The following is a 576,716-nucleotide window of genomic DNA, read 5'->3' on the forward strand; positions in this document are numbered from 1 at the left end:
CACAGCTGTGTGTGTGCGTGTGTGTGTGTGTGTGTGCACGTCGGGGGAGTTTTCTGCATGACAGGCCCCATTGGAGAAGGTCCCTGCCTCGGCCCGGGCCAGACCTCTGCACCCTCTCGTACCCTCGTGGTGCCAGAGGGGTCGCGGGGGTTCCGAGGGGGTTGGGCTGCGACGCTTGTTGCGGTCGTTTAGCTAAAGACGGAGATGATCTCTCTGATATCTGCTGGGGGGGGGGGGGGGGGGGGGGGAGCTGAGCCCAGTGGAAATAAAGTCACCAATGTGTGACAGGTGGAAAGGGAGCGAGCTAATAGCCTTGGAATCACCCCCTGCCCCCTCTTTAGAAGCCCCCCCAACATTCCCTCCTCGTCCTCCTCCCTTTTCATTCCAGAGAGCCGTGGAGATCCAACCGGCAGGAGAACGCCCGTGAACCCGCTGGGGTTCTCTACCTGGTTCTTGGCTTCGTTATTGACTTGGTTTTGATTTGATTTGGACTGCCTTTGATGTGGTCTTGGACTTATCAATTGGTTCTTGAATTCGTTATTGATTTTGACTGGTTAATTTTGATGTGTTTTCTGAGTTGGTTTTTGACTTGCCTTTCACTTGCTTCTTGACGTAGTTCTTGACTTGATTCCTTTGATGTTGTTCTTGACTCGCTTTCGACGTGATTCTTGAGGCACTCTGCGACTTGCCTCTGACTGGACTTTGACTGATTTTGATGCGGTTCTAGACTGAGTTATTGATTTTGTTTTTGACCAGGTTGTTGACTAAATTGTTGTGGTTCTTGACTGGATTTTGACTGCCTGTGATGCGGTTCTTGACTTAGTTATTAACCTGGTTTTGGACCAGGTCGTTGACGAGATTGTTGATGTGGTTTTTGACTTTTTTGGTTCAAGCTCAAGAACCACATAAAGTTCAGAATTAAGTGACAAATCATGTCAAAGAAGCAAGTCCTAAACCACCGTGTGTGGCTGTTTGTCCACTCTGCGCAGGCGTGACGACAGGAGAAGAAAATCTGGAAAGACGAGCCTTACGAGCTCAGTCGGTTCATCGGATTGCGCGAATGTCGGCGGCCGCTCTTGAACCAATGCAATATCTCTGCGCGTTCGACGCGAAACGTTCCCGATGATGTTGAGATTGTTTCCCGGCATCTGGAGGTAAAGAAACACTACTTTAACTTTCAAGATGTTTCCTCCATCTTTCCGTTTCTTCCCCTTCTCTTCGTCCGACAGAGGATGAGGACGGTGCATTGATAGTCGAGTATTGATCTATCAGCAGCAGCACTTGGGCACGTGCACGCAGAGTGAAAAACAAAGACTGAAAGTCCAAACGCCAACATCAGCATTTCTATGTATTGACAAACTGTTATCTGTTTTGAACCAAAAATATCAACATCATTTCTTAATAATAATGACAATTGCATTGGTGCAATTAATTTGCCCATTTGCGCAAAGACTGCACTTATATTTTATTATATTTTTCTGGACCAATACTTTCCTCACTTATCATTATTTTGTTTCTTTTTCCATTTATCTTTTTGTGTGTGCACATTTTTAGCTTTTGTGGTTTTACAGCTTTTTATGTGTAATAGTGACGATCAACTTTATTTCTGGCGGCACGCCGGCCCGACGGGTCAGCACATCTGCCTCACAGTAGTGAGGTTGCGGGTTCAAATCCGGCCTCGCCTGCGTGGAGTTTGCATGCGTGGCTTTTCTCCGGGTACTCCGCTTTCCTCCCACATCCCAAAAACATGCGTGCTAGGTTCATTGAAGACTAAATTGCTCGCCAAAAACTTTATTTCTTATTATTGTATCATTATATTTATCCTTTGAATGGCACGATAGAAATGAAAAATGTTAATTGAAAAAAATTATTAAAGAATGAAAATGTATTAAAATATCAAGCAGCAAATTTCACAAAAGTTATTAGCATTGTTTATAAATTAGAAAGCATAGCAATCACAGTTTATTTATATTTAGGACTCTAGTAATCATTTTGTAATGGGATACTACAAAATCAAATTAAAAAAACGAAATTAATAAAAGTAAATACATGTGCGTGAATATTTAAATGTTTTTTTTTTAAACAGGAATTATTCCAGTTGAGTAAACATAAAGAATACAAAAATAAGTATATCCTATATTTTGTAAAGTAATAGCCAATGAGAACATACAGCAAGGACAGAGCTGTGAAACTGTATATAGTACATTCCTAAATTAGTTATTATTATTACAAAATTGACTACATTTGAGAATTCAGATTTTTTTTTACGAACAAATGAATGAAGACCTACTTTTGAAACTAGTATGAAACTATTCAAACTTCATATACATACACGCACATAATCGATATGGCTTTTCGTACGGACACGCAACTTTGTAGACTGTCTACAATTATCTTAGGTGAACAACGAAGGTTGTAACGAGGCGAGTCAGGAATGCGGCGCATGCGGCCGGATGAACGCTGCGGAGCGGATTTGCGCCCGTCGTAACTCGTGGCATTCCTAACGACCGCTCAAACGGGTTGTGAGCATCGTGACCCACGGACAAACCGAGCAGCTTCCGAGCGTACATCCGGAATAACTCTCACATTTAGTAAATAAGTTGGAGATTAGCAATCAATACATATGCGAAAATGTGCTTGTTAGAATGCTAGTCAACTCATGAGATTGCTAATAATAATAAACGCACGGGGGGAAAAAAGCTCAATTTAAGCATTTCACTTCATCATCAGCAGCGGCACACCTTAATTGGAAATCCATACAAAGGCGAAAACCAACTTGACATATTGCATAGACATTCCGTACATATTGTTTATGCTGCATTATTAGTGTCGGTTTCCATGGCAACAGCGCGACACAGCATTTCAACCACTTTCATCTTCACCCGATAGACAATATTTTAGACCACATATACATCACTATTGACAATATCAGCGGGTACACTTTTGCATAATTCATGATGACGCGTGAGTCCGCCGTGTCAGTTAACTCGAGTCTGTCGCCTGACTCGACCGAATCGACTGAATCTGCAGTGTTTCCGATGAGACCGTCGACTTAAATCGATGAATCGAGTCTGCTGTGTTTCTGCGGAGTAAGTTAACTCGAGTCACTAACCCAATTCAACGGAATCCTCCGAGTCCGCAGTGCTTCTGGTGAGTCCACTGAATGGAGTCAGGGAACCAAATCATCTGAGTTTGCGGCGTTTTGGTTGTGCATTCTGACTCGAGTTAGTGAACCTAATCACTGCATTCTGCTGTGTTCGTGGTGATTCCGCAGACTTGAGTCCATGAACCAAAACATTTGTAAGTCGCTCTACCGATTTAAATGAATCGTTTGTGTTTACTGTGTTTCTGGCACGTCCGTTAATTTGAATCAGTCGAGCCGATTCAACTGAATCCTCTGAGTCCACAGTATTGCCGTTGAGTCCGCTGACGAGAGTCAGTTAACCCAGTCATTGGAGTCTGCTGTGATTCCGGTGAGTCCGCTGACTCGAGTCAGTGGAGCAAGTGATCTGAGTCCTCAGTGTTTATGGTGTGTTCCTCCAGTCAGTCACCCGATTCAACGGAACCTTCTCTGGAGCGTTTTCTGACTTGATTCGGTAAACCAAATCATAGGAGTCTGCGGTGTTTCCTGTGTGTCAGTTAAATCGAACCAGAGAACCAAACCATCAGAGTCCGCAGTATCCTTTAATCGAGTCAGTCACTCGACTCAACTGAATCATATGAGTCCCTAGCCTTGTCACTGAGTCTGCTGACTCGCGACAGCACACCAAATCATCTGAATCCCGCTTTGTGTCCTGAGCAGAAGATGACTTACAGGATCCTCTGACTCGTGATGTCTGATTCAGGGCAAGAGTCAAATCCTTTCAATCCGGCGTTTCCTGGCGCATTATAAGGAACGCCGGCACCATTTTGGTCGGAAAAGAATTACAGAAGAAGAAGAAAAAGCTGACCCTTCAGGCCAAGACTCACCGATTAAAATAAGCACAGACATCAATCATGGCCGACGCTTGTCAGCAAACAGGTGCGGGAAGACCTTAAGGCGCTATAAAACGTCCGCGGTGTCCAAATCAACAACAACTGTGTGCGTATGTGTGTGCGCGTGTCTGGTTTGGGAGTGTGTCAGCCGTCCACGGGTCGTCCAAAATCAATCATCATCATCGCCGTCGTGTTTTTGTCCGCAGGCACTCGCCGCTTGTAAAAGTTTTCTGCAACACAACTGAGGGTTTCAAGCCCGGTTTAGGGTTGCAAACTAAAGCAAGACATACAAACTAGATCTTAAAACTAGCGTAGGGTTTCAAGCTCTTTTTTTAGGGGTTCAAGCCAGGGGTAGGGTTTCAAGCAAAGGTTATGTTTTCAAATGAACATTTCTAGCTAGAGTTAGCATTTCAACCTAAGGCTAGGATTTTCAATTACAATTTCAAGCCAGGGTTAGGGTTTCAAGCCAGATTTTGAAACTCAAGTTAGGGTTTAAAATTAGTCTTTAAATCCTGGGTTATGGCTCAAACAAATGTTAGGCTTCCAAGTTAAGGTTCCAATCCATGTTTGGATTTGGGCCTTCAAGTTAGGGTTTCAAGCCAAGGTTTAGGTTTCAAACGAGGGTTTCAAGTTAGGGTTCCGACACTGCGTCAGGGTTTCAAACAACTGTTGCGGTTTCAAATTAGGGTTCAAAATCCGGTTTAGGATTTCAAATTAGGCTTTGAAGCTAGGGTTAGGGTTTCAAGCCAGAGTCGGGGTTTCACATGAGGAACGCGATGCGAGGGCTGATAAATCCAGCGCTGACAAAATGGGAGTTCACGTCAGACCCTCCACTGGCGGAATGCCCTGTAGAATTGAACCCAAAAAAATTCAGCCCCCAAAGCCAGTTTGACTTAGCAACATAAAATTTGGTAGGCATGTGTGTCACAAGTAGACCCACCCAAAAAAAAAAAAAAAAAACCTCTCAAAGTCTTGCTCGAAAAGACACAAGAAGTGTGCTGAACAAATCCATTTTCATCACATCTTTAGTCTTTGTGAATTCCCAACCAGGATGCGTCGAACCACGGCCGGTGGCTGATTTCCCGCCAAACGCGTCCGTTTGGAGCTAAACTCGGAGGATCCGACGTCGCTGCGCTCTCGCACGCCCACGTCGTCATCTCAAAATAGTTTGCGAGAGGCTGACTGACTGCTGCGATGAAGCGTTTGTGCGTAAACAGCAATGGGCATGCAGTCTCTCTCTCTCTCGAGCATCTTCTGGTTGCCATGGCGACTGTCGTCCTGTTCCTATGGAGTCACGTGACACAAGAGGAGCAAGTAGCATCAATCGGGGAAGTGAGACTCTTTGACATACGATCGTCAACTTTGACATTTACGCTGTATGTTCTTTGGTTTTTGGCGCTTTGTACATGCCCAATTGTAAAGGTATCGGTCAAAAGTCAAGGTCGAACCAATGTCAAACAAGACAAACACAAAAAAAAATGAAATTTTCAGCAATGTTCACTTCATCATCATTTCCAAAATTGGCGAACATATAGATGGGGAATATTCACATAGCCGGTTACATCAGAGTGACAACTTCCTTTAATCTTGAGGAAAATGCCCGAAATCAAACTTCGCTAGAAACAACGTCAAAAATCGAATTGCACCAACCCGCATCAAGTCATACCTTAAATTAACAGCCTTGGCGAGGGCTTTTCAAAACACTTGTACTTTTGTCTATACGCTGCTAAATAATGATAAAAAGTCCAAAAATATCTTTCTTCAAAAGGTCACTAAATGCACTGAAAGGTTGTATCATAAATTGAAGTGTAACAGAAGGCAGCGCGTTTATCCCACTGTGCCACCAAGTCACGCCGCTCCTTGTGTTGCAGATATAAATACACGCCGTCTCCACTAAAGCTGCTTTTATAGGGACATTAAACCCATTTTTCCATCAACACCACACAAGTGTTGTTGCTGCTGCATTTAGCAGCTGAAAGACGTCCACAGTCTGCCTCCAGGGGGACCACCGCAAGCTTTTCATTGTCCCCCCCACCCCGGCCCATGAGTCCATTCCTCTGGGTCTTTGAAGCTTTAGCCCCCCCCTCCAAAAGCAAGAAGGTGCTTTGAGTAGGAGGCTGCAGGAGGTCAAGTTTGGGACACAGTTGGAATCGCTAAATCGTCTGCCGCTATGTCCCAATACTTTTGTTTGGACAGTGATTGAAGTGAAATTATCCAATTTTATTGTTTTGGTGTAAAATGTATTATTTATTTTAGAGCCCGACTGATTAATCAATAGAATACTTTGTCCTTGAGTATTTGTTTACAACTTTACAACAGAGAGAAAAATCGGCCAATTTGTGATTTTCTTTTTTTTTTACACATTACAACATAAGACAAAGAGTGATATTCAAACAAACAAAATTAATAAATATTTGCAATCCAAGTTTCTATGGAAAATACATATTAAGTAATAAGAGACAAAAAAATCCATATATCCAAAAATGTCAGTAGCATCTTCACAAAACAAGTTGCAAATCAGGTAACTTCTTTAGGGACACATAACGGTGAAGACATTTTGGCATTAAAAAAGTTTACAAAATGTTACATTAGAATATGACTTTTCTTAGAAAGATATGATAACAACTGCCAATAATTCAAATACTCATAGCAGTAAAATGAATTGTTTTTAAAATGGAAATTGAGCGGCGTATGTCTTTCCCGTTACTGATGAAATGACATGAAAATGAGCCCCATATGCAGTATTTATTTGACATGATCTGCTTTTGGTGACATTTTTGTTTGGCGGTGTGCCGTGAGACTTTTGGAATATAGAAAAAGCGCCTCGGCTCAGTGACGGTCAGGAAAGAGCGGCCGCGAAGAAGCGCAACGGCGCCGGGCCCGAACCGGTCGTTCCCAAACAACCGCGCGGACAGACTGCAGCTGCCTTTTGCTCGCCCCCAAAATAAAAGAGGAAAAACAGTCTATACTGTTTGTAGGACAGCCTTTCGCCTCGGGATGCTGCGTGTGTGCGTGTTTGGCATGTTATTCTGGTTAGCGGAGGCTATAAAAGTAGAGGAGCAATTCCGAGGGCTGCTTTACGGTAACCTCCGACCAAAAACGCTGGCACGACAACAACAACAACAAAATGGCCGCCTCGCTCTGGACACAAAAACAGGTTTTGCTCATACGGACCCTTCAAGCATTTGAGTTCATTTTCCACATTTAAGTGTCGCCCAACCATGTGTGGCTTCTCCAAGGCTTTTAAAAACACTTTTAATGTTTAACTATTGTTCAATGCTGTTTATTTATTTTATTTTTTTAATAAGTAATTAAAATAATATGTATTGTAAGTGGTTTGGCCCCTCTTTAATTAATTCTTTTCAATAAATATGAATTAATACAGTTTATTAGTTTATATATTTCTTTCAGTTTTGGCTTTTTGTTTTACTGTATTAAAAATATTTTAAAAATGCATTTGATTTAGCGGCACGGTGGACGACTGGTTAGAGCGTCAGCCTCACAGTTCTGAGGACCCGGGCTCAATCCCCGGCCCCGCCTGTGTGGAGTTTGCATGTTCTCCCCGTGCCTGCGTGGCTTTTCTCCGGGCACTCCGGTTTCCTCCCACATCCCAAAAACATGCATGAATTGGAGACTCTAACTTTTCCTGTTGTAGGTCAATTAGGATTACAAAAATAATTGCTATTTGCTAAATGCCAGAATGGTGAGAAAAGGATTTTTCTGCAGGTAAATATATATAAGAGGCAATACAGTCATGTCACTCAGTCAGTTCTCTGCTGTTTTTATGAACTGATGCTTTAATGGCCTCACCAGTGTGAACTAAATACAAATGAGCCAATTTCTCGACAAATGAAAGCTTGTTTGTGTCTTAAACGGGCTGAGATGCCGTCAAATACGGAAACTGCGAAAAGACCTTCCTCCCTGTGAGGTATTAAGAATGACGACGTTGCTGAGATTGGACTAATACTCTGTCGCTCCTCGGAGACGCTTCATTCGTCTCCAGGGCGGACGTTGACGCCGTGAACTGCGGCTTAATTAACTTGTCGAGGTGATTACGAATCAGTTGGGGGAAGAGGGTGAAATAAAGCAAATACACCAGCAGTCCAAAGTATGGACACAGTTTCTCATTCAATAGCACTAGAAAGTGTGTCCAAACGTTGGACTGGTACTCCATGTAAATAACAAATAAGTTGTATTATGCTACTTTTCAATTCCCAGGACTGCAATTGAAAAACAATGGCAGAAAAGATCAACATGCAAGCACATTTCCACACGGGAAATGGCTTTAAGAAAAAAATAATAATAATGTTTTCCGCATATTTGTTTTGCAGTATTTGGTGCTCACATTGTCCTAGAAAGGAATAAATTGTTTGTAAGCTAACAAGAAGCAGCTGTGATTGTTCAACTGCTGGGAAAATGTCAAACACAAATCAATAACATCGTAAAAAGGCCATTGTTAGTCGGGAAAGAAGACTTCCTCCCTCGTTTTTTCACACATTTACCCCTCTTTCTTGACCACACAGACTCCGATATTCCTTTGTTCCCAAGCAGTCACTGGGCAGGAGAGAGTTCAAAATATCGCAGTTATAATAACGTCTACATAACCGAACCGACACATTCGCAGACAAGCACTCTCCGGCTTGTGCAGAAATATTCAAGTCGTCATAAATAAGCTGCGTTCTTTTGTCTTCATTTCAAAGCGGGATGAAAGGGGGACCCTTTCATCAAGCTTGCGGCGTCGCGCTCGCAGCCGTAACTAATAAGAATCCAAACTTTGAACATAGTGAAATAGAAATCATTTGTGTGTGAATACGTCATTTTTGTGTTGGGAGGGCAAAACGAAAATGAAAACTTGTCTGGCAGTCAAACCATTCATAAATCCACATGGAGGGTGTGTGTGTGTGTGTGTCGCATGTGGACCACCCACAAGGGCCGACGCCGGCTGATGATGACGACGATGCAGACTGGACGATTGACTTCTTGACGGAACTGTGTTGAACGAATGGAGGCTTTTCAATGGCGTCATCGCAAGAACGAGCTGCGTTTCGCTTGCGTGCAAGAAGAAAAGGCGTGACGTCCTGTTTTGTGCGCACGCCTGTAATGTCACCGACGCATTCCGCCCAGATTAGAAGTGTTTTTTGTAATGTGAATGACTACATACAAAAAAAAAAAAAATAAAGAAAAATCACAATTGGACATCATGCCCTGCAGCGTGAACGCAGCCCAGCTAATCCATGAAGAGTTGACGAGTGGGTAAAGTTTGATGACTCAGCGTGAAACCTGAAACTCTCATGTAGTGGCGCCTTGACTTATGAGTTGAATTCGCTCCGTGACTCAAAACGCTTACTTCAAACCATCCTTCCCCGTTGAAAGGAATGAAAATGTCATGAATCCATTCCAGCCCCCCAAAAGTCGTAACGTGCTTTTTAACAAGAAAAATAGCACACTACAGTAAGAAAAATACAGTAATAATCATTTAATCAACCATGATTACATCCTTTCATTTTCCTTCAAAGACGAACTTGTCCGAAGGATTTTGTCCGATTGCTGCCAAATTGAAAGCTTGCATACGAGACACATCGATGAGCCAAAATTGCGAAACATTTTGATGACCCACCATAAAGCACCAAACTCCACTAATAAAAGCAAAGCAGATGTAAAGACGCAGAGCTTTATTTGTAATTCTACTATCTTGAAAGTTTCTGCTCCAGGCTGCAATCAAGTTAGCGCAGGTTTTCACTCGCACACACACAATTGCGTCGCCATGGAATTTGGCGTCCAGATGTGTGACGGTGGCTCTCGGCGTATAGCACAGAAGCTGGCCTACAGGACGCGTTTTGACCCGCTGGAGGCCCACCGCAAGCATTCCCCAACACGTGCTCACTTTCACCACTTCCAAAGTTATCCTCCTTTCCTCCCAGCGGCCAATGAGCAAACAAGGCCTCCGTGCCTCGTTTTGCCTTTTATTAGCCCCGGCCTGTCTGGGCTGTCTGGACTTCTGTGCTGTTTGCGCGAAGCGGGACGAGACAGCTGGGCCGCCGCCGCCGCAACTTTTTCAGGGAGGGTGAAAGGAAAGAATCGCGACAAACATCAATGACCTTTAAAATGGCACTTTATGGGGGAGGAGGCGCTTATTTGATTTTCATGGCGAATCAAACGTTTGCCACATGCGGCGCTCAGCTACGCAGCAAAGTGTAAAGGCTTCGCATCAGTCATCTCTCTCGGATGACTGCTTCAAATTTGGAAGCAAAATAGGACTTGGGAGTCTAACCTCTTCAAATGGACAAAATAAGATGGGAACGGCTGCTTTGCCGCAAAATGGCCGACTTGCGGTTTGTTTTACGGCAAGTGTGCGTCCTGTCACGATGGACGCGGCCACCGGATTTTGTGTCAATCTATGAAACTGGTGATGGAAGCTGTTTACTTCAATCAAATCAAATTTGAGGAGTTTTTGGGCACAGTTATCCCTGCCTATATTGCGTATTCAGTGTGTCGCAGATGTTTGGGGATGAGAAGTATATTGCCGTTGGTTTCAGTTACAATTACTGGCTATTTGATGATCGTGTGGCAGCAACGACTCACATAAGGCAAATCAACTCTCACTTTACACAGAAAGAAACCTAACTTGAGCCATTTCGAGTTGACGCACAAGCCGCAGGCAGAGTTTCATGAAATCGTTTCAAATGCTCGCTTAGCCCAACGTACAGTATAGTTCATGCAAACGCTCATAACCAAATGGAACTGGTTGGGCCAACTACATGCAAGTAAAGAGCAACGCTAAGCTTCATTTTTTTTTTACAACCTGTAGTTAAAAAGAGCACCGCAAGGAATTCTGGGAAGCAGCAGTTAGCACAAAGACTGCCACTGTGAGGCACATTTAGGCAGCAAATTGCTCATCGTTCGCACGTCCGCATGGGTTGACTTTCATGTCACTCAAGCAGAGAGAACACCTGCGTGCTTGTGTAGACTGCGTGGGTGGCGACCTCAAGTAGACAAATAAATAAGTAAGTCGCTCAAGTATCATTTATTGACAATTGTCTGCTACTTGGAAGTTTTCGTCTACCGTGGGGGTTTTCTGGAAAATAACCCCGCACGATAAACGAGGGATTACTGTTTATTCAAGTTGCAGAACATGTGCCGTAGCACGGCTTTTTGTTGGGACACTCAAACGTTTAAAGGGAGCCTTCAAATATGGAAATGTTCACCAGGGTACTGGCACAGACAAATTTGGGGGGTGCTCGGGTTCTCAAACTTTTAAAGAGACTCCTAAAATATGCAAAAGTTCACACACCCGGCAAATTTGAGGAGTATTCCGGTGCCAAAAACCTTGAGAGGACCCCTAAAATATGGAAATGTTCACCAGGATACACGTACCAACCCCATTTGGGGAGTGCTGAACCTCAAACCTTCTATGATGTAATAACAGGGTTTGGTGAAACCAGGCGTCCTCGTGGGCAGTTGGGAGCCCCCCCCCGGGTGCCCACCCGAAGGCTGGTCGGTGCCGTGGGTGGCGTTGAGAGGTGGTGAGCAGGGCGGGGGCCGGGCAGACTGTGCTATGCAGCCACAATAGTTAATCCCTGGATTTAAGAGACTCAAAGGCTTCATCTGTGAGCGCTGATCCCGCCTGCGTGAACGGTAGTCACGATTGTAAACAAACCAGTAAAGACCCCCACCCACTGGCCCCAACAACTGCACAACTGTTCATTTCATCAGCAAAAGGAGACTTTTTGGAGTGTTTTGGGGCCTCGACATGCCTGAAAAGTCACCGCCGTGAAAGTCCCGTATCCTGGTGAGAACTGACAGATTCTGGGGGTCCCCCAAAAATGACCCAGCGTTGCCTTAGTTTCGCCAGCTGACATGAAACTGTATGGACATTCAGACAGTCAGCCATTTTGGATGTGCAACGGTCGGCCGGTTGGATGTGAGCGGCCCTGAAAGGTTTGAATAGAATTAGCCCCTGGCCATCTTTATCGATCGACATGAAATCGGGTAAACATTACAGGACAAAGCAAAAGGTCTCACAGACCCATGCCTGTAATTGAACAGGAATTCCGCTGCTTTGGTTTGAAGCGGGCATTTTGGGTGCATTCGTTTGAGAGCCCGTTAAAAAGCTTCTGTTGCACGAAAATAAGACCCCCGCCCTACCCAGCTGCCCCCGGCTCTCATGAAGTCCTCTCAGGTTGTTTGCTCAGGCCGTGGCTGTGTGCGGACGGCCCACCGCCACTCGCTCTGGATGTTCTTTTCCCAGGCGAGCGCTGCCTAATACATGTTTGCTTTCCCCTCCACCCCGCCTGACTCTCAAAGGCCACATTCAGCGCAGCCCGGGCGTCGCACCGAATGAAAGTATGCCAGGGATCCGAGGGGTCGGAGGGGTCCGGTGGTATGCGCACGCAGCGGCGTGTTGTCTCGGTGGCGGAATTGATTTACTTTTTGTTTGTGTGCGTGAGTGCATTTCTTACGCCGTTGCATGCTCAAGTCATTATTTCGATGTCCGGAAAGCTTGGAGCTTAGATCTGTAGCACGGTTTGGCGCGCAGACCATTAGATGCTTCGCTAGATCCAGAGGTTTTGAGCAAAGACCAATACGGAGAAAAATACAAAACTATTTTGTAGCGTAGATCGACTGAAGGTTTGTAGCACAGATCTGTGGATCAGTCAATAGAGCTGGTTCACTAATATCGCACTCTTCCTCACTTGTATCGCACGCACTTTCTCACAGATATCGCACTCTTTAGAGCAATAATGAACAATAACGCAGTGACCCCATGGAGATCAGGCGGGCGGGAGGTGAAGCAAGCTGAAGAGAGGACGATGACCTAAGAACGGGAGGGTCTGTCGACGTGGAGGAAGTTGCTGAGATACGGATACTCATCTATTATCAGCATATAACGACGTCCTGACATCCTTCCCGCCAAAGGTCACCTCATTCGACGGGAAAGGTGACCCTAACGACCACACCGGGCAACAAAAAACACCCTATTGTTGACCACCCCCAAGGAACACACCCACCGAGGCATGACGACGGAGACTCCACGCCGCAAATTCTACAACTGAAGAAGCCTTCGGAATTCAAGGTGAAACGTTCTCAACAAACAAGAAGAGTCCAGTTGATCACCGCTATCATATTCTTTCTCTTTCGTGTACATGCGTGCGTGTTCCTGACAATAAAAGGTGATTCTTCTTCTTCTTCTGAGCAGATATCACATGTACGCTTCGGTGTATCAATCTCACGAGCAGGTGGCGTTATCACACGCTCCGTCACAGGTGTCGCCGTCTCTTTCCCGCTACACAGGATTTGGAAACGCAAGCGCTTCCTGTGGAGCGATGCAGTTGTGTGAATGGTGAGCGCAAACAGAGGGAGGGAGCACAATGGGCAGCATGCAGTGAAGTGGAGGCTATAATGAGGCAGATGTCTGGCCAACGGGACACGTCGGGGGTGGTGGTGTTACCATGTTGGGGGGGGGGGGGGGCGGGGCACTGAGGTGGGCGGCGATTCCCTGCTTTTGTCGCAGAGATTCAGCCCAGTGCGCCTCTGCAAACGTGAACCTGCACACATGACAACACACTCCTCTCACACCTCCCCCGCTTCCATCGCTTTTAATTATGCCTCTCCAAAATCCTCCGCTCCATTAGTAGCCAGATAATAGCGCGCCCCCCACCGCACGCCCCGGCCCCCCGCCGACCGCCGCCCCGCTCCTCGCCATTCACGCCAACGAGAGAAGCTGCCCTTTGAGCTCCTGTCAGCCCGGCGGGCCGAGGTCTTCGGGTTCTCACATTCCCTCTGGGCCAATAGGAGCGCTCCGCCCGGGCCGGGGCCCGATGAGACGGCGAGGGAGGCTGCGGGTGGGGAAGAGGGACGAGAGGGAGCCAATCGCTGTGATTCATTTATTCAGATTCCTTTGGGGCAAATACTCCTGGAACACACTCGATTTTTTTCATATAGACCCAACAACGCCTTCTCCTCTTCTTCATCCTCTTCATCCTTTTCTGAGGACCGATAGAAGAATGCAGTATTTTTTTTCCAGGCACTTTTAATGCGTCCCCTCGCACCCACTTGTGCACCTCCCTATTTGATCCTCTCGAGGTAATGACGGAGGCGTCTCAATAGATGGGGAATTCGAGTCTTTGGGCGGCAGCATACGATGCATAAGGATGGATGTCGGAGAGTTTTGGGGGGGACGGAAACTGTCAAAAAAACTGTCAAAAATCAAGTCAAACGTCAGTAAACATTTGACTGGTATGCGCCCAATTCAAGTCCCCGCACACAAAAGGAAGTAAACCTTTTCCGAACTTTGAAAGCCACACACCGCCTTCAACATCACAACAGAGTCGGTGCACACCCTCCCCAAAAAAAGATTCACATGTACAAAACTATTGAAGCCACGCACACCCTTGAACGTCCAGAACTGGCGGAAAAATAGGCCGATTTCCCTACGTTTGGAACCCGCACGCGCCTTTCATTATGCGGACAGAGTTGGCACTCCTCAATTTTCTGTACAAGCCCAAAAATAACGTCAAAGGTTCCCAGACTTTTTAAGCTTCGTACCCACTTCAGCATACCAACAGAGTTGGCGCAGCTTTTCTGCACACAAAAACAAATAAAACTCTCTATTTCGCAAACATTGCCAATAAAGCTTCCTGCCTCCTCTGGACCCCTTGGCACCCACCCCTCGCCCCAGGTGACCTCTCCTCCCTCGAGGGGTGACATCATCGCTTGCTCTTGTCAACAGGTGTGATTGGAGCGAGACAAAAGCGCCACCCGGGCCCCCGCCCCCGCCCGGACCCTCTCGTCTCCTTTCAGGCCGTGGGTTCCATTTCACCTTGTGTCCCTGTGCGCCCACCATCCCCTCACTACCGTCTCCATCCAGGATTCACATCACATTTTGGCGCCATCTGTGTTCCCACTGCGCTTGCAGCTAAATGGATGGAGACGCCCCCGCCCCCACACCCCTGGCACCCCGCATGGCGCACCCCCTTTTTTCCAAAGGCAAGCCGCTGTGTGTTTGCTTCTATTTCCGCCATTTTGCTGTCTGTAATGCAATGTGGCCAGCTGCTCTTCAATATGGATGACCGTCTCACACACAAGTTGAGGTCCCCTCAGGTAAAGGAAGTAGCTCCGACTTCTCTTAATCCAATTATTAGTATGTTTACTCTTTCTCATCGGTGTCGCACTCTCCCTTACTGGTAACACACTTTCCGTCGCAGATATCACACTCTTCCTTCCACGTATCGCCCTGTCCGTCACCGAGATCACACTGACTCTTGCTTCGAGGAATTTCACAAATCCTCGCTCGTATTTTACTCTTCCTTAATGGTACAGCACTTTTTTGTCGCAAGTATTGTACTCAAAGGTATCGTACCAATCCTCACTGGTATCGTCCTAATCCTCGCAGGCATCACGTGCTTCGTATAGCCTGGAATTACTCATCCTCACTAGACTTTACACCGATCTGATCGGCCTGATCGGTCTCGGACGATATTTAGGATTTTATGCTGATCGGCTGATCGGCTTTAATGTCATAATTCACCGATCCGATCAATGACGTCATCGATCGGCTCCGCAAAAGACATTGACTCCGCGTCGCCATCGTGCACGGTATATTTGAATCCAAAAGCTAGTTTATTTTTAGCCTTGTCGCGTGTCTTTTTGACGTAGTACTGTAAATATCTGACGGCCAATAAAGTTATTTAAAAAAAAAAAACATCGGCGGTGTGGATCAGACAACGCGTAATGCCCACCGGACTACAGACTACAAGACAAATGTGCTCTTACACGATTGCACTATGTCAGACTACTGCAGTAAAATCTTTTATTCCGATACCACCGCATCCCGTTTTTTACGATCACTGGGCTTTATCTTGTCAACTCGAATGCGACCTGATACACTCGTTACCGTGGTGAGGACAACAAGCGTGGATTGCGCCGACTGTATTATAAGGACAAACGTGTGTTGGTGGTCACCGGTGCTCGGAAGAGGACTTTAATTCAAGGATTGCTTGAGGTATGTTCACGTACTTTTAATACGATACGGCAACTAAAACGTTACGTAGCCTAGCAAGATAGTGCTAGCATTAACGGTTGTCCGTAAACATGCCGCCGTTCTGTCGAATCCTGCTCTAAAGTTTCGGTGTGGGTGAAGTCATTGAATTAAAAATAAAGTCATTGAATTACAGTAAGTTAGCAGCCATTATTTCTGTCACGTTTTAATGTTGGTTTGACCTGACTGATTGGAATACACGATCTGATTTCAAACCTTTATGGGGCCAAGGAACATATTTTACAATTGAAAAATCTCACGGCACACCAACAAACAAAAATGCCAGAAAAGGTGGATGCATTAATGACTCTATTGACTTCCTGCCAATCATTTGTTCTGTCTGTCACTATGCCTCACGGGCATAAATAGAAGAATAAAGATACATTATTGATTCAGGAAATGGATGGATGGATATTCGACAAAGTTCTTTAACAATTGATGAATTCTTACTGCCCCGTGGGCGACTGGTTAGCACTTCCGCCTCACAGTTCTGGGGACCGGGGTTCAAATCCCGGCCCCGCTTGTGCGGAGTTTGCATGTTCTCCCCGTGCCTGCGTGGCTTTTCTCCGGGCACTCCCGGTTTATGCCACATCTCAAAAACATGCATGCTAGGTTGATTGGAGACTCTAAATTGCCCGTAGGTGTGCATGTGAGTGCCAACGGTTGTTTGTTTCTATGTGCCCTGCGATTGGCTGGCGACCGGTTCAGGGTGTACCCCGCCTCTCGCCCGAAGATAGCTGGGATAGGCTCCAGCACGCCCGCAACCCACGTGAGGAGAAGCGGGAGCAATTAAGTATATACAGTAAATGAACAGGTCATTTAAATTGACACATTGCTCGGACCGTTTCTTAAATTCGCTGATCGGTGATCGGCCCCAACAATCCTGATCGTGTAAAGCCTAATGCTATCATCATATCATATCATATTCTTCCTCACATGCGTCCGATGGCAGAAATGACTCTTCCTCATCGGTATCACACTTTTCATCACAGGTGGCACACACTTTTTCCGGTAAGTATCGTACTGGTATCCCACTCCTCTTTACCGGTATCTCTCACTCTTCGTTACATGTACCGACCGGGCAACGGCCTCTTCCCACAGGTATGGCAAATTCAGCACCCCCAAAGCTTGCCAAAGGTGAATGAACATCGAGCAAAAGAAGTAGTTTTGCCAGAAATCTTGGGGAAATGATTTGAATATTAAAAAGGAGGCCTCTAAATTCCCGCGGCGCATCAAAGGACGAGTGTGTGTCGTTGCTTCACGTTGCGTTTCCTTCATTTGAATGACTTCCCGCACACTCGTGGTGTCCACCATGTCGGAGTGCCCGCCTACATTAACCTCCATTAACGCGCTGATGATTTATGCACGGCGAGCGACTTCTTCACACTGACGAGCTTCCACCGGGGAAGATAATTAGTCGGCACACATCACAGCTCACGCAGATGCCGCCTCATTAGGCCTGAAAACTACACAAGATTTTATTATTTATTTCTTTTTAAATCAGCCCGTTGACACCGAGACGTTCCGCACATTTGACAGCACGGCGGCGTACCCGCCGACCGGCGGCGCGATGCCTTCAAGGTCGGTCGGACGGGAAAACGCTCAGAAGTCGCGGGCACTCACGGCGCACCCACGTACCCTTGCATATAACCTTCAGAAATTCTACATATTAAGCCACGCCCTTCAACATCACAAAAGAGTCGGTGCACCCATTCTACCCTCCCCCAAAAGTCGACCTTTCCCAGATTTCTGAAGCCATGAAGCCTTCTGATGCTGGCAGACTTGACACACCCAAGGTTCTCCCACAAGGGTGTCCAATTCAATAAGTGGGTTCAGGACACAATAAGGTTTAGTCTTTTAGCAACTGAGATATACTATAAGCCACGACAGGCGTCCATTCTAAAATTGTTCCCAGACCTTTAAAAGCCACGCACCCCCTTGAACATCCCAATCGGGTGTAAAACCCTTTCTACCTCGCGAGAGAGTTAACTGGCGCTCCGCTTTTCCCTGCACACATGCTTAAAAAGTCTACATTCCCCCAACATTTTAAGGTGCGCACTCCCTTTAACATCCCAAAAGAGTTGGCGCATCTTCACTGCCCTGCTCGCACCCTCCAAAGGGGGGGGAAAAAAAAAAAGTGACTTCAGACAGTAGGGTAAAAGGTCTAAATCTCCGAAAGCCTTTTAAGATTCAACATCCAGACAAAGTTTGCACACGCCCCTCTCCCTCAAAAGTCCAAATTCCCCCCAGCCACACGCCGCCTTCGACATCCCACAACGCACCCCTGCAATGTTGACGCGGCACGCCATTTTTCATTTCGGTTTGTTGGGGAGTCTTTGAATACTTCACATCGTCAAAGCGATGGCGGGAATGTCGTCCGCAGCCGCATCGTCGTCACTTCCAACCCCCCCGCCGCCACCGCAAGAGCGCATCCCCGGGGGTGTTCATTATTCAAATATTCCAAACCTCCCATCCCACCCCGCGCGCACCCTCACGCTCACATCGCCGCTCTACAAATGGCAGCACTTTGGCTGCATGCTGACAAAAGTGCTGTCAGTCATGAGAGGAGAGTGTTGTGGAGGGGCGCGGGGGAGGGGGGGGGGAGGGGGTACGCACACTGTCATGACAGCAGAAAATGATCCCCAAAGCATCTCCATGTGATGCAATCATGTCGTCATGGCGACGGTTCAACAGCATCACGTGTCCTGCGGAGTCGATCGCAATTTGTAACTGCTTCCGTTCTACACCAAATAGACAAACAACTGCCTGTTTGTTGCTTTTATCAGCACCAAATAAAGTCATGGCGGCACGATCCCAACACAAGTCACCAAACTGGACTTGTTATTTTGAAGAAATCCAAAGCAAATGCAGCTGCAAACGTCAGAGGATCACGAGGAAGATCAAGAGCAGGCATGCCGTCAGAGCGCTCCCACGCCATCAGTTATATCGCGGTTGAACAGTTGCTACCAGAGAGGTGCACAAATAGTGCGTGGTTGGCATCGGGGGATTGCCACCGCGTGATTTCTTACTCATCCAACCCGAGTTGCTGCACTTTTGCTCACCAATGTACACACCATCAAGAAATAAAGTCAACGTTTTGCAGACTTTTACGGCCACGCACCCCATCGCCACCACACTACTTTGTTTTTGTTCTTTTTATATAAAAAGCTACATTTGCTACAATTTGGTACCATTGTGCCTGCATAAGGTCCGTTTTGTTTTCAAAACATGACAGAGTTCGTGCACCCGCTCTCATCGCTTACATTTCCAAAACTCGAGGCCACGCAACCCCTTCAACATCCCGACATCGATGCCAGACTGCTTCTCATCCGCGCACAACCGGCAAAAATGGACAACATTTCCAGGATTTTTTTGAAGCCACGCCCCCCTCGAACATTCCAGATAGAAGTTACGCCACACCACTTCTCCCCCGCACACAACCTCCAAAAATGGGCACAATGTCCACGATTTTCCCCTTCAGCTTCCCGATTAAGTCCCACACCTGAGAGAGTTGGCGCAACCCTTCTCCCCCGCACACAATGTCCCCAAAAAGTCCAAATTTGCCAAACCTTTCAAGCCACACACCCCCATTAACAAAGCAACAGAGGTGGCGTACCCCCTCTCCTCAACAAAGCCTCCGAAAAGTCGCATTTTCACACCGGCCGATATTTCACTGATTAAACGTACTGATCAGGAATTCATGAGTAGAAGAATTGTTAAACACAAGCTAACTCAGCATTTTGAAAAATCATTTTTAAACATTTGATGTTAACTCATTTGAATATGAAGTCAAATTTACAGTAAATTTACCTGGCAACAGGGACCCCTTCATCCCGATTGGGATGTCAACAAAGCTTTGGACGTTTCTCAGTGCTGCCCCCTTCCTCCGCACATGTAATTGCATGCTTTATGTGTCACATATTGAAGGTGACGTGTCATTCTGCCCCCCCCCCCCCCCCCCCCCCCCCCCCGCCTCGGACCCCCTTAAACGGGCAGCAAAAGTCAATGGCAGCAGGCAGAGAAAAAGATTGTTTTGTCAGATGTTGCGCGGCCGAGCATTATGGGATGTATTCTGCGGCCGTGCTCGGCAGGCCTCAAAGGCGTCAGCGAAGTCTCTTTCGGGACGTCCTGGCACGCCGACGCAAGCCGCAAGGCTGCGGCGGCCCGACATAATTACAACCACGCCGCCACCGCCATCCTCGTCCGCCTAGTGTGACTCCTCAAACTCTTGCCGTCTTTTTGTTTTTTTCCCTTTTGGGACTTGTTGCATCACGTGGGACGAAATTACACCATCAATATTGATTATACAACTTGTCCATCACGACAGCAACGTTCCAACGGCGTTTCAAAGCATCTTTAGAAGTGTTAAACTCTTCTGAGTCTTTCATTTTTTCATTTTTCATTTTGCATTTTCATTTCAAATGCAAAACATTTTTGGAGGCGTTCAAATGCATATTTGGCGACAGAAGCGGGTCCTCCTGTTTGATAAGAGTTCAACAAAAGCAACATTTTCTGGCTGCAATGTCACTTTCGCAAATGTCAACATTTGTCGGACAACTTGCGTACGCCGACCAAACAGCGTTGACGCTTTTCGAGATGTTTGACCACGGCCGGCCCACAATGCACCGGCAGCACGGGAACGCGTCTAGCCGTTAACCGGTGGTGCCCACGAGCTCGTGTTTATCTCCAAAGGGGACAGGAAGAGAGCGTTGGAAATATTCCCCCAACATTCCGTCACGGCCGCTCCCGCTTTGGACGTCGCGCCCAAACGTCCCCGACAAAAGTGGCGACCGCGTGCCGCTCGCTACTGTACAGCTGCGCTGTTGAAAAACGTTTTCCCATCGTTCCCGGTGACAGACAGCTTCTTCTCGTCCGGGCGGTGCGGTGGTTTCACCCTGCGGGAGGGCAACTCTTCCAAAACCTTTTCAAATCCGGATAGCGGGTTCGAGACCCCAGATGGGAGCTCTTACCGAGACGGCGACTCGAGCCCATCGCAACATCTGAACGTCGTCTCGTATCGTCGCGAGCTGCTTAACCTCAACTTGAAATTTCCACTTGGTGGAGAAGAACGATAAGGGAGAAAACGCCGCTTCGATCAAATCTTCGGGAGAATCTCACGAGAGCTCATTTGGGCTAGCCTCCAAAGAACCATTTCGGGGCGCTTTGGCATTCGAAAGCAGCGGCGGCAAGGAGGGCACTTGCGAGACGACAAGGGAATAAAAGTTGGCCTGGGACAGATTATTTGCCACAACTTCATTGCGTTGTCATCAGAACAAACTATTTTGGAACAGATTGTTCTAGAACAGGGTGGGGAAACTTTCAAGCTCGAGGCGTCACATTTGCATTTGAAAAAGGGCAAATGGGTCACAACATTTTGCGATTTTTTTTTTCATAAAAATAGTTTTTCCCGTTTGAATTTTTTTCCCCCCCCCCATCATAATATTGCAACATTATTCCCATAAAATATTTGTTCTCATAATCTTTGGCTGTTTCTCATGCTTGTATATTGTGATGTTATTCTTGGAAAATTTCAACTTTTCCATATTGCAGCGTTATTCTCATAAAATTTCAACCTTTTTCTCATAATACTGCAATTTTTTCCTCACGCCAACCCTACCCTAATATATATATATATATATATTTTTTTTTTTTTACAATAACTATATTCACCAATTGTGAAATGAGATGGATGGAAAAAAAACGAGCTAAATCCATGCAAGCAATGTGAGCTTTTTACGGGGCTATTTTGGGCCATCTATTGGCAGCACGCCGTAGATCTGGCTTCACGTCACGCGCACGCGGGCACAGAGTGAAGTGAGGAGAGGAGATGACAGGAACCCAGCAGCCTCTTTCCTCTCCACCAGAAGCATCTGGACAACACATGGCCGCACGCATCGCTGCGGATGGACTCTATATTTCTGGGTGTGTGTGTGTGTCTCGACGTATAGAGCGTATCCAGTGTCTTGGTGTGTGTGTGATGCCGGTCCAAACGATCTCCTACTCCTGTCTTGAAGTCGCTTTGTGAGGATTAGTCGCTTCCTCCTGCAGGATGAGCGCCTCGAAGGAAAACGTCCGCGTCTGGAGACGCTTTTGGAACGGAGAACGGAGAGAGCGGCGCGAGCCGTAAAGGACGCGCGAGGTGGACACGATGGACTCATTCGCGGCAATAAAATAATCATCGTTATAATTGAGTGATATAGCGTACGTGTGGCGGGGGAGTATGACGGACAGCTACACAAGCGAGGATTATAACCCTAATCCCGAACCGGAAAAATAACCGTGGCCCTAACCCCCGAATCCCGAACACGAGGCATAACCGCAAACAGAGTCAAGCGCTAATTTCCCCCAATGCGACCCGTAAAAACTTTGCGCATGACCTTTGACTCGACACCCTAACCAGCAAATAGTTCACCTTAAAGCTAACGCATAAATTTGAGCCCTAACCCTTCCGAAACACCTCTTACCAATAAAGCCGACCTCAGGTCCTAAACTTCAATATGGTGCTTTTAAACACGCAATTAACTCATTCACTGCCGCAGATGTTTCCATTCGTCAACTGGAAGCCGACCGTTTACTGCCATCGACAAATACATTCGTCGAGTATGATTTTCGACGGGTACCGCGTGGCAAATTCATTCACATAGTGCATTTAATGCAAAAGATAACTCAATGTGCTTTACATGAGTAAAAGCATTTTTTTTTTTTTTTTTTAAGTACTGAAAAATAAAAGACTGTTTAAACGCATGTAAAATCAAAGGGGCTAAAATGACTAAAAACTAAAAATTGTATTTTTTACCTGAATTGAAAAACATTCCCACTCGGGGCATTGACACACGGACACAAAGACAGATAGACGTGGAAGAGTGTCTCGCCCAGCTCGTCAGTGAAATTCAGCTTCGTAAAGCACAGCAATGACAAACATGTGCCTGCAGATGGCGGCGTTGCATCGCTTTGGATTGGAGATCAGCGCAGCTTTTGATAAGGCGCTGAATCTCGACTCGTCACATCGATCGCGAGGGACATCAATTCCAACACGGAGTCGGACGAGTTTAGGCACGTCACACTCCGACAGATTCTCTCGAATGTTTGTATGGGAGAAACGGAATGTAGAGTGTCGTACAAAGTGTGTGTCATGATCATGAAAGAAGAAGCTCACTGCGCATTTTTCAGTTGCAAATGATTGTTTTGTCCTTGGTAAGAGTTTTTTTTTTGTTTTTTTTCCCCCTCAGTGTACGACTGATTACCAAAGAACGGAAAAAGCTAGAAACAAACTTTTTTTTTTTTTCTGGTGAAAGAAGAGAGTCTCCTCTTTATTTGGGTAGGTTCAGCACATACCGTGACAGAACGCCATATTGTGTGTGTCTTAAATGCTCTAGAACGGCTGCCAATACGGGCAACTCCGCTTCGAAATCGCCGGCTGACAGTCAACGAGTTAAATAGTTTGCTGGGCAGCGTAAAGAATTCGTGGTCAGGTTCAGTTAGCGCGGTACTGCTTTTCATTTCTTTGCTTTTTATTGATGGCCTCCAAGCGCTTTTAGTACAAATACTTACAGTAATGATGACTTTACTACACCGTTAGCGTAGCGTAGCTTAGCTTCGGGTTGTGCGCCGCCCAAGGAACGGAACTCCGTCGTAAATGGCAGATCCCGTGTTTCATTACAAATTTGCAGCTCTTACCTTATAATTATGTCAACTTTAAAAAAAAAAAAGACAAAATTACAGCTCAAATGTACAATACATTCTGTACATGCGCGGTTTTCAACATATTTGCGAGAGTGTACAAAAAGGTTAGCGAGTGAAATAAAAGTAGGTCGTCATCAAATGTCGGTGCGGTTTTCATCAGAGCGTTAACAAACAAACCTCGCGGGGGCGCCGAGGCGAACGCGTCACAAAACCAGTCGGACGACCGCGAAATGGAGCCGGCGGGAAGGCGGCGGCGTAATTGCAGCTTACAGTCAGGGAGCCGCCCGCTGGCCCGCCCGTTCTGGCGACGTCGCGGACGGCTGCAGTCGGCTCCAAAGAAGCACAAATGCATTCGCTTTGCAGAAATAACCACGCCTATTTGCAATTCTACCGTCACAAAATTGATTCAATATCCTCCACATACAGCTCAAGGTCCGTGTACTAGTGCGCGCTAGGAAGACAGATCAGTCAGTGCTCTAGTACACTGCAGAAACTCAAAATCTCACCTTGTGAATTGACCTTATTTCTAGAGCAAACATCTTCGTGTACTTATTTTGAGACACATTTGACCTTTTTCAAAAGTACTTGTAAGAATCTTATCAAGTCAATTCTTACTAGTTCCTTTTTTCCCCCCACTTATTTTAGGGACACAATGTCTTGTTTTGAGTGAACAAAATCTCCCAGGTAATCTGACTAATTTTAGACTTTATTAATATATAAAATGTCAGACTACACAACAGTAAGGGAAGCTTTTTGCGTTTTTGCAGTGTCGACTGACTGTGTCGCACGTCATTTTTTTGGTCTCCCGTGTCATGGAATTCTCTCTCTCGCTCTCTCACTATATTATATTAGGGCTGTCATGATCACATCTTTTATTATTATTATATATATATATATATATATATATATATATATATATATGTTTTTTTGTTTTTTTTTTTACTACTAACATGCACTTTATTCTCATTTCTGAGCGCTGGACTTCAATCCATAAACTGCATATGTTGGTAGTGAGTGTATGGTATAAACGCAAAATCAACCTTTGCTAAATTATTAGCATTCACAATGAGCATTTGTGCGCTAGCTATCACTATTTAAGGTAAAAAAAACAAAAAAAAATGCTAACTACATTCAGCTCACTAATACATCACACATTCCACATTTAATAGTGTCTCAACAATCACTTACAGAGGCTCCGCTGTCGTTTTTGTCAAAGTTTATCAGTGGCCCAACGCTGCGTGCGTCTGCAATAAAAGTCCGTGTGAAATATCGGTTCCGACGGCGCAAACACGGTCCCGTTTTATTGGGTCCCGGCGGAGCCGTTAACGAATGCTCGCCTCGTTGCGTCGTGGTCGCGCTCGCCAGCCACTCGGGGCTGGCCGTCCGCCATTCGACGTGGCGTTCCCGTCCGAGCTTCGCAAGGTTCCAAGAAAACGCCTCAAGATAGCAATCCATCAAGCCGTTGGCGGTTTGTGCGGCAAAGGCGAGCAGCGGCTGCATTCGACTTCATTTATTTTGATTTGTGAAAAAGTTGCATCTCGACGACAATTCGTCAGTCAGCACGAGGTCACTGCGGCTTGAAATGACATCCTTCTATCAAAAATTAAAACATGTAAAAACAGAGACGATAACTTTTTTTTGCTACTGTTACGTCATTTCCAATAAATGATTTTCTTCTTGCGTCTGATTGGTTAGGTTCTGTGGTTTAACACTTATTTGAAACCCTAACTCATGCTTAAAACCCTAACTTGAAACCCCAACCTCCGTCTGAAACTCCAGCTCATTCTTGAAACCCTAATTTCAAACTCTCACGCAGCCTTTTTTTTTTTTTTTTTAAGTTCTAATTTGAAACCCGAAACCTACGAATGACACCTAACCTAGGCTTGAAACCCTACCCCATGTTTTAAACCCTAACCTTGCTTTCAAAAGCTGATTTTAAACCCTAACCCAGGTTCAAAACCTTAAACTTTGCTTCAAACTCCAACTTTGGCCTCAAACCTTAACTAACCCTAACCCCGTCTACAAACCTTAATTTCAGCTCCTCAATTTAAACCCTGACCTTTGAAACCCTAACCCCTGGCTTAAAACCTGAATTTGAAACCATAACATTGATCTGAAACCTTAATTTGAAACCCTATTCGTGGCCTCAAACATTAATTTGAAACTCCAATGCTCTTTTGAAACCCTAACCCCATTTTGAAACCCTAATTTGAAACCCTAACCCAGCCTCGAGAGCCCTTCTTGCAAGCCTTCGCCCGGCTGCGAAGTGGCTGCGTCAGCAACGTTTGCGACGTTTGCCGGTCAGACGTTGCGGGCTTTGCGGGCTCGTGAAACTCGGCGCGTCCCGGCTGCGCTGAGCCACTTTAGCGGGCGAAAGCATCGATCGCCGTCAGCGTTCCCGACCGAGATGCCTCGGTTCCATCATCGAGCGTGTTCCCATTTTTCACTCCTCTTCCAGGCGGGCGGAACTTTTTCTCTCAGGTTCTTTGACGAGGCTTTACGGAGACACCGAGGTCCAGTGTAGGAACGCTCAACCCGGACCCCCTCTGCTCGGCTTTGTTTTAACGCGGCGGCCTGGACCTTGTCCCCCCTGAAGATCCTCCCAAGGTCTGGATTGAGTTTTTCTTTTCGGAGCGTGTGGAATGTCGGCTTATCAGTGACACTCCATCCAACACCGCACATACTGTAGCTCGTCGGCTTTAATGGAGCGTTCGCGGTCAACGCCACCTCATGTTTGAAACCCTGACCCGTCATTTCAAACCCTAACTTGAAACTATACCGCTGTACTGAAACACTCATTTGAAACGCTAACACTGGCTTGAAACCTTAGCCATTGGTTGAAACCATTTTCCTGGCCTGCAACCCTCATTTGAAATTGTAACCCTGGCCTGAAAACATAACCTTAACTTGAAACCCGAACCCTGGCTCGAACCCTAATTTGAAATATAACCCTTGTCATTTGAAACCCTATCTCAAAACCCTACCCCGTCTTCAAACCCTCATTTTAAACTGAAAACTTGGATCCAAACCCTAACCTGGGTTTAAAACCTCAATTTGAAACCCCACGCCCGTTCTAAAACCCTAACCCTAGTTCAGGGGCCGCCTAATCTGATGTCAAAGGGGCAGGACCACTAAAATCTTACCATACCTGATATGATGTTTTTGCTTCAGTTTGTGATGTACATTGTGTGCATAATAACTGATCACAAAACTTTAAGTCGTAGGTATTTGGAACTGTAAAATATCCATTTCAAATGTGAATTTTTCTACAGCAGCATAATAATTCTCACAATCATCCTTAGTCCCCACCACCACAATGTCTTTTATATATATATATATATATATATATATATTTTTTTTTTTTTACATTCACATTCAACCTGTGGCCCAGACTGTACCCCCTAGCGGGCCGGTTTTGGCCTGCATGCCGTATGTTTGACACTGCTGCACTAGCTTGAAACCTTAATTTGAACTCTTACCCTGACTTTGATACCCTAACTCTGGCTGGAATTCCTAAATCGCAACCCTAGCCCTTTGTTTGAAACCCTGATTTGAAACTTGAAACCCTAACTTCAAACCCAGATTTGAAACCAATTTGAGACCCCAGCCTTGGTTTGAAACCCAAAGCCAGGCTTTAAACTGTCATTTGAAACCTGAACCCCTTGGCTTCAAACCATCACTGAAAACCCTAACCCCTTGTTTGAATCCCAAATCTGGTTTGAAGCCGAAGTTGAGTTGAGTCTCCAAAGTGAGGCGTTTGAGGCAAGTGAGGTTTACTAACCGTCGCAATGATCGTCGTGTTTCTCGCATTCATTCGTTTGTTTGTTTCCATCTCCTTGCTGTGCCGCTCTCTCTCTCTCTCTCTCACTCTGTGCCGAAGTGGAAACAAGAGAAAGAAAAAAAAGAAGTAATTGCTTTGTGAATTAAAGCGAGCGAGACGCCACAACAATATGTTGTAATTTGTCGTGGTTTCTCTCCGGAGACGTTGGGCTGAACATCGCCTTTCATTTCAAAATGAAGGGTTGTTATTCGCGACATCGGCCCGCACCGGGTGGATGGTTTTGATGAACCTGCTCTCGAGGTGACGGCGTTTGCAAAACGGAAGACTGGTAGCATGTCGGGGGAACTGCGAGGCGTACTGCCAGCCGCTTAACGATACGAATTCAAGCTTGCACGCGACATTTCAATCCTGCATTTTAGTCACATAACACTCATGACAATCTCCAGCTCACAACTTTAGCTAGCTACTAGCGCCAAGTTCATCCAAACCAGTAATGGGAACGGAGGGACAGACTGTCAGCCGATTAACGATAAGAAATAAAGCTCGCGCAAAAAGTTTCAATGTCTTGTTTTGCCAGTAAAATCACTAAAATAGTGATTGCTAGTTCCCGCAATCTGAACTGATTTGACCTGTGATCAAAACGAAAGCTTGCATACAACTTCAATGTGATTTTTTTTACCGGCAAAGTGCGCATAACCACCTCCAATTAACAACTGTAACTAGCCGCTGGCTGCTAGCTCCCGCAAAACCGATGATGACCTCTTGTCTTTGAGACGGACTGTCAACCACGCGACAATACGAATTAAAGCAGCTCGCAGTAAGCGCTTGAATCCAGTGATGTCCAGATGTCCGCTGTTCCCCAGATGTATTAAAAGCGGGATTTCACCGGCTCTGTTTTGACGAACGAGAGACAGACTGTCAACCGCGTAACAATAAGAATTCAAGCTGCTAGCAGCCAGATCCTGAATCCATTGATGACCGGGCGTCCGCTTTTTGCGGCCTAAAAAGAAAGCGCAAACTTCGCGTTCATGAAGGTCACGTGACCATCCGAGAGCGCAGACGTAGCGCTGGCGTCGAGTGCTGACAAGGCGAGGCTACAACAACACGGACGTGTTGTGAAAGGTAACAACACGACGCCCTTCAAGTTGATTTGAAAGAAAAAGTGACGGGCTGGCAGCTTTTGGCACTTTGGGCTTGTTCACATCCTTTGAAGTCGTCTTACATTTTTATTTGTTATTTTTTTCAACTGACCGTGATTTACTGCCGGACCGGGACGCTCTTTATTGCATTCAGCATTCTGTGGAGAGGGATGGCATCCCGAAACGAACAGGATGGAGATTCTTTTTAAAAAGCAAAGGATGCCTTGACATCGAATCGAGTTGGACAAGTGACTGGTGGAGCGTCAACTTTGACCTCAGTTCCTTCCGTCATCTTGTTTCTGTCATTTATAATCAACGGGATTCTTCGAGTTGGAGAAATACTGAGGGTGGAGAATGAAAAACTTGTCATTGAAATAATTTATTATGTGTATCATACTGCCGGCACGGTGGGCGACTGGTCAGCACATCTGCCTCACAGTTCCGAGGACCGGGGTTCAAATCCCGGCCCCGCCTGTGTGGAGTTTGCATGTTCTCCCCGTGCCTGGGTGGGTTTTCTCCGGGCACTCCGGTTTCCTCCCACGTCCCAAAAACATGCGTGCGAGGTTGATTGAAGACTAACTTGCCCGTGAGTGCGAATGGTTGTTTTTTTTTTCCTATGTGCCCTGCGATCGGCTGGCGACCAGTTCAGGGGGTACCCCGCCTCCCGCCCGAAGTCGGCTGGGACAAGCTCCAGCAGCCCGCGACCCTCTTGAGGAGAAGCGGTAAAGAAAATGGATGGATGGATGGATATATCATACGTTATTATTATTATTATCATCATCATCATTACTACTATTCCATTTTAGAATGATTTTAAATATTTTTACAGACCCCTCCTGGAAGCTGTCACCTTATCGTGGTGGAGGGGTTTGCGTGTCCCAATGATCCTAGGAGCTAAGTTATCTGGGGCTTCAGGCCCCTGGTAGGGTCACCCATGGCAAACAGGTCACCGCCTGTGGGAGGGGCCATAGGGGTCGGGTGCAGTGCGAGCTGGGCGGTGGCCGAAGGCGGGGACTTTTTTAATTATTATTTTTTTTAATTATTCCAAGATTTAAAGAATTTACTCTAAAATTAATTTTAGAATTTGATTGATAATCATTTTAAATGCTTTCACAAAACATTTAAATATTTGTATAATAGAGTGTCAAAAGGTTCCAATCCTTTAAAATATATTTTTAAGTGAAAAAAAAAAAATAATAATTTAAATCACAGTTACGATAGTTACAGATAATTATTTGATCGCATACTTTACAAATATTTTGACGCTTTCTTCAACATTTCTCCGTTTAAACAAACAAACAAAAAAGTAAAATCATTTTACAGATGATTATTATTTAATTTTACAATGATTTAAAACAATTTGACAGAACATTTAACGAAAATAGGCACGGAAAGGGCAAATGGTTTTCCGTGACATCTTTTGGGCCGTCTTGTTTTCAATTCATGCATCCCTCAAGTGGACTGTTGTGACAAAGAGAATCAAATGGATTCCACGCTTAATGACCTCAAATTCAAAGTGGACACAAAGGTTTGCTTGGAAGCTGATCCCGTCTCCAGATGATTGGGATTGTTTGGAGTTCCTCGGGGTAGTATTCCTGTCCTCTGAGCCTTCCGAAAGAAAAAGAAAAAAAAAAAGAAAAATCTGGGCTCATTGTTTTGCGCCGGTCCCATTGAGGCGACACGGAATGACCTGCTGAGCTCAAGCTTTGTCCTGTCGTCAAGATGAAGACGTTCCCTTGGCGCCGATGAACGCCTCATGCGGGCACTTTGTGCGTGTTGACAGCCAGCGTCTACGACATCTTACGACTCAATGATACATTGTTTTCTATTCTGACGTTCAATGTCTCATGATGATACTATACTTAAAAAATGCTTGCAAGAACAAAGATAAGGCCAAGAGCGGTTTCGTTACTAACCTTTTTTGGCATTTTGAAATAATGTTGGAGACCAACTGTTGTCATACTTTCCTAAAAAAAAAAAGAAAAAACTATAAATGTAAGTTGTTTTTTTTTAAGAAGACAGTCTTGATGTTGCACCTTCCTAAAAAGAATACAAAATATTTATATTATAGTAAATTGCAACATAAATGATTTGTCTTCTTTTTAGGAAACTGCAATGTAGTTTCCAGAAAGAAGACAAATCATTTATGTTGCAATTTACTAAAAAGGAGAGAAACCTTTGATGTGGCACTTTCCTAGAGAGAAGATCAATTATCGAATGACATTCTTAAAAGGACAAACTACTTCTGTTGCACTTTCCTAAAAAGAAGAAACTATTGCTGTTGCACATTCCTAAAAATTAAGAGAAACTATTTCTGTACCACATTCCTAAAAAGAAGAGACACTATTGATGTAGCATTTTTCTAGAAAGAAGACAAATTATTGACATACTTTCCTAAAAAGAAGACAAATTATGTTGCACTGAGAAAATATCGATGTGACAGTCCCCAAGAAAGAAGACAAATTATTGACGGATTTTCTTAAAAACGAGAGAAACTATTGCTGTTGCACTTTCTTAAAAAAAGAGACACTATTGATGTAGCATTTTTCTAGAAAGAAGACAAATTATTGACATACTTTCCTAAAAAGAAGACAAATTATGTTGCACTGAGAAAATATCGATGTGACAGTCTCCAAGAAAGAAGACAAATTATTGACGGATTTTCCTAAAAACGAGAGAAACTATTGCTGTTGCACTTTCTTAAAAAAAGAGACACTATTGATGTAGCATTTTTCTAGAAAGAAGACAAATTATTGACATACTTTCCTAAAAAGAAGACAAATTATGTTGCACTGAGAAAATATCGATGTGACAGTCTCCAAGAAAGAAGACAAATTATTGACGGATTTTCCTAAAAACGAGAGAAACTATTGCTGTTGCACTTTCTTAAAAAAAGAGACACTAGTGATGTAGCGATTTCCTAGAAAGAAGACAAATTATTGACATATTTTGCTCAAGTGTCGGCAAACTATTGATGCTGCATTTCGCTAAAAATAAGACAAATAATTTATGTTGCCCTTCCCTAACAAGAGAAACTATTGACATTGCAATTTCATAAAGAGAACAACAACTATTGATGTTGCAATTTCCCAAAAAGAAGACAAATTATTGACGTATTTCACTAAAAAGATACATTTGATAAAAAGAAGACAAAGTATTTCTGTCGTACTTTCCTAAAAAGAAGACAAACCACTATAAACGGTTAACTTAAAAAAATAAATAAAATAAAACCCCAAAAAAAAAAAAAAAAAAAAGATGTAAGCTGTTTCATATTATGAAGTATGAATTGTCAACATGAGAATGTTTGTCTTTATTGGACCAGCATTGTTTTGTTTTGTTTTGTTTTTGGCATGTTTCGCAAACAAAAGACGAAGAATATCAAAGTGCTTCCATTTTGCTGGGCAACTTTGCCCAACTCTTGTTTCGATGTGCTGCTGCATTCCTGAGTGGAGGACTGCGGTGCCCCCTTCTGGCAGGGGCACAACTTCTGCCGTTAACTTTGAGCTCAGCTCCGCCCCCGCGAGAGGGAATCATGTAAATACAAGAGACGAGAGCGTCTCCATTAAAGCTTGTATTTCAAGAGACAAGCTGGCGGGTTGTGCTGAAGACATTTCAGCGTCTTCTATTTTCTTGTCGCTTTGCGTCTTGGAGTCCATTTCTCAGTCTGTCGGCCGTCCTGGCTTTTCTGTGAGCCCGACGTCACTTTCCATCCGGCTCGCTCTGCCGCCTCGCATCGCCTGATACCTGATCACGGCAAGCGGCGCAAATCAACCCTTTTGTAGTCACGACGGAGGGAGGGGCGGGCGATTCTGGCTAAAGGAGTCCAGCAGAGCTCTTGAGGCGGGAGAATGGTCGGCGCTGGTCGAGCTGAGGTCTGAGTCCAGACCACGCGGCGCGAGACCCCCCCCTTCCGAGGACGCCGTGCACGCCGTCCACGTGAGTCGGACAGCGACACCGTGATTGGCCAATGACAGCTGTATTAACAATGACTTAATAGATACGCAATAGCCTTCATTTTCTAATTATGAACATTCATCTACATAATTAAGTATAAATTGTGTCATAACAATCTCATTGGCCTCAGTCCAATATCCCCAGCCTCTTTCAGCCAGACAAATTAGCCTCGCTCATACTACAACTGCTAACGCGGACATTATCATCACAAACCACGGGACCGGACATGTTTGTTAGAGACTGACGAAAATAATTGCATTGATCATCGGAGTCAGACAGAAGTCAGCAATTGGATTCTTTGGCGCAGACGAAGCGGCACGCGAGATTACGCGCGAGCTTCACTCTCGGCCATGGTCGCCCAGCCGAGCGTCCTTAATGAAATCGTCACCTCCATCTCTGCGGATACACAAGCTCGCCACTCACTTTCGACTCTCCCTCCCGAAAAACGAAAGCCTCCGGAGTGGGCGGGGGGATTAAGACGCGTCCCCCCCCAAAAGCCTGCAAAGAGTCCATTTCACACTTGAGTGTGTGCGCGCCTCCCGCTGCTGCTCACACTCCATCAATGGGCGGCGGCAGAAAACCAGGCGGCCTCCGAGTGATCTCGCCTCCGCTCGGCGAGCGTTTGCGTGAGAAAACACGCAATATTCGTCCAAATATTTGTCCTCCCCAGGAGACGTCTTTGCGTCCTGACGAGAAACGTGTGCATTCGACGCCTTATACACACACATATACAGCGGGTACGAAAAGTATTCAGACCCCCTTAAATTTTTCACTCTTTGTTTTTTTTGCAGCCATTTGCTAAAATCATTTAAGTTCATTTTTTTCCTCATTATTGTAGGCACAGCATTCCTTATTGGCATTTTTGCAGATTTATTAAAAAAGAAAAACTGAAATATCACACAGCCATAAGTATTCAGACCCTTTGCTGGGACACTCATATATTTACCGTAATTTCTCGTGTATAATGAATGCGCACCCATGTATAATACGCAACCCCAAAGTTGACCTCAAAATTCTGGAAAACCTATGTATAATGCATTTTTACAATGCATGATTTTGCTTCGCCCGTACGATCGAACCATGAAGTATTATCTGAATTTTTTTCAAAGAATTATCCTGAACTTAATCACTTTATTTGAACACGTAATACTTTTTTTATTGACTTGCTCTTATTTTGAAATTCACAGCCTTACTTTTATTGAGTAAATGAGAAAACACACAGTTGTGCTCATATGTTTGATTAGCCAGTCAGAATTTGTAAGATGGGTACAATTCTTGAAACAAAACATGAAGGGCTAGGCAAAAGACATTTCATTTTATTTTAATGGGATTCAAATTAAACTGTCAAGCATTTCAGAAAAGCATTATTATTACACAAAACATTACCATAAAGAAATGAATGATGGTTGTTGTTCAGTCATCAGTCATATTTAAAAAAATATATATTTTACAAATTCTGCTAGCGTCTGTAAACTTATGAGCCCAACTGTACATACATGCAGTCGTATATACCCCCTGTCATATTGGAATGAAAGCGTAGACTACACCTTTTTCATAACCTCGAGGGGGGCGGTGGCATATTGGAATGAAAGTGTACAGCTTTGGCGGCATACATTTAAAAGAATTTGAGGGTTTTTTTCCATTTTCCCCTATACCTATGTATAATGTGGCCCGACGGAAGCCTCTCCTCAGTGCAACACACATGAAAGCCCGCATGGAGTTTGCTAAAAAACACCTTGAGGACTCCAAGATGGTGAGAAATAAGATTCTCTGGTTTGATGAGACCAAGATAGAACTTTTTGGCCATAATTCAAAGCGGCATGTGTGGAGAAAACCAGGCACTGCTCATCACCTGTCCAATACAGTCCCAACAGTGAAGCATGGTGGTGGCAGAATCATGCTTTGGGGGTGTTTTGGAGCTGCAGGGACAGGACGAATGGTTGCAATCGAAGGAAAGATGAATGCGACGAAGTATAGGGATATCCTGGACAAAAACCTTGTATAGGGATATCCTGGACAAAAACCTTCTCCAGAGTGCTCAGAACTTCAGACTGGGCTGAAGGTTCACCTTCAAAAAAGACAATGACCCTAGTGCACACAGCTAAAATACCGAAGGAGTGGCTTCAGAACAACTCTGTGAATGGCCCAGCCAGAACCCTGACTTAAACCCAATTGAGCATCTCTGGAGGGACCTGAAAATGGCTGACCACCAACGTTCACCATCCAACCTGACAGAACTGGAGAGAATCTGCAAGGAGGAACGGCAGAGGATCCCCAAATCCAGGTGTGAAAAACCTGTTGCATCATTCCCAAAAAGACTCATGGCTGGATTAGCTCAAAAGGGTCTGAATACTAAATACTCAGCAAATGGTCTGAATACTTTTGGCTGTGTGATATTTCAGTTTTTTGTTTTTTTTTATAAATCTGCAAATCTGCAAATATATATATATATATATATATATATATATATAATATGTATTTATTTATATTACATTACATCAAAAACAAAGCAAATACAACATAGGGTTATTACTATGGAGTACATTTATAATCCTTAACTCTATCAATTATTCCATCGATTAATTGAAGAATGAGCTAAAACTTTATCTTACATTAAAGTTTATTGCAAAATATTTCTTCACAATTACTGAACCGATTATTGTTGTTTATTTGTTTTTGTTTGAGGATTAAACACAACCAAATGAACAACAATAAAGCAATAGCACACGAGAGGGAGTGATGGACTCACCAACTTTTTTGAAAGTGAGAGTCACTTCTTCGCTACCGATTGATCAGAATCAGAATCAGAATCAGAATCATCTTTATTTGCCAAGTATGTCCAAAACACACAAGGAATTTGTCTCCGGTAGTTGGAGCCGCTCTAGTACAACAGACAGTCAATTTACAGAACACTTTGGAGACATAAAGACATTAACAAAAAACAACAACAAACAACAATTGTGCAAAAAGATGCAGAGTCCTCAGTTCGAATGGCTAATATCGCAATAGTCCGGTGCAATGACCATTGTGCAAAGGGCACTGAGACTTCAAGGAGTGTATGCGGTTTAAAGTGACGAGTAGTGCGATAATCTGGGACAATGGTTGTGCAAATGTTACAGATACTCCTCAATCAGTGTGCAAATGGAGCAGATACTACTCTGGCATGAGTGGCCACTATATGCAAATAGTGCAGCACGGCGAGACAACTACAGTGAGTGCACGAGTAATACATAATACAGAAATGTGACAACGAACTCAAGTCAAAAAATTGCCAGCTTGTTGTAATGGAATTGTAAGTTAGCTGTTCAAGAAGTTGATTGCAAGAGGGAAGAAGCTGTTGGAATGTCTACTAGTTCTAGTTTGCATTGATCGGTAGCGCCTACCTGAGGGAAGGAGCTGGAAGAGCTGGTGACCAGGGTGGGGAGGGTCCGAGAGGATTTTGCACGCCCTTGTCTTAGTTCTGGCAGCGTGCAAGTCCTCAAGGGTGGGTAGGGGGGTACCGACAATCCTTTCAGCAGTTTTGATTGTCCGTTGCAGTCGGAGTTTGTCCTTTTTTGTAGCAGCACCAAACCAGACTGTGATGGAAGAACACAGGACTGATTCGATGACCGCTGTGTAGAACTGTCTCAGCAGCTCCGGTGGCAGGCCATGCTTTCTCAGAAGCCGCAGGAAGTACATCCTCTGCTGGGCCTTTTTGAGGACGGAGTTGATGTTGGTCGCCCACTTCAGGTCCTGGGAGATTGTAATTCCCAGGAACTTGAAGGTCTCGACGGTTGACACAAGGCAGCTGGACAGCGTGAGGGGCAGCAGTGGCGAAGGATGCCTCCTGAAGTCCACGATCATCTCTACAGTCTTGAGCGTGTTCAGCTCCAGGTTGTGTCGGCCGCACCACAGCTCCAGCCGCTCCGCTTCCTGTCGATATGCAGACTCGTCATCGTCCTTGATGAGGCCGATGACAGTGGTGTCATCTGCAAACTTCAGGAGTTTGACAGTCGGGTTCGCTGAGGTGCAGTCGTTCGTGTAGAGAGAGAAGAGCAGCGGAGAGAGGACACAACCTTGGGGCGCCCCAGTGCTGATGCTGCGTGTGGATGAGGTGGCCTCCCCCAGCCTGACCTGCTGTGTCCTGCCCGTCAGAAAGCTGTAAATCCACTGGCAGATGGCAGGTGAGACGCTGAGCTGGAGAAGCTTGGATGAAAGGAGTTCAGGGATGATGGTGTTGAACGCTGAGCTGAAGTCCACGAACAGGATCCTCGCGTAGGTCCCTGCACTGTCGAGGTGTTCTAGGATGAAGTGCAGTCCCATGTTGACTGCATCATCCGCAGATCTGTTCGCTTGGTAGGCAAACTGCAGGGGGTCCAGCAGGGGACCTGTGACACTCTTGAGGTGGTCCAGCACAAGACGTTCAAAGGACTTCATGACCACAGATGTCAAAGCGACAGGCCTGTAGTCATTCAGACCCGAGATTGCAGGTTTCTTGGGGACTGGGATGATGGTGGAGCGTTTGAAGCAGGATGGAACTTCGCACATTTCCAGTGATCTGTTGAAGATCTGAGTGAAGACTGGCGCGAGCTGGTCCGCGCAGACTTTGAGGCAGGATGGAGACACGTGGTCCGGGCCTGCCGCTTTGTTAATCTTTTGTTGTTTGAAGATGCGTCTCACATCCTGTTCATGGATGGTTAACGCAGAGGTCAGAGGTGTGATTGTGGTCGCGGGTGCGGCCGGATTGGTGTGTGGTGTGAAACTGTCCTTTTCAAATCTGCAGTAGAAGGTATTCAAGTCGTTGGCTAGTGTGCTATTGTTCTCAGCTTGGGGGGATCGTCGCTTGTAATTAGTCAGCGACTGGAATGCATGCCAGACTGATTTAGAGTCGTTTGCGCTAAACTGTTTTTCCAACTTTGCTGTATAGATCCTCTTTGCAATGTTAATTTCTTTGGTCAGCTGGTTTCTAGCTCGATTATACAGGGCCCTGTCCCCGCTCTGATATGCGTCCTCCTTAGCTTGGCGAAGCTGCTTAAGTTTAGCAGTGAACCACGGCTTATTGTTGTTGAATGTGCGAAATGATTTTGTTGGAATACAGACCTCTTCACAGAAACTGATATAGGATGTAACAGTGTCCGTATATTCATCCAGGCTGCCAGCTGAATTTTCAAAGACACTCCAGTCTGTGCAGTCTAAGCAGCTTTGAAGTTCCATCTTGGCTTCATTTGTCCACTTTTTGACTGTTTTCACTGTAGGCTTCGCACATTTAAGTTCTTGCCTGTACGTCGGTATTAAGTGAATTAAGCAGTGATCAGACGAGCCCAAGGCTGCACGAGGTATAGCACGGTATGCGTTTTTTACCGTGGTGTAGCAGTGGTCTAAAGTATTATTTGTGAGCGAAGGGCTACTAGTTTGATAAACACTTCTGAGGCGACTTCAGGTTCAACTACGTCAATGACACGTTCTTCATACTCCAGCTGCAAATAACCATTATTTTCGTAATAGATTAAAACGACTATTGTTTTGTCAATAAATTGATGATTCCGTTATTGGTTTGATCGGTAACATGTCAGAAAATCGGCAAAAGATTGTTTTCCAAAGTAAAAACAGATGTTTGCCAATGTCTTCTTTTGATTCAATTCAAAAGATAATCTTCTTTCAAGAAGGCCGAAGGAAATCCGAAAATATTTACTGTTGAGAGGCTGAAATCAATGGGTAGAAACAATTAATCGATTATCAAAATAGTTGTCGATTAATATGATCAATTAGTTGTCGATTAATCGATGAATTGTGGCACCTCTACAAAAATATATATATTTATTTCAATTATATTCTATATATTTCAATTTTTGAGCATGTATACCAGCAACTCTGGGGTGCATATCGGAAGAAGGAAAACTCAGCTGCAAAAGTGCAATTTGCATATTATACACGAGAAAATAGATTTTTTGGCAAGGGGCTCACTGAAATGCTTCAAGAATATATTAACACTGGTAAACCAGGCCAGCTAATTGAGCTCAGACTGCAAATGTGTTGGGGTTTTTTTGCCCCCCCCCCAAAAAAAAGGCATAATCTGCAAAAAAAAATTCTATATTTATAGCATTCCAAATGTGCATTAAAAAGATTTCTATGCTTGAACTCCACCGAAATGCGACCAGTTCCATTTAGTTGCCGCCGAGCAACCCGATGGAAAAACGGATCGTGCGTTTGTGTCTGCTGGTCTACCTGCAGACAAGCGCAGCCCTTGTGAGATGAGTCTGTTGTCCTCGTCGTCGCCACGGTGACCGCCGCCCATGACATCATCCTGACGGTTCTCCCGCCGGCCGCAGAGCTCTCTCCCTTACTCTCAGGTTTCCGTGGCGACCGGACGCTAGTTTGACACATCATCAGTTTGTTTCGTTGCACTCGGGCTGAAGAAGACATCAAAGCGATTCTCTCAGCAAGATGACTTTCATGTTTATGAGCCGATTTCAAAATCTTTTCCACAGGAAAGAACGTAAAGTGAAATCATCTGTTAAACAGACAATAAAATGTCTGAACAAATAATTGAAGGTTGACTTTTGGAATTTGAAAGAATTAAAATTTTACACACATTTCATCGCAGGAGAAAGATGTTAAGTAGTCTTTTTTTTTTTTTCACTTTTTGGGATACAAGTGAGCGTGCCCCGCATGTTCGGCCTAACATGGCAAAAACTCAAGCAACTCTGTTGATCAATGTCGCCTGCGAGCTCACAATTGTTTTTTTTTTATTATTTCTGTTACAAAGTTGAATAGTCATTCATTAAAGTGTTTTTTTGTTTTTGTTTTAACAGACAAGAAGCTAGCTCGCATCAGCTCTGACCGTATAACAATGAATACAATTGGCTCTTGGAACTCAAACAATTGAAGGCAGTCAAAGAACTCAAATTTGACCGAACAAACAAACAAAAATTGGAAGAGCAAAAAGATTTCGGATTAATACTGATTTTCTGGGGCACAAATAAGATTGCCCCACACATTCAAAATCAAATTCTAATGTTTGCATTTTGAGGCTCAGGAACACTGATGTCATGTAAATGAATCACCAAAATGACATCGTTGTTATGCATTTTTAGTTACGACAATCCCACTTAAAGCGCCCCTGAAAATAAAAGTTACGACGAGACTTGTTTGGAGTTGAATTTTCCATGAAATCCAAACAAATCAAAGGCAGAAAAGCTTCAGCCAAGTGGTCGTGTTTGAGATCGGAGGTTCCGATCTCAACAAAAACAACTTTTCTCTCAACAGTGTTTCAAGAGTTCGTATGGATTTCTTTTCCCGTTATGATGAAAAAGTGGAATAAAACCTCCTGTAGACACATTTTCTGTGGTTGCAGCGGCATTAGCAATGTGTCGCCTTTTCGCCTCCAGATTAAAGACGCTTCCTCGGCTGGCTCGCGCTCTCGCTGCCGCACGAGTAATTAACGATGACAAACCAAAGGCCGCCAGTCTAATGACTCACCGTCGTGTAAAAGAAGATAAAAATTCAATTATTTCTCTCTCCAGCTTTAGTGCGGATTGTCCCCTTTGTTCAGTCGTTTTCTCACATCAACCTGACGGCTAATTCCACACACACACACACACACACACACACACACGAGACACCCAAAAGAATGGTACGTAATGTTAGTCGACACAAATGTTGTTTGACAACTGAACAAAATGGTTGCCATCGTAACTGGCGCAATGTTTCAACACATTATGCTGCAAAAAGGGCGGAAATTACGCCAACTGCGATGTTATCGCGCTAATCTTACGATAAGTGAGCATCGGCAACGACGATGACACATGTCGATATCTGGAAATGTGTGGAAACTGCATTTTTGGTAATTCAATTACAACAACTTCCACTATTGCAATTTTAGTTACTTTTGAAAGATAGCAGCAAAAGCCCAGCTTTTTAAAAAATATCACTTCCTCTTTCTAATGCCGACACTTGTGATTGGCTCTCTCTGGTCATGTGCCTCTCTGCGTAAATCTTAAACATGACAATTTTTTCCAAATAAGACCTCAAAGCGCCACCTTGTGGTGCAATCTATTAGTTTGTTTGAGATTTTGAAAAGGTTCGACTCCTCGACTTTTAAACACAAAATAACTTCGGACTTTTGAACAGTTTCATCTTTATAATTTTGGACTTTTTAAAAAAATATTTTTTTATAGAACATTCACCTATCTGGGTTTAGTCACATTTTCCACATGCGGTACACAGACACACCATTAATAAATATATACACATAAATATATATATATATATATATATAACATGCAACAAACATTTTATGATGTAGTTACATTTCATCATGTTTTGTTATCAGTTTATTATTTTTTGTAAGGAAAAAATACATGGATAATTCCAAAATAATAATCTCTGGTTTTTAATTGATTTTTTTCCCCGAGGAAACATCCAAGGGTCTTGTTGATGCATTCGTTCCAAATGAAGAAAAATCATCAAAATGTAACTCAATGTAATTAGTTAGATTACTTTGAGAAAAGAAATGGAATAGTTACACTACTATTACATTTTCAACAGGGTCATTTGTAATTGTAACCTATTACACTCATCCAAAGTCATCTTTCCAAACCTGGATATGACCAACATTTTTTAACACCTTCTTCAATGTAATCTTATAAGCTAACAATGCACCGCTGCCTTTTTAATTGCCTCTATTATTAGAGTTTGCTCTTTAATTGCGCTAGCAGGACTTGTTCAATAATGAAACGTGTCCGTCTGGAGCTTCGGAATGGAGCTTAATTACATGAGCGCCACTAATTTGAGGAATGTGTCTGACTTCACACAATACAGCAAAAAAAAAAAAAAAAAAAAACACTTTTATTTAACTTATTTGTACTGTTCAAAGAGGGGTGGAAATATATCTATATTTAGGTTGTTTGCTTTTGGGGGTGGGGAAGAAAAAGACACCAAAAGTTGTGTCAAGTGAGCCAGAGCTAAAAAAATAATTTTAAAAATAATAATAATAAAATAAAACTGTACCTGAAAGCAACGTGGCTCAAAAGCAGCAAGAAAACAAAACAAAACAAAACGCTGAAGCGCCGAAAGGCAGGAACATCAAAATATTAGGACCAATTCTCAGTGTGATACACTTCATGTTGTGGCGATATTTGTTTATTTTCAAACACGAGGGAAACAGCGAGGGTTGTCTTCCGAGTTGAAAACTTCCAATGGGAGTGGAGAGATTGTACAGAGCAGACGCCTGGAATGCAGCATACAAGGTCTTCGGACTGAGACTGCTGTCCCAGATACAAAAGCACCTTGACTTCCAAGTGCCGCAATTTACGAGGTTTTCCAGTGACGACAACATTTGAGATTCAAGCGAGCTTCAAGTCATCATGAACATAAAATTGTTCACCGAGTCCAAAGACACGTGACATTTTCATTAGACTACTACCAAACCATGAAGGCTGATCTTTTCTTGTGTGGGCTCTCATTCAAATCTGTACCGGAATGAAGTGTCCGGCCAGTAGTGTTTGTTTTGGAAGGGAGGCAGGAAGTCGCGCGATACCGATAAAAACACTAAGGAGGAGTGAAAAGCTACAAATCAAACGATAAGAAGTCTTGTTGAATGAATGAACCATGCAGGACGTGGGCGGAGTTAGTGGTGTTGTGGTATGATTTGGGTGATAGGAGGCCACATGTTGTTTGTTGTCTTATCAGTCAAAAGAAGAAAAGCTGACAGTGAGGAGACACCAAGGTCACGTCCACCGATGTTGTTGTTGTTTTTGGACTTTGATCCTTCACCTAGCTTCGGTAAACTGTAAACTTCAGTGAAGCTGCTGTTTGGTTTGCAAATGAAATGTTTGCTCATTCTGTTTGCTAAACAAATCTAGTGACTGTGAAATCTTCCTCAGGAGAAATGTGAGAGAATATTTTCTTTGGTTTTTCCAGAGTTGTTGTTTTTGTTTGGATTTTTCTACTCTGTAAATATCCTCTTTGGAACGGGCCACATGATAGAACCCGTCCAAAAGTGCTTTCATGTCTGACCTGGAACTTTTGGGGAAGGAAATCAGCCTGAAATGCCATCACCTTTTCAAACTGGTCTGTTTTTTCTTTCTTTTTTTTTTTTTTCCACGATTAAGAGAAAAACGTTTACTTTTACGTTAACGTTTGTTAGCGTTGTTTTTAGTTCCTCGGAACCAAAATATCAAATTGGTGTTTGTTTGACCATTTGTTGGCAAACAGGCTACTTCCTGGTTCATGGGGGCTGATGTCAAAGGTGCCGTTTTTTTTTTTCCTTCTTCTTTCTGGACGGTACCATTCACGCCGTAGTGACTCAGTTGAACCAACTAAAAACATTACAAACAAACAAACTCAAAACCAAACTAACTATCCATCCATCCATCCATCCATTTTTTATAGCGCTTTATCCTCACAAGGGTCGCGGGCGTGCCGGAGCCTATCCCAGTTCTCTTCGGGCGAGAGGCGGGGTAAACCTTGAACTGGTCGCCGCCAGCCAATCGCGAGGCACATAGAAACAAACAACCATTCGCACCTCAGGGCAATCAATTTAAAGTCTTCAGTTAACCTATCGTGCATGTTTTTGGGATGTGGGAGGAAACCGGAGCACCCGGAGAAAAGCCACGCAGGCATGGGGAGAACATGCAAACTCCACACAGGCGGGGCCGGGGATTGAACCCCGGACCTCAGAACTGTGAGGCAGACGCTCTAACCAGTCACCGACCGTGCCGCTCCCAAACTAACTAATGAACTAAAATTCTAATTAATGAACTAACAAAACAAAAAAACGAGCAACTAACTAACAAAAAAGTACAAATGAACGAACCAATGAATGAAAAAACTTAAATTAAATTAACTAATAACCTCACAATCGAACTAACTAACCCACCAAAAAAGTGGCAATCCACTTAAAAAACCTAACAACCTATGAACTAAAAACTAAACTAGCAAAATAAAAACCTAACTAACTAACTCAACATAAGTCACAACCTTTTTAACATCACAATGAAAAACCTACCAAATTAAAGAACAAAAGTAATGAACAAACAGACAAAAAAAACTAACAACTGACTAGTGAGCAAATTAACTAATGCACAAACGTGCAAAAAAACAAAAACAAATGAACAGAAAACCTAACAACCTAACTGCCTAACATGAACTAATGAACAAAAGAGTGAAAAACTAACAAACCGTAAACCTAACAACCCACCAAACTAACAACCTAATGAATGAACTAACTAACTAGCTAATGGGCAAACAAAATTAACTCATGAAAGAGCAAACTAACTAGTGAACTAACAAATGAAAAACCTTAGAACCTAAGTAACAAACTAATTAACTAACTCATGAAAACAACCAGCAAACTCAACCAAGCTATCAAGCTAACGAAACTAACTAACTACACCATCCTCAAATAGTGGCCTCCACTTTACATAATAGACACTATGGCTCAATGAATCACCGGACTAACTATTTAACTACGCTACCGAACGAGCAAAAACGGAACTGTCCAGAAACTCAAACCATTCTGCCAAACAAACCGACCTCATTGCCGAGACGAGTCAGAGTACTCGGCGACTTTTCGACACTCGCACAATAAAACCAAGCCCAAAGTCGTTTTCTGCGGGCCGACTGCTGGCCGCTACGCGCGTGCGGCAGATCGTTCGTCTTCTAGTTTCAAGTTATTAACGGGCCCTATCGGACCGTTTGTGTCCAAGACGAGCGGACTGTGTAGACGGACGGGCCTGATTTAATAGGCCAAGTAGCGTTTCGGGGGGGGGGGGGGGGGGGGGGGGTGTTGCGTGTGGCAGAGACACACATCATCCCGACTTGTGCCTCAAGTCCAAACAAAGCGTCGCCAGCGTTCGAGGCCTTTTAAAGCAATCCGCCCGGATTGGTCGGAGCGACGGCGCGAGACAAAGCAGGACTTCTTCACGTCTGGCCAGCGCTGCCCTGTTTTGACAGGAAATTCTGCTGGGAATGCTCTGGGACGGCTCACTCGCCGCCGGATGCCCCGACTGGCAGACCGACAGAACCGGCGGGGCGCTTTGCTCCTGAACCCAAACGGGAATTTCAGCTCAACTAAACCTTCTCCAGAAAGTCAACGCTACTCGCCGTCTGGAGTAACGGGAGGCTCATTTCAGAATTGGAGGACAATTTAGGAGCTTTTTGAAAAACCCAATGAATTTCACCTTTTTTTTTGTTGTATTTTATATCAGCTCATTGTCTATCTCAATTGCCATGTGCTGTGTTTGGCGCAACCTTGTTACAGATACTCAGGCACTTGAAAATTGCAAAAAACTATTACTGTCTGTACAAATCCAATGAAATAAAGGCAGTCAAATGTAATTATTTGAATACTAATTTCATTTTAGTAATACTCTAATTACAGGAACAATGTTGGAAATCAATGCTAATGTTAGAGTTTTTGCTGAAGACTACATGCTAGCTGTGTTTGCTGCTCTGCTAACGGATTAAGAACAAACTTAGCTATACGATGAAAGAAATATAGAAATAGAAATATTTTCTAATAATATGAGGAGAGGGTTGCGTTGGTTTTGAGATATAAACGCCATCCCGGCTGCAAACATTTACAAAATATGAAAACTAGAAGAGAGGACTTAGCTTAGATCCTGGGTAGACCCCCAAGAGCAATTAGCTTGATGATGCCATTTCTGCAAAGTCATGTGGCTCACATTTTTTTCTTTTCTTCTCGCTGGCAACTTCAGAGCATATAAAATATGCCTGTGATAAATCACAGACATTTTGGGGGTGCACAAATACTATTTGATCTGTTTAATCATAATTACAAATCATTCTTACTCCAGGTACAGTTATAGTTGGTCTCATGACAACTCATTTACTTAACAAGTGCATGCTTCTGTATTTCGTGCACGCTTAATATGAAATTTCATTTGGTGGAGACAGAAAATGTCCTCAGATTTTCTCGAATGAGCCTGCAAGGTTACTACACCAGCGAATTAGAGCTTCATGAGACATTTGAAGGTCCTTCCTCCATCCACGCATCTTCAGTCAATAGTTCACTTCCTTCGTCTTTCACAGTTGTTAAAAAAAGAAGAAAGAAATCAAATCAATTCTCATTTGTTGTCACCTTTGAGTGAGTGTTCCAATGTGGTTGATGTTTCGTATGGAAACACAAGGGAAGCTAGGGAGCTAGTTTTTGTTGGCGAACAGCTATTGTGTTGTTTTGTTTGTTTTAAGTAAAAAGCGAACAAACTAACAGCTGAGGTAACTACCTCATTGTCTAAATACCTAAGAAATTGACAGCGAAAAGTTTCATGGTTGTATTTTGGGGTAATCCTAACAACCTAAAAAAATTAACTAAGTAGCAACCTAACTAACAAAGTAACGTACTAAAAACTCAATAACTAATGAACTAAAAACCTAACAACATAAACTAGTAAGTAATAACCAAAGAGACTAACAACTGATTGGAAAAGAAATAGGAATCTATAGTTTGTGTTTTCCGCTCTCGTTTCATGCGCTCGGACGGGAGGCATGCAAAGGGCAAAGCGTAGGAGGCGGGCGGAACGGAAGCGCTGCTATCAACCCACAGGCGTCATTAGCGTTAGCGCTCGTCGCGGCGACCTTGGCGCTCAATGGAGCTCCTGTGCAGGTAAGGAAAACCTCGGCGGGGCCACGGCCAGGAAGACTCCAAGATAACCACGTTGACGCCCGGCGGGAGGAGATGATGGCCAACGGATTCGAGTTCGTCTGAACAAACAACAAGGTCAGACACGTTTGGATATTAAGGACTGCCATCACATGCAAAACATTTGCATGTATAGAAGTTACTTAAGCTACTTAGATCGGTTTGATCGGTATCGGCCGATAATTTGCATTTTATGCCGATCGGCTTTCGTGTCATAATTCGCCGATCCGATCAATGACATCGTCGATCGGCTCCGCACAAGACATTTAACTCCGCGTCTTCGTCGCGTATAAATCCAAAAGCTAGTTTGTTTTTAGCCTTGTCACGTGTCTTGTGGCGCAGTACTGTACCTATCTGAGGGCCAATAAAGTTTTTGCAATCTTGTCGGTGAAAAAACACGTCGTCGGTGCGGGACTATTTTGCGGTGTCTCAGCGAAACGGCACGCAAGTTCTTTGCAGTCTGTGCACAACTGAAGTACGTCGTGGGGAACGTCATGCTTCAACGCAACTCATTTGATCGGGCACCTGAAGAACGCAGCGTGGAAGGAAAAAAAGGGAAAAGCCAAACGGACACAAACTCCGGACAACATCCGTCCATAAAGCCGGGACAGTGAGAAAGTTAGAGTAAGCATGTCATTAACAGTATTTGTTAAAGTCATTTAATTACAGTAAGTTAGCACCCATTATTTGTGTCAGTTGTAATGTTGATTTGACCTAAACTTAGGTCAGTGGCCAATCCTTGACTGCCCCCTAGAGGTCATTGATGTTTTAACTTTTGTCTAAAATGCTAGAGAATAATTTGGAAGATACAGTACTCAGTATACAGTACACAAGTATATAAATATAAATGAACAAGCCTTGTAAATAGACACATTGCTCCATCTTGTGATCAGTTATCGTTTTTTTTTGTTTTTTTTAAACTTGCTGATCGGTGATCGGCCCCAAAAATCCTGATCGTGTACAACCGATTAGTAAGTAGATGGACAGAGGAATCTATGGGAGGATGTACAGTATGCAGGACAAATTTGTGGTTGGATCGAGAGATAAATAGGTCGATGGCCGGCTGGACTATTGGGTGACGGATGGATGGATGGATGGATGAGTGAAGGGATGTATAGTTGGATGGACACATTGAAGGGTGCACTGTTGGATGAACACATGAATGGACTGATGACAGGTGGAAGGATGGACGGACGCATGGATTTTTGGATGGAGGGATGAGCAGATGAATTGACAGATGGATGACGGACGGCTCCACGTCAAGGGCCCTAGGACCTGCAGTGAGGTCACTTCGACACCAACGTGGACCCGAGGGACGTCTCGTGTTCTGTGAAGCTCTCAGCGCTGTCACCCCGCCAATCTTGTCCAGACATTCTCAGTCGCTGCCAGATCCCGTTGGTAGCGACTTCATTGGAAGCTGGTCCACTGCCCAGAGTCATCAGTCAGTGGAACAAAGCCCCCACCACCACAGGTTTGTCCGGCCCGAGCCATTCACGGACATATAAAAGCCCCTCGGAACCGAACTGAGGCTCCGATTGGCCGGCAGAAATAAGGCGTCATCAATCAACCGCGCACAAACAACGTCAGGATGTGCCGGACGAAACTTGAGGCAATAACAATAACGCTCTGTACGCGATACTCACACCACAGTCACACGAGAATCGCGACGCTCGCGCTTCACTCCAAAGAGACAAAATGGAGTTTGAGTCTGTCTTGTCGCAGGGTCGCAGATGTCGCGATCACGGCGCGCGTGACGTCACTCGCGATTGCTACGAGCCGGGTTTGAACGTACACGAGCAAGCGTAGTTTTCGAACAGCCGAGAGTTCGTCCGTTGGCGTGTAACACGCGTACACAAAGAAAAAGTCCAAATTCTGCGGTCCCGTGTGGTTGTCTCTTTCGCTCGACTTGCAACTCAGCAACTCTCGTCCGATGAATGTCACGGCCATCGTACGGTGACTGTTAAATCACCAAAAAAGGCTGGAAAAGTATTCATTCGAGAGAAACATTTGCAGAGCTCTTGTAACAGGTTGCCAACTCAAAAACTAACAGCATTATCTTCACACACGCTCACAATCAGTCGGGGAGTAACTAATTACACGGAACGAGATTCTAGTCATTTCATTACGTAATTTATGCAATTGTAATCCATGACAATACTGGGAGAAAATATGTTATTACACTTTTGGAAATATCCATGAGTACAATTTCATTTGTATTTGGAGGAAAATAATGGGATTTTTCTTTCCCAATCACTTCCTGCTTCTAAAGCCGACGCTTGTGATTGGCTGTGTCTGGTCATGTGCCATTCTGCCATCGTCTCGGACATGGCGTATTTTTCCGAATATGACCTCGAAGCGCCACCTTGTGGTGCAATCTATTAGTTTGTCTGAGATTTTGAAAAGGTTTGACTCATAGTTTGACTTTGGAACACAAAAGAACTTTTGAACAGTTTCATCTTCATAATTTGGGATTTTTTTTTATTCACTTATCTTAGGTGTCCTATGAAGTGATATTGTCTAAATTTTGTACATTTGTCATTAGCTCAAAATCAAATGTCATGAGTTCTATTACTTTGCGAAAGTAATTGACTTCCATTTTCAGCAGGGTAACTTCCTTCACTCCCCCTCCACAAGTGCAGCCTCTTTTTCTCCGCAGCGCAAACGAACTCGGCCGTGAACTCCGCCGCCCCCTGTCGTCCTCTGCCCGCTTCCCACCCGGGCCGGTCGTCGTGGCAACAGGGCCGAGGGCTCGCTTTCGTGAAGGATGACAGGAAGCGAGCGTCAGGATGCTGTTTGGCGAAAACATCACAGGCAACCTCGTCTCCCGCGAACCCTTCGATAACGACGTGTGCTGGCTCCGCAACATTGTGTCAGTCCATTCGACTCTGATGTGTGCTCGCCCTGCGATGTTTGACGTGTCCACGTTTACGTTATGTGGTTGCGCCGCGACGTTATTTCCCTCCGTGCTTACTTTCGAGTAGACTCTGACTTCTGATCGCTCCTCAATGTTGTGTGCGTCTGTGTTAAAGTTACAGTAGACTCTGAAGCGGTAGTTCCGTAATGTTATATTTGCTGCGTAATGTTGCGAAAGTTAATGTTTATATACCAGTAGATTAAAACGTGGTTGCTTGTTATGTGGTCGAGCCACAACGTCATGTGCGTCCGTGTTCCAGAAGACTGTGACACGTTTGTAGACCCTGACACACGCTCATTCCAAAATGTTGCGCGCATCCATGTTGATGCGGTCTCTCCGCAATGTTGTGTGCGCCCACGTTCCAGTCGACTGTGACATGTCGTCGCTCCACATTGTAGTACGTGTCCATAGTTATGTTCCAGGCGATGCTGATGTCGTTCCACAATGTTGTGTGCGCCCTTATTGACATCCTTGTAGACTCTGGCATGTGGTTGCTCCACAATGTTGCGCATCCGTGTTTATGTTCCAGTGTACTCTGACATGTGGTCGTTCTGCAATGTTGTCTGCGTGTGTGTGTGTGTGTGTGTGTGTGTATGTCCTCGATTATGTCTGCGATGACTTGCGTGTGTGGTTATGCCACCGTGTTGTGCGTCCAAATTTGTGTTCAAGGATGATGTTTCTCCCCAGAAGTCTTTTTTTTTTTTTTTTTTTTTTTTTTTTTTTAAAACATTATTTTGTTTTCAACACCCCTTTTGCTTGACATACGTCGGAATATACTAATAAAATAGTTGAACATGATTCCCAAAAATGTGCGAGACGCTGCCATCTGTCTGAGTAAAGAAACTCTCCTAGTGACTATTCGCCCTGTTTGGAGGCGTGAAGGTTCTGGAGCCAACGAGCTCAACAGCCAAGTCCTTAAAGAGCCAGCGCCTGCCAACCCCATTAATTACCCCTTTTAACACTTGACAAGTCAAGTAAACCTTCTTCCATGGACTTTGCTCGACTGTCAACTAGTTCAAGCGCTTAGCATGGACGGCACAGGACGCTAATACTGAGCAGCGCCACCCCCACAAAAATAACTTTTAGTACTAGGGGCGTCACTGGACCCTTTCACACGGTGTTTTGGAAACTTGTGCAAAGATTGAGAACAATAACAACAACAAGAACTCAACTTTTTCACTATTTCAGTTTACTGGATTTTAGGGGGCGTGGCTAAAACCCTGCACTGGGGGTCCAGCATGAGTCGCCCCTCCCCCAGTATAAAAGAACTGAGCGCCTTCGTTCGCATCAGCGGTTGTCCGGTGCAATTGCGACGTGCATTTAGCTAGCTAGGCACGCCGACACCCCGAAATTGCACCTTCCGTTTGGAAATTTCGTTGATGTGGCCGTTTTAGAGCACCTCGTCGTCGGCCATGAGTGCTGCGCACAAATGACAGTGAGAAAGGCGGAAGGCGCGAGCGACTAGGGAAATAAAAAGGAAGGTTTTTTTTAAAAATCAAAGCCTGACTTGTCAGCCAGCGTGCGGACCGGTACTTCGCGCTTGTGTGGTCGCTTTAGAGCGCCTCGTGGTCGCTGCGTGGAAAATCCCCGCGACGACCTGGTGGACTGTATTCCAGCCACCGGAGGCTTTAAGTGGATATATTTATCAATCTGTGTCACTGACACAAGAAAAAGCCTGAAAAAAAATGCAAACAGCGCCATTACCGCCCACCATGAATACCCCCCTGTGCATGTTTGTGTGTGCGTGTGCACAGTGTTTATCGGGTCATGTAAATGACGGCGTCCAGACGAACACAGGTGGATTGACGTAAAAATAGATTTGCGCTAAATGAACTCATTGTACGCCTCCTCAATGCGACCTAGTGTGCCAAGAAACAAACATCAATGCACCTTCTTACACACAGAGACACCTATTGATTTTTTTTTTTAACATAAAGCGCCTCCATAAATACGTACCGTTATCGGCGTAAATCACTTGAGGGGTTTGCATTCCTCGAGTTACAAATGCTGCTTTTAATGGCAAAACAAGAACACTATTGATTTTGCCAGGGTGGCATTGGCAGAGCAAGAATCCTATTGATTTGGAACCATATTCAGCACACGATAGCACGGCGAGCTCAGCGCAAAATAGTATATTTACGTCGTCAGGGAAAGCTCAACTTTTTAGGGAGGATTGTACTTTAGTACAACAACGCAAGAACCCCATTGGTTTTGAATACAGTCCGACACAAAGTTGCTAGCGTAGCGGGCGCTAAATGTCAAAGGAGTATGTGTTCTTTTGCAAAATTCCCAACTTGTCCTCCTCAAACGGGAGTACATCAAAGCAGGAATCCTATTGCTTTCTCCCAATGTGTCTCTTTCGCGCGAGCTGGCCACGGAGAGTCACGACAAAGTGTCGTCGTTGCCCGTATGTGCTGCTTGCCACCCGCGGCGATGATTTTTCCAGCCAAGGCCCAAATTACGCCATTCAAGTCCAAGTGATCCTGCTCCTGCTGCTGCAATTACTCTGCGGCCACAGAGCAAGCAGGAGGTGAGGGCGGAATAGCACGAGCGCTACTAGTGCTAATGTGTCAAACATGGAGGAAGGAAGGGCTTTGATGTTTTACGAGAAAGTTCCTGGAATGTGCTTTGGACTTGGAGAAACGTGATCCCTTCCAGCTCCTTCGAAGAGTCGTGACGTCCAATCATCAAGTTGTGGACGCACGCAGTCCATTGTGGTGCGATGTCACCACCCAGTGGTCGTTACGCATACTGCGGGCAGTCTAACACCTGCACTTCCAACACGAAGACTGCAGAGGGCAGCGTTGACCCACAAATACAAAACTGAAGCGGATACTTTCTTGCTGCTCCATGTTTAATACCAATTGTAACGTTAATGTCAATAACACATATTTACAAAAATACACAATCACATAGTATTGTTTTTCTATCTAATTTTTTTTATTTTGTTTGTTAATGTACGAGGTTTTCTGTGTAAGTAATTAACCTGACATTATTATGCTGTACTGAACTCATGTATAAAGCACGCCTAGTTCTAGGATTTCACGTACTGTCGACAGTGTACCAGGAAGAGGTTCTTCTTTGGTATTGAAGTGAATAAATGATCTTGACTTATGTAATTAATAAGTCATGATATTCGCTGTGAATGTGAAGAGATATGTCCACTTGCAGAGCAACCACAGAGCGGGCCTCCTCCACCACCTTGTTGACCCGGGACGGGAATTGATACGAACGTAGCGATTCAGAGTCCTTACCGATTCCCATCGGGTGAGAGAATGAAATAATACAAATGGTTTTGTTTGCTTTAAATCTTGGATGCTTTAAAGATGTAGTGCACACTCATAATCTACAATGTACCCTGAGGGGGGAAAAAACTGAAGTTGGCAACTTCTTCAAGTATGTCAAGAGATGGTAAAAAAAAAAAAAAAAAAAAAAATCGTTTTGGCATACATTACAAGATCTCAGAGTGCCTTAGGAAAATGTCCAGTTCCACTCTCAATGACATATTTGGGCTTTTTTAACACATCTGATACAAAAACTTGAAACATTGAAACTGAAAACAGTCAAAGGAGAATTTCAACTTTCACCACTCCTGCCAGGTGAAGGTTTATGGCACTGAATTAAGTATGATACTTTAGCTACTCCTACTTGACTTTTCGCATTAAAACTTGATCCAAAAGGGATTCAGACATACAACAGAGAATTGTTCTGTAAAACAAAAAACATTAATCCTGGTTTTTCACGAGTTATACTTTTTCGAAGCTGCCACCTCCGGCGAGAGTCGGGGCACACCTGGGAGAGGCGAGCCCCAGAGCGACCCGTGCCGAATCCCCCCCCATTTCTTTTCTCCTCCTCGCTTTCTTGCCGTGACGTTTGCCCAATCACGGCAGAGGACGGGATTGGGCAATAATCGAGAAGAGGAATCATCGGGCAGGCAAACAAACGATTCCGAGAAATCGAAACACTGGGAACCAGTTCAACAAAAGAACCCATTGACGTTGTCTGATATGAAAGTAAGTCCACTTAATGCTAACACACTATACAAAACCCCATAGACGGGATAACGGAACTAGCGTCAACCTCACAGTTATTATAAACCATTGAATATTTGTATATTTGAACACAAGATATAGCAACACATGCAGACACAGCGTACAACAAAACTCACAGGCATATATTCTTTCTCATCTGCAAAAAAAATTGCTAATATCAGTTTACAGCTGATATTAGCTGATATTTAACAGCTGAAATGCGGCGGTCCGGTTTCTGTTTTTTCGTCAAATCTAGTAGTAGTAATATGTCTATGTATCGTACTGCCACCTGATGGGCAAGACGTGCAACACCAGTAGGAGCAGTACAATGCCCACTGAATTATATCATGATGCAGAAACTGTTTTAATTTTTTTTTTTTTTTTTATATACATTCTATTTCGTCATGTTACCCCGCCTCCTGCCCCATGATATCTGGGATAGGGTCCAGCACGCCCGCGATCCTTGTGAGGCGAAGCGGCTCAGGAAATGGATGGATTGATGATTTGAATCATACAAAATATAACCAAGTTAGCAAGCCTTATCTTTTCTTAGTAATAATTGGTCATTTAATGGTTATTTCAGGAATTCAACTGATGATCATCACATGCTTAAGCACAATTCTTCCATCTCATCTTCGAAATATGATTAAGCTCATGTGTTAAAAATGTGAGTTTCGCTTCAAGAAAAAAACATTGTGGTGAGTCTAAAAAAAAATTTTTTTTTTAAATTTAAAAAAATCTTCATTTAACCGTGCCGAGTTTGACTGCTGCCCGCCGGGAGACGTTTGCGAAGATGTCAACACTCCACACGTTTGACAGCTCTCCATTATTCAAACGTGACATTTGGTTACAATGAGGCAATTATGAGCACTTAGGACTCCACCAGTGTTACTTCTCGTAATAAGAAGCACCTTATTAAATCTTGTCATTCTCGTACAGTACATCTGACGCATACTGTATATCCGCGCCATGCTTTTTCTTACCCAGCTTCTAACCCCGACCTCGCTATTTGAAATACTTCTTACTTCATTATTACCCTTTTGAAGATTTTGATAAATATACAAAATAGTGTGATTTGTCTCATAGTTATACTATTGAGAATTAGATGATATTTTTCAAGTTATGATTGGGAAAAGTGAATATTTCTTAAGTTGAGTCTTTTAGCTGTAAAGCTGAATCGCAATTTTTGATGTGCATTGAAAACCTTGAAATTAATCAAATTGTTGATTTAGATTCTTTTTGTTCACTTTTTATTAGATTTTCTTGTTCTTGTTTACAATCACATCACATTTTAAAGAGATAAAGAAATTGTCTGGTTAAAAAAAGTTCCATTCTTTTGCTATATTTCATTAGATTTTTAAATTGTATTTCTTATGTATTTTTTTTTAAATGAAACAAATAAAATTGGACTTTTTATGCTCGTTGACAACTAAATAACTAACATACATCACTTAAGAATTTGAATGAATATTACTAATGACATGAAACTATTTGTCATGATATCAATCAATTAGAATATTGTGCAAAATTCAGTACTTCAATTAAGTCTTTCTCTCGGCCTTTAAAATGAGTAAGCAATCATGTCGATGGGCTTGTTTTGTGTGCGTGTTTGTTTTTGTCCACGATGTCTCGGTCTCCATACACAACATCTAGCGTTTCTCATTCCAAATCGTGCACCTGAATTGTTTCCGAGCTAAATCAAATGTCATATATCGTCATTTCTCATGTTTAATACACACTGGAGTATAAGGCGCACCACCCCCAAAATTGACTCAAAAAAAATAAAATCAGGATTGTCCTTCTTCCAATGTATAATGAGCATTGATATATTTATATGTAGTAAATGTTAGTAGTAACCATCTCCTAATTTGTTTTTTCTAATCAATACTCATCAGTAATATTATCAATACTGAGCCTTACTTGCCCTTTAAAAATTTATTTAATATTGTGTCGCACCCTAGTGTTTAGTTTTAACACTTTGGCTTTCAAATGAATTTATTATCTATTCCATCCATGTTCTGGGGCGCTTCTCCTCACGCGGTTCGCGGGGCGTGCTGGCGCCCGCATCCCAGCTATCTTCGCCCTGAACTGGTCGCCAGCCAATCGCAGACATATCTACTCATGTACCTCATTTCACGGTGAAAGGCATTTCTAACTTTTACTATACCTGTATGTATAATACGCACTATTGACTTTTGATCATTTTTTGGGGGAAAAAAAAAAAGTGCATTACAAATGAGAAATGACGGTAGCTAACGCCTACCTACCGATATAAACACTGACTGACCTACAATGAAATGCAGCAAAAATGAGGACTAGTAATGATAATGGTGCGCTGGTTTTGAGTGTTTGACGTTAAGAAATGTGCCTGGTTTAAGCAAACAACTTGTGCCATATGACTTGAATGCAGCGTCTTGCCCTGTGCAGGTTCAGAGCTGAGAGTTGCAGGGTTTGGGGGGGAACAAACCATTTTGGAGACAATAGGGGGTGGTGTTACATTTTTCTTGTTCAATTTGTACAGTCCACACTAGAAATGTATGGTTTTACACTTTTCTATAAAAAAAAAAAAAAAAAAGAAAATTAAAAAAAAAAAAAAAACATTGATATTTCAAACAAAATGTTTTAGAGCTCTTACATTTGAGGGGTGCTGGGATTCATTCATAAAAATGGACAAGAAACGCACATTACAACTTGGAATACATTTACAGTAACGGACCAACTTTTTTCTCATGGTTCTTATTTTCAAAGCTCATTTTCAAGTTGAAGCTATTCTTTTTATTATTGGCATGTTTGGCATCTAGACATTACAATGATCCAAAAAATGATATGCTTTTGATCAAAATTCATTTTTCTATTATTGGTATCTTTAATTTGATACGCACGATTGAAAAAAAAAATCTAGAATAACAGAACTACTTATTATTTGTCATAATTTTTTTCCAATGGCGTTTTCAATTTTGTGGAACCTAATTTAAACATAATTATAGAGACAAGGCATGATTCAAAACAAGTTTGAGTATTTAACAGCATTATGATTTGTTTAGATTTTTAAAATTTTTTTAAAAAAGTTTGTTTTGTCCGAGTGAGGCTCAACACGAGTCAAAGCAAACCTGTCAGTGTTTCCCTGCGGGAGGTGCGACCGCGCGAGTGACCTCGTCTCGACCACGCCCCCCTCGAGTCGCGATTGGCCGCCGAGCTTTTCGCTGTCAGGAGCGTCAAAACAATTCAAAGTGGTTTCGCACGCAGACAAACAGACACTTGTTGAAAGAAGCATTGAGAGAGGACAGGAGAACCTCTCCTCCGGTCGCCTTCACAGCACCTCCCAATTCCGGACTCGGAGTGATGATCGAGCCCGAGTCCCACCATCAGAACCAGCATCAGTCCTCCGCACCCAGAGGCGCGCAGCAGGGCCCGGACATGGCCGTGTACTGCGATTCCCTGAGCGGCATGTACCACCACCACCACCACCACCACCACCACCACCAGCAGCAGCAGCAGCAGCAGCCGCCTCAGAGCCTCCAGAACCCCGCTCACCGAGCCGCCGGCTTCGGCCTGCACGGCGAGTACGCCTCCCCGCCCAGCCCGTACCTGTGGGGCGTCAACCCCGCAACACCGGCGGCGGCGGCGGCGGCGCCTTACCTGCACGCCGGCAGCCCCTCGGGGCCCTTCGGCCCGCCCTCGTACGGCTCCCCTCGGCCGTTCCTGGCCGCCGGCTCGCCGGCCTTCGGCGGCCCGGAGCTGGGCTGGCTGTCGGTGGCCAGCCAGGAGGATCTGCTGAAGCTGGTGCGGCCGCCGTACTCGTACTCGGCGCTGATCGCCATGGCCATCCAGAACGCGCACGACAAGAAGCTGACGCTCAGCCAGATCTACGCCTACGTGGCTGACAACTTCCCCTTCTACAAGAAGAGCAAGGCCGGCTGGCAAAACTCCATCCGCCACAACCTGTCGCTCAACGACTGCTTCAAGAAGGTGCCGCGCGACGAGGACGACCCCGGTACGTCAACGCACTTCCCGTCTACTCGCTCACCTGAGCGCCGACTTCACTGATTGAAAAAAAAAAAAAAAAAAAAGCTATCACTTCTCAAACAAACTAGACTAGACTGATGTCTTTTTTTTTTTTTTTTTTTATACCATAAACGTGATCCCCCGTTAATCGCAGAAGTTTCGCTCCAGAACCAGCCGCGATACGCCAAAATCCGCGATCCAGAAAGATAGAACTGTTTTTATAAAGCCTTAAAAGAACCCTCAAACAGATTTCAAAGTCTTAAAACACACTTTTTGAACACATTGGAAACGAATTTGAACACAAAATAAAATGTCAAATCACAAAATGGAAAGAAAAAATAGAATCCAAAGTAAACAGCGAGGCTGTCTGGCACAACTTGTCACTCGACAACCACCGGGTTGTCCATGAACGCACCGCCGACCGATTGGCTCAACTTCACGGGCATCAAATTCAACTTATTTGTATTATATACGCTTATCCCGTGGTCAGCGTGGGAGTGACTTTCTGCGACCGGTGAAAATCCACGATATTGAGAAACGACATCATTTTTGAAAGTTGGTTTAAGCCTTCACTGTTAACATTTCCAAACATAGTGTACAAAAAATGCGTAGTAATAAAAGAATAAAGACCGCTTCAAGAGGTCTCAGTGAACGCACCGTCGTCGAGTACAGCAGTGACAGACTTGAAAATGTCTACTTCACTGACTTGTAAAAAATGGAAAACACGATTACTTCTCAACGCAACATTTGTTTTTTGTACATTTATTTCAATCTACCTAAAATATTTGAAGGCGGCACGGTTGGACGACTGGTTAGCACATCCGCCTCACAGTTCTGAGGTTGCGGGTTCAAATCCCGGCCCCGCCTGTGTGGAGTTTGCACGTTCTCCCCGTGCCTGCGTGGCTTTTCTCTGGGCACTCCGCTTTCCTCTGAATTGCCCGTAGGTGCGAATGGTTGTTTGTTTCTATGTGCCTCGCGATTGGCTGGCGACCAGTTCGGGGTGACTCGCCCAGAGTCAGCTGGCACGGGCGCCAGCACGCCCGCGACCCGCGTGAGCTGAAGTGGTACACAAAATGGATGGATGATATATTTGAATACCGATACTTAGGCAACGATTAAACTGTGATTTGAGCTGTGAATCGAACGTTGTTGCCATAAAAAAGATCAAACACATTTTTCATGATCTCCAGGTGGGAAAGGCAAATGTTACAGCAGGACACAGCAAAACATCATAAGCAACTCATACATTTCAATGCTTTTATTTGTTTAAGTAGATATTCAGAACTTTGTATATATTCTGTTAAATAAATAAGTGCTTCGTATGTGTGGCTGACACATTAAACTGGAAATAAAAATAGCAATAACTACTAAAAAAAACAAAAACCTAGATATGCAAGATGCATTAATTGAACACTAAAAACATTTTTATAAGTTTATAGGCATTTACTGCGTGATTGAAAAGTTTTCAATATTTAGAACAATAATATGTCAAATTAATATCCACACTTATACACAGTAATTCATATTAATAATATTAAGATCCATTTGAATCACCACATGAGACACTGTTGAGCGTCCTTGGGTGAAAGGCACTATAAAACTAAGTGATTATCATTCAAATTCATGTCATGTGTTTCCAGTCAAAACATGTTTCAAAACATGTGTTTCCAGTCGTTAGCCGGGTTTTATATTGAGTGAGAGTAAAGGCTCACATTTAGGCAATACAAACGTTTGACTTTTCGTCCACCTCTTTTACTGCAACACGACCGAAATTTCATGTGATGCTCTTCGGTTTGGACATTTTGGCACTTCTCTGCACATGTAAGAAAAAAAACTCAAAAGTTGAGGAGCCGCAAAGACATCTTTGTCGTGGTTGATGTTATTTTGGAGGGAGTGCATCAGTAGCGTTGGGACGCATTTCTTTAGTAAATACAAAAAACGCCTGGAGCGTCAAACTTTTGGGTTTATTTGTATGAAGTGCCTTCATGTCGTTGGAACATGGTTGACATTAAAATAGACCTAAGTAGAGATGCAACTAACCATTATTTGAATAATCGGTTGTTTTTTCACTTAATCAATGAATCGGATAAAACCTTTTTAAATTTCCATCCCTTTATTCAACAACAGGACATTATTTCAAACTTAGATTATGATTCGCTTACTTGTTTGGTCCGCGATGTCAGAAAATAGATACAATCTGTTGATGATTGCTTTCAAAAAATCAAAGCAGATGTTTGCAAGTCTTATTTTGGTTCAGTCTGCTTTGATGAAGGACGAAAGAAATCTGAGAAGATTTACTGTTGAGAGGCTGAAATTTCGAGGATTTGGACCATTTTCTGTTAAACGACCGTGCGCCTTAACCCGCCCTAGTTCCTACGGAAAGCCCAATACTCCAAACCTCGTGAATAGTTCACATGCAATAATATTGCATCAAACACATCAAACAGTCCAAGGTTTTATTGCAATGCTTCAGGATAGAAAATATTTGTCGTCGTCTTATTCTCTGCCAGTATACACAAAATCATTAGATCTGCCAACCCTTGAGCAACCAACATAAAACTGACCATGAGAAAAACACGGAGAATGCAAATCCAATCCAGCAACTTTCAGAGACTGACTTGCTGATACTCATTGCAAAACAAATTGATATTGGAAACTGAAGCCTTCTGAATTGAACTGGTAAATCATGATAGAATGATATTCGGGGTAGAAATGCTGTCCGTGCTTCAAGCACGGTAGGCAACATCTATACACTTAAAGCTCAACGTTTGCGTGTCCGTTTTCAAAGAACTTTCTCGAGCAAAAACGTTTTCTTGCACGTTTTTGCACGTTCCTGCACGTTTTGCAATAAGCCTCCACTTATAGTACATGTTTCTCCATGTTTTTACATGTCCTTGGTCGCATGTAATAGTAAGAATTACCTGTCATGATATGTATTATTAGTTTGGTATTTAAAGAGGCCGTTGAAACCTTGGAGGCGTGCAGGAACGTGCAAAAACGTGCCACAATGTGCAAAAACGTGCAGGAACGTTCAAAAACGTGCAAGAAAACGTTTTTGCTCGAGAAAGTTCTTTGAAAACGGACACACAAACTTTGAGCTTTAAGTATATAGACAAGGTTTCTGAACAATTAATCGATTCCCAAAATAGTTAAATAGTCAAATCAATTAATTTGACAATTGATTAGTTGTCGATTCATCAATTAATTGCTGCACCTCAAGACCTCATATCTGACAAATGCGAATTTTCACGCTGCAGGCAAAGGAAACTATTGGACGTTGGACCCCAACTGCGAGAAGATGTTTGACAACGGAAACTTCCGGCGAAAAAGGAAGCGAAGGTCTGACCCGGCGCCAGTGGCGGGGGCCACCAAGATGGAGGACGTCGCGCGGGCCCCGACGCCCAAACCTGCCGACAACTCCCAGCTCTCGCCCTCGGACACGGACGCCCTGAGCGACAACCTCAAGACGGCGTCGCCGTCGTGCTTCAGCAACTTTTACAGCAGCATGTCCTCTCTGGGGGGCCCGGCGGCAGCCCCCGGGGGGAGACAGGCGGGGCCCCTGGGCCTGCTCGACGAGCTGTCCAGCAGGAACATTGGCGCTCTGCAGGGCCCCTACCACGCGGGCGGCCAGCAGGACTCGGCGGGGTCGGAGCACGGCGGCGATGGTCTGCACTTCAACCGCGGCGTGTACTACAACGCCTTTGGCGGGGGGCAGGGCGGACAGTTCAACAGCCACCTGTACAACAGCTTCAGCGTCAACAGCCTCATTTACCCCCGAGAAGGGGCCGAGCTATAGGGGACGCACGCCCCCCCCGGCCACACTCTCCAGACACTTTCTTAGATACACTCACAATCAGAAATTCAAGGTTTTTGCTTGCCATGAAACTCTGCGCGTTTACCTAATGAAGTGACCGACTAGTGACGCATCATCAACAAGCACTTGTCTCCTTTTGTTGATAAATTACGTTAAATACACTCATTTGTAAAGTTAGACCTGTGATCATGGTACGTTTTTTTTTGCTCACATTTAAGGATCTTTTTTTTTTTGTTTGTTTTTTTTCAATGTACAGCCATGTCAATCTTTTACAAGCTTTGGCCAGATAAAGTTCGGATATGCAGAGTTTTAGGTGGATAAAGTTCAGGTAGTCAAGATTCAGCGAAATAAACTTCATATATGTCGTTATTCGGCAAAATATACCAGATAAGGCGAGATTCGGCGAACTTCAGATATGCCGTGTTTTGGCCAGATAAAGTTCAGATATGTCGAGCTTTAGGCGGTTAAAGTTCAGATAGTCGCGACTCGGTGAAATAAACTTTATATATACCAAGCTTTGTACTGTATGTCAAGCTTTGGCTAGATATATTTCAGAAATGTTAAGCTGTTAGCTAAATAAAGTTCCGATATAACAAGCTTTTGGAAGATGTATCGAACTTTGGCTTGGTAAAGTTCATATGTGTCGAGCCTTGGCTGGATTAAAGACCACATATGTCGAGCTTTGTCAAGATGAAGTTTGGCTACGTTGAGTTTTGGCCAGATGAAGGTTAATCTATATCACGCTTTGGCTCGATAAACGTCAGATATGTCAAGCATTTGGCTAAATAAAGTTCAAATATGTCAAGCTTTGGCTAGATGAAGTTAAGATTTGTTTAGATTTGGCCAGATGAAATTTGGATATGTCGAGTTTTGGTTAGATAAAGGTAAAATGTCGAGCTTTGGCTACATAAAGTTTGACTATGTTGAGCTTTGGCAAGATAAAATTTGCATGTCTCATTTTGGCTAGATAAAGTTCAGATACGCATCAAACCACATCGAGTCGTACCTCAAATTAAAGGCAATGATGAGGGCTTTGCAGATCTGTAATTATGTCGACAATATTTCCGACTGTGAAGACGCAATGACCAAACAACTTCAAACACCAACCCTTATTGAACTTGCAAATCAGCACGAACCCTGTAGGGGAAGCGTTTTTTTTATTTTTTATTTTTTTCTCGCTCTGCGGCGGCCGAACGAGTTCAAACCTGCCAAAGTTGCCTTTTATTTTTTTGAGCAGGGAACATGATTGGGGGGGGGGGGGGGGGGGGGGGGGGTTGCCTCACGTTACCTCACGGAGACAAGATGTCTCCTCTCAGCTTTGCATGCAGTAAACATCACGCGTAGTTTTTTAAAAATTCTCTTTTTAGGGCAACTTCATGACTGAAACGACAGCACTACGCCTCATACGAACAAACAAAAAATATATTTTTGTAAATTATAGTTTGGAAATATTTATGCTATTTATGCAGATAGACATTGTTTTTGTACTCTAGTTTGATCAAAGCAGATGTATAAACGATATCCTGGGTTACATGAATATATTTCTATATGTATCAATTACTGCTCTATGACATTTTTCTCAGGATTCAGTTTGACAATCCTTAAACTTTTCTATTGTTGCCTTTTTCAATCTGTACACACACACACACACACACACACACACACACACAGGCAGTTCTAACTGTGATTATCAATAAATGCCCTATTGTCATAACACGTACTTGATGGTCATTTTTCTTTCTTTTTTTTTTTTACACAGTTGCAACTGATTTGCTTAATGTTGTTCACAGTGATCATGAAGATTTCTTTTACAGCATATTCAAATGTTTTCATAAAAATATAACATCACAATATGTCATAAAAATAATCTGCAATATGTGTACACATACAAATTTTAACAAAAATAAAAACTAATATTCAAGAATTACATTTATTATTGTAGAAATACTAACTACAATAAAAAACAGAACTAATACTAAATAATTCTGAATACTAATTTTTAAAAAATATTGTCAATATTTATAACGGTAATTCTTTTAATTTAGCAGCAAATCTCTGCAGCACAATCATGTGCCAGTTTATTGGTGTTGTTCTCATAAAAATGTGCAAATATAAAACAAAAAAAATCATTTAAAAAATGGTTGACAATTGAGTAAAACTAAACAAAAACAAACAATTTTTAATTGACTGAAGCAAAGTTACTTAAAGCTTACATTTAAAGTTAAAATAAAAGTTACAGGTAATTGACAGCAAAGTCAACATGTGACAGGATATGTTTGTCATTTGATTTAAAAAATAAATAAAACAATCCAAAAATGTTTTTTGCAAATGATTGTTGTTATTATAATACTGATTTTAAAATGAATCCCCTTTTCTAGGACGTTACCCTCAACCATATGACATAACACAACGTAACTAGTAAGAATAATTATCTATGAGTCATTGCAAAATATTTGTGGTTATCTTGTATTAAATTACATATAATTATGAGTCAGAGCTAGTCGTCAAATTTTTAAATGACATTCAGCAGGCACAGTGCAGTCATTCATTTAGGAGGAATTTATTTTGGTCATTTTTTTGCTAATTAAATTAATTTATATCCAATTCATTCAAGTAAAACAAGGCCTAAATGTGCTTTTAATGACCAGATACCATGTGTGTTTTTGTAAAGACAACAAGAAAATGGAGGCCGCTTTTGACATAGTCGAGAGCGAAAGTTTAGCGTGGCTCCAGCGAGTTTGTCGCACGTCTTGATGGACGGCGGCGGGAAACAAGGGCACTTTTGTCTTTTGTCCCGGCTCCTTCATGCCCATCGTCCGTCCTCCCCCGTTAATTAGCGGCTTCTCTTATGTTAGCGTTAGCTGACAAGGAAAGGGGAAAAAAAACTAATTTGGTTAAAAATTTGAAGAGAGGACTCGTCAAAAACACAAACTGCACGCTGCGATTTTGGTTAGAATTTTTTCCTTTTTGCTCTTTCAGTCATGAGGGACGTTTTTCCACAATTCCGCATAGGTTCAATTGAGGCAACTAGAATCTTCTTGTTTGTTAAAAACGTTGAATATGTTATTGAAAAGGCTTGTTCATTTGTAAACTTTTAGATGTGATGTCTAAGATGGTTGGTTACGAAACTGTTGTTGCTGTTGCTGCCAGGTGCGGCTGACGAGTGACCGTCCTGCATACCGACCGCTCGTTCGCCTGCCTGCTCCCTTTTGGTTAGTTGCCTCGATTCAAACTTTATGGATTACTATGACCTGGATGAGTTGACAAAACACTGATTTGGTCCTGTCGTTTTACAGTGGATAATATAAAAAGTTTACACACCCCTTCTCAAATGCCAGGTGTTGTGAATGAGTGGGCTGTTTTACTTAACTGGACCTGGCGGGCGCTGAGACAAGGTGGAGGAAATCATGAACATCTCTAAAATACAATCAGGGTTAGCACAAATCCTTCAGGCAAAAAATTAAAATAAAACTAATATCAGGGAAAGCCTACTTGAGCAGCTGAAATTTGGGGGTGGGAGGGTGGGGGGTAATCAGATGCACATTAAATGGTGGCAGGTGTGTGCTAACCTGAGTTTGAATGTGATTGGTTGATTCTGAACACAGCCACATCTCCAGTTCTTAGCGGGTGTGCACACTTGTGCAACCATATTATTTTACTTTATTTTGACTGCCCCTCTTGAAAAGATGTCTTTTTAAAATTCAATTGAGTTTTACAGGTTATAGGTCAGTTTTGAAATGAATTATCTTTTTTTGCATCACAAAGACTTGACATTCGAACAGGGGTGTGCAGACTTTTCATAAAGTGACCTGTTGACAAATTTTCCCTACAAAATCCCCAGCTTCAAATAAGGTCGACAAACAAACAATGTACACTTACAACACGAGCTCCATAGAATAATGTTGCATAAAGATATTTACTGTATGTACAGGATGTTCTCCAGAAGGTTCCCAGCTTGGCAGCAGTTCTACTGAATGAGCAGATTGGCTGCCAACATGTCAATTAGAGAAGCTCCACTGACCCGGGGTCTGTTTGACCACCTTCCTTTGGTCCCGGGACCTCCCACCCACCACTACCACCACTCACGCCCACCTTCCTCATTTGGCACCGCTTCCATCGGGTGACGTTGAAAAGCGCCATTGTCGGCGCGGCTGGGAAGCGGCAGGATATCAGGCCCGGGGCGACATTTTCGGGGGCAACGCGTAGGTCTGCATCCTCGAAGGACCCCTGCGAGAAGTTTCACCTTGTTAATGAGAATTGTCTTTTTTGTGTGGGTGGGGTCCACTCGATCGAGGAATTCCGCGAGGGACGTTACGTAAGGACACGAGAGGGGACGCCGGGGTACAACTCAAGCATTCGTAACACTCCGCTGTATAGAAATCCTGGGCTGAGGTACCATAGGCCTTTCTAGCTAGTTGGAATACCAACACTCCTAAAATTTGAGAGATTTACAGTGGAACCTCGATAAAACGGACCGTCGGCACTGAACAATGCGCTCAAAAATAGTTTCCGTTTGTCACTTAAACTGCCTTTGACAAAGTCTGTTAGTTCCAGAATTGGCCACTGTTGTTCACAGGCGCTGTGGTGCAATGCAGGCAGAGAATGAGACTGACGTATTTCCGGGTCACAGATGTAAAATATGACTAGATCCAATTCCAAAAGACGTGCCTTCCGTGCCTATGTGGCGGCTATCTTGAATGCGGGACATTAACGTGGCGGCCATGTAATGATGGTTCTATCTATTGTCTATTGTACACAGACTCACAGCAGAGAGAGAAAGCGTCATGGCGGCAGTGTTAACTCTGGGGAATACAAAACACAAGTCTTTGGAGTCTGGAACATGCGATTTTTGGTACAGTAACACTTTTTTGGTCAAGCCGTTCACCTTTGGCGGCAGATTTGGAACTAGGAAGCACACTAATTCCTCCCGACTCATGAAAGCGCCTCGCCCATGATGAGTACTGTACGTCAACAATGTCACCATGGGCAAGCGCACCGGTGTGGTGAGTTTGAATGAAATGAAATTTATTTACAGTAACTTTGTACTGTACTGGGCGTTTTAGGCCATGAAAAAAAACCTACAAACCAATTTTGTACTGTACAGTGCATATGGCCTTAAAAAAAAACTGCTTCAATGTAACGGGCTATAGCACCCCACCCCGAGAGAAGCTGCTGTACAGTCATCGGCACATTTTAATAATTAAAGCCAAGGTGCTTCATACTAAAAGTCTCCAAAATAAGTCCAAGGTTTATTTTGGGTATTTTTAGTATTGACTATAGGACCCTAATTTACTCCAGAAAAAAATGCACGCTCGGCACCCCTAAAGTTCTGCTCCGAGACTCTCCCCTCGACTTGGCGACAAATATTAGCCAGGTGTTTCTCAGGCTGTTTCTCTGATGCGGAGGAAGCGCATCACAAGGGGTTAATGTCATCCATGTCATCGCGGAGGACCTCGAGCAGTCAGTGTTCGCCGCTCTGTCCGCTAGTTTCCATTGTGCAGGCGGCTGCAGGTGCGAGACACGCTTTGTTGATCATAATCCCCCAGCCAGTGGAGAAGCTTTGAGCGCGCTTGACGTACCCCGAGCGGCGAGCCCTTTTGCTCCCCGGCCGCCGCGCCTCCACCGTCTCCCGCCGCCGCTCATGGGATCCGACAAGCGGAAAAATAATGAACAACACCTTGACCCGGAGATGACCCGGCTCCAATTCGCCAGCTCCACACGACGGCGGGAGCAACTTACCACTTTAATTGAGCCACGCTGGATCAAATCATTCCCGGATCGGCCCCCCCCCTCAACCAGATGCTTCCTACGCACCTTCGAGAACAACCACTTTTTCAGGAACTTTTGATTTCCCGACAGTTGACGTGTCCCCACTTATTAACTGTAAAAAAAAAAATATCCAATGTCACTGAATTTGCCCCTCCATTGGTATGCAGAAGAATCACTGCCTAAGTATAGTTCAGTTGTATTGTTTTGTTGTTTTTAAACTTTCATTTATGTACAATTTCATTTCAGGCTCACTACCAGAATGCTTGGGGCCTTCGAAGGGCTGAAAACTGAACTAAAAGTGTTCTATCCGAGAATGCGTGACGTTACCAGCAGCCAATCAGAGCCGAAGACAAGGAAAATACAGCAAGATTGCTTAAATGTTCATTCTTTTATAGACATACTTTTTAACTGCATCATTTTAATAAACCACTGAATTAAATGTTCAAACTGTACACAATGTTACAGTGGCTTAAAAAAATTATGCAGTAAACTATATTGCTAAGTAAAAAAAAAATAAAAATACAAAATTAAGCCACTGCAACATTGTAGTTTGCACAATTCAGAGATTCTTTTGAGTTCCACTCGACAGAGCTCGTGTACCACTAGTGGTACAAGTAGCACACTTAGAGAACCACTGCTAGAACTAGGGTCCAACTGACTTAATCAGTCAATAGCAGCCCTTTTCAAATCAGCATATTTTTTGCCAATTTTTCACAAACTTTTTTTTTTTTTCCATTAACACATTACAACAAAGGATGCCGGCACGGCGGACGACTATAAACCAGCCTATTTTTCTCACTGCTTATATTAATCATCAACAGTAGCATTTTGCTACATAATTAGCGGTCAGGAGAACATGGGATATTAGGCCAGGAAAAAAAAGACACCAAAATATGGATTTAAAAGGATAACGATAATAATTCGAACAAAGATTTTTTTTAATTGGCCCAAAAAAAACAGCCTATTTTTCTCACTGCTTATATTAATCATCAACAGTAGCATTTTGCTACATAATTAGCGGTCAGGAGAACATGGGATATTAGGCCAGGAAAAAAAAGACACCAAAATATGGATTTAAAACAAACAAACAAACGCAAGAGAGGATAAAGGGGTTTGTTCGTTAATCCCATTGTACTTCATTGTACGGCCGTCTATTTACAGTAAAGTAAAGCTCACACATCAACAAGTAAACAGCTCGGATAGCGCATAGCGAGCCATGTTTGGGGTTTGTTTGGTACATGTTCCACAATAGCCGGCGGGCGGGTGGGTGGGTTTGCCACTGAAATATTGTCGGGCGTGAGGCCCCCTCTCCCAGCGGGGAACCCGTCGTGGTGGAATGCGTATCGTTGGCCTCATGTGCGCACCCTTCCCCCCCCCGCACTCCCACCGCACACACACACACACTTTTAATTGGGGCCTCCAGATCACACTGTCACTTTACACTGTGTAATAAGCTATTAGCCCCCCACTCGCCCCCGCCCCCCGTGCTAGCCCTCCCTCCCCATACTAATCGACATGGACGTGCCCATTGTGTGCGACCAGGACTGTTGTTCATCTGGATGTCCACACCCAGGTCTCGCAGGAGGAGAACGTAGGGGTGGGGGAGGTGGGTTGATGTAGGTAAACAGAAGCGGGGGGCTCCGGTGGGTTTCAAATTGAGGCGAGACGGTTCTCGTTCCCCCCCACCCCCACCCCCAGGAAACAACAAAACAAACTAACGCCTTCAGTGGATCATCTTGCTTGGACAAAAATATGACTTGGAGCCTTGTCCTGCGACAACACACGACCGAGGGACCCCCTCGAATACGACAACCCCCCACCGCACCCCACCATGGTGTTGCAGTGCATTATGGAACTGAGGAGAAAACCATCCAGAACCGTATTACTGAATTGCGAACGTGCTTCAAACTAACATGTCAGACTTGTTGCATTTTTTCAGGCATGGCTTCTAGAGACTTTTTTTGTGGGTCTACTCATGACAGCCCAGCCTACCAAATTTCATGTTGCGACGTCAAACTGGATTTGAGGGCTGAATTTTGAAAATAATTCTAGACAGTGCTACCGAGCCAAAATGGTTGCTTCAAACAGAAATGGCAGACTTTCTGTCTTTTCAAGCATGGCTTCTTTAGACTTTTTTGTGGGTCTACTCATGATACACATGGCAGCCAAGTTTTATGTTTCTTAATCAAAGTGCCTTTGAGGGCTGATTTTTTTTTTTACCTAGCCAAAATGGCTACTTTAAACCAATACGGCAGTATTCCTGTGTCTTTTCAGGCATGGCTTCTTGAGACCTTTTTGTGGGTTTACTCATGATAGATTTGCCTACCAAATTTCATGTTGCTCATTGAAACTGGCTTTGAGGGCTGAATTGTCTAATTAAAAGCATGGTGGAAATCTCTAATCTAACCCACAAATGGCGCTGTGTGGCAGAACAGTCCAGCCGTGTGTGTCACTATGGGAATAATTGCTAACACACACACACACACACACACACTTTCTCCGTCCATGCTCTAATCCAGCCCCCTCTGAGCTCAGGGTCTCGGGGAAAGGTTCATCCAAAGGGCGAAAGCAGCCTCCATGGCAAAGTAGAAGTTGGGTGATTGGGCGGCGGGGGGGCAGGGGTGGTGTGAGGGGGAGTACTAGTCGGGCGACGTGCCTAACAGCTTCATGTCGGGACACGGGGGGAAAGGACTGGCGCTTTTAGGGGGGTTAGTTATTTTGGGGGTTCATCTGGGTTCAGTGCACCAAGGTCACGACAGGACAAGGGAAGATTCGGACCACGGACGGAAATTTCCACTTGGGATGTTTTTTTCCCCCGTCCCGGCACCCCGATGTAAACTTTCACAAAGTGGCCGTTACGCGTTTAAAAGTCGGAAAATTTGCTGGTCGCCTTGGGCCCCCCCGTTCCGTGTCGACCCCTTTCACACAGTCAATCGACGTGGGAAAAAAAGTGGCTTTGACAGGCAGTGTGAAAGGGGCCTCCACACCCCTATTATGGTTTTCAACTATTACCTTTCACACAGCCGCTGTTATGCCTCTAAAGCCAAAAAGTTTGCGCCTCACCTTCATTCAATGTTAGCCCGTTTCACACAGTTCAGTGACACGGCAAGAAAACTGTGGAAAAAACAGTGTGAAACGGAAGTTAACACCCCTACTCCGACTTTCTGAAACTTTCACCCAAATTCCGTTACGCCTCTGATAACTTTCTAACACTGTACTACCTCTGAATTCGGGAAATTTTCATGTCACCATTGTCCCTCCATTCCTTGCCGGTGCCTTTCACACCGTCTGGAACAAAGACAGCTTTGACGAGCAGTGTGAAACTTACCACCCCGCTTCTGTCTTTCCGCCACTCCCTTTCACACAGTTGCGTTTTCCCAATCGGTGGTGCCGCTATAACGACTTAAGTCTGAAAAGCCGGCCGATGACGGGTACAGTCAGACCGCCTTCAAGGGAAACCCAAGCCACAAAGTAAGGAGTAATCCATGTTGACTGAGTGATGTGTTTTATAGGTTCCAGTTAGTGTTTATGTGAGTGTTCTGCACTCCCTCTCCCTTACACAGAACCTCAAAAAAGGCCAATTTTCCTTAAGTCCTGCACCGCTTCAACATCTCGATAGAGTTGTCGCACCCTCTCTCAGACCAAAAAAGTGAACCCTTTTAAGCCACGCACCAAATTTGGCCACGCCCCCCATGCAACCACCCAAGATTTGGCGCCCCCCCCTTGCAAGTGCTGTGTGTATGTGTTGTGCGTGTTTGTGTACACAGTGGCACAATGGTGGGGCGTCAACATCATGCTATTTCCTTGTTATGAGGTAAACACCACCTCTGACCGTGCAGCAGTCCCTGCTTAATCGAGCGTCCAGAATTGCAGCAACATGCTAGTAAGTATAAAAACAAATCAAGAAGGAGGAGGCGATCCCGCCGCCTATGGACTTGCAACGCGAATGCGGGGGAAAAACAACAACAACAAGAACAACACTTACGACCAGTGATAACTCACGGTGTGCGAGCTCCCTGCAACTTCATATTTTGCATGAAGGCGGCAGCGTGAGCTTTGAAGTGCTTCGCAACGTCAAAATATAGACTATAGAATAACAAATATTGAAATATAATTTTAAAAATATTTAAATACTAACATTTATTTTTATGAGAAAGAAATTTGTTAAAATATTTTTTTTAAATTAAATACATTTCTAAAAAATAATCACGCAATGAAGGGGATTACATTTTAAAAAACAGAAAGAAAGAAAAAAGAATAACAAATATTTAAATATAATTGTAATATTTAAATATTAAAATAAATTTTATTGAGAAGAACAAATATTTGTAAATATTTTAAACATATGAATATAAATTACATACATTCAAAAACAAAAATTGGGATTACATTTTTAAAAACTGTAAAGAAAGAATAACAAATAAATGAACATATTTTATATCACTTTAAAAGTACTGCAATATTTAAAAAATCAAATACATTTTATCAGAACACATTTTAAATTTTTTGAAATATATTAATATAAATTAAATAAATGAACAAATAAAGAAACAAATACAACAAACTATAAATAAAAATTACTTAAAAATACTATAATTACATAAAAACTAAATTTACTTTAAGAAATAAGATATTTAATAAAAAAAGATATTTTAAAATATGGGTATTTAGTTCAATAAAAAATAATACAGAAATGAAAAGAAAACCATGGGTCCCGTTTCTCCGGGTACGCCTGTCGGGAAACATGCAAACCTTTTAATTTTGGCCGAACAAGCCTCCATAGTTGAAGTCCCAGACCTCGATATAATATTTATTAACGAACCAAAGGAGGGAGGAAGTTGGAAAAAGCCCCCCTCCCCATGGTAACGCTTAACCCCCCTCCAGAGTGCAGGTGCAATCCGAGGCCAACCGCGACGCTCCGTCAGCTTCGCGGCAGGCCCAGCGAGGGGCATCAGATGAGGGGGCGGGGGTATATAGAGGGAGGGGGTGCGCTTCCTCTCCTGGTCATTTGGACAGAAAACTGGAAGGCTGCCGAGCGAGCCCGCCCGCCAGAGGCCGCGAGGGCGGCCAAGCGGGGCGAGGTCGGGGCACCCGGCGGGGGAGGGGGTGGGGGTGCGGCCCTGAACTCGAGATGACCAATACGCAACCCTCGCCCCCCCCCCACCACTCCGCCTGCTTACACCCCCTTCAATATCCCCAAGAGTTGGTGCGCACCCTCTCGGACCTTTTAAGCCAGCCTGTGTCAACATCACCACAGAGTTGGCACACCCCCGCTCACACCCTGCCCAAAAAGTACAAATGTTCCAAACTTTTTACGTGATGCACCCCCTTTCCCCGGCACCAACTCTTAAAAAAATGTGACTTCACTAACTTTTAAAGCCGTGCACCCCTTTCAACATCTCAAAATTCACAGAGTTGGCACACACTCTGCCCCTCTCACACACCCTCCCAAAAAGTGCCAATTTGCCAAGGTTTTGTAGCCACACCCCCTTCAATATCCCAGAAGTTGGCGCACCCCCTCTCCCATGCACACACTTTCAAAAAGTCTTGTTTTTCTGATGCCTGCACCTCTTCAACATACTGACAGGGTTGGCGTGCCCCCTCTCCTGCGAAAAATGGCCAAAACATTTAAGCCACAGACCCACCTTCAATGGTATGAATAATTTGGCGCGCGCGCACACACACACACACACACACACACACAAATTCAGAAACATTTTAAGTGACAAACCCCCTGTCCCCCGTACACACTCTTAAAAAAGTCATTATTTCCCAACTGTTTTAAGCCACGTGCCCATTAAATATCACAACAGTTGGCGCATCAACTAGCCCATGCACACCCACACTCAAAAAAGTATCATTTTCCCAAATCCCTTCACCCATTTAACATCCGGACAAGTTGCCGCACTACCGCTCACAGCCTCTAAGAAGAGTCAAAATGTTTGCAAAATAAAAATGCTCAACTTTTTAAGTGACACATTCCTGGTACACACTCTTGAAAAAAGTAATGATTTCCCAAAACCTTTAATATCCCAAATGTTGCCGCACCCCTCCTCCCATGCACACCCCCTCAAATGTAATTTTGCTGAACTTCATCTCGTCAACATCCTGTTAGTTAGGGCACCTCTCCCCCCAAAAAATGTGACAAACATTTTAAGCCGCGCGCCGACCTTCAACATTGTAGCACATCTCGCCCCCCAGCACACACACTCCAAAAACAAATCCAAATTTCTCAAACTTTTCATGCCACAAACCCCCTTCACCAACCTGACACAATTGGCGCGCACCCCTTCCCACCGCAAAATGCCCCCAAATGTTGAATATTCTACTCTTATTGAGTGACATTTGCCACGGTCCTTCACCTGCTAGCGTGTTAGCTAGCCAGGATGCGGTGCGTCTGACACGCCAGGGAATCACGAAACCCGTAATAGAGCGACGACCTGCTGCGTAATTACAGCGAGGGGGAGTCTTTGGGTGTCCTGTTTGCGGTGATTCATGCGGCAGCAGAGTATCATTTGCCTGTCAGCACGTCGCTAACACACGAAACAAGCGTCCTCAGTGTTCACGCTTTCTGCCAGTGCGACATACAGAGCGACCCCATTTTCTCTCGGGGTGGGCTACATTTAGAACGTGTGGCCAATAAAATCTTGCACCTCGTGCCCAGCCACAAGTGACACTGCTGCTACTAATTAGCCAGTGTAGTCTACTTTGTCATTACAATTTGCTTAAATACTAGTGCTGATGAGTGTCATGTGAAGGTGGTTTGTGTTGAATAATTTCACTACCGAATACAGTTGTTTATGTAACATGGGTTCATGATTGTGTACATGCTAGAAGCATGGTGTTGATGCTTTATGATCCTCTCCGTTTTAAGTGCTTTGCCGCCCTCTTCTGACCCAATTAAAAAAAATAAAAAAATAAAAATAAAACTTTAAGGGGGGAGCTTCAATTATTTGCCTACTATCTCCCGCCAAGAGGGGACAAGCATAACCAACTTGTTCAGTCAGCAAAACAGGTCAAAGCATTTCCTCCTACTGAAACGGGCAAATGACGGAATGGGACTGGGACAGAGCAGCCGTAGGAAGTTTAAACATCCAAAATGTCTTTTGTTTAATTAAAAATGGCACCACCAAAAATGACAACAGCCAATGTTTTGGCTTCATTCATTTTTAACCCCAAAAATTCTTGAATAAGCAGTGTAATACCAGCGATAAGCGTTTTCCACGAAAAATGGGGGGTGCTTCCAAAGTAAACAAATAAAAATTGAAAAACATCCATGACGAGGGGAATCCACGAGCGCCAAACTGTAAATATGGGTGGGCTCCATCGGACATGTATTTAACCTTTGCCCAAATATACAATTCAAGAAAACAAGGTTTTAGCAGGTAGTTGTTACGTGTGTTAGCGCAGCAGACACAGGAAGTCCGCTAAATCAGTGGTCTCCATCCTTTTTCAAGCATAGAGATAAACTCCAACCACTAGCGGGAGCCTCGGCGGGATAAGCCACATGCAGACCTAGCCGTCATCTTTAGCGCCGATTTCTTCCATTCACTTGTATTGAGCTACATTTGTTTGGTTCCAATAAATGAATTTGAACTGTTTGAATTCTTTATCGTTTTTTGTTAGAAACATCAGACATGCGGTTATGATACAAGACCTGTAGGAAATGTTATAACCGGGCCTTTCATAAGATATTACTTTGTTTACAGTCAAGCAGCACCTGAGGTAAAAGAAGATGCCAAGTGTGCCTCGTTGTCTCGTCAGTTAGTTTGTATTTAGTTCCCTGCTTTCTTGCAGTCTGTCGGGTCATAATTGTTGTCGTCGTGTCGGGTTTCTTATCTTCCCCGTGTTTATTTCTTACTTTGAGTCTTTGGGGTTTTTGGAGGGACTTTGTTAATTACTTGAATTACTCCACGTGCCTTGTTTGATTTTTTTGAAACTAAATCCTCTTTTTTGAGATGACGCCTGCTCCCCTGCCTCGCTTGTGCTTTTACTGCGTTCGGGACGCCACGAAAACCCAAAACCCTTGACACTTGCTTTGCATCTCACGCAGACTCCAGCGACGAAACCCTCCCAGCGTGCACCTCCTCACCCCCTTCCCACCCCTTTTAATAAGTCGGCCGCGTAGCTCCGAGACGTCTTGCGTGGCGGGCTGGAAGTGACTGGCGGCAGAGCGCACACACACGAAGCAGACATCAAAAGGCAGGTGGAGTGAAACCATGAAATTACAGTAAGGGTGTCAATTACGCTTTGAAAGTCGGGCAAGATGGGGCCCGTCGCTGGAATCAGAACAAAAATAAAAGAGGAACTGAAGGGGTGGCGACACTCCTAATTCCTCCTTTAAATCAGAGCCCCTGAACGCCTCGTGGGGCAGATTCCAGGACAGCGACACCACTTGTGAGGATTTTTTTCTCCTCCAGGCTTCTTCGGAGGAGGAACACGTCCACTTTTCTTCTTCTCCTCCGCCTCCTCCCTCGCTCACACGCCCTTTTTTTACGACTTCTGACTAATGTACGTGTGTAATGAAGCTTAAATGCTGCTCAACAACTTGTTTAGTGGAGCATCAAAGCGCCTACAAGTGCACTCAGTGCAATTTGGAATCCAATTTTTGCCCATATAGGAAATAAGGGATCTCAAAGTAATATGCTCCAGGGTTAAACTATGGCCATCGTAAACGTGTTATTAACTATACAGGCCATGGTTCATGTCACTTAACTCATTCACTGCCAGCCTTGCCTTCCCAGTTAATGTTATGGATATTTGACTTCTAAAGCCGTCAATGGCAGTGAATGTGTTACATGCCGTACAAGTGTAAAAAGAAGTGAAACACTGCTAAAATGTAGACTGCTGTTGTAATTTCATGAAGGCAGATGATATTAATCAATGATAATAGCAAAGCGTAAAAACAATAAAACACTCATCTTAGCTTTATTTATTCATGCAGAATCAAATTTTACATTCCTAACTTTCAAACAAGTGGAAAAAGAAGCTAACCGCTGAAATAAAATAAAATAAAAATGAAACAGTAAAAAGGAAAATATTTCAAAACGTGTATTTATATTTAGATGAACAGGATAAATATTAATGAGTAAAGTTGTTTTGAATGTTCATGAAGGTGATGATTGGTTGCACATCTGCCTTTTTGTTTGTTTTTACGTGTCATACAAGCGCAAAAAGAAAAGAATCACAGGTAGTAATAGAACGTGCAAACAATAAAACAATTTAGATTGACAAATGCAAATGGCGCATTTTGAGGTAGTTTAACCAACTTACTGTAAAAATTGTTTTCCCCCTGTTAATATTTAAACATGCTGGCCGAATCGCAATATGGTGCCAGATCTTGCCTAATCTCAGAAGCTAAGCAGGGTCAGTCCTGGTTAGTACTTGGATGGGAGACCAACTTGGAACACCAGGTGCTGGGGTTGGGCAGTAGGTCAATCACCTGCTCCTGTAAAGAATTACAGAAACCACAATTGCGGCCTAATGTGCCTCATGGCATTGAGAGCACTAACTAATATTTAAATATAAAACACTCCGCCTTACCTTTAGTGATGGATTCTGAAGTCGCTAATATTTTTTGAACTGTCATGCAAGTGTAAAAGTAATGTTACCACTGTTAATAGTGAAAACCATTTTTAAAAATGAACTGGTTAGAGCGTCTGCCTCACAGTTCTGAGGTCCGGGGTTCAATCCCCGGCCCCGCCTGTGTGGAGTTTGCATGTTCTCCCCGTGCCTGCGTGGCTTTTCTCCGGGCACTCCGGTTTCCTCCCACATCCCAAAAACATGCATGGTAGGTTAATTGACTTCTCTAAATTGCCCGTAGGTGTGAATGTGAGTGCAACTGGTTGTTTGTTTGTATGTGCCCTGCGATTGGCTGGCAACCGGTTCAGGGTGTACCCCGCCTCCTGCCCGATGATAGCTGGGATAGGCTCCAGCACGCCCGCGACCCGCGTGAGGAGAAGCGGCTCGGAAAATGGATGGATGGATGAACTTAACAAACACTTAACTTTTTTTGACAAATGATGACACAGATGGCAGGTTTTAACATTCATAGTTTAAATGCAAATTTAAAAAGCCAACCACTGTGTTAAATTCATTTTAATGACAAAAAGTCTTTTCTTTTTTGTCTCTTATTTTCTTTTCTTTTTGTTGTTGTTGAAGTGATGTAACGTCCAGACGGAGCAAGTCAAAGACGACGTCTGACATTTGTCAACAGGTGAGGTGGGGGAAAAAAAAGCCCCATACTTTTTCTGTCGACGCTTATGTGTGTGTGAATTCCCACACACACACGAACGCAATGAGCTGAGTGTGTACGTGAGGTAATGTAATTGTCACACAAGTGTATAAAGACGTTAACTAAAGCTTAGTCTGTGTCTGTGTGTGTGCGTGTGTGTGTATGCTGTCACTGTTCCATCAGAGAAGAAGGATTAAACGTGAACAAGTTTAATCTCAACTGTTTCCTCCTTCACACCAAGAACATCTGATGGGAGCCAGTGTGTGTGCGCGTCTGAGTATTAGTGTGTGTGTGCTGTTTTCCCCCAAGCGCTGTCCTTCTTATGATTACATGAAATGAAATTGCATTGATTGGAACTCAATTAAATGAACGTACGGTACATTCGAATGACCCCAAGGGTTACTGTCGGCCGAAGCGACCGAACTGCGGCGCAGTGTGCGGACTTTTGCAACTAGTTTTTAAGAGAGGCTGACCACTGGCGACTAGTTTTGTTGCGGTTCCAGATTTGAATTGCAGCTGAACGGCGGCGCAACTTGGCGCATTTGCCATGTCGTGTAACTTCAGCTTTTCACAACAAAAATGATTTTTCGGGCACAACAAGATCCATCTGACCGCCGACATGCTGTACCATTACAGTATATACGGTATATCCATCCATCCATCCATTTTCTGAGCCGCTTCTCCTCACGCTGGTCGCGGGCATGCTGGAGCCTATCCCAGCTATCATCGGGCGGGAGGCGGGTTACACCCTGAACTGGTTGCCAGCCAATCGCAGGGCACATACAAACAAACAACCAGTCGCACTCACATTCACACCTACGGGCAATTTAGAGTTTTCAATTAACTTCGCATGCATGTTTTTGGGATGTGGGAGGAAACCGGAGTGCCCGGAGAAAACCCACGCAGGCACGGGGAGAACATGCAAACTCCACACAGGCGGGGTCGGGGATTGAACCCCGGTCCTCAGAACTGTGAGGCAGACGCTCCAACCCAGACATGCCCAAAGTCCGGCCCCCGGGCCAAATCCGGCCCGTGTTCATATTTCCACTGGCCCGAAGCCTCTGTCATAAAACCAATAATATGTGGCCCAGCAGTACAAAATACACATGCAATTTTATATTTCACCACAGGATGGCAGTAAACTTGTGGCTGAACTCTCGCGGGGCCGTTTTGCGCATGATCTGTTTTTTGCCCATTTCTAAAATGGCAACTGGAAGTAAGAAAAGGATAGCGAGGGCCGACGTTTCCAGGACAAATGGAAGTCTGAATATTTTTTCACTGAGTTTAGAAACAACTGGGTCTGCCTAATTTGCCAAGAGACTGTGGCTGTGTTCAAGGAGTTCAATATAAAGAGGCACGACCAGACGGAACATGCTAATTACGACAAGCTAACTGGGAACGAACGCAGTGAAAAATTGAAGCAACTGGAAGCTGGTTTAACGGCACAGCAACACTTTTTCACATGAGCCAGTGAGTCGAATGAAAATGCAACAAAAGGCAAGCTACGAGGTGGCAACGCTGATTGCCAAGCACTGCAAACCTTTTACTGAAGGTGAATTTATTAAAGACTGTGTGATGAAAATGGTGGAGAACATTTGTCCTGAGAAAAAGCAACAGTTCGCCAATGTTTTCCTGGCTCGTAGCACTGTGTCACGAAAGATCGAAGAAGTTTCTTCTGATATTAAGAGACAGTTGGACGCAAAAGGAGTGGAGTTTGAATTTTTTTCGTTAGCCTGTGACGAAAGCACGGATGCATCCGACAGCGCTCAGTTTCTGATTTTTTTTTAGAGGAGTGGACAGTGAAATTTACGTGTGTGAAGAACTAAGGGAAAGATTTATTTGCTTCTGTTTATCAACCCTAGTGTGTAACAAAGTAAGCGAAGAAGGAGGTAAAGCTATAAAACTCCATTGTATTATTCACCAACAAGTTCTATGTGCCAAACCGGTTCCGTGGATCTCAGTGACGTTCCAGCCCACCTGCAGTTGGAGCTCATTGAGCTGCAGTGTGACAGAGTGTCGCAGCCGGTACCAACAACTCCCTCTTGTCAACTTTTACCAGCAGCTGGATAAAGACAGGTTCCAAGAGATTCGTACATTTGCTAAGAAAATGTTGAGCTTGTTTAGCTCGACATACTTGCGTGAGAAGACATTCTCAGTCATGAACATGAATAAGAACCGCGTGAGGACAAGACTAAGTGACTCCCACCTGCGTGACATCTTGCGCATTAAAACCACCGCTTTTGAGCCAGACCTGCCCCATTTACTGCAGTCGAGATCTCAGTATCACCCTTCACATTAATGCAAACATGTTGTTTGTTGATTCTGATGAATAAAGTTTGAGTTTGAGTCAAATTTCATAAAAATACTTTATTTTGCATTTCATTAATTTTTATTTTAACCTTCATTTATCCAGGTCAGGCAGCTATAAGATCTACCTAGCAGCAGACAGCATAGTAAAACAAAGTAAAATAAAAATTTAAAAAAAGCATTCCCCTCGTCGGTAGCGTGTAAAATTAATGCTGGCCCGCATGACAATTTTTTTACGGCAATGTGGCCCCTGAGCCAAAAAGTTTGGGCACCCCTGCTCTAACCAGTCGTCCACCGTGCCGCCTATATACAGCATATATAAAGTATATTTTGTTTTACAGTAATGCTTATATAGGACAACTTCATATGTACCTGTGGCTAAAAAGAGAAGTGTGGCGCGTCTCTGTCGCCAAGATGCACACGCTTTGTTTTTATTTTTCCCTGATAAGCACACCAGAGGTCACAGTTTTTACATGGCAGCGAGTTGGTTACCTGTGCAAAGGTCAGTCGTCAGGTGTGAGTCGTCAACTGTATTTAGTTTTTTCCACAACGTCGTGTTGTGGCAGGCCTTAAGCGCCGTTTGTGAGTTGTTCTTATCATCATTATACAAAGACATATACACGTTTTTGTTAAAATGTTTTGATTTCCAGTGTATTGTTGTATCATCGAATTTTATTTTCGATCTAGCTGCATCGTTTTGTGTTGTTTGTGTGTGTTTGCTCAACTGTTCTAATTCTCTATTGAATACGTATATATACACACTATATACAGGGTGGGTGAAAGTAGATTTAGTAATACCGGTTCAGAATTATGGTTTGGATAATTACTGTACCTTGGCCTCCCAACAGCTGATTGTAATTTGATTTTTTTTTTTTTTAAACACGCTTAACGCATTTGCTGCCAACCCTCCCGGTTACGAGACATATTTGGCATCCGTAGCTGAAACAAAACGCGCAGCTCTAAAATGGGAAACAACTATGTGTACTTTTTTTAGTTTGCCATTTTTCCCATATTCTCTCCTTTTAATTTACAAAATGTCATGTAAACACGAGGCCTGTCCATTTTGAATTTGATGTAGACATTTGGAAATGTATGCGATAACACCAAATGTAACACTCCCTAATTTGCTCCCCATTCACACTGAGGAAGAACAATACCTAACTGGGACTTTTTCATTTAGGGCGTCTACTCACTTTTGTTGCCAGCTCTTTCGACATGAAAGCGTGTTGAGTTATTATGAGGGTACAGTAAATGTGCGTGCGTGTGACACACGTGTCGCGTCTTTTCCCATGAGAAGGTTGAGTCCTGTAAAGCTGAGCTTCTTCCTGCCTCCTGACGGCGGTCCCACGAGCAACGCCACGCGGGGACGTTCCCATGTTCGCACCACATCCGCACCACATTCACACTACGTTCCCACACGTTCCTCCATCCCCCTTACATCCCGACAAACCTTTGCTGCGTTTGGTGGGAATGTGGCAGAAATCCACGTTTCCTTCAAGAAATCCTCAGTAAGCTCCTGACTAAAATTGTCAGTCAACAATACGAATCTTATTTCTTTTTCATTTCATTTTTGCAGCCGGACCCGACTGGACTCTCCCGCAGTGTGCGGAGCTCGGCAACTAGTTTTCACGAGTGGCCGAGGAACTATATTTATCATTTCATACGTACCTGCAGATAAAATACAGGTAGAGAAGTAGAGGCGGTGGAAGTGGCTGTGCCCCCCCCCCCCCACCACCACTTTTTACCCCATGTGCTCCTATATGTGCGGCAAAAGTGCCCCTGAAAATCTTCGATCGCTATGTGTGTGTGTGTGTGTGTGTGTGTGTGATGGCGACGTGAACCCAGTGCAAACGAGACGACCACGATACGGGGGGCAGGGGGGGTCACGTGACGCCTCTGACCCCTCAGACATTTTCAAACTGGTGGACTAACTCACACAAGTCCACAAACACAACGAGTTCAACTCACACACAAATACAATACACACCTACAGGAGAATGGAAAGTTCAGCAAAACCTTTAAGGACTTTTGAAGCAGTTATTTTTGGAGGCAGCACCAGACTAGATTAGATTAGATTAATAGATAGAGAGCTAGATACTGTAGATAGATAGATAGACTGACTCATTGTCTGAACATGAGAGGGAAGGTGAGACAGAAAGAGAGAGCGAGAGAGAGAGAGCAATAAAACAATCAGCAGTTAAGCACCTCTAATAGCTACTTCAAGTCAGACCACACACGTTGAACACACACACACACACACACACACGCGCACGCACACAGAGCAAAAGAAAAACAACATTGCTCAACGTTCTGGTGACTCAGTTTGACTGGATTCTGTTTTGCTTTAAGAAGGTTGACATGTTTCAGCCTGTAGAGGGCAGTGTGGTTTAAGATTTGCGTGACTTCCACGAGCTACCTGCCCATTTGCAATTGGATTTTATCTCGGTCTCGGTCAAAAGTGCGGTCAATTTCGGGCCTCTGCTGGACTTCAGTGGGGGCTTAAGTGCTTAATACAACCACTATCACGTCGCAGAATAATCTACAAAACACGCAAGATAACTACATGTGGCATTACCCAGAAACAGAGAGGTGTTTAATCGTATTTGACAAATTATACCATAAAACAAGAAACAATTAATCCTTTATTTTCCAATAAATTACCCCCCCCCCCCAAAAAAAAATGACAAAACCTCTACACTACAATATAGTAGTTCTAGCAACACGACAAAAGCATAAAAACCTGAAATAAAACACATGGTACTCACCAGAGAAGCGAATTACTCTGTGATGGCTAGTCAGCTAGCTCGCTAGCTAGCTCGCAGGCACAACTAGCAAGTTGTTGCTGCTCTCGAAGTGACGCGAATAATCCCTTTTCCGGGTTCAAACAAGACAGCTGCCCTGTCCTCACAATGTCCAGTTTTTCTAGAAAAGCCCGCTTTGAAAATGATTTTTTCATTTTGCAATTTTTTATGTCCGATATTCATCGACTTTAGGGCACCTGTCCAATCGCAATGAATCCGATTGTTCTGATCAACCAATCAGAGGATGGGAAAATGTAACCAATCGGAGGACAGGAAAATGTAGCGTGAGTCTGCACCACAGCGAAAGTCGCGAATCTGACATCTGATTCGTTAATTATGAAAGACAGCCGTTGTTGATAGCGAATAAAGACAATCAGCCTGTTTATCCTTTAAGATTGGGCATTTAGGTCTGATGTGTGCTAAGAGTGGATTCCTCCTGGTTTTAGGGCCCGAAAGATCAATCTTAAATAATGAACGTGTTCAATTTTTACGAGCAAAACTCTTCATGCGTGTGGGGAAAGCCGACTTCTGCCGAGTCGTGACACCGTGAATTGTGACTCGGAACCGAATATAGCCAATCGAGACGCGCCCCAACGCAGCAAAAAGAAAAGACCGTAAATATAAACAAACATGTCTTATCCGATGTCGTTTTTTTTTTTGTATAAAAAGTAGGTTCCCCAGACGGCAAGAAGTATTTTCCAAAGAAAGTTTTTTTTTTTTAGGACATCGCCATTTGACAAGGCTCCCAGCTGCGGCAACTTTCAACTTTAACGTTCAGGAAACATCGGCGCATACTCAGAAGTGTTTCTTCTTCTTCAATTTTGTGAGATCACATATGATCGTGTGAGATTTCGACATCAGCGGTGCAACAGTATCTTTGCGTGTGTGGTGTTGTGTGTGGACATTATTGGAGCACAATACGAGCAAAACTGTTAAATGCCTCATTTTTTATTTTTTTATTTTCATGTGTGGGCTCTGTCACAGATATATATATATATATATATAAAAAACCTTCATGATTTAAAGAATCCTTATGTGGGTAACAGGCCTAGCCAGCGATCAGGATTCTGAAGGCCCTGGGCAGATTACGTTCACATGGCAACACACAGAAGCTGACATCTGATTGGACAAAAAAAAATCTCATACAACTGGAAGCTGGGCAGACACGCTACGAAATGAAGACATAACTGTTGGGGGGGGGGGGGGAATCATATATGTTATTATACATATTATTACATATCTTGCATTATATTATACATATAAAACAAATATGAATGAGGATTAATTAATAATTTCTTTAAATTGTAAATGTAGGTCAATGCTTCTGATAGTGTATAGGCTGAGAAGGCCTATTTGTGTTTGCATGTACAGTATCTCACAAAAGTGAGTACACAATTCACATGTTTTGTAAATGTTTTACTATATCTGTATAACACTTAGAGGTAAATTGAAGTCTCTAAATCGCCCGTAGGTGTGAATGTGAGTGCGAATGGTTGTTTGTTTATATGTGCCCTGCGATTGGCTGGCGACCAGTTCAGGGTGTACCCCACCTCCTCCCTGCCTCCCAGCACGCCCGCGACCCTAGTGAGGAGAAGCGGCTCAGAAAATGGATGGATGGATGGATAACACTTACGTCACTGATGGTATAGTGGTACACTCGTCTGACTCAGTGACGGTGTGAATCTGGTTGTCCGTGTCTATACATGCACTGCGACTGACTGGTGACCAGTTCAGGGTGGAGTCTGCCTTTCGCCCGAAGTCAGCTGGGACAGGCTCCAGCGCCCCGCGACCCCGACCAGGATAAGCGGTGTTGAGAATGGATGGATGTGTAACACTTTGCTCCAATGAGAAGTAGTCAATGTACAGCTTGTATACCAGACTGGTGCACATTTAATGTCCACTCCAAATAACTCAACTCACAGCCATTAATGTCTAAACTACTGGCAACAAAAGTGAGTACACCCCTAGGTTAAACTCTCCAAACTGGGACCAAAGCGTCAATATTTTATGTGGTCACCATTATTTTCCAGCATGGTCTGAAACCTTCCGTTTGAGGATGCCCCACGGATGCTCAATAGGGTTTAGGCCTGGAGACATGCTCGGCAGGTTTGTCAACTTTACCCTCAACAAGGCACTCTACTTTCTGGACACATCTTGTACCCTTCAGTGAGTGGAAATTTTGTTTTGCTGTGTTCCGTGACTTCCTGTCCAGGAAAACAGAAAAACCAAAGTCCCGTTTCTGAGCATTGGAGTGTTTAAGTGGTTAATTGTTGCTTTATATGAACTTCAAATGTCTCTCTGGTTCAAGGGATGTGAAAGTTCTGCAGAAACTTGCTAGTAGACCCTCGGGAAATCATTTCTGATGATTCTTTTGTTTCCGTGCCTCTGGAGTTGATTTATAGCTTGTGCTTTCCTGTTTTTCTCTTTGTATTCCCAGAAAGGGACAAGAGGAGGAGGATGAACTCCCACTTCCTCACTGGAAGGCTTTAAAATTTCCCAGCCGCATGAATTTTTAAGCTAAAGTTCCGCCATGCTGTCCGAGAAGACGCTCGTGTCTGTGGGGCTCTTTGTTGCGGGGTTCTTCTCGCTTGGTGAGTTGGCTAAAAATAAACGCAGACGTGTCTTTATTTCACCATTCAGCCCACATGTAACAGGTTTATTGTGTTCAGGGGAGGGCATCATCGGTGGCAGGGAGGCGGCGGCCCACTCTCGGCCCTACATGGCATCCATCCAGGTGGCCGAGGGAGACCGCATGAAGCACGAGTGCGGAGGCTTCGTGGTCGCCGACCAGTGGGTGATGACGGCCGTGCACTGTCTGCCCACAGGGTAAAACAATAACTCTACATCTTTTGAAAAAGAAAAAACATCCACAATACTCTCTGGATATTTTTCCTGCCATATCAATGGTACTATAATAAAGAGATTGAGAGATGATAATTCAACATAAAAGAAGAAAAACATGTATGACATTCAAAATAGCAATAGGGAGATGATCAAAACATTGGATAAAACGTAATACCCACTCACACCCATTTTTCGGCCAGGCCGTGGCTGGCTATCTGGCCATTGGCCGTGAATGGAACCCACGGTATCTACGTGAAAGGCAGCGGCACGTACCACTACGCTACTGATGATAATGATTTTATAATGATAATGATATATGGTTTTCTTCTAATAAGACAGTGATCACAATTGTCATAGCTGAAAATAGTGTTGTTAAATCGGAAAAATATCATGTGAACATTGCAAATGATTTTCTTCCAATATGATAATTATAATAATAATAATTATTAGTGTAGTGCGATATGAGCAATATTGATGGAAAAGCCTCGTTGAATCACTGTATTGATCACTGTAAAAATATTATGACAATATTCCACATGATTTTCTTCCGTTATGTCAATTATGGCACAATCACTACATCACAAAACTATCGATATCACTGGAAAAATATTGTGAGAATATTGTACATGATTGACAATGATCACACAATCATTGTATTGTGATTCTGGTGGTATTGCTGAAAAAAGATATTGTTGAATCGCCGTATCTATCACTGGATTAATATCATGAGAACATTGCACATGGTTTTCTTCTATTATATCGATCGATTATCCCTCAGTCACTGTATCAAGAAATATTTGCCATTCTGAATTGGAATACTAGCAATATCCTTGGAAATATATCGTGACAAGATCGAAAATGGTTTTCTTTGCTAATCGCACAATCACAGTGTCGTGATACTGTTGAGATCACTGGACAAATATCCTGAGAATATGGGAATATGGGGCACATTCTTTAGGTTTTTGATTGTTGGGTGAAGTTCTCCCTCTGGCGCCGTCTAACAGGGCCAACGGCAGGAAGGTTGTCCTGGGCGTTCACTCTCTGAGTCTAGGTGAGGACACCAAGCAGACGTTTGACATCCTGGAGCTCCACAATCACCCTCAGTTCAACCCCGACAATTACGACAACGACATCGCTCTGATTAAAGTAAGCCCACGCTTTTTGAAAGTTCTTTTGACGAGCATCCAAACGACTTTTTGCAACCGTAGCTGGACCGCCCATTCAACGCCTCCGAGGCCGTCAAGGTGGTGGCGTTCCTGCGAGCCGGCGGCGTCAACCCAGACACTGACGCCGAGGTGGAGACGGCCGGCTGGGGCTCCCTGGACAACCTGGGCTCCAGGCCCGACACGCTGAAGGAGGCGGTCATCCAGGTGGTGAGGTCCACCCGGTGCCAACGTAGCGACTACTTTGGCAGGAAGTTCACCGACAACATGATCTGCGCCCACAAGCTGTGTCCTGAACCTTGTGACCGACCACACAAGATGGAGGACTCCTGTGATGTGAGTGGACAAACTAGACGGGACGCATACTTGGGATTCCTTAGCGGTAGCCACTTCAGGATTTGATACTAATGTTCCTCGCCACTTTCACGGTTTATAACTGTTATGTGGCAAGACTCACAGTCAATTTATTCACGATGTGACAGTGTAAAATTTCACTGTATCTCGATATGTTTGATATTGTTGCAAAATATTGTACGTGGTTTCCTTCCGTTATGTCCATTATTGCTCAATCGCTGAATTGGAATACTAGCTCAACCAACGGAAAAATCATCGAGAATGTCATACATGGATTTCTTCCAAGATGTCGATTACTACACACAATCTGAATTATGATACTAGCGATAATTTCGGAAAGGTATTGTGTTATTGTACACAATTCTCTTCAAATCTGTTGATTATAGAGCAGTAACTTTATCGTGTCAAAATAGCGATACTGTTGGGATTCTGAGTATTCTGATATATTTTGTGATCTTCTGCCAATGTGTTGATTATTGGACAATCAGTGTATCATGATACAATTGATATCACTGCAAAACATTTTTTTTTTGTCATGATTACTTTGGGATACCGGCAATATCGTTGGAAAAATATCAAACTTGGTTTTCTTCCAATATGTCAATTATTGCGAAATCCCTGTATCGTGATACTAGCTGGAAAGATATCGTACTTGAGTTTCTCCCAATACGGTGATTACAGCTAAGTAATTTATGATATGAGCGATATTGTTGTAAAAATATCTTACATGAGTTTCTACCAATATGCAGACTGTTGTTGTTGTTAGTGTATTGTGATATTAGCGATATCGTTGGAATATTACGATATCCTACATGATTTTCTCCCAAAATGTTGATTAAGGCGCTATTACTGCATCGTGATACTAGCTGTATCGTAAAAATATCATACATGACCTTCTTCCAACATGTTGATTTTCTCATGATCACTGTATTGTGATACTAGCTTTATCGATATAAAACTATTGTACACGATTTTCTTACACTGTTGTTTATCGCTCAAACACCGTATTGGGATAATAGCGATAGTGATATCTGTTTTTCATCCAATAAGTAAGAGTAAAGATACTGTAGATTCTTTTCTCCCAATAAGTTCATGATTACTCAACTTCTGTATCTTGATACTAGTGATATTCCTGAACGTATGTGGAGCTAATACCACAAAAAAAATACAGAATTGAATCTTTATTCTGAGAAGGAATACATGACTTTTCATCAAATATTAACCGCATTTTTTTTTTTCTAACAAAATAAGAAATTTTAAAATCAGGATGGAGGAAATAAAGAGTAAAGCTGCAGAAGGTGAGGCTCAGCGTTAATACATCTTCACACTCAAATACAAAATATATAGTTCACAGTTTCCAGTTGTTGTAGTGCTCGCATTCTACTTAACAAACAGCCATATTTTGTTCTCCAATGTTGCTGTTTGGATTGATGCATTCAAGACGACATCGTTCTCTCTGCCCTATTTTGACAAGTCTCTGTCATTTTTAGGGCGACTCGGGTGGCCCCCTGCTCTACAACGGCGTTGTGGTGGGTATCACGTCCAACGGTGGGAAAAAGTGCGGCCAGATCAAGAAACCGGGCATCTACACCATCATCTCGCACTACACAGAGTGGCTTGACGGCATTATGGGCCTTCGACCCGACGCTTGAGATTCCACATCCACCACAAATGCGACACCAACAACACAATACAAAACCTTATGTAGTTAGCATTACTTCCTATTTTCATGTTGTCTAGTCTTGGCTGTACAGCCAGAGAAGAAAGCACAGCAATTAATACAAATGTTAATTCCACAGATTATAGTGAGTCACGCAGATTACTAATTCGAGGATGGAGAAGACACGCATCGAAAGTGTTTCCTCTTCCTACCTGGCTGCTCGCTTGCTGCTTTGTTTGTTCGCTCGCAGGGGAAATCCAATGCAACGGCTTCCATGACATAATAATCATGACAAATAAAAGAGGTTGGTTTGCCCAATTCAGATGATACAATTTCCAGCAGCAGCTCTCCTTCACAGAATACATTTGTATTGTCTGAGAAAAATAAAATATTTCAATATATTGGAAACATTACGTGTCACTTATGTACAATAAAAATCATTTTGGTCCTAAAATTGACCCTTGTGGCACACCACAGGTGATATCTGAAAGTGAAGATCTCTATTACTCTATCTGCACAAACTGTTGTCTCTTCTCCATATAGCTTTTTAACCAATGCAAGCCTACCCCTCTAATCGCATATCTTTCTAGTTTCTTTTAACAGAATACCTTGGTCATCAAGCTGTCCAATTACTTTTGTTAATTAGTGTGGGAATGCGTGGATGTGGACCATACACAAGCTTTTCTTCTTTAAACTATTCTGTAGTGGTTGGTACTGTTGCAATTCAGAAGGGTTCGCTCACAGACACGTTTGGGGAAATAGGCAGCTCACAAAAAGCTTGGGCACCATCTTTGTTGCACATCTTCCAGATCCCCACTTCTTGCACCAAGATGGTCCGAGTAAATAGTCCATTTGAAATTCCTACTAAGTTAGGGGAAGTGTCTCAAATGTCTCCGAGAGGCCCCAACAAGGGGTCAGTGCCGAGCGACCAACTTGGGGCAAGAAGCGGGGAAGGTGTTCGTCAAGATGTCGAGAAGGTTTTGTTGGATGACCAGAAGGAGTACATCTTGGGGCAAGAATTGGGGATGTGGGCGATATGCACAGAATTTCACAGTGTTAGAAGTAGGGAAACTGTACAAGAAATGTGTACCATGTTGGTGCAAGATGTGGGAATCTAAGGTATGTGTGGACCATCTTAATACAAAAAGTGCATGTACCATCTTGGTTCAAGAAGCGGGGATGTGGAAGGTGTGCGTGAACAATTATGTTGCAGGAAGTATTGATGCCACAGGTGCATGGGGACCATCGTGGTTTGAGAACTGGGGAAGCGGAAGGTTAGCACGCACCATATTGGTGCGAGAAGTGGGGATCCTGAAGGTGCAGGAATTTCAAATGGATTCTTTCCTGAGACCATCTCGGTGTAAGAAGTGGGGATTTGGAAGGTGTGCAACAAGAAAGTGCCCTGTTTCTTGTCGGACGACAGTTTTTACCACCTTGATGCAAATCTTAATTCTCTATGAGCAGGAAATTGTCCTCCAAGGCTGCATCCTTGGAGTCCTCCATGGCCTTCTTCCTGTCTTGGAGCTCCCGCACAGAAAATCTCTTGACAGAGTGTCCTCGTCCCCCGTGGGACGCCGCCAGCTTGTAGATGCCCGCCAGAAGCTCTCTCACCTGGGGGTAAGTCAGGCCGTCGCGGGGGGGCGCGGCCAGGCTGAGCTCGTAGTAGCGGCTCCCGCAGCGTCGGACCAGCTGGCGGAGAGCGGCGTGGGCCCCCGCCATGTAGTCGTGGACCCTCTGTGGGCGCTCGGGGCCCGAGTCCATGCGGACGAACAGCAGCACGGTGCGCTCGGCCGCGTCCTTGCCGAACGCCTTCTGCAGGTGGGCCAGCATCTGGCTCTCGCCCCAGGTGAAGCGGCCCACCTGGAGGACCAGCAGGTAGACGTGAGGCCCCGGTAGTGCCAGAGCCAGGCAGTCCTTCACCTTCTCCGGATTCTCCACGCCGTCCTCGTCCCACAGCTCGGGGGTGTCCACCAGGACCAGCCTCCTGCCAGCCGCGCAGACCTCCCGCCGGGTGCAAGACAAGGTGGGCCGGGGATTCTCGGCGTGAGACTCGGAGTCACGGTACCGGTTACCCGCTCGCGCTGAGATGAGGCTGAGGGCCGACGTCTTGCCGCTGCCCGACAGGCCCAGCAGCACCACGGACAGATTGTTGGCGTCGTCGTCTGCCAGACAAAACCAGGGTTGGTGGCGTTACTTCCTGTGGAACTCTACTACTTCCTGGGCGTCAAGCTACGCAGAGGGGCCCCGCGGGCCAATTCGTCGGTCACGTGATGCGATGCGGGCGTTGTCGGCCGTGCGACCGCGGGAGTATAAAGGGGCCTTTAGTGTTCAGCAAAAACAGGGCAAAGGTTTTATTTGTAAAAAGTACATTTAATATTATTGAAAGTCACTGTAATAATATGCACAGTTTGAAGATTAACACTGTGCTTAAATATAGGAAAATCAAAAAAAATACAATTCAAATAGACTATAATAAGATGCCTCTTATGGTCACTGAACACATGTACAAATGTGATAAAGAGTTCATACTGTACATACAATGTACATGAACATAGAAACTATACATCGAAGGTAAATAAAAATGGTGTCGTTTAAAAACAAACACCCAATTTTTAGGGAACATAGTCATAGAATCGGAAATAAAGGTCAATCTTACGTGATGACAATTTTTTTATTCAGGAAAAACAATCTCATGAGAAAAACAGCCATTGCAGATTTTTATATTATTTTACTTATTTTTTTAGGAAAAAGTCATAATCTTATGAGAAGGAAGTCATTTTTTTGGGGGGGTGGAGGAGGACAATTATATTTTCCAAGAAAAAATGTCTTTTTATGACATAAAAAATCATGGCACGAGCTAAAAGTTTTCTTTTTTTAGGTTGAAAATATTTTGGGGGGGGTAAGTGAAATAATTTTTTTTTTTTTTAAACGTAGTCCCAAAAAGATCTACTTTCACGTAGCACTAGAGAGAACCCGCCTAGCACTACTAGTACTTGTACCACACTTCATTGGGTTACCGCAAGGGTATTATTAAACGTCTTCTCGCAGTACTGTATAGCAAAAAAATTATTTTGGGGGGGTCTTACCGTGGACATGGGGTTTGATGTGGAGGTGCAACGTGGCCCGGTGGCTGATGACGGCCTCCTCCAGGCTCTCCTTCTTGATTTCGTAGCGCTTCCTCTCAACCGCCTCCTTTCGCCTCTCCTCGACGTGCTTGGCCCTCATCTCCTCGGCCTCCTTGGCTCGCCTCTCCTCGCTCTGCGCCGCCATCCGCCCGAAGGCCTGCAGTCTCTCCTCGGCCTCGCGCACCTTCTGGCTCAGAATACTCATGGCCGTGTCCTCTGTGCTCCTGCGCTTGGCCTCGTCCAGCGCGGCCCGGCCGTAGCCGCCGCTCTCGGCCAGCGTGTAGTCCACCATGCTGACCAGGGCGTTCATTTTATCCCTGGCCGCCGACGTGGTCAGGCGGCAGTAGCGTCCGTCGCACGCGTCGATCAGCTCCAGCAGTGCGTCGTCCAGCGTGTCCGCCGTCTTACCGTCTTCCAGAGAGACCACCAGCAAGTACTTGAAGGCTTCGGCTCCAAAGTGAACCTGCAGAAGCTCCACCAGGCGCATTTGCCTGCTCGTGTAATTTCCACCCTGGATCAACAGCAGGAAGGCGCTTATCGCGTCTTTGCAAGCTTCGAAGCATCCGTTCACGGCCCGGCTGACTTCCTCCTCCGTGGCGTCTCCCAGGATGTCTGCACGGTTCAGGCTGACCAAGCGTTTCTCCAGAACCAAGTCAAAGTAGACTTGCTGGGATCCCCGAGTGGTTAACTCCTTGTCCACCACCGCACTCTCCTTCAGCAGGGACACAAGGGATGACCATTGATCGTCCGTGGATAGGACCACCATGGTCTGCCTGATGTCAACATCACCGTCTGCAAGAAGGCCCAAAAAAAAACATCTAAAAAAAAACAACAAAAAACCCAACTCAGCACATTCTGCTTGTAGGTAACAAAAGGACACTTACTGTTGGACATGACTCTTGCAGGTGCAGCTTTCAGATGCTTGCCGTCTGTCCGAAACAACCCGAGCGAGTGAACAGGATCCGCAGGTTCTGCAACAAGGTGCAGAACGGCCTTCCTCACGACAACATGATTTTTTGCGTGTGTTGCCATCAAGGAAGTGCATTCCTGCATAAAGAGTGGACCGCAACAGATATGGATCAAATGTACCTTTCGCCTGCTTCCTACAAGCACAAACATCCACAGTGCAGTTGGCTCAGTTCCTTTTATTTGATGTAACAATCGTAATAACAATAGACACTCGTGTACAGCATACCGCATCATGCTTGGAGGCGATTCTATTTTTTTTTGGTCCCGCTCATGTCACTGATTAAGATGATCGCAAGTACACAAACACTTAGCATTTGAAATCTTCGCTTTTGCCTTGGAGCAGTGTTGTAAAATTGACTGCAGTTCAGCTCCAGTTTGAGAAGCTTGGCGGCCGTCAGACTGCTCCAACACGTAGTACAATTGGCTTTGACTTGTACACCGGTGCCTTGAGATACGGGTTGAATTTGTTCCGTGGCCATGCTCTTATCTCAGAACACTCGTATCTCAAAACATAGCTCCCCATTAAAATGAACGGCAATGCAATGAATCCGTTCTCGCCAGGCGTCGGGTTTGCAATGGTGCTGTCTATCGGCGAGCCGTGCGCGAGGGAGCGACATGCTGAGAATTCAATAGAATTTTAGCGGGTGAGAAGATGCCCAAGGAATGGAGGAAAAGTGTGCTGGTGCCCATTTTTAAGAACAAGGGTGATGAGCAGAGCTGTGGGAACTAGAGAGGAATAAAGTTGATGAGCCACTCAATGAAGTTATGGGAAAGAGTAGTGGAGGCTAGACTCAGGACAGAAGTGAGTATTTGCGAGCAACAGTATGGTTTCATGTCTAGAAAGAGTGCCACAGATGCATTATTTGCCTTGAGGATGTTGATGGACAAGTACAGAGAAGGTCAGAAGGAGCTACATTGTGTCTTTGTAGATCTAGAGAAAGCCTATGACCGAGTACCCAGAGAGGAACTGTGGTACTGCATGCGGAAGTCTGGAGTGGCAGAGAAGTATGTTAGAATAATACAGGACATGTACGGGTGCAGCAGAACAGCGGTGAGGTGTGCTGTAGGTGTGACAGACGAATTTAAGGTGGAGGTGGGACTGCATCAGGGATCAGCCCTGAGCCCCTTCCTGTTTGCAGTGGTGATAGATAGGCTGACAGATGAGATTAGACTGGAATCCCCGTGGACCGTGATGTTTGCAGATGACATTGTGATCTACAGTGAAAGCAGGGAGCAGCTGGAGGAACAGTTAGAAAAATGGAGGCATGCACTGGGAAGAAGAGGAATGAAGATTAGCCAAAGTAAGACAGAATATAAGTGCATGAATGAGAGAGGTGGTGGGGGAAGAGTGAGGCTACAGGGAGACGAGATAGCGAGGGTGGAGGACTTCATATACTTGGGGTCAACCGTCCAGAGCAATGGTGAGTGTGGTCAGGAAGTGAAGAAACGGGTCCAAGCAGGTTGGAACGGGTGGAGGAAGGTGTCAGGTGTGTTATGTGACAGAAGAGTCTCTGCTAGGATGAAGGGCAAAGTTCATAAAACAGTGGCCATGATGTACGGATTAGAGACAGTGGCACTGAAGAGACAACAGGAAGCAGCGCAGGAGGTGGCGGAAATGAAGATGTTGAGGTTCGCTCTCGGAGTGACCAGGTTGGAAATTAGAAATGAGCTCATCAGAGGGACGGCCGAGGTTCGATGTTTTGGAGACAAAGTTAGAGAGAGCAGACTTGGATGGTTTGGACACGTCCAGAGGAGAAATAGTGAGTATATTGGTAGAAGGATGATGAAGATGGAGCTGCCAGGCAAGAGAGCTCGAGGAAGACCAAAGAGAAGGTCGATGGATGTCGTGAGGGAAGACATGAGGGCAGTTGGTGTTCCAGAGGAGGAAGCAGTAGATAGGCCTACGTGGAAAAGGATGACGCGCTGTGGCGACCCCTAAAGGTACAAGCCCAAAGGAAAAGAAGAAGTAAATACTGCAATTTAAAGAACAGCACGCCTTGCCTTGCTCACTATGCTGTGCTGGTGGTGAGAGTTTCCTGTACTGTACTGTGTATAAAAATAGAATTTCCTCATTGAAAAACCTGCGCACATTATGGTTCCACAAAAGTCTGCGACTGCGCCGTATGATGTCAAAACGGCCCAAAACAAGACTCGACCACAGCGATAAAGCACGGGGGGCAACTATCTGCCTAATTCAGATAAACTATCTTTTTGGACATATTTATGGTAGGAAAACATTCCAAAACCTATCAAATTTTCCACAATTACAATAAGGAACCGACTATACGGTAAAGGTTGCCCTAAATAACATGTCACCCATGTCGGTGTCCAATGGTTGGCTCCGTTGCTATGCTAGTGTGGACGTTCTCTCGGGTGATGGAGAAAAAGGCAGCTAGCTCGCCGGGTTTGACCTCATAAAACGTCTCATTTGGACTCCGCGACCATTACAAAACCATGGCCGGGATAAGACGAGCTGCTGGCAAATATTCGGGAGTCAACCCGGCCGTCAGGTAGCGTTAACGTCCATCGTGAAGAACCTCGTTGTTAACACACATGCTAACGGCCACCGTCAACTATTTGATTTAGGACCGCAAAACGTCAAAATAGCCTTTGCAACGTCACTCACGCAATACGTATTCATGACAAAAGTGAAAAACACGATAGTCGGTGTTGCCTTAGTTTGCGCTTTTGCAAGCGTTGCTATGGCGGTCAGAGAGCGAACACTCAAATAACAACAAAATTCATCAGGTCACTCCATTCATGGCAATGGATAGATTTGCCCGTGCAAGAAGAGATACAAATAAGACTGCTTTCTTAATTATGGAGTATTTTATTGTCTTATAAATATTAAAATGTTAAAGAAAACACAAAAAAAAGATAAAAGAAGGGGACTTTAGTATTTCTTGTCCAACTGTGTTATTTGCTGTGTAACTACAACTTTTTTTTCTCGATACTTCCTGTGTGACAGCATTACTTTCTGTACAACTGTGTTACTTTCACTGTGTTACTTCCTGTGCGAACCCCCTTACTTCCTGTACGATAACAGTTACTTCCTGCGTGTCTGTGTTACTTCCTGTGCGAACCCCCTTACTTCCTGTACGATGACTGTTACTTCCTGCGTGTCTGTGTTACTTCCTGTGCGAACCCCCTTACGTCCTGTACGATGACTGTTACTTCCTGCGTGTCTGTGTTACTTCCTGTACAACGGTGTACAATCCCGCCTTACTTCCCATGTGACGACTATGCTCCTTCCTGCGGGACACTGAATAACCAATGGCGATGACCGTATTTTCTGTCATAAGAGTGGCCAAAAATGGCAAAATGATACAGAGTGTTCAAATAATTATGAGTATTTTAATGGTTTGTGTGTGTGAGTAGAATTCCTTGAAGAGTACCAGTCAGGAGTTTGGAAATGTCCCTAACATTTTGACTGGTACCGTAAAGCATACAAAAGATCCTGTGTTTGCTCCTTCTTTTCATTTCATTTCCTTCCATTCAATTTCAAAAGATGACTATTTATTTTTCTCATGCAGTTGCTGCCGCCTGCGTCAGGTCCAGTCTCTGCTTGGTGTCGGTGATACTTTGAGTTCTGATGGGATCCTGTGCTCTCTCGGTAGGAAAAAGTCCAATCGTTATTCCCTAGAAGACTTATGAGGATCAACTCATATTTGTGGTTTATGAATGTTTCTCTTCAGGAATCGACAGTAGGTATAACGAAGGCTGCACGGAGCTGGCTAAATATCTCTTCTACGGACTCTATGGAAGAAGTGCCATCAACGTGGAACATTCGCTGGAGGGATGTTCAGAGGAAATGCTGGATGGTGAGTTTGTCAGGTGCCCCCCCACCCCAAAAAAAAGTCAGTATGTGAATGCGAGCTGTTGGTTTTCTCTCCAGACGTGATCCTTGTAATCAAGGCCGAGTGCGTTCTCCTCTACTGCAACCCGCTCAACTTGGTTCACCTGCTGCCCTACGTGTCCCACTGGAGGAACCTGCACCTCTACTGCATGACCGAAGCCGAGGTTCGTACACTCTGGTGTTGATTAAGGTTTTTGTGGTCGCAGGACTGCCATTTTGTGTCGATACATCCGTGTAGCCGCTTTAGATAAAATTTGAATGTTTATGAATACAATGGAATGCCAAAATTCAATGACCTAAGAGCCATGCTAAATGTATGAACAAAACATTTTATTATCGTTTCAAGCCCATCTTAAAACATTAGCCCTAAAAATGCCTTACAGATGATTTGGTTTGATCCCCCCCCCCCAAAAAAAAGGACCCAAAGTGTACGTGGCAAAGACGGTCCATAACTTCCCCAAAGATCTGCCGACTCAGATCAGATAATGAAGCGCAGAGTCCAAAGCAAACATGGTGAAGCAGCTTTTAGCTGCTATGCTGCAGCAAATGGAATAAGTTGCCAATAGAATTGAAGTCAGCCCAAGTGTCAATGTCTTTAAGTCCAGGTTAAAAACCCATTTCCACTTTTCCTGCACTCTATGTTGATTTTATCTTTATTTTTGTCTTTCTTTTTAGATTTTTTTAAGCTGCTTGTTATTTTTCTCTCTCTCTATTTTTTAAATGCTTTTTGGTCATGTATAGCACATTGAGTAACCGTCCATCCATCCAGCCATTATAAATAAATATAAATACATTTCCTTTGCTTGCTTTGCTTTGCTAACAACCAAGGCCAAACGTAGCGCCTCCTCAACATACAAAGCTTGTCTCTCAGTCATGATGTATCACTTCAACATACTTTCTTGACACCAAACTGTTCTATTTAGCAGGGATGGACCGATACCACTTTTTTCCGATCAAGTACAAGTACTTACATTTGAGTATTCGCCCATACTGTGCAGTAGCCATATTTGATAATGCCATTGTCTCGCAGTTTTGATGAAAATCTGTTTTATTTAAACCCAACATTGTTCAAAACGCTAACTTACATTAATCAAGGAATCAATTTCACTCAAATATAACAATTCAATGTATTTATTAGTATTTTATCTGTTGTGTTTTATGTGCAATCTTTATTATGTAAAGTAGTTTGTCACAGTTTTTTATATTGCGCTCTAAAAAATGTTGAGTTTGAGTTGTGTTCCGTTCTTATACTGTATGCGCAGAATAATGTCGGAGAGGTATATTTGCTGCTTCGTTTGTGGTCGCTTTGGCCTCCAAGGGGCAGTGTGGAGCGCACATGCAGATAAAGCACATAGATTTGATGAAAAGACAAAGAAGAACGTTGCAGAAATGCGGCAGTAATATGACTTGTTTTTCACGAAGTAGAAATATATGCCTCTGAGTATCATTTTATCATATTTCTCTATGCGTTCCTGCGCCGTTTGTCTTTGAATATTTGTTTTTTAAAGGTTTATACCGTGACATCAATGCTACTCATTAGCCTATTAATTGCGTTTTGTACGGTATTGTGTGGTAGAATTAAGCTCCAACAGCGCACCCTTGCAGGACAAAAGAGCGCGTTTGCTCACATACAAAACATGGAATTATCTTTATTTTATGTTGATTTAGTTCAACTGTAAACTTCCACTCGGAGTGCCAATAAACAACTTGAAGCAAGCACACAGTGCCTCTTTTTCCGCTATCTGCCAAACTGCATCTCAATAAATTACAATAGTGTTAAAACTCAAAAGCTTAATATAGTTTGGTAATTCAATACAAAAAGTGAAACTCATATAATAGAGATACACAGCACACACTGAGAGTAAAATATTTAATATTCATAATTTGGATGATTATAGTTTACAGCAAATGAAATCACCAAATTCTCAATCTCTAGAAACGAGAATATTACATAACAAACAATCAACAAACAATGAAAATAATTTTTAATGTAGAGTATCTGCAGGAGTTTGCCCTCTGAAAAGTATTTTCCCAAATGTTTAATGTATATGTAATGCATGAGTACTGAAATGTTCTACCATATTCAAATTAATTGAGACGTGTCTACATACTCTATGGACAGTCTGGTGCAGTCCTACTATTTAGACAGGACTTTGGCAGCATCTTGTGGCACCTTTCGGCATTACAGAAAGAGCACAACAACAACAACAAAAACGCAAATAGGTGAATTTGCGAAGAGTGAACTGCAAATATTACTGTATTTGTTTTCTTTAGCGTCTCGCTCACTTGTGTGTTGGTCACGCAGTATGAAGACGAAGAGGCGGCGGAGGAGTTCAAAATCTCGAGTTTTGTCAGCATGGTGCAGGACTGCCATCGTATCGGCGTGCCCTACAGCTCCCTGGGTATGTACGTTGTTACATTTCACCTCCGCTTGCATAAAGCTGAATGTACTCGCCGGATTTTTTTGTACTTTCAGGCCACGTCCAAAAGTTTGACATTTTCACGGTGGAAAAGTGGCCCCTCATTCAGGCTTTCGCCCTTGAGGGCATCGGCGGAGGAAGCTTTTTCACCATGAAGTACAAGGTGGGCTGTTTTTTAAAAGAAAGTACTTTACCGGCTCTCCCACACGCCGCCCTTTAATGGTGGTTTCCTTCTTTTCCCAGTTGTCGGACACGAGTGAGCAACTGTGGCGCCTTTACAGCAGACTGGACTCCGTGTCGTTCGACCGGCTACTCGCTGAGGTAACGACATGTTTACTCCTGCTGTTGGCTTTTTTTTTTTTTTTTTTTATTAGGAAAATGATTATATTTACGTATTAATGTGGAATGATAGTGTATGGTTCAAGACACTTGTCCCAACCACTGGGGGGCATTTTTTAATTGATTAAATTATTGATTTGGGAAACGTTCTTTCAGGACTTGAGCAGCTTTGAGAGGCAGTGGAGCAGCTTCTTCTCCCGCATGGAACTGGAGAGCCACCTGTCCATCGTGGAGCTGTCTGAGGCTCAGGCAGGAGAGGTACACCGACTAAGAAAAACAAGAGTTCTTGCTCAAGGTGGGGTGCTCTATAAAAAAAAAAAAACGGCATTGTCTTTCCAGGCCTTCCGCACATATTTCTCCCACGGTCTGATCTCGAGCAACCTCACAGACAAAAGGTAAATCATAAAATAATGTTTCAGGGTTTGGTGCACAAAAAAACAAGTGGTTGTTTTGATTTCAGTAAAGATCGGCAACCCTTGGTGTTGTTCGGTGCACACTCGACCTCAGAGGACTTGGACAACTACTCCTTCAACTTTCCCTCTGAGAGTCACCAAGTTGGCAACACGGGACCTGGAGGCTCCCCGGCAAGACACATGGTAGGAGGCAACTGTTCCCAAGCATGTACAGTATGCGCACTAGCAAGTAAGTGGTAAGGAGAACTGTCTTGCAGCACCACCTAGTGACGCCCTCAGGAACAGCATGTAAACGTTGCACAAATTCCCTTGTTTAGTCTCATGACAATTCAACTGTGTTCCACTTATTTATTTAGTTTTTAAGGACTATTGTTACCCGTTGTGAGTTTTGCTTATCATTTTCACGGTCAGATTTTGCAGTCCGCGGCTCCCCGAGGACCGTTAGCCTGCTCTCGGACCTATTTCTTTGGAACCACGCACACGCCACCCGACCTCGGTGAGACATTTATTCCTCTTTAAATATGTGCTGCAGTACCTTCAATTTGCTTTAAGCTTAAAGTAAACGTATTATGCTATTTTTTTCACCATGTAAAATCGTTTCCAGGTGTCTAAATAATGTCTTTGAGACTTCGCGCACCCTTTGCACATCCTGTTAGCCTGTTTTGAGGGGGCAGCCGTGTCCAATGCAATTCAACGACTGTACACCCTGCCCCTTATACTGCTGGGCCAATGCTGAATCCAGCTTGTTGTTACCATGACGACCCGAGTTTGGAGTTAGGGGGCGTCGCGACTTGGTGAGGGAAGCGGAGACCAGAATGTGGGGTGAAAAAAAGAGTGTGCACCCGTAAAGACAGTTCAAGCATTTTCACTCACGCTGTGCAGTCAAACTGTCGCTTGAAAATAGATCATGAAACTCAGTAAATTATGTAAATTAGCCCAATTTGGTTGACACAATTGGCAAAATTCCAAAGGGCTCGCTCACAGACACATTTTTGGAAATGGGCAGCTCGCAAGAAATCGCAAGCACTCCACAGACCTACACAGAACGACATTGTATACAAGCAAATAAAAAGTCACTTTTACGTACTATGTCCCCTTTAACTTGGGTTAAAGAATGGACGAGACGTTCTGTAGCTGGCCTGCTATTTTTAGTCGCGTTAAAGTGTGCCAATGGTTTGAAATCCATTCTACTATGATGTATCTGTCATCCACAGAGAGTCAACATGCAAAGTCACAGAAGAGAGAAGTCTCGTGAGTGTTTTAAAGCACTTTTCTTTGTTTTTGAGCAAAATGAAGACTTGTGTTTTTCGTCTTTTCCAGGCTGTTGTCGCGCGTGTATTCGGCGGCGGTTCAAGCTGTTCTTGGAGGAATTAAATGCTTCTCCAGCACCTCCAGTGCCACCAAGGTAAGATAGCTCATCACCGCCATGTTGTGGCGTTCACAGTTACTTGTTTAATGCGCTGATCTTTTCAGGCGAAAGACGTAGCACAGCACACTTTTCTGGCGGAGTTGGACTCGTTGGATTTAAGCGCACACCGGAGTATTCTCAGGTTGTTTCTTATTTAAAAGACCATTCATATCTGGATCAGCCCACATTTATTTGTTATTCTGCTTCTTCTCAGGTCCAGGTGTGAATTCACCATTCAGGCAGCCGATAACCAGGGAAGGTGAGTGTCCACCAGCCAATCAGCTTACAGATACTTTACATCTTAGAGCTGTAGTAAGTTGTTTTTCCCCCCCCCCCCTCTTTCTAGATTCCTTCCATTGGCTGATGCCGCAAGCCGCTTTGTCATAAAAACAGTAAGTCAATATTTTGTCCTTGCTCTTTTGTCCGGCGTTATTCCACCTGTCCCCCCGTGTCAGGCTTCCATGACGGTCCGCGACGTGCCAGACCTGCAGGGGCACGGGGGCAACCTGGGCTCCGTGGTCTTCTCCGAAGCCTTCCTTGACTCAAGCATCAGCATTCAACACAGAGGTGCCTTATTCTTATTATCTTAGTCCGGTTTATTATTGGGTCAATGCTGAAGAGCATTCAACGTAGTCTATGTTAGTCTATGTAGTCCAATAAGGATCATTCTCCTTCTAAAACCGCCACACTTGGAAACCAATTCAAACGTAAAAAAACTTTCCGCTCATCGGGGACATGTTGTGAACCATTTTTCACATTCCAAAAGTGTAGACTTTTCCGACAAGTCAACATTTTACATTAAACAATTCCTTTGTAATGCAATTTTTTTGAGGGCTTTGTTTTTCGGACAAATTTTTTTCTGAGTTATCGGGACACATCGAACTCACGCGAGAACCTGCAAACTGCAAGTGACTCTTTGCGGAATCCGTAGTAAGCAACATGACCGGCTTATTCAGTTTGATCAAGTTTTATTTTGATATGGGTTTAAGACACTGGGAGATACTCCTGTCTTTGAGTCACATAGATGGTATTGTTATTAGTTTGTCGACATTACGCAGGCACCTTAATTGAACCGGTAAGGTAAACGTGTATGGGCAGGTTGAAGGTGTGCGAGCAGTAATCCGCCATTAGTGAGTCCGCAAAGAGTCACTTCCAGTTCGCAGGTTCTCGCGTGAGTTTGATGTGTCCCGATAACTCAGAAAAAAAATAGTCAGAAAAACAGGTGGGGAAAAAAATTTGTCAGAAAAACAGAAAAAAATAGTCAGAAAAACAAAGCCCTCAAAAAAATTACTTTTTTTTTTTTTATCCAAGTAAATGCAATACGCTTCCGTACCATTCAAAGTAGAATATTCCCATTATATTATACTCCACTATTTTAAAATGTTCTCACATTCTAACTTTGAACATTTCAACTTGGGGTGTAATGATTCATTTTAACGATCCGATTTGTATCATGATTCAAGGTTGTCCGTACGATTCAAGGAAGATATTGTTTCATTTAGATTGCTATAATCCTAAATGATTCAGTGACTTGAAATCGATGAATTAACTTTTTAGATGTAAATTCAACCAGTGTGACTGTGAAATAAATACCTGGATACTGTACAGTCCAAGTGAAGTTTCCTAGATTCCTGTTTTCTTGGAAGGGAATCAGGTATACATTAATTATGTATATAAAAAAATAGAAAATGGATGGACGAATGAACAAACATCACAGGAGTATAAATCCTGACATTAATGTGTGAATGAATCGTTACATGCCTAAATTATTGTCAACTTTACAGCATTCCCTCTAATTCTACAGAAATGTAATTTTCTAGTTCCAATTGATGTAGCTGTTTTTCTGTCTCCTGCAGGTGGCGCTGTGTCCGCAGACAGCTGCTACACGGTCCTGACCGCCACCGTGCCCCGCTACACCTGCTGGATGGTAGGTGTCATATTTGATTGTTCCGGGAGTTATTTTAATGACTACAACCCTGAAGTGTTTTGATGCGGTTTTTGGTGTAGATGGAATCTGACGTCCAGCAGTCCGAGCTGGCCCAGCAACTCGCAAAGGTGACCTCACTAAACCGCAAAGACAATCCAATTAGGAGCCAATAATACAAGAAGCCATTTTCACTTGGCAACGTGAAAATTGGTAGGCACACATTTGTGTCACGAGTGGAACCTCAAAGTCTCAAGACTTCATGACTGAAAAGACACAGAAATTTGGGGAAAAAGCAACCATTTCGGCCAATTCCAAATTGGCCTGGTCGCACCCCTCAGATGTTTTTAAGAATTCACCTCATTTAGCCACTTTTGACTTAGCAACATGAGATTTGATAGGCATTTTTATCACAATGAGACCAAAAATTCTCAAGAAACCGTGCCTGAAAATTTGGTTCAAAGCTGGTATTTTAGTTTGCAGTTTGCAGCGGTGTACAGCTCCACTGAATCATACTGAGACATTTTGATCCTTACACATAAGCCAAATATTAGACAGTGTCTCAGCGTGATGCAGTACAGTTGTACATCACCACAACAATGATGTGTCATTGTGTGTGTGTACCTAATGAAGTGTCCACTGTGTCTATCACTCGGTGCTCTGTGAGCAGAAAGAGGAAAACGCATGTCTGGGAAGCGCTCTGACCGACGCCAACGCCGCTTACGTGTTGTCCAGCAGTCCACTCTCAGCGCCCGAAGACGGTAAGCGCGCGCAGCAAATGGCGTCCATTTTACAGTGAAGTTCTCACCCAAATGTTGATTTCAGGGAAGATGGTCTTCTTCACCAGGGGGCTTCTGTTTGTCCACTCACAGTACGGAAGCATCACTCTCTCGCAGGAACACATCAGCGCCGTCAGATTCTACGACCCAGTACGCTGCCTCACCATTTGACGTACTCGTAATTCAAGACCAGCTTCAAATATTGCATGTTCTCACAGGACCCCGATGCTGTAGCGTCACTCTTTGTGGACTACAAGAGCGCCCTGCTTCCCCACGTGCCCTTCTCCCTCCACAGCTCGGACCACTGCCTGGTCTTCGCCCTGCAGCCCAGGTCCGAAAGCTACAGAGGCTTCTATTCCAAGGTGAGACCCTCACCAGGGATCCTTAAGAGGAATCTGGACTGTTTGAAAATCAGAATTTTCCCCGCCTGCAGGTTTTGCCGGTGTGGCAAAGTGCTGAATGTGGACTCACTCTGCACTTTGTGGACCAGGATCAGCTGACATGGAGCCACAAAAACATGTAAGAGTTGAGCATGCAATGAGTGTTTTGTAGCATAACCATCTCATATCATCTGAGTTCATCATTCTCTTCAACACTATCTGTCAAAGTCCTCACTGTTCTCTGAATGGGGCACAATGTTGACAATTTTCCACCCTCAGAGTTATTTTCTGAGGCAGGACGCCACTTGTGTGTGTGTGTGTGTGTGTGTGTGTGTGCAAGGCCTGGACGATGGTGCGATGTTTTCATTCTTCTCCCACCCTGTTACTTTGAAAATCTTTGGGGTTTATACCTTGGTGATATGATTACTTCTTCTGGAGACTTGTTTGTACAGAAATTTCAGCATTTTGCCAAATGTCATGATTTTGATGCGATTGATGTACCGTAATTTCTCGTGTATAATGCACCCCCCCCCCCCCCACTCCCCCCAAAAAAACAGGTCAAACGTCAATAGTGCGCATTATACATAGGTATGGGAGAAAATATAAAAGACTTTCACATTTTATAAATGTATGGAGCCATCTTGAGGTTATGAATAAGACGTACACTTTCATTCTAGTATGCCACCGAGAGGTTATGAAAAAGGTGTAGCCTACACTTTCATTCGAATATGACAGGGGTACATATGACTGCATATATGTATTGTGCTCATAGGTTTACATACCCAGGCAGAATTCGTGAAATATTGTTTTTTTTTTTTTGTTTCTGTTTTTTTTGTTTTTTTTATTTGACTGATGACTGAACAACGACCATCATTAATGTCTTTATATTGATGTTTTGTTTAATGATAATGCTTTTCTGAAATCCTTGACAGTTTAATTTGAATCCCATTAAAATAATATTAAATATGTTTTGCCTGGTCCTTCCTGTTTTCTTTAAAGAATTGTACGCATCTTACAAATTCTGCCTGGGTAATCAAACATATGAGCACAAATGTGTGCTTTCTCGTTTACTAAATAAAAGTAGGGCTGTGAATTTCAAAAAGAGTAAATAGAAAGAAAGTATTATGTGTTCAAATAAAGTGCTTAACTTCAGAATAATTCTTTGAAAAAAACCAACAAAATACAGATAATACTTCATGTTTTGATCATATGGGTAGAAGCAAAATCAAAGCATAGGTTGAAGATTTTTCCAGAATTTAGAGGTCAACTTTGGGTGTGCGCATTATACACAAGAAATTATGGTATATGATATGCCGCTTTTATCCAGAATTGAGGTACTGTCATCATCCGTAGGTAGGATCCCGGTATGGCGCTCATGTCATCTAATTACAGTCTTTGATTGCGGGATGCTGTAGTTTGCTTTAGTCAAGATGACAGCCCCTCTCACACTACCTTTCCACCAAATTGCCACAAGAGGCGTAGGAGCATTTATTCCTCATTCCTCTTCCTTATTACCTTTCAAAACGAACTCGGCGAAATAAGACATTCCCTTGTCCGTTGAGCACAGGGACATCAGCGCCAGCATCTTGGACTACGACGGTTGCTTTCAAGACAGTCTCGGGTGTAAACTGTCACGCACTTCCCGCTATCCCCTTACTCACAGGCGCTGTTATGCCTCGACACTACGTCCGATACACAGCACAGGGAGCCAGGAAAAAGGCGGCTGTGACGGGCGGTGTGAAAGAAGCCCAAGTGGATTTTTGTTACTCAGTTATTGGTTTCGAATGTGACTCCTTTGTCTTTTGAATGACTGATTCAGGCACAGCAGGCTGCAGCAGCTGCACGATGGTCAAGAGCCTCCTGTGGCCAAACGCAGAGGCACCTTGAAAACGTTGCACTCGCACCTCCCAGAGCGAGAAATGTCAGTACTCACAACATTTTTTGTTAAAATCATCACTTATCATTTTTTGATTTAATATCCCATTTCTGATGCTCGTACTCTGCCTTGGCAGGTTTCTGCAGCACTTCTCCTTGAGCAGCATCGGCGAGGAGCCCATACTGTCCGACCACTTGGGGGCGCTCTTCCCCTCCGCAGAACTGAGTGCTGCCTCAGGGAACCATGGAGACAAGGTAGGCTAAAACAGGCCAACATTCTGCAGTTTGACACTGACATTTTTTTTTTTTTTTTTTTTTTGCCTGTGTGTGAAAGGTTGTCATCACCATCATTAGTGGGCTGCCAGGAAGCCACAAGGAGACACTTTGCCGTTTCCTGGTGCAGCTGAACAAAGAATACGGAAGGTGGGGAAATACCTTCAACTCGGATGCTTTGTGTTTTTTCTTCAAAATCTTTCCCAAAGTCAAAAGTTCAGGGGTGGGCAAAGTATGGCCCGCAGGCTTTGTTTTTTAATCCTGTAATATTTGTTGCATGCATTTTGCATATTTTTCCTAAAATTGGTTGATTAACATGTATCTCATTTTAAAATGCATGTATTTAATTAAATAATTAGTCAATTGATTAAACGTAAACAAAAATGAAACATGAATACTAGTAAAAAAAATAAAATGAATAATCAGTTAATTATAATTAAATGAAATAAAAATGGCGGCACGGTGGATGACTGGTAAGATCGTCAGCCTCACAGTTCTGAGGATCGGGGTTCAATCCCCGACCCCGCCTGTGTGGAGTTTGCATGTTCTCCCTGTGCCTGCGTGGGTTTTTTCCTCCCACATCCCAAAAACATGCATGAATTGGAGACTCTAAATTGCCCGTAGGTGTGAATGTGAGTGCGAATGGTTGTTTGTTTGTATGTGCCCTGCGATTGGCTGGCAACCAGTTGACGGTGTACCCCGCCTCCTGCCCGATGACAGCTGGGATAGGCTCCAGCGCGAACGCAAACCCGCGTGAGGAGGAGCGGCTCAGAAAATGGATGGATGGATGAAATAAAAATAAAATATTGAATGATCTAACAGGTCCCTGATGCTGGAGCGTTACTCAGTTGTTAAAATGAGCTGTTTTACATAAAATACAAAAGTTTTAGTAAAATACCTGCTTTAAAGTTTTATCGTAATAAATGATTGGTTAATTAGTTAGAATCATTCAATAAATAATTTGTATTATGCAGTTAACAAATTTAAAGTGTGAATTTGTGTTATTACTAGAATAAAACCAATTTCCAAAATATGGATAAAGTATTTTACATTTTTTTATATTGAATAATTAATTATAATTAAATTAATTGTAAATAATAACATTTAAAAATTTCCATTCAATTATTTGATTATTAAAATAAACAATTTACATTTAATTAATTAAAATGTAATTGTAAAAATTACAATTCAATAATGAGCATACATTTTTATTTTGTTATCAAATTCAACTTGGACATAGTTGCATATACATTTGAACCCCTTTTTAGCTCGGCGTGAATGTCATCGGTCTGTATGTGCGCTGCCATTGACCGGTGATCAGTCCTGGGTGTAACCTGCTTCTCGCCCCAAAGTCAGCTGGGAGAGGCTCCAGCTCACCCTTGACCCTAAACAGGATGAGCAGTCGAAAATGGATGTACGGATGTTCACAATGGCAAAAACTCTATCCTGGTGCCCCAGGTGGTTGGTGTATCCTCCCACGGCGGGCGCCTGCGACGACGCCTTCTCGGCCTCCCGTCTGCAGGAATTTCTGTCCCACGTCGCCGCCAGCCAGAAGAAGAGGATGGGAGGGAAGGTGCGCCTGTTGGTGCTCTCACCTGGGTAAGAGAAATGCTTTCCACTGGTATCACAAAATAAATCATCTCGGCCAAGGAGTTTGATTTGGACTAAATTGTTCTGACTCCACACAGATACACCGATGTTCTAGACCTTGTCCAGGCCGTGCTTATACACCCGGACCCCATCGTCCGCGCCCGTTTTATCATCGGTGCTGTCACCGCCTGTGTGGATCCACTCGCCTCCTGCATGGAGCACAGGTGACGCTTCTTGACAGCAAAGCTAATTTATTTATATAGTGCATTTCATACACAAGGTAACTCAATGTGCTTTACGTGATTAAAAGCATTTTAAAACCAAGAAAAAAAACAGCTTATAAACATTTAAAACAAAGAGAAAAATACAATTAAAACAGCGTACAGTGCAAGAAATATTTAAAAGTGGAAATGCTCTAAAAAGCTTGGGAAAAAAAAGAATCGTTTTTAACCTGGACTCCAAAACATGCCCACTTGGGGCTGACGTCACTTCAGTTGGCAACTTATTCCATTTGTGTGCAACGTAACAGCTAAATGCTGCTTCACCGTGTTTGCTTTGGACTCTGTGCTCTGCTATTTGACCTGAGTCTGTCGATCTCAGAGCCCTTCTGGGTTTATATTCCATTAGCATTTCATTCATGTATTCAGGACCTAAACCATTTAGTGATTTGTAGACCAGGAGCAGAACTTTAAAATCTATTCTAAAGCTGACTGGAAGCCCGTCATTGATTTGATATGACTGTTGAAAGTCAGGTCGGAATCTGTCAGAACACCAAGTTTTCGGACTTGGTCATTTTAGTTCAGTCACATATTGTCACACAAATCTAAACAGGAGCGACTCAGAAAGGTCGAAGTAGTTTTTCCGCTTTGCACTGTAACTTCAATGATCGTTGAAGCTACGCGCGCCCCCATTTTCATGGCGAATCCTAGAAACAATCATCAAACTTTGATGCACACAAATTTATATGGCACCGTAAAAAAAGCTTCCTTTAAGCATTGACCATTTGGTTATATCCTATTCCGCTGCCCCCCCCCCCCCCCCCCCAAGAAGGACAATTACACTTTTTACATCCGATATCAATTGCAGTGAATGAGGTTCAATAAAGCAACAAGAACTAGGTGTAACAGCCTGGAAAACACTATTCCCTGCGTGTGATTGACTGGCTGACTGACAGGGCCAAATGTTGGTTGTAAGTTGTCGGAGGTTTCCAGGAGGAGGTCACATGGCGCTTTTATAGCTATTGAAAGTCAAGGCGGATCAGCCTTACATTTAATCTCACGCTCTTTGTGTCCCATGCATGCAGGCTTTAGATGTAGCTGGACTGAGCCGCTCCACACATGGCGCGCCACTCCAGTTAATAGACTTTTTTTTTTACAGCGCAGAGCCAGCGCTACATCATGGGAATTAGCGCAAGATTTTCTTTCAAGGAGCTTGTGGATCACATGCGGTCCACAAGATGACTATTTGAGGCGTCTTCCAACCCTCTGGCGCCCTATAGATTGCGCCGTGGTCATTGGCGTTGTTAATTGGGCGCGGTTAGCCCATCTTAGGCCTGACCCGCCTGTCACCTCTCTCAACATAGCACCCCTAATCCAGCATACCACACATGTGAGCGTGCCCCCGACTCCCCGACCCACCGCCATCCTCAGCCGAGCTTATCAGTCAGTCATGATCCACTCTTTGTGATGGATGCAGACAGTTCATTACATCAGGACAGCGAAGATAAAAGCCTATCAAATGACTGATCCGTAGGAGGCGGGTGGGTAATGGATGTGGGAGCTGCTAATGACTCGGTTACCATGAAGATTTACCCGGCCCCCTCCCTCCCTCCCTCCGACTGGCATTCCAATTCCGCAGTTGAACACTTTGGACACGAAAATCCAGGGGCGGTGACATCATTCAATGGCGTCACAGGGAAAGCCAGCAAGTACCACATGAGCACGTCTTTTTATTAATGTCTTATTCATGATGGGACCTCGTTTGCTTCGGCGAGTGCCACGGGTTTGTTTTGAAAATTCAGCCCCTGAAGACTGTTTTATATAGGAACATGAAATATGGTTGCTATGGCTATCACGAGTAAACCCATCAAAAAAGTCTCAAGAAGCCCGAAAAGACACAGGATGTGTGATATTCTGTTTTGAAGAGGCAGTTTTGGCCATTTCCGGTCTGAGAAGTTTTGTCCCAGAGATTTTTTGAGAATTCAGCCCCCAAAATCTGTTTCACTTTGGAACATATCTAAAAAGGGTAGACCCACCAAAAAATCTGAAGACTCCATGCCCGAAAAGACACAGAAAGTCTGCCATTTTGGTTCCAAAGATTTCCAGATGTCCTTATCAGATTAACTCATCCCCCCCAAAATTTTAATATTCAGCCCCCAAAGCCAGAAAATACTAATCAAGTAAAGAGTAACTTGTGAGTAACTTCTGATGAAAATAAAAATCAGAGTATGAACAGCAAATATAATCACTTAAATGACTGAATGAAAAAGCTGTTTGCTGAACAGACTTGCTGATTGTGTGTGTGTGTGTGTGTGTGTGTGTGTGAAAGAGAGAGCGAGAGGGAGGGAGAGAGAGAGAGAGACAGACAGAGAGACCATAAAATAGGGCTAATGTTGCCCCCCCTTCCTCAGCTCACTGGCCTCTCCAGATTTTAATGCACAACACCACTCGGGGGGTTGGGGGGGGGGCACTCATACACGGGGTAGGGACCTGGCAGTCATAGTAACAGGGGGGGAGGTGGGTTCTCACTTACCTGCATGGGGGTGCTCCTGAGGCCGCCCCCCCCCTCGGGCTGGATGACTGCTTGGCGTTGGGGCTCCCCTCTCATGACAGGCAGCTGCTCCCTCGGTTCCGCCCCCCTTTTCGTTCCCTTGTCGGGGGCCCCTATCTGCCCTCCTTTCCAACAAACAAGGGACATTCTCCCGCCCTCGGGCTGGGTGGAGACTGGCTGCATCGCGGACCCTGCAGGTTGGGGGGGCAGTCTGGCTCTGCTGGGGGTGGAGGTGGGGGTGGCGGGGTGTGTGGGGCGGGGGGGGGGGGGTGGCATTCGGTCCTCGCGGCCCCCGCCTGGTGGCCAGTTGTCGGGGCGCCTCAGTGTGGGACGTGTCCGGTCCGCCGGGCTGCTCTCGGGTGGACCCCTGGGCCCGATCCCGCCCCTCGTTTGGTTGGGTGGGGTCCTCAGCCTCTGCAGTGGGGGCACAGCAATTACAGGACACTTCTGTCAGTCTTTGTGCATGTAAAACGGTATCAATTCACTTGCATGTGTCCGCAGGCACTCACCCCCGGGACTCTTTCACTGGGTGTGGGGCTACGCACTAATTGCGACAAATAACTCATGAATATGCAAATTGCTTGTGTATCCCCTCACTCACACTCTCGTCCTATAGACTTTTATAATTTACATAGTCAATCCCACCCCACTTCAGTTGTACAGCCGGGTTCACGACCCTTGCGCTGCATGCTTCTTCTCCTGTCCTTGTCCTGTCCTTCCCTCACAGGGTGCAGCACTACAGCAACACTCATATTTAATGTTTCATTGTTGTAGATAATGTAATGACTTACTTTTCTCATCCTGTTCTGAGGACCGGGGTTCAAATCCCGGCCCCGCTTGTGTGGAGTTGGCATGTTCTCCCCGTGCCTGCGGGGGTTTTCTCCGGGCTCTCCGGTTTCCTCACACACACCCCCGCCCCCCCAAAAAAACATGCACGTTAGGTTAATTGAAGACTCTAAATTGCCCGTAGGTGTGAATGTGAGTGCAGATGGTTGTTTGTTTGTATGTGCCCTGCGATTGGCTGCCAAGCAGTTCAGGGTGTACCCCGCCTCCTGCCCGTAGATAGCTTGGTTAGGCTCCAGCACCCCCACAACCCTTGTGAGGATAAGTGGCTCAGAAAATGGACGGAGGGATGGATGTCCGTGATAAGTAGACCCACACGAAAGTCTCAAGAAGCAATGACTGAAAAGACTCAGGAAGTCTGCCATTTGTTTTCCCAAAATGGACATTTAGGGTCAATCTGGCCATTTCCAGGGGTCCTTCTCCAAATTTTCTTTCTAGTGCCTCTCTTGACATTTAATAAAATTCTGACCAGACAAATTGTCAGCAGATTTGAATTTGGATGTGCACAAGAGCGATTGGTGATGCTGCATTGAGAGGAATTTAACTTTCATTATGTGTGGCTGGAGTACGACGAAAAGGTTTGATGACTCATCATAACACAGAAAACTCTTTTTTTTTTTTTTTTCATCATAACACAGACAACTCTTAATAATGCAGCTCCACAAGGTCAGAGTTGGACCAATTTAATGATCATTTTCCATTACTTCCAGGCAAGTCAGTTTTATTTTCGCCTGAAACTGTCCTCAGTGCTTCTTTGTCTCCTCCTCCAGGTTTGCTTTTCCCAAGCTGCTGGAGCAGTGCAGCCAAGGTAAGTCCTTGTCTGCTTCACGTCCCCCAAGCCTCCCAACAATGATGATATGTTTCTATGCTTGCGACATATGCATGACCACTTCCGGAAGGGTCACAAAGGGCTCCGGCGTGTCTTTCAAACTGAGGCAGGCAAACAGTTGACAATTGATATGCTAATTCTATGCAATTTGCCATTTGAAGTTTGCCACAAAAAAGCCGGCCAGGTAAAATGATCCAAGTAGCCTGCGGTAATTAGGCTCCTTGATGCTAGCACGAGCAAAAAAAAGGAAAAATAAAAGACTTTTGCTTGAGGAATAAATGCAAAACTGGATGTTGATTAGTGGAGTGACATATGGCCACATTTCATTGTGTTTGTAGGTATCGTGAATGCTGTGGTGTTCACTGGGGCTGCGGCAGACCAGAAGCACCCCCTCGTGCGGCATGTTCAGCAGGTGGTACGTGCCGCCAACCCAACCGCCGCCTTCGTCCTGGCGGCGAGGGGAGCCCTCACAAGGTCAGATGCCCGAATGCGATTTTAGAACTAGACTGAAGCAGAAGGAGTCAAAAAAGGCTGTCATGTCTGTCAAGGGTGTTTGAATCATTTCTAAGCTGTGGACTCCTGTCCACGAAAGATAAAGAAGCTGCTGAAAATATGTTGAAAAAGGCAAAAAACAGTAAAGTAGATTAGGTTTAGTGAAAGTGAAGTGGAGAAAAAATGTTGTGTTTTTGGGGTGCATTTCGAAGGAAACTCGTAAATGATGGTACCACTGTACTTACTTATATCACAGATTTTCACCTGTTGTGAGTAGCTATGTAATGTACAGTATCCCCTGCGATAAACGGGGGTTCATTGAATTGTCATCTTCTAATAGGAATGAAGATGTCCAAGTGATTTTGTCGGAGAGCAGCTTCAGTGCACCTCAGATGCTGAGAGCACGCTACGTCCTCTACCCTGGCTGGTGAGAACATGTAGCGCTGTGTTCTCTTTTGCAACCTCCCGCACGTCCACCTCTAAAATGTCCTCTTGTATGTCTTCCAATATGTTCTCCGTTAGCATCATCGGCACACCCTCCCAACTATCCTCCTTTATGACGTCCTGTGAATCCTACTTTATGGATCCCTGTATGTCCTTCTGCACGGTGTCCTTTGCATCCTAATTTGGGTTCTCTCGTCTGTCTACTTGTACAATATATCCTCATGTGTATTTGTCTTCCTCTCTTACCCCTCAATCCCTAACGTAAACATAAACACCTAACCCGTTGGCCCTAGCCCTTAAATGTAGCCCCTAAACCATTCGTTCAGGAGTGGGGCTCAGTTCCCTCAAGCTAACCCTCAAACCCCCACCTCTAACTCCTGATGAAGAACCACTTACAAACTACAAAGTATCTACTATGATGACATGTTGCTGACTGTACACAAGTCCTAGAGTGTGTGCCAAATGTGGACCGTGTGTTCATATTTTAGCGTCCTTAAAGGCTTAGACACGCCAAGGTTCCATTTTCGATGTTAAATATTACATCGCCACCTTGAGGCATGCCCATAATTAAACTCTCCATTTTGTGTTCCCCGCTCCGTACCGTGTAATTGTCACAGCGGCCACCGATTGCCGGAAAGCCCGCCGGGCGTCTTGCGTTCCGTCAGCAGCTGCCCGCTCGCAGCCCGGAAACAAACGGTCGGCCACGCAGCCCAGTTGCCATGCACACACGGGGATCTCCTTCCCGGCTGGACCTGTTCCATCCAGTCTTCATGCCTCCTTCTCCTTCCCCTCTTCCTCATCCTCTTCCCTTCTCCCGAGATTATACTGTGGCACGAGTTTGGACTTTTTAGTAGTTCATCTCCACATTTGAGCATTCTCCAATGTGTTCGCTGGCCTCGTTCCCGAGTAAATAAGGCTGCTTCCAGAGACAAACTGGAGCCCAACATGAGCAGTTTCATTTAGCATCATGAAATTTGGTAGGCATGTCTATCGTGAAAAGACCCACAAAAAGTCTCAAAAAGCCATGCCCAAGAAGGCACACATAGTTTGAAGGTTCCATTTTGGCTTGGTCGCTAAGTACACACCACCAAAAAAAGTCTCAAGAAGTCGTGCCTGAAAGGACAGACGACGTCTGTAATAATTAGTGTCAAGTAGCTTTTTTGGCTTTCCCGTCCTCGAGAATTTAACCAAAAAATTCTGCCCCCTAAGCCAGTTTCATTTAGCAACTTGAAATTTGGTAGACATGTATATCGTGAGTAGTCCTACCAAAAAGGTTTCCAAAACCCAGGCCTGAAAAGACACTGGAAGTCTGCCATTTTGCTTTGACGTGACCTTTAAGGCTCAGTTTGCCTTATGAACATGCAGTTTGGTAGACATGTCTACTGTGAGTAGACCCACCAAAAGGTCTCAAAGACCCATTCCCAAAAAGAGAAAAAAGTCAACCGTTACGATTGAAGATGGACTCATTGTGTCCCACAACCTTTGTCCAATTGCTACCAAATATTCTCTTGTATACCACAGGCGGACAAATGCTAACTAGAGAACAATTTGAGTTTTGGTCCACATAAGAAGAGCGCGGCCTTTGTTTCAGGTGCAACGGCCGCTTCCTCTCTGGTTCCGGATCCTCGGTCCTCTCCCAGCATCGCGTTGCTTTCAGCCGGCCCCTGGAGAGGTCTCTATTTGTGGCCCGCTCTAAAGGTAAGATGGAAACAAAGACCCCGTCCCACTCGCGCTTTGCCTACCCCCCCTCTTCTCTCCCTTTTTATTTCCCTCATACGCGTGACAGAAGCTTCAGATACGAGCTGGCAGCGTGCACTGTGATTACATAAGCCGCCTTGCCCTCCAAATATGAGCACAGCGGCGGTGCCAAAGAACCGTAATTGTTAGCGCTCCCTGCCAAGCTTCTGCCTCGGCGCTAGCAACTGAACAATTGTGTTTTTGAGCACCACGTGTTATAGACTTTTGCACTATGGCCGTCACACCTGCTTCCGGATGGCAAAAGCTCAAGTATTCTCATAGTAAACAAACCATTACTTGTCATTTGACCAAGGCAGAGTGATTGAGAAAACAGGCTAAATGACTTCAATGATGATTATACCCGAATGTGCGAAGTGTCAGTCGAAAAGAAGTCCGTCGTGTGTGCGTACATTCAAATGGATGGGAGCGAGGGAGACACACTCTCCCTTTTTTTTCTTGCTCACGTCCGCTCTTTAGCAACCCGCTTTTTGTCTTTCATGGTTAAATAAATGTGATAAAATACAACACACTGTTTGAGCTCGCTGTTCAGAGCGTCGACACATCCAATAGGTCGGCAACTGTGATTTTTGTTGTTGTTGTTTTTTGCGATGATCCTGGTCCCGCCGGGTTCGCCCGCATCGCGCAGTGTGCGGCAGGCCTTACTGTGTAAGTTTTGTTCATAGTTTTCAGTTTATGTCAACGGTAGTCAATCCCTTTCTGCCACCTGGAAGTACCCTCAAAAAGTCTCTTGCAACTAAAATACACTTTATATGCTTTACTGTTTCCTCTGTAGCGTTCAAGATGTCGCTGAGGCCAAGCCCCTTCAAAGGAAATGTCTACAATGTGTGGGGCAAGGTCAGGTTCTCTGGTAGGAGAACTTTTGGTTTGTTGTGTTCTTTGCAGGTCTAATTAGGAATCGTTGTTTTTAAATCATGATTCTTCTGGCTAAGTAAGGCCTTTTTGGAGGCTTCAATGTGCCCGAAAAGTCACCAATTTTTGCAAGGATGTGTCTGTCCCCTGGCGAAAATGTACAGTATGCACATTTGGGGTCCTCAACATGAATCCCCTCCAACACTCACTTCGTAGCTCGCATGGAAAGTTAGAAAAATCAGCCCCAGACACCAGCTGCCCCTGTCGACCCGAAATTGGGTGGACATGTTTATCTTAACATTATGCACAAAAACGTCTGAAGGATTTCTGCCCGAAATTAAACAGAAAGTCGGCCATTTTGCGGCGAATTCCAGGGCTCATACATTGATGAATTCTTTTTCTTACATTTTCTTTGCTATGACTATGAATACACATTCGTCCTTCACTGGTCACATGTGGTGTGAGAATGTTTGCTTTCGCACCTCACAAGAGCTCCGTGAGGCATTTCGGGATCACAGGTGTCGCTCGAGCGTCGGGACATTAACGCCTCGGTGTCGCTCCGGGTGAGAACTTTTCCGTGCTCCGCGGGGCCCTCTAGACTCGCCGCAGGTGACGGAGGTGAGCTACAGCGCGGCGAGCGGCGACCTCCGCATTGTCCCAGAGCAGAGCGCCGAGCCCAAGAGTGAAACCTCCTGCTTCCTGGTCTTTGATGGCGTCGGCCTGACTGAGGATGCGCTCAAGGACTGGCTCAGACTGTGCGCCAAGCAGGTAGTCAGTCATGTATCGTTTACATTGCAGCAGTGATTCTCGACTGTTGTCACGCCGGGAGCCGCATTTTCCCATTGTTGCAAAGTTGCGACCCACTTTCATTGAAGCGAAGAACTAAGTTTTTGGGGGGGTCTAAAAATAGCCTCTGAAAACATTGAGTATATTATATTTTTAAATGCCATTTCAAATGAGTTTGCTGTACCTTCCCTACTTTGTTCCGTGTGGGAACTTAGTATGCCAATGTACTATATGGAAAAAGTCAGAATAGGAATGCATGTAATTTTTTACAAGCTGTCTACGACCCACCCAAAAGTGGTCCAATACTCACCAGTTGAGAATCACTGCATAATCGCTGTGTAATAGTTACTGCATTAAAACGGATTCAATGTCAAAACTAGCACCAGCCAAATCAGATACAGTGCTACTTTGACATAAGCGTGCCCACACTTAGGTTTTTGGGTTCATTTTTTATTTGGATTATTTTTTCTGTTTGTGTTGCGAGCAAAAATGTCACTTGTAACGACTTGTAATGTAACGACGGAACACACATTCCAGCGAACTTCACAACATCCGGCCTCCATCAGTTCACATGGTTAGGTTCATGCAAAGGAATGTGAATGTACAGCTACGTGTTGTGTTTAGTGCTCGCATTTTCCATTTTTCACATTTCAAGAAAATGTCGATGTTTTTTGGCCGGTTGAAACAGTTGATTTGAGAGACGACTGATTTGAGTTACGGGCATGGTCACGGAACAAATTCTTCCCGTAAGTCAAGGTACCACTGTATATAGAAAAATATCTAGATGAAATTTGACGTTATTTAATTGTTTTTGTTTCACACAGACGCCGACCAAGAAGACTAAAAAGACCGAAATGACGCTTTCACCTCAAGAAATGAAGAACATTCATGTTAGTATTTTGTGATTGTAAGCATCTTACGTGTAACATGCCAATGCATACGTAAGTCTTAGTAGACGATAGATGTTCTTCTCCTGTCTGCAAGGTCGCATATAGTGCTCCTAAAGGGACAAAAGACAACAACAAAAAATTGGATTATTCAGTGCCTTGTCATGAATTAGATTGTCACATGCGAGTCAGCAGCAAAAATACGTCACGCTTTTAAATTTTGTTGGGAAGACAAAAGACGGGGTGCTTGCATTTTAAAACTGTGACATGTCAGTGAGTTGTCCTAAATTAGATTATGACTTGGTTGGTAAAGTTAGTCGGCAATAATTTGTCATTCTCGTGTTCTCCGGTAGCCCTAAAGTGACAAAAGACAGTTTTTAGAACAAAAGTCAGTGAGTTGTCATAAATTCGATTGTGACTTGGTCAGAAGCGTTAATCGAGAATAACAAGGTGTCACGCTTTGATCTTCTCGTGTCCATAAAGGGTAAAATAGTGGCCCTAACGACAGTGTTTGCATTGTAAAAGATGTAATCATTCAGTCAGTTGTCAGGAATGACAACCCTGGCTAAGCTGACAAAAGACAAGTTAGCATTGTAAAAGTTGCAACGAGTCCATAAATTGCCCGGATTTGGAGTGTCGCATGGTCAGTGGCGTTAGTCACCAGTAAATATGTCTCGCGTTGACCACTTATAATGTTATATCATTTTGGTGTCTCAAGACTACTTGGATGTTTACGTTTTGTTGTTGTTACTGAGCAAACCACCATCTTCCTTTTTTTTGTGGTGCAGATGAGCCGACGCTCGGACCCGCTGCCGCCAGGATTCTTCTACAACGGCTGTCAGTACGTAGATGTGTTCGGAGAGAAGCGAGACTGCCATCCCAGTATCCTTCACCAAGGACACTATGCGCTAAAAGTCATCAGAAAAATAGTATGACCGTAGAAACAGTTCCCCCGCTCCATGGCGGTTCACCCATATATATATGATATATCCCAACATTTTGGGTGGAATTTTTGTCTTCTTGTCTGTCACGGGAATCTCCGCTATATTGTGTAAGTCTGCGGTTTATAGTGATTATTTTTTTATGGGCTTTTACAGGTTTTTACATTAATATAAATACTGTAGAACAGTGATTCTCAGGTTTTTACACTAAGCACCACCTAAAAGATTTCATCACTCCAAGTATCCCCTAACGACAACGTTCATCAAAAACAAGGCAGAGGTTTTATTTGTAAAAAGTATATTTCATATTATTGTAAGCCACTGGTACAGTAAGCACAGTTTGAACATTAACAGTGTTTAAAACATGTACTTAACTAATGATTCAGTTCAAATGAATTTCACAAAATGTTGATATTGTCAATTTAAGTACAGTTTAGTTGTATTTAATTTTGTTAGAAGTTTGTTTTCAAACTATTATTTTGGTACAACATTTATTCAACTTTTGTGTGCAATAGAGTTGAATTAAATCATTATGTAGGTCCTTTTTCTTTTTAATTTATCTATATTCACGGGCAGCGTTAATGTTCACACAGTGCATAATGTTACAGTGGCTTACAATAATTTTAAATGTTCTTTTTAGGAATAAGACCTCTGCCTCGTTTTTGATGTATTTAAATGTCGGTCATCATGATGGTACTTAAAACCTTTGAGAATGACTGCTGTAGTGGAATAACACCGTCGTACCGATGTGTCCATGCTCCTTCACCCTCCTGACCCCGCAGACATGTTTCAGTTTGTTCAAGAGTACGTGGCCGAGGCCAACAAACGCATCGAGACGTTCAACCGCCAGCTGGAGTTGCAAGCGGACTTGTTTGATCCCTGAAAAGAAATCATCGACTGGTTGGTGGGGGGGGGTGGGGCATAGGGGTCACTGAAAACTCCACTTCTTTCTTTCAAGTGAAGGTGAGCGTTTGGATAAGTTGTTTGTCTTTGGAAGAAGTCCGTTTCGCCGTCCAGGACCCGCCAGCTTCGGGGCTTGGCACAAACCGAAGGGAATTTCTCCGGCCACTCTCCCGTGGCGTTTATGTCACTTGGCGAATTAATGCCTCTATTTGCGGCGACTGTGCCGGCCGGGCGACTGTGCCGGGCTCCCCCGCTGGTGGGCTTTCTCAAGAATTGTCGTCACCCAATCCGCCCCAGCACCTGCTTGTTCCGTCCTGATGTAAACAACAAACGTCGAGGCCACCGCCACGACAACGGAGCGAGCTGCGTTATTTTAAGATACCCGCTGCAAAACTAATGAAAGTGCAATTAAGTGAGCAGGGGTCCCCACAATGGCGGAACAGCTGAGGGCGGTGTTACGTGTCCTCCAGAATCTTCTCTGTATATCACCGTGCTCTTTTTTTCCACTCATGGTTACCAGGAAGAAAGTCAGCGATAGATGCGAGCTCATACACGTGATCATTCATTTATTTGGTTTTTTTTAGGGGGAGTGGTGGTGGTTGTTTTTTTTTTTTTTTTTTTTTTAACCTTGTCGGGTTAGAACTGGGGTCTCCAAACTTTTTTCATCGGCAGCCACATACAGAAAAAACAAAGGCTGCAAGGGCCACTGTGACATTCTTCACCTTGAATTTATTAAGCACGCTAAAACCACAGTGGTTACATAATTTTCCCAAACTTTTTCTCAAAGGTCTGAGAGCCATGAGTGATGCATTTAATCAAACGATGATTTGGCTAAGCAGTTTAATAGGCGTAAATGAATATGGATGCACTTATCTTCGTGGCTGACCAGTTCCTTCTGCACAGAAACATTACAGCAATCTATTGGTGAATAATGCAGAAGAATAACAGAAAATATGGGAAACGGCCCCTAGGCTGTAGTTTGCTCACCCCAGCGTTAGCACCAAGTCTGAAAGCCACATTTTGTGAATATCCTAACATACTAGCTAGCATGTTACTGTACTGTTTGATATATGTCTTCCTACACGGCACTGGAAACACGAGCGAAAAGAGGCTTAAACGATGAGCAGGGTGCGAGCTTTCTTTCAAAATGGGGTGCAGCAGTGTGGACAAACAAACCATCATTTGGACAGTTGCATTTGTGTTTGCGCTAAAACACGAAAATACGGCAAGAAACAACAACAAAGTACCGTGACATCTTGGCGAGCCTTTAAACCCAATAGTCTTCTTGCCAGGACCAGTAGAGTGCCGAAAAGTTGTCTTGCTGGAGACATACATTTTCTTTACTCATGCTGCATTCAAGAATGCTGGGAAATTGGAAATAACCGACATACACTGTAGGGTTACGGTTACGCTTTACCTAATGTACATCAAATGAAATAGTTAATTGAAAGAATGATTCATTCTTTCATTCATTTTCTGTACCGCTTACCCTCACGCGCTGGAGCCTATCCCAGCTCTCTTCGGGCGAGAGGCGGGGTGCACCCTGAACCGGTTGCCAGCCAATCACAGGGCACATAGCAACAAACAACCATTCGCACTCACATTCACACCTACGGGCAATTTAGAGTTCTCAATTAACCTTCCATGCATGTTTTTGGGATATGGGAGGAAACGGGAGTACCCGGAGAAAACCCACGCAGGCGCGGGGGGAACATGCAGACTCCACACAGATAAGGCCGGGATTTGAACCCGCAATCTCACAACTGTGAGGCGGATGTGCTAACCAGTCGGTCACCGTGCCGCCTAAAGAATAATTCTCAACTGAAATTGTGGAGGCATCAGAATGCGAGTTATAGTATAGATATAAACACTTAAAAAACATTGACTTTTCAACAGTTTCATCTTTATAATTTATAATTTTTTTGCGGAAGATTAATGCCATCACTTAGCTGGGTTGTCATATGAAGCGCTGTTGTCAATATTGTGCACATTTGTCATGAGGTCAACATGGTATCATGTTTCCACTTGCTGTACACGTAATGCAACAAACACATTTTTCATTCTTTCATTGTGTTTTGTGATCACATTATTATTTGTGTAAAGGACACACACGTGGTTAAATCCCAAATAATGATCTATGGTTTTAGTTTGACTTTTTTCGAGGAAATATTCAAGGTTGCTGTCGTTGCATTCATTCCAAAAATAAGAACATTAATCAAATGTAATTGGTGAGATGACTTTGAGAAAGTAATTGAAATAGTTACACTACTATTACATTTTCAACAGGATAACTTGTAATTGTAACCAATGACATTGCCGAAGTCATCTTCCCAACACTGCTCGGAAATCAAGGTACCATCATATACCTTCTTCAAGACAAAAAGAACCCTCTTTGTGAAAAAGGCTACACAGTGAGTTTCCCTCAGTCAGATTGGCCAAATGATTTTTTCAGCGTCGTGCCAGTCAGGGAGAGGAAAAGAAAACAATAAAAGCGCTTCCTCCAGGTCGACAGGGCAAAAGTGATAAAAGCTATTTTCCCCCCCGTGTGTTTGTGCGGATTTCTATAATCCACACTGCTGCCCCCCCATGGGGCCCAGCGAGCCACCGCCGTCCCACCGTCCACACTCTCGAGCCCTGCCATCCGATGCTCGTGCGTTTGTGCCACCACTGTCTTTTCCAATAACGGAATGCTTAGAATAGCACATAACATAGCAACCCACTAAGCCCGTAATGTATTCCATTTAGCCGGCGTAAGAGGGTCAACGCCCCCCCCCCCCCCCCCCCCCCCGCTGTGCGCTCGCTCCTTTTCTGTAACTTAAGGCGTTATATAAATCTTAAGACATTAGAACTATTATTATAATAGAAGTGCAATTGTACATGCTGTTTTTGTATAGTGCACACATTCTTCTTATCACATTGCTCCCACCAGCTCTTCAAGGACCTTTAAAAGTATTGGAAAACGTTATTGGGGCGGGATGACGACCGTGTGGGACTACGTGTAACCGACAGCCTTTTGTATGCAAACAGGCTCACAAAACTGGTCGCAGGCTCTCTCTAAGCCCCGCAACCGTTGTCGTCTAGCTCTCGGTGTAAATGACGTAACCGTCGCGGGGTTTTACCTCGACAGATTGGCAAAAACACCAAAACCCGAATTGGCCGAAAGAGGTCCTTAAAGAGGCCGGGAGGGTTCTGCGGGATGTTTTCAATGCACGCGAGGTGAGACAATAAAGAAATGAGCCTGCGGCACACGCAAAAGCCGTTCTTTAATCCGGCACACAGAGCGTTACATTTTTTTCTAAAATTGGTTGAAAAAAATGTAGTGAAAGAAGCCGTTTTTTGGTCATGCATTATGTGAAATTGTTTATCTTACTATTATTTTTGGTTATAGTATTTTTGGTTTTTTATTTGCATGTATTATTTTTATTGATAATTATTTAAGTGATATACATTAATTTAAAAAATGAGAATTATGTTTTTTTAACCCATTTTATGGTATTCTCCTAAAGTACTTTTTAAAATTTGATTAAATGTATTATAATGAGTATAGTACATGAAATAAAATTTATAAATTGGCCAGTTAAAAAAGCAATTCATTTAACTCACACAAAACAAATCTGAATTTTATTTTATTGTAATGAGTATAATAAATTAAATCAAATTTGAAAGATTACATTGGTTAATTAAAATTAAAATTTTGAAATCTAGTTTATAATACGTATCATTTATTGAAAATTATATTTTTAAATTCATTTTTCTCATGAAATACTTGGTTTCATTTATTAATGTAAATAGAAATGAAATAATTAGTTTAAAAAATGACATATACAGGTAGATTTTTCATTTTGATAACTAATTGGTCACTTAATTATAAATAATAGAATTACAAATTTGTATTATTATTCAAATAAACTATTTCACATACACATTTGACCGTTTTTATGAGTAACCTGGCTCATCTTTCCGTTTTGAAATCTCAAATTCAGCACAAAAGTTTATACATTGCGGAATGGTGACCAGATGTTGCGCAACACGATTGCCTGAGCAGTCTCGTTTCTTTATTGTCACAGCTTGTACACAACTGAGATTATACTTATTATATGTTGTTTATTATCTAAAATGACGACTACAAGTATGCCTGCACTGTTTCGCAAGTGTTATGATGTCATGGGAAGAGGATGCCACGCGAATTACCCAGAATGCCTTTCACCAAGCAACTAGTACAACAAAGATTTTACATATCTGCATAGGAACAAAACAAGCAAATTGTATTTTTGTACAACTGTCAATTGAAAATTGGCGGGGAGAAAAAAGAGGTTTGTCGGATCTAGCCGTGCCTTGGCCGACGACGGGCGAGGGTCCGTCTTTATGCACTCGACAGTGCTGGTGAAAGGAATCCGCGGAATCATCCTTGTTTGTTTTTCCTTAGCCAGAGGGCAAAGTCGGCTCGGTCACACGAGGGAGGGACGCTGCCGGAGGGCCCGAAACCATTCCGAAGCAAAAAAAAATGGTTTTCGACCAGAGTCGGAGCGTTGTAATCGATGCAAATACAACTTCAAATGCACGCTGATCATCACCTGGCCAAACGGCGTTCAGGCTCATCCTGCTTCAAAGGTACAATTACCTGTGCCTCGTCAAATCAGCTTGTGGCACGTTGCGGTCAATAGGGGGCAGCATTCTAACAGGAAGACGAGTCCCGGACCTGATCGTAATGGGGACGAAGACCTTCGCCGGTAATAGAAAATGAACGCGTGGATGAAAGTTTCATCCATCATACGTAAGTGTAAAATGAAGAAAAACAACCAAACAGTCTGTTTAATCGAGGAACCCAGTACAAGTATTCACACTTCTTCGAGTTTTCACCGATACTGAGTACTGATAGCGCTAATGCTTTTGATCCATAACATTTCAATGAACACAATGACATAACACGTCCTTTCATTCTGACACATCATTCGCCAGTGTGTCCAACCAGCCAGTACTTGGCTCAGTGTAGCGCCAACTACTGGCGAGGAGGACTGACTCGATGTCAGATTTTTACTTTTTTTTTTTTTTTTTTTTTTGCATAAAGTATTAGTGGCTGTTATCGACAGCCTGCACAAGTTCCCGATACATTGAAATAAGGCCGGTATCCGTAGTCAGCCACCCGTCTTTTAAACGTCGACAAAAAATATTTTGAAGAATTGGAATTTTAAGTTCTTCTCCTGCATGTGTTAAAAAAAAAATTTTTTTTTAAAGTAACTGCTGTCACTTGAAAAAACTGAAAATGAATAAAACACTCAGTTTTAGCGTTAAAGAGAAATGACCGAGATGCCGTGTTGCAGTTTCGGCATTTTTTAAGCAATTGTAAAAGTTAACCAAAGTTAAATTCTGTGGGCAATGTCTTCACCGTTATTAATCAAATGATATGAAAATGACCCATATATATGCTTCCAGATATTGCGTTTTAATGAGCATTTGATGAGATGGAGAAGGATATAATTCACACTGCATGTCATTTACTTCCCGCCCACCCTTACTGAACTGCATTTACCGTTTCATGAGAAAGTCGGAGTGCAATTATTTTGAAAAGGGCTGATATGCGCCAATAGAATGGCCCAGCCGATTCCCGGGTCAGGCCCGAGTAATAATGCCACTAACAACACAGGCGACGACCTTTCAAAGGAATGCTCGTCTCTGGTTGGGATTTAAAGCCAAAATCTCTCTGAAATGCAGTGTCGGACCAAATTTGGGACCCCCCTTGTTAGATTGCACTTTGGGGGTCCCCGCCGGGCACTCCACATGCCTCTCTAGCGCGCTAGCTCTCTGGCTAATGTTTTTTAGCTGATGTTATAGGACGAAAACAAAGTTTGGTGTGTCTGTCAAGGGAAGGAGCTCCTACAATCCAATATGGAATGTGTTATTAGGTGACTTCAGAATGGAAAAATCCACTTTTGAAGCGTCCAAATGTATTTTCTCAGGCCTCGGGGGGGACGGCGTGAAATAATTGTGTCCATACGTGACCTGTCCGTCCGTCCGAGCTGCGTGACTAATATCTATGTGCGACAAGAAGAGGAAGCTTTTATTATTGCTGTCCCCAATCGAGTTGTGATGGATTTTTGATGTCACGCCAGCACAATTAGATGAGGGGAATGAAAAAAAAACAAAGGGCTCATTTCTTCTCTCTTGATATCTAAAGGTGCCAAATATTTGTGTCTGAAGGGGCACGTCTAATTGTATTTTGCACAAACAATTGCTGTAACTTGTGTTTTTTTTCCTCTGACTGATGCTTTGTTTTTGTTTTTTTTAATCATACAGTAATAATCACCCTTGTGTGTGTATTTACCAAATTAAATAAGTATTACGCTGGGTCCATGATAACTTTGTGTGCAAACCAGTAGCAGGCTGTACATTTGGTACCTGAACCTTCAGCGGGGACTTCAGTGCCTTAATCCACCTCTCGCTAATACCCTCATCACATCACAATGATAAAAACCATCAATACACCACACAACTGTGCCATATAAACCATGTGACAAACAATTCACAATCTATATATATAATATAATGGGATGACAAACATTTAAAACAAAGAATAATACGATGCATACTCACCAGAGATGCTGATTATTAACACTTTCAGTTCCCCGTAGTGCTTTGTTACTACGCTTTCGCCATCCACTCCATGAACTCCGTTATCTTTTCTCACAATCGCAACACACATTTTCCACGACCGACTGCGACACATACTCGGTTTATACCATACATATACTGTACATGTACTGTACATACTCCGAGTTTCAGGTGACTAACCTTCAGGTGTTGGCATTTCTCTCCCTCACCAACTACTCTTTATCCTCAACTCAAAAGCTGTGCTGATCTCAAATCTAAAGTGATAAAGCGCCGCCATCTTTGGGCATCTGCTAGTCATTACAATGGGTTACAAACTTGAATTTCACAGACAAGCTGGCCGAGACCCTCTTCCACACGTGCATGTGTGTAAATTGCTACTGGTGTGTTTTGCTTGTCCAAGTTTTGCTCTGACCAACCAATCAGAGGACAGCAAAATGCTGACCAGTTTGATTCGTTCCGTGACCATCTCAAAACATCTTTCTAAATCGAAATGAATGGAAATGCAATTAATCTGTTCCCCCCACCCGCCCCCAAAACACCAAAATTCATTTATTTAGCTTGTTTCGTTATAAGGAAAATTGCACTCAACAGTATTGTACTGTATTAAACACACACGAATAACATTTGCTCTCAACATAAGCTGCCACACGGAGAATAGAAGCACCAAAAAGACTGCGTTTAATGTATTTTCCTTTTTGTCGTCGTCGTCTTCTTCTTCTTCTCCTTCTTCTTCTATGGTCTCTTGGCAGTTGTCAAATCAGCTTAATGGTGCATGAGCGCCACCAACTGATACTATTCTTCCGCCGCAAGGAAACCAACGTGAATCGATGGTGGCCGAATGTTGTGAAGTTTGCAGGCGCCATCTAGTGGAAAAGGCAACTCTGGCCAAACGACGGCTCGAATCTGGAAACGATTTCAAGGCACCGCTGTACAGTCGAAGTTGCATGGGACAGCACTACTGCTACTAAAGACCAGGGGGAGATTAGACTGACATGGCAACACATTGAGGATGCTCATGCTGTGTGTGCGTGAGCCAGGGAAATTCTGTGTGTGTGTGCGTTTTGTTTATGAGGGCGAGTGAGTGTGCATGTGTGTGTCCTTGTATTGTTGCCAGGCAGATCGGCGGTCCACGTTGCTAACCCCTGACATCAGCCTTGCCTGTTGCCACCGCCGAGCGACTTACGGCAAGGGCCACACACACACAGACACGCACGCACACCTTGAAACATGCCTCACTTCAAATATCAACCAAGTGTTTTTTGCGGACCCCCCGGCCCCTCATTGTGTGTTTGTCTATTTGCGGACCACCGTGACAGCCGCACGTAAACACTCGTCACTCGCACTGGGCTGAGTGGACATCAGAATGGACACAGGCCTCAGAGGACATAAGCCACAGTTGATATAGACTTCATTGCATGTGCTGTAGCTAATTAAAAGTCTACACACCCCTGTTCAAATGCCAGTTTTTGGGGGGAGAGGGCAGGGGGGGTGTAAAAAATGAGACCAATATAAACCATTTCAAAACTTTTTTTCACCGTTAATGTGACCTGTGGGGGGAAAAAAATGTTTTCAAGAGAAGAAGTAAACATAAACAACTGAGATAATGTGGTTGCAACGGTGTGCACACCCTCTTATAACAGGTACTAGTACATCACATACGTCTCAATAAATTAGAAGTGTCAAAAGCTTGAAAAAGCTCCAAAAAGTGAAACTCATAAAAATGCACTCCACACACTCAGAGTGAAAGATTTCAGGATTTCTTTTGTATACATAGCAAATGAAAACCCCAACATCACCATCTCTAGAAACTACAATAATACATAACTAACTAGCAAGAACCAATGAAAATGATTTGAATGAATTGATATAATGTGTGAGTACTGAAATAAAGGATTTTTTCCACCAAATTCTAATTTATTGAGAGAACCCCATTAAACCCATTTTAAATGGGAGTCCGCACACACCTGGCAACCATTTAAAGTGCATCTGTTTAACCCCAAATAAAGTTCAGCTGTTCGAGTGGTTTCTTCTTCCGAACACAGTCACATCCCCATTTATAAGAAGATGTGCATACTTGTGCAACCCCATTGAAAAGAGTCTTTTGGCAAATAAGTTATACAGGGAAAAAAGTTTTTAAATGACTTATATTGGTGTCTTTTTGAATGCATCTCAAAATCCTGACCTTTTAACACGGTGTGTAGACTTTTGGATCCCTTTTTGCCGTCTGCCATTACAGCGCAAAGAAAGTAAAGATGACAATTGCGTTTATAAGACGAGAAGTCAGCAATTCTTTGTTTTAAGCGGCTAAATGTGGGGTTTTTTGTGTGCTCATTCTTAGTTACTGGTAGGACAGACAACGACTTAACAGACGGCGTTTGTATTTCTGAAAGAATCCGAAAGGAAGCGAAAGGACAAACAGGAAAAAAAATCAGTATGAAAGGTTGGTCAGAAGGAACCGACGGAAAAATCACTTTAAAAAGGAATCAATGATGGAAAGCGTTTGAGGTGTTGTCAATTAATTGACAACTAATCGATCATCAAATTAATGGTCAACTATTTTGTTTAAGGTAAAATTGGCCAAATCCTCTGATTTCATCCTCTAAACCACAGGTGTCAAACTCAAGGCCTGGGGGCCAAATCTGGCCCGCCGAGTCATTTCATGTGGCCCGCGAAAGAGAATCATCTGTGTCAACTTCCATGATTCTTGCTGAAATTCTCATAAAATAATAACAATAAATAGTATTGTTGAGACATTGCAAACATTTTCTGTTTCCAGTAACTTGAACAATAGTTGAACAAACGATTATCATTGACTTCTGATTTCAAAACTCAGTTTCCATCAATTTGTTGTGTGTGTGTCATAATATTATGAGGTGACTAAACATTTATATGGTTTCACAGTCAACGGCCCTCTGAGGGAAACCGTGACTACCATGTGGCCCGCGACAAAAATGAGTTTGTGGTGGTTGGGGACCTCTGCATTAATGGACATCCGTCAAAGTGGACGTCGGACTTAGTGGCCCATATTACATTACAGCACAAACACAATCAGGTTTCCTTCAATATTTATTAAAAATGAGATCATTGCTGGAAAAAAAAAGTGTTGTATTACAAAGCACCAGGTTTTTTTTGCGTACAAATGCAATCATGACAGCTGAGCACCAGTGAAAAATATGAAAAGTCCTGAAATCTGCCTCCAAAAAGCTTTTGAATTCGAACCTGAACCGCACACGTCCCCAATGATGACAATCGCTCGCATCTTTAGCAGCTACGTGCAGAAAGTCGTTCGAGCATTGAGTCCACATCCTTAATTCATGTACTACTACGCTCTTTGTCGTCACTAGTAAGACAGTTCAGAGCACTAGCAGAACTTCTGTATGACATTTCTGCACACTAGTTGGACAACTGCATGTTACTAGTGAAGCAAAACTGCACTAGTTGACATGGGCACGCTAGTAGCACTGCTAGTGAAGCGCTAGATGTTAAATAGTGGAAGTTTATAATGTCACTAGTAGTACTAGTAGCACACGGTTGGTAATTAGTGCATGGTTTTGCCTCACTAGCAACATGTAGTTACTAGTATACCCAGAGGCGGCTTGCCCATTATGACCACCAGGCGGCGACACAAAATGGGTATAAATTCACCTTTAATAGAGTTTTATTAAAATCAGTTATTGCTGTTTTTTAGTTTCAGAAGATTGTATTGGACGAAAACTGCAGTAGAGTTAGTCACCTAAAATAAAAAAAAGGGTAATATTTAAAATTTCCCCTCATTTTTTGGAAGTCATCATGTTCATCGAGCTTCACGGTTCTCAAAGTGTAGTACAAGTACCACCAGTGATACAGGGGCTCCCTCTAGTGGTACATGAAAGAATCACTGAATTCAATGTTCAAAATGTCGCAGTGGCTGCAATTGTTTTTTTTAATACAGTACCCATTGGTTTCTGAGTAAGAAACTACGGCTACTATGCTAAGCTAGTAGAAATGTGTGACGTACTAGTAGGACAAAGAGCGCACTAGTTTACGGACCTTAGGACGAGGATATGAAATAAATGCTCAAACGGCTGTCAGCTTTCCAGGTTGACGTCCATGTAAAGGTTACTAGTAAGATATAGTCATTCTACTAGTGTGTGGAATTGTCTTACTAGTGAGGACAACGGGCATACTAGTACACAGACCTTAAGCTGGATTTCAAGTAAATGCTGAAACTGGATATCGAATCAATTCTCAATTGGCTTTCAAGCCAGCACATTGTCTTCAGCCTGAATTGTCTTACTAGTGAGAAGAAAGGGCATGCTACTAGTGCACGGACCTTAATGTGGCTATCAATATTGAGTCAATTGGCAACTGGCTTTATGATGGCTTTTTGACATCGAAAGTCATCAAAATCGCCATGTCTCCAGAATCTCCAGAGTTGGCCGCCAGCTTGAGCTCCGCCACCCCCTCCCCGCTAAACACCTCGCCTTCCCACACCCGGCTCTTGTTGAGTTTCAGGTCGCTCCGCCCTTGGCCCACCACGCACACCCGCCGCGCCCCTGGGATCCTCACCCGGAAGCAGACCCAGGAGGCGGCGTCCAGCACGCCCTCGCGGGGCTCGAACAGCACGCAGCCTTTCTTCCAGGCGGCGTAGATGCGAGGGAAAGGAAGTCGCGAGTGGTCGCAGGTGTTCCTCAGCACAAAGTCGCACATGGGGTTGAACTCTCCTCCGGGGGCGGTCCTGGCGTACACCCCCAACCGGTACGTCCCGGCCTCGGGCAGGCCGACGCTCACCGTCACCTTGCTGTCGGTGTGCGTGCAGAAAAGATGTCGCGCCAGCGGGAAGGCAGCGGCTTTTTTCTCGTCCGCCCGGCTGAGCGTGGTGTGCAGCTCCAGGTCTCGCTGGTTTTGGAAGGTAATGTTGCACTTGCCCTGGGGCGTGCTCACCAGTGCCGCCGTGTGGCTGAATTTGGACAGCCCCGCCTCCGACGTGCGGGTGCCCGGCCCGCACGCCGAGCTCAGATTGGGCGGGAACAGCTCGTCCTGGCCGGCCGCCTCCCCCTTGCAGCGCAGCAGGAAGTTTGCGGCGTTCTGGAACTTGACATCCGTTTTCTCGTAGTCCCGCACAAAGACGGAGAGGCGGTAGAAGCCGCGTGACGGGCAGAGGACGTGGCAAGTCAGGAGATCCGGTTGAATCTGAGACGCCAGGCAACGTTTGGTCACGGAAGCCTCCAGTTCCGGGTGGACCAGTTCACAGAGCATCATAAGCGACCGGGACGTCTTCAACGCCAACTCGAAGCGGCCGTCTTCCACTTCGGCCACCTCGCTGCCCCGATCGCTACCCGCCACTCCCAGGGATCCCGCCGCCGGCTGCAGCCCCCACGACAGGTAGGGGTTCTCCGGGATCTCCTCGGTGGCCCGGGGTTCCAGGCACTCCACTGTGAAGGAGCAAACCCAACTCAGGAGAGTGCTGGCGCTCTCGGGCCTGGCGTACAGCCTCAGGTTGTAGATACCGCAGGCGGGCGGGAGCAGCTGCAGGTTCATGCTGCGCTGGGACACCGTCAGGAGGCCGAAGGAGGAATGGCTGCTCTCTTTCTGTTCTGGGGTGCCGCAGTGGAGGAAGTCCCGGTGCGGCGTGATCTCGTAGGTAAAGGTTACAGGCCGGGAGAAGCCCAGGGAAATGTTTGTCTCGCCTTCATCTGAGGAGAAAAGATTGAAAGGAGACATTCTTACACTTTCATTCAAAAAGAGTTCCCGGGCGTCGCCGCAAAAGGTCTCTGACGTCAGAATAGATTCAAGTGTATTTTGACTCATGAAGGCAGCAGTTAGCACTTGAGGCACATGCAGCGGACTCGCCCCCATGTTGGCAAGTTAGCAAAATAACGGAGTAAGTTGCTTATTGGAAGCTAAAAACGATAACACAACTCTGCTTAGCTTCTGGCTTTGACGCTATCGTGTTTCCGAGTAGGCTGGCCGCTGCTTGAAAATCGTCTATCTTCAGCCAGCCTAGTTGCCAAGTCACACAGTGAGTGAGCGGAATTATGTAAATGATGTAAATTAGCCAAACGGCTCGCTGACAGACACGTCAGTTTTCTCTAACATGTCCCCGTTAAGGTTCGATGGCAACAAAGCTTTGGGCGAGTTTAGGGGTTTCGTGATTCGTTCGTCTGACTGACCGGTGACGAGGTGGCAGTGTTGAGGCTGGATGAGCCTGAGTCCCATGGCGAAGAAGGCCGAGGTCTTGAAGACTCGCCTCTCGAACTCCTCCAGGGTGACGGGCGCCTCCAGAAGCTGCCACGTCTCGTCGTCGGGGAAGTGCGACTCGATGAACTCCTCCGGGTCCGTCAGGAAATAGAAGTCGTCGAACCTTGCGGGCGCGACAGACGGCGACAGCTGCTTTTTCAGACTTTAGGGTGACATTTTACTCGCGCTCCGCTGCTAATCGCCACTAAAGCAAGCGAGTCGGGAGAATAATTCTCGGGTTCCCGCGCCGGACCTTTTGACGAAGCTCTCGTGTTCCATGTCCACTCGTCCGGCTCCCCAGCAGGCGTCCATTAGGAACCACTGTCCCCCCAAGAGCACGGCGTTCCACAGATGATCGGATTTCACGTTCCTGAGGCTCCGGCCCTGGCGGTAGCCTATGCCCTTACTGTGACCCGGCACCTCTTGGCACTCGATGCCCACCAGCCTGTCAAAACAAGCAGAGCGCGCGCACCGACCCCCTCGTCTTAAATGACGTCCGTTTTCCGAGCACGTCGCTCGGGACGGAAAATGTCTATCCTGAAAATCCCGATAGATTAGGAGCAGAATGCTGCTCCAGCGAGCCAATGAAAAAGCCAAATGTATTGCGGTGTGGAATATACGCCGCTCGTGATTGAAATCTCAAAAGGTTTCCTCCAAATACTTCTTAGTCCGTCAAGGCCACTGACTGCTGTCCGAATAATTCTATTTCCTCGCGCGACGTACGAAATACTAACAAGCAAAGGTGGGAGTAAGTCACAAATGTGCAAGTCATACATAAGTCTCAAGTCTTAACCTTCAAGTTTAAAGCGAGTCCTGAGTTACCGCGGATCATCTCAAGCGATCGTAGTCAAGTCATTACTTGGGTCAAAGCCAGTGTTTCCCAACCTTCGATTGAGCCGAGGACTTTCGTGATGATGCTCTCGTCTCGGTTTAGTCGCACATTCACTTACTCGTGAAATCTGGGTCCGTTTGGTTTCAACTCAAAGCTATTGTTCTGTTGTACGAATGGCAACAGGTTTAATTGTCCTGCCTGTCACGACACGTTGCTGACATAGATGGATGAACAAAGATACATTCTCTGTAGTCAATAAATTGCAATTATTGGATGAATTAGATGAAACTGGATCATTTCCCACAAAAACTGTAACGATGCTGTTTCGAAACCACAAACCTGTTTTGCCGAGCAAAACTGTGCCTGCCGCAAATGCTAGTTCAGCTCGGCTAGTACGACAAGTAACCCTGAAATTGCTCATTTAGGTCGGCGGTCGGACTTGTCAAGTAATGGAGTTCCAGTCGAAGCCAAGTCTTGTCAGAGTCGAGCCTTTAATTCTGTAACTTTGTGTCCCAAGTCCTCAAATTGCCGACTTAAGTCTGACTAGAGTCGGGTCATGTGACTGGAATCCCCAAACTCTGCTACCGAGGTTGTTTCAAGACCACAGGAAGTCGTTACCTGCACATTTCCATACAGAGGTTGGAGTAGCCGCAGCAAACGCCGCGACCGGTGGCGATCACTTCCTCCGGCGAGCACAGCTTCTCCGAGCGTCCCAGGAAGCCGCCGATGTCGTACTCTGCGGTCGGGGACAACAGCGCTTCACAAGTCGGCACGGGGATACGGAAGCAAGCCGACGCCAATTGGGCCGATCCTCACCGATGTTGCGACAGAGCCAAACCCAGATGGCGCGGACTTTCTCCAGCTCGCTCTCGGCAACGCTGGCGATGCTCCGGACGATGGCGGCCACGTCATGAACACGCTTTTCCTTAAGCTGCAACGCAAACACCAACAAAAGCGGATGGCGATTCGGAACAGTTCCCAGGTGTCCTCAGAACAGTTTCGTCCAGAATACGCTAGGATCAGGAATTATAACATACATTCTTGTCGCGCTGAAATTAGCCTGTTTTGAGAGGGTGGCCCTGTCTCATGCAAGTAAGCCCCCCCGCCCCCCCGCCCTCTACTGCAGTATGCTTTCTGACCTCAGCCCCTGCCCTGATGACATGCGAATCCAGCCGGTGGAACAATTCAGAATTGGCAAAGAGGTCTTTCCTTCTCCTCCTTCTCCCCACTGCCGTCGTCGCCGGGCACCTCGGTCCGAACTCGGTCTTGGGTTTGAGGCTCCTCTGCGGCTCCTCCGCCCGCACGGCGCTCTTCTTCACCACCGCGATGCTCCTGGAGGCGCTCTCAGACGACAGCTGCCTCTTGGCCACCGGACGCTGGTCCTCGGCCTCGGCCGCCAGCTTCTCGAACACGCTGCGGCGGGAAAGCACGGCCCTCTGCGGGGCTTTGGCACCGTCCGCCGCCGCGTTGTCGTGGCCTGCCAAAACCCCTCGAAATGCAACAGCGCTCGGCGGGCTTAAGACGGGATTTTCCGGAAGCCCGCGGTGCTCCAGGGCCTTCACCTGGACGCTTCCCGTCTGGCTCGCCTCATCCTGACGGACGGTGCGGGAGAAAGGGAAGGAGAACTTCTGGATTCCTACTTCTGCCGACATTACGCGGAAATCATCGTGCCCTGGACGGAGAAAGCGGAAATATTTACAAAGAAGCACCACGAGGTCATCCTTCTCACGCCCAAGACGGACAATCTCTTGGTATATTCCATACGACACGTTCTCTGGATGACAGTGATGAATTGGCAATTAAGTCATTTCTATTTGTGACTGTTAATGAGGGCAAAGGTTGGAGTCATTAGTCTTTGTCAAAGCTTACAGCCTATTATTTCCACTTTAAAACGTCTCGCTGGACTTGTTGCGTTTTAGAACGAGATCAAAATTATTTAAAAAAAAATTAAATAAGATCTTGTACAGTGAAAGCAGTTTCTATGTGTGCAAGATTCTCTTTCATGCAGTTTTTCGAACACACAGATTAGACAAGCAAAAATGTGCGCTCTTGTTAGCATTATTTTTAGCATTAGCATCACATAGTCGGCGAACAAGTCGGCCAAAATCAAGCTATGAGCGGAGCTGCGTGTCCATACATGCGTCTGTGCCTCATTCTTGGAGGTTTCCGAACACATATTTCCGAATCTCACGTTCCAACTTTGATTTGTTTTGACAGTCTGCAACATTTCGAAAGCACACTACCCACATCTGCAGGATGCAAGTGGAACAGCAACAACTCAAACGAGTACATTTGTTTTCTGTCACGTCGGCGACTCGAGACTGAAATCAGGCTACGGAGGGAGTTGTGTGCCAACTGTATAAATGCACCTTTGTCTCTTTCGTTGAGTTGAGGTGTTGTTTTTCAAAGTGTTTCTGTTGGATTACCAATAGCTGAGATAGTTTGCCATCTCAAAGTAGGCGAACCGCTGGCTACAACGGGTGTCTATATGTCGCCATTGTCTCTTCTTTTGAATTTTTGTCACGGATGAAGGCGTTAGCATTCGTGGTTTGTTTCAACAGCCTGCAACAATTTGAAAACACAATACTTAGGGGATGTAAGTGGGACGGCAACAACTCAAACGTGCGAGGATTTCGCAGTCTCTGAGATGTGTTTTCTGTCACAAAGTGGGCAAACAGCTGGAGAAAATCAGGCTACAAAGGGAGTTGTGTGGATACTGTATGCGCCTGTCTCCTTTTTGTAACAGAGGAAGGCATGGTTTTTAAAAGCGTTTTGTCAGGATGCAACAAAATATTTTTCCATCACAAGTAGGTAGAAGGTGGGCTAAAATCAGGCTACAAAGGGAGTTGTGTCTACTCGCGACACATGGGGACAGGGCCAGACCGCGAATAGTGAAAATCTGCGGATATTTGATTGATTGATTCATTCAGCCATTATAATTGCATCGAAAAAAAATACATCTTTTTCTTTTTTTTTTTTTTCAACCTTCAAAATTCTTGAATAAGCATTTTCGAGATCAGTTCTCCACCAAAAAAGAAAAAAATGGGGGGAAAAAACCTGCGAATAGCTGAATCCGCGGGTGCCGAACCGCGAGTATGCGCAGGTGCACAGGAGTGTATCTATATTTCTTTGGGTTTTTGTTATTTAGCATTCCGAGTCTACGAGAGATGTGTTCTTCGTGATTTGTTTTGACAGTCTGCCACAGTTGGAAAACACTACTGACACCTACAGGATGTACGCGGAACTCAAACGTACATGAATTTCTCAAGCTCCAAAAGGGTTTTGTGTCACAAAGTACGCAAACAGCCAGCTAAAATCATATACGGTGTCTATATGCAGTACGGCAACAATGTTATATTGTTGATTTGTTTCGAGCGTCCGCAACAGTTTGAAGTAACAAATCAGTCTGAGAAGTCGATCTGTATCGTTAGCGTTTGCCTGACTGTCGCTCGTGATCAACTCGTACAGTTGGAATTGAAATCAAAGTCTTGTAAAATTGCACAGCATATGCCTGGCTTTAATGCGGATCGTTTTCAAACTCCGGGATTCTGACAGAGCAACCTCACTGAAATTGATTTGAAAAAACTCAATTGTCGATGACCAGGGCGTAAAAACGAATCGAGTTGCGATCCGTCCCGTAAAGCGGCCGAAACGAACCTTATGGTCGCGGCAATTGTACTCACCCTGGAGCGGATTTCAAATGCTTGCTGTGAGTATGCCCGAGAGTGCGGCACGGACTTGTTTCCCCGTGTAGTCGGTGGGCGGGGGGCACAGCTTATATAGCCTGCCAGGACTGGGCCCCAGAATAACAGACCTAAAAATACAACAAAGAAGCAGCCAATAGGGCTTTAGACCCCACCACGTGCACGTGTGTGTGTGTGTGTGTGTGTGTGTGTTTAGGATATATGTTGGCTTTCACCGACAGCCCGTCATCTGATAATGTGCCCGTCGGTGTTAAACACATCAACAAGTCGCGATCAGGATAACGACACGAAAAAGAAACTTGAAGCTTTCAAATGTCTTGACGGACAGTCAAAATGCTAACAGACGCGTCCGCTAAGTGTCTCGCGGCTTAGTCGCCGTTGGCTAAGTGGCCACCCAAAAAAGAACTCAAAACTCTTTGGGGAGGTTACTTGCACCCCTCTGATTTTCACCAAGGAGACTGTTTTATATATATATATATACATACAGTACATACATTACTCACAAAACGTTTGTGATGTTGGGGTTTAGGGTGAAATTTCAGGATGAACCTAAAATGCACTATAACCTTTACAAGTGAACTTAATTTGACCTTGTGTAACCTTTTGAATACATGTCCAACTGTGCAATGTTTCAGTACTTTTGCGCAGCTTGCTGTTGGTGAAAATGTGCAAGGATGTCCACTTCTACGCATTTCTGTGACTCTTCCAGTCTCTCTATGCTGACACTCTTTACTCAATGGGCACTTCCTGTTTGAAGCCTCGGACTGTTGAGCAATTGTCGTCCTTGTCTCATGATGTCAAAATGTGAGCTTAGGACTGTTTAAAGGCACACACTTTCTAAAACCGGTACATTCTCTTGAATTGTTTTTCTATTCCATCCATCCATCCATTTTCTTTACGGCTTATCTTCACGCGGGTCGCGGGCGTGCCGGAGCCTGTCCCAGCCATCTTCGGGCGAGAGGCGGGGTACAACCCGAACCGGTCGCCAGCCAATCACAGGGCACATAGAATTTCAATTCATTTCAATGTCAAGAAAGTATGTCGAGGTAATACGTCGCAACTGTTCTGCACATCTTTGGAGGAGGAGCTAAGTTTAGCCTGGGTCGTAAACTATTACTAAAGGCAACAACAAATATTTTTTGTGGGGTGTCAATTAATTGCGAGTTTTCATTCAACTGGGATTTTCGAAATCGTTGGAAATCAAATGATTAGGCTCCAAACGCTTAGACTAGGCTTGGCTATAAATAGCGAAGGCTGTAAATCCTTTGCGATTACTAATAAAAGAAACGTCACCGCCAGCCGCCATAAAATTTTATAGGGCGGACACAACGTGACGCAGATTGACGGGATTGCGCGGGTTCCTCGGGTTGCTAGGCGCAATTTGCGCAGCGCAAACATCTGCTCCTCCAGCCCCAATAAAAAAGTGGTAGACAAACTAGCGGCTGGACAGAAAGGCGTGGGTATTTATAGATAGTCATTTTACACTTTGATACACTGCCCAATTAAAAAACACAAATCTGCTGGGCCAGTAGCCGTATTAACCTGCTCGATCTCACCAGAATTTTGCACAAAAAAGACTGTAATTATATGTATTACTCTTGTTGCTATGCATCTTTAATCTCATGGTCCAGTTAAAAAAAAAAAAATAATGATAATAATGCTAGCATATGCAGAAGTCAGGAACAGAAGCGACAATTACTCCTCCGTATTAAATATGTAAATATGTTAGAAAGACACAAATCTAGTGGGATGTAGGCCAAGGAACCCAGGTGGATTTTGCACAAAAATAATAACTGGAACAACATATTTTTTACACTGTCGCTGGGCAGATTATGTGGAGCATTACATACAGTAAATAAAGTATTAGCTACTACAATGGCCAAATAACACACTTATTCTCATGAGAATTGTGTTGGATTTTACGCAAAAAGACAAGGTCATAAGGGGAAAAGTTTTTTGTTCATTGACCAAATTATTGCTCGGCGGAGTTTTTGGAGTTATTGTCGGCTTCTCACGCCCCAATAAAACAAAGCGGACCAAGAAATCAAGAACAGGAACCAACAATTATTGTTTTGTATTCAATATAAAAAGATATTTGAAAGATGCAAATGTCACACTTATTTTGACACTTGTTGCTAGGCAGATTTTGTGTCTCACTAACATCTGCATCTCATAGCCCAATAAAATAAAAATAAAAAAGGCTAGCCACGCCCACTAGGCTTTTTGAGTCTGCAACAAGAACAGAAAGGAATGTATGACTCATCATTCCTGCTCTGTATTAATTATAGTATAATTATGCCGTGAAATATCCATTAGAACTGAACAAAAACAGCGCCATCTGGTGGGAATGCAGCCTTTTTAGTTTTGTATGCACAATAGCCACTATTCTTGCACACCTTCAGTAGGAGTCAGTATAAAAATGATTAAGGAGTTTCAGGCACGGATTATTTGAACACACTTCACTACTCTGTATTGTATAGTAATTACATTTGAAAAAGAAACAAAACAGAAAACTATCCCAAATGTTCTTTTTATTCACTTTTACCACTGACCTTGCAAGAATTTGCACACATATTTTATATATAAATTAAAAAAAAAAAATATATATATATATATATATATATATATATGTATTTATTATATATGTGTGTGTTTGTGTATTTAGTAGCATTTATCATGAAAATGAATTCCCGAATTCTCTCTAATTGACATAAATGCGTACACCTGTGTCACATGTTGCTAGGCGGAATTTGTGAGTGATTCAGAATGAATTCTATATAAAATACATAAACTAGTAGAAAAACAGTGTGGCACGGTCTCAAATGTCCTGGATTTGACAATTTTCTCAACTGAATTCAGGAGAAAACAAAAACAAAACAAAAACGAATGCTCTCTCGTTGATGTAAATGTTCAGATTATATTCCGTGTCATTTGTTGCTAGGCAGAATACACAAACTACTACAAAAAGAGTGGGGCACTATCTCAACTTTCTTCTCCTTGCTATTTGGTAGGATTTAGGCGGAAAAAAACCAAATGTACTGTTAAAATCAAACATGTTTTTGTGGTTTGTTTATTTGAAGGCCCAACCTCAGGCGGTGCCGACAGGCGGGCAGGGCGGGCGACCCGACGTCAGCCGTTGGCCGCCGCGGGCTGCTGAGCCAGTTGTTGATGCAAGTGCAACGTCTGGACGGAGGCCGGCGGCCATCGAGGCTCACTTGGACTTATTAGGTGGAGCGGGGCGCTCCAACTGAAAGGAAAAAGCGGAAATACACAGAAAGGGAGAGAGACGCCAGATCCGGAAATAACAAGTCGCCGAGAGCCTTCTGCACCTCGACGTTTTGAACACAAAGTGTCCGGCGATGTCAATCCGCTTTCGCCTTTTGGCCTCCGTTCCATTTTTGAATCCGCCTCCAAACGGCAAAAGGTCGTCAGGCAGAAGCCACGCTCGCCGGTGGACCCTACATTAGGTACACCAAAATCAGGTACGAGCCGCTGAGAAGTACAGTGGGCTAACTCCATTTTTGGACCTTTTCAAGGTCAGCACAGATGAACTTTGGTCTAAATCAAGGCTAAGTTCCAATTTTGACATATAGGGGGCAGTCCATTACTGCACTGAGCCCTTCTCCCTTCACTTGGGGACCACAGTGTATCCGCATGTTGCCCCAAGGTCAATATTTGATTGCATGAAAACACCCCCATTTGTATTATGTCATTCCCTCACCCAATGACCATCGGTCAAAGAATCGTTCAGGAATCGCATCGTTGGAATCGGAACGGCAAGATTCTTCTCAATTCCCACTTGCGCATAAAGTGCGAAGGCCTTCAAAGACGTTTAAGCAGCCGTCGGGGGGGGGGGGGGGAATTGAAGGAAAGGGCCGTCTGAGATTTCCAATGTGGAGACGCTTCCGGCTGTGAGCTTCTCCTGTGATCTCACGCGCACCCGCCGGCCTCATCTCCTTCAAACGCGCCGCCGACCGTGAGGGTGACGACGAGGACGCCGCGTCGCCTTCGGGCGCTTCGCAACGGAAGCCTCCGTACGGGGGGGAAAAAAAAAAAAAAAAAAAAAGAAACAAAGAACAAGAGCCAGCCGGCCCTTGACATTGGGGCCGTCGCGTCCCGGTCGTCACGGTGACGGCAATTCGAGGACATCGAAAATGAAGCGTGGCGTCACATGCCGGCGTCCGAATCATGTGACCGGCCGGACAAGCTCAAGCCAACGCAGTCAGGCGACTCCTCTCAAAACGCTTTTTAGTTGTTTTTTTCACCGCCACTCAATCGTGTTCAAACTTGTTTTACTTCTTAATGTTGTTCTTCATTCTGGTTTGCATTCACCCCAATTTGATCCCAAGCGGGCCGGAAGAGTTTATTCGGTGCTTAATGAACTATAAATGACAACTATAAATAATTAAAAGTACATTTGGAAAATATCCATATCAATCGGAATAGCATCTTGTTGAAAACGTTGGTGCAAATCATTTCGGAAATCTGAAACAACAAAAACAATTACAATGCTATTTCTCATTTAAAAAATGGGTTCACTAATTTATTGTACGTAATAGAATTTACATTTCAAGTATGAGTAATTAATGCAATAAATGTTAAAGTAAATGTCATTAAATAATTGGTTACATTATGAAATTAATTGTAAATAATATAGTTATAAAATTTACTGTCCAAATAAAAGAAAAACATTTGTTACATTGTTTAACTCTCTTCTCCCCTAAGATATTTTTTTTCTCATCAAGTAATTGGTTAGTTGGTTATTATGAATAATACAATAAACATACGAGTAAAATAAAAATTACATTCAATAATAAAATACAATTACTTTTATTTGATTAAATATTTTTAAAGTTGTCGTCAAATTAATTAAAAAAAAGAAAGTTAATTAGTATTAACATTCTGACATATTTTTCATACACTCTTGAATAATAATATATATATATATATATATATATTTTTTTTTTTAATGAGCCGGCTCATTTGTCCACGTAAAATAAAGAAGTCGAAAGTTCACCACTGCAAGTGAGCGGCTACTTTTGTTTTGTTTGAATGTTCACCCAAAGAGCCAATTTAACGGCAGCCCAACAACTTTTCAAACTTTTAAGCTGTTTTTTCAGTTAAAAGTATAAAAACCGCCAGGCGGTGGTCGCGGCCGCGCGCTGCGCAGCACCTCCTCGTGCGTGTCACGCGCACCTGGCGGGCTCCCGTCGCGCTGTTTCGCGTGCCACTTTTGGGACGTTGGCGCAACGCTCGCTTCCGCCCGTGACGTCAGCATGAGGCCCGCGATCGAGGTTGATGGCGGCGCGACACCAGGTCACTACTTTTGTCTTGTTTTTTGTTCTTGAATGGCGTTTTGCGGTTCCCCTCAGCTTCTCAATCGCTTTTTTTGTTTGCCTCGTGCGCCTCATTTGCATACAAGGTGTGTTGATTTTGCTCGCCGCCGACGGGTTTTGTTCAACTCTTAACGCAATTAATGTTAAAGTTGTCATGGTAACAGTTTAACGAGGAGCAATTCAAAAGTTCCCCTGACTCATTAAATTGGTTATATTTTGAAACTACGGTTAAATGAAGTCCCCGAGTCAACTTGTTTCCCCCCCCCCCGCCCCCCCCCCCCAAAAAAAGGGAATGCAGAAAAAGCTGAAATGTGGTTCTGAAACTAACAAAATATGTGAACTCTATTGTCCTAATCTTATGATAAAGAACGCAGAACACAAAGATGCATGCAAAAGCTTTCATGGGAAGAGTTGAGCGAGTGTAAGTGAGCGCAAATATTCACGTCAAACGAGCCATCCTGTTGACGATATTTCGAAAGGATGCAAGAACAGAGTCCTATTTTCAACTTTTCATCAATGCTGTTTTGACACGGCGCAGGCGAGAAACTGAAGCGTGTACCCGATCGTACCCGAGCTTGTGGTTTTGCGAAGTACGGCTCAACGTCGGTTTTGTTTAGCTTTGCGTGCCGTTATGCGCTGGAGCGACTTCAACGTGTAGTCGCTGTGCCGACGCGAGGAGGAGCTGGAGACGAGCCATTTCCATCAATGTGTTTATTTGCTTTATGAGAGCTGAGCGCTGTTGCTAATATTTGGATGAGTCGCTACAGGAGAGAAGATTTTCCTTCAACTTGACCTTTTGGCGCACCTTTCCGTGCACTCCGCGTCATGTTGTTGTTTTTGTGTAAGCCCGGCCTCCGACGGCTTTTAGTCGCCATTCGGCCGACGCGTCCGTCCGTCCCGACGGCGGCGAACGTGTTGTTTCGGTTCCGGCGGGAGTTCAAAGAGCCCCCGTCTCTGCCGCCGCTAACGCCGCCGGTGTGTTAGCGCGAGTCATCCGCGCGGATTAGTCGGACCGCAAGCGCTGCTCGCCGCGAGCAGGTTTGCAAGCGTCACGGATGCGGCCGTGCATTCGGATTGCTACGTTAGCGGCGCGCCGAGTTTCACATCGAGCATAAAATACTCGTGCTACTCCGCAAACAAACACAGCGTGGCTCGACTTCTGGCTAGAGGACGTCACGGCTCGCGTCCCCTTTTGACGCTACGTCAACGTCGTTTGAAATGACGTCACGCTAATTGCTAGAGGACTCGATTGTAGCGGCATTACTAGCAACCGTTTATGGCTCAGTGTTTTATTTGACCAAACGCTGTCGATAGCGCGCGTGTGACTCACAAGCGTGTGTTGTGAAGTTTGCCTTTGTTGACGTTTGTAAACGTGAGAGGACACGCTTCCTGCGTGTGCGCGTGCACGCTTCAGGACAATCGAAGGTGAAAGGTTGCGTGTGTGGCCAGGAAGGCCGCGCAAAAACTCAAGCCAGCGGAATTGTTGACGTGTGGAAAGTTTTGAATCGGTGGAGAAACGTGAACGGGCGAGGCAAATATGTGGGCAAAACTAACTTTCAATTTGGGAATTTGATTTTGAAATTGGGGGAATTTTCGGGATGGAAATCATGACCGAGATGTCCCGAACGAGCGGAACATTCTTAAATTGGAGTGATTTGAAGCAGTTCGGAAACGGGGAAGTAGGAAGTCGCTGCGTAATCTCTTAATTTGGTCGTTTTATTTTGGAAATTCCGCAATTTGGGGAGTTGGAATGAATCGGTTGGGAAATGTGGAAGTAGAAAGTCAAGATCTAAAAAAAAAAAAAATCTCCTGATTTGGGAATTTGATTTTGAAAATTCAGAAATTTGGGGAATTGAGCACACAAGTTAGAAGTTGGGAAGGTTTGAAGCTGTCAAGAAATGTCAAGTAGCATTTACTTTTACTGTATGTAAAATAAATCAATAAATACATCCATTTGGGAATTTGATTTTCAAAATTTGGGCTCCAAGGTGACTTGAATGAGATGAACATTGTTGTTATTTATTGACATTTTTTATGCATTTAACAGAATACTGAAGTATTTTGAGGATTTTTCTTTGTAAATGCCTTTAAATTGAGAATTAATGAACGCTATTTTTAAATTTGTTTTATGGATTTTTCATTGATTGACATTTCCATGTATTTATCTGATTCCAAAAAAAAAAAAAAAAAAATGATTAAATGGATTCTTTTAAAATTTCCAGTTAAATCCATCACATTAGGACATTGCTATTGTTCACTGTTATTGTTGTTGTTATTTTACTCTTAATATTCATCATTATCTCTCATTTTATTTAATGGCATTTGTTCATTTTTTTCGTGGTTTTGTTATTGTTTTTACATTTTTGTATTTAAAGGGATATTGAATTCTTTTTTTTTTTTTTTTTTTCTAAACATTTATTTAAAGCTATTTGTTTCATTATTCAATTGATTTGTTTTTTTAAAATTCTTTGAATTATTTTCTATCTCCAGATTTCCATCAATTATTTCCTGGATTGTTTTTAAAATTCCAATCCCGCCCGTGAGTAATAATTGCACTTAATTTTCATTGTCATTTTACGATGAAGATTCTCGGTGATCCCCGCGCACGCAGATTGCGATGTAGTGTGTGCGGGCAGCCGAGTAACAAGCGCCAGCTGCTCCCCTCATTCTCATCTTCATCTTCATCTCACTCCTCCTCCTCCTCGCTCTTCATCATCATCTTCATCCTCCTGCTGGTTCCAAGGTGTCAATCAAACACACACACACACACACTGTGCTAATGAAGGGTGTTCCCAGGATTCCCCTCGTGTCTCCATTTTTTTTTGTTTTTTTGCATTTATTTGTCTTTTTTTTTTTATCCGACCGGTGATTCGGCAGGCCTCCGTTTTCGCACGTTGGGAACGGCGGCTGGGAATTTGTGAAGCCGGCGACGACGGTGGCATCCTAATGAGTGGCGCGCCACGTCGCCACACGGGGCGCGAGGGCAAAAAGGACGGCAGGCGCACGGCAGGCGCTGCGGCCTCCAAATCGATTCAAGGCGCCGTACGGCCGACCCCCGCATGCTCGCGGTCCCGCACCTGCGAATTCAACCATTTGCGGATTTAAAAAAATAATAATAATAAAATAAAAAAATACATTTTGCTTTAATTTAAAAAAAAATTCTTTAATAATTTTTCTTTTTCATTTTTTTTTGGGGGGGACCAACCCTGAAAACACTTATTGGTGGTTTATCACCACTTTTGGGTGTCAGTGATCTGCTGGTTTTCCCTATTTTCGGTCCGGCTTGGTCCACGTCCCCACGAGTCGCCGCCCCCGCCCCGCGACCGCATCGCAAAGCATTTTTCTCCATTGAAATGAATTGATATGCCGTTAATCCGTTCCAGTCGGGAATTTTTTTTGATTCTTTCCGTATGACTTTTTTTCCCTGAAATAATACGACGATAATCTTGCCAAAAATCAAACTTTATTTCATAAGATTCTGACTTTTTACACTCGGCAAAATCAGATTTTGTGCTATTTAAACAGTTTTGTTACATTTGGAGGTTTGTATACAAGGAGGAGGGGTGCCCAACACTTTTGAGGCGATTTTTGAGGCGATGTGGATTCTTTTTCCTTTTTGGAGGGCGTGCTCCATTTTTTTCCCGTCGTGATTTTGAAGGTGGTGCATGGATTTAAACAAAAAAATAAATTCTTTTATTGAAGGTAGTACACCAACTCTATTGGGAGTTTGAAGGGGTGTGAGGATTTTTTGCTTTATTTGTTTTCATTTTGGGAAGGGGTGTGTCAACTCTGTCAGGATGTTGACGAGAGTGCCTTCCTAAATCGCTTGGGAATCTTTTTTGCACAGGCGAGGTCGTTGTTTCATTCAGGTTGCCATGTTTATTGTGTGCCTCATTATGGTTTTTGTTGCGTTTTTGTAGGCCCTGTTTGTCGTAACCCTAATCGGGGTGGCGTGGCGTCCGTGTCACGCGTCCAGACGTCTGGTGCGCCCCTTATTGCTTTCTAGCACTAGTCGGCGGTTCGTCACGCCGGCTAGCACGCTAGCCTCCGGCCTCCTCCGCTCGGTCGCCGGCGGCGAAGGGTTATCAGCGCGGCCTGGCGCAGGATATGAAGGCGGCGGCGAGCGAGCGGTTGCTCACGTGCCTCTGATGATAAAAGTGGATGAAAAGGCTAACTTGTGTGGCGCATTAGCGCTCATGTGATGTTGATGTCAGGAGATGAAAACATGATGATTCCATGCTGCTCGTTCAGTCAGTTGATTGAACTTTTGATTTAAAAATTTTTTTTTTCCCCTTATCCAACAGACACAAACTCACAACTTCGTTTGTTGTTTCATTTCATATTTGGTTATGACAAGATGCCTTTGATGTCCTCCATTCAGTAGGAAATCTTGCAATTTTTAGTTCTCACTGGCCAAGCTATTCCAGCTAACCTACCAACTGACCCTAATCAACCAACATTTCCCTTTTTAACCAGTACGAACTAACTAATGTAATTTTTACAGCTAGCCAACTACCTCCACCAAATCTCTCCAAGCAGTCCTAACTAACTAACTAACTAACTAACTAACTAACTAACTAACCCTACTGACAAACTTAACAAGTCAAAGCTGTCTAACCCAAGCAACTGGGCATCCAACCCAAACAGCTAACCCACCAAAATAGCCAGCCACGACAACCCAACAGATCATCTTGCCTATCCAACTCCGTTCAACTAGTCCAACCACTCTTCCAACTACCCAACCAGGTCAATCCAATCTTTTCACCTAAACAGCCAGTCCATCCTAACCTTTCTAACCAATATAACCTGTCTAACCAAACAACTCAACCTGTCCAACCCAACCTAACTTGTCCAACTAACCACCCAGCGCTACGTAACCTGTTTAACTATTCCAATGAACCAACCCAAACTGTTCAAGCCAACCTGTCCGACAAACCTGAACAACCAACCCGAACAAGTTCACCCGGTCTAAACCGACCAACCAAGCAACCAACCCACTGTGTCCAACCACACATCTTAACCATCCAACAGGCCAAACCACTCTACTAACTAACCGACCCTGTCCAAATAACAAATTATCCTCATCCAATCTGTCCAAACAATGCAAGTAAGAACATGGTCAAACCATTCCAACAAACCGTCTGCAATCACAGAAGTTTATCCTTGTGGTCCAACTAACCAAACACCCTTCTTAACCCAACTAGTCCAAGCCAGTAACTGCCCTCAGGCAGGCCACCCAAAAGACTTTTTGCTGTTGTTACCTTTTGTCAGCTGCCTTTGAAAGCACTTAAGGAGAGGAATGCTATTTTTCGAAAGACGGCATTCTTCAAAAAGCAACAAGAGGCTTGCAAATCATCTCCAGCAGCTTCCTCGTTGCTGGCCGACACGAAGAGCGGACAGTAAGTAGACAGCGAGGGTCCGCTGTGGGGGACACTTAACCGCAGCAGGTCTTGGCAGACGGCGTCGCGGAGGCCGACCCGACCGCGAGGACCCGCCGGTCTCTCATTTGCCGTCCGCTCAGCCTTCTCGCTGACATTTGCAAGTCAAATGACTTAATGAGAGAGCGCTCGCCGCGTCTGTAATTTGTGGCGAAATATTGAAACATTCCGAAGCTCGCCTCTTCTGTTAGCGACGGGCGCTTGCGTGGCTAAATACGACGTGCGAGCGCTAGCGGACGTTTTTAGCGCTCGCGAATGCTGCCGTCGACGAGCTTGTTGACCTGACCTTTGCCCTGTCAAAAAGCGCCGCCGTCCACGTCGACAGCCAAAAAATTTTGCTGGGGCGCGTCCTCGTTCGGAACTTTTTATTGGACGCCTCCCACTGGGATACATTGGATGCCTTGCTTCATTGGTCATTAGACCTTTTGCTAAGTACTTGTAAATACTCTTAAGAATAATACTTGTTTTCCTCAAAATAAATGACTTTATTCTCCTGATTTTTAGAGTGTCAACAAAAACTTACTGATCACCAAATTAATAAACCGCTATTTTGATCATCGATTAATCGTTTCAAGACCTTGTTTAACTTAAAATACTCCAAATCCTCAGAATTTCAGCCTCTCAACAGGAAATATTCTCCGATATATTCCTTAGTCGCTTTTTTCAAAATAAGACATTTGCAAACATCTGCTTTTACTTTGGAAAACAATCAACACTTTTGCCGATTTTTCTGACCGGCGTTACAAACCAAACCAGTAACTGAATCATAATTTCAAATGTTTTGAATAAACACATCGATTAATTGGAAAAATCATTGACCGATTAATCGATGATTAAAATAATCTTTAGTTGCACCCCTACTTAAAATGACTCCTAAAAAATCCTTCCTTTGTGAAAATACTTTATTCTTGTAAGATTATTACTTTCTTTGTCCTCCCCCAAAAATCTAACTTTATTCCTATAAGACTGATTTTTTTATTTTCATTTTTTTAATTCTTTAAACACCTGACACTATTCTCGCAGATGATAATTTTTTTTCTCCCTCGGAAAAAAGCAGGACTTTTGTCATTTTTGCCTTCTGCTGTTCGTCGGGAATGTTTTGAAGAACTGACACGGAAGCGACGACCGTGTGGCTTCTTCTGTCTTCAAATGTTGGCGTCGTTAAGACATCTGAAATCGGGTTTTCCGCTGCAAAGAGTGCGCCGTCAACGGCAGGCCGAACGCACGCGGCCCAACGGGTGCGCGCTGACGCACGTGCGCCGGCGGCGCCAAACGCTCCAAAATGCAAAGCGGGGCCGGCGGACCTTTCCGTACGCAGACTGATGCAAATGAGCGACCTTTCGTCGAGCGGCCGCACCCGCGAGGGGAATCGGCGCTCGCGTCGCTCGAATTCACAACCGCACGCGCGAAAGGCTCGCGACGCTCACGTGCGGACGGGAATTTGTTGAGAAATGGCAATATATGAATTTATTCACAGAATATTCTTGAAAAATCACTTTATTCTCAGAATATGACTGTTTCCCCTTGGAAAAATAAAACTTCATTCTTAAATAAAAACGTGACTTTGTTTCACATATTGTATATTTTCCTCCTTGAAAAATGGAGATTTTATTTCTCTAAAAATATGATTTTATTCTCCTGAAGTTACAGCTTTTTTTCCCCCTTGAAACAGTTTTTTTCTGTGGAAAAAATTACTTTATTCTTTTAAAAAAAAAAAAAAAAAAAATCATACATTAGAACAAATCCATTTTTGAGAAACTCGACGTGCGTGGCATAAATTGGACCTCGCGTCGGCGCAGTGTGACGGCCGCGAAGCTTTTTTATTGAGCTGCATGAGAGCGTGAAAATATTAGAAACACCACGGTACCAACGACAAATATGTATTCGGCAAGTACGTTTTTCAACGGGAAGGCGTGGAAGAGGGTCTTGCACAGCTTGTCTGTTAGATTCAGGTTTGTAAACCACTGTAATGACAAAGAGATCACTGTAGAGGGCGGCAGCGTGTGGCTTTGGCTTTGAGATGAGCACGGCTTTCGAGCAGAAGAAAAAGATTCGCCGGTGAATTTCGGCTTGTCCCGTCGATTACGAGGGGGTGAGATGCCGACACGTTGGAAGTCGGACGAGACTAGTTTAGGGACGTCGCAGTCGAACAGAGGATGCATATACGAGGTAGACGGAGAATATGTGTCGCGGCAGGTAGTAGAAAGTGTGTGTCGTGATCGTGAGAAAAGACGACACGCTACTCGCACCGCCGGCCGCCTGTCACGCCGGCGGTGCGCGAACGCTCCGAGGCGCTCCCTAACCCGGCGCGGGATGTTCGAGCCCGGCCTGCCTGTCGCTTCAGGTCGCCGTCGTGCGTGTGCGCCTCCTTGTCCGCTCTGAAAGCTCCTGCGAGGTGAGCTGACGCTTGTCGTTAACTCTCGCCGCTCAGTGACAATAAGATAAGATCCTGATAACAAATCTGACATGAGTGAGTCCTCCACAGCAGTAGTTGGCGCCGTTTGACACATCAGCTCATCATCACGTGCGTCAGACAATAACAAAGAAGGAACTCCCAGCACATTTTGTTTTTGTTTGAACTTAAAAACAAAGATAAGTGAAAGATTGAAGTTTACGTCATATTGAATAAATTAATTAGCAAGATGATCTGTTGGGTTGTCGTGGCTGGCTAGCTGGAATTGAGTAAATACAGTTTTGGAAAAGGTTATTTACTGTTGAAAACTTTAGGGAGCCTGCTGAGCCTGCACTTTTTGTTTGAATAAAAAAAAAAAAAAAAAAAAAAAAGATATGTATTGTCTTAGATTTAAAAATAAATAAATCTGAATCTGAAAAGCTGTTTAATGAAGATATGCTTTAAGGCATTGAAACAAAGTTGTGTTGGAGTTTGCATTGTTCCAAATTTTGATGCCAATATTTCCCTTTTTACTGCAAATAAATATCGGCTCCAAATATCGGTTACCGGCCCCGAACATATCGGTCGATGTGTAATTAGAAGTAGAAAAACAAAAGCCCGATTGCCGGTACCGAGAGGGCGCTAGGACCCAGGGCGCGCCGTCATTGCGGCGGGTGTTTGTGTCTGGGCTGAGTCACCGCGTGCGCGTGTGCTTGCGCGGGCGCGAGCGAGCGGGAAGGTGATGTCGCGCGCGGAGGATAGCGGCGGCACCGTGATGGCTTGACTGCGGGACGGGCGGCGGATTGAGGGAGGGGGGAGGAAGCGCGCGTGTTCCACGCCACGGCCGCCGCCGTCGCCACGCGCTCAGTCATGGAGACCAACAAAGTTCTTCATTTCGTGCCGTCGGGTAAGTGAACGCAGCGCTCCCACCTCCTCCTTCTTGGGGGAGAACCTTGGGGTTCCCTTCCTGCTCAAACCAGAGGACCCCCTCCACCCCCCCCCCCCCCCCCATCTTTTTTTAACGCACTTCCACACCAGATGTTTGTTGTTTTTCGTTCCGTTTGCGAGTGACTCATGTTGGACTTTTTCCTGCTTGGGGGAGGTCCTCCAGGAAGACACACACACACACACTCCCCCCCCCCCCCCCCCCCAGACCCCCCGTCTTCTTCCTGATGTCACGAGGCTGACACACGTCGTACCTGGCCAGCAGGAGCAGCTGGAATGCGGAGAAAAAGCAATAACGCACTTTCTCCTGCATGTGTGTGCGTGTTTGAGGATGTGTGTGTTGAGTGGTGCTGTGTACATGTGTGTGAGGGTGTGCGCACACGTGTATTAAGTGTGTCAGTGAATGTGTGTGTATGTTGAAGGCTCTTTTGTGAGAGGTTGTATCTCTGTATGTGTGTAATTGGGGGGGGGGGGGGGGTCCTGTGTGTGTCTGTGTGTCCTCAGAGAGTCAATTTAGAGGTGCGATGCGTTTGCCTCCTCACTTTGTTTTTTTCTGCGAAGGCACCATACAAGTGTGTGTGTGTGTGTGTGTGTGTGTGTGTGTGTGTGTGTGAGAGACAGGATTATGAAGCGAGTGTGCGCGTCCGTGTGTCCCCTGCAGGATAATATGACAGAATATTACTCTGCGTGCGTGCGTGCAGCTCATTTGCATGCGAGTTGATGACGAACGCTAGCGCTAAGCGTCACGTCTCTGTCGGTGGCGTTAGCGTTAGCGCCGCCGAGGGCCGCGGGTGGTCTTGACCTCGAGTCCCCTTGAGGCTTGTTGTCGTCGACGGACACTTCATTAGGTTTACTTGGGTAGTAAGAATGCGATCCAGAACAATAGCAAATCCTTTGATCTAATCTAATCTAATCTAATGTGTGACTATGCAGGCCAGGTTGAAAGTCACATTTGAACATGTTCACCAGTCATAGAAGTGTCATCAAGAAGCTCAGCACCGTTCCTAGGAAGCTGTAATAAACAACAAAACACTTGCAACTCTTACATTCTGCTCTTTTTCCACGCACACATAGTACAGTGGATCTGAAAAGTCTACACACCCCTGTTCAAATGCCAGGTTTTTGTGATTAAAAAAAAGAATTGAGAAATTACGCCATGACGAATAATTTCAAATTTCATAATTTCCGCTCATTGTGACCTACAAATTACACACCTTAATTGAAAAAAATATATATATTTTTGAGAGCAGAAGTAAATGTGACTCCAAAAATGGTAGGGAAAGACTGCTAGAGCAACTGAACTTGATTTGGGTGTAATCAGAGGCGACCCTGAGTGGACAAAAAAAAGATAAAATACATAATAAATCTGGTTTTGTGCGATTATTCGATTAATCGATGTGATAAAAAGTTTATCCTTCGCATCGGCGGCCTCAGTGCCAATGACATTGAGACTCGCTCGAGGCCACTGGTAGTAACACATGCACACATGTAGCCATTCAATTTCTATACATTTGAATAAAATATGGAAATATATATATATATATATATATATATATCGTCACCTGTCGAGCTGAAATACCAGCGTGTGTGTGTGTTTGTTTGTGCATGTGTGTGTAACCATTTAAAATAGTGTGTGCGTTCATTAGAACCATGTGTGTGTGCCTTTTTCTTGTCATCCAGCGTGTACTGTATGTTTGTGTGCATGTAGTCATTAGAGAAGTGTGTGTGTGTGCGCACGCACGCACGCGCATGGGTGTGTGCGTGATCGTGCATAAGAACCCAGTGTGCGCTGCTTTCTTGTTTCGTCTCGTTTGTTTTGTGTGTCTATTTGCATGTGTGTGTACTGTATAATAATTTGAACGTGTGCGTCCGTGCGTGTCAACGTGACACTGATCTGTGATCAGTATTCACCGCTGGCGACACATCTCACAGGCTGCAGTCTGCAAGCAGCCATCTGTATGCACACTCGCGCACGCACACACGCACACACGCACACACGCAAATTATTATACAGTAGACACACGTATGCAAGTATACACACAAAATATAAACAAACGAGATAAGCAGCGCACACACTAGCATGGGGTTGTTCTACACATGCACACGCTCACATTCATTGTTGAATTTTTCATGATCCTTTGTTGTTTTTTTTTCGGTGGGAAATGTGAGTTTTCTGCTCGTGCGACGACGCCGCGAACATGACGTTTGTCGGGAATTGCCGACGAGCTCGGCTGGAGTCACTGGGAGGTCGCTGTGAATTTGCGCAGTTTGCCAAAATTTTGCTAACAGCTGCGATGGCGTTGACGCGTAAGATTCTTTCGGGTCTGCTTAATAGCTTGCATGTTAACGCCTTTGTCATCAAAGTTAAAACCGAGTGCCTTATTGTTATTACATTTGACGACAAACAATGGTGTACTTCTTTTTAAACTTGTACAACACTTAAAAAGTTTAAAATGTGATTCTTCACAATGTTTAATTGTTGGTTTTGGCACTAAATGAGACTTTTCCCGACACATACGTGATGTTTGTCGGGAAATAACAATCATTGGCGAGTTTGCAGAAAATTTACAGAAATTGTTCACGGCTTTGCGCTCATATTTGCAATTGAGACATTGAAAAACCCTGTACACTCTGGTTAACAGCATACTAGCGCCCTTGTCATCAAAGTTAAACTTATTGTATTGTTATTACGTTGGTGTATTGTTATTATTTTTTTAATATAAGAGGCGGTTATCCTTTTTTAAAATAACACGAAAAATTTGAAAATGGCAAAACAATTTTGTACAGGTGCTCCAAAGTTTCTCAAATTTGTCTGGTGTATATTAAAATCAATGTATTTATTTTTTTAAATCAAAGAAACTGGTGGAAATGGTTGAAATCAAAATAACAGCATGTTAGCACCTTCGTCAATAAAGACTGTGTCCTATTGTTATTACATTAGGGCTGCATTTTAGCATTCAAGTGTCCTACTAAAAAATTGTATCGAGTAATCGAGTATTCGGATAAGTGAGATTTAAGTTTGAATTTAAATGAACTCAAATGTATTTATTATTATTTTTATTTTTTTATGCCACGGAACACGCGTGGCCAAGCTTGCGGCAAACTTGAAGGAATCAAACGTGGAAACAAGCGCGCCACTTCTAAAGCGCACGTCTCCACAGGCTCCAAACTGACGAAATGTTACCACGTTGTTGACCAAAGCTGCGCTGTCGTAACGGACATCGAAGAAATGAGCCGCAGCTGTCAATCCAATCGGCAACGAGGAGGAAAAATAGTCACGCAAAAGGGCAGTAAGCGCAACGACGCGACAAATGAGCAGAGTTCAAACTTCTGAGTAAATCGTGTAGTCGCTGTGGTTGAGAGACGCACGCGATGACTGCAGTGCTGTACAAATCCAAATATGGCAGCGTAACAAGTCACTGCTCTGTGCTAAATACGACCAATTTTGCTCTTCACCTTTCTGCTCAGTCTGAAATGCACTTTTGGCATTTTGTCTTCTCTTCTCTGACGTCGCCGCCATCTTCTTCTTTGTTGTGTTCAAAGTGCATTTTGCCATTTTCCCGCTCCTTGAATCAAATATGTGCGTCTGACGTGAGCGCGTTGTCTTTCCCGCCATTAACAGACAGCTACCCGAGTTCAATAAGCCGATCCCCGAGGCAGGAAAATATCCTCAAGCATTTTTTTTTTTATCCTCCAAGTCCGTGAAATTCGTTGCAGCCCTCCATTCCGTTTTAATATTAACAGTGTTTATTTTGCAAACTCTTTTTACACAGAAATGTTGAAAATGAGATGTGAGGTGCTAACGAAGTGCGTGAGGTGTCGCATGTCGGCTTCATCATAAAAATTAACAGAGCGCCTCGTTGTCGTTATATTTTACGATAAAGAGTTTGCACTTGTATGTCACTTAAGAATGCTAAAAAATGAAACGCGTGAATCGTAATTGTGATGAAATTAAACTTTGCACTGTACCTTTGTCATTCAAGTTTAGACTGAGTGTCTTATTGTTATTACATTTTACTATAAACTGTTTTTTTGTATGAGTTCAAAATGTTAAAAACGGGACACGTGAAGCCAAGTGTAACATGATGAAACTTTCCCCTGCACTTTTGCCATTAAAGGTCAGACCAAGTGTCTTATTGTTATTGCTCAAAACAGTGGGACACTCGTTTTTACACTTGTATGACAGTTAAGAGTGATAAAAATGAGATGTGTGAAACGCGAGTGTAACGTAATTGAATTTTGCACGGTACATTTGGCATTAAAGGTAAGACCGGGTGTCTTATTGTTATTACATTTGACTATAAACAGTGGTTTACTCATTTTTTTAGGACAGCTAAGTATTTGAAAATGTGACTTAGAACATTGCCTTTACTGCTAATAAAGGTTTTTATGTGACACGACACAAGTGTGCTACAGTCGTGTGTGTGTGTGTGTGTGTGTGTGTGTGTGTGCACGCGCGTGTGTGTGTGTGTGTGTGTGTGAGCCAAGGCGAGGGAATTCCTGCTAATTGCTTACACATTCTCTTCTTGCCTCGCTTCAATTAAATCCAGGCGCCAGCAGTGTCTTCTTGCCTCTGTTGCGTTTATTTATTTTTATTTTTATTTTATTTTTTTTTCTCCTTTCTCCGCCACCACCGAGCACAAAAGCCCACCAGTTCCCTCACCGGCCGCTTTTCATTTGTGCCGCGCCGCCTTCCTTCCCGTGAGGAGAAAATGCCGCATGTTGTCGTGTGGGGTACACACTGCGTGTGTGTGTGTGTGTGTGTGTGTGTGTGTGTGTGTGTGTGTGTGTGTAGTACGAGATGTAATCTTGCTCGCAAAAAGCAAAAACGTGGAGAAGAAAAACCACAGCGAGCTCGCGTGACGTGGAAGTGGGGAAAGAGCCATTTTAGTTTCAAATTCTCAAAGTTTGTAGTGGTTACGAAATTTGGAGGTTTACTGCAAAAACCAAGATGAAATATATCAAATCAAATTGTTGTTGATCTTTTTATGCTGACATATTTCTTCTTAGCAGGCAGGTTTTTGTGTGAAAACATTTCAAGGATATTTTCTCTGAAAAATCGTAATAAGGTACTATAATTCATATTACTGTTTCTGAGTAGGTTCAGTATAAATTAAGAAATAGCACAAGTGTAGGAAGTATAAATTCACTAGTTTTAGGACATTTTGAAGCTAGCTTCATTTACTTGTTTTAAGAAATCTTGCAGTCACATTTTCCTGTTCTACTGTCAGATAATTTAATAATCGATAGATTAAATAATCATAATTTCATTACCTTTTTTTGAGGTTTTTTATTTTTTTATTTTTTTAAACCCAAATGTTTGCAGTGCAGCGTAACGGCCCAAATCATGACAAAACACCCGACTGTCGCGAGCATGAAAAGATTGTGTGACAGGAAGTGACGTCGCAGTCAAACATCAGCATCACTGTAAGCTTCTCATCATAACCAGAAGTTCAACATTTTTTATGCTAAAATGTCAAAACAATAAGACACTTAGTTGCAACTTTAATAACGCAGGCATAATGTGAAGGTGATTCATGTCGCACTCATTTCTCACGTTTTGAAATCATTTTATGTTTTTAACTGTAATACAAGCGCAAAAAGAAGAAAAACACTGATTATGGTAAAATGCACATCACACGTCATTTTTGATATTGTTAAGTGGCGTACGAGTGGAAAAGGCAATCGACTACTGTTTTCAGTCAAATGTATTAACAATAAGACTTGACATGGCAGGAAAGAATGAGAAGGCATTGCATATGAGGGGCCGTTAGGGACATTATTCACGATTAGCTCTCACTTAAAATTCAAATGCTTTCACACACATACAAACTACTGAAAGGCTCTCATACACACGAGTCTTGCTCTCATTGATGCTACACAAATGCTCTCATTGACGCTACTCAAATGCTCTCATTGACGCTACTCAAATGCTCTCATTGGCGCTACTCAAATGCTGTCCAACGCTACTCAAATGCTCTCCTCGACGCTACTCATGCTCTCCTCGGCGCTAGTCAAATGCTCTCATTGACGCTACTCAAATGCTCTCATTGACGCTACTCAAATGCTCTCATTGATGCTACTCAAACGCTCTCATTGACACTACTCAAACGCTCTCATACGCACGAGTATTGCTCTCATTGACACTAATCAAGCGCTCTCATACACACGCATCTTGCTCTCATCAACACTACTCAAATGCGAGCACGTCCGTCACATTCTCGCACACATCACTGGCATTCACGAGTTCATGTCAATCATGCTTACACGTGAATAGTGTAAATCTTTTATTAGGTAGGTCAATTCAAAAAGTGAAATTATAGAGATGAACTGCACACTGCACACACTCAGAGTGAAGTATTTCATATTTAAAATATGTATTATTTTGATGATTGTACCACATAGCAAATAAAAAAGAAATCCCCATATTGAGAAACTAAAATATAACGTCAAACGAAATATTCAATTAAATCAAGAAAAAAAGTGATTTTTTTAAAAAAAATGTAGAAATAAGGCTGGAATTTGCCCTCTGAAAAGTACTTCCGTGTTTAATCACTCTATGAGTACTGAAGAAAAACTTTTCAACTATATTCTAATTTATTGAGATGTACCTATATTGAAAAAAGTCATAAAATATTTGACTGACTGTGTGTAGTCTGGAGTGCATATCTATGACGTGTGGAAAAACATTATAAAGTAGTGATTGTCATGTGACAAATGTAATAAAAAAATGTGATTGTTTATTACATACATTTTATGTGTATGGTGTGTTTCAACTACTTCCTCTGATTGTCTAAAGTGATGTGCCTACAGCTCCCCCTGTTGCTTTGGCATCTATTTGCTATCCTGTCGATGTGTTTTCATGCAAACGCTTTTAGCGAGTAAAAACATCTCAAAACATTAGCGTTAGCTGCAAGGCTGCGTCGTTCAATCACAAAGATGCTTTGGCGGGTGGGAACAATTTTATTTTATTTTTTTCCCTTCCTTTTTTTTTTTTTTTCCCCTCCCGTTCATCGCCTGTGAGTCACGGCACTTCAAGGTTGTTGGGATGGAAACATCCATCAAATAATGCGCCGTTCAGCTTGTGCCTGTGCTACACTAAAAATTCGCAGCCTCCCCGCTTCCACTTGTTGTCGTCGTCGTCAAGTCAAACAGTGGCTAGCGACGCTAAGCTCGTCAAAACGAGAGGTATATAACCTAAACGTATTCCTTCAAACTCCTCTGGATGCTTCACTGGTGAGAAAATTGTCTGTAGTTGCCATGGCAACCACATCGTTTTCTTCTTCTAACGTCTTTTGTTAGCACTAACGCTAATGCTACAACTTCCCGACGGTATTATGTCGGTGGCGTAGAAAAATGCTTAAGTATGTAACATAAAATGAGGAAAAGGAGAAACTATGTGTTTGTGGTTTAATTTTTATAAATTATTTGAAAAAATTAAAAAAACATCTGCGTCAAGAATTTAGAGGGAAAAATTAATGTATTAAATTTTTAGAACAAGGCTATAACATAAATGTGGAAAAAGTGAAGTAGAGATTGACTGATATGTTGTTTTTTTTTTTTTTTTTTTTTTTCCTGGGCCGATACCGATTTTTAGTAGTCAAGTAGGCTGATAATCGATATTTGGAGCAAATATTCATTTGCACTAAAAGGGAAAATATTGGCGTTAAAATGTTTTATTCGAATTCCAATACTTTGTTTAAATGTCTTGAAGCATATGTTTATTAAACTGGTTTGATCAGATTTGCAACATTTAAAAAAAAAAAACAATCGTAGATAATAGACATCTTTGTTTTATATTCTATCAAAAAGTGCAACAAATAAATAAATCCCCCCAAAATGTTTTGTTGAATGTATACTGTACATAACTCAAATGTTAATCTTTCACTCGTCTTTAAGTTAAAACAAAAAGCCAAAAAGTGCAGGGAGTTCCCAGCATCTCATGAAGTTAACTAAAATTTTAAAGAAAAGAAAGCACTGATGCCGATTTCCGTCACAATGCCGAATATAAGATGATAATCGGGTGATAATCGGTATGGCGATAATCGGTCTAGCCCAAAAGTGAAGCGCTATGAATATGTTCTGGCTGCACTGTATATTGGATCGACATTGTACATTTAGTTTCCGCTAATCACTGCAATCAAACCAGATCTGTGTTGAAATTTCACTCATTGTTCCTTGGCCTGTGCCCCACCCCCCTCCACTAAGCCTTAAAAACGTTGGCTTTCTACTTCCCCTTTCATCATGCTGATGAGCGAACAAACGGCTAGAATTGTGATTGTCAGTGGTAATTACTACCTCCAAAAAGTTGGTTATTCGTGTTGTACAAGCAGAATTACATATTGGAGTCAGTGTACCTAATATTGTGTCCCACAAGCATATGTACTTTGAAACCTGTGTACCGTTCGCACAATGTGAGCCCTGCACTATTTAAAAAAAATAAATAAATTTAATCCCCCCCCCCGCCCCCCCTTACTTTCATACCTTAACACCGAACTCAACATGTGTGTTAGCACTCTCGCATTGCTGCAGGCCAAAATGTGGCTCCCCTGCTTAAACGAGCAAAAACGCCGGCGGGCTCCGGGCAGGAGGAATTCCCTGCCCCCGTGCCCAGAGCGCCCTCGGGCACAATTAGCCGATGAAAGGGCACCGCCCCAACCCTCGTACACGACCAAATAAACTCAACGGGAACGCCTCGAAATACCTCTCCCTCGTAAAGTCAAAAATTTGCGTTGGAAACCTGTTTTTAAGTTGACTACGTCTTTTTGATGTTTGTTTAGTCTCCAACCGGCTGATGTGAACTCCTGCAGGGCAAGTTGCATGCTGGAGTCTAACTTTGTGCTTGAAGATTTATTTGTGCGCCAGAGGGGGCTTTCTATCTAATTTGGCACCAGGGTGTTTATTTGATTTCGGGCACTTTTGATTTTCGGTTTTCTCAAAAATAAAATGTCACAAAAACTATACATACCAACCTTACCTTAAATGTCATCTTTCTGTGACTCAGAATCTGTTCATGTCCATATATATTGAGTTAAGATGTTGTTTTTTTTTGGGTCTTTTTGTCAGATTCCCCAGAGAAATGTCATTACCGCCACAATGGCATTTTGATTAAAAATTGATTAATCTTGTGATGGTCATGTCATGTGATGATAATGACATTTCAACATTTTTAGCTAACTGTGCTATGCTGGTAGAGTTATCTTAAAATTTTCTTTTAGGTAGCTAGTCCTGTACAACATTTTATATGCTTATCAAGTTTTTCAAGACAAAATGACACATTCAATTCAAGAATCAGATGTTGAATAAACTTGATTGATCTGAAAATGGTCAATGTGGCGCTAATGACGGCAACTTTAAGGGACAGACATATTTTAGTCTAAATAAAAGAATTTCAAATGTTTTGTATATATGATGGGAAATCATTCATTCTATTATATTTTAAGGAATTTATGGTAAAAGTTACACCATTTTAGCATTTTTTAGTAGAAAGATAGAGCTTCATATATCCAAACCCTGTGCTAGGGACAGGGTGAAAACTGTAAAATACCACCAGAAAACCGCTCATATAATGTCAAAATATACTAATATTAACATGACATTTTAGACAACATTAACATTACTCGTGCACTCACTATAGTAGTCTCTCCATCGCTGCACTATTTGCATATCTGTTGTTGACCAATACTGATTCCAGGTTCTGCTCGATTTGCAGACTGACTGAGGAGTATCTGAGTTTTTGAACTCGGCTCGTACGATTAGCGTAATGCAACGACAGGCGCCTTTCTATACATCATCGCTCTCCATGCATGACTCATCGATTCGCAATCAATCCAACTGTAACAGTTGGTCATTTTGTTTTCTGTATTTGTATTTTGACTACCTTTAGCTTGAGTAAATCTCATCGTCATCGTCGCACAGTGTGACAGCTGCGACACTTCAGCGAGGTCAAGGTGAAAATGGCCAGTTTCATTTTTTCCCATCGGCATTTACAAAATGTCACCTTCCAGGTCGGCGACATTTAAAGCGACATCAGCGACGTTAGCGGCCTTGCTGACGCACTGGAAGCTTGGCGAATGGGTCAATTACTTCCAGATGAGTGATGAGCGATCACATGGTTGGAAAAAAAACTAATCCCGTCATCATCAGCTTTAATGTTGATTTACGAATTTTAGATAATAGTTTTTATAGGTAAAAATGTTTAATAGATTTTTGTTGTTAATTTAGGACAAAGAATATAATTTACTTTTAGCAATGTAAATTCAGGTCAAACCTAACGACTTGATTGCTCAATCCTATGTAACGTTAGCCATGCTGCTACTTAACATTGTTGTACATGTGCCATAGTTATGGTTACGTTTTGTTAGCATTTGTAGCACTAGCAGATCACCTCACAGCCCGCTATCATGTTTTTTTTTTTTTTTTAGCGTTGTTAGCAATAAGAGGTCACCCTAAGGCGCGTCCCTAAGGTTTTGTTAGCATTGTTAGGACAAGCAGGTCTCCTTGTTGACCTCTATTGCATTTTGTTAGAATTGTTAGCGCCAATCACACCATCATGTGTAGCATTGTCACCGCACTAACATAGAAGGTGACTTCATAGACTTCTAGCACATTTTGTTAGCATTGTCAGCACTAGCAGACCACTCGACGACCCTCGTTGTATTTTGTTTGCAAGTTTAGGAATAATACAACATGTCCGAGGTAAATAACGTACTTCTATAGTCTATAAAATACGTGGTACGTGAGGCCTAGCTACTGTCCGCTAGCCCGCAAAGCTAATGATCATCATTTGGTATTGGTGCAATTATGGCACTCCATACTCTATACGAGCACCTCCATATTTCGGGGGATAATATCTTTACCACAACGGCCCGATACAAAGTCCGCATCACTGCGAACGCCGCACCGATCTGCCTGTCCATCTAACGTTCCATTCTTCCCTCACTCACATCCCCCAAGATACTTGAACTCCTCCACTTGGGGCAGGATCTCATCCGCGACCCGGAGAGGGCACGCCACCCTTTTCCGACTGAGGACCACGGTCTCAGATTTGGAGGTGCGGATTCTCATCTCAGCTGCTTCACACTCTGCTGCGAACCGCTCCAGTGAGAGTTGGAGATCAAAGCTTGATGAAGCCAATAGAACCACATCACCAAACCGGACCCCCTCTACGCCTCGGCTGCGCCTTGAAATTCTGTCCATAAAAGTTCTGAACAGTATCGGTGACAAAGGGCAGCCTTGGCGGAGTCCAACCCTCACCGGAAACGAGTCCGACTTACTACCGGATATGCGGACCAAACTCTGACTCCGGTCGTACAGGGACCGAACAGCCCGTATCAGGGGGTTCGGTACCCCATACACCCAAAGCACCCCCCACAGGACCCCCCGAGGGACACGGTCGAACGCCTTCTCCAAGTCCACGAAACACATGTAGGCTGGTTGGGCGAACTCCCACGCACCCTCGAGGACCCTGCCAAGGGTGTAGAGCTGGCCCACTGTTGCAAGGCCAGGACGAAAACCACACTGCTCCTCCTGAATCTGAGATTGGACTTCCCGATGGACCCTCCTGTCCAGCACCCCTGAATAGACCTTACCAAGGAGGCTGAGGAGTGCGATCCTCCTGTAGTTGGAACACACCCTTCGGTCCCCCTTTTTAAAAAGGGGGACCACCACCCCAGTCTGCCATTCCAGAAGCACTGTCCCCGATGTCCACACGATGTTGCAGAGTTGTGTCAACCAGGACAGCCCCACAACATCAAGAGCCTTTAGAAACTCGGGCGAACTCATCAACCCCTGGGGCCTTGCCACCGAGGACCTTTTTCACCACATCGGTGACCTCACCCCAAGAGATAGGAGAGCTTGTCTCAGAGACTCTGCTCCCTCATGGAAAGGTGTGTCGGTCTTCAAAGTATTCTACCCACCGACTCACAACGTCCCAAGTCGAGGTCAGCAGCGCCCCATCCCCACTATACACAGTGTTGATGGTGCACTGCTTCCCCCTCCTGAGACGCCGGATGGTGAACCAGAATTTCCCTGAACCCGTCCGGAAGTCTTACTCCATGGCCTCACCGAATTCCTCCCATGCCTGAGTTTTTGCTTCAGCGACCAACAAAGCTGCATTCCGCTTGGCCAGCCGGTACCCATCAGCTGCCTCAGGAGTCCCACAGGCCAAAAAGGCCCAATAGGACTCACCACCAGGTGGTGATCGGTTGACAGCTCCGCCCCTCTCTTCACCCGAGTGTCCAAGACATGCGGCCGCAAGTCTGTTGACACCACCACAAAGTCAATCATCGAACTGCGACCTAGGGTGTCCTGGTGCCAAGTGCACATGTGGACACCCTTATGCTTGAACATGGTGTTCGTTATGGACAATCCGTGACGAGCACAGAAGTCCAATAACAGAACACCGCTCGGATTCTGATCGGGGGGGCCGTTCCACCCAATCACGCCCTTCCAGGTCTCACTGTCATTGCTCACGTGAGCATTGAAGTCCCCCAGCAGAACGATGGAGTCCCCAGCGGGAGTGCTCTCCAGCACCGCCTCCAAGGACTCCAAAAAGGGTGAGTACTCTGAACTGCTGTTTGTTGTATAGGCACAAACAACAGTCAGGACCTGTCTCCCCACCCGAAGGCGGAGGGAGACTACCCTATCGTCAACCGGGGTGAACACCAACGTATAGGCGCATAGCCGGGGAGCAATAAGTATACCTACACCTGCTCGGCGCCTCTCACCGTGGGGAACTCCAGAGTGGAAGAGAGTCTAACCCCTCTCGAGAGGACTGGTACCAGAGCCCAAGCTGTGTGGAAATGAGCCCGACTATCTCTAGTCGGAAATTCTCGACCTCACGCACCAGCTCGGGCTCCTTCCCTGCCGGAGAAGTGACATTCCACGTACCTAGAGTCAGCTTCTGTAGCCGGGGATCGGATCGCCAAGGTCCCTGCCTTCGGCCACCGCCCAACTCGCACTGCACCTGACCCATATGGCCCCTCCCACAGGTGGTGAGCCCATGGGAAGGGATGGGTGAGCCCATGGGAAGGGAGGATCTCAGAGTAGATCTGATTTGGATGCATCCCAGACGCCTACCCGGTGAGATGTTCCGGGCACGTCCCTCCGGGAGGAGACCCCGGAGACGACCTGATACACGCTGGAGAGACTACGTCTTTCGGCTGGCCTGGGAACACCTCGGGATCCCCCCCGGAAGAGCTGGATGAAGTGGCTGGGGTGAGGGAAGTCTGGGCATCCCTGCTAAAGCTACTGCCCCCGCCACCCGACCTCGGATAAGCGGTAGAAAATGGATGGATGGATGGACAATGTAGTAAGCCAAAGCTACGAGGAATGCAAAGTCATCAATGTCCTTTCACCATAATTCCTGTCACACTGTTTTGCGTGTTTTTGTTTGCACATTAAGGACAGAAATCCTGTTTTTGTTTTTATTCCTCATTTTAAAAAAAAGACCATTCAAGCAGCAAGTTTTCCCTCTTTTTTTTTTTTGAGCCTGTAGGCTGAAAGCTGCAGCTGGCTACGAGTGTGGACTGGATGGGTGGCAACAATGGGGAAAATAATTATTTTGAGGGTAATAGACCGTTAGCAACATATTGGGTAAAAAAACAACAAACAAACTATGAACTACTAAATTTTTGGAACTTAGTTCAGAATGGGCGGCACGGTGGCCGACTGGTTAGAGCGTCGGCCTCACAGTTCTGAGGACCCGGATTCAATCCCCGGCCCCGCCTGTGTGGAGTTTGCATGTTCTCCCCGTGCCTACGTGGGTTTTCTCCGGGCACTCCGGTTTCCTCCCACATTCCAAAAACATGCATTAATTGGAGACTCTAAATTGCCCGTAGGTGTGACTGTGAGTGCAGATGGTTGTTTGTTTCTATGTGCCCTCCGATTGGCTGGCAACCAGTTCAGGGTGTACCCCGCCTCCTGCCCGATGACAGCTGGGATAGGCTCCAGCACGCCCGCGACCCTAGTGAGGAGAAGCGGCTCAGAAAATGGATGGATGGATAGTTCAGAATGTTTAATTATGAACTAGGAACTGAACTAGTTAATTTTTGGAAAGGTGAACTGAACTTTGAACTAGTTCACGTAGAAAATGGACTTTCGCAACACTGGTAATGATATCGTAATTATATCATAGCTATATGAAGCAGTTTGTTGTACTTTAGTTTCTATTATGACACTCATGATGATGACGACGATGTCATCGTAATGTAGCTCGCCACCTTGCAAGTCACATGAATGATGTTGTTTTCCTTTCTTCCTGCAGAGGTGCCTCCTTGTGGCATGTCCAAGAACGGGTACTTCTTTCAGGAAATGGGTGAGTTTGGACTGGAACTCTGGGCTCTCTCGCGTACAATGCACCAAGACACAAAGCTAACATAGCATACACAGAGTAACAAAGACAAGTGACACTTTTAGCTCTCTAGTTACTATTACTATCATTTACAAGCGATAGCAAGGTACAAACAGTGCAACTAAGAGCTAGCCTTGTTAGCTTAGCAAAAGACTATGCTGGCTAGCGCTACACATAGTATCTAGGCCTACTAACACTTTCAATACTAACAAAACAGTTAGCATTGTTTTACAGATAATACAAGTACATTGTTTGTCTTGGACATGTATTCTGTTTGCAGTAACAATGCTAACAAAATGTGACAGAAGTCCATGACATGATATGCTACTGCTAAAAATGCAAACAAAATGTTACGAAAGTTCATGAGATGCCTGCTAGTGTTAAAATATTTTGCAAAATGTCACAGAAGTCCATGAGCTGACCTGCTAGTGCTAAAAATGCTAACAAAATGTTACGGAAGTTAATGAGGTGACCATCTGGTGCTAATAATGCTAACAAAATATGACGGAGGTCCGTGAGATGAACAATTTGCATTACCACTGCTAACAAAACATGATGGCAAGGTCCCAGAAATGACCTGCTAGTGCTAACAATGCTAACATTGACGCTGTGTCTTGGTGTTCTCAGAGCAGCGGGAGGCGGAGCTGGACGAGGCCCACGAGGACCTACAGGAGGTCCAGGACTCGCCCATCGCCTCCGCGGACAACGTCCAACTTTACGACAGCCAGGTCACCCCTGGATCAGGTCAGTGTGCACACTTCACGATCATAAGACCATCACATGTGCTAACTCAGAGATGCTAACCATTTGGCAGATGTTAACTCACTGGTGCACACATAAAGATAATTGGGCTGTTTTTGTCCCGATTTTGCCCTTTCCCGACCAAAGACAACAAACGCCAGACTATTTTATGTTTTATAAGATTATCCTGAAGGGTATCCTTTGGTCTGAGGTGTGTTAAGACTTAAGAGTGAGTTTCTCCCGATAACGGGGTCTGAAACAGATCGGGGCCGACAATCTTAAATATAAAACAATATTGTAGACCAAATATCTTTGCGTGTGGGGAAAGCAGACTACTTCGCGCGTCATGACCCCGGAAAATGTGACGTGAAGCACAATGTAGCCAATCAAGAAGGGTCCTGACTGACGAACAAGCAAGCGGCCGTTAAAAAAAAAAAAAAATTTTTTTTAAAATGTCCTACCCGATTTTGTATGCCTGTAAGTGGGATCACCAGACGGCAAGAAGTATTTTCCAAAGTAAGTCGTTTTATTGACGACGTCGTCATTCTCCAACACTCCCACCTGCGGTCCCTTCGGAAGCACATATCCGGAAGTGTTTGTTCTTTATCGTTTTTGTTAGATCACGTGTAAGCATGCGAGGACTGGCTCGAGATCGGTAGCGGAACACAATCGTTACGTTTGTGGTGTTCTGCGCACAGATTATCGGAGCACACCTCACACAGTACGACTGTTACATGCCAGATTTTTTTGTCTTCATGTGTGGGGTCTGTTACAGATAAACAATCTTCTGAGATTTGAAAAATCATGTGTGTACCAGGCCTAACACATTTAGAGACGCTCACTTACGCAAAAATGCGAGCTCATTTAGAGACGTGAACACATTTAAGAAGGCTACCACACTTAGCAACAGTAATGTCATCACAGATGCTAACACTTGGTGTGATCCAAGGAAGCTTTAATGCACATTTGTTGTCTTATCCTGATGCTGTTGATCTAAACTGGGAGCGTTTGGCCTTGGCGGAGGTCTTTTAAGTTGTTTAGACTCCTTGCCGTCGTCTTGTGATTGACGCTACTAATGTTAGCATGACTATTTTTGGGGCCGTGCGATGTTGCACAATGGTGTGTTTCCTCGGTGCGTATGTGGGTCAGCATCTAAATGAAGTGTGCGTTTGTTCGCAAATAAACTGTAACTAACGAAATAAAAGCACACGCATACTCACACATACACTCAGTCAGACACACAAGCACACAGACACACTGACACAAAAACACACACTCGGAGACACTGACACACATACACGCAGACACGTGCGCATACACACACACTGACGTGCTCTCACACACACACACACACACACACACTTAGACAGACACACTCATACAGAAACAAATACACTTTCACTCTGTTACACACACACACTATATATACTGCTAAATGCTAATGTTAAATTCTAATACTAAACGAGGCAAAAAAAAGGAAAACAAAAACTTTTTACATCATTCTTGCCGTGTTGGTGCACTGTGTTTCCATGGCGACGGGATGACAAGTCTTGACGGCTCCTCGGTTGCAGGTGCACACCATTTGGACCCTTGAAGACCCCCCCCCACCGCCTCCTGGGTCAACGGTTGCCACGGTAACGGTCCCAGGTGCACCCGGAGAGCAACAGACGCCCTCTAGCCTCAAATGTGATGATACGCTTTCAGATAAAATAAGAAAAACTGCGCGCGGAGCTCGAAATCAGACACTGCGCACCGAGAGATGCTAACGTACAATCAAAACCAAATCCTCTGTGAGCCTTTTCTTTTTTTGGAGCATTTCAGAAATGTTTACAGAAGTGGAAAAGATCACTTCTTCATCACTGCTTCATTGTTGTTTATTGGGCTTTGTTTAGTCTTTAAACATCCACCCATCCATCCATTTTCTGAGCCGCTTCTCCTCACAAGGGTTGCGGGAGTGCTGGAGCCTATCCCAGCTATCCTCGGGCAGGAGGCGGGGTACACCCTGAACCGGTTTCCAGCCAATCGCAGGGCACGTAGAAACAAACAACCATTCACACCTACGGGCAATTTAGTCTTCAATTAACCTCGCATGCAGGTTTTTGGGATGTGGGAGGAAAAGCCACGAAGGCACGGGGAGAACATGCAAACTCCACACAGGCGGGGCCGGGGATGGAACCCCGGTCCTCAGAACTGTGAGGCAGACGCTGTAACCAGTTGTCCACCGTGCTGCCTTTAAACAATAACTAATAAACAACAATAGTCAGTTAAAAAACAGTAATCAGAAAAAATATATTTTGCAATATGCTTTAATGCCAAATAAATGTTTTCCGATTGTTTGATTAATCGATGGACTGATTAATATAGTAATCGATTCTAAAAATATTCGAGCTACGGTAGCTCGAGCTGTCATCCTCTGCGGCTTTTTTGTTAGCATTCTGCAGTCATTCTCTCCTCCGTGTCATTTTCTTTTTCTTCTCCACGGCGACCTTTGCGACAGCGACGCAGCCGCTGCGTGTCTGCCGGATGCTCAACTGCTATGTTAAAGAGTGACGGCGGCAAGTCAAAGGAAGGACGTGAGGACGCGCGCGTGTGCTTAAACCTCATCGCCGTCCAATATTATTGACTCATCATTTTGTCAAATGCGATTGAGTGGTCAATACGTGTCGCCTCGTTGGGCGCAGATTTATTGTTCACCCAAAGGTCGTAGCGCGAATAAATCTCACAGCTTTCCCGTTGGACGGGACAAAGTCAACTGAATCGTAATATAAACGTCCACCGTAATATAATATGATTGCTTTTCATCGCCTCATCCAATGTGTTTGTACAGTCACTTGACAGCTCTTGTGTAGTTAGTATGAACATATTTTGTCAATATTACGGAGTTAGTCTATACTGGATATAAAACGTCTACACACCCCTGTTCAAATGCCAGGTTTTTGTGTTATTAACTCATTCACTGCCAGCCTTCCCAGTTAACATGGATATTTGACTTATAAAGCCGTCAATGGCAGTGAATGTGTTAACGAATGAGAGCAAGAAAAATCATTTCCAAACTTTTTCCACCCGAGGGGAAGTAAAGATAGGCGATTGAGGTAATGTGGTTGCACAAGTGTACACACACTCTCCTAACTGAAGATGTGGCTGTGCTCAGAATGAACCAATCCTATTCAAACTCATGTTAAATGGGAGTTGACATACAGCTGCCACCATTTAAAGTGCCTCTGATTAACCCCAAATAAAGTTCAGCTGTTCTAGTGTTCCAGTTTTCAGAGGGTGCGCAAACTAGTGTGCAACCGTATTGTTTCACTTGTTTATTTTTTTTTTACTTCCCCTCTCGAAAACATTAAACAATTTCAGTTGAGTCGTAGCCTAGAGGTCAAAGGTCACATCAGTGGTGGAAAAAGATTTATCTTGGTCTAATTTTTTTTATTTCACAAAATCCTGGCATTTGAATTAAGGGTGTGCAGACTTTTGATATCCTCTTAAGTGTATTGTCTATAGTTAGTTCTTATAGAGAGTTATTATGAGCAATTACTTCAGTAGTTCGTATGTCGAGTTAATGTCATTTCATGTCGATAGTCAGTTCCTTTGCGTTAGTAGATGCGTATCCTGTCACTCGTCAATGCTTATAATTCTTGTATAGAATTAGTCTCAAGTAATTAAGTGAAGTTAGTTGTTATATACAGTATACCTAATCTAAGCATATTACATCAATATTCAGTACTGTCTTCTTTAATATAAAGTTAGCGTTATATAACAGTCAGTTCTTATAAAGACTTAGTTTGAACTTGGAGTTGGTGTGAATGTGTAATGTCATTGGTTGGTTCCTCCTTTGATGAACATCCTTCATTGTCACGATTGTTAAAAAAGGATTACTGAACATCAACGGAGGCGTGTTACTAATCTTCTTCTATGGATGTAAAAATGATCTTCTTAGCATGCCTGCCTGACAGCAATTAGAGCGTGGTGTCGATTAGGCCGCGTGCACCCCCACGCGAAAAAAATTAAATAAAATCCCGGTCACGCAGCAGAGACGACGTCTTCCTTAAGCTCCGATTGATTACCCGACAGGCCACGGAGGAAAGCCCGCGCGAAAGCTACTAACGTCGCCCGCGCGGTTGACGCTAAGCGCCGTTACGTAACGGCGGCCAGCATGAAAGGTTTTCCCTCCGTAGCCAGACTTTATTTATTCTTTTGTCTTTTATCGCCGCAAAGCTCGGAATCACGTGTAGATTAAAAGTGTTATCGGAGCACCAGCCTCACATCTCAACGATTCCTCGTCGTTGTCTTCGTCTTCTTCCTTTTGGAGCAAAACATCTTGCTTCTTCTCTTCACAACCTGATTTGCTTTATTTATTATAATTTTGATGGGCCTGCTTGCTGAGCAAAGTGCTCTCTAGCAGCAGTTACAAGCATGATGTAAAGTCTTTTACCCAACTGCCGAAGCCACTTCTGTATGCAAGTTGCTTTCTGGGTATATCGTATAATGGCATTCCAATTGGTAACATTAGCCTTTTGAAATAGTATACAATTCCAAGGCATGATGTAATATCCCCAGCTAGCTGCCATAGAGGTGAGAAAATAAAGCAAGAATATTGGAGCAAAGAAATTCAGAAACATTTTCTAAACATTTTCCAAATATATCATATCAATATTTTCGATAAAAAAAATTACATTTTTAATATAAATGTATTAATTGCTACTAGTAATAAAATATATATATATATATATACGTATCACATCTTTTATATTCCAGAAATTGTCAAAATACTTTCTCACAAATAGTATTTTCATATTAAAAAGAAATTCTAAAAATTATCATTTGTCACTGCTGGACTGATTTCGAATTTTTTTGGGGGGTAAATTTTTTTTAGTGTGCTCCTAAAAAAATCAACTTAAAAAAAAAAAAAAATCCAAATCCTTGCAAAGCTTTTCAAAATATTTCGAAAAATATTTATGTAGGAATGTTAATAGATATATAGGACTGTGCTTTATATTGGTCTTCTTTTTTAATCCAATAATGGCCATGATTTCATAGTCAAAATGACTGAATTTGCATATTTTTTGCTTAAATACATGGGCGAGACAGGAAGTGCAGCAGCAAGCGGCCTCACCTGAGATTGCGCAATCACTCACCAGCTTGAGAAGGCTTGGAATTAGCGAGGCCTTGTTTTCTGCCGCTCTGGATGTCGCCGATATATAGTAATGTTTCCAGACACTTTTAATATACATCGTAATTTTCCATAGTCAGGCTAATGTAGTTAATTATGTATTACATATAGTATTTAGTTTTGCTGATTACATCAAAAGTCAGATAAAGCGCAAGGTAAGGCAGACAAGTACTCTGCCTCATAAAGGCGAAATCTAATTTTGTTTTTGAAAGAGTTAAACCAATTATTGTTTTTGTCATGTAGTTATAAACACATTTACATAAGCGATCTATCACAATCATTTCGATTGTTCACTCCAAATTTTCTCCTGCAATGGACTATTCCATCTTGCTGCGAATGTGCTGAATTCATTCAAAGACAAAACAAACTTGCTCGCACGGTTGTGAGGAAAACGAAGCGGCAGCTGCAGTCCGTGCATTGTATAATTTTACTCGGAATGAAAACCAAACATGGAAGCTATAACTAACCATAAAAATGTATACAAACTGGACTAGCAATCAAAATGGGATTTAACTCATAAAGTACAACCATTGCCAATGATCTCCTTCAAACAGAAAATATCATTTTTATCAGTTTGCATAAGGGCTCTCTGTGTAGCTTATTCATAAACTTGCAAATCAGAATAAGAATCATTTTTATTTTCCCAAGTATGTCCAAAAAAACACACAAGGAATTTTTCTCCGGTAGCTGGAGCTGCTCTAGTGTGACAACAGACAGTCAATTGACAGAGAATACTTTTGAGACATAAAGACATTGACAAAAACAATCGCTGAGTAATAAAAGGTTGCTAATAATCTGTTAATGCTGGTACAATTATTTTTTTTTTGGGACAATTGTGCAAAAAGATGCAGAGGCCTCTAGCAATTAGAGCAGTTTGAATGACTAATATTGCAATAGTCCGGTGCAGTGACCATTGTACAAAGGGCGCCGAGACTTCAAGGAATGTACGCAGTTTGAAGTGACTAGTAGTGCGATAATCTGGGACAATGTCAATTGTGCAAATGTTGCAGATACTCCTCAATCAGTGTGAAAGTGGTGCAGATACTCTGGCACAAATGTCAGTGCCTCACAAGCCATGAGCCTCACCGCACATCACTGAGTCTGTTAGTAAATATCCATGTGAATAAACTTGACTTTTCCTCTCAAGTTGTCTTGTTTTGCTTTTCTACTTTTTGTTATTAAAACCTCACAACATAGTCTAAAAGTGTGTGTTGGTTAACTTTTTCCCTAATTGTGTTTTGTTTTGCTTCCCATGCAGAGAGCAACGACTCTGGCTGCGTTCTGCTCAACACGTCCAGGAGGGTAAGGCTCAAATCACTTCATTAATAAAAAGTGCTTTAACGAGCTAGCGGGCATAGCGCTCGTTAGCGGCAACGCGCTAAAGACGCACTCGCCGAGATAAAAAGCCCACGTCCTTAAAAACGGATGTTCCACAAACGTCATCATCATTTTTCGTCAAAAAAAGTTGAGTCGCACAACTTGACGCACACGCGCGTTTGTAAACACAATTTGTGGGAGTGATCTTGACAACGCAGATGGTCTGTCAATGTCAAATGCTTTTATGTTTATCTTACGTAGATATGGTATGACGACTTGCTGCATCGCTCACGCAGCGTCTTAAAACGTGCTCCATGCATTAAAACAAAGAACAAGTCAACGATGGAGCACATCCAATAGTCCCAGCATGTTCCAGGCAGCGTCTACCATGAGGAAATTGCTAGCGACATAATAGGTTTTTACTAACTATACTTATAAGAACTACCTAATGATATAAGTCAATAATAACCAGAGTAGGGTATACTTTATAAGATTAAGATTTAACTATTGACATAATAGGTTGATTGAAGACTCAAATTGCCTGTAGGTGTGAATGTGAGTGCGAATGGTTGTTTGTTTATATGTGCCGTGTGATTGGCTGGCTGTAGGAATGTAAAAAATGAAAAATTATTTTATCAAATTGCTGCAATATAACAATACCCACTGTATGTTAACTCTATATAGCTTGTAAACTGAGCTCAGTTTGTGACGACTTACGTGCACGTTTTCGTCAAATGAGCACTTTTGATGTTTGTCTGCATACCTTCACTGCAGCAACTCCATTTGTTGTGCACGCTGCACATGATCTGAAGACGTTATTTCCCAAAAATGAAAAAAATATCCGCAGTTGATGAGAGCCCAAAATAGCCGCCCACCCGCGTCTCCAGACACGCAAACAAACACAATGTGACAATGCAGTGTGTCATTATGTCTTCCATACAGACATCCTTTCATGTTTTGCACAGAGCAGCAGGGGCTTTCACCCGTCTTTGGGATTTTTGTCAATCCCTCAATCAATACTTTTGGGGGGGTGGGGGCGCTGGTGGGGTGCGCATGCGGGTTGGATGTCTTCGCTCTTTATCGAACCGTAATCATCTGGCCGTCCATTCGAGCGTCTCTTGAAGGATTATCAGGCAGTCTTTTGACTTTATTTGGTGGCCAAGTAGTGAGTGGCGGGGGGAGGGGGGGATTAATGCTATATTATTTTTAATAAATTAACAATTCTTAAAAAAAAAAAAAAAACTTCTTCACTCTTTCATTATGGGGCATTATGTGTGTAATTTGTATGAAAAAAATAAATGTAACCCAATTTATGATATTGGGTAACAGCAAAGTAATGACTGAATACAATACACTAGAACGCTAACCAAGACAGAGAGGAAACGCTAACAGCGCTAACAGTTAGCATGCTAACATTTAGCATGCTCACATTTCACATGCTAACAACCCATATGGACCCACAATGTTAATGCCGGAACAACTCATGCCTCACGACATGTGCTATTGTGCCACTGAGATATGTAGAATGCTAACATGCTAGCAGTTGCTATGCTACAATATAGCAACCTGAATAAATGAATAATAAATAAATAAAAATAAATACATAATAAATGTAGTGGTCTACTAGCTTAGCTAATGATGCTAACTTGGTGTGACACTGTCCTTGAAGCTGAGGAACTTCGAGGTGGAGAATGCTAAAATGCTAACAGGTGATAAATAACAACAAGATGGCAAACTGAGAAAATAAATATTTTCTGTCATGCCCTGTAGTCATGTACGATTTCAAATGAAAATTGACAAAATGCTAACATGCTAACACCTGCAAACCTAACAACCGGTGTAGAACCATGATGTTAATTCAGGAACATCTTGTGTTTTGAGCTATTGTGTTACTGAGATATGTAAAATGCTAATTTGCGCTCAGTTGCTTTGCTAACATACAACTTTGAGGAGAAGAATGCTAACATGCTAGCAGTTGCTAAAAACGCTAATGTGCATGTGGTGTAGAATGTGAAGCTAATGAACTTTGAGGAGGAGCATACCAACATGCTAAGAATGCTAGCGTGTGTGTGTGTGTGGCTCAGTATGTGAAGCTGATGAACTTCGAGGAGGAGATCCGCCCCCACCGGGACCTTGATGGCTTCCTGGCTTGTGCCAGCATCCTATTGGACGAGACTGCGTCAACGCTGGATGAAGTCCTGAAGAGAATGCTGAGACATGTTGGACAGGAATACAGCTCCCCAGAGCCAGGGTGGAACTTTGAGGACATCATGAGTTTGCTCTTCACTGACGCTGGCGCGCAGGAAGTCAACGGTGAGTTCTATCAACTACTACCTGAAATGATGTGAAGCAATCTACAACTATCTGTAATTCACTGCAAATATCTACAACTACTTATAACTATCGGAAATGACGCAGAATGCTACAACTAGCTGAAACAAAGTTCAATTATCGGAAACCACCTACAACTATGTGTAAATGTCTACAATTATCTACAACTCGAGAAATGATCTACAATTATCTGAACCCATCTACTACTATATAGAATTACCTGAAACTATCTTAAACTATCTGAAAATATCTGCAGTTTTGAAAACTAATATTGACCTGAAAGTTCTTGAACAATATAGAACTGCTTGAAACTATCAACAACTACCTGAAATTATTTGAAACTACCTGAAACTATTTGCCACTATCTGCCACTCACTGCAATTACTGTATCTACAACTATATGCAACTATTCTACGACAATCTTCAAATATCTGAACCTCTATAGAACTATCGACCAGTACCTTTGATCGCAACAATCTACAACTACCTGAAACTATTTACAGCTGTCTACAACTATCTGAAGAGACCTGAAACTATCCGAAAGCATCTACAACTATCTGAAACTAAACCTATCTGCAATTATCTGCAGTTATCTGAAACTCTACATCCGCAAATATGTTAAGTTAGACAGCAATCTAAAAGTATTTTTAACTAATTGCAACACTCCGCATCGAACTAAAAATACAACGACCTGAAACTAGCTAAAACTTTCTGAAAGTAGCTGAAGATATAGGAAAATATCTAAAAGTATCTGTCACTATCTGCAGCTTTCTAAAGCTATAGAGCAACTATCTGAAATGATCTACAATGATCTGAAACACTCTACTAAGCTCTATCTGTAATTTACTGCAACAGTCTTCAACTATCTGCAACTATGTGAAATTAGACGATCTGCAAGTATCTTGAACTAATTGCAAAACTGCAACTATCTACAGCTACTTCTATTTACAACTGCTTGCAGCATTTTGCAATGACCGGAAATTGTTTACAACTGCCGACAAGTATCTTTAACTAGTTGCAACCATCTGTGATTAGCCGCAACTACCTGAAACTATCTGCAACTATCTGTAACTGTAAATATGGGCAACTTCGTTTACATTCAATAGTGAAAATGTCCCACAGACCGCACTTGATTTAAAATAATGTCATAGTATGTCCCAGCAGGATGGTAACATCTTAAGTGTCTAACTGGATATCAACTCAAACTCTGCGTTGCGTCTTGTTGACAAGAAGCAGATTTGATCAGAGGCACTGTGGACAAGGGTTTGCCAAGGTGACGGGCGCCTGTCACGTTTCGGCGCGCTCGCCGGCCGACGCTCGGCCCGGCGCCCGCGCCGTTGACACGTAGGCCAGGCGATAAGTGGTGTCACCCGTCACTGGCTGAGCTCCTCAAACGCCTCTCTAACACGGCAGCCGGCCGACACTCCAACGCTCGTCTCCCGACGCACGCATGTGGCCGCCGCCGCCATCTCCTTCCTCTGAGGAGATGCTCTTCACGTGCACAATTACAGCCAATACACTTTTATACTCAATATAAAATTATATGTTAGCTAGCCAGCATTGTTTGGATGAACATTTCCTGAGCATGTGATCTCTTGTTGCTAGACAGAATTCATGGAGCACAATGATTTGTGCCCCCGTGCCTCTATATTGTCATTGTAATCACTAAAAAGTAAAAAGAAATAGAGAGCCCTTATGCTATTTTCAAAGTCACATGACCGCTCGTTGCTAGGCAAAACCTGTCTAAGCCCCGTGTGTTGTGATTACATCACCAAAAAGTAAGAACAAACAGAATCTCAGATGTTTTTTTTACTTGTCAGTTAACAACTTGTTGCTAGCCAGAATTTGATTGTGCCCCATCCCCATATTTTATTCAATCCGTAGAACAATTTCTTTTTAAAATGGGGCTCAGATACTCTTTCCTTGGACGTGGAACCACTTGTGAGCCACAAATCTCTAGTTCTCCTAAACCCCTTAAAAATGTTTTTGTCATTACATCACTAAAAAGTCAGAACAAATGGAAGCTTGGAGGGTTTCTTTTCCCAGGTAATTTGACCACTTGTTGCTAGGCAGAACTCGTGGGGCAACAGCATGTGTGGTCCCAAACCTATACTTTGTCATTAAATCGCTAAAAAGTAGGAACAAATGGGAGCTCAGATGCTTTTTTTCCTCTAATCACGTGACCACTTGTTGCAATGTGGAATTTGTGGGACACAATCATAGTTCATATTTTGTCGATAAACCACAAAAAGTAAGAACAAATGAGGGCTGGAATGTTTTTTTCCTAGTCACGTGACCACATGTTGCTAGGCAGAATTGATTGAGCGCAGTCACAGCTCATATGTTGTCGTTAAAAGTATTAAAAAGTAACAACAAATGGGAACTCTGATGCCCTTTCTTGGTCCAGTGATCACTTGTTGCTAGGCATAATTCTGTTTAGAGTTTTTTTGTGAAATCCCTAAAAAGCAAGAAAAGTTGCCTTCTTTCACCACAGCACCATCAGATGGATGCTTTTTGCAAAATCACCACTGCTTACTGCACAATATGGGGGGGGGGGGGGGGGGAATGAATATTTATGTTACATTAACGGGGAGTACGAGTGTTGTCACACATTGAAGGTCAGTGTATCATTTCTGAGGGGGATAATATTTAAGCAGGACTTTACTTTCCACAACTTTTTAATGGGGGAGGAGACGCACTGAAGTAACCCTCTCGTTGGCACGGAGATGGTGGGGGAGACTTTTTGAATTCGGCCCAAAAACTCGGGCAGCTTTGTTTCCTTCCGAGGAAACATCTTAGTAGCAGCAGCAGCAACAACAACAATCACGGCTGACGAGAGCCAGCCAGAAGCTAATGAGCGGCGGCGGCGGCGCAGATGTGACGTAACATCGGTTATGCAAGCAAATTTGCCGCACATTCGCATTCAGGGAGAATGATGAAACAAATTAGAGATGTTTTTGATCAGAAAATATATCCAGTTCGCAACCAAATTGCTCGCGATGCTCCCTGGTCAGCTGCTGCCAGGCAGAATTCGCGTCAACGCGCCTGATTGAAAAGAAGAGGAAAGGCCGCAGAAATGATTATTAGCTTGTGAGGTTTTTTTCTTGGTAATGTGATTACCACTTGTGAGGCACAAATCTTTAGCTCTCCTAAACCCCTTAAAAAACATCATTACATCACTAAAAGTCAGAACAAATGGAAGTTTGGAGGTTTTTTCCCCAGGTATTTTGACCACTTGTTGCTAGGCAAAATTCTTGGGGCACAATCATGTGTGTTCCAAACATGTGTGCCCCCCAAATTTATATTCTGTCGTTAAATCACCAAAAAGTACAGAAAATTGGGAGCTCATGTGAAAACTTGTTGCCGAGCAGAATTCGTGGGGCAGAAGCCTTTGTCCCCCATGTATAGTAATTAAATCAGTAAAAAAAATATATTATTTTTTGGTAATGGTACCACTTGTTGCTAGGCAACATTCGTGGGGTGCTATCATAGCAAATTTTTTTGTCGGGTACATCACTAAAATGTCAGACAAAGATTGGAGCGCCGATGCTTTTTGCTGGTCAGGTGACTACTTGTTACTCGGCAGAATTCCTGAGGCACAATCGTGTTCTTATATTCCAATCTTATATTTTGTAGTGAAATCACCCAAAACTACCCAAAAAATGGGTGCTTCAATTATTATTATTATTATTTTTTCCCAGTTTGTTTGAAAACTTGTTGCCAGGCAGAATTTGTGAGGCAGGAAAATGTTTGTAGCCAGGTTTTCACATTTTTACCACTCATAAATGTGTACAAAGAGTTTTCCCATGCCACGGTTATCTCACTGGTTATCGTCGCCCTCCTTACTGGTACGCTTCTGTTGTGGCATTACAAAATCAAATTAGGCTTTCTAGCCAGGGCTACGGTTGCAAAGTAGGGTTTCAAAATAGGATTACATTTGAAAATGAAGTTTGATGTTTGAAATTAGTGTTTTAAATTTGGATTAGGTTTTCAAAATAGGATTACATTTTCAAATTAGGATTGATGTTTGAAATTAGGTTTTCAAATTAGGCTTCCTAATAGCATTTTAGAAGTAACGTCCTTTGTTATCATTCTACCTTTCCTTCATCTGCATTGTACTAACCCCAAAAAGGGAAATGACCTGTGACTTTCTCTTCCTCCTCCTCCTTCTTCTTTGTCTGCTTCTTCTTCTGTTTTGCACGCAGACAGTTTTGTTTTCTTTGACGACGGTAAGCGAGGAGCAAAAAATGTCCATGTCATCATCACCATCTCCATCCATCGCGGCGCCATTCCACTCATGGCGTCGGGATTAGCCTCCCGCCCGTGTTGCAGCTCAGTTAGCCCTTTATTGTCAAACTGTTGTTAAAAATACAATGCACTCGTATCTGATGACAATTTGTCAACAAAAGTTGAAAATAACTATATCGTGTTTTTGTTTTTGTTTTGCTTGTAAACCACTTCCTGGTTCATGGAGACTAATATTCAGAGGAGGACAGGTTTTTTATTGGACGACGACGTTAAGCACGACATGTTAGCATTTTATTTGTCATTCGTGTCATACGATAGTCTAAGATACTTCCCGGATTGTGGAGAATCGTAAAAAGTAAAACTGTGGACATCCATGATTTTCGTATGACAGCCATTTAATATCATTTTGAGTTAACGCGACATTAGCATCACTCCACCTCATCATACATTCATTTGTAAGCAACTTCCTGGTTCATGGAGGCTAATGTAAAATATGAACATGCGTGGTTAGCACGACATGTTAGCATCACACAACCTCGTCATATGTTAGTTTGCTAGCTACTTCGTGGTTCGCGGAGAATAACATGAAATGTGGACGTATGTGGTTTTCGTTGCAGGTTAGTGCGAGATGTTAACAGTTTATTATTTTTGTCGTAGGTTGGTTTGCAAGTTACTTGCTGGTTCGTGAAAACAAACGTAAAATGTGGACATGGATTATTTTCATCTGAGATTGTTTTAGAATTGCAATTTAGCGCGACATATTTGCATCTTAGTTATCATATGTGTCGTATGTTAGTTTGGAAGCTTATTGGAGAATAATGGTTTTCGTTGGAGAATGTATTAGACTTGTGAGCTAGGACGCTATTTATCATTTGTATTGTATGTTAGTTTGCGAGATACATTGTGGTTTATGGAAAACAACATAAAATGTGGCTGTACCTGGTTTTTGTAGCGCAACATGTGAGCATCTTATTTATCTTTCGTGTCATGTTAGTTTGCAAGCTTTATCCTGGTTTATGCAGAAAAACGGCAAATGTGGATGGACAAGATTTTCATCGGGGAATGTTTTAAAATTGTGAGTGAGTGTGACATGTTAGCGTCACTCAACCTCATCATGTTAGTTTGTAAGCAAACGTCCCGGTTTGTGGAGAATAATATAAAATGTGGACATACATGCTTTTTATGAAGCACAACAGGTTAGCATCAAATTGATCACTTTTGCCATATGTTAGTTTGCAAGCTATTTCCTGGTTTACGGAGACTAACAGAATGTGGACATACACGCTTTTCGTTGGACAATGTTTTATAATTGCGAGACAGAACGACACGTTAGCGTCGTAGTCATCGTTTGTGTCGCATGTGCTTTTCCCAGCGTGACGACGTTAGAAAATTGCAATTTAGCCTCGCATGTCAGCACCACTCGACCTCGTTGCCGTCCTACGGTCGGCGTCCTCGTGGATTTTGCACCCGTCTCGACGACACCGACCAAGTCCCTGCCGCCACCCTCATACCGCCTCTCATCGACGTGGTGTGACATCATCAGCATGCCGCGTGCTGATTGGCTTGTGATGTATGCCTCCCATATAGGATAAGTGTTTCATCTCGTCTCATTTAATCACCTCCTTCAACGGGCCCTCCGCCGGCCATGAGGGAAACCAATCATTCCTCAGTGTATTTGTGTGTGTGTGTGTGTGTGTGTGTGTGTGTGTGTGTGTGTGTGTGTGTGCGCGCGCGTGCGTGCGTGCGCGTGACAGACAGTTCATCTCTGAGGCTGCATAAGATTGCGGGGTTTTATTGAGGTCACCTCCAAAAATGCTCTTCAACTTGCCGCACACCTCCAGCCGATGCAACGCATATTACGACACACAGTTGCTTTCAAGCCAAAGTTAAGGTTTCAAAAAGAAGCTTTGGCTTTCAAGATGGGGTTAGGGTTTCAAATTAGGGCTTGAAGGTATAGTTGGGGTTTCAAACGAGGGTGAGGGTTTTAAGTCAAGTTTTTAAGACAGGTTTGGGGTTTTAAAATAGGGCTTTGTGCAAAAGTAGGGTTTCAAATCAGGTTTAGATTTTCAATTTTAGGTTTCAAGCCTTGCTGAGGATTTCAAACTAGGCTTAGGGTTTTTAATCAAGCCTTTAAGACAGTTTTCAAATTAGGGTTTCAAGCTAAGTTTAGGGTTGGAAATCTTTATTTTTTTTAAAAGATAGACTCATGGTTTCAAATCAGTGTTAGGGTTTCCGGTTTGGGTTTCCAACAAAGGTAAGGGTTTTAGAATTTGGGTTTCAAGTCAGAGTTGGGGTTAGAAGGCAAAGTAAGGGTTTTTAAACAAGGATTCGGGTTTCAAATTTGTCTTGCATGACAGTTTGTTTCAAATGAGGATTTCAAGAAAGGGCCTGGAGGATTAGGGTTTCGAGTTCCGGTTTCAAGACAGGATTTGTAATTTCCCCACATCAAAGTCTCGTGTGGATTGCGCCAAGTCCTGTTTGGGGACGTCCGCTTCTCGTATGGTGAAATTCAAAGTTTGACACTTTTGATTTGCTGGCTGGGAAAGAAAAAGCTCATTTCGTTTGCCCTTCTTTTTTCTTTTCTTTTCTTCTCTGCTCTCTTTTTCAATTTTTTCTTCTTCTCGTCACTCCTCTCCTCTTTTTTCTCGTTTTCTTTTTTTGTTTTTGCTTCTCTTTTTTTCCTTCTTTTCTCTTGTGTTTTATGTTTAGCGTTCAGAGCATCCTGACATGAGAACAAACGCATTTAGCGAGCAAACTGAGCGCAAATCTGCTCCACGTGACTAATTGTCTTTTTTCAAAATGTTATTTATTTATTTGAACTGGACTTGCTTTGCAGCAACAGCTGGAGAACTAAACGCTAAAGTAGAGTTTCCGGGCACGACTGGGGTTTCAAATGAGGGTTTCTGATTAAGTTTAGGGTTTTAAATGAGGGTTTCAAGCCTTGGTTAGGGTTTCAAATTGGGCGAGTCAGGGCGAATTCTTAAGTAATTTTATATGACGGTTTTGATAAGCGAATTGAACCCTTCTCCTGCCTGTCGTCTCTCTCGTCCTCTTCTGTCTGGCTCATCCTTTCTTCCCGCTCGTGCTCCTTTATCAGCGCACGGTCGCCCGCCTCATTCCGCCTTCCCGCCAGCCAGCGGTCGCCATGGCGATGGCCGTCATTTTCCGCCGTGAATGGAAGACCGCGCACGTGACGACGGGGAACGAACCCAAACGAAATCGAATCGAAGCAAACCGACCTGCCGATGGAGAGAGGGTCGAAAGTCATTAATTTTCCTGAACGGGGACTTTCTCCCGGCCAATCGGAATGAAGCACGTGACTAGCGGCGCTCGTCTGTCGCCAGCTGACCAAACAGCTATGGGTGCCCGGCAAACATTCCAAACTGTGGTGATCACTTTGAACTGGCGTCTTTTGAGAAAGAATTAGCAGAAAGCATTGGAAACAGAGGCAGGGGCTAAAACCAGGTCTTTTTTTTCAGGTTTCGGTCTTGGGTGTTAAGACAGAGTTGAGGTTTCAAATGAGGGTGTTAAGTTTGGGTTAGTCTTTCTAAAGAGTATTTCAAACAAAGGTTCGGGGTATCACGATAGTTTGACGGTTTTAAACAACAGATAAGTGAGTTTTTTAAGTCTGGTTTGGGGTTCTAAATGAAGGTTTTAAGACAGGGTTGGGGTTTCGAATTAGCGATTTAGACAAGGACTTACCTTTCAAATTAAGGTTTCAAGGAAGGGTTAGGATTTCAAATTAGGCTGTTGTGCCACAGTTGAGGTGTTAAATAATAGTTAAGGTTTCCATTAAGTGTTCGGGTTCCAAATTAGGATTTTATGTCAAGGTTAGGGTTTGAATCGTGTGTGTGCGCGTGTGTGCGTGTGCGTGCGCTATCTGCTCTCCTGCTTCTTACGTGTCGTTGTCGTGGTGATGTGGTTGCGTCCAGTTCACCTTCTGTCCGAGACCATCCAGGGTGTGACGGCCACCGACACGGGAGTTCACTACCAGCAGTCGTGGCTCTGCATATTGTGAGTACATAATGAGGCACACGCTGCTTCATCACAGCCCGCTCCACTAGTCCACATTACATGCAGTATACAGTACCTGTATAGGATCCTGACAGCGGCCACTTCTCGATTATTACCCGATGAGCGCTTATGCAAATGATACCTTGACATCGTTCTACTGTGTGTGCGCGTGGTGCTTGTGCGTAGGTGCAACCTGAAGGACCTGCAGCGGCGCCACGTGTGTATCTCCCGGTTGGAGAGGCCTCAGAACTGGGGTGAGAACTGCTGCGAGGTTCGCTACGTCATCCTGGTCCTGGCGCCGCGCAAAATGGTACAAAAAATAATTACGTTTCAATGTCAGGTGTTTTTTATATAGGAAAAGTAGTGAACAGTGGTTCACTTACTGCGGATTTAGTGCATCGCGTTTTTTCTTTCAGGTCAGTGCATTGCAGTTACTCACCTGCAGATCTGTACTACAGTTAGCTTTCTTGGTTATATGACTTGAATGTGCCAACAATGACTCACATAAGGTCAATTGGGCTCTTATTCTTAACAGAAAAAGAAACCTTAGAGAGTAATTTTCAAGACACATTTTGAGGATACAAAGAACATGACCAGAAAGTCACTGTTTACAACGCACAGGGTTTTATGAAATAAATTAACAAATACTAACCTTAGCCTGACGAATATCGAATGTACACGAAACAATATCGAAAGGAACAAATCCAAGTAAAGAGCAACATTTAGCTTGATTTTCTAAAATTCTGGGTTCCCATAATGCTTTTTAGCTGACTGCATTTCCAGGACCGTCGGTGTGAGGAACGGTCCCTGTTCACGTCAGGCTGGCTCGAGCCCTTCGCTTTTCACCCAATCGGCATGCGCTTGTGTAGATTGTGTGGCTGGTGACCTGAAGTGGACAATGAACATACCTGCACCTAGCGTTGGCCAGATGAAGCCTCACGAAGCATCGTACCGCTTGAGCCAACTGGTTCGAGAGAGGCTTTGTTTCTCGGAACTTTGCGTGCCCGCGAAACCACCTGCTGGCCATATGTATAATCGCAGGCAGCTGTATCTTACAACCAAGTCATTGAATGTTTTTCTCTTGGGTATGACAATGAATTACAAAAAAAATTGATTACCAGATAATTTCTCCAATAAAGTGTATAATCAAATATGTTTTAAACTTATTCTGTGCGCCTAAAACATTCCAAAATAGTAGTACATGGCAGGTTGTATAATGTTTTTCTGTCACTTTTGAAAAATGGCATGGAATTAAGCAGAGGATAGAAGAAGGACAAGGGCACTGAATATGCTTGCTTGTGTAACTTGGACAATGATGTATAGAACAGCGGACAATTTGTTTTTAAATTCAGAAATAAAATGTGCTCAAGGTTTTAAGTGATTCCTTTTTCAAACAACCTCTCTTCCAGCCTTTTGCACGGTAAAGAAGCTGCTGCTGGGTACAAAAATGCAACGGAAAGATTGTATAAATCGGGGCAATTTGGTCACGTAATAAAGCGGATGTAATCATTTTCGGCCACTCCCCTAAATGAAGCAAGCTTGGCGGAAACGACCCTTCCACTTCCCGACACACGCTTTCGCATGCTCAGCACATCTCGTAACATCTCGTAACATCACTACCTGCACCTCTCTAAAGTACAAGATCCCAAATTGGCATTCAATAACGCATATGGACCTTGTATAATAATTGTGGGGGGGGGGGGGGTGGTAAGCTGCGGGGTGGGGAGGGGCTGCCCCCCCGTGGCCCTCCAGCCGGACGGGCTGGGCCGGGCCCGCAGGGTTCTACCCTCTTCACACACACACGACACATTTTTATTACTCACACTGGAAATAAATTCCATCATGGGGGTTACGTTGCAGACCCCCCTTTTTTCGTTTGATCTTTCGTATCCCAACGTTGGATTTGTGCTCCAATGTCATCACGCTGAGCTGTCACTTCGTATTCCGACCGAGGCCAAAACAAATTACAGCAGCGCGGGGATCCCACCGCGTCGCAGCAGCAATTATTTTCATCCCAGTGCAGCAAAGTGGCGTGTCGCCTTCCACAAATGAGCTTTCCTCCTCTTGCGCCGTACCCGACCGCAAGGTTTTCACGAGCGATTCGATGCTCGCTGCGACACCCCCTTGTGAGGTTGCCGAATGCAAAATAGGAATCGGTAAAATGTTCGTGTAGATTGTCAGTCACGCAGGTGACGGTCATCTGGAAAGTTGAAACGTCATCAACAACAAAGTAGAGTCCACTTGCCTCTATTCAAATGAGCCACTGAGAACTACAGTGGGCTAACTCCACTTTTTTTATAGCGATTACCATGGTGTGTTGAAGGGGTGCGTGTAGAAGCTGATGTGTGACTAAAAAGACTTAGGATATTTTGCAGGGGAGAGGGGGTGCGCCGAATGGTTTTCCCAATGTTAACAGCGGTGGTGCGTCTTGCAGAAGAGCACCAAGACCGCAATGGAGCTGGGCAGGACGTTCGCGACGCTCTTCTCGGACATTTCCTTCCGCCAGAAGCTTCTGGAGACCAAAACCCAGGAGGAGTTCAAGGAGGCTCTGATGTTCCAGCGCCACCAGCTGTCGGCTGCCAACCAGCAGTTCACCGCGCTGGACAAGGAGGAGACGGACCCCTACAACCACAAGCCCCTCAAGGTGAGCGAGCGCACTTTTTCCCAGCGTGACACTCTGTCATGTTCAGATTAGACTCCGCCCTCCGCAACTTCTCATTTTGGATCTTCACATGCCAATTTCATGTTCCACACGCTCAAATCGTCACCCTGTTCCTTGCATGAAATCTATACGCACAACCCACCAAAAGATACGGTGCACCCGCTCTCTGCTGCACACACCCTGAACAAATCATCACAATCATTTTAAGCCACACCCCCCCCATTCAAAATCCCAACACAGTTGGCGCGCCCTCTCTCCACCGTGAAATGTCCAAAACTTGATAAGCAACGCACCCCATTCAATATCCACACATTTGTGGCACCCCCATAACATTTCCCAAACTTCATCAGTCACATGCCCCTTTGAACATCCTGACAGAGTTGGCGCGTGCCCTCTCCCATAAAGTTTCCCAAACATAAGCCACACACCCTTCAACACCCTTCTTGTGGCGCACCCCCTAAAAAGTCTAACACCCCCTCCCCCCTTTACATCCCAACAGTTGTCGCACTTCCTCTCCCTTGTAAAATTTCTCAAACTTTTTAAGCAACGCACAAGTCAAGTTTATTTGTATAGCCCTTAATCACAAAAGAATCTCAGCGGGCACCCCTTTGAACATACGCGCAGAGATAGCGCACCCCTCTTTCAACATTTCCCAATCTTTTTCATCCACACCCCCCCTTCAACATCCCATTTTATTGTGGTGCACACACCCTCGAAAAAGTGAACATTTCTCAAAAATGTCAAGCTGCGCACCTCCTTCAACATCTTCCCCCACATATTTCCCAAACTTTTTAACCCACACATCCCCTCTACCCAGCTGACACAGTTGGCAAACCCAGTTTCCCCCCCACCCACAAAATTTTCTCAAAATATTCTTCCTTTTCTTTGCAGAGATGATGCTCCCCGTCCAACTACGTGTCCAAACTTTTTAAGCCATGCACCCACTTCACATCCTGAAAGATTTGACGCACCCCCTCTGCCTTGCACACACTTTAAAAAAAAAAAAAAAAACACCTCAACATTTCCCAAACTTGCATTAAGACTCTCTGTGCTTCCCTTTTCGGTGCCAACATGTCCATCTCTTCCTCTGCACACAATCAATCAGCTTCCATCTCCAAGGACCTTACGCTACATCCCTCACAGCTCGGAAGCGCGCGCACACACTGCACGCACACCAACACGCACGCACGCACGTATGGACACACACTCACACACGTCATGTTGACAGTTGAGGCCTTGCAGACCTTTTCAACTTGTGTGTTCCCTCCAGTCGAGCATTTTGTTGGGTCTCCTTTCTCAGGCTCAAAAAAGAAAGAACGCAAAGCAAAGACAGGAAAGCAAGAAGTGTCACTCAGTGAAGGAAGGAACCACAGAGGAAGACAAAGTAGAGGTAGGAAGGAAGTATCAGGAAAAAGAGGGTAAAATCCAAGCACAATAAAAAAAAATCTGTTGCTTTAGGGAGGTTTCTTTATCCAAATTTGAAAACTAAAAAGTCAGTTCAATTGAAAGAATGAATATATGATACAGTGGAACCTCGATAAAACGGACTAATGGGAGCAGGGGTGGGGGTCGTCTGATGTAGCCGATTGTCCGTTACATTGTAGCACTTTTTTTGTTTTTTGAGGCCATATGCACCCATTTTATTGCACACTACAAATTTGTGGTTTTGTAGGTTGTTTTTTTTCGTGGCCTAAAACGCCCAGTACAGTGCAAAGCTATTGTATATAAAGCAATAAATAAACCTTGAAAATGTTTGTAAGTTTCACATTCGGTGTGCTTGGTCGGGGTGACATTGTTGACGTACAGTACTTAACATAGGCGAGTTGCTTTCATTAGCCGCAAGGAATTAGTGTGCTTCCTTGTTCCAAATCTACTGCCAAAGGCGAACGGCTTGACCCAAAAAAAAAATAATACTTTTACTCTCCCAAAAATGGCATGTTCCAGATTTCAGAGAATTGTTTTTTGTCATCTCCTTGCCAGCGCTTTACGCACAGTAGACAGTAGAAAGAACCACCATCACATGGCCGCCACGTCAATGCCCCAGATTCAACATGGCTGCCACATAGGCACAGAAGGCATGTCTTTTGGAATTCGATCTAGTCATTTTGTACATCTGTGACCTGGAAATACATCAGTCCCATTCTCTACCTGCATTGCGCCACACGGCCAGTAAACAACAGTGGGCAATTCTGGAACTCACGGACTTTGTCAAAGGCAGTTTAAGTGACGAATGGAAACTATTTTTGAACGCATTGATCAGTCCCGACAGTCCGTTTTAGCCGATATCCGTTATATCGGGGTCCATTTTATCGAGGTTCCACTGTAAATCAATGAATATTTATTAACAATTTGTTTTTCTCATTTAATATATATATATATATATATATATAAATGAGTAAATTACTATATATATTTACTTTAAATTCACTATATGGTTGATACAATATCGTTTTTTTTTTTTATTTTGTCCTGTTTAAAGTGCATTTATAAAAATATCAACTACAGTAATTTAAATCTGAAATATAATACAATATAATGAAACATTATTGATTAATTTATAAATATATACAGTAGGACATTAATTTATTTGAAGAAAATTATTTGTTTAAATTTTAAATGTAATCTAAAGTAATTACAACAAATAAATACAAAATACATACATTCTTAAAACTCAACTAAACTTAAAATTCATTCATCAATAAATACAGTGGACCCCCACCACTATTGTTGTTTTTAAGCAGGGGTCAGGTCAAAAACCGCGAATAACGGGGAATATGTTAAACAAAAATCATCTTAAAATAGATGAATCTGTGTATGCAAATATGCAGGGGTCCACTGTAAATGCAATTGATTTATGGAAAAAAAAATAATTGGCCATCCATTAACTTAATCTATATGTAAAATATAATCTGAAATAATTAAGCATTATTTAATTGGTTTATACATACATGTGAAATAGTTTTTTTTAAAGAAAATTAAGTAATTACAAATAACAACATACAAAACACATTCATTCCTTAAAATAAGTAATTGATTAATACAGCATATAAAAATTAATTGATTTTAAATATAATTAAAACATCCATTTAATAACTTTATTTAAAAGAGATAATTAAATGAATGTAATTATTTTAGATTATATAATTCATCATTTTTTACAGTGTGTAAAGTTTAAAACAATTATTTAAGTGACTAACGATAAATATATCAACCTCAGTACAAATCTTTCTGATTATATTTCTTATTTAAATCAATTAATGGGCAATTTAATGTATTATTTCACAGTATAATCCATGCCTAAATTAATTTTCAAAATGTAACAATATATAGTAATCCCCAAAACACAAATAAACGAGTACATAATGACAAATAAATAGTTAAAGACGATTATTGAAATGAATATATCCAAACTTAATAAAGCAGCAGGTGTACCTAATGAAGTGTCTGCTGTCCCTCAGGTGCTCGTTGCCATGTCGACAGCACCGAGCTTTTCGGGTCGTGCACCGTCGGGTCGCAACGACCTCTTTAACAACAACAACTCCCCCCCCCCCCCCCCCCCCCCCCAACCCCTTGTGTGCGTAGTGTACAGACTTCTTCCTAGCGGGCCGGGGGATTTACGAGGACCTGTGTCGCCGCCTTCCTCTCTACGCCTCCGACTTCACAGATGGTAGGATTCGCCCGCCGCCTGTGTCGCTGAAGCTACGCAAAGCTAAGTGCCGCTGAGATTCACGTCTGTCCCCAAACGGCATGTTAGCAACCTAACGCTAATATTGACGCGTCCACATGATGCTATTTGCTAACTAATCTGTGTCCATGTGTCACCTGCGTCGCCCGCTCGCAGCACGAATAAGCGATCCCGTGTTAATTAGGGCCCGACCGATATGGATTTTTTTCTATGCTGATGCTGATTACAACATTTGGCAGAAATTCCCATAACTGATTAATCGGACAGTCAAGTTAAAAAAAAAAAAAAAAAAAAAAAAACGTGTAATGAATAAATAACCTCTTTGATCCCTTAACACTTACAGCAATAAAAATCTGAATTACTAGCTGAACATATGATAATACTTTGTCCTTTAGCACTTAACTTTACAACAGAGAGAAATAACAGCAAGAAAAACCATCCGATTTTTGCAGATGATTTTTTTTTGGAATGTGTGAATGTCATTATCTTTTAAATTAAAAAAAATAAAATAAAATAAAGATTTTACAAGCTACCGGATATCAGAATCCACATGATTTGCCAAGTATGTCAAAAACGCATTAGGAATTTGTCTCCAGTCGTTGGGGCCACTCTAGCACGACAATTGACAGCCATGTTGACAAAAAATACTTTTGAGACATAAAAACATAAAAACACACTATGGAGAGTCACTTAGCAATAAAAGGTTACTGGTAATGCTGATACAATTACAGTTATGCAAATGATGCAGAGTCTGCATGGGGTAGGACATGTTTGTTTTTATTTGCGCCCGCTTCCTCCTTCGTCAGTCAGATCGCTTCTTGACGAAAACGTCCCGATTATCTTTGGGTGTACCAGGCCTAACTCGAATCCGCACCAAATCTGGCGCGAACCCACTTCCTGCACTTGTTAGCCACATGAGCTTTTGTTCCCCAAATAATCTGCCCAAATTTGATGCTAACCTTGATGGCTAACCACATTAGCATGGGTTCCTCAAATAATCTCCCTTAACATGATCGTAAACCACGTGGTAGCGCATGTTAGCCACATTAGCTCGTGTTCTCCGGATAATCTGAGTTACCATCGGCACGAGCTGACTAGCCCCTAGCGACAGCCTTTTGATATGATTGTAAACAATGGTATTACTTCTTGCTGTGTGAAACAATAATGAGCCCAAATTTGATGCTAACTCCATGAGCAAATTCTTTTTTAGCCACATTAGCATCTGATTATTTTTATTTTTTTTGTGTGCACTTGTTTTGTCCCCCTGCAGGTATTGTGGGTCACAACAAGACCCTGTTGAAGTACATGACCACGGCCATCTTTCTCTACATCGTCATCCTGCTGCCCGCCATCGCGCTCGGCTCGCTCAACGACGAGAGCACGCACGGCGAGATCGGTACCCGCCGCGCCTTACCAATCGACCACTGACCGTCTGCGTAGTCGGGCCCGACGACAAAAATCGGAATGTATTGGAGCAAGACGACGGCACTGACTGCATAGCTGGAACCAATAGCCAAAATCTTCATTGAATTCAGCCATAAAACCAAAACAATCATTTGAATGTACTTTTGCCATAAATAACACCGAGTGACTGCACCGTCGGGCCTGAAGACAATTTTCAAGTCGGGCCTGATCAGCAGGTTTATGTTTCCTGCGCTAGCGTGAATTTAGCGAGCGCTTAGTCTGCTTGTGACTTGTGACTGACAAAACGCGTTTGGGAGACGGGCCGGAAGCGTGCAGCTTGCAGCGCACGCACACAGAAAGGCGCGCAGCACACTCACTATGAAAAATGGGTTTAATTTTATGACTGCTGTTATTACATTCAAACTATCTCTCGGGCACATTTTGCCACATTATCACTCTCAATATTCCACATTTGACCTTCTGTGTTTTATCTCCGTGTGTGCGCGTAGACGTGAAGAAGACCATCGTCGGGCAGTCCATCGGCGGTGTCATCTACTCGCTGTTCGCCGGTTCCCCTCTCGTCATCCCGCTGACCACGGCCCCCCTCGCCATCTTCATAAGTGGTACGCTCCGCCAACCGGGGCACTGCGTGCGTGGGCGCGTGCGTGCGTTTAATAAAAATTCGTACAACCTAATTCCCTTTGAGACAACACCAAATGAGCAATGCATAATGGTGGGTAGAAATGAAACTGAATTAACATAAAAAAAGGCATGTTTATTATTATATAAATTACATGTTTATTATTTATTGTATTTTTATTTAATGTACAGAAAAATAACTTTATACTGTTTTTTAACATACTTTTTTTAAAATATAGTAATTTGTATTTCTATTTTATTTTTATGTTCATTTCATTTTTTTTAAATTCGAAAGCAACTATATAGTGGTTAATTTTTTACGCATTTAAAAAAAGTGATTTTACGTTTTGTTTTTTGTTCATCATTTTTAAATTTAAAAAAAAAAATTTCACGTGTCATCTGATTTGACATATTTTTATATTTTTCATGGTAACTTGATTTGTCTTTTTATTTTTATTGATAAAAATCAGGATTAAAAAATATGACACCGGTTTCCTCCCTCATCCCAAAAACATGCATGGTAGGTTGGGTGAAGATTCTAAATTGCCCGTAGGTGTGAATGTGAGTGCCAATGGTTGTTTGTTTCTATGTGCCCTGTGATTGGCTGGCGACCGGTTCAGGGCGTACCCCGCCTCTCGCCCGAAGATAGCTGTGATAGGCTCCAGCGCTCCCGCGACCCGCGTGAGGAGATGCGGTAAAGAAAATGGATGGATGGATGAATTCACAAGATATAACAAGATAAATATTAGTAAGATAAAAATAAAAAATGTAGCTTCAAAATATCTGCATTTCTTTAGTAAAAAAAAAAAAATATATATATATTTTTATTTACATTGAATTTATTTTAGATGGTCGTGTTTACTATAGTAATGTTAAAATTAACATGAAATAAAATCTAAAACAAATTAGATAAAATAAAATATATATTTTATTATACAATAAAGATTGTATTCTTTCTAATTTAATTGATTTTGTTTTATTTACTGTAGCAATGCAATGTAATTTAATTCATCTTAGGTATTCAATGCATTTTTAATGATTTTTATAACATAAAAAAAACATTTAAATTATGATAATAAATGTAATAATTTATCAATAATTCAGCTTACTTTTTCAATTTAAAATGAAAAACAGTACAATGGAAATAAAATGTAAATTTACTATTGTCTCGGCCATAAATTGACACATTTTAACCGATAGGAAATAATGGGAATAATATTAATAGTTCTTAACATGAAAAACAACTCCACATTTTCTTCACTGGGTGTCCCATTATTTTTGCCACAACCTCTGCCGTCAAGCAGCTGTTGTTTTTTTTCACACCACAAACATCAACAGCGGTGGACTGTTGTACTCGTGTGATGATGATGATGATGATTGTTCCTGCTCCTGCTGAGCGCCTACTGTCAGCCGCAGCTCCGCGCGCCAGCGATACCCGAGAATAAGAAGCGGTTTTGTTACATAACAGCTTGTTTAGACACGCCGCAGGTCGGGAAGATGGCCACTGGCGAGCACGCACACACACATCAGTGCGCAAACGCTTCGCTTTTCCCTGGAATTTAAAGCATCCTGGCAGCGGCGGTGCAGGAGGCCTGACTCCAGAAAGTCGAGAAAAAAAAAAAAAGCCTGCATAGTCAGGCTTGATAACCACACTAAACACGTGGCAAGAATATGAGGCAGGAAATACCACTGGCTGCATATTCGACTCTGAAAGCAAGAATCCAGCAATACCGGGCCTGGTGACACTCATCGTGAACTTGTCAGAAAGATGTTCAGGTGAGCCGGACAATACTGCTTACTGACAACAGCCGTAAACATTTACTTGCCATTGCGTGAAAAATATTCAAATGAGCTGGAAAACACCAGTAGCCTGCATGTTAATATACTTGAGACACAAACGTCATTTGGTTGCATGACACCAATCATGAGTTTGGCGCCGAATTACGAGTATTCCGGTGAGCCAGAAAACACCGCTTACTGAGTAGTCGGGTCTGACGACTACCACGTTCATGTACTTATTGTATGAAATGCACCAGAAAATACCACTGACCGCCTGACGACATCAATAATATATTAGATAATGTAATGTGTTAGAAATATTCCAATGAGATTGACTGCATAGTTGGGCCTGAAGGTTGTGATCAGAACCAACTATCGCCATCTGAACGTACTTTTCAATGTATTCGAAGTATTGAAACGAGCCACAAAAGTCCCACAGACGGCATTGTCGGTCCTGATGTCAATTATCATCATCGTATTAAAAACTGACTGCATGGTTGCGCCTGAGGACAACAATAATGGTCATTATTGTATTAAAAGTATGAAAATGAGGCGGCACTCCCGACTACATAGACAATAGTCGTGCAGTTGAGCTGCAGAACACCAGCGAGTGCGTATTCGGGCCTGAGACCGAGGATAATGCTAATGTGCTTTTTGGCAGTGATCCGCGGGATCTGCGATGACTACCAGCTGGACTTTGCAGCCTTCTACGCCTGCATCGGGCTGTGGAACTGCCTCTTCCTCATCCTGGGAGGAGTCTTCAACCTCAGCCTGGTCATGAAGCTCTTCAAAAGGTCAACGCACTTTTTATTATTTATCTGTTATTTGTATTCCTTTTTATTGATGATTTTTGTTGTCGTATTTGCAGGTCCACAGAGGAGGTGATCGCTCTCTTCATCTCGACGGCGTTTGCGGTGGACGCCGTCAAAGGAACCGTGAAAAGTGGGTGACAAATGCTAATGCCAGCGCTAATGCTAATTACATCCAGGGCCATGAATAGACGGGTCTGCTAACAATCACCGATGCTAACGCTAGCGACCGCGTCATCCTTTCCTGCAGCTAAAGTCACCTAACAAGCTCTGATGCTAACGCTAACGTCCACTTAGTCCTGAGTCAGCTAATGAACTTCGACGCTAATGTTAGCTTCCACGTCATCCTGACCCGTTAGCTTTCCTGGTGAATAGAAAGGTCTGATAGGTTTGGTCGTTCTCTTGAAGACCCGAAGTGCACCAGCAATTCATGTCTTGTTGTTTAAAAAAAAAAAAAAAAAAAAGCTAGTCATCAGATGGCGAGCTTCAGATATCCGAAATGTCCCGCTGCCCGTCGCAGCGCCTTAGAAATATTTGACACCATTTTAATTTCCTCAAATGGAGACCTCGCTAGCTGCTACGCCATAAGCATAACATTAACCTCCGACGCCGCAAATTCTAATTCCTTCTGCTTTCCGATACATTTGCAACATTGATGGACGAGCACCAACTTTTTAATAATCATTCCCGACACGGAGGCGTCCGTTTATTTTGTTGACGGATCGGAGACATTAGGACGCCATTTTGGGAAGGTGTTCTTCATAATCGTAACAATAAAAAATCAATTGTGCCATCCTTGCAGTCTTTCAGAGGTACTACCACCCGCCCACTCTGGGCAACGCCAGCGCAGCCGACCCGTCGTCGGCCGGCGTCGGCGTGACGGGGGGCAACGGGAGCGAGCTCGCCGTGGCCTCGGCGCTGCACGCCATACCCGACTCGCTGATCGACTGCACACGCGAGCGGCCCGTCCTGTGCCTGCTGCTCATGATGGGCACGCTGTGGATGGGCTACACACTCTACCAGTTCAAGAGGAGGTACGTGCTAAGCAATAACCATAATGCGTTCTAAAAAATGATCTAGAAAACAACATCGGACCAACTGCGTGCTCAGGCGTGAAACAATAAGCTCAATGCACTTAGAAAGCAACACTGACTGACTGCTTGACAACAAAATACTTCTCATTGTCTTCTCTCTAATGTACTTGTTTTAAAAGTGTCAACATGACCCATAAACCACTACTGACTGATCGCAAAGTCGGGCCTGATGACTAAATTGTCTGCGTGCGTGTGTTTTTGTGTGTGTTGTCAGTCCGTTCCTGCACGCCAAAGTGAGGGAGGTGTTGTCCGACTGCGCTCTGCCCATCTCGGTGCTTCTCTTCTCCTTTATCGGATCATACCTGTTTAGCGACATCGAGCGTCAGTACCACTTCCTGCTGTCTTGTCGCATCTCACAACCACTGCACTCACTTGAGGTTGCGCTCAGAAAATTGCGTTGTTGTTTTTCTTGAAAAAATATGATTGTAAGAAAATTACATAAAAATAGCATCGGAAAATATACCTTTTTTTTTTAGTCCATTTTATTGTCAGACCATTTTTTTTTCTCAAAATACAAATGCAAAGTACAAAAAAAAATCTGGCTTCATTGTTGGACAATTACATTTTTCTTAATAAAAGTATGTTGGAAAAAAAATTACTTGAAACTGAGAGTTTGTTTTTCAAATTTTATTTTCATTGTTGAAATATGACTATTTTCCCCCAAAAGAACGACTTTCAATCTTGAAAAATGACTTTTGAGCTGGAATAATGCAAAATTGGCTAAAAAATATTCAACTTTGCTTTTGAAGAGCATGACTTTTCTCTGAAAAAAATACTTCAAAAATACAAAGAAATTGTCAGATGATCATGCTTTTAAAAAAACTGACTTTAAAAAAAAAATTAAAACGATAAAACTAGACCTGAAAATGAATTTTTCATCTTGAAAAAAGAATGACAGATTTAGTTTTTCTTTCAAATTGGATTTTATCAAGGAAGAAAATACAACCTCACCACCAAAATCTGATTTAAATCTTAAAATAAACAGTGTGACTGTTTTATTTTGGAAAGAAATACCCTTTTGTCTTAAAAAAATATATGACTGTATTGTTTTAACCATGACTTTTTTCTCTAAAACTGTATTTGAAAAATACTAAATTGTCAGAAGATCATGCATTTTCTTGAATATAAAATACATTTTTAATCTTGAAAAATTGGACTCTATTGAGAGATTGTTTTACAAATTTGATTTTATCTTGAAAAAATACAGCTTTACTGTTGGAAGATTCTATTCTTAGAAAATAATCCGAGTTTTAGTTTGAAAAACAAGAATGTTTTAGCTCGCATGACATTTCATCTTAAAAATAGAATTATGACTGTTGTTTGAAAATCATTACTTTTTTTTTTTTTCTTAAAAAAAAAAAAAAACAATACTTGGAAAATACTAGTCAGAAGATTTAAAAAAAAAAACTTGGAAAAATAGGATTTTTTTGTCTTTTTACAACACCTAAAACTGTATAATAAAACAAAAATATATAATTCAAGTAAAATAGTTTGAAATTGAAATGTGCCACACACACACACACACATACCAGTGTTTTGGTGCTCAGTTGCTTGTGTTGTGTTTTGCCATGTGAAGGTGCACACAAACAAGCGTTTAACAAACAACAAAGTGACGAGCGCGCGCGTTAACTGGGGCACGGCAGGTCGAGGGAATTCAACACAGATATCAAGCATCTGCCTTATTATTAATGTTTGTTCATGAAAAATGTTTATTTTATGGCCGAGCGTCTGCTGCGCGTCTCTCAGGGAAACACCTCAAGGCCTCGCTGCCCTACAAACACTTCAGGTCTACATCATTGGGGGGGGGGGGGGGGGGAAACATGAAAAACATGTTTTTGTTTGTTTTTTACTGGCCCACCTCAAGATCCTTGGCCAACAAGGACTGCAAGAAAAAAAAAAAAAAAAAAAAGAAAAGACTATTTTGCTAGATGATAAGACGTTACTGTAGGAACATTCCAGCTTTTTTTCTGGGAAAAAAATACTAATCTAGAAAAAAAATAAAAAATAAAAATAACTGGCTGAGAAACATAACTACAATTAACATTCAAAATCTTACCTTGAAAATGTCTATCGTTGGAAGATTGTGACATTTTTCGGGGACTTTTTGTCTTCAAAATTCTCTTAAGATTACAGCATTTTCTCAAAAAAGAAAATGATTTATAAATATCTTTGAAATAGTATTTTTTAACTTGAAATATGCAACTTTTTATCACCCCAAAAGAAATACTACTTGAATCTGTCTTTTCATTTTTGATTTAAATGTGACTTTTTACCTAAAAAATCTTTGCTTTTTCCATCTCGAAAAAAAAATAAGATCATTTCCAATCTTTCCTCCCCAAAAATATAACTTTTTATGTCAAGAAAAAAATCCATCCAGGGTGAAACTGTGGCCACCATCAAGACTTTCTGAACTTTGGTCTGATGAATCATACTATAAATTAATATTATTAACAACATTAGTGGTTGGGGGCCGTGGTTATTGTTCTTTTTTTTGTCTTGGGGAAAAAAAAATATTTCTTGTCAGAAGATTGACTTTTTATCTTAGAAAAATATTTTTCAAATATATATACTTAAAAAAAAATAAAAAAAAATAAAAAAAAATTTATCAAAATCCAAAATCTTATATCTTGGAAAAAATTAAGAAAAAAGAAAATGAATCCTACGATATACAAAATAATGGTAGATTACATCTTTTTTCTATAATCAATGTAGCTTTTATTCTTGAAAAAAAAATGTATTGGATGATTACAACTTTTTTTCTTGATAACTTCACCTTGAAAAAATATCACTTTTTGTAAAAGAAATAAATAAAAATTGTTACTCTCTCTAGAAAAAATTACTTATCTTGAAGAATAAAACTTGAACGATTAAGACTTTTTCCTCTAACTTTCACCTTGAATTCCTTTTTTTTTTTTTACTTTTTAGCTAAAAAAAAAAACCCAAACAACTTAAAACAAAAACACCTGATTAAAAAATGAACTTTATAGGAAGATTTCAATGTTATACTTTAAGAATATACTATATATATCTATATATATACTATTACTTGTAGATTATGAATTTCCTACTGTTTACCTGGGAAAAAAATGATGAAAACAGCGTTCTTTGTGATTTTTGTTGCGGGAGCAGTTCCGGTGTTTAAAGTCCACAACAAGCCGACGTTCAGCGTGGCGCCGTTGGAGCGTCTGACAGCCTTGAACGTGATCAGCGCCATGGGCCTGGGCTTCCTCCTCGCTTCGCTCATCTTCATCGACCAGAACATCGTGGTGTCGCTCACCAACGCGCCCGAGAACAGGTGAAAGAAAGTGACGCCGGTCAAGACAACAGGAATGGATCACAAACAGGAAGCGGCAAGCTCACAAAATAAAACTGGTGACGGCGCTTAAAAAAACAACAGCAAAAAGAAAACATAAACCTACCAAAATAAAAGCTTAACAATGTTAGCCATTAGTGAACAGAAGTAACGCTATTGTGCACATGAGATCCAAATCGAAGAGCCGGTAATGCCGGTACAATTTTTAAATTTAAAAAAACAAAAAACAAAAAAAAAAACATTGGGGGGGGACAATTGTGGAAAAAGATGCAGAGTCCTCTAGCACTGAGCGCAGTTTGAATGACTAATCTCGCAATAGTCCGGTGCAGTGACCATTGTGCAAAGGGCGCCGAGACTTCAGGGAGTGGATGCGGTTTAAAGTGACGAGTAGCGCTATCATCTGGGACAATGTCGATTGTGCAAATGTTGCAGATGCTCCTCTGGCGTGAGTGGCCAGTATTGGTCAACAACAGATATGCAAATAGTGCAGCGTGGCGAAACTACGACAGTGAGTGCACCAGTAATATATCATTGGCCCGACACAAATGTGACAACAAACTCAAGACTAAAAAAAATGGCGGCATGTTGCAATGGAATTGTAGGTTAGCTGTTTAAGAAGTTGATGGCAAGACGTGCCCGGAACGCCTCGCCGGGGAGGCGTCCGAATCAGATGCCTCGGCCGCCTCATCTGGGTCCTCTCGATGCGGAGGAGCAGCGGCTCTACGCTGAGATCCTCCCGGAGGACCGAGCTTCTCACCCGATCTCTAAGGGAGAGCCCGGACACCCTGCGGAGCAAACTCATTTGAGCCGCTCGTATCCTGGATCTCGTTCTTTGGGTCACGACCCACAGCTCGTGACCATAGGTGAGGGGAGGAACGGAGATCGACCGGTAAATCGAGAGCTTCGCCTTTCGGCTTAGCTCCTTCTTCACCACAACGGACAGATACAAAGCACCGATCCGCCTGTCCATCTCCCGTTCCATTCTTCCTTCACTCGTGAACTCGTGAACAAGACCCCAAGATACTTGAACTCCTCCACTTGGGGCAGGATCTCATCCCCGACCCGGAGAGGGCACGCCACCCTTTTCCGACTGAGGACCACGGTCTCGGATTTGGAGGTGGTTAATATTATATAATATTTTATATATTATTATATTTATTATATATTATTATTATTATTATTATTAATAATAATGATGACGATGTGGTTGACTTTGCCTGTTTTAAAATCCATCGAGGACCTTCGGGGCTTTTGGCCGCGTCGGCTCGTTAGCGACAAGTGAGGCACAAAAGTTGACATCTGAGTCAGAAATCCTCGCAGGCAAAACCGGAAGTCTAACCTTTTCCCAGCGTGCCCGTCCCTCGTCGTGACGACCGCGCTCTCTTATCTCGTCACCGGACGCCCTCGACGCAGAAGGGCAGCCCGCAGGCCGATACGAGCGCGGCTGCCGGATTGTTATTATTACAAGTAATAAATCAAGACCCTTCAAAATAGTATTACAAATATAAACTATGTTCATAATTGAAAGGGCGATGGACGGTAGTAAAACAGATTCCATGTGTTTTTCTGAGAATCGTTCTCAACTCCGATCCAAATTGGCCAATGACATTTTTGAAAAGTCAGCCCCCAAAGCCAGTTCGCCTCAGCAACATAGAATTTGGTAGACGTGTGTATCGTGAATAGATGGACAAAAAAGTCTCAAGAAGCCATGCTTGAAAACACAGGAAGTCAGCCATTTTGGTTTGAAGCAGCCATTTTAGGATGAGCTCCAGCGTGATTTGTCCAGCTTTGCTCGACTTAGCAGTGCAGAATTTGGTAGACATGTCTATCATGAGTAGACCTACAAAAAAGTCTGGAGAAGCCATGTCTGGAAAGACAATGGACTCCTGCCAAGGGCTACAAGAGCCTCTGGGACATTTTCTCTCTCTTAATTCAGCCCCTGAAGCCAGTTTGACTTAGGACCATGAAACGGGGTCAGCACGTCTATCGAGAGTAGACCCACCAAAATGCCTGAGAAGACGCTGGAAGTCGGCCATTTTGTGATTTTGTCTGATTGCTACCAAATTTGAAGCACATGTAGGGCAGACGACACTCAACTGCGAAAGAGTTGAGTTTTCGCCCATTTGATGACTCCAATGCCGCGCCGCACCCTGAAAGGTACGGCTGGCTAAAAGTCAGGCGACGTCGCGCTCCGCTTCCTGGCGCCGACGTCGATGAATGCGACGGCACATGTGAGCCGACGCACGGCGGACGTTCTTTTATGGAGGAGAAGTCTGTGAAGCGCACAAATGTATTCACGACGTTTCAAAGTCAGTGAGGGTCTCATTTTATGTGCGTTTTTCCTCTGAAGTTATCGACATATAAACGGAGGAGGGGGAAAAGATTTGCTTTTTTCCAGTGTCGGTACCTAAGAGCGACCCAGCAAAAAAACAAAAAAAAAAAGCCCCAATGTGGTCTGAGGTGGGATCAGAGCCATAAGTGAGGTTTCTGCCTTACTATGTCCATACTTCATGGATTTTATTCCGGCGCTAGGAACATATGGAGGACCACTGAGTGCTTGGACCGGGAGAACTGTTACCCAAATACACTTGCGGGGCCAAAAGAAGACCCTGCTCGAGAGGTCCAAGAACCTTTGGGACTGAGCTAAACATAGAGTATCTGATTGGAACCTTTTAGTCGCAGAAACTACTTGTACGTGAACCGGAAGGTTTTTGGAACTATTAACTCGAGCGGACATTTGGCTCATATAGTTGAGGGAGCTTTACCTCGGAACTAGGAACTTTTGCAGGACCATTCTGTATCTGGACCGCAAGAACTTTGCTATAGGTCCTAAATACCTTTTGGACTGCGCTAAACATGTCTGATTGCAGCGTCCTAATTCAAGGAGCTACTGTGCTTTACTCTGTACCAAGAAGTCAAAGTACCAAAAAAGGCATTTTTTGGGCTTATTTCGACTGAAGGAACTTGACCCTGGAACTAGGAACCTTTGGAGGAGCATTTTGTGTTTTGACAGCGGGAGTGGTCTACATTTAGTTCTGGGTGCTACTTTCAAGATATCTCGGAACCTTTTGGACTGTGCTGAACATATTTAGAGTTCTAAGAACCAATACAAATGTACAAATAACAAAAGGTTCCTGGAACTTTAGGTGGACATGCATTACGGCTCATTTAAAGTGCATGTAGGAAAAAATGTAACTTCCTGGAACCTAAGGTATAAAATGTTGCTTTATGGTCTTATTTTGAGTGCATGGACTTTATCCCAAAACTAAAAATTTTTAAAGGACCGTGGAGTCCTATTATCTAAATTTGCTTCTGATTTAATGAAGAACACGCTTCTAGTGAGGGTAGTACTTTTTTTGCACATTTCTGTCTGCACTGGAAATATCTGATGGGAACCTTTGACTGCCAGGAACTAAATACTGAAAGTTCCCATAACTGCGCCGTTAATATGGCTTTTTTTCGACTGCACCAACTTTAGCCTGGACTAGTCCATGTTTGGACCATAGCGACAAGTGTCTACATTTAGTTCCAAGGTAATGTTTTGGGGCCAGTGAAGAATCAAGTACCAAAATCTAAAAGTTCCTGGAATTTCTGTCGGAAATGCAGCTTTTTATCTTATTTCCAGTTCTAAATATTCTCTAATCCAATTGGAATATTGTCTAATTTGTTTTGTTGTTTGGAGCCAGATTACCGTAATTTCTCGTGTATAATGCACACTCGAGTATAATGCACATTCCCCAAACGAACTTCAAAAATCAGGACCGTCCTTATTATTATTATTAATACTTGTTCTTTAATAATGTATTTACCGGTAATATTGTGGCACACTCTAGTCTTTAGTCACACATAACTACTCATGAACCACATTTGACTGTCAAAGAAATGTCAAACGTTGACTATACCCATGTATAATACACAGGATTGACTTTTGATGATTTTTGGGATGTCCGTTATAAACAAGAAATGACGGTAAGACCCTGCTAAGGTGGGTCGTACTTTTGAGAGGTCCGAGAACATTTGAGACCGCTGAAGATTTCTGATTGGAACCTTTTAGCGGCGGTAGCAAAATGTCCCTGGTACTCGGGATGGAAATGCGAGCTCTCAGCTGCCGTGGGAGTGTGTTTGTTGATGTCGATGTTGTTGTCGTTGCGGTGCGCAGGCTGCTGAAGGGCACGGCGTACCACTGGGACCTGATGCTGTCAGGCCTGATCAACATCCTGATGTCGGTTCTGGGGCTGCCCTGGATGCACGCCGCCTTCCCGCACTCCACGCTGCACGTGCGCCAGCTGGCCTTCGTGGAGCAGCGCGTGGAGGGAGGGCACCTCTACGAGACGTGAGCGCCGCGACACAATCGACGCAACCTTGACCGCCGTTGCTCACAATTACAAGTTACCCTGTTGAAAATGGAAGACGTCGTGCAACTACTTCGACGACTTCCTCAGCCTCGGAAAAAGCGCGTACGACAGTAACGAGCCTCTGTCGTGTGTCCTGACGCGTTTTTGTGCGTCCTCAGCATCGTGCAGGTGAAGGAGACTCGCGTGACGTCGCTGGCCGCCAACATTTTCATCGGCGCCTCGGTGTTCCTGTTGCCGCTGCCGCTGCAGTGGATCCCCAAGCCGGTCCTGTACGGACTCTTCCTCTACATCGCGCTCACCTCCATCGACGGCAACCAGATGTGCGACCGCATGGCCCTGCTGCTCAAGGAGCAGGTGACGCCCGCGACCGTTCCCTTTCACGCAGCCGCACGTTCCGCCTCCGAAGCTGACAAATTCCTCTCGTTTCGCATCGGCCGCTTTCACGCACTCCGGCAACATCGGGGGGGAAGTCGGGGAAAAGTGCCACATGAGACATCACACCTCTCTTCTGGCTTTAGGCTGTTCCCTTTCACATAGTTCCATTTCCAAAGCTAGCAAATTTGTAGGCCGCCTTCGTTCTCCAGAATCTGTGTCGGACCCTTTCACACAGTCCAGCGATGTGGTCCAAAATTCCAAAGCTGTGAAAGGGGACTATGCTATATTTCCTTTGGCCAAGCTGCCATTTAGACTCTCGAACAGAGAAGTTTGCAGGTTGCCTTCGCTCACTCCACCTCCCAAATTTGGTGTCGGACCCTTTCACACAGTCCCAAACGATCCGATCAAAAAATTGCCAGTGTGAAAGGGGACTTTTGCCCCCTTTTCCAGCTTTACGCGACTCCCTTTGACAAAGCTGCCGTTGAGCCTGTCTAGCAGGAACATTTGCACATTCTCTCCCCTTTGTCGTCAGACCCTTTCACGCCGTCTAGCAACACGAGGAAGAGTTGGTTTTGAAGGGGGATGGGGAAAGGGACGTCACACAATTGTTCCCCTTCACAGAGTCAAATTTGTGGGTCACCCTCGTCTTCGACGGCAGGGCGAAAGGGAACTTTACACCCCTATTCCAGCTTCACACTGTTCCCTTTCTCAAGTGCTGCCGAAGTCGGGAAATTAGCGGGTTGCCTTGGCTGCCCCCATTTTACGTCACTGCATTTCAAACGGTTGCAAAGTGGAAAGGGAGCTTTATTCTAATGAAGTGTGGTTTTCATGGCGATCCCTACGTTGGTTGATCGAGCGGATCCTTTCGCGACAGCTGGAGGAAGACGACCGGAGGGAAAATAGTTTTCCGGATTATTCCTGATCTTCCGCCGTCATTTCCCCCTTCCCCGCAGACGGCGTACCCGCCCACCCACTACATCCGCAAAGTGCCCCAGAGGAAGATCCACTACTTCACCTTCCTGCAGATCACGCAGCTGCTGGTGCTGTGCACGTTCGGCATGTACCCCATTCCCTACATGAAGATGATCTTCCCCTTGGTCATGATCATGCTCATCCCCATCAGGTGACAGCCTCCATCGCAAAACGCCATTTTGTCCAAAATTGCAATCATTTCATAAAATGGAATCGAGAAAACATTCATTTAAAAAAATAAATGCATACAAAAATGAATAAATGACTTTTAGGGGGTGTTGTTACCAATTCATTAAAAAAAAAAAAGGAAAAAAAAAGTTTTTTTAAAAAAACAACTGAAGTGAAACCGTTCATAAAAACGATTACACCCAAAAAGAATTTATAAAAAACTAATATGTTTAAAAATGTTTTAAACAAGTACAAATTAAATATAATTCATTTAAAAACAAGTATAAATAAAATGTAAAGTCAAAATAAAATAAAAAAAGTACAAATTCCAAAATTCATTAAAAATGAGTAAACATTTACTGAGAAAAACAAGTACAAATTCATTTTTAAAAAGATCAGGCATACTTAAAACCAAGTAGAACATGCCATGAATTTAAAAAAAAAATGTTTTTGAAAAATTATTCACAATGCATTTAAAAAAAATAAGTACACATTTATTTAAAGAGCAGTAAAAATTACAAAACTCATAAAAAAAAATCTGAAATGAATTACAAGTAGAAATATTTGAATTCATTTAAAAACATGTACACTTTCATTCAAATATAAGCAGTACATTTAAATAATAATAATTACAAAACAAGTAGAAGTTAATTAAAAATAGTAATCATACATACAAGTAACAATTCATTTAAAAACGAATATTTTCTTTCTCCCACTTTTGTCCATATAGTGTACATCACAATAAATGTACTTTGCAGCAACATCCATCCAAAGAAAACATTTCAAGTTCCTTTTTCGATGCAGGTGGAACCCTCGCACGTTGGTTTTCTTTTTCTTTTTTTTTTTTTTTTTTAAGGAGAATCCTGCATACCAGTTTTGTTTCAGTCGAGGCCATTTTGTTGGAAAACACCACACGGCTGCTTCGCTCGGAGACAACATGAAAGCGAGCAGATGTTTGCTCTATTATATATATATATGATCGAGAAATGCACCACGCTATGTGTCATCGTATATGTGCACAGCGCCTCACACGCACACACTCTAGTGCGCTTGTTTTCAATAAGAAATGAACATTTGCACTTCAAAGGCGTACCCACACACACACACACACACGTGCTCACTTGCCACCTCATTAAGTACACCTGCATATTATAACGGGGCAACACTTTTTAAGATGATCACGCTCACCTTTGAGAGGTGTTACCGCACTTGTGAACGCCCCCCGTGGAAAGGTTTCAGGTCCGTTTGTCTTTCTATAAAGGCGCAACACTCCTCGAGTCAAAATGTGGAAAAATAACAACCGCCACCATAAAACATGTAAAGGGTATTAAAGAAAACGAGCAATGTTCAACAATTTGGAAAACAAAACAAATTCGACAATTTGTGAAGTAACAAGTACATTTCGAATATTCAGTAAGTTTTGATTCATTGAAATGAAGAATTCCATAAAACGGGTACAAGTTTGGAGAACACAAGTTAAAAAAAATTATTTAAAAAAACAAGTAACCTTTCATTTAAAATAAGTTGTACAAATGTATGTAATAAATATAAAATCAGTTCATAAAGAAAAAGTTAACATTCATTTCAAAATAAAAATTCATAGACGAGGAAAATTTGAAAATACATTAAAAATGAGCACAAGATATCAAATACAAGTAAAAAATTTAAAGTAAGATTTCATCAAAAACTGGTCAAAACAAAATCTAACATTCATTTTTAGAAAGTGTAAAAGTTACATTATGTTAAGTACAAATTTCAGGATAAAATGATATGGCCCGCGAGTTTGACACCTATGATCTAAAGTAACAAACATTCTGTGTGCAGTTCCTCAGGGGACTGTTTGCGGTCCTATTATGTTCTGCTGTTGCAGTACTTTTGTGGTAAAGGGTATCACACGCACGTTTCTTCTTGTGTGTGTTTTCAGGAACAGGGTGCTTCCTCACATCATTGAGGCCAAATACTTGGACATCATGGATTCCCAACACATGTAGCTGCCGAGGACGAAAGGTGGCGCCAAATGCAGAAAAACATAAAAGACTGACTGAAAAGGGCAAAGAAAAAGTTGGGTATTTTTTAACGCCAAACTGCGGTGGGGGAAGAGGAATTTCCAAAGCGAACTCTCGTGAAACCGGGCACTTTCCGACAGGCCGGAAAAGCCGAAAAGTTGCACGAGGAACAGGTCCAGAACTCCCGGATTCATCGGCATCGTTGTCCTTGTGTGCGTTTCGAGTACTTGAACTACTCACTAATGGCGTGTAAGTGACGATTCATTTAGAAGACGGTGTAACGGCACAACTTCTTTTTCACGCCCGTGTTGTGTTTTTACGCTGCTGCTGGTGGTGTTTGGTCCACGTGACGTATACTTACACTGTGTTGATGAGTAGTTAAATACTAGATCCAAAAGGTAGCACGGATGTCTTTTGTTTTAACTCATTCCTTTAACGTTCCATCGGAGAGGCGCGGCTTGGCATCATTGCGGGTTATCTTGCCCTCAACAGGCCCTTTTAATATCCTCACTCGTTTGGCCCCAACTAGTACATAAACGTCAGCTAGCTTCCTCAAAAGCTGCGGTAAAAGTAGGACACAGTGGACACCCCCCCCCCCCGCTATTTTGGGGGGATAGGCACATGAAAAGAGGTTGTTTTCGAATTCTCCCCCCCGAAAATTTTTTTTAATAAAAGATTGGTAAAAACAAAACAATCCATGAATATGGGGGGGTGTTTCTCCAAATAACGGGGGGGGGCAGGTTGACAAATGGCGAACTATAAAGTTGCGGGGGTGCACTGTATATTCATATTTGTTCCCCACTCCAATTGAGTGTTTAAAGGCGGGCATTTTTACATGAAAAAGGCATTTTCATAAAATTCAATTTGCTTTTTTCCAATTCAAGAACATAATAATTATACTCTTAGCCTGTCAAACTCTGCTTATATTCATTCGACACGGCTATAAAAAAAATTTTTTTCAACAATCAAAATGGGATAAAATGTCTCTTCAGGATGTCGTGAGGGGTAGCTTCCCGTTGTGCCCCTAACCCTCCGGACCCTAACCCCTGACCTTCCTCTCTCTAGCACAACCCTAATCTAACGATTAGGGTTAACGATGAAAACATGTACATTATATATAATGTGGGTCATTATTTATAACGGCAGCACAAACCAAAACTTAGTTTTATGACATTTCTCAATATATGATTGCATTGCTCATCATTTTCATGTGTTGGGAATGTTTTGTCTGTCATGTTGGCTTCATGTTTTACGTGCGGTAAAACATTCCAATGTCCACAGTTGCTCTGGAAAGTGACCCCCCCCCCCCCCCCCCAAAAAAAAATATTTTTTGTAAAGTAACGTCACGTAATAGCCCTGACACCTGGATTAAAAAGATTTTTACGCATGATGCTTTTTCCTACATCCCAACGCCAATTCACAGACAGTTGGTCCTTGAATGCAACACGTGACGATTCAGCAATACTGTGTGTGTATGTATGTATGCATAAATATATATATATATATATATATATATATATATATATATATATATATTAAAAAAAAAGCTCAGCGACCTTTATTTTTGGAGAAGAAAAGGGAGCAAAAGCTCCCTCGTGCAGTCGCTTCGGTCGGACCACGCGGGAAAAGTGGTAAGCCGACGTCGAGGCATTTGCATAATCCTCGCGGGGAACGACGAACCAGAGGAGTCACATGTACAAACTTGTCATCATCCCCAAAAGGTCTTTTGCGTTCTTCACTTCCACTCTTAAAGTGATTTATTGTGTATTATTGGTTATTTCTGTGCTCAACTTTGTTTGGTTTTTTCCTCCCTGACTTTCTGTAAAGGGTGATATATTTCTTTCTTACATATAGCCTACTTTTCTAACCATGAATGTAAGATGGGTGTTTTTTTGTTTTTTTTATTATATATATCATACACATTTAAGTGTCATTAAAGGGTCTTTTTCGTTGTTGTGGAAAATGTCAGCTATATTTGTAAGATGGAATATGATGTAAAAAAAGAGAATGTTGGTTTATTATATAGTCTATAAATATAAGTATATAAGTGTGTATATATATATATATATATATATATATATATACATAGTACACTGGAAAAAAAGAGACTATCTCAAGCTGTTTGCCAAATAAAAAGTACCAATAGTAATGTTTTGTTTTTTTCTTTGCAAAAAACAACAGCGTCATGCTAACCTGCAAATGCCTCACCTCAAATACAAGTGGCCTTCACTTGCTGTGCCCCAATTGAGAACCATCCACTTGAGCAAATAAAAGCCTCGCCTTAAATAGTGGCCTTGCCGTGCTGTCCCGAAAACAAAAAAGCGCCTCCACTCCACCTGCGGCTGCGCCCCAATTAATTGCCGCCTCCTTGAACAGATCAACACCTCACCTCAAATATGACAGCCCTAATAGACACCATGACCCAAATAATTGTCTTTCGCCTTCGCCTCACCTCAAATAGTGGCTTTTAGACATCCTCGTCATTGACTAAAAGAATGTTTGATATAATCTTGAATCTAAATTATTTGATGACAATCATGCATGATTCAACTCAAGCCTAATGAACTGCTTTGGCCTCGGACGCCTTGTCCCGTCTGCAGTTGACTCAAGCAACGTTGGCTTCAAACTGTCCTCTTGCGCCACCTTCAGGCAGTCAAGTGAACCTGACGGGCTTTACAAACCAATTGTTGTTGTTGACAGAAAGGTTGGCATGTTCTCTGGAGTTCATATTTCGCCTTTCCATATTTATTGGCCGCTTTGTAAGCGAGCCCATCAAAATGTTCCCAAAAACTCGCTCCAGTTCACGTAGACAAGATTTGATGAAAAACATCAAATCCGGTGATTCTCCCATGAATGATCTGTTTCAAATGAAATGTTACGCTGCCAAAACGCAAAATCTCGCCTAGTGAATTGATCTTATGTGTAGTGAAAAGATTTGTACTTATTTTAAGACAGTTTTTAATAACATTTCAGCAAGACAAGAAATTCAAACTAGTTACACTGATATATTAGTTTTTTCCACTTACGACATTTAGTCCTTAAAATAAGTGTGTGTGTGTGTGGGGGGGGGGGTCTCCCAATGACACATATTCGTGTATGTTTTGATGGTGTAAAGCCATCACGCCCAAGATTTCTAATTCAGATTAAGATGTTCACGCATTGTCTTCGACGGGAACGTCGACCTCCCCAACATGGCCGCCAGGTAGGCACGTCTGCAAAACCCGGCTGCAAGAGCGCCTATCGTATCTGCGCTTCCACACGGCACCAATCTACAAACGGAACAATGGGGTGCCGATACCGGCACGAAACGGACGCCATACCTGCAATGGGGCTTCCAAAACCAACAAACAACCAAAACAAAACAAAATGTCACTACCGGCATTATAATAATAAACCACGCCCCATTTCCCGATCAAGACATTACGACCAAACTTGTACGCGTCCTAGCCAGCTAAGAACGGTGAGCGTAACTAAGTTCCCTTAGCCTCTCAAACACAATCTTCAACTTTGTTCAAGTAGCCTATACCTACCATGAACACACTCTGACATAAGGGAACGATGGAAGTCGAAAAACCGATGCCGTACACCGGCCGCGTTCGTTGGCGCAAGTGAACCCCCATTGGCTAGCCGGTCTGGACTTAATTGGAGGTTAGTTACGTGCTGTTCGCTAGCCTTCACCCATGCAATATGGCGACCGCCTTCAAAAAGGTCAGCGTGAGCAGAGGCGTTGTTAGCAATCCCACGCGCGTTCCTGGCAGGACAATATTACTGGCTCCAGGACACGCGCACTGCACTATGATTGGCTGCTGTATCCCGGTAGAACACGCCCTACTGCTTCTTGATGGGAAAATATGGAACTTTAGTCCGGCGGAGTTAATATGAATCCCACTAACCCTAAGCCATCCTAAACCGCTTCAACCCCAATCCTAGCCATAAATTTAACCATTAAAAAAATATATTTTTTTCTTTATCTCGTCACGTCTGCGTTACCTGCCCTTCCCGCGATGTAGGAGCCAATCATGTTGCAGCGGGGCGTGCCTTATGTGACGCCACGTTTTTCTTCTTAATTTGAATGGCGGTTTGCAACCAGCGTTAAGGTACGTTAGCGCCACCTAGCGGACTGAAGTGTGGACGGCGGCAGGGTGTGTTCGAGGGCGGACTTTTTTTTTTTTTTTTTGCTGGTTTCTTTTTGCGTGTGGGTGGCTCATGAGTTTTCGGGGCTGGCTCGGCGTCGCTAAACTGCTGCCCGGCTCCTCCCGTCGTCGTCCGCTTGTCGTCACCGCCAGTCCGAAAACAAACACGCGTGTTGCTGTGAACATGGCGGAGGAGGCGAAGAAACTAGCCGCCTACGCTGCGGTGGACAACCACGTGCAGGTATCTAGTAGTACTTTCATTTCTAATATTTATGATCTCTTCTGTCCACGGGTGAAGGTTTTGAAATAGCCGCCTTTCTAACTAGCTTGACGTTTGGGCTAAGCTTGTAAAGTTAGCTAGCAAGCTGGGCTACATTTACAGCATCAATTGTAATATTTGTTCCCTTAAATTGTATTCATTTATTCTCAATAGTACACTAACGTCTTCGTGTCGTCGCGTTTCTTCTGGCTGCGCTGCTTTCTGTACTCGTATGTTGACGTTTCATTTCTTTGACCAATAAGATTTCAGCCTCCACGTGTTGCCATGTCGCTCTAATCTGCCACAAGCCCCGAGCGAGGTACATAAAGTGGATCCAAAACGTCTATGCAGTACACACCAGCCTTCAAATGCATTGTTTTTGTGTTGTAACAAAATGACGACAAGATGATGAAACAACATTTATATGAGGTAGGGTGGCAAGAAAAAAAGAACAACAAAAAACACCACGTTTTCAACCAAGGTTGAAAATTCCAAAAGGACACCGCAGTGATTCTGAAGCATGAACAGGGGCTGCTTTTCTTCAGCTGGAACTGGGGTCTTCGTCGTAGTAGTTCCAAATACTAAATAAATTAAGGCAGGAAAAGTTGATCCGAACAGCTGAACTGTTAATCGACTAGCAGGTTTGTGAAGCATCAGCAAGTCCACCCTGGAGTAAGTTAGTGCCATTTATTTATTTATTTTATTTATTTTTAAATACTACTTTTTGGGTGTCCAACAGAACAATCAGGTGGTTGGAGTCGGCAGCGGCTCGACCATCGTCTATGCAGTGGACAGACTGGGTGAGTGAATCAGCACAATACTGAAAAGAATAATAATTAGGGCTACAATTAATCTGTGGATTTATTTTGGGGGGCTGAATTGGATGAAAAACACTTTTTAAAATGTCCATCCCTTTATTCAAAAGCAGAACATTATTTCAAATGTACATACGGAAAATGCACACTGGCTTGTTCCGTAACATGTAAGGAAATGAGGCAAATGGCAGCCTCAAGTTTGGAGGGAGTGCGTTCCGGGGGCTGGTGTTGGGGACCCCTAAAATGCATACGCATCATCTGCACATTTGCAAACATTGGTGAGATCCTTGTTGTCAGAAAGATCATAATAAACCCCACCACCCGATTCCCGAGCCCCAATTCTAAAGGTAACGTATCTGAACTTAGTTTTTAGGCAATCGGTACTTGAGTCTTCCGCGGTTGCGTTTCAGCGGCGAGAGTGCGTCAGGAGAAGATGAACATCATCTGTGTGCCCACCTCTTTCCAGGTGACTTTGCCGTTGGTTTCTTCACATTTTCATTCTGCGGGAAAACAAACGCTGTTGATGTTTGTCCTCTTCCAGGCCCGTCAGCTGATTGTGCAGCATGGACTGATGCTGTCGGATCTGGACAGACACCCCGAGGTTGTGTTAACTGACGTCCATGATTAGTTTGACTTCCGGCAAGCGTCAAGTCTGACCAAGACACTTGTGGGCTTTTTGCCTGAGGTTGTTCAGTTTCCAAACAATCTTTACACGTGGTGAACACAAGAACACATTTTAAGCCTGTTGAGAAAAAAAACAACATTTGAAATCTTAAAACGCATTTTCGAACTTGAAACTACAATTAGCAGAAAAGGTTGACTCAACTTTCTTTAAACTTTATTAACAGCAGAGCAAGCTTACGCTCTTAAAACTTTATTGACCTGTAGTCCAGGTTTACAAACTTTTTCAAATGTGATTAACAGCAGAACAAGTTTAGAACATTTTTAAACGCTGGATCAAGTTAAAAAACACTTTTGTACTTTATTAACATCAAATCCAGTTTACAAAGATTTGAAAACTTTAACAACAGAAGAACAAGTTTACATTTTTCAAACCTTATTAACAGTAGACCGATTTTACAGACATGTTTATACTTTAACAGCAGAGCATGTTTACATTCCTAACATTTATTAACAGCAGAGCAAGTTTACAAACATTTTTAAAAATTGTATAAATTGTTTAAAAATTTTATAAAACAAGTTTTATAATTAAAAAAAAAAAAATTGTAACAGAACACGTTTACATTTTTAAACTTTATTAACAGCAGAACAAGTTTACAAACCTTTTTTATTTTATTTTTAAGTTAGTTCACAGCAGCACAAAGTTACAAATTTTTTTAAAAACTATTAACAGCAGAATAAGTTTACTAACTTTTTAAAAAATGTCGTTTTTTACCAACAGAACAAGTGTACAATTTATTTTAAACATTAGCATTAGACTAAGTTGACAAGTCAGATTTAAAGTTTATTAATTAAGAGCGCAACTGGTTTGGAAATACTTTTGAAAACTTTATCAACAGCAGAAGTACATCAGACGTTTTTGAAGTCATTTAATTAATATGAAAACATTAACAGACCAAGTTTACCATCAATTATAAAACTTAACAGCAGAACAAGTTTGTAAACCTTTGTTGTACTTTCATAAGCATAGATGAAGTTAGCGAACAGGTCTGACCGAGTCTCTTCCAAACTGTATGACACTAGCGGCTAAGCTAGGAGGAAGTCATCGACCACTAGGTGGCGTCATAGTTTGGCCTTGGCGGAGGTCCGCGCTTGTTCTTAAGTTGTTTGTGGTGAATTTTGCTCAGCTGGATGTTACCATCGACGGCGCGGATGAGGTGGACGCAGATCTGACGCTGATCAAAGGCGGAGGGTAAATTGCACATAAACGAAAACAACACTGCGCGTGTCCTCCTGATCTTTTTGTTCACGATCGTCGCCGACATTTTGTTTGTTAGCGGCTGCTTGACTCAGGAGAAGATCGTCGCCGGCTGCGCCCGACATTTCGTCGTCATCGCAGACTACAGGTTTGGATTCAAGAAATCACGTTGGAAGGCGACGTTTTTAAGGAAGAGGCATTACTGATTCTGAGGGTTTTCAAATTTTCGTAGGAAAGACTCCAAAGCTCTGGGCCAGCAGTGGAAGAAGGGCGTTCCCATCGAGGTGGTACCCATGGCCTACGTCCCCGTCTCTAGGAGGATCGTCCGACTTTTCGGAGGGGAGGCCAATTTGCGTATGGCGGTCAGTAAAGCTGTAAGTACAAAAATCTTGTATACACACAAAAGTATTAGGATGCCTACGGGAAATGAAATGTGACCAAAAGGTCAAGTTCCAGGGTCAGAGGGGTCTACGGCGGAACCTCGATTTGCGAACTTAATTGCTTCTTAAACGGGGTTCGTAAATTGAATGTCATTTTCTAGGGCTGTCACTATGGAATCTTTTTAGAATCGATTCTCCTATTGATTATTACTTGAGTCATAATTGCCCCGCCACCACACACTGTTAAAATGCTAAATGGGTTGCAATTGCGATTAGCATCAGCGCGCTACAGATGACCGTTTTAGGTTTAAAAAAAAAAAACTACCATTCACTAATAAATCATGTTGCATCTAACAGCGTCTGAAGAATCACTTACAGACCCTCCATGGTTGTTTTTGGCAAAGTTTATCTCTGCTCCAACACTGTGTCCAACTGCGATAATTGTCCATGTGAAACGTTGGCAAACATGAACTTTATTTTTTGTTTTGGTTCAGTCCTGGCGGAGCCCCCGCACCGCCGAGCACAAAATGGATGAATGAAACATTCGCACACCATGCTAAGGTTCGACCATCGGACAATATTTTTGTCTGGTCTGTGGTTCATGTGGGAATACTTTTCACATTGAGACGTTCCTAAATGGGGGTTGCGCTGTAGAACTTTTGAGAGGTCCAGGAACCTTTGAGTCAGGGGGGATCTGCGGTGGCGAACATATCTGATTGGAACCTTTTGTTCCGGAACCTTGTTTGTTTGTAATGTGTGTGTCTGCGGTCGTGTCAGGGTCCCGTGGTGACTGACAACAGCAACTTCATCCTGGACTGGAAGTTTGAGCGCCCTCACAACTGGAAGGACGTCAACAGCGCCATCAAGATGATTCCGGGTGAGGTCGTGCAAACGTCAGGAAAAGCCTTCTAGAACATCTGCACTTTAAATGGTGGCAGGTGTGAACACATTGTGAACACAGCCACATCCCCGGGTATAAGAGGGTGTACAAACTTGTACAATATCATTTATTTACATTCCGTCTCGAAAACATTTTGCCCCCAAATTGAGTTGTGCATGTCACATTAATGATGAGTGAATATTTACTCCCGTTTTTCGTACCCAAAGATCTACGAATTTCTCGACGTACACAAAATGTGCAGTTTTACAGTATTGGCGGAGGTCAGAAACCCCAAAACCAGCCAGGCGGGATCTGCTGTGAGCACCGTTTGCCTCACACAGTGCCAACACATTTATTGCACAAGTGAGCCTTTGGCTGCCCACGATAAAAGGCCACTCTAAAATGGGCAGTTTTTTTTCCTGAATTTCCACATCTATTTTTGAATCGCCTTACCAGTTGCCAAGTCTCACTTCGAAGCAATTTATAACTTCTTTTGGACTGACACTTGGCACATTCAAGAACGCTTCAATGGTAACAGCCGTACGTTGCTTCCGCTCGGCCGGAAGATAAGGAACCCGCGTGCCGAAAGGTCAAGCGTACCCTCCGGTGTCCTCCTCAGGGGTGGTGGAGACGGGACTGTTTGTGGCCATGGCCGAGCGAGTCTACTTCGGCATGGAAGACGGGCGCGTGCAGGTTCGTGACGCGCCGATCGACTGAGGACCGCAACCCGGGCTCATCTCGCCACTTCCTCCCGGAACCGAATTGTACTCGCCCCGATTGAGTCAAGTGTTTGAATCCAATGGATCCGATATAAAGTATGTGCCTTGACATCGTAGCTGCAGTTGTATTGAGAAGGAAGTCAAATGAAGACACTTGGATGTTGTAATATGAAAACCAATGTACAGGTAGCGCTTCCTGTGTCTCTACTTCTCATACCCCAAAAAAAAAAAAAAAAAGTTGCCTCTCCACCATCTTGTTTTTGGTGCCTGCGCCACAACTACGCCTACATCTTCCGCTACACCAAAGTGTATGTTTTGCACCAGCTTTTTAAGAATTCCAAACCTGACTGTGATCGATGAATTTGACGGTATCGAGTACTCCTTTGTTTTTCTATTGCGCCAAGAACTATTCAAATAAACTTAATCATGTGACATTGGAGTTGGTTGTTATTTAAGTTACATTCCGAGCCGAAATGCCCACGTTGTTATTTTTATTTTGAGAGGCGTGAGTGCAATGCCATTCGCCTGTTTGCCACTGGAGGCGCTGAAAAGCCAACTGCCAACTGATACTGGAAAAATACCTTTAAAAGAATACAACAAAAACTGAAGTGGGCTTTAGTATGAGCTTAGATAAAACAGTCCTCCCAAATCTTACACCGTCAATACAAATAGATACTTTATTCATTCACAAGGGAAATTCAATGTTTCAGCATCTCCACAATAAAAAGTTAAAGCAGGCATACCGATTTACTGTAGTATGAAAGATAAGAAAAATAGTACTGGTAATACAGAAATAAAATGTAAGGCAATTATCTATCCATTCTCTATACTGCTAATCCTATTAGTTTAAAATTTTAATTTCAGTGCGGTCTGAAGTAGTACATTTCTGTCTGTTCTCCTTTTAGTTTAAGGTGTCTTTTTTTTTTTTTCTACCCACAAGAATTGTGTAGAAGTGAATGTGAGTACTTACGCTACCTCTCCAAACAACTTTTAGTTTTAGTGAAGTTATTTCGTTTACGTTTTTTTACTTGTCAAGAGTTGGAGGACAACTCGTGACCAGGAAGAGGAAATATCGCGACAGGCGTCCACTGAGGAGCCACGTTGGTGCTTTTGCGTCCTCGGCCGACTTGACGACCGCCGATGATTGACAGCTGCGGTATCCAACGGCGTTGTGACATCAAGAAAACCAGGCAACGCGTTTATCCACTCACGGAAGATGTTTACCACGATCGCCTGCCTGATTGGACGGTCCGAGCCGCATCCCCGCCAATCAAAGCGTGGCGAACGTGCGCACGCGTCGCTTCAACCGCCAGATTCCGCGGCCAATGAGATGCACTGTTATTGAAGCGGTCCGTTTCCGCAGCTTTGCCGCTGAGTGACGGGAGAGCGGGCCAATCACCTCGTGCTTAGTACGACGCCCTGCGCGAGTGCCTGTTCGTCGGCCAATGAAAAGTGGCCTTTACGAACGCATGCTTTCCATCGTCCAATCGCGGCATAGAAACAAGGCGGGACCTTGAGTCGAGTCTTGCGTCAAGTATAAAGCCAATAACAAACACTGAGTTCTGTTCCAGTGGCTGTGTACATAAAGTACGCAAGTAAAGGGTACTTAAGGCTAAATGACGGCATTGTTTTGTCGCGTACATTCATAAATCCGTTTTTCTTGCATGTTAAGATTGACACGGGCGGCCAGTGGCATGTAAATCTCATGCTTCACTAATGAGCCAGCCTTCCAAATGGAAAGGGGGCTTCGCTTTGGAAACGCGAGCGTTTCTCTGGTGCTCCTGCTCCTCCTCAACGCGGTCGTAGGACTCGGGACCCTGCACGCCTTGGGCTTGGTCGTCGCCGGCAGGGAGCGCCGGGGCTCGGCCGACGCGGAGCGGGCGGCGAAGCCGCGCCCGCCGGAGAGCGTCGTCGCGGCCGACGTGACCGTGGAGGACGTGGCGAGCGGCCCGCCCGGCGGCGAGGACGGCGCACACCGCGGAAGTGTCCCCCAGAGGAGGTAAGCCGAGGCGGATGTGACTCGGAACACGACGCCGGCTAACCGGTTAGCAAACAACATCATCATCATCATCATCACCACACGTGTTGTGCGGTGGAGTCAACTCTTGTTCGCATTCGGCGACCTCGACAACATTTGGACGTCGAGTTCAAGCGCCCGCAAGAAAAAGCGCCACCGCGGTTCTTCGTCGTCTTTTAAGCGACACCAAGTCGAGGCAACTTGCACCTCACATTTCACTTTTCATTTTGGATGCGAGTTTTTTTTTTTTTTCTTTTAAGAAATCCTCGGCGACACCTCACGTCCCTTAACGTGGAAAGTTGTTGCGCTGATTTTGGTGTATGTTGTGCTCGACGAACGCAACACGCCCCAAGCAAACTTTTAGCCAACCAGCTCCATTTGCAGCCACAAAAGCCCTCCAAAACCCCCTTTTTAAAATGTTTTAATTTTAATTGTATTTATTTATTTTTGCTATTAAAGTTTACATCGCGTGATGTTTACATGTAGTTCGTTTGCTGTGTGATCCCCGACTCGGCTGAAAATCGTCCCAGCGGTCGCATAGGCACACAACCTGCAACTGCCAGAGCCGCATCGCAAATTCAGCTTTTTGGGGGCAAAACTCCTCAAAACCGAGGCTTGTTTGGAGTTTCTTCGTCTGGTTGTGATCGAAATTGTAGTTTGCAGGTGCGTACGACTGTTCGGCGTCGGTCTGGGATCAATTTGCAGCTAAATGGGGTTGCCGTATGAAAAAGCTCCGCACTGCAAACTACAATCATAACTGAGCACGATTATCTTCTGAGCACGATTATCTTTGTCAAGGTAGAGTTTGTGGTTGTTGTCTCTGTTCACACAAGGCTCGCCATTAGCACGTTTCAGAGCAAACTCCTCAAAACCAAGCATTATTCTGACTTTATCAACATGTTTATTGTTGCGATTGGAGTTTGCAACTGTTAGGCGTCATACTGAGAGCAGTTTGGCTCTTTAACGGAGCAAAATAAGGGACCGCCAGTCATTCAAAACAGCTCCTCATAGTTGTACACCACGTCAACCATATTGTTATCAAAACAGAGCATTCTCACCAATCCTTTTGCATGGTCGATATCTTGAATCCTCCATTTCATGGCTTAGATTTGAAGTTTTGTGTCTAAAGTTGAGAAATAGTTTGCGTCGGAGAACATAGCTGCTCTCCAAAGCGAAAGAGCTAAAGCTCTCGCCGTACATTGATTGAATCCCCCATCACTTTGATTGCGTCTGCCGCAGTGTGGTGTTCCCGACCGCCGCCTCAGATCAAGCTGACCTTTACTGTTAAACGGCCCTCTGTTTGCTATTATAAACGCGTTCGTCGGTGTCTTTTTCCGACTAGTGGATCAGGATCAAAAATGGTGTCATGGATCAAAAGAAAGCAAGGGCAAAAGCTTTCGAGCCTTTCCTGTCCAAAGTTTTTATTGATGAGGCTTCCCCTTTGTAAAGATCCACAACAAGCCTCAGGAGGCGAATTGTAGTGTGCTCCGCTTAACGCTGTCTGAAATCTCGTCCGATCTCCACTTACCAGTTGTATTGCTTCCCTGACTAATTTCCTAACTCAATTTACACGTATATCAAATCCCTTTTCCCCATTCAAATGAGTTTAAATCCTAATATTCTGTTGCAGATCTCCCTTTTTTTTTTTTTTTATAACCGTGGTGCATTGAGGCGCAAGTGATCCGACTCACGAGTTTTCCGAGATACGGCACGAGCCCTCAACTGGGTGATTTTTTTTTTGTTTTGTTTTTTTTTTTTTTTTTTTTTTTTTTTTTTTTTGCTTTAACAGGCGAGCAAAAACACACGTCATAAATTGAAAACAAGCACCCACCTTTGCCTTTATAAAGTCGAGGACTGCCACTAACCATTACACTGTTCAACAATGGAATTTTTTATTTATTTTTTTGCCAATTATGGTCCCATTTTTCATGTGCTGAATCTAAATATCGCATTGATTCTACTTGATCAGGTCAACTTTTGAAACAATGTTTCCTTTTTTTATGTTTTTGTTTACATGTGGAGGTATTTTAGCGTTGTATCAGGGGTTCTCAACCTGGGGGCGCGCCCCCCAAGGATGGTGTGAGGCCTTCCTTGTAGGAAAGGAAATACACTAACGGTCAGAAGGTTACTTACTTTTATTAATGTCTACTATTCAATTTACAGTAAGGGAAGTTTGTGACATTTGTCTAATAAACTGTGTTGGAAAATGATTTTTTTTCCCTCTTCAAATCAGATGAGAAATATTAACAAAAAATCAAACTATCACAAAAATGTAGTCGATTTCGATCAATTTAGCATACAAACCTGACGTGAAGAAGAGAAACATGTTTTGAGATTCAGCGATGCAAAATTGGCAAAAATAAGTTGTACAAACATCGACACCTTCCCGCCCAGTTTTTTTTTTTTTTTTTGTAACCCAGTGTTAATTTAATGATAAATTAATTTGTTGACACATTTTTTTTTATTTAAAAAAAAAAAAGATGAAAAAATATATATTTTTTCAATTTCCATTCCTTTATTCAAAAGCGCAACCCACGTGCGCAGTTTCGAAAGTGTGCTGCAGTTCTCCTCCAAGTCGGGGGGTGTCGCTACATCTGGCGTTGGCTCGGACGCTACAGGGTGGAGTTTCCTCTGCATTTTTTTTTTTTTGCCATTTCCGGTGGCCGTTTTTACATCCCTTTCAGTAACAAGGAACAAAGCAACAACAATGGCGACCGCGACAGAACAAATGCACCGAGATGACCAGATGATACGTGTAATTATGCTGCAAAATCGATCGAGAAGGCGGCGACGTCGATGGTATGTAGAACCGATAGGCGCGCCGGGACGTCATCACGGCGTGTGACTATAACGGACCAATCACGAGAGACGATCTCCGCGGCGTTGGACGTGCAGCAACCATTTTTGTCGCGTGCGCGGCAAGCTACGCAGATGGGGCGATTCGTCGGTTACGCGATGCAATGCGGGCGTTGTCGGCCGCGCTAAGAGGCCTTCACTGGTCAGAGGCTGGAATTCCGAGGTTTTGGACAATTTTAAGTGAAGCAAGGTCTCTAAATGATTAATCCATTTTTAAAATGTCCATTAATTTGATGATTGATTAGTTGTCAATTGTTGCACCTCTGATAAAGTCTGTTTTGCTATTGCTGACAAAAAATGCCAAATGCCATAGATGGGCTAACGAATAGCATTGGTGTGACTGTGTTAGAACCTTTTAAGCGACGCATATTTGAACACAAGCAGTGGCGCAACACATGTAGACGCAATTCAACAATACTCACATGCATGTATTCTTTCCAAAAAATGACTAATATTACTGCAGCTTACTGAGTCAGTTGTGACACTCTTCTTTGTGTGCGTCTTGTCTGTATTATATGGCGGCCAAGGCGCGCACACACCAGAAGGAACAGCACAATGTACATTGAATTGAAGCAAAAAGATGTGGCAAAAACTGTTTTACAGCTTTACATTCAATGCAATTATGTTCTTACGCTAGTGTTTTTGTGATGTACAATAATATCAAATTAAATGTTTCTTTAAAAAAAAAAATCAAAAATTGTCCTGTCCTTTTGGGAGGCTGTAACGAGTTAGTGGCATTTCTATTCATTCCAATAAAGGAAAGATGATTTGAGATACAAGTGTTACCCAAAATGTCCGTCTGACCCAAAGTAACCCCAAATACACAAAAATGAACCGATTTTCAAATGTCAGTCTTTTTTACAGGTGCTACAAAGTTGTTGTTTTTTTGTACAGCGAGTGGGTTTCAGGTCAAAGCTTGCTCGGAGCAAACATTTTGGCCCTCAACACAAAGCAAAAAATACCAAAAAAAAAAAAAAGTAGAGCGACTGAGCACAAAACTCAAAAGTTCTCGCCGGAATCTTGCGCCTCACTCTACCGACACGATTATTTTATTCATTAGAGGAGGGCCTTTGAAGTTACACATTTGATTGATGTAGTATCAATTTTGCATGGCAGAATAGACACGAAAAAGTAGTGTGTGTGTGTATTTGACAAGCCCCCAAAGTGGAAAAGTTATTCATGCGCTAACTTAAGCCCCTCTGGAAACCTCATTCCAGCCATTTTACACCATTCTTTGTTGTAGTTATGTAGTATTACTTTTATTTTTGTTTTTAGTTGGGGGAGATGCAAAAGTAATATGCCAACGTTAGAATAGTGACAAAAAAACAGTCCCAAGGTAGCAAAGTTATGGATGCGCTAATATGCTGCATATGTAATATGCTAACTTCACGCCATCCTGGGGTAACTCACTCTATTCATTTCCCGCCATGTTGTACTTATGCGTGGTTTTTCAATACTTTATTTTGTAGTTCAAAATGATATGACATTGCCACGCTAATGTCATGCTAACTTCAGCCGCTTGGGGAACCTGACTATTTTTCACTGGTCTTGGCTGTACTTTTTTGTTTGTCCGTTTTTACTTCAAAACGATTCAAAGTTGACAGAATGCAAATCTAATAACGAGCTAATGTCAGCAGCCCAGGGAACCTCACTCCATTCGTTGCCCAACAGTAACGTGGTCCCTCAATATTTTGCATTTGGGGAACCTCACTCCATTCATTGCCCACCAGTCTTTGTAGTAGTTACACTGTACGATATTGCAGTACTTTTATCTTTTAGAACAAACGGTAAATGGAGGGATTGCAAATGTAATAAGTTGATAAAATGCTAACTTCCCCAGGCGAGGCAACCTGATTCTGTTCATTTTTTCCTTCTTCTTCATTGTAGTTGTATCCTGACCTGTACGCCATTGCAATATATATTTCGTTTTTTTTTTTTTTAAATTCAAATTGATTAAAAGTTGAGGGAATGCAAATGTAATAGGCTTAACTTGGCCATCCTTGGGAACCTCACTCCATTCAATGTCCACTACTCTTTGTTGTACTTGTAGTGTATGGTATTGCCATTATTTTTGTTATATTTTAGTTCAAAATTATGAGTCTTTAAAGGTAATAACATGCTAACTTCAGCATTCTGGGGAACCTGACTTCATTCATTTCCCTCCAGTCTTCATTGTAGTTTAATATTGTACGACATTGTCAAATTATTATTCTTTTTTTTTTCTTTTGGTTCAAAATGATTTACATAATAGCTAACTTCAGCAGCCTGGGGAACCAGACTTCATTAATTATTCACCAGTTTTCATTGGCGTTACATAGTTTATGTACTGTTATCTTTTTTTTAACAGCCGAAGGTGATTTAAATTTAGGGAATGCGTGCCTAACACGCCAACTCAATCGGTCCCGGAATGATCCGCTTTTGCTTGAACTTGTTATTGCAATTTATATCATTGTTGTATTATATCAGTCTTTGTTGTGGATCTATTGATAAATCTACATCAAACCCAGTTTTTTTTTTTTTTTTTTTTGTGTTTATCTTTATTTTTTATTTGGAAATGTTAACCTCACGAGGAGGGATGTTGGTTTGGATTCGTCTGCCGATTTTGCAGCGTCGTCGTCTACCGCAAAAACGTCCGCACCGAAATCTTGACCATGGAAAAAATCTGTCGTGCGGCGCACACGTAAAAGTCCAAAAGGGAAACTACAAACACGCTGGCCCGTCATGATCAAACGCATAGAAGAGCAGACGTGAATGATTTGGGAAGAAAAAAAAAAAAAAAAAAAAAAAAAGAGAGATGTAAGACAACAAACACAATGAAGAAAACGCTCATTCTTTATGATGACGACAACAAATCATTGGGATGTTTTTTTCCCCATCAATGCTGCCTGAAGAACACGATGCGTTACAGCCAAGCACGACAGGCTATTAAGGAACCTTTTGAAATTACGCTCGACCCCCGCCATATTGCGTTTTTTTTGGTCATTTTATATGAAAGTTTCAAAGTACGTTCTACTAGAGGTGCAACAAGTCATCCATTAATTAACAACTAATCGAACATCAAATTAACCTATCTTGATAATCGATTAATCGTTTTGAGCCGGGTTTTTTTTTTAACTTAAAATGATCAAAATGATCTGGTTCCAGCCTCTCAACTGTAAATATTTTCTGGTTTCTGCAATCCTTCATGAAAGCTGACTGTTTATCTTTTGTGTTGAATTATAAAACAAATATTTGCTTTTATTTTGAAAAACAATTATTTTCTGACATGTTACGGACCAAACCCAGCGACTACATCATAATCAATTCATGGAAAAAAATAATAGTCAGTTTAATCTATGTAGTATGAATATTGACATGTAGTTGAACGTGAAGCAGCCGCAGAAGTGTTCATCAAACCAGTAGCCCGTCGTTCGCATGAATCGGCAGCCAAGAAGTAGCTCTCACTTTCCAAAGAGTTGCCGATTACATCATCGCTCCCTCTCCTGTGATATTGCGTAATTGTTGTTTATTTGGATTTTTTTCATCATTAAACAATACAGAATAACAATGATCAGTTCTTAAACAGTAATCGGGAAAACAATTGAAACATTGAAGTGAATCAGGGAAAAAATGCAATAAACTTTAATGGAAAAGAAATTTTTATTTGATTATTCGATTAATCGATTCCAGAAATATGTATTGTGACAGCCCTACATTCTAAATGTTTGAAAATAATTGCTGAAAACGTGCAAAGCCTGAGAGCTATGTAGTACCCAATTGTGGAGATATTCACAATTTTAAATTTTCCAGATTTATTTATTTATTAAAAAAAAAATTGCGGGGGGGGGGGCATGGCTAAAACATTAGTCACCCCTCCCTCACTATATAAAAACTTGAATGTGCATTTAGTTCGCTCGCGATGCCCACACCCAGAAAATGCATCTAACCCTTCGGATAGTTTGCTGGCATGGTCGCGTCAGAGTGCCTCATTGTCGCCCATAAGTGCACGCACACTGTGATGAGAAAGGCCAGGAGCGTAAGGAGGGGGAAATGAACCCAAGTTGACAATCCAGTGTGTGGACAGCGGCTTCATGCTGGTGTGGCCACTTTAGAACGCCTCGTTGTCAGCTGTTTAGTGCGCGGATGACACGGGAGGCAGGAAGAAAAAAGCCCGACTTGTGGTTTAGACTTGCGTATCACCTATGCTAGTTCATGTCAGCAAGTCTACGGCGTTTTTATATGTTAGCATCAAGCTAGCAGAGTTTCGTTCATTCCGTTTTGCTGTTTAATATGCAGTCGAGTTCCGCGTATTTGCAGTTGGACGTTCGCAAATTCACCTACTCAAGAATTTTGGGGGGAACCTGGCGCCTCGCTATTCACAGTAAACCCGGAACGTCACATGACCAAACCCAGAAAATGGGATGGCTGACTTCCGGTGTATACTAAGCTAACGAGCATCACTACGGTTTGAGTACGCGATCGTTTGAAGCGGAACTTTCTAAAATTTTGTTGCTGTGTTCGGACGAACGTTAAATGCATGTATATCATTTATTTATGCAAATGATATATGTAAACATGAATGAAGCCTGAACATGGAATGTTGTCATCTTTGGTGGCTCTCTGGTGACAAAAAAAAAAAAATTGTTTACGTTTCAGGCAAGTAGTTTTTATTTTTTTTTTAATTTAGGTGGAGCAGAATTGATTTATTTACCTGTTAGGGATTATGGAGAGTATAAAAATGGGGGGGGGGGGGAATATAAAAAGTACAGTACATTTGAGTTAATAAACTAAAAAACTGGTTGCTGCTGTTGTCGCGACATGTTTTTTTTTTTAATGTCATTTTATACAAATCGGACCATGTAAATGTTATTGTGACACTTAGAAAGTTGTCATTTGTTCATTTCTATGGTGTGCGTGGTTTCCTGTCATCTATAAATATTGCATCTGTTTGCTTTGATCAGCAGCTGCCGTCAGCGGCTCACCTGTAAACGCCGCACGCACTACATCCCCCCCCCCCCCCCCCCCCCCGAGACGCCGTGTTTTCGCGCACACTCATGCATGTCTGACACTTTCTCTAGCTTCACCACAGGCAGTGTCCTGTGTACAGTATTTTTGTTTCCCGTATGTTGGACATTTGATGCCCTGAAAAATCACTCACTCACACCGGAATGGTTTTCTTGTTGTGTGACACTGCAGATGTGAACGTGGTAGAAAAATCAAATAGTTTTCCAACAAAATATTAGACATAAAATGGAATGGGCTAGAATGAGGCTTCAAAATCGTGAAAAATGCTCTTGAAACCATGCCCAGCGTAAATTTCAAGCGAATACTACCACCTGGAAAAATGGATGCTACTTCGTCTCGCATCTTTCTGGTGCCTGCACTCAAACTACGTTTGAGCCTCAAAAATATATCCGCTTAAAGCCTCCGGGGGCTGGAATATTTCCCACCGGGTCGTCGCGGGGCTTTTCCGCGCCATGACAACGAGGCGCCCGAAAGCGAGCAGCCTGAAGCCCCCGTCCGCACGCTGGCTGTCAAGTCTGACTTATCTATCCCCCTCCTGACAACGAGGCGCTCTAAAGCGGACTATTTGAAGGGAAGATGTATTTCCAGGGTGCAGGCATAGCTAGCTAGCTAACTGCAAGTCGAAACTGTGGCGGGAGAGCCCTGACGTGAACAAAGGCGAAGTGTTTCGTGGGGGAGGGGCGACTCATGCGGGGCCGCAGCTACGACATTCGGTATTTTTTAGCCACACGGCACAAAATGGGGAAAAATGGAAAAAAACCGCTACAGCTCCACAATTGACGACTTGGTAGTTCTCGGTCTGCACGTTTTCAACAATTATCTTCAAACATGTATCATTTAAGTTTAAAAGCAAACTGTTCTTGATCAAAGACTCAATGAAAGTTGAATTCAAGTGAACTGTACTTTTTTGATGAAAATCACAGACTATTGATGATTTAGTTTCCCCTCAAAATGATAGCCACAAAAGAATTTTGATTGAGTACCTTTGGTTGTTAGCAGTGAGCTAACCCGGTCCCACTTGCTCCCGACGCGGGCCCGGGCGGCGGCCCCTTGGGGAGCTTGAGAGGACGGCGGCGTGTTTTCAACCTGCTCCCCCACCTTCCTTCGTACCGCCGCCCTTCACCACCCGCCCCTCGGGGCTCCGACGGCTCCGCCGCCCGGGCTCCCGCGGAGCGGCCCTACTGCTCGGCGACAGCCAATAGGCCGGCTCGGCCGCCCCGTCGGCCAATGGCGTTAAAGAGACGGGCCGCTTCTCAGGATATGAGCGCCGGGGCCACATGGGTCGGGCTATAGTTAGTCTGCAGAGGAGGCCTTCGTGTTTATGTCCCATTTTTTTTATTTTTTTTGCTCTGCTGACTTAGTTTCGGTCTTGGTTTGAGATTTTAGTTATCGAGGCTGCCCCCAAAATAAGAGGCCAGTAGAGGATGTGAATCAAGTGCGAGGGAAAGTTTTCTAGCACACGTAAAGCTGGTGTTTTTTTTTTTTTTTCTCTCTCTCTCTCTTTTAACAAGCTTACGTCATGTCATCTTATCTAATCTAGTGCGTCCTCGTTATCGTTTCATAGTTAACATGCTTGAAATTGCTTCGTATTTTTGTTGTTGTTCTTACTCTTCAGGACAGATAAATTGTGTAAACACTCCAAAATGCAACAGGAGCGTTCATCCTGGTGAAAACTGAGCTCCGCAAATTGGCTCGGGAATGCCCTCTGAAATGTTTAACATTTTATTTTGGGGGCATAATCAGTTCCACAAAAAAGTCCTGGAAAAAACCCAGGAAGTCTTTTATTTTGGTTTCAGGCGACCATTTTAGGGTCTTTTTTTTTTATTTTTTTTAATTTTTTTTTAAACATTTACAGGATCACCAACAAGACAAAAAAATTTATCTGAGGCAATTTGACTCGGAAAAAATTCAGCTGCCAAAAATCGGTTTGAATTATCAACAAGAAATTTGGTAGGCATGTCTATTATGGTTAGACCCACAAAAAAAATCTCAAGAACCCTATCCCCAAAAAGACACAGGAAGTCGGCTGTTTTGGTTTGAAGTGGCCATTTTCATTCGGTACCCCTTTCTCGAATTAAACAAAACAATACAGCACCAAAGCCAGTTTCACATAACAGTAGGCCGATGCCTCCCCAAAAAGTCTCAAGAAGACAAATCAGAAAAGACAAAGGAAGTCTGCCATTTTGGTTTCAAATGGACATTTTGGCTCTCGAGCATCTTCAATAATTTAAACTAAAGAAGTCACCCCCCAAAGCCAGTTTGACTTGGTATTATGAAATTTGGTAAACATGTCTATCATGAGTAGACCCACAAAAAAGTTTGACTTATCCATGCCTGAAAATCCACAGGAATCCTAATCAGATCACAACCGCAATCAGCTTTATTGGCGAATTATGTTACAAGACACACAAGGAAATGTGTCTGCTTTCTGAGTGAGTTTGGCCAATTTTCGGGTGTCTGATTTCAAAGCTGAAGTGATAGTTTTTGTCCGATCGCTACCAAATGTGACGCACGTATATCAGGCGGTCAGGTGTCGCAAGTTGCAGGAAATCTTGCTTTTGTCATTGCCTGTTTGATGACTTGCCATAATAACACACGCTAAAACTCTGATTCTATTCTTGCTTGTGTATCACACACAGATGGCTTCTAGTTGTTGTTTGCCTGCATTGAAAAGTTGCTGTCCTTGCACCAAGTAGATTCACGAGGTCACGGGCTACTTTGACAAGTCGGCAGCAGCACTGCAGCACTTTGGGTGGGGCAGGCAAAGGCAAAAAAAAAAAAAAAAAAAAAAGAAAAAAGGTGGGACGCTCCGAGAAGGGAAAAACAAGCCGTTAGCCAGCAGCTACCCGGACCACGCTGTCTTGTTTTCGCTCCCCTTACCGCTTGGCAACAACCAATGGCGCGGCGGCTGCTCGTCCAATGAGCTGTCAGGAGCGTGGCGCCACGCAGTTTGGATTTGAGCACGTGTGAGCGGACATGGGATGAGAGGAGCCCAGTGCGCTTAGGCGAGGAAGGAGCGTCGACTTGATGGTTTTTTTATTTTTTTATTTTATTTTATACACCCCCTTAAAAGCCACACCCTTGACTCTGCAGTCACCTTGACTTCTACAGTTCGACAAAGATGAACGATGCTAGAAATCTAAACCTGACCTGGATGGAGTTAAAAGGCATCTTTTAAATAGGGCTGTTGTGTCTTTACGTACTTTACACACTTAAAAAAAATAAAATAATAATAAATCATTATCATTATGTTCATACTAAGGTAACTATAGGAGGATATCATTCTTTCATCATATTTAAACCTTTCTGTGTGTATTGTGTGAAGGAAATCACAATTCCACTGGCTTGTGCAGAGACTTCATCACAAAGTGGAAGTATGTTTGTTGATTGTATGGAAGATATCCTATGGTTCAAGTGCCTATGTATCTATAATTTATAGTACTTTTGTGTCATTTTTAATTTGCCAAAAATGGTTCTTCACCTTTTAAAGGGCCATTTGTATTCAATAATAATGTACTCCTTGTCCAAAAAGTGGTCATTTTATTGAACTATTTGAATTTTTTTCAATCACTTTCATGACACAAAGTAATGCCAAAGTAGACTTTTATTTTGTTATAGAAATAAAAATATAGTTGCCCTTAGAAGCGCCACTTACATTGTATAATAACCAAGTATTACCTGCCAAATAAGGCTCCTTGTAAAAAAAACAATATTTTAAAAAAATGGTAAATTTTTTATATACTATTGTAATGTTCTTTTTTTAATCATCACTTTCATGGCCTAATAATGATGGTACAACAGTATAATATATATCTTTTTTGTGATAGGAATTTGTTTGTAATCTGTCTTTGCACTTTCATTGAACAGCAACGCAGGTAACAAGAAGAAATGTCTTGCTTCTGCGCGACCGTCCGCTCGATGCCGATGTTGGGTGCGGCCGCCGAGCGAGCGCCGCATCCATAACTCCCCCCACGTGCTCTCCACGCGCTCGTATTTTTGTTGCTCCTCGGCTCATCTAGGGCGCCGCTCGCCCTGTCGCATGGTTACAAGCGGCCCCGCTCCGCCATTGGCCGGCTCCGCGCCGAGCCGCCCGCCCATTGGGCCGTGCGCCGGAGAGCAACACGGGCCCCGTCGGCCGGCGATTGGTCGAACCGGCTCTCCTCGGAGACCTGGCGTATGTAAACATGCCGCTCGTTTCTTTCAATGGAGTGTGTTTACAGCTCCCTTTCACACCTCCTGCCAGTGTGCGCTTGTCTCTGAGGAGTGCTGAGAGCGAGGCTAATTGGCTGCCCTCTGCTCGCTCTCCGTCGTGATCGAAGAAGCTATTATGACACGTTGACGGCGTTGGGCTAACGAGCCTCCCCCCTCTTCACCCTCACCCCGCTTCCTTTTCATCATTCCTCCCTCCGCACCAGCGCTGCCAACTCACTTTCTGGGGAGCTTTACAAAGCGGACTCTTTTTGTTGCCAAATGACATTGATGTTCCGTGATGATGTCATTGCGAAGGCACTACTCAAATTGACAGCACAGCTCAGCAAAAAAATAGATTTTTTTAAGTAGCTTTGTTTTGTTCAAATTTATCTTGATGCCCTCGTAAAAAGGTTTGTAATTGCCTAAAGCAAAAAGGCACTACTTTTGTCGAAACGAAGCTCCTCAAATCACTTCAACGTAGTTCCTTGCCGCAAAAATGCCACAATATGGACACTACTTGTCTAAATGCATCTTCTCAATTCACTTCAACATAGTTCCACGGCTGCAATATGCCACTAGATGGCCTCTACTAATGCCTAAACAAACATGGTCACCTCATTTGAACGTAGTTCCTTGGCACCAAGATGGCATTAATAGCATTAATAATGTCTCAATAAAGCTCCTCAACTCATTTCAACACAGTTTGGCGGCAAAGCAATACTGGAGTTGCTTTCGGCCAGAGCAGAATGTGGCTAGCGGGGGATAGATTCCCAAAATAAGTCGGCAAATGTGTGAATTTGCAAATGCTGAACTGCAAATATCTTTGGTTTTAATCATGCTTGTTGAGCTGTTTCAACATATCAATTCCATTTTTAGCAACTCACAATACACTTTTAGCAGCTCGTGTGTTTTTCTGACTGTGCTGACAGAGAAAAATAACTTCGTCTTGTTTCAAGAGGCAATTTGTGCGTTCGTCACATTGCAAATGTTGCTTAAGGTTTGCGCTCAATTTGGCAGTAGTCGTAGACCTTACAAGAGCTCAGATTTTTTTCAAGTCAACACTGATGCGATGAAAGTCAACATCGACTAAGTCGTAGTCAAGTGCTTGCTTTAAGCTGTTGATTGAAATTCCCAGTTGAAGTTTACCGTCAAACTAAACAAAACAAAAATGACAAGTTGTCTATTTAAAACAACCACTTGGCCTTTTAAGCAAGTGCCATCTTAATACACACAATATGAAATGCCATAGACGGGCTAATGAAACTAGCATTGGTGTTGCTTTTTATAACTGTTTGAGGAACCGATAGATGAACACAAACATTGCAGCAACGCATGTTGACAGACAATATAGCATTTAGTATGTATTGGCGCGCCGGCTCCCGTATGTACGTTATAAACCTTTTTGAAATGATTCAACACAATCATTTATTGACAATAATATTTGCAGCGCCCCAAGAAACGGATCACGGGCCCACATGTTTGACAACCACTGTTGGAAATATAGCACCTACAGTTTGAACACTGCTGTGGGCCTGTTTAGTTTGTTTATTTTTTATTTTTTTTCCCCCCCTAGTCTTTTTGTCTTTTGTTTGGCTTTGCCGCTGCTCATTGACTCCATTAGCGTCACGCTACGATGCTACAACCACTGACGCCGCCGCGCCTCCCCCTCTCATCCTTTATCAGCAGTCCACAAAAGCGTTTGATTTCCATCGCTCAACTCGTACTCTGTGTCTTCTTCTTCAGCAGGACCCACTGCTTAGCAACAGCCAATCGGCTTCATATTTTCAGCAAGCTCCGACAGCCAATAGAAAGGGCAAGTTGATTCTTTTTTTCATTGGCGGCCAAGAGAGGCAAAAACAATGTTTTTTTTCTTAGCATGCCTGATAATGCCAGGAGCAGAAGATTTTTTATTTATTTTATTTTTTTGGGGGGTGGGGGGATCCTCTCGTCTTTGGCTTGTTCCCATATTTGCATTTTTGGGTGTTGTAAATTCCGTTGTCCCTCGGCATTCGAGAGCGAACCACGGGCAAGTCTCACTTGGGTTAATTACATGACATGAAAGGAAGTCCAATTTGTCTGGTCAGAACTTGGCAGCACCTGGAAATCTGTCTGTGAAAATCTACCCAAAGACCCCCCTGGGGACCCCTTTTGCTGTCTGTCTCACCACCTGCCTGTGATTATGTGGATTGGTCCGGATCATTTGTTTGGAGGTTGCGAAGGAGTGGAAAAATTTCTGTTAAATTTCCATGGGAAGTTAAAATGGGTAATTTTGAAAGCTGATAAACTGCACGTTACTTTGTCTTCAAATATTTATTGCAGGTATTCTCTAAATCCTCTCTATGAAGTATTTTTTTCCCCCACAACAGCATCCAGTCTCCTTTCAATAAGACGGAAATGTTTCACAGGCAGAATGTGTCAACTCTGGGATGCGCAAAACCAGAAGAAACTTCCTCCCATCGATCGCGATTAAGCCACGTCTTGGTCGTCTCCGGGCCGACACGCTCGCGCTCCTTGAAGCTTGAGAGCTGTTCAATAGACGCCATCGCTGACAAATTGATTTGGGATCAATAGCACCTGCTCGGTGCGAGGGATGTTGGCGCAATCTGCTCCTGGCACACCAATTTGATTAGGAACATTTTTTCTCCGTATCGATGAATGAAAGTGTACAGCCAATGTTCACGTTCTTATCCACCCAGTGTAACAAGTTACCCAGAGAAGACCATTTGAAAGAAATCGGAGCAGCGTGTTTGCATTTATACATTGCAGACAGAAGGGGGCGCCGGATAGCGCTCTCGGTCAGGACCTTTATCACACGCCAGACGTTTGGTCAAAATTCTGGAGTTGACTTTGAGAGTTTCAGGTTTTCTCATCAAACTTCGCCTACAGCCGATGACAAAAACATTTGTTCACATTTCATCGTAACACTTGGGTCTCGTATACACGGTTGAAATTTCAGACTCAGAATCATCTTTATTTGCCAAGTATGTCCAAAAACACACAAGGAATTTGTCTCCGGTAGTTGGAGCCGCTCTAGTACGACAATTTGGTAGCATTTGGACAAACTCTCGAGGAGAAGTTTCCCTTTGGATGACCTTAAAATGGTTACGTCAAACCAAAATGGAAGCCTTCCTGTATCTTTTTTGCCATGGCTTCATGAGACTTTTTTTGTGGGTCTACTCAGGATAGATGTACCTGCCAAATTTCCTGTTAAGTCAAACTGGCTTTGGGGCGGAGTTTTGTTTTTGTTCAATTCTGAGGGTGTAATTCAGGGGTAAAAAAACAAATTTTTATTAACATTACACAACAAATTGCGGGGTAACTAGTTTTGAAATCAGAAATTAGGATAAGAGTTTTTTCCAGTATTGTTTAAGTTACTGTAGAAGAAGGGTTTGGTAACAGAAAAATGCAATATCTCAACATTGTTTATTATTATGACAATTTGGAATTTGGGTACAGATTTGAGCAAAAATCACAAAAGTTTGACGAGCATGATTCGCTTTTGCGGGCCACATAAAATGATGTGGTGGGCCGCATCTGGCCCCCGGGCCTTGAGTTTGACACCTATGGCATAACTGAAGCAAAGTGGCCACTTGAAACCAAAATGGATGACTTCCTGTGTCTTTTCAGGCATGGCTTCTTGAGACTTTTTTTGTGGGTCTACTCGCGATAAACGCGCCTAACCAAATGAAACCGGCTTTCGGGGCAGAATCTTTCATCAAATTTCACAGAGCACGACCGAGCCAAATCGGGTTGTTTCGAACCAAAATGGCTGACCTCCTGTTTTATTTGTGGGCAAGGCTTCTTGAGGCTTTTTTTTTTTTTGTGGGCCAACTCATGATACACACATTTCTTTTTGCTAAATGAAACTGGCTTTGGGGGGCAGAATTTTCAGAACATCCTTTTGGTCGCAAAAAGCCAGTTGAACTCACCGTATTAAATTGACCTGAAAGATTTGCTGTTTTATTGCCTTTCCGCTTGAGCAATTAAAAATGCTGACACCCCCTCCAAATCGTCTTCTGCTAGGTTAACTACAAATCGACACCAACATCCGTCCGATCGATCGTCGGCCCATGCAGACTCGCGCTCGATTGACAGACGGCGCGGTGCCGGCGTTTCCGTTCAGTTAGCAGACTTGGGCGTTAAAACATTTATTTGGGGCGTTGAAATGTAAATGAGTCGTCTTTTATGTCAGTAATGGCCTGTGGAAAGTTGCAACGTGCGCGCTCGCTCCCTGCTTACCATCTGTGCTGCCGTCGTCCCCGAGGTGCCGCAAAGTCCTGCCCACCAACAGGGCGGCACTCGCCGTAAAACGCCGCCAAATGTCGTCCTGAGCCTGTTACCGAGTAGAAATAAGACCATGTGGAGGTGGAGGAAAAGAACCGAAAAGAAAGTCCATCTACTTGCCTTTGCTTCTTTCGTAACTTTCTCAAATTGTGTTGATGATCCGTAGGATTCAAAGTGCATCGTGAGTTATTGTCACATTATTTCAGTCCTTTCGGTGTTAATTCCATGCAATGGTTTGGCTTTCAAATTTGAGTTTTAAGTCAGGTTTTGGTTTTGAGCCGACAGGGTTAGGGTTTCACGCCAGGTTTAGGATTTAAAATTGTGTTTGAAGTCAGGGTTAGGGTTTCAAGACAATGATAAGCATTCAAGATAGTGTGTGAGATTTCGGGTTTCAAATTGGGGTTTCAAGCTACTTTTTGAAATTAGCTTTCCAAACCACTGTTTGGGGTTTCAAATGAGGAATTCAAGCCACGGATAGGGTTTTGATCTGGAGTTTTAGTTTCAGGTTCCAGGTCAGGGTTAGGGTTTCAAATTATGGTTTCAGGTCAGGGTTAAAGTTTCTATGTTTGGTTTCAAGACAGTTTTTAATTGTTTCAAATTAGCATTTCAAGACAGGGACCGGGTTTCAAACTAGGGTTTCGAATTCGGTTTGAATGGTTTCAGGTTTGGGTTTCAAGACAAATTTAAGGATTCATATTGGGGCTAGTGTTTCAAGTGAGGGTTTACAATTGGGGTTTCATTCCCGGGTTATGTTTTCAAGTTTCAGATTAGGAGTTGAAACCTGGATTAGTGCCATAACCATCAATTTGGAAAGCCAATCCCAAGTCTTATTTGTGCAGGTCTCTGGTGATCATCAGCACCCTGGACGGGCGCATCTCCGCGCTGGATCCTCACCATCAGGGGCGCAAGCAGTGGGACCTGGACATCGGCTCGGGGTGCCTGGTGTCCTCCAGCCTCAGCAAGCCCGAGGTACCAATTGACTTTGATTTTAGTTTCCAAAACCGGCGCCGTGGGATTAATGGACCGCCGTTCACGGTCACATAAGCGACGGGCCGTATGCTTGATACTATTATTCTTGAAGATTAAAACTTCCCATCTCCTTGACGTTCCATTTGGAGGTCAAGGGTGCATCTTTTCCTCAAAGGACCCCCCCACCCCCCAAATCCTTTAAGAGCAGCCACTGAACTCGCTGCACTTTGAACAGTCGAGCAGGCGTTGGCGTTTTGGAACATGTAAACATGCTGCGCACCCCCCACCCCGAAGAGGAGCCGTTTGCCCTGGAGGATTATCCTCTATTGTTCAGCGCCGAGGTTTACACTCGCAAACGCAGTCGGAGCCCGGGTTCCACGCGCACACGCGTCGTCTTAAACCGCCCACATCGGAGCGCCGCAGCGACGGCTCCAGATGCCGCTCGCTTCCTTATGTCAACTCCGGCCCGGCGTGCTAACGTGGTGTTGGGAGGGAGGCGCTAAAAGTCACGGTCTCAAGAGACTGCGTTCCACCGAGTGGTCCCGTCCGTCCGCGTGTAGACGAGATGGCTAATGAAGCCCTAACCTTTGCTTGACACCCTATTCCAGGATTGAAGCCCTAACTTGACACACCAGGGACAACCAGGCTCAGAGTTTCAAGCATGGGTTTGGGTTTTAAATAGGGTTTCAAGACAGGGTCAGGGTTTGTCAAGCAAATATTCGGGATTTAAATTGGGGTGTAAAGTCTGGTTAAAGGGTTAAAGTTTCAAGCAAAGGTTACTGTTTTAAATTAGGCTTTAAAAGGGGTTGCAAGTAAGAGTTTGAAACAAATTGGAGAGTTTCAAGCTCAATTTAGGGTATGCAGCCAGGGTTAGGGATTCAAATGAGGCCTAAAAGCAAAGGTTAGGGTTTAATAATGGTTGCAATTAGGGTTTCAAGCGTGTTGCTCGAGTTTCTAGCAAAAGATTATGGTTTTAAAATAAGGTTTCAGGCAAAAATGAGGGTTTCGAGATTTGGCCAGGGTGTCCAATGAGGGTTTCAAACAAAGGTTAGTCTTGGTCTAATAATGTAATAATGTCTTCTCTAATTGACCATTCTCTGTCCACCAATCAACATTCAGCATTGTGTTTGGCCCCGCCCCACTGCAGTTAGCATAGCGCAGCCTGGTATTGTATGGATCTGTTATTTTCTTACAACTTAATACTTCAGTGGAAACGCAGACGTGAGCAGCTCTCGTCAAGTCTGCTGTTCTCAATTTAGAAGTAAAGCTCCTGCTTGAGACGTACTGTTTTTTTTTTTTTATTATTCATTTTTTTGGGGATGTAAGAAGTCAGGAGCACTTTTTCATGTTCTTCTTCCCTGCGTGCTCCTCCGAGGTTCCAAAGTGTCAAAACCCCTGAAGGAACCTCGCAGCGCCGTGCAGCTCAAACTCCGATTTACATCTCAATGTCACCTTGAATGGCAACTTTTGCAGCACGAGTAGTTTAAAAAAATAAAATAAAAAATGTACTTGATAAATCGAAACGTCGATGGCAGTGAATGATTCGATTCCAGTTGACGAATGTAAACGTCCACGGCAGTGAATGAGAAAATACTGTCATGACTGTCATGTATAAAAACATAACAAAAAGAGAATGTAAAGAAGTAAATTGGTTTTATAAAGTGTCAGTACTATACATAATTAGTATGTGTCTTGGATTTATTATTGTTGTTTTATTATTATTATTATTATTATTATTAGGGCCTGAGCAGCAGCCACTGCGAGGTCCCTATTGTAAATAGGCCTAATTTCGCATCAAAGCGCATCAAAAGTTCTTTTTGTTCTTCCTGTATTCAAGCGCAATACTGTGAAGTTTTAATTTTCTTATTATAATAAAAGCTTCCACAAATTTATGTTGATGTATTTTTTGGGGGGCCTGGAATGTATGAATGGCATTTCCATTCATTTTCAGTGGATCCCCAAAGTGCCCGTGACTGCGAGGGCCCATTCATAATTTTATTATTATTATTATTATTATTTATTTTTTTTTTTTTACATAGGTGCCTTTCTGGAAACTCATGGACAAGTTACAAACATACTAAAAAGGGAATAAGTGTGACGATCAACTAAGAAACATCCTAAAATATCTGCAAATGATAGAGCAGCTGTATGCCTTTAAGGGGCGTGGCCTAGTGAGTGACATCAGGAGCTGGAGTCTTCAGTTGCTCCGTGCGAGTGATCTCATTTTGTAGTTGAGCGTTTAGCTGTTTTGTCTCGTTCCTTAAATTGAGCGGCGGCATTTCCAAAGGTCGCTTGGAACAAAAATTTTGGTTTGCAACACAAAGCAAAAAAAAAAAAAACAAGCAAGCGACTGCTTGAAACTCGAAAAACTTTGGCGCACATTCCAAATGATTTTTCTGTCACGCTGGCTGTCATATTTCCCCCACATTTATTTGTTTAATGCGCCTTTTCTCGCCCCCGTTTCCTCAAACGGTGTATAAAAATGTCAAAAATCCTCCTGGTCCTTAAATGATAATGTAAGGATTTGTAACAGGATTTCACGGATGCTTTAATCCTCACATAGATGGTTTTAGTCATCTCAGCAACACACTAATGAATTAACTTGATTACCTCCTCCAAGGTGTGCTGATGAGGATGTTTGCGTTCAATTTTCAAGTAGTTCGCAGCATCACAATTACTCACGGGAAACTCTGAATTCAAATGCCACCCGAAGTCGTACACTTTGGATTTGGAGTGGAATAAAGTGTGTGTTTGTGTGTGTAAGAAAAATTACTGTATTTTTTGGGGGGGGAGCAATTTAAACAGAAGTCGCACAAACTGTCACCTGAAGTCACACGTTATGGTTTCAAACCTGGGTTAGGATTTAGGAATTAAGGTGTGGGAAATTTTCATTATGAAAAATACATTTTGTTGTGCCCATGCGAGTGTGTGTGTGTGTGTGTGTTTTGAGAATTCTGTGTGTTAAAGTGTCCTGCATGTGTTTACCGAGTGTGTGTGTGTGTGAGCTTCTAATATTTTGACGTGTTCGCGTTGGAAGTGTGACAGAGCGGAAGGAAGTCTGCCTTTCAGCCATGAACTTGGCAACTTTTCCGTGACATCATTTGTTAAGATTCCTGGAGAGTGTGTACGCGCGTGTGTGTAATTGTGTTTACGTGTGTTCTTATGAACGCTGCGCGGCCCACCTCGGGCCCCGGCTAACGCGGTTATGTCGGGGTGCACTTGCGTGCGTACGCTCAGAGAGTCTGCTCGGTGATCAGGGTCTCGTCGGGGAGGGGTCTGCCGCCGCGCCATTGGCTGGCCCCCGACGTGCCGTGGGAGGAGGCAGCCAGTCACCTGCTGCGCCCCCCGCAGTGCGCCGATTCTCACTCTCTTTTTTTTATTGCTCTTTTTCAGCTCGACAAACAGAAAACAGCTTTGTCTGCAGAAAAAGAAGTGTGTGTGTGTGTGTGTGTGTGTGTGTGTGTGTGTGTGTTGAACGGTCAGGACGAAGGTGTCAATCAAAGCAGAGTGAGTCATGCTGGTGAGTGTAAAGGGATAAACTGTGTGTGTGTGTGTGTGTGTGTGTCTGTGTTGAACGGTCAGGACGAAGGTGTCAATCAAAGCAGAGTGAGTCATGCTGGTGAGTGTAAAGGGATAAACTGTGTGTGTTTGTGTGTGTGTGTGATTAGGAGAGTGAGGTAATGCTCTGGACTAGAGATGATGTCATCACATTGGAGACAACACACACAATGAATGAACGAATAAGGCGAGCGTCCGGCGGTGATGGATGGCGTCCGAGCGAACCAGCTGGCGAGTAATTATTCTTCCAGCGTGGCGGAAGTGGAGGAGGCCAGACCGTGGATATTTTTAGCACAAACTACATTTTCCTCCCCACTTGCTCCAGTTTGCGTCTCTCTATTTATTTAGTTTGCTTTATTTACTCAATTGCATGTTGTTGCAAATATCTGGTTGGCGATTACTTTTGAGCCTTCGACATCCAAATACAATCAATACTTTTTTTTTTTTTTTTTTTTTTTAATTAAAAAAAAAAAACTTTCATAGTTCCAACGACAAATCAAGAAAATCCCGTACGAATCCGAGCATTTGTGACGGACGAACTGGAGTGGTCAGTCAACCGGAGGCTTCCGGGTCGAGCGGCGTTGCGGGCGAATTAAGGCACCCGTAGCGAGAGGACTCCCCTGCACGCAAACCTTTTCCTCCTGCCTCCTGCGTCGTTAATGCGCTTTTAATTAGCTCACGAAATCTCATCATCTTGAAGAGATGACATCACCTCTACCCGCCGGCCACTAAATCAGCTTGTGGCACTTTCAATCCACCATAAATCTTCCACTCTCGCTCGCTCTTTGCAGTCTGGCAGATTTCCAGAACTGGGACACTGGAAAAAACGAGGGGAAAAAATGCACTGGAATGTTGCGATTGTGTCACTAAATGAGTCAATCCCTGATGCTGATCTGTCAGGATTGGGGTCAGATTTTAGCAATGATGTCATCCTGTCGAGCCCTACCGCACACACTTGCGCACTTTATTCTATAATAGCCACTGCTGCTAAAGATGCAGTCCAGTGGTTTAATTGTGTAAGTGAGCTTGTGGATTGAGTGCTGAGCTGCCGTTTGTGGGTGGATGCGTGCCACTTTTTAGCATCTCATCTTGTTGTGGGACTTGTACGAGTTGCTTGATTTGAACTGAAACTCTGAAAGTGTGATATCGCAATTATAGGGAGCAAAAAAAAAAAAAAAGTATGTAGCTGCAAGAAATGTGAGACAAATTTGATAGGTCTGATCGCAGCTGTGCAATATCATGACGTCACTTCCGGCGTGGGCAAATCTGCCGTTTTACCGGCGTGTTAAATTGGCACACGCGTGGCAGGGTCATGTACAAATTGCAAAAGATATCGCAGAGGTCGGGCGTCCGCAGCCAATAACGTTAAAAGTTCCCGATTACGAGTGTACTATAAAAGTGCTCTTTTGATTTTGGCATATACTGTATATTACATAGTTATTTATTTATTATCGATCAATTTTCCCGTTTGTCTCCGCTGTCAGGTGTTTGGCAGCAAGATGGTGATCCCTTCTCTGGACGGCGCCCTGTTCCAGTGGAACCGCGACCGTGAGAGTATGGAGGCAGTGCCTTTCAGCGTGGAGTCCCTGCTGGAGTCGTCCTACCGCATCGGCGACGACACCGTCCTGGTCGGCGGCAAGTCGCTCACCACCTACGGCCTGGGCGCCTACAGCGGCAAGGTAAGGTCTGCGAGCGGCCTGACTCAAACGGGATACGCGCATGGCGATTCTTTTTAGACTCGAGAGACCCCACACGTGACGAGGAAACCCGCACCAAATGGTGACCTCTCGAGATAGTCTTTTTAATTGGCAATTTGCTGACTTTGATCACTGTAAAGTAAAAATGCTCAAATTCAGCCGGATTGTCGGTACAAGTAGACCGATAGGTTTTTTTGTTGTTGTTTTTTTCAGAGCCGAAATTTGGTAGTCAAGGAGGCTGAGAGTCGATATTCATTTGCGGTAGAAGACAAAATACTGGTGTTAAAATTTTGAATAATACAAACTGTAAAACGTCGTCCTTCTCCTCTTTAGCTGCGCTACATCTGCTCCGCGGTTGGCTGCAGCCGCTGGGGCGCCGACGACACTGAAGGCGAAGACGTGCTCCTGCTTCAGAGGACCCAGAAGACCGTCCGAGCCATCAGGCCCCGCTCAGGGATGGAAAAGTGCGTAGTCATTTCCTTTTGCTGCCTTTTTTTTTTTTTTGTATACAACCTCCCATCACAGTGTCACTGTTTTGTGTCCCCAGGTGGAACTTCAGTGTGGGAAACTTTGAGCTGAAACTCCTTTCCGAGGCGCAGTCGGCCATCAACTTGCTGGAGGGCGAGGTGGCCAAAGGCGACTCCTGGTGGCGGGGGGAGCGGCAGAGAATTATCACGGAGGAGTCCAAAGAGCAGGCGCACAAGAAGAAGAACCACAACCTGGACCTGGTCATCAAAGTGTCGGTCCCCGATTGGAAGGTGATGGCCTTCAGCGCCGAGCATGGTGGACGGCTGGTCTGGGAACATCAGGTGGGTGGACGGGAAAGTCGGGAAAGCGGGGCTTTTCCCGGCTCAAATTGAGGCACAGTTGCTACCGCTATTCTGACCGGTCGCATGTGCGCGGAAGCCCCGCCCCGCTGCCTCCAACAAACATTTTTTCAGTCAAGTACTTGCATACATTTGTTTGTTAGCGTTTTGTTTATTTATATATTCAACTAAAATGCAAAATAAAATACAGGAACCATGTCCAATATGACATTGCAATTGCAAAAGAATAACTTGGAATCTTAAAGTACTCCTCTCCTCATTACAGTTCTGCACTCCCATCGCCTCCGCCTGGCTGGTGGCCGGAGGGAAGGTCACCCCGATCAGTCTGTTTGACGACACGGCCTACAGCAACCAGTCGGAAACGGATGAAGAGGATGACGACGGTGGTCCGGACAAATCCAAAGATGCTTCGGCGTCCAGCGTTTACCTGGGTACGCGTGCAGCCGTGCTCATCGCGGGAAATCTCGGAATTCCGGCCCGAATTGAGTTCCGTTCCGCACGACCGACATTTAAAAAAAGATGAAATAGCGTAGTAGACCCAAGTCGCCTGGTTATTAAAAGCAAGACAAGAGATTTTTATTCCTAAAAAGTATATTGAATATTATTGGAACCCAATGTAGCATCATGCACCATTTAAACATGAACACTGCTTCAATTTAGGCGAAAGAAAAAAATTACCGTAATGTATTGGACATAAAATGAAAATAAAAATGACGTGTTTCAAAACTGTGTTAAAATCTTTGAATGGACATGGCAAAAAAACAAAATGCAGAGGGAACTCCACCCTGTGGCGTCCGAGCCAATAGCAGCCGTAGCGACACCCCCCACTTGCAGGAGAACTGCAGCACACTTTCAAAACCGTTTCAATATGCACATGCTAAACGTAGCTCCTCCCTGAGATACAAAGTTCTTTTCGAACAGAAAAGTTACTTTTGCTCATGTTGTTCCCTTTTAAGGGATGTTCCAGGGACAACTCTACCTCCAGTCCTCAGTGAGGATCACAGAAAAGTTCCCGTCGAAAGCCATCGGGTCCGAGAAGGACATCATTCCGCTTCCCACAGTCAAATGGAAGCCTCTTATCCGTGAGTCGAGCGGCTTCCTTCTGCTTCGTTCTCCATGTGCGCAAAGCCAGGATCACTACACGTGACCACCCTCGCACTGTTTTTCCACAGATTCGCCGTCTCGGACTCCGGCCTTGGTCGGCTCCGACGAGTTTGACAAGTGTCTGAACAACGATAAGTTCTCCCACGACGAGTACAGCAACGGAGCCTTGTCCATCCTGCAGTATCCCTACGGTGAGGCTCTGGACCCCGGAAGCTCAGCTCAGCTCATCGACTTAAGACGCTCACGCACCCGCGTGTCGTTCTTCCGCAGACAACGGCTACTACTTCCTTTATGGCAAGCGCTACCGGGAGAAGCGGGACAGCGCGGTGAGTGTCATCAAAAGAAGCGGCGCGCAGCCCGAGAGCGGCAGGGACAAAGACCCCGTGCTGCTGCTGCCCTGGTGGAAGGAGATCCTGGGCACCATCGTCTTCTGCATCACCGCCACCACCTACATCGTGCGCAAGTTCTTCCACCCGTCGGCAGCGGTCGGCGTCAGGGTAAGACCGCACCCCAGAAGGACCCTCAGTCCACATGTTGAAGCAACAGGTGGCGCAGTTTATCCTCAAGGCCATTTGAGCCAATCAGAAACCTGAAGGAAGGCCAGGGTACACCCTCGACTGCAGCCTACACTGACATTTGGCAAGAGAAGTGGGGTACACCCTGGACTAGAACCTGTTCCAGTTGACTTTAGGGGACAGAAGTGGGGTACACCCTGGACTAGAGCCTATCCCAGCTGACTTTTGGTGAAAGACGCAGGGTACATCCTGAACTATAGCCCATCCAAGTTGACTTCAAGCGAGAGAAGTGGGGTACACCTTGGAAGGCAAGTAAATTGAGGCCAGAGAAGCGCTTTGGACTGGACGTCAGTCAGTCACAGGGTACATATAGACTAAACCACCATCCATTTCTACCAGAGAAACAATCATAACTGGAGATTTTGGAACTAAACATGGTCATTTTGTCTTTATTTGGTAGTCCATTTCAAGTTTATTTCATGTCTTCCTTTTTGTTGCCCATCCAAAGCAACGTAAAGAGTCTGAGACGCAGTGCCAGACCGACAAGACCGACCTGGAGGTTGTCGAATCCAAAGAGCCGGTCGCCGAGGAGACGCGCTCCAGCAAATATGTGTCCAGGTACGTCATTGGCGTTAATCACCAGTCCCACTAACTGCTTCAGTGCGACTACTAAGATCATGACAGGATGCAGGAAAAAGTCTCAAGGAGACCGAAATTGTACACAAAGTCCACCAATCGTCGAATTCCAAGACTCGGACTTTGAACTCCTTCTGGAGAATTCGCCCAAATGGACCCCAATGGAAAGCGGCCATCCTGATGTGTGCCTACCTCTCTGCAGGTACCTGACGGACTTCGAGCCCGTGCAGTGCCTCGGCCGCGGGGGCTTCGGCGTGGTCTTTGAAGCGCGCAACAAAGTGGACGACTGCCACTACGCCATCAAGAGGATCCGGCTGCCCAACAGGTGGCGCCCCTGCCGTCCGCGGTCCTCAGGTCCTGACATTGGTGTTCAAACGCGGTCTTTCGGTCCTCCAGGGAGGTGGCGCGCGAGAAGGTGATGCGGGAGGTGAAGGCGCTGGCCAAGCTGGAGCATCCCGGCATCATCCGCTACTTCAACGCCTGGCAGGAAAGCCCACCCGAGGGCTGGCAGGAGAAGATGGACCACAGGTGGCTGCAAGACACCAGGTCAGACTGACATATTCACAATTTAAGAGTTCCCAGGTGTAAGCTATCAAGAAGCACACTTTTCATTCCCCGTTTCTCAGTTTTGTGGGCCCGCTGCTCCTTGGACAAAGTCGAGTACGGCTTTCGTTACAACACTGACACATGGCGGAGCGATTTTTAGGCTCAAGTCTAAACTCGCGTCAACCATCCAATCACCAAACGCCAACCAAAACTCAATGGCATTAGCAAAATGAGCTGTTTGGCATTGGTAGAATAGATTTTTCACAAGCACAACACGCATGCTTAGCTCTGCTGCTCATCCCACAAACGAATTTGAAAGGGTAATAAACAGGTTTTTTACGGTGTAAGTTATTTTTTGCCAAGAAGCATGTTTAAAATGACCTTAGTCTGACTTGATGTTTTCCTGTTTTTTAGCACCACCGAGTCCCCAATGAGCTTTGTAGACCGCATGGAGGCGCTGTCCGTCAAAGTCCCCGTGTCCTACTCTGTGTCGCCGAGCGGCGGCCCGGATCCCGGCGCCGCTGATCCGGTGGCGATAGGGCACAATCATCACTCGCCGCTCTCCGGCAGCTCCGACGCCACCGTGTGCTCGGGCGTCAACGGAGGCGCGTCCTTCGACCTTCTCCTGGGCTGCGACAGCCTCGGGTCGGAGCCGGACAGCCAGGCCGAGCCGGATGCGTCCGACACGCCCGACTCCTTCGAGCTGTGCCCGCCGCGCCGCCCCAGCGACTGCACCTCATCCTCCTTCGACATCGTCTTCGAGGACTCTGGATGCGACCGGGACGCCGGGGTTGAAGCGGAAGTGGACGAGGAGGACTCGGCCTCCGGCGCCACCGGTCCGGAACCGTCCGGCGTCGGAAAAAACTATTTGTCTCCCTTGCGCACCCGACAGTCTGAGAACAGCCAGCCCTCCTCTTCCTCGCCTCCTCGGCCCAACTCGCTCGCCCTGGCGTTGCCCGTCACTCTTCCCTGCCAGCGAGTGCTATCTTCCCCCAAGGTTAGCCCTTTTGATGCCACTTCTGTTTGTTTCTTTGTCATTATTAACCGGCTTTTCATTTGCATCCTCTAGAGTTGGACAAAAAACAATTCAGCCCCCAAAGCCAATTTCAATTAGCAACATGAAATTAGGTTTGCTTGTCCATTACAAGTAGCCCCACCAAAAGGTCTCAAGAAGTCATGCCCTAAAAGACACAGTACGTCTGCCAATTTGGATTCAAGCAGCCATTTTAGGGTTCCGTTGGCTATTTCTGGGTGTCCTTCGACGACAAACTCCTCCGAGAGATTTTGTCCCACTGCGACCAACTTTTAATTCCGATTACCAGACAGGCAGACGACACTAATTTGCATAAAGGTTGAGTAAACGACACTAAAGGGAGGCGGTCCGTCCGCAGGTGTATCTGTACATCCAGATGCAGCTGTGCCGCAAGGAGAACCTGAAGGACTGGATGGCCCAGCGCTGCCTGCCTGAGCAGAGGGAGCGCAACCAGTGTCTGGACATTTTCCTCCAGATTGCCGAGGCCGTCGACTTCCTGCACAGCAAGGGCCTCATGCACAGGGACCTCAAGGTAAACCCTGGAAAAACAATGTACAGAAAAGCAGTGGAACTTGAGGCTCAGAGTTAAACCTACTCATTTCAATATATAAGAAGCCAAGCGGAAAAATAAGGCTGCTTTAGCCAAACATGTCAACATGTGAAAGCCAGTCAGTTTTCAACAGCCTGAGTAACCTCACTCCATTCACCTCATAACAGTTTTTGCATAGTCAGGACGAAAATATGCATCCACAAGGCAACAAAATTGACGGCATTTTTCAGATGCTGTGTTGCGCTAACTTTACCTGCCCAGGTAACCTCACTCCATTTACTCTTCACCAGCTTTAGAGAAGTCAGAACGTACACTTACAAGGTTCAAAATGAATGGGATTATTCAGATGTAATAGTATGCTAACTTCACCAGCCCCACGGAACCTCACTCCATTCACCTTATATCAGTTTTAGCATAGTCAGAAGTTGAACACATCCGCTTATAAGGTTTAATTTGACAGGACTTTTGAAATGTAGAATTAATTGAACTATTCCTGCCTTAGGAACATAACTCCAGTCACTTTAACATTCACCTTATACCCTTTAAAAAAAAAAAAAAAGAAATTAGAATGTAATGTCTAGTTGGGGAACCGCTGCTAATGTGAAAATGACTCAGTGACTCTGCCGAGTAGTGTACTGAAGCGCCGCGTCTCCCTCAGCCGTCCAACATCTTCTTCACGATGGACGACGTGGTGAAGGTGGGCGACCTGGGCCTGGTGACGGCCATGGAGCACGAGGAGGACGAGCGCCAGCAGTGCGCCCTCACGCCGGCGCCGCTCCTCACGCGCCACACGGGCCAGGTGGGAACCAAGCTCTACATGAGCCCCGAGCAGGTGAGTCACCACAGCAAAAACTTGTTCTGCGCTTCCCAGGTGACTTCGGAGTATAATCCCGGTTCTTCCCCCGGTAGCTCTCCGGACACTCTTACTCGCACAAAGTGGACATTTACTCTCTGGGCCTGATCCTGTTTGAGCTGCTCTACCCGTTTCGGACGCAGATGGAAAGAGTCAGGGTGAGTCAACAAAAGTGAGGATTTTTTATTTTTTTTTTGGGTGGGGGGGGGGGGGTGTTGTGCTAACTTTAGTGGCCTGAGGAACTCAATTCACTCTGTTCCAGTTTCTAACATAATCAGATGAAATCATCCACTTGCAATGTAGCAAAGTCTTCTGGATTATTCAGGTGTTTGATATACTAATTTCACTCGCCTGAGGAACCTCATTATGTACCTGTTTTTAGTATAGTGACAAAATTTTGCACTAACCTAACCACCGAGGGAACCTTACTCTGTTTACTTTGCACCAATTTTTTGCATAGTCACAATGAAATCTTCCACTCAAAAGGTTAAAAATACACGACAGGATTTTTCAGATAAACTGTTGTGCGCTAACGTCACTTGCATTAGGAAACTCACTCCATTCACTTGACGCACTTTTTTTTTATTTTTTATTTTTTTACCACAGATGAAAAAAATCTTTTGAGTTCAAATTGACCGTATTTTTGGATGAAATATTGCGCTAACTTCACCTGCCTGATTAACCTCACTCCATTAATTTTGTACCCGTTTTAGAAAAGTCAGAAGATGAAAACATCCACTCACAATGGAACAAAATGGATTTAAATGATAATTCCCATTGTGTCAGTGGTTTGACAAAAAGAACCAAGAAAGAAATGAGACTTTTGTTGCGTTTATTTGTTCATTGGACTCGTCTTGTCTTCCTGCAGACGTTGACGGAGGTCCGGTCGCTCCAGTTCCCGGAATCCTTCTCCAAAAACAACTTCCACGAGGTCAGTGGCCCTCTGCTGCCCTCTACTGGAAACACTTTTTTTTGTTTGAAATACATTTTGATGTGTGGATTACACAAACTGAAAGAGGAAAATAAATTAAATTGAAAGGACAAGATTGCTGACGTTCTTTATTTTTGGGGGGAATGTTGACTTTTTTTTTTTTTATAAAATTGAAACTTTTTCATAAGACTTTTCTCTTATAAAATTAATATTTGACTTCCCCGCAAAAATTACTTTTTTTCTCATGATCTACCGTAATTTCTCGTGTATAATGCGCATTTATTTCCTAAAAAAATTGTCCAGTTAATAGTGCGCATTATACATAGGTATTGGGGAAAATGGAAAAAAAAACTTTCACATTTTATAAATGTATGCTGCCACCTAGAGGTTATGAAAAAGGTGTAGCCTACACTTTCATTCCAGTACATATGACTGCATATATGTACAGTAGCGCTCATAAGTTTACATACCCTGGCAGAATTTTTTTTTTATTTGTTTTTTATTTTTTTTAATGCGACTGATGACTGAACAACAACCATCATTACTTTGTTTGTTTGGTTTAATGATGATGGTTTTCTGAAATGCTTGACAGTTTAATTTGAATCCCATTAAAATAAAATTTAATGTGTTTCGCCTGGCCCTTCATGTTTTTTTTTTTTTTTAAAGAATTGTATCCATCTTACAAATTCTGCCTGGGTAATCAAACATATGAGCACAACTGTGTGTTTTCTTATTTACTAAATAAAAGCAGGGCTGTGAATTTCAAAATAAGAGCAAGTAACTAAAAAGAGAGTATTATGTGATCAAATAAAGTGCTTAACTTCAGAATAATTCTTTGAAAAAAAACTAACCAAATACAGATAATATTTCGTTTTGATCATTTGGGTATAAGCAAAATCATGCATTGTAAAAATACATTCTACATGGGTGAAAGGGTTTTCCAGAATTTTGAGGTCAACTTTGGGGTTGTGTATTATACATAGGTGCGCATTATACATGAGAAATTACGGTACAACTATATATTTGTAAAGTTACAAATTGTTATATTACACCTTTATGCTCAATTTTTTTTCTTTATTCTTTCAACATTTTTACTTTTTGTCATATAACTGTTTTAGTTTAGATTTTTTCTCATTACTTTAGCCACTTAAAATTACATCTTTACATTTACATCTTTTTTATAATATTAGGGAAGATCGTATTCTTACAAAATTAAAAATAATTCTGTCATGTTTCGATTTTGCTGATGTAAAGTAAGGATTTCATTCTTGTAAAATATATTTTTTTGCTTGCCAATGTTCAGAAACGTTTTTTCCCCCTCATAATTATAACTTTATTCTTGAAAAGGTAAACTTTCTGACCTTTTTTCTTTCAATAATTTTTAGCATTAGCCTACCTCCTGGCCGTGTGACTGTTGTGTTTTAGCTGAGCATATTGCAACTTTTCTTTTCACCCGTAAAATTACGAGCTCCATTTTCTATGAATTTATGAACGAGCGTGTTGGCCATTGGCACGGATACGTCAGTGTGTCCGCCATATTGAATATGTCAGTTCTGCGTCCCTGTAAACATCTTTCCGTGCCTGACGCTCCGGCCGATCGGTCTCCTCAGCCAGAGCAAGCGACGCTCCGGCACCCTTATTTGTAGCATTAGCATTAGCCTAGCTCCCTTGTGTTTTGTTCCATTTTCACTGAGCGTAGTACAACTTTTCTTCTTATATTGTGACTCTTTTTCTGTCAAATTCCAACTTGATTCTCATAATTTTTACTCTATTGCACTGGTGTCAAACTCGAGGCCCGGGGCCCACATCAATTTTTATGTGGCCCGCGAAAGCAAATCAACTGGGTCGACTTCATGTTTTTCATGTTCTTGCTAAAATAATAAAATAACAACATTGCAAATCGTCTACCCTTTTATATAACGTTGATTGCAACCATTTTTGTTACCAGTCCCCATTTAAAAATAAACTGAATTAACGTTTTACTGGCTTCTGGTTTCAAATAGTTATTAATAGATTTATTTTTTTGTGTGTCTTTATGTAATAACATGAGGCAATTGTACATTTACTGACTATATGTGTTTGCGCTCATGACGGCCCTCCGACGGAAACCATACTTACGATATGGCCGCAGCAAAAATGAGTTTGACACCCCTGCTCTATTGCTTTATTTTTAGCATTAGCTTTAGCGTAGCTCCTTACCTTGTGCTGTGTTGTTTTTGTATGTTTTAGCTGAGCATCTTATTGCGTCTTGTTTCCCTCATTGTGACTTTTTCCTGTAAAATACCAACTTTATTCTCCTAAAATTACAACTCGGTTCACATTTAAATTTCAGTGTGTTTGTGGAAATGGGCATAGCTGCTAATATTTTTTGTTGTTGTGTGTTAGCTGAGTATGATGCTCAGCATGCTGTCCCGCATCCCCGGCGAGCGTCCCGAGGCGGCGGACATCACCGGCCTGCCGCTCTTCCAGGACTTGGAGTTCCCGTGCCGGCTGACCGTGGCGCGACAGCGCTCGCGTACGTACAGCGCATCGTCGGCGGGCGGGGGGCGACCCTCGCGACAGCCCTGCGCCACCTGATGCACCCCCCGCTAACGTGACGGACCCCCAGAAAACAATGTTTTTAAATTTTTTTGTTTGTTTGTTTACACTACTGCCACTGAATTCAGCCAAGTGCTTCCCGTGCTTGTGGACACTTTGTCCTCCCCAACCCCCCCCCATCACGACTTTGTTTTGGCGGCACGGTTTCACGCACGCACATGTGGTACACCTCAGGTATGACAACCACGGGGAGAGGCCTTCAGTCACATGCCTGGTTTGGAAGACCCCAAAAATAGCATGACCCTCTTTTTTCACTTTTATTATTTTCTTTCAATGCGCAGTAGACAGGATCCGATTTGCCTTTGGGCCGAAGGAATGGCCCAGCCGTCTGTTCAAGCCTCTACTTTATCTTCTTCTTCTACTACTTCTACGAGCCCTTTCACACTGAGCTGGTTAACAGGTAGCGCCATCTCCAACTAGTTAGCCTGATAGCACACTTGCCAACGTTTACGAATACTTTTCTATATAAAATTTCCAAAATTCGAGTTTAAACTTTTTTTTTCTCTGAGAATTAGGACTTTTCTCAGATTAGAAAATTTTTCTTCTGCGTAAAATGTCCACTTTTTCTGACTTTTTTTTTTTCTCCATAGTTTTTTGCCTGTTCTTGGAAAATCAGCGTTTTTCTCAAAATATGCCAACTTTCTACTTTGTAAATTGGACTGCTGTTCAACTTTTATTTTGTGCAAATTATAAGGGAATTTAAATAGTTTATTTTTTCATTCGCATTTTTCTTTCATGTTTTTCCGTTTTAATAGATTGTGTGGCAAAATAGCAACTTTTTGGCAGTGGCTCAGTGTGAAAGCGTTCTCTTGGTTTCGGTGGGTGTTGTTGTTGTTTGTGTGTCCGTGTAGGCCTCGTTGAGCTTTTTGAAGGACGTTTTTGTAAATAAGATGATCGACTTTTCGGAATGTCTGTGCGTGGCGTCCGCTCGCCTCTCATTGCAGTTTTCACAATCGAAGATCCTGATGCCGTGTCCACAAGAAAGCTGCTATTTTTGTTTCTTATTTTGTAGAAATGCTTTTGTATTCTTTTTTTCTTTCGCCATCAGATCAAATGGCCTCTCGGTCTTACAGTGCCCCCTAGTGCTTTGGCATGTACATGACAACCTGCAATCACTTTTTTTGTTTTCTTTCGTAAACTGTGCTGTCATTATTCTTATTCAAATGTAGCTTTGCATTTGTGGACATGAGCCAAAGTATGAAGAAGTATTTAAAGCCTCGCTGGAATTGAATCGAATTGTAGGAAAATAAAGTTTTAAAGTCTTAGTTTTACTATAAAAAGTTGGAATGGAATTATGACTTTGTTACCAAAATTACAACTGATAATCACGTCTTTCTTAAAATGTATAATTTTCTCTGGAACCTTTTATTTATTTACATGTTGTTGTAATATGATTTGATTCCTGGAAAAGTGCAACAATGTAAACTTTTTATGGGGTCATGTTTTTTTTTTTTTTTTTTTTTTTCTGGAACATTGACTAGTTTTCCTCGTATAATTTAATAATTATTTTCTCTTGTAATCTGAGAAGTAATAATTGTGACTTTATTCCGGGGAAGAAAAAAAAAAAAAGACTGTCATTGGTTTGGGACTTCATTATCATACAACTGTAGCTTTTTTCTCTCACAACTTTATTGTGGAAAAGTTTGACATTTACAATTAAATTGTCAGGAAATTTCGACTTAATTTCTCGGGAGGTTTCCAACTTTCTCTCCTAAAATGTTCGTTTTTCTCGTAACATAATGACTTTAACCCCACTGAATTCTTTAACCCCCCCCTCATTATCGCAATTATATTCTCGTAAAATTATGACTTTTGTTTCTCATATTATGACTCCATTCTTAGGGAGAGAAAAAAAAAACTTGTCCCTCAGAATATTCTCAAATTTTTGGCCTAATTGTATGAGTTGATTTAGGATTTTTCAGATTGTCCAATATGTGCCGAATCTCTGTTGAAATCCTGGACCTGGTGTCGGTCACGTGATCCAAGTGCTGAGAGTCACGTGACCCCGTCGTGTGCTCCCGCGATTGTCATTTTCTAACGTTTTTGGGATAAGAGCGTTTTTTAAAAATTCTTATTGTTGTTGTTGTTCTAATTGTTATGCAGCGTTTTTGGAAGCCAAGTGACGTTCGTGCACTGGGCCTTCCGTGCTGCTTCTTCAAAGTGAGTCAGGCACACAACGTTGCGGACAATCGCTACATCATCATCATCATCGTCGTCAAAAGTCAAGTCATCATGGATGCTTCCTCTTTTGTTTGCAGAGATATCGCTGCCTTTTGTTGGGCTCTTGACTGAGAGGAAGGAAAAAAGAAAATGTGAAGGCGCAAGTTGTTCTACTTTGTTTTAAAAAAATAATAATAATTAAAAAAAAAAAAAAAAAAAAAGGTGTCTCGCACATGTTCTTTTCTGTGCATAAAGGATTGTAAATATGTTGATTTAGCTTTTTATTTATGTTCCCATGCTGTTGATCAATCCATTTGGGGTTGGCGTTTATTAACGAGAATTTGACTTCTTACAAGTCTGACTTTAATAAAACTTGGGGAAAAAAAAAACAATAACCGTGCAATGTGCCTTCCTTTGCTCCTCATCAAAGTGCATTTTTACATATTTGATATTACCTTGCCGGCACATCTGCCTCACAGTTCTGAGGACTTGGGTTCGAATCCGGCCCCGCCTGTGTGGAGTTTGCATGTTCTCCCCGTGCCTGGGCGGCTTTTCTCCGGGTACTCCGCTTTCCTCCCACGTCCCACACACCCTCCGGTCCCCCTTCTTAAAAAGGGGGACCACCACCCCAGTCTGCCAATCCAGAGGCACTGTGCCCGATGTCCACACGATGTTGCAGAGGCGTGTCAACCAGGACAGCCCTACAACATCCAGAGCCTTGAGGAACTCCGGGCGAATCTCATCCCCCCGCCCCCGGGGCCCTGCCACCAAGGAGCTTTTGAACCACCTCGGTGACCTCGACCCCAGAGATAGGAGAGCCCGCCTCAGAGAACCCAGACTCTGCTCCCTCATGGGAAGGCGTGTCGGTGGAATTGAGGAGGTCTTCGAAGGAGTCGCCCCACCGGCTCACAACGTCCCGAGTCGAGGTCAGCAGCGCCCCCATCCCCACTATACACAGTGTTGATGGTGCACTGCTTTCCCCTCCTGAGACGCCGGACGGTGGACCAGAATTTCCTCGAAGCCGTCCGGAAGTCTTTCTCCGTGGCCTCACCGAACTCCTCCCATGCCCGAGTTTTTACTTCAGCGCCCACCAAAGCCGCATTCCACTTGGCCAGCCGGTACCCATCAGCTGCCTCAGGAGTCCCACAGGCCAAAAAGGCCCAATAGGACTCCTTCTTCAGCTTGACGGCATCCCTCACCGTTGGTCTCCACGGGTTTAAAAATAAGGTTTTTGTACAATTGCAACTTTATTCTTGAAATATTGCAAATTCAACTTTGTTTTCCGAAAAGGGCAGCTTTTTCCTGATACTACCTTTTTAGTATTGTTCCAATTTTATTCTCCTGAAATTGCAACTTTTAGTTTATTTTTCCAGGAATGTTCCAAATGTTTCTCAGTACGTCTCCATTTGAGCTTCTTTTCTCTTTTTCGTTTTGCGTTTCTATTAGTTTTGTGGGAAATGTGCATGACCCCGCTGTCGCCCCTCCCCTTGCCACTTGGACGCACTTCCGCCGCCGTGACGTCACAGCTGACCCTCAATCTGCGGCTCGGTGCGGCGAGCTGGGCAACACAAACAGGAGCACCGCGGCCGCCACTGGAAACCTGGAAGATGGAGCCCGCGACGTTACCCTAAAGCCTCGCCTCCTCGTCACCTCCAGGACCGCGACCGTCGCGTTCCCGCCTCACTCCCCGACGGCGGCGCCCACCGCGAAGCTAGCGGAGCGTCTGGGCGCTCGCTCGAGCAGCCATCTTTTAGCGAGACAAATGTTCGGGACGACGCGGCGGCCGCGGGCCTGCTCGCTGGCTGGCCCCGGAGGCCGTCGGAGCTTGGCGGCCGGGCTGCTCGTGGTGCTCGCGGCGGCGGCGGCGGCGACGACGACGACGACGACGACGGCGGCGGCGGCGGCGGCGAAGGAGTGCGAGAAGCCGTGCGTGAACGGCGAGTGCAACGCGGCGACGGGCGGCTGCGTGTGCTCCCCCGGCTGGGTCGGGGACCAGTGCCAGCACTGCGGAGGAAGATTCAGGTAAGGACACCGGGGGAGACGCTCGTTCGAGACCCTGCGCCTGCGAGCCGCCCACATTTAAACGCGCCTCTCGTTACCTGAGCAACCGGCCTTCCTTCTTATCACCTGGAGCACGTAAAGGCAACATTCATGCATTCCAACGAGAAATACTGTTCAATGATGTTTTTTTTTTTTATATATATAAAAACGACTTAGGTCTCGTAGGATTAAATTTTTTTCTCAGCAAGTAAAAGTTTGCTGTAAAAAAAAAAAATAGTATGACTACAAGAAAATGTAGAGATTTTTTTTTTCCCCTCAATGTTTTTGTTTTTAAAAATCTGACTACTGCGTTTCAAAACATTTAAACTTTTTCACCTAAAATACCACTTCTGTCTTATAAAACAGAAGTGATCTTCTGTCTTGTAAAACTATGACTTTGTTTTTAATCGCTACTTCTTTCCACAAAAAATGTAACTTTTTTTTCTCGAAGGAAACTGATTTCATTTCGTATTATTCTGACTTGTTTCCCTCATAAAATCTGCCTTTATTCTTGAACAAATAGGACTTATTTCTAAAATGAAAGCAGACTTTATTCTTTAAAATACATCTTTATTCTTTTCTGAGTCAAAAACACAGACTTTTTAAAATAAAACATACTCTAGTTGTGAAAAGAATGTGACTTTCAAAATATTCCGACTATTTCACCTCATTCTCATTCAAACTGTAGAAGACATGGAGAACACTGTAACCGTGATGGAAAAAGATGCTGACGCGAACCATAAGAGACTGGAAATGTACAAGATGCAAACTAGAAACACGACAAAGATTTTTTTTTTTTCAACTACAAAGAGGGCAGCAGTGTGGCTTTGTATTTTTTCCCCAATGAATATACTTTATTTGCTATATCAGTTATGACTGTAATCTATTAAATAATGGCCGTATGGTCGGTGATGTTACGGTATTGTGAGATTGTCTGCAATGGCCACCCCTACTGTCCACCAACCATTTATCCCCAAAACCACGTCTCCTTTACCCGATGGCGTCGATAATCATCTTCTTTCCCCTTCGGCTTGTCCCGTCAGGGCTCGCGACAGCGTGTCGTCCTTTTCCGCCACCCGATGGCTTCGATAATCGGTCGATTAAAAGCGGTTTCCCACAAGCAGTCTCTTTGGCTTTCAGGTTGACGGCGCCCTCTGGCTTCCTGTCGGACGGACCTGGGAACTACAAGTACAAGACCAAGTGTACCTGGCTCATTGAAGGACGGTGAGTCCCATCTGTGTATCATTCGTACTTTCCATTTACACTTGGCAATCGAAAAGGCAAAAATGAAAAAGTGACCGATTATTTTGTCATCTGTTTAATAAACTAACACCAAGGCCTGATTTTACATATTTGAATTTCAGGCTCAGATGAAAAAAAATCCATAATGAAAAAATGGGCCACAGTAATGAATTTGATTTTAATTTTAAAATGGTCAGGTTTACGTGTCATTGAAAAGCCTACTAGAACACATGAAGGTTATTTGTGGTTAATCAGAGGCACTTTAAATGGTGGCAGGTGAATGCAGACTCCCATTTAACATGTTTGAATGTGATTGGTTTATTCCAAACACAGACGCATCCCCAGTTATTAGAGGGTGTGCACACTTTTGCAAACACATCTCTGTTGTTAATTTTTACTGCCCCTCTTGAAAAGATTCCTTTTTTTCCCCAAATGAGTTGTACAGGTTAGAGGTCACATTAATAGCTGAAAACGCTTTAAATAATTTATCTCGGTCTTATTTCTCACATTACAAAAACTCGGTATTTGAAACAGGGCAGGGTATGTCGACATTTTATTCAGTGTACGTCAGTTATGATAACACAGATATCACACAATGATAGTCTAATAATTGACAAAAGTACACTGAGGTTGTTGTTGAAGTGTTTCTGTGTCTGGAAAACGACTTCACCATAAGTCAGTTAATTATCAACTTGCAGTGTGTTTAAACAATGACGACGCATATAAAAACTCCTGGATGGTGACTGACTTTTTCCTTTTTTTTTTTTTTTTTTTTTTTTTTTTTTTTAAATGGGGAAAAAAATCGAACGTCATTGTCCTGGGAGCTAAAGTTGTCTGCCAAATAGGTATCCATCCACATTAGCTGCTTTCATTTCTTGGGGCAAACATAAAGCTAACGTATTCTGCCAGGGAGCTAACAGAAAGCTAACATAGGCTGCCAGAGGGCTAACAGGAAGCTGTCATACTGTTCTGGGGAGCTAACTGAAAGCTAACATAGGCTGCCAGAGGGCTAACAGGAAGCTGTCATACTGTTCTGGGGAGTTAACAGAAAGCTAACATAATTTTCCATGGAAACAATGGAAAGCTAACATTGTCTGCCAGGGAGCTAACCAAAGCCTGGTACACACTTAAGGATTTTTTCAAATATAAAAATATTTTTTTATCTGCTACAAACCCCACAAAGAAGATTAAAAATAAAAAATCACGGATTTAAAAGTTGTACAGTATCTCAACGCAGAACCCCACACACATAAACATTCAGTTCCACAAGCAGTCTCGAATCTAGTCTGCCGAGACCAAAATCTCGTGTGATCAAACAAAAACAAAGAAGAAGAACCCAAGCAACGCAACGTCGAAGAAGAGACATGAGAGGAGGAAATGATGGTGGTCTTGGGACAGAAATTGGGCCGGAAAAACTTGGGCAGAGATGTTAAATATGCACTCTCGGGCTTCCCACAGCTCCGCAAGCTGGTCTCCTCCAATTCTGAGGTCTACTTGACTTTGTGTTGACAACAGGATATGCTGCACCGATGTTTTCCGAGTGTTTCTGAAGGGACCGGAATTGGGAGTGTGGTAGAATGGTGATGTCGTCAATATAGACTTGCTTCGGAAAATACTTGTTGCCGTCTGATGAACCCACTTATACAAAACACGACATCGGGTACTACACGCTTTCTTGTTCCTCTGTCAGGTCGCTTCTCGATTGGCTGCATTCCGTTTCACGTCACAATTCGCCGAGTCGTGGCTCTGGAATGGTCTGCTTTCAAACACACACAAGGTTTTTTGGTCATAAATTTTGAACATGTTGAATATTTAAAAGTACAGGCCCGAGCTGTTTTGAACGCTATTATCGGGACAAATCCACTCTGAACACACCTCAGACCAAAGGATAATCTTAAGGGTAATGTTAGAAGACATAAGATATTCTGGCGTTTGATGTCCTTGGATAGGAATGGGCAAAATCGGGACAAAAACTGTCCAATTGTCTTTAATGTGTTGCTACTGGGCATTACATTTTCTACCGGGGCGCTAACATTGAGCTAACACAGGCTCCCAGATAACTAACAAGAAGCTAGCATACCTTTCTGGGGAGCTAACACAAAGCTAACGGGAAGCTAACATACCGGTAGTCTCTCAGGGAGGTAACGAGCCCCAGACAGAAAACTAACATAGATACTAACTATCTGAAGAAACTATTTTATGCTGCCATGATGCTAACAGGAAGCTAACATGCATAACCAGGATGCTAAGTGGAAGCTAATATTTGGCCAGGGATGAGCGAACATGAAGCTGACATAATCTTAAAGGAAATTTATAGACCATACGCTGCCAGGGAGCTAATGGTAAGCTAACAGGTTTACAGGACGCTAACATTTGTCCTACCTTTCTTCCTTTTTCTTTCTCAGTCCTAATTCCGTCCTTCACTTACGCTTCGAACATTTTGCCACGGAGTGCAGCTGGGACCACCTTTACGTCTATGACGGGGACTCCATCTATGCCCCCTTGCTCGCCGCCTTCAGGTACTCCCGCCGGCACCGCCGTTCGACGGTGACTACCAAAGTTTTTCCGCTAACCGATTTTTTGTTTGTTTTAGCGGTCTGATCATTCCCGAGAGTTACAGTAACGAGACGGTTCCCGAGGTGGCGTCGCAGTCGGGCTTCGCCTTGCTGCACTTCTTCAGCGACGCCGCCTACAACCTCACCGGATTCAACATCTCCTACAGGTGAGAACCTTAAGGACTTAATGCCGGAAGCCATTTTGTGCACGTGGAACTGTGCTCCACATGTTGACACAAAACTGAGTCCTTTTCCTCTAATTTGACCAAATTGTGATGATTGCAGACGTGCAGTATTTGTGGATGTTTGCGGTTTTGGATTTTAATAGTTGAACCTTGAGACATATGGCAATTTAATATTTTAATGCTTGACAGCATAAAGCAAGTATCTGAATGTTAGGTGGAGAACTTAATGAAAACAAATGTGTATATTCCTGTTCATAAACTTGGTGACTTTCATCAATTGCTTCCTCTGTTTTAATGTGATCAAGTAAACTAATGATTTTAAGTAAGACTAGCGACAAACAAAAACAAAAAGTAGCATTGAGGAGGAATCAGAATAAACTTAGATCTAATCTAAACAAGAATAAATGGTACAAACTAACTCATATAGTCTAATTATCCAACAGTAGCCTTCGTACAATTAATCTTAAGTGGATAATACTGTACGTGTTATATTATTGACAGTGATGTATATCATGATAAGTTATAATACACCCAATATGTAAGTAAGTCATGTTTCAATTATATAGCACTTTTTACACACAGTTACAAAGTGCTTCACAAATTCATACAAATGCAAAGGTGAGACTAGTTAAAAAAGATAACCATGTAGACCAGGCCTGGCCAACCCGCGGCTCGCGAGCCTCATGCGGCTCTTTAACTAGTTTCATGCGGCTCTTCAGGAGCTGTCACATGACATGCGTCAAAAATGCTTGGCTGGCGCTGTCATTCACTCCCCCTACAGCTAGATGGCACACTGACCATGTAAGCCTGTTTGAGTGACGTCAAACGAGCGACGAGAGAATCTTTGGTGTGACATCATTTGTGTTGTAAACAATTTCCGTCAAGTTACCTCTTGAAATGGCAGGGAAAAAAAGCACAGCCAAACGAAAATATGAAGAAGAACACAGGACGTTTTTGCCAGAGTGGGAGAGTTTATATTTTTTTGTTAAACGTAATGGCAAGCCGATCTGCCTTATATGTCACGCAGCATTAGCGCATTTCAAAGCTTCAAATCTTCAGCTCACTCCACCCTAACATCGAACAGGAATTTCCAAAAGGGACTGAACTTCGCAAGAACAAGTTGGTCGCTTTGAAAAGCAGGTGCAGTTTTTCAAAAAAATTACAAAACACTCGGAGACCGTAACGCTTGCATCATATCAGCTGGCTTGGAAGCCAGACTGTTTGAAAGCCCCGCTCGTCACAGATGAGGCTGCGGCTGAGTTGGAGATGATCGACCTTTGTGAGGAGGATCAACTGAAAGCTGTTTTAAGGGAAGGGACCGTTGAGTTCTGGAAAAGTGTGCCAATTGAAAAATCCCCAACATCAAACGAGCTGCGCTTAAGATACTGTCCATGTTTGGGTCAACGTACGTCTGCGAGTCTGTGTTTTCTACCCTGAAACATGTGAAATCAAAGCATCGATCTGTTCTGACTGACGCTCATTTGAAAGAATTGCTTAGAGTGGCAACAACAGAATACAAGCCAGATTTGAAGAGGATTGTTCAAGATAAGGAATGCCAGAAGTCTCACTAAGCAGCATAGTAAGAGAAAGATGTTATTGAAAATTATTCTATTATTGTTTGTGGATTTGCTTGAACTGAGAGTTTGTGTGTGTGAGACAGTGCACACAATGTTAACTGTTGAAAATTACTGATATTATCATGTTGGTGTGGTTATTTTCATTAGATCTGGCTGAGCAGAGGTCTGTGTATGCGTGCATACATGATTAAAAGATGATGTTCATGTGTACCCGTGTATGTGGCTCTTTGCAGTAACACAGAAAAAAAAGTGGCTCTTAGTCTCTGACTAGTTGGCCACCCCTGATGTAGACAAACTAGACAAGAATGCAGGCATGACACCAAGGGAAACGCAAACTGCAGTAAAATGATCAAAATAAAAAGGAGATGGAAGGAAAGGCATTGACAAAACTGTTGATATGCAGAATATCTAAGAATAATAGTTCAATTTCACATTGAAACTTGAAACAAATTATAGACCGTAACAAAAAAAAAGGAAATGGAAATGTGCTTTTGACACGGTCACATTCTCCAATCACACTTGAACAATGACGTCATGTTTGAAAAATGGGAAAAAAGAAATTGCTTCAAGTCTTTGTGAAGGTTGCGTATGAGACGCGCACGCTGTCAATCATCAACCAGAATGAACCAGGTTTGTTTTCATGCTGGAGGTCAAAAGTTGAGTTTTGTTTTGCGCAAATAAATCCTCACAATTCCCCTTGCGAGCTTTTTCTTTTTTTGGCTTTAGCCGCCTGTTCCAGTGGCAAACGAGCAGACCTTAGATTCCACAAGAGCAGATGCGAGTGTCAATAATTCAGCAGAGGCCCTGTGATGTTTTATTCAGACTTTGCTTTTCAGCAACGTGCAGTTGTATCCTCCCCGACAGGGTGAACACGTGTCCCAACAACTGCTCGGGTCGAGGCGAGTGCCGCCTGGCCGACGGCACGGGGGCGCCGCGATGCCAGTGTCGAGACGGCTGGAAAGGCGACGCCTGCAACGTGCCCTACTGCCCAGATGACTGCGGGTCCCCCGAGCGAGGGCGCTGCCGGGACAAGACGTGCGACTGTTCGCGCGGGTGGCAAGGTGAGCCAGCTGCTCCGATGCGACGGTCACGTGGCGTCTGAATCCCCTTATCAAAAAGTGGCCAAGAGTACTACGAAGCCATTGCAATTGAATGAAACCAGGAAGTAAAAAAGAATACAGCAATAAAGCAATAGAACCAACACTTCGGCTCATACCAGTCAGATAATATCCAAATCAAAGTCCTTTGTTCTTAAAATGCGTCTCCAACTACCAGACACAAATTCCTTGTGTGTTTTTGACATACTTGCCAAATAGAGGATTCTGATTCTGAGTCCTATGAATGGAACAAAAACAGAAATTGGCAATCTACCAAATAACATTGGTAAACTGCACTAAATATGGCTGAACACAAGGAGGTCCAAAGCAAAGTCTTTTCTTTTTTTTGAAATCACATTTAGGTCCCGACTGCTCCGTGTCCGTTCCCGCCGACTCGGGCTTCTGGAGCCGGGAAGCCTTCTCTGAGCCGGGCCTGGCCAGGGCCTCGCACAAGGCGGTGGTGGACCAGGGCGTCATGTGGGTCATCGGAGGATACGTCTTCAACGCCTCGGACTATCACATGGTCAAAGCGTGAGTCACAATCATAATCGGAATCGTAATGATGATAATAATAATAATAATAATAATGTTTTTGTTGTTGTTCTAGGTTTAATTTAAGCAGCAAGTCGTGGCTGACGCTGGACCCGTCCGTCAACACGGTCCCGCCACGATACGGACACTCGGTGGCGCTCTATGAGGTCAGTCCAAGTTATTCAAGCTAAGAAGAACTTTCGATATTTGATGTTCTGAAGATTGTTGAGGGCGCTTTGAGGTGGCAGGGAAGGAAAATGCCACATTGTTAATAGGGACATTCACTTTTACTGCACTTCACTCAGGGTTTTTTTCCCCTGGAAATGCCAATAAGATTCTCACCTCAAATGTGCAGGGGAGAAGGGGGTGCGCCAACTGTGTCAGCTTGTTGAAAAGGGCACCGGGCTTAAAAAATGTGGAATTTTTGGCCTTTCTTTTTTTTTTTTTAATGCGTGCGGTGTGTATGGAGACAGGCAGTGCTCCAACTCTGGTGCCTTGCTTCAAACGTTTTTCTTAAATTTTGGAGGACTGTGTGCGCACCCTGAAGGGATGGCGAGGGTGCATGGCTGAAAAGCTTTGGGACACTGACTAGTTTTCTTTAGGGTGTGCGCAGGTAGAGAGGGTGCGCCAACTTTGTTGGGAGGTTGAAGTGTGTATTTGGCTTAAAATGTTTGGGAATTTTTCCCCAAGAGGGGCTGCAAAAAGTGGCTGGTGGCTCAAGAAGTGTGAAATGTTTCCCTCTCCCACAGGGCAAAGTGTACATTTACGGCGGTAAGATTGACTCTACGGGGAATGTGTCCAGCCAGCTGTGGGTGTTCCACGTTCAGAACCAGACGTGGGTTCTGCTGAGCCCGCGCACTAAGGATCAATACGCCGTGGTGGGACACTCGGCCCACGTGGTGCCCCCCCTGCAGGAGGGCGACGCCCCCGTCATGCTGGTGCTCTTCGGACACTGTCCTCTCTACGGATACATGAGCTTGGTGCAAGAGTACAACATACGTAAGTTAGACAAGTCCAACTTTGGCACGCAGTTTCAGAAACTCGCCCACACAGTCTTTTAAGTTCAGCATACCATCTTGAAACTTCAGTTTACAGTCTTGAAACTTCATCATGCTGTCTTGAAACTGTCATACCATCTTGAAATGTTGGCAAACCATCTTGAGACTTTGGCATACAGTCTTCCAATTCTATTTATAGTCTTAAAACTTCAGCATGCTGTCTTGAAACTTTGAAATGTTATCTTGAAACTGTCATACCATCTTGAAACGTCTCCATACTGCCTTGAAACTTAAGCATACCGTCTTGATACTTCAGCGTACCATCTTGAAGTTTCAGGATCCCAACTTGAAACTTAGTCATACCAACTTGAATAATCTTGATACAACCTGAAACGTCATCATACCAACGTGAAGGTTCGTCAAACCATCTTGAAAGTTCGTCAAACCATCTTGAAACTTTGTCAAACCATCTTAAAATGTCATAATACCAACCTGAAACTTTGTCATACCATACCATCTTGAAGATTCATCAAACCATCTTGAAACGTCATCAAACCAGCATGAAAGTTTGTCAAACCATCTTGAAAGTTCGTCAAACCATCTTGAAATGTCATCATACCAACGTGAAAGTTCATCATACCATCTTTAAACTTCGTCAAACCATCTTGAAAGTTTATCAAATCATCTTGAAACTTTGTCAAACCATCTTGAAACTTCGTCAAACCATCTTGAAGCTCCGTCAAACCATCTTGAAACGTCATACCAGCGTGAAAGTTCGCCATACCATCTTGAAAATTAGTCAAACCATCTTGAAAGTTTGTCAAACCACCTTAAAATGTCATCATACCAACGTGAAAGTTCGTCATACCATCTTGAAAATTCGTCAAACCATCTTGAAACTTTGTCAAACCAACCTGAAAGTTCATCATACCATCTTGAAACTTCATCAAACCATCTTGAAACGTGAACGTTCGTCATACCATCTTGAAACATCGTCATACCAACCTGAAACTTCGTCATACCATACCATCTTGTAGATTCATCAAACCATCTTGAAACATCATCAAAAAAGCGTGAAAGTTCGTCAAAACAGCGTGAAAGTTCGTCAAACCATCTTGAAAGTTCGTCAAACCATCGTAAAATGTCGTCATACCAACTTGAAAATTCATCAAACCATCTTGAAACTTCGTCAAAGTATCTTGAAAGTTTATCAAACCATCTTGAAACTTTGTCAAACCATCTTGAAACTTCGTCCAACCATCTTGAAACGTCATCGTACCAGCGTGAAAGTTCGTCATACCAGCGTGAAAGTTCGTCATACCATCTTGAAACTTAATCAAACCATCTTGAAACTTTGTCAAAACACCTTAAAATGTCATCATACCAACGTGAAAGTTCGTCATACCATCTTGAAAATTTGTCAAACCATCTTGAAACTTCGTCAAACCATCTTGAAACTTTGTCAAACCACCTTAAAATGTCAATATACCAACGTGAAAGTTCGTCATACCATCTTGAAAATTCGTCAAACCATCTAGAAACTTTGTCAAAGCAAAATGAAAGTTCATCATACCATCTTGAAACTTCGTTAAACCATCTTGAAACGTCATCATACCAACGTGAAGGTTCATCATACCATCTTGAAACATTGTCATACCAGCACATTTTGACACGGATCTTCATTGCTTCTTTCCTCCCCGTGCAGACCGTAACCAGTGGAGCGTGGTGCCCACGGACGGGGCTCTGATCCAGGGCGGCTACGGGCACAGCAGCGTGTTTGACGCCGCCACCAGAGCCATCTACACGCACGGAGGCTACAAGGCCTTCAGCCCCAGTAAGTGCGGCCTTGCCGGAGACCTTTACCGGCTGGACGTGGACAGCAGGAAGTGGTGAGTGGACGGCGTGAACGGTGGCTGGCGAAATAGGGCGGTTTCCGTACTGTATCGGTCGCTGTTTTTTTTGTGCCAGGACCATCATGAGGGACAGCGGATTCTTCCGCTATCTCCACACAGCCGTGATTGTGAGCGGTACCATGCTGGTGTTTGGTGGAAACACGCACAACGACACCTCCATGAGTCACGGCGCAAAGTGCTTCTCTTCTGACTTTATGGCCTACAGCCTGGGTTGGTACACACAGAGCACCCCCGACGAACACCACGTACACGCGGGCACATCCCCTCTAACACCACGTGCACAGTCACAGCTCCCACTGCCAAGTAACACCCTTTCACACCACAACCATTAAACCAGTGATTCTCAAAGTGTGGTACGCAGGTTCTCTCTCGTCTATGCGAAATGATGAATTTGTCTTGTAAGATTCTGAGCTGTGGGTCGTGGCAGACCCACTGCTTGTCACATGCAAAAAATTCCCCCCTAAAACAGAACTTTTTTTTCTTGAAAAAAAATCTTTTTTTAACTTGGATCATAACATTTTTGTCATAAAAATAGTATTTCATGAAAAAATATTTTTTCCCAAAGTAAATGAATGACTGCCTTCTCGTAAAGATTACGATTCCCCCCCTATATATGGTATAATTTTCTTGGGGAAAAAATGGCAATTTTTCACAAGGTCATGTTTCATCCAGTAAAATTGACCTTTTTTTTCTTTTTCCTAATTCTGACAACTTTTTTCCATGTCTGTTTTCCCTAAAAATTGGGCTTTTGAAAAAAATATGAAATGTTTATTTTGAAACTTTTATTTAGGCACAATTCTTTATGGTATGTACTGTTTAATTGAATCATTTGAGGACAGTTTTTTTTTTTTTTTATGTTAAGACTCCATAATGTCACAGTGGCTTTCAATATTATTAATTGTACTTTTAAAGAATAAAACCTGCCTTGTTTTGATGAACACAATACTGTATTTTAATGTCGATTAAGATGGTGGTACTTGGAGAGCTAAGAATCTTTGTAGGTGTCAAATATTTGAGAACCACTGCAATAAACCATGTACGGTAGACCCTGTCACAGCCCCACGAATGCCACATACACAACCACCAACACCATTCTTACGTTTGCATTGCAGACTTAACCTCAAAACTGGGAACTTTAGGAATGCAAATGAAAACATGATCCTGCTAGGGTTATGGTACTTCTGCAAGTTCTAAGAGCCTTTGGGACTGTAGCGCTGAACATATATGATTGCAACCCTTCAGTTACAGGAACTACCTGTAGCAAAAACTAAGTTCCTGGAACTGTATACTTGCTTTATGGTTTGACATCAGGAACTTTTCTCGGTAACTAGAAACTTTTGAAGGACAATCTTGTGTTTGAACTGCAGAAGCTACTGTTGTTACAGGGTAATTAATCTGGTCCAGCCTTCACTCAGTTGGACTTTGGAAGAGTCCAGGAACCTTTGGAACAGCTCTGCTCTAACTGGAACCTTTTAGTACCAGGAACTACATGTAGCAAAAACTGTTCCTGGAACTTTAGGGGTCATCCTCATTAGCTGACTATTTGCTAATTACGCTAATTGCCTCTCCTGGACAAGCTGCATCCGATCACCGTGCTGCATTTTTAAGGCCTTGCTTGACATTGCACCAATGACGTCATAGGACTCACACAGCCTGCAGTACCGCCTTTTCACACCAGATGGCAGGTTTACCTTTGTACAGTGGATGACGCAATGATGCTCGGCTCTAATTTAGCAGCAGCTTTCAGACACATTTTTTAATATTAACATGACGTGGGGGAAAAAAAAACGTAATTGTAATGTTTCTTTTTTTTCCGCAGCATGCGACGAGTGGACGCCACTTCCACGACCAGAACTCTTTCACCACCCAAACCGCTTTGGCCACTCGGCGGTCGCCAGTGACGGGTACATATATAATACATAGAATATCATATTAATACATGTTTCTGCTGTGATTTTTCAGACGTGTGTAAGAAAAAAATAGGTCGAAAGCCTGTGTTAATAATCATCAACATCAATATTTTACATCAAGAAGACTTGATGCTGGGCCAGAGGGACGTCACAGGCTTTCTGGGTTAACTCGCTTTCTGAAACTTCATCACGCTGTCTTGAAACTTTGATCCATCTTCTCCATCTTAAAACTTCATCGCTCCGTCTTGAAACGTCATCGCTCAGTCTTGAAATTCTGTGCGAGTCTTGGATTTTTAAATTCTTATTTTTTTTTTTACTCAATCACTTGTAATGTGAATCATGTCACATTTTAATGATATCAATTTGTCTTGTGTGAGACTTTTTAAGGACTCGCGACAGCACATTTTCTCTCAATTAGCTCTTGGCTAATTATCACTCGGCTGGTTGTGACGACCCCAAGGTCGTTTTAGTCTCATCACTTTGCGTCCTCACAGCTGCTTGTCTGATACAAAACTTCCCAGTGAGAAGCCAGATGGCGTGCAATACGTTTGGAGCCGAGACGTACACCGGCAAGGACGAGCGACAAAATTATAATTCAATTAATCATATGTAGAAATGAAAATGAATTATTTTATGAGAATAGTTTTTCCACATTCACCTTGTTAAATATCGGCTTGATTTATCAAAAATAAAAGTATGTTAGTAAAATTAAACTTAACATTTTAAGTACATTTGTTATTATTATTAAATAATTGGTTGCAATATAATTGTAGAGAGAAAAAATTAAAATGATCATCAACTATTTTATTAGAATACACTAAATATCCTTTACATTATATTTGTCATTCGGAATTAAATAATCATTTAATTGGTTTATTGGAAATAAACAAATATATCAGTAAAAATGTTTTACCTATCCATTCGTTTTATTTAAGTAATGAGTTTATATATGATAATTACATTAATTATAAATAATAACATAAATAGAATTGTTTTATTAAATAGTTTATTCATTTATCTCTTTAAATGGTTGCTTTATTAACAAAACATTTTTTTTTACATGTACAGCACATTCAGCAACTTTTGTCTTTATATTATTGAATTGCTTATTTACAATAATTTATAAATACAATTTTAAATATTTTAAAATAGCTATTAAAATAAACTATTTTATCATATCAAATAAAACATTTGAATTATTGTAGTATTAAAATAATTTTATAATTAACTAATTTTATATATAATACACATATATATATATATATATATAGAGAGAGAGAGATACATCAATTTGTATTTATAATTTAATTATAGTTTACAATTTATTCAATACAATAAATACTAAATTGTTGAATATGTATATAAAATTGTTCATTTTGTAATTTACGGTAAATCAACTAACCAATTGTTTAATGAGATCAATGAAGACAAATAAAAATGAGTAAATGCGTGTTAAAAAAAAAAAGTAAACTAGTTTACTTTTAATATAATAATTTTGTTTTAATTTGAATATTTTTGTTCCTCAAATCCAACATTTTGCACCTATTCGATATGTATTTACCGCTTTGATTGTTTAAAATTTTCTCTTGCTGCTTGCAGGGTGATGTACGTGTTGGGAGGCTTCAACAGTCTTCTTCTGAGTGACGTTTTGTCGTACACAAGTCCCCGCTGCGCCGCCTTCTCCACGGCTGCCTCCTGCTTTCAGGCTTCTCCGGGCCTCCACTGCGTGTGGAACGACACCCGGGCGTCGTGTCTGCCCTGGAAGGGAAACCCCAACACAGAGCAGCAGCAGATGCCCGCGTCCTGCAACACCAGATCCTGTAGGTGGCGCCGCAAAGCCTGTGTTTTGAGTAGACGCGTTGTTACACTGTAAATTACATTCACGAAAGCAGCTTGAAACTTCGTCATATCGGCTTGAGATTTTGGAATACTATCTTTATGTGTTGGTTTACAACTTCATACGGTTTAGCATCTTTGGCATACCGACTTGAGACTTGGGTGTGCTGTCTTGAAACGTCAGCATGCCGTCTTGAAATCTGAGCTTCCAGTTTTGAAATTTCATAATACAGTCTTGAATCATGTCATGTCATCATGAAAGCCGTCTTGAAACTTTCACATGCTCTCTGGAAGCTGAAGCTTGCGATCTCGAAACTTGGGCCGAAAGTCCGAAAACGACAAAATCCGGTCTTGAAACTTCATCATGTCGTTTTGAAATGTTGTCAAACTGTCATGATGGCAACCTTGAAACTTTGACATACAGTCTGAAACTTGAGAATGTTGTCTTGAAACTTCAGTTTACTGTTTTAAAACTTTACCTCGTCCTTGCAATTTTTAAAGCTACTCTCCCCCGTGACCCGACCTCGGATAAGCGGTTGAAAATGTCTGGCTGGTAATGATAGATAATAATAAAAAATAAGAACAATAATTATCCCAAAATTTCTAATTTTCCAAGGGCTAACTGAATAAATATGCTGTTACAAAGTACAATCACGAACTGCAACTTAATAGAAGCAAATGCAGTTTATGCATAAAATGCAATAACATTAGGCTGCCGGCACTGGCTTTTCATTTGAATGCATTTTAAATGTAAATAAATCGCAGACGATCAGGCTCATTTAATCGTGGCAGCCAAAATCACGATCACAATTACAATTCGATTAATTGTGCAGCCCCAGCATACTGTCTTGAAACTCCGACTTGACTTGAAGTCTTGATCCGCTCGCCTCCCAGATGCCGACAACGAGCGCTGCGACCAGTACACGGACTGTTACAGCTGCACTGCCAACACCAACGGCTGCCAGTGGTGCTCCGTGCAGTGCGTCTCCCTGGGAAGCAACTGCACCTCCGTCTCGGTAGCAACCGCAACACACGACCCAATCAACACCACCACAACTACGTGATGTTCATGTTGTGCTTTGCTCTGTGGGTCTTTTCTCCAGGGACCCGTGGCGGACTTTGACGGCTGCCCTAAAGACAACCCGTCCTACGTGTGCAAAAAGAAGACCAGCTGCAAGAGCTGCGCCGCCGACCAGAACTGCCAGTGGGAACCGCGCAACCAGGAGTGCATCTCGCTGCCTGGTAACCACTCCGACGTTGTTGAACCAAGATGTGGCTATCACCCAGCGCAGAATGATGCTAACTATGCTAACAGCCTCAGTTGTGAGACTTTAGGAATTTTGACGAAACGACAGTGGCTCATCTTATAATTTACATGAATTTAAATTAATCAATTCACTCAATTCTCTAACTGCTTTCTAAAAATTGGGACGAGGATTTGTGATTGAGCAACAGTTGCAATTTTTTTTATAAATGTACTGCCAAACAGTACAATTTCTTTGACGTGAGCCCTCAAGCAGTACAGCTCTCTTAGTTTCGGTACAGCATGACGTTATCTTGCGGTTATAAAAAATGTTCGGTGGATTTACACAGCCAGCGCCATATCGCAAAAACACACAACACGTTTTGATTTACCATTCCAAACCGTACCGAACTCCGCGGGACCGCTGAAGAATTTCTCTTGAATAAAACTGCTTTCACGTTGGCAACTCAAGTGTGTTGTCTTGTGTTGCGTTGCAGAGAACGTGTGTGGCGAGAGCTGGCACCTGGTGGGCAACTCGTGCTTGAAGTTCCTGACGGCCAAGGACTCTTACGACAACGCCAAGCTGGCGTGCCGTAGCCACAACTCCGTACTGGCCTCCCTCACCACGCAGAAGAAGGTTGACTTTGTCCTCAAGGAGCTGCAGATCATGAGCGTGGTGGTAAGCCATCCCATCTTAAAACGTCCTTATATGGTCTTGAAACATTGTCATTCCACCCTTGAAAACTTCTAGGGGGTATAGGGTACATTTCAGCGTGCCATGGTGAAGTCATATCAATTTGCAAGGTCAGCATCCCATCTTGAAACTTCTATCTCATTCAGATAGATTGGCTTTAATAGTCATCTTGAAAGTTCGCCATGCCGTCTTGAAGTCATACCGCCTTAAAACATCAGCATCTTATCTCGAAACGTCACACCTTCTCGAAACTTCAGCATACAAGTTTCATATTTTGTCATCCACTCTGCAAAGGTCGTCATACCTTTTTGAAGTCGCAGTCTTGAAACTTCGCCATGCCGTCTTGAGGCCATGCCGAATTACAACACGATCATCCTGTCTTGAAACTCGTCAAGCGGTCTTGAAGCTTAGGCATACCATTTTCATGTTTCATTGGCACCTTACTGTCTTGAAACGTCCTCATGCCGTCTTGAAACTTCGCATTGCGGTCATGAAGACATACCGAATTTCGTCTAGAAACTTCATCACACTGTCTTGAAACTTTGTGATACTGTCTTGAAACTTCATCATGACGTCTTGAGATTTTGGCACACTATTTTCATATTTCATTGGCGACCTACCTTCTTCCAACTTTGCCTTACCTTATCTAACTCACTTTGTCTTGAAACGTCCGCATACCGCCTTACAATTTCATCATACTGTCTTAAAACTTCACCATACCACCTTGAAACTCATCATCTTGAAAATGTCAGCCTTGATAGTTTGTTATAACGTCTTGAAACTTCGCCATACCGTCTTGAGGCTACAGCATACGCAGACCATTTAAAGCCTTTACCATATCGTCTTGAGATTTTGTCATACATCCCTGAAATTTCGCCATAGCGTCTTGAAGTCACACAGTCTTTAAATGTCAGCAAACAGTCTTGAAACTTCCCCTTATAAAACGTCACACGATCCCGCAGGTCACGAGTGTGGTGGCGAGGTATGGAGAGATTTGGGTGGCAGGATTGGGGGCTGTCGACACCACGTTTAGCGCCCTTTCCAGACACGATCAATCAATCCCAGAATTGCACTGCAATGGATGTGCCGGAGAGAGTGTAATTGGAGCGCCGCTCCAGCGAGATGGAGCTCTTTTCTTTGTTTACCAGCGCAAAGGCTCCATGGAAATTGATTTGAAGATGGGACGGTTTGCCGATAGCGCACTTTTATCGCAGCGCTCAGCGCAGCCTGTGAAATTGATGGCGGGGCCAAGTTTCCTCTCACGTCCTTTTCTTGTTGTTGTTTAGTCGTCATAAGACCAAACCATCCAAGTGTATTTTTGGACTCGGAGCATCCCGGAATGTTCCACAATGTCCTGAAATGCGGAGCACTTCAGCGACGAGAGGCCACTTGACGAGCCGCTGTCAAATTCAGCGTACCGTTTGCTATGTCATCATACTGACTCGAAACTTCAGAATATCAATTGATAGTTTTGTCATATATCCTGAAACTTCGTCACACCTTCGTCTTGAACTAATACTCTCTTAAAACTGCATCATACAGTCTTAAAACATCATCATACTGTCTTCAAAAGTTGTCATTTGGTTTTGTCTATGAAACTTCATCATACCTCCTTGAAATTTCAGAATACATTCCATCTTGGAACGTTGTCATACCTTCTTGAACCGTCAGCGTATGGTCTTAAAACTTGGGCATCCCATCCTGAAACTTCAAAATTCGCCGTACCGTGTTGAAGTTGGAGTCTTAAAATGTCATCATACTACTTTGAAACTTTGTTTGTCTTGAAATATCAGAAACCTTGTCATATTTTCAAAGGTGGCATATTGTCTTGATATTTTGGAATGACGTCTTAAAAACTTTGCCATGGTGCCTTAATTTTTATTTCTCTGTATTCATACTGTATTGACATTTCGTAAAACTATCCTTAAATTTCAGCGTACTATTTTGTTTTGTCATATCTTCAAACCTCATTGGACCATCCTGTAAGTACACAGTATTAAAACATGAGTACTGGTACACATCTTAAAATCTTTGAACCTTCTTCACCATGTCGTATTGAAACTTTGTCGTACAGCCTTGAAATTTCACCATACCATCTTCAAGTCATACCGTTGTAAAATTTCAGGATACCCGCAGCAGTCATGACTGTTCTCCATACCATCTGAAAACTTCAGAATACATTTTGATATTTTCTCATACCGTCTTGAAACGTCATCACACTCTTGAAAGCAAGCCGTATTCAAACATAAATACAGTACACATCTTAAAATGTCATCCTGCCCGCTTGCAAGTTCATCATGTCGTCTTGAAACTTCGTCGTGACATCTAGAAATCATATTGGTTTAAAACATTAGCATAGCGTCTTAAAGCATCCCCATGCTCTCTTTGAAACTTGGCCATAGCATATTAAAAACGTCGTCATATCGCATATTCTTTTGCCGCAGTACAAGGCGATGGTGACTCCCTGGGTGGGCCTGCGTAAGATCAACGTGTCGTACTGGTGCTGGGAGGACATGTCGCCGTTCACCAACACGTCGCTGCAGTGGCTGCCTGGCGAGCCCAGCGACGCCGGATTCTGCGGCTACCTGGCAGAGCCCGCCTCCAGTGGGCTGAAGGCGCAGACCTGCATCAGCCCCGTCAACGGAAGCCTGTGCGAGCGGCCAGGTGGGGCCGCTGAATCACGCTGTGCTATGCTAATGGGCTAATTTCTGTAAAATTAGGATTAGGGAATTTTGACTGAGCAGCACTGGCTAAAAAGTCATTTTATACCAAGCGTTACAGTTTGGGGCTCTACTATTCTCTGAAAGTGTCATCGCTCATGTCATTCTATGTAGACAAACAAGCACAAACAATTACTCTTCTGTTCTTATTGTTCTGTACCAAACCGGACCACTTGGTGGAACTGCACCTCTCGTTAGCATGATTAGCATTCATCAAACGCGAATGCTTCTTTATTGTGGCGCTTGTTGCTGAACTTGAAAATGTCTCCTAACCAAAAGCTCCATTCCCACCAAGCGGTACCATTCAGTTTACTTTGATACGATATGTTGACCGGGTCAACTTCCTCACACTTATAGCTTACGCAGCTAGCAGCAGCACGCGTCAGGATTTGCCATTACAAAGCATACTGTATCGAAGCAGACAGCTTGGTGGAAACGGCAGCAGGAGTATGGTTCAGTTTACTTTGACATAGTTTGTTTTGTGTCAACTTCCTGTTGTTGACCCCATTAGCATCAGCATTTACAAAGCAGACATGACTCATCAGCATTTACCTTTCCAAACCGTACCCAGCCTAACTGGACCGCTTTGTGAAAGCGCAACAAGAGTTAGCGTGGTTAACATTATATCTACATGCGTTCTGTTTATGTCAACCAATTGGTCGTTTACGCCGCATTGTAGCTAAATTACAAACTGCGTTGTTAACGTCACCGAGCTAACGTGTTGCTGTGCCGTTTTTTTCCACAGCTAACCACAGCGCCAAACAGTGCCGGACGCCGTGCGCCATGCGCGCCACGTGCAGCGAGTGTACGAGCGGCAGCTCGGATTGTATGTGGTGCAGCAACATGAAGCAGTGCGTGGATTCCAACGCCTACGTTGCCTCCTTCCCCTTCGGCCAGTGCATGGAGTGGTACACCTTGAGCACATGTCCACGTAAGAAACTCTTGAAACTTTGCCATGCCATCTTGACGTACTGCTGTCTTAAAATGTCCGCATCCATCTAAAAATTTTGGCATACTGTTTAAAAACTTCGTCAAACTTCTTTAAATACTTTGTCTGCCATTCTTGGAACTTTGTCTTATCGTCTCGAAGTCATACTGCCCTGAAACTGTGCTGTACCGTTTTAAAACTTCTGTATACTGCCTTTAAACTTTGTCATACAGTCTTGAAACTTCATCATACCATCTTTTGCCATATCATCTTGAAGTTATACTGTCTTAAAATGTCTGCATATTGTCTTGAAACTTCGGCATACTGGCTTGAAACTCTTGTCATACAACCTTGGAATTTTGCCATTCTGTCCTGCAGTCATACCTTCTTAAACCGTCTTGAAAGTACGTTATACCATTGTGAAATTTGATCAACACGTCTTGAAACAATCATCGTCCCTTATGCAAACTTTGTCCCACCTTCTTAAAATTTCACCACGGTATCATGAAGTCATACGATCTTGAATTTTCTTCTTAGAAACTGTGTCACACCATCTTAACGATGTGTCACGCCATCTTGAAATTTCCCCACACCGGCTTGAAACTTTGTTTCACAATAATATCATCTTGAGCTCATTTTGTCCTAAGACTTGGCCATATTGTCTTACAACTCAGTCATAGGGTCTTGAAAGTTTGCCATGCCATTTTGAAAGTTCAGCATACCATTTCCAAACTGCCTTGAAACTTCGCCATGTCATCTTGAAGTCATATTGTCTTAAAACATCTCCACATTGTCTTGAAACATAATGTCCTGAACTACTCCTCCCTGTGAAGAGTGCTATAAAAATAAAATTTAAGTAGCTTCTTCAACCCTTGTCACACTGTATTAAAACTTGGGCATACTGTTTTGAAACTTTCTTCAACCGTCTGCAACTATACATGAAGAAATCATGCATATTGAGAGCAGATTTGATTATAAATTCTCTTTTGTGCTTGTAGCAGAGAACTGTTCCGGCTACCGTACGTGCGGCCAGTGTCTAGAGCAGCCGGGTTGCGGCTGGTGCACGGACGCCAGCAACACGGGCAAAGGCCAGTGCATGGAGGGTTCGTACCGGGGACCTTTCCAGACATCCGTGCCGGTGCCCTCCTCTCTGCCAGGCCTGCCCGCCAACCCGCCGCCTGCCCTCAATGCCAGCATGTGCCCCGGCGAGGCCTTCTACAATTGGTCCTTCATTCGATGCCCAGGTGGGACCTGCCGATGGACTTCCTAATCCTGTTTTCCATTAGGGAGAATTGCAAAGAATATTCAAGGAGTCCTCGTCCAAACGATAAAGAACAACATTGTTACCTTCCTAAAATAATGACTTTTTCTTTTCCATTTTATTTCAGGATACATTAAAAAAATGTATACTGAATATCATGGGTAGAATTGCATGATCGGTTCAACTGAGGGTTGAGGCGAGTTTAGCAGAGCTGGTCAGCATCATCAGATGATTTCGGCAAAAAAATATATTTTTGTCAAAAAAGGGCTTGGGTCAGAGATAATTTGCGAGTAATTGACCCTTCCCCCATATAAAAAAAATAAAATAAAAACAAGTATGATTGCCTACAAGTGCCAAAGGACTATTTTAAAATTAGACAGTACCGTGGCCTGGCTCAATGAAGCTCCTCCTCTCACTTCAACATAGTTCCTTGGCACCAAAATGCCACAGATGGTACCAATCGGTGGAGAAATGTGGAAGGAGGAGGCCCACGTGTGAAATGTCTGCATTAATCTGGGACTGTTGACGTGAAAAAAAATTTGTGAATTCTGGGAATTTGAAAAACAGTTCCTACGCGTGCTCGTTAGCATTCCCACAATAATTGCCACTTGTTCTCCTCTTCATGTCAGCGTGTCAGTGTAACGGGCACAGCCGCTGCGTCAACGAGAGCGTGTGTGAGAAGTGCGAGGACCTGACCGGCGGACGCCACTGCGAGAGCTGCATCTCGGGTTTCTACGGCGACCCCACCAACGGCGGCAACTGCCAGCGTCAGTAGGAAAGACTTTGAAACTAACATCAACGTGATTGGTTATTAACTTGGAACTCTTCTTCCCCCTTTGGTACAGCGTGCAAGTGTAACGGCCACGCCAGCATGTGTAACCCCAACAATGGCAAATGTTTTTGTACTACCAAGGGCATCAAAGGAGACCGCTGCCACCTGTAAGTGCAACCAGCGCACAAAATCTTCCCTTCATGGCCTCCATACTCATAACTAGAGGTGCAACATTTAGTCGATTAATCGACAACTTATCGATGATCCTATTCATCAACAACTATTTTGATAATTGAGTCATCATTTAGAGCCATTGTCCAACTTAAAATTGTCCAAATCCTCTGAAGCCAACAGCCTCTCAACAGTAAATATTGTAATAAGTGGGAACAAGCAACATGTTTGCCTATTTTCTGACAGATGTTACGGACCAAACCAGGAACTGAATCAGCATCAATGTATTGAAAAAAAAAAAAAATAACAGTCAGTTTAATCTATTGCAAAAATAGTCGTTATTTACCTTAGTATGAAAAACCTGTAATTGGCGGAGTTGGCCCAGAAGTTTGATACTATATATCAAACTAGTAGCCTTTCCGATTAAGTAGCGCTCGGTTTCAAGTCTTAGTGAGTACAACACTTGCCCTCGTGTGATATTGCGTTATTGTTGTTTACTTGGTTTTGTTTTATCATTAAACAATACCAAACAATACACACCAATAATTGGTTAATAACATTGTTTTGCAATGAACTTTAATGCAAAATAATTTCTTCTCTGATTCATCCATGGAATAATGGCTATAATAATGGATTCTAAAAATCTTTGATGGTGACGGCCCTTCTCCCGTCTTTACTGTCCACTATGTTGTCTTCGCCGCTCTTTGTCCGTCTTGCACTCTCACTCTTATCGTCCTGCATATTGTCACGGATTGTCGTCGTCCCCGCTGGCGTCCCAGCGGGTTCCGTCGTGGCGCGCCATTGTCATTTAATAAGCGCCATCAAACGGACGGCGGACGCTATTTCGAGGCCCAGCTTGACTTTCCCCGACCACGCGCCGCGAAGACCAGGCTTGCGCGCAGGGTGTCGGACATTATGCATTTGCTCATTAAAGCCTGTGGATGAATTGTGATTACTTTTTAACAAATGCATGCACACAGACACGCACACGTGCGCACATACACACAAAACAAACGCCATTAATGGTCATCTTCAGTGTTTTGGTTCGATGGAGCAGAATGAAGTAACAATGATGTTTGTTGTCCGTCCTTCATAACTTTGTTGTTGTTCATCATTTTTAATTTTGTGTTCCAGGTGTGAGCTAGAGAACCGTTACCAAGGCAACCCACTGAAAGGCACATGCTACTGTAAGTACCATTCAGAACACTCATTCCCTACCACTGTGCTGGGAAATGATCCAATTTCACTTAATTGGTCCGAAGATAATGGTTTATTTACGAAAAATAATGTCGGCTACAATCATGGAAAAAGAAATATTAGAGCATCCGTGTTTGTTCAGTTTCTTGTTCATTTTAATGCCTGGTCCCATACTGCAAGTCGGGGGCAATGCTAGCTTGGATGGCGCCCTGTGCGAGACCCCCCGATGGTGCCCCCCCCCCCTGAACCCCAGCCCCATCATCACCATTTCTAATACCAGTGTGGGCTGTCACAACCACAGTCCTCTCCCTTTTGCCAGAAATTAGAAATATGACAATTTCCTCATGGATTATAAAGTAAGTCTCTATCAATAATTACAGCCATATACAGAATGCTAGGTATGAAATAATTTAAAATGTGTCGAAATGAAAGTCTATTGCTACATGTATGTATGTACAGGCTGTGGACTGGCTCAGATTAGACGGATAAAATGTAAACCATCTGGGGCCAAAAACAGTTATAAGGCCGTTAAACAAAGAATCAAGTTTCATTCCTTTATTTGTACAGAAAATAAGTAAGTCACGGATAGGTCTGCAAACGGACATCAGTTCATCCAGTTAGGTCGGTGGGTCAAAAAAAAAAATAAAATAAAATTAGCACCAACTAACCACCTCTGGTACTCATTGGAGCACCAGACCAAAATGATGTGCACCCCTGCCCATATGAATGCCTACATCACAGGTGTCAAACTCAAAGCCCGGGGGCCGGACCTGGCCCGCCACATCATTTAATGTGGCCCGCGAAAGCAAATCATGCGCTTGAACTGCCTTGATTCTTGCTAAAATATGGAGGAAAACAATTAATTGTCATATGGAATAAATATTTCCAACCATGTTATTGTTACCAAAACTCTTTTTACAATACAGTAACTTTAACAATAGTTACAAAGTATTACCTTTGAATTTGGATTTGCAAACTATTCATCTATCAATTTGTTCTCTATTTAATAATATAAGCAGGTGATTCAATATTTATATGATTTCAAAATCTTAACGGCCTCTGAGAGAAAGCATAACTACAATGTGGCCCGCGACACAAATGAGTTTGACACCCCTGGCCTACATGAATAGTTAAAACTGTAAACATACTACAAACTGTGATCCAAAACACTTTATCATTTCAAACTCATCTTACATTTCCCTTAAAATAGATTATGGATGATTTGAATTCCATAAAGTACAAGTAAGTTAATGACTTGCACATGTGTGTCTGTCACTACCACTAACAACCCAGGCTAAATTTAGCACCGCCCCGATTTACAAAGCTTGTCACTTTAACATAATATCTTGACACCAATTACTACTTCCCTATTGAGCCTGGGCTTTGGTGCCATCTTGTGGTGCAATCTTACCTCATCACAGAGACAGCACAAAAAACGGCATTTTGTTTGGTGGTGTGCCGTGAGATTTTTCTAAAGTAAAATATTTGCGTTGGGTAACTGATTCAGACGTCGCTAATGGCAGCATGGGGTTGATGCTAACGTGTACTTACACTCCACTTTAATCAAAACGCCTCTCTTCGGGTTTGATGCCAGGGAGGCGTGACAAGAAGCAGATGGCGCTCATCTGCATTCAGAGTGCGACTGAAAGTCAATTGATGAAACTTTTTTGGAGGCCGCTTTTTCTTCCCGGGTAGTCATTTTCTTTTTATAGCGGCAGCAGCAGGTTAGCGTCAAGCATCTCATTAAGCCTGAGGGTCCGCGAACATAACGGTCTTCATTTTATACCTTCCAGGCGGGTGGCGGTCACCCAGTCTATTTCCCATTAAAATGATCTCGTACTGCAATCATAATACTGTAATACATTTTACATACACTCTGTACACCACAGACTACATCTCCAAGTGCTTACGGAAGGTGATTTTCTTTTTTTTTTTTTTTTTTTTTTTTTTTTAAATGACAAGTTAAAAATAATTTTTAAAATTACACTTAAAAATGGAGGAAAAATGTATATTAAAAAAGAAAATGACAACCACCCCAAAATACAAAATAAAACAAAAATATACAAATGAAAAAAAATGAAAGACATTTTTTTTAAAGTAAATTACAAAAATGATAAACAAAATAGGCATATTTAAGGTCTTATGGCCATACAAAAAAGTGCAAACTTGAATACAAATGTCAAAATTCAACCCGCTAATGCTTATGAATTGAAAGCAACTCGGACAGCCCTCATTTTTCCCGAGAGAATCATCCTGCTTACTGAAACTAACTTGACATTTGCATGATCTTCCAGCCCTGCAACAAGTGCAAACTTGAATAGATGTCATCATTCAGCCCTTCTAAAATGTCTGTTTTCTGAAAAAACACGACTGTCTTTGGAATCTTGGTCAGTAGGAACAAAATGCACATTTGCATGGTTTTGCGGCAGTACAACAATTGCAAACTTGAGCAGACACCTCATGATTGAATCCCTGTAACATTTACGTCTTATAAAATTAAAGCGACTTTTGACTTATCTTGTCTTCAGAAGAACTACATACATCTTGGTCACTAGAAACAAAAATATACGTTTGCATGGTCTTACAGCTGTGCAACAACTGCAAACTTAAATAGACACATCATGATTGAATCTCCCTCACATTTAAGACTCATGAAATCAAAGTGATTGACCACCTCGTCTTTGGAAGAGCTTCATCTTGTTCCCTCGAAACAAAAGAGACATTTGCATGGTCTTACGGCTATACAAAAAAGTGCAAATTCGAAGAGAAAAATCATAATTGAATCAAAGTACCATTTATGTCTTATGAAATTAAAGCAGCATAGACGTACCTCCCGTCTTCAGAAAGCTACATCTTGTTCACTCGAAAGAAAAGTAGACATTTGCATGGTCTTACAGCTGTGCAACAAGTGCCAAAAATCTGAATAAACATATCGTAATTGAATCTCTTACAAAATTTAACTGAGTTGGACATAACCCGTCTTCAGAAAGCTGCATCTTGGTTATTAAAAACATAAGTAGATATTTGCGTGGTCTCAACAAGTGCAAAATATTTTGTATTTTTTTTTTTGTCAACCTCAGACACCCTGCTGATTGACTACCAGTTCACCTTCAGCCTGTCTCAGGAAGACGACCGCTACTACACGGCCATCAACTTTGTGGCCACGCCGGAGGAGGTGAGTCGTACCTGTTGCGCTTTTTGCTCTCTTTAGCGCCACCCGTTGCTTGGGAATACAATTTCCGTTTCTTCCCTCTTCAAGCCAAATCGAGATTTGGACATGTTCATCAACGCGTCCAAGAACTTCAACCTGAACATCACCTGGGCCGCCAGCTTCACAGGTAAGCGCCTAATGAATGAGTTTAATTAGTTAATTTATGGATTAAGCGGCTAAATGCTAACGTGTATTTGCTGTTCGTTGTTGATGTCCAGCGGGTACGCAGAGCGGCGAGGAGATTCCCATCGTGTCGCGCAGCAACATCAAGGAGTTCAAGGACAGCTTCTCCAACGAGAACTTCGACTTCCGCAACAGCCCCAACATCACCTTCTTCGTCTACGTCAGCAACTTCACCTGGCCCATCAAGATACAGGTTGAGTCGCCCAAACCGTTTTCCCATAAAAAATTGAGCTACTATTTTAATCATGATGATGACAAAATGACAAACTATAAACATAAATTAAAAAAAAGATACAATAATTAACATAAATTAATACAAATAAAAGAAATGAACTGGTATAAAAAATAAAACTATAAAACATTTGATGAAACATAAAAACAAATAGACCATGACAAAAATAAATAAATAAAATGAACATAAGATGACCAAATAAATAAAAAAAGATCATGATTAAAAAATTAAATTAAGAACGTGACAAAGAAAAGTAAAGAAATAACTTGACTGAAATTAATTGCAAATAAAAAGAAAATAAGAAATAAAAACTAGAAAATTACAAACATGCAAATGACGAAGAGAAATGAATAGGAATATCACCAAATAGTTGAAAATAAAATTACAATAACAAAATTTATAAAATAAATTGATTAAAAAATACAAATGAAGAAAATGACGGAAAATTAAATGACATCAAATAAAAAGGAAAATGAAAAATACAAACAAAAAATGACAAAAAAATCAAATGTCACAAAAAATAAAAATAACATGAAGAGTAAATTAGTAAAGAAAATTACATAAAATACAAATAAAAAATCACAAAAAACAGGACAAGAAAATACAAAGAATTAAGAGTGTGTGCGTGCTTATGTGCATTTGTAACAAGGGCAATAAGGCACCACTTCTCGAGAGGCATATACTGCTAATGAAGTTAATATTGGACTCATAAAACAAATAAATTAGCCATAAAACTTTAAAATCAGGTTTACGTGAGACATGCTTTGGGTGGTGCACTCTCTTACTTACACTTAATTAGGTGCACGTGTAGCATCTATTGAGATCTAACACAAGTTGTGTTTTGACCCAGCTCTTGCATTGGCTCTTACTTGCTGTACCTAATGTTTTGTCCTGTGAGTGTCTAAATGATCTCGGGGTCCTTTTCCTTGTAGCGTTGACTTGAGGCTTGTGTTTGTTTTGCGTTGGAACGTGAAGCACATGAATAGGATTCTTGTCTGCACTCGTGCGGTCGCGCTTCAATGTGCGTCTTTATGCCTCACATGGCGGGAGCACTTTGCGTGTGTTCGCGAGTGGCTAGCGTGGCTTGAGCCGTTGACATTGCCAGCAAATCCAACCTCTGCCTTTGATTTTGCAGAATAACTAAGTTATGCCGGCATGCAATTTTTCCAGTTCAACTCCTGTGATTCCGGCCAAACACGGCGGGGTTTTACCACCGTCAGAACTCTTCCAGGAGAGATCTGAAATGTGGTAAATTTTGACACGAGGATTATGTTTTGGATAAAATCGGGAAGAGCACAATGGCAACGTGAGGTTTGCAACTCAAAGATGCGACAATAACTGCGACATCTGTTGTCATGCGTCTCTGTAAAACCTACTAAGACAGGTAAGCTACGTTAACGTCACACCGATAGCTGGTCAAACATTAACCAAGCTTATTTTCGGTTATGGCCTTAATGGAGAAGATAAAGTAACAGACAGTGAGGAGAATGGTTCGGGACCATTACAGTAAATTTGATGATGATTTTAGAGGTCCGACAATTGATCGATTAATTGACAACTTATAGAATATACTATACTATCTTGATAATCGATTAATCATTTAAAGTTTTAACTTTAAATTGTCCAAATCCTCTGATTTCAGCGTCTCGACTGTAAATATTCTCAGATTTTTGCAATCTGCCGTAAAAGCAGACTGATTATATTTGTGTTTAATAAAAATAAGACATTTGCAAGCATCTGCTTTTAGTTTGGAAAACTGATCAACATTTTCCCAATGGCATCCCTATTTTCTGACATGTTATGTACCAAACCTGTCACGGGACAAGTGTGCCTTGGGACCAGCACACCTGGAAAGTTGGAAAGGACTTTAATAATCCGTTTGTGATCAACTGTGACAGGTCATATCAAAGCCAGCATTCAGTGCAGTTCGCGTCTCAGTTGAGAGGGTCAGGCTTTGAAGATGGCTTGGTCTTGACAAAGACGATGCTATGGTACGTAATCCACAGATAGCAGGTCTGTAAATTCTCCGATTTCACTTTTGTCTTAATCCAAGATTCAGAGAGAGCTGAACACGGAACTCGCACTCGTAGCAGAATCTCCAACATCCACGGCGACAGGAACAGGCAAACGTCAAAAGGAAGAACTCTCACTCGGTCATGTTGTAACATCCTGCTTGTATCTTGGTCAAATACTTTCATACCGATTGCATCATCAACATGGAATATGACAAAAAGAAAGAAAATGATAAAAAGAAAAAGTTGTGAAAAAATGTAATCACAGAGAAGAAAGTGAGGGGGGGAAATTACATTGACTATGACAAAAAATAAAGACTAACTCAAAATAAAAACAAAAGAAAAAATATCAAATTACAGAGAATGAAGAAAATGCCAAACCATAAAGATAAAGAACATGACAATGAAATGAAAATTGTGTTGAATGCACGGATGGATAGATGACCATATAAACGGAATGTCGCTTTCACACAGACACACTGCATCCTGGATTAGATGCATTTGTTGTAGCGTATAAAACAATTGTCAGATGGCGCTCCCCTCCCCATTCTGGTTAAAAAACACTCTTGACCTATAACATAAAACCATACATAAATAGCTTTATGGCACATCAAACGTTCATAAACTAATCCCACATGTTTGGATGCTAATCCCGCTTTTGCTGACGAATCAATAGCAGCCGCGCTGAAGAGTTGTCACTGACGGCAGCCGCAGGTACATAACGCTGCCAGTGCGGGGCGCTGTGGTGTTGTGGTGGTAGCGAGGGTTTTGATGTGCGCTGGGTGGGGGGGGGCTACGATCGGCTATGAGGTGTGGGGAGGATTAGAGGCACACTTCCATGGCAATCTTGATTAAGGAGCTTGTCGTTAATACAATTGTTTTTGTCATGATTGACTTTTTCTTCTGCTCGCCGCATGTCAACACACAAACACACACATACAGATACATGCACACAAATGCACTCTCACACAAACACACATCCAAATACATATAGCCACACACAGACAGACGCACACATGCACGTATTTACTCACAAATGTGGTCTCGCGTGTGCACGCATACACACACACACACACACACGCTATTGTGCAGCTCACGTAAACCTGTTCGCAGCAATACCATTGATAGCACATATACAGTATGTATGTACTGTATCTCCTCTAATAGTCGACAGGGTTAGGGTTTCAATTTCGGGTTTGAAGATGACAATTTTTGAGTTTCAAATTACGGGTTCAAACTAGGGGTTCGTGACACCGATCTTATTTCAAGGTATCGGGTACTCGTGACGACTGCCCATACGAGCCACCGACACTCAAGGCAAACAAATCAGACATTAAGTGCTCCTCGCCAGTAGTTGGCGCTACACTGCGGCATTTTGACACATCTGCGATTCATCGTGTGTTAGAAAGAAGAAAGGTCTATGTTCACATTAATATATCATTGTGTTAATTTTATGCATCAGGGGTACTAGTGGTATCACGTTCTGGTATCGGTCTGGACAAAGTCCGTAGTTTCAAGCCAAGTTCAGAGTTTCAAACAAGTGTTAGGGTTTGAATTGGAATATGGTTTCAAACTAGGGTTAGGGCTTCAAAGCAGGGTTGCAAGCCTGTGTCAGGGTTCCAAAACATGGTTTAAAGACAAGGTTTAAAATGTTGTTTGGAGATAAGATTTGGGTTTCAAAGTAGTAGTAGTATTTATAAGCCAGTTGTAGGGTTTTGAAAGAAGGATTCAAGATAGGGTTCGAGTTTCAAGTTAGGATTTCAAGCTCGGGTTAGGGCTTCAAATTGGGGTTTCAAGACAGGATCAGGGTTTGAAACATAAGTTACAGTTTCAAATCAGTTGGTTGATCCCTACATGGAATAGACGGCGTGACCTATAACCTCTACAACTCCATTGAAAAAGGCATTTTTTTTTCAAGTATTCAAAATAAACAACAACAAAAATGTGGTTGCACAAGTGTGCACACCCTCTTATAAATGTTAAATGCTTTGTTCAGAATGAACCAATCGCATTCAAACTTGTGGAATGGGAGTCAGCGCTCGTTCACCCCAAGTAAAGTTCAGCTGTTCTAGTAAGAGTTCCCATTGATGGTGGACCAAGTTTATATAGTTCTACACAGTTTTACCCCTCATCTTGTACCCCGCCCCCCCTGCAGTTGAGTATCCAGATGTGCTGATGTCACCTTGTGTTTCCTCCACAGATCGCCTTCTCGCAGCACAGCAACTTCATGGACCTCGTTCAGTTCTTCGTCACGTTCTTCAGGTCAGCACGCACAAGTACAGCGGTGTGTGCGTGTGTTTTGAGGGATCTCGTGTGTGTGTGTTGAACGATCAGTGGTGTGCATGGAATCTCCTCAGGAAGTGCTCTAATGTGTTATTGATTTTGAAAAATGACTGCGAAAGATTGAGTGCGGAGGCGTGTCAGCTGCGCGCTTGATTGAAGTGTGTGCGTGCGGCCACTCTCCACACAAGTGAGCATTGGCCAGGAAACGGAAATTTCACATTGACACTCTCAGGCAGGTGTTAGAGTACGCTTTCAAAATAGAGTTGAAGGAAAGGTTAGGCTTTGAAGACAGGATTAGGGTTTCAAATGATTTTCAAGATGACAATTGTAGAGTTTCAGATTAGGTTTTCAAACTATGATTAATTATGGTTTCAAGTCCAATTAAGGGTTTAAATTTTGGTTTTGAAGCCCAGGTTAGGGTTTCAAATTTGCACATCCAAGCACAATTTAGGGTTTCATCCCAGGGTTAAGGTTTCAAAGTATGGGGCTAGTTTCAAGACTGTTTTAAGTTTGAGTTTCAAATTAGATTTCAAACTAAGATTAGGGTTTCACAGAATGCTTACAAAACAAGGTTTGAAAAAGTTATGTCGAGGTAAGCTTTGTGTTTCACCGTAGTACTAGTTATAAGATTGTTGTAAGTTTTCAAGTTAGGGTTTCAAAGTATGGTTTCAAGACACAGTAATGATTTCTATGGGCTAAGGTTTAAAATTAGTGTTTCGAGTTAAGGTTGAAACCTGGGTCACTGTTTCAAAATACGGTTTCAAGACAGAATGAGCTCTTCAAGTTAGGGGTTTAAGCCTGTGTTAAGCTTTCAAGTTCAGGTTTGAAAGTGCGCTTTCCAGCAGCCTGCGTTTGTGTTGTCTTGGTAGTAGTTTTGGTAATTAGCAGTCAGGTGAAGTGTGAGTGTTTGTCTTTGCTCCTCCCGCTGTGTTTATTCCTTCGAACTTTATCCCGCGGTGAGACCTGATGTTCCAGAAAATTCTTATTTCTTCTTCTGAAACTTGTCGTGGCGCACTGCGGCTGCCATTTATATATATATATATATATATATATATATATATAAAATAAAAATAAAAAAAACAGGTGCGCTGTGCTTGGTTCCGGGAGACTCGGTGGGGGTATTTTTACTACGACGCCGTCCCGGTGGGAAGCCCAGTGCCGTTCTATAGCGCACTTCTGTGTGTGCGCGCAACTCTTTAACACACGTAGTAGCTGTTTGAGAACAAGTTTAGCTGTGCACTGATAACATTATTATTTCATTCACTTAACAACAAAAACATCGCTAACAGCTCAGGATAGCTTTTTGCGCGCAACATCAATGCTGAGCTCACCCAGATAGTTAGCAAGCTAGCATGTCAGAAACCTCCGTCAATTCCAATGAAATGTAAATACAAAGAGAATACAATGATTTAAAAATCCTTTTCATCCTATATTTAATTGAATACACTACAAAGACGATATATTTAATGTTCAAACTGATGAACATTATTTTTGGGGGATTTGATGCCGGTTCTAAAAAAGCTAATAAGACGGTAAAGACGGTAACCCTATCGTGTTAACATCAAAAGACAATTTAGTGTTTATCTAACCTAACGTGTAGTTTCATAAACATTAAACATTATGTAGAATTGTACACTTTTACACAATTATCTATCGTACCGTACTGTTTTTAGTAAATGTTGAATACAATTCCGTGTCCTATGAGGCTAACGTGCAGGTTTTTGTCCACATCACAAACAAGTTGTTTTGTCAACTTTGACATTTAGTGTTGTACAAACCTAACAGTGTTTTTGTAAACATTAACAGAAAATTTATCTTCAACTAACCTAATGTTTGGGTTTCGTTAACATTGAAGACAATTTAGCATCTTTAACCAAATTAACATGCGTTTGTTTTTTGTTTTTTTGGTGGGGGTGGGGGGCAATTTAGTCGTCTCCAAATTTGACGTACGTTTTCCTGTCAAGTATCAAATGTTGTATAAACCTGGCATGACATTTCGTGAACATTGAAGTTTAAGTTAGCTTTCAATGAACCCAACATACGTGTTTTTGTAACCGTTGAAAAAAATAGAATAACTCTGCTAAGTCGACGTCAAAAATAGGTTGACGCAAAATTTCTTTCTCGAAGCGCCGCCAGGACACACACACAAAAAGGTTCTGGCCGCAATCACGTTTGCGCTGCCGGAACCAATGTTTCACACAGACATTCATTGTAGACGGACGCGGTGTTGCCATAAATGACAGAGGAGCGCCTGTCAGTAATTTTGAAGACACTGTCAGATGTGTAATGAACATATAACATGATTTATGAGTGCGCTGAACGGCAGCTAGTGCGCTAGTGCTAATCGTCATTGCTAACCGTTTCACATTTAGCATTTTGCTGTCTCAAATTCTCCACACCAAAATTATGCCATTAACTCAGTGCAAACATATGGAGTTTAAGGATCGAAGTCCATCCCTCATAAATGAGAATAAAATGCATGTTAGTAGGAAAAATAAATAATTAAAAAAAAATTGGTAAAATTGCTCTACTACGAACCAAACCTATATGTTTTCGTAAACATCGATCATTATTTAGTATTGTTTGAACGAAACATGTTTTCGTAACCACAGATGTTTCCAGTCTCATCGTCAGAGAAATGCTTTTATGTCAGACATTTCTTTTTCTCCATTGGCCGTCTTCCTTTCCCCTCTAAAGTAATTTATCTTAAAAAGTTTATGCATTAATTAATTAATTTATTATTTCAAGTCAAATGGCAGTTGGCGGGTTGACAAAGCCCCTCCCGTCCTGTCAGGTGTCACGGCGACGCCAGGCTAATTAGTGGTGCGAGAGGGCGCTTAGAGGGGAAGCTGTCCTAGGTAAACAGCAGCGAGAAGATGCACCAATGAAACACTTTGCGACAGGCGGGCAGGTGGGATTTTTTTTGCATTTGGTAGGTGGGCTGCACCAAAACGCACATCATCTTGAGCAGTACGCAATCAGTATTTATCTAGTAACATGCGATTAGCTGGCAACCTGTTCAGTGTGTGCCTCGCCTCTTGCCCAGAGTCAGCTGGGATAGGCTGCAGCACGCCCGCGAGCCGCGTGAGCGTAAGCGGTACGGAAAATGGATGGATGGATGTTTTGCCACCATCTTGTGACCAGCCGAAAGGAGGAGACGAAAAGGAGAGAGAAGTGCCTTGCTGATTTGATTTTAGTCTGGCGGGTTTTCCGTATTCAGCTCTCGCGGCCGTGTTGCCGTTTGCCTCGTGGCTGTTTTCCCGCTGTCAGCTCATCCCGACAGGCTTCTTGCCCCCGCAATACTTTCCTCTCTCTAAAATATAATATGTATTCTTCAATTTATTGGAAGTGCATGGTTTTGTAAACATCAAAGATAAAAGTTTTTAATGTAATTGCTTTTGTAAATCTTGAATTTATTTCTGTTAATCTTTCTGTTTTTGTAAACATTAGGTGATTAGAGGCTTCAATTTAGCACAACCCGAAAGACGATCCCGTTTTGACCTCGTTAAACACGATTTACATACATTTTGACATTTTTCTGTAAACATCAACGATGTTTTAGTCCTTAGTAATCTGATGTATGTCTTTGGAAAATATGGTTTCAATGTACCTAACAAAATTGTTTTTGTACACAAAGACAATTCAGTCTTCAATATGTAACAGCGAAGACAGCTTAGTTTACGCATTTTTATGAACGAGATTATTTACAGTTATATACCTAAGCAATTTGCGTCAACATCAAAGGCGATTTAGTGTTTCGTAAACCCAATTTTCATATAATTTACAGACTTCTGCAATCCTTGCAAGCGTGAATTCATAAACAGCAATGACGATTCAGTGTTCAATGAACCCAATTCATCAAAGGTTCTTAAGTCTTTGATCAACCCAACACACGTTTTTATAGACACCAAAGATGATTCAGTCTTCAATAAATCAAATATCCAGGCATTTGTAAACAAGATAACTTACTTTTTTTTTAAAAAAACAAAAAAAACAAAGACGATTTAGTGTGTAATGGACCCAATTCACTGGCTTTTGTAAACTTTATGAGGACTTAGTCACAAAGGTAGTGTTTTTGTATGCATCACTGACGCCGTAGTCTTGAATTTAGTGCAACAGTGTTTTAGTAAATATCAAAGACAATGTCGAGTCTTGTTACTGTAAGACGTTTTGGACAATATTAACAACAATTGGGTCATTAATGAACTTGTCTTTCGTAAACAGCAAAGGCGTTGTAGTCTTTGAACTCAACATACGTGTTTTTGTAAACATTTTTTTAGAGTTGCTTCTTAAATTATTCTTCCCGCCAATGCATCCAATTGAAACGTGGAAATTCAATTTTTTTTCCTCCCCTCGCTGAAGTTGTACACGGTGTGAGACAGAACATGGCGAGCGGGCGAGAGGTTGACAGGTAATCATCAAAAAGGTGTGACGCTCGCTCAATGAGCTTGGGATTGCCAAAAAATGTCGTCGCTTCTGATGTGTCAGAGCTGAGTGAATTTATTTGTGCAATAAAGGTGGTATCATCAAAATGGAAATGTATCTAGGTTTTGGAGTATTGGACATGGTGGCCTGACATGCGTGCTGCGTGTGTGTGCGTGTGCATGTGTGTGTTGCTGACACAGAAGGTGTCACGATGTGTCGTCGTCACCGATCAGACTTCCTCTGGGATTTTGTGTAAAAGTGCAAAATGATGTTCATCTTTTTTTTTTTTTTTTTTGTGCCTGATGCATGGATACGTTTGTCCTCATTGCCCTGGAGTTTGCGTGGCAATAAGTGACATCAACATTGTCAATGTGAAAGTTCTTCTGCATGTCAAATGTGTTGCGTTTGCGATTCATAATGTGCCGAAAATGTGCATTTTTAAGAAAATTTATTTATTGAAGATTTTATTCAAGATTTTTATTTTTAGTTTGTGATCCTAACTATTTATTCATTTTGTTTAGTTTTATTTATTACTCCGGAGTTTAAAAAAATACTTGTTTGTTTAATATCTTTGATTTAAAATATCAATTTTATGTATAGAATTTATTGATTTTCTATTGTTTATTTTCTCCAGGATGTATTGTACATTTTTGAAAGGTTGTTTGATTTAATAGATTCATCCATCCATCCATTTCCTACCGCTTATCCGAGGTCGGGTCGCGGGGGCAGTAGCTTTAGCAGGGACGCCCAGACTTCCCTCTCCCCAGCCACTTCATCCAGCTCTTCCGGGGGGATCCCGAGGCGTTCCCAGGCCAGCCGAAGGATGTAGTCTCTCCAGGGTGTCCTGGGTCGTCCTCGGGGTCTCCTCCCGGTGGGACGTGCCCGGAACACCTCACCGGGGAGGCGTCCGGGAGGCATCCGAATCACCTCATCTGGCTCCTCTCGATGCAGAGGAGCAGCGGCTCTACTCTGAGATCCTCCCGGATGACCGAGCTTTTCACCCTATCTCTAAGGGGGAGCCCGGACACCCCGCGGAGGAAACTAATTTCGGCCGCTCATATCCGGAATCTCGTGACCTTAGGTGAGAGTAGGAACGGAGATCGACCGGTAAATCGAGAGCTTCGCCTTTCGGTTTAGCTCCTTCTTTACCACAACGCACCGATCCGCCTGTCCATCTCCCGTTCCATTCTTCCCTCACTCGTGAACAAGACCCCAAGATTTCATATCATTTATATTTTTTAAATTAATTTTTAATTTATTTTTTGATTGGTTGTACTTTGAATAAAGATGTTAACTTATTTAATTGCTTATTTCATTTAGTTTTAATTTAATTAAATTTTATTCATTAAGTTCAGTTTCATTAGATCTTTTTAAAATAGTTAAATTAGATCATTAATAATTTCATTCGTTTACAGTATTTCCTTTTTTTTTTTTTTACATTTTCAATTATTAGCTAACAAATGATTTGATTTGCGTAATGAATTAGATTGTCTAGAATTTTATGTGTCACATTATTTTCTGTCAGTCGGCTTCACATTCAGTCCACTTTACATTATTCTTATTTTCCTCCATCGCTGTTGTCTTTTCCGGAAGTAACTTTCTTCTTTCGTTCCAGTTGGGCCGAATGGCCTCATAATTGTGGTTCTTTGGTCTGTCTGTGCGTTTGATTGCTGTTTCTGACGCGACTTCCTGCGTGTCCCCAGCTGCTTTCTGTCTCTGCTGCTGGTGGCCGCCGTGGTTTGGAAGATCAAGCAGAGCTGCTGGGCGTCTCGGAGACGAGAGGTTTGTCCCGCTAATTCCGGCTGCCGTCGGTTTTCCTCTCTTGTTGCCGCGTGACAAAATGAAAGGCGGCCTTCTAGTTTCTTTGCCGTTTTTACAGTTTGTCATATTTTCTTGTGACTACCGAGGTGCTCCTACGACAAATTTGTTACCTCCAGCGGTAACCGTCTTGTAAACGATGACCACCATTTTCAGTCTTCTACCATCCCCAGTCAAAGATAATTTAGTCCTCTCCCAACCTAACAAGTTTTCGTCATCATCAAAGACAATTAGTTTTTCACCCAACTAATTTACATGCTTTTTGTTTACATCCAAGTTACCGACCTCATGTTTTTAAACCAGAGACTAGTTTTTTTTGCAAACATCAGAGAAGTTACTCTTCTACCAACCAAATATACACGTTTGCATAAACATCAGACAATCTCGTCTTCTAACAACCTAACATAATAGTTTTTGAAGGCATCAAAGACTCTTCTACTAACCCAACATAAACGTTTTGCAAACGGCAAAGACAATTTTGTCTTCTACCAACCTAATACACAATTTCATAAACAAGTTGGTCTTCTTTAGACCTTACATGTACTTGTTTTTGTAAGCATCATTAACTACTTTTTGTAATGTTTTTTTCTAAACATCAACAACGGTTTCGTATTAAATGAACCCGACGGTTTTGTAAACCTCAAACTGTGTGCGCGTCAGTCAGCACGTTAGCTGTCCTCTCGTTGTTTTTTCCTGGCATTTTTGTGTTGTTTTCTTTTGTTTTTGAGTGTTGCATGTGGAGAGGGCGAGGCATCCACTCGCACGCGGCGTGTCATGAACTTGTGTTTGTCCACTCGGCGGCGCGGCGAGCTGGCTGAAGAGCCTCTCGGAGGTCACCTTCCTCTCTCCAGCTCGCCTCTTTCCGTCACCCCCTCGCCCATCCAGGCCTCGTTCAGGATAACCTGCAGAGAAATGTGTTTGGCCACCATTCTGCCCAAATTTAAAAACATTAGCAAACTAAAAATCGTCATCATTTTTTAAGTGGGCAATTCCATTTTTTTTTTTCATTTAATAAACATTTTTTGACCATATTTGGTGGTACTTATAAAGCAGTAGAAGCTGTTTTCATTCAAATTTAATGAGTACATTTCTACTACATGGATTTGCACACTAGTCAGCAGGGCCTTGAGATGCAAGTTTAATTTGTGTAATGAGTTTTTGAATTAGTGACTTTCTAAAACATGCGGCTCCTTCTGATGTGTGTGACTAGGCCACCAGGCGGCAGTACAATATAGTCATGCAGATAAACAGAAGAAGAGTTTCACTCATCTATTGTGACTCAATAATCTGCAGTATTAATGTTAGTCGTTTTTTGCAGAGGATAAAGAATATACAGTGAACCACGCATATTTGCAGTTTGGCCCTCGTGAATTCATCTGTTGGCGGATTAATTTTTTTAAAAAAATATTTTTTGTTTTTGGGGGGGGGAGGGGCTGAACCAACCCCAAATACTCTTGTCGGCTCTTGAAGAATACTTCACTATCTGCCAAACTGTCGCTTGTTGTGAAGTGAGTTGAGTCACTGCCCCAAAATGGCTAAACGTCGCATCTCCCAAAACTCAAGGCACCACTGAATGTTATCTTTCCGTCCTCTGAAGCCCTTATTCTCAGGAGGGTCGCGGGTGTGCCGGAGCCTATCCCGGCTGGCTTTGGGCGAGAGGCAGATTCCACCCTGAACTTGTTGCCAGCCAGTCAAAGGACACATGTTTTTTTTCCATTTTTTTTCTCTCTTTCAAATATTTGTAATTGTTTATTTGCCGAGCATTTTCAGGTGTCATCAGCGAGCACCAGGTAGCCCACAAGTTCCACATGAGTAGCCATTGGGCCTGTTCTAAAAATAGCTGGTATTCTTAAAAAATAAATTAAAAAAAGAGAAGGGAGAAACCACCGCCACTTCTTACTCAGCTGCAGCTAACATTTTTTGTTCCTATTGTTTAGTTTTTTTTAATCACACCTGGAACTCTGGAAATTACTTTTTTTGTTTTTTTTTTTTGAACATAGTAATTCAAAGGTCACTTTTGCGCGCGTGACCAAACCGGAGCATTTGCGAAAACAAGCTATGGAATGACGATGAGGAGATGATGTGCCCCAAATATTTTGAGCAAATTTGTTATTTCATAAGTGTGTATGAAACTGAAAGCCCTTTGCGTTAACCGGTACCCAAGCCTATACCACTTTGACTTTGACGCGCGTCTGTTAGCATGTATGTTAGCTTGCGGCGTGTGTGAACGGGTGTCTTTTTGTATCTCACGGCTCCCGCGATGCATCTTAATCCTGCTAATCTCGCTTCCTTACTGTAGAGTATGTAGCGCATCATTAGCGTTTGGACACGTTCCAGTGGCTCGTGTTGCTTGTAATCCGCCATTCCATCACCCTCTGGTGACCCCATCATCATCGCGAGGTTCTTTACAGCAAGAGGATTATCTATATCTTATTTGATCTTATTTTAGCCTTGATGGCGACAAAGGGTTGTCAGCATTGAGCAACGTCGGTTTTGTTTTAAGGTTTTTTGTGTTTCAAAAAGTTCGCGCGTTGGCCATCGAGCTGCTACACTTAGCATCTTTTGTTAGCGCCACTGTCGTAGCGTGTTTGTTCAGAATCATCTTTATTTGCCAAGTATGTCCAAAACACACAAGGAATTTGTCTCCGGTAGTTGGAGCCGCTCTAGTACAACAGACAGCCAATTTACAGAACACTTTGGAGACATAAAGACATTGACAAAAAACTATTGTGCAAAAAGATGCAGAGTCCTCTAGCACTTAGAGCAGTTCGAATGACTAATATCGCAATAGTCCGGTGCAATGACCGTTGTGCAAAGGGCGCTGAGACTTCAAGGAGTGTATGCGGTTTAAAGTGACGAGTAGTGCGATAATCTGGGACAATGGTTGTGCAAATGTTAGATACTCCTCAATCAGTGTGCAAATGGAGCAGATGCTACTCTGGCATGAGTGGCCAGTATATGCAAATAGTGCAGCACGGCGAGACAACTACAGCGAGTGCACGAGTAATACATAATTGGCCCCACAGAAATGTGACAACGAACTCGTCAAAAAAATGCCAGCTTGTTGTAATGGAATTATAAGCTAGCTGTTTAAGAAGTTGATTGCAAGAGGGAAGAAGCTGTTGGAACGTCTACTAGTTCTAGTTTGCATTGATCGGTAGCGCCTACCTGAGGGAAGGAGCTGGAAGAGCTGGTGACCGGGGTGGGGAGGGTCCGAGAGGATTTTGCACGCCCTTGTCTTAGTTCTGGCAGCGTGCAAGTCCTCAAGGGTGGGTAGGGGGGTACCGACAATCCTTTCAGCAGTTTTGATTGTCCGTTGCAGTCGGAGTTTGTCCTCTTTTGTAGCAGCACCAAACCAGACTTTGACCTTAAGATCCAGGTCCTTTTTTCAGTCTTTTGTAGGCCTACTTGTAGTTCCTGGAAATGAAAGGTCTGAATGAAATATGTGCAGTGCGGAAGTTCGTGGACCTGTCAAAAGCACAAGCCCCCAACCCGGTGTCTTCAGCCCCGATAGATTAACCCGGAACGCAGTTTAGACCTCCAAAGGTCCAGTTAAAATTTCTGTGGGCAAAATCAGACAAAGCTGTATTTCCACCTAAGGTTTCAGGAATGTTTTACTTCATGGTACCTGTAGTTCCTGGAACTTAAAGGTTCCTGTTGGATGTGTTCAGCACAGCCCTAATGGTTCCTCGGCCTCTTTGATAGTACTGCCCCTCTAACAGGATCTTCTTGACGATGGCAAAATTACCTTGCAACTAAATTTAAACAATAGTTTCAATGGTTCCTGGTTCTGGGGTAACGTGCCTATAGTAGTCAAAATAAACCATAAAAGTGCATTCCTGCCTCACGTTCCAGGAGCTTGTACTGCGGTGCCTTGAGATACGACTTTATTCCGGAACCACGCTCGTAAGTAACTCAAAACAAAAATTGAATGAAAATGAAAATGGCATTAATCCATTCCAGCCCCTCATAAAACACAAACAAGAGTGTTTGTAACTTTTTTTTAATTCGAAATAGCGCTCTACAGTATTTTACTTCATAAAAAAATATAGTAATCACATAATCAAAAACAAGTAGACTGTAAAGAAGGTAGACACTGTGTACCCTGTTCTCATCCTTTGTCCATTGACATTTTGCTCCTTCTGGCCACCAGGGGGCCAAATAATACAAACAAACATAATACACCAAGAAGAGTTTCACAACTAAGTTATATTTTCTGTCTACATGTACATTGTGTGTTAGCATTAAGCTAGCGGACTTTCAGAAGTTATGTCATTTGGTTAAATACACAAGGTTTAGTTGTTTTCATTTTTGTTTCAACCTCTCGTGGGACGTTTGCTCCTCTCCCTCATAATTTTGCTCGCAACTTAAGACAAAAATCAGCCAAGTGACTGCTCGTATCTCGAAAAACCCGGGTCACGCGTGAGGATGTTCAATACCAGTTTTTTTCAGATCGATACTAGTACAAGTGTTCACTCTTGAGTTGTCACTGATGCAGGTAGAGATACTACTAGTACTTTTAATACATACGTACATTTCTTTCCTTCTGATACACAGATGCGTTAAACTGCCACAGTGTAGCGCCAACTACTGGCAAGGAGGCCGTAATGACAGATCTTTTGGTGTTTTACCTGCACTATCTGTGGCTGATATCGACAGCCTTCACGAGTACCTGATACCTTGAAATTAAGGCAAGTCTCTGCCCAATACCGGTATCGGTACTGGCCCGTCCCTACTCGGAAGTTGCGGTACTACTGAAGGTTTCTGTTCCGTTTACAGTCATTCCTGGAGCTAAAAGATTCCAACCAGGTGTTTTTATGCATCAGGTTTAGTGAACGTGTGGCTGTTCCGTGATTGAGGGATGACACGCGAACACGTTCCGTCGATAAAATATTTTGTCGATAACTGCTTGCTGGCCTCGTGCTTCGTTAAACTTATCAGCAGCCACCCTTCACTCACATGGAACCTTCCTCCAAAATCCCTGGTCCACGAGGCGGGATGAGGTTTTCCTTCTCGCCACCTCCACGTTGAGGCTAGCAGATAAGCTAGCAGCTAGCTCCCGACATGCGGGAAAGTCTTATCAGTTTTTGACTGACAGGCAGCTGAGATTCAATTAAAGACCACCCAAAAAAAAAAAACACTTAAGCAAAGAGGAAGTACATTTCAACGCAAATCTGGATAAAGGTGCGCACATCCAGGAGGGGTTTTGTCAGCTGTAGATAAAGATTTTTATTGGCTTTTTCCTCCGCAACAGGAACTTTTGGAGCACTGTTGAGTGTTTGGACTACAGCAACTGTTGTCTAAATTTAGTTCCAGGGACAAAAGACAAGGTCTTCCTTTTAAGAGGTCCAGGAACCTTTTGGACTGCATGTCGGATTGGAATCGAATAGTTTCAGGAACTGTTCATGTATTAAAAACGAAAGGGCCCTGGAAGTTTAGGAGGAGAATTCAGCATGTTGGCTTATTTTGATTGCAGGAATGCAACTAGGAACGTTGGTGCGTTTAGACCAGGGGAAAACTGTCTAAATGTAGTTCCGGGGTAATCTACTGGGCTAGGGGTCAGTATTCTTGGGAGATCCAGGAATGTTGGGCGTGCACTCGTCATATGTCAGAAACCAAGCTTTTAGTTCCAGGAACTACTGTACATGCACCAAGAACTAAAGGTTCCTGGAAGTTTGAGAACTATATTCTCAAGTGAGTCCTGGTGTCATTTTATTGGAGCAAAAAAGAAGACCTTTATAGAGGGGGAGCAGTGGTTTCGACAGGTCCAGAAACATTTGGGACTGCGCAGAACATATCTGATTGGAACCTTTAACTTCCAGGAACTACTTGAAAAACTGAAAGTTCCTGGAACTTTAGGTTAAAATGCTTTAGGTCTTATTTTGACCACAAGAACTTTACCCAATAACTAGGCACTTTGTGAGGACTGTTGCATGGTTTGGACCATGGGAACTATTGTCCTTTTCCATCCGATGTTGCAATGAGTTCCATTTCCCGTTCTAAGGTGCAAAAAAGCAAAATGGAGCTGTAAAGTTAATTCATTGTTCATAGTTTTAAGCGACTCGTTTGTACTGATTACATCCTTGTTTAATTTGGTGCAGTTGTGACATCACCTGAGTGTTTATGTTAGCCACTAGCGCCTGTGGCTAACCATCGACGACCTTCTCTGTCGCCATAGCAACTGCTGAGGGAGATGCAGCAGATGGCCAGCCGGCCTTTCGCCACCATCAACGTCGCCATGGAGACGGACGAGGAGCCGCCAGACCTGATTGGAGGAAACATCAAAGTGAGCTCTGACCTTTGGATTATTTTTCTCCACGTTGTTTGTTTTTTATGATCAATTGGCAAGCAACCGTCGCATGACTGTAATTTTACGACAAGTACGTTGTAGCAGTGTCCCGAGGACATTTTTATTTTTTTTTATTGTGGACGATTTCGATCCATCGTTTATTTCTCTTGTACGTCCTTTGTTTGAAGTTGCTTATGATCTTGAAGATAAGTTGCCATCAAGAAGTGTAAATTAGCGGAATTTGTTAGAGGATGACTTGCATAACCGGTTGTCAGTGCGAGTTCATCCAAAGGCTCGAAAGCAAGTCAGGAGAAAAAAACAACAAAAAAAATGACGATGATGTTGTTTGTTTGTGCCACGTGCTGCTTCCGTTTCGTGCTACAAAGCAAAAATGTTCCGCAGCAGATGTTGTTTGGTAAAGCGGATGTGGAGAAAGTTGGATTGTCCAGGGAATTTTGCGGAACAGACACAGAAAAGCGAGTTTGCTTGTAGCCGCCCTGCCGATGTGGAGCAGATCGGCTGAGGAAATGGCGGAATTAAGTACATTCAGCGTGTCGACTTGGAAGATTTTTAAAGGTGGAGACCCACCAAAAAGTCTCATGAAGCCAAGCTGAAAGACACGGGAAGTCCGTGCCCCAAAAAACAGTTTGGTGGGCATGTCTGTCATGAGTGAAAAAACACAGGAGGCCTGCCATTTTAGTTTCAGGCCGTTATTTTCGCTCTAAGTCTGTACTACCATCCATTTTTTTATGATAAATTTAGCCACTAAAGGCAATTTGACTTTGGAATGTGAATTTTGGTAGGGATGTCCATCATGTGTAGACCCACCAAAAAATGTCAAGAAGCCATGCCCGAAAAGACGCATATCGGTTACTCTGTACCATTTGACCCCCCAAAAAAGACCCCAGATGCCAGTTTCTTTTATCATTATGAAATTTAGTAGGTGTGTCTGTCATGTTTTAACCCACAAAAAAGTTTCAAGAAGGCACGCCCGAAAAGACATTTTGAGTCATTTTAGGTTGAAACAGCCCTTTTGTTGTTACACCCTCTAGAATTTAGCCACCAAAATGCAGCCCCCTAAAGCCAGGTTCACTGGGCAACAGGAAATTTGGTAAGCATGAGTGGACCCACAAAAAAAAGGTCTCAAGCAGCAATACCTGGAAAGACACCGTTTGGGTTTGAAGCAAGCATTTTGCTCCTTTTACTTTAGTGTGTGTCGTCGCTTGCAGCCCGGTGTCAGCCATGTTTACTTGACACGGCGTTTCCCTCTAATTTACTGACCCTTTGCTGATCTTATCATGTGATGTCTGCTCTTGTGTGTGGGCCTTATCTGCACTCTGCATGTGTGTGTGTGTATTTATTTCTCCAAGTCAAAACAGCAGCTCGCCGGCGCTATCAGGCCGGTCTTCCTCCGCCTCCTCCATCTGCGCTTTGACTTTTCTTCTCCCCCCGCCTCCGCTCTCCTTTTCTTTCTCCCGCTCTCCCGCCAGCCGCGATCCAATTTAGATCCTCCCGTCCGCCCGCCCTTCTTCCCCACGTCGGGCCGCACGCCGTCCGTCTGTCCGTCCGCCCTATCTGCGCGGCGGCTCAGATTGAGCTTCTCGGAGGCTCGCCGGCGTTGTTTCGCCGCTCGTTTATCAGGACGCCGCCACGCTGCCGTTTAAAAAGCGACGCCACGCCGCGCCAGCTCACGTTTATTAAAAGTTGTCGGTGGCCTTAAGTCGCGGTCCACTAGTGGCGGCAGAAGCTTCTAGAGCTGACGCAAGCGGCACGTTTCACCCGTTGCAACAATTGATTAAAACAATGTTTGATTGTTGACCAATTGATGTTTTTAATTGGAATTAAGCCCCGAGTTAGCATGATAATGCTGCCTTTACTTACGCGTGCCCCAACTTACGAGTTTTTCGGGTTTCGAGCCGTTCCCCAAAAATGTTTTTGATTTAACCTTTAACTACCCAGATGAGGCAATTAAGAACAGATGTTCGACCTGGTTGCAGACAGCAGAGCGGAAAGCAAATGCAAATACAAACTGTAAAATGTAATTCATTACGTCGTAGCGTGCGGTGTCATCAAATGTGCGTAACAGGCTGAAAAGAGTTGCAGCAATCACGTACAGTATCTCTGACTAACTTGAAACAAACAAACAGACAGTTTTCAATCATTTGTGTTTCAATCATTTGGGGCAGAAAATTGAAAAGATGGATCAGGACTTTGGGAACAAAGAGGTTAATAAGAGTGCGGGTGCTGCACTGCATGGCCAGCCAAAAATGTGCTTTCCAGAAAAACTGTGACTTTGTGACGACAGGGAAAATTAAGAATGAATTATAAGGAATTGGATTTATTTATTGATATATTTTGTAATTATATAAAACAAATAATGACGTGATATCAAATTGTGACTTTTGTGTGAGCTTGAGACACTCCACCCATAGATGGCGGCAGCGAACTTCTCACCATCCGGACATCTTCCTTTAACGTTGGTTACCTTGTGAAAACACAGCATTTTTCCATATTTTGTTATATTTTGTTTTGGTATTCTTTTTTTCTAACCTTGGCTCATTTAATGAAACGTGAGTGCTGAGAAAGAGAAGCGGATGCTGTCCATTGCATGAAAGCCTAAAGCAACCGTGCTGGAAATAATTGTGGAGATTTCAGCGAAGGTGAAGTTAAAAAAGTTGCAAAAACGGATTCATTCTTAGCGTTGTATTTAATGATGTTATGACTGTATGTTTTTAAAATCCAATGTTGTAGAGTGCTATTTTTCGCAGGACAACAGCATTTTAGTGGAACTTATTTGCGGGTGTGTTGCGCTTTGAGGTTGTTTTTAGCAATAGCTAGTACCTTAACCAACATTAAGTGTGCAAATACTGTCTTTATGTGTACATCCTATTTTGCTTCAGTATATTAACTCAATTGGGATACAGTTTAGGCTTTAAACCACCAAACATTTGTATTTAACCGAGCTGTTTGTATCAACAACCGACATCTAGATTAAATTGCACTTAACTAAACAAATTGACCATAAATGAATAATTGATGAATCATCATGTCCTTATCTTTGATCTGGCTTTGCTGAGCAAATCAAACTCCAATTAAGGATTGTAATTGCTTCCAGCTAAACAAGCTGACAGTTGTTTTTTTTTTTTTTTTTTTTTTTTCCCCCCCCCCTTCTTCCATGCTCATTTATGCGTGTTGACAAACTGAAGAGACATCGCGCGATGAAGGCTCATCGCCATTCCCTATGCTCGTTTCGAGCGGCGAGCGATGAAAGACGCGCGGCGTGTGCGCGCGCGCGCGCGTGAGGAGAGGCAACTAACTGCAGCTTAATTGAAGTAGGATGCGTCGCTCTGCCTGCGCTGGAAAGATAATAAGTCTGCTTGCTGCGTGTTGTTGTGCTGGGGAAGGCGACGGGCGGACTTCTATGCGATGGAAGAGCAAAGAAGAAGCATTTCTTGTGAGAGGAGAAAAAAAAAGGGCTGAGGGAAACACGACATTCATGGGAGCAATTCAAAAGAAACTGCGACTGTGTGTGCGCGCGCGCGCGCCTGTGAAAGAATGACTGGGTGACTGAGAAAGTGTGATCGAGAAAGTGACTGAATGAATGAGAGTGGGTGGAAAATAGTCAGTGATTGAAAAGCACGAGTGAGAAGGAATGAGTGAAAATGAGTGAAATAGTGAGTGAAGGATGAAAGAGTGAATCATGGATACAGTCAGGGAAATTGTGAGTGGGGAAAGAACCAACGAGAGTGAGTGAGAGGGAACAAGTATAAATGAGTGAACGAGTGAGCAAATTTCTCTTCATCCTGATACTGAGCGACAGAGTGAGCGACCGAGAAAATAAGTGAGCGGGAGGAAGGCCTGCTACGAGAACAAGAGTACACACAATATAAGACAGAGGAGGGAAAAAAGCATATGAAATTGTACATTTTGGGGGGGTTTGTTTCACCGCTGGGGCATTTTCAGAAATGTACAAACATATATATATATATATAATATACAAATGCAAGTGGTTGAATAATTCATTGGCACAACAAGTTGATCCTTTCTTTACTGCTGGCCTCAGGCAGCACAGATAAAACAAACGCACTCAACCAAACGCATTAACCACAATCGCGCACACACACACGCACACGCTTGTCACAGCTGCTGGTAAAAGTAAACATCAGCAAAGAGAGACTGTGTGAAAGTGCGAAATAGGTCAAACTCTGAATAACATTACCTGCTCCTGTGTGTGCGCATTTGTGTTTATGTTCGGGCATGGACACGTGTGTGTGTGTGTGTGTGGCTTTACATGTTTGTGTGTCTTTGCGTGTGCGCACGTATGTTTAGGTTTGTGTTTGGCGCGAAAGTGATTCTTGAATTGCTTTGACCTTTTCAGCGAACATCGGATTTTAGGTTCCCCCACAAAAATGCGCAATTTTGCCAAAGCTGAAGCGTGACTACGTGGGTGTTAACTCAATTGCCTTCCTATAATGTTCTTGGAGCCACGCTGTGAATATGAATAATAATAGTAATGCTGTTGTTGTTGTTGTTTTTTTGTTTTTGGTTTTGTCTCCAGTGCGTTCCCAAGCCCATAGCTTTGGAGCCGTGTTTCGGAAACAAAGCGGCCGTTCTTTCCATCTTTGTTCGTCTACCGAGAGGCAGCGGAGGAATTCCGCCACCGGGACAGTCGGGTAACGTAACGACACTTGGCACACACTCCACACCTCCTCTTGCCCATCGCTTCATTGATTTGAAGTAAACAAAAACTACAATTTATTTGTGTGTGGGTGGGGTTTGCTGGAACAGATTGATGCCATTACTATTCATTTCAAAAGGGAAAGATGATTTGAGTCTCAAGCACGGGCAGGGAACAAACTAAACTTGTATCTCAAGGCACATCTCGAGTAATTGATTTCCGTTCACATCTGCTTGTACGAGATTTCTCATTCACGTCCAGTTGCTGCTGTTTGATCGACATCAGCGTTCGATTGCTCAGGTCTGGCGGTGGCGAGCGCTCTGGTGGACGTTTCCCAGCAGATGTGTTTGGGCTTCAAGGAGAAGTCCGGAGGCCTGAGGAGCCGCAAGCAGCAGCCCAGCGCTCAGCCTTCCACCTGCATCTGACCTCTGACCGGCCCACCCGCCAAACCCCGCCCGCCTCCTCCCTTCTTCAGAGACTTCCACCTGGAAGAGGTGCATGCTGGGATGCACGAATAGAAACGTTTGACCCCACTTTCATGCTGCTAGAAGAGATTTTCATCTCATCCCATCCAAGACTTGGCTTGTTGTTTAGTGACGGTTGGCTTAGTTGGCAGGAATTGTTTTAGCCAAAAAGACATGACTGAGTCCCAAGTAGGATCCCTGAGGAACCCCAGAACCTTCTTACAAGCTTCCTCAAGAGTCCGATGGTTTCTAATTGTAGACATCTGGAGGACTGATGCCTGGCCATCTCATGGACCGAACGGAAGGGTTTCCGGCAAATTCCGTCTCCGGTAGTGGTAACTGTGGCGATTAACCAGCTCTTATTGGTCCAGGTCCATCTGGCGTCTTTTGGGGAGTGTCGTAAATATTAGCTAGCAGTTAGCTCTTGACCATTGTTTGTTTTTAACTGGGGGAAAACAAAATTTTAGCATCTAATGTGATTTCAGCTAGCTCCGCGTCTTCTCTTGAAATTTTACACATTTTTGTTGGATTTGTGTGCGAAAACGGTTTGAATGCTGAATTTGTTCATTTGTGACTTTTGAATGTTGTTTTTTGTGAACTGAGAAGAACAACACGGATTTTATTGAATGTGATTCCAACTAATTCCCCCTTAAAAACACAAATTTGACCATTTATTATTTGGCCAACATTACGTGTGTGAAACACTGTCAATATGCTGAAATGGCTTTTTTGTTTGTTTACACTTAGCTCAAGAAACAAAGTATGTTTTAGTGTTTTAGTTTTTTTTTTTTTTTTTTTTTTTTGCTGCTGCACAAGGATGAGACGGCTGGACGGAACTAGCTAACAAACTGTTTTGACGTCCATGAGACTTCAGGGAGCGTCTTTTTGGGGGAAACGTTAGCACTTCGAGTACTTCTCGACTGTACTCGGAATTACGCGTCCGACTGCTGAAACGTTGCTCGCTTTTGACGCCGTTTGCTATCTTCCAGCTTCACGCACCAGTTCGCTCTTAGAAGGTGTTTGTAAAACAAAAATGTGAATTTTACACAAAAAACTGGGAAACAGAATTTGGGAATGTGGTGTGAAATGCTGAAATTGTTCATTTGTGACTCGACTTGACTTCCAAATCGTTGGGGGGGAAAAACATTACACAAAAGCTGCGAATATATTTTTTTTGTTGGCTTTTCGAATTTTGTAAAATATTTATTATTGTGTTTTGTTTCTTTGCTGCCCGCTAGCATAAGAAACAAGATTTCTGTGTATGAGAGCACTTTGTAAGAGTGAAAATCACTAAAGGCCGGAATATGTTGTCAATTTTTAACGTTTAATAACAAGCAGAAAACATTCGAACGTCAACATCGCTTCCTTTGTTTCTCCCACTTTGAACACTTGAATGTTGTTTTTAAAAATGGAAACAATTGAACACGAAATTGATGAAAGGGGACGTCGTCGTCATCCGTCCCGCTGCTTTGTTTCCCCGCTTCGCTCACCAGTCAACGGTTGAACTTCGGTTATTAATCGTTCAACTTTTTTTTGTCGGATATCTCCAATTTTTTATTTTAGCGATGACGAGGTGTCCAGTTTTTTTCCCCGCTTGATCCACCTTCGTACGCTAAAGTCCTTTGTTCTCAATTTACCGTTTAAAAACAAACAGAAAACACGATAACGCTACCGTTACTTCGCTCGCCAGCCAACTCTTCAATGTCGCTTTTAATCATTAAAAAAACAAATTCACCCAAAAAGCTGACAAACATTTTGTTGGATACTCTCATCTTAAACTTTAGCGTGTCCCATTTGTTTCCTGCATTTCACCCAAAATTTGCTTAACGTTTTTAAAAAGCAGTAACCTTTTTTTTTTTTTTTTTTTTTTATATACATACCTGCATTTTTTTTTTTTACATTTTTATTACCTTGTCGTCTATTTAATAAGCAAACCATAAGTGATGTAAAACACTACAAAGCATGTTTCTTTTTGCTGGTGTGTCCCCCACCCTTTTATCTGCCAACGTCCTTATCTGCTTGCACACACAAACATCGGCTGCGGGAGTCGGACTCAAACGAACACGAGACCAAACACCGACGTTATTAACTTTTCACCCTCGGAGAAAACCAGTAAATAGGGGGGGGAAAAAGAATCATAACATACAGCGGTAATAATAAAAATAATGGAGTTTGCCCTGAAGGCCTCATTGAGCTAAAGGTTGGATTAGAAGTGTTTGGGGAAAAAGGTCAGAACACTTGAAAGTGTTTAATTATAGAAAAAAATTTTTTAATTATCTGTCTTGTTTTTGCTGTTTTTTGCCATCTGGATTTTTTTTAAACCATTGGGAATGCTTGGAAGTATTAAAAAATAATAACTAGCCCAATCCAAACTTTATCATACTTGACAAATTTTTTAACTTGCAAGGGTTTTTTTGTTGTGTGTTTGTTATACAGCGTAAATCCCAACGTGAAACAAAGAACACAAAGAACAAAAATCAAATTTGATATCCAGGAATGCTTGGAAGTTTAACTATGGAGATTTAGCGACAAAGGAACAACAAAATATGTTGAATCCATATTTTGGCCTACATGACAAATATTTCATTTGGCAATTTTTTCTTTGTCTCATACAGTGTTAATCCTGATGTAAAAAAAAAAAAAAAAAGAGCAAAGAAAACATTCTTACGCTATCAGGGATGCTTGAACGTTTCCCTGTGGATAGTTTATGACCGTAAAAAAAGGGGGAAAAAAAATATATATATATACATATATATTGAATCCAAATTTTCTAATACTTGACATCAAGTTGCCACGTAGCTGTAGATGAGTCCAATCAGTAATCAGCTGGCAAGTCTTACGACAGCTAATCGGTGGAGATGAAGCCGTGACGTGCGAGAAAAAAACTGACTGCAATTTTGGAATCGGTTTGCCAATTTTAGTTTTAATCGGCATAACAATTTAACTCAGAAAAAAAACAAATCAAATTGTTCCCCAGTGTAATATTTCAAGCCAAGTCAAAGGTGTCAGAAGTGCATTCCAATTCAAGGACGAAAGTCATCAATAGAATGCTAAAATATCAATGACAAAGTTAAACCATTGTGGTTTTTTTGAAAAAAAATTTGACTGTTTTAACACTCGTAAAAAATTGAGGATTGAATTTTAAGTTTTTCAGAGGTCCCTTCACGCAAGAAAAACGATTGTTGATGATATAATGTAAAATGTAGTCTGTCCACTCTCAACTGAATCATTTAAAATCGATTTTTATTTTTGCATTTTTAAAAAAAATAATTGTTTTTACCACTAACTTTACGTAGTTATTCATGCATTGCGGTTCAATTTTCAGACCTCAACATTACGCAAGAAAACGGGAACGTTGACGTTAGCGACTGGCTGTATACAAATGCTAACATCAAATCCTGTCAGCGCAAACATTTAACTTTGCTTTTTTGTAAAGCGTAATCCACAATGTTAAGAAATGGCAACAATTTGAAGCAGTGAAAAGCGAAAAACAAATTGGGTTGGATTTTGGTTGTTTTTTCGGGAGGCCAGTGTCCTTGTACAGCAAATACTCAACGAGTTGTGATAATCTTGACATTTTTAGTGAAAAACACTGGCTGCGTTCTTTGCTCTCTATAATATGAACTATAAAAAAGTATTTAAATGGTAACACACTGGTTCAAGCAGCTGATTTACGTCGCCCCCTTTTGGTTGGTCTTCATCTAGCGGCATTAAAATGTACGAGCTTGTTCATATGTATAATTAATGTCTTTTGTACATAATGGGAAAGTATTGTGAATGACATTTTGTTGAATGCTTTTAAACAGAGTAATTTATGCGCCTTTAAAAAAAAATAGTAAAAAGTCAGCGTTTATTAATTAGTTAATCTTTTGTAAATAAAGACGTAAAGCCAAGTGAGCTAAGCTACGCTGCTATGCTAATGTAAAAGTGAACTAGAGATCCTGTAATTTACTGGGTGTACATAAAGAAGACGACGAAGATAAAATGTTTTGGACTGATTACGTGAAAATAAAAAAAAGAAATGCATTTTTTGGTCTTTTTTTTTAATGACACACAAACACATAATTAGCCATTCGTGTAGCAAAACATTGAACCTCCGTAGCCACTTCATTTGATACTATCAATACTAAAACAAAATGTGAAAAATGCAAAGAAATAATACGATGTTGCCAACATCTGGAACTTATGGCAAGGTGTTTTCTCAAGTTAGAAGTGGGCTGAAATATCCACGTTTGCGCAGAGGTGAGACTAAAAACTTGTTTTTCTGGAGTCTTTTAAAGTAAACCCTCGCGCAGCTGTTCCCCCCCCCCCCCCCGAAATGAGTCACTTTGATTGGCCCGCAAAGGTGTTGTGTGGGGTCATGTGACTGCCTTGTGCTGTCTGATTGGTGAATTGGAGTCAGATGACACTAGTGATCACGTTGGATTGATGCAATGGCGCCCTATGCGCAAGTCAAAGATGGAGTTGAAAAACAGATCGCGTATGCAATAATGGATAAATAAAAGTAGCGAGCAGCATGTACCGGCTAATCAAGTAAAAGTCAAACGTATGGTGCATTTAAAGTACTCTGACAAGTACACTTTATCCAAAATGTTACTTGAGTAAATGTAACGGGGTAAATGTAGCGCATCACGACCCACCTCTGATAATGACATAAATCCATTCTAAAGTAAACTACTACTATTACATAAACCAATTCGGGGGGAAAAAAAAAGATTTTGCAATAAGCTTTAATGCAAAATAATATTCAATGATCGAGTGGATTGTAAAACTATTTGCTAGCTCCAGAGTGCAAGCGAGCATTTGGACAAATGACGGCAGTCTGTGTGAAGTTGGACCTTCCACTTTTATTGAGTGAAAGTGTTGAACAACACGAGAAGAAGAAGAAGAGAGTCTTCACATAGTTTTTTTGTCCCCTCAGCTGTCAATCATCCCCTGGTTGTCATGGCAACCTACTTTAAAACCGGCAGCAGCAGTAAAGTTTATTTGAATGGTCCAAAACAAAAACACAATTAAGTGGGGTGAAAGAGTGACAGTAGTGTTGGGAGAGCAACACTTAAGAAGTCTTTCGCTTCCGTGAAGTCGTGATGCTAACGGGCTAACGAGCTAGCTCTCGTCTCGGAGATGGCTCCAGCAGTGCTGGTTAGGGTTGCAAAAATTCTGGCAAGCCGGGGAATCTTGAAATATTCCAAATTGGAAACATTCCATGGGAATTAATTGGGAGTTGATGCTTATGTCATGGAAAAGGATCATAATCGAGCAGACATCCATCCAAAATGGAGAGCTCTCCTTGCCCACATGCGAGGGCAAACACACATTTTAGCTCACTGCAAAAAAAAAATAATAAAATTGAGCAAGCAACACACTTGCAACTGAATTATTATTTTTTTTTTTTACCTCTGCACTTGCATGAAATCTGCTTGTTTTAGGCACGATTACACTGACATAGAAGCAACCTTTAATTTGGTCAATTCCTGGTTGAACCACTTTGTTCCCATAAATTCTCATGGAAAGTTTCCATCTTTGAACATTCCTGTAGTTTCGCAATAACCCGAAGCGCAAAAATGTTTTTCTTATTTTTTTTTACACGTGGGAGGAAGGAAGCCAAGGAAAGGAAGGAAGGAAGGATGGCTGAGCACGTGAAGAACACAAAACGTTTCTCATAGCACCCACACGAACACAAACTCTTGGCTTTTTGTCCGTTAAAAAGTGCCCATAAAAGGTTCTTTGCCGCAACACGACAATAACGACAACACAACATGAGCTGTTAGCGACGGGCGCTAACCGGCGTCAAGCATCTTTCCACGACGACGGCAAAAATAATATCATTTGTTTTCAATAAAATTTCTTTATCTGACGGTCCTCCCGTGGCTGGTGAAGCGAGAAATGTTGCGGCTCGTAGAAAAAGTGTCGAGTCACGATTGCCGACGTTGTCCGCGTCGAGCGAGGCGGCGCCCCCTAGCGGCGGCCGAGGAGGAGGAAGAGCCAGCAGGTGGCGAGCGGCGGGACGGGGCGGACGGGCGTCGCTCCGGCGTTGCGCTCGAAGAGGTCGGGCGACGAGGGCGGCGTCGAGTCGTCCCAAAGTCGCTCGTTGCCGTTCACCTTCAACAGCAATCGCGCAAAGCAAAAACAACATCACATGCACTTTCATCACGTTTTGCTCTAATATACATAGATTTTTGGGTATTTTTCAAAATTATTTTTGGAATTATCAATATAAATATCTTAATATCTAGCAATTTTTGTCATTTAAAAAATCTTCATTCTTGTCTCATTTTATAGATATTTATTTTATTTTGTATTTTTTCTTCATAATTTATATTTTCATCAAAGATATTTTTGTAGTTTTCATCTGAAATGTTTGTATTAACATTAGTGCATTTCATTTTTTCAATATATTTCATTTGTGAGTATAGATTTGAAATGTATTCATCTGCAGGGGTCCTAAACATTTGAGATTTCAAAATTCCCGGACATTTTCCAGGCTTCTCGGTAAAACATTCCAATAATTTGTGACTAAATCGATGTGTATCATTCCGCTTCTTTCTATTCCATTATGAATCATTTGCAGAAGATTCTAGCTCTGTAATGTAGCTCATGCAAATAAAGCGCAAACCCAGAGTACATGACGACTTTCTGTGATTTGTGTTGGCCACGCGGACCCGCATGACACAAAGTCAGCATTTTCTGGATTGACCCATTTGGGATTCTGTGCCAACCAGTCATTCATTCATTTGTTCATTCATCTTCCATTCCGCTTCTCCTCACGCCGGTCGCGGGCGTGCTGGAGCCCATCCCAGCCATCTTCGCCCCCATTTTGAAACACTAACTCTAGTTTGACACCCAACTTCGAAACGCTAAGCCTAATTTGAAACCCTAACCCCATTTTGAAACCCTAACCCTGTTTTGAAAGCCTACTTTGCAACCCTACCCCTATTTTCAAACCCTAATTTGAAAACCTAACACTTTTGAAACCCTAAAACTCTCTTTTAATGCTAATTTGAAGCCCTACCCCAATTTTGAAACCCTAACCCTAATTTGAAAACTCTGTTTTGAAACCCGAAAACTCTCTTTTAACGCTAATTTGAAACCTTAATTAGAAACCCTACCCCTGTTTGAAACCCTACTTTACCCTACTACATTTTTTCTGATATCATATTTTTGTACCTGCTTTTTGTTTTTAGTGTCAAGTTTTTGTATTATATTTCAAATACATTTTTGGTCTGCCTGCATTTTATTATTTATTATTTTTGTATTTAGATTTTTTTAACCAATCTTTCTTGCACTGTACGTTCTTTTAGTAATTTTAGCAAGCTGTCTTTTCAAATGCTTTTCATCGTGTCCGTCACATTTGAGTTTTCGCATTACATTTTTGGACTACTATTAGCGTATTTTTCCATCCAAAGAGTTCTCGACTGTTTTGGTCTTCCGCCGTGGCGAATGATTGCATCATTTCGTGTGAGCAAGTGTACCTAATGTTTCGACTCGACCGCTGCTCTTATTTTCCCGTATCGCGTCACCATCGATTGCGCAGCAAAGCATTACGGGACGTCGGTTTGAGACGTCGCGAGACAACGGTCGCTTCCGCTCACCTGAGTTGGGATCTCCGCCCTCAGGATGTTTTGCGCCGTTTCCACGGAAACGCCCGGAACGCCGGTGGCCCGGGTAGCGGCCGGGCTCGGGATTCCGCCGCCCGTTTTCACGTCCGAGCTGTTGCCGAACGCCGAGATCGCCTTCTCTGAAACGACAAAAAAACAAAACAACAAAAACGTTATTTTGATTTATTCATATTTCATATTTCATTGGAAATTGTACTAATACTCGACTAATAATACGTTAATAACACAAATTGTGTTAGCACTCAAGAGCTCCAAAACAAACATCATAAATAAAATGTGGGTACATTAGAAAAGTGCAAAATGTGAGTAATACTGACGATAGAAAATGACAAAATAAGTATTGACAAAAAATACGATGGAAATAAAAGATATTGGGGGAGGGAAATCTGAAATTAAAATTGCGCAACAGTAAAATGAACGTTTCAAAAGATAAAAATCCACACTTATTACAAAAGCATATTAAAATATTAGACAAAAAAGGAAAAAATTGTCCACAGAAATAAACATATATATTATATACATTTACAAATGCTAGGATTGATGACAGCACAAAAATACTGGACGAACAATGAATGAAACAAAAAGTAAAGTACAAATATTCGGCCAAAGGAATCTGAAAATATTCCATGAAAAACACACTTATTAGAAAAAGAAATGATGTAAAAAAAAACTATGATGTCAAATACTCCCAAAAATGTGAAGAAAAACCCACAATTATTCAAATATTAGAAAGACGTATCTAATATTTATCCACTTTTAAGCACATTTCTTTCCCATCGAATAATTGTATATCAAATAGTTTAGCATTCTTTTTCTAATATTTATTAGTTTAGTTTTCATCCAACATTTTTGTATAATATTTTTATTTTTACTTTATTTAGTATTTTCATTTGAATACCTTTATGCTTGGAAATGTTGGCTCCTTTCATAGCATTTTTCATCTCATATTTTTGCCTTCTCTTCAAATCTTTTGTCTTATAGTTTGTTATACGTTTGTGTATTTGTTTTCTAAAACTTTCATATTTTCCATCTAATGCTTTGTCAAATGTCATATCCTTTTACAGTAATGGGATAGTTCTTCTAATATTTTCTGTATCTTTCATTTGTGTATTATAGATTTTCATAACATATGCTTTTTTTTTTGTTTTTGTCCAGTATGGTGTATTACGACCAAATATAATGTACTTTTGTCCTTTTTTATTTCATTTAATGTATTTATTTTTTTGTATTCCAGCATTTTCAAAAATACATATCTATTTATTTTTTTTGTCTGGGGCAGTGCTCGCTCGGATGAATGGGTTAAAAGGTTACTCGTTAAGGTTTGTCTTTTGCATCACTGATTAAAATAAACTTGACCGTGGCTAAGCGAGTTGTGTTCTTTCCAGATAATATTTGACAAAATATTTATAAATATAGATCCCATTTACATGTTACAGTTTACAGGTAAATCAACGGAGATGACATTCAGTGCAGCATTCATTGAAAAAGCCACGGGGGCGGGGGGCCACTAAGTGGCCATTAAGCAAAAGGTGAATCGCGGCCCAAAACGTCCTGGTGCCGTTGGAGTGCCTTGTTTCTGTTCAGTCTGAAAACAAAGTTCATTGAGGGTCAACGTTTATGTTTCACTTCACCGAGGAAAAATGTCATTAAAAGTGTGGAAAGTGTGCGCTTTCCTTCCATCGAGATGTTTCGTTGAACACCAAACGACTGAAGATCACACGATCAATTCAGATCCGCCTGCGCGTTCATCTTCCCGCGGCTAACGGCCCACTCGACGCTAATTACGTGCCACCGGAGTCACTTTGATCAAAAGGCGCCGGAGCGGCGGCGTACGTCGGCGCGTCACCGCGGAACGTCCTTCGGGATCCCGCGCGTGAATTTGGCTTGGATGTGCCGCCTTCGTTGTGCCGGCTAGCGTCATTCGCGACTCGGAGGGGACGCGGTCGTTTTTCTGCTCCTCCCAATTTCGTTTTTGTGCCGCAACAAACGGAGAAAGCGAGAAAACGTCCAACCGCACGACGACGTCACATGCATTGTAGTTTTTCTAATCTTTTTGTCATGTCCCTAATACCTTTGTATTTCTTTGAATAATTATTGTATATTTGTCATACTTCTCGCATTTTTGTATATTTGTCTAATATTTTTGTAGTTCTAAAAATAAATATAATATTTTGTATTTTGTTTATACTTTTTTCTAATATATTTCTATTTTTAAGAAATATTTTTTAATCAAATATTTGCAGAATTGACACTGTACTTTTTGCATCTCTGGGTATTTTCTAGATTTTTTAAATATTTTTATATTTTTCCCAACATTTTTGTACTTTTGTCCAATGTTTTTAATACTTAAAAATAATCTATTTTTGTCTTTTAATCTCGAATATCGGTATATTGTATTTTTCTCGGATTCTTTTGATTATTCTGTTCGGGTAATTTCTATGATATTTTTGCATTTTTGTTTCCCTAACATTTTTGTACTTTTGGCTCAAACTGTTTTTTGTATTTAAGGCCGAGGAGAACGAGGCGACGCGGCGCCGGCGTCTCGGCTCCTCCCGGTTCCTCGCGAGACGAGTTGGGATCGGCGGCGTCGACTCACTGAGGCAGACGTTGTCGTGGAAGGAAGCCAGGAAGCTGGCACACTGCTCCCGCTGGTGGCCACCGGTAGCGCAGGAGCAGCGGGGTCCCACGTTGGAGGTGGAGTTGTCAAGGTAGTTGGGCGTTATTGTGCTGCCTGACGGGGGGGGGGAACACACCACGACCGTTAGCAATATGAAAGGATGAATCCTATTATTATTAAAACATCATCCCATAATAAGCCCGAAATCCTCGGTGACGGCTCATTTTTCCCGACGCGATCTCCCGCCGGATGCGTTCTCTGATCCGGTTCCGTCTTTGACTCGATGCCAACACGCCGGCGCGTTTCTCGTCGTCACACAGCTTTGATAAGAAAGCTTTGATAAGCGAAGACGACCACCTAACGCGTCTCGCTTTACGACACGGTTCGCGGTTGACATGACAAAATTCCCATGATTCGCTGAAGGATTGCGTCCCATCGCGCGGACACGTGACGGCGCTCGTCCGTCTGCGCCTCGTTCTCACCGATGAGGCCGGTGTACGCCAGCAGACACGCCGCGTGGTTCGCCTGCTTGCACCCGCTGGAGCTCTCGGGCCACGGCTGGCAGTCGTACTGGAACTGAGCCCAGCGGGACCTCAGACAAAGACCGCAAAAAAAAAAAGAAATCACTTTATCATCATCATCATCATCATCATCATCTCTCCTCAAGCGTTGACTGGACGGCGACATTAATCGTCATCCACGAGACTTGGCAGCTCATTCGCGAGGCCCTTTTGTCATATCCCGCGCTGGCAAACGAAGCGGCTGAACTTCGGCAACGTTTCGTGTCGGTGGCGGCGTAGTGTGGAAAGGCCCAAAATGGTCACTTGAAACCAAAACGATTATTGTCTTGTTATTTGGGTCTACTCAAGATAGACACGTCCACCGAATTTCACGTCGCCGAGTCAAACTGGCAGAATTTGCGTCGATTCCGACGCCGACGCAATTGTACCTGCAGACGTAGTCGGCCTTGCAGAGCCTGAGCTGCGCCAGGCAGCCGGGCTCGTCCTTGTCCTCGTAGGAGCACGCCGGCACCACGGTCCGGCGGCGGCGCTCGGCGCACGCCGTGTCGGTGCACGGGCAGAAGAGCAGCTCGTGCGTGTAGTCGGGCGGCACGCGGTCGAAGAACTTGCGCAGCGCCTTGTTGCACTTGGGCCGGTTACACGGGCCCGAGCGGGCCGACGGCCGGATGCAAGACGACACGTACTCGGTGCGCAGCTTCTGGCACGTCTCGTCGATGTTGCAGGCCTTGGCGGCGTCCAGGCAGCGGTTGACCGTCGTCGCTTCCGATTCTGGAGGGGAGACGCGGGGGATTATTGCATCGCGCCGACATCGGGCAGAAACCTGCAATGTCCAAATTTGCGAAATCCGTACCAAATTGGTCAGCGGTCAAATTAGTGACCGATCTCAAACGTCGAAAATGGCTCGTGCTCGTTGACGATGCCATTATGTCGACGACGCCGTGTTAATGGCGCAACAAACGCTTCAGACAGTCGATGGCGTCCACCGATCTATTCTTCCAAACCAAAATGGCCGACCTCCTGTGTCTTTTCGAGCGTGGCTTCTTGAGACTTTTTGCCGCGTCTACTCATGATGGATAAGCCAACCAAATTTCACGTTGCTAACGGAAACTGCTGCATTGATTTCTTTTGGGTTGAATTGGAGAAGGTTTCCACCGAAGATAAACGACCGCTTCAAATGAAAATGGCCGACTTTCCAGGCGTGGCTTCTCCAGACTTTTTGGGCTGTGTAGCCATGACGGACCTACCTACCAAATTTCGGGTTAGTCGCTAAGTCAAACTGGCTTTGGGGACAGAATTGTTTTGTTCAATTCTAGAGTGTGACATTGCGGCAAAATGTTTGCTAAGAACCAAATTGGCCGACTTCCTGTGTTTCTTCAGACCTTTTTGTGGGTCCGAAGTGCATGGCACTAAGAGAACCTGGCTCCAGGGACCCAAACCTGGCGCACCTTTTCCCGGCTACGCGTCTCGTAGACGTGCTTCAAATTGGGCCGCCGTCGGCCGAAATCTCTGGGAAGCGTTCGCTTTTGGAGGGCCGCCGGAAACGGCCGCTCGGAACCAAACCGGCGGCGGGGAACGTTTTCTCTCCGGAGAGTCGTCCGGCAAATCCCAGCCAATGTTTAGCAATGACTTGGCTGCGCTGCTGCAGATGTTGTTGACTTGACACTCTTCTCCCTCTGCATGCAAAAGGAGTTCAAACTGAGCCGACGCGGCGCTTTTGCATAATCGCGGTGCGCTGCCATGAATACAACATGAAAAGTGTGCAAATGTCGCATGCGACAATATGACGATATGAATGTCACCAGGTATCATATTGAGTGTTTTTTCTTGCTCCCGTGACCCACCCTGCCCTCAACCTGGACCCGCCGTGCCCACCTCCGTGCCCACCCGTGTGCCCCGCACCGGCCGCGCTAATGATGCGCCGCGCTCGCATCAGCAAAAATACTTTGTGTCCCCGACCCGTCCGTCATCATTCACCCCCCCCTCCAGAGTGACCAGCTGCTCAATACGGCCATGATGGCCGACAACGGCGCTCGTTAGTGCGGCGGCGAGCTGTCGTCTGAAATATGGACGGACCCCGGGGGAGCCAGCTAACAACGCGCCGCGCGGCATCACTTATTCCCTCCGACGTGGCCGAGGAGGAGCCGATCGACGCTCGCTCGGCTCTCGAACGGCGGCGACGCAAATGAGCGACAAACGCATCACCGCCGAGCTTCTGCGACACGATTTTGACCGTTTCATCGTCTGTTACGCTCGGGAATCCCTTTAGAACAAAAGGTTGTACGGGGACAAATTTATCGTACACCTCCGCATTTTCCGGGGCGCAGCTAAAGAATATTTTTAGAGTCGCGTATTCTACCGATCGTCCCCTCGATTAATCGAGCGATGGGGTACAAATGAACAGGGGAATGATGTGTTTTGCTGGGCAACGTATCGTTACAGTTGGGGATAACTTTGGAACAAAATGTCATACGGGGATCGATTTGACATTTTCACGGGGGGGGGAGCTTTCCAACGCTAGCACTAAGGTAACGTAGCGGAGTGTCAGAGCCGGGATTTTCGCAGTTTCTGTGACTAACGTATTGTAACGGTTGGGAATAACATTTGCATAAAAAGTCATACGGTGACACATTTTGAGGCGTAAGCTTTGCAACACTACTGCTGGGTTTCCGCAAGTATCCGAGGCGCGGGTTTCGCAATTTCACCACTCAGCGGATCGTTACGGTGGGGATGAACTTTTGAATCCAAGTCATCCAAAGACCAATGTAACGTCTACCTCCACATTTTTAGCGGCGAGCTTTCCTACACTACCACTCGCGTCCGGCGACATTGTCGGGAAGTCATTTTTGCTTTTTCAACGTCCCACGGATCGTTACGTTGGGAAAAACCTTTCAACAAAAAAGTCATATGGGGAAATATCGTAAAGAAAAAACACAACAAATTGTCCAGTTGCCTCGATTCAACTTTTGCGGACTACCGTGGCCTGTATGACTGAAAATCGACACGGAGGTAAAAAAATAAATAAATAATTGTTAGATTTGATTGACAATGCGAGTTAAAAATGAAAACATGTAACTTCTAACTCCAATTAGGGGTCAGCCTTTCAACCTTCGACATTGTCGCCAATATTTTCAGTTTCAGCCACCCACCGAACATTACGGGTGGGAAATACGTGCTTGCCGGGCTCGCCCGCATCAAGCGACAAAGTAGAGGTCGTACATTGAGGTTCAAAAAAAAAAAAAAAGCAATCAAGTCCAGAGGAGGATGCCATGTTCTATGGCGGCGCAATAAAACCACGGCGGTACTCGTAAGTTACGCGTCAGGAGGTCGGCGCGGTCGTCCGTGCCGGGCGATCTCGACGAGTCGACCGCCGCGACGCCGAAGCCGCGATTCGCGGACCCTCGTGGCGTCGCCTCCGCGACATATTTTCCCACAACTATAATTCATCGCTCATGCTAATGTCGCTAACTGCTGTTCCGCACCAAAGACGCTTCTAACGCGTCATTAGGCTAATTAGCAAAAGCTGTCGTCGGCAAAGTGCTGGATCTTGACGAGACCCCGCTCGTTTTTTAGGGGGTCTTTTTTCACGACTCTAAAACGAATGATCACGAAACATTTGGTCCGTATTTCTCTAATAAACACTAACAACAATAGTTTCTAGTGCATTCCGTAAAGGAAGAGGAGACAAACAAGCGATTGTGCGCAATGAGCCACATGCTGCTTCGTCAAGTCAAAGTACAAAAGACATGAAAACACATTTGCGTCTAAATGAGAGGACAATAAAGTCAAGTAACAGACAATCCGAAGATTGTTTCAGGACCATTCAAAGTGACACCTCGCTCAACTGTCAATCAAATACCACGATGTCAAGCATCTTTCTCACGCCTACGCGTGACAACTCGTCTGGACGGCCGGAATCTCACTCGCCCGTCCGCCTCCTCGCTCGGTGTCGCGTCGGTCAACCGTTTACCAAACATGGCGGCACAGTTGCGGTAGCCTGAATAACAACAAAATGTACGTGTATTTAAATAATGTAATGACATGAAGCCGTTCTGTAAATTGTGGCATCGAGGGAAGATATTTTCAGGGCGTAGGCATAGCTAGCTAGCTAGCTAGCTAGCTAGCTAGCTAACTGCACGATGCGGTGGCAGAAATGGGTTAAGTAATTATAACTAAGTCGCTCGCAATTGAGGAATTCACTGGCGCGAATGAAGTTCTTATTTTGGGGGGGGTGGGGGGAATCAGGCCATGTCATTTTGTGTCACAGTTTTAGCCATGGCCAAAAATCAATACCTATAAAAACAAAAATTTGTTAAATAGTTCCACATTGCAGTATAACATAATTGTCAGTCTTTGCGCGAGTTTTCAGCACTTATCGTCAAACATATCTGTAATTCGAAACAAATTCACTTCACATGGTCTTTAAGAATTATTTCCGACTTGCACGTACGTTCGTTCGTGACCTCATCTTGCGTACACAAACCATCCGTATTGGTCTCCTCTCCACTAAGCATTTCTTCCTTGCACACGCATTCGAGTAAAGCGGCAATTAATCCGAGCCTGAGGGGCCGGCGGGTGTGGCCTGCAGCTGCAACACACACGCACGCACACACACACACACACCTGCAGAGTGTTTTTTATTTTTTTATTTTTTTTTACAAAATGATGACACCCAAAGGAGTCAGCGGGGCCTCAAAACTCACCGGCGGCGATGGAGGCCAGGCGGACGTAGTCGGAGCCCCTCTCCTCGGGCTCGTAGGGAAAGTCCTCCACCAGGCTCAGGCCTGTGGAAAGACGAGAACAAAAGTCGGCGTGGCAACGAGCCGCCATTAAGGGCAAATGCGTCCGCAAAGAAAAAAAACTGAAAGACGACACTGGAAATGTCCTCCTTCCCTCTTCACGTTCCTCCTCCTCTTTTAGCTATTTGCACTGCGACAATTTCTTTTTTACTTCAACTTCACTTCAAAACAATAATAAGAATCGTTTACCGCCACGCACCCTCCTCGCCGGACGCCGGCGACTGACCATTGGAGGAAATTTCCTTTAGCCGTCAGCAGAAAATGAACAAGTATTGATTAATCCTTGCTTTCTAAAAGTCGGCATTTCCGCAATTAAAGTTTTATGGCGAAAAAAAAGAAAACAATTCAAAGGAGGTGGCCGGGGGGCAGCTGAGCGAATCGTCTTACAAATCAGAAGCCTGAGGAACCTGCCTCCATTTCCTCAATACAGTGCTGGATGAAGGTTTGTTTTTTTTTGTTTTTTTAATCTCCTTCCGGTCCGCAGACGCGACCGCTCACGTGCCGACATGAAAGCGTTAAAGGCTGAGCCCGTTTGGAGCCTGTTTTTGAAATTTTAACAGCAATATTTTTCCCTTTTACTGCAAATAAATATCGGCTCCAGATATCGGTTCTCGGCCGCATTGATCACGAATAATCGGTACTGATGTCGTCCCTGAAAAACCATTTTGGACTCTCGAGAAACAAGAGCCTCAAGCACGTAACAAGCGACGCGACACAGACGAGTGACGAAAAAGAGCGACGACGATGACGACGTAAGCCGTGCCGTCCGTTTTGCTCAATCGCTAAAGGCGCTACTGATGCCCGACCAAGGGCCAAAATGTGAAAATAGTCTGACCGTGCAGGACGGCCTGCTGCAGACTCCAGTAGATGCTCAGGCAGTTCTTCTCCTTCTTCATGCCCCGCTTGCACTGGCAGCCGTGCAGCGGCGTGGACAAGAGGGCTGTCATGGCGTTCTCGCACTGGTTGCGCGCGCCGGGTCCCAGCTTGACGCTGCCGTCGCCGGCCACGCACTGCCGCAGGGTGCGCAGGCGGGGGCTGCAGGCGTCGTCTCCGGAGCAGGCGTCGCCGGCGCTCAGGCAGTCGCGGCCGCCGTCGGCCGCGACCGCGCCGGCGAGTCCTGCAAAGACACGAGCACGCCGGTGATGATTGGCCGACGGCAAACGCAATCGACCGTTTCGCTTCATTGACAGCAAGACTTTCAAATTTGGCTTTCAGGTCAGGGTTTGAAACCTGAATTTTAAACCCTAACTCTCGGCTCAAAACCTGAAGTTAAACCCCTTACCTTGTCTTCACGCCCTAATTTGAAACCCTAACCATTGTTTGGAACCCTAACTCTGGCTTGAAACCCTAAAATTGGCATCACACCTAACCTTTGTTTGAAATCCGAACTCTGGCTTGAAAGTCTTCATAGCACAAAATCAAACCCCGAAGACATCATCCCCATGACAACAACAACGACGACGACCCTCTCAGCGGTCACGACAGCCGAGAACAACAGATCGCGAGCGTCCGTGACGGATGAAGCGAATCGGAAGGCAAACGAGCCGAAGGGCCAACGGCAGCCTTTCAGCCGCAACCTTTGAGCTGCGCTCGTCACGCGCAATCCGCCGTTTTCATTTGCATGCGCGCCGCCCGAGGGAACCGCGGCTCGATTATTCATGAATTCCGAGGGTTGTCACGCGCAATCCATCAAGCGCCGCTGACAGGATGACTGCGTCCGGATGTAATGCCACCATTCATCGCGCCACGCGCTCGCTAGTGTTTGGGCTGCAGTCAAAACAAAGTGTCATGTTTGTTAGATGGGCGCAAGGAGGGAATATAGACACGACTCGCCAAAAGTTAGCCATATGCAGCTTTGGGCGGCGTTCGCAAAATCGAGCCAAAATGCTTTTTGGTCTTGTAAGACCGCATGATCTCAATCAATCAATCAATCGATCAATCGATCAAGATGTCGATTGATGGATCGACTTGACCTCACTCTATCTATGTTGTGTACTTTGTACTTTGTTACAAACACATACACACTACTCGCAAAAAGTTAGCGATATTGGGTATTCGCTTGAAACAACAACAACAACAGAATGAAGGTGTATTATTTCAGTCGTTATTATTATATAATTTAGCATTCACAACATCAACAAAGCTATGGGAACACTTTTTTTTTGTTAACGTCAAACTCGAGCCAACGCTAGCTAGCCCTTAAAAGACAACTTTTTTTCCTTCTTATTCTCAGCACGACGACTACGTAAGTTAATAAAAGAGGGAAACTATTTCATGTGCAGGGAAATATTGTATATATTTGACTTTGACTTATTTGAAACTACTTTTCTTTTATACCAGGAGTTGAATTATTACGCCTACTTTTACCGGTCTTTTTTTTTTTTTTTTTTTTTTTACAGGTGGAGCTGCACATGTACAAGTACCGAGTGCGAGTGTTTTTCCTTGCGTGCGTGCTCATCACTGTGTTTATTCGCATTTGGCTTGGCCAGGTCGCTGAACGAGCTGCGGCATTTCAAAAACGATGAGTTCATTGAAAACAAACCGAATTCTGTCTTGACGGTGTTATTCGCGAAAGAAAAACAAGCTCGTGTGTCACACTGATGTGAGCCATTTTAGTATTCTTTGTGGTCATTTAACAACCTTGAAGACGACGACGTTTATGAAGTCTGGTGACAGTGATTGAGCTTGAAGGTTGTCTGACTCTTTTTTAATATGTCATATTATTATAATTCATTCTTTCTTCTTCTATCGTCATCCGTCATTTTCTGTCTTTTCCCCTGAGGCGAGAACACTTCGAGCAAGTTGCAAAAAAAGTTAGCGGACAAATAAGGATGCGCAAACTTTGCTGTCATGCGCCGCCGACATTCAAGGATGAAAAACTGACAACCAAACGACGCTTTCGTAATTTACCATCGCCCATCTGTCGAGTATGCGTGCGGGAAGATTCAGCTTTTAAAAGAACCCCGGAGATGTCTAAAATTTGGTAGCAATTGGACAATATTTCGAGGATGAGTTCGCTTTGGAAGGACCCCGAGAAATTTTGGCAAAAGTGACACTAAAATGGATAAAATTGCAGACATCCTGTTTCTTTGAAGGCAAGGCTTCTTGAGACTTTTTTTGTGCGTCTACCCAACATCGACATGCCTACCAAATTTCATGTTGCTAAGGCAAACTCGTGGTGGGGGCTGGAAATGTCCAAAATAACCTTAAAACTGAAACCAAAATGGCTGACTTCCCGTGTCTTTAACGGCATGGTTTCTTGAAACCTTTTTGAGGGTCTACTCGTGATAAAAAGATCTACCAAATTTCAAGTCAAACGCAGACTGGCTTCGGGAGCTGAATTCAGAAGAAAATTCTACAGAGCACTACCGAACAACAATGACTGTTTCAAACCAAAATAGCGGTCTTCCTGCGTCTTTATGGATATTACTTCTGGAGACTTTTTTTTTGTGGGTCTACTCATGATAGACATGCTTACCAAATTTCCTTCTGCTTAGTCAAATTGGCTTTGGGGGCTGAATTCAAAGAAAATTCTGCAAGCACTACTGAACAAAAGCAGTTGCTTTTAAGTAAAATGGCAGACTTCCCTATATTTATGGGGCGTTTTTTGTAGATCTACTCATGATGGACACGACTAGTAGAACGCTCTCGCTCTCGTACAGTGCAGACGCGTTTTTGCTCGCTCTGCTTGCTTCGCTTCTGTACTGTACTGTAGATCATAATATACTGCTGAACAGGTTGGAAACGTGGCTAGGACTAAATGGAACAGTCCTTAAATGATTCAGGCCCTACCTGGAGGAAAGGAGTTATTTTGTAACCATTGGAAGTGTTCAATCTCATCGAATCGACCTATGGGGTCCCTCAAGGGTCACTTCTTGGGCCCCTCTTGTTCAGCCTGTATATGCTACCCTTGGGTCAAATTCTTCAGATCTTTAATTTTGACTATCATAGTTATGCAGATGACACACAGTTATATCTAGCAGTGTCTCCAGATGACTCCAGTTCAATTGAGGTGTTGTGTCACTGTCTAAAACATAAATATCTGGATGAGCAACAGTTTTCTTCAATTAAACCACAACAAAACTGCGACAATTGTTTTTGCCAATAAAGAAAAGAGAATTGCTGTTGGTAAATACCTGGAGTCACTCTCTTTAAAAACCAAAGACCAAGTCCGAAACCTTGGTGTTCTGATAGATTCCGACCTGACTTTCAACAGTCAAATCAAATCGATGACTAAAACAGCCTTCTACCATCTGAAGAACATATCCAGAGTGAAGGCTTGCATGTGTCAAGCACACCAGGAGAAGCTCATCCATGCTTTTATCTCAAGTAGACTTGACTATTGTAATGGTCCTCTGACTGGACTCCCTAAAAAGAGCATTAAACAGCTGCAGCTCATTCAGAATGCTGCAGCTCGGGTTCTGACCAGAACAAAGAGGTCAGAGCATATTACTCCAATTGTAAAGTTTTTACACTGGCTTCCAGTCAGCTTCAGAATAGATTTTAAAGTTCTGCTACTGGTCTATAAATCACTAAAGGGTTTAAATCTTGAATACATGAATGAAATGCTAATGGAATATAAACCCAGTAGGGCTCTGAGATCGACAGACTCAGGTCAAATAGCGGCGCACAGAGTCCAACGCAAACACGGTGAAGCAGCATTTAGCTGTTACGCTGCACACAAATGGAATAAGTTGCCAACTGAAGTGACGTCAGCCCCAAGTGGGCATGTTTTGAAGTCCAGGTTAAAAACTCTTCTTTTTTTCCCCCAACCTTTTTAGAGCATTTCCACTTTTAAATGATATTTCTTGCACTGTACGCTGTTTTAATTGTATTTTAAAAAATATTCTCTGTTTTAAATGTTTATAAGCTGTTTTTTTTCTTTGTTTTTAAATGCTTTTAATCATGTAAAGCACATTGAGTTACCTTGTGTATGAAATGCGCTATATAAATAAATTTGCTTTGCTTTCAAATTTGACAGAGCCAAGTCCAACCGGTACTCCGAGCGTTTGGCCTGGAAACAACGAACCGGAGCACGTTCCGAAGGGTCTTCCTTGGGGCCCTAATTAAGAGCTTGCGAGTGTCTCTCTTTGAACCTGCGCTGCGGGGAGCCTCACTTTCAAGGCGTTATCACTCGCTATCTGGCGCAGCGCCACGGTTATCACACCGAGCGCTCTCCACGGCGGATTAGCGGCCATTTAACAAGATTTGCACCCTTCGCCCGAGGAGCCTTGGCCTTGCTTTTTTCCCGCCTCGCAGCCCAATCTGGCGGCGTCCTTTGAGCTCTACCTTTCACGCCCCCGCCGACCACCCACGCCGTTCCCTCCAGCTGCAGCGGGAAAAACAATGATTGCGGAGGGGGGGGGGGGGGGGGGGGGGGGGGGGAGTGCCGCGGGGGGTTGACATACCGATGCGTGTTTCCAATGTAAATGAGTTTTGCAGAGTGAGGAAGACGCGTGCCTTTCATTGCGGTAAATTCTCTGCTTTGCATGCGAAACCAGTGACACCAGGTCACCTTGCGTATACTTTGCACAGAATAATCCTATTTTTTAAGGTCGGCGTAAACGACGTGTGGGGAAATTGTTTTGGCACGGCGACACCGAGTAACTCTTCGCTTGACCCGCAGATGCTTTCTTGCAGCATCTTCTTGTCTGTCTGGACTTTTATTGACAGCTTAATGGCGGATTGGCTGCCCACTTAATCTCCTTCCGGGTCCGCAAACGCCGACGGACACCAGATTTCTCACTGTTGCGCTTTTGTGGGAGACGTTTTTTTTTTTTTCCATATCGTTTTGTCACCCAGAACGTTTTAGTGAAGTCGCAGCTCGAGAGCTGCGTACATGTCGCAAAACAAACACGAACGCGGCGTTAGCTTAATAATCAAGCTAAAATTGACTGCTTAAGTCCAAAATGTCAGACTTCCTGTGTCTTTTCTGGCATGGCATTTTTTTGTGGGAGTGCTCAAGGTAGACATATCGACCAAATCTCATGCCGCTAAGTCAAACTAGCTTTGAGGCCTGAAGTAAAAAGCAAAAATTGACACCGTGCTCCAGCCACATAAAATAACTGTCGTCAACGTCTCATACTTTGGTGAACTCTTTCTTGGGAATTCGCCCAATGGAATCCAAATTTGGAGCAGGTATCCAAGAAAAATGGGAGACCGTAAATTGCAGAATATCTCAGCAAACTTAACCTAATGTGGGTGGAGGATGGTATCAAAGTTTGAAGATCATTTTGAGGATTTGTAATGAAAAGCTTTGCATCAATGTGAAGAAGACGGTGGTGGTGGACTTCAGACCTTAGAAGCAGTGGAAGTGGTCTCCGGCTACAGGTACCTTGCGGTCCACCTTTCCCAGGACCTCACCTGGAGCCGAAACACTTCCTGTCTGCTCACGAAAGCACACCGACGTCTCCACTTCCTCCGAAAGCTGCGACGTGCCAGGCTGGAGCGCTGTGAAAACTAGCTCCCGACACCAGTTTCAAGGATCAACGTGAAATCGGGTGGACATCGTCTATCATAACAGAACGCCTAAATCAAGTCTCAAGGACCCATGCCCAAAATTGAACAAGAAGTCGCCTATTTTGGTTTCGAGCAACAATTTTGGGCGAGTTCCAGGTCGTACTTTGACGAAGTGCTACCATGGAATTTGCCCAAATGAGCCCCGATCGCAAGCAGCTATCCTTGTCAAATGGGCGACACCAAATTGCTAATTTTATTTTCTCTCCATCTCAAGTGGACCATCATCATCATCAGACAATCATTTCAAGAAAACAGGTGTGCAAGTACCCGGAATTGAACAGGAAGTCAGGCCATTTTTACCGAATGACACCCAAAAAACCCGCTATATGCGGAACGTCACATGACTGAACCCAGAAAACACCTTAGCAAACTTCCTTTGTATGCTACGCTGACGAGCATAACTACAGGTAGATGATATGATGATTTGAAGACGAACTGTTGTTTTCTTAATGGCTGGTGTCTTCAGACAAAAGTAAATCGTATTCCATTTATTTAGCGAAGACTAAACATCAGCTATTGTCATCTTTGGCGTTTCTATGGTGACATATTGTGTTTTCAAAACAGACATTGTAGACGTTTAACGTTCCTACAGGTGCTTGGTCCCGGTCTCCATTTACCCGTGCCGGAAGGAAGCGCTTTCACCTGTTTTGCCAAACGTGGAAGCTGATTGAGCGTATACCGGATTTAGCGGGAAGTCAGCCATGTTGGTTTGAAGCAGCCATTTTGGCAAATTTCAGGGTTTATACTTCATTTTACATCAAAGACCTTCTCGGGAATTCACCCAAATGAGCCCCGATCGGAAAAGCGAGAGCATGCCATCAAAGATCATATCGTTAGCCAACTCATATTTTCGAAAAACGAGAACAAATATGCAAAAAAGCAACTTGAAGCAAGTCAATTGATATTTTTTGATTGATCCGGTAACAGTAAGAGCAATTTTGCTATTAGGCTAACAATATTGCGTTTTTGCCCTGCGAACGTTGTGTGTTTTCCTCCATCTTGCGCCAGCAGTCTGACTTGTCGCCATCTTCCGATTGTTTTGGTGAATCTGACGACGTCGGGAACGCCGCCGCTTTGAATGTCTTTCATTGCATTTCCTTCTTAGCGCCCATACGCCACACGCTTTTTATCTGCGATGACTCAGCGGCTCTGCCGGGAGCTGCGTCGTTGCCTTCCGGTTGCCACGGAGACGTGCGCGCACACGCACTGATGGAAAAACACTGTTGAGACCCTTCAGACCTGTTTGGACTCGAACCTACACATTCCTCGATGACTTACTTCATGCCAAGCGCTTTTTATTTTTCCCCCCCAAACACTTTCTAAGACCAGTCAGAATCTTGGCAACAAAGCTCCTGTAATAACTCATATTCAAAATCAACTTTCCTCATTGAAATGAAAAGAAATGCAATCAATCCATTCAAGTATATAACCCCCCCCCCCCCCCCCCCGAATTTGGTAGTGTTTTTTAATCAGAATAATATCTCTCTATTGTATTGTAGTCCATAAAAGCATACGTTCATAACATAATAAAACAGAGTTTCAAGTGTAATTTGTTTTTTGCCACGTTCTTTTTTCATGGACTTTTCAAAGCATGCATCTTAGAAATGAGTTGAGCACCCTTTGCTGGCGTCATAGCCGCTATCGACCCCCTTTGCTTCAGTATACGTAGTCTATATGGTCGAGGTACTACGCTCGTACTGCTTCGCCAAGTCGACTCATGTTTTTCTAAAAACTTCAGTTTTTGTGTGCACGTATTTCTTTTTGACACCTGTACCTGTACATTCACTGCGAGGTAACCGCGTGAACTGACGGATGTTGTGAAGTTGACTGCCGCCATCTATGGTGGAATGTCTGAAGTTCACTCGTAAAATACAACTTTGAAGAAACAATTTACGAACTTATAAAGGAAAGCCCCCACGAGTGTGACAAAATATTGGCGGCGCAGTAATTCCCTCGGATGTGATTTTAGTCTCTCAGTCGAAACGTATGACTTTGACGTACTTCCTTTGACACCAACTAATGGAACATTTTCCTGTTTGAACAGGCCTTTGGCGGCATCTTGTGGCAACGAAAGGCATTACAGAAAGAGCAGTTTTTCAGCAAATTGCTGAGGATAGCTTCCACGTGAACTAAAAAGCTGAATGGTAAGTTTGTGAACCGCGAATATGTGACTTTTTGTGACATTTTTGGTTTTGTGGTGTGCTATGAGATTTTTATTTTTTTTTTTAATGTAAAATATGGACCCAATAAAGGTTGTGAAACACTATTAAGACACTCGGTCGAGTTTTGGCGGCCAATATCAGGCTTTGCTGCATTCGGTGTTCTGTGTTTGCTCTATGCAACCGCTCCCCTTTAAAATGAAAATGACATTTATTGCAGGATTATAGAAAATATTGCAACAATCGCAGTCAAGCATTTATGAATTGCAAGCTCACTAAGTTGATTTTGGCCATCCCATTATGGAAAATGATGAGATTATGACATTGAAATTTGACTAGTAGATGATAAAGGAAACAAAAGATAGAAGCCGCAGACTCTCAATTAGCATCATGAAGTGGTTTCAATTAAATTGCGCGATAATTACGGATATTTTTAAAGGGAATAAATCTAACCCGAGAGCAATGAAGAAGTGCTTATATTGCAGTGAATAATGCATGCGCTGATTAAAAAGTGCGCCGTGCATTAATACCTCCTTACGAGGATCTCATTCATTATTACAACAATGTCGTTCGTCTCTGTGACGGTTTGATAAGTAGAAGAAGAAGTTTGGACACTGGAAGTCTTACACTAAAATATTGTTCACGTTCAGGCAAGATTTCGCATACGACGGGAATAAACACTGGGAAAGATGAGCCGCCTTGCGATTTCAAACATGCAGTTGTTGACTTGCAACAGAATAGCTGGGGCTGCTGAGCCACATGCTGCTTCACCAACAGCCTGCCACGAGACACCGCTTACTTGGAGGTGGAACCAACATGACAACCAGAAAGCTGTCTATAATATATTTACACGGCTTAGTGTGTGTTGACCTACTTTATTGGATCGGTTTTTAAAAAAGGGAAGAATATCAATTTTTGAAATAATTTTTATATTTGAATAAATACCTTTTAATTTATTAAAATGATATTATACTCATATTTAATAGATTAAACTTTTTTTTGCCCCCAAAAGTTAAAAAACATTAATTTGTTCTCATTTTCTCATTGTATTATTTACAATTTAATAAAAATAAATGTACCAACTACTTAAAAACCAAGTTTTGAAAAAGTTACATAAGTGATATTTTTTAATTGGTATTGTAAAAAAATCACTTATTTATTCATTGTAAGTAAAAGCAATGTACAAAAGAATTTAGATTTTACTATTTTAAAATTTTGTTTATCCTGATTATTTAATGCTTTTTATTTATTTTTTTAAATGAAATTAATTTAAAACATCTTTTTTTATTCTGGGGTAAAAGAGGCTGAATTAATGCAACGATTATTACAGGATTCTTGATAATGAAAATGATCAGTGGCTTGATTAGTTAGTTAGCAAAACATTTTTACGAATGTAATCTCTTTAAAAATCAAAAAAATCATTCATTTCTATTATTTATAATTGATTTGATTAAAATTCCATCCATTTCCTAGCGCTTATCCGAGCTCGGGTCTCATTTCGGCCGCTCGTATCCGGGATCTTGCTCGTGACCTTAGGTGAGGGGAGGAACGGAGATCGACCGGTAACTCGAGAGCTTCGCCTTTCGGCTTAGCTCCTTCTTTACCACAACGGACCGATACAAAGCACCGATCCGCCTGTCCATCTCCCGTTCCATTCTTCCCTCACGCGTGAACAAGACCCCAAGATACTTGAACTCCTCCACTTGGGGCAGGATCTCATCCCCGCCACCCTTTTCCGACTGAGGACCACGGTCTCAGATTCAGAGGTGCTGAGCCGCTTCGCGCTCGGCTGCGAACCGCTCCAGTGAGAGTTGGGAGGTCACGGCTCGATGAAGCCAACAGAACCACATCATCTGCAAAAAGCAGAGATGCCATACCGAGGCCACCAAACCGGACCCCCTCTCCGCCGACAAATTCTGTCCATAAAAGTTCTGAACAGAATCGGTGACAAAGGGCAGCCTTGGCGGAGTCCAACCCTCACCGGGAACGAGTCCGACTTACTGCCGGATATGCCGGACCAAACTCTGACTCCGGTCGTACAGGGACCCGACAACCTGTATCAGGGGGGTCGGTATCCCGTACTCCCGAAGCACCCCCCACAGGACCCCACGAGGGACACGGTCGAACGCCTTCTCCGAGTTCACAAAACACATGTAGACCGGTTGGGGGAACTCCCACGCACCCTCGAGGACCCTGCCGAGGGCGAAGAGATGGTCCACTGTTGCACGGCCACGCCGATTTATTAAAATTAATCATCAAATTATTTCATAATATAATTTTCTTAGAAAAAAATCATTTGACATTTTTCAATTTTCCCCTTTACAAAACAGCGAACAGCTTAATCAATGCAACAAATATTCCAGACTTCCTGATAATGAAAATCATCGGGGGGTTGATTAGTTGGTGTAAAAAAAAAAAAAAAAAAAGACAAATTAATTTTTTGGGGGGGAGGCAAACCCCAACGGACCCTAACCCTCATTGACGTCACCTTCCCCCAGGAGAAACATTTGGATGTGCAATTGCGTTTGAATGCAATTCTTTGAGCGTCAATGTGCTTTTGTTTTGTTTGTTAACCCACCGGCATCCCGGCGTCAGCGTCTATTTACGGTGCAGCGCTACGGCCCCCCCCCCCGCTCCTGACAGACGGACAAACATTTTCGGAAAATAATCGGCTCCAGTTTCTCCGGTTGCTCTTCTCCCAAAATACGAGAAAAAACAAATGCACAATAACGTGGCTTGTTTTTGTCCACTCTCAGATAGTTTCATCTATATTCTTAAGCATTTCAAGTCATTGCTGTTTCACCATTGTAAATCATAAAAGTTGCAAGGCAAATGACAACAATTTTTTACCCAATGGCTTATTTTTCCACCATGAGTCTGTGGCCGTCATAAGTACGGAACGTCCGCATAAGATGTGTTTTTATCCGCTCTGGGTCAGTTTTATCGATGATCCTGCTGGTTTTTACACACACATTAGTTTCGCTTGTGTCAAACATCTCTCGTAATCTCGTCATTCATTTTGCAATCAATTATATCTCCCGGTCAATTTCCAACTGCTGTCTTTAATTCTCCCTTTCTTCAAACATTGCTTTTTCGATCCATCCGTGGCTCCACAATTGAAATTCCGACGAGGTAGGTGGGGCGCCTTCCGCCTGAAGGGGGTGCGCGGCGCCTGTCGGCCAACGATTAGCGGGGTTAAAAGTTTGAGGCGGGTGCGCACGCTAACCTTGACGCAGGCTAACAGAACACCGCATCATTAGCGAGTTATCATAATGTCTCGCCCAGACATCTACGGCGCATTAATGAGCGATTACCAGCTCATTAACGGCATCGTTGGCAAGAGATTCCAAAAGACTTTGATGTCGCAACACCGCTGCTGGCAAATGTTTTGAGTGTGACGCGGGCCAGCGGATTCCGCGACGCTCCGGTGGGTTTTAGGTTTAGGGCCGCTTCGTATGAGATCGGGAAGAAATACCGTGATGATGATAATGCGTATTGACAGATTTGCTCACGGCAGACTTAACCAAGGCTTCCTTAAAAACAAATCATCAAAAGCAATCCATCAAAAACAAAGCAACAGGTGGCGCTACAACCTCTAACGAGCGATTTTAACCAGTCAGAAGCCTGCGAAAAGTCACGGCCCGAAACGGTGCAACAAACGAGAATGCATGGGCAGCGAATGCCACATATTTGGGCTGCGCAGTCGCAATTTGGCCTCGTCGCTGGTGTTTTTGGGGGAACCCATACTCTGTTATTCGGTGAAAAACTCACCCATTTGCTGTTTTTTGCTCAGGTCAAAGCCTTGTCAAACAGAAATATTGCTTTTGGCCCCATCTTGTGGTTTGTTGGGACTAAGAAATAATGTTACACGAGGGGACGACCTTCATTTTGTTAAGCTATGTCTAACAGAAAAAATACTTTTTTGCCATCTTGTGGCATCTGTAGGCAATTACAAATTCAGTTTTTGGGTTCGTAACACATATGCCCCACCCCAAAACAAATTTGACAAAATAAATCGACCAAGCGACGGCTCGTAACTTGAAAACCTTTAAAGTCGAGTTACTACCGCATACTGTGAGGTTCAAGAGAATTCAAACACTTTCTTTCCAGTTGTTCTGTCCATTCTCGGAGGCGTTTTTGTCTGAGTTTTGCGCCGCGACAGCCTGGCAGGAGGAGGAGGGTATTCATCCGTTTCACCGGCAGGTCTCGCCTTTGCAGCCGCAGGCGGCGTTTTAACGAGCGAGGGGGAGGGCGGCGTTGAGCCAGCTGAGCCGAAACGGCCCCGGCGCAGGAAGGCGGAGTCGGATGCGAACGCCCGGTCCGACGTCAGAAGCGATCCGAGGAGCCGTCTGTGGATTTCCGGGCTCGGAACACAAAGGGGAAAAAAAAAAAAACTCTGTGCGTGTCTGAGCATACCGAGAGCGTTTTTGCCTGCTCTTTTGTTGTGGGAAAGGAAAAAAACAAACATTCGAGTGATACAGTAATTAGCCAGCACGCCAATCTCAAAAAAGCCCCGAATGGACTTTGCAATATTTGCTTCTGCACCAAAGCCAGCGGGAAATTCAGAAATGGTGATGTTTATTGTCATGTGCACAGTAACAAAAACACTTCAAGAATAGAAAATATTTATCAAATAAAAATGAGTAAGAGACTCTCCAAGTACATCAGAATCATGTGTTTCCCTTCAGTCCTACAGGTGGCGATAATGAGCATTAACAAAAATGGGAAGTAGATCACAGACCAGCTAAAGCGGTCTCAAAACAGCCGCTAAAAGCTTCAAATAGACTTTGCTATTTTAGCTCCAGTGCTAAAGCAGGCTAGCGGATTGTCATGGAAATTTTGACTTGGTGTAGCAGCACGTGGCTCGCCCTGAGTCATTTTAGCTAATCAAGAGACTGAACAAAGTAATTTTTCCCAAACAGTCAAGTAAAATGCTACTCGCAAAGAGGCCTTTGCCCAGGACAAACAATCAGAAACACCGCAGTCTGGCCTGTTCCACTCCAGTCCTGCAGGTGGCGGCAATACGCATTACAAAACAGCTGCCAACTCCCACACACTGCAATCTCCCCCCTCAATCTGCTTGCATTTGTGTGATCAAATGAAGGAGATAACATGCATTTTTGGATTGAAATCAAATGAAAAGTTGTCCCTTGAAGGCAGCACGAAGCTCTCCGAATCCACTTGAAAACGCAGCAACGGGGAGGAGGGAGGGAAAGAAAGTCCAGTAAGCCGCTCGCCTCTTGCCGGCAAATATTGTATCGGACTTTCTCACGGTTTATCCTCACAGTTTGGTGAAAGGCTAATTTTGCCGCCCACGCGTGCCATTTGTATTCGTTAGCCACCGGCTAGCCACCTGCTAGCTGCACTCCCCGCAGTCTCTGCCTGTTTTTTGCGCTCATTACTTGACAGAAAGCAGACAAAAGTTAACTTTTTTTTTTTTTTTTACTCCCGCAAGCCACAACTGAAAGTAGAGTGGAAAAACTCACTCAATAAGTGAATTACATTGACAGTATGCTCGAAAGGTTACGTCAGTCTCGGTTTAGCCCCGCCTCGTCACTCCGATAGGCTCAACTGAGCATTTCAATTTCTCACTGATTCGCTGATATTTGATTGGCACCTGTGTATCCAATAAACAAGCAGAACACCAACAAGATGTTCACAGATCACTCGAGCTTGGGAAATCATCATTTAAGCAAATATAGACGGCGTATGACTATCATGAAATAGAAAAATAAACTATTTCTACACAATAGGGAATGGGGAACAAATGTGTCGATAAAAGACAAACTTTGGCGCCCACACCGCTAGCTGCACTAACCACGTTCGCCACCTGTTTTGTGCTCATTTCTGGACATAAACAAGACAAAAAAGTATTTTTTATTGTTATTTTGTTTTACATATTTACTCAAGGCACAATCTGAGCTAGGTTTAAAAACTAACTGAATAAATGAGTCCAATTTACAGTTGCTATGTTTCAAATCCCTGATAGGTTACACATTACGGATTCAAACTTGACACCGATTCGCCGATAGCAATGATTGACACCGGCTTATCCAATAAACAAGCAGAACGCAGGCACGAGGCGTTCACAGACAACTGGAGCGTGGGAAAGCTTAATGTCGTACAAACGCGTTCGTATGCAGCGCCGTAAAATGGGATCTCATAATCACAACAGTGAAGGCAAATAGTTTAACTTAATAGTTTATATCCCGACAGAAAGGAAATGTGTTGATTGCAACACGACGGCAATTAAAATGCACTATTTTTTATAAGTCTGACTAACACCTGTACATCCAATAAACACAACAGAATAAACAGAACACCGGCATGAGTTCACTCCTGCGTGGGAAATATAATGATGTAAAAAAAAAAAAAAAAACAATGTTCCCTTTGTATTGCTGCAAAATGGATTATACTTTAATTTAAGAGTGTATAGTCCCATTTCTATAGAAAGCAAATGTGTTTATGTACTCTACTGCAAAGTTTTAAAGGCAGCAGTGCAGCAAGTTCGCAGTTGGAGACAAACTGTGGTTTTCCCCTGACAGGACAATTATTCTTTTGTTGTTGTTGTTTTTTTATTTATTTTTTTTAAGTACAAATTCAGCGCGAGAAGCTGAACTTAGGCAAAGGGAACTTGAAGCTGCGATGCGTCTGCCGCCGTGGATCCCAATGACAGCGCAGAGGTCCGCCGGGGTGACAAATGTTTTCAATTTATTGGCGAGAAAAAGGGTCGGAGCAGCACAGATTCTTCATCGGGGCTTATCTACGAGGTTGGAGGGGGAAAAAATTCCATTAAGAAAAAAAACAACAACAACAAAAAAAAAAGTCAAGCACTATTTAAAGTTGGTAAGGCCAATCGTTGTCGAGTTTGCATTGAGCTTGACAAAGTTGAATGTTTTTGTTTTTGTTCCCTCTGCATTGCTTTATTCAAAGAAACCTCGAGACGACTACTTATGTGCCCGTGGAGTGTCTAAATCAAAGAACCACCAGCCGGGGTGTAACTGATGTGGTTTGTGTGTGATGTATTATTGTGCGGCCAAGCGCTGCTGAATTTGCATTAGCGCGAGCGCGCGTGCGCGCGCATACACGTCGCATCCATCCGAGAGAACATGGTACAGTAGGTGTCATTTCCTGTTGAAGTAGAACAGGATGTTCTCCGCGTAACTCATCGTTTGGGCCAATTATGCGCCTCAAAATCACGTCGGCGGGGAACGCCAGCAAAGAAACGAAGCCACAAGGACGGCGTCGATGGCCGTGCACGCCGCGTCCGTTTCTATACCAAGGACGGTTCGGGCCACATTGGGGAGAAATAAGAAGAATACTCAACTAGTTAACTACTAAAGCCGTAATCTTTCAAACATTTTTTGGGAGGGAAAAGGTCGCATATGTATCGAGAATTTATTATTATTATTATTTTTTTAAGAAAGTATTATTTTTGTTGGATTTTGGAAGTCATTTATTACAAAAGAGAGAAGAGAAAAAAAAAAGTCAAAAGTTTTCCAGGGCAAAAGTTGCAATTGCTTGAGAAAATTGAGATATATAAAAAATTATGTTCTGTAAATGTATATATTTTAAATTTTGTTATGTTTTTCAAGAAAAAGTATTATTTATTCCAGCTTTAACGTTTGATGTTTTCCAGGTGGAAAAAATAATGTTACATGGGAAATAAGTATTAATTTAAGTAATAAATTGGGGGGGAAAAAGTTGAAATTGGAGAAAATAAAAATATTGTACACACACACACAATTTTTTTTAAGGTATATTTTTGAGGGGGAAAAAATACTTTTTTCAAGAAAATGTAAAAATATTGGATGTTTTTTAGCGAATAAAGTCGTATTTGGTACCCAAAAAGTTTAGAGATTTCTTTTTTTACCCGAGAAAAAGGTTTTATAGTTATGAAGAGACAAAAGGTTATTTTAGAAAATGAATGCGTGTGTGAAAAAAAGATATATATATGTGAAGACTTTTTATACAAACACTTTATATTTGAGGGGAAAAAAAACTCCATAATCTTATTCGAGTTTTAATTTCGAGAAAGTTCTAATCATACGAGAATCAAGTTGCACTTTTTCTAAAATAAACGTATTTACGTACTTGACGAGCATATCAGTGAATGTTCCTACTGTATGTATTTATTCCACTATCATGTTAGTGTATATTCTAGTATTCCCGTCTCGTAAGACACGGACAAATAAAACATCTTGTGCGCTTCGCCCTCTGCATGACAACAACAACTTTTCGGCAGCATCGATTATTTCATCCACTTGTGCAGCCTGTAAAGCCAACACAGGAATGTTATCACTTGACAGCGGATGAAATATTGATTACGTTGGTACGCCGCTGAGGAAAAGCTGCACACGAGTTACACAACAACAAAACAAGCCCAGTTCCAAAATTATAATAAAACGAGCTTTATGACACAAATAACATGTTAGTTTTATTTTATTTCGGACAATATCCGAAGCTCAGAGACAGCCTACCAAAATATGAGGAGCTGGGATTTACTTGTCTCACACACAAAAACAAACAATTGCAGATTTGCCGACCTCAACCGAGGCGACGGAATCACGCCCAGAAGGTTTTTACATCCCTCCCGCAACAACCAAACGTGTGCCAGATGTCCAATATGTACAACTTCTGTTAAGAAAAGTGGAAACTGGGCAATTCGCCATGAAGCGCAGTCAATAAAGTTCTACTACCGTCCTGTAGGGGGCAGCGATGTCACTTTTTGCGTAACACGAACAAATACAGTGAATGACAGAGCACCCACGCCCCCCCCAAACTTTTACATATTGTAAAACTGGGAAAATAAAGTTGAATATTTTCATTTAAAAAAAAAAAAAGGTCATTTTGAAAAAGTTTTTATGTTTTTGAGGAAAAATACTAATTTTCGGGGGAAATTGTTTTTATATTTTTGGGGGAAAAAGTCTTAATCTAACCAGAATAAAGTTGTATTTTTTTTTCAAGACAAAAATGTAATAACCTACAACTATTCTGATAATCGATTAATCGTTTAGAGACCCTGTTTAACATACAATTGTCAAAGGGTTGACGGGTGGGCAGGCACTCCAGGGAGCAAACTATTTGGAAACCAGCTATTAAAAAGTCCCCTTTCCCTAACATGACTTTTGCTTTTTTTTTAATTTTTTTATTAACCTGTCCTACTGGAAAAATAAACCTTCCCTTTTAAAGGACGAATGAAGTCATCCTGATGCATTCCCACTCAGTGATCGTCACTCTCCTCCCTAGCGACGCACTTTGCGAGAAGCCCGATGCTCGGAAGTGCTTCCAAAATAGAAACCCCCCCAACCCCCCGGCTACACCCCCCCCCCCCCCCCCCCCCCCCCCCCCCCCCCCCGGCCCCCCTTCTCTGCTCCCGGGGCAACCGCGGTACGAGGACACTCCAGGAATCGTCACATCCACTTATCGTCTCCCCGCGACGCAGTACCTCTGGCATGAAGGGAAGTGTGATTAAAGGCGCACTATGTGACAGCAGATCACAAAAACATTCTTCATCTTACAAAAATAAAAGTTGTCTCTAATGTGATACCACCACTTTCAAGTGACATGATTTGGGAGTTTTTCGAGATCGTAGCCGTTGCTTCAACCTGTTTGTTGACACTTTCATTTCTCACATTTTTGGAGAATGTTTTCACATTTTTCAGAAAATAGTGTTTTGTTTTGTTTTTTAAATACAATATAATATAATTACAAGAATCAGGTCATTTTTTCAAGAATTTTTGGAGAGAAAAAAAAAACTGAGGATTTTTGTAGTTTGGAGAAAAATCAGATTTATTAAAAAAGTAATCCCACGAGAATAATGTAATCTATTGTTTCTAATTTCTAAGAACAAAAGTCCTCTCCAGCGAAAATAAAGTCACATATTTAAAAAAAAAATGTAAATAATAGAAGTTGTAAAGGTGAGAGAAAAATTGTATATTTTCAAGAAAAACAAGTTGCATATTTGCGGTGATAAACGTTTCTCCCCAGGACACATTAGCTCCATCACAGCGGAAATAAAGAAGCGCTAAGTGAAATCAGATTGCTTTGGTAAATGATTTTGATTTTCTTTTTTGGTCGCGGCAGCGCCCCGAGCTGACGAAAGGACGCCGAGCATTCCCGGCAGTCGGCTTGGCCTCACGCCGCGTTAATTCTGTTGCTCGGTCTCCTCGAAGGGCTCCCGCTGGGTCGGTGGCCGTTAAACGCCGCCGCGGCTTCATCGCCGCGCTCAGCGGCGGAATATTTGGGAGATTACTTAAAGAGGACAAATCATTAACGGCCTGATCATTTCAATGAAATTATCGCAAGATAAATTCTATCCAAAAACTACACTTATTTTCCCGTTTTTACAATGTTCTTTTTCACTTATTTCTTATTTTAATGATTTTTTTTCAGAAATGTTTTCATCTAAAATTAACAGGTCCTTTTCAAAATGTTATGTATTTTTTTTAACATTTTAAATAATTTTGACTTTTTTAAAAAATGTTTTACTTTACAAAATTTACTCACTTCATTTTAGTGTAAAAAAAAATTACTTCAAACTTTTTTTAAAATGTATTTTAAAGATTTTATCAATAGAGTTTCAAATATACTTATTTCCTTTAATTACTAACATTTGAATGTATTTATTGATTTATTTTCTTCTTTGTCAGTCGACTAGATTTAACCTATTTTCAATTTGTTTATTTCAGGGATTTATTTGAAAATTGACTCATGAAATATTTTTTTACGTCTGCGATCTGAGCTCAATAAATCCTTCGCGATCTACCGGCTGTCATATTGGTTGACGTTTTAAAAAAGTGCACGTTTTTATTTTTATTAATTAATTAAATTATTTTTTGACAATTCAGCACAATTTTTTTCAGGGGAAGTAAGCAAAAAGAAAAAAGGAGAGAAAAAAAAAAAGGCAGGCGTGTTCCCACAGCAACTTTGAAGAATCAAGTCAATTATTCATTAAGCGTGTGCGTCATCGCGATTCGCGGCGGAATACAAATGGGCGTGGCCTCGTCGCCTGGCGTGAACTCTTAACCCGCCGCTCGCTTGCCGTATGCGCGCCACGCCTTCCAACATTTCACGCCACCCTCGACGCGGACAACGTGTCCGCAGGGGGGCGCCGCAGCCACCCCGGCCGTCATTTCTTTTAATTACGTTTCGGGACGAACGCTTACTAGGCGGCCAAAAGTGTTTGTTTTCACAGACTAGTGCATCATAATTTCTCTTATTTGCTTTTTCGTTGTCACACATTTATTATTTGTGTCACTGACAGCTCATCCGTGAGGCCTGTTGCTATGCTAGCTTAGCATCAGATTTCGATTCGTGTGATCAATGTTCATTTCAAAGGAATACTCAACTACTAATACCGGAGCGCAGTGCGGTGCGCCGATGTCCGCGCTATGCGCGTTTGTCAGGCCGCTAAGCAATTTTCACAGCAGCGGCCAATCCCGCGAGGTGTTCTCTTTATTAGCGAAATGTCCAAACAGTGACCGCCGCTTCCAACAGGAAGAGTGCCAGCGCTGGCATTTCCAGTTCAGCCGTGGCCGACGGCGCCGCCTCGCTGCCGGCGCACGTATCCTAGCGGAGAGGGCAGCCGCTGACCCCGTGACCCGACGATCCGATTATTCAGCGCGACACGATGACGTTATTAAAGGAGAGGAACGCGCTCCGTAAAACAGGAAACACGATGAATCCATTCGATCTGCAGACAAGCGACAATCCGGAGCAAAGTCGCTTCAGAATTGCGCCCGGCATTGCAGAACGTGGACCGACCTTTGAACTCTGTTACCTCTGGACACTATTGGGACAGAAAGATCAATAGTGTTCAGGAGACAATCAATAATGACTGCGGGTTTGCCAAATTGCAAACGGCGGAATCGGCAAACGTTGAATCAAGGCAACTGGACTGTTCTTGTTTCTTCAAGACTTCACTTCAATTCATTTCCAGTATGGAGCCCCTCTATTTATGCCTCAGTTTTTAACTTTTTTTTTTTTTTTTTTTTTTTACAATGAATACTTAATAGATTTAAGTAAACAGGAGCTAATGATGAAGATATGTACATATAAAATAAAGTTTTGACATCTTGGGTTTAGTTTAAGGACAAACCAGTGGATTATTTCCCCCGAAAACATTCAGTTGTCTTTCACTTACCTCTGCATTTCTAATGTGTTTGATTTTATTTTTTTTAATCCAACACAGCACACAACACTTTTTTTAGTTGAATTAGACTTTTAAGTACAACGGTGTAAAAAGTTTGCGTTTCCACAGCCATAGAAAGAAAAGAATTCAGGAGTACAACACTATATTAATAATATCCATCCATCCATCCATTTTCAACACCGCTTATCCTGGTTAGGGTCGCGGGACGCTGGAGCCTATCCCAGCTGACTTCGGGCGAAAGGCGGACTACACCCTGAACTGGTCGCCAGTCAGTCACAGGGCACATATAGACACGGACAACCATTCGCACTCACATTATATTAATATTATTAATTTGATTTATTAATAATTAATATAAGACAGCAATCCGTCAGATAGTTTATAAACGGTCGGCATGTCTTCCAACTTTGTGTTGCGGGTTTGCAGTCTGGTCGATAAATGCGTTCCAGCTGACATTTTGATCTTTGCTCGTAATCCCGCGGACGCCGCCGCCCGCCGCCGTTTTAATGCAACAATCGATGAGCGTCTTAATCGCTCGCGCTTCAATTTGCTCGTCGCCATCGATCAGCACGGCCGCGTGCGTCCGTCAAATCCGTTAGCGAGGCGGCGGGTCTTTCCGAGCGGCCCGCTGACGCGATGGCGCGGCTGTCAAATGTTACCGCCTGGGGGACGTGAACGACCGCGAATATGGACGACCATCACCTGCCGCTCAAAGAGAAGGGATTGAGCCCGGGAATATCGTATATATTACTCTTGTAATATAACTACTTTTTTTTTTTTAATTGCTTGTTTCCTAAAAGAACTGACTATTCTTGTAATATTACAATAATTGTTTTTGTATAAGATTAATACTTATTTTTCCCAAACATACGATATGAATACATATTCTTAATTAAGATTACTACTGTTTTCTAAAAAAAAATGAAATGAAAGAAAATACGACCTTATTCTCATAATATCATTTTGTTTCTTGTACCATATAAATACATATTCTTAATTAAGATCGCTACTCTTTTATATAAAAAAAAAATAAAAAATGTTCCTCCAAGAAATACGACTTAATTCTCTCAGTTATAAGAATATTTTCATGGCATGATGGTGACATGACGGCGCCGTGAGGAACAATAATCACGCGTGTAATAAGTCCCACAAGAGTCCATTTTTCTCACTGACAGCTCATCCCGCGTGAAAACGCCACCTCAGCACTGGGAAAGCCCCAGGCTACAACATACACTTGGCACCAGGCCTTTATTTCCTTCTGTTCGCTAGCGCATATATTTGGACTACGCGTCACCGCGCAAAGCTAATCTCTCCGAACATCTCCTCCGTTTGAAAAGCCTCACGCGGTGCGTGGAAACAAACTCAAGCCATCCATCAACTTGCCGGTTCTGGCGAGAGCGGGAAATTCCGGTTCCTCGTTTTGTTGGCATCTAGCGATACCCTCCTCCGCTCTGTGGCGACAGAAGAACAGATACGGGACCATATTTCGATATGACGATTAGAGATAGACCGATATAGGTTTTTTTTTTTTTTTCAGGGCTGATACCGATGATTAGTAGTCAAGGAGGCCCATAACCGGTATTTGGAGCTGATATTTATTTGCAGTAAAAAGGAAAATACTGTTGTCAAAATGTATATATATATATATATATATATATCCCTCCATCCATTTTCTTCACTGCTTTCTCCTCACGCGGGTCGCGGGCTGCTGCAGCCTATCCCAGCTATCTTCGGGCGAGAGGCGGGGCACACCCTGAACTGGTCGCCAGCCAATCGCAGGGCACATAGAAACAAACAACCATTCGCACTCATGGGCAATTTAGAATCTTCAATCAACCGAGCACGTATGTTTTTGGGATGTCGGAGGAAAGCGGAGTGCGTGGAGAGAAGCCACCCAGGCACGAGGAAAACATGCAAACGCCACACAGGCGGGGCCGGGATTTGAACCCCCGGTCCCCAGAACTGTGAGGTGGATGTGCTAACCAGTCAAACACCGTGCTGGCTAGATGTGTGTGTGTGTGTGTCAACTGAATGTGTGAAAGTGTTTTTGGGTGTTTTTTTTAACTTTCCCCTCAAGGTGAGCAGTTTTTGAACAATGCTCCCCGCAGTCCAGCTGACATTTGATTTGATTTGAAAGCTCGCCAGCTGATACGTCTTTTTAGGAGGAAAAGAGGTTGGGTTTTTTTCTCTTCAGAATAATCCAACAATTTCAAGATACAAAAAACATGCTTTCTTGAGCTAAAAATGTGTGATCAGAACATTTTGAACATGAAAGGTACAATAGGACAATACATACATTTGTTTTCAAAATGCAAATTGATTCCCACAATGCAACGGCGTTTTGCTCACTGTAAAAGTATTTGATTTTGTATGCTTGTCATCACAAGCGTTCCATATTTAAGTGCGACGTGTCAGTCAGAAGACATTGCGTCCTACTGTATTCCCCGGATCGAGGCCGTCCAATTTCTCCTCTCTTGATATTTTCTTGATGTTTCTGAGAGTAAAAACAAGAAAATCTTACCATAACAAAGTGTACCACCAAGCAAAAAGCTTGTTTTTCTCTGAGCCTCGGGCAGAATTCTGATGTTGAACTTGGACTGATTGTCCTCCTCGTCTCTTTCTTCCTCGCAGCTCTTTTTTTTTTTTCAATTATGCAGACTCTAGCAGGGAATTAGAGTGGTAATCTGGTTCTAATCCCCAAACAAACACATCGATGACCTCCATTTCCAGCCCGGCTCTGCGCCGACGACTCCTTTCAGCTCCGCTGCTTTCCTTCAGCGGCGGAGCTCAGATGCACTTTCATTCTGCTTCAGTGTTTTTTTCTTTATTTTCTTTAATACTCGGAATTTGTTCCACCTGCTGCTGCTGCTGCTGCTGTGAGTGTTTCACATTCAAAGACACCTTTCATCGCAAAAAATAAATGTGTCAAAAGCTCTCAATGACTATTTATAAACAAATTGCTGCAATGATTTTTGCAGTAGGAATGCAGCCCTATGGGGGGCACAAGCCAGTCCAAAGTGTAGGCCGGTCCCAAACCCGGATAAATGCAGAGGGTTGCGTCAGGAAGGGCATCCGTCTTAAAACTTTGCCAAACAAATATGAGCGTTCATCCGAAGAATTCCATACCAGATCGGTCGTGGCCCGGGTTAACAACGTCCGCCACCGGCGCCGTCAACCTGCGGGGCGCTGTTGGAAATTCAGCTACGTAGGGGCGAAGTCGAAGAAGTGGTGGAAAGCGGGTTCTTCGGCAGAAAGAGAAGAGGAAAGCACAGAGCCTAGAACTGAATGGGGGGACTTTGAATGTTGGGACTATGACAGGAAAATCTCAGGAGTTGGTTGACATGATGATAAGGAGAAAGGTTGATATATTGTGTGTCCAGGAGAGCAGGTGGAAAGGCAGTAAGGCTAGAAGTTTAGGGGCAGGGTTGAAATTATTTGACCTTTGTGTAGATAGAAAGAGAAATGGAGTCGGGGTTATTTTAAAAGAAGAGTTGGCTAAGAATGTCTTGGAGGTGAAAAGAGTATCAGATCGAGTGATGAGGCTGAAACTTGAAATTGAGGGTGTTATGTGTAATGTGATTAGTGGCTATGCCCCACAGGTAGGATGTGACCTAGAGGTGAAAGAGAAATTCTGGAAGGAGCTAGACCAAGTAGTTCTGAGCGTCCCAGACAGAGAGAGAGTCGTGATTGGTGCAGATTGTAATGGACATGTTGGTGAAGGAAATAGGGGTGATGAAGAAGTGATGGGTAAGTACGGCATCCAGGAAAGGAACTTGGAGGGACAGATGGCTGGTAGACTTTGCAAAAAGGATGCAAATGGCTGGAGTGAACACTTTTTTCCAGAAGAGGCAGCAACATAGGGTGACCTACAAGAGCAGAGGTAGAAGCACGCAGGTGGATTACATCTTGTGCAGACGATGTCATCTGAAGGAGGTTACCGACTGTAAGGTTGTGGTAGGGGAGAGTGTGGCTAGACAGCATAGGATGGTGGTGTGTAAGATGACTCTGGTGGTGGGGAGGAAGATTAGGAAGACAAAGGCAGAACCATGTGGTGGAAGATGAGACAGGACGAGCGTTGTGCAGCTTTTCGGGAAGAGGTGAGACAGGCTCTCGGTGGACAGGAGGAGTTTCCAGAAGACTGGACCACTGCAGCCGAGGTGATCAGAGAGGCAAGCAGGAGAGTACTTGGTGTATCTTCTGGCAGGAAAGGAGAGAAGGAGATTTGGTGGTGGAACCTCACAGTACAGGAAATCATACAAGGAGAAAGGTTAGCAAAGAAGAAGTGGGACAATGAGAGGACCAAGGAGAGGCGAAAGGAATACATTGAGATGCGACACAGGGCAAAGGTAGAGGTGGAAAAGGCCAAACAAGAGGCATATGATGACATGTATGGCAGGTTGGACACTAAAGAAGGAGAAAAGGATCTATACAGGCTGGCCAGACAGAGGGATAGAGATGGGAAGGATGTGCAGCAGGTTAGGGTGATTAAGGATAGAGATGGAAATATGTTGACTGGTGCCAGTAGTGTGCAACATAGATGGAAAGAATACTTCGAGGAGTTGATGAATGAGGAAAATGAGAGAGAAGGGAGAGTAGAAGAGGCAAGTGTGGTGGACCAGGAAGTGGCAATGATTAGTAAGGGGGAAGTTAGAAAGGCATTAAAGAGGATGAAAAATGGAAAGGCAGTTGGTCCTGATGACATTCCTGTGGAGGTATGGAAGCATCTAGGAGAGGTGGCTGTGGAGTTTTTGACACGCTTGTTCAATAGAATTTTAGCGGGTGAGAAGATGCCCGAGGAATGGAGGAAAAGTGTGCTGGTGCCCATTTTTAAGAACAAGGGTGATGTGCAGAGCTGTGGGAACTAGAGAGGAATAAAGTTGATGAGCCACACAATGAAGTTATGGGAAAGAGTAGTGGAGGCTAGACTCAGGACAGAAGTGAGTATTTGCGAGCAACAGTATGGTTTCATGTCTAGAAAGAGTGCCACAGATGCATTATTTGCTTTGAGGATGTTGATGGAAAAGTACAGAGGAGGTCAGAAGGAGCTACATTGTGTCTTTGTAGATCTAGAGAAAGCCTATGACCGAGTACCCAGACAGGAACTGTGCTACTGCATGCGCAGGTCTGGAGTGGCAGAGAAGTATGTTAGAATAATACAGGACATGTACGAGGGCAGCAGAACAGCGGTGAGGTGTGCTGTAGGTGTGACAGACGAATTTAAGGTGGAGGTTGGACTGCATCAGGAATCAGCCCTGAGCCCCTTCCTGTTTGCAGTGGTCACGGATAGGCTGACAGATGAGGTTAGATTGGAATCCCCGTGGACCGTGATGTTTGCAGATGACATTGTGATCTGCAGTGAAAGCAGGGAGCAGCTGGAGGAACAGTTAGAAAGATGGAGGCATGCACTGGAAAGCATAGGAATGAAGATTAGCTGAAGTAAAACAGAATATATGTGCATGAATGAGAGGGGGGTGGGGGAAGAGTGAGGCTACAGGGAGACGAGATGGCAAGGGTGGAGGACTTCATATACTGGGGGTCAACCGTCCAGAGCAATGGTGAGTGTGGTCAGGAAGTGAAGAAACGGGTCCAAGCAGGTTGGAACGGGTGGAGGAAGGGATAGGTGTGTTATGTGACAGAAGAGTCTCTGCTAGGATGAAGGGCAAAGTTCATAAAACAGTTGGTGTTCCAGAGGAGGCTGCAGGAGATAGGCTTACGTGGAAAAGGAGGACCCGCTGTGGCGACCCCTAAAGGGACGAGCCCAAGGGAAAAGAAAGATTTTTTGCAGCAGGATGAAAATTCTCTACGTCCGTAAGGCAAATCTTTTTACTGAAATAAACACGGGGAAATATTAAGAGTTATCTTTGTAGTTGAGTCCTGGCAAGAAAAAAAAAAAAAAGTACACTGCGAGAATAAATCCATAATCTTACAAGAATGTAATCATATAAAAAACGTAGTATTTTTTGAGGGGGGGAAAAAGGAAATAAAAATCTTATTTTTGTAAAAACAAAGTTGTATTTACAGTTTTGCAGTTATTTTTTTTAATTCTATCTCATAATATTTCTCCTTTTTTTCTGAATAAATAACACAAATTCTCATAATATTGAGTCCTGTTTTCTCCCAAAACAACTTTATTCTTGAAAAACAAGCAACAGAAAACAACTTTATTCTGGAACAATCTCTTCGATTTTTTTTTTTATTTTTATTTATTTTATTTTTTTTAAATCAAGAATCTTTTTAAATTCTAAACCCCCCCCAAAAATTTTTTTAATCTACTACTATGCATTTTAAAACATCATTTTATTCTTGAAAAAAATGTCTTATTGTCAAAAATCAACATTTTGTCTTGGAAAAAAATCTGCCTCTTTTAAGAAATGATTTTTCCTAAAAAAAGAAGACTTTCTAAGATTACGTTTTTCTTGACAAAATAACTCATTTGCATACTGTAATGTCCCCCCCCCCCAAAAAACATACAACTTCATTATAAAAATGTATTTTTATCGAGACCAAATATTATTTTTTAGCTTGAAAAAACACAACTTTCTATTTTCTTTTATCTTTTACAAATTAAAAAATCTTTTTCATCTCTCTCCAAAATACATTCTCTCGTAAGATGATGCTTTTGTGTCTATTTTTCCTTTCTTCAGTGTGTCACTATCATCAAACTAAAATAAATATGAATACATTTTGATTGTAAACATGTTACGAAATTGTCAAAGCATGAAGTGGAGACGATCTAATGAGACAAATGATGTGTATAAATGTCAAGCTCATTAAAAGTCACTCAAAGCGCGATGACGCTAGGAAGCTGAAGGTGAGCGCGCACGTCCGGGGACCACGTGTCGTCTCTTTCACGTTTCATTGACAGTTTGTGGCTTCAAAAGGGGAAATCAGGGCAGCTCAGGTCTCGGGAATGACCCTTGACCTTTAATTGGTCACAGTTGACACACTGGCAAATATTTCATCACTTGAAAGCAAAGCACGGCGGAGGTCATTTAAGGAGTGTGATGCATTGCTGAGGAGCAGGAGGCCGTCCGGATGAGCTAACGAGATAACGAGGTCTGACGTGCGCGGCGATGCTGATGCGCCGCTCGCAGACAACACACTGACAAGCTGCGGCGTCGCCGTCACGTGACTGTGACAAGATTCATGACGGAGCAAAACTTGGCCACGGGGTCATTCTGGGCATTTGCAGGAGTCCTCCAAAGACAAACTCTTCCATGAAATTTTGTCCAATTGCTAGCAAACTTGAAGCATATATACTCGACAGGTGGATGACATGAAATTGCAAAGCGTTTGAGGCTTCGTCATTGCATGTGGGTGAAGCATAAGGGGGGGGGGGGGTAATCGAAGACGAGTAAACTTCAGATCGCTTGAAAATCCAGCACCCGAAGCCAGTTTGACTTAGCAACATGAAATGTGGGAGGCATGTCTATCATGACGAGACCCACAAAAAAGTCTCAAGAAACCACACCAGAAAAGACGTACAAAGTCAGATGTTTTCTTCTGAAGCGAACATTTTGGCTCAATAGTGCCCGCAAGAATTTAACAAAAAATTCAGCCCCCAAAGCCAGTTTGACTGAGCAACATGAAATTTGGTATGGATGTCTAACATGAGTAGAGCCACACACAAAAAATCCATAAAAAGCCGACACAGGAAGTCTGCCATTTTGATTTGAAGCAGTCATTTTGGCTCTGCAGCTCCTTCCAGGATTCTGTTTTTTAAAATTCAGCCCCAGAATCCAGTTTGACTTCGCCACATGAAATTTGGTCGACAAGTCTTTCATGAGTACACCCACAAAAAAGGCTCAAGGAGCCATGCGCAAAAAGCACACAGTAGGCTAGGTCAGCCATTTTGTTTTCAAGCAGTCCTTTTTGCTCTCGTTCTTTTCAAGTCTTTCACAAGCACCAGATTGTGTCTGATCGCCTCCAACAGCTCAGAAAACCAACAAGCCCTCGAAGACGCTCCACGTGCAGTACGAGCCCAATAACAAGCCATCGCTCGCATAATGCGACGTCAAGCCGCGTGTCAGGGGTTAAAAACGTACTCAACGAGCAGCCGGCGGCCTGGAGACTTGACCTTCTTTTTCTGCCGCCTTGCGGCAACAGCAGCGTGGGCGCGAGAGGCGAGTGGGCGGCCACCGGTTCAGCTTGCCCAGCTCCAATTAAGACTCGTGTCCTTTCAGCACTAAACTGCAGCCCACAAAAGCCTCTCTCTTCTTTTTTTTTTTTGGGGGGGGGGGGAACTATTGCCACGAGGAAAACATTACATCCTTTTATGCGTTGTTTACCGTACGGCAGGGATTCCCAATCTGTGGGGTGCGGAAAGTGCAATGGCGGTCTTGTATAACAATTCCGTGTTTACATTGTGGTTTTTTTTTCTCTCTTTTGACAATAAAACAATAAACATTGAAATCAAAACCAGGTATTCTCAAACTGTGGGATGCACGAGCTCCCTCCAGGGGCTCCGCGAAACCAACAGTGTAATGGCCGCTTTGTATAATAATTACACTTTTACAGTTTTTTTCCTCCAAATAAAACAATACAATTGACTCCAGGAACTCCCAAACCGGTGCGAGTGCAACCATTATGGCGCGCGAGATTAAAAGTGTCATGGCGGGCTGGTATAATTACACATTTACATTGTTTTTCCCCAAATGTTTTTTTTTTCTTCAATAAAACAGGGAATCCCAAATTGTATAACAGTTACATATTTAAAATGAGGTTTCCCCCCAGTAATTCATTTTCAATAAAACGATAACATTTAAAATAGGGACCCCTCGTGAGATAAACATTTACATTTACGTTGTGTGAACAACACTGGCAAATTTGAATGAATTATTAAATACAAAAAAACTGTAAAAAAATCGTGAAAAATCAAGATGTCTTAGCTCTCAACCGCTCAAAAAAGGATGCTACTTCGTCTAGCATCTTTCTTATGCACACAGAGCTAGGTGTTTGAACCGTTGTTTTCAGCAATTATCTACAAAGATCTACAATCTATTTAGGAACAAATCTCTGAATTCACTTGACATACTTTTTGAACATGATGCTTTCAAATGGTAAATGGACTGCACTTATATCGCGCTTTATCTACACTATCACAGTGCCCAAAGCGCTTTCCCAAACCTCACGTTCACCAAATCACACATACATTCATTCATACACCAATCGGCGAGAGTTGAGTGTATTGCCCATGGACACTTCGACATGCGGAGCCGGGATTCGAACCGCTACCCTCGGGTCACTGGACGGGCCGCTCTACCTACGGAGCAACAGCCGCCCCAGTTTTTAGGATAACAGTTTTTAGAGTGTGTAAAGGGGGGCTGGGGGTGCGCTTGTGTTGGTAGGCCTACGTGTGTATCTCGGGGCTCTGTGTGGTGTGTTTAACATGAAATAATAAACAAGCTAAATAAAATATCAGTGAAGTCACCCTGGGCTGGGACGGTTGAATTTTTAAGTCAGTAATTATTCATCGCCGCGGAGAGACCGCGGAGAAACCTCTCGAAACCTCTCGAAACATGAAGTTTTTTTTTTTTTTTTAGGGCTTTAAACTACCCCCAAAACATCTGCGCTTTAATCCTGCATGACCGCGCATATTAGCATTCTACCGTGGGCTTCCGAGGTGTGAGTGTGTGCGTGCGTGAATTTTGGAAGCTTTTTGCAGACTGTGCACCCCGCCCCGTGCGTTCCGTGCGCCGCTGAGCGCCTGAGTGCTGACAGCTCGTCGCCCATCTCGGGCGCTTCGACTCAATGTTCGGCCACGTCCGTCACACATCGGACACTTGTGGACTGCGCAAAAACAACAAGTCACCCTCGCTTTCACTCTTGCCAAATCACATTCTGGCTCTGGAATCATGGAAAGAACAGTTAGCAAAAAAAAAAAAAAAAAAGCAATGATGTCGCGACGACAGGGAATTGCCATTGGCATTTTTCTCTTCTCCTGGTGGTTAATCGTTTGTATCACACTTCATAGCAAAACCATCGCTAAACGGTTTCAAACGCATTCACAGAACAAATATGAGGCTCAGCCAGTATAAGCGTGCTATTATTTTTCGTTATTCTCAGCTCAAAGACGCCATTTTTTCCCTTTGATGTTTTGTTGATGCAAATGTGTATTTTCCTATTAGAATTAGCATCTCGTTCATTTTTGTCATTTTTAACCCACTTAATAGCAGCGCCATCGCTAAACGGATTCCAGCGCAATCAAAGAACAAATGTGCGTTTCAATCAGGGTATGCGTACTATTGGTTTTCGTTTTTCTCAGCTCACAAAGGCCTCTTTTTTTTTTTTCTTTTGATGTTTCGGTGAGCGCGAGCAGCTTCGGTTTCCTGTTCATATTCGATGTCCTCGTTTGTAACGTATTAAATAGCAGCACCATCGCTAAACACATTCCAACACAGTTAAAGAACACAATGTTTGGCTCAGTCATGGTTTACATTTTTCTGAACTCAAACTTCTGAACTTTTCTCAATGTCTGTACTAAAGCGGCTCCAATTACCGGAGACAAATTCCTTGTGTGTTTTTTGGACATACTTGGCAAATAAAGATGATTCTGATTCTGAAATGCGTTGATGAAGGCAGCAGAAGCACATCATCTGCAGAAAGCGTTTCGGCTGCACTTACTTACAATCACCCAAACAATATTGTTCATATTGTCGCATTTTTTTTATGTCGCGCTAGCAGCCCCCAACAACATTCCGACAACATCAAAGAGCAAAATGTTCACTCAATTTTGACATACAACAAAGCAGCACACAATGCAACGTCTTGACTTTTCTCGCTGACATTACGGAACGCCTAGCCACTTGTGACGTAAAGCATTTCTTTTTCTGGTTATTATTCCTATTAATTTGCTTAGTTTAATCCCAATAGCAGCAGCATCGCTAATTGGATTCAAACGCAATCATAGAACAAAATGTATTGCTTAATCAGAACGTGTTTGCTACTGGTTTTTGTTTTTCTCTCTTCAAACTCAAATTTTCGTCCTTTGGTGTTTGTTCCGTTTCAGGTTGTTTTTCAAGCAACTACCCGATTTGGTTGTAGCGGTGCCATCGCCAAACGGATTCCAATGCAATCAAAGAACGAAATGCGGCTCAATCAGGACATGCATGCTATTTTTGTCACTTCAAACACAAAAATTATTTGATGTTTTGGCGCCACGGGCATGTGCCCCGAATTGAATGTCATATTCGGAGTCATATGCCATCCTAAAAATGATTTTCCGCAGCATTGTTTTCCTCCCATCAGACACAAATGTAATGACGCCGCATACAAAGCATAATTTTGCAGTGGTACAGTAAACGTGTGTATAATTCCACGTTTGGCTCCTCCACCAGGCGGGCGACTACCGCATCAAGGGCACATTGCCGCCGCCTTTATCGTGCGTGCTTGTAAAGTGAGCTCGCGGCCTACCCGGCGTCCTCCATGGGGAGAAAAGAGGAAGCGCGGGTAGCTGCTCAGCACGCACCTCGGTGGCGGCGGGATTTATCGACGGCGGAGGATGTGCGAGCAGAAGGCCGGGTCGAGTGCACGTCCTCCCCCGGGCCGCCGGCTCTCGTGAGGGGTTCCGCTTCAATTCCGCCGGTGAATAACAATAATCGCTCCGGCGTTGCCTTGAGAGGCGGGCGTACCGGGAAAAGGCCTCGGGTCGAACGGTTTGCATTCAAAGTGTAGCGACCGTGAGTAGATGTCGGCCAGGATGACGACGGGAATGCCAAAGACCAGAAACCTTGCGATTGCACTCGGTTCTCTTAACGACTGCCGGGAATATATTGTTATGTACTGTATATCCTAATTAAAGATGCATTCACAAACACACTACAAGGACAAATGTATGCTTCCGGTTCTTATTATTAGTGGTATTTCTTTTTGCGCTTAATAGCAGCGCCGTCGATAAACAAATTTAAACTGAAGTGAGGACATAATGTTCGGTTTGTTTTGGAAGGGTGAGCTGTTACTTTTCAACGCCACCGTGGACAAAAAGGGATGCTCGTGAGTGCCGTGGATGCCCGGCGAGATCTTTAAATCGTCAAAAACGTTTGCCACGGCAGTCAAGGTACGGATGAGAAACCGAATCACCATAGTAAAACTCAGCACACACAACCAAACCTGATCGTATGTGTTAGCCCATAACACAACTCGGAAGCGCTCCGTAGTGTGGCGGGAAGCATACGTTTTCTCACATTTGCCGCCTACAACTCTTCTAAAGTTAAGTGTTTAAATTTCCAATACTTAACGTTGAATGTGTGTGTGTGTGTGTATGTGTGAGAGAGAGAGAGAGAGAGAGAGAGAGAGAGAGAGAGAGAGAGAGAGAGAGAGAGAGAAAGCAAGCGAGCATGTGCACAAGTGCACTGTGCAGTGTGTATGTGAATAACATGCTCTTTAGCATGTTTTGGTAGCAGAAACTCCACGTGCCACCCCCCCCCCGCGCTGACGCCGACTCTAGAGCCGGGTCCAGGCAGGGCAGTTTTATACGACTCTTCCAGGGGTACAAACTTGCTCCAAAGCTACATGCATCCACGTTTCCTCCATAATAAGCCGTAACAGATGTGAGGGACCGGGAGGGATCGTAATGGCAACCGTGGTAAACGTGGGCGGAAAGGTAGTGAGCCTTTGAGCCCCCTTTGAACTAGCTAGCCGTCCCGTCCTCCCACGGTCCGTCACGGATACCGAGACCATAAGAAAACCTAGAAAGACTTGAATACAGAGCAAAAAGAATAGCTGAAATCCCATAGCGCACTTCATCTCGGCAGGCGAGCAGCGCTGCCGTGGCCCCCGGGAATGGAACGAGTAAACGTAGCCCAATCAGGTTGCTCTGATGTCATTGGTAGATTGGATTAAACTGCATTATCAGCTCCTCATCCCAGCATTCACATACAACTACTTTATTTCTTTCTGGCATTATTGTTTAGACATTTAATAACAGCACAGTCACTTCACAGAGTCCAAACGAATTAAAGGGGAAAATGTGCAGCTTGTTTGGGAACATTTGCTTATTCTTTGTCATTTCTGAAATACTGGAAGGTGGTGCAATTATGCATGTAATAGCAGACCTGTCTCTAAACGGATTCTGACTCGTTCAGGAATGGTGTGCTATTACTTTTCCAAGCCCAAACAATTGTCGTTTCCGAAAAAGCTGCAAGGAGATCAACAAACAATCATTATTCCGACTGTTCGCCTTGTTTCTCCCCGGCGGGAAAATCCCTTCACATGGACATCCACTCACGTTGGGAGTCCACTCAGGGACGTTCGTCTAATCTTTGCAATCTAATTGAACCAGAGAGGGCAGTTGAACTGTGACATCATATACGGATAGGTGGAACCCCGTGGGGGAAGCCAGCCACACGAAATGGGGACTTACGGGGGTGACGGTGAGTTCACTTGATCCGTAAAGATGAGCGTACAGGCCACCGCGGCGGTTTCACTTTGATGCTAAATCCCTGTGAAAGGTAATCACCTGGGAAAAGGTCCCAATTATCTCCGGGGAGCACAGACGGCTCCACACTTCGATTCCCACTTTAATGGGCTGACCTGCATCCAGAACTTCATTGATGAATGCTGAGACGATGTATTAGCATGCTATCTGAAGATTGCGATGATATACTGTGATGTATTAACCAGTGTTATCCTAGTTTTTTTTTTCATCTCAACATCGCAGCATTCGATTTTCTACATTTTCTTCTCCTGGTCTTTTTTTCTTCTTTTCTTTACATGGTTAACATCAAATATCTAGACAACAAATACTGACCATAATCTCAGCATTCGCATAGTTACTTATGACTGTCATTCCTGCCACTTATTCTCCAGGTTATTTGTTTTAAAATGTGTACATTTAAGTACTTACAAAAATTTTAGGCCAACAAATAACTAGCTAGCTAACAATTAACAACTACAAAAATCTAATTAACAGCTAATAACTTACATCAATATAACTGCTAATAATAAACAACAATTAACATCTGGCTTTCAACTAAAAACTAGCATCTAGCGAACAACTAACGTCTATCTAACAACTAATAACTAACATCTTGCGAACAACAAACTTCTCGCTAACAACTAATAACTAATGTCTAGCTAACATCCAACAACTAATAACTAGCGCACAAGTACCTACTGTCTCGCTAACAATTAAAACTAACCACAAATGTCCAGCTAAAAACTACTGTAGTTAACAGCTAATAAATGTCAAACTACCATCTAGCTAGCAATGTTCGCATACAGACTGTTAGGATGTTAGCATAAGTCTAAATCTCAGTAGGCCTTAGCACCATGCGCATATCCATCGAGGCAGGAGCTGATTAATGTTTAGCGCCGTCCACGCTGGGTTGTCGTCTTTTACTGTGCTGTCAATCAAAGCGGGGACATGTTGACTAGGGGCCAAAGGAAACAGCATACAGAAGGAAAATGACGAGGAGCTACTCAGAGTTGCATAAATACAGAAACGGCTTCTGTGCAGTAAACAGACTTTATTTGCCTCTTATCAATATGATCATCATATGGCCCGCGACAACAACGCCGCCATATTTTTAACGAGCAGCGCAGCTGTTGGGACAAACGTGGCGCGTACGCTGTGTTTTTCCACTCAGTGCTTGATTTGATTTGAATCGAAACGTGATCATGTGACCTCAAGTCAAGCAGATGGAGCGTGTGGCGATTAGCTACAGAGTTCTTGAACGTAAAAAAATAAAAAACAAGCAGGAAAAACGTCAGATTGAAATGCCGACCAGAAGATGATGATTTGGCAATCTTCAGACAGGATGCATGGACCGAAATACGAATAGGGTGACATATACGACATTCTTATTTCTCACTGTTTGGTATTGATACGTGTAGGAATTTACGTCTCCACTATTGAGGTTATTGCGATACGCGTCTTGATACACTGCCGGCGATACGATACAAATCTACAGCAGATGAGAAACAATTCGCTCTAATTACGATTCACTCCAATAGCTAACAAGTAACATCTACCTAACAACTAACATCAAGCTAACAACTAACAAATACGTAGCGATACGATTCACAATAATTACAATTCACTTTAACAAATCTAGCTAACAATTTATGTCTAGCTAACAAATAACATCGAGCTAACAGCTAACGAGATATCTAGCGATACTTTAATTATGATTTACTCTAATTGTAATTCACGCCAATTGCAATCTTTTAACAACCAATGAAAAGGTACTTATACCAGTATCCATTTTTTCCCCTCAGATACAAAATGGATGCCAGCTCCTTCATCACAGCTGCACTTTATAGAAGAAGACGATGGGAAAAGAAGCAAGAGAAGCTGTGTGCTCCCGCGGCTATTTGTGGGATGATACCCGATGATACATGTTTTCCTGACAAATCATTTAGTGTGCACAACATTGCCTGGTACAGTACGTCAAAGAGGATGGGGACGCTTCTTTCCTCCTCAGTGGAAGCGTAATGGAAAGGAAAAGAAAGAAAAATGTTTCCCTGCGGTGACACTAAACTAAACTAAACACTGCGATGAGACATGAAAGCTGGCCGTGAATCACGTCAGCTTCCTTTCACAACGATCATTATTTTGAAGAGCGCTCGTGATTGGATCAAAACCGACGCAGCCTAACAATAAACAATACAAACACAAACAATGAAAAAACCCTCAAACGTTCAGTAGGAAATTATATGAAAATAAATACAAACATGGGTAAAATAACAATGTCCCGCTAACAACAAAGTATCTAACAACTTATGTATAGCTAATAAGTATTTACGAGCTAACAACTAATGGATAGTTAAGAAATACCTAACGTGTAGCTTACAACTAACGATGACTATCAAGCTAACAACTCACGTCGAGCAAACAACTGACTTCCAACTTATATCTAGCTACAGTATAAACTAACAAGTATCTTACAACTAATGTATATCCATCCATCCATTTTCTGAGCCGCTTCTCCTCACTAGGGTCGCGGGCGTGCTGGCGCCTATCCCAGCTATCATCGGGCAGGAGGCGGAGTACACCCTGAACTGGTTGCCAGCCAATCGCAGGGCACATGTAAACAAACAACCATTTGCACTCACATTCACATCTACGGGCAATTTAGAGTTGTCAATTAACCTACCACGCATGTTTTGGGGATGTGGGAGGAAACCGGAGTGCCCGGAGAAAACCCACGCAGGCACGGGGAGAACATACAAACTCCACACAGGCGGGGCCGGGGATTGAACCCCGGACCTCAGAACTGAGAGGCAGACGCTCTAAACAGTCGTCCACCGTGCCGCCCTAATGTACATTTAAAATCAAATTTCTAACTAACAACATCCTGCTAAACACTGTGTAAAGAGCATCTAACAACTACCAACAAACATCTAGCTAACAATTAACTACGAACATATAGCAAACAAGTAAATGTTTAACTAACAAGTGTAGCTAAAACTAGCATCTAGCTACAGCCAACCATAGTTTAACCCAGTGATTCCTAACCAGTGTGCCGCGAGAGCGCTTGTGTGCCGTGGGAAATGGTCAAAATGTTATTTATTTATTTATTAATTATTATAAAACTTAAATGATTTTAGCAAATGGCTGCAATATAAAAAAAGAGTGAAAATTTCAAGGCGGTCTGAATACTTTCTGTACCCACTGTATATCTTAGTTGTTAGCTACACATTAGCTGCTGTAACCTGTACGTTAGTTGTCAACGAGATTGTTAGTTCGACGTTAATTGTTAGCTTGACCTTAGCTTTTGTTAGCATGACATTAGCGTTTTTTTGCTAGACGTTAGCTGGTTGTTAGATCTTTGTTATTAGATTTTAGACTTTAGCTGTTGATATCTATGCAGTTGTTAGTTGTTAGCGAGGCAATTGTTAGTTGAACTATTTTTGTCAACAGTTATCTAGACATGGGTTGTTAGCAAGACATTAGTTGGTAGTTAGTTGTAAACTAGACATTAGCGCTTAGCTAGTTTTGGCTATATGTTGTTATTAGTAGTTAGCTAGACAATTGTCCTTTTTTAGCAAGACATCAGCTGCTACTACCTATATGTTATTTGTTAGCTGTACGTCAACCAGAATCTAGGTGTTATTTGGACTTTAATTGTTAATTGTTAGCTAGCTGTTAGCTGTTGTTACCTATATGTTAGTTGCTTGCCAAACATTAGCAGTTGTTAGACCTTAGTGTCTGGCTCTCACACTTTAATAAATTAGGTTTCTTTACCTCTACTTTCCGGGTGTGTCGGTGTGGCTGTCAACCAAGCCGTCAGTGTTTTTTCTCTACTCTGTGATTGGCGGGCAGTCAGGGAGCCACTTTCTGTCGTGGATTGATGAATATTCCGACTGCTTGCTGCAACATTCCCATGCTACGCTATGTGAGCCATGAAAAACCCACCCGCTCAATGTGTGTGTATGTCAAGAATCCAGAAGCCGTCTGTCCGTCTGTCTGTCTTTTCCCATCTGGTGCTGCCTTCCCCCATAAACATGCCAGACTGATTATTTTTATCCGCTGCCCTCGAGTGTTTTTGTCTGCGACTCCTCAACAAACAAAAACAACTGAAAAGAAAAACAAAGACAAATGTGTGTAAATAGGTCGCCAGGAGATCCATTAGTTTTTATTTGACACAAAACTACAAGTATTCTCGTCGGGATTGCAGAAAGTGTCAGCTTTGTCCTGAATACTCCGTGTCCGGAGAGATTAAATTTAGCATTTTGGTGCCGGACAGGAAATCCTACTTCAATTGTCCATGCAGGGGGAAGTTCAATAGCCCCTGTTTGTTGTCTGTTAGGAGTCAGTCATTAGCTACACGCTACTGAGTTGATATCTAGATGTTAGCTGTTAGCTGGCCTTGAGATGTTTGTTTTTAAGTAAATGTTAGCTGTTGTTAGGAAGACTTTAGTTAATAGTTGGTGGTCAGAATTTAGTTAGCTGTACTCGAGTTGTTTGTATTTAGCTATATATTAGCTGTTAGCTACACGTCTGTTGGTATTTGGTTGTAAAACAGATGTCATTTGACGGCGATACATAATTGTTAGCTAGCCCCAGAGGTGGCAATTAGAAGTCTAACGTGGCCTTTTGTTGCCGTCATGCAACAAAGAGGACGCGTTTGTGGTTTTTAATCATGAAAGACAGGCCCCCAGGTCCTCTAAGAGAATACGTTTGTAGTTTTTAATCTTGAAAGACAAGTCCTCGTGGGGTGAAATGCTTTTGTTGTCTGATATTTTTTTTTTCTCTGCCTAAGCCGCCGTCAGACTTTCTAACCACGGCGAGGACGCCAAGCAATCTGTCGCCACCGCCATCATCATGATAAAAAAGACGTAAGAAAAAAGTAATTGTCAAGTTAGTTTGCTTTCCACGTGTGACGACACCCCCTTACGACCTTTTTAATTTTACCTCCGCGAAGCACAGGACACCAACTTGTTTTTCACCGTTAGCAGCACAAATTATTCATCATAAGGGTTCTTCTATCTTTTGTATCTTAACATTGTCTATCGTCTAACGTAATCAAATCAATCAAAAGCTTTATATAACCAGAAAATAAAAACCCATTGAGACCAAGGTCTCTTTTTCATGGGTGATCTGGCCAAAATGGCGATGAACAATTCACGTCATAACAGACAGTTACCGTTAAAAACAACTACATTATAGCTAAGCTTAAAATAAACTATGCTAGTTAATGTCCAGCTAACCACTAGCTAACAACTAGCTAACAACTACCTAACAACTAATGTCTAGCTATCAACTAATGACTAGGTAACAACCACAGTACATCTGGCTAATAGCTAATGCTGGGCTAACAACTAACAACTAGCTAACAATTAACATCTACCTAATTAACAACTACTGTCCAGCTGTTTTCTAGTGAACAACTAACGTCAAGCTAAAAAGGAACACCAGGGGCTCTATTTTCACTACTGGCATAAATCCAGTGTGGCGTGTGGCTTAACTCTGCATGGAGGCGCGTTAGACCCGGTGTTTATATATTTGAGGACCAGCACACTCGTGTGTATCTGCTACGCTCACTTGTGCGCCGTTGTTAGCATGAACAATCCTGTCCAATTGAAGAGACAACTCTCATTTCCTTTAAATGCAGTGCGCGAGTGACTCACTGACAGTTTTTGACATGGCAGAAAAATAAAGTGAGATCACCGATCTGTACCGTGAAATTGGCACTTGGAGACCGACCTCCCCCACGATCGTTCGTGTGCCCCATGCTGGCCAGTGGGATGATTGATATAATGGTGATAATAATTATAAAGTGTTCAATGAATTGATTTCTACAATTCAGAGGGTTTGATGTGGACCAATCAAATTCATCAAAATCGCGTTACACCAGCCATCTAAGGTTAGACGTGGTCTGAGCAGGTGTAAGTTTAGACTGGCTTTCAGCCAACAAATTGTCGCATGCGCTGTGCGGATGTCAAAGGCCGGTATGCACAGCTTAGCGCAGACCGGTCTGCCAAATGGGCAAACGCATAGCGAGCCTTGTGCTTGCATGAAAATCTAAATACGTTTTTATGCTCTGCCGCAATCTATGAAAAGTTCATGTCTAGAAAACAACTGACATCTACCTAACTAGCGGCTGGCAAAATAACTAAAATCTAGCTAGCTAAATAATTAAAATCTAGCTAATGACTAGCTAACAACAAACGTACAACAAACAACAAATCTCTCGCAAACAACTAACATCTGGCTAATGTCTCGCAAACAAATACCTAGCCAACTAAGCTCTAGTTCACAGCTGAAGTCTAACTAACAACTAACATCTAGCTTGCAACTTAAGTCGAGCTAACAACTAACAACTAAAATCTAACGTCCAGCTAATGTCTAGCTAACAGCTAATGTCCAGCTAATACTCATATCTAGTTGACAACTAACTTCCAATTTTTAGCTAAAAACTGTCACCTGGGCAACAAACGCTGAGCTTACTAAATAAAAACTAACCTATACCTTGGTAGTCAGTCGTTGGCTACATGTTAGGCATTAGTCATTAGCAGTACATAAATTGTTAGCTAGATGATAGTTCTAAGCTCAACGTTAGCGAGAACCCCCGCATATTCATAGAACCTATCCTCCATTATTTGCTGAAAAACATACATATTCGCTGTTATGCTGCCATCTTGTGGCATCTACGTGTAATTATAAATCTTCGAGCAGCAACGATTACAAATTTTCTCGACTGGGAGAACTTGGTCCCTATTCCCCGCAAATACTGGGGGAACACAAACTTGACATCATGTCGATGTTTCTGACTCTTTGAACTCCATCTGTGTGGGTGCGTGTGTGTGTGTGTGTGAGTGCGTGTGTCTATGTATGAATAAGCGAATAAGCGCCACAAGAACTTCAAAGGCGCTACTCGTTGGCTAACGCACCGAAGGCGGAGATTTACTCACGTTGCAGCAAAGTGAAAGCAGCAAAATGACGACGCAGAGGGTTTCACGCCGTCGTCGGCGTCGTCGTCTGGGAGGTTTGACACGTGTCGTCCTCGGCCAGGTAAATATGCAAATGAGCGTCTTCCAGAGGCCAGGATTACTCAAAGAAAGCTTTGCTGTTGAGCCCTGACAGCTTTCACAGAAAGATTTAAGAAAAAGAAAAAAACAGCTTTTCATCCGCTACCCTCTTTCTTACAAGGAATAATGTAGAACACTTGGTCTTTATCCATCTATCTCCCTAACTACAATCTATCCATCTAGCCTTCTACCTAACTAGCCATCTTGTTATGGTTTTTGGTGATGGCAAAAACGAGGGACCACAGCACAAAGAAGCAGGGAGGCAAGGCGGGAATGCAGGAGGCAAAACAGGAAAAAAGACATGACCAGGGACGTGACGTAGAGCAATGATCCGACAAAGACTGAAAGAAACCAGGGAGAAATGCAAGCAAACTGCCGAGACAACGAGGCACACCGAAACGAGGCACGAGTGGCTGGAGGTCGAGGTCTGACGAAAACAGGTGGAGACGAAAACCAAACGAGCAGACAAGATGTGAACATGTGACACAGGAAAACCTGAGAAAACATGAGACAAACTAAGTCTAATCAAAACCAAGTCAACAAAAACACACATCATGACACATCTATCAATCTACTGACCTACCTATCCATCTACCTACCTCAAACATCTATCCATTATCCATTTAGTTACCATCTAGCCATCCATCCACCCACCTACCTACCTTGCAAACATCTATCCATCTACCGACCTAATCATGTGAATAATAATAAATTGACAGTAAAGGCAATGCTATTTCTCTCCAGTCACAACAATAACAATCATTGTAATAATGTTGCACTTGAAAACAGAAGTGAAGAAGTGTTAGGGCCCAGCATGGCCCCCTGTTGTGTGGTAGCTGTCGATTTGAGAACACACACACAGAAATGGTTTCTTTGTGATCATTATCGTGAAGCAATTGTTGTTGTCGACCGGTGTACCAGGTTCAATAATTGGACGCCGCCCTGTTGTGCTCACATTGCGTCATTGAGTGAATGGACAAGTATTGGGACACCTACAGCTACTGCTTTATGGGAAGATAGAAAATGTTTTTTGCATAGCACCGAGCTATGCTGAATCTCTTTATCTACCAGTTTAAGTAGGTGGATTGGTAATTTGGTTGGACAGGTTGGTGTATGTAGGGAGGTAGATGGATACTGGTATAGGTAAATAGGTACATTACATTATGAATATATGTGTATTGGTGTAGGGAGGGAGGTAGGCAGATGGGTGGGTGAGTAGGTAGGTAGCTGGATAGATAGGTAGGTAGGTGAATGTAGGACAAGAAAGTAAAGAGTAAAAGCGACCCGTGGTGAGTGAGAAGTGTTTGCAGTTAAAATGTGTAAATCGGTTCAGGGAGAGAAAAGCTCTCTGGCTTCCATTCTGAGAACTTCCTGCTGCTTGAGCTCACCCGCCGCCTCCTTCTCTAGCTACCCCCCTACCTCACTAACTCACCTCCTCCCTCCATGTCCCCAGAGAACTTGGAGGTGGAGTGAGCAGGCGAGAATATGAAGATGGAGTGAGATCTTTTCACCTTGAAAAGACATCTTGATCAATGTTTCATTGTCGTCTCTGCGCCGCTGCAAAACTGCTGCAGCCCAAAACCTCCTCGTGAGGCACTGCAGATGCACACCAGCAGACCAACAAACACTGGAATTAACATATAGATGGGTGGGTGGGGCTAGATAGGTAGGTAATTAGGTAAACAGGGAATCGTATATATGGGTTAGTAGGTAGGTTTGATAGATGGGCAGGTAGATTGGTGAGTGACTATTTAAGCCAATTGTTAGATGGTTTGGTAGGTTGGTAGATGGGTAGGTAGGTGGATGGATTGATAGATGGCTAGGTAAGCAGGTCGATGATTATCTGGGTAGGTAGCTAGAGAGATGGTAGGCACTCTGGTAGATAGGAAGGTAGGTGGATGGACAGGTTGGTAGAAGGATAGATTGTAAGTAGAGGGTAGGTAGGTAGGTAGGTAGGTAGGTAGGTAGAGCTGGATGGATGGGTGGGTTGGCAGATAGATATGTAGGTATATAAATTGTTAGATTGGTCAATAGATTGTACTGTAGTGAGCTAAATAGACAGATGGGTAGGTAAAGAGCTGGTTAGGTAGCTTGGTGTCAATGAAATAGCGCTGAGTGGTAGCTGTGGGTATTACACATCTTTGTAATTGCACGGTGCGTCTCAACCCAGCAGGCCATCAGAAAACATCTTAACATGTGCAGCGCATGCACTAACTAACGCAAATGCGTGGAAAAAAACAAAAACAAAAAAAGCGGGATTCAGCCATGAATAATTAATGCCGTTGATCTTGTGAAGATTTCCCAGCAGGTCCGATACGTCTTTTTTGTTTCCCCGCCTTTTGTCCGCCGAGCGTCAGCAACAAACAAGATTGTGCCAGGGCTAATTACGGCGACGGTCGGTTTACAAGGCGGCATATTAAAACCGCGATGGTGATGCATTATATGGCCGACAAAATGGTGACGCTTCATTGCTTTTTACGGCGCAATATAGATACACGCCATTACTTAGCCGCCATCAGCGCACGCCGTTGTCACTTCAAAAGCATCTGCCTCTTTGCGCTTGGATAGGTTGGTAGTTGTGTGGATGGGTAGGTAGTGAGGTAGGTAGATGCGTAGCTGGGGTGGTAGGTAGATAGGTAGAAGGTTAGTTATGGAGATGGACAGATGGATAGGGAGATGGGTGGGTAGTAAGGTGAATTGATGGGTAGGTAGGTAGATGGTTTGATGGTAGGTAGATGGCTTGATGGGTACTATTGGCGTGCGCATTTCTCTATTTGCGGCTGTCAGCGTTCCGCCGCTTTATCCCGCCTCAAGCATTGCGTACCTTTTCTTTTCCCTCCTGCAGGTTCACGGCTCACCGGACTCGCTAACGAGAAACAAAAAAAGCGTCAGCCTGCCAAAAGACGGAGCGAACTAAGCCGAGCGTGCCGGCGCCCAGACGGGGCTGACGGCCGGGATTTAGGAGGCAATCTCGACGGGACACCACCCGGAGAGTACGGGAACGCCGCGACGCCTCGTCGGGGTCCACCTTGGACAAGGTGATGCGTGCGCGTCTTGATTTGTGCACATGCTCTGGAAATATATCAAAGCAACGTGAGAAAAAGCAGCAGTGACGGCGGGATGTGTGCAAGCGGCAACATCGCCGCTGATGCTGGGAAATTTCCAGGTCGACTTCAACCTCCATTGCGTGTCCCTCCCCATGAAATTGGGACATGGAACAACAACAACAGTTGACCACAGCAATGTTGTAGTATTTATACCTTTATAAGACTCACATTAATGCTGATATCAAAGGAATGGGTTAATATCCATTCACTGCCAGACATTTTCAAAGCCGACTTCCGCATTATTGCTAGCAGCCGTTTTAGAGCATTTTGACTGATCTTGCAAGACCCACAGAATATTGTGTTCTGTGACAATATCAGCACCTAACCTACCAAAAGAAAGGACTCGCTTCTTCCACCAGGAAAAAAAGTTTGTTTTTTTCCGTTCTTTAGTAATTAGCAGTAGAACATGGGTTGGTTTCACCCCTCCCGCCCCCCCAAAAAAACACCGGTTTCTGACCATAAGCGAAGAAAATGAGCTTTTTTTTGCAAAGAAATGTTCAAGTGCGAGGTACCCAAACCTGTCCGACTTCCAACGTTGGCATTTCCCCCCGTCATAATCGACGTGAACAGCCGAAATTCTCACCCTAATCTTTGTCTTCAACTCGAAAGCTGTGCTGATCTCAAATCCGAAGCCACGCAACGCTGCCATCTACTGGTGTCGGTTTGCCATTACAGTTACGTAGAAGCTTGAATTTTACAGGCAAGCTGGGCAAGACCCTCTTTCACGCCTGCCCGTTGAAAAACATATTTGACAAATATATTCGATGGTGGCGGTAAATGATTGGATTTCCAGTTTTCGCTCGTCGTAACAAGTTGAAACTTGTGGCTGTTTTGTTGGGGGTGTAGCCTTCCCAAACTCTTATTGTCGCACTCACCACTTCAGCACAGCGTTAAAGGGTATGGATTTGAGTCTCACAGGCTTTGATCCAATGTGCCCCTTTACAGATTGCAGCAAGTCTTGTTCTAAGTTTGTTCTGTTAGCTGATTGAGCTAGAAAAAAAAAAGAAAAAGTTCACAGCAGCCTTGAAGGAGGCAATCGATGCCTGGCGGACCACCGTAGACTCCCCCTTCTCTCTTTCGGGACCGCTGTGGTTTGCTTCGGGTCGTCGGTCACACCTCAGACGCCATCAAAAGTACGGCGTGAAAGCCGCTGATACCCGTTAAATCTCGCAGTGAGTGCATACATCAGAGGACAGATCAGTGACACGGGAAAAACACGAGAACAAATGGCTCGGCTGAAGTGGCCATCCAGCCTGTTACTAATTCTGAAGATGTGAAATTAACAAGTAGATTTAAACCAAGCCTTTGTTGCTACCTCTGAAGCTGGAAATGTTCACTTTAACAACCATTCCTTGTCCTTTCCATCAAAACAGTGTCACGGGAAAATTCTGCGTTAAAAACAGCTTTGACTCGTAGTGTGAAAGGGGATACACAGTCACCATCCTGCCTCTGATCTCAGATGCCAGGATTATTCGAGGACATAAAATTTTATTCCAATCCCTTTCACACGTACTCAGAAAAAAATACATTTATAAAAAAAAAAAAAAAAAAAAAAAAAAAAAACAGCCCCCAACCTGCCTCTGACACATTAGGCTTTTCACAGGTTGACTTCACACCCCATTCGGAGTTCTTTCACACAGAACAATGAGACACGGGGGGGGGGAAAAAACATCTTTCACCGGTTGTGTGAAAGGGGCTACACAGCTACATCACGCCTCTGTTACTACGTCAGAATCCGGGAAATTAGCATGTTGACTTCAACCTTCATTCCGTGTCCTTTCACACAAAATAATGACAGAGGAAAATTCTGGGGCCAAAAGCAGCTTTAACCGTCAGTATGAAAGGGGCTACACAGCCACCATCGCGCCAGTGGATACCACCTCGGACGCCAGGATATTCGAGGGTTGACTTCAAACTTTATTCCGAGTCCTTTCACACACAGACCCGACGGGAAAAAACAGATAAAACAACAACCCACCTCTGATACATTGACGGATCGTCATCAACCCCACATTCTGTGTCCTTTCACACAGATCAGTGAGGGTAAAAACGTTCAAAACTGCTTTGACGCGCTGTGCGGAAGGGGCTACACAGTCACCATCGGGCCTCTGCTACTAAACAGACGGCATTTGACTTTATATGTTTAATTTGGCTTACGGAGCGGCTTTAATTGACTGCTAAATAAAGCGCGCCGTCAGTGTTCTGGTGGGAGGCGTCGCGTGTTGGCTAAATGAGGCGTCTACGTCGATATTAACGTCAAGCGGCCGCGCGAGAAAGCGTCTGGCTGCAGTTGGTCGGCGCATTGACCCGCACGTCAACGCGCACCCGCTAAACAAGACGAAGGTGGCGCATGAGGAGAATTTAATTGGACTTTATAACTTCCACATTTGTGTTTACATGCGTTTTTCTTCTGGCTAAGCCTTGTTAGCCAGAATTGGCTAATCCTTCCCTGTCGTCGAGAAAGTTCCACCTGTTGAATGAATTGAATGTAAAATAAACAGAAGACGAAAGTTCAGGTGTCACACGGCGGTTGACTCGACAGCGAATGTCAGCCCGCTAATAACGCTTGTTGCAGGCCTTTGAATTCAAGAGCCGCGGCGGTGGAACAAAAAGAGCTCAGCGCAGTGGATTTAGGGGTTTAGCGAAAAGGGAGAGGATCCAACCGGCGCAAATAGGAAGGGGTTACCCTCGTCTTAGCGCTGGCTTCAGTGAAGACACGCCAAAGCCACCGTATCGTGTTTCATCACGGCTCGTCCCGACGTCCACGCTCGTGTTTAAGTGATGCGTTAAAGATGCGGGGCACCAACATGCAGAACCTTCATAAGAACATGACTGGTCCCGAGACATTTCCCTGAGGAACGCCATTCAAAGTTGTGTCTGACTAAAAGATAGCTGTGTGAAAGATACCGATTAGGAATAGGGGCTTGACGTCGACCTGGAAATGTCCCAGCTTACGAGGTGGGATGGCGGATGCGTAGCCCCTTTCACACAGCCTGTCAAAGCAATTTTTCCCATCTTTCTCAAGTGTGTGTGTAAGGGCAAGTAATTGTGGTTGAAGGCGACCCACAGATTTCCTCGCTTCTGATGTATTATCAGGTTGTGTCGCCCCTTCCACATTGTCCTATGCTGTGTGAAAGGTACCAACTGTTATGCCGGTTCCGCCTTTAATACTACGTTCAAAGCAAGAAATTTGTGGCTCGACTTCACCCCCACGTCCTTTCCCACCAACATGGGACAAGCCAACAATGTGAAAGGGGGATACAAATATTGCCATTGCGCCTCTCCTACTATCTTTGACACAGTGAAATTTGGTGTCTGTACATTTCACACAGGAAGGTAACAAATGCCAGTAAAAAGTCATCTTTGATCAGGTCTACAGAACCGCCGTCTTGCCTCTGTTACTCCCTCCGAAGCCGGGAAATCTGGGAGTCGACTTCCACCCCCATTCCCTGTCCTTTCACACAGATTAGCAACACAGGAAAAAGACGGGCAAGAGCTGGCTGGCTTTGACGCACTGTCTGAAAGCGGTTACAGATTAATCCTCAATTCAGTTACTCCCTCTGAAACCATGAAATTCAAGGGTCAACCTAAACCCCCCCATTCCGTGTCCTTTCACACAATGAGTCGCACTGTGAAAGGGGTCTAACCTGCCACCGTCCTGCCTCTCAAAATAAATTTGCAGGTCAAAAAATGTCAAGTTCTTTCCTATAAATGTTGCTGCAGCTCCGTTTTTTTCCCCCCCCGACTGCAGATGCGTCACTCACTAGTGATTGGCGGCCGAGCCGAGATCAAAGCAAATCTTCTTTTTCACCCCGAGTGAAATTGACAAACATGAGCGAGAAGACGCCGGCTGCAAGATGGCAGGAATGAACCCAAAAAAAAATTGATACCGAGACACGCTTGCACTCAGACCCGAAAAGTTATACGGAGGTGAGGTGACACTGATAGTGGGAGCTGAATTAATGAGTGTTATTATGACGGCAACCCATCCTTCCATAGGGGGTATTTGGTATAAGTGGAGTAAAACAGCACACGAGGGATTTGTAGTGGAAGAATGACGTTTATCTCTGAGAGGGATGCCAGGAAAACATCAAAAGGCGGAATGCTGAAAAGGATTTAAAGCGAGAGCCCAATATGACAGAAATGACAAGAAGTGAGGACTTAAATCCCGCCAATACGGGGAGACACATTTTTCCAGTGTCGCTCATCTGTGTGAAAGGAAACGGAATAGGGGGGTAGTATCAAAGGCAGAGTGGCAACTGCGCAGTGCCTTTCACACTGCTGGTTAAAGGCGGTTTTTTCCTGTGTTGCCGTTTTGTGTGAAAGGACACGGAATGGGTGGTTGAAGTCGACCTGCAAATGTACAGACTTTGGAGGTAGTATGACAGGTGGGATGCATACTGTGTAGCCCCTTTCATATTGGCCGTCAAAGTTTTTGTTTCCCATCTTTGTTCCCGTGTTGCTGTTCTGTGTAAAAGGATGTGGAATAGGAGGGTGAAGTAGACCCACATGGCTTCATGGCTTTGAAGGTAGTAAAAGAGTCAAGAAGGCAACTTTGTAATGCCTTTCACACTGCCCATCAAAGCCAGCTTTGTCCTGTGTCGTAGTTTTGTGTGAAACGTACTGACACGGAATGGGCCGTAGAGGTTGACCTGCACATTTCCCGGATTCCGAGGTAGAATCAGAGTTGTAACCTAGGTGGGATGGCCTGGCAAAGCCATTTTTTTTTCCTTTGTCGCCATTTAGTGTGAAAGGTACCAGCGTGGAATGGGGGCTCAAAGTCGACCTGCAAATTTGCCGGCTTCGGAGGTACAATCAGAGGATGTGACAGGTGGGAAAGCAGTTGTGTAGAACACTGACAATGCGCGTCAATTTATGTATTTTTTGTTACATCTTTTCCCCCATGTTGCTGTTCTTTGTGAAAGGACCCAGAATGGAGGGTTGAAGTTGACCCACACGTTTCCCAAGGTAAGTATCAGAGGCAGAAAGGCAGCCGTGTCGCTCCTTTCACACCAGCGGTCAGACTCCTTTTTGTCGCTTTCCTGTGTCGCCTGCTTGAGTTGATGCACAAATGTGCTGGCTTTAGAGGTAGTACCAGATCCGTAACACAAGTGGGGTGGTGGCGGTGAAGCCTCTTTCGCGCTGCCCATCAAAGCCATATTTTGTGTCCTTTTCCATTGCTGCCTACTTTGTGAGAAAGGACATAAAAAGGGGTTTTGAAGAGGACCTGCAACTTTACAGGCTTCCAAGGTAACGTCAGAGGCAGCGGGATGGGGTGTGTGTGACTAACCCCTGTCACACTGACGCTCCACCATTTGCTCATTTGCAATTTCAGCAGACAAGCGCTTGACCTGATTCCAGACTCTTCCTGCAGAGGTGGAACATGATTAGGGACACCTCGCACTCTCCTCACTTTTCAAGGAAGACCCATTTTCACGTGGCCTGGCCTAAATACCACGGAAATAGATTTTTACCCACTTTGAACGTCTCGTTGAGTTAGGTCCTTTGTCAACCTCCTTACATTTTTAGCTGAAATTCTTTGCTCAAAATATACAAAGGATGAAGAATTAAAGCTCACTTTTGAACACAGTAATAGTATTTGTAGACAAATATTCAGGTCTCTGCAGTGTCTGGCCACCCGTCAAGTATGAAATGAAACACCCAAATTGATCTGTTTTTTAATCTGCTTATTTATGAAAACGTGTCTGTGAGCGAGCCCTTCTCAAATTCCAGAATTGTGTGAAAATAAAAAGTCAGAAAATACCATGATTTGGCATCCAAAGCCACTTTTTAAATTAACGTCAACGCCAAAACTTTGTTGTACGTGTTGATTAGCATAAGCTTACAGTGTTAGCGTCGGATAAGCAGCACATACTAGATTGCTTGATGAAGTGACTTCGTTGACGAAGTGGCAGTGGGTATTTGCGATATGTCCGCTGCATGCGCCTCATGTACGGATCTGCGACACAAATTGACAAAGTGTAATTGGGCGGCTTGCTTATTTTATTTATTCAATCTTTCTTTATCCAGGTAGGACAACTGAGAATAGATTCTCATTTGCAATGCCGATCTGGCTCCTGATGAAGTGCTGCTACCACCAATGAAAATCAAATTGAATCTTAATGTCTACATTAGCCAGTGGTGGCTTCATCTCCTGCTCTGATAGGAGTCACAAAGTCACCGCCCCCCCCACCTTAAAAAAAAAAAAACAACAACAAAAAAAACATCTTTAAAAACAATTCTGGCTAGGGGGTCGGAAAAGTCGCAGGGTTGCCAACACAGAGTAGCCCCTCGCTTCATTGGAACACCCTAGCTTTGCCCTTGGTCGTCATGGTAACAAAAGCCATATTCTGCATTTGCGTTAGACAGAAGCGCCCCCTAAAACTGAGGCCTTTTATTAAAAGTATTGAAAATAAACTGTTTTAAATTGTGGACAAAAATTGCGAGTGTCTCCTTTTACATCCTCTTGCAACAATCTGGTAGAAATCGCTCAGTTTTGGGGAGGCGTTTTGTCTCATGCAAATGAGCCACTGCTCTCCCCGCCTCCTCAGCTCGGGTGTTGCAACTAGGAAAGCGGCTAGTTGTTGTCAAGCAACCCTGAGTGTGAAGAGACAAGCGAGCCTTCTGGAAGACAGTAAGAGCATGGAATGCATTTTCACTCGCGGAGGCAGCACTTCAACAGCAAGCTGCCAAATTACACTTTGTCAATTAGTGTTGTGCAATGATTCTCCAAGTGTGGTACGCAGGCTCCCTCTAGTGCTACGCCCCGAAAAAATCCTTGCCTAAGTACAGTTCAGTTGTATTCAACTTTTAAGTGAATACACTAACTTTTAATCATTAACAACTGTTGAAAATATATATATATATATATATATATATCTGGGGTACAATTTTTATTGAACTTGTATGTGCCATACATTTGAATTGTTATTTAAGTCGTTTTTTTCCCTCTTTATTAAACAAACTGCTTAATGTTACAGTGGCTTATAATAATATTAGATGTATTTTTTGGGGGGACTAAAACTGTTCTCATTTTTGATGAACCCACTACACTACTGCATTTTAATGTTGGTCATGATGGAGATACTTGGAGTATTTTTTAGGTGATAACATTTGAGAAGCACTGGTGTAATGGATCCATCCATGTTACCCTCGAGGGATTCCGGTGGCAAACGTTGAAACGGAAGTATTTTCTGACAACTGAAATGTATTTTCACTCATGCAGGCAGCACTTCATTAACAAGCTGCCAAATTACACTTTGTCAATGAGTGTTGTGGATTTGTCCATGCTAATTTTGAGGGATTCGTGGACAAACGTCTCCTCAGAAGCTCTTTGTGACAAGTTCAGATTATGAAACCTTTTTTCCAGCTTTAAAAACATGATCGACACTCACAAAACGGCGGCACTATACGAGCTTTTATTGCATTGCTGTGGATAATTCTTTTTTAGACTTGTTGCTATGAGACACTGGAAGTTGGAAGTAGCAATCGACCAATGGACCTTGAAGCCTCGCGAGCTACTTTCATCCACACACAAAAAGTTCCCGTGTGTGCGTGTGTGTACTTAATTGCAACCTTCTCACAATGAGCCGGCAGCCTTTTCACGACAAACTTAAACGCGGCCTCTGCTGGTGAATGCAGTATCCTTTAGCAACGGCAGCCTCAGTCTTATGTCAGCGACATAATGGTCCTTGGATAAAAGCCGGTGGAAAATGACGGGGTTTTAACGTAATAACCAGTTTGGAAAAAAATAACCTTTTAAAAAAATAAATAAATAAATAATCAAATCCTCCACCGCCGTCGTCGCTGTTGCACTTTGATTCACTCGCACTGCCGAGCGTGTTTTATCTCCATCGTGGGCCGGCACTTTGCATGTAATTGCCGTCGTTCTTTTGGCTTTATGTAAAGGGAGTTGCTTTGCCTGGTGGAGAAAGCGACGCAGCTCAATGTCCAACTCGCCCCGCGGGACAGAAATCAGATTTGAATCGCAAGGATTTGGCTTTTAAAAATTAGTCATGTAAAAAAATACAAAGCAAAACAGCGGCTAACCTTCTGTCACAATGGGTTAGCTAACATGCTAATTATTCATAAATGAACATGCGCGTTTCATTGTCATCTTTTTGACAAGTCAGCCCACACGGCCAATTCCATTTAGCTACGTGAAATGTGCTAGGCATATTTGTCACGAGTAGAGCCACAAAAAAGTCTCAAGGAGCAATGCCCGAAAAGAAACGGCAAACCTGCCGTTTTGGTTTGAGGCTGCCATTTAGGCTGTGCTGTTTTAAAATTCACCCCTCGGAGCCAGTTTGACTTAGTAACGTGCAATTTGGTAGGCTTATCTATCACGAGTAGACTCACAAAAAAGTCCCAAGAAGCAATGCCCAAAAAGACACAGGAAGTCTGCCTTTTTGGTTTAAAGTGGCCATTTTCGGGTTAATGGACTCCTCCAAGCAATTTTGTTTGATTGCTACCAAATTTGAAGTGCATATATCAGACATATGGACAACGCACCATTGTGAAAAGTTGGAGTTTTCGCTGTTGCGTGTGGGCGGAGCATGGCGGCGGAGTTTGGTGACTTAACATAAAACACGAAACTCTAGGTCATGGTGGGTTTTTTTTTGGGGGGGGGGGGGGGGGGAACTGAGCCCCCAGAGGCAGTTGAGCCTAGAAACATGAAATTCTTAGCAACAAAGACACAGAAAAGCTGCAATTTTGTTTCAAAAGAGCCATTTTAAAGTCATTTTGACAATTTGCACAGGTCCTTCAAAGACAACCCTTTCCTAAAAAAAATTTGTCTAATTGATACCCAATTTTAAACGACCTAATGTCACTTAGCAACATTCATGAGGTGTTTTCTTTCATGAGGCAACCCACAAAAAGTCTCAAGAGGTCATGCCTAGCAAGAGCAGTAAGTCTTCCATTTTTTGTTTGAAGAAGCAAGTTTAAGGTCACTTTGCACGTTTTCAGGTGTCTTTTTTCTTCGATATTTTGTTGCAGTTGTATTGACGGTGCGATTACGCAGACGCGCGAGGGGGATGATTGATGACTGCTAGCTCACACGAGCTTTTCTCTTTGACCTTTTCCAGACGCTGCGCTTTTATGCGTCATGATTGGTACGTGTCGATTCTCTTGAGCCACCGAGCTGCGGTGATGAATCGACGCCAAAGGCCCCAAGCGGTCTAACACACCCGCCTGTCTGCCGCCCCCTTTGGGGAGCTCGTCACCCCCAACAAATCGATGAATGCGGGACCCTCAATTGGATTTTAGATTACAACCTACATTTTACTCCCAGCAAGCTTTGGTACCACAAGAGAGGACAATGAATCCACTTATGTCAAATAGGATGTGCTGATTGGTTTATGACCCCTGTCACAATCAATGGCCAAAAATCAGAGGACAGACTGATCTATAACCCCCCACCCCCCCCCCCCAAAATAAAAAATAGCAGTAGACAAAATGCATTAGAGACAGAAAAATAATGTAGCCTACCCTAATCAGGCATGTACTGATTGATATATGTCACAATCAGTGGGCAAAGATTAAAGAACAGATTGTTGCGTGACCCCAAATAAAAGGTCCAAAGATCAAAGGTTAGACTGATTTTTGACCCAAGTAACACAGTAATACATAAAGGACAGATAAATAATATACATCTGGATGTAATTAACTTTGATGGGACATCAATATCACTTCAATCGTTAATCAATTATTCAAGACAGGAATGTGCTGATTGATTTAAGACCCTTTCCAATACGATTGCCAAAGATTAAAGCAGCCTAAAAGTTTACAAATTTTGTACATATTACATTTTCTTAGATTTTTTTTTTAATCTGTTTTTGACACAATAGCAGTTATTACCCTAAACAGGAATGTGCTGAGTGATTTACGAATGCTTTGCTAATACAACAGCCAAACATCCGATTCGTTTTCGATTCTCATTGGGTGAGGGGACAAAATATCACAAATGATATATGATATCACTGATCACTTCTCTATTTATGTACAAAATTCATTTTATATAGAAAAAAAATTAATGGATACAACTAAAAAGACAATAAAACACAAATATCTGGCAGTTGGATCAAGTGTGGATCGATTGGTCATGCCTGGAGAGTGAGGAAGAATTGTGACATAATGGAAAGGTGACTGTTGTGTTACTATCTCTGCCGCTAAATTAGCGTACCCACAGAGCTAACACAATGCCCCACGCATCAAAATTACGATATCGACGATAGAGAGTTATATCGTAGGGGAGCGCCATGTTGAAAAAGTTCAGATTCAAAATACACTTCTTGCGAATGACGTCACACTCAATTGCGACGTAAGAGGAATCGAAAAGCGGAATCGTCAGCCAAGCAAACGAACAATTCCTAGCCATTGAATTACTGGGAGCCTGTTTTCAATTCCCACCCCTAATCTGGATGTTTTTATAAAAACTGAACCATTACGCCCAAATGTGTGAAACTCAGGGCCCGGGGGCCAGATCTGGCCCACCACATCATTTTACGTGGCCTGCGAAAACAAATCATGTGCGTCAAAGTCACGTTTCTTGTTCAAATAACAAAATTGCAAATTGTCTTCACTTTTAATAAAGTTGAGATATTGCAAGCATTTTCTTGTAACCAGTGCCCCTTTCAAAATAAATTGAATACTAGTTGAACCAACAACTTTTTACTGGCTTCTGATTTCAAAACTAGTTAACCATCAATTTTTGCCGTATATGTTAGTGTGAGGCAATCGTACACTTATGTGGTTCACAGTCACAACGGCCCTCCGATGAGTTTGACAGCCGATTACCCGAAACAGGGTTGATTGATTTCAGACCCCTCCCCAATACAAGATTGATTTATGACCAAAATAACGCAGTAAAAGATCGAAGCCAGATAAATAACGTACATTTGGATGTTTCGGATTGACATAAGCCAAATTGTTACACTAAACTGTGTAAAAATGTCATGACTGACGTAATGACCCCCTTCCGAATAAAACGACAATGAGATCAAAAGGTCAAATAATTGCACGGCCCCCAATAAATCACTCAAAGATCAAAAGGAAATACAAATAACGCAGCTATTTTATATATCCATCCATCCCGTTTCAACAGCGCTCATCCTGGTTAGGGTCACGGGGCGCCGGCGCCTATCCCGGCCGACTTCGGGCGAAAGGGGGGCAACGCCCCGAACTGGTCGCCAGTCAGTCACAGGGCGCACGTAGACACGGACAACCGCCGGCACTCACGTTCACGCCATCGCTGAGTGGCACGTGAACCCGCGCTGCCCGCACCAAAGTCAGGCGGGTGGACCACGACAGCGTCACCGCGTATGCATATGTTGGCATTATTAAGACAATAGTTTCATGCACAACAACACACTGTTGTGTGACTGTTTGTGTATGGTTGATGCAAGTGTGTGTGTGGTGCTTTTGTTGGGGGAAAAAAAAACAAAACACACACAACAACACAAACAGAAGTCCAACACAAAGCTTGAGACAAGCTCGTGTGAGTGCGTGTTTGAGTGTGTCTGAATGATGCGCACGTCATACATACACGCACACACCTACTGACGTATACACACGCACGTGCACGCACACACACCGTCTCAATCTTCGTGTTGGCCATCTGTGTGTATGCGTGTACATGTTTGCGTGTAAGTGTTTGACGCAAACAGACGTAGCGCGCACACACGCACCCGCACACAAATCGCACGTGCACTTTTATCCACTAACACGCGCCCATGCTGCACTGGTGCGCGCGCACGCGCTGTTCGTCTCCACCGTCTTGCTCAACTTGTGCTCAGCGTGTGCGCGCGTCACGTCCGCGAGTTGGCGAGCACGCGCGCAACTTTAAACCCCCGACGCCCAACAACGTGACAATTTGCTTTTTTGTATCGTTGTTGTGGTTGTTTTGGTTTGTTTGTGGTTGTCTCCAACTTACCGAGCAGGGCGAGGAGGAGCTGCAAGGGTCCGAGGAAGAGGAGGACGACGACGAGGCGGTCCATGCTGGCGTGATGGCGTGCGCGGCGCGGGCTGAAGCTAGAAAGCGGCGGAAGACGTAAATCCAAGCGAGTGCAAAAACAGCAGCGGCGGCAGGAGCAGGACGCTGGAGGAGGAGGACGCGAGCATCGTGGGGATCCCAACTAACTTTGGGAAACGGCCAAAACCAAAAGAAGCCCCTGAACCCAGTTGGGGTTAAGTGCTTAGTTTCTCCAGCATCCCTGGATGGAAATTCCTTCCTTCCTTCCTTCCTTCTCCGCCTGCACCTGCGCTGCTCCGCGTGGAAACTGCGGATGATTCACTGGCGCGCGCCTGGCCGTGCGGGCTCCCGCCGGCTCCGCGCGCACACGCGAGTTCTCCCTTTTGGACTTGCTGCTTGCAGAACGCAGTCGATGGCGTCATTAAGTCATCGCGAACAATAAACAAGCTGCGGTAGAGTTTTGGGTTTCATGTTAAATATGGGTTAGGGTTTCAAAGAAAAGTTAAGGTTTCAAATGAAGGTTTCCAGCTTGTGTTCAGGTTTGAAAGCCGGGTTTTAAAAATCGGGTTAGGGTTCCAAGCAAAAGTAGGGGTTTCAAACCCGGATTAAGCTTCCAAGTGGGGTTTCGAAACCAGGTTGGGGATTTACGGTCGGGTTAAGGTTTCAAATTCATTTCAAGCCTGTCTTAAGGTTTGAAATTAGGGTTTCAAAACCAAGGTTAGGGTTTCAAATTAGGGTTTGAAGCCCAGTTTATGGTTCCTAAAGTTTCAAATGACAGTTTCAAGGCAAGGTTCGAGTTTTCTCATCAATGTTGGGCTCGCCGTCTTCTTCCTGGTTTGTTTGTCAGTCCGCAACCCGTTTCCGATGTCGATTAGCGCCACCCGCGGGCGTGGAGCTGAACACCCGTTTCGTTCCGCTCTTCTTCTTGCCGCCGTCGCACTTGCTCACATTTCCTCTCCCGAAGGGCAAACAGAGACCACTTGTACCGTTTAACATTTTATTGCCCGCAAACTCATTTTTTCGGCCATTTGGACGCCGCGCGGCTCACCCGTAAGTCGTCCCGGAGGCCGTGCGGACGGATGGCGATCGGGGGAAATGTCATCGCATCGAGCGGAAAACAACAAGTTAGCGGTGAGATGATGGACCTTGACGTCGTCCGATGACATTTCTCGGCTGACGGGACGCATCATCGTCCGTGCGCGCCGGCAGCCCCCCTACGGACGATGACGGGGCGTTTGGGATTGCTCTTTATTATTGATCGTTTCAACCACTAACTGCACCTGAACGTGAGATTTCAAAGGGAATGTTTCATGCCTGAGTTAGGGTTTCAAGACAGGGTTAAGGTTTCAAATTAGGGTTTCAACGAAGTCTCGGTTAATGTTTCCAGCTTGGATTAGGATTTCAATTGCGGTTTTCAAGTGAGCAGGTTTCAAATGAGGCTCTTGAGCCTGGGTTAGGGTTTCAAGCTTGGATTTGGGCTCCAATAGTGACTTTCAAGGGACTTGACTATTTGTTGTTTAAGAAGAAGACAAAATATGTGTTCATTGGTCGTTGTCTTCGTTAGAAGGACTGAGCTCCCAAGCGTCCCAGTTTCCCGGAACGCAGCACGAGGACGTCTCCGCCGTAATCGGAGGTCGACTCTCCCCGCCTGTCGCGAAACGAAAATCCCGACACCAAACGGAAAAAGACGGCCGGTGGCGAAGAGAAGCGAAGACGTCGCTTTGAAACGAGGGCTTCAATCCAGGGTTAGGGATGAACGTCTCAAGTCTGGGTTCGGGTTTGAAGTGAGAGTTTGCGCTTCAAATGAAGTTTTAGTTTGGCATTGAAGCCGAGGGTTGGGTTTGAAATGAGCCCCCCGAAGTGCAGCGAATCATCGCCGCACTCGCTCACAACTTGGCGCCGGCTCATTACCAAACTCCAAACTTGTTTTTCTCGAAACAGCTGGCACACTTGGCAGAGGTGCGCCATGTGGAGGCGGGCGGGAGGTGAGGATGGGGACGGTGCGAAGAAGACGCGCGAGGCTTGAAGAGCGTGAAAGTTTCAGCGCGCGATCACGTAACGAGAAGTTGACGTGACTTTCATTGAGCAAGATCGGCACCGTCGAATGTTTTGTAAAAATGACATCCGTTTCCTTGTCAAGTTGTTAACAGTTTATTCATCAAATGCTACAAACTTTGCTTACTATAAATTGAATAGTTGACATTGATAAAAGTAACTAACTGTAAATTGAATGCTATTGTCCATTGAATGTCATTGTTCCAAATTCAGGACGTGAACCTCTAAAGCAAAAGTACCTGTACATGTAAACAAAAAGTTGTGCAAAATCAATGTTATTTGGATTCAGCACATCAAAAATGTCCGAAATCAGCTAAGAAAAAAAACGAAAATCGTACACCAATCTGTTGTTGACCAGTGTGATCAGTCAGCTTTCATGAAGGACGACAGAAATGTGAGAATCTTTGCTGTTGACAGGCTGAACAATTTCAAGTTCAATAATGACTTGAAACGATTAATGGATTATCCAAATAGTTGTCGATTAATCGATTCACCGTTGCACCTTTACTTAACTGCTAGCATCGCAACATTTTTGCTCACAAATCAAAGCAAAAAAACAAAAACGATAACAAAATCAGCGGAACGATGGCTCGTATGTCAAAAATGTCGGGTCACTCGTGTAGTTTTTTTTCATGTATTTTTTTTTCCCCCAGTGTGGCCCTTGTCCTGTGCAGGTGTACCTAATATTTTGGTGAGTGTATTCCAGTGTGTTAAGGTTACGAGGGAGGCTACTTTGTTCTAGTCGTCTTTATTTATAGGACACGTACGCGTTACTAACTTTGAGGACGACGGCTCGTTCGTCACGTTCCGAAAAGTTTCTCGGAGGACGGCGGGCTAGTAAATGGAATAATCGGCTCGCTGACTGCTATCAAGAGAACGTCGGCGTGAAACATTTTTCCGGTGGACTCCTCGCCCCCCACAGCCCCCCCCCCCCCCCCCCCCCCCCCCCCCCTCCAATGGGCTCATTAGCACGCCGCCGCGTCTGTGTTCTGACACATTTATTATTCAGCATCTTTGTGGCCTATTTAGGGTGCTGGAGCGGCACACTTTAGCCAAACGGGCGTCTTTACATGTTACCTTAGCACTCGCTTCAAGGAGAATTTGATACATGGCCAGGCTTCGGTCGAATTCAAGCTTTCCTCGGCCGAGAACTTTTCTTGTTTGTCACGTGTCCACGCAAGCGACGCGTCTCGAAATGTTTGCAATTTACATTCGTCCATCTGTCTAGTATCCAGTGGGCACGTGCACACATTGAACGCCTTTTTCCCTGGATGAGCAAAGTGCCCTTTTTTTGCCTGGAGCCCATTTTTGTCTTATTCATCAATATTTTAAAAAAAACAAAACAAAAAAAAAAGACCCTCTGCATCATCAATTCCCCCAGAAAGTGTTTTGATATCTGACGAGCATTTATTTGAGTCCTGAGAGGATTGTGCCCCTCGCTGATGTGCGCCACACGTATACCCTCGCGTTGCCTCTCCCCCCACCTTCTTCCAACTGTGACTCGGAAGAAATGTTTGCGCAATCCCTTACTAGGTTTTAGCTCAAAATTACCGTAATTTCTCGTATATAATACGCACCCCCAAAGTTGACCTCAAAATTCTGGAAAACCCTTCTACCCATGTAGAATGCATTTTTACAATGCATGATTTTGCTTCTACCCATATGATTAAAACATAAAGTATTATCTGTATTTTGTTAGTTTTTTTCAAAGAATTATTCTGTTTTTAAGCACTTTATTTGAACACGCAATCCTTTTTTTTCCTCCATTTACTTGCTCTTATTTTGAAATTCACAGCCCTACTTTTATTTAGTAAATGAGAAAACACACAGTTGTGCTCATATGTTTGATTACCCGGCAGAATTTGTAAGATGGGTACAATTCGTGAAAGACAACATGAAGGGCCAGGCGAAACACATTTCATTTTATTTGAATGGGATTCTAATGAAACGGTCAAGCATTTCGGAAAAGCATTATCATTCAACAAAACATAAGCATAAAGAAATTAATGAGGGTTGTTGTTCAGTCATCTTTCATATTTAAAAAAAAATAAATAAAAAAAACAATATTTCACAAATTCTGCCAGGGTATGTAAATTTATGAGCACAACTGTACATATATGCAGTCATACGTACCCCTGTCATATTGGAATGAAAGTGTAGGCTACAACTTTTTTATAACCACTAGGTGGCGGTGGCATTTTGGAATGAACGTGTATATCTTGTTCATAACCACAAGATGGCGGCATACATTTATAAAATGTGAATGTTTTTTTCCATTTGCCCCTTTTACCTATATATAATGCACACTATTGACTTTTGACAATTTTTTTTTTGGGGGGGGGGGGGTGCGCATTATACACGAGAAATTACGGTAACTAAAATACTACACAAAAGATTGTTGCACTGCTGAAAGCATTACATGGCTACTGGATTAACGTTTCCCAAACACACCCCAAAAATGGAGTCGGGATGGGAGGGGCACGCATCATACGACACTCTTAAGGCATCTATGCTAGCTTAACGTGATTTCAAAGATTGTCTTGTTGTTTACTGATGGTCGAATGTTGTTGTCATGTTCATTAAGCGTAAGTGTGTTACATACTGTCAAGAAAAATGTCGCCTCAACTCTTCAAAAGCAAAGCTGTGTGTTTGATTTACCCAATGCACGCTGTGAAATAAGTACGTCAAGTAAGTTTTATATTGCTTGTAGTTGAACGTGTGTGTGGCATACGGCTTAAAAAGTGTTTGTGCGCGTGTGTTTAGAGAGCGGTAAAATCTGTCCCCCACGCCTCAAATCGGACGTGCTCTGGCACTGACACCGATCTCAATAATTGCAGATGGCTGCCGGTTTTTTGGGCTTGAGCACCTGCCCCCGAAAAGGTCTGCGCACGTGCCTGCTCATATACAAGCTTTAAATTTGGAGGAATTTGCATTTTTAAAGACTTCTGGAAATAGCCAAAGTGACGGAAAAATGGCAACTGCAAACCAAAAAAAGCAGACTTTCGGTGTGTTTTAGGGAATGGCCTCTTGAGACTTTTTTGTGGGTCTCCTCATGGTAGACATGTCATCCAAATTTCCTTTTGCTCAGTCAAACTGGCTCCGGCGTGCGAGTTATTAGATTTTCATGTTTAAGGGCAAGTCATCAAACTTTGTCGCCACGCGCTGGCCGCACGCAATGATGTTATGAATGATGTTATTGTCTTTCGTAATTTAGTGCCGCCCATCCGTCTCATACACGTGGTTGGAAATTGGATAAAATCTCTCGGGTAAGTTTGTCTTCAAAGGACCCTTGGAAATGTCCAATTTGGCCATACAATGGCAGCTTCAAAGCAAAATGGCTGACTTCTTGTGTTATTTTGAGCATGACTTTTTAGGGCTTCTTTTGTGTGTGTGCATCCACACATGATAGACAGGCCTACTAGATTTCATGTTGCTAAGTCAAACTGGCTGCATATGTGTAAATTAAAAAAAATAAAAAATAAAAAAAAGACCATTGTGTTCAGAACTTTTGTTGTTGATGACTAAGGTAAAACTATAAATATATGATCCGCACACTATGCGGCCCCTGTGTGTGTGTGTGTTTTGTGTGTCCGTGTTGCGTGAGCGCTGCCTGGGTAAATAACAAGAAAGGAGATTAGCGCGGCGACGGCTCTGCCGCTGTTTGTCTCGCATAAATTTCAATGGCAAATTCGCCTGCTAAGCGGCTGATTTGGAAAATACTAAATTTGTTCAACAAATGAATCCCGAAATTGAATTTTGAGGCAGGTGGGCGGGCGGCAAAAGACGCTCGCGCTGAGCCGCCGGGAAAATAGCTCGGGCGAGCACGTGGGAGCAGATTAGCAGCATTGTGATGAGTCCAAATGAAAAGTTGCCAGCAGAGCAGGTGTGCCAACTAGAAGGCACCAGTAATAACACGACTCAATTCAATCTGCGAGTAGCGAGGAATGGGCCTTCGCACCGCTTTTTCACAGCCGACCCTCAAAGCGATCATCGAACACCGACGCTGCGCTCCACCCAAATTAGATGGCATAGGCCGACAAATTACTGTCGGCCATCTTTTCAGGATACCACGCCCACCCGATTCGGTGTTAGGCGGTGGAAGTGAGGATTTGAAATCACGCCATGCCCGTATTAGACGACATTGGCAAAAAAAAAAGATCACCCATTCGTCGATTTTTCGATACCTGCTTTCGATCGATCATTTGGCCAAATTCCACTGGAGGAGTTTGTCAAAGTACAAGTCCTGGAATTCGCCCAAAATGGACATCAAATTTTTACAGACCAAATCTCACTTGGACGGGAAATTGTTTCCTCCGTCCGAGCGTGGCAAGCGGCCCAATCAGTACTGTTGTTAGTCAACGGCTAAAAGTCACACGAAGCCGATTACATGTTGGATCCGTTTCCTAAAAACATCTTGAGGCGCTCGCATCGTCAACATAATCATCAAACACCTGCAAAACACAAACTGTTCTAATTACTTTCGAACATCTTTTCCCAGCGAATTCGTTCCAGGAGGATTTTTTTGGGAGATTGTTTTCAGAAACCCTCGCTTTTCATTCTCTCGTGTTCACAAATCAGCTTTTGACCATTTTATATTTCTCTGTGTAGATTGTTTTTGTTGTTGTTGTACATATTTTCAGGTCAAACAAGCCAAACACAAAAATCTGTCATTTTCCTGCATTTTTTTTAATAGATGGAAATATAGATGTTAGCTAGTTGCTTGGCTGGGCAATTTTTTTGTGTTGATAGATTTTGAACTTAAGGAGCTCGCCTGAGGTCAACCTTCATCAGTAGAAAGGCCAAATGTTTATTTCCAACGAAGCAGATCAAGTCATAACTCCAACGCAAGGTCTTGATGAAGGCTAACTTGAAATGTCATTATTTTTGCTAATACATCCTCATTGGAACGCAAAGACCAAAAATCTTTTTTTGTCTGCTTGGAAATGTTACCAATCAGCACAAAATTAGGTGACATAGCCTGTAAAGTCACATGGGCGGCACGAGCCAATAGGTGAGGTTACTAGTCTTTAAAGAATAAATAAAATAAAATCGGGAAATGTTTGGAATGCAAAGCAGAGACCGATGTGCTTCCACCCGTTTGCCGCAGCTTCGACGGGTAGGGCTGAGTTCTCGGGGGTGATTGAGTTTTCAGTGGTATTTCCAGATCCGTCATTTTTGATTTTCCCTGTCTGCTCTGGAGCGGAAAGGAATCCCTGAAGGATGTGACGCCGGCGTAATTATTTCTCCTCACTAATTAGAAAAGTGTCCAAGTGACAGTTAATTGAATAAACCTGCGTTCTGCCGCAAGAAGCGCAGCTGCTTGGAATACAACACACACGCACACGTATGCATGCACACACAATGTTTGACCGGACATTTTTTGTAGGAGCCCATAGCTGAGGAAACAAAACTCTTTATAAAGTAAAAAAAAAAAAAAAAAACTAAAAAAATGGATGTTAGAGTGGTGGAATTCCATCACTTGAATTGCCGGAGTTCGACGTTTTGATCTATTTAGCGTGAATGGAATTGGTTGAAGTTCGAGTGTCGAAAGCGCTGCTTGCTAATGCCAATCTGTGGATCCAACCAAACTCGGTGCAGCTCTCCTTACCTTTTGGCCTTGACACGACAGCATTGCAATGTAGTCCGGCCATGGCTTGAGAGTGGCTCTGGATCATCGCCCAGCCTGGCTGCCAAGTCACTGGCGGAGAAAGTCAGAGCGGGGCCGGTTATTATGCAAATGAGCCCAATTTGACAAGACCAATTGGCAAAACTGAGAGCGGCTCGCTCGCAAACGCATTTCCAGAAATAGGCAGCTCACAAAAGATTCACTTGATGGTTTAATTTCACACTTGGTGGGCAGGCACTGCACAGTCCCAATTATTTGTATACAAACCGACACGGCTGTGTGCGTGTAGTACACCGTGGCGCAAGAATGCAGTCGTTGGAATTGACTTTAATAACAGCTGCGACAAGTTCAGCAACAATCGCGCGAGCAGCAAAGCAGTTAACGTCGAGAGCCAGATAAAGAGTCTTTGAAAATCGGGGAGGGGTTTGCCTCCTGTAATGCTCAGTAATCCAAAGGTAGCAAACACTGGCAGAGCACACCAGTGGCTAATGGTGCCAAACTGTGACACAAAGTCTATGTTCCATTGGACGGCCATTTTTGTCTCGGCTAGACTTATTACCTTTACAACTTTCCAGCTATATATCCAACTACGCCCAAATCGTTTGCACAACAAAGACAATTTGATATTATTTTCTTCTCCCGTTGTCAACACCCTTTGTAATATTTCTGCAATATCGCAGAATTGGAGAGGAATTGTTCAAATTGGTCAACTTGATTGTCCTTCGCATGCTGGACCGTTTCCTACTCCTTTTTTTTTTTTTTAGCCACTAACTAGTCCAGTGGTTATTGTCATTATTATTATTATTATTATTATTATTGTACTTATTGGTGTATCGTATTGGTGTAACTAAATAGAAACTGGTTGTCACACAGCTAACAAATACCACACGCTGTTTCAAAACCCAAACGAATGAGGTTGATTAAGGTTTTGGGTTTTAATGCATTTACCCTGCTTTTTTTTCTTACCATCAAAAATGTCCTTACGAAATTGGACCTTTGATGTGCTACAAGAACGTATGAAGAATTCGAGGAGAACGTGATGGTCTCGTCAGACGGATGCTGATGACCCAGTCGCAAATTACGTCATAAACATTAGCTGCTTGACACGGTTACGCTGTCGTTTAAAATAATTTTGACGCAGAGAAAAATGATTAATCTGCGCCATTTGAACTCGATGCAACCTTTTCACGCCGCTGCATCAAAGAATCCTCAAGGTTTTTTTCCCTCATTTTGGACACGTGACGGCTTCACGTACTGCAACGCCTGTCGGGGGTGCGCTGGACCGAAGGTTATATGCAAATATAAACCGTTCTCGCATGTATACATTTCAGCCAATAGGGGGTGCGCAAACTTCATCACACACACAGTGATCCTCCAGCACGCAGGGACCAAAACTGAACTTGTCCCCAATTTAGCGTTGTCTATCTGTCGAGTATACAAAGTTCATACATGGTCGCAATCGGACAAACTTTCTAGACATACCTGCCAAATTTCGTGATGCTCAGTAAAACTGTCTTTGTGGGCAGATTTTTCTCGTTCAATTCTAAGACTCGTACGACCGAGCCAAAATGGCTGCTTCAAACCAAAATGGCAGCCTTCCTGTGTATTTTCAGGCATGGATTTTGTGGGTCTATTCATGATAGACGTACCCACCAATTGTCATGATGCTAAATCACGCTAGTTTTGGGGGCTGAATCTTTTTTTTGTTTTTTTTTTTTTCATCCCAGGCGTTTTAATCGAACCAATTTTTTGAGGTCACGCTTTTCATTTCACAGGAAGGCAGACACCCTCAGTTGTCATAAGCAAAAAACAAATGTCAGATGTTATTTTCTGCCTCCTCCTTCCCGTGATTATTAAGCCACGGAGCAGAACCGTGACACCCCCGCGACCTCGACGTATCATCCGCGGCTATGTTTAACGCCGCTTTGCTTGCGCGGTTTTATTAGCTCACGGTTATTGGCTCCAAAAATAGACGTTTGGCCGTGATGGATGGCAAAGTGTTGGCTTTATTGCACGTAATGGAGCTCGGTTTATGGTCAGCAGAGTGACGCGGCGAAACGGCCCCATCAGCACAACGCTAATAGACGTCGTCAAAGCCGTCATCTTCCCGCTGACGGCTGAAAATATGGCTTGACTTGACCAGGTAAAATTTGGTCACAGTGTCTATCATGAGGAGACCCACAAAAAACTCTAGGGAACCGTGCCTACAAAGACAAAGAAGCCAGACATTTTGGTTTAAAGAAGCTATTTTGGCTCGGTAGCAAACTGAACAAAATAATAATAATACATTTTAAAAATCAGCCCCCTAAGCCAGTTGGACTTAGCAACATGAATTTTGGTAGGCGTGTCCATTACGATTAAACCCACAAGAAGATATGTCTGAAAAGATACAGCAAGTCAGCCATTTTGGTTTGAAGCGGCCATTTTGTCTCAGTAGCACCCTTGAGAATGCTTTTCAAAATTCAGCCGACGAGGCCAGTTTCAATAATCATCATTCAATTTGGTAGACATGTCTATCATGAGTAGATCCACCAAAAAGTCACAACAAGCCATGCTGGAAAAGACACAGGAAGTCTGCTATTTTGCTTTGAAGCGGCCATTTTGTCTCAGTCTTACTCTCAAGAGATATTTTAAAATTTCAGCCCTCAAAACTGGTTTCACTTATCGACATGAAATTTGGTAGACTTGTCTTTCATGAGCGGACCCACAAAAAAGTCTCAAGAAGCCATGCTCTACAATACAGAAGAATTGGGCATTTCGTTTCAGTAGCACCTTCTAGAATTCATTTGAAAATGCTGCCCCCAAAGCCAGCATGAAATTCGGTAGACTTGTCTATCATGAGTAGACCCACAAAAATGTCTCCAGAAGACAGGCCCAAAACACACACACACACACACACACACACACACACACAATCTTCCATTTTGGTTTGAAGAAGTTTGTTTAAAAAACAAACCAAAAAAAACACCTAATGCATCCCGGGGATGTGTCCGGCAACACTTGGGAATATTACACACTCATATACACTTTTGATGATTTGTTCACGACATAAAGTGAGCGCGTGTAGTGGAAAAACAGGAACGATACAAATGTTCCTGAAAAGCAGGCAAGATGAGTTTTTCCTCCCGGCGGACTTTTTGAAGCAAAGGCCGTAAAAAAGGGAACGAAAGTGTTGGCTCTCCACCCAGAGGACGGCTTCCTCACTCCCGCCGTCATTCCGGCCGCCATCCATCAGCTCAAGGTTCCCCGGCGCTCTTCTCCTCCTCCTCCTCCGCCGCGTGACTGCGGCAAATTTATCATTCTCAGATAAAGCTTTCGCTCGGGGCCCAGAAATTTACGGCGGCAGAGGCCCCCACGACGACAACGCTGACTCCGACGGCGACAATGGCGCAATCTATCGGGCCGCCGCCATCCATTTCCATCTCGGGAAAGTCATTCACGCCCGTGACAAATGACTTTTTCCCCGAAGTGTTTTCACCACACAAATGTCCTAAACTGCTCCCCCGCGGACTTTTACTGTCAACAAGCCTCCGATTGATTTTGAATTGGAGTCCGGCAAGACAGCTATTGACTTTGAATTTTAATTCATTCCATCGTCACAAGGCTGGATTTTGGCTGCAACTCTGAAACTTTTTTTTCCTACTGAGTTTGAATTCTCTTAAAGCAAGGTGACTATCGATCTGAACTGTGCTCAAACACGAGCTCTGTTCATTTGGATTTATTTTCTACGTAGCTGCAGCTAAATGTTCCATTGGTCAAAACACAGAAATGATCCCAGACAAATTGGATCATTTCATTAGAGATGATTTGGATTTATTTTCCAGGTAGCTGCAGTCAGAATTCTTAATTTTACCATTTTTTATTTTATAAAAAAAAAAACATACCGTAACATTATTAGAAACAATATAATTTTACAATATTAAAGCTCTAATTTTACAAGAGAAAATAGTTCAACATAAAATGTTATTTTTACTAGAAAGCATCTCTTTATGCGAAAAACTTTTTTTTTATTGAAATTATACAAAAACAAGGTTTTTTTTTTAAATGTACAATAATTGTATTTTATTTATTGACATTTTTTTAATGAGAAACAGGTAGTAATTTGACAAGTCTAAATGTTCAATTTTACAAGAAAAAAGTTGTTTGAGCAAAAAAAGAAATAAATAACTTTGAATAAAAATGTTAAGTGAATAATTGAGTTTCACGAGATCCCCAAATCTTGATTGCTGCTCAAAATCATGTGTATGCTGAACAAAAGAGCAGCTGTCTTGTGGACATTTTTTTTCCGACAGATTGGGAGGATAGCGAGCCTCCTGAAGCTCCCCACACACTTTGCGCTCCAAAGCCCATATAAGGACTCCTCCCCGTCAGCTGCCATCAATCCCCCTTTCAAAGACTCGCCGTCTGCCTCGAGGACCAATGATGGAGGGATGAACGCGGAGGAGGAGGAGGACGGCGGCAAGCAGCCGGAGGTCGGCGACAGACGGCAAAACGGGAAACGGCTTTGCCTCAGGATGTCGGATAACGAGCGGAAAATGGTGACCCTCGACCCCGAAAGTGATGAATTTAATTGGAGCCAATGAACGCGTCGTTAGCGCACTAAGTGCTTGTGATTAGATGATAAAATGAAAAAGCTCGCCCGGCACTTCCCAGATGATGACGAGGGAAGCGCCGCTCGTGGGATTTCCAAACGACGCGTCTGGAGTTCCAAAACGGATCGTCATAACGCCAATGAGTTGGATATCAGGCAAAAGGAACGTCGCATAACCACAGCTGAACCTTTACGGACCGTTTGGACACAAATAAAGTCAAACTTACTTTGATGAGAATTTTACAAGAAAAAATGTGCACCGTACCAGAATAATACATCTTAGTTTTAGGAGAATTAGGCTGCAAAGAAAATATTATATAATATAATATTTCTTATATAAAATATATAAGAAAAATGATTGAACTTCAGGGCATTTTTGTTATACTAGCGAACTTGCAGTTTCCCACGTTTTAATTTTAACTTTACGTGAATTTTTAGAAACAAATTCAGTCATCGTTTTCCAAGTTGTACGTTACAAGTTAAAAAAAAATTATGAGAATAAAATTGTCATTTTACAAGAAAAATAGTTGAACTTTTATTAGCATTCTCTAAAAAAAATAAAGTGATGTTTTTACTTTAAGTTGGAATTTTACAACAAATCAAATCATAATTATACGAGTAAAATTATTTACAAACAACAAATACTGAACCTTTAAGTTGTACTTAAAATGCAATTTCACAAAAAAACAATGTTATGATACAAATCTTGATTGATACGTTTAAATAATTTCTTATTTAAAAAGTCATAATTTTACAATAAGTTGTCATTTTGTGATAATAAAATGCACTTTTACAAGGAAATTATGTACCTTAATTTTTTTTAACCAAAATGACAAATTCAGCAAGAAAAATAGTTTAACTTTAGAATATACAGTATATATACAGTATATTATAAGTGAAAATTAAATAATTATACTTTACCCTACCAAACGTCAATGTTAAAACAAAAACATACCCATAAAAAGCCCTAATTTTACACCAAAAATATAAAAACTGTTCATAAACGTGAGAGCATCATTAAAATACAATTTTATTTCAAAAAAATACTTTTGTGAGAAAAGAAAAAAACGGGCGGCACGGTGGACAATTGGTTAGAGCGTCAGCCTCACAGTTCTGAGGACCCGGGTTCAATCCCCGGCCCCGCCTGTGTGGAGTTTGCATGTTCTCCCCGTGCCTGCGTGGGTTTTCTCCGGGCACTCCGCTTTCCTCCCACATCCCAAAAACATGCATTAATTGGAGACTCTAAAATTGCCCGTAGGTGTGACTGTGAGTGCGAATGGTTGTTTGTTTGTATGTGCCCTGCGATTGGCTGGCAACCAGTTCAGGGTGTACCCCGCCTCCTGCTCGATGACAGCTGGGATAGGCTCCAGCATGCCCGCCACCCTAGTGAGGAGAAGCGGCTCAGAAAATGGATGGATGGAAGAAAAAAACGCAAAAGAATTGTATTTTTCGAGAATAAAGATGTAAGTTTACAATAAGAACGTTTCTATAAGCAAAGAAATCCTTACGGTACAATAATGAAGTGATTTTACACAGAAATGTCTCTGAACCAAACGCAACTTTGGGGTGTTGGTGAGTATGTCGCGCTGCGACGTAACGACGTGCGTTTGTCACAGCGAGGCCTCGGTAAATTGCGAGGCGGCGGCGGATCTTTTATCATCCAGATGCTCTCGAACGCCTCCCTTTCCGTAAGACGCCGGCCGTCTAATAGAGCCGCCGAGCTATTACCTGCGCCGCCGCGCGATCGATCCTCTGCGGCGCTATAAAACAGACGAGGAAGGGGAAAAAAAGAAAGACTCTCACATTCACGAGAGGCTTTGTGGATTTTTCTCCTCCTGCGGCTCTTTAAAAACTTTGTCGGGGGAATAAAACAATCGGACGGGAGGAAGAGACAAAAAGCGGTTCAACTCGCAGAGTGTCGGGATAAAATCTGGAGGGGAAACCGAGGTGACCTTCAGACAATTCGGTTTTGCCATGGTATCGTTTGGGTTGCCTTTGTATGGTTCAGGTCGGTTTGTTGAACTACGGATTGACGTGTCGCACTGCGGTTTAGTTAACTGTTGTAGATGTCGGTTTGTCAAGATGCGGTTTGGTTTGTCATGATACGGGTACGGCATAGTACGGTCTGGTTTATTGTGGTATGGTTTGGTTCATCGTGGCACGGTGTAGTTCACCATGGCACGGTACAATTCAGTTTGCAATGGCACGGTTCGGGTCGGTCAGTTGTAGTTTAGTTCGGTTCACCGTGGTGTTGTGTGTTTCGTTGTAAAATGGTTTGGTTCATCATGGTATGGCTTAGTTTGTCGCAGTACGGTTCGGTTTGTCGTGGTACAGCCGAGTTTGTCGTAATCTAGTTCAGTTCGTAGTCGTAGCTTCAGTTTTTGGTGGTATAGTTCGGGTCGTCGGGGTATGGTTTTATTTGTTGTGGTACGGTTGGGTTCAGTCTAGTAGAGTTGGGTTTGTCGTGGTATGGTTTGGGTAATTGTGGCATGATTTGGTTCATTGTGGCACGATTCAATATGTCGGGGTATGGTTCAGTTCGTTGTAGCACGGTTGGGTTTGTGCTAGTATGGTTCAGGTCATCCTGGTACGGTACACAGTTTGTTGTAGAATGGTTGTGTCCCTTGTCGGATGTTTGATTTAATCGCGGTACGGCTTGCTTTGTCATGGTATGGTTCGTTTTGTCACAGTACTGTTCAGTTTTTCTTGGTACAGTTTTTACGGGGTATTCTTTGGATCGTCGTGCAACGGTTTGGGTGGACGTTATACAGTTCAGTTGCAACGGTTGGTTGTGGTATGGATTGTTCAGCACTGTTTTATTTTGCTGAGTTCCTACTTGTTTTTTGTTCGAACGCCATTGTCCTGATCATAATCCTAGTACGTAACATCGTGCAGCTTTTTGTGGACAAAGCACTTCAATTTGGATATTATCTGAGCGGTGTGAGCAAAAGTTTCAGTGATGTTGAGCCCTGTTGCCAGTTCTATTTTGTTGCATTTCTAGTTCCTGTTTTTGTTCCATTGCCATTGCCTTGCCAGGCCTTTCAGGCAGCACGTAACGCCGTTTTTTGTGGACAAAGTACTTGGATTGGGATCTCAAGTGACTGCTTAGAAGGATCTCAGCGTACGATGACATTCAGCGATGTTGCTCCCGAACGTACGCGCTTCCTCCAAGCACGCGTGAAGTCCAACATGCATTATTCACGAAGCAGCTTCCTCGTAACAATCGCACAATTCCAACACATTAGCGTCACGATCTGCCGCTTTGCGCCTCGTGTGTCTGACGTCTCGGATTGGTTGCGCACTTGTGTTTGCATTGCAAATGGACACAGTTTGAAACGCGCATTTTGCCGCTTAAACAAACTGCTCGTTATTTGTATTCACGTGTAGAAAAATATATCGTCAAGCCTCAGGTAAGTGTGCTAAACATCCAGGAAGAGAACTTGTGCTTAACCAAAAACAGAAGATTTACTTTATTGTGATAAAAATAAAGACTTGCAGGAGGCCACAAAAACAACCAACAAATGGTGCAGCACGGAATTTGGCTCATGCTGGTATGATTCGGTTCGCCATGCTACGCTTTGGTTAGGTACATGGTACACTTAACTTTGCGGTGATAAGGTTTCGTTCGGCACGGTGTGGTTTGATTCGTCGCGGTATGGTTCGGGTTGCTGTGGTGCGGTTCACTTTGCAGTAGTACTGTTTGGTTCACCATGGTTCAGTTTGGCTCGTTGTGACGCGGTTCACTTCACCGTGATACTATTTGGTTTGCCGTGATACAATTCAGTTTGGCGTGGTACGGTTCGTCGTGGTAGCGTTCGGTTGGTGGTGTTGTGGTTCAGTTTGCCACCATACAGTTTGGTTTCTTCGCCAAAGTACGCTTTGGTTCAGCACGGTACGATTGAGTTTGCAGCGCTACGGTTTTGTTTGGCATCCTATCGTCCGTTTTTTTGTGGTATGGTTCAGATTGTGGTGCGGTTCAATTCAGTGTGATACTGTTTGGTCTGACGTGGCACAGTTCAGTTTGCCATAGTGTAGTTTGGCTAGTAGGCTCTGGTGTGGTGTCTTGTGATTCAGTTTGCGGTGATATGGTTTTGTTTGGTACGGATGGGCTCTTTGTCGTATGGTTCGATTTGCTGCGGTGTGGCTCTGTTCGCCGTAGAACCGTTTGGTTCGCTATGGTTTGGTTGAGCTCATTGTCATACCGTTCAGTTGTGGCACTCTTTGGTTTGACTTGATACATTGAGTTCATCACGGTACAATTCTTTTGTCCGTGTTACTGTTTGGTTCGCTTTGAGGTGGTATGATTCGGCTCGCCGTGTTACGGTTCTCTTCATCGTGGTTTGGCTTGGGTCACCATTGATTTTCATTTTAATAAATTTTGGACAGTTTGGACGAGCTATTTTGGGCCCCTTTTTGCAAATAACCAATTGCCGCCTTTTCTGAACTGAAGTCAAACCTGAACCCCTTTTGGTGACAACGGTGCCTTATGAAAAGCGGACTTTCCCAATATTGATTCTGCGACTATTTATTATTTTCATTAACGGGAGTGGATACGGGACCTTTTTACAAACAACCAACTGTCACCGTATTCAATTAAATGTAGCTAAAAAGGCGAGACCTTACTATTATCGATTCTGAGTTTATCGATGTTGCTTTTCATTCAGTGGAGCGGTCCAGGCCGAATGTTTTTTGTGGTTGTTCGGCTGGTTCGCTGCATGTTTCTTGTGGAAATGAGCGGCTACTTGCGCTCACATTGTGTGAGTTTTCCGTATAAATTATGGAGCAGAGTTATTGTCTTTGAACAGGCTCTATTCTCCGGAGGGAATAGCTACGCTACACCAGGAATGAGAGGAAATGGGACTGTTTCAAATTATACCATGTAACGTTTGTCGTGGAAATGCGGTTAAAGGGGAGCGGCATTCCCGACGGGAAGTAACAGGATTCCATAATGGCACTAACACGGATGAACAGAGGCAACACTAATGCTTGCACCAGTCCAAATAAAAATCTTTTGTTCATTCAAAAAGCTGCCGAATATGTTGGCGATAGTCCTGTAAAGCCAAAGGAAACAGGAAGTAGCAACCTTCCAAAATAAAATTGGCATCAGTCTAAAGCACAGCTTAAAATTCTGCTCACCACCTGTCAGAGATGATTCAAATCAAAGTCATTTGTTTACAAAGAGCTGCTTGAAACCGTCTGATTTTGTTGCAAGCAATGGAACAAAAACAGGAAGTCGCGAGCTACCACAAAAAAAGGTGCACACAACATTCCCAGAAGGTGCAAATTGAAGCCATTTGTTTACAAAAAGCTCTTTGATGCCACCTGCTGAGAGTCCTATCAAGCCAACGGAAGTGGAACCAAACAGGAAGTAGTGACCGACCCCAGTAAAACTGGGTGACAGCACAAAATATTGCTGAACCCGAGCAAACACGTGTGGCGCAACAGTCACAGACGATGTAAATCAAAGTCGGTTGTTCACAAAAATGTGCTTGCTGCTGTCGGCTCAGAGTCCAATTCAACTAGCGACAGTGGAACAAAAACAGGAAGATCCGAATCAAAGCCCTTTGTTCACAAGCAGTCTGAAAATGTACTCGGAACGTGGCATACAAAAATTACTATGGCTCGTGAGCCACACGCTGCTTCACCACAAACGTTATCGGTCGCAGCGGTGCGCTCGACTTCGGCGGCGACATTAGCGTTGCGACACGCTGACGGATGCGCGAAGATGACGGCGGCGGCGTTTGCCATCTGTCAGCCGCCGGCCGTCGTTCCCGCCCAAATCAGACGTAACTCCTCTTCTGACGCCGCGCTCGAAAAATAGATCCGATTGGGCCACGCAAACTCGATAAATGCACCGCATCGGTGCGCCGCTGAAGGAAATTACTCAATTCACCCGCATAACTACACGACTGCACTATTACACGACTACATAGTACACTGGCTACTATGCTACAAAACTACTGCACTACTTGATTACTACACAACTGCACAGCACAACTGCATTCCTATGCGACTAATTACTACACTACCGGCGTACTACAATGCTACACTATTACACAACTGCAATACTGCAATGTTGCACTACTAAATTACTACACTACTGCAATACTAGGCTATTGTACAACTACGCTACTAGATTGATTACTACACTAATACATATTTCCCTACTGAACAATGACACTAGTGCTCTACAGCACTACTGACATTGCTTCATAATTGCACACTACTGCAATACTATACTGTAGCACTACTTCAGCACGACACTATCGTACAACTACACTACTGCATCACACAACATCATTCCTACAGTACTTGACTACTACATTCCTGATCCTTTGCATTACTGCACGACTGTATTACACTACTGCACTCCGTTTCTACATCACTACACTATTGCTCTACTACATGCCTGAACGGCTGCACGATTACATTACTCCACTACTGCACCACGTAAAAAAAAAAAAAAAAAAAAAAAAAAAAGACAAATCTAAATGTCTGATGGTATTTTGAGTCATTTGTCTTCCCTAAACTCTTGAAAGTTGTTTAAGTAGCGTTAAGACATAAAGTAGGCCGCGCGCATGTGTCGTCATATTAAGAGCGGCGTCCACGTAGTTGTTCACCGCTGTCTGGAAATGAAAGGAACGCGGCGGCGGCGGCCTCCGGAGGATTGGAAGAACCTCACACGTCGCGGGCGTCCAAATGTGCGCACGCACTCACGTAGTCTTCATGCAAGCTGCTGTGTGAAGTACTACATTATTACTACACGATGTGTGAATGCTGAAATGCTGAATGAAATAATGCGGTGTTTAAAAAAAATCATAATCATTGGAATAGGAATGAGCTGAACAGTTAGAATGGTTTGAATTGGTCAAAAACTGGGAAACGTAAAAATGCCTTAATTTAGCGACTTTTATTTTGAAAATATCAGGAATTTGGGAAATGGGAATAGTTCTGCAGCTGTCCTGAACGAGCAGAACATGTTGAGGTTGGAATGCGTTCAATCGGTCAACAAATGTTCAAGGAGGCGGGAATAAAAATAATAATAATAATGTTATATGTCTTAATGTGGGAAATTTCATGTGGAAAAATGTGGAATTTTATTGTGTGGAAAAATGTGGAATTCTGGTCAAATGTTTTTTAAAAAGTCCTAAATGAGCTGAACAGTTGGAATTTAGAATGGGAAAAACTTGCACGTCTACATTACTACATTAGTATACTGCGCCACTACATTAGATAATTACACTAGTACATTGCTCTACTAGACTCCACTATTACATTTTTACACTAGACTACTAGACTAGTAAACAGCTCCAGTACACTAAATGACTGCATTATAACACTAGCGCATTGCCTCACTACACTAGAAGACTACCCTAGTATGTTACTCCACTACACTAGTACACATCTTCACTACACTAGATTACTACACTAGTACATTGCTACACTAGACTGGATTACTGCACAACACTAGATGGCTTCACTAGTACGTAGCTACAGTAGCTTAACTAGATGAGTACACTAGCGCGTGGCTGCACCACAGGGGGCCCGAGCGTCATCTAATTAGGTTCCGGTCGATACCTCGTGCAAGCGATAAACTCCGCTGGGTCCAGATGAGACGGGGCGAGCTAGCGAGCGAGCGAAAGGGCGAGCGAAGAGGGAGAGAGAGAGAGAGAGAGAGAGACCCACTTCTCTTTCTCTCTCTCTCTCTCTTTCTCCTTCTGCTTTTTTCCCTTTTCTCTTTTGGAAGCGGCGTCTAATTGCCTCCAGCAAACACAAACTAAAGCGGGAAAGAAGACGGAAATGGACCAGAAAGTTAGGAAGGAAGGAAGTAGGAGGTGTTTTTTGTTGTTTTGTTTTTTTTGCCACGAGATGGAGCGCTTGGTGGTCCCCCAGCGGGGGTCCCTGAACACAACAAACACTCATTTTGTCTCCCTCCGTGGTTTTGTGCTGAGGGCCTGCTTGGCGACACGCTCGTGACACTGGCTCGCTCTCCTTAGGGGGGCGCCACCTGCACTACTACACGACCGGTTACTACTTCATTACAATATGATTGCGTAGTTACACGACTACATTATTACACTACAGCACTACTGCTATATAATTTAACTGCTGTGCTACTAAACGACTACAGTCTTTCAGTACTCCAATGCTACACTACTAAATGACGATACTCGAGCACTACTGCATTACTGAACCACTGCACTCGTCCATTCCTGATTGAAATCAATACGTGTCGACGGCTTTGCGCGGAGGGCCTGATGGGCGACACGTCGGTCCCACGCTAATCTAATGACCCTCCTGCCCAGAGGGAGGCGCCACCTTTCACCTCTCAACACGTACGCGCGCCGCTCGTTAGCACGGCTCGCCGCTAACCGGAGCCTAGCGGGAGAGTGTTTGCTTTCCCAAACACTCTAATTGTTTGTTTTGCTCCGTCGTTAATTTCCATCCCATTTACATGCATTTATTCAAACCCTCGACGCATTCCCACACTTGTTTTCTTGACTGGGGGAATTACAGTACCTCTTACGGGGCATGTTTTTCCATCTATCTATCAATCCATCGATCTAATTTGCATTCAAGAAAACGTAGAGTGTTGGTGTGCACACTGGACAACAAACACAGTCCACACTTGGTCCCCCTTTGGAGACATTTAAAGATCCAGAATTTCTTCGTGTCATCACTTAGAAAGCCAGGATTGCTTCCTGTAGACTGTATTTAAGATTCAGAATTCCTGTACACTAGTCACTTATAGAGCCAGGACTACTTCTTGTAGTCACTTGGAGATCTGGAATTTCTTCTCGTCACTTTGACATCTGGAATTCTTACTTGGAGACACAGATACAGTAGATCCAGAAATACTTCTTAGAGTCACTTTTGAACCAGAGTTCCTGATTGGAGTCCTTAAATGTAGTGAATTCTAGATCCAGAACTCCAGAAGGGTTTTAAATATCCACAATTCTTTTTAATAGTCACTTATAGATCTAGAATTCCTTCTTAGAGTCACATAGCGATCCGGAATTTTTCTTAAGAGTCACTTGTAGATCCAGAATTCGTTTCTGTTGATCCAGAATTCCTTCGTGTAACTTGCAGATCACAAGACACAATTCCTTCTTGTAGACTCTAGATATTCAGAATTTCTACTTAGATATGGAATTTGTAGACACTTCTGAACCCAGAATTCCTTCTTCCAGACACTCTTATCTCTAGAATTCCTTCTTTCGAGACACCGATAGATCCAGAATGACTTCCGATAGTCTTTTTGATCAAAAGTTCCTTATTGGATATTATACATCTAGAATTCCTTCTTATACTTAGTTTTTAGACATAATGCCTTTCAATTGTCACCTGTAATTCCAGAAATCTGTGTTTGACTCACACTTCTAGTTCCAGAATTCTTTCTTAAAGTCACTTATAGATCCTTAAGTCCTTCTTCGAGTCACCTATGGAGACAGTCTTCCTTCTTGTAGACACGGAGAGCCACAATTCTGTCTTGGAGACAATGATATGGCTAGAATTCCTTCTGAGAGTGACTGTTGCCACTTGGAAGTCAAGAATTCCATCTTGTAGACTCTTTAAATATTCAGAATTGTTTTTGAAGAGTCACAGATCCAGAATTCCTTCTAAAAAAAACATACAAACCCAGAATTCTTTCTTGCTTTGCTTATAGCCAAAAACACAATGTAGAGAAATAATTCTGGGTATATACAGTTATACAAAAGTGCATTTCGATGGGTTCAAAGGTCACCATGAAACAAGTATTTGTAGCTTGTAAGTGCTGCGGAGTGGCGAGCTAAACAAAGAGCAGTTAGCGTCCTCGGGGGCGCTTTTCCTCAGGGCAACGGTAGCAGCTAGGTGACATAATACATGCTAATCAAGTCGACACGCTTATCCCGCGCGCTTGACAAAGCTGCGCTCGTCCGCATACCGCACACGTCTGTTTTGATATTCCGCACTAATGACGACCCCCTTGAAGGTGCTCGTGTGTGTGTGTGTGTGTGATGCTCTTGCTCCACTTTTTCATCATGTGAAGCCCGGCACCGCTACAATATTTACATTCTGCAGGGTTTATCAATGTTTTATACACTAGCCGCTGTAGTAGAGAACATTTCTTTTCAACAATATTCATGAGGATAACCACCAGACATTGGTGTCAACACACACACACACACACAGGACATCTTTTGTTGCATTTTTTGAATTTGGCCTCATTGTTTCACGCAACTTTACAATGTGGACACTCTTATAAAGGCTTTATGAATTGTTTATGAGTAGTCTTTGCCGCTAAAAGTGTCTCTGCGTAGGATTTCTGGCTCTCTATGCATCAACAAGAACTAATTCTAGATCTGTAAGTGTTGAAAGATTTCTGAATCAGTGTCTGTAAGAAGGAATTATGGATCAACTTGCATCTGAAAGAAATCATTCTCAATCTATGAGCATCTAAAAGGAGGAAATCTGGATCGAGTGTGCATCTATAAGGGGTGATTAAGGATCTAGCGGTGAATTCAAAAAGGAACTCCAGATCTATAAATGAATCTAAGAAGAAATTCTGGATCTATCAGTGACTAGGAAAATGATTTCTGGATCTTTATGACAAAGTGGCTGTAATGCGGAATTCTGGCTCTCTGTATCAACAAAATGGAATTCTAGATCCAAAAGTGTCGACAAGAAAGATTTCTGAATCAATAAGTGTCTGTTAGAAGGAATTCTGGATCAACATGCATCTACCTGGAAGAAAGAATGCTCAATCTAGGAGCATCTAGAAGAAGTAACTCTGGATCTATGTGCATCTATAAGAGGTAATTAAGGATCTATCAGTGAATTCAAAAAGGAATTCCAGATCCATAAATGAATGTAAGAATCAACTTCTGGATCTATCAGTGACTAAGAAAATGACTTCTGGATCTTTAGTGGCTCCAAGGAGGAATTCTTGATCCATAAGTAACTTCAAGAAAGATTTATGGATCAATAAGTGTCTGTAAGGAATTCTCAATCTATGGGCATCGAGTAGTAGGAATTCTGGATTGATAGGAGTAATTTGGAATCTATAAGTCTCTCCCAGAAGGAATTCTGGATCAACGCGTCTTGAAGAAGGAATTCTAGCTCTATGAGCATCTACAGGACACGTAGGAATTCTGGAAGTCTGCAAGTGTCTGCAAGAAGGAATTCTGGATCTGCATGTGCTCTCATAAGGTATTCTGTAACTGTGAGTGACTAAGAAGAAATTCAAGATTTTTGAGTGTCTCTAAGAAGGAATTGAGTCTGTAAATGCAGCGTGGCCTCGAAGCAGAGTCACTCGCTGAAGATGAATAGCTACGCAGGCCACTGTTTCTTCTTCTACTGTCGTTGTGAACGTCCTTAATTAGGAAAAATGCTGGCGAGTAGGCTCCGCTCTCCTCACTGTCGAATTAACTCTGGCAGAAAATACTCCGTCCAATCCCGTGGTTGGACTTGTTTTTACACTTTGACAACAGTTCAGAATGTTTAAAGGGGGAGTCAACTTCAGAGGCAGAGATGTTTAATGATGAAGCGGAAGAGCAGGACCCGAGGCATTGATCTAACCCCCCACCTCTCTTCTCTCGTTGTTGTTGTCGAGCACACGGCCGAGGCGAGCCCGACAAAAAGCTTTTCCATTACCGCCGTGACCCTCCTGACACCTGGAGGGGAGAACGACACCGTGGAGCTCTGCGAGTCGCTTCCAAAGCCATTCAATTATACACCACCGCAACCCCTGCCCCCGCTCCCCAACACTCCCATGGGCCGCTATCGATCACCGGGAGGCGTCGCCGTAGTTGACAGTGAAAAGTTTAAAAGAAGTGCACTGCGTCCTCAATATTCATCTTTTTTATACAGTGGTACCACAGAATCAGAATCATTTATTGCCATTTGCAGTGATAGGTACATTCACAACTAGGATTTTTTCTTGGTCTGATGGTGCATCATGAAACATGGATAGTACTAATAAAAATAAGTAAAATAATAAAATTGCGAGTATTATCTGTTCCATGACTAAGTTTGTGACTGATTTTATTCATTTTCCCCATTAATCATTTGATGCCATTGACGGCTATACAAGTCAAATATCTGCGTTAACTTGGAGGGCTGACAGTGAAGGAGTTAAAAGTTGTAGTGTGTACCTTTTGTCGCCCCCTAGGCTGCAATTCTGCATAACAACAACTGAGCTGTCGCTTTGATATGGCGTAGGCCAGTAGCCCCGACTTTTTTTGTGCGCAACAGCAGGGGCGGAGCCAGAAATGTTTCTGTGGGGTGGTCAAACATTTTTGCGATGTCCCTCGAAAACAAATTCTCGACGGGTGTGTGGGAGCTGATTGAACTTTTGGGCCCTTGAAAAGCGAGCGTCAACCGGTGGGGGGGGATGATCTTTGCCCGTTCTACCTTGGTGTCTTGTGGCTATTTAGAAAAGAACAGAATATTGGTGACACACGAAGCGGGTGGCCATCATTTTCTGTTGGGGGAGTTTACCTGCTACAGAAAAGCCAAATAATATCTTATGTTAGCGTTTTACAAATGGTAGACAAGCCCATTGCGAGGTAAAATGCGTCATTTCTGGTCGTACGTCATTTTCGGTGCGCCGGGAAGCGCGGGAATGTCGCCGGTCGACACGTATCCTATACAGTATGACATTTATATATTTTTGTTGTGGTTGTTCTAGTTTTGTACAAATACAAATCAGAGGCTATTCATGCTTTTAACAAATATATATATTACCCTAATGACAAAACAACTTTATCCTTATAAAATGACTATTTTCTCTGAATATTAAAACACTTTTCAAGCGTTTTCGTCAACTATTCCTGTAACGCATTTCCATGTAAATGTGTTGAAAGGTATTTCAAGGCAGACGCGCCAAGTAGCATCACGGTGCAATAAGTGAGCATCTCCAGGGGCACTATGCTCCTCCTCCTCCTCCTCCGCCTCCTCCTCCTCCATCCATCCATTCTTCAGCCGATGGCCACGCACTACTTGTCGACATTCGAGCTGCTTTTTCGGGGGAATCACAAGGGAATCTTGCGCGTGCACTGCCAAGAGGTATTTATTGCTCTCGTCGCCTCTCTTCTGGTTGTTTTTACACCACTCTCCCCGTCTTGTCCGACAGGGCGTGCAAGCACTCCTACTCCCGCCTCGCGTCTCCAGAGTGTTCCTCCGCTAATGGAAAACAACTCGGAGGCGGGCGTCGCTCGTCATCGCCTTGCCAAAAAGTTTCCTGCGACGAGCCTCCAGTTGATTTGTTTCCTGTTTTAAAATGTTGTAAATGTTGGGCTGTGTGAGAAATCATCATTCCGGGTTCTTTCACCGGCCTGATCCCTCAACGCGTTCCCAATGGAAATCATCACTTTCAGACAACATTTTTTTTTTTTTTTTTTTTTTGCACATTTCACAAGTCAAACGTTCAACATGCAGAGAGTAGGCAAGGCATTATACAGCGGGACAATACACAAACCCACAGGACCTCACGGAAATAGAAATAATGCCCTCTGGGGTCCGTCAACCTCCAGGCAAGCGTACAAAGAAGTAAACTACTGACAAATATCTACGTATAAGTGTTTGTAAGAAGGCAGACAGGATCTCTAAGTGTCTACAAAAAGGAATTATGAATTGATACGTGACACTAAAAAGGAACTCTGGATCTATGAGTGTCTATAGTAAGGAATTGTGGAGGAATTGTGAAGTCTCTCTCGCTCTATCTTAAATTCTAGTTCTGAATTTAGAGGCTGACATTTTTTCAGGATTCCCACCAGGTCCCGTGGGTGCCGCAGGATTCCCGTGGGATGGACGGGAATTTCGTTATTAGTTACTCCAAGAGGATACTCTGGCTCAAAAGTGGCTATAACAAGTATTTCCGGATGCATCTGTGTCTCTAAGAAGGAATTCTGGATCTGGAGGTGACTAAGACTACCCAGAAGGAATTTGGGATCAATTCATGTCTACAAGAAGGAATTCTGGATCTATGAAGGACTATAAAAGGTCATTCAAGATGTGACTCAAAGAAGGAATGCGAGACCTAACAGTGTCTAAAAAAGCCATTGCGAATCTATAAGTGACTCTAAGAGAGATTTCTGGACCTGTAAAGGACTTAAAGAAAAAAAGCTGGCTCTATAAGTGACTACAAATGGCTTTAAAAAATGTACGGTTTTCAGGATCTCTAAGGGACTACAAGATGGAATTCTGGATTTACAAGTGACTCTAAAAAGGAAGTCATGATTATGTTAGCATTAGCCAGTTAGCTCAAATCAAGCCAATATCCAAAGGTCTGCAGTTAATCTCTTTCTGGAGTTTTATTGTCTCGATGTTTGTTATTTTGCAGTTTGCTCTTCCTGCTCAGGATGCGTTCCCCCTTTGGACCCAGATGTGAACATCAGCGGCCCCTTCGTGGAGATGTCTCAGAATAACACGAGAACACAACTTTTACATCAGCTCACGACACAGAGGACTCGCCGTTCACGCACAAACATTCACAGAACGGAGGCTACGTCGTTAGCGACACGCAAAAGCGCACGGTGTTGAAAAAGTGTATTCACATTCCAGCTGCCGCTGTTGATGCATTCACTTCCACGCTGAGAGCAAATGTGTTTGCCTACCCGCGAGCTGCTCAGGAGGGGCCGCGTACATGAGCTCACACTTTCACCGGGTAGCCCACAAAAATCGGACCAAGCCAAATGCGATACACGGCGTGATAGCACACACGCAACTGAATTTCACATGAGATGAGCAACGGTATGTACTGTAAATATGTCATTACATTTCATTCAGTCCTTCATTTCCCCTCAGAGTACCGTAATTCACATAATTGTAAACATCAAAAGGAAATCTTTTATTTCTCTCACGGAACTAATGAAATATCGCTAGTGTATTGATCAATATAAAAAAAGAAGGGGAAAAAAACAACAACAATAAACCAAATTTTCAAATAAAATAAAATTAATGCCTGTGAATATTCTCATTCTTCCTTAGCTTACCTAAAAGTACTAATAAAGTAAATCTATCAGTCCACCAAAATAATTACATTTTTTTTTATTTTTCTCATCAGTCTAATTAAGTATATATATTTAAATAAAACGAAATAAGATTTTTTTTTAATAAACAAGTACATTAAATTGAATAAAATGCAATAAGAAAAATCAAATCCAAAATATTCCTGAAGGGACAATTAAAATATATCTATCAAATCAAAATAAAATCCATCCATCCAGTTTCTGAGCCGCTTCTCCTCATGCGTGCCGGAGCCAATCCAAGCCATCATCGGGCGAGAGGCGGGGTACACCCTGAACCGGTCGCCAGCCAATCGTAGGGCACATAGAAATAAACAACAATTCGCACTCACGTTCACACCTACGGGCAATTTAGACTCTTCAGTCAATCGACCACGTTTTGGGGATGTGGGAGGAAACCGGAGTGCCCGACGAAAAGCCCCGCAGGCACGTGGAGAACATGCAAACTCCACGCAGGCAGGGCCGGGATTTGAACCCGCAACCTCACAACTGTGAGGCAGATGTGATAACTAGTTGACCTCCAATGAAACAAAATGAAATTACATCTTTAATATCCCTCACAGCATTAATAAAGTACATCTCTCAAAATAAAATAAAATCCTTAGTTTTCCTCATGGGACTAATGGCGTGTATCTGGCTATCAAAATAAATTAAAATGACAAAAACAACAAAATTCAGCTATTGATTTTCCTCACAGGATTCATAAGTAGAGCTATAAAAAATTAAATATAACGTTTAAATATACAATTTTGATGACCACATTTAAGTTTAGAATGAATTAATTCATTAATTACATATGATTACCTGGTAAATTTTAGTAGAAAAAAAAAAAAAAAAATGTTTTTTTTGTTTTGTTCCCATTTTTCTCAGCATTACCATGTGCGTGTGAGAAAAAAGAGACTCCAAAAACCTAGCGGACATGCTATGCTAAAGATGCTATATTTTCCTACAAACGACTTTTTTTTAAGAAATCCTCCTAAATGCTCATGAGAACTGCTCTCTCTCACTGTCGCTCTGATTTCTAATCCAGGCTGCCAGGGTACGATAATTACGACATCACCGTGACAAAGGTCACGTCAATGCACCGACGAAGCAACACACACACACACACACACACAGGCGATACCTCCCCCAGGGCATTCTCCGCTCAACATGGACGCCAAATTAGAGAAGAGCCCACGGCAGCAATTCCCGTAAATATTGACTGGCTTTCAAAGCGTCCCTGGGGTATGCGTTGCATTTAGTTGCGGCGGTCGATACGCGACGGCCGCTAAGCTAACTGCTAACCCCCACCCCTGGAGGCTCCTCGGGATGGGGTCGTTAATCTAATTAGCATCCGCGGGAAGGTAACCGACGGGGAATTTCTCCGGAGGAATATTTCCGCTTTTATGGGCTGGCAAGTGTCAAATGAATAGCGGTCGTGGGAAATCTGCCGTTAGCGTCAATCCAGCGCAGTGGCGTCACGCCATCCGGTGCGGCTAATTAAAGAGGGACTTCCGCGTGTCGTTTGCCGCTAACGCTTCAGGTGAGCAGCAGGTGTGGCAGATTAAAGCTAATTTCCGAGCAAGGGGGTTAAAGTACCGTTAATTGGCTGACGAGGAAACGCATGATTTGATTGGTTAGCGCCATAATCCGGGGATGTCAGCCATTAAAATGAACATCAGGGCACATCGATGTATTAACTGCATTTGGCTTTTTCTTGGGCTTTTCTCACAACTTGTTCCTAAAGATGGAGCAGCCTTGACAAAGACTGTTAAACGGGACAAACTGCAAAATTTGGTTAATTTGCATAATAATTTACATCACAACTGCCTAAACATCCCCACCTATCATGACTTGGAAGGTAGGCTAGGTGACAATCCAGAGACACTTTCAAGTGACCACCAGACAACACTGTGTGTAATAGTATCATGTAAAAGCTGAAAGTTAAGCAGAGCTGCATTGAGTTTTGTTTGATGTACAGATTTGCTTCTGATAAGCAGCAGATACTTGATTGTTCGGTGAAGTTGTGTTAGGGGCATTTGGGTTTGTCCTTTTAATTCATATTTCAAAGGACCCAAAGATGGTGTCAAAGTAAATGGTAAGCAGAGCTGCATTGAGTTTTGTTGAATTCACAGATTAACGTTAGCTAACAGCATTAGCTCCTGCTAAACTGCACATTGCGGTTTGCTGGGTACAGTTGTCAACACAGTGGCCGCTGTTGGGAGTATTTATGTTGCATGTGCTACGTAGGCGGACTGATTCAATTAAACTAATTACAAAGGAGAAAGTGCTGCATCTACCAGTGAAGATACTTTTGTCTTGACGTGTCCTCACTTTTTTTGCCCCACACTTTGTCGAAGGCGTTCGCCAAACTCCTTAGCTCCACCCTGCACGTCAAAAACTGTTGGCACAGCGGTATATGTATACATACAGTACGCCTGTGTATCATAGCGAATACACGTATCGTGACTATTTCCACGATTTCCATTTTTTTAGGAACCTCAAACTTATAGACGACATAATTAAGTCTTGGAAAGTTGTCGGTGAGAAGTCACGACTTTTGTGCACTTTTGATTGACAGATGAAACCACCAGTCATTCATTATTCAGGCCTCGCTCTGTGCTTTTAAATTAAAGTGGAAGGTGGAATGTGCCCGCACGACCATATATGAGAGCAAAGTTATTAAAGACACTTTAACCCATATAGTGTATTTAAAGGCACAAAATTGGTCTTTTTAATCACACTTTTGAGTCATGTTTATTTACCAGAAATAGATTCCAGGCTGCTAACCGGCCGCCACTCGTCTCGCCACTCAGTGGGCGTAACGGCGCCGCCGAACAACACGTAGCCTTCAGCCCGCCAACGCCACCAGATTTGCAATATGCCACCGGGGTTTTTGGATAAGTGTTTTTTGCTTGCAGAGAAATCCTGCAGACACAGAGAAACACCAAGGCTCGCATTTCTAGTTTCTTCTTTGTAAAGCCAACTCAAGTCAAGTTTATTTACGGTATACGGCATATAATCGCAATAAAAGTCTCAAAGGCCTTCACAAGCCCACAGTTCACGAAGATCAATGACATCACCTGGTCTACAGCCCCCAAATTCTGGGAAAAAGTAGTATAAAAATGAAAAAATTGTTTCATGAAAAGCAAGCTCATTTTTTGGTCTTTCTGTTCTGATAAATTCAACAGGAAGTTGAGATTGGCGTCGATGGGCGTCCGAATCTATTGATCACAATAGTCAAGTTGAAAAAACAAACAAATGGTCACAAACCACCCGCCATCAGGTCGACGTTTGACGGCCAAATTAATTTTACGTCCGCTTGTCAGGGACCATTACCTTGATCGGAACCGAATAGTTCGAGTATCGGGATAAAACAGGGCTCGGGGGAGGTCGGCGGTGGCCAAAGGGGAAATAATGACTTCTTTCATGGCGGCATAAGCTTAAAGAAACATTTAATTAGAAAGTGACAAGCTCGCACCAGGTTGAATTTTTTTTTTCTTCACCGCGGAAGACACCTCAAAAGACGTGCAATCAATGATCCCGAAGAGGCTGCGGAAAAAAATGATTAGCCGCCCACGTCGTTTCGCGTCCCCGCCGAGGAGGCACTAATGATTTGCATATTCCCAACACACTGACAGCGGCCCTGCCAAATTTCACAAGGTTTTGTCGTGTGGGCGGCAGGTGCTCGCTGCTGTGACAGTCGACTCAATAAATTACTCATAATGACTCACAGATGACTTTTTTTTTTTTAAGCAAAAGCGGGCTGGGGGAAAACATCTTTTAACATGTTATGACGCCCCACGTGTCGAATAAACGAGAGCACGTGTTAGCACAAAACGGCTGCGACTTAACACAAAAATGTGACTCGGCTGAGCGTTACGCGGCTAATTTAGATGATCATGTGACCGCTCTCTTGTCACTTGGGTTTGTCAAAAATTTTTTGTCAAATTATGCTTAGCAAGGCTAGGATAAAATTAAATAATCTCAAAGAGTAAGATAAAATGAGTGAGGCTAAACTAAGAAGACAGGATAAGATTTAGAAGAAAAATATAAAATAAAATACTGGCTTCATCGAACTAAAACATGGCTGTCTAGGCCTGGCTAAAATAAGATGGTCTGATCCGATATAAGGCTACAGTACATCAAAGTCAGATAAAGTAAGCTAAACGCCGATAAGAACATCAAGGCTAAATGAAAATAAACTGGCTAGGATATACTTTTTCAAGCTAAAATAAGCTAGGTGTGTAGGCTATAGGTTAACATAAGAGGATCTTACATCAGATTGGTTAAGCTACACTAAGTAAAGCTAAGATAAAGTCAACTAACCTAAAGTTGACAGGGTAAGGTAACTTTGCAAGAAGTAACTAAGTTCGAATATACGCTAGGATAAGATAGGCTAACATAAAACGATTTTAGATGAGCTAAAGTTATAAACTGGGCTAAAATAAGCAATGCTAGGCTTTGACAGGCTAACAAGTAAATATCAGATCTGCTGGGTGAAACTTAATTATATAGAGTAATGTAAGAAAAAAGTGGCTAAGATAAACTACACTAGGCTAAAATAAGTGCACGGCTAAGATGAGATAAAAGCACATGAGATAAATATAACAGCTCGGTTACACTTAAGTTAAGGTAGGCTAACTAAGCTAAGATAAGTGACAAATTTAGAAGAGGCTAAACCAAGCCACCTAAAACAAGGCTAAGCTCTGTGCTACGCTACAGAAAGCGCTGAAGATGAAGTAGCATTTAGGCGAGCGTAATGTTAGCGTTGCTCTACTGAGCCCTAAAACAGTTACACGTGGAGGGAGGCAGAGGGACTTCTTGATTTATCGCCTACATAAAAGCCAGAGCGGCGTGAAAGGTAATAAGGGCGCGAGCTAGAAGACGGGGAGCGGGATAAAACACATGGCACCACCACCACCGTGCCATTCACGCCAATTTCACACCCGTTCGTTAGGCCACAAAGGCGACATCGCGGCCGCCGCTTTCACGCTAACACAATCTTGCCTCTGCCAATTTTATGGCAGAAAAAAAAGGAGATAAAAAAAAAAAAAGAGTCTGCTCAAGAGCTGATAGCGAGCACACAGCGAGACAAGCGAGTTCAAACGAGGTTAGAGGATTTGCAGCAGCGCTGACAATATTTTACCAGCTAGGCTAAGGGTTCAAGATAAACAAATGTAAGCTAAAAACAAAATAAAGTAGGATGAATTAAATTAGATGAAAAAAAGATAAGCAAAATGTAAAAGCTTGGCTAAAATAGGCTTTGTCGAAAATAAGATAAACTCTGTAAAAACTAAGCAAAGCGAGGCTAAGCGATGCTCTGTCAAATGTACATAAAAATGATCCCAGACCAATAAATAATAGATAAACTCCCATAGTGTTGGGCTAGGACAGGCCAAAATATGATAGGTTGTTAGCCTGGCTAAGGATAGAGTAATGTAAGCCTACTGTAATTTGAAGTAGACATAGCTCAACTAGATCGGTAAGGTACAATAAACTAGGCTACGACACAGCTTTGTCAAACGCGATCGGCTAGGCTAAAGAGAAGGTTAGGATAAAAATTTGAAATCTAGACAAAAACAAAATCTACTGAGGTGATCTTAAACATGCTAAGCCCAACTTGATACAGGTAGCTATGAAAAACTCAAAGGAGCAAACACACCACAGTTTGGGAATCCCTGGTGTAGAAAATTCCTCTTTCTGTTACCTTATTTAGTAAAGGTGCAGGCTAAAAGACCATTTCACCATAACGTCACGTGGACTTCTATTGTTTACAACCATTCTGGAAAGCTGAATAAACTAAGCTATCTCGTGCCGCGGGGCGTTGCTGGTCTAGTCGTGGCACCGTGACACATTTTAACGGCAGCTTTGGGCTCTCCGGTGGGATATTTGCGACATGTCCTTCATCGGGCTCGTAGCCGCTAACGGCGCTAACCTCAAAGCGAAGCGTTGTCACGGGGGTTCGAGTCTTCGGAGGTTGAGCGTGGGATCGCTCTGTCGTCCTCGCTGGCGGGATTAGCAGCAAATCCGCGGCTCCTGTAACACTCTCGGCGGGGAGCGCAAACCTGCCCATGACCGTTTGACGTTCAGCGAAAAGGTGCGCTGCCAAATTAATCATTCATACAGCTTAAAAAGGTTTGGAATCACTTGAATGGAAACGCTAGCAAGTAGTTGAATCCCCCCCAAAACTTTTTTTAAAAATAGTACTTAAAGAATCAGTTTTTGCATCAATGCCCAATTGACAATGTTGCTCCTTATAGTGTGCACGCCTTGACCACCAGGGGGCAATAGAATACAGACAAACTTATAATAAAGAAGAGTTTGGCAACTACGTGACACAGTAAGTAGCTGCAGTACGATTGGTCGTTTTTCGCACAGCCCTAAATCCGACAATGAAGCCCTCATTTGAAACCCCAACTCATCTTTGAAACCAAAACCCTCTCTTGAACCCAAACATGACTTCAAATCCTACTTTAAAACCTTAACCCCGAATTTGGAAGCATAACATGAAACCTTGATTTGAGCCCCCCGCCAGGGGTGACTTGACACCCAATCAAGTAAATGTCGTCAAATGGACGCCGTTGGTCCAAATCCCCAGTAGCACCAGCTGCCGCCTCAAGGGTTTGTTGTTGTTGTTTTTTGCTACGTTACATTTATAAACAAGCCCAAATCAGCATCCGAAAGTCTCTGTGTGTTTTCTTGTGCTTCGTGTTTTGCGTGACGGCACCTCCACCTCCTGCTCTTCCTCCTCTTCCCTTCCCTTCGCCTCCGTCTCTACTTTTCGTCAATTTGGCGGCGTTTCCGAACGCAAGAGGAGGCCTGCTTATGTGACGACTGGAGCGCGGCCATCTTTGCGTCTTCTGTCTTCTGCTGTCCTCCTCCGTACGCTTTGATCACACACATACAATGTTATTTACACATTCGTGCACACACACACACACACGTCTCTATAGTGGTAAGAACGCTTTTGACATGATGTGAATTTATTTTTATTTCCCCAAAGCCCAGCCCAACACGCTCATCATCGTCTTGAAACCCTAATCCAGGTTTGAGACCCTACTTTCAAGCACTTACCCTGGCTTGAAGCCTTACTTTGAAATGCTAACCCGAGTTTGTACTCGGTGGTCGACTGGTTAGCACATCTGCCTCGCAGTTCTGAGGACCCGGGTTCAAATCCTAATCCAATCTTGAAAACCTAATTTGGAACCACAATTTGAAAGCCTATTCCTTGTTTGAATCACTAATTTGAAAGGCTAACCCTTGTTTAAAACCAGGACCCAAGCTTCAAACCCTACTTTGGAACCCTACCTCGCTTTCCGAGGTGATAAATATTTAAGGGCCGATCTTGTTTGCAAACGTCTTTGTTTCGATCAACGACATCATAAACCTCCGCCGGCAGATTATGAATAACGACGCCGCTCGAGCGGTCCGAGCGCCTTATTGTTCCCTCGGCCATTCAATCATTCATCGGCGGAAAATGAGATCGACAGGCGGATCGGTGCAGCGTCTGCAGTGATGCGGACTTTGTATCGGTCTGTTGTGGTAAGAAAGAGCTAAGCCGAAAGGCGAAGCTCTCAATTTACCGGTCGATCTTCGTTCCTACCCTCACCTATGGTCATGAGCTGTGGGTCGTGACCGAAAGAACAAGATCCCGGATACAAGCGGCCGAAATGAGTTTCCTCCGCAGGGTGTCCGGGCTCTCCCTTAGAGATAGGGTGAGAAGCTCGGTCATCCGGGAGGATCTCAGAGTAGAGCCGCTGCTCCTCCGCATTGAGAGGAGCCAGATGAGGTGGCTGGGGCATCTGATTCGGAGGCCTCCCGGACGCCTCCCTGGTGAAGTGTTCCGGGCATGTCCCACCGGGAGGAGACCCCGGGGACGACCTGTTCCTGTTCCTGTTCGCTACGTCAAACACACTTAATCATTCACAAATCGCTTTTCTGTCCAGTTTCTCCATGTGCGAGTATTTCATTTTCACATTTGTGCCACAAGACGTTCCTGTTTTATGGCGAGTGGACAAACTTTGGCGCCATGCTCGGAAATGGCTGCTCCCAACCAAAATGCCTGAATTCCTGTTTTTTCGGGCATGGCTTTCTGAGACATTTTTGTGGGTCTACCCGTGATAGACATGTCTACCAAATTTGACGTTGCTCAGTCAAACTGGCTTCAGGGGCTGGATTTCTTTGTCAAATTCTAGAGGGCGGTATAGGGTCAAAATAGGTGCTTCAAACCAAAATGGCCGATTTCTTGTCTTTTTGAACATGGCTTCTTGAGACTTTTTTGTGGGTCTACTCATGATAGACATGTCTAGCAAATGTCATGTTGCGAAGTGAAGACTGGCTTCGGGGTCTGAATTTGTAAACAATTCCAGGGTGCGCTACGAAGAGTACCGTAATTTCTCGTGCGCCCCCATGTATAATACGCACCTCTCCGGATATGTTGCAATGATTTTCCCGAGTGTCACTGAGGGCACCGGAGGCGGGAGTGTTGTAGAATGATGACTTTGTCAATAAAACAACTTCCTGTGGAAAACACTTCCGGTGAACCCACGAATACGAAATGCGACATCGGCGAGGACGAGTTTGTTTTTATTTACGGCCGCTTCAATGTCCGTCAGTCAGGTGGCTTTTTGACTGGCTGCGTTCCGTTCCACGTCACAATTTACGGCGGCATATCGAACACGGTTAATATTTAAGATTGTTCCAGACCCTATTATCGGGACAAATCCACGCTTAACACACCTCAGACCTGAGGATAATCTTGTAGGATAATTCTAGAAGACATAAAATAGTCTGACATTTGCGGTCCTTGGTCAGGAAAGGGCAAAATCGGGACAAAAACAGCCTGAGTGTCTCTGTGTGATAGATACAGTCGATTATATTCCAGCCAGTGTAGTGTCAAATCACAAAGCATTTCACGTCGAAACTCTACTTAAAAGTTAAGTTGCATTCCGACCTGAACAATTGTCTAGCCATGTGTCAAAAATGAAAATGACCCTAAAACGCCTACTTCAAAGTAAAATGGCTGACTTCCTGTGCCATTTTGTGTGTGTGCACGCGAAGTGAGTGAGAATTGGAAGTGTGTTGGTCGACGGACACGATTGAGTTTGCTGTCCAATTAAGATGAGAGGAAATCAAATGGCGAGCGAGCAGACGAGAACGTTCTGTGAAGAGGCCCGCGAGGACTTTCCGAAGCCGGACGCTCGCCGCCGCCGCTGCTTTACTTTGACGTCTGGCCAACGGAGCGACGGGCAGCTGATTCCTCTCGCCAGCATACCTTGAGTACATTCGCCATCAAGCAGTGGTGCATGACCTCATGACGCACAAAGGTTGTCCTACTTTTTTTTGGGCTGCTACGTCGCTGCTGGCCTTGGCAGTGTCCCTGATATACTTTTATGTTTATACAGCGGCGTGGGGCAAAAGGGCTGGGCCCGACCACAAATAGCTAAACTCCTCAAATAATTGCCGCTCCTAATTGCCATGAAAAAAGTCATGATTTTCGAAAAATAAATGATATATGAATCAGGGGGAGATTGGGTCAAAAAAGAACAAATACGCGGGGGGTTGGGAAAAAAATATCCGCAAATTAGCGGGGGTTTCTGCAAATGACGGGGGGGGGATATGTTTCCCCTCGAAAAATCTGCAAATAGGTGAATCCGCGAATGTCGAATATGCGGGGGTCCGCGCACGGTATGTGCGTGCATTTCAAGAAGGCCAAACAAATGGTGTCCCCAGTTTACGACAGTCGGACCATACGACGTTTCGACGTTATGAATCCATTGTGTTTGTTTCAAAAAGACTTTTTCAAAAGAATTCCAATGATCAATTGGAAAATAATGTTAAATGTAAAAAAAAAAACTTCTTGTGACCAACAGCTCACTGAACTTTTTCAAAATTGAAAGGTTTTTCTGTTACAAACGACATGCATTGAACCCGCAAGCTCAGAAACGTGCGAACCGTCCGAACGCGGGCTCCCTCGAAGATTTCGAGCGTGGCGGGATCTTGCCAACAACGGCTCACTTCATCTCGTTAGCTGCCGATGCTATTGCTAATGTCGCCGTGCGATCGAACGACACCTCAAAGTTTGTCGCCGAATCACGAGACGCGTTGGACAACTGCACGCCGCCGCGGATCGGTCATTCTAATTAGCGGGCGGGCAACAGCGATCAATGGTAGCGAGGGCTAATTAACCCCTGGTGTGGCGGACGAGGCCCGCGGGGAGAAGAGCAAGTTGGATTGGAATTGATTGAGATTTCCCCTCAGTAGTCGGCTAATTGCGGCGGCGGGGTCGAGCGACGGCGTCGGGATTCGATGCCATTCACGTCGAATATGAAACACTGGAAATGGTTTGGTTTTGAAGTTCACAAAGGGGCCACAATGGGGGCCTCATATTTGGATTCACGCGTAAGTGCTCTGCCGTGTCAAGGTGGTTATTAGTGTCTACAATTGTTTATCAAAGATACATTTTCTTCCGCTTATCCGGAGTCGGGTCGCGGGGGCAGCCGGAACTTTCTTCTCTCCAGCCACGTCGTCCGGCTCATCTGGGGGAATCCCCACACGTTCCCCAAGCCATACAAAAAAATCATAATAGTAATTGAAAAAAAGCCAGTATTTGGTATTTTGTGGCGTAACATTCCAAAATTGTCTAACAATTAACTTCATTTACTGTCCATCATTAATCAAGGACATATTGTCAAAAGTCAAAATTGTATTTACATTGGCAAGTATAATATTAATGTGACTTTTTTTTTTATTGCTTTATTATTGAAATGATTATTTGTGTCAAGATATCTAACGCACGTTGGTTTAGTATTTTCTTGCATCAATAATAGACAAGTGTTATAATTGTAATTATTTTAAAATAAAACATTGAGTCAAATATATTCTTACATCTTTCTATAATTGGTTTTGTATTGCATTTTTCAAAAAATTACTTTCAAAAATGAAAGCAATGAGAAGAGGGGGGGAATCTGTTTTTTACATATTTCATATAAACAGCAATATAAATAATTTGCATGTGTCTTTTTAATGAAAGTCCCATTAAACTGACAAAAAATGTAAACAAAGCTACACACAGAGACATATAAATTCACATTGATGAAAACCTCCTTGGCAGATAATAAATGTTTCATATTGTGTACTATGCGTATGTAGATTCACTCGGAGGCCACTCACGTTTATTATTTAAATTGCGTACTAGCAAGTTAGTCAGCGCAGGCTAACTGGACCTTAATGCATTCGGGGGTTCTGCGCTCCATTTTGCGAACGGAATAACTAATTGTTGCGGCGCGTGCCGAGACGCTATTAGCGAGGAAGCGTTGTTTACAATCATTGATGTGCAGCCCGCAGGGCCCCCCGCCCGCATCGGCGCCGCTTCCTTCTCCGCTCGTCCCGGCCGGCCGGCTCGCCTGTGGGAATTGGGCCCGCAAATGAATAAAACATGGCGCCCATTTCATTTCAGACGTCGTAATGAGGCACTTTTGCAGCTGAGTTTCTCCCGCCACTGGTGGAGAAAGAGAACCGCGCCGTGTCGTGCCATTAAAAGCGCCACGTGACGCAAATTAGCGAAAGATCATCGGAAACTTTCGCATAACAAACAAATGCTTTCCTCGCTTCACGAGAGCAGTTTGTAATGAAGCGTGCAAATAGCTCGACACAGCATTCAAAGTTTGGGAGAGAAGACGACAGCAGTCCGTGAAGCAGCGCGGCGCCTCCGCTTCACTTGTGAGGCAGATGTAGCTTGACTTCCAAATTTCCTTTTTTTCTTGCCACGCTCCAAAAACCTCCACGTTGAAATGAATGAAAATTCCATTCCACAAATTCGGGCCCCACATAAAACACCAGCAAAAAGGTTTTGTAGTGTGTTTTCAATGTGAAAAATGGCACTCTACGGTAGGGTACGGAATAGTACGGTATGGTACGGTTTGGTAAGGTATAGTACGGTACGGTATGGTATGGAACGGTACAGTACGTTATGCTTTATTTCCAATCCTCAGTATGTGCAGAACACACAGAAGCCTAAAAAAAAAAAAGCCCACTGTCACTGTCTAGCAATAAGGCCACGATTCGTACTCATGTCCAGATTTTCATTTATTTCTCGTCACAAAATCAAAATCAAGACACCGCGAATACTACGGGTAAAACCGAAGTCCAAATGAGTCCTTGAGGCTAATTACCGTGTGCACCTCCTGAACACAGTGTAAATGTCTCTGTCCATATATACCAGGGGTGTCAAACTCTATTTTTTGTCTCGGGCCGCATTGTGGTTATGATTTCCCCCAGAGGGCCAAAAACACTGTTTAATCATCACCAAAACATATTATTATCATTACACAACAAATTGAGGGATAACTAGTTTTGAAATCAGAAGACAAGGATAATAGTTTGTTCAAGTATTGTTTGTTACTGTCGAAGAACTGTTCGGTAACAGAGAAATGCCATATCTCAACATTATTGTTTATTATTATGACAATTTGGAATTTGGATTACAGCTTTGAGCATGATTTGCTTTCGCGGGCCACATAAAATGATGTGGCGGACCGCATCTGGCCCCCGGGCCTTGAGTTTGACATCATGATATAAACCATGTGTTCCTGCTTCCACATCTGTCCTTAATGTTTTCTCACTTCTTACCCACAATTCCACACTGCTTCAAACAAGACCATGGTCATGTGACCGTACACCTGCACAATAAAATGTCTTCACAAAGGTTTTTATACAACTAAACCATTTTTTATGGCAAGTTATTTATAAAAAACTCCTTTAAGTCTCATTTATTGTCTTATATTTACATTTGTATTGAGTAACCTTTGTTAGATACATCATGAAATCAAAATCAAATCTATTTTGCATTTTGAAACATAAAACAAATTTCCATATATAATGAAAGCTGTCTTTCTGACAGTTACAGTCACAAACAAAAACCATAAACAATAACAATAATAGTTTGTGCTTCATGATTTCATTTATTTTTATTTTTTTAATGCTTTTGCACTCCAAACAAATGATTTGCGCTCCACTGAGGCGCTTTTTAATGAAGCATGCTAATCGCGTAATAGCTCGTCCATCACGCCGTTCAAAGTTTTGGAGAGAAGACAACATTAGTTAATTAAGAAGCGGCCCACTGTTTCTATTTGCTGGTGCTATTGGAGACTTGTGGAGACGTTCATGTTATATCGTCTGTCTAAATGTGTTGCCACAAGATTTATGTTTCAATATCTGTCGCTTACAGGTTTAGACCAGGGCTGTCCAACTCATTTTTGTCACGGGCCACATCGTAGTTACGACTTCCCTCGGAGGCCCGCTACGACTGTGAACCCATGTAAATGAAAGATTACCACGTATATTCTAATTACATACAGTATACACAACACATTGATGAATAACCAGTTTTGAAATCAGAATCATCTTTAGGCACTGCATAAAGCATATAAAAACATGTTTTTCCAACTATAAACATAAAATGATGTGGCGGGCCGGATCTGGCCCCCGGGCCACCAGTTTGACACCTGTGGTTTTGACGACGCTATTTTTGTTAGCCAGTCTATGGTCTTTTGCATTGTGGGTTAGCATTAAGCTAAGATATTTGACAAGACAGCGTTTCACTCAGTGTAGTCCAGCCATCGGTTGAAAATGGATAATCTTCACCCAGCCTTGCTTCTGAATCATCGGTGAAAAAACAGTGTGTAGTTACTTTTTCGGCGCTTGTACGATCAACGTTTAAGTCAAGACATGACATTACGATGCAGCAGTTCTGTTAGCATTTAGCACTCATTAGCGTCTTTTGTCACTTCACACATTTGTTGTTAGCACTATGGCTTCAAAATCAATTCAAACCTGGAAGAAAAAGGAATGAAACAAGTAGAAAATGGCAACCATTGGAATGAAATTGGCATAGCATTGCTTTTTTAGCATTTGTAATTAGTTAGCAATGCTACTTCCCGAGTCATGAGGGTCATTACAAATGGGTGGATGGATGGCACCAGTAACCACGGTTACTGACAGCGACTTTAATCTGCCTCAGTGCACTTTTATTTTTTTTGAATCCCCCTTAGCTTCTGGGGAACTCTGCAAAAATTGTAAGCGTCACATTGAAATTCATTCGGTGTCCCGGCAGCACTGAGCCCCGGCGCGTTTTACAATTGCAGTCTAATGAGGCGGGAGAAGAAGAAATATTATGTCGGGAAAAGACCTTAACGTTATTCAAGGAGCAGCCTCAACGTTTAAAGATTTGTTTTGGCGTGTGTGGTCGGCGCTTCGGGCTGACAGGACGGAGATGGGAAAATGAGCATTTAACGAGGAAGTTCGGAGCGTTTGGCGTAGCTGACGAGAGCTCAGTTCAGCGAGCGTCCAAGGACGTCAGGGGAAGTGGGCAGAGTACTTAGCGTTAGCGTCAGCGCTAGTATTACGGTTCAGAGTTGTGTGCAGCGCTTGTAGGCTACAAATGATTAGTTCAAGGGAAGATCAGCTCTGTTAGCGTTAGCATTTAGCACTGATTAGCTTAGCTTATTTTGCTTCTGACGTGATGTCTTTGGCGCCAAACAAATGTAAGTTGAAAACTAGCGTTTTAAACCCAAGATTAAATACTTAAATACGGTAGTTTAAAGTTTGCCTTAGCTCACGAGAGCTCGGTTCAGCCAGCATCGAACTTAGCATTAGCATCAGCGCTAAAGTTACACTGTTTGCACTCCCCAAATATATGACGCTCCCACTTGCTCCCCCGGTCGATTCACTTTTCCGGGCCGCTTTGTCGGACGGTTGTGATTTTAATCTCCACTTGACACCCGCTCATCCGTTTAATCCAAACAGCTGTTGGCGAGCAAACAGCAACTTCCTGCGCCGCGCGCCATTAATTGGACGTAATTACAAAAATCATTTGCCAAAAAACAAACCACGCCGCTGTTTGTTTTCCATGTCTGCAAGCCTTTTTTTTTTGTAACAGATTTTATTTTATTTTTATTTTTGCTGTAGTTGCCAGATCTCAAACTGAATGGATGGTGACATACTGCCCTCCAGTGGCCAAACCCTGAATTGATCCAAATGGTTAATTTTCCTGCACTGGTTTTGTGAGGACGCTGAGATTTCTGAGTTTCCTGAAGACAACATCAGCCGGAAGGGATGGGTGCATGAAGTTAAGAAGACCTGAACAACCTCACAGTTGTTTTCTGTGTTTGTGTGTGTGTGTGTGTGGGCGGGGGCAAACGATTTCAGACTGTCCATTTCAGACTGTCCCTGAAGGCAACACCAGCCTGATTTTGGCTTACTGACCAAAAGCGAGGAAAAACCTGATTTGTCGTAATTAAATCTGTCTCCAGAGTATTGAATGATTCATGAGATGTTAATTTAATGAGTTCCTCTTGATATAAATTATAATGAAAAATCTAATACTAATAAACGTGTCCAATTTCTTTTACTTACTAAAAGTGAGAAAAATGGACTGCAGTGCAATTCCCTCGCTGCTCGACCACAACAGTTAATATTTTGTGAAATGTGGAGTTAATCTTTTTTTTTTTTTTTAATAATTTTACTCAATTATATATATTTTTTTTAAATGAATCGCAATGCACTTAGCTGAGAAAATGTGGGCTTGTTGCCACATTAAACACAAAGACGAGATGATTCTAACAATCGTGACCACGAACAGATCGTCTTTTGAGCCTTTAGCGCCCCGGCAAAAAGTCTCTTCTCCTGCTCGGCCAATCTGCATGGAGCGCGTTTAGCCCCCGTGGGTAACGGCTAGCTATTGTGACAGTCCAACATTTGGAGGTCACTTGTTCATGTAGGCGGCCACGTCCTTCTCCAGACTCTGAGCGAAGCGGTGGTTGAGGAAGAGGAGCTGGCCGTGAGGAAGAAGACGACTCAGCAAAACGTCCACGCGGCTGCTCTTCAGCAACACCTGGGAAATAAATACATCGATTATTGCATTAAAACAAATAAGAGAAATAAATTGCATGCACGAGAAAAAATAAGAGAATGGCTATGTGTGGCTCCTTCGTGATCGACGTGACCGGCCAAAATGAACGACCTCGTCTTTTTCTTCTACTCACCAGCGACCTACCGGCATCTGTTATTCATTACAGAGGTTTCTAAAGCTGATTTTCACGGACGAGCTGCGCAAGACCCCCTTCCACACCGATCCGTTGAAAAACGTACTTGATGCAAAATTCGCCGTCGATGGCAGTTGGATTCCGCTTGACAGATATGAAGTTAAACAGAGTCAACTGTGCTGGCTCCTCTCGCCAATTATTCACGATAACCGCCGCCTTGCACAACGCAAATGCTGACACCAAGCGGCAGGAATGCCCCAAGTATGCCCTCGGGCTTCCTCCTCACCTCGCTGCCCTGCCCCAGCATGTGCAGGTGCTCCAGACAGTGCCCGGCCAGGTTCCGGAGCGTTCCCTCGGCCAGCGGCGGGTTCTCGTGGGGCTCGCACACCATGACGAAGGCCAACGAGTTGACGGCCAGCCAGAGCGCGCTGACCTCCCGCCAGTAGGGGTCCCCGTCGCGCAGTCTCAGCACCCCGCCGTCGGCCTCCTGCAGGGCCAGGGCTTCCTCGCCCGGCGGCGTCTGCGCCGGGGGCCGCCCCGAGGCTTCCCGGCGCAGGGAGACGGCGCTCTGGACCTGCCTGGTCCGGACAAAATGACAAAAAACATCTTCGTGAGTTCATGAATTGACAGGTAGGATATTTTTTTTTAAATGCATAAAATAAAGCAAAATTAAATTCAGAAATATCATTTCACTGATTTGATAGTACATTGCAGCATATCTGCGCAATCCACAGATATGACACAAATATGCCTCACCAGTGGCTGTGACCAGAAGAAAATAATAACAATAATAATAATCCCTTATATATATTTACATATAAAATATGTTAAAGAATAAAACAATAACAGTAAATTAATACCGTATTTACAATAATATTACAAACAACAATCAGTAATTATATTTATTATACTAGTACGAGGCGGCACGCTGGCCGACTGGTTAGAGCGTCAGCCTCACAGTTCTGAGGTGCGGGGTTCAATCCCCGTCCCTGCCTGTGTGGAGTTTGCATGTTCTCCCCGTGCCTGTGTGGGTTTTCTCCGGGCACTCCGGTTTCCTCCCACATCCCAAAAACATGCATTAATTGGAGACTAATCCCAGCCATCATCGGGCAGGAGGCGGGGTACACCCTGAACTGGTTGCCAGTTCCAGCCAATCGCAGGTCACATAGAGACAAACAACCATTTACACTTACGGCAATTTAGAGTCTTCAATGAAACTCGCATGCATGTTTTTGGCATGTGGGAGGAAAGCGGAGTGCCCGGAGAAAACCCACGCAGGCACGGGGAGAACATGCAAACTCCACACAGGCAGGGCCGGGGATTGAACCCGGGTCCTCAGAACTGTGAGGCTGACGCTCTAACTGGTCGCCCTGTATATAAATATACTGATACCATTAAAAATAAAAATCTGCATATAACAATTAATAATATATACTATACTAATAATATATTGATTAAAAAACTGGACAAAAACGGTACAATAAATTACATAATTAGGAAATGTATTTAAATAGTAAATAATACCAATAATAATCTGTACATAAAAATGTAATAGTACTATATATAGTAGTAGTAGTAACTATATTGATTTTTTTTAAAAATCAGACTGTACAAAATATAATAAAACTAGTTTAGAAATAATGCATTAATAATCATTATTAATAATATCGTGACCGCAAATATTAAGTGAACGTGAACGCCGACTATTTTGACCCCGGAAATGACGACACGTCCGTGGTCAGCCTTCCTTCACGTGGATTTGTTCGTCGACGACAACAAGAGGAACCGAGCGACGTACCGGGCCACCACTGCGAGCTTCTCGGCCGACAACAGTCGCCTCTCCTCGCCGTTGAGCTGCCGCCGCAGCCGCCGGTCGCCCCGGAAGACCGCCTCGTCCGCTCCGAAGACGCGGGAGTAGAGCACCCTGCTCTCCCCGGAGGCGAGAGCGCTGATCGGGCACACAGTGTGGATGACGAACGCCAGCACCATCGTGACGATGACGACGACGGCGACGGCCCAAAACAAAAGAACAAGAAAAAAACTGCGACTCGACAGTCGACTCGCTTCCGGGTTTGACCACGTGCCCCGGCTGTGACGTATTCTGCCGCTCTGTGTCGTGACAGCCAACAGATGGCGCTCATGGATCACGTCCATTTGACGTACGACGATTTGATTTGATTGGTGGAATTCAATGACTTAAAAGAAAATACAAATATTAAAACCTGTCATTGAAATTCAAGAACCTTTTCAGTTGCTTAAGCACTACTCCTAATACTAACTACACTGAAAAAAAAATCCTTTGAATTCGAACATAACATCGCTTGCTCGTGATTTATAAAGGGTTAAAATAATATTTGATTATTTTCGAAGAGGGGAAATTAGTTCGCCACATTTTAATCATATGCAACCAGTGCACTTGATCGGATTTGGTACTTTTTCCCAGTGTACTACTATCACTACTACTACTAATAATAATATAACAATAAAATCAAATTGTCAAATTTAAATATACAAATATATATATAATTATTATTAATTACAGAAAGAATAGTAAAGTTAAAAAATACGAAAAAAAAAATACATAAAAAATTACAAAAATCAAGTATCTTCTCCACATAGTTTAATAATAATGAAATCATAATTTAATAATAATAATCATCATAATAATAACAATAATAATGAAATATGAAAAACAGATATAATACAATAAATATAATTAAATAAAACGGAACAAATAGTTCAAGCATCTCCTCCGTATGGTTTCAATTGATATAAATACGCATTATACCAGACACAATGTTCACCCTAACGTGATTTGTCCTACATGGAAAAATGACTATTTTCAAATTATTAGATGACAAACAAGTGATTTCAATCTTCAAACGTTTGTTCTTTCTTGACATGAAAATGTCTGTTTTGACATCAATGTAGATTCAGTTGATCCACATTGATCAGTTAAAGATGATTCCGATTCCGAAAAGTAAGAATGAAAGTGAGTCTACGAGGCCATCTAGGAGCAACACGGTCTCAAGAGGAGTTGACTTTTTTTTTTGGCAGGGACGGCCGAACAGAAAACACACACTGCAATTCGTCGACGTTCCCTCCGCCGCGTCGTCGACCTCTTGATCCGGAAGGCCTTCTGGCGCCCTCCCTCAAATTCTTTGCAGATTGGGACCATCGCGCAGCGTTTGCGGTCGTCAAAGCAAAATACAAAATGGAAACGAAGGACAGTGAACACAACATCAGGACGAAACAAGAGTGAAAAGAATTACCTGGTTGAGCTTGCCGAGGAAGCTAATCTAAGACTGACGACTTCGGCTGGGTTTCTTCGTTCTGGAGCTTTGGTTGGTTTGTCTTGAGATTTCAGATTTGTGCGTGTGTGCGTGTCCACTGTGTCCTGCAGGCTGAAGCTCTTCTTCCCAAAGCAACTGAGAGAACCTGTTTTTTTGTTCGTTGTTTTTTTTTTTTTTTTTTTTGTCCGAGCACCTCTCGAGCCAATTCTGTGTGACATCGCATTTGAAAGTGTCGATGTCATGAAAAAGCTGTGTGACATGGAGTACTTGTCATTTTTATACACAGCCCTGCCAAATTCTGCTAGATGTCATTAAGATAAAGGAGTGTCAATGATGAACACTAACTCCATCCACTCTGACTTTGGGAGAGTTCTACATAATTTAACTTCAATTTTTCATTTGATTTACATTTTTTTTTGGGGGGGGGGTATTTTTTAAGTCGTAGGTTTTTCTTTTGTTTTTTTTGCATGAGCCTGTCTTTTGGACAGCCTGCACAATAACATTACATTTAATTCATTTTGTATTTGTCCATGTTTTGTTTGTTTATTTATATTTGTCATAGGCTCCTCCAGCACGCCCGCGACCGTAGTGAGGATAAGCGGAATTGAAGATGAATGAATAGTTTTTGCATAATCCTAGGCAGTAGGTATATCATTTTTTTATTACATTTCATTCGCCCCCTATTTTTTTTTTTTTAAAGTATTGCCATTTTTCCCTCCATCATGCTTGGACATGGTACACGATTAAATTAAAGTGATAAAGGTGTATTCATTTTATTTTTGTATTCATCTATTTTTGTATTTGTATATTGTATTATTTTTTTAATCATGAAGTTGTAGTTTTTCCATGATCCAATGTGCCACATCAAACTTTGGGTGATGGGTAGATAATTAAAATGTCATTAGATTGACTCGAAATTTATTAAAGCATATATAGCATTAAATTGTAGAAAAACAGTATTCAAAAGTTGGAATAGTTTTTGGGAAGTTTGTTTTTGCATAATCCTGCCCAACCCAGAGATTTTTCCTCAGGTTACACAATTTAATTAGATTTACCATTTATTCCTTTACATTTTTTGTAATTATGAATTTATTTTAAGTACATTAGTAGTTCCTGTCTACTGCAGCAAACAGGGAAAAAAAAGGATTTCCAAAAAAACAAATGTACAGTACTAAAGATTGTAATTAGTTACTGTTTTTTTTATTGTTCCTGTCCGTCCCAGTTGAACGACCGGCGATACTCATTTTTCTTGAATTTCTATTTCAAAAGCATTGGGTGTGTTTAAATGTGCCGCCTGAAAGCGGCCTCGTTCCGAGCGTGAGAAGAGCTAGCGGTGTGGGCGGGGCCAGGCCCACTTGTTCCACACGCAAACAACTCCTCCGAGCTCCTGTGGCTCCCCACGTGACTTCCTGTTCAACTCCAGTCAGGACACGAGTGTGGAATGTGTGTGCGCGTATGGGGCGCGGGCACGAGCAGAGGCCACGCCCAAGGCCGCTTTGAGAGGGGAATTTGAATGTGTGGCCTACTTTGAAGGGAATTCAAACGTGTGGCCTACTTTGAAGCCTGCGCGCCAAAAGCGCTGACCGTCACCATGGTGCGTTTGAGTCACGGATCATAAAGCGGAATTACTGCAAGCACACCTCGCAGAAAAAATGTGTGCAAGGTTGCCAGTGCGGAGGAGGACAAAAGATCTCACGTGTCACGGAAAGCGAACGGCTTTCACGGAATCGGCTCGCGGCACGGATCAAGTTGCGTTCGTGTGTGGGGGGGAAATAAAAAAAAATAATAAAAACTTTGGTTGAAATTCTTTAAGCAATGTTAATTAATAACACATCTCAGTGCTACAGACTCCAGTAAGAAAACAAATGTACACTAAAGACAACTGTTAGTCACTTGCTCAGATGTCAGTGTTAAAAAGATAGACCGTCGCATATTCATGAATCGGCATCCACAGATTCACCTTTCCGCAGATTTTGGTTTCAATTTTAGGGAAAAAAAAAAAAAAAAAAAAAGTTTAAACTTTTTTTTTTTTTTTCCTGCAGGGTAACCAAGCCCGAAAATGTTTGTCGGTGGTTTAGTCAAGAAAGATTTTGAATGTGATCGGTCAACACAGACAGAGCCCCAGTTATGAGGGTGTGCACACTTGCGCAACCACATCAGCTTTTTTTACTGACCCTCTTAAAAAGTTATTTTAATTGACTTGTACTGGTCGTAGGTCACATTCATGGTGAAAAAAGTTCAAAAATTAAAATAATTACAAAAACCTGGCACTTGAACAGGGGTGTGTAGACTTTCTATATCCACTATTGAGCTGTGCAATCAAAAAGGATCAGAATGAAAAACAGCCGTAGGCAGGAGTTTAAACACACACTGATCTTTATTGGGAAGATCTCCCAAGAGTCATGTGCCAAAATCGGGACCGCTCAACAAAAACACGAAATTGGTCGGCAACAACACACATGCCAATTTGGTCCCGCTTTCTTTCACGCTCCGAACGCGGTTGCGCATTTGCGCTACTGCCGGACATCAACAATCTCGCTGCAAATTTGATTCGGTGCTTCTCGAACGGAGCACAATAAAACAAATCGTAAAAAACAGCAATAAGAACAGCCACAGATGAAATTGCGGTTAAAACGGGGAACTCGATTCATTTTTAAAAACGTGTGATTTAAAAAGGCAGTGGACAGCAGGGGAAAAAGTCAACAAAACAAAAAATCACCTACTGGTTTTGTAGGCATGTAAGTACTGACACATTGTTAAAGTGGACGTCGGCAGCGATGGCAGGAAGTAGGTCCAAAGCGGCGGGCGCAGGCAGGCGGCCGGCCAGCAGGCGGCGCTCACAGCTTCTTGAGGCGGCTGTACATGTCGCGCTTGCTGCGCTCGCCGGCCCACGAGCGACTCTTCAGGCGACACGTCCTCAGGTCCTCGCGGAAGTCCTCGTCCATCATGGGCCGGTACGACTCGGGCTCGCACTGCATCTGCGAGTATCCACAAGTGAAAAACATCTGGCCCGTTCCGCTAAGCAATAAAGTTTCAATTCGTTGTTCCCGTTGCCATAGTTTCTTCAGACACCCGCACCACGTTCATTGGGCTGCGATGCACCAAAAGAAATATGCACAGATGAAGCCGTAATTAAAATACTCGTTAGTTGCAGCCCTAGTGCGGTACCAAAAAGGCGGAACTCGATGGGGTCTCAGTAAGTTTCCACGGCATCCATTCCCAACAGTCTTAAGGCGGCGTACCTGGAAGAGGGGGAAGAACTCCTTGTATCCGCCCTTGAGCACGTACAGCTCGGGGTAGTGGAGTTTGGGGTAGTCGTTCACGGTGCGGTCGCGCTTGCGCACGTAGCGGCACATGCGAGGGCCGCGTTCCGACGAGAACTCGCAGTGGAACACCACGATGACGCGCTTGTCCGGGCACGACGCCGCCACCGGCGTCCGCAGGAGGAAGTCCTGAACCTCGTCCTCCAGGTAGAGATTCAGGGCGCCCTGACAGAATAATAATAATAAAACAATTTACAAAGTCTTTGTGACAGTACATATAATAAAACAAATACATTTCAGTTATAAGGGGGAAAGGGATAAAGTAATACAACAAAAAAAGCATTCATTTAGTTGAATTTTCCTAAAATATTTACAATTTAAGTTTTTCTTACTGTACAATAAATCAATGTCACGAATTTGGTATTCCCCCCCCCCCCCCCAAACATTTGATAATTAAAATCTACTTATAGCACGTTGTGAATAAAACAAAAAATGTAAAAGAAAGTATTTTAAAATACATTTTGTTCATTAGGTGACTGGTTTATGAATTGAAATTTTCAATATTTTTTTTTAAACTTTTTTTTTTTTTTTACAGAAAAATTATATAATTATCACATGGCTTTATTAATTCTAAATAAATTAACTAAATAACTGAACAATAGCCATATTACTTTAGTCCGTCATATTAAAGAAAATGGTTTCAAATTATCTCAAATAAACCACATTTTACATGCATTGTTAATTGTTTATTTTTTATTCATTTATTGTATTCTCATACTATTTAACGTTTGGAGCATACAAAAATGTAAACAATTTTCCACATCCATCAAGTTGTTAATTTATTAGATAGCTTTATTAAGTTGAATGAAATTACTTACAAATATTTTTCCAAACTCTATTTCCATCTACAAATGACCCGACCCGGGTGTCCATCTTGAAAATCAAATGCGCCCCTGGAGCTCAGGACCTTTGACCTCGGAGCGTCGCGGCGAGCTCACCTTGATGTGCCCGCCGTCGAACTCGTACGGGTAGCGGCAGTCCACGATGATGACTCGCTCCACCGCGTGACTGAAGCGGCCCTGCAGTGCCGCCACCAGCTGCCCAAATCGCAACGAAACGTCACAAGTCAAATCCAAACCGCCAGGACATTTCGTTACCGCCGTCGCGATGAGAAGCATTGCCGTCGCGCCGCGCTTCATTTAGCAAGGTAAAGGACCAGCATTACACTTTTCGCACCAAAATAATGTCGCGTCATAAAGCAACGGCAGCGAGAATTCAGCTTTTCGTGTTTGAACGCGCGGTCAGCTGCCTGCATGAAAGTTGGCAGTGAAACGCAAGCGGGCGCGTGAAGAACCAATTGAGGCCCAGCGAGTTGCTGCCCCAATGGGCTGCAATATACAACAATAACCAAAGTCAAAGTTGTGGTTTGCTGCCCAATACAGTAAAACAAAAGTATAAGTTGTGGTTTGCTGCTTAATTGGCCTGTCGTAGTTAACGAAAGTGGACAACGGAAAGCAGTTGCACTGGACACTACGGACCCTCGCGCCGGTTTCAACCGGGCCCATCTGGGTTGTCGTCCGACTAAATGGGCCGCCGCGTACTGTAAAATAGAAGTGAACGCGCTCGCACTTTGCTGCCGAAACGACAGCCGGGTTTCATAATTGCGGTCGCTCATCTTTAAGTTGTCGCTTATTTACTTCGTTTCGTAATCGTTGCCAGTGAGACCGGCAGGCGCACGGCTTACCGTTTCCGCCGTGACATATCTGAGGTCCTGATGTTGGCCGTCCACCGTCGGCAGCGCGTAGGGCTGCAAAGCAGCAAGAAGAAAAAGTGGACTTAAATTGCAAATTCATCCTCAGACAAACGTTTCGGGCCCGTCGAGCGGGGCTCACTTTGGTGAAGTCTCCAATAAGGTCTGCGGTGCCGTCGTTCCTGTCCAGAACTTTGTCGATCTCCATCTGGCAGAAGGACTTGGACCTCTGCAGCTGCAAGCGAGCCTGAAGACGGCAGCAGAAGAAAGGATTACGTTCAGGCAACAGGAAGGCGGCGCTCTCTTTCGCGTCGGCGTCAAAAACCGACCGTCTGGGGGGAGCGCATGTCCTGTTCCTCTTTGTCGCCTTCGGAGCACACCAAGCTACGGCGCCGCTTGACCCGCGCGGGCGTGTTGTCGTCTCCGGGGCAGTCTGGACGCTTGGTGCAGACGCGGGACACGGAGGGACTGGGCATAGACGGGGAGCGGAACAGGCTGCGCGGCCGCCAGCTGATCACGGGCTGAACAACGACAAGATGGTGTTCCCTTTTGAGAAGCAAAATTAGCTCGTCGAGCCACAAAATGGCGGAACCGGGCCGGAAACTCGACAGCGAAAGGAAAACCGCCGGTGCTCGTTACCTGCCTCGACGGGCTGCCATAGAAAAGGAAAAGTCAAGGGAGCGCTTTGCTGCCTCAGAAAAGTAAACACTAGCTTGTTGCCTCAACGGGCTGGCACTGAAATTGAAAGTAAACGTACAGTTGCAGTTCGTTGCCTCAACGGGCTGCTACAGAAAACACAAACAAACCGTTTGCTACCTGAACGGGCTGCCAGAGAGAAACAGTTTCCTGCCTACATGGTTTACCTTAAAAAAAATTACTTTCTTTTTTTTTTTTCTCCTTTCTGCCTAAACAGCCTTCCACAGAAAATCTAAGTGAACATGGAAAGCAACGGACACATGCAGGATTTCACTCCACTAGCAGAGGGCAGATTTGGTTCAGGCCCAACGAGTTGGCGAGCAGACACTCACCGAGTCGTCTCTGAAGCCGTCGGCCACTAGGGGCGCTGTGAGCAAGCTGGCCATCCCCTGCGGCATGTCGGCGGCGGTCTGGAAGAAGAAGTAGTCAGCAGCAACCCCCCAGGCGATCCGTTCGCGTGCGGTGGGATTTTACAGAAGAAACAACCTTACCGCCATGTTGTCGTCCAGCACGTCCAGGAAGCCGTCGTCGTCATCGTCGAGCGCCGACGTGAGGGAGGAACGTCGGAGGAACAACGGGCTGTTGTCGTTAAACTCCAGCTGCTGCGCGGTGGGGGGTGATGACAGCTGCGAGACAGCAGTTCCAAAAAAAAAAAAAAAGCACAAAATTAATGACGTAGCAGCAGTTCGCTGCCTAAACGTGCAGCCAGCGACGACGAAACATTCAAATGAAAAGTCATCTGCCTTACGAGCTGCGATACAATATGAAAACAAACCGTGGCCTAAACCACGTGCCGCAGGAACCGAAAGCATAATTCGTATTTTTCTGTCTAAATGGGTAAACCGAAAAAAAAAAAATATATATATATATATATATATATATATATATACTAATAAACCGTAAGTTTGCTGCTCCACGAGGGAGCTCCAGAAAATGAAGGCAAACAGTTGGCCTCAAAGGTCTGGCATACAAAGCAAAGTAAAGTGCTACTTGCCGACTGACCTGGCTTCTACAGAAAATGAAGGTCAACGCTTCGAAGCCCCCCCCCCCCCCCCCCCAAACACGTCAACTCAGCCGTCGGACGGCGTCTCGGGAAGGAAAAGTTGCGGTTTTTGGGCGCACGTACGTACCATGAGGGCCGGCGCCGAGTTGGGGCGGTGGGCGAACGCGTCTTTCGGGGGGCCGCCGTTGAAGGAGCGCACTCTGGTGCGGGACGCGGGTTTGGTGGGCTTCTTGAACTCAAAGCCCTCCTGCGGGCAACAAACGGCACTTCAAAAGACGGCACGTGCCACGGTCACGGCGACGGATCGACGCCGGCGACCGACCTTGGAGAGGTTCTCCTTGTTTTCCCACTGAGACGACGGCGACGACGTTGACGAGGCGTCGTCGTCGACACGGTCGGGCTGCTGGCCGAATATGCCGTAGCGATTTGCAACCGGTTCGGATCCCTTCAGGGACGGACTGAAGCAAAGGAGCTGAAGCTGCAAAAGACAAGATGGCGGCCACACAATCACAACCGCATCAACGCGCCGCCGCAAACAAACGAGTCAAGTGTGTTAGTCGGCCGCATACATACGCAGGCCGCCGCCGGAAATCCTCAGGAAAAAAAAAAAAAAAACTAAACAGTTTGTTGCCCGAACGGGCGGCCAAAGAGAATGAAAGCAAACCGTAATTTTCTACCTAAAAGGGCTGCGACAGCAAGTAAATAGATGGAGGCCTCAAAATAATTCAAGCAAGCAAGCATATTTGGTCGCTGCCACAGAAATAGGGCAAGAGTAGTTGGGGCCTTCAAAAAAATAATAATAATCAAATCATAAATACTAAATTTGACAGTAGAAAGCAAGCGGCTTGAAGCCTTAAGGATTGAAGTCATCGAATCCAAGTCCAAGGAGTTTGCTGCCGCATGCTGTAAAATTAAAGTGTCACGATTTGCCCCGCTATAGCAACAACAAGTTTTACACTTCGTAGGCCTCAAGTGGCAGTCGTAGCTTGCTGACGCAATCGGCTGCCACAAAAAGAAAAATAAAATTTAAAAAATAAATAAATAAATAAATAAATAAATAAGCACACAGCGTGTTTGCTGCCTGCAGTGTCAACAGCCTGGATATGACCATTAGCTTACGGCACTGACTTTTGTGACTCACCGGTAAGGAGTTGTTCCGTCTGATGGGCATCTTCCTGTGAGGGGAAGCAGAAGAAGGCGTAAAAAAAACGCAGTTGCGAGCAGCCAGCTGCTCGGAGCTTGACGAGGTGGAAAACGCACGCGGGCCCGACCGCCAGATGGACAAAGACGCCGACTTACTCGTTGACTCTGCTGGACCGCCGGATGGCCTTCTCGAACCTGCCGACACACAAAACTCATTGGAGCCCACTGCGAGTGCTTTTCAAACGGTGGGCTCTCGCCGGCCGTTTTATTGGTTTACGTGCAAGACGAACGTTGCGCCACGTCTCGGGGGAATTGTGTGCTTCGTTTACTTTTTTCTTTATCCAAGTGCAGTGTTAATGTTCAAACTGTGCATAACGTCACTGTGGTTTTTAAATCCAGTACAAGTCATTTTATTTAAAAATAAATAAATAAAATTAATAAATAAAGTATAGTTCGGTTGTATTTAACTTTTAAGTCCAACACTTTTGCCTGTAATCTAAGAAGTCTTTCCGTACGTATTTTTTTATTTACATACATTAAACCAGTGTTTAAGTTGAAACTGTGAATAATGTTTTTTTTAATCCAGTACAGTACTTTTTTTACATTACATTGTACATTCTTTCATTTTTCAGTCATTTTTAAAAGTTGTACTTAACTTTTAAGTACATTTGACCTTTAAAAACTTAAATTTTTTGTAATGCATTTCAACTGAACCATGATTGAAGTAGTTTAATTCCAATTCCTATACTCGTAATTAAATGCAGTGTTAATGTTCAAAGTGTGCATAATGTTACAGTTGTTCAGTACATTTCAGTTGTGTATAAATTTTAAGTGCAATACATTTGCGTTAAATATTAAATAAGTACAGCTATACTTGAAGTAGCATATTTTCGTCTTTGTCAGCCTAATGAACTGCTGTATTTTATTGCTCGGCCACAACGGCGGAACTTGGAGAGAAGAATTTTTTTGAGGCGGTACTTTGTGAACAAAGTTTGAAAAGCGGCGTTTCAACCACGTGAATGAGACAAAACACACCCGTGTTGTAACGGGCACGGGGGCCTATTGAGGGACGGGCGAGCGATCGGGAGGAAGTCCGGGCGGCACCTGTATGCTAAACCGTGACGGGGGAGGGAGGGCCGCAGTAGCAGAAGCGGGCTAAGCCGGCAGATGCCTGCCACGGCCGCCTCTTTTGTTCGTCGGGGACGGGGGAGCGTGTCCCATTCAACGTACGAGCCACGGGCGGGGCGGGGCGGCGCTGGGGTGTCTGCCCTCCTTTCGAAAACCTCCGGCCCTGCGCCTCCAGTCCGGCTCCCATTGAAATAACGGCAGACGGGTAGAGCGTGCCGAGGCCCGGAGTGGGTGCGCTTGGGGTATCGTGTACGCCCCCCCCCCCAGAACACCGAGCAGCCCGACAGCTGTTAGCGAGCTCAGAGGCCTCTGCAACCAAATGCTGCTGCTGTAAAGGAACTCCCAGCTGGCAGCAGTGGCCACACGCAGGGTGCCCAACATGGGGAAACGCTAAGCGAGAGTCCAAATGCAGCTAAACGGGCCCTCGTCCCCCCCCCTTCAATTGGGAATCCCCAAACTGATCGGACTTCAACTTGTTGTTTCTTTTTTCCATTCTAACTTTCCCTTTTTCCATAACAATCCCTCAAAATGATCACGTTTTGACATTTAGATGGCACACCCAAAACGGGTTGCAAAGTAGCGCCAGGCATCTGACCCTTGGATAACCTCTCGGAATTGAAGCGTCGAGTTTGCCAAAGCTCTGGAATTGACCCAAAATGGAGACATTCCGGCTGACTTTTTGGGTCCTTTCTGTCAAAGTTGGTAGGAATAGGAATGCGATTATCAGGACCGTTTTGATCCATATCAGCTAGTAAGAAATCATTTTAAAACTGGGTACATTTCAGGTAACCGTTTATATATTCAGTTAAGTTTATAAGAGATGCTGCCGACCCCGGAAACTCCGTGCGCTTTTGGTTTGAAGTTAAAACCGAGATAAGTGAAAGATCAGCACTTCAGTTATATTGAAATGTTGGGAAACTTAACTGTAGAAAACTTTAGACAGCCATTTATGTTTTCATTGAACTTTAGAAGAAGCTGTAGAAAATCAACTAAGGAAAGTCGTGCCGATCTGACGGCCTCAGCTGTTGAGGCTTTTCGGAGTCGCCCAGGGTGAAAGGTCACGAAAAAGCTGATTGCTTCAAACAGACGGCTTTTACGTACGCGTCCTCCATTTCCAGGGTATCGATGGGACTTGGGGAATCCATGCCGAGGCCTACGGGACCACAGAAATTGCACACCATTAATTCATTCCAAATAAAAAGAGACAGATTACACCATGGGCCAAACGTGAACGTGATGAAGAGTTGCCCGACATTGGAGATAAACGCAATCAAACATAAAAGTGCTTCAGAGAGTAGCTGGATTTTCTGGGGCCTAATTTGAAGAGACAAAAGCTGACCGGCGTCGGAGGAGACATCCGAGGCGAAGGAGGGCACCTTCTCCAGAGGGGGCGCGTGCTTGCTCCTCTTCGGCGTCTCGCACTGGCTGCGGAACAGGAAACGAGTCAGCGACACGACACCCGCGGAGTCAAACGGTTCCAAAGGCAGAAAAAGGCCAAATACCTCCCGAGTCCTACCAACTTGTTCATGTCCAGGGCAAGATTGGTGATGGGCGAGAGAATCGCCGTCCTGCACGGGGCCGTCTTGGGGCTCACGTCCGGCAGAGGCAACGAGGAAAGGCCGGGGATGTCGTTGGGCCTGCTCCTCGCGCCGGGGCTTTTGCTGCCCGAACGTTCGTCCATGCTGTCGTCTTTGGGCTCCCGGAGATTTCCGCCCTGCTGTCGGCCGCTCTGGATTTGTGTTGTTTTACTGGAATTCGGTGTCGCCAATTAGCAAGAGTTGTAAGCTAACCCACGAGCTAACCATTTAGCCTGCGCCGCTCCGAAGCGTTAACACGGAATCATGTCCGAACGAGCAATGGGAGAGGATGAATAAATGGGAAATTGAGGCGCTAAAGAGGCATGGCTGTTGGGGCGCTGTGCGCTGAGCGTCTCCCCGTCTGACAGCCTCCGCTTTCTGGCCCGCACGCAGCCGCTCCGTCCCTATTTATGTTCAAAATAGACAACGCGGAGCGGCAATCTTTCAGCCAATCGGAGTCGTTGTTACGCCCTCGCGACCAATCAGAACGGCCAACGACACAATGACGAAAGTCTTTAAATTTGTTTCTTTTTTTTTTATCTTCCCCTTTTTTTCTCTCTCTGCTGCTGTTGTCTTTTGTTTTCTATCTCTTCCTCTGGCTGCCATTTTATTACCAGTCGATGACAAAATTATAAAACATATTTCAAGAATATGAATATATGTAAACGTGTTTATGATCAATGTACAATTCGATTGGCGGAAGTGAAGTAAAAATCTGCCCAATAACTCCTCAAAAATAATAATAATAATAAAAATAAATAAACGACAACAAGATCGTTCATTTAGATGAGTAAGAACACAACATATAAAACATGTTTGCGCAGCATAACATAATTATGTCGGGACACAATTTGTGTACACGCTTAACTATTTGTTTTACCGCGATTACAATTACAACACAACGAAACAGACAAAAGCTAAATTTGTATGGCGTGACAGGCCTGATTACATAAAAACATAATAATACAAAATATGACAACATATATAAGGATTACAACTATTTTCAAACGTGTTTATTATCAGTTGAAATTCAGTGGGAGGAAGTAAAAATGGCTCCTCGTGCAAACAAAAGCGAGATAATTAAGAAGACACACTGATACTGTATGACATTTATACTAAACAACATTATGTTGGGACACAAACTGGGGTACAAATATACTCTTCCGGTGTTTTACAACACAAACAAACAGACATAAGCAAACACTTGATTACGTAACAGGCCAAAGAAGACAGAAAACAATGCCTTTTGTTGTCACTCTGCTATGTAAAACGAGATTGAAAGATAAACAAATAAATGAAAAAGATGAAACATTCCAAAGCAACATATACAAGGATTACAACTATATCATCAGAAATGAACACTGTACAGGAAGGAAGGTGACCGGCAGCAAGAATAGTCAGCACCATTCCATGTAAGATTCTCCTTTTCGCAAAGTTTATCGGATTTGGGAGTCCGTTGAAGCTGCCAAAACGTTGATTGGGTTGCGCCGATAAAGGGATCGAGTGCTGCGGCGGCGCAGTGTGCAGTGATAAGAAAATGTCATTGATGGCAGCTTCAATATCTTTAGGCGGCGGCTTTTATTCAGTGGGGGTGCGCGGCAGCCTCCTGGGCCGCCTTTTGTCCCGTCCTTTCAAAGCTGGGGTGTGGAGACCTCGGGAGCTCGTAGCAGTCTCGGGGAAGTTCATTAAAGCTCATTTGCATGCGCTATGTTCGCGCGTCCACGCAATGTGGATGAAGCCCGCAGAGTGCGAGGGGAACTCCAAAATGGAGGCCTGTTAGCATCTAGCTAGTGTGGATACGATGAAAAAGGTTTTCTCCTTTTCTTCTCAGGTGTCCTCCTCAGGTTGTTGTTTTTTGTTGTTGTCAATATCCAATATCAATGGTTCTTAAAATGATACATGTATTGCTCATGTACACTTTGCCATTTACACCTACAGATAATAGTATTTAACCACACGTGAGTAGTTTTGCTTCTTCCGATGCTGCTGACTATTCTTGCTGCCTTTTGTCCAGGATACGTTTGATTTCAGTTTACTCCGCAAACAACACACATGCAGTGTTTTGGCAACAACAACATGTTTGCACAGCTTATCTGGGAAAAGAGATTACAGTATCAGGAAAAGTGGTCTGGGAACATCTCCATGGAAACCTGGAAGCCTGCGACGCCTTTTCTATAAAACTCATTTTAAAGGAGATATGGGGTCTTAATAGTCAATATTTCGCAAACAAGTTGATTTGATGTCTTTTTTTCTTTTGCTCAATAACATGAAAGTGGTAGTCATTTGGTAAATAGGAATTGCCTTTGGAACGTTGTTGTCATATAGCGTTGCACTCTTACATGAACAAGAGCTAGCGCCCCAGAATTATGCTCAATTGCTCATTTAAAATGCTGATTTATTAGGGCGTCATCAATTAAAATGGTAAACACAGCGGCGGCCCCGCAGACGGTCTTAACGTAAGGGTCAAAAAGGTTCACGGGAAAGCCATCCCGACTTTCAATACAGACAAAAATGACACCGCGGAACACGTAGTCGTTCAAAAACGAAATATCTTCGGCTTCTGCACGTCATGTGTCCCAAATCTGGCTGAAGGTCAAATATTACATCAGGAAAAAGGCCTAAAATGGCTATTGAGTCTATTTTGGGGGCAATTGTTTTCTGCAGACATCATTTGTAAATCCACAACTATGGAATAAGTGCCAATGTTCACAGTATTAGACCTTTAAGTTATCATTAGCAATCAGCCTGGGCAATTTTCTTCAAAAGTCACCTCTTTACACTTTAATATTTCCTTTCATGGAGAAACTCAATCTTAAAAATAATTGCTATCGACGTATCTTGAAGTGAATTTTGACTCCAGAGGGCCACAAGTGTGTGGAGCTAATGGCTAACAGCATTAGTATCGTCTATCCTACATCAACTGTCACTTTTGTAATGTAGCGCTCAATAATATTTCAATCGAAACCTTTATTTGCCCGGAAAGGAAATGAAAAAAGTCAAGAAAGTAACATAAAGCTTCCACATCAAAATATTAGCTAGCTGCCAGCTCCTTCTCGCCACCTTTGCGCTCACGAGGCTAATACTAAAAAATGCTGACGGCGCAACCATGCGGCAAAACAAATGTGCGCAAACAATGCATCCAAAAAAGGACTTTTGCAACACGACGGCCGTGAGGTAAACGAGCTAAAGTGCGTTGGGGCTGCTCTGTGCTAATGATCACCTGTTTGAAATAGTGTCGATGTAAATGCTGACACACACGCACACACACAGAGATAAGGACGAATGCAAAACGCTGAGCTGAGTGTGCACTTTACCGCTCGTCCAATGCCCTTCGCGCCCTCGACACGCCTGTCATTCGCCGCCACTTCCTTTCCGCTCACGCACATACATTCGCAGAGGCCCAACATGACAAATGAATAGTCTTACACGCAAGATGGAAGAGCGGCACGAATAGTCAGCAGCATTGTATGTGGCAAAACTACACGTATCCATAAATACTATATATGCCGATGTGAATAAAAACTGGACAAATAAAGGAATACTACTGTATAGACGCAGATGTGAATAAAAGGGAGCAAGACCAGTCAGCAGCATTGTATGGAGCGAAACTGCAAATGTATCGATAAATACTTGAAACGGCAAACTGTACAGGGACAACTCAATACGATATTTACCGACGCGGATGATACAGCAGCAGGAATAGTCAGCGGCGCTGTAGCCGATTCAACTGCAAGCGTCAATAAATGCTCTATATGCAAGTGAGAATGGCAACTGCAAATGGATCAATAAATACTATTTGTGCACATGTGACTGGCGAGTGTACATCAATCAATAAACACTTCTGCGCATCCTGGAAGCAGACGTGAACGTGAGAAAAACGCCGAATGTGGCAATCGGAAGTTTTGCTCACTCGCGAAAACGCCTGAAACGACAGGGCCTCGTTGCCGTGACAACAGCTGATGCACGGGAGTGAAGAATGCGGGGCGAGACCCCGCCCCCCCCCCCCCCTTCATTAGATGCATGGAGACCATCGGTCACATGGAACCCCACCCTGGTGTGCATGCAGACTATTGTTCTCCTTCTTTGCTCCCCACCACCACCACCAAAGCGTGCGTACCCTCCAGTCAAACTACAACCCTGCCCCCACACACACGCACACACACACACACACACACACACACCTCTAGGCTGAGGCCAAGGAAGACTCCAACATCTGCTCGTGGAAGAGGAAGAGGACGGCAGATGGACCGGGGGAGCGCCGAGAGAGGGAGAGCTTGGAATTGTGGATGAGGAGGTGATGAAGAAGAGAGTCACGCTTCCTCCGTGACACGGATGACGGCGTTTTCGCCTCCAACTGATTCTAATTCCCCCCCCCCCCCAAAAAAAAAAACTATGACTAAAATGACTGCTGCGCGTCGTCTTCGTGAAGCCTTTTCCCTCCGTACACAGAAAAAGCTTCCAAATCCGTAGTTGTCGCGTTATCGTTTTGATATTTGTCAGAGGTTGGAGCGGGCACGAGTAGAGACGTCCACATACATTTGGGCGACGATTGATCGCAGTTTCCGGACATTCGACCTTTGCGCGCTTACGTTAAGCGTTTCCTTCTTTTGGCCCTGAGAAATGACAGTGGAACTAGATCCAGACAATATTTCCTGCAGTGCAAACACACGATTATCCTTCAAAAGTTCTGGGATCAAGTCCCTGCGGTCGACACAAACCATAAAGCAGTTCCGCCTAAAGTTCCAGGAACTTTGTGTCTTTTGTGCATGATGAAATGAACTCAATGATATTCTGCGCACTAACAGGACCTCTGGCCTGGTGTGTGTGTGTGTCTGTGCGTGTACTCGTGTTGAATATTGCATGTGGAGCGGTTGGCGGCCCATCTGTCAGCCGCCGCGCTTGCTTATTAATCATGGGTGAGGTCAGGGATTAAAAGTTAATATATTCAACAGTTATCAAAGGTAACCTTATTAAAAAATGGACTCCAGCAGATCACACACACACAAACTAATGGATTTTTTATTGATGACGATTAATTGGGCGCAAGGTCGACCTTCCTTACACCACGGGAACTAGAAAAGAACTACAAACATGGTGAATGCTTCGCTGGCATCACTGTGGAATTTGTATGCAACCCTTGACTTTAGACTACAGGAATAAGAACTACAACAATGCTGGGATCTTTGCCACTTGCTTTGCTAGCGTGTAACAGTTAGGATTTGGGCACTACAGAAAAGAACTACAAAAATGGGGGATTTGCTACTGTTTTAGTGCAAGAAGTGACCACTCTTTGTTTACAATATGATGCCACCTGTAGGTCATCTGTGGGAGTGCTTGCCACCCTCCACTTTGGACTACAGGAATAAGAACCACAAAACTGGTGGATCCTTTCCCACGTTCAGCTGGCATGCTACAGAAGCAATGCGGACTACATTAATATTTATTAAAAAGGCAGAATGAGTTGTTTTGCTAGCTTGTGACAGCATAAACTACTGTACTACAGTAAAAGAACTACAAAACGGTGGATGTATTTGCTACTGATAGTGACAGAAGCGGCACAGTCTTTGTGTATAGTATGATGCCACCTGTAGGTCACCTGTGGAACTGTACGCCACCCTCCACTTCGGACTACAAACGTAGTGGATGCTTTGTCCCTTAGCTAGCATGTTACAGCAGCAACGAGGACTACAGAAAAATAACTACAAAATGGTGGAATCCCTAAAACTTGTTTCACGAGATTCTTATTGCACGAGATGGGACTACAAACACAGAACTACAAAAATGGTGGACTGAATGCAACTTGTCTTGCCAGCTTGTTACAGGATGAAGAGGGACCACAGAAAAAGAACTACAAAATAGTGGATGCTTAACACTTGTTGAGCTAGCACGGTACAGCAGCTACGGGGACTACAGAAAAAGATCTAACGTACTTTTTTTGCTAGTTGGTGACAGACATGTTTGATAATACAACCCATTCAAACCACAACCATCCCAAATATGGGACTACAAAACAGAACTACAAAAATGGCTGGACAGCTGCCGCTTTCTTTCCTTCACCTGGAGGCAAGCTGCAGTACTGCCTGTTCATGCAAACGTGGAACTACAAAATAGGAAGTACCAAAATGGCGGACTAACCACAACGGCAGGAGTGTACACTCCGTTACAGCGCCATCTGCAGGCAAACTCGCAAACTGCACGGTCACGTTTTCACTGAATTAAAGAGCTACAAAAATGATGGCGAGCCTGGCCTCTTGCGGCAGTAAGCTTTGACACGTTGATACTCTGGTTCCCTCCAGCGTACATATTTAATATGGCACGCACTTGAACGGACGTTACAGTCTTTACTCTTTAATTTAACTCATTAATTAGGGGAGTGTTGTGAAAAGCAATGAAGTCATTTAGTAAAAAGTATAGTAAATTGAAATTATACTGGTGTTGGTTAGAAAATGTAGATTTTTTTTAATGTCAAAAGAAGAAATGTAGAAATTGGTGTTCTTGAGAAAATACGTAAAAAAATAAAAATAAAAAAAATCGACCAAAATTTCTCTTGGTTGCTCTCCCCTTTTGTCCAGCAGATGTCAGCAGATGCCACAGGAGCTGTCGTCTGCCTGCGTGTGGTCCTTGTTTGAAGTTCTCACTCCATTGCAATGCAATCAAGTGCAGAGGGTGTGTGCGTGCGTGTGTGCGTGAGAGGGGAAGTGGGCCGTCTGCGTGTGTGTGTGCGCTCATGATGGAGTCCATTATGAGGCGCAAAGTGTCCTGCAGTCTTTGTTTTAGTGCTTTGATGTGCTCTTTCCATTTACATGGACGCATACAATGCACGCCACTGTAAACCGCTGTTGCCATGGAGACATCAATGCAAACAAAAAAAGGACCATCAGCATGTCTTTTTTTTTTTTTTTTGACACTAGCATACTCTTGCATATTTGAGATTGTCTTTTCTTTTTTTCAACTTTGTTATTATGGGATATTCTGTGTAAAATTTGAAGGCGTATTTTTGTCTATAATGCATTTCGGAACACAACTGTAGTATAACAAAATGTGGAGGGAAGTGAAGGGTGAACACGATATTTGAGTTTCTTGTTTATTTTATTTGTGATTTAAAAAAACAAAAAAAATGCTTTCACTGTCTCATAAAGGGACATTTTTGTATTAGATTTTTTTAAATGAAATACATTTTGGAATATGGCTGTAACATAAAATGTGGGCACTAGTAAAGAGGACAAAAATTATATATTAATAATTATATAATATTTGAGTTTAATCATGTTTTAAATCAATTTACAAATATTTCCTAAAACTCATTTGGAATTTTGTGTAAAAATATTAAGGGACGTTGTATTTATTAATTAATCAGTTTTGCAATACATCTCCAACAGTTTACACTTCCTTCACATTTAATATTACTGATTTTTAAAATTTTAAAAATAATCTAAAAACTTGCTTTCATTTAGTCATTATGGGGAACTATGAAGAATTTGTAGGGATATTTTAACATTTTTATCAATTCTGGGATACTGTAATGGGTTATACTCTTTTCACATGTGATATTAGACATTTTTTTTTTATTGTTTTATATATTTACAAAAATAAATCTCAATTCACCATTACGGGTATATTTTTTTTTGGGGGGGGGAAGGATATTTTTTATTTAATGAATTTTGGAATATGTCAATATAATGGGATTTACTTTTGTCACATGTAATATACACTGTAATATATTTTATAATAAATTGATAAATAAATAAAATTAATAATAAATAAATAAACTCAGTCTTTGCTTCCAGTTTTAGGATTTTTTAAAAATTCATTATTTAATCGACTTTGGAATACACCTATAACAGGTTATACTTTTTTGCATGTAATTTTATTTTTTTATTTTTTTATTTATGAAAATAAAAACTTGCTTTCACTTCTACAGTACGGCCAATTGTTTTGAAGACTTCTAAGGGATATCTTAAAACTTCATCCAATTTGCAATACAGCTTTAAGGATTTAAAAAACTTGCATTCGCTTTGTGGCATTTTGTGGAGAATACTTTTGTTATTTTTATGGAATCAATACAAAGTGCCTGAAGGCGTGTGTGTGAGTGTGTGTGTGCATGTGTGTGCATGCGTCGGAGTAGCAGACGCAAACAGAGAATGCGAATCAGTGAGGGGAAACGGAGCCGAATGAGCCGCCGGCCGTCCCGCTCGGAACCCGGCGAGGCCCGAGGTCCCCGAACGCAGCACGGCCCCATGTGAGCGAGCGGGCACTTTATGGACAATGACACTCACAGGAAGTGTAAACACGGGTCAAGTGTTAAAGTCCAACCCGCCAATTCTCACCTCCATTAGAGGGGGGTGTCTGCATCGGCACCCCCCCCCCTCCCCCCTCCACACGGCACCTGGGACGAAAGGGCCACAAATGATATACTTTAGCTCAATGCTAGGACAACAACACTATGGATTTGATCCCTTGTTGCCTGGGTAGCTCAGATCAAAAGAGTACTTTTCTTTTTTTTTTCCAAAATAGATAGCAGTCAATGAAGCTTGCGTACTGAATTAAACTCAGCTAAAATGCTCAATTAAAATAGATAGAGAGACGAGGCTAATGCGCTGAAGAAAAGTCGGTGGTGTCGACGAGGCTAACGCGTTCCGCGGAAATGGATACAGTAGATGAAGCTATCGAGCTGAAAGACAACATATTTCCCGGACAAATGGAAATAGACGCAATACACACAGCTAACATGCGAAATGAAAGTCGAGATGGTAGACATATGTATATATGTGGGGGGAAATTCCGAAAGTGCAGTGATTCTCAAAGTGTGGTATGAAGCTAACATGCGAAGTGAGAATGTATGTAGTAGATGAAGCGAAGGGACTATAGTACAACAGACGCAAAAGACCCCGCTAACGTTCAAATTGTAACTTATTCTCGAGACACCGGCGTTAGACAGATGATTCCAGTCGGGACATCAAAAATGACCCGGCCAAAATAGACACAGTAGATGAGAAGCTAACGTGCTAAATGAGAAAAGACACAGTAGACGAAGCTAACATGCTAAATTAAAATAGACGACGCTGACATGCTAACTAGAAGCCGCCGTGGTTACCGTGTTTGAAGTCCAAATGGAAAAAAATGTCCTCAGACATTCAGAATACACACGATGAGCTCCCGAGACAGTTTGAGAAGGTTTCCGGAGAAGAAGTTTAATCCCTCATTAAGTGGATAATGAGGCCGGCGCTACTCCGGTGGCCCTGAGGGTCCCCGGAGGGGGCTCGCACAGTAGCGGGTGTCGATGCTAACGGCTAACACGTGCAAACGAAAAGCACGCAATCGACGTGCGCCAATTAGTCGCTCCTCTTCGCGTGCAACTCGGCCGCCGAGAATTGAAATAACGACATGATCACTTCTTCATCACTTGCTCAAACAAAATCACATTTCTGTGCGTGTCTGAAAATAATACAACAATATATTTCTGAAAATCACAAACAAAATAAATACATACCTGGGAACATGTATTTTATATATTAAAACTAGTTACATTGAAGGAAAAAATGGGAAGAGGGGAAAAAAAGGAATTTAAAAAATGTAATATTCTTGCGGGGTGAAATAAAGGAAAGTACATTTAAAAAAAAAAATTAATAAAATCACAATAAAGGAGAAATACCAGAAGAAAAATATAAGGAATAATGAAATCATGAAATTAAAATGAAATGTAAACTACTTTTGTGATGAAATAAAAATAACAATTACTAAATAAATATTTAAAATATGAAAACCAAAGGGGGGGGGGGGGGGGGGCGAAATCTGATTTGGGGTGGAATAAAAAAAGATAAATCATCAATTAAAATGAGCAAATGTATAATGAATGTAAATAAGAAATAAAGGAGAAATAAATTAAGAAATATAGTCAAAGAACTAAAAATGTAATCTACTTTTGGGGCAGAATTAAAATGAACAAATACATGCATACTTAAAAAATAAGAAGGAATAAATGAAGAAATATAAAATATATACATAAAATAAAGTCTACTTCTGGGGTGAAATAAAAAGAATGACAAATTGAAGAAAAAACATTTTAAACACGGGAGGAATAACTGAAGAAAAAAAACAAGAGGTACTGTACTTTTGTGGTAAAATAGAAATAATTAAAAAAATGAATACAAAAAAAAGGGTGAAATTCAGAGATTTTTTGGTTCGCGGCCCCACCCCCAGCTGTTCCTAATATTTCGACCCTCCCACCGCTAAACAGTTGAAAATATTCGAAACAGCTCTCGAATACACATAACTTTGTTCAACGAACACCTCAAAAGTCAGCGTGATCATTTTGGCTGCCAAACGTTACTCATTGGAGATTGCGGGCGTACCTAATGTTGCGTCCGCGGTCGGGTGCCTGCCGTCCGTCGTCAAGTCGTCATCGAGACGTGCGGCCGACGGTCCACTTCAAATCCAAAAATGCAAATAAATGTGTTGCACTAAAAAGTCAAATACAACCGAACTGCACTTGGAGACCCTGTAAAGTCAATTCAGGGATTTGTTTTGAAATACTGTGGACATGTTTGAAGGTAATTGCTAAAAATGCGCAAAGACGAAGAACGATGTAGCACTCGGTTGTGGATATAGCATGAAACACTTTTTCACCATTTTAGCCTTCCTGACTTTTTGGGGCACGGCTAAAACGGCGACGTACCCCCTGCGCCACCATGCGTCGCCCCTCTCCCACGATATCCCACGAACTTAAGCAACTTCCTTCGCATCAGCAGTTATCCGTCGCAATTGCAACTTGGTGTTAGCTAGCGTGCGACACCAACACACCGAAAATACATCTACTTTCCTTTCAGTAACAAGGAACGATGCAACAACAATGGCGACCGCGACAGAACAAATTGACCTTGATGACCAGATGATACGTGTAAATTATGCTGCAAAATCGATCGAGAAGGCGGCGACGTCGACGGTATGAAGAACCGATGGGCGCGGCGGGACGTCATTGCGGCGTGTGACTATAACGGACCAATCGCGAGAGACGATCTCCGCGCCGTTGGGTGCGCGGCAAGCTACGCAGAGGGGTCGCGCGGGGCAATTCGTCGGTCACGCGATGCAATGCGGGCGTTGTCGGTCGCGCGGGTAAAGAGGCCTTGATGATGATGATGATGACGACGACGACGACAACGACAGGCTTTTGTTCTCCTCAATCAACCGTCGACTGACGATGGGAATTCTAATTTTCCTGCAACGAAAAGCCAAAAAAACGTCAAGTCCACTATATATGTAAACCACTAAACTATACCATGTTGACCTAATGACAAACGCGTACAATTTAGACACTATCGCCTCATATGACAACCCAGAAAAGTGACTATTCCACACAAAAAAAGTCAAAAACTCAGATGAAACTGTTCAAAAGTTCCATTGCGTCTATGAGGCCAACCTTTTTGAAAATCCCAGACAAACTAAGAGATTGCACCACAAGGTGGCGCTTCGAGGTCATATTTTGAAAAAAAATGTCATGTTTGAGACTACCGCGGAGTGGCACATGACCAGAGACAGCCAATCAAAAGCGTGGGCTGCAGAAGCAGGAAGTGATGTGGAAAACAAAACATTGAGCATTTGCAGCTATTTTTAGAAAATGTATTCTGAAATTGTAATCATGGAAATTTCCAAAAGCAGCCACATTTTTTTTCCCCCCTCAGTAATGTAATGGATTAAAATTAGTACATACATTTTGTGATGAAATGACAAATGCGTAAATGTAATGACATGTAATTAGTTAGTCGCCAACAATTCAGCACCAAATTGTTCTCATGCTTTGCACGTTTCCAGCACTTCAAACATATTTAAAGAACTCACGAACAAATGAAGGAAATCTCTTTAAGTTGACTTGCATACAAAAAAAAACAAAACCAAACAAAAAAAAACAAAAAACGCCGCTGATGATTTTCAAGCTCATTGGCGGCACGATGGCCCATTAAGGTGACGTCATCGCGAAATGACTTTGAATGAACGCGGCGGAGTGGATTCGGAGTCTGGCGCCAATACACATCGGAGCGGCCTCTTCCAAACGCCAACTTCAGCGACAAAAGTATTACAAACAAAAAAAATACAACGTTGAAATCATGAAGTTTGTATTTGTGTGAAACGTTAAAATGTGACGCGATGGAGTGCAAAGTGAGCAAGCACGTTAGAGGAAAAAGAAAAAGAAAAAGAAAGAAAAAAGCGCGTGTTTACCTGCTTGATTAGACGTCGCAGTGTCACCCGGGCGCGCAGAGCAAACAGCGAGCGGAGGCCGCATGCGCGCTCCGAAGAGGAGCCGCCATGTTTGCAGAGCTGCGAGTTGAAAGAGCAAAAATAAATAAATAAATAAATAAATAAATAAATAAAAAAGCAAACTGAAGAGCTCACGAGCCGCGAAATCGATCCGTCGAAAAAAAAAAAAAAAAAAAGTGCGCCAGATCCAACACAAATACTGTTGGGACTCCAGAAAAATGACTTTAAAAAAAAATAAGGAAACTATTTATGCTACTTGGCACGATTGCGCAATCGGGAAAGTCAAGTGCAAATCATTTCATAACATTACAATTCTATCAGGACTAAAGTGCAAGAATTAGGAGACCAAAGACAAACATTGCTGTACATCAAGGAAAAACTCAATACTTTGGAAGAATTTGATATTACTGCAAATTAAGTTTCCTACTGTGCTTGAATAAATTACTGTAATCAAAGTGCAGAAATGGAATAAAATAAAATATTGTAAATAAAACTGGAAATCGTACTGGACAATACATGCAGTCTCGTCAGGAAAGAAAATGGCAACACGTTTATGAATAAAGTGCAATCTTTACAAACTTTATTTTTAAGTTACATACGCATCAATAAAAACGAATACAGTGCATGTGGTGCTACGATGAAATAAAAATGATACGAAACTAAATGCAGTGGAAGAAAATGGGATTACTGTGAAGAAATTGGAAACCACATTGCGCAGTAATTAAACTAAATGGAAATATGCTGCATAAATATAATAAAAAATACAATGAATAAAAATAAAAATGATCAATCAATCAATGTATCAAATGGAAAAAAATATTGCAAAAAAATACTTGAGCATACAGAAATAAAGCCAAAGCGGCGACCTCATCAATTCTCAAGAAAAACATTTGCGGCCTCAATGACGTCACACCGGCTGTGCTCGCGAAAGGCCGAAAGGGTTTTGGGAAAATAGGATGATTTGCCTTTAATAAGATCATTTGGCGACATCAAGGCTTTCCCAGCAGTGCTGATTCCATTCGGGCTGAGGAATTTGTAGGCCGACTAATTCTGGCCGGGAGTGGACGACCCCCAACCCCGCGATCTTCAAAAGAGGGAGGATGTTTGACAATCCCAGCTTGTACGAGTCCACCAATTAATTGGATACGTTGGCTCCTCTCATCTTCTGCTTGGGAAGACAAAAGCCCAGCTGGGGGCGCAGGGGGGGGGGGGGGGCTGTTGACACCTCCGCGTTCCGGCTGCGTATAAAAGAAAGAGGAGCGCCCCCGACGCCCAACCAAGTCTTCTTCCTTTCCGCAAGCATGCAGATCCCGAGCAGCGGCCCCGCGGCAGCGTTCCGATCCTCGACGCGTACTGCGGCGGCCCCCGCGCCCTCTCGCAAGCCCCCCGCCGGCAAGTCGTTCACCATCGACGCTCTGCTCGCGGAGCCGGACGACCGCCGCGCCGCCGCCGCCGCCGCCGCCGCCGCCGCCGCCGCCGCGCTCCCTCCGCTCGGCGGCGGCCTGACGTACTACGCGCCGTACCCGTGCGGCTACTTCTGCTGCCCGCCCGTCGCCTACCGGGCGTCCTGCCGCGGCGCCTTTTACGCGCAAGGTATTCGCTGCGCTCCCGAGTCACGCACTGCCCACCGCTTCTGTCTCACTTCTGCTTCTTTCCCAAACCCAAAATGTTTCGGCAGCGGCGATGCCCAAGGTCCACGCGTTCAAAACCAAGGGCGGCAAGTCCAAGCGCATGCGCACCAGCTTCACCAGCGAGCAGCTGGCGCGCCTGGAGAAGGAGTTCGCCCGCCAGCACTACATGGTCGGCGCGGAGAGGTTCCTGCTCGCCTCCGCCCTGCGCCTCACCGAAGCGCAGGTGACCGACGCACGCAAACATTGAAAACAGATTCGACATTGAATTTGGTGATTCTTTGGCGTACCGCTAGAGGGCGCCTGCGGAGAAGAACTGCTCGAGACAAATTCATGCGCGTTTTAGCACAACAGGTCCAGACACGTTCAGTTTAGGGGCGAAAGTTACTTTCAGTGACAATAAATCACTTCAAAGCATCCCCAATTTTGTTGTAAGCCCAAAAAGTAGAAACGAGTCAAATAAAGACGCTTTCTAACAGTAGTTGCATGCTCAATGGCCATTTCAGACACGCAAAATGATTCTTATTTAACATTACAAACATTGTCATATTGCCTCGGATTGTAATCCGTCTTTGGCATTAAGTGGGGGGGGGGGGGGGGGGGGAGCTACATGATCAGGTGCAATTTACAGCACTTAAAAGCATCCACAATTGCACAACACATTAACAACGAAGCTTTGCGCACGATCGGAACACGAAAAGTCTCCGAAGGTTTCCCTCGATTTGCCAAACGAAGGAAGGACGGCGGCGGCTGCAGGATGTGTAACGCGAGCGTGCTGTGGTTCTCTCCAGGTGAAAGTTTGGTTCCAGAACCGGCGCATCAAGTGGCGCAAGCAGAGTCTGGAGCAGCAGCAGGCCAAGCTGGCCAAGCTGGGCCTGGCCGCCGGCAGCCCCGGATCGCAGACCCACGAAGACCGCCGCCGCCGAGAGGAGGGAGAAGAAGAATTCTCAGACACGGACGTGGACGTGGACGACGACTCGGTCGAGCCCTGCTGAGAAGCCCCGCCCCCGAGACTTTTGTACATACCCACCACGGATGATGACGGCCTAGTAATATTTAATAGAAGTATAGTTATATATTTAATTTTTCTACATGCATTGCTGTTTGACTATTGTTCTTTTTTGTATATTTGAATAACATATTCAGAAATATATTTTATGCAACGAACCGCACTCCTTTGTCTGGCTGCTTGATTGGCTTTGATGACACCACATGACACCTAAAAAAAAATAAAAATAATAATAATAATTTAAGAGCCCACTTTGGATCATGAATTGACATATCTTAAAGATGATACAAGAGGCAAGAAAAAATATTTTCAATACATATCGTCGCTGTTAGGCGGCAAGCCCGTATGTCCAAAAATGGTCAATTTCCTATTTTCACCAAACTCGATGCTATGGGTCTGTTCCCATTTGGTCTGCTATTTTAATGCAATATCCATCAACTGCAAGTGGCGAAAACGGCTCGGGATCAAAATGTCTTCTCATTCTGTCGAAGCCATAAACAATATTTGTTGCCTAAATCGAAAGTCTCGATGTTTTTGTTTTTTTGACAATGTGAGTGAAAATAGTAAGGTTAGATACATTTGAGTAGGCTTGTTTTGTTCAAACGGATCGCTGTAAACGCTTCGTTGCAGAAGGAAGATCATGAGCCATGGAGGCAAATCCGCACGCGGATGAATTTTCGCCTTAAACACGGGTCAGGTCGTAGTCTGCTTGTTTTGTTTATGGCATCACTCATGGCTCGAAGAAAAAGAGTTTGGGAAGACGACGTAACACGGGCATTTCTTTACTTTTGTGACGGAGAAAAGGATTTGTTTTGCTTTTTTGTTGAGAACCAAAAGCGAAGAAGAAGAAGAAAAAAAAAAGTCACAATTCACGATTATTGAATATGACAGTCAAACACACGAATACAAATGAAAACACTCACAAGGAGCTCGGCGGAGACGCTAAGACTGAACTAACTGTGTAGTAACATGTAACAAAAACGGATTCATTGCAGAGGGAAAAATTGGTCTAAAACGAGTGAAAAGGAGCAACAGTATTTGAATATTCTCCAAGCAGACAAATATCCCGCAGTGCCTGGCGCAGGTGTACCTAATAAAGTGAAGTGGGGCAGACGGGCACGTGAATCAGTTAAAGTGGCGAGCGGGTCTCAGGCGAGGAGGCCTCCCGCGGGCAAACGGAGACACGTCAGGTCGCCCGCGCGCATGGCGGGTTAAGACACCAGAGGATAGAGTCCGCCCGAGCGGCCGATCGGCGCTGGCGGCGCGCGGACGACACGGAGCACAAAGACGACACGCGGGGAAGCTTTCCGTGCCGCTAATCCGCACTAAAGAGAAGAAACAGAAGAAAGACTCTCCAGCCAGAAGGATCAACAGGATCGTTTCGGGCTCTCAGTTTACGCAAACACCACAACAAACACTTTGAGCATGTCACACCATGGTGGCGGCCCTCAAGGAGATGTAGTAGATACGCTACAATTATCGCTAGCTGTGACTTACACTAGATAATATTGTCATTTGACACAACTTGCTTTGGGACAATTCTGACTGCGTATCCAACTGACTGGCGATCTATATTGCTGCTAACTGACTAACTCACTGACTCAGTAACTGTCTATATAACTGCCTGACTGATTAACTCACTCACTCTATGACAACAACAATATAACTGACGGACAAAGTAAAGGTTTTTATTACTGACTGACTATATAACTGCTTAAGTCACTAATTACCTACATAACTGATTGACTCACTTGCTAAGGAACAGACTCATACTTGTAGTGATTGACTAACTAAATATCTGACTAACTCACAGATGAAGGAACTCACTCAGCAACTCATTAATTAGCTCACTTGATAAACTACTAAACTGACGAACCAGTAAACTGCAAATGAACGATAGCACTAAATAAACCTCTGACTATCTAGCCAACTAACTCTCACACCTACTCACCAACACACAGCCAAACTAACCAATGGACTAACTGCGAATGAACTAAATCACTTATCAAAAGAAAAAAAACACTGATCAACTAGCAAACTAACTCTTTCACTCACTACTTTGGCGATTGCCGTGGTCGTGGCTGACTCACCAATTGACTGACTGACTGAGGAACGAACTCCCTATTGAATTCACTCACTAACTCGGTGACTAACTCCCTTACTAACTTAGTGATTGCCACGGAGGAGACTAACTAACTACTGTAACGAACTTACCAGCAAACTAACTCTCCGTGAGTAACTCACCGACTAACATTGTGATTGAGGTGGCCGTGACTGACTTACTGATTGACTCACTGACTAAGTGAGCAACAAGCTTCAATATGGAATTCAATCACTAAATCAGCGAGTATGTTTTCTTTATTTTTTTATTTAGATTTTCACTCACTGAATAAACTACTCACTCACAAACTAACTCTCCCGGCAGGTGACTTAGTGCAAGCAAGCAAGCAAGTCAGTCAGCGAGTATAAGTAACACCAACTAACTGACTCCAATGCGCTTTTGGCTCGGCAGGAAGGGCGAGGATGACGAGAGGAGAGGAAGAAGAGGATTGAAGGGGGTCTGAGCGGCGAGTCTGATCTGATTTGCGTGTTGACCCCCAAAGCGGCGCGATGAGACGACGGCCGCCAACTCAGCGTCGGGCGTAATCCCATTGAGGGAGGACGAGGAGCGGCATGCGGAGGCCTGGGAAAAAGGAGTGGCGGAGATGAAGGGGATTTGGGGGGGGGGGGGGGGGTCTCTCAATTAGCAAAGGCCACCTTAACGGTTGGAACTGATTTGAAGTTTCTTACGCGACCCAAATATGAGGAGCAGCTGTCATCTTGACAAAACGAGCTCGTCCTTTTGAAGCGCTCGCTAGAACGGCGCGCTCGGAAATCGGAAAGACGCTGTTGGTCGTTTCATGTACTAGTTGGATGCAACTGCATGTGTACCTAATGAAGTGGCCATTAACACTACGGGGGGGAAAAAAAACTGTACCTCAATAAATATTTGACAACATCCATCCATCCATCCATTTTCTGAGCCGCTTCTCCTCACTAGGGTCGCGGCCGTGCTGGAGCCTATCCCAGCTGTCATCGGGCAGGAGGCGGGGGTACACCCTGAACTGGTTGCCAGCCAATCGCAGGGCACATAGGAACAAACAACCATTCGCACTCACAGTCATGCCTACGGGCAATTTAGAGTCTCCAATTCATGCATGTTTTTTGGGATGTGGGAGGGAACCGGAGTACCCGGAGAAAACCCACGCAGGCACGGGGAGAACATGCAAACTCCACACAGGCGTGGCCGGGGATTGAACCCGGCTCCTCAGAACTGTGAGGCTGACGCTCTAACCAGTCGGCCACCGTGCCGCCATATTTGACAACAAAGCATTCTAAAATTCTTAAATGCAAATGTATTGTACTTCAAAGTTCAAAACAACGGAACAAACCGCTGTAACATTATGCACTGTTGGAGCATTAACGCTGCGCTTAAATATCGGGCGATAAAATGGACTGAAATAATGATGCAAATAAAATGAATAGCGCAAAGGTCACATGAAAAATACACACGCATTGTTCGAAAAATAAGATGAAAACAAACAAATGTCATGCAGCTGTAGTGAACTTAAAAGTTAAATATAACTGAACCCCACTCAAAAATGTGCGATAGTGGATTCAAAAAAAAAAGTTTAGCCCATTTAATTCAGTAATTTTTGTCACGTTCCACTAGAGGGAGCCCACGTGCCACTGAGAATCACCGCTAGCTGAAAAATAGACCAAAATATGCTGGGACGGGTCCAAGATGGAGTTTACGCATCAAGATGGACGCCGCGCACGTGTGAGCCGAGAAGGCGTGAAAGTTCTCACGCGTCATCCAAACGGCGCTTAGCATATTTTACGTGGCGCGCTCCATCTAATACTCATTAGCTTTCATTACCGCGTTTGAAGTGGAAGCGGAATCTTTTGTCAGGCAGCACAATGGCGCGCCACGCACGGGCACGGCCAGGGGGTCGCGGGGCGGGGACCACTTCCTGTCTGCATTCAGACCGGCAGCCAATCAGGGCGCAGAGGGAAAGGGCACCAACAAAGAGGAACTATACGATGACTTTTGGCGTATGGGGACATGAAGAAAGCGGATTTATGAGGTTATTAACGATATCTACGTCTCACGCCTCGGTTGGACCTCGCGGTACGATCACTCCATTGAGAAATGATCTGTTCACCAGTTTGACAGTATTTATTGACATTTTTTTTTAAAAATCATTTAGAACTAACATTTATAACAGTAGAAATTGGATACAATTGACTCTTCATTTCCCTGTAAAGGAAATAAAAAAATACAGAAAAATATTGTATACTTTAGGTTGACTATTGGATATATATTGCTAAATAGTATATATCGTAGTAGTATGACATTCATATGTTGCACAATAATATACTTTGAGTTCACGATGGGACCCAGAATTGAGTTTTTCTCGTCTTTTCTGGAGACATCTGGACACGTTGTTTTATTGTGTTATAGTGAGGAGTGCGAATCCCTTGGAACTTTTAACACCATTTCTCCACAGCTTGAGGCAAATATTCATATTTTTCATATTCATATTTTCTCGAATGGGTCACTGCATGCGGTTCGATGTTCGCGTTGATCACAGTTGTGGAATATTGATTGCCGCTGGATGTTTGTTTAGGCCGAGTGTGTGTGTGCGTGTGCGTGTGTGTTTGTGCGCGTCGCGCAAGTGGCACAAATTTAGCGACGTGCCACTTTTAACATGTCGTTAGGCGCAGGGGTGAATTTCTGCGAGTCCTTAAGTGGCGCACATTAGCGCTGAACACACAACACTAATGCCCAACAAAATGGCCAATTAGGTTATTAATGAAGGGAGCAACTCGTCACATGTTAATCACTTCGTCACACATTTCAGTTCAATCAACATAGCAGAGTCTAGAAAGTACTTGAAAGTGATGTGCTGCTTTTGAGTCGCTGTAACTGACGAAATGGAGCTACGTGTCCAAAATTAAGTGTGCCAAAGGATGGTGTTATTGCTCAACAGACAATTAGCATCAAGATTAAAACGCACGTACACGTGATATATAATCCATCTGAAGCAATCGGCTAAACACTGGTCACCTTTTTATATCTTAATAATACTGCTACTACAAAAGAGTGGAACAAAAAGGAGCCAGTTGTTTTTTTTTTTTTTTAGGGCGGGGGGTGAAATTTAGTCACATTTCATGTAATTTACGTTCATTTAATACTCCGACAAAAAAATAAAAATAAAATCAAGCTGTGTACCTTAGTTCGACCAACAGATGGCAGTATAAGCCTATAAAACCTATAACCGTTTTCCCCCCGTTCTACAACAGATTTCTCTTTTTTTTTTTTAGACAGTCCTACCTAAAAAATACTTTGCTCTCCAAGTACCGCCATCATGTCCTAGATTCAAATACAGCGGCCAACTTTATTCCTCCAAAGGAGAAACCATATTATTGTCAGCCGCTGTAACACTATGCACATTCTCAACATTCTCTTAAATAGAGCAACTCAAAAAATAATAATGTGCAATTATAATGAATAGCACATTCGTTAAATGCCAATTACACCGAAACAAATGTTGGAAAACAAACAGTTGTAAAAGATGAAATGCAATAGTAAATAACTTAACAGTAAAATACAACCGAACTGTACTTAAATGTGTTGAACTGGATTAAAAAAGAAAAGAAAGAAAGAAAAAAAGTTTAAGCCAATATAACATGATGCAAAATTTGAATATTGAATTCAGTATTTCTTCACATACCAGTAGGGGGAGCCCGCGTACCACACTAACAACCACTGCGAGAACAACTTTATTGGAATTTGGGGTTTAATTTGAATATATTTAATATTTGGTTATAATCATTCAGCTAATATTTCAGTTGTGTTTTTAAAGTTTAGTATGCATCTGATATTAAACATACTGTAGTATTAAAATCAATACAAATGAACCAATGGTTTCATTGACGACTTTTAAACAGTAAGTGTTTAATATATATAATATAATATAATATATATATATATATTATATTATTATATATATATATATAAAATAATATAATATATATATATATATATATTAATAATATAAAATCATATGTGAATTTCTTTGGGTGGCGGCAACCCGACGCCAATAATATCGCTGACAAATCATATCTGGACGGGAAGCAAACATCTATTATTATTATTATTTTTTGCTTCAATCGGTTGATTGCGTCTGCCACTTGAAGTTTTCTGGAAAACTAAACAGGAAACAAAGTACAGCAACTTCATCTTACCAAAGTCCACGACCTTAATTCTAACACGCAATGCAAAACGCCACAGATGGGCTAACAGAAGTAGCACCGATGTTGCGGCGCTTTACGGGACGGAGATTTCAACTAATGGTGCAGCAACACATGGAAACAGACACTATACCAATACTCACAGGCATATGTTCTTTATCCTCTGCAAAAAAAAAAATTACTACTACAACTGCAGTTTAAGGAGTCACTTCGTCGTGAAACTCCTTGTGTATTACAATTGTGCTCCAAAGTTTACATACCGTTGCAGCATTTGTGAAATCTTGGCAACAAAATGAGAATGATGAGCGAACAGAGACCGTTTCACGATGTTCTCGTTATATTTTGTGCAACTGTTGCAGGTTGCTGAAACGAATGAGCTTAATTTAAAAACCCTTTCAAAAAAAAAAAAGCTTGGTCACTCAGTTTTTCTTTCAAGAATTGTACACATCGTACAAATTCTGCCAGCGTACATTATGTAGACTTATGAGCACAACCGTCGATGAATGTATGTATTAAACCGCCCCCTGGTGGCCACGCACAATATCAAGAGGCCTTGAAGCATGAAATCATAATGCACACTGTTCTTTACCTTCTTTTACCGTATTTTTATTTTTTACAAAGTATAATACTAGAAAGTGCTCTTATTCTTTCTTATTAAAAACAATATGTGGTCCAAATACGCATCTTCTCGTTGCTGCACCTAAAAACACACTTCCGTCCTCCCGAAATGTTCCTCAAGTCAACAACTTCCTGGACAGTAAAAATCTGTTGATTATTATTTTTGATTTAAATGACATTTTGGGAAAAAAATGTCATTTCATTTCCACTGAAGTTTTTGAAGCCCACTCGGCGCAACATTAGGAACCGCTCATCATTGTCTCCTATTGGAATGGAATATGACGAGAAGGTGTACCTAATCAAGTGTCCAGCGAGCAGAGGCAAGGAGCGCTTGGGTGCACCCACCCGCGCGCGCGCGCACGCACGCACGCACCACCATTAACCTGCAGCGGTGATGCGCATGAGCGCGCGTGCATGCCCGCAGGCTGTTGGCGCACTCCGATCAAAAACAAACCAAAAAAAAAGAAAGAAGTTAATTCAATGAGAAAATGTTCCATTCCTGCACAGGCGCTAAACGTCAAAGATGTTTATCTGCGAGATGACGTCACAGGTGGAAATTCAATCTGCTCCGGTGGTGCGTTTAGGAGCCTTTCAAGCTCTAAAAGCCTCATCAGCAACTTGTTTGACGCTAATCATTTTCTATTGCGACTCGCTGCACATTCCCAAGTCGATTATTAACCAGCACTCGTGTTTGGCTTTTTTGCTTTTTCTCCTTTTCTTTCCACGACCTAAAAATCTTCTCAAGTTAGAGGACACGTTCCAAAACTCGTCTACACACTTGGATTACATTTATTGAAATAAAACTTCAACACTAATGTGGCGAGACTACAAGAAGATCAGTTTCTATTTTAGTTTTTTTTAAACCCAAGGCCCATTATCGTCACTAGTTATTGTTGTTAATAATTAGTATAAATATTAAAAAGGATTACTAGTAGTACGTATTCATAGTGCCATACGCTATTCCGTCCTCTTAAAAACGAGGAAAAAAGTGATGAAAGAATAAAAAAAAAAACAATTCAATATAAAAATAAAAATAAATTGCATGTTTTTTTTAAATTTAAGTTATATGAGTACATCTTAAAATACATTCTGGGGGTGGGGGTGGGGGGGATGAACGAAATAAAAAAACAAAAAAAACCACCCCAAAATTTAGAAACTGGATTTTATTGTCTTGAATTATACGCCCAAAAAAAAAACGCGAGTGCAGTCGGAATATAGCATCTTTAAAAGCACACTGCTTAAAAAGGCACGAATTAAAATCATAAACATTTGAAATCTATGATAAAAATATTGATTCATTGTGCTTTTAGATAAATAAGAAACCATCAAACCTGTTCATGAGAATTCAAATGTTCTCATGCTGAGCTGATGATGCACAGAAAGCAGACAAACGGAAGTAAAACGAGGCAAAAACAAAAAAAAGAAGCGACCTCTGCAAATTTGGCGGACACGTCGCACGCTGAAAATTCATATTTGAGACGTCGATATGCATAAGACGGCGATTTCACAAAAGAGCTTGTCCAGACTGTTTCTATAGGCTTGATTGGCAGGTGCTGTGGTCCAATCAGCGCCCGTGCAGGGGGTGGTGGTGGTGGTGCACACTTGTGCAGCTTTGCGTACAGAAGCAAAAAAAAAAAAAAAAAAAAAAAAAAAAAAAAAAAAAAAAAAAGCTTGAGCCAGCGTCAAGGAGGACTTGCAGCACTGTTGACTTTTCAAGGAACATCTCCAGGCTGCGCAGCCACAAAAGAAAAGCTCGACATGCGTCGCTAAAAGAGGATTTAGCAGGAGGAAAAGAGGAAAAAAATACAAAACAATTATATATATATATAAATAAATATATATACATAGAAGAGGAAAAATCCCGACTGGTTTCCTGTTCGGAGATGTTCGCGCCCGCAGGCAAGCGCTGCTTCACCATCGAGGCTCTGGTGGCCAAGGAGAACCCGCTGGCCGGGGCCGACGACCCCGTCCGGCCCACGGCGCTCAGCTACGCCGGCCCCGCCGCGGACGCCCTGATGGGCGGCTACCAGGCGGCGGCGGCGGCTGCGGCGGCGGCGGCGGCCCGCTCGCTCTACCCGACCCCGGCCGAGCTGGTGTTCCCCGAGGCGGTGAGCGGCCACCCGTCGCTGGGCGCGGACCCCCATCACGCCCACCACCCCCACCAGCAGCACCAGCACCACCACAGCCAGCAGCACGCGCACTTCTTCGGCTCCGTGCAGCACCGAGACCCGCTCAACTTTTACCCCTGGGTGCTCCGGAACCGGTTCTTTGGACACAGGTTTCAAGGTAAGGCAGCTCGTTTACGCACAGACCACCCCCCCCCCCCCAAAAAAAGTCCTTGAATTAAATGTACTCAATTCCAACATCGGTTGCACATGTATATTATTCCAGGATTATTTTCGTGGAGAAGTGTTTACAACATTTTTACGTACATGATCAATGAAGTACTTTTTTTTTTTTTTTTTTCCGCCAAGTGCGTTTAGTGTCAATTTGTTTTGTAAACGAGCACGCTGCTGCACAAGATCAAAATGATTGCTTTTATACTTCAATTCAATTCGTCCAAGTAGTCAGCAAATGGAGAATTCAAGCATGAACAACGGCATAACCTTCACCCAATATACAATTGTGGATTTGCAAATAAATAATCATCTTCGCTATTTTGAATTTGTTCATTTTGTAACAGTTATTTATTGTTATTATATTGCAAACTGCAAGCACAAAAATGGTTAAAGAATTCCTCCCTGACAATTTCAATCAAAACTGATTGATATTTTCGTTTTATTTTTATGCATGTTTTATACCCGTAAACGAAATTCAACGATACGAATAAAGTTATTTGTTGCAATGTCATGAAAAAAATCATACTCAATAAGAAGTGTAACTATTAAAAATCTCATACTGATATTCTTTTATCGACAGGCCCTAAAATAATACTCCCACTCAAATGTAAATATTTCAAATAACATGATGTTTTTTTTTTTAAAATGACCAATTAACTGAAGACTAAAATTGCATTTAGCAAGACTGCAATGTATTTAAAAGCGAAACGGCAACACTGAACGCAAAACAATTCAATTCGAATCATAAAATATGAACCTGTGCTATATCTACAAAGCAATCACGTCTTTTTAAAGCATCTTGACAAAAACAAATACACAAGGTAGATTATTAATTATTGAGCTGCGGCAGATTTTCTCTCTAGTTTAACAATAGGAATATCTAAATTATATCATTTTAAAACAGATCGCACTTATTTGTTAACTGTTTTGTATAAAATAATCTACTTCCGTGTGCCCCTTTTTGTAACTTTATTCGTCTATATGAAATAAAAATTGAATGGCAAAGTCGACATTTTAATGACGTGAAACAAGCTGCCCGGTTAAAAAACAAAAAAACAAAAAATAAAAACAAAAACAAGTTGAGTGCCATGAAGACAAGCAAGCTTTTAATTAAGATGATTTGCATTGATTATTTTTCTGCTTCCACCTGCGGAAGTTGAGGCGCAACGAGACTTGCTAGCAGGTGCTAACAGCTCACCTGCCAACCGGACGTCCGCTTTCAGCCTCCGTCTCGTCGTGTGCGCAGGTCACGACGTCTCCCAGGACGGCCTGCTCCTCCACGGCCCGTTCGCCCGCAAGCCCAAACGGATCCGAACCGCCTTCTCGCCGTCGCAGCTGCTGCGCCTGGAGCGAGCCTTCGACAAGAACCATTACGTGGTGGGTGCCGAACGCAAGCAGCTGGCCGCCGGACTCAGCCTGTCCGAGACGCAGGTGAGTCGCCAGGGCCAATAACGGCTCGTTCCGGGCATCATTCACCCGACGGCGAGACCTTCCACATGGACTGCACTCTTACGACGCTACCATATTTGGACTTGGTTTTCTCAAATATCGCGATAGTTGGGAAATGGCGCCACTTATACCTGAAATCCGAGATGTTTTTAACATACAGGGGTGTCCAAACTTTTGCTTCCAAGAGCCGCACGTTGTAAAATCCAACGAAGTATTTGACATTTTTCATTTATTTAACACACTAAAGAAGTCCATGTAGGTAATTTAAAAAAAATATTAAATTGTATATGTATACCGTCTATTAGAGGTTGTGCACGCCATTAGAAGAGAACCCTTCTGCACATTTGCTGCGACCAACTGATGTGTGATTGGTTGAAAACAAGGAAGTGACAGATGACGACAAAATCACAGTGGAGCCCAGCCATTCGCGGGGTTAGCGAAAAGCCGCAAATAATTGACGCTCATTCTAATTTTGTTTTCAAACAAATCAAAATAATCGGAGGATCGGGTAAAAAAAAAATAAACTAAAGTGAATAAGCGGGGGTTTCTACGAAAAATGAGGGTAATGTAAAATAACAGCGAAAAGGTGAATTTTCAAATGCCAAACGGCGAATATGCGAGGCTGCACTGTGCTTCTTTTCTTCTCCTGCCTTGCCCACCGGTGTAGAAAATATCAGTACTGTAGTACAATACCGGCAAATGTTGACTTTATGACGGAGGCCACTAAAAAAAAAATATATATGGTGGGCCGCAAATTGCCCCTGAGCTGTAGTTCGAACACCACTGCGTTAAAAGCATTTTTTTGACGGCCAACAACAACAACTATTGAAGTAAATAGTATTTTACAATGGCTTTGTGGATAATTTGTACTTTTTTATTGAGACACCTACAGTAGATACTTCATTCATCCAGTGAGGGAAATTCAATTCATGAACTAAAACAGAAGCAAAGTACAAACAAATAAATAGCGGTACTGAAGAGGAACTTTAGAACTTTAAATATAAACAGTTGAAAAATTAAAATATTTATTTTGACGTATAACTATTCATTTAACAATGCTAATTTATTATTGTGGTTGTAGTAATGTTTTTACAAGGTGTGCAAAGTATGGCCCGTGGGCTGCATGCGGTCCACTCCATTATTTAATCCGGTCCGCTAAGCATTTACATGATTAAGAGTCCTGTAAATTTAACAGTATAATAGTTTTTTGTATTAAATTTTTAGTTTTTCCATCAAATAGTTAAATTTAAATGTATTCATTATTTATTTTCATTCACTTATTGAATAATTGGTTGATTGATTTACAGTAATTACAGTAAAATCAATTTAATTTTGGATTTTATTAAATGGGCTAAATAGTTATAATTACATTATAATGAGACCCCCCCCCACCATCTACAAATGACATGGCTCATTTGACCGATTGAATAATCAAATGTTTGCCTATCCCTGGTCTAAGTAGCCCCAAAAAAAAATTATATATATATATATATATATATATATATATATATATATATGAAAAAAAATTGAATAGTTATTGTAATTTAATTTGAACTGCAGCAAGAGAAACACTCCAAGTACAGCTTCATCAAAAAAAAACAAAAAAAACAATCATCTGTTAAATGTCGGCGAATGAATCCTTGCCAAATATTTTGACAAATGAAACGCCAAAACGTCGACGTGGAAGAATCGAAGAAATTGCAATGCATCGCTATCACATCATGCGGTCAAAGCAGACTTTTCATTGCTAGTCGTAATGATGGCATTTACACCCTCAACTTTCCCTACTTGCACAAGTCCAAAATAGCGTGTGACATATTTAACGCTGTTATTGGATGAAGGTGTGCGTGAGTGATGTGTGTGTCGATGAGGCCTAATGGCCAATTAAAAAGACAGCTGACGAGTCAGCAGTTTGCATGAATGGAAGACTTAAAGATTAAGAATCACTTGCTTTATGTTCATTTCATAATGCCCGAGATCATAAAAACAGTAATGCAGATATACTGTAGGACAGTGTTCCCCAACCTTCTTTGCACCGCGGACCGGTTAGGAGTCGGCATTTTTTTTCACGGACCGGCTGTGGTGGCGTGTGTGTGTGTGTGTGTATATGTATGTACGCACGCCTTGCTTCTGCTTCTGCTTCCTCCTTCGCCGTTCGTGGTGCGTCCACTGTGGGCGCGATGCAGGAGTGGGAGTCGGAGTTATTGTGGGCAGCCAGACCAGACTGCAGTTCCGTAGCTCCCCAATGAGAGTAGACTTTGAACTCCGTAAAAGTAGTTCTGTCCGTGTCGAGCAGCAACCTACGATGGCATCTGTATTAGAGCGGACTTGGTGCGTGAGAGTTAACTGTTGCGATAAACCCGTATTTTAAGTAGGACTCCTGATATAGTGTTGTTTCGTTCAAGTACAATAACATGCGGTCGCTCCACAATGTTGTGTACATCCATGTATTTATTACAGTAGACTTTGATGTGGTCGCTCCACAATGTTGTGTGCATCGATATTTACGTTACAGTAGACGTTGCCAAATTGTTGCTCCACAATGTTTTGTGCATAAACGTTCCTATAGACGCTGACATATGGCCACTCCACAATGTTGTGTCCATCCATGTTTATATTCCAGTAGACTCGCATGTCACTCCACAATGTTGTGTGGAGTAGAATAACATGCCGTCACTCCACAATGTTGTGTTATGAGCATCAATGTACATATTCCGGTAGACTTTGTGGTTGCTCCAGAATGTTGTGTGCATCGACTGTATATTTATGTTACAGTAGATGTTTACATATTGTTGCTCCACAGTTTTGTGTGTAAATGTTCCTTTAGATGCTAACATGTGGCCACTCCACGATGTTGTCCATCCATGTTTATATTCCAGTAGACTTGCATGTCACTCCACAATGTTGTGTGGAGTACAATAACATGCGGTCGCTCCACAATGTTGTGTACGTCCATGTATTTATTACAATGGCCTTTGATGTGGTCGCTCCACAATGTTGTGTGCATCTATATTTTCGTTACAGTAGAGGTTGACATATTGTTGCTCCACAATGTTTTGTGCATAAACGTTCCTATAGACGCTGATATATGGCCACTCCACAATGTTGTGTCCATCCATGTTTATATTCCAGTAGACTCACATGTCACTCCACAATGTTGTGTGGAGTAGAATAAGATGCGGTCACTCCACAATGTTGTGAGCATCAATGTACATATTCCGGTAGACTTTGATGTGGTCGCTCCACAATGTTGCGTGGAGTAGACGGACGTGGCAATTACACAATGTTGTGTACACAATATTTGTTCACCTTAGCCAGTTGTCTTGCTGAAGTGTGTGTCTCCTCGTGTGCACACAGGTGAAGGTGTGGTTCCAGAACCGGCGGACCAAGTACAAGCGGCAGAAGCTGGAGGAGGACGGGCCGGAAGCGCAGCAGAAGAAGGGCAACCACCACATCAACAGGTGGCGCGTGGCCACCAAGCAGACCGGCTCTGAGGACATCGACGTCACTTCGGAGGACTAAAAAAAAAAAAAGAAAATCACAGAAAACCAAAAACACTGCTGACTGACTCACGAGGACCAACAACATTATTTATGATGTCACATGATGAAGTATAACGTCGAACGAACGCGACTGAGACGGACCCCCCTCGTTGTGTTCTCGTGCTGTTGTTTCATTAAAGCTGCTGTGTAGGTCGTCGACCTTGGTTTACTTTGATCCGAGTCAGGGGAGAGCAAATACGCCGGTACCTTGACTTACGGGTTTCATTCGTTCCGTGACCACGCTTGCAACTCAAATCACTCATCAAATCAAAGCAACTTTTCTCAGCAAAATTAAAATGCAGATAATACGTTCCCGTCACCCCAAAACACCAACATTTTTTGTAATGTGCTCATTAAAAAGAAAAATAGTGCTGTACAGTATTGTATCAAAACATACAGTAATCAAGACAATTAAGTAGAATGTAAAGAAAGTTTTTCCTTTATTGCTACATTTTCTTCACTTTACTTTCACTAAATCTTCTTTTGTTTTATTCAAAAAATTTTAAGCGCACTTTTCTTCTCTTTTAGCAGCTTTATTTAACCTTTATTTATCCCGGTAAGGCGAGTGAGAACAGGCTTGCCGACCTGGCTGCAGTTAGCAGAGTGAAACGGCAAAATAAAAGCAAATGCAATAAAAACTAATTAAACACACATACAGTGCAACAAACATAGTTACATGTTTACATAATGCATCTTTTTTTTTTTTATTATAAAATTACTTGTTTCTCAAAATGAAACGACTGCAAAATAAGATTTTCTTTCCCCCACTTTATTCTTATAAAATCTAATGTAATGCGCTTTCGCTCCACAATGTTGTGGAGTAGATTCTAATGTGTGATTGCTCCACAATGTTAAGTTTTCTGCTACATTTCTCAAAAATATTTAGTTTTACACTTTAGTTTCCCTTGATATAAATTATAATATACCACTAAGATGACATGAAGGCCTCCGCCCGCACGTCGAGACACAACAAGGTCTTAGCGCTTTTGCAGTCTCTTGAACGAATTGACGCGAGGAGACAAAATAGCGTAAACGTGTCAGGAAGTGGCCTTCCGCGGCTGCTTGTAGGGAAGCGCCGATTTAGACAGACGTGTCAGGAATGTCGCCGGGCAGTTGCGCAGGTGTCAGGTGCGTTACCCGAGTCGCGGCGCACACACATGAAACAGACGGAGAGGGAAAGTAGCCGGCCATTGTGCGCCAAAGGCCTCAGTAATCACCTGTCAAACGAAACGGAAGGAATCTGTCGCTAATGACCGCGAGGCTTTAGCGATGAGCCGTGATGTGTGACCTTGATGTCTTGTTTTGTAAACCAAGAGGAGCTGGAGTAAATGGGGAGGAGGGGGCTTAAAAACACCTCGGCTCTTCTCAGTTTTTTGGACAAAGAACACAAAACGTGTGTTGTGAAGGACTGTTTTGGCTTTCAGGACATCCAACTTGTACGTATGCTGGTGCGCAATGAATGAACACAATGAAGTTTCCTCTGCGAGACAAACATCACAGGCGCTTTCTTACACTCACTTATGCCTACAAGATTTTAGGGCCGATTTGCTATCGCAGATGATTTTCCAAATGGGGCCCAACATATTTGTTGAGAACGACAAAACTCCTTGTAGTGTTATACAATCCACGATCATTAACTTGGCCCTATGACGGCAAAATGGAAAGTCTGGCATGTTTGATTTTCTTTTTGGGATGGTTTCTGTGTAATGTGACGTATCACTCAGAAGCTCCAATAGCGTACCTTGATGTGGACCAATAGGATTGTGTGTTGCAACAGCGCCTCGCCTCCCTCGGTTGTCCACATTTATCCGCACGCAAAAAACGTTTACCCAAACTTTAGACGATGAATTGACAGAACACCGGCGTAATGTTAGTGCTAGCACAAGCTACCTATCAAGCTAGCTACATAACGTTATGTTGCCTGCTTGCTAACAGGATTAAAAGTATGTGAACATTACCTGAAGCTCTCCTTGAAAAATGGACAGCCCAAACCAACCAAACTTTTTTTTCTTTTCTTTTTTGCCACAATTAAAACTGTGTTGTTGTTCCTGCAATGATAACGGTCGTATCCTGTAGCGTCTCCCCCGACGGTGCTTGATTTGACAAGATTAGCCCACTGATCAGAAAAGACAGGATACAGCGATATGGTAATATATGTCGTGTAGTGTTACCAGTCTTCACACGGCAGGATTTTTTGGCAGTTGTCTGCCATAGAGCCATCGCGACAGATCATATTTATCTTATAGTCTGATCCAGGCATTACACTCGCATGCACAACTGCTACAAGACATCTAAAAAAAATTTATTTTATCTAGATGGTGTTATTTTTTTAGAAAATAGATCATATTTCAAATGAGATTCATCTGTACAGTGGACCTTGACGGAAAGGTGGATCTCTCCTGAAGTATAATCAGGAAGGTGGATCTATAGATCATCACTGTGAGGATGGAAACCTCACAGCACAGTGGTTGGGATCTAGATTGTGGATCTCATCCAAATGTTGTATCTCATCTCGAGAGTGGATTTCAGCTCATTTTGTCGGTTGATCTCCTGTACTGTGATGTACTGGAGTAGATAGTGGACCTCATTTTAGGCCTCATCCAGATTGCGGATCTCATCAAAGGTAGATCTCAAACTGTCTCATGAAGAAGTTGGAACACATTTAGGGGTTGGAGCTAATGTAGACGGGGGATCTCATATTTTGAATCATCTTGAATTTCAAAACTATTGGGCTCCATGAAATGAAGCTCTGCCTGCTTACAATTCAGCAGAGAATCAAACAACACATCTCTCATCATCTGTGTCAGCAGAGAGCACGTTTGGGGATGGGAATCCTCCGTGAAAAACGAGTGTGTGTGTGTCACCAGATGACAGACACCTTGACGAGAAGGTGAAGAACGCCAAGCGACCGTCTTCTTGCGCCATTATTAGCTTGACGCGCTAAAGAGCAGATGTTATTTCCTTCCTCCGCTTAACAAAATGCCACCTCGCGCGATAAACGTCACGCCGCATCAGTCATGCAACAACAAGCGCAATTAATGACAAATCGCGGCTTCGTTAATTAGCATAGTACACACCCGCCATTTGGGATTATTGGATTTAAAAAAACATGATAATCATGCAGTAGACACACACATTGGGGAAATACATATTCATTCGGATTAGTCCTAATTCACTGTAGTTATACAAATGTTCAAACTGTCTCAGGTTGCGAAAAAAGGAAGGTTCACAGAAATTTTGACAACGTACACAGCATGTGGCATCCTGTTCAATTGTCTCCGTTGCTGCGGTCAGCGTACAAACACCGCAATGTCGCAGTCGACAGTGGTGGATGTAAGGTAGCGTACGTGAAAATCAAGTGCAAGCACAATGAAAGCAGCACTGTAACATTTGTTGTGGTTTGTATTTTGTCATAGTGAGAACTGTTCCAGATGCAGCGGTACCGTGCCTTACGAGTGCCCCAAAGGCAGGAACTCAAACAAGCTAATCAAAATGCTAATGTTATGCTTTGAAGGTGAGGCCTAGTTACTACATGGTTGGCCACACTCATTTGAATTCCTCAAAAATCAACTAGCAAGCCTTTGTCCACTCCAAGGTAAGCGATGTACAGTGGATAATTGACATGCATTATAATTGCGGGAGATGGGGTAAAAAAAAAAAACACGAATAAGTGAGGGATCAGGAAAAAAAATACTGCGAAAAAGTGGGGGTTTTCCACGAATAATGGGGGATGGATTACCCCCAAATATCTGAATCCGCAAATGCCGAACTGAAAATATGGGGCACCTCTGACTGTACTTGTATGACTTGTAAAATAATGCTATGATTTTGTTTGCGCCCTAACCAAAATACTAACTAATTATTAGTAGTAAATTGAGGCTCAGTTATCAGGCGGTTGGCCGCATAGTTATTTCATTCCCACAAAAATCAACAGGCACACTTTTGTCTACTCCGAGGTAAGCAATGTACTTATTACCTGTATAAATAATGTTATGCTGTGGTTAGCTCCCAAACCAAAATGCTCAAAATGCTAACGTTGTGCTATAGGGCCTAGTATCTGCATAATCATTTGAATCTGTCAAAAACCAACAGGCACACATTTGTCTGCTTCAATTAGAGAATGTACTTGTATGTGTGAGGCCTAGCCTATAAAGCTTCGCAAGCTAAGCTAAAGTGGCTAGCTACGAGCTCCCATAATAATAGTAAAAAGAGAGCGAACAGTTTCACACTTTAAGATTATTGTCTCCATTGGTGGTTGACTTTTGCTCTGCTGATCTGTATGCTATTGTATGTTAGCTGAGCATCTTCGCATTTGTTTTGCATGATTTCCTCATATCGCTGTAAGATGTTGGCTGTAAACGTCAAAGGCATTAGTGTGTCCAGTGATACGGGCTGGCACCGCAAATCTCTCATTCACAGGTCTTTGTTGGGCATCAGCCTGTTACTATGGCAACCCAAGTCTGTCTGGTTCCCTGTGGGAACCAGACAAGAACAAGCAGTTGTATGACAAGATCTGAAAGTGTAACCAAACAAATTGGGAGGGTTTTAGGCATTTTTAAACATGCCAATTTGGCAAAGTTTGAGTGGAGCTTTACTAATAGCTGAAGCAGATGGCAGAATACAAGGTGTGAAGTGGGGCAATTGTGTAGGTGGGCGGTTGGGGGAGCGTTCAGGTGTCTTTTTTTTTGGGCGGCATCTCTTCTCCATGAGAAAGTGCAAAACTGTCTCCTCCGTCGGAACGGGAGGCGTCTTTTCAGCGCATATGTCTGGAGTTTGCCGCCATATGGCTACGGCAGCTATTTCCAGCCGGAATTAAAACATTTTGGCAAATATAGAGAGGTAGCTCGTGCCATTTGGCGATGACAAAAGATGGCGGGAGAACGCGACCGAAAAAACACGCAATGCTAAAGGCTAAAGTTAGACATTAAGCCGTAACGCTAGCAGACCAATTAGGAGGTTTCATACAATGAACTGCATCACACCAACACACAGTACAACCTCAAGAGAAGATGTGGTTATTTTCTTTAGCCCAAGTGTGTCTAACAGTGTACATACAGTATGTCACAGTGGGTAAACACGCTAGCATAGCATGCGTCTGATAAAATGCAGAATTCTGGTTCAATCATGAGTTTAGCATCTTCCAAATGGTGCAATCCAGAAAAACGTGAAGCTGATTCTGCATTGTTGTAAAAACAAGCTTAAAATGGCCGCTTCAATGCAAAATGATAGATCGACTTCCTGTGCCTTTTCGGCATGGTTTCTTGAGACTTTTTTTTTATGGGTCTACTCTTGATAGAGCTGCCTGACAAATTTCATGTTGCTAAATGAAACTATCCTTGGGGACTGAATTTAAACAAAATAAAATCTAGACAGTGCTACTAAGCAAAAGTGGCAGATGTGTCTTTTCAGGTAAGGGTTCTGTAGATATTTTTGCGGGTCTACTCATGATAGACATGCCCACCAAATTTCATGTTGCTCAGTGGAACTGGCTCTGGGGGTTGATTTCACACAAATTTCCAGGCATTTCTGACTACGGCAAAACCATAGCGACCTCTAAAGTGACTCTGCCAATTCCGTCAATATCCAAGGCCCCAATGCCGCAAATGTGATTTTTCCCATCTCCGAGGATAATCCCACCTTCGGTGAACGCAGCGGGAGCTCCCGAGAAGTAGCTCGCTCCATCGCCTCTTCGCCTAACGAGGAAGAGCTGCTGCCTAATGAGGGAGCTCATAAACACGTCGGGCTGCCTTGTCTTAATTAGACCACGCACAAACACACTCATCGGAGCCTGAGAGGAGGCGGCGTCACAAAGGGTTAATGGCAGAGTCAGGAGTCGATGTCATTATGCTTTGAGTGTTATCGAAACCCGACCGTACAATCGAACTGAACCGTACCACTTGGTCTGTTCTTCTCCAATTGGATGTAGTCGCATTGGTACAATTTCAACACATTTACAGATTCTGTTTCAGAAATCATTGGATTTTCTATAACGCCTTGTAAACACGATGTTTTTTTTTTTTTTTTTAAATATAGCTAACACAGTTATTGCCCTAAAAATGCCCAACTGCTCAAGGTTTATCTATCGATCCAACCGTACAATCAAACTGAACCGAACCGCTTGGTGGAATCGTGACTTTAGTCTGCTCTACTCCAATTCGAAGTCTAGAAGATGCAATTGCTTAACTTCAATGTATTAAAGGTGCCATATTTTGGCTCTTTCGACCTCCATAGAGTGACTCTCTAACATGGGCTTAGTATAAAAGTGTCAATTGGTTTTGTCATACGAGTGTCCAGAAAAAAGGCCCCTCTGAAAGCTACTTCTGTTTGAGCCAGTTTTGTGTCCGCTTTGTCCTTTCCTATGGGCATAAAAACGTCAGCAACTCAGGAATGCATGCGGGCACCATTTGAATTCATATTTCACATGTTTACTGAGGCACCGTAGAGACAATATCACATCCCAAATAGTAGAAAAAGTTGCTTTGGTCAAATATGGGGCCTTTAAGTTTGGTTTTGCTAATAATCGGATGATCTCTAACAGCATGTAAACATGTTGATGAGTCCAGAAAGAAAATGTTCTGTTTTCCTTCAAAATGTTGCCTTTTATTTGCGTTTTGACGGACTGACTTTGCCGACTTTGCTCTCAGCAGTGCGATCCATCACTGAGGGGCCCCGTACGAACATCTTGTTCTCGCTCTATTGAACGCCAGTGAGGGCGAGCTGACATTGAGGAGAGTAGCTGCAAACCCCCCCGCCCCTCCCCTTACTCACGCCGCAGTTAGGAATCCCAAACACACCTGGGTGGAGGACTAACGCTTGTCAGGCCTTCGCAAAGATGGCCGCATCCCAGAAGAGCCAGCCGGACGAAGTTCTTCGTTTTCCGGCACGTGACGGACGGGAGATCGACTTCACTCCGGTGCCTGCGAAAAAGCAAAGACGATTTGAACCCACGTGCAGCAGCCCGCCACGTACCCGTCAGGCGTGAGACATCCTCCGCCAGTTTGCACGAACGCCATATCGCCAGGGCGTTCCGAAAGCCGAGAGCCTGCGATCACACTTGACATATTTTATTATTTCACAAATGAGCGAAGCGTCTTCTGGCCTGCTGACTGAATGCAATCCGCAGGTCGCGGCTCTATCGCTGGGTTGTACCGGGCATTACCTGGTTCTGTTTAAATGAATATGTCCTGTCTATAATTGTTGATATAGCAACCTAGATTAATTTGCTATAGGTTGATTTGGTACAGTTTTGAATGAAATGATATGGAACAAATGGATCTTAGTAAAAGCAATTTTAGGATGGACATTTTTTTATTTGGCAGTATTTTTTACAAATTAGTATCAAGTTGTCCAACTTGCATTAATCACTCGCTTAACTACACGGTATTGGGAAATCTTGCTGGAATCGCCGTGCGAATGAATAATCAGCAAGCACAGTCTCGAATCATGAAAGCCATTAAAACGAATGCTGCCGTTATTGGGAAAGATTTGAAACTCGGGACATTTCTCTATATGCTAATTGCCACGCACACATTTGAAAATGCGTCAAACAGTTGTGTGTGGTATTCACTTTCGAAGCGCCGCGAGTCACAGTACCGACAAACGGCAAATTAATCACGCGACGCTGGCTGGCGCCTTTGCCTCCAGTCGAGCTCTTGATCGTCTAATTGATTGACAGGCCAGTCCTTGATTAGGTTATTACAAATAAATATAGCCCTAAGTAAACAAACAAACAAAATTCAAACGCCACTTTGCTTTTGCTCCATCCAATTAGCTTTTTTTTAATGACCCATTATGCCGAGTCGCACAGCGAAACGACAACAATGAGCAAAGACGAATCGGCAAAACGAGGCCCTGACATAGACGCCACTTTAGGGGTAATTACGCAATTTGTTTGCGGCAGCGAGTTCTAACGAGCAGCCGATTACCGCGGAGAAAGGCCGCGCTGCCGTGCGAACCCGTTGATTTAATTAGATCAACCGCAAGCTAAGGCACGGGGCAGCAGGCAAACAATTGAATTACCAGCCGGCGGCCCGGGGCATCCTGAGACGAGGGGTCTGTGTACCCACGAGGGCCGACGCTGCAGAAAGAAACCAAACACAACGGAGACGCGTGTTGGGGGTTGATGTTGAATTTGCTGACTTCCGATGTAGTATCAGAAGTCCCTTTCACACTGCCCTTCGGCCAAACAGAGACGCCGAGGCTGATATGTAGGAAGCCATTCAATAATTAGGTGGACTTCCACCCCCCATCCTTCATCAGTAATTTATACACAAGATGCGCAAGGTCAGTGCGAAAGGGGTGAAAAAATGCCGTCTATGTCTCTGACTTAAATTTTTGGGATGTCTGCGTTAAACAGAAATCTAAGTCTCTGTTTGTGACTTGAATTTTGCTTGATCTCTGCGCGAAATAGAAATTCAAGTCCACGTTTGTGAGCAATTGGAGGGCCAGAGGTTCAGGGTTCAGGGTTCAGGGGTGCTGAGCTCCCAGCCAGGCAGGATCAATTTCCTACATTTCCATGCAATTCCATTCCCACATTTCTGCAAAAATGGGACAACACTTGATGGGGAAAGTCAACCTTCCAATCTGCTAAAGGGTATTTCAACGTTGAGCCACAGAAAAAGAGGAAGGAATTGGAATCATAAAATCAACATCTTGTAACCCAAACTTTGGAGGGGAAGACAACTCATTTTGATACAGCAGCTCCTCTACATGCACATTAAAGGCAAGCAGCCCCCTACAGCGAGTATCATAAGTGGACCTTGGACTTACTTTTCTGTCCGTTTTTTCCCCCTCCCCAACAAAGCAATGCACAACAGGTAAACAGAAATTACATTTGTGAGTACTTTGAATACTAATATGTGAGCTCCTCTCTCTTTCTGTCTTGAAAGCAGTCAAAATGTTAACGGACTATTTTTTCCCCCCCCCCCCCCATGTCACGTCTGGGTTAGGTAACTTCTCTCATTCCAATTCAAACAGTGGACAGTGGTTCGGTTCTGTCTCGGACCACCTCCATCATTTCATCACTAGAAAAAAAAACATCAGATTACTCCTACCTCACAATGTAAACACTGACCGATGATTAAATGCAGCAAAAAGCAGGACTGGTAATGATAATAGTGTGTTGGTATTGAGTGGTAAAAGTAAAAAAAAAAATTCTTCGATATCCTGGTTTAAGGTTTAGGCCATATTAGTGTATTTCTCCGTGTAGTCATAATTCAGCACCCCCAAAATTGCCTCGAAACGTCTCTGGTTGGAACTCTGCGTGGAAGAGAAACTTGAATTTTGGGGGATTTCTGGGTGCAAGAAATTCAAGCCGATGCCCCTGACTTGAATATTGTGAGATCTCGGGTGAAAGAGAAATTCAAGTCTATGTCACTCACAATTTAAAAAAAAACAAAAACATAACATTTTCTTGATGAGGCCCTTCAAACAGGTCGCTTAAGTCCATTCTCGATGGACGGCTTGTTTGGCGCTAACGCGCTGATCGCTATCTCAAGTGCGCACTTGGAATTGAAACCAAAAAACTTGGGGCCGGCGGACGCTTCCGTCACCTGGCGGGAGACGGATCTTAATCGGCGAGCAGCCGAGCGTGACCTTTTCCCGGGTCTGAGACCATCTGACGCTTCCCGGGGCGAGCGCCATGCAATAAAGTCGCCGGTGTCGCTGAAAGGTTGGAAAAAGAGCAGGAAAAAGCTAAATATGCACACGTCATTCTTCATTAGCCTGGATAGGTGTGTCGGGTGTTAAACTTCACGGTCGCTGTCACCACATCCAGGAATGCCCTCTCTGCCTCCCGCGGCATACCGACGAAAGGTCGAGAATTTATTTCCGCAGAACAGCGACTCGGGCTGCGGGAAAGGTTTTAGCGAGTCATTAGCCCCTTTCGCACAACCTATTTAAAATGAGAGTTTTCTGGATTTTACTGGGTTATTGTTCTTAAAGTCCAGACATCCCAAAGTCAACCTGCAAATTTGACGGCTTCCAAGGTGCTACCAGAGGAGGTGCACAAGCAGTTTTTGGGGGCCAACTGCCCAAATTATTCATACAATTAACAGCAAACAGTGGGATATATTTAACTTATTTATTTCTTCAATAATACATCGATAATCAATAATACAAAGGAGACAACTCTTAACAAAGGCCAGGTTTTTGTGATATACAAAAAAAAAAAAAAAGAGACCAAAATAAATGTTTGACTAAAATCTAAAAAAAAAAACTAAAATCTCAGCTCAGACCTGCTACCTAAATAATTTTGGGGATTTTAATTTGTTCAATTTTAAAAGACTGTTGTTGTTCTTGTTGTTGAATCGCTCTATGTGCTTATGTTCAACATCCTTTTAGCAGCTATATTTTGTGTATTTGCTAATTCTATAAAAAAATAATAATAATAATAATTTCTGTTACTTTCAGTTTTGCTATTCAAATGAAGAGATTCAGTACACAAAAAAAAACTGCCCGAGATGGCCCAATACGCATTTGGAGTACTTCAATAAATTGAGACTTTAAGCATATTTTGAGAGCGTTACAAGACGTGGATGGCACGGATCGGGCGGGATGACCCATAAACGACACGGACCGGACCGCAAAGTCGACTTCATTTCCTGCCTTTGGCGGTAGTACGAGAGTACAGGATGCTGCACGTGCGTGAGCGTATTTCTGAGTGCCGAGATATGGGCGTCAAGTATTACAAACAGCCAACAACAGTGGACTGACGCACTAAAAGCTTTCGTGCTGCCCGGGTTGGTTGCTTATACTCTGTTTTTGGAGCAAATTGGCAGGTGTAAAGCTCAAAGCCAGCTAATAAGTCGTCCTTTAGCGAGAGCGACGCAGCCGCGGGAACAACGGCGGGGGTGCTTGGAGGGGGCGTAACCGCGGGAGGGGGCTCGGAGGTCTCCAATTAAAAGGTCTGGTGCAGGAACCCCTGGCTGCCTGCCAGTGGCGCCTTATCATAGAAGGCACTTCTTGTACTTTGGCATAAAAAAACGTCACGTTGACGTTGTTGGCTTTCTGCACAACATTAGCAACAATCAAAGCGACCTTGATTTGATTTGAGTCCACTCGACTGTGCGCATATTGTGAATGTCGTCCGATGTGTTCGGGTCATGTTCGTCCCCCGCGGGCGTGAATGAACGGCAGGAAGCGCGGCGCCTTCGGCGCGCTTCCGCTGTGGACGAGGTCGGTCCCGTTTCTAGCAACGCTAATGAACATGTCCACAGCTCATGTTTACTGGCGCTGCTCACCAGCCGCTAATGCTGCACATTGTTTTCAATTAAGCTTGATTTATTATTTATTTATTGATTTACACCTGACTTAAAACCCTAACCCTAAATTCAAGTTCTATTTTTAAAACCGTACTTTGAAACCCACACCCCTGCTTAAAACCCCAACATGAAACCGTAACCCTGTTTTGAAACTCTAATATGAAACCAAAACCTTTGTTTGAAAACCTAACCAAGGCTCAAAACCCAAATGTGAAACCCTCATCATGGCTTAAAACCCAAGCTTTAAACACTAATTAGAAACCTTAAAGTGAAATGTGAACTTTAAGACCTAATCCTGGCTTGAAACCATAACCTTTGTTTGAAACCCTAACCCTCTTTAAACCCTACTTTGAAACCCTAGTCCTAGCTTACAGACCCTATTTGAAACCCTAACCCTGACTTGAAACCCTACTTGGCAACCTTATCCCCACTTTAAAACCCTACTTTGAATCCCTAACCCCTGACTTAAAAACCTACCCTGGCTTCAAGCCCTTTTTTTTTTTTAAAACCTAAAACCGGTTTAAAACCCTAACTCTTACTTGAAACCCTACCCACTGACTTCAAGCCCCTTTTTTTTTTTTAAAACCTACCCCGTGTTTAAAACCCTAACTCTTACTTGAAACCCAAAGGCTGACTTGAAGACAGCCACTCAAAGAATTGTTTGTATGCCCTCTCCACTCTAGCATCAAAATAGACCATAACCAATAAACAGGACCAGCTGGTCGCTCGCAGAGACTTTGTGTTTCCTCAAGACGTTTCCTTCCCCTCGGACGGCAAAAGAAGCTCAACGCACGTCGGGCGAGTGAGCGTGTGCGAGCTTGACCCGCTCGCCGCTCTTGCGAGGTGACAAATGCGTTTCCAAAAGGTGATGAGCGCCGCGCTGCGGCGCCGTCACGGCAAAATACCAACGCTTGTCGTCCAATTTGCAGTAATTAGCTTGACATCAGGTTGAGAGAGCGCCGTGGTCCCCGGCCGTCCCCTTTCTGCACTCGTCATTAGGAACAAGTCCAGGCGAGACCCGGCCTGGCGGGGTGCGCCGACCGTGTGTGTGTGTGCCCACACCTCATAACGTTGCTATGACTGTCAGTGGAGAGACCCCCACCCCCCACCAAGTTGCATCATTTCTCAGAGCTTTGAAATGATCACCACACACCGAAGAAGAAGAGGGAAGTTGGTGTGTTACGTAGGCTACACATGAAAGACAAATGTCCGGTCCAACGCAAGTCATTTGAATCCCTCAAAAATGAACGAGCGCCGAGGTTGAACAGGCGAGTTGACTAGTCAACAAGTCCACTTTACTACTCCGCATCGATGTTTAGAGCCTGAAGTCTGAAATCCCTAACGGTGTGTTTTGAGCATCTCGTCCTGCGGTCAGCCGCTTCACAGACTTCAAGACTTTGGACTTTTATAGCGCCATAATAAGCTGCTTGGCGCAGGTGTCCCCGACCTTTTTGACAACGACCTTCTGGGTGCTGATTAATGTAAAGGGTGCGCAGCTTGATACACACTTCTGAAATAACTATTTCGTTCATTAATCGTCAAAATGTTTTGTTTTTTTTTTTCTTTCTTTTTGGGTTTTTTTTTTGGGTTTCCACTAACACACGGTTTGGTCATGCGCGTCAATCCACTAATTACAACTAGATTCAGCCTAAACGTGCGTTGTATTTTTAATCACTTGCTTTTATTTGTTTTTATCTGCTTATGTCTTCATTTGAAACGGGTCCACATAAACCGTTTTGGGACCGCAGTACTCTACTGTGAAAAAATATCAATGACGTCATCGACTAGTCGACTTTGACCGGACTTTTCAATAATTAGGATCAAGTACAAAATCTCTTTATGGATTACTAGGTAAGCAAGCAAGCGGGAAAATTCACTAATGAATGTTGCTTCATGTAAAATGATCAAAATGACAAATTACAAAACCATCGATATTTCAAATATCATATATAGATATATGCTATTAATTGCAATGCATGCAAGGTTTCCACTTTAAGAGAAAACAAGATGTTTTGCCAGTTAAGTCATTTTCGCTTACCTCGGCCACAAGCGCGGTGTCGGCTTCACTTTATCGCTGGACTTTAACTGTGCAATACAGATTAAATAAATGTCATTATTTAAAAAATAATAATAATTAGAATTACTCCAGCTGACAGACTGTCAAAATATCCTATCATCGTCATATTAGCGACGGGCAGCTGTTTCCACACGGCAGGTGGCGCCTGCTCATTAATGCCTCCGACAAACTGTTGCCCGTCGCTCTCCGCACCATTTGCAATTAAATTCTGTCATGACGGTGCCAGCAATGACGATGATAATTATTAATAACGCAGCGCAAGGAATCATTTCGGCCCCTAACGGGAGTTTAATTGCAGCAACTGCTAATTTGGATGAAAATCTCCTCTGTGACTATGTCGACATAAGGATGTGTAAAAACAAAAAACAAAAAAACAAAAACGCTAGGTCAGCCCTTTTAGTATTAAAGGTTTTGATTAGTGGAAGATTCCAATTAATACTTCTAATGCTGTCTTCATCTTGTTTACCGGATAAAACTATACATATGGTTGGAATAATTCCATGCATATTGAATTGTAAACATAATGCGCTTTGTCAAAGATCTTCGGATTGTACTGAATTATTATTTTGAACGTGGATATACTGTGGGGCATGGTTCACTTCAGTCCTTTGCCGTCAAACTCGGAGCTCAAAACCGACGCCCCTATTCGGCAATGTGCCCAGTGATTTATTATTTTGGTCATTTTACACGACATAAAAAGTCATTACAGAAAAAAACAAAAAACAAAAAAAAGCGCGACTTCTCACTTGTGCTAAAAACTATCGAAACTCTACTGCAATCTTACAGAACATTTTGTTGGCGATGTTCGACAAATGTTACCTGCTCGAAACGGAACGGTTGGATAATTTCACATCCTGTCAACATATTCTTCCGTTTGATCAACCATTAACGTTTTAATGCTGAACAAAATCGCTGTTTGGAAACACCTTTAGCTCCTTATAGTAGCTAGCTAAAGGCGCACTTACCATCGCTTACCTGGTGCATTGTGGGTAATGTAGTTGATCAACTAGGTTTTGCATTGGACTCATTCTGTTGGTCCAGGGGCTTTCTTCTTACATTTCCCAGAGAATTCGGATTATTTCAAAACTAATTCAATATCATGTCAAACTATTCTTGTATTTTGTAACTGCCAATCTTTTAATGACAAGCAAAATCGCTGCTCAGCAAAATGTTTACATTCATATCATTAACGTTTACGTTTCGTTTTAAAATGGCAAAGTGTATAATGGGTATTGTAGTTCTTCAACCAGGCTTTTCCTCTGGCTTATTCGGTTTGACCAGGGAGCTTGACTCCATTTCCCAGGAAAACGTGTATTTGACGATCTCCAATGGTTATCAGTGAACAGGAATAAATATAAACATCATGAGTCATATTTTAAAGAGCACCTGGGAAGGATTATATAGCCTTATAGTGATGTTTTCCCCCGCCCTGTATTTTATAAATGTATAATCTAAAAAATATATATAAATTAAATTCTAAATGTTATAGCCGGCACTCCTGTGTGGAGTTTGCATGTTCTCCCCCGTACCTGGGTGGCTTTTCTCCGGGTACTCCGCTTTCCTCCCCAAAATAAAACGTGCACGTTAGGTTCATTGAAGACTCTAAATTGCCCGTAGGTGTGAATGTGAGCGCGAATGGTTGTTTGTTTCTATGTGCCCTGCGATTGGCTGGCGACCGGTTCAGGGTGTACCCCGCCTCACGCCCGGAAATTGCTGCGATAGGCTCCAGCAGCCCGCGACCCGGGTGAGGAGAAGCGGTGAAGAAAATGGATGGATGGATGTTATACCGTCGGTATTTCTTGTCAATATAATGATTAGGACAATGTTTTGACCCGAGTGGGTGAAATTTCTGAGTTGACTGCAATTCATTCAAAATGACAAAAGACGCAGCACAAAGAGAGACTTTGAGGCAAACATACTGTGAGGAAGAAACACTAAATGTTCTTTATTAAATATACAAAATTGTGTGAAACATAGTTGCATCATCACTGCTTGTAAACGTTCCTTCCCAGATCGGGCCTGGAGAGGCCTGCACCGCCCACGACAAAATACATTCGGCGCATCAAAAAGTTTTCAAAATGGAAGACAAGGTGTACGGTGCATCCGCAAAGTATTCACAGCGCTTCACAGCTTTTTCCACCATTTTGTTATGTTAAGTAAATGTTTTCCCCACTTGAATCATGAGAGACCGGAAAATGGCCGCGAATCGGCGCGCCTTCGAAGGCGCTTGAGAGGAACGGACAAAACTTGGCTGTAATGGTCCATCGATAAAATATTAACCACTCACTTGATTGTGTATTTGTTAACACAAATTCTTATACCGTATTAGGGTTTGAACGACTAACGATTAGTTTTTATAGTCGACTACAATGTGATGAAAGTTGACTCGAAGTTGTTTATGTGACAAAGTCATTTATATTTTTTCAGAAGTGCGGCCCGACCTTTTTTTGAGCCACTGACCATTTTCACGTTAAGACATATTTCCGCACACATGTACAGAAGCAGATAAAAACAAACAAACCGTCATTGTTCGCTATTCCCAACCACCACCATTTGACGCAGACGTATGCAGACTCTGTCGCCTTGTTGGGCGGACATTTCGCTACTCCGGGTAGATCGTTAAAATCCGGCGACAGCCGCAGACGGGCAAGTCGAAAGCCTTCTGTAAATTGGTCAGTTGGAAAACGAGATTCCAAAAACACACGGGATTAACGATGAGTCGACTCCAGGCGTGAATAGTCGATGCGGAGTGCTGAAGTCGACGAGTTGACTCGTTGATTAATCAGATTTGTTGTTTTTTTTTTTTTTTTTTGTGGACAATCTGCTAAAATAAATGTGGAAAAAGTGAAACGCTGTGAATACTTCAGTGCATCTGGAAAACAGCCACAGTGCTTCACTTTTAGAGACTTTTAGAATTAGGAGGGGAAAAAAAGAAAATAATTTAATCTAATTTAATGTGGAAAAAGTCCAGCGCTGTCACTGCTTTCCGGATGCACTGTATTGGTTGATAAGTGCAGAGTCGCGTGTACCGTACGTCTACTCGTGGCGTTTGGCGACGTCAAAGCGCAAGTGCGACGTGGCGCTGGCAGGAGTCACATGGTGATGATGCCGCTCAAAGTGGCGTCGCAGCGGAAGACGTCTTTACGTTACGTTACCATTGTGCGGTGAGCTCAACCAGCGGTTCTCAAACTGGGGTCCCTGGTCCCTGGTCCCCGGGCTTTGTGGATTCATTTGCAATAACAGTGGTGCCTTGAGGTACGAGTGACTCAACATGTAGACTGATAACGCAACAACACTCACAAGCATATTATTTATCCTCAGCGAAGAATGACTAATATTACTGCACTGCCCCCAGGTGGCCAATGTACGTGCACCAGAAGGAGCAGTACGTGATGTCCATTGAATTGACGCAAACAATTTTTCTTAGCAACAAACATTTTGGTTGTTTTTGTTTTTTTTTTGGGGGGGGGGGGGGGGTGAGGCTGTAACGGATTAATAGCATTTCTATTCATTTCAATGTGTTCTGAGTTACGAACGTGCTCACAGGATCTTAATTAATCTCATATGTCAGGGCACCACAGTATGTTGTACCGTTTTTAAAATGTTCATACCTGCTGTACATAAAGGGACCAGTGTGCCAACAAAACAAACTATACCAATTACTCCTCCCTATGGGCATATGAAGTCGTTTTTTTCGAGAACAAAAGCTAATTTTTTTCCAAAAATATACTGTCACAGATAACTCCAAAAGGCATCTTTTTCAGAGTTAAGGGTGTAATATTGCAATAATAAAGTTGTATTTTTGAAATTCACTTGCTTCCCTCAATGCTCTTTGACTTGAATATCATAATATTACGAGTTTATCTTGGAAAATATTACTTTATGCTCAGAAGATGATGACTTCTTAGCCCAATCTTGTTAAGATTACAACTTTTTTTCAATTCTTTTTTGTTATGACAACTTTTTTTCTGAATTTCTGCGGCATTTACTGATGTTTAATTGGCATTAGGATTATGAGGGGTCCTGGAAAAATGTTTCCCCATCAAAAAGTTTGAGAACCTCTGATAGACAACATCGCATTTTATTAGCTTAAGTGCTCGATTAAAAAAATAAAAACATTAAAAGAAAATGAAAACTAAGGCGCAGTTGGCATTTGGGTTTACACTGTATGTTTAAATGTGTTTTACACGCTGGCAAGCAGAAGTGGGTTGTTATTCAGAATTGAGAAAAAAGCTTCAAATGGGACAGAAAGAAGCATTCGCTCGCTGGCTAAGAACACTTTTTGAACATTGGTCAGCTAGCATAGCACAGCATCAGCTAATCGAGTAATTACAACGCCAAGTTCTTGTACTGCTTTTCGTCAGTGCACGACGAGAGAACTTGTGGGATAAAAACAAAAAAATGAAATCTTCATGAATCCAACCATAAATACAGACTTTTCTGTTGCACATTTTCTATTTAATACAGAACAGCTTTTCAACTGCGAAACTGAGATGTATAAATTAACCTAATGATCCTATTTTGGGAGTCATTTCCTTCATCAAACAGCCAAGTGACCGTGCTAATTAACTTTCATTGGCCTATGGGGCATTTACCATTGAGCCCGGTGAATTCTGCCTAGCAACAAGGAGCCTAGCAAATGTGACCAGCTTCAATCGATCGACGTTACTGCGTCTGCTACCAAGGAATATTAGGGCCACACCAAAACGAAAAAAAATAATAATCTAAGACTTAAATCATGATCCTACAAGAACATGTTTTTTTTTTCCCCAAAGAAAAAGAGATTTTCAAGAACAAAAACGTAATTTTACGAGAATAAAGGTGTATATCTTTGAGAAAAAAAGTTATATATTTGAGGGAAAAAAAAATATTTTTACAATAACAAAAATTTTGTTTGTGTTTCTGGAAAAAAAAGTCATGTTTCCTATAAAAAAGTCATTATCTTTTGAGAATAAAGTCGCAATCTTATTAAAGTAAAGCCACGTTTTCAAGATAATTACTTGTATTTTTACGAGAAAACAAATGCTGTCTATTTTTGGTAAATAATTCAATCTGCCGAGATTTTCCGGATAAAAAGTAATAAGAGAAAAAGTTGCATTATGAAATTAAACTTCCTTCACTTCCCCTCATACAATTACAATTTTATTCCTGGTTTATCATGTTTTTCATGAAAGAAAACAACTTTATTCACTTAAAAAAAACAATGTTTTTCTTAATCTATACTTATTTTTTTTACCCAAAAATATACACCTTTATTCTCATAATATTAAAACTATGCTCTTGTCAAATTAAAAAAAATTCTCAAAAAATGTCTAAGTTTTATCTTTATTCTCATAAGAAGACAAGTGTGGCCCTAATTGTAAGTGAGCTTAATAATGTTCCTTTTTGACGTAAAACAAAGCAGATTGCACATAAAATTTGGAATAAAAAAATAAAAAGCATTTTTTTTTTGCAGTATTTAGCCTATCTAAGGGGTCGGTGCCCCTCCAATCGTTTTCTTGCAAAAGTTCAGACTTTGAACAATTATTGCCTTCAGTTGTGTCTTTTCCTTCTCCACACGTCGCTGTAAAAAATGTCCAGCAGTTCATGATGAAATCGACAAATAAGGTTGAACAGTCTGCATTTGCTCCCATTTGTGATCAAAACAGGCAAGGTGAGGTGAAAAGGATGTTTTTTTTTTCTTCGTTTTTTTGTTTGTTTTTTTCTCCACTCCCCCCCCCCTCCGAGTCGGCATCCAACAACACGGCTGCTCACATGTCCACCATGTTAAAACCAAGCAAACGTGCCGCATGCGCTGAGAACAACCTGAGGACCAGCTAAGGATCAGCGAGCACGACCGGAACACTGCAGCATCTCGGAACCAGTGGTTCTCAAACTGGGATCTGGGTACCCGCGGGGCTACACGAGTCCTATCTTGCGGGTCCGCCAAATAATTTGCAATACATTATCACTGTATGTCATATCATTTCAAAGCGGGCCAATAAAACTAAAATAATAATGGTAAGGTGACAACTTTTTTCTCTCATAAACAGGCATATTTTTATTTCCTTTTGCTTTAGGGGGTACAATGAACCCCAAATATTCGTTGTTTTGCAGGGGCGGAGCTACCTGGTGGCCAGGGGTGGGCGCTGCCACCCTAGAATTAAAGTCAGCGGCGCACCCCTCATGTTTTTCTCGGGGGGGAAAAAAGTTCAATCATTTTCTGAAATGTTACGGACAAAACCAGAAACTGAATCATAACCAGTTTAGGTTTGTGCATTTTCTGCCCTATCAATTTGAAATAATGTCCTGTTTTTGAATAAAGGCATGGAAATGAAAAATGTTTTTTCGTCCGATTCATCCAAAAAATAATAAACAGATTAATCGATCATTAAAATAATTGTGAGTTGCAGCCTTATATGACTTTCTTGCCTTGTTAAACCGTGACTTTAATATCATAATTTGTGACTTCATCTTGGAAAAATACAACTTTTTGTCCAGACAAAATACATATTTGTTCATGTGAGAATTTCAACCGTTTTCCTCCCCAAAATATGAATTTGTTATCATAACATTACAAACTTTCTCTTCGTAAAAGGTAACGTTTTAATCCCGATGGCATTTAGGGGTACGCGTGGTAATCATGTTCTACTGAACCCAAAAAGTTTGAGAACCGTTGCAAAACGCTTGTATCAAAAAAGGGACACCGTAGCAGTGAAAAGACTAAAAAGCTGTTGGGGTGGGGGGGCCGTCATTTGAGCCTAGAGCGCACCTGCAGGAGGGTGGGCTTCTGCTCCATGATGCGCACCAGAAGGGTGTCAATGTAGTCCTCCAGGTCCCGGACCTGCGGCTTCAGCCTACGCAGCTCCACCTCCCGCTTGGCCAGCAGGGCGCGCTGCTGCTGAAAGGAGACCTTCTGCAGCTCCAGATCGGCCTCGCGCCGCACCAGAAGCCCGATCAGCTCGCTGTGGGTCAGGTGGTAGTACGAGCCGGCGCCCTCTGTCAGGATCTGAAAACGGAACGCCGAGGGAATGTACGTACGCTCGATGCACTGTGTATTCAAAAAAGCCCGAAGAATGAAATGTAACCTTTTCGCCGGGCTGGCCGCTCCTGCCGGGATGGATGCCGGACTTGATCTTCTCCAGGACCGAGCGGCTTTCAGCCAGCGAGCCGCCGCTCAGGGGCCGCACCGGGTGGGGGCTGCAAGGGAACGCCACAAGAGGCAGTGTTACGGCGGGCTCTCTGGTCTGGGTGCCATCCAGGGGTGGTCATGGGGGGGTCTACGGACTTGAAAAAGCCACTGAATATGCTGTAGTATGCATGCCAGACCAGGAGTTGGCGATGTCCTCCATTTTAACAACTGTTTTTTTTTTTTAACCATTAACACAGAAACAGTAATTGAGGAAATGCATAGAATTTGTGTCGAATAATCTTTGTGAAAAATGTGTAGAATTTCAATGAAAAACACAAAGAATCTTAATGCATTTTGTGAAAATTGCATATAATGTCTATTTTTTCATGAAAATTTTGCTGACATTTCTATGATCATTTTGCTGAAAGACATTTTGTAAGTTTTTTGTGAACATTTTGTAGAATTTAGTGAAAATTGTGTAGATATTTGCAAAATTGTTGTAAACATTATGTAGGAAGCTTTGTGAAAATGTAGAAATTTGAAGAATCTTTGGTGAAATCTAGAATTTTTTGGAACATTTTTTAGACTAAGAATTTCTGTGAAACTCGAAATTTGCACCTGAAAACTTAATGTCGATTATGTTTGCCAGAAACAAAACACTTGCAAACACTTGCAAACACTTTTTGTTCATGTTTTATTTTGTGAGAATTTCTAGGAATATAAAAATCTTTTTGTGACCAATTTGTAGAAATTTAATTCCCATAAATAATATGCCTCCAACTGTCCACTATTCCGAGAAGCGTTGTCAAACGTATCGATAGCGACACAAAGACAAAAATAACATTGTTATTCCTCCATTTTTTCCTTGGTTCTTTTTGACATAGCCCTCAACTTCGTATTTATTTTTTTTCGGTGGGGGATATTCGGTACAGTAAAGAGGTCCATGGAGGTCCAGCGGCGAACTCGCTATTTTCCCCACACGAAATCTAGTAGGTAAGGGACAGCCACAAGCTACTCCGTGAACAAATACAGCGCAGCCCAGCTTCTGGCTGTCGGACGTCGTGTACAGCATGTTGTTTTTGGGAGGATATCTGCAGTCAGACACATAAGGGACTATATATTATACAAAGACACACCCTCTATACAGCATTTACGCTCCAATATAGTACAGCAAGTAAAACACGACGCATTTTCGCCTACATCGCAACGACCGTTTCCTGTGTGAACGAGCTACTGTACATTTATTGTCCACGAGGTACCATTTGCATATTAGTATTTCATTAATTCATGTATTTATTTATTCAGATTATTCCGTCCCCGAATCCTCCAGGATGACACCAGACAGTTCTACCTTCCACAATTTGAGAACGGTTACCAGGAGAAGAAGGTTAGGGCGCCTCCTTGAAGCCGTGAAAATTAAAAGTTAAATGAGCCCAAAGTCGTTTTAATTGCTTGCCTTTATGCAAAACAAGTAGAATTGTGTTAAGAAGTGTGTTATTGCCCCAGGGTGAAAAGGAAACGCTATCGGTGACACAACACCTTTTTTGGGGAGACAAAAAAAAAAAAGTGTGAGAACAGGTCCTGCGAGGAGGGGGGATGGTGTGTGCATGGGTGTACATGTGTGTGTGCGCGTGTAAGACAACAGGACAGGAAGGGGTGGAGGTGGGAAACGGGGGGTTGTGTTAGGAATCGGGTGGGCAAAATAAAAACTGCTAATTGGCCTGAGGCAGTGTTTCTCCTCCCATTACCACGGAGACAGGACACACACACAAGACACCCACGGAGGAAATCCCGGCAGGATTAGTGTGCGTGTGTTAACAGAGAGATAAAAAATGAGAAGGTCACACCACCACCACCACCACCACAGAGGATCCCCTTCAGAGTCGGCAACACAAAGGAAAAAGCAGGTGGAAGCAGCTGAAAGGACCAGAAAATTCCGGAAACTAGGACGGAAGGGGGAAAAGGTAGTTCCCCCACCTGAGCGGGCAACCTCACCTGGGCTCCTGACGGGCGGCGTGCTGCTGCCGACTTTCCTGCGCCTCCTGAGAGTTCAGCGTGGCAGGCAGCGGCGAAGCATTGGAAAGGAACGAGGGGAAGCAACTACTTTGACGGGTTAGCGGAGGGGCGGAGGTGGTGGAAAGGGAGGGGGAGGCAGGGGGTGTGGATGATGCCTGGAGGGGGCGGGGCTCGTTCCAGAAGGACAGTGGAAGGGTCTTGTCCCAGGCGAACGTACTCTCAGACTGGGTGCGGTGCAATGTGGGGCGTTGCGGCAATGGGTTATTCATGAACATGTCATCGAGAACCTCGTCGGGCTTCGAGTCTTTTGAAGTTGCCGGAAGAACTTGCGAACTCCTGCGGCCCCCTTCAGGGAAACGCGTATCTCGTCTGTCCTCCATCACCAGAGCCAACCAATCACTGATGTGTGTGTTGATGTTTGGTCCACTATCGGAACGGCTCACTGAAGCACCAGCGGCTTCTGTAACCTCGCCGAGCTCACCGAAGATGGTAGAGTTCTCGGAGCCCCGCCTCTGAGTGTGCCTGGATGCACCATAATGGTTTTGAGATCGGAGGAATGAGGGAACGCTCCTGGTTCTTTGGAATATTTTGGGAAGTCGTGGCGGAGTGTTTTTCACAAACATGTCATCGAAAGCAGTGAACTGATTGACCCTGACAGGCTTCGGGTATGAGTCTGATGGAGTTGCAGCGAGATCTTGAGAACTCCCGTCATCCCCTGCTGTTAAACCTGACTCACAAGAATCTGTGAAACCAGGCTCATGCGGATCTGGTCTGTTGTCCGTCACCAGAGACAACAAATCATTTGGTTTTTTCGTGTCATCAGGAGAACACTCTGGAATCACTGCAGCACTGGCGGTATTCGGAATCTCTCCTAGCTCCCCACAGTTGGTATCGACAATCCTCTCAGTGGGCGTGGCTACGTCGTAATGGTATTGCAAGTTACCGTCGAGGCTTTGGAGAAAGCTCCTAGTGCTCTGGCATATTTGAGGGAGTTCTGGCGAAGGTTTTTTCACAAACACATCATCGAGAACAGCGAACTGGTCGCCCTCAACCGGCTTCAGATAAGAGTCTGTAGGGGTCACGGGGAGGAATTGAGAACCCCCCTCATTCCCTGCTGTGAAGCCTAAGTCACAAGGATCTGTGAAACCTGGCTCAAAAGTATCTGGTCTGTCCTCTGTCCCCAGAGACGATGAATCAGGCTGGTTATTTGCGCCACTGGTAGAACCCACAGGGCTCACCGAAGCACTGGTGGGTTCCGGAATCTCTCCTAGCTCCCCACAGAAAGTGGATTTCTCAGAATCTACCCTCTTAGTGGGCTCGGACACGCAGTTAAGGTTTTGGTGGTCCTGCCAGTTGCTGTCGAGCCTTTGGAGAAAGCTGCTGGTGCTCTGGGATATTTTTGGTCGTTGTCGTGAAGTTTTTTTCACAAACATGTCACCCAGATCGGTGAACTGATCACCCTCAAGTGAGTCGAGTGTCTCAGAGGGCTCAGATATACCGTACTGGTTTTGATGGCGTGCCAAGTTGCCATTGAGGCTTTGGAGAAAGCTCCTGGTACTCTGGGATATTTTTGGGAGTTGTGGTGGAGGTTTTTTTACAAACTGTCCGTCGAGAACAGCAAATTGGTTGCCCGCAACAGGTTTCGGAAACATGTCTGTGGCAGGGAAAAATTGAGAACTCATGTTGTCCCTTGCTGTGAAACCTGGTTCACCAGTATCTGGTCTGCTTTCCGGCACCGGAGACAACCAGTCAGATTGGTTGTTTGGTCCATCTGGACTCACTGAATCACCAGCAGCTTCCAGAATCTCTCCCAGCTCGCCACAGAAGGTCAAGTTCTCAGAGTGGAACCTCTCAGCAGGCTCGGATACCGCAGAGGATTCTGAGGGCGCTAGAGAATGGCAATTTTGGTCGTCTTGTGAGTCGGCGGTAACGTAGAGGCTTTGGAGGCTATTGGTGCTCTGGTTAAAAGATCCAAAAGGCTTGAAGGGTACAGGAGACTCCCAGCAACCCTCCTGCATTTCCTGGTCTTCAAAAGATGAGGAATGGCCAATTCCTGGTGAAGAGGTGCGGACATACAGAGATGGTTGGCCACTGGATTCACCTTGAGGTACCCCTTCATTCTTGTCGTCAGACAGCGGAGAGATGTTGGAATTTTGCTGTAGGTCCAGGTTCTCTGGCGTCTGCATGTCTGCAGCTTCTAAACCCGTCGTCATTCCGGTAGACATGGTCGGCGGTGGCGTAAAGACTAGCGACCCCTCTGAGTCCCACCAATCCGAATCTTCACTCTGATTCACAGTTTGTTGGGTTGAATCAGTGAAAAGCTCATCTGTAGAACTAGAACCCTTTGGAATGACAGCAGTTTGGGCCAAGATCTCCAAGCTGGGAACAACACTCTCTAAAGTCTGTGGCTCGGTTTCATCCGAGGAACATGCTGAGAACTTGTCTGACGCCGAATACGAAGAGAAACAGGAGAGGAAATCATCTTCAACCGAACTACCGATACCTGACGAACCAGTGGGATCTGAAAAGCAGGGAGGCATGTTAGTGGTGCTGTTAGCTTTATGCCATTCAGGGGCCGGGTAGAATTCCGCAGAGACAGCAGATGTGCTAAAGACGTTGTTGCAGTACTCAAAGCTTTCATCCTCCGGGATCGGGTCCAGAGAGTGCAGGTGGCCACAGTTCGTGTAGTTGCTCAATGTAACACCTTTGGTATTCAGGGAGTCAATCCCTTCATCGCTTCCACGTTCCCTCTGATGGACACTGGCTAAGCTGTCCGATGTTTGGCCTTTCGGCCCTTGCAGCCTGCAAGTCGCAAACTCCTCAAAGGAATCGTCCCATTCTCTATCAGGTTGCTGTTCTTCTGCAGTTGTAAAAGGGTTGGAAGACTTCTTGCTTAAATGTATTTTCTCTTTCATGGATGTTGTTGGTGCAACTCTGCCCATTTTAATGACAAGGTCTTCGGTAGTTGGACTGTCCCAAATCTGGGTGATTGGGTGACTCGCCTTTGGAAAGAGTTGCTCTATGGGTGGCCGAGAACTGGAAAGAAAGGGCAGAGGGGGCGGGGAGGCATCGTAGATAACGTCTTGCAAGAGGAAAGGGTTGACTGGTGACATGGGTGGCGAGGGACAGAAGGGATTAGAGTGGTGCAATGGGGAAACGGGCGGCTCAGTGCTGGGGTCTAGTTTAGGAAGCGGCCCCGGGCTGTGGAAGGAAGCGAACACAGTCCTCTGGATTAGTGCAAGTCGTTCACACTGAACTGAACTGAAGGCCTCACTCAGCAAGGGGTTTGCTCTTCCACTTAGTGCTGATGTATTGTACATACAGTACATACAAGGTGAGAGGTGTAAGGGCTATCGTCAGGTCTAGTCTCTTTTTGTATCGTTTCTCTTGGTTGCACTGCTTCCTCTACGTGTGGATGTTGGATTTTTTTTTTTGGTCTAATCATATTTCAACCACTGTGTGCTGCCAGGTCAATCTAATCTACCCATGGCCTTCAGGATCAGTAGTGCTTGACCATGTAACTTAAACTATTAGGAAAGAGACTGTTTCAGATCAGATCAGATTTCAAATTTTTCGTCACAGCATTGACATCTTTTGGTCAGAGAAAAACCTGTTACAGCCAACTTCAAATCCAATCACATCTGTCGCAATCTTCACACAATAATACATTTAATAATTAGTCTCTCTGGTGAGTATGTTGTATGTACATAGCAGCAAATGCATGGCCCGCCACTGGTCAATGCATTGGGAGACTCACCTGGGTTTACTGTGCAAGTCCATGGACCGGAACCATCCTTTGTGTTTCCCCTCAGTGCCAGGGTCTCGTTCGGCTTCCTCGTGCTTGTCTTCTCGGCCCAGCGCGGGGCAGTTTTTCTCCATGGCTGCCGCGATGGCCGCGCTCTCCTCCTCACCGGCCTTGTCGAAAGACCACCGCCGTCCGTCGCCCACGGTGCCGTGCAGGGGGTCGGCTGAGGCCCGCGGGCGGAGGTTCTGCAACGACACTGAGAGAGGCAATGTCTTCTGCAGGTGCCCCACGGCCAAAGAAGCACCCGGGGCTGCCGAGGCCTGATCCCGGGGCTGCAGCTTGTGCGATCCGTTGACACCCGCGTAGAGCTGAGGCACGGCTATGGTGATTTCATTGATCTCGTCGCTAAAGTCACAGCGCACGGGAGATAACTTGGGTGATGTGTCTGCTGTGTGCTCTAAAGAGATGACGAGACACACCAGGTCATGAGGAAACAATTAGTGGAATATCAAACCTCAGTTTTTTCAAATGCAGCATCAGCCTCAAGTAGGATGTTTAAAACTTCCCAGTTTTATAAATGCATCATTAGCCCTAAATTGGCTAGAGTGACCCTCTACTATTGGTGTGGGATGGGGACCAAGCCCTGCTGCGAATAGCAAAACGCTGTGAGTGATTGAAATCCAACCAAAAAAGGTTTGTTATTGCCTGTAAAAGCCACAAGATGGTGGCAGAGCACTTTTTTCTATTAAACACAGCTATGGCCTGACTAGATGAAGCTCTTGCCCTCAGTTCAACATAGTTGCTTTGCACAAAGATGCCACTAAATGGCGCAAAATCAGTCTTTTTGTTTTGGAATTATATATATTTTTTGGACGCACCATTAGAGCCAAGTGGGCTACATAAAACTTCAGAGTTTTCTCAGACGCAGCATAAAACCCGAGAGTGACATATGGAACGTCTGAATTTTCTGGATTGCAGCATGAGACTCAAGTGTGATATCGGGATTAGCCCCAAGAAGGACATTTCAAGCTTGCCAGTTTTACTGAGTGCAGGATTTGACCCAAGTAGTAGATATTAAACTTCCCAGGTTTGAAATATGGAAGCTGAGTTCAATAAAACTCAGAGGTCTAACGTTACAGTCAGGGATGTTTAAAATATTCAAGTGAAAATGTTGACATATCTCATTTGGGGCTAATGCTGTATTCTGAGTTTTCTTGAATCCGAGTGGGATCTTTCAAACTCCCCACTGTCATTGAATGCAGCATCCCTCCATACTTCTTTTTGAGCGATATGTTGATGACAAAAGTATGTAAACAATGTGTTATCCATATTTTCGGTGTTTTACTAAATGAATAATTTGACCCAAATGGGGTTCGACAAAACTCAAGAGTGTTTGAGAAAACTCAGAGGGTTTGAAATATCCCACTTAGTCTGATGTTGCATTCAAGAAAACTCACAGATTTAATATATGCCACTTGAGTCGAATTCTGTATTCAATAAAACTGGGAAGTTTTAATAATCTCACTTGGGTATAATACGGCATTCAAGAAAACAGACCTTTTAACTGTCCCATTTGGGTATAATGTTGCATTTGAGAAGACTGCGAAGTTTGAAATATCTCACTTAACTCTCATGCTGCATTTGAGAAAATGAGAAGTTTTAATATATCCCACTTAGGGGCAACGTTGCATTCAAGAAAAGCTGAAAGTTTGAAATATCTCACTTGGGTGATGCTGCATTCTGTTTTCTTCAAGGAGCATAAGACCCAAGTGGGAAAAGTGAAACTTCCCAGTTTCCTTGAACACAGCGTTAGCCCATACGTTGATTTGGCCAATATGTTGAAGTCAAATGTACTGTATGTAAATAACATGTAATTTATATTTTCTGTGTTGACGTCACCTGGGCTGTCAGCGGTCAGGTTGCTGCTGTTGCTGGGCGAGTTGGAGAGGTCGGAGACTACAACGCTGATGCCCGCCGTGGGGCTGAGGCTGCCCCCCCGCGACGACTCACTGCTCTCAGAGCCCAGCGACGTACTGGAGCGCGTGTCCGACGACTTTCTCAGCTTGCCTCGGAGGAAGAAGGTCCTCATCTTACTGCGCCTCACTTCGCCGCCCTCGTCGTCCTCATAGTCCTCCTCGCCGCCCCCGTCGCTGGGCAAACGTTGACGCATGCGGCACAGCGGGTCGGCGCCCTCGGGCAGTGTGGCGCCGGGGGCCGAGGTTGAGTCGTCTTCGCTGGATCTCCTCTTGCCCCTCATGCGTTCTTTCAGTTTGCTGAAGGTGGAAACGCCCCCTTTGTCCTTCATGACCAGGTCGTACATGCTAGCCGTCAGGTTGTTGCGCGTGAACTGGATGCTAACTTGAATGTCGCCTCGCTCCTTCTCCTTCTTGCCCGTCTTGGAGTTGAGTCGGTACCACCTGGACATGCACACAAAAAAATTGTGCTACTGTTAAATATATTATAGAAGTTATCATTTATTTGCTTAGCTTGCATTAGTATGATGGACAATTTTAGATGTTTCGCCTTCAAAAAGAAGACTCAGCATCATCCATGGAAGGACGCTTGGACCAAGGACGTGATCGGATGTGGTCGGGTCGTGACAGGTGTTGATCCAATATTATGTGTTGTGTCTTATTGCTTAGAATACTATGTCTGGGGAAAAACCCTCTTATTATCAAATATTTTGTGTTGTGTCTTATTACTTAGAATAATATCAAATATTTTGTGTTGTGTCTTATTACTTAGAATAATATCAAATATTCTGTGTTGTGTCTTATTGCTTAGAACATTATGATTGTAAATCCCTCCTATTTCAAATAAATGCAGGAGCGAGGGGGGGGGATTGTTTAGAGCGTGTTGAGAGACTGTGATCTGAACAATCTCCCATACGCCCTCCTCATGAGAAAAAGTAACAAGCGTCTTCATTCCTTTTGTGTCTATTATAATGTTGGGTAAGATTAATCCAACAGCTACCTTCACTTATGAATTGAATTTGTTGAGTGACCATGCTCAAAGGCGGCACGGTGGCCGACTGGTTAGAGCGTCAGCCTCACAGTTCTGAGGTGCGGGGTTCAATCCCCGTCCCTGCCTGTGTGGAGTTTCCATGTTGTCCCCGTGCCTGCGTGGGTTTTCTCCGGGCACTCCGGTTTCCTCCCACATCCCAAAAACATGCATTAATTGGAGACTCTAAATTGCCCGTAGCCATGACTGTGAGTGCGAATGGTTGTTTGTTTCTATGTGCCCTGCGATTGGCTGGCAACCAGTTCAGGGTGTACCCCGCCTCCTGCCCGATGACAGCTGGGATAGGCTCCAGCACGCCCGCGACCCTAGTGAGGAGAAGCGGCTCAGATAATGGATGGATGGATGGATGGATGGACCATGCTCAAATTCAACGTTCCCCATTGAGATGATTTAAAATGCCATTTTAGTAAACCCGCTCATATTCACGTTTTGCATATTTAATTTTTTTTAACAGAATCTATGCTCCATTATTTGCTAAAAAAGTTTAATTCATTGATGGTGTTTCTCCATCCATTTTTGTGATGTCCTGTTTTGTTGGCAGTCCTCGAATGTACCACAAGCAGTCAAACTGAAAATATGGTTTTTATTTATCGCTATGCAGCTACTAATTTCCAACGTTGTCTAATTTTCCAATATCTATTATCGTGTGTAAATATCAAAAGGTGAGTTTAATGACTTAGACTGTTTGTGTCAAGTGCTAGTCTGGATATTTGTTTGCCTATGTGTGATATCACGTCAATTTGTGCTAGCGTGTTAGTTAGGCTAGTATGCTAGCTAATACTGTTAATAAGCCTCACGTGAAGATAGTTTGTTTGTGTTGAATAATTTAACCATTGAATACTTTCGTCAATGTAACATGGCTTCATGATTATGTACATGCTACTTGCGTGGTATTGACATTTACCTGATTAATCTTTATCTTGTGACAGACCACAGTATATAAATCAATCCAAAGGGAATACCAGTCTCTGTCTACGTGCTTTGCTGCCATCTTTTGGCAACTATATGCAATTACAAACCCCTTTAATTTGCAGATTTTCACTATTCTTAGCAGGGCTGGTTGGTTACCCACCGCGAATAGCAGGGTTCACAGTTCATCCATTCCAGCCGCCCCAAAAACACCACAAATTATTTTGCTACCACTGTATTGTAAAATAAAATATAGAAATGTGATAAAATATAATAAAAGAGACTAAAGAAATATGAAGTGTAAATATGACGAAAGTCACACGCATACACGCGCATAGTAGTTCAGTTGTGCATTTGTTTGTTGATGTGTGCTTTTAAGGGTGGCATGGCCTAGAAAGCGACATCAGGAGTGCTTACTTCAGCTCCGGTTGGCCATTTTCAACGTAAACATCTCCTCCATGCTCCTTGCGAGTGTTATCATTTTGTATTTGTGTATTTGACTGTTGGTCCCGTTCAATAAACAGATGAAACTGCATCACTGAGTGTGGCTCTACCCCCCCCCCCCCCCTCCCAACCCCCCCACTTTACTCGTCATTTTTGGAGCATAACTTTAAACTGGGTCACAGGCTGAAGAGAATGAGTGTATTGTTAGTGAGGACAGGGCTAATCCAGCCAAACAGAGCCTTAGTCTATGTGTGTGTGTGTGTGCGCGCGCGCGTCGAGCAAGACATCCCATAATACCTCATTACTTTCCATGTCAGCAATAACAAGGAAGTGAGGCAGTCATACCTTACAGTATAAACCTGTGGCATCCGTATGCACTTGAAAAAAAAGGTGCAACCTGAAACACACGTTTGGTGGAGTTTCCTTCCTTAGTTAACAAATTGAAATCATCCCTCAGATGAATTTTTTCCCCCCCTCTCGGTCACGCACGGCTACATGTGTACAAATTGAAAACACGTCCTCTTGCTATGTCTTGTCATTAACGCTAACCGCCACCGTGCACAGTAGCAATAAACACAACTACAAATAATCCACAGAGGTAAAAAAAAATAAAAAATCCACACACACTTCAACACATGCATGTAATGAAAACGTGTACTACAATTATTGTAATGTGACATGTTTTTGCAACAACCACCACAGTGCAAAACAGAAATAATAAACAATAAAAATAGAAATAATACACAGTTTAAAAAAATAGATGTTATGCTCGGTCACATTTGCATGTCACACGATTATTGTAATGTGATCCTTCTTCCTCTTCCTTCTGTCGCCTCATACAATCGAAATTAAACACAACCACAAGAAATAAACCACAGTCGAAAATGTTCACAGTCATAAATGGTGTGCAATGTTCAGCTCATATGATTATGCCACCGCTCCTCTCGCCAGTTCTAAATTCAGCTTCTGCTGGAAAAAATAAACAAAACAAAACCCACAGTGATGATGTTCTTAAAAGGGGGCGTGCCTTAGCTCTGAAACAACAGGGATACCGAACACACCTTGACCGCACAGACGCACGAATCGCGTGTGCTTGGATGAGTCTGGTGTGGAAGAACGAGAAATATTGTAGTTGAAGGATCAGCGTGGGAGGTCGAAGCGTAAAAATAAGAGTGAGTAAAAGTCCGCGTCTGCTTTGATGAGGACAGAAAAAAAATAAAAAATAAAAAAATCGAAACCGAGAGCTGGTGCTTTGTTTTGTTTTCTTTGCTAATGTTTTTTTTTCCCCGGACCAAATCGCACCTCAACCACGGAAGAAGAAGAACATGTCACAACATGTGCGCAACTCTATATTCCATTTGCATCTCTATGCAAAGACGAGAAAGATCAGTGATCGACAACAAGTAAACATCTAAGACAAAAATGTTAAAAGAGGCAAAAATATACATGAAAATGTAAGTCAACTGCATTATTTCCCACCCTTCTATGTAAAAACCACATTATAGGACGATCACCACCAAAAGAAAAATTTTGACGTTTTGATGTTTTATGTTACATGTCCTCACCTTAATACCTTTTACATCGTCATATAAAGATACATTACATAAAGATTATCACTGAGTTGTTGGATCACGTCAACAATTAAAACAAAAAACGATTTAATTTAAACCGCTGTGATAACCCATACTGTGTGCGACAAACTGACTTGAAAAGTGGATCGTTTAAAATGCGAAAACCAAACCGGATGATTACCATCAGGAAAAGAAACAAAAGTAACCAGCAGATTTTACTGTGGTTTTGATGTTGCTTTAGCTGTCATATTTTACTTCTTTATCAAAATATTTTATAACAGACAATGTGAGCAACATTTGTACAACAACAACAACAAAAAAACAAGAAACAAACAAAATACATCTAAAATAAAATAGATAACACTCTGCTTCTCCTTGAGGTAAGATGAGTTAGCTTCTCCTGCTAACACTGGAACGCTATCAAAATGGCCACAAAGTTGAATTCAAAGTCGAAAATAAAATATCAATCCCTATTGTCTTTGTTGGCCGGAAATTGGAATAACTTTAATATTTGTCACAAGAAAATGATACTTATTTCACTGGAATTGTGTTGAAAGGATCTGTCTGATAATGCTGTTATATCAATATTTGAAATTTTACAGACATACAGTACCTACTTAATGGTGTTTCCAATTCTACAATTGCATAGATTCGCAGACAAGCAAAAGATTAGCCATTTCCTTGAGTTTAGACGATAGAGAGAAGCTAATGTTTTGCATGCTATAAAACACCAAACTGTTTACAGTAGTTGAGTAACAAGTTGGCACACTTAGATTGTGCTTGATATCGCACTTTTAGTACACGCCTAACTAGTCAGTTTGCATCATGTGGTATTTAGCCTTAAAGGAGTTAGCGTGCTACCATGTAGCTTTTAATATGACATACCTCAACCATAGTATTAGCATGTCTTGTTCACATTGTTGACATAACAAATGATGACATAACATGCTCTATTAGTACTATAGCTTCGCAAAATACATCACATTTTCAGTCGCAAGAAACTAGCCAGGGACGTAATAAAACATACCAGTCGGGGTAGTTATTCGGTCCTAACGTTGGCCTCCATTTGAGCACCGAGCACACACTGGCGCAGACACACTGACACGCACGCTAAGTGAAGAATGCCAGAGAAAACAATGATCTGCACTGAGGTGGAGTCTCTCTCACACAAATTGGAATGTTGACGCGTCTGATTGCCGCACAACAACCAACCAACGCCTTCTAGCACAACTGAAAGAATACATTATGAACCTTCACACTAACCACCCCAACCCAACCCTACCCTACCCTTAACCCACCTAACCTCCTAATCCCATAACCTTACCCCTCACTCTACCCGAACCCTAACCCTCTAACGCTAACTAACCCTAATCACTGAAACCCAATTCCTTGCCCTAACTTTACCTTACCCTTATCGTATTCAATTTACATTTTTAACTACAACCCCATTATCCTCTAACCCCGACCCTTAGCCCTAACCCTTATATTTTCAAACATAACCCCCAGCCCTTACCCTCCCCTCCTAGGCCCAAACCTAATGTCTACCCTAGCCCTAACGCCATTTAATTTACATTTTTATCTATTTTTAGATTTATTTTCAATTACAATTTTTAACCCTGATCACTAATGATAACCCCCCAATTCCCACACCCTACTCTAACCCATAACCTCCCAATGAAGCGTAGTACCAGTATCACTAGTGCTAAGCAGACTCGCTCTGGTGATAAGTGACAGAATCACTAAATTGAATGTTCAAATTGTGCATAATGTTACAGTGGCTTAGACTTTTTTTTTGTTTTTAATTCAGTAACGTTAACATTTAGAGTTCAGTTGTATTTCACTTTAAAGTGTGATGCGTTTGCATTTCAGAACTTTGCTTTTGAACATTTATTTAGGAATTTTTCTCATTTAACTTTTATGTGCAATGTGCAATACATTTTAATCCAGTATATGCGGAACATCACCTGACCATCGCGGAAAACGGGATAGCTGACTTCCTGTGTATGCTACACTAATGAGCACATCTCGGATTTATGACATGTTGGAATCCGAACTTGCTAAATAATGTTTTCTTCGTGGCTGTTGTCTTCGTACAAAAGTTAAATACATGTATATCGTTTCTTTATACAAATGTGATATGATATATGTAAACACAAACGAAGCCTAAAAATCGGATATTGTCATCCTCTGTGGCTCTGTGGTGAAATCTTGTGTTAAAAAAAGACATCAGAGACGTTTAAAGTTCCGGCGGTTGCTTTGATCCGGGAGGAAGTCCTTTTACCCGTTTTGTCGAATGTAAGTAGCATATATACCGGATTGAAGCAATATTTAAGTACAGTTTTTTATTCCCCTATATTTAAGCGTAGACTTGTTCAAACTGGGCATAATGTTCCAGTGCTTACAGTTTACAATAATATGAAAGATACTTTTTAGGACTAAAACCTCTGCCTCGTTTTTGATGAACATGCTATGGGTTAGTTACTATGCTACTGGATTTTAATGTTGGTCAGAGAGCCAATTATTTTTTTGCGGTGCGGCCTATTCTAACCCTAACCTTTACCCCACCCTAACATTTATTTGGTACAGTCGAGGGCGTAAACCATAAAATAGTAAATCAGTGAACCTCAAAGGAGGCATAAATAGCAACAATAGTGTGATTTGTTTTGAGGAGTTCTTCAGCCTAGCGTGGTTCTGTGCGAGGCGTGGACTCAAGTTTCCCGTCCAACAATAAAAGCGCGTTAACTCCCCTCAGCCAAGGCGGAGTTCACATTCCTAACGCAGCGGCCGACTCGAGACGTTTCTCTCCGTGGCCTACTTCCTCCTCCTTCCAGGAAGCATTCAGAATGATGTTGAAGTCTATTTTAAAAACTAAAATTGTTGCTGTGTGCAATTTGCGCTTCATGCAAAAGGTGTTGTGGCAAGCACACACATCAGAACTAATGTTAGCATCGAGCGTTCTAGTTAAACTGTCCGAAGAGTGAGATGTGCGCCGCCCCAACAGCGATGGTTACGCCTCAATCTAAAATTAGCGTTCCCTGCTAACTGTGGAATGCTGACACAAAGCCTGAAAAGCTCAGTTGACTGTAAAAGACATGACGAAAGTGATTCGTTAGTTTGAGATGTGATAGAGAGTAAAATTACATTGGCAGGTTTGAATGCTAGCAAATGTAAACAGGCGTTAGCTAAAACTTAATGAGTTAGCATTTGGCGGCTAATATGAATTGCACACACTTCATTCATGTGTGATTAATCTTAATCATCTGCATTTAGCATATAGCATACTTTAGCTTAAGTTAGCACGCTTAATGTTTTATAAAACAGAATTGAGAGGCACTATGCTTTGTTATTAGCATTGTTTTAGCGTAAGCATCCACAGATGGCAGAAATCTCGCCTTCGTAATTCATTTTGAGGGCAGGCGACAGTTTGTAATGCTCGCTAGCAACACTTACAGGAATTAAATGCATCGTGTGAACATAAACAACCTTTAACGTTGACTAGACACTGGAAGCTAATGTTTAACATCTTAAACATTGGCTACCAGCTACCAAGACAAAGTTATAGCTAGTTATGTCATGCTATCAAAACGGCCGGGAAGCTCAATTAAAAGTAGGACAAAAATTAGTTAAATGTTGAGTAAAATACAGTCTGAAACATGATTCACAATGAAGTTAGCTGAGTTGGATTAATCATTGGCAGGTTGGGATGTGCGCAAACACAAACGGACACGAACTGAATATTCACCTACCGACAACATTTGGCTTACGTTTGCACTCTGCTGCTTAGCTTTTTATAAAACAGCATTGAGAAGCACATTGTTTGGTTGCTATCAGAATCAGAATCAGAATCAGAATCATCTTTATTTGCCAAGTATGTCCAAAACACACAAGGAATTTGTCTCCGGTAGTTGGAGCCGCTCTAGTACATCATTGTTTTAGTACGAGCGTCGGTGTCCGATGATAGCAGAAATGTCACCTTCTTCTTGATTTATTTTGAGGTCTGGCGAAAGTTTCAAACGCCCACCGACACCTGCAGAACTTAAACGACACGGACCGCACGAACATCAATACCTGTCAGCATTAAATAGACGCTAAAGCTAATGTTTAGCAGTTAGCTACCGAGACAAACTAGACTTGCTCGTACTAGTTTCCGGTTTCAATCAAAAGCACATTTAAGAGAAGCGTGTTGCTTTGTACTTAAGCTTTATTTTAGCATGAGTAGTCTTAGCACACCGATGTCAGAAATGCAGCAGCGAACGTGGGCCCTCAAAACATGTGCGCAGCACATAGAAAAGGTGCAGTTTGCTGCATCAACTTTGCCCACGCACAAGCACACAAGTTAGCCTACCATGCTGGAGGCGTCTTCTGCGAGCCTTTTGTTGTCTGTTTTTAAAATAAATGTTCCAGGAGCTGCAGAGCGCAACGGCGCATCTGCTTCCCCATCTTGCAAAAACAGGAAGTCAAAAGCCCCACCATGTCCCGTGGTAGATACCTCTCGAAGCGGATCAACTGATAAACTGTGTCAGAGTCTACTGGAATTTAAACATGGATGTGCGTAACACTGTGGAGTGACCACAAGTCAGAGCCTACGACCAACAACACACATCAGACTCTATTAGATTCTACATAGATACAACATTGCGAGAAGACCATGTAGAGCCTACTCCACACAACATTGTGGAGTGACCATATGTCAGTGTTCGCTGGAATGTAAACATTGATGCAGACAACATTGTGGAGCGACCAAGAGTCATAGTCTCCTCCACATATGAAAGAGTGACCACAAAGCACGTTTAACAGAAAGTAACCACACAAGATTGTGGAGCGACCACTTGTCAGAGTCTACTGGAATGTAAACATGGATGCACAAAACCCTGAGGAATGACCACACATCAGGGTCTACTCGACACAAAATTGTGGCGTGACCAACATGTCACATTCAACTGGAACATATATATTTATGCAAACAACATTGTGAAGCAACCAAAAGTTAGAGTCTCCGACACACGACGTTACAGAGCGACCACAAGTCCGTGTGTACTCCACACTAGGACGGTCTGTCACTATAGAATATGTTTACAATCGATTCTCCTATTGATTATTGATCACATAATCGAATAATATTCAACCTCCCACCCCCAAAACATGTTTTTTTTTTTTACTATTAACATGCATTCTATTCTCATTTATGAGGTATTTACTTCCTTAAACTTCATAAGTTGGTATTGAGCGTATGATATAAATTTGGTGTACAGAATTTGAGTCAACAAAATGCTGTATGCTAAACAGTTAGCAAGCGCGATTAGCATTAGCATGCTTGTGATTACCATCCATCCATCCATCCATTTTCAACGCCGCTTATCCTGGTTAGGGTTGCGGGTCACTCATAAATCATGTTATATGTGCATTACACATCTAACAGTGTTTTAAAAAGCACTTACAGATGCCCCTCTGTTGTTTTTGGTAACGTTTATCAGTGGCCAACACTGCGTCCGTCAACAATAAATGTCCGTGGGAAATGAAATGTTCGGGCGGCGCAAACAGGGTTCCGTGCGGAACCTTTTCTTTTGGGGTCCCGGCGGAGCTTCGAGGTTGAAATTTTGCATCAACCTATTATTGAAGTCGACTTAGCCGAGCCCTACTCCACACAACATTGTGAAGCAACCACAAGCCAAGAGTCTACCAGAAAGTAAACATGGACACACACAAGATTGTGGAGTGTCAGCTAGTCAGCTTCTACTAGAATGTAAAGACAGATGCACAAAAACACTGCGGAACGACCAGCTGTCAGTGTCTATTCCACACAACACTGTGGCGTGACCACGTTAGTCTACTGAAACATAAATATGGATGCACACAACATTGTTCAGAAACCACATCAGTCTAATCCACAAAACATTGTGGAGTGACAACAGGTCAGAGTCAACCAGAATGTAAATATGAACTCACACAACATTGTGGAGGAATAAACTCCAACCTTGATTGAAACCAAAATGTAACTTTTGCTGCAAACATACACCTTTTATCACCTTTCTGTGGGGCCCAACAAAAACATTACTTCGTCTACCAGTCTCACCGACTGACGAGAAATTTGCCGTGCAGGTCTGTCATGACAGGACGCACGAAAAAAACCTCAAGGACCCGTGACCCAAATTGAACAGGAAGTCGGCCATTTTGTTTCCTTAGGGTGGCTTCGGGGTTGAAAAGGTTTCAAACGGCAACGAAAAACAACTCATTTCTACTTGATTGAAAGCAAAATGTTACTTTTGCTGTAAACACAGCCATTTAATCGCCATTTGGGGGGACCTTTTGGGGTAAAACAAAAATAATAATAATAATCCCCACTGCCACCAGTTGATTCCGTAGGGTATGTTTGGATTTCAAAATATCCCAAATGGCGATGAGCCACTTTATTCAAACCTAACCTCGGGTCCTGACCCCTGCTAAACGGTTACTTCTTTTACTTGCTTTTTCAATGTTACGTTCAAATGATGTTTTCATGATGATATTAAATAGTGACGTCCAAGTACGGATACCAGGCATTTGCATCGGGTACTCGTGGTTGCCGGTAGCAACCACCGTTAATTAAGGCAAAAAAAAAAAAAAAAAACGGACATCCAGTAAGTCCTCCTCGCCATTAGTTGGCGCCACACTACGGCGGTTTGACACATCAGCAAATCATCGTGTGCGTCAGAAAGAATGAAAGGTCTTTGCTCACAATTGTCATTGTGTTCGCTGAAATTTGATACCTCAAAGTTACTAGTGCTATCAGTGAATACTTGCGCTGGTATCGGTGTGAAAACATCCCTTAAATGAAGAGCTACATTTGAGCGCCATGATGGGACGTGTCAACAAAAACAACGGACTGGACGTGGGTGGAACCTCTGCAAAGGCCTCTTTGGGCCTCAAGCTTTTTTACTTGGGGTCTGCAAAACAACACGGCAAAAAAAAGCTTTTAGTCAAGAGGGCCCACAAAACTGTTAGATAATCCCTGGAATTGGGACAGGGCGAAGCGGCGTAATCCCATTTTCTTGAGCAACAACAAGAACAGATGTGTGTGTTCTAGAAGGTTCTAGAAGCGCACGAATCTGCGTGCGCGTGAGGGTGTGTCGATGCAGCAGCAGCAGCAAAGTGTTTACATCCACAAACGTGGAGGAGGAAACCCGTGACGCATTCACGGAACATGGGAGAAAAGAGCGTACGTACTGGTTTTTCACGCCGCGGCTCTCGTGGAAGAGCTTCCGCAGCTGGAGGAGCGCCTGGCCCAGGAACACGTCGAGCCCGATGTGCGCGCGGTGCATGACGGTCAGGACGAGCTGCGGCCCGGCGTCCGTGTCCGTGCCCGTCCTAGTCCCCGTCCCCAGGACGCCGGGCTGCAGCTCGAAGCAGCACTCCTCGCGCCACTCGGGCTGGGTGGTCTTCTCCGCCACGCGCGTCGAGTACTTCTCCTTGGCCAGCTGGATGACGGCGTACACGTCGCTGGTGCCCTGCTTGCCCTTGCCCCGCAGACCCCTGCCTCGGAGCACCGTCACCTGGACGTGCGTGGGCACCCATGGCTGCTCCATCCGCCGCCCCCCACCCCGCTGCCCGTGTGTGGAGCCTGCTGGCGGTGGCTGCCGTGACGTGCCCCCCCCCCCCCCCCCCCCCCTTCCTCCCCTCCCCCCTTCCCACTTCCCCCTTCCCCCTTCCCCCTCCTCCTTCAGCCGCTTCACACTTCGGCTGCTCTTCTTCTTCTTCTTCTTCTTCTTCTTCTTGTCCTTCGGCAGGGTCTGCCGCTTGCCGGCCGAGGAGTGGGCCTCTCTGCGAGCAGCGACGTCACGCCTGCTCCGTCCGCCCTCATCATCATCATCATCATCATCCTTCTCCAGCCGCGCTGCTCCACTTCCGGGGTCGTGTCCTGCAGCAGCAGCACGCTCTGGACACTTCATTAGGTACATCATCATCAGGCACGTGCACAGACATTTCGGGGGGGCAGGTGCCCAAGCCAAAATTATTCACATAATTAAAAAAAAAAAAAAAAAAAACAGTAGTCCACAGTATATTTAAGTTGTGTAGTTATTTTTGTTAACAAAATCAACTTAGTCAATAAAACAACTATTAAGGAGTTGAAGGAACGCTATATTGTAGTGCTTCTCGACCGTTTTATAGAAAGTGCTACCTAAAAAAAAGTACTTCAAGTCCCGCCGTTATGACCAACAATAAAATACAGTACCAAGAAGGCACAAGGTTTTGTTCCTAAAAAGTACATTTAATATATATTTTTAAGCCACTATAAAACTATGCACAGTTTGAACATATACTCTGCTCAAATATAGGAAAAATTTACTTAAATAATTGCTGACAATAAATATTCAATAAATATTGTATCGAAATAAAAGTTTAGAAACAAACAGTTCTGGAAAATTACGTGTAAAAGTATTGTACTAAGAAGTTAAATCAGACTGAACTGTACTTAAACTATTATGAGGGCAGGTGCTTGAGCACCACTTGGGGTCTATGTGTGCACATGTGACTGATAAAAATATTAAGAAATAGAGCTTAAAATATCAGCTGAATTTACAAACGTTATGAGCCGTAGTGAATAGCTGTTGCTAAAGTGAACAATCCATATTTCGCCTCAAAAGTAGAAAAATAATAATTATAATAATAATAGAATAGCGCCACATGTGAGAGTTATGAAAGTGTTTTGGTCCCAGGAAGTTTTTTCTTCAGCGGCCAAGATCCCATCAACAATGACATGCAGTGTTCCCTTTACACTTCCGTATTCTGTATTGATTTTGAGGACGACATAAGCAAGGTTGTCGCGCTAGCTCGAAAGTCCCAAAAGTCATTTTGGAACATGTTTCTTGGGGGTTGAAAACTGTGGCGATTCTACGTCAGGACGAGAAAGCTGTCGATTTTGAAAGCCACGTAAGCACGCTTCCCTTGACCCGATTTTGTCAGCGGTTTACTGCGTGCGCCTCTTGTCTGACATGATTTTTCTTTTCTGTCAAATCGCTTTTAAAGAACACCCGCAGCATTTCCAGCGCAGCTCGTCCTGTGGCTTCACTCCGCCGCCGTCCACGTTAGCTGGAGCGTGTCGGCAGGCTGAGGCGGGGCTGGGCGGCGTACGCGGTGCCTGTTTTGACAGAAGCACTTGAGATGTTCCGCTTAGCTGAGGACCGAGTCAAGGCAACAATTCCAATTCTTCACGTTCAGTATTACACAAACTTTTTTTTTTTGATAAGGAAAATATCATTCTATAATATTTAGCTTAAAAAAATACAGTAATGACATAATGAACTACAATATGAATAAAAAAATTTTTTTTACTTCAATTGAATGGACATTGTGCTGCCACCTAGGGGGGCACTATAATAATACAGACACACAAGAAGAAGAGTTTGACAACTGACTCAGTCAGCTGCAGTAATAGTAGCCATTTTTCACAAAAGGATAAAGACCACATGCCTGATATTGTCTGTCTACATGTGTTGCTCCACTGTATTATTTCAAATACCCTTTGCTTAAAGGGTAATAAGGCTGAGACTGTCGATGCTATTCGTTAGCCCGTCTATGGCGCTTTGTGTTGTTTGTTAGCATGAAGCTAATTCTTTTTTCCCATTTTTTTTTTTTAATTAATTATTTTTTTTTTTTTTATTCCAATGCCATGTCTGGAACCCCTCAGTCATGACATCATCCAGCTGTCCGGAAAATAAACACGTAACGGGCCCGGTGGGAAGTTAATTGGAGTTAAATGAGCTTCGGAAATAAATGAAATAAAATGAGTTCCAGAGCGAGACGAGGAAACGCAGCAGCAACTGCAGTTAACGAGAATTTAAAAAAACATCTGACCTTTCCTGTTCTGAAATGAAATCACACGGCCACCTTTCGGCGATAATTGCGGCAATTTTGACTTTGATGGAATTTGTCTTTTAATTGAAAGACTGCGCGGCGCATGAAGTGGTTAAGACGTCCGCCTCACAGTCCTGATGTTCTGGGTTCGAATCTCAGTTCAGGCCGTCCTGTTTGCGCCGCCTTCCTGACACGTTCCAAAAACATGCACGTTAGCTTAGCTTTCCCTGAAGACTGATTTGTCCAAAGGTGCGAATATTTGTGCACAGTGATTGGCTGGCAAGCAGGCAGTTATCTGAAATCTTGTGACGCGAGTTTGGTGCCTGGCAAACGTGACAATGTGGCTAATTTAAAGGGCCAATTCACTCCCTTGCCTTTTCTTGGCACCTTGAGATGACGTCACTACAGCTGCCCAATTGAGTACAGGGCCCGCTGCGCCCTCCGATGGAAGCGCAGTGGAATTGCAATAGCACACCATGTGAAAGAAGACAACACTTTTCTAATGACATATACAGTGTATCATTATTATTATTATTATTCTTTTGAACATTAGTATTTCATAAACAGTCCAGTACCTTTTTTGGGGGTTGGGTCTGCAGCGCCGGACATATCTGAAACCACATTTCCACCAAACCTAGGCAGTCTTTGTTCCTAGTACTGTTAGTTCAGTTCAGCATTTACGAATTCACATTTTCTCAGAATTTCTTTGCAACCTCCTCCTCGTTATTTGTGAAAAACCACACTTACTTGCAGATTTTTTGGGGGCCCGCTTATTCGTGTTTTTTTTAAAAATGTTTTTATTTTTTTTAGCAACGATTATTCACATGCTATTTGTGGTCTAGCACGGTCCCTATCCACCGCCAAAAGGGGGCTCCACTGTAAAAGTGCAAAGATGTTCAGCGCAGTCCCTAAAGTTCTAGAAGTACTATTCTCCTCTAGCAGGGTCTTCTTTTTGCCCCAATAAATTGACCCTACTACCAAATTTAGACAGTAGTTCCCCTGGTCCTAACGCGCAATGGTGCTCGAAAAGTTTTCTGAGATAAAGTCCAAAATAAGCAATAAACAAGAACTTGTAGTTCTTTGGACGTGTACTTCCTGAAATAGTTTCTCTTAGAAAAATGTATGCGTTTGCACTGACGAAATGTATTCTGTTAATTGTAACCTCATATAATCTTTAGTTTTAAGTGGGAGGAAAAGAAAGTCGACCTTGTTCCTCGCTCTCTGCGATCTTCACTTTGCTGGGAAACAAATTAAGATGTTTGTGGTTGGATCGCGCCACTTGCACGAGGCAGATGATAACTGCCAGTTCGTGTGTGGAGAGAAGACGCTCCTTTATAACTGCCATGAAAAATAAAATCTTGGATAAGCAGGGAATCGGCTCAATAATCCCGCAATTAAGCGGGCGTTTCTGTGAAAAATGCATAGGCCCCCCCACCCCAAAGAAATCTGCGAATAGGTGAATTCATGAATGCATTGGCGCAGCATTTTAGAAGAAGTAGACTTACTTTGCTCCTGAAACAGCCAATTGCAGAATGTCATTTAAGTGGTAAGTAGTCGTCAGTGCGCCCTCCAGTGGACAAAGTTACTTTTATTGAACGCTAGCAGTGAAAGTGTTTTCTTTATTCGCAACGGGCCGGATCGGAGTGGCTGACGGGCCAATTCTGGTCCGCGGGCTGTGAGTTTGACACCCCTGCCTTAGACACTCGCTCCATCAGTCCTCCATAAATTTGCGAGTTCTGGCTAAAGTTCCTGTGGTGGAAACGCGCCACGACACATGTCAGTCCGTGTCGACAGTGCGGAGCGCTTGAGACTTGAGTGGACTCAAGAAGCCCCGAGACCGGCGACTAGCGCCGCCGAAAGCGTCTCCCTCGACCAACTAATCTGCCTCATTAGCAACTTCATCCCGTCCGAGCGGCGGGACGGCCGGCGCAGAGATTCCGACGCCCGGGCACCGATTCGGCTTCTATTCTGGGAGGCCGGCTGTCAATCATCCGCTCATCGGGATGCGGATCTGCGCGGCGCAGCTGTTACGTAACCGCCGCCGCTAATCCGCATGCAGCCAAGAGAAACATACATAGCAGTGCAGAGTGCAAATGGCCTACTTAGACTTTAAAGTGGCTAATTAGAAAGCTAATCGGGGCTCACTTTCTCACCCCCGACGCTCGTAATGAAACGCTCCCGTCCTCGCGACGTACCGAGACAGCTGCGGAGGACGGCCCGCAAATCGCACACGCCTTGCGTAAAGTAAAATCATACAAAGGTTTTTCCATAGGACAATGCTTCTCAAATGTTTCATAGTTATTCGTTTTCATCCAAAAAACAAGGCGGAGGTTTTTATTTCTGAAAGGTAGCATCATCGATAGCGGCCTTCTTTCAAGGTATCGGGTACTGGTGAAGGCTGACGATACCTGCCGCTGATACTACAGGTAAAAAAAAAAAAATAATAATAATAAAAAATCTCCTCGCCAGTAGTTGGCGCTACACTGGGCTTCAATATAGGAAGATAATGGAACAAATAAAATCATGATTCAGTTAAAATTCATTGCACATTAAAGTTAAATACAAATTGTACCGACATGACTGAAAACAAAATAAATGTACATTTATTTGACTTACAAGTTAAAAACAACTGAACTGTACCAAACAAATGTACTGTAACGTTATTCACAGTGTATTTATTTATTTATTTTAAATTCAGCCCCCGTAGCCAGTTTTACTTAACAACTTGAAATTTGGTAGGTAGGTCTATCATGCGTAGACCCACAAAAAACTCGCAAGAACCCATTCCTGAAAAGACACACCAAATCTTCCATTTTGGTTTGAAGAGGCCATTTTGGCGAGTTAACGTCTGTAGAATTTGAAGGAAACCTCCGCTCCCGAAGCTAGTTTAACTTAGCAACTTGAAATCAGGTAGGTTGGTCTATCATGAGTAGACCCACAAAAAACCCATGCCCGAAGAGACACACGAGGTCGGTCATATTGGTTCGAAGTGCCCACAATCGCTCGTTAATGCCTTCGAGAAGTAAACAAAACAATTCAGCCCCCAAAGCCAGTTTCACTTAGCAACTTGAAATTTCGTAGACTTGTCTATCATCGGAAGACCCACAAAAAAAGACACAGGAAATCTGACATTTTGCTTTGAAGAGACCATTTTGGCGCAATAGCAACTTCGATAATTTTAACAAAAGAATTCAGCCTCCAAAGCCAGTTTCACTTAGCAACTTGGAATTTCGTAGACTTGTCTATCGTCGGTAGAGCCACACAAAAAAAAAGTCTCAGGAAGTTAATGCCTAAAAAGACAGGAAGAAGTTGGCTATTTTGGTGTGAAGCAGCCATAATAATTCAGCCCCTAAATCCAGTCGGATTTCATAACAAGCAATCTGGTAGACACATTTATTATGAGTTGACCCACAAAAAAAAAAAAAAAAAAAAAATCCCCGGAAGCCGTGCTTGTAGAGATACACAAAGTCTGTCACTTTGCTTGTCATCTTTGGACGATAACTTTAATAACTTTTGTCTCCGACAACATCGATGTATAGCATATCATCTTCAATGGCTTGGATTGAGCGAGCAGCTGTCTCGCTGCTCTTATTTGGTCTGACTGGGCGTCGTGTGTAAATATTTGGGCTGCAGCGACAAGATCAAGTATCTCGTGGGGCTCATAAAGCACATATAGAACAGGTGCTTTGTGTCGTTGTTGTTTTTTTGTCACTGGAAACCTTTATACCAATTTGTATGGGAAATGACCCCCATAAAAATAAAAAATAAATCAACGGTGCATATCAAAAGTGACATAATTGTCGCATGTGATAAAAAAGCTGCCACCAGCCAATGAAATGGCAATAATTGGGCTTGTGATCAGGAGAGAGTGCCGCAGGACTTTCATTCCCTCGCACGGCGTGTGCGTTCGTGTGTTTTCGAGGCCGAGGAGATGAAGTCGGCGCCGCGGGCCGCAGAGGAGCAGCGAGCAGCGGTGCGATAATCACCTGCTGCATTCAGGTGCCGGCAGGAAAAATGGAATTTGCGATACCATCCGACGGATTGCGGCCGACCTTGATGCAAGGTTACCGAGAAAGACGTGCGCTGGAGTTGAAAGCGTACTGAAATAGATCTAGATTTGATTGTACACAGAATATGTACAATGCTCATATCAATTGTGTCGCTTGCAGTACATCAGGTTAGCGATATTTGATACTGTAACCCACATAACAATTGATATTGATATTTGATCGAGTCGGATCAAAACAAGAGCTTCCCGTATGTCACGATATCCTTATTCAATGGATACTGTAGATATACAGTAGCACATAACGATACTGATTTTTGTGTTATGATATGATATGATACAGCAAGTCACAATATTGCTAATGGTATTGATATCGAAGTCGACGATATCGATATTTGATGCAGTCCGATCCATTATTTGATACGGTCGTGTCGACGCCGTAGCCTACGATATGTCACAATATCGATATTCAAATCATTCCTATGGATTCATTCAATGCGGAAACCGACGGGATCGCAATAAAGTTTTTGGATCCGGTTGTCGTCGACCATCTCAATATTGAATATGATCCAATTGTACTGTATCCTACAATAATGATATTTCATCCAGCCGTATCGATGTCATAGCCGACCCCACGTCACTATATTTAATTTCCATGGAGTCTTACCGATATCGTAACCCGCAATATCGATATGTCGTCGCGTCGTATCGATGCCGTAGCTTACGGGATCGCGATATCGGAATTTGATGCAGTCGGAGCAAAACTAGAGCTGACGATCCGTCACGACATTACTATTTTATCCAGTCGAAACCGAACTGTAGCCTCGGAGCCGGGTTCCGGACCGTAGCCCGAGCGGCCGTTCCCGAGGGGCGCCTGAACGCACCTCGCCGGCGGCTTTGCGTGATGGCCATCTCCGCGCTCCGGAACAGCTGCGGCGGCTGCTGGACGTGTTTGCGTTGTCGTGTCTCACGTGTCTCACGTCTCGTTTGCTTTGGCAGCTGCGCAGAGAAGACGGAACTTTGTCCTTTGTCGGGAGACTTAAGCGCGCTTTGTCTGCTTCACGTTTTAATTAGCCGCTAAACGGCGGCCACGGAGACCTCCGGCCAGCTGTCAATCACTCCTCAAATACCCTCCAGGGGCAAAAAAAACGATTAGATGTCTTAACTGTGCGTGGAACGCCACCTGTTGGTCGCAGACTGCATCTCGTTGCAGCGAGACAGGACTACGTACAAAACGCTCATTCATTTAGAATACATACTCGACTGCAAATTCATTCGTATAAATCAAATGCTTGAATCAGGAATCAAACACGGCAAAATGTATCTCGTAATCTGTAATTGATTGACACTGTGTCGCAAAATCATTGATTGATTGATGAATGCGACATTTACTAAAATGAACGCCTCGTTGCATGTCATCTCTCTCCCGGCCAACAAAAATCCGATTGTGTCTGATTGTCATTTTTGTATTTGATTTATTGAATTACTTTTTTCATATTTTGTATTTTATTTATTTTTTTATGATCTACTACAAAATTTTCTGGGGTTAAAATGTAGTTGTAAAAATCCACGATTAGTATTTAGAAAATTATTAATTAGAATTAGGGCAGCACGGTGGCTCGCAGTTCTGGGGACCGGGGTTCAAATCCCGGCCCGGCCCGTGTGGAGTTTGCATGTTCTTTTCTCCGGGCACTCCGCTTTTCCTCCCACGTCCCGAAAACATGCACGGTAGGTTGACTGAAGACTCTAAATTGCCCGCAGGTGCGAGTGGTTGTTTGTCTATATGTGCCCTGCGATTGGCTGGCGACCAGTTCGGGGTGTACCCCGCCTCTCGCCCGAAGATGGCTGGGATGGGCTCCAGCAAGGATAAGCGCTACAGAAGATGGATGGATGGATGGAGTTAGAATTAGACCTATTTTGTCATTGAATTGCGACAGTTTTTGTACAAGCAGTCCAATTGTCGTATAAAGTCGGTGTTATTGGCGAATGCACGTCAGCGACAAATGGATGAGCGGAGCTTCAGAAAGGAAAACCGGTCGAATGTCGACTTGGTGGCTTTTGCTCGGCGCCGCGTCGACGGCCGTGTTTGCATATGAAATGACGACCTGACGCTTTTGTCCTGCGTGACGCTTCCTCTGTGGGCGTCATACCCCCCCCCCAAAAAAAAGCTTATCCTCCTTCACGCCCAAACAACTCCTTCATGCTTCATTTTGGAGGGTTCAAGAGGGTCAAAATATTAGGGACAGCTCCCAGCGTGATAACGGCTGACTCGTCGTGTGTGCCTAATGAACTGGCTACTTGAAGGTGCATCGCCAAGGCTCATCTGGGTGTACCTAATAAAGTGGCAACGTACACTATGCCTTACGTCGGGATCTTTCTTCGTCATTTTTTGGGTTTTATTCTGCATCTATCTAGTCTAGATTTACTGTATCTGTCTGTCCAGCCATCTTTTCTAAATGTATCTATTCTGGACCTATCTGTCTGTCTGTCTATCTAGTGTCTGTCTTCTAGTCTCTCTAGTCTATATCTATCTGTCTAACTCTGTTGATCTTTTTCTAATCTGTTATTGTCTGCCGACCATCATCGGTCTATTCTAGATTTACTGTATCTGTCTGTCCAGCCATCTTTTCTGGGTCGAGATCCATCTGTCTTTCTATCTACCTGATGTAGTTCTATCTGGCTATTTTAGATCTAGTTTCCTGTCTGGCTGTCCATTGTAGATCGATCGATTGATCAATCTGTTCCAGATCCTTTTGTCTGCCTGTCTAATCCATCTATTCGATACTGTACGCATCTTTTTACTATATGATTACTATATGGTGCCATTGTCTGCCTGTCTAGCTTTGTGGTATAGATCTATCTAGCAGTCTGTCTATCTATCTATTCTAGCTTCTTTATCTAGCTCTTTTAGATCCATTTGCCTGTGTATCTCACCTTGTAGCTCTATATAAATATTCTATTTCTATCCATTTGTCTTTCGATCGGTCGGTGGATCGATCGGTCGGTCGGTCTATCTGTTTATTCTGGATCTGGATCTATTCTAGATCAATCTGTCTGTCAATTCCAGCGATATTCATATCAATCTATTCTAGATGGGCTCAGCTATTTATCCTAGATATATTCATAGCAGATTGGTCCGTCTAGATGATCTACATGTATTGTATATGCACTGTATCTATGTCTGTCTATCTATTTACTCTAGATTTAGGTATCCATTGTAGATCTATTTATTGTAGATCTTTCTGTCTGTCAATTCTAGCCATTGTAGTTTGGTCCAGCTATTTTTTCTGCAGGTATTTATACTAGATTAATTAGTTATTCTATATATATATATATATATATATATACATATATATGCTGTATATATATCATGTCTATTTACTGTCGATCTACCCATCTGTTTCAGATCTTTATACAGTATCTATTCTAGATTTGTCTGTCTGTCTTCGACCTGTCTATTGTCTTCGTCTGCCTTGTCGGTTTATTAGGTACACCCATTGGGGCCACTCGATTAGGTACACGCGCAACATGATGAATGAAGACATGAATCGTGTGCACTCAGTGAGGGGATGATGGAATTAATACGGCGCAACAAAGGCAACGAGCACCCCCCCCCCCCCCCCCCCCCCCCAAAACCAGCCTGGTCCTTTGATGTCCCCCAGGGGCGTGAGGGAAGGGGGGGGGGGGCGCGGGAGTCCACTGGTAAGCCCCCCATAATTGAGTGTTTGCCGTTGCCCGGGCAGAGATCATTTCCCACGAGGGTCTTCTCTCCTGCTGCTTGTATAAAGTGAGGATTTGTCACGACCCCCCCCCCCCCCCCCGACGACCCCATCCCGTCGCCTTCAAACAGCCCCCACCCCGTTGACCCGCCGTCGACGAATGAGCTTCGTGATGCTCGGCAAACACGCACTTACAATTGTTGCATGTAGGAACGTGAAAGTCACAACACAATGGCTTATTGAGCCAAATATCCTTCCAAGTGAATCCAGATGCGCGCGTACCACTGGGAGATGACGTCATCACATTTTAGAATTATTTATTCTAGATCTTTTTGTTTTTCCATGTTAAATATTATTATTTTATTTAAAAATATATATATATATATATATTTATATATGTTCATTTTGTATTATTCTTTTTATTTGTTCTTTATTACCTGGACACACATTTGACTTTAATATTTGTTTTCATCTTTTTTTTTTCTCAATAAAATACAAAAATATGAGTGTTTTATTTAGTTTTTATTTAACAAAATAGCAGACAAGAATGAATAAAAGATTAATTGTTAAGCCACTATAAATGTTTTAGCTACTAATAATAATGCTAACATTAGCGGGCTTCACAGACAGGTTAGCTCAAAGCTAAATTAAGAATGTTTGCTCGCATTGTTTGCGACCAAGCTCGATCATTTTTAAGCCAGCATGTCCGGCTGAGGCTAACTGTTAGCATGCTAACTGCTTATTCCAAACAACGAGCAAAAGATTTATTGTTAAAACACTGCGCATTATTTTTAAACTAATTCATTTGTCGTAGCACATTTGAATGGTAATGTGATAAGCGGTATTGAAAATGGATGGACTCTATCTATGTTTGCCTGTTTTTTTTTTTTTGCATCCTAGCTTAATAACTTTAAAATACGCACACCAAAAAAGGGCAAAAGATTGCTAGTTAAAACACTGCTGATTATTTTGTATTTTGTTGTATTCATCACTCACCACAGTTTTAAATTGGGAAGTTAGAATAAAGCTAATACTAACGTCAGCTGGCGTCGCTAACATTTGTGTTCATTGTCACTCTTTGCGGAATTAATACCATGTTTGCTTGGTTTGTTTACATCCTGGCTTTATCATTTTTGCTAGCACGTCCGGCTAAGTCGCTTGACAAACATGCAGCTTGTTAGCATTGTTAGCGAGCGACCTTTTTCCAGACGTGCCGCTAGCTGTCACGGTCAACTGTGGACCTCCCGGGGATTACCAGGGCCACCGTTTGCTCTCTGGGGACCCGTGCGACCTTCACGCTAACCCTGCGCGGTGACCCGCGGCCAAAACGACACACTAGCAGCACACCAGCGCGGTGTTAGCATTAGCAAACAGTAGCATTTGGTCACGTTTCACCTCGGCTGTTATTTACACTCGCGGCTCGTGATCTGCATCTTAATGGACTTTTTTGTTGCAGTGAACATTTTCAATGGACTGCCGGAAAAAGAGAATGGAGTCAGGTTAACCCAAAGCTGCGCCACTTTGGCGTGTGAAGGGGAAAGAAAATTGATTAGCAGTAATCTGGGAACATTTTCAAGAAAACTTAATTCTGGGATAATGTGGTTGTGTATATTTTTTTTTAATGAGAAAAATGTAATAATCTTTCGAGCATAAAATAAAATTTTGAAGTAAATCTTCAGATTTTGGTCGAGAAGTAATTATAATTTTTTTGGGGGGGAAATCCAAAATCATATGAGAATGAAGACAGCTTTGTGTTTAATAATTAAAAACATTGCACTCGTAGAGAATAACATCTCTTTTCACGAAATGTTGGAAATTTCTGAGAATATTTTTATTTTGAGAAACGGAAATGTTACCTAAATAAAGTACATTTTCAAGAAATCATTGCAATCATATGACAATAAAGAATTTTTTTGGTGACCCAAAACGTAATCTACTAGTAATCTAGCATTTTTTTTTTTAAAGAAAAACTAAATCTAAGGGGAATACGATATTTTTTTGGGAGAAAATTTAATTTTCGGAGAATAATTGTGTATTTCTATGAGGAAAAAAAGTCATATTCTTACGAATTTTTAAAGTCAAATCTTTTGAATTATTGGTATTATTGTCATTGTTTATTGTTAGCCTAAAAGCACAGTTGCCTATGCCATGTTTGAAAATTTTGGAAAAAAACCAAACATTTTTAGCAACTGCATTGGTATTTCTTTTATTGATTTGGTGATAGTGAGTTAAAAACGACGTAGGCGATTATGCTACTAGGCTACTGATACTTTTTCGTGACTAAAACCGTATTCTCACAGATTTTTCAATAATTTTTTTTATTTTAGGAAAATAAGGATGTATTTCTTGGAGGAGAAAAACACAATTTTAGCAAATAAAGTATTTATTTTTTATTATTATTATTATTATTATTTTTTAGAAGTGTTCGGTTTTGTTGTAGCTGTAAATATTTTTCAGAAAAAATGCGCGGTTGTGTGTAACCTTCACACGCACACACACACACATACTCACAAACTGATTTCAGTCTTATTGCACACAATAAGAAGTCAAATGTTTTTGATTTATGGGCTTTCAGCGGCGCAAGAAAAGATGTTTATTTACACACACACACACACACACACACACACACACACACACACACACACACTGGAATATAATCTACGTGGCATCAGGCGGCGTGCATAATGAAAACGTTATCTTGATGCTGCCCCGAGGCTGACGCTCCCGCCCAGAAAAAGCCAGAGCGAGCGAGCGCCCACTTGACGTCACGTGACCGGCGGGAAAAAGTAAAATCATAAAAAAATCTCCCGGGACGGCGGCGGCGCGGCGCCGTCCCGGAATGGGAACAATAAGTGCAATTGTCAAGCCATTAAAATAAAGGCCAGCTTTGAGCAGATAAGAGGCGCGCGGCCTTGCCTCCATCTATTTAACATTCATTGGATTGAATAATCCCGCTTTATTATCGTCAATAGTCTGCATATTTACCCTCAATATGCTAATTTATGCTAGCTGCCAGCGCCGCGCGGTTTAATAAGTTTTTTTTTTTCACCCCGTACCTGCTCCAACTTTTCCCCCCTTTATTGTTTTTTTTCTGGAGCCCCGCGGCCGCGCCAGTTACATTTCAATCAAGACCGTCATTGGAAACTCATTACGGCAAACTAGACGCCGGTAATTGGAACGGCGCTCTGCATAGTGGCGCCCCCGCAGGCCGGGGGGCCAAATGACGGCACGGGGGGCTTATCTCGGTGGTTTTTTAAAAGGCCAAATAATAGACAATTTATCCTTCATCTGCTCGGGGAAATAAGAACAAGTTCAATGTCGGGGAGGAGCAAACAATACGTGAGTGCTTCGGAGTGGGGGGGCCGGGGTGATCCCCCCCATCCCCAAAAGATGCCCCCCCCCCCCCACCCCTCCACAATAAAAAAATATACATACACAAACACCCCGCTACTTCACAATAGCAAAGGACAATGAGGGCAACTCAACATATGTCAATATGAACACTTCATTAAGAATAAATTCTTCATTTTACCAGAATAAGGTTGTATTTTCTTGAGAAAAAAGATTTTTGGGGGGAGGTGGCAGACATAATCTTTACCAGAGTAAAATTGCTTTGGTTGTTTTTTTTTGGAATAATCTGATGCAACTAAAGTTGTATTTATCGGAGACAAACACTGGAAATTTAGGAGAATAGAACATTTGATTTTTAAGAATTTTGTTTGTAATTTTCTGAGTTTACATCGTTTTTTTGGGGGGAAAGGACACACGTCATTTTTGCCAGAAAATCTTTTATTAAATCATAATCTGACGTGACTAAAGTCATACTTTTGGGAGAAAAACATCTGAAATTTAGGAGAATAAATAATAATATATATCTATATATTTATTTGTTTTTACAAAAAAAGGTTGTAATCTGACAAGATTTCACATCATATTTTGTCGGGGAAATAAATGTCATTTTTACCCCAAAATCTTTTTTAGATTTTTTAAAATCAGAATCTTTTCAAGGATAAAAAAAAAATATTCGGCGCTATTTTTGGAGGGGGTCATTATCTGTACCAGAATAACATTGTTTTTGTTTTTAAATTAGGACAATAAATCAAAATCTCATCAAAATTCTACTTTATTCTACTAATATGATATCTTTTTTTAACAGACTTTATTCTGACTATAAAATTATGGTATGTTGTTTTATTTATTTAAAAAACAATTTTAAACAATGCAACTTTGTTTGTTAGGTTCCCCGGAAAAGTATACTTTTATTCTCATAAAATTGTTAATTTTTCCACAAAAACTCTTATGATGTAAAATCACTATATTTTTAATTTAAAAAATAATGTAATTCTTTTTGAGAAAATACTATTTAATTATTGTAAGATTCTTTTTTTTTTTAACCCTGAGAAAAGGTAAAAGTGTCTTTCTTGAAATTACAAATTTAATCTCCTGAGAGTCCGCCTCTTTCCCATGTTAAATTTGATTTCAATTTCCTCAGATTTTTAGAAAAATAATTTAATCCTCTAAATTTTTATTTTTTTTTTTCAAAATATTTTTCCAGAAAGTACAGCTTTAGTCCCCTAAAATTACAATCAGAATTTTTATTTGCAATGAATGCACCGATTAAGACGTTTTTCTCGCAGAAAAGATTTTATTCTGATAAGATGATACGGTCATATTTGTTCTCTGACAAATGTGACTTTATTGCCATATAATTACAAAATTTTGCTTGGAAGGAATATTTGACTCTTGTAAGATTAGAATATATTTTCGGAAATGTCACCTGCACTGTCCAGTGTGCACGCGTTTATTTCACAGTCGAAACCGATTTCGAAACCGAAATCGTTTCAGATCGTATCGTTCTAGTTGAACCTGTATCGTCCATGAATCGAATCGGCAATCACGAATCGTTGTTGAAAGGAGTCGTTACACCCGTGAAATGTGACTTCATTCTCCCCAAATTAAGATGTCTGCTTGGGAAAAATATCACCTTATTCCCGAAGTTGTAAAAAAGTAGCCGTCTTGTTGTTTTTCTTGATTCTGGTCAAAATATTCTCTTTTCTTTTGCAGTGCGAGACTTTGGAGTCTCGGACAGGTTTTCACGACATCGCTAATATTAGCGCCTTTCGAGGACTTTTGTCTTGTCGCGGTCTTTGACATAATAGCACTCGTAAGAATAACGTTAGCGAACGACAACGGCGGTGGCGACGTTGGCTAATCTTTCAAATGACGGCGAGCGGCGACCTCTCTAAACGCGTCGAGGTCGAGGCGTTCGCCGGCTCCCATTCGCCGGCGGGATTAAAGCCGCCGCGACCCGCTCGGCATTCCGGAGGCGAGCTGGCCGGCCGGCGCTTTTTGTTTGCGTCGGGGTCAATCGATGAGGCGCGTTGACAAATAAGCCGGACAACGAATGCGCGCAGACGGACGCACGCGCGGACGCCTTTGAGTTTGACACCTTGACAACGAGGCGCCATTCGATGCCTTTGGCGTTGACATTCCCGCTTGTCCGCCGGGGACGCTTCATTGGGTCGTGCGGCTCCGCGTTGACGCACGTCCATTTTACTTCTGAAGCGCTACAAAATGCAATAGTAAAGAGTACTGTCGTGCCTTGACTTACAAGTTTAATTCCACAATCGTATCTCAAATCGTTTTCCCCAATGAAATGAATGAAAAGGACATTGGACCGTTCAAGCCACCCCCCCAAAAAAAAAATACCAACAAAATGTTTGTAACATGTTTTACAACCATAAAAAAGCACTCTGCAGTGTTGTAATTTATAAAAACATATAATCGTAATAGAATTAAGTTGAGTATGAAGAATTTAAGTTTGTGCATCATGATTTCATGCATGAATTGTGCCGCTTCTTCTGCTGCGTGCAGTCTGGCCACAAGGGGGCAGTATAATACATGCATAAGATGGTCACAGCTGCTTAGTAAGCTGCAGTAATATTAAATGTTTTTTGCAGTGGACACAGAATATATGCCTTTTCTGCACCGTTTGTGTTCAAACATCCATTGCGTGAAGGGTTATAACAATGCGACAATGATGCTAGTTTTATTAGCCAGTCTGTGGCGGGCTGCATTGTGCATTAGCATTAAGCTAGTAAAGCAACGTTACGGGGTTTGCTGAAATACACAATGAATAATTCTCTTCAATTCAGTCCGTCGGTCAGTCTCCTGCTGCCAAATTGCCAAAGAAAGAGCAAACAAAAAAGCAGCAGTTTGTCCTGTGACGCTCACTGACGTTTTGCCCGGCGGCGCTTTGAGTCGATTTGCTGAAAAATTACAAATCATTCAATTTTCCAGCTAAATAAAATTAAGTCTACTGTATGCCACAAAAAGCCAAAGAAAAAGCTCAATTGTTTACACCCGCTGATGACGCCATGCCATTTGACATTTATTTTATTTAACATGACATTTTCTTCTCGATGATTAGAATGTTTTTCTTCTGGTAAGAATACATCCCCCCCACACACACACAAATAAGATTGTTTTTCACAATTAACTACATGACTTTTTTTTCCTACAAGGTTAAGACTTTGTACTAAAACAAAGAAATAGACAAAATATTTAATTAAAAAGATATTTTATTTTATGTTGTAAGATTACTCAAAAAACTTAAAATGCTTAATGGGAAAAAAATAATAATAACAGGGTATGTTTTTAAACATGTTTTTCCTTGATGCTGGAGTGGTGCACTAATGTATCATTTACGCCCCCTATAGGCTAGAAATGTCAGCGACTGTTTTCAATGTTATCGTAAAAAAAACACTGCTTCCCTCTAGTGGTCATGTTGTGTTATCACCAGCATTCTTCAAATAAAGGAAGTCAAGAGTTTTTGTCTATAAAAACATTTAGCATTAAAATTGTTAACAAACAATCAAAATAAAACTTAAAAATAACATTTTATTACGGTAATATTGTCAAATATATAAAATATATACACATTAAAATAGTACAATCGTAAAATACCACTATTTTTTATATTACTTAAATATATTGTACCTAAATACAAAAAAAATACATTTTACAAAAATCCGACTTTATTCTTCTAATATTTTAATACATTCAAAACAAAACAAAAAGTTGACTACTGTAATAATGTACCATAAAACAGTCAAATGAAAAATACAATTTAATTCATATGCTAATAACAGAGCACACAAACAAAAAAGTAAAAACTGATGGATATTTTCTCCCTTGTACCACACGAGGGCGCGCTTTATTGAAATACAGATTGGGTTAATGGGCTCCATTAGGAACAGCACCAAACCATCGAAATACTGCTCAATCAATCAATCAAGATTAAGTTGCTTGTTTGATTTTACAGGCACCCGTTCCAGACACAATATTTCTAGAAGAGACATTGAAACTTTTACATAGTAATGTAGGTCCTGTTTCATGTTTAACGATGTTAAAATTGTCAGCGCAGTAGCTGTTGTCGTTTCTGTAGTTTTAATTTTAAAAAATGAAAAGTGGCCTCCCCCCTCCCTCGCTTCTTCCATGAATTATTTGCGCTTTTGCAGGCGGGGGGGAAGGCGCTTGCCCTTTCGTTCATTTATCGCTTTGCGTGATGCCTCACCGGGGGGGAAAAACGACAACGAAGGCGATAATGAGCTCATCACACATGGATTTATTATTACATGTAATTAAAAAAAAAAAAAAAAAAACATTTTCCCATCGCTAAAGTGGTTGTCGTAGTAACCTGCGAGTCTGTAAAAAAATGTAATAATAATTAAAAAAAGATTTATCAATGTTGCCTTTCATAGTCACTTAGACAAACAAACTTTCACGAGGAAAAGTGGGTGTGCAAATCTTTAACCTGGAAAAGTGTGGGTGTTGAACCATTTCTGCCACAAAGGTATGGGTGTTGATGCCGGTACCAGGAAAAGTACGGGTGCTCAACACTTTCACTCAGAAAAGTGTGGGTAGTGAACCCTTACATCGGCAAAAGTATGGGTGTTTGACCCTTTCGCTGAGAAAAGTGTGGGTCAAGGAAAAATGTGGGTGTTCAACCATTTTTCCTGATCAAAGTGTGAGTGTTGACCTTGACACTGGGAAAAGTTAGGGTGCTAAACCCTTTCACAGGGAAAATTGTAGATGCTGAACTCATTCACCAAGAAAAGTGTGGGTGCGAAGCATCTACTTCTTCTTTTCATTTCGGCTTGTCGCCACGTGACTTTAATAAAAGTATGGGTGCTAAACCCTCTCACCTGTATGGGTGTGCAAATCTTTCACAGGAAATGTGTTGTTTTTTATCTGGTGTAAGTGAGGGTGCTGAACTCTTTTCAAGGAAGAGTGTGGGTGTTGAACCCTTTCTGTGATAAAAGTGTGGGTGTTTATCCTGGCGCTGGGAAAAGTATGAGTGCGCAACCTTTTCATTGGGGGAAAAAAAAGTGGGTTGAATTCATTCACCAAGAAAAACTGTGGGTGTTGCACCATTTCTTTGATCAAAGTATGGGTGTTCAACACTTTCACCAGGAAAAAAAAAAAAAAAAGCGTCAGTGTTGAAGTTAGCACAAAAAAAATGATTGAAAGTTGCTTTTCATACTCGGTCCTAAAAAGCTTTCATGTTTTTTCTATTGAGCTCGGACGTCCCCGTGGTGGAAAAAGTACTTTTGTCGTTCTCTCCGTCTGGACCTCCGACGGCAATGTTACTGCTCCGCTTTTTTCGTGTCCCACATACGTCGTCGTCTTGTTGTTAAGCCCGAGGGAGCGAGGGAGGAGGAGGCTGACAAACAATCTCACCCACGGATTGTCCACCTGGAAGGAAACACCAATGTGACGGACGTCGGCTCTCGACTCGTTTCGTGCGGGCAAGAATTGGCAAACGTACAAAAGCATCATCACATCAGATTCAGCTCCACTGGGAAATGTGTGGGTGTTGAAACGGTTTCACCTGGAAATGTGTTGATCTCGGTGCCTGAAAAAGTGGATTTTGAACCTGTTGACTGGGAAAAGTGTGGGTGTTGAACTTTTTCCCTGGAACAAGAGTGGGTACCCAACCGTTTCAACAGGTAAAGAGTATGGATAAGACTTTTTATTGCGAAAAGAATGGGTGTTCAAACCCTTGACTGCTCATACTATGGGTGTTGAACCTGGTATCTGGAAAAAGTATGGGTGTTGGGAAAACTGTAGGTGTTGAATCCTGTGACTGCATTAAGTGCGGGTGTTGAGCCCGTTGACCGCGAAAAGTGTGGGTGTTGAAACTTTTCGAGTTGTGACACGGTGACACGGAAAGCTTGGGTGTTGAACCCTTTTTGCCAAAATATGTTGTTGAACTTTTTCACGTGGAAAAACATAGGTGTTAAACATTTTCAGAGTGCGGGTGTTGATCTCTTTCACTGGTAAACGTTTGGGTATTGGACCTTTTCAAAATATGTATTTGGAAGCCTATGACATGGAGTGGTAGTGCTCGCGTACGTGTCCAACACTTTCAGCCGGAAAAGTGTGGGTGTTGTGTCGTCTTACACCTTGCATCAGGTTGCGTTGCACTTTTGCAGCGGTTAGCGCTTCAATCACCACAACAAACAAGTTCATTATCACATCAATTGTTCCGAATAGGCTCCAGTCGCTGGCTGCCAATCTGGGTGTGGTGGGGCACCACCCTCCCGTGAATAGCATCAGAGCGCCCTCACCCCCGCAATCCCCTCGCCCTCCTCCCAAGGCTCCATCACACCACTTAAGCACGCATCCCGCTGTGATGGCAGATGCGGTCGCCTAGCAACCGGCCCTCTCGGAGGAGGTGACAGCATTTGAGTGGGCACCCCTTCACCTCTCCGCGGCGTCCCATCACAAATCCGCGCCACCCCAGATGCACTTCAAGTCAACTTGCCGTATGCAGTCGGTAACCGTGGCAACAGTCTTTCAGACAGCTGCTCCATAGGCGACCTCGATAATGACGCGTCATAGCGCGTCGGCAAATATTGCAAATTTATCTGGCCTCTGAACTCATTCAAAGTGCTCATTTCAAATTTAATGATAAATAATTAACCCGCTTAACTAATTCACTCGAGAGATAAAGCAGCAAAAATGGAAGTCCATCAAAGTCAGCATGATACTTAAAAAGACAACAATGGTGACATTTGAAATCAACCCATTCTTTTCCCATTGAGTGCAGTTCAACACCCACACTTTTCTTGGTTCAGGATCAGCACCCATACTTTTGCCAATGAAAGAGTTCAACGCCCACACTTTGCCCAGGGCCTTGACCAAAACCCTTACATTTTCCAGAGATAGGGTACAACACCTAAAAGGGTTCAACACCCACATTTTCCTGGTCAAAGGGTTCAACAACCACACTTTTCCGGGGTCCAGGACAAATACCCACACTTTTCCCGGTGAATGCATTCAACGCCCACACTTTTCCCGGTGAAAGGATTCGACACCCACACTTTTCTAATTAAAGGGTTCAACACCCACACTTTTCCTGATGAAAGGATTTGACACCCATACTTGTCCCAGGTTCAGGATCAACACCCACACTTTTAAGGGTTTGACGCCATTTTCCCAGGTCCAGTATCAACACCCACACGTTTCCCAGTGAAATGGTTCAACACCCAGACTTTTCCCAGTTCCAGGAGCAACACCCACACTTTTCCCAGTGAAAGCATTCGGCACACACAGTTTTCCCGATGAAAGGATTTGGCACCCATACTTTTCCCAGGTCCAGGATCAACACCCACACCTTTAAGGGTTTGACACCATTTTTCCCGGGTCCGGGAAGGGTTCAACACCCACATTTTCCTGGTCAAAGGGTTCAACAACCACACTTTTCCGGGGTCCAGGACAAATACCCACACTTTTCCCGGTGAATGCATTCAACGCCCACACTTTTCCTGGTGAAAGGATTCGACACCCACACGTTTCCCAGTGAAAGGGTTCAACACCCACACTTTTCCCAATGAACATGCCGAACACCCACACCTTTCCCGGTGAAAGGATCTGACACCCACACTTTCCCACATCCAGTGACCCTGAACAGGATCAGCGGTATGGAGAATGGATTGGCGGATGGACTTTCCAACGGGTGTACATGTTATTTTTTTCCTTGGGTGTGCGTCGTGGTGCATGTCGGTGATGCGAGCGACGCGAAGCCCACTCACCCGCACGCTAATGGCAATGACGTCGACGGCGTCTAAACGGCAGCCCCGTAAATAGTCGGCGCGAGCCTGCCTCAGCTCAGACGCTCGCACCCGCTCGGCAGCGCCGCACGCACGGCCCGTCCTCCTCCTCCGCCTCCTCCCCTCGCAGGACGCGCAACCTCTCGGGAACAAAAAAAAAAATGGATTCGGATCCCAATGGGACTTTCGTGGACTTCTCGGGAGGCGTCCAGCTCGTGGACGGGGAGGACGTCCGGGCGGCCGCGCCGGTGCTGCTCGTGGGGGTGTGCGTGTCGGGCGCGGCGGGCAACCTCCTGGTGCTGCTCATCTTGGCGCGTGACTTCCGCGCGGCTCGAGGCTCCGAGGCGAAGGCGCTGCTGGCTTCGGTGGCCGCCACGGACGCGCTCATCCTGCTCCTGTGCGCCCCCGTCCGCGCGCTCGCCGTCTACAAGCAAGCCTGGGTGCTCGGCCGCTTCGCGTGCGCCACGGCCGATTGGTTCCAGCACTCCTGCCTGGTGGCCAAAACGCTGCTCCTGGCGGTCAGCACCCGGGCCAGGCACACCCCGGAGCCCGCCGCCCCGCGGCGCGGCTGGATCCTCTGGGCCGTGGCGCTCGTGTGGCTGGTGTCCGCGACGCTCCCCCTGCCGCAGATGCTCTTCGCCGCACTGCGGCCGCGCGGCGGGCGCGACGTCGTCGTCTGCGTGTCCCAGATGCCGGCGTGCGCGTCTCACTTCATGGGCGTCTTCTACAAGATCTACCCCACGGCCGTCTTCGTGGCCCCGGTGCTCTTCGCCGTGGCGTACTACACCAAGAGCCTGCACCGGGCGCTCAATGACGCGCCCAGCCCGCGCCGCCAGAGCAAGGTGACGCTGGTGCTGCTGTGTCTGAGCGGCACGCTGGGGCTTATGCTGCTGCCCGAGTGGGGCACCTTCACCTGGGTGCGGCTGGGCTACCGCAAGCCCCCCGCGGGGTTGCTCCTGTGCGCCCAGGTGCTGGTGTACGCTTGCAGCGCGCTCTCGCCGGTGCTGCTCGTGACCATGTACGACGACGTGCGCCGCGGCCTCGGTGCCCTCTGCGCCTGCCGCGGGACCAAGGCGGCCGGCGCCCCCAAGGCGAGCGAGGGCAACGGGGCCGAGCTGGGCGCCGACGCGGAGAAGACCTTCCCGGACGTGGAGCACTTTTGGACAGGGCGCAGGAACACGCAGGTGGAGGAGGAGCAGGACCCCATCCCCTGGGAGAGAGACGAGAAAATGCTCTAATAGCAGAACTTTCAGGTCTTCGTACATCGCCGATGTCCAAATGTAGAAGAGTCACCTTGTGTTTACGAATAATGCTCGAACCAATTTATGACTAATATTCAACAACAGTACGATAGCCTGCCACTATATGTTCACTATATTGCCCTTTTTTTTTTTTTTTGCTAGATCATTAACATCCGATGTTTTTTCAAGATTAAAAAAATGTTTGACATCGTCGGACAGTCAATATATTTTGTTGTTGTTTGATTTAAAAAGACTATGGTATTGTAATATTCAATATTCTTTTCATAGTGTGATATCAGAAGAGTCAGTGTTTTGGATTTGTCTATTTAATTCAAATATTGTCTCGGTCATTATATATTTTGGCTTTTATAAAAGTGTGCTATCTTGTAAGATTCAATATTTTTCAATTGGAAAATAGTTGGATATCACGGAACATTCAATATCGTTATTTTTACTTTTCAAATTAAGATATACTGTAATTTTGTGGAATGTTTTTTCATTTTGATTGAACATTTTGTCATATCGTAAAACATTCAACCAGTCGTTTTACTTGTATTATTTGCAAAACAGTAGTGTCATAGATTATTCCACATTTTTAAACGTTAAAATGGTCTTGATGTCGCATTTTTTTATTTGATTTTTTGAGATTTCAAAAGTATCCTGTGAGACTCAACTTTTTGTCGGCGTTCCTTTCCAAATGGACTTGATTTCGGACGCCCCCGTTGCACGTGTCGCGCTGACAAAGGCTCCCACTAAAAAGGCTCAACGCGGGCGATAAAGAAAACGCGATCGGCTTTCTGGACTCTAAATCCAAGGTAGCTGAGATTAGCTCACCCCTGAATCACAGATGAAAACACAATCCGATCTTGCTTCAGATATGGAAACACATCACATCTCCTCACTCCATTCGGCGCTAATCCGCATAAATGCCGCCGCCGACATTACGTGACCAGAATGAGGCGTGAAGTCAACAAGTTCAACGTGGGCTCCTTCCTGCTTATAGCAACTTTTACACAATAGTGCATCGTGAACAAACGTCAAGTTTGTTGTCGTAGCTCCTGTCCGTTTGTGCAAATCAGAATGTATAAAACTTGCGTGATTATCATTAGAATCTTTTGAAATGTCTTTTCATGCTTCAAATGAGTCGTTTTTGATATATGCTTATTCTGTAAAAGTGATGAATAGGTCCAGTTTCATGCTGGAGTTTTGCTGTGGCTACTTGTCACATGGTGAAAACTGTTGAATAAAAGTATGGAAAAAAAAAAAAAAAAAAGTCTTTTGAGTTTTTGTATGTGTGGGGGTTAACCATATTTTGCTATTTAACACATGGCAAAACTGTTCAAAGTAGCAAAAATCTGGTCATTGAAGTGTTGTGTTAACTCGCAATCAGGGAACCATATATGGTATCTAGAAAATGTAGCTCTTTGACACATGGTAAAACCCTTAAAGTCCGGAAAAGATGCTCAGCCTAATGTTTGATTTATTGTTCGCTTAAAGTTTTTGCGACTTACCAAATGGTGAAAACTGACAATGCAAGTAACACGTTGCAGTATTTGGCTACTTGACACATGGTCAAATGGTTCCAAGTATGAAAACACATTCCAAGTGTTTTTGAGCGGTGGCATGTGCACAGGCAGGGAACCATATTTGGTAACCCAACTTTTATGAAGGACTCGGCTACTTGATACATGGTGAAGCTATTTTTTTTTTTTAAGAACAGTGAAAAAAGCGGATTTTACTTTTTTTTTTGGAGTGATTACACGTGGGTTAACTTGCGGGCAGAGAACCATAATTGGTAAGTTAAGTTTTTTTTCTGGAGTAATTGACTATTTGACACATGGCAGAACCTTTAAAAGTATGACAAAAATGCTAATCCAAGTATTTGATGTTGGATTAATTGAATCAATGAATACTAGGAAAGTGAGGATCGTACAAGCGTTCTTTTAAAGGGTTAACATGAAAAAGTGGGTCGGCGTGGCGCAGGCCTTCCGCTAACCTTTCTTGGGCTGTGAAAAGGGGGGGGGGGGGGGGGGGGGGGAAATAAAAAATCGGCTTTTATGAGTGCTCTTGCGTGTTTGGCGGCCGGCTGCTGAGCCCCGTGGCAGCCACGCGGCGGCTTTGACATTTCCGTAGTCTCGAGTGAAAAGAAAGGTTACAGGTGCAGGAGGAAGGAGGAATTCATAACAAAAAAAAAAAAAAAAAAAAAACATCCTGAAAAGCCCTCGATGGCGATTGCGCCGCCCGCCGCGCATCATTTATTCAGTGACCGTATGGACGGTTGCCGCGAGCGTCGGCCCCCGGGGTGGCTGCCTCTTCGCTCCGTTATTCTCTCGGGTTTTGTACTCCACCCACTCGACCTCTCAATTATCAGGCATTGGCTAGTTGAGATATGGTAAAAAAAAAATTTTAAAAACTGCTAAAAATATAAATAAAATAATGATTTTTCAAGTCTGAGTCATTACGTGTTGGTTAACTTGCAGGAAGGGAACCATATTTGGTCACTCGGGTTTTATTCTGCATCGTTTGGCTACTTGTCACATGGTAAAACTGTTCTTTACGAGTCATACATGGCAGGGAGCCATATTTAGTAACAGAAGGGGTCACGGCTAGCTCAGTTTTATACTGCGCTATTTGGCTCGTTGACACATGGTAAAACTGTGAAAAGTATGACCAAAAAAACTCTTTGAGTCATTATATGTCGGCTAACTTGCAGGCCGGGAAAGTATTAAGTGGTAATGGTAAGGTCCGTTTTATGCTGTGGTACTTTGTTAGTTGACACATGGTAAAAACGGTTAGAAGTATGAAAAATTATGATTTTTACAAGACGTGTGGGCTTAACTCGCCAGCATTGAACCATATTTGGCCATTTAAGTTGTCTGCTGGTCCTATTTGGCATCTGGACACATGGTGAAAGTGGTAAAAGCACAACAAAAATGTGATTTTACAAGCCTTTGCGTCATGCCGTGTTTGTTAACTTGCAGGCAGGGAACTATATTTGGTAACTTAAGTGGTAACGGGGAGGTCAACTTTATGCTGGAGTAGTTTGTTCGTTGACACATGGCGAAAACGGTTAAATTATTTAAAAAAAAAAAAAAAAACTGCTTTTTGAAGTCTGAGTTAGGGCTGTCATTATCGAATATTTTTTTTTAGAATGGATTCACCTCCTGAATATTTATTGAATAATGGAAATAATAATGACCTCCACCCCAAAAAAGATTCCATTTTTTTTGTTTTGTACTACTAACATGCATTCTATTTCCATTTATGAAGGATTGACTTCTATCCGTAAAATGCGTATGTTGGTACTGAGTGTACGGTCTAAATTCAGTGTACAGAATTTGAGATGGCAACATGCTAAATGGTTGGTAATCGCGATTAGCATTAGCTCGCTAGCGATGACCGTTTTAGGTCAAAAAACGCTAACTACCGACGTGCTGACTCACACACATCTAATAGTGTCTTAAAAATCACTTACAGACACTCCTCTGTCGTTTTTGGCGTAGTTTATGAGTGGCCCAACACAGTGTCCGTCTGCAATAAATGTCCGTGTGAAACATGGGTTCCGGTAACGCAAACATGGTTCCGGGCGGAACATTTATTTTATTTATTTATTTATTTATTTATTTATGTTGGTCCTTTGAGGCAGACATTTTGCGTCGACCTATTTCTTGAAGGCAACTTAGCAGAGTTATTTCTTTTACTGCAAGAGCATGGATACCTTACGGGAATAAAGTTGCGTTGTTTTTTTCCCCCTGAAAACAAGTCAAACGGTTATGAGAGTAAAATCGTACTTGTCCAAGAAAATGTTTTATCATCTAATAAAAATTATTCAAGAAGAAAAACGACGTAATCTAACGAGCAAAAAATAAAAAATAAAAATTTCAAGAAAAGCATGTAATGAGAATAAAATTAATTGTTCCAGAATAAAATACATTCAGAAAAACATCAGACTCTTTTAAGTAAAACATTTTCTGAACGAGAATTTTTTTTTTTGTCCCGAAGAGAATCAGATCCAGTCAAATTTCATAATTTCACGAGAATTGCGTCATATTTATATTTTTTTATTGGGGGAAATCTTAACCTCATGAGAATTATAATCTCCTTCCGAGAAAAACATCTAAATGTTATAATAGTTGTATTTTGTTTAGAAAAACATAACCTTTCAAGAAGTATTTATACAATAAAAATTCATATTTTTCTCAGAAAACAATCATAATCTAATAAGAATGTATTTTTTCAAGAAAAATGCCGTAATCTAATGAGAATAAAATATTTTACCAGAACAACTGCGCATTTTTTGGGGGGGAGAAAAATGTTGGAAATTTTCGAGAAAGCCCTTTTTCCCCCCAAATAATGCATCTGACCCTGACATCATATTTTTTTTTTTTATTCTAACCAGATACTTATTTTCTTCCCCAAGGAAAATGTCATTATTTTACGAGAATTTCATCATATTTTTTGTTGGTTGGGGCGAGGGGGGTTGAGAGAAAACGTATCGTTACGAGAATAAAATCAAAGTACGTTGTTGTAAAAATCAAGAAAACTGTGATGTCATCTCGAGTGTGGTGCTTTGCTGTCGTTTTAATTTTTGTATGTTATTTTTTTTCTTGCGCCGTGCCAGCTGCTTTCTGGGCTTGCGCGGCGCCTCACCCAAGCGTGACGGACGCGTCGTCGCCCCGAGCTCTCGACGTGCCGTTATCTACTTTCATGTCCTGTCTTGCTAAGGAGGCTTTTTTTTTTTTTTTTTTGTCCTGTTTGTTTTTTTGTAAAATAGGACACGGCAACAAATGTTCGCTTTTTGCCCCGTAGCTACGTACGTACACGGGAACTTGGATGATTCCGGGTCAAGGTACTTTGCTTTTAGTAGGGTAGAAAAAAGATGAACATCCACAATCGCACCATCAAAAGCTGAAACGGTAATCGTGAAATACATCAATCAGTCAGAGTGTCCCGCTTCGTACACCAAAAAGTGCACGCAAACTGCGATGATTCAATAATCATAGTAAAGTAGCAGGATTTTTTTTTGTCCCACTTCTCCCACCAATTTTGTCAGGAAACTTCTGGCACAATCTGAGTAGTCAAGACCTCAAGACCCAATATATGGCTCCACGGTTTACCATCCCACTTCTGACACCAGTTTTCCGAGTGCACTTGTGACACCATTTGTCTGAGGAGGTTAAAAGTTGGATTTAACGGTTGAAAAAGACGGACGCTGACCAGGGCAGCCCGATCACGTCCACAAACGTACAATTTACCATCCCACTTCTGACACCAGTTTTCCGAGTGCACTTGTGACACCATTTGTCTGAGGAGGTTAAAAGTTGGATTTAACGGTTGAAAAAGACGGACGCTGACCAGGGCAGCCCGATCACGTCCACTAACGTACAATTTACCATCCCACTTCTGACACCAGTTTTCCGAGTGCACTTGTGACACCATTTGTCTGAGGAGGTTAAAAGTTGGATTTAACGGTTGAAAAAGACGGACGCTGACCAGGGCAGCCCGATCACGTCCACTAACGTACAATTTACCATCCCACTTCTGACACCAGTTTTCCGAGTGCACTTGTGACACCATTTGTCTGAGGAGGTTAAAAGTTGGATTTAACGGTTGAAAAAGACGGACGCTGACCAGGGCAGCCCGATCACGTCCACTAACGTACAATTTACCATCCCACTTCTGACACCAGTTTTCCGAGTGCACTTGTGACACCATTTGTCTGAGGAGGTTAAAAGTTGGATTTAACGGTTGAAAAAGACGGACGCTGACCAGGGCAGCCCGATCACGTCCACTAACGTACAATTTACCATCCCACTTCTGACACCAGTTTTCCGAGTGCACTTGTGACACCATTTGTCTGAGGAGGTTAAAAGTTGGATTTAACGGTTGAAAAAGACGGACGCTGACCAGGGCAGCCCGATCACGTCCACTAACGTACAATTTACCATCCCACTTCTGACACCAGTTTTCCGAGTGCACTTGTGACACCATTTGTCTGAGGAGGTTAAAAGTTGGATTTAACGGTTGAAAAAGACGGACGCTGACCAGGGCAGCCCGATCACGTCCACTAACGTACAATTTACCATCCCACTTCTGACACCAGTTTTCCGAGTGCACTTGTGACACCATTTGTCTGAGGAGGTTAAAAGTTGGATTTAACGGTTGAAAAAGACGGACGCTGACCAGGGCAGCCCGATCACGTCCACTAACGTACAATTTACCATCCCACTTCTGACACCAGTTTTCCGAGTGCACTTGTGACACCATTTGTCTGAGGAGGTTAAAAGTTGGATTTAACGGTTGAAAAAGACGGACGCTGACCAGGGCAGCCCGATCACGTCCACTAACGTACAATTTACCATCCCACTTCTGACACCAGTTTTCCGAGTGCACTTGTGACACCATTTGTCTGAGGAGGTTAAAAGTTGGATTTAACGGTTGAAAAAGACGGACGCTGACCAGGGCAGCCCGATCACGTCCACTAACGTACAATTTACCATCCCACTTCTGACACCATTTCTTTCTTGAGAAGATTTCTGCTCTGACATAGTCTGAGGTGTAGTACCGTAAGACCAAACAGAAACTTGAACCTTTTGGAAAGATCAGAGATTCTCAAAGTGTGGTACGCGGGCTCCCTCTTGTGGTATGCGAAAGAATCGCGCTCTGTCTAAGTACAGATCAGTTGTATTTCACTTTTAAGTTCAATACGTTTGCATTTAATTTTTTAAAATAGTTTGTGTTTAAACGTTTATTTGAGTACAATTTTTATTGACCTTCTGTGTGCAATACATTTGAAATAAATCATTACTTAGGTGTAGTTTTTTCCCCCCCCCATAAACTTCTCAAGCTCTTGCTTAGAACATTTTGACTTTATTCCTGTACATTTGTTTTCCTTATTTGGACTTTTCCCCCCTCATAAATTACAAATGTTTTCCATGTAATATAGCAACTTTATTGCTGTTTATTTTTTTTCCCTCTTTGTTTTATATTTATTGTAATATTTCATCTTTAGTCTGGAATATTTTCTTTTGTTATATTTGCATTGTATTCGTGTAAACCTTGGCTGTTGTTTTTCCCATTATAGCACATCTTTGTCATATTTCTTTTCATAATATTATGAGTTAATGTATACCAGTAATTGGAAGTCTTTCGTGAACAATTTGTACTTTATTCTTGGAAAAATACATTTTGCTTTTCTTTTTTCTTGTAATATTACAACTTCAAAATCAAACATCTGTCTCGTTTTTTAATAAATATTCAGGCCTCCTACGCTCCTGTATTTTAAAGTTGCTCATTGAAGTTGTACTCGGGGAGCCGATTATTTTTTTGCGGTGATGATTGTTGTAAAAAGTTTGTTCTTCTCGATCAAACATTATGCATTATCCATGAAACCCTTCTGTCCAACTCATCGAAAAGCCCAATTCATCCACTCGGCAGGGAAAATCAAATCTGTCTAATTGGAGTCGTCTTTCCAAAGGCCACATATCATCATCGATGACATTTTCATAATCCTCCCTTAATTCATATCGCTGACGTTCATGCTGTGCAGATCATGGAGCATGTTTACGATGCTTGACTATGCTTACAGAGCGGGGGTGGCGCCATCACGCGGTGACAACGGAGTACTGCTGACATTTCGAGCAGGACAGAGTTCGAAAATGCTATTTGCATGCGTGCTATTCTTTTTTTTTTTTTTTTAACCATCTGCTATAATCATTTTCTGGGGTGAATTTCAAAAAAGAAAAAAAATTCAATAAATATGTGATGTAATTATAGTTGATATTTTTTTTGCACTTTATTATTTTTCATTTCATTTTATTAAATGAGTAAACAAGATTTTTAAACAAATGGAATTTATATCAATACATTTTTGTATTGTATGTGTTATTGAAATACATATCAATGCAATATGTCACGTGACTTTAAAATTGTGTTTAACTTTCAAATTTTATTTCAATGAGTTCACTCTAAAGGTTGAGTTCTGTATTTTTATTTAAAATATTTAGTATTTAAATACGATCATAACATTTCATATCGTTTTTTGGATTGTATTTTTATTTCATTTAAATTTTAATGAGTTCTTTATAAAAGGTTGTTTCTTTAAACATATAGAACTCACACATTTTACCGACGTTTATTTTTATTTAATGTTTGATTTTGAGATATATGTAATTATATTTAATATATTTGGTTTAATTGTGTTTAAATGAGTTGAATATAAAAGGTTAAGATACTTTTCAAATATTTTTGAAACTCAAAAATCTATATGTTTAAAGTAATTTCTGTAATATTTAATTCAGTGTTGAAAATAAATATGAATAAAATATTTGGTATTATTTTTTTAATTCCATGCATTTTATTCCAAAGAGTTTGAAGATCCTAACGAGAATATGTTTTGGGGAAACAAAAGATGGTGATATGTATAAAAAAAAAAAAAAAAAAAAGGTTTAAAACACATTTGAATAAGGTCACTATAAAAGGCGAAAATATTTTTCAACATACACAACTAATGTAAAAACTTCCAATATATATTCATATATTATTATAACGAGTCTTCACTGTAAAAGGTCAAGAAATTTGTTGTATATTTGGAACTTTTTTTTTACTTAGTTGTTGTAATTTTCAATACGCATGAACAATAATGTTTGAGATTTGTATTCGTTTAGTTTCAGTTTTGCTGGTTTGATTGAGGATCTAATTTCAAATTTGTGTTTGGTAAAACACAATCTCATGTTCATTGAGCTCAAATACAACATCAGTTCTTGTGCTTGTGTGTTTTGATGGTCTCCGTCGTCTTTGTGCTCGTGCGCGGATTATTTGGACAGGATTAAATGGAAGGCAGAAATCGAGATCAAATGTAATCCTGACGGCACAGCATCGCCATTGGATTAGGAGCCATAAAGGCACGGCCTCTCCGGGGTTCCCCCTTCGCTCATTGGTCGCGGCGTGGACGGACGGCCCCTTGGACCAATGGGAAAGCCAGATGGGCGGGCCGGGGGGGGCGATGTACGCGGAAAAGAGAAGCGAGCGAGCGAGCGAGTGATTTGGGTTCCGTGTCGCTTTCCCTGCGGGATTTGGTCTTCAAGTGACACTCGCCGAGCAGCAGCAGCAGCCCGCGCACGCCAAAGGTCAGTTCGGACGACTTGATTTCTCCAATTTTTCGCGACGTGTGGTAACGCAAGGAAATGACGTCTCATTCCTGCGACGACGTACATTGACCTGCGAAACGCGTCAAAATAGGAAAAAACACAGTTTGCTCTCGGTGGGAGTCGTCAATCTGCGGTGTTGGGCCATCATCATTATTAGCATCGATCCTTTTGGGGTCTTATTTCCGTTCAAATAAAGAAGTTCTCGAGTGATAGTAAAACGAGAAGCGCGATCGGAATATCGCAGAGGTCAAGCGTTGCCCTCGCTCGCGTCAAGGAGTTGACAGCCTTCGTCGCGCGCGCGCGCGCGCACTTCCTCGGTAATCTGCAATCTGGCACGCAGACACACAAAAAAAGACACGCGAATCTTTTTTTGACACGATGCGCCTTTCTAATCGGGGCGACACCTGAGTCCAGGTTAGCGCAGGCCAAACGCGATCCGCTTTTATTTGCTGACATTTGGGATTGTTTAGTGCAAACAGAACCAAGTGGACACAACACCACTAAAAAAACAATGGGAGGTTTCCACGAGCAGCTAAAGGTGGTTCATGAGTGACATATTTGCCTCGTTTCCCCTTTGCCCGTGCAATCCGCGAAGAGTTCGACCTTGAGCATGTGTGCTAAACTCCCTTTTTATGATTATGATTACTTTTAAAGTCCCTTTTTATCATTATGATTACTTTTAAAGTGAGTTTCAGTTTCACATGCTCACTTTTACTTTCATTTTCACTTTAGAAGGCCCCAAAAGTGAAAAGTCGGGGGGGGGGGGGGGGGGGAAGTGTTTAAACCTTCATGGCCTGAATAGGTTTTAACACTCGCAACAATCTAACATATAAGTGTAAGTGTGTAACTTGCCGATTGTTAATAATAGGGTGTAAAAACCAAACTTTTTTTGAGACACCGATTACCCCGCATACAAAATAATGGAAGTCAAATTTTTCTTCTTTTAGCGACATTGTGTGATCTTCATCAGGAGGGAAACAATTGTCATCCATTTGTCATTGTGTGTGTGTGTGTTTTTGTCCCAACCGCAGATGTCGTTTGCCAGCGAGAAGCTCTGCGACGGCTACCTGCGCACCAACATGTCCGCCATCGTCAGCAAGGTCAAAGTGCGAGAGATCGTGGTCCACTTGCCGTGTCTGACCGCTCACGACCGGGTGAGCGACGACCGCCTTCCGCGCGTCCGCTCGCCACGATCGCGTCGTGACGAATGTTCAATTGCTTACAGTGACTTGGAACAAGGAGTGCAAAATAACCTTGGGTAACGAGCCACATGCTGCTTCACCACATCGAAAGACATGATGATCTGACCGAATTGAGACAACAGTAATGGAAATTTACCAATACATAACAAACAATTGTATGTTTGTCCTCACAAGGCGGCTCAATGTTTAGCAAATTAGCAAGCTGTCGACTTGGTGAAGCAGCATGTGGCTCGTTCCCCAAGGTTCCTCTCATACACGTTGTTCCAAGTAACTGTATAAACAAATTGTATGTTTGTCATCATGAGGGGCTTGATGTTTAGCATATTAGCAGGCTGTTTACGTGATTGGATCATGTCTTCAGACACGGTGAAGCAGCATGTGACTCGAGGTTCATGTTCACTGTTTGAAGTAACTATGAACAATTGTATGTTTGTTATCACGAAGCAGCTCCACGATTAGATTATGTCTTTAGTAGGGCTCGACCGATTAATCGACCGACCGATTTAATCGGTTGACATTGCTAAAAAAAAAATCTGAAAGTCAGCTGATTTTTTTTTTTGTTTTGTTGTTTTTTTTACCTTTTTTATGATTGTTTTTTTTTTAATTAATCTTAATTTTATTCTGACGAATATCGGAATCGGCATCGGCCTCAAAAAAGTGCATATCGGTCGGGCCTCGGCCTTTAGACTAAAGTAGCTTGATCCACGTTACAGAGATTCTTCTCGTACTCCCTTTTTTTTTTTTTTTTTTCCTAAGTAAGTGTAAAAACAATTTTTCGCGTTTGCAGGAGACCATCGAGGCAAAGCGCGAGATGTGCGGCAACTACGACGGCATGGTGCTGCTGCTGGACTGCCTCAAGCGGCGGGAGAGCTGGCCCGAGCACTTCATCCGAGCTCTGGAAATGTGCGAGCACGGCGCCATCGCCGCCGAGGTCCGCGCCGAGTACGACAAGCTCAGAGGCGCCGGCGGTAAGCGGGATTAGTTGCTCATCTCTCCATCGTTATCGTGCAAGGTGGTGGTTGGTCGTCGTCGATAACTGATGCGTTATTTACTGTAAATGACACTGCATTGCATGTGTTCCTGTCCAAGGCTTTCAGAACTTTATTGATAATTTCCTGTCTTTCTGTTTTCATTGGCCAAGGTGATTATTATTTTTTTAACTTTGTGGTTTAGCTATAGACCTTCTAATTATTGCGCAAGGTAGTAGTCTTCATGAATAAAGTTCGAAGGTTATTTATATGACACTTACTGCACGTGGCAGGAGCGTTTGCGGGACATTCTTCCAATTGTGGATCATTTCTAGTCTTCATATTTCTATTGTTCAAGGGGTGTGCATCATTAATAACTGTCAAGCAGAGCGACGTCGCATTCTTTATATGGCACGTACATTATACACACAGCCAGGACTTTTTAAATTTGTAATTTTTTTTACCGTGTGGATTATTTCTCGTTATTTATTTTCATTATGCAAGCTGGTGACGATCAATAATAATTGGCAAGAGGAGAGACGTGCCATTACAAATGATGCGTACGTTGCGCCGACGTAGGACTTTTTCTCCAAGCGTGTGTATGAATTCGTCTTTGTTCACGATCGTTTAGATTCCACCCGCGGCTCTCCTCCGACCGCCCCTCCCGCGCCCGAGGGTGCCGCTTCTCCGCCTTCCCCTCCTCGAGCCGACCCCGAGCCGGAAGTCCCAACTCCTGCGCCTGCGCCGCCCCCTGTGTCCCCGGCGCCACTCGCTACCGCCTCCCCTGAGACCACGCCTCCGCAAGAAGCAGAGAGACCGGATCGGGATCACCCGGAACCGGAGGAAAGCTCCGAATCCGACATCCAGCACGCCGAAGCGACGCCCGAAGAGGTTTCGCCGGGAAGCGTCGCACCGCCTCAGCCCGCTCAGGCCGCGGAACCGTGCGACGTCAGCGAAAGCCCGCCGGAAAGTCCCGTCGACTCGGATGTGACCAGCGCCCCCCCGACCCCCGAGAAGCCCCCCGTTCAGGAAACTGCCCCGCCTCTGGAAAAAGTCGTTCCTGCCGCTGTTATCCCGCCACCTGATATTCTGGAGGCTCCGCCTACACAGGTGAGAGACAGAAGCCCCTTTGGTGCAGCCTAACCGTTACGCGACATAATCATTTTGTGACTTTGGAGCTCATAACAGAGATGGGCTGCAATTCTGTCCTTCTGGAACAGCGGTGTGAAGTCTAACTTTTCCCACCCAATTATTTTATTACGGCACCGGCTTGGAATTCGGGCACAAAGTTGACCGGGGAATTTGGTGACTTCTGAGGTCGTAACAGAGGTGGGACGCCCGCCGCCTGTGAATCAGAAAACGTCGAAATTCCGGGACGAAGTTGTGACGTTTAACACTGGACACTAGAAAATATGGAATGTGGGTGGGGTGAAGACAACTTGGGAAATTTTGTGACTTTGGAGGTGCGGAGGTACCTTGACCAACAAACGAGTTTTATTTATTCTGGTACCAAGCTCGGATCTCACTTTGCTTGTACAATGGACCCGCGCATACTTGCAGTTTGGCACCTATGGAGCCACCTATCCGTGGATTTTATTTTAAATTTTGTTCCCCCTTTTTGTTTTTGTTTTTTTTTTTTTTTATTTAAAAAATGTTTGTTTTTCCATTTTTTTTATTTTTTTTCTCTCTCTTGTTTTTTTTGGGGGGGGGGGGGGGGAACCAACCCCTGAAAACGCTTATTGGTGGTTAATCCCCATTTATTCAAGATTATTTAATTTTTTTATTTTTTTACTTTCAGTGCAATTATGATGGGCGTCAATTATTCACGGATTTCCGCTATTCGCGGTCCGGTGCCTCTCTCCCCCAAATCGGGGGGTCCACTGGAGAATCAAATCAAATCCATTTTCCCCATTGAAATGAAGTCAAATGCCATTAATCCATTCCAGCCCCAAAAAGTGTCACTATTTTATTGTATATAGCTTATTATATATAGCTCACGTTCTTCGTTGCTTCTTTTTCCAATTTCAGAACGTCGTCGAGAACTGTACGGCGACAGGAAGTACACTCGCGAGCCCCGTCCCGCCCGCCACGGCCGACGCCGCCTCAGCGTGCCAGAGCGCGCCGCGCACACTCACCAGCGTCCTTCCGCGAGAGGATCCAAACCCCGCCGCCGCCAGATCCGGATCGCCGACGGTGCCGTACTCGGGTGACTCGGAGCGTCTGGAAATAAGCGAGGAGGAGGAAGACGAGGACGAGGTCGAGGACGAGGTGCAGGTGAACACGGTGCACGTCTCCCAGCAGCCGTCCGTCCTCAACCTGGACGGCCAGCGTCTGGTCAACGGTGACGCCGCCAAAGAAGTCGCCTCCGTCCAGGAGCCCGCGTCGACGACTTTGTGCCCCGAGCCCGAGAAGCCGGCCCCTCGCCGCGCGCTGGCTGCCAACGCCAAGTACATGGCGACGGCGGTGGGAGTGGGCGCCTGCGCGCTGTTGTTGGCGTGGAAGTTGAAGCATTGAAGAGGAGCGCTTCCGCTTTAAGGCAGCCCTTCCCGACCTTTTTTTTTCCACCCTTAGACTTTCGAAAAATCTCACGGCACACCACCAAACATAAAAATATCTCAAAAAGTATATATACAAAAATAATGATGAGCTCGTCTTAATTTACTTGCAAATGATCTTACTCAATGTGAAATATGGTTCTGTTAGAACACAAAAACTATAATTGTGTTGTCTGAATGGCAACATGTGGCCGCACGGGTTAATTGTCCCTCCTGCCGTCTACTGGAAGAGCGTTTCATTGTTCTGCCTGTCACTATATGTCACTGGCATATATAGATGAAGAAAAATACATTATATGTAGACCATAAATAATTTTAGAATCAATTCAAGTCCCTGTTAAGTGAAAATACATCTCTTTTGAATTAGACACAACGCAGAGTGTTGTTAACAACCCTGCCAAATTTGAAGGATTGAAAACAATCGGCGAGTATGCGAAGTGAGGCTTCTCCTCTCTGGAACGCTGCGAGCGTGTCTGCTGAATCCGCTGAAACCCTGCGCAACTGCCACCTGTCAATCAAATACCTGTGCTACCAGCTGGAAAAATGAACGCTACTTGTCTTACATCTTTTGTTATTCGGCATGTTTGAGCCTCGAAAATGTATCCGCTTAAAGCCTCCACTGGCTGAAATATATCCCGCAGGGTCATCTCAGGGCTTTTCCAACCACAACAACGAGGCACTCTAAAGCGGCCACACCAGCACGAAGCCCCTGTCCACATTTTGGCTGTCATGTTGGACTTATATTTTGTTGTTGTTTGCCCTTTGCTCTTCCGCCTTCTCGTGACATGCAGGCATGTACGGCTGACAATGAGGCGCTCTAAAGTTGCCACTAGAGCCCTGAAGTCCCGATCCACAACGCAGTCAAGTTAGGGACAAAAAAATAAAATAAAAAACTGTCCCCCTCCTCGCTATTCCGCCATTCTCTGTGTGATGTGCGCATCCTCATCTGACAACGAGGCGCTCTCAAGCAGTGAACATGAAATTATATAATTTCTCTAATGTGCGCACAAATGTGCAGCAGCACAGTGGTCGGGAAGAGCTGCTTTAAGGAGACCAGCTTACAGGTGCCTTATTGTTATGAAAGGATGTGATGGTTTGAAGGCTCCATTTTTCAAAACGGTATGGAAAGTCAAAACTTTGTCGATCCTATTTTTTTATTTATGTGAACATAACATTATTGTACTATGCTGGATACTCTAAATAGGCACATGAAGATCACACTGTGATCATTTAAATGCCATGTTTTAATTTTATTTTATTTTTGTCATTTTGTTTTAGCATTACTCTGTTAAGGCACGGGTGGGCAAACTTTAGTGCTCAAGCGCCTCATTTGATTTTGAAATGGGAGTTTAAAAAAAACTAGTTAAAATGTGTATTGAAAGTATGTACAGTTGTTTATTTTATAATACAGTAAACATGAATAGACACTTTATTCACTTTAAAGTCAAAGACAGAAATAATCTGTTTCAGAGTCAAATTTCCTAAAATTGTACAGGCACCGTTTGAAGTCGCATTGCTGACTGCTGTACAAGTGGAAAAAGAAGCTAACCACTGTTCCTAGTCAAGCATAAAAACAAACAGTCCAGCTTTGATATCAAGTGATTGTCATGGTCTGTTGTGGGGTCAAACTGTCGCCACTGTAAAATCTTTTATGTTTTTGCACTGCCATACAAGTGTAAAAAGAAGCAGTACAAATGTGAAAACTAAAAAGCAGCGATGTTGCTTACCGGTGAATACATGTACAACAAAATATGTGGAGTCCTGTAAGATAAGCCATTTTCTTGTAAATAGTGATGTGTGTGTATATAGTATGATAATAAAATTGTCACCAAAAAAATCTTGGTGATGGTCATATTTTGATGAGTTGTCGATTTTATTGATTAATTTGCATTTGTAAGAGTTTTGTTTTTTTCTTCTCGACAAAAAAAGATAAGATAAACAAGCAGACAAACAAAATATATTGAAAAATAGTGTCCTTTATAGAAAAAGAAATCAGTGAGGTTAATGATTATTTATTTTTTTTGGTATTTTTGGACCCACGGACTGATTTATTTTATTCATCAAACGTAATCTTGTGTTTTGTTTTGCACAGTATATAGTTCCAAAGTTCTTTCCATAATGTAGCACTAATGGGCCAGCCATAAAATAAATGACTGAAACTCTGATGTTCAGTTTCATAAATGTAACATTTGTTATCAAAATCAAGAAATGGTGAAATATCGATGTTAGTTGGATATATTTTGTGTAGAGTGTTTTAAAATCCAATTCTCTGGTTTTGGAAAGAAAATGTTAAAATCAACAAGCCCCGCCTTACTGTAATTAATATTCATAAACTGAGGATTCCAGAAAAAAATCCCACCTGTTGTTATTTTTCTAGCTTTTCAGAAAGATTCTCTGATATGTTCGTTAGTTAAAAAAAAAAAAGTGCTCAAACTATCAATACAATTTCTGTGTTCCTACGCTTTCAGTTGTCGGAACTTGTAGCGTTCTATCGTTAAACAACAAGGGCGTGTCTTGGGACATGTATCGAGTTGTGATTGGTTCCTGGGCCGTCACTCATCTTATGACCACGCCCACCTGACAAAGAACACAGGACAAGGAAGGAAAGCGACAACTTCATTTGGCTAGTTAGCTGGGGAATTAGCATCTTCTTCTTCCTCGACCTTTTCGACCCACCGAAACATCCCGAACCCCCCGCCCCTCATTGACCATACCAACCGCATCAATGTCGTAAATTGGCCCACTCTTTAGTTTAAAAAATAATAATTTTTCTTTAATGGCGTCCAACGGCCACCGCCACCAGCGCAACGATGACAGCGCGGACGACGAGGACGAAACGCCCACGAAGAAGCAGCCGCGCTCCGACAAAGACGCGCCCGGCTCAGGCTGTCTTCTCCGGAGCGAGGTCGACAAGGAGGCGGCGGCCGCGCCGACCGGACGTGCCTCGTCGCCCCGCCACGCCTCCGACGCGACGCCGAGGTTTCGCAGCGACGCCGTGAAGAAGAGCAGGCCGCGTGAGTGTTGTCGTGGTGCCCTTCAAACAAACAAGCAAGCATATATTTTACTTGAAATTCAAACAAACAAGCAAGCATATATTTTACTTGAAAGAAGCCTTTTCATATCTTAGTATGAAAGACTTGACATTGAAATGATTTAATATTGTAGTATTTGAAAATTAGTTAGGCACGTATGAATGAATGAATGAATGAATGGAAAATGTCGGTGTAATTTCACAGGCTTTGTATCGTTAGTGACACACACATAATGGCTGACATAGTATTTGTGTTCTGGACTTTTGTAGTCGGGTGCTGTTTTGCAACAAGATGGCGTTGGCGGTACACACCGTCCCTCTGATGATGGTGGGGATGATGATGCTGATGCTGCTCTGTTGGAGTGTGGATGAAGCTGCATGCCGTCAGGCTCATCATCATCATCATCATCATCATCAGATAGTTGCTCTCTAAGCAGCAAGTGGACACTTCATTAAGTACACCCTCACCATTGGAATCAATACAAAAACATAATTGTTAATTGGTGTTTAGTTGTCCCGTCACTATTGTGGTGCATATTGTCGTCCCAAACAACACCGCTGACTATTATAAATCTTAACGTGTATGAACCCTGTATTTTTTTATATGGGCACTATTGTATATGAGTAGACGTGTGGTTTGCTCGCTACATACATTGCTGCTGACTATTGTTGCTTTTTGTTCACATTTGCAAATATAGGAAAGCGTAATACTGTATAGTGTTACGTTGATGTATTTTGCTCATTCATTGTCAAGTGCTTCTATGTAGACTTTTTGACAAAACAGTGCTGCTGACTATTGTTGCTCCTTTGAGATCCCAATCAATATAGTATGTCTAGTGTACTATTGTGTGGTTTGTATGCCACGCTCCATGCCGCTGACTATTCTTGCTGCTTTTTGGTCTGTTCACATCTACGTAAACAGTATAGTATACAGTAGTTTTGTCTTTCTCATTCAATATGGTCCACTTATATATATATATATATATATATATATATATATATATATATATGAACATATGACCAACCAATGCCGCTGACTATTGTTGCTGCTTTTGGTTCACGACTGTAAATATAGTTTTATATAGTATAGTGTTCTAATTGTATGTTATTCTCATTCATTCTTAACAGTTTATATTTCTATTTGTTGACAAAACAATGCCGCTGACTATTGTTGCTGATTTTTATTTACATTCAAATCAGAATATTAGTTATGCATAGTGTTGTATAGTATTCGGTCTCATTTGCTGATACATGGTTGATTTATTCATTAGTTTGCTATATAAATCGCTGCTGACTATTCTTGGTGCTGCTCATTGACTTCTGTACGGCTAGTATATTTATTTCTGCACAGGTTGACCTTTAAAATGCACTTTCCGAACTTAGCGTTCCCGTGGTTCGGCATGGACATCGGCGGCACGCTGGTGAAGCTGGTGTACTTCGAGCCCCGCGACATCACGGCGGAGGAGGAGCAAGAGGAGGTGGAGAACCTGAAGAGCATCCGCCGCTACCTGACGTCCAACACGGCGTACGGCACTACGGGCATCCGCGACGTGCACCTGGAGCTGCAGGAGCTGACGCTGTGCGGCCGCACGGGCAACCTGCACTTCATCCGCTTCCCCACGCACGACCTGCCCGCCTTCCTGCAAATGGGCCGCAACAAGCACTTCTCCAGCCTGCACACCAGCCTCTGCGCCACCGGCGGCGGTGCCTACAAGTTTGAGGCCGACTTTCGCACGGTGCGGTTCCCAACAGTGGTTTTTAAAAATGATTATTATCATTATTATTATTTATTTGTTGCAGCAAGATTTGGATTCAATGCTGTGCTACAAATCAGTGACATAAAATATTTAATAGCAAACATGTTTATGAATAACTAGACTTTACACCAATCTTATCGGCATCGGCCGATAATTAGCATTTTATGCTGATCGGCTTTAATGTCATAATTCGCCTAATTGGCTCCGCAAAAGATATTTACTCCGCGTCGCCATCACAGTATATTTGAATCCAAAAGCTAGTTTATTTTTAGCCTTGTCACGTGTCTTTTGACGTAGTCCTGTAAATATCTGACGGCCAATAAAGTTATTTAAAAAAAAAAAATTAAAAATAAACATGTCGGCGGTGTGGGACAGACAGCACGTAATACCCCCCGGATCAGACTACAAGATAAATTAGCTCTTTCACGATTGCACTATGTCAGACTACTGCAATAAAATCTTGTACTCCGATACCACCGCATCCAGTTTTTTACGATCACTGGACTTCATTGTGTCATCGCAAACGCGACCAGATACACTCGTTACCATGGCGACGACAACAAGAGTGGATCGCGCCGACTGTATTCTAAAGACAAAATGGGGAAAAACGTGTGTTGGTGGTCACCGGTGCTCAGGACAGGAGAGGACGTTCGTTTAAGGCTCGCGTGAGGTACGTTCACGTATTTCGAATACGATACGGCTCGTAAGCAGGCAACAAAAACGTTATGTAGCCTGGCAAGCTAGTGGTACCACGAACGGTTGGACGTAAACATGCCGCCGTTCTGTCGAATCATGCTCTAAAGTTTTGGTGTGGGTGAAGTCATTGAATTAAAACTAAAGTATTTGAAATACAGTAAGTTAGCGCCCATTATTTCTGTCACGTTTTATTGTTACAGGTTTGACCTTAGCGATTAGAATACACGATCTGACTAGAGCAGTGATTTCCAAACTTTATGGAGCTAAGGAACATATTTTTCAATTGAAAAATCTCACGGCACACCAACAAACAAACAATGTCACAAAACGTGGATCCATTAATGACTGTATTTACTTCCTGCCATCTTTCATTTGTTGTGTCTGTCACTATGCCTCACTGGCATAAATAGAGGAACAAAGGTACATTGTAAATATAATTTTTTGAACAAAATAAGTACACAAGTATATACAGTAGATGAACAGGTCATTTAAATAGACACATTCCTCCATCTTGTGATCGGTTTTCGTTTTTTTAAACTTGCTGATTGGTGATCGGCCACCAAAATCCTGATTGTGTAAAGCCTATTAATAACATATGTGAATGATTTTAAATTTTATTATTTTTAAACAGAATTAATTCAATAGTTGCTCTAACATAGCTATTGAAGTTTTATTAACTGTATGAAATGTATTTATGATGTCATAATGTTTTTATGTATTTATGATTAAATCATGTAGTTGTTTAAACAAAAGGAAAAAAATATAATTAAAATATAATTTTTATTTTATGTTTAATTTTATATGTATACTATAATGTACATAATTCTGAATAAGAACATACTAGTATAAAATAAAAATATTTACCTTTAATATGTAAATTGTATATTATTTTGAATTATAATGAATTAAAGGAATTCTAACTAATTTAGTCATATTTATTTTTCAAATAATTTGCTCAACATTAAATATGAACATGAAAGTATCCATATAACTTAAATGTAAAATACAAAGCAATACAGACTTTAACTCATGATTTAGCTATTGATCTTATTTTTCAAATTTGTTCATAATAAAAACTGTGAGATATAAAATGGAAAAAAATATGAGATTATTTTAACCAATTAAATTAGCTATTAATTTTGTATTAAAATATGTAACAATTTTAATTTTATAAAGTCAATAATTGATGTAGTATGTCAATTGACAACAATGTGTTTCATAAAACTTAAACGTTGATGCATACCACAATCCTTTATATAAAAGACTATGAAAAATTTCTGCAAGAAATATTAAAGGTGACATGATGGACAAAAAAAAAAGAAGACTTGATGCAGAGCCACGTCTTTGCGTAACATCTACGGACGTCACGTGATCTCTTTCCGCCGCTCCAGATGGCCGACCTGCAGCTCCACAAGCTGGACGAGTTGGACTGCCTGATCCGCGGCGTGCTCTACATCGACGCCGTGGTCTCCGGGGGTCCCTCCGAGTGCTACTACTTCGAGAATCCCACAGAGCCGGAACGGTGCGTGCAGCGGCCGTACGCGCTAGAGAACCCGTACCCGCTGCTGCTTGTCAACATCGGCTCCGGCGTCAGCATCCTGGCCGTCTACTCGGAGAACAACTACAAGCGCGTCACCGGGACCAGGTCATTTGGTGGTCTTGCTTTGCTTATTGTGTTTCATTGTGCTTTCTAAATAAAATGTAAACACAAAATCTGACATTAATTCCATTTGATGACCTCTATCGGTATTTAAAATGTGTCCATATTACTTAGCACTAGCAGCGCGTCGGTAGATGTGCGGCGCTCAATCGCTTGGTGTGTGGCGATGAGTTGGCGACTAATTTTTTTCGCGACTGTCCACTTCATCCGTGATATAGGTGAAAATAGGGACGCCATCTGTCCAACGTGGTAGGTAACGGTGTATGTATTTTCAGCCTGGGCGGGGGGACGTTTCTGGGCCTGTGCTGCCTGCTGACGGGCTGCTCCACGTTTGAGGAGGCTCTGGAAATGGCGTCGCAGGGGGAGAGCACCCACGTGGACAAACTGGTGAGGGACATCTACGGCGGCGACTACGAGCGCTTCGGCCTGCCGGGCTGGGCCGTGGCCTCCAGGTACGCACTTGTTGGGAAACCCGGTTATTGTGATACTTTGCCAGTGGTAACATTACGGTATGACGATAAACCATCAGCTACCATATTTTGCCTGAAGAAGGAAATGCATGTACAACCCCAATTCCAATGAGGTTGGGACGTTGTGTTAAACATAAATAAAAACAGAATACAATGATTCGCAAATCATGTGCAACCTAAATTTAATTGAATGCACTACAAAGACAAGATATTTAATGTTCAAACTGACCAACTTGATTGTTTTTAGCAAATAATCATTAACTTAGAATTTTATGGCTGCAACACGTTCCAGAAAAGTTGGGACAGGTGGCAAAAAAAGACTGAGAAAGTTAAGGAATGCTCATCAAACACCAGTTTGGAACATCCCACAGGTGAGCAGGCTCATTGGGAACAGGTGGGTGCCATGATTGGGTATGAAAGGAGCTTCCCTAAATTTTCTCAAGTCATTCACAAGCAAAGATGGGGCGAGGTTCACCTCTTTGTGAACGAGTGCGTAAGAAAAGTCAAACAATTTAAGGATAATGTTCCTCAACGTACAATTGCAAGGAATTTAGGGATTTCACCATCTACGGTCCATAATATCATCATCAAACGGTTCAGAGAATCTGGAGAAATCACTGCATGTATGCGGATATCACCACATGGGCTCAGGAAGACTTCAGAAAACCAATGTCAGTAAATACAGTTCAGCGCTACATCCGTAAGTGCAACTTGAAACTACTATGCAAAGCAAAAGCCATTTATCAACAACACCCAGAAACGCCGCCGGCTTCTCTGGGCCCGAGCTCATCTAAGATGGACTGACGCAAAGTGGAAAAGTGTTCTGCGGTACGACAAGTCCGCATTTCAAATTGTTTTTGGAAATTGTGGACGTCGTGTCCTCCGGGCCAAAGATGAAAAGAACCATCCGGACTGTTATGGACGCAAAGTTCAAAAGCCAGCATCTGTGATGGTATGGGGCTGTGTTAGTGCTAATGGCATGGGTAACTTACACATCTGTGAAGGCACCATTAATGCTGAAAGGTACATACAGGTTTTGGAGAAACATTTGCTGCCATCCAAGCAACGTCTTTTTCACAGGACACCCCTGCTTATTGCAGCAAGACAATGCCAAACCACATTCTGCATGCGTTACAACAGTGTGGCTTCGTAATAAAAGAGTCCGGGTACTAGACTGGCTTGCCTGCAGTCCAGACCTGTCTCCCATCGAAAATGTGTGGCGCATTATGAAGTGTAAAATACGACAGCGGAGACACCGGACTGTTGAACAGCTGAAGCTGTACATCAAGCAAGAATGGGAAAGAATTCCACCTACAAAGCTTCAACAATTAGTGTCCTCAGTTCCCAAACGTTTATTGAATGTTGTTAAAAGAAAAGATGTTGTAACACAGTGCTAAACATGACCCTGTCCCAGCTTTTCTGGAACGTGTTGCAAGTTAATGATTATTTGCTAAAAACAATCAAGTTGATCAGTTTGAACATTAAATATCTTGTCTTTGTAGTGTATTCCATTAAATATAGGTTGAACATGATTTGCAAATCATTGTATAAGTTTTTTGTTTGTTTAACACAACATCTCAACGTCATTGGAATTGGGGTTGTAGAAACATATGAAGCATACGAGCAAAGAAAAAAAGAAGAAAAATCACGGAGTTAAAGTCGTAATGTTCTAACTTTTTTTTTGAAAAAATGTAATTTTACTCTGGTTGTATGGCAACTTATTTCTCAAGAATACCACTTGTAAGATTACATTTTGTATCCAACAAATATGACTTTATTATAAGATTCTTAGGTGACTCTTTATCTTGAAAAATGACATCATTCTCGTAACATTGCAATTTTTACCGAAAAATAAGGACTATTTCTCAAACACGTGACTAGGAAAAAAAAGTTGACTTTGTTCTTGTAAAATAAAAAAGAAATTTGTGAACAGTTAGGTCGTGAGTCCGAATCCAAAATGTTAACATTCAGACTTAAAAAAAAAATGCAATTTTATTCTTGAGACTGTAGTGTGACTTTTTTCTTCGGAAAAAAAAAAAAAACAAGACGTCAGATTGCAAATTTTAATCAAAAACGTACGACAAAAAAAAAAAAACAGGTTTTACTTTTTCTCAAAGAAATGTCACTTCAAAATGTCACTAGAAAAATACCCGTGACTTTTTTTTATCAGAAAAAAAAAAACTTTATTCCCACCTCATCTTGAAAGATTATTCTTGCAATATTGTGACTTCAATTTCGTATTATACCATCTTACTGAATAATATGATTTTCTCGAACAAATATTGCTCTATTTCCGTTGCGTTAAGTTTTGCTTCCCCCCCTTATTCCTGGCCCCAATAGTTTTGGCAACATGATGTCCAAAGACAAGCGTGAGTCGGTGTCCAAGGAGGATCTGGCCAGGGCCACGCTGGTCACCATCACCAACAACATCGGCTCCATCACGCGCATGTGTGCGCTCAACGAGGTGAGTGAAGACGCTTAACGGCACGGAGCGCAAACCTCTGCTGCCCTCGGGAAAGCGCCGACGTGCGTCCTGCGTGCGTTCAGCCTCTTTACGGTGCTGCCTTGTGGCGTCTTGATCAAGCAGCATTGTACAGGGCTGTGAAGGCGCCAGGTTTGTCTTCAACCGACTAACTTGCCGACTCAATGCTAGTTGGCATTAATACATGTTGCTACCCGCTCGTTGCAGCTATAGTCAATAATCAAAAATGCCTTCTACTGTTGTCGTCCAATATTTAGCCCATATCGCCCACTAAAAAAATAAAAAGACTAAAACATTTAACTGAACAGAAGCCCCCCCAAAAAAAGGGTTCTGTAATCTTGACTTTTTTTTTTCCCCCTGGGACAATACCACTATAAAAATGATTTTTTTTTGTTTTTTTATATTGTGACCTTCCCAAAAAGTGTGACTTAAGCATTTTTCACACAAAAAGTACCGTAAATGATTTGATTCTCAGAATTTTGTAACATTTTACTTATTTGTGTAATATTGTGACTTATTTCTTTAAAAATGACTACTTGTAATGTGAATTTCTATTTATTTATTCCCCCCCCCCCCCCACAAATTCTATTTAAGTCTCATGATATTGTGACTGCCCCCCTCCGACCCCCCAAAAAAGAATTTTTTTTTTCATACTATTGCATCTTTTTTGGAAAAACTACTATGTTATTCTTGTAATAGACGTAATGGACTTTGCTGATACTGCGACCTTATTTTTGTAATATTGGGTCTTTTTTTTTCTTTTTTTCTCCTTCTTCTCCAAACATAAAACTCAAGCAGGAAAGTGTGCCATTTTGTTTCCAAATTGGATTTTTGTACCACTTTGTTGGAATTGTCCTTTAAGAAACTCCTCCAATGAGATTCATCCAGTCATTCCCAAATGTAAACAAGCTTTGGAATTGTGCTTTCCCGACCTCTCCCAACCACCCAAGAACATCGAGCGTGTGGTTTTTGTGGGGAACTTCCTGCGCGTCAACACACTGTCCATGAAGCTGCTGGCCTACGCCATGGACTACTGGTCCAAAGGTCAACTCAAAGCGCTCTTCTTGCGCCACGAGGTCAGCAAATGCAACAAGAAAAGCAACATTGTTGATATTTGGCTTTATCTGGTTATTATTCGGTTTTTTTTTTTATCTATTTTTTTTGTAGGGTTATTTTGGAGCCGTCGGAGCTCTGCTGGAGCTGCTGCATCCGTCCTGAAGCGGCCAACGGAGAAAAACATCTCAGACGGCGTCAAGCTGCTGCAAAGCAAAAGAAAATGTTGAACTTTAAAATTTTTACGGTCCAGGATCATGACGCTCTTTCTCTGTGCTTTCAGGACGCCGGTGTGTCCGCTTGCAAAAAAGAGATGACAGTCACCACGTTGGCCTGAAAACGCGCAAAACGTAGCACTGATACCATTTTTTGGTGGCTCATTTCACCTTCATTCGGTTTAGGAAGTATTTAAACACGGGACCTGGTGTTCGGTCCACGAAACAACCTCCCAAAAAAGACAAAAACAATCAACGTAATGCTAGATATGCAAATCAGAATACTATATTCCTCCATTAAATGACTGTACCTTAATAGACGCCTCTCGAATAGATAGAAATTGTCATCTCACATTTTTGCAACAGCTGAGCTCTGTTGCTAACCAAAACAGTTGCAGGCACAGTGGCAATTAGCGTTGCAGTGCTTGCTCCACATTGTTGCGTGCGTTCATATTTATGTTACGCCAAAAAATAAACCCCTCTCCCCAAATAGACACCTCCTAAACGGTGAGTAAACATTATCTCGCTGGGAAGTGACTGAGCCCATTTGAACTCTGTTGCCAACCAAAACAGCTGCGGACAGAGCGACAATTAGCATTCCAGTGATTGTGCACATCCATGTTTATTGTTACGCCAACAAATAAACGCCTTGACCCAAATAGACGTCTCCCCAAAAAGCTAGAAACCGTAATTATCGCACTAAAAAGTTAACTTTGATCTCTGTTCACCTCAAAAACTCAAAATCTTACCAAGAATATTTCTTATTTCTGGTCAGAACTAATTAGAATAAGACTCATCACCTAAAAACTTGTTTCAAGACAATTTTCACTTGTTTCAAGCCAAGTTTCACTTGAAATAAGTACAGAAAAAAATTATCAATGAAATAAAAAAAAAAAGTAGTCCACTTTTTTTCCATTTTAAGTAAAACTTAGCTTGAAACAAGTGAAAATTGTCTATAAACAAGTTACTTTTTAGGTGATGAGTCTTAATTTAAAAGTAATCAGATTAGATATGAGTAGAAATAAGAAAATATTCTTCTTAAGATTTTGAGTTTTTGCAGTGTTGCTAACCACGGCAACCTCAGAGACGACGTTTTCGGCGTTCCAGTCATCACTGCATGTTTATGCGATGCTAACAAATAAACTCTTCGACCCAAAAGATACCTCCCAAAACGGCTCGTAACTGTCAATAATTCGCTAGCGGTTAGCGGCTGAGCCCATTTGTGCTCTGTTGCTAACCAAAACCGCAACGGAGGCGGCAGCGGCCCCATACGTAACAGATGGAGCAATTCAACACGCCTACCCTAAATAGGTGCCTTCCCAACACGAGTAACTGCAACTAGTTGCTATCGTTAACACACGGTTCTGAGCCCATTTTCTGACTGTTGCTAACCAAAACAGCAGCAGACAAATAAACGCCTCTAACCAAATACCGCCCCCTCCCCAAACGTAATAACTGTTACGAGTTAACTGCTGAACCAATTAAAACTGTTGCTAACCAAAACAGAAGCACTACCGAAAGTCTTTCAGATGAATGAAGGTTTTGTTGTGAATGCGTTACGACGACATGTTTGACGACGATTAGAGTTGTGTGCGTCCATGTTAACGTTCTGGTACTTTCTCAGTCTACCAATTTGGTCTTAAATCCTCCTCGGGCTCGTTTTTCTCGACGAGGACAGTAGCACACGTTTGAGTTTTGTGTACATGCGTGGTCCTGTAAAGGTCAGCGAATGATGAAGTGCCTGCCATGCCTGCCAACAATCATTTTTATACTGTGACTTTTAAGAGTGAAAAAAAGCTTTTTTCTTTTTTCCTGTTTCAGGTTTTTTATTGAAGTGTGATCATTCCAATAAACAACTTGATTACTGGTTACACACATTTTTTCTTCTAGCTGAAAATATGCTCACCACTACAAAGGGGTATGAAAAAAATTCTACTACAGGAAGTTGTAATCCTATGAGAATAAAATTGTATTTTTTTTCCTTGATAAATTTCAAATGTATTCTGTAAATGAAACATGACTTGCAAGATTCTGACAATCAAAAATATACGGCCATTGAGAAAAAAAAAATCTTTAATCGTATAAAACCTGCAATTTTCATGGCTACTCGATAAATCCACTTTAAATCTCGTAATATTCTGACTTTTTATTCTGGCCAAAAATAATTTCATTCTTGGAAGAGGGACTTTTTAAAAATAAAATACAGTATACAACTGGAAAAAAATCTGACTCGAACACTTCATCCTCAAATTTATGACTACAGCATTCTTGTAGGATTATGTTGTTATTCAGGGAAAAAGTGTATTCATATTTAACTTTTTTGAATAATTTATGACTATGATGGTGCAACTTTGAGTTTCCAACTTAATAAAAAAAAAAGTTATTTTCAAAAATCAAAATGTACAATATTTTTACAGGAATAAAATATTCTCATCTGACGTTTTTGTTAAAAGTATGTAATGCAAACAATTGATTTATTGTATTTCATCCCCCAAAATATGACTTAATTCTTGCAATATTCTAATAGACTGTTTGATTGAAAATATATGTAACGAGCGTTGCATAAAAATATGACTTCCTGCAAGAATACCACTTTCTGGAAAAATACACAAAAAAAAACAAAACTAAACATTGATTAATTGTATGCAATAGGAACTACATCAAAGACTTGCACTCTGGCCACGATTGTCAACATATACAAAAATGTAAAAAGGAAATGTAGTCAATTTTTTTGGTCTTATTAAATGATGCAGCTGTTCCTAATGAAGTGTCTGTTGCTGTTGTGTGTGATGTATTTGAGGCTCACGTCACGTGCTCGTTCATTGAGAAATTCGCTTGATAAATTTTGGGTAAAGTTAGCTTTTTTTTTCTTATTTGTTCATTTCTTGCCATTTGGGTAAAGTTAGCTTTTTTTTCTTTTTTCTTTTTTGTTCATTTCGTGCTATTACACAAGCGCCAGACGGCCATGAAAGAGCCCGTGTGTGTGCCTCCCAGGAATTAGACCCAGCCCTCCTCCGCCGCCCCTTCTTTCCCCTCCTCCTCCTCCTCCTCCTCCTCTTCCTCTTCCTCGGCCAAACTGTACAGCTGGCAATTCACAGACACCACGAAAAACAACACGACGTTCGTCCCACGCTTTCCCCCCCTAACCACACCAGCAATTAGACGGAGCCAAGTGTGAAGTTACTTTTTGTGTGTCACGTGTGCCCCCCCAGCCCCCTTTTTTTCCACCACTTTTTTCTGGACCATTTTTTTTTTCCTCCCCAGAAAACAAAAGCTGTGGAACCGTTGCACGCTCCTCACTCGGCATCAATAAGGTAAGCACGCACGTGTACACAATATAATGCAACCCTAGATGCACAATATTGCAAAATGTAAGGTTAAACGTGTAACTTCTTGTGTCCAGTTAAGTATATTTGAATGGCTTGTGTGTGTTTCCATAAAGGCAACAGATAAGGCACATTATCCGAAATTTTACTGTCAAAACTACAAAAGCATGTGCTACTTGGTATGGTAAATGCCTGATATGTATTCCACTTTCATGAAAATACAACTTTATTCTTGTAATATTGCGTTTTTTTTTTTTTGTTCTAAAGGAAATGTTTATCTAAACAAAATATCCTGAAACAAAATGCATCTTCATTTTAGGACAAAAATGGCTTTATCTTATAAAAATTCTCTCTCTCATAGTGAAAAATGCAGCTTTAACTCAGAAGAAAAATATCGAAATAATTAAATGTTAATCTTGTATTATTACAATTTAACATTTTTTAAATCTTGAGAAATACAACTTTAGTCTTATTAAAAAAAATTTACTTGGAAAATATTACTTGTTAATTAAATAAATATTTGACTTAGTTCTCGTAACAGTATGACTTCATCTTGAAATACTTAGTTCTTGTAAGATTTTTTTTTTAAATCATGGAATAACTTGATTTATCTCAAAAGGTCAGACTCAAATACGATTAGCGTTTTACTTGGAATATTTGTCTTTTTAATCCCGAAGATTAAATAGATATTAGTTTATTCTTGTAATATAACAAGGACATTAAAAATATACAATTCCTTCATGTAAGGTCATCACATTTTTATCAGGACTGCAAGAGGTTTACCCCAGGACTCTTGGGGGGACCATTCTGTGGAGTATAGGAACTATTACCTGTGCTGAAAGAAAACCCCGCTCGGGGGAACGGTACTTTCAAGACGTCCAGAGAAAAGTCCCGTAAATTTGACATACCAAAGATTGTTGTGAACATGCCTGCCAAATTTGAATGATTAAAAAATAATAATAAATTGCCACGTATGTAAAGTGAGGCTTCTTATGTTTCGGAATGGAATATATCCCACCGAATCGCCGCGGGGCTTTTACACACTGCAACAACGAGGCGCTCTAAAGTAGCCACACCAGCGATGAGCCCCTGTCCACACAAATAATGTTACGTCGGATTAAATAAAAAATCTGCCCCCCTTGCCTTGTTCTTCCGCCGGTCTCTTTATGGCGTGCGCACACTTATGGCCGACAATGAGGCCCTCTAAAGTGGCTACGCCTGCCCAAAGTGTGGGAGGGACAAGTCAAAGGCCCCTGTTTTAGCCACGGCCCAAAAATCCAGACAACACCGTAAATCTGACTTCACGCATGTTTTCAGCATTCCATTCAAACATGTATAAAGTGTTTTGGAACAAATGTCTCAATTCACTTTACAGGGTTTTGAAGTTTACAGCCAAATGTCCCGTTAGTGAAGACCACACCTCCCATAATGCATTGCTGCTTCAGCTATCCATCAAATGAATGAATCAGTCTTGTAGGAGAGGTTTCCTTGTGGCTTCTGGAAACTATTCCCTCCCTCGTCCCGACCCAGACGGTCCACGCACGCACACGCAAACACGTGTGAAATGTTCCCACTGTGATGTCGAGTCCGGCTGCTGGTTTGAGCAGCAATAAAAACTTGTGCTGCCGCTGTGCAGTGAGGTCGGCAACCGCTGGGAACAATGCGGAGAATCGAACAAACACAATGCAACAATCAGTTCGCTTATCACACCAGGTGTGTGTTTGTGTGTGTGTGTGTGTTTGTGTGTCATGTTCTTGCTCCACTTTTTCATGTGTATGTGAAAGGGGTGGCAAAAAAAAGCACTGGGAAAGCTTGAAAAGTTCATGTTCTAATGAGAATGAAGTCATAATTTGCGGTGTGGGTGGCATTTGGAAAGTCTTTCGTCTTGTCGTACGTATAATTCTTTTTTTGGAACTTTTTTCTCAAAAATATGCGGCTTTTATCTTGAAAAAAAATTAAGTTTTAATCTTGAAACTTTTCATTTTGAAAGAAATACGACTTTAGTCTTTGAAAATTGTGACTTATTCCTTTTTTCTTGGAAACAAATATGACTTCAATTAAAAAAAGAGAGACTTGAGCTTGAAAATATTCAACTTTTTATCTTAATAAAATAAGACTTTATTCTTTGAGGATTTTGACTTTTTTGTTTAAAAGATTCAATTTTTATCTTAAAAATGATGACTTTTGAGCTTGAAAATATACAAGCTAATTTTTTTCTGAAAATCCAAATTCCCCCCCCCCCTAAGTATGACGTCTTGGAAAAATATAACTATCCTCGTAACATTGTCTTTTTTTAAATACATTTTTTTTTTAATCGGGGGGGGGGGGGTGATTTTTTATTTTTTTTTACTCATGATGTTACAGTACCTTTCTAAACTAAGCCGCGACTTTATTCTCGATGATATTTCCTTTGGTTAACCAGATTTTTATTATAATGGCGCACCTTTTTATCCTAATACGGCTCCTGATGGGAAAAAAGTGTCAGTCGTGTTTGACAGCGGGAGACTCCAGTCTGGTGGTTTCTGTACAAACACACCACACTGCTGGATTTGTGCGGACCCCCCCGTTCCCCCCTCCCACTCTCCACACACAGAATGTTGTCAATAGCACGTTTATGTAGCGTATAACAGGTCGACAGCGACGTACGTTCTATTTCCTGTCCTATGAGTTGTGCCCGAAAAGTGCTAAATGCTATTTATTAATTACTGCTTTGCATTCTGGTTAGATGCAATCTGGATTTTGTCAAGAAATTTGTAACGTGTTTATTTTTTAAGGGTAAAAACACCAATCACAGTCTAAAGTATTTGACTTTGTAAAAACGTACATTAATAACGTACGTAATTAAATAGAATGCAAATAATTAAATAGTTTTTGCATCATGATTTTATGCCATAATTCAATGGACATTGCTTTGCTCCTTCTGGTGTGTGCGCCTTGACCACCGGGGGGCAGTATAATATAAACACTGCCGAGATTAACTACTGACCCCCCATGATCTTTTAAAGTGGGGAAATTTGAGAAGGGGGGCAAATACTTTTTCACGGCACTGTACATATAATACACTCAGATCTTATGATGAAATGCAAAGACGACCGTCGCAACTAAGCTGCAGTAATATTAGTCATTTTTCTGCAGCGCATAATGAGTAGCTATGTATTTGTTCCTGCACCTATTGTGTTCAAATATTCATTGTTTAAAGTTTTATAACTACCGCCATATCGATGCTACGTTTGTTAGCCCGTCTATGGCTTTTCTCATGTGTTTGCATTAAACGAGCAGACTTTCGTAGGTCAAAGTCATGTGGTTTGGTGAAAAACATAACGTGTAATTCTTTGTTTCATGTTTAATTTTGCAGCAAACTTCAACCGGGGCCACTTGGGCGAGAGACGGCTCGCAACTTGAAATTGGGGCACTGGGAAGTAAAGGAACTGCTGTATTTGTTTGGGACGTGGACTGACATCAAGTCAAATCGAATTTGTCTGTTTGACCTGTAGGCGTAAGAATGTCGGCGTGGACCGGCAGGCGTTTGGTCTGCATCCTCTTCTTCCTCGCCTCGTGCCCGCCCCGCTGCTTCGCTCAGACGGCGACGCCGCCAGCCGCCACCCCTCGTCCGTCCACGTCGCCGCCGCCGTCCTCCGCGCAGCCCCAGACGGAGAGGCTGAAGGTCCGACTGGCCGGATTCCCACGCAAGCACAACGAGGGCCGCGTGGAGCTCTTCTACAAGGGCGAGTGGGGCACCATATGCGACGACGACTTCTCCATCTCCAACGCCAACGTGCTGTGTCGACAGCTGGGCTTCGTTGAGGCCATCGGATGGACGCACAGCGCCAAATATGGCAAGGGCCAAGGTAGGATGTGGAGCAACTACACTGCGATTGTGCTTACATCTACTTTTCTACGGGAAAGCATGAGGCCATTTGGGGCATCTAGGCTCGAGCCCCGTAATGTCTCCCTAGTATCGAATGACGATAATAATCTGTACAGTTCTGTTCGTTCACTGAAGTTTCATTTTAATTAGGAAGAATTTAATTTCTATTCCAAAAGCTGAAACAGTTCGGGACTTTGGGCAGAAGTCTGCCGAGCAACACGTTGCAATTGTGTGAAGTGCCCTGGAAAATAATATGAGCGATTCTGTTAACTCACAAAAACTTTCTCACTTGTGATTTTAACCCGCTAGTATGTAGTACTTTATTTTTATTCGAAAAACAACCAAAATATTTTGGGGCAGTTATAATGGAGCCTCATGAAGTCTGCCTAGCAGCAAGTGACAACTCTGTAAAGTGTCCAGCAAAACAATCTGAGCAATTCTGGCTAGCTAAAATGTAATCTAGTTTATGAAGTTTTATGAACACAACAAGATTAGACATTAGATGGGCATTAGATGGCAGTTATGATTGAGCCCTATGAAGTCTGCCTAGCAACAAGTGGCCCTCAAACTCTTTGAGTTGGTCATTAACTCACAGAATAATTTAGGATTTTATTTCTATTCCCCCAAAATATATACATGTAGAAATTTTAGGGCAGTCATGCTGAAGCCCCATGAAATCTGCCTAGCAACAAGTGGTCGTCCAAGTATTTGATGTGTACCCACAAAGTTTTTTTCAATTGGATTTTTATGCCCCACGAAGTTTCCCATGCTGCTGTAATTGTGTTGAAGGTAAGATCTGGCTGGACAACGTGCAGTGCGGCGGCAGCGAGCAGAACATCGGCGCGTGCAAATCTCGCGGCTGGGGCAACAGCGACTGCACTCACGACGAGGACGCCGGCGTGGTCTGCAAAGACGAGAGGATTCTGGGATTCGCGGACGCCAACGTCATCGAGGTCGGTCCAGCTGGAGACTTTGGTCTTTTTCATCTTAGACGACATTTGACTTGTACTTTGACCTTTACTATTATTTTTGCCTTTACTTTTGCCTTGTTCTCTTGGATTTGACCTTTTTCTACTACTTTACCTTGATCTTTACCCTTACCTCTACCATTTCTTTACCGTTGCTAATCGGCTTTTACCTTTTACCTTTACCATTTCATCAACCATTTCTTTCGCCTTTATTTTTTGAGTTACCATTACGTTTCTTATCTTTACTATTTTACCTTTACCTTCACCATTGCTGTCACATGTAATACGTTTGCTTTTACCTTTTTTTATTTTTTATTTTTAAATTTTTTTTAAATACCTTTAACAAGGCTCACGTGGACGAGAACAAGCTGGAGGAGGTGCGGCTGCGTCCGGTGGTGGCGGCGGCCAAGAAGCGTCTGCCCATCACGGAGGGCGTGCTGGAGGTCAAGCACAAGAACAGCTGGGCGCAGGTGTGCGACGCCGGCTGGACGGCGAAGAACACGCGCGTGGTCTGCGGCATGCTGGGATTCCCTCACGAGAGGAAGGTCAACAAGAACTTCTACAGGTCAGTGGCGCCGGTTGCCGTGACGACAGTATGAGGTAGAAACAGTTGTGTTTGTATTAAAATAGCTAGAGACCTCAACAAAGGGCAACGAGTCTGAAACATGGATCATCGTTTTGCACTCCAGTCCTGTAGGTGGCGCTCCAACTGACCATATTAGTTGTAGTTTTAAAAAATAATTTAATCTTTATAAATATATAATTCTTTAACCACATATAAAATATAGTTACTATATAACACTTTGAAAAACATCTAAAGAATATCATTATATTAGAATAAAAACCATATACGTATATAATATATTTATCTTGAATGTAAAAGGGATAATTTAAATAACTAAATGTTTATTACTTATACATATTTACCAATATGTAAACAATATGATTGTATTTTTTTTTAATAAAACTAAATTGTGTATTTATATATAGCGTAATACTGAAAATATACTGTATGAAATATATTTTCATGCATTATTCACTGAGAAATGAAAATAAATGCATAATATATTATTTATATTTGAAAAAAATGCACATTATTGATATATATTTAACTCCATATAGAGAGAATGTAATTAATTATAGTTTAAAGAAATGAAAATAAAATACACATTATTGATATATATTATTAGCAATATAAAAAATATATATAACTACATTATATTTCTATCCATTATCCATTATAGATGCATTAAAATTTCTCTAAAAATCCTGATAAACTCCAATGACAGTGTCAATTAAATCTGAACGTTATTAGGTGGACATTTTGTATTGGATCCCATTCCATGGTGTACCTATTAAAGTGTCCATCCAATACAATATTATTCTGTGATGGATTAGAGTTTTTATCCCCGTCGCGTGGCTCTTTTTGATTTTTCGAGAGCAGAGAATGTCACGATTATGACGCAACTTGCAATTAGAAGCAAAAACAAAAATGTCAAACCAACTCAGAGTGGTGCTTGCAGCGTTTCCTTAAGCTCCTGAATCGGAGCTGCAGCAGACCGGCAGATTGGACTCCCATGGGGATGTTTGTCTTTCACATTCCAGGGGGTGAGAAGAAGAAAAAAAGGCTTTTATATATAAACGTGTATGTGTGTCGTGCAGACGTCTCGCAGGATCTCGAGGAGAATTGTGTGTGTGTGTGTGTGTGCGTGTTGTCTCTCAGGTGTGTGTGAATCCTTGACGGGAGCACACCACATCCTGTGCTTGGGATACTGCACATCTGTTAAAAGGGATTTTGGTCACAAGGGGCTTCTGGTGACCTTGTTAATGATGTAAAAGAGGGATTTGCGTGTGAGTTAGCAGGATAGCAGCAAAAAAAAAAAAAAAACTTTCCATGAAAATACCTTTACTATTACTATGTACCTTCACATTTACTTTTACCTTTAGTTTTTTCTTTTATCATTTCCAATGCCTTTACCATGACTTTATGTTGTTTTTTTGCAAAATGTTGCATTTTTATAAAATGTTTCTTACATTTTTTAAAACTTTTGATTGACATGAGTTGGCTATGAATGTTTATCATTACAAATGTGGAACCTTGTCATTGAGAGGGATGGATAGACAGACAGAGAAACAATCTTTGTATGTAAGAGGGGAGCTAAATTTAGCCTGGGTTGTTATGGAGAGTCTTCACGGCACTTTATTCATCCTGTGCGGGAATTTAAATAATGTTCCAGGGCTTCTCCTGGATTGGAAGCGTAACTGAATTGAAGTGTGTGAGTTTTAATTATTAGTGCTGAAAATGATGTTTAACATTCTTTTTTTATTATTGTTATTGACGAAAACCTAAAGAAGTTAAGCTAATCGACGCTAACAGAAATTGCGTTATAATGTGATCCGTGTCTTGAGGTTAAGCCTTGTTTGTTTTATTTCGGAGCAAAAGTACAGTTGTAACACAACACGTGCGGTTTCCTGGCTGGTTAGGCAATTATTTCAAGTCGCTAAATATGGGAGCGCCTGGGTTGCCGTGGCAACATTACAGTCAATGTTTTGTCTTTTCGCAGCCAGTGTAACATCAAACAGGAGTTTTATAGTTGTCAAATGACTCGATATTGTGGCTTGAAACATATGGGTACCTTCATTTAAATGATATCAGATGGTAAGCGGGACAAAGTAGTTTGAGTTAATGAATGAGCCTTAAAGCACAAAGACCGAGGCCCACAAGTCGAGTGCTGGACGTGAAATGTTTGGAATATCTGTGTCATTACGTTTGACCTCAATTGAGGCTGCCGACTTGCGGAATGTCGGCGTCGCTGTTCCCAGATGACCCCTTCGCCACGCTGTAAGAAATCGACGCCGTGAGAAACATAACATGCCACAAGAAACATACACTGTATGAAACGGAAGCTGGAAGACTGTAAAAAAAAAACATACACTGGATGAAACCATCGCCATAAAAAAAAACCATACAAGGACATGTAAGAAACATACATTAAGGAATAACACAAACTATAAGCAACGCTACACGAGCAAACACACTGTAAGAAACAAGTGTTACAAACGCACTGTAAAAACACGCATGACAAGAAACACGTGGAAGAGCTGTAACATGTGTGCTATGACATACCACTGTAACACGCAACAACTCGAACAAATATAAGGCAAAAACTGTAAGAAGCATACGCTGTAACATCCACACCGGAACAAAAATACAGCGTACAAACACGCTGCAAAACTGTTGGAAACTTAGCAAGATGTGTGACGGGGTGTGACTGTGTGGTGGTTGCAGACGTTTGCGAAAGCGCGCCACCCAGAGGGTCTCCAGGTCAAAGGTTAACGTGTCAGCAGGTGCCAGGTACTCTGTCGCCGGGGGGAAAACACGCCCGCTGCACCGGCCGCGTTCTGTTTTTCTCCCTAGAGTAGCTATTAACTCTTTGCACTAGATAGATGGATGTGCCATTAACCATTTGGAACCCTTTAAACTTTTATCACATGCAGCATGTTGATGGCGGCTTTGATTGACAGCTTAAGTTAGTTAGTGAACTTTTGAAAAGGTCAACCTGTGCTGTGTGAGTCTTTGGCTAGTAGACGAGTGCTCATTTACATATAAGGTGTGTAGATGCGGAATATGCTTTGTGACGGGTTCTTCAACAACAAATTTGGTACCATCGTAATTCATAATTCAGATTCCTAGACTCACGGATTTATATCACTCTGGCAACCAGTTGAACAATGGCTAGAAAAAAAACAACATACTAATGTGCAGACTAATTCTATTTAAGTTTCACTGTATCTTCTAGTGGTCTTGTTGAAGAGCCCACCAAAGTTCTCCTGGTCGATTGTTCTTGGATCATTTACAACCCCGTTTCCAATGAAGTTGGGACATTGTGTTAAACATAAATAAAAACAGAATACAATGATTTGCAAATCATGTTCAACCTATATTGAATTGAATACACTACAAAGACAAGATATTTCATCTTCAAAGTGATCAACTTTATTCTTTTTAGCAAATAATCATGAACTTAGAATTTGATGGCTGCAACACGTTCCCAAAAAGCTGGGACAGGTGGCAAAAAAGACTGAGAAAGTTGAGGAATGCTCATCAAACACGTGTTTGGAACATCCCACAGGTGAACAGGTGGGTGCCATGATTGGCTAGAAAAGGAGCTTCCCTGAATTGCTCAGTCATTCACAAGCAAAGATGGGGCGAGGTTCACCTCTTTGTGAACGATTACGTGAGAAAATAGTCCAACAGTTTAAGGACAATGTTCCTCAACGTACAATTGCAAGGAATTTATGGAGTTCATCTTCTACGGTCAGTAATATCATCAAAAGGTTCAGAGAATTTGGAGAAATCACTGCATGTAAGCGGCAAGGCCGAAAACCAACATTGAATGCCCGTGACCTGCGATCCCTCAGGCGGCACTGCATCAAAAACCGACATCAATGTGTAAAGGATATCAACGCATGGGCTCAGGAACACTTCAGAAAACCAATGTCAGTAAATACAGTTTGTAAGTCCAACTTGAAACTCTAGTATGCAAATCAAAAGCCATTCATCAACAACACCCAGAAACGCCACCGGCTTTTCTAGGCCCGAGCTCATCAAAGATGGACTGATGCAAAGTGGAAAAGTTTTCTGCGGTCCGACGAGTCCGCATTTCAAATTATTTTTGGAAATTGAGGACATCATGTCCTCCAGCTCAAAGAGGAAAAGAACCATCCGGACTGTTATGGATGCAAAGTTGCAAAGCTGGAAGGTACATACAGGTTTTGGAGAAACATATGCTGCCATCCAAGCAACGTCTTTTTCACGGAAACCCCTCCTTATTTCAGCAAGACAATGCCAAACCACATTGTGCATGTGTTACAACAGCGTGGCTTCGTAGTAAAAAAGTGCGGGTACTAGACTGGCCCTCCTGCAGTCCAGACCTGTCTCCCATTGAAAATGCGTGGCACATTATGAAGCGTAACATACGACAACGGAGACCCCGGACTGTTGAACAGCTGAAGCTGTACATCAAGCAAGAATGGGAAAGAATTCCACCTACAAAGCTTCAACAGATAGTGCCCTCAGTTCCCAAACATTTATTGAATGTTGTTAAAAGAAAAGGTGATGTAACACAGTGGTAAACATGACCCTGTCCCAGCTTTTTGGGAAAGTGTTGCAAGTTAATGATTATTTGCTTAAAACAATAAAGTTGATCAGTTTGAACATTAAATATCTTGTCTTTGTAGTGTATTCAATTAAATATAGGTTGAACATGATTTGCAAATCATTGTATTCTGTTTTTATTTATGTTTAACACAACGTCCCAACTTTATTGGAATTGGGGTTGTAGTAAAGTAAACAAATGCCATAAAAAAGAGGAATTGATTAGCGTTTTATATAGTATGTGAATTGACCCAGGGTAAAAAAATTTTTACTTATGGTAATAAAAGACCCATGGTATAAAATTGAGTTAGATGATATGTAAGAGCTTGACTCATGAATTGGAAATATGACTCATGGTAAAAACTGACCAATGGTAGAAAATTACCCCAGGTAAACAATTGACTCGTCATATAAATAACCCATGGTAAAATTGACTCATTGTATAAGAAAAAATTGTCAAAACATTATGAACTGAGTCATGTTAAAAATTGACCCATGACAAAACTGAAGAAACTTTAATGAAAACCTTAATTTGTGGTTAAAAAATGACTAATGGTATAAAGTTGACTCATGATAAAAAAAAAATAACACATGCTCAAATTTGACCTATAGTAGAAGATGACCCATGATAAACAATTGACTATTTGCAAAAATGAAAAAAAAAATCATCCTTTTTTATTTCATGGCATTTGTTATTTAAATGAATGGATTGTGCGTCATTGTTAACACAAGCAGATGTATGGTATAGTAGTACACTTTGAATTATTGTTGAATGTGGTCAAAAGTATTTGGACCCATAAACATTCACCACAATGAGCGTAAGTGTCCACATACTTTTCACTTTGATTTAAGAAGCATGTGTCACTTTCAACAATGGCATGAAACAGTCTACAAAAGATACAATATGAGAAATCAGCATCTTTTGTATGATGTGTCAGATAACGTTCGCCGCTACGTGTCGTGTTGAAAGTGACACATTCCTTCTTAAATATGTCTTCCTCATACGTTTATTATCGTGGGCTAAAAGTGTGCAGTCTAACCCGTGTTTACCTTACAGGCAGACAGCCAAAGCTAAAGCTAACGCTAAGTCTAAACAGAGCAGCCCTGCTCCAAGGTAATGTGAGCGCTAACCGTGTAGCTGCTACAAGCGCACTTTCAACAATTATTCTCAGGTTGTATTAAGGGAGATTGTTGTACCGTGTAGGACTCTTTATTACAGTCCTGTTCTTCTGCTACGTCTTGCAGTTTTGTTTTTTTACTCATGGTAAAAACTGACCAATGGAAGAAATTGACTCGTGGTATAAATTGAGTCATGGTAAAAACTGAGCAGTGGTAAAATTGGACTTAAGGTAAAAAAATATATATCTATATCTAAAATCTAACTAATTTTTAAATCTATGGTAAGAATATTAATGTTAAATGTCACTCATGGTAAAAAAATGACCCAATGGTCAAATTGGACTTAAAATTAGTCAACGTAAAAACTGACCGCTGCTCAACATGGATTTATGGTTAAAAAAAATATATTGTCATGGTAAAAAAATTTAGTCATGCTAAAAAAAAAAAAATCATTACTCATGGTAAAATTGACAATGAAAATGAAAATGATAAAAACTAAACAATGGTACAACTGACTCCCGGTTAAAAACTGACCCGTGGTAAAAAAAATGACTCATTGTAAGAATTGATTCATGGTAAAATCTGACCAACAGTAAAAATTGACTCACGGTAAAAATTTTGTCTTGATAAAAACTGACCGATAGTAAAAATGGACCTATGGTTAAAAAAAAGACAGCTGTTAAAAATCTATTTATTGTAAGGGGGGAAAAAAGATCCATGGTAAAAATTGACCCATGGTAAAATTGGACTCATGGTGAAATTGTGGCTTGCCTGCTCCCCCCGGCCCTGCAGGTTGTTTTTGCAGCGTCAGAAGAACGTGTACCACGTGCATTCGGTGGCGTGCACGGGCACCGAGGTTCACCTGGCCGCCTGCCCGCTGGAGTTCAACGGGCCCAATGGCACGGCGTCGTGCCGGGGCGGCTCGCCCGTCGTCGTCAGCTGCGTGCCGGGACCGCTCTTCGTCCAGCAGAGCGCCAGACTCAAGAAGAAACCCAAACCTTCGGTACGGTCCCACTTGTTCGTGGTCGCCCCGCAATGTTGTGTGCGTCCATGTTTTTGTTCCAGTATTCTCTGACGTGTGGTCGCTCCATAATGGTGTGGTCACTCCGAACGTGTAGTCACGCCTCGATGTTGTGATTGCTCCATAATGTTGTGTCTGTCTATAGTTAAGTTATAGTAAAATGTGATATGTGGTCGCATTACAATGTTGTGTGTGTGATCGCTCCGTAATTTTGTGGTTGCTCAACAATGTTGCGTGGGTGATCGCTCAACAATGTTGCGGTTACTTGACAATGTTGTCTGTGTCCTTGTTTTTGTTCCAGTAGACTGTTGTGTGGTCACTCCACGATGGTGCAGTCGCTCCATAATGTTGTGGTCACGCCTCAGTTTTGCGGTTGCTCCACAATGTTGTGTGTGTGTGTGTGTGTGCGTGTCCATGGTTAAGTTTTGGTCAACAATTGACATGTGAAAGCTGCACAATGTTGTGGACGCTCCATAATGTTGGGGTTGCTCTGTAATGTTGTGTGTGTCCATGTTTTTGTTCCAGTAAATTTTGACATGTGGTGGCTCCACACTGTTGTGTGTGTGATCACTCCACAATCTTGTGGTCACTCTGCAACGTTGTTTACGTGAATGTTTGTATTCTGATCACCTCCAACATGTGATGTTTTCCACAATGTTTTGTACCTCCGTGTCTACCCATAAATTCCAACATGTGTTCTCTCCATAATGTTGCATGCGTCTTTGTTTTTACCAGAGCAATGTGCGGCTGAAGGGCGGGGCCCGGCTGGGCGAAGGCCGTGTGGAGGTGCTGAAGGGCGGCGAGTGGGGCAGCGTGTGCGACGACCGCTGGAACCTGCAGTCGGCCAGCGTGGTGTGCAGGGAGCTCGGCTTCGGCAGCGCCAAGGAGGCCATGACGGGGGGGCGCATGGGCCAAGGTGAGACGTGCATGCACTCACGCGGGCGCGCCCACACACACACAAACAAGGAAGAGAAACAAAAGTTTCACAGACGTCGGTTGTGGGACTTGACCCCAGAGACGTCAACTTTGAACTCACAGGCCACATTTCTCTCCTAAATTTTCCTTTGGAGTTTTTTTTTTTTTTTTTTTTTTTTGTGCAGTGAAGGAATGCTGACAGACTCAAGTTCTACTCTATCATTATGTGTAAGAAATATTTCCTTCATGGAAAGCACAAGATCTGAAATTTTTCATCAGTGATCAAGGAAGTGATCAATCATGAATCCCAAAATCCAAAATGTGAGGTTTTTTTCATTACAATTCCTCTTTTCAAAAAATCTAAGAATATTTTTTTTCCCCCATTAAAATGTGTTGTTTGCCACGTTTCCATAAATCAAAGTTCCAGGTTAAAAGTATTTTCCCAGTGCCTGTAAACGTTCCATAAATATTCCGTTTATTTTTTTTTTTTTTTCAGGAATGGGTCCCATCTACATGAACGAGGTGAAGTGCACGGGCCACGAGCGTTCCATCTGGACTTGCCCGTTCAAGAACATCACGTCGGAGGACTGCCAGCACACGGAGGACGCGGCCGTGCGCTGCAACATTCCCTACATGGGCCTGGAGAACTCGGTCAGAGTGACACCTCTCTCTCCCTTGCCATCACCACATCTCTCTTTTGGCCAGCAACTTCAGCAGCTCGTGTGATTGGCCGCACAGGAAAATGGTTTTTTTGCTACTAATTTTTAGTGACGATGTCACACGATGCCGTGACATCATCACAATAATTTAGCATCTAGTCAGCTAATTTGATAACGGAAAGTTCACTAATGAACTGATATGGCTTCCTCACTGGTGTCAAGACGAGCATTGTCACTGATACATGTGGTGGCTCCACAACGTTGTGTGCATCCACGTTTAAGTTACAGTAGAATTTAACATCTCGTCACGCCACAATGTTGTGTGCGTCCACATTTAAATTCCTGTTAGATTCTAGCAAGTGGCACTCCACAATCTTGTGGTCGCTCCACAATGTTGTGATTGTCATGTTTACCTCCAGTAGATTCTGACACGTGGTCGCTCCCCAATTTTGTGTGCGTCCTGTATAGTTAATTTGATTTGTTAGTAAAAATAAAAATAATAATAATAATCTTGACAGCAGTGATGTGAAGCTTTAACATGGACTATTTCTGGTTGGAACCAGCTAATATTTGTCCATGGAAATGCTCACAAAGGCTCTAGTGGGATTAAAAAATTGTTTTTTTTTTTTAAATTGGGCACTTTAGTTTTGATCCCACCGGACCTTTGCGCTAACCCCCCTCGGCCCCGCCGCACAGATCCGACTCGGAGGGGGGCGCACCCGCTACGAGGGCCGCGTGGAGGTTCTTGGTACCGACACCAACGGCACAGAGGTCTGGGGTCTGATCTGTGGCGAGACCTGGACCACCAAGGAGGCCATAGTGGCCTGCAGGCAGCTGGGCCTGGGCTACGCTAACCAGGCTAACCAAGTAGGTCGCTAACACTTGACGCCATTAACGTACTATAGCAACTATAATATACTGTCACGTTCAAAATGAACCTCCTCTTATTTACAGTAGGAAGGGAACTGCATATACATTCCCGGGTGATTAGCGATTGTGCCCCCAAGGTAATATTTCTGTGCAGTTCCTTCACAACGTGACAAACAAAGAAGTTTATCGTTTAACACTCGCTAGATAGAGTTCTTTGGAGATACGCCAATGTCTCACATGAAATTTTAAACGTTATAGGCAGATTTTCCCCAGAATTCTGGTCAATTTTGACTTGTTTGGAGAAAGAAGAATCCAACTGCGTGTCGGGCTGGTTCTTTGATGCTGGCTTGTCAATTTATTTGCATTATGCCAAATAAAGACATTTTGTGCGACATTATTAGCTGATTCTCCCGTCAAATTCAACTTTTGTTCCACTCTGGAGTCGCCAATGTCTGCAATGTGCAGGATCTAGCTTGGCAATGCCCCACTTCCCCACAAAAGAATAAGCGCTGAGCCCTTTTGAAATTTGAGACATTGCACGTCACGTCATTTCAAAATTTAGTGCAAACTAATAGGCTGATTTTCCAGTAAATTATGGCCGGAAATTCTGGTGAAAGTCTGGTTTTGTTCATAAGCTGCAGGATCTGGTGGGGGCACTGCCCCACTTGTTTGCCCCCATATGGCAAAATCGCTGCGCTCTTTTGCGTCTCGCATCACGTCACTTCAATCTGTGAATTCTTTTACAAGCCAATGGGCTGATTTTATTGAAATTTCTGGGGGGAAAAAAAGTATTCAAGTGTTCTTCTGAAACTCAAACATTTTGTACAGATTTTCCTGATATTTTTTTTCCAGGAAAGGTTTAATTTCCCTGCGAGAGGTGGCTTGATGGCTAAACATCAAACCAGCAACCCCGTTTTTTATTTGCGCTTTGTGCTTGAAGTGTGACAGTATATTATAACTAACAACTTTTCTTTGTGGCGTGCAAAGAAAAGCATCCCGACTCGGCCTCGAACGGCGTTCCCAATCCAAGTGGAAGCGCCACGGTCCAAGCGGTGACCTCATCCCACCCCCGCTAAAAACCCACGCTGACATTCTAACCGGACCGCCTGACTCACAGCACACATTTTCCACAGCCCGAGTGCAACTCAACGTGCCAAGATCTACTGTATGGAAGTATATCCGTGCAATCGGAGTTTGAATTTGAATTTTTAACTCTTGAGGGTTTTTTTTTTTTTTTTTTTAATTAAAAAAATTCAACATCTTGTTACACAATTTTTCAAGATGTTGAATTGTGTGTAAAAAAAATATGTATTTTTTTTACACAATTTTTCAAGGTGTTGAATTTAAAAAAAAAAAAAAAAAAAAACCCTCAAGAGTTAAAAATTCAAATATATATATATTTTTTTAAATCAAGATCTCAAGCAGGGAGAAGCAATCAAACCTCTCAATTCAGCCAATGTCCAGCCAATCACGTTACGCTCCATTGGTCATGTGACACTGACACTGCAAGGATGAGTAGCCTTTTCAAATATTCAGCGTTATAAATTCAGTCTGCCATCTTCTTTGAATTTAAATTTCCTACGGTGAATTTTGGATGGTGCTAACAATTATTGGTCGGCTAAATATCTTTACTAACATATTTGAGTTAGTGGTCGTTCTAAGACAATTACTAACAAGTTCCAGTTATTGGTGTGTCTTGCGGAGCAATTAAAATTCAAACACAGATGTCACAGATGTGAGTTTGGATTTTAATATTGAAGTTTGTACTTGAATTTTGGAATTGGCAATTCGAGAGTCAGGGACAGCAAGCGCGTACGCCCCATCCATCACTGACTGACTCCCAGCAGGGCGTGTTCCGCAGATCCGGATAGTGGGCGGCCGCAGCGCGTACGAGGGCCGGGTGGAGGTTCGGGTGGGCTCCAAGTGGGGCACGGTGTGCAGCACAGGCTGGACCACCCGGGAAGCCATGGTGGCGTGCAGGCAGCTCGGCCTGGGCTACTCCATGCACGCCATCACCGTAAGTGCCAGAGCTGCAAAGCTCCCTTCCAAAATAAGATTGCGAGCCGCCTTCGAAATCAAATCTTATTTTGTGAGTTACATCGCACAGCGTCCAGTGCGGGCGTGGGCAAAGCGCACACGGCCCCGTCTGCTCGTTTCATGCGGCCCATCGAGCATTTACACGCTCAAGAGTCTTGGAATTTTTGTTGCATCCTTACCTTTTGGACATTTTTTTTCTTCCTGAAATTTGTTCATTCAAATTTTTCTATTCATTTTTTAATTTATTTTGCATGCATTTATCTCATTAAATAATTATTTCATTTATTTATTCTAAATAATACAATGACATTTTTTGTTAAAATAAACCATTTTACATATACATTTAATTTATTTATAAAAAATATTAAATAATTAATTTATTAAATATAAAATAAAAATAATTAAATTGAAAACTAAATTAAATAATTTAACTTATATATCGGAAATAATGTAAAAATGTTTAAAAAATCTGTATTTTTTACTTTTTTATGAATTTGTTTGTTGATGTATTTATTGCAAATAATAAATATTAGAAAAATAAAATTTTACATGTCTATTATTATACATTTTATTAAATTATTGTTTACCTTATTCATTATAAATGCAGTAATAGTATTCAAATTATTTTGCATATACATATAGCTTTTTTAATTAAATGGTGAATTTGTATATTGTAAGTAATACAATACAGTCCAATAAACATGTTTAAATATACATTTTACATTTATGAATTTTTAAATAAAATCATTGGTTCATTTAATAAAACAAAATTAGAATGAATTATTCTTATATTATTCAAATAAAATGTTATACAAAAAAATTTTTCCTTTTCCTTTACCCCGCTGACCAGTGATGTGGCCTATCTGTCTGTTTCAAAAATCAAATGTGGCCCTTCAACACAAACGCTTGCCCGCCCCTGGTTTTGTGATTACTTCCTGAGTGTGTGCATTCTGAGCCCTGATTGGCTGGCCGCTCTGTGTGTGTCCCGCCCACCCCCAAGGAAACGTGGTACTGGGACAGCAGCAACGTGACCGAGATGGTGCTGAGCGGCGTCAAGTGCACCGGAAACGAGATGTCACTGACGCAGTGCCAGCGACACAAGACGCTCAGTTGCCAGAAGGCCGCCGCCAAATTCGCCGCCGGCATCATCTGCTCAGAGAGTGAGTCGCGGGGGCCGTCTTTTACGGGATATACTTTTGAAACAAGATTCCCATACAAGTGTATTATTACTGTTAATAACCGTGACATTTGGTGCGGTCTGATTTTCAAATTCGACATTAGTTCGTGCTTAACATTTGCAGTCTGCGTGATCTGGAGGGGCACTGCCCCACTTGTCCCCCAAATATAAAACCGCTGAAATATGTTGAGATACGCTGACATCAGTTTAAACCAAACTTTTGTGTGACTTTTATTGAACGACAACTCATCATTAGTCCATGTCTAATGTTTCCAATCTGTGAGTTTTGATGGGCCCTGCCACACATTTGCCCAAATGCAAACTCGCTGAGCTGTTTTGAGGTTTCCTGTTGCCTAGCATCACATTGGGACATCTTTTGTTGGAAACTGCAAAATTTGGGGCTATTTTTTTCTGGTAAAACTCAACTTTTCTTGAACTTTGGTGTTTCCAATGTTCACAACCTGTGGGATCTGGTGGGACACTGCCCCACTTGACCCCCAAATGCAAAGCTCTTTTGAGGTACGCTGGCATCGGTTCAAACAGAAAGTTTTCAGCAAACCTTTTTTTTTTTTATGTCAAATTCATCTTTAGTCCATGTCTGATGTTCGCAATGTGGGGGATCTGGTGGGGCACTGCCCCACTTTACCCCAAAATGGCAAATCACTGAGCTGTTTTGGGCTATCCTGGCATCTCACATCAGATTGGGACATCTTTTGTAGAAAACTGTGAAATTTGGGCCAACTTCTTGAATTAAACAGTGTGCGGGATCTGATGGGGCACTGTCCCACTTGGCCCCCAAATGCAGGGCTCTCTTGAGGTACGCTGAAGTAAGTTTAAACTGTTACAGTTTAGTGACATTATATGCTGATCTTCCTAAAGATTCCGGTCAAATTTGACTTTAGTCGGACTTTAATCTCCGGGATCTGGTGGGGCACTGCCTCACATGCCCCCAAATGCCAAATGACCACTGTCAAAACGTGAACTCTCCACTTTAATTTACATGTACAGTTTGAAGCCTAGCCAATGAATGGTGCGTTTGAAATGTAGAAAATGTGATTAAAAGGTGTTTTGTATTTGGGGCACAGCGGCGTCCGACCTGGTCCTGAACGCGCCGCTGGTGCAGCAGACGGTCTACATCGAGGACCGGCCCCTGCACATGCTGTACTGCGCCGCAGAGGAGGACTGCCTGTCCAAGACGGCCGCCAAGGCCAACTGGCCCTACGGTCACCGCCGCCTGCTGCGCTTCTCCTCGCAGATCCACAACATCGGTCGCGCCGACTTCAAGCCCAAAGCCGGCCGCCACTCGTGGGTGTGGCACGCTTGTCACGGGTAAAGAAAACAAAACCCACACAAGTCAAGGTAGCCTGCATGTTCTTGTGGATCTTTCTTGATGGTCTCAAACTTCCTCTGACTTTTTCCTGTAGGCATTACCACAGCATGGACATTTTCACCCACTACGATCTGCTCAACGCCAACGGAACCAAAGTGGCCGAAGGGCACAAAGCCAGTTTCTGTCTGGAGGACTCGGACTGCCAGGAAGGTCCGCACAAACCTTTCATACCAATAAAATATTAGAAAATATCTTCAGCGTTGTGGTTGTGCAACCCAATGCAAACAACAACCAAAATAATTCATTCTGTAATAAAATTATATCTCATCATAATTATTAAATGTTTAATTTGGAGTTTTAATTTTTTTTGTAAATGTATTGTCATTTTAAAATTCTCCAAATTTATGAATTATACAAACATTTCAAAATAAAGGTTGAAAATGATTATTGTTTCAATGTTTAAATTGTGAAAATCTCATTCTTTTTATTTTTTACATTTTTAACTTGAAAAATATTTAAATGTATTTTAAAAAACAATTTTAATTGTTTACGTTTGAAATTTTAATTTAAAAGTTTTTTTAATATTGCCATTTTACTGTGAAACTAAATGATGCAACTTTTACTGCATTAGAATATTTTGGTGAACTTTTTTTTTTTTAGCTTGTGCTATTTGTACCATAAATGCGTTTCAACAAAGCAATCAAGTTCCAAAAATAAGGTCAACAACAGTTTGCGTTGTAAAACTAGAAATAGTAGATGACCACCCAAGCAGACTTGGGTCCCTTAACGGCGCTATATCAATCGAAGCTATTATTATTATTGTTGTTATTATTTCTCCGTGTGGCATTGGTGTGTACCTATTGAAGCGTCCAATGCGAACCCTGCGCCACCCGCAGGTGTATCCAAGCGTTACGAGTGCGCCAACTTTGGAGACCAGGGCATCACGGTGGGCTGCTGGGACCTGTACCGCCACGACATCGACTGCCAGTGGATCGACATCACCGACGTCAAACCCGGAAATTACATCATGCAGGTAGGAGCGCGCACACGCACACGCCCTTTAGCGTCGCCCACCTGACTAGGATACTTGCTTCTGCTCGGCCAATTCCTTAGCCCGACCCCAACTTTTTTTGTTTACTTTTCCTGGTCAACCGCAACTTTTCTTTTCTTTTTTGGGGGCTTTTCCCTCGCCCGCCCAGGTGGTCATAAACCCCAACCTGGAGGTGGCCGAGAGTGACTTCACCAACAACGCCATGAAGTGCAACTGCAAGTACGACGGCCATCGAATCTGGTTCCACAACTGCCACATCGGTAAGCCACACCCCCCCAAAAAAAGTCTTGCGCTATCTTGGTTTTGTTTTGTTCATTTTGTCTGTCGCCCAAACCCGCCCGCAGGTGACGCCTTCAGCGAGGAGGCGGAGAGAAGGTTCGAGAAGTTCCCGGGACAGTTGAACAACCAGATTTCTTAATCCCAACATCCGACGGACGGACAGACGGAGATGTCACGCCGGACATTTTGTGCACTTGCTGTCATTTTTTTTTTTTTTTTCGGCGAAACGAAAGGGAAGATTTCGCTTTGAGAATCCGTCTTCGAGCCGTTCTTAGTTATTTTTTGGGATTCTTTTTTTTTTTCTTCTTGTGAATGTATTTATTACCTGTCAAAGGGTGCTCTAAAGATTCCCAGAATTATTTTGTGAGGTGCTGTGCTGTTTTTTTTTTTTAGGATTTTATGACAAAAAAAAGATGGTTTTTCAATACACTGATGTAATCACACCTGCTGCACACAATTAAATGAGCGGTTTAATTGGTAATAATGAACTTTTATTTTATAATTCACTTATAAAGGGACATTTGAGAACACACCAAGTCGGGTTTTCATGGTTTTTGACTTAGATTAGAATTTTGGTTACCTTCTGAGGTTTTTTAAAGTAAATGAAATAAGTTGAAATTAAATGCAGTTGGTTTTTTTTTTATTTATTTTTTTACTGGGTTTTAGGGGTCTTTTTTCCTTGCAGGTCCGCATGTTAGAGGGGCACCTGGTGCGCCAATTTAGATGGCTGTTGAAGGGCCTTCAAAAGTCTAGGAAAGTGTTGAGGGTGCGCAGGACTAAAAATCTACAAGTGTGTGGTATCACAACATTTGCGTTGTTTTCGATGAGCAGACGCGTACACGATGGTTTTTCTTGGCTGCCGTGTGTCGCTCGCGTGCAGAGTCGATTTCTATCGACTTAAGCGCTTAGTTGTCAACTGGTTCCTGCAATCCTATTAAGCTTTATGTTGGTGTGTTGCAATATAAAAAAGTATGCGTGTAGCTCACGAGCGCCCTTTTTGTGTTTTCGATTTTTGTTTAGGTCAGCAGGCCTACTTTTAAGATTAAATAATTTACATGACTTGTAAAATCAGTAATTTTTATTATATATAAAAGCAAATATATTAACTTTTATTGACAAATACAATTTGGAAACACCTGAATTGAAGCAAATAGATTTTTATTAGAAAATTTTAAATGAAATCAACATATTTATGGAAGGTTTCTATTTTTTAATTAAATGTAAATTAGGGATATTTTTTAAATTATAAAATGGAATGTAAACCTTTTTTTAAATTTAAAAAATCGAATGTATTTTTCATTTCAAATGCAAAAACAATCAAGGCAAATATACATTGATGTTAATTTTAAATCAAGGAAAAAAATTTCGGTGACTAAACAAAATGAGACTAGTTTGATAAATAAAATCCAATCTGCTTGTACTCTTCTGCCCTCTGTTGGTTTTGGCGTGCCAGTGAACCCATTTATTAACTATCACTTTATTTTTGCTTCTTATGTCAACTTGAACTTGGCCATAGAATCGACTTGTATTGCAAACACTATTTTTTAGCCTAAGAACATAATTGCCCAAGTCATTTTCAACTTACTGTCACAATATCAGTATTTTTTTTTTATTATATCTGCATAGATTGAGGTAACTGGGCTCTTGTAGATTTTTCCTTTGTTTTCTGAAAACCTTCAACAACTTGGGCAACTATGCTATTAGGCTAACGATTTAAAACAATACACACTAAACAAATAAAACCAAGTCAGTAGAGTCTACATTAATTTATTGGTATTACATTGAAAATGACAAGTACATACGCAGACAATTCAACAGCTGGAAGAGTTTTTTTTTGGGGGGGAGGGGTGTGATGCATCAAAATCCACTTTGCTGGTATTTTTTGTCCCATATTGTCAGTGCAAAACTGTCTGTTTGACAACTCTGCCCTTCTTGTCCACAGCAAAATTGTAATTCTTCGGGTTGTCCAGCGCTTCCTCGATGCGTTGGTCCAAGTTGTCCAACGTGATGAAGTTCTTTGCGTCCTCCTGTGGCCAAAAAAACAAAACAAACGACCAATATCAAAGACAGGTAATGTTTTTTGTTTTGTTTGAGGAATTTGAGCGTACCTGCAACTGCGCTATTTCCTCCTCTTTCTGCTTGATGAATTCTTGCTGTTGGTGTTCTCGCTGGAAAGCCTCTTCCAGCTTTTTGCGTTCCGCCTCTTCGGTTTCCTTCTGGATCCTCACTAGTCTGGATATAAAACACAAACAAGCACACAAGTAACAAGTGTTACGTTACATGGTATGACAAAAAAAAAAAAAGGTAATCAAATGGTTAAAATCTTGAAATTTATTGAATATTTCATCAATTTGATCAGGGCTGAAGTGGATTCAAGTAAAATAAATGGGGGGAAAAAGACCATATAGAAAAATATTTCTGTATTTTAGCAGTTTACTTGTGCGTGTACATATTTGATAGTGAAGTATTAGAATTGCGTCGCTCACCGTAGTTGCAGCAGGCGCAGGTTCTCCTGGCAGTTGAAGGCCATGAGGTTCTGGTGTTCCTCGGCCTCCTGCCGTGCTCGCTCCTCCGCCATGGAGCCCGTCTCCTCCTCGTACTTCCTCCGCAGGACCTCCTCCTTGAACTCCACACTGAAAGGCGTGCCGCAAAAAAAAAAAAAAAGCTGTCAACTCACTAACTCCACCTTTAAAAGCACTCTTACACTTCAACAAATTGCTCGGAAATGCACACTAAGAAAAAAAAATGTAATTATAAAACAAATTTTTAAAAATTGAGTCAAACTTAAAACAAATATTTTTAAAATGTAAACTTAATGAACTTATATTTTAAAACAGAAAAAGGACAAATTGCATTTCAAAGTTAGAAAATTATATCAAAGCGTAAATTAATGCAAATATACACTTATTTTGATTAAGTGTTAAGGCAAACATATTCAATTAATTATACTTAATTCGTAATTAATATAAAACTCTTGAGCGTTTACAAAGTAAATCTCGTGAAAATCGGTTGATAAATGAGCATGTTACGACTCAATTTCAATGTCCATGCATTGCCTTTGATGGGAACGTTGACCTCCCCAACATGGCCGCCACGTAGGCACGTCAGTTAACCGTGCTGCAATAGCACGCTGGCATATCTAGCTTCATATCTATGTGGAAAGCAACGTTCTCAAACCCCATTGGAACACTTAGCGTTTAGCATTAGCACGACAGCCTTCACCCACCACGACAACCACAATAAAGGTTTACTAAATAAAGTCGTTTTCCAGTGTAAAGCGTGGCTACCTACCGCAGCGCCCTCATGATGAGCCTGTAGTCGCCGTATCTCTCTCGCAGCACGACCATCTCCACCGGGTCCACCGGGGGAGGCACTTTGACTCGCCCCTGCTTGGACTTGGCCACCGGGTCGGTGCGCGACTTTCGCCCGCGTTGCGCCTCTACCAGCACGGCCTGTCTGGGCGCCAGCAGCCGGGCGACCCCCACGCCTCGGAACATCGCTGTCGCCGCTTGTAAGTAGCTTTGTCGGCCTTGTTAGTCGCTTAACACGGCCACTATTATAAAGTTGAACCAGTACAAATGGGTCACGCTGACGTTTGACAACATTTAACGTCCACAGGCGGCGGCCATCTTGTGTGTGGGTGTCCTCTGACCAGGAAGTGATCGGAAGTGGAACCCGGAAAGACCTTTCCTCGAGACTCTATCGCCATCGGTTGCGGTGAGTTTTGTCATTTATAGTTTGATAAAAACCAAGACCCCTAGAACTTTTTTTTTTTTTTGCAAAAGTACTCACACTCTGTACTTAAGTAGAAATACAGATACTTCTACTTCGCAGAGCACACACACAATTGTGCTCATAAGTTTACATACATTGGCAGAATGTGTAAGATGTATAGGCTTCTCTTTGTAAAGCAACTCATGCTGAAAACAACAACAAAATTTTGTCACATTTAGCTTCAGGGTTGAAAAAAAATGGTGTGGATTTTTGAGTCACTTTTACATTACAATTTACATTTAAAATTAAGATATATTTAGCATTTAGATTTAACATTTAGGTGTAACATGTAATAGTTTGATTTAACAATTTAAGTTGACAAATATTATTATTAAATGTGCAAAAACGTGACTCAATAATTTAGTGAACTCAGTTTTTCAGTGAGATGTTTTTATTTGAACAGTTCTAAAATGTCTGGTAGAAGAAATCAGCTCTGCTGGCAATTGTTACGTAATGCAAGGGGTCCAAACACGGCAATTTTAATGTACTTTGAAAATAAATTTCTCTCGAGTGGCCACTAAAAATATAAACACCCTCATTTATTTTGCCTTTACAGGGAGAGTTGTTTTGCTATGTTTAGTCCATTTGTGAAAGCCAGACTTTGTTTGCTGGTATAATGTGTTCATCGGGGGGGAAAAAAGAAATAAAAAGTGAGTCATAAGTCAGTTCTTCTTTTTTTATTTATTTATTTATTTATTTATTTTTATTGGGCTTGTTGCTTGCGGTTACAGTTTGTTTGAATTCCGTTTCATGTTGGAGCTTAGCTTAGCATGAATTTCTGGCTAAAAAAAAAAACCAAAACCTTCGTAGTAAAGACGCCAGCGACGATTACGCTTGCTCTGCACTTACACTTTTGATTTTCAGTCGCTATTTGTATGTAAATGTGTGTAAATGCAGAAGAAGATGTCAATAAATGTTTCAGGGTCACTGGCTCTTTTGCTACTACAACTACAGAGTTCTTAAAGTCCAAGCATCATTCGCGCCCTTTTACAAACAATTGCTCAAGTGTTTGTACAAAGTTTCCTGTTTGGACTTTAACAACAACGATGCTTCATGCAGCGCAGCTATTTTGTACTCTTTCTTTCTTTTCTTTTTTTTTTTTTTATCTTTCTTGAAGTGACAATGTGTGGAGAAGAAGGGGGACTTGTGGTGTCTTGAGACAGATGGCATTTTGAAGACGGCTTGCAAACGCGGCGTCGCGGTTTGAATGTTGCCGCTCGGGTGCTTAGCGTGCGGCTGCAAGGGAGGGATACGACAGCCGCAGCTCTTCGCCTTCCAGAAGTTTCCTAAAAAGAAGAAAATGGGAAGATTTCAGCAGATAGAGAAAATAGCGCCAATAACAAAAATAATTGAACCTTAAAATACCAGTTTTATCGAATTAATTATAGAGTTTAAAAAAACAACATGAAAAAACACAGTTCAGTATATTTTTCTGCTTTTTTCTTTTGCTCATAAATTACAGAAACAACTTCAGACTTGCTGACAACTACCAAACATGATTATTATTATTTTTTTTTTAAGGATTTAAATGTTTTAAATGCCAGTTTTATTTTTCATTTTGTAGAAATATTGAGTTTTTTTTAAATTACCTAAAAAAAATATTTTTTTTTAAAGTGACTTGTTTTTCATAAGATAGATGTTACGGTGTTGGGACATTGTTGGCAATTGGAGTCTTGGATGTGTTAAAAATGAGCAACAACATTAATTTGACTGCATTAGTATTTGTTTACGGAGTTCCAAATACTCCCTCTTGATTCCTGGTACATTTATATATTTTTTTCAGCTTTTTTTATGATTTCAACCCTTTAAATGGTAGTTTTAATTATTTGGATGATTGAGTTTTTGTTACAAAAACGAAAAGCCAAAAATTAAGGTGTGTGTGTTAAAGTGTCTGCGTTT

General features: G+C 43.0%; 19 protein-coding genes and 5 long non-coding RNA genes across 58 annotated transcripts in view; 16 read left to right on the plus strand and 8 right to left on the minus strand.

Moving 5' to 3' along the window:
- Positions 1-2,058: 2,058 nt before the first annotated feature.
- Positions 2,059-82,283, minus strand: LOC133488182 (uncharacterized). Its single transcript, XR_009791575.1, has 4 exons — positions 82,051-82,283; positions 38,774-38,958; positions 27,477-27,564; positions 2,059-5,259 (listed from the first exon to the last, which is right to left on the minus strand). It is a non-coding gene; the product is annotated as an uncharacterized LOC133488182 (long non-coding RNA).
- LOC133488183 (uncharacterized) lies at positions 32,042-52,470 on the plus strand. Of its 2 annotated transcripts, XR_009791576.1 has the most exons (4): positions 32,042-32,551; positions 46,176-46,289; positions 47,389-47,682; positions 48,868-52,470. It is a non-coding gene; the product is annotated as an uncharacterized LOC133488183 (long non-coding RNA). The 2 variants fall into 2 exon arrangements; XR_009791577.1 differs by having other exon boundaries at positions 46,176-47,682.
- On the plus strand, positions 52,863-62,218 carry foxi2 (forkhead box I2). The gene is made up of 3 exons (XM_061795754.1): positions 52,863-53,138; positions 56,403-57,150; positions 60,419-62,218. The coding sequence occupies exons 1-3, from the start codon at positions 53,133-53,135 to the stop codon at positions 60,955-60,957; spliced, it is 1,293 nt and encodes a 430-aa protein (XP_061651738.1). The 5' UTR covers positions 52,863-53,132; the 3' UTR covers positions 60,958-62,218.
- A 2,240-nt stretch (positions 82,284-84,523) lies between the features above and the next one.
- On the plus strand, positions 84,524-88,508 carry cfd (complement factor D (adipsin)). Its single transcript, XM_061794052.1, has 5 exons — positions 84,524-84,677; positions 84,756-84,912; positions 85,935-86,076; positions 86,139-86,429; positions 87,938-88,508. Exons 1-5 carry the CDS (start codon positions 84,617-84,619, stop codon positions 88,097-88,099), a joined length of 813 nt encoding a protein of 270 aa, XP_061650036.1. The 5' UTR covers positions 84,524-84,616; the 3' UTR covers positions 88,100-88,508.
- On the minus strand, positions 88,321-92,775 carry LOC133487455 (uncharacterized). Its single transcript, XM_061794051.1, has 3 exons — positions 92,117-92,775; positions 91,194-92,024; positions 88,321-90,269 (listed from the first exon to the last, which is right to left on the minus strand). The coding sequence occupies exons 1-3, from the start codon at positions 92,433-92,435 to the stop codon at positions 89,554-89,556; spliced, it is 1,866 nt and encodes a 621-aa protein (XP_061650035.1). The 5' UTR covers positions 92,436-92,775; the 3' UTR covers positions 88,321-89,553.
- A 1,758-nt stretch (positions 92,776-94,533) lies between these two features.
- Positions 94,534-125,306, plus strand: dnaaf9 (dynein axonemal assembly factor 9). Of its 2 annotated transcripts, XM_061794049.1 has the most exons (37): positions 94,534-94,711; positions 95,735-95,814; positions 95,897-96,022; positions 96,097-96,221; positions 98,363-98,459; positions 98,534-98,640; positions 98,721-98,798; positions 98,973-99,074; positions 99,156-99,211; positions 99,277-99,412; positions 99,641-99,725; positions 100,444-100,480; positions 100,550-100,634; positions 100,703-100,779; positions 100,852-100,896; positions 100,984-101,029; positions 101,093-101,204; positions 102,494-102,564; positions 102,645-102,692; positions 103,232-103,322; positions 103,387-103,490; positions 103,559-103,702; positions 103,774-103,859; positions 105,540-105,641; positions 105,733-105,850; positions 105,930-106,018; positions 107,327-107,467; positions 107,557-107,682; positions 111,841-111,878; positions 112,238-112,373; positions 112,732-112,818; positions 114,427-114,533; positions 115,366-115,440; positions 116,041-116,210; positions 117,053-117,118; positions 117,904-117,997; positions 118,839-125,306. In XM_061794049.1, the coding sequence occupies exons 1-37, from the start codon at positions 94,656-94,658 to the stop codon at positions 118,937-118,939; spliced, it is 3,444 nt and encodes a 1,147-aa protein (XP_061650033.1). In that variant the 5' UTR covers positions 94,534-94,655; the 3' UTR covers positions 118,940-125,306. The 2 variants fall into 2 exon arrangements, with proteins under 2 accessions (XP_061650033.1, XP_061650034.1); XM_061794050.1 differs by lacking the exon at positions 102,645-102,692.
- A 16,174-nt stretch (positions 125,307-141,480) lies between these two features.
- slc4a11 (solute carrier family 4 member 11) lies at positions 141,481-208,018 on the plus strand. 7 transcript variants are annotated; one of them, XM_061795938.1, is made up of 22 exons: positions 141,481-141,639; positions 164,701-164,751; positions 165,415-165,531; positions 171,957-172,000; positions 174,100-174,328; positions 178,552-178,575; positions 182,527-182,608; positions 182,795-182,918; positions 185,043-185,252; positions 186,571-186,660; positions 188,853-188,937; positions 190,226-190,351; positions 190,869-190,982; positions 193,439-193,571; positions 193,646-193,719; positions 194,389-194,620; positions 194,895-195,001; positions 197,810-197,975; positions 202,153-202,326; positions 202,507-202,702; positions 203,677-203,846; positions 205,788-208,018. In XM_061795938.1, exons 1-22 carry the CDS (start codon positions 141,600-141,602, stop codon positions 205,852-205,854), a joined length of 2,655 nt encoding a protein of 884 aa, XP_061651922.1. In that variant the 5' UTR covers positions 141,481-141,599; the 3' UTR covers positions 205,855-208,018. The 7 variants fall into 7 exon arrangements, with proteins under 7 accessions (XP_061651922.1, XP_061651920.1, XP_061651924.1 ...); XM_061795936.1 differs by having other exon boundaries at positions 141,482-141,745; XM_061795939.1 differs by lacking the exon at positions 141,481-141,639 and adding an exon at positions 150,177-150,396.
- A 1,984-nt stretch (positions 208,019-210,002) lies between these two features.
- rpia (ribose 5-phosphate isomerase A (ribose 5-phosphate epimerase)) lies at positions 210,003-215,366 on the plus strand. Its single transcript, XM_061795944.1, has 9 exons — positions 210,003-210,243; positions 211,001-211,061; positions 211,487-211,542; positions 211,618-211,677; positions 212,885-212,949; positions 213,035-213,103; positions 213,188-213,329; positions 214,113-214,212; positions 214,835-215,366. Exons 1-9 carry the CDS (start codon positions 210,076-210,078, stop codon positions 214,930-214,932), a joined length of 819 nt encoding a protein of 272 aa, XP_061651928.1. The 5' UTR covers positions 210,003-210,075; the 3' UTR covers positions 214,933-215,366.
- Positions 215,367-216,478: 1,112 nt separating this feature from the next.
- Positions 216,479-251,655, plus strand: eif2ak3 (eukaryotic translation initiation factor 2-alpha kinase 3). 2 transcript variants are annotated; one of them, XM_061795934.1, is made up of 18 exons: positions 216,479-216,933; positions 234,126-234,255; positions 239,298-239,492; positions 239,844-239,974; positions 240,058-240,319; positions 240,603-240,768; positions 241,294-241,419; positions 241,510-241,632; positions 241,712-241,938; positions 242,465-242,574; positions 242,795-242,917; positions 242,989-243,138; positions 243,553-244,135; positions 244,530-244,703; positions 245,353-245,553; positions 245,631-245,732; positions 246,443-246,505; positions 248,891-251,655. In XM_061795934.1, exons 1-18 carry the CDS (start codon positions 216,668-216,670, stop codon positions 249,080-249,082), a joined length of 3,324 nt encoding a protein of 1,107 aa, XP_061651918.1. In that variant the 5' UTR covers positions 216,479-216,667; the 3' UTR covers positions 249,083-251,655. The 2 variants fall into 2 exon arrangements, with proteins under 2 accessions (XP_061651918.1, XP_061651919.1); XM_061795935.1 differs by having other exon boundaries at positions 216,480-216,933; positions 245,380-245,553.
- Positions 251,656-252,623: 968 nt separating this feature from the next.
- atrn (attractin) lies at positions 252,624-301,731 on the plus strand. 3 transcript variants are annotated; one of them, XM_061796110.1, is made up of 29 exons: positions 252,624-253,285; positions 254,444-254,527; positions 256,951-257,064; positions 257,139-257,267; positions 259,727-259,923; positions 260,322-260,490; positions 260,567-260,657; positions 261,240-261,489; positions 263,194-263,377; positions 263,457-263,611; positions 265,221-265,305; positions 266,911-267,131; positions 268,042-268,163; positions 268,251-268,389; positions 268,888-269,069; positions 271,529-271,748; positions 272,550-272,735; positions 273,731-273,976; positions 274,623-274,760; positions 274,839-274,932; positions 276,071-276,123; positions 279,214-279,308; positions 279,393-279,471; positions 279,563-279,720; positions 283,972-284,033; positions 290,183-290,261; positions 296,476-296,583; positions 301,145-301,259; positions 301,565-301,731. In XM_061796110.1, exons 1-29 carry the CDS (start codon positions 252,639-252,641, stop codon positions 301,687-301,689), a joined length of 4,527 nt encoding a protein of 1,508 aa, XP_061652094.1. In that variant the 5' UTR covers positions 252,624-252,638; the 3' UTR covers positions 301,690-301,731. The 3 variants fall into 3 exon arrangements, 1 of the variants encoding a protein (XP_061652094.1); XR_009791634.1 differs by lacking the exons at positions 290,183-290,261; positions 296,476-296,583; XR_009791635.1 differs by lacking the exons at positions 290,183-290,261; positions 301,565-301,731 and having other exon boundaries at positions 301,145-301,185.
- A 4,824-nt stretch (positions 301,732-306,555) lies between these two features.
- gfra4a (GDNF family receptor alpha 4a) lies at positions 306,556-407,533 on the minus strand. 6 transcript variants are annotated; one of them, XM_061796111.1, is made up of 11 exons: positions 406,864-407,493; positions 403,691-403,853; positions 381,327-381,416; positions 318,117-318,398; positions 317,186-317,266; positions 316,933-317,070; positions 312,914-313,253; positions 312,447-312,556; positions 311,944-312,078; positions 309,321-309,466; positions 306,556-307,830 (listed from the first exon to the last, which is right to left on the minus strand). In XM_061796111.1, exons 1-11 carry the CDS (start codon positions 407,044-407,046, stop codon positions 307,687-307,689), a joined length of 1,812 nt encoding a protein of 603 aa, XP_061652095.1. In that variant the 5' UTR covers positions 407,047-407,493; the 3' UTR covers positions 306,556-307,686. The 6 variants fall into 6 exon arrangements, with proteins under 6 accessions (XP_061652095.1, XP_061652097.1, XP_061652096.1 ...); XM_061796113.1 differs by lacking the exon at positions 406,864-407,493 and adding an exon at positions 406,591-406,791; XM_061796112.1 differs by lacking the exon at positions 316,933-317,070 and having other exon boundaries at positions 406,864-407,484.
- LOC133488360 (uncharacterized) lies at positions 353,842-366,661 on the plus strand. Of its 3 annotated transcripts, none has more exons than XR_009791637.1 (4): positions 353,842-359,025; positions 361,431-361,623; positions 366,439-366,523; positions 366,618-366,654. It is a non-coding gene; the product is annotated as an uncharacterized LOC133488360 (long non-coding RNA). The 3 variants fall into 3 exon arrangements; XR_009791636.1 differs by having other exon boundaries at positions 353,842-358,568; XR_009791638.1 differs by lacking the exon at positions 366,439-366,523 and having other exon boundaries at positions 366,618-366,661.
- LOC133488361 (uncharacterized) lies at positions 398,676-403,212 on the plus strand. Its single transcript, XR_009791639.1, has 2 exons — positions 398,676-398,982; positions 399,050-403,212. It is a non-coding gene; the product is annotated as an uncharacterized LOC133488361 (long non-coding RNA).
- A 6,150-nt stretch (positions 407,534-413,683) lies between the features above and the next one.
- On the minus strand, positions 413,684-419,153 carry ap5s1 (adaptor related protein complex 5 subunit sigma 1). Its single transcript, XM_061794876.1, has 3 exons — positions 418,770-419,153; positions 417,258-417,549; positions 413,684-416,820 (listed from the first exon to the last, which is right to left on the minus strand). Exons 1-3 carry the CDS (start codon positions 419,123-419,125, stop codon positions 416,692-416,694), a joined length of 777 nt encoding a protein of 258 aa, XP_061650860.1. The 5' UTR covers positions 419,126-419,153; the 3' UTR covers positions 413,684-416,691.
- Positions 419,154-422,622: 3,469 nt separating this feature from the next.
- Positions 422,623-431,264, minus strand: cdc25b (cell division cycle 25B). 3 transcript variants are annotated; one of them, XM_061794873.1, is made up of 15 exons: positions 430,750-431,261; positions 430,587-430,672; positions 430,349-430,400; positions 428,276-428,314; positions 428,118-428,151; positions 427,299-427,454; positions 427,104-427,223; positions 426,465-426,599; positions 426,306-426,383; positions 425,607-425,798; positions 425,420-425,524; positions 425,272-425,334; positions 424,526-424,624; positions 423,507-423,752; positions 422,623-423,242 (listed from the first exon to the last, which is right to left on the minus strand). In XM_061794873.1, exons 1-15 carry the CDS (start codon positions 430,926-430,928, stop codon positions 423,102-423,104), a joined length of 1,725 nt encoding a protein of 574 aa, XP_061650857.1. In that variant the 5' UTR covers positions 430,929-431,261; the 3' UTR covers positions 422,623-423,101. The 3 variants fall into 3 exon arrangements, with proteins under 3 accessions (XP_061650857.1, XP_061650859.1, XP_061650858.1); XM_061794875.1 differs by lacking the exon at positions 424,526-424,624 and having other exon boundaries at positions 430,750-431,264; XM_061794874.1 differs by lacking the exon at positions 428,276-428,314 and having other exon boundaries at positions 430,750-431,263.
- A 13,113-nt stretch (positions 431,265-444,377) lies between these two features.
- On the plus strand, positions 444,378-445,912 carry noto (notochord homeobox). Its single transcript, XM_061795848.1, has 3 exons — positions 444,378-444,669; positions 444,755-444,930; positions 445,496-445,912. The coding sequence occupies exons 1-3, from the start codon at positions 444,378-444,380 to the stop codon at positions 445,697-445,699; spliced, it is 672 nt and encodes a 223-aa protein (XP_061651832.1). The 3' UTR covers positions 445,700-445,912.
- An 8,584-nt stretch (positions 445,913-454,496) lies between these two features.
- emx1 (empty spiracles homeobox 1) lies at positions 454,497-460,112 on the plus strand. The gene is made up of 3 exons (XM_061793701.1): positions 454,497-454,914; positions 456,214-456,398; positions 459,774-460,112. Exons 1-3 carry the CDS (start codon positions 454,512-454,514, stop codon positions 459,936-459,938), a joined length of 753 nt encoding a protein of 250 aa, XP_061649685.1. The 5' UTR covers positions 454,497-454,511; the 3' UTR covers positions 459,939-460,112.
- Positions 456,350-474,688, minus strand: LOC133487331 (uncharacterized). Of its 2 annotated transcripts, XR_009791290.1 has the most exons (6): positions 474,116-474,688; positions 473,258-473,304; positions 466,753-466,875; positions 459,726-459,934; positions 458,538-458,716; positions 456,350-456,547 (listed from the first exon to the last, which is right to left on the minus strand). It is a non-coding gene; the product is annotated as an uncharacterized LOC133487331 (long non-coding RNA). The 2 variants fall into 2 exon arrangements; XR_009791289.1 differs by lacking the exon at positions 456,350-456,547 and having other exon boundaries at positions 458,035-458,716; positions 474,116-474,686.
- Positions 474,689-475,212: 524 nt separating this feature from the next.
- Positions 475,213-500,057, minus strand: rab11fip5a (RAB11 family interacting protein 5a (class I)). Of its 6 annotated transcripts, none has more exons than XM_061793693.1 (6): positions 499,317-500,057; positions 488,068-488,585; positions 486,181-486,625; positions 482,403-485,624; positions 480,364-480,475; positions 475,213-480,284 (listed from the first exon to the last, which is right to left on the minus strand). In XM_061793693.1, the coding sequence occupies exons 1-6, from the start codon at positions 500,051-500,053 to the stop codon at positions 480,027-480,029; spliced, it is 5,292 nt and encodes a 1,763-aa protein (XP_061649677.1). In that variant the 5' UTR covers positions 500,054-500,057; the 3' UTR covers positions 475,213-480,026. The 6 variants fall into 6 exon arrangements, with proteins under 6 accessions (XP_061649677.1, XP_061649681.1, XP_061649680.1 ...); XM_061793697.1 differs by lacking the exon at positions 499,317-500,057 and adding an exon at positions 496,459-496,613; XM_061793696.1 differs by lacking the exon at positions 499,317-500,057 and adding an exon at positions 493,141-493,327.
- Positions 499,973-523,282, plus strand: LOC133487329 (G-protein coupled receptor 151). Its single transcript, XM_061793699.1, has 2 exons — positions 499,973-500,041; positions 520,635-523,282. Exon 2 carries the CDS (start codon positions 520,948-520,950, stop codon positions 522,022-522,024), a length of 1,077 nt encoding a protein of 358 aa, XP_061649683.1. The 5' UTR covers positions 499,973-500,041; positions 520,635-520,947; the 3' UTR covers positions 522,025-523,282.
- A 7,736-nt stretch (positions 523,283-531,018) lies between these two features.
- Positions 531,019-537,761, plus strand: mavs (mitochondrial antiviral signaling protein). Of its 2 annotated transcripts, none has more exons than XM_061795569.1 (5): positions 531,019-531,155; positions 532,208-532,330; positions 533,166-533,346; positions 533,978-534,456; positions 535,375-537,761. In XM_061795569.1, the coding sequence occupies exons 2-5, from the start codon at positions 532,208-532,210 to the stop codon at positions 535,858-535,860; spliced, it is 1,269 nt and encodes a 422-aa protein (XP_061651553.1). In that variant the 5' UTR covers positions 531,019-531,155; the 3' UTR covers positions 535,861-537,761. The 2 variants fall into 2 exon arrangements, with proteins under 2 accessions (XP_061651553.1, XP_061651554.1); XM_061795570.1 differs by lacking the exon at positions 531,019-531,155 and adding an exon at positions 531,235-531,493.
- Positions 537,762-538,470: 709 nt separating this feature from the next.
- On the plus strand, positions 538,471-549,136 carry pank2 (pantothenate kinase 2). 2 transcript variants are annotated; one of them, XR_009791334.1, is made up of 7 exons: positions 538,471-538,915; positions 540,316-540,668; positions 542,777-543,030; positions 543,321-543,497; positions 545,856-545,979; positions 546,796-547,073; positions 547,165-547,187. XR_009791334.1 is itself a non-coding variant. In XM_061794034.1 (7 exons), the coding sequence occupies exons 1-7, from the start codon at positions 538,678-538,680 to the stop codon at positions 547,213-547,215; spliced, it is 1,323 nt and encodes a 440-aa protein (XP_061650018.1). In that variant the 5' UTR covers positions 538,472-538,677; the 3' UTR covers positions 547,216-549,136. The 2 variants fall into 2 exon arrangements, 1 of the variants encoding a protein (XP_061650018.1); XM_061794034.1 differs by having other exon boundaries at positions 538,472-538,915; positions 546,948-547,073; positions 547,165-549,136.
- A 1,173-nt stretch (positions 549,137-550,309) lies between these two features.
- Positions 550,310-571,579, plus strand: loxl3b (lysyl oxidase-like 3b). Of its 7 annotated transcripts, none has more exons than XM_061794033.1 (15): positions 550,310-550,579; positions 553,947-554,439; positions 555,249-555,412; positions 555,775-555,992; positions 562,497-562,707; positions 563,461-563,641; positions 564,137-564,291; positions 564,996-565,166; positions 567,031-567,186; positions 568,207-568,366; positions 569,469-569,712; positions 569,808-569,923; positions 570,610-570,746; positions 570,913-571,024; positions 571,109-571,579. In XM_061794033.1, exons 2-15 carry the CDS (start codon positions 554,094-554,096, stop codon positions 571,180-571,182), a joined length of 2,445 nt encoding a protein of 814 aa, XP_061650017.1. In that variant the 5' UTR covers positions 550,310-550,579; positions 553,947-554,093; the 3' UTR covers positions 571,183-571,579. The 7 variants fall into 7 exon arrangements, with proteins under 7 accessions (XP_061650017.1, XP_061650014.1, XP_061650012.1 ...); XM_061794028.1 differs by lacking the exon at positions 567,031-567,186 and having other exon boundaries at positions 550,312-550,579; positions 553,947-554,005; positions 554,085-554,439; XM_061794030.1 differs by lacking the exon at positions 564,996-565,166 and having other exon boundaries at positions 550,311-550,579.
- Positions 571,580-572,794: 1,215 nt separating this feature from the next.
- Positions 572,795-576,716, minus strand: part of LOC133488224 (alpha-internexin-like) — a 6,592-nt gene continuing 2,670 nt past the window's right edge. Inside the window, exons 4-8 of the mRNA XM_061795849.1 lie at positions 576,048-576,103; positions 574,335-574,572; positions 573,530-573,676; positions 573,152-573,275; positions 572,795-573,070 (exon numbers count right to left, since the gene is read on the minus strand). Coding sequence (XP_061651833.1) covers positions 572,939-573,070; positions 573,152-573,275; positions 573,530-573,676; positions 574,335-574,572; positions 576,048-576,103 — 697 coding nt within the window. The 3' untranslated portion in view covers positions 572,795-572,938. The remainder of the gene's footprint in view (positions 573,071-573,151; positions 573,276-573,529; positions 573,677-574,334; positions 574,573-576,047; positions 576,104-576,716) is intronic.

This window comes from Phyllopteryx taeniolatus, chromosome 13 (genome assembly GCF_024500385.1).
Source record: "Phyllopteryx taeniolatus isolate TA_2022b chromosome 13, UOR_Ptae_1.2, whole genome shotgun sequence".
Lineage (NCBI taxonomy): Eukaryota > Metazoa > Chordata > Actinopteri > Syngnathiformes > Syngnathidae > Phyllopteryx > Phyllopteryx taeniolatus.

Bases quoted from the DNA above. Each gene is read 5' to 3' on its own strand.
- mavs (XM_061795569.1), top strand. From the start codon at position 532,208: ATGTCGTTTGCCAGCGAGAAGCTCTGCGACGGCTACCTGCGCACCAAC. The intron at 532,331-533,165 runs GTGAGCGACGAC...TCGCGTTTGCAG, and splicing joins GTCTGACCGCTCACGACCGG to GAGACCATCGAGGCAAAGCG. The intron at 533,347-533,977 runs GTAAGCGGGATT...ACGATCGTTTAG, and splicing joins CAAGCTCAGAGGCGCCGGCG to ATTCCACCCGCGGCTCTCCT.
- dnaaf9 (XM_061794049.1), top strand. From the start codon at position 94,656: ATGGCCGGGATAAGACGAGCTGCTGGCAAATATTCGGGAGTCAACCCG. The intron at 95,815-95,896 runs GTAGGAAAAAGT...GTTTCTCTTCAG, and splicing joins TGGGATCCTGTGCTCTCTCG to GAATCGACAGTAGGTATAAC. The intron at 103,323-103,386 runs GTAAGCGCGCGC...TGTTGATTTCAG, and splicing joins ACTCTCAGCGCCCGAAGACG to GGAAGATGGTCTTCTTCACC.
- pank2 (XM_061794034.1), top strand. From the start codon at position 538,678: ATGGCGTCCAACGGCCACCGCCACCAGCGCAACGATGACAGCGCGGAC. The intron at 543,498-545,855 runs GTACGCACTTGT...TGGCCCCAATAG, and splicing joins GGCTGGGCCGTGGCCTCCAG to TTTTGGCAACATGATGTCCA. The intron at 545,980-546,947 runs GTGAGTGAAGAC...CAACCACCCAAG, and splicing joins GCATGTGTGCGCTCAACGAG to AACATCGAGCGTGTGGTTTT.
- cdc25b (XM_061794873.1), bottom strand. From the start codon at position 430,928: ATGGACGAACGTTCGGGCAGCAAAAGCCCCGGCGCGAGGAGCAGGCCC. The intron at 430,401-430,586 runs GTCAGCTTTTGT...GTGGTCCCGTAG, and splicing joins GGATGTCTCCTCCGACGCCG to GCCTCGGCATGGATTCCCCA. The intron at 426,600-427,103 runs GTACGTACGTGC...GCTGTCTCGCAG, and splicing joins ACTCGGCGCCGGCCCTCATG to CTGTCATCACCCCCCACCGC.
- noto (XM_061795848.1), top strand. From the start codon at position 444,378: ATGCAGATCCCGAGCAGCGGCCCCGCGGCAGCGTTCCGATCCTCGACG. The intron at 444,670-444,754 runs GTATTCGCTGCG...ATGTTTCGGCAG, and splicing joins CGGCGCCTTTTACGCGCAAG to CGGCGATGCCCAAGGTCCAC. The intron at 444,931-445,495 runs GTGACCGACGCA...GGTTCTCTCCAG, and splicing joins TGCGCCTCACCGAAGCGCAG to GTGAAAGTTTGGTTCCAGAA.
- emx1 (XM_061793701.1), top strand. From the start codon at position 454,512: ATGTTCGCGCCCGCAGGCAAGCGCTGCTTCACCATCGAGGCTCTGGTG. The intron at 454,915-456,213 runs GTAAGGCAGCTC...TCGTGTGCGCAG, and splicing joins CTTTGGACACAGGTTTCAAG to GTCACGACGTCTCCCAGGAC. The intron at 456,399-459,773 runs GTGAGTCGCCAG...GTGTGCACACAG, and splicing joins TCAGCCTGTCCGAGACGCAG to GTGAAGGTGTGGTTCCAGAA.
- LOC133487329 (XM_061793699.1), top strand. From the start codon at position 520,948: ATGGATTCGGATCCCAATGGGACTTTCGTGGACTTCTCGGGAGGCGTC.
- eif2ak3 (XM_061795934.1), top strand. From the start codon at position 216,668: ATGGAAAGGGGGCTTCGCTTTGGAAACGCGAGCGTTTCTCTGGTGCTC. The intron at 234,256-239,297 runs GTACCAATTGAC...CTCCGCTGTCAG, and splicing joins CCAGCCTCAGCAAGCCCGAG to GTGTTTGGCAGCAAGATGGT. The intron at 244,136-244,529 runs GTTAGCCCTTTT...GTCCGTCCGCAG, and splicing joins GAGTGCTATCTTCCCCCAAG to GTGTATCTGTACATCCAGAT.
- cfd (XM_061794052.1), top strand. From the start codon at position 84,617: ATGCTGTCCGAGAAGACGCTCGTGTCTGTGGGGCTCTTTGTTGCGGGG. The intron at 84,913-85,934 runs GTAAAACAATAA...GCCGTCTAACAG, and splicing joins GTGCACTGTCTGCCCACAGG to GGCCAACGGCAGGAAGGTTG. The intron at 86,077-86,138 runs GTAAGCCCACGC...TTGCAACCGTAG, and splicing joins ACGACATCGCTCTGATTAAA to CTGGACCGCCCATTCAACGC.
- rpia (XM_061795944.1), top strand. From the start codon at position 210,076: ATGAGTTTTCGGGGCTGGCTCGGCGTCGCTAAACTGCTGCCCGGCTCC. The intron at 210,244-211,000 runs GTATCTAGTAGT...GGTGTCCAACAG, and splicing joins CGGTGGACAACCACGTGCAG to AACAATCAGGTGGTTGGAGT. The intron at 212,950-213,034 runs GTAAATTGCACA...TTTGTTTGTTAG, and splicing joins ACGCTGATCAAAGGCGGAGG to CGGCTGCTTGACTCAGGAGA.
- slc4a11 (XM_061795936.1), top strand. From the start codon at position 141,622: ATGGCGGCGCGACACCAGGTCACTACTTTTGTCTTGTTTTTTGTTCTT. The intron at 188,938-190,225 runs GTAGGATTCGCC...GTCCCCCTGCAG, and splicing joins CGCCTCCGACTTCACAGATG to GTATTGTGGGTCACAACAAG. The intron at 193,572-193,645 runs GTCAACGCACTT...TCGTATTTGCAG, and splicing joins GTCATGAAGCTCTTCAAAAG to GTCCACAGAGGAGGTGATCG.
- gfra4a (XM_061796111.1), bottom strand. From the start codon at position 407,046: ATGATTAATTTGGCAGCGCACCTTTTCGCTGAACGTCAAACGGTCATG. The intron at 309,467-311,943 runs GTGAGTCGACGC...TTGTCGTTTCAG, and splicing joins CCACGACAACGTCTGCCTCA to AGAAGGCGATCTCGGCGTTC. The intron at 307,831-309,320 runs GTGAGCGGAAGC...TTGCTGTTGAAG, and splicing joins GGGCGGAGATCCCAACTCAG to GTGAACGGCAACGAGCGACT.
- loxl3b (XM_061794033.1), top strand. From the start codon at position 554,094: ATGTCGGCGTGGACCGGCAGGCGTTTGGTCTGCATCCTCTTCTTCCTC. The intron at 555,993-562,496 runs GTCAGTGGCGCC...CCGGCCCTGCAG, and splicing joins GTCAACAAGAACTTCTACAG to GTTGTTTTTGCAGCGTCAGA. The intron at 568,367-569,468 runs GTGAGTCGCGGG...TTTGGGGCACAG, and splicing joins CGGCATCATCTGCTCAGAGA to CGGCGTCCGACCTGGTCCTG.
- rab11fip5a (XM_061793693.1), bottom strand. From the start codon at position 500,053: ATGATGATGTACCTAATGAAGTGTCCAGAGCGTGCTGCTGCTGCAGGA. The intron at 488,586-499,316 runs GTACGTACGCTC...GTGCATGTCCAG, and splicing joins AGCCGCGGCGTGAAAAACCA to GTGGTACCGACTCAACTCCA. The intron at 486,626-488,067 runs GTGACGTCAACA...TCATCTCTTTAG, and splicing joins CCTGACCGCTGACAGCCCAG to AGCACACAGCAGACACATCA.
- LOC133487455 (XM_061794051.1), bottom strand. From the start codon at position 92,435: ATGATGCGGTATGCTGTACACGAGTGTCTATTGTTATTACGATTGTTA. The intron at 92,025-92,116 runs GTAAGTGTCCTT...GCCTTCTTGCAG, and splicing joins TGCAAGAGTCATGTCCAACA to ACGGTGATGTTGACATCAGG. The intron at 90,270-91,193 runs GTAAGACCCCCC...TTTGTCTGGCAG, and splicing joins CATCAAACCCCATGTCCACG to ACGACGACGCCAACAATCTG.
- atrn (XM_061796110.1), top strand. From the start codon at position 252,639: ATGTTCCAAATGTTTCTCAGTACGTCTCCATTTGAGCTTCTTTTCTCT. The intron at 257,065-257,138 runs GTACTCCCGCCG...TGTTTGTTTTAG, and splicing joins CCCTTGCTCGCCGCCTTCAG to CGGTCTGATCATTCCCGAGA. The intron at 263,378-263,456 runs GTGAGTGGACGG...TTTTTGTGCCAG, and splicing joins GACGTGGACAGCAGGAAGTG to GACCATCATGAGGGACAGCG.
- ap5s1 (XM_061794876.1), bottom strand. From the start codon at position 419,125: ATGGACGTGATCCATGAGCGCCATCTGTTGGCTGTCACGACACAGAGC. The intron at 417,550-418,769 runs GTACGTCGCTCG...TGTCCGGACCAG, and splicing joins AAGCTCGCAGTGGTGGCCCG to GCAGGTCCAGAGCGCCGTCT. The intron at 416,821-417,257 runs GTGAGGAGGAAG...TTTATTTCCCAG, and splicing joins TGCTGGGGCAGGGCAGCGAG to GTGTTGCTGAAGAGCAGCCG.
- foxi2 (XM_061795754.1), top strand. The intron at 57,151-60,418 runs GTACGTCAACGC...TTCACGCTGCAG, and splicing joins GCGCGACGAGGACGACCCCG to GCAAAGGAAACTATTGGACG.